The following is a 474,930-nucleotide window of genomic DNA, read 5'->3' on the forward strand; positions in this document are numbered from 1 at the left end:
AAGCAACAAGTTGCCATTGAAAAATAGTCATTGGTCAGCAAAGGATGTCTAGAGGTAGAGCCTTTGGGTACGTTTTTTGTGATAGTCAACCCACCCTAAGCCTTGTACTTAAATGTGAGGTCCCTCGGCTCCGCCCTACCGCCTCGAGTCCCCTTCTATCTTCTGAAAAGGCTTTATGGGGTCAATTCTCCCAGCGTGGAGCCCCTCAGGTTACCCGCTCCGAGCTGATTGTGAGAAGGGCGCCCTGGTGGCGGGGAAGTGGGATCGCAGTTGGCTGAGGACGCCAACGCCACCCAGGCGACCTGTGGGCAGTAGGAAGAGGGAGCGGGGCCCGAACAGCCTCAAGAACCGCCCGGAACGGTGACGTGGGCGGGACGGAGCAAGTCAGAGAGCCCGCCCCTGTCAGCTCTCCTCGGGGCGGGGCCTGCCTCAGTGGCATTGACTCAACAACGCGAGGCTGAGAGTTTTGTCCCTCCCCGGATCCCGTCTGTCAGCCTCTGCATTCCGCCGACATCGACCCCGTTTCCTCTTTCCGGCTCTAGGGGTGCGGAGGGCAGGTCGCGACGCGTAATCCGAGAGCCGGTGTGCAACGCGGCGGTTCGTCTGAGAACCCTGAAAGCTAGTGTTCCCCCGCTGGGCAGCGTGGGCGCCATGAACAACGCGGGTGAGGCTCCGATCTTCCCCGCAGGGGCTTTGCCGGCGCCCTCTATGGGGGCTCAGCTGGGCCCCAGGGGCCGGGCGGCGTGGAAGGGCCGGGACTGGGATCAGAGGGGATGGCGCTTTCTGAGCAGGCTGGAGCGGCAGGGAGGGCGAAAGCATCTTGGGGGAGGACGCCGGAAAAGGGCTTTTCCACTGCAGTGGTCAGCTCAGGATGTTTTTAGGAAGTTACGAGCCAGAGTGTGGGAATGCCGGATCAGTCCTCTTCAGCCTCTTTTTGGTGTTACAATCCCGTTTGGTCTTCCAACAGGACTGAATTCGGAGAAGGTAGCTGCTCTGATTCAGAAACTGAATTCTGACCCTCAGTTCGTACTTGCCCAGAATGTCGGGACCACACATGACCTGCTGGACATCAGTCTGAAGAGGGCCACGGTACAGGCTACTCAGCATGTGTTCCAGCACGTTGTGCCTCTGGAAGGCAAGCCAGTCACCAACCAGAAGAGCTCAGGTGAGGTCTTGAAAGTTTTTGCACACTTTACTTGATCTTCCTGACAATGTCCCATTTTAAGAATCGTCTTAGGGGAGCAGAGGTTTGTATTGAAAGAACTGGTGGTAAATTCCTAGAGAACAGACACAGGTAAAGGCAGGTTCAAGAACATTACTTTGTGACTCGTTTTGGTATATTTGATTTGAGCACTGAAGTGGCAAGTCCATGATCATCTGCTTGAATGTAATTCAGTATATTCTGTGCTGAAGTTACGTGATTGCAGCCCCATGCCTTGGAGATAGTATGTTCCTGCTACAAAACAGACCATGCAAAAATGTTCATGCCCTCAAGGACTCACCCAGATTTCCCCAAAGCCATACACAAATGTATGAAATGGAAAAGACAGTCACATCAACATACCATCAAATGTTATTTTTAATTATGCTTCTTGGTTGCAACTTGAGCAGCTGTGCTAGTGGGCTCAGTTCCCACAGGTCGACCGGTTTGTAATGCAGAAAAATACTCAGTTCTCATGTCATACCAGTCAAGAGCTCTTGTTTTGCTATCTGCTCTCTAGCAACACTGTCAGAAAAACAGCTACAGTGAAAGATTGGGTATCCAGGAATGTAAGTAAAGAGGACATTCTCACAAAGTCTATGCATTTTAAAACTACTCCCATTCTACGTACTTATTTTGACAGAAAGCAAATCAGTGCTTGCTTAGAGCCAGTCAGAATTTAATGTAGATGTATTTTATTGTATGTAAATTATACCTCAGTAAAGTTAATTTTTTAGATTTCAAGGGAAAAAATCATGACCTTAACAATACCGTGTTTCCCTGAAAATAAGACCTAGCTGGACAGTCAACTCTAATGCGTCTTTTAATATAAGCAAAAATTAATATAAAACCTGGTCTTATTTTACTATAATATAAGACCCGGTCTAATATGATTATAATATAACATAATATAATATAATAATACCGGGTCTTATATTAATTTTTGCTCCATATGATGCATTAGAGCTGATTGTCCGGCTAGATCTTGTTTTCGGGGAAACAGAGTCAATAATGTTTTGCCGTAGTAGAAAGTGCTTGGGGTGGTGTGAACTGTCAAGCTACAAATTGTACAATAAGTAATGTCACAGTAGTACTCACATAGTTTAAACTGCAGTAACCTCTTAGGGAAAAGCCTGAAAATGTTCATTTGGAAGAGATTAAGTCTCATATATTCTGTAGTGTCACTTTGGTTTACAAAAGATACAATAGCACATGAGCTCTATGTAATTTATTTTCATGCACTTTTTACATTAACAGTTCGTACAGATTCCCTCTAATGGGAAGTAATACAGTGGATATGAGAGAGGTGGCATACAGGTAAACCCAAGGCAGAGATCAGCTATATTAAGTCATTAGTGATTTTCAAAAGACACTATAGTTATTTATTTTTAATTGTTTTTTCTTGTGATAAAATGACTGTTGTTCAATGAGGAATATTTGCACAATACCAACAAGTACATATTTGTTGTCAGTTCTTTATTCTATGTGGGTGTGTGTGGGTGGGTGTGTATGAAATATGGGTGGATACCTTACATGTTGTTGGGTAACCTACTTAACTTTTTCACTTACCAATATATTGTAAACATATTTTCATGTCAGTAAAAAAGTTATGCCCAAATAAAAGTCAAGTTTTTTCCCCTCTGAATTTTCCTTCAGAAAAGAGAGAGTTATTCTATATTTGAGGCCTTACAGAGACTTTCATAATGACCATTCTCAGTTAATTTATTTTGAAGTAGAGTACATTTTGGCAAAGACATTCCTCTGGAATGACCTCAATCTGTGTTAGTTTGGGATACTTATAGAGAGCAATTGAATGAATCAGTTTTTTGAAAAGGCAAGACATTTGAACACGGTATATTCCTAGGACATGACCTTTCATGGAAGTGTTGGATATCATTATAAATAGGCCGTGTAAAGATCACTTAAGTCAGTATAGGAAATGGTGACAATGTGGAGTTTGTGATTATCCACTTCAAGGACAAACGAATAATGTGATTGTATGGTTGAGGTGTGGCATAAAGTGTTCATGCATGGTTTCAAAACATTGCTGAGACTCAAACATTTTAGATGGAAGAAATGATGTGCTCTGATTGAAAGAGTGGATTAAATCATGGCAAAGACACTGGTGCCAGATGCATGTGAAGAGTATGAATCAGTGTGAAAATGGAAAAAATAATGCTTCTACATCAATTTATTACATTAACACAATTTAAACTGTCTCTGTATTTAAATTACTAAATATTATAGGTAGACAGTTACTATTTCATCTGTACTTTAAATATTTCTATAATCCAGTTAGATAAACAACTTTTAAAAAGCAATTCTGATTGGGAAACGGGGGATTGACTTAGGTTAGGGCCGCCTTATAGTGAAGCATATAATATATTCCAGATTGAAGGGTAAGGACTTTTTAAAGCTTTTGCCGAATTGCCCTCAGATATTTAGTACCTGTTTAGATCCAGAGTGTCTAATAATGGTATTTCCCCATTAAGGTTCTTGACAGTATTGAGCTTTATCAATTAAAAAATGTTTCCCCACTTAACAGGTGAGCTTTAAAAAGTGAGTTTTTTTGGCCATTTTTATCTTTTTCAGCCATTATCTATTCGTGATCTCTGCTCATGGTTTTCTAGCAGTACTTCTAATGTAATTTTCTTCTGTGATTTGTAATGGATTCTTTATGTGATATGTAAAAAGATTTTTTTATATGTTAAGGATAGTAAACCTTTGCGTATATATTGCAGATAGTAATTACTACTTTTCTTATTTTGTTTTGTTATTTTTCATCTTTCTGCTCTTTCTGATTTAGTCTTAAATTGCCCAAGATCTTGTCTTGGGTTCATTGTTGGGAAATACAGTTGGAACAATGTAATCTATGTGAACACTCATCATAATTTCTTGGTTTGCTTTCTTGTTTTAGGGCGATGTTGGATCTTTTCTTGTCTGAACGTTATGAGACTTCCATTCATGAAAAAGTTAAATATTGAAGAATTTGAGTTTAGTCAATCTTACCTCTTTTTCTGGGATAAGGTATGAGACTGACCTTGAAAGATTCTTTTTGTTTTAGTGTCAACCTTGGTGGGGGCTATCTCTTCATTTCTTGCTTTTCCAGTTGTAGTCTGCCTTCCATTATAGATGTGACACCATTTATTCTGGTTTCCAAAGTATCAAAGTTGACTTTTTTCAAAGGCAGAACTGCTTTTGGTTGGTCAGTGGCCACTTTTTGCAATGAAATAAGTCTGCGGACTCACCTTACTGCTTCCTTGTTTCTTTCTTAACTTACTTAAAATTTTTTATTTTGTTTTCAATAATTTCTCCTTCTAGCATCTTTATTTAGGTTATTTGGTCTTTCTAGGACCTAATTCCCCTTCTCTGAGTAGTACTTGTCTGAAAAGTAAATAATTTTATTCAATTTTTTAAATCCTTAAAATGTATATTATATAAATGTCCATTAGATGTTTATTGGTTGAAGTCTCTAAATATCAGATTTTATTTCAAAATAAAGCAATGCCTTGTTTTGGATAAACTATTAGAATGTATACACACAGATATAAGAAGAAACTTCAAATGTTTTTATGAGGCCAGGTACTGATATTTAATTACCAACTCTAGTTTAAAAATACCTGCTGTGTATACCTGAAACTAATACAATGTTATGTGAGTTATACCTCAATAATAAAAGCCAAAAAAACCACCCCACCTGAAACTAATATGTCAATTATACTCAATTTAAAAGGAAAAAACAACGTACTGTGTTGGGGCTACAGTAGTTACAAGACTCCTGCTCTGTTGATAATGCAAATAAAGAAATTATTCTCTTGTCCTTTAATTTTATTTAACTTCTCTTACTCTAGGTTGAGCGCTGTTATTTCTACTTAAATGCTTTTGTGGACACAGCCCAGAAAAAGGAGCCTGAGGATGGTAGGCTGATGCAGTATTTGCTTACGAATCCTGTGAATGATGGTGGACAATGGGATATGCTTGTCAATATTATTGGTAAGAGTCTTTCTTTAAGGGGAATGAAACTCAGCATTATCTAGTAACACTCTTTAGTTAGGCATAGGCCAGTTTTTTGGTAGTTACGTCAGAGTCGAATTGGTCTTGCAGAAAGTTAGCTTTAAGAACATTTAGTTCACACTCTCACCTATAAAGTACCTTTCTTAAATTAGAGGTAAGGAGATAGGACTGCAAAGGGTGAGTTGGAGAAGAAAAGGTTGTATTAACTAGAACTAACTGTCTGTGAAAAAGCTTATCTCGTCCACTGATGTAATCAAGAAACACATTGAAACACATTTGAAAATGTCCTCATTCTTATAAAGGGTTGTCTTTTGGGAAAACCTGATCATGCTGAGCACTTCACAAAGTATGATAAAAAATAAAATTCTAAGAAAGATGGATAAATGTGCAGATTAAATAACCTGTTTAATAATATGAGGCATAAGCTTGTTAAGTTCTCTGAATTAGACCACCAAACTATGGCCTGTGTTTTAAAGCAATAACTATTTTTGCCATGGTTTCTAATGCTGGAGTTTTGGAGTATATATACTTTTACCTTATCAAACACTAAATTTTCTTTTAGAAAAATATGGTGTTATTCCTAAGAAGTGCTTCCCTGAATCTCATACAACAGAAGCATCCAGAAGGATGAATGATATTCTGAATCACAAGGTACAACATATGGAGCAGGGTGGGATTGAAATCAGTATACTTACCTTGAAATTCCTAACTGATTCTCCAAAGGGGATTCCTGGGCATTTCAGTGCACAGTTTATGTACTAGTGTCTCTTGTAGATACGTGCTCAGTGTCTCTCAAAAGCAACGTAGCTGTATATTAACTTTAAAAGTAATTGGGGTTAGGGTGTTTTTTTTCTTTTTAAACATATTCCACTTTTATTTCTATTGATTTTTAATGTTTTCTTATTGGTACTTAGGAAAGAAAGTTCCACGTTCAATTAGTATGGGCCAGAAGCACACTGGGTGCTGTGCCTGTCACTTGGTTCTAGAAGAGAGGGGTTAGGACAGCTTCATGTACTGGTAAAACCAAAAAGAACTATTGATGAGACTTTCTTAAAGAGTATGCTGAGTGCACAGGCTTCCCCAAACCACATCAGGGTAATTTATTCATACATTAAAGATTTGATGTAGTCTCTGAAGTGCTTTTTATTGCTTGATTTATTTTAATAAATCATTCTCTCTTCTCCACATAACCCATTTTCCAAGGAGGATTATAAATCCTACAGGGATACTTCTCTGCCAACCAGACATCTTTTTTGAGAACTGGGAGTTGCCAGAATCTGCTATCCTGATCTATGAGGCTAAAATCGGATTTGTCATCCCTGGGAGAAAAATTACATTTATAAATAAACTGTAGATGTGTTTCCCCAATATTAGAAGTGGGTTATTTTCCACCCAGGAAATGCTGGGGGCTCTTACCTACAGGCCAAAAGATTAATAGTATAGTGCTGGCTTCCATTTCAGATGGGAGCAAGCTCCTCGTTAGCACCACGATTAGATTGCAGACTCGCCTTTATCTTAGGCATCTCTCGGAATTGAAAACAACAAAAGTGAAAACTATATTGGGGGTTGGCATAGCTGTGGTCATGATGATTTGGCAGAGAAGTTGACAACCAGTAAAATTCTAAATAAAACTCTATGAGAGTGACTTAATGGCATAATCATCATAAGTCTGCTTTTTCTAAGGGGCCACAGGCATATGGAATCTGATGCCCCATACCCAGGCATGTAGTGTCACAGAGTGCCATCTGTTACAGAACAGGAGCTGTTCATCTAGTATTCTTTGGGATACTAGTCTGGTTTGGTTTTTTATGGAAAGTATTTTTAGCTATGTGTTTAAGTGGATTGGTTGGGAAAAAACATTTATTTTATGAACTTTGCCCTGGGTCTTAGCTGAATTATACTTCAGAATAGAACTAGCGTTGGTCTGTTAGGCTCATTTACAATTGAATTTGGGTAAATATTGGAGTGCTGAATAACTTTCTGTCATAGATGAGAGAGTTCTGTATACGACTACGGAACCTGGTACACAGTGGAGCAACCAAAGGAGAAATCACAGCTACACAGGATGCCATGATGGAGGAGGTAATACCAATTATTTGCATTTTTTGTGGTCCTTCTAAAGAACTCTCAGAATATTCCCATCTGTTAAACTGATTAGGAAGTTTAATCATTGCAATAATTATTGAATTGAATTGGAAATTACTTATTTTGCAGCTGTAAAAACTGAGATGTAAACTTTGTATTTTAGTATGGGACTTGCATGTACTTCCATCTTCTAATTCCCAGTTTGGTAGTCTATATAATTCATAAATATTGAGTATCCTCTATGGGTTTGGCACTGGGGATACAAAGATGAAAAAGACATAATCTCCACTCTTTAAGTAGCTCAATCTCTTGGGGAAAAGAAACACATGAATAATTAGAGTAAATCCTATGCTAGAGATGTGTTAAAAAGGATTTGGTGGTCACAGAGGGGAGAGTGACTAATTTGGTGAGCTGAAGGTTTCGTGGGGAAGGTATTGGAACCAGCTCTCAAGAGAGCAGTAGGAATTTACCAGATGGCTAATAGGGAAGGCCACTCTAGACAAAAGGAATTAATTACATGAACAAAGGTGGATTCCTCAGAGAATAGTGTAGGTGAAACATAGTTTGTGTGATTGGTAGCAAATTAAGCTAGAAAGGAAGAGTTGTGAAGGGTCTCAGGAGATACCAGGACTTTTCGCTTTATTCTATAGGAATGAAGATGGAAAATTATTGATGGTTATATCAGTTAACATAATGTATGTATAATAATGTATTGATGATTATGTCAGAAAATTTTGGAAAACCTAAAAAGCATTAAACAAATATAAGGTTAAGTAATGTTTACTATCAAGGCAGTTAAGAATACTACTTAATACCATCTATAATCCACATAAATATGCATAAACCCCTGACATTACGTTGAGAAAAGAACAAACATTTCCCTTTTTCGTCTAGTGGACCCATTACTAGGAATCATTAAGAGTTTCCTTTCAAGATTGTTTGTGTAGAATTAAAATGGTCTTATTTTTTCACTGCAACGGGCAACCCTCATGTTTTCCTTTGAATTTTAGAGAAGGGGACTAGACTATCTGAGGGCCTGGTCTCTATAGAGTCAGATGGTCTTCTCATTACTTAACAGCCATGTGACCTGGGACAGTTTCCTTCAACTCTCAAGTCTCAGTTTATTCAAGTGTAACATGTATAGCCCAGTGCTTAACACTCTGGCTGAATGGATAAATGCAGAAGCTTCATTTTTCCAAATGCATTTAAATTAACTCATACTTAACTCTTTTCTATACTTCCTAAATGTTCCTATTTAAGAGAGGTATGAAGGAGCGTAGTGGGGAAAAATAGCCTTTGGAGTTAGACGGACATGGGTTTCGATTCTGGCTCTATCACTTAACAGCTCTGTGATCTTAGGTAAGATACTGAACCTGTCTGAGATTCAGTTTGGGATTTAAAATATATTCATTGGGTTTTTGTGGGACTCAGATAAGGAATTAAAGAATGCAAGGCATTGTGCTGACATATAGCAATTGTTCAGTAAGATGGTGGGCCAGAGTAAGGATGAAGGTTTCTATGTATAAACAGTATGGAGAAGGACCCAGATTATACTTCTTACAGATCGCCAGCATCCTGCTGGCTTTTGATGTTTGCTTTAATGATCTTTTAAAGGCTATATCTAAGATCCACTCCTGACCATAGCATTGGCAGATAAGAATTAGGGCAAATACGTTTCACATATCTTTCCTCCCCCACCCCTACCATGGAAAAATAGTAAAACACCATACCAAGTCCTGAGTATGGATGCTTCATAGGATTATTTACTTAATGATTCTGTCCAAACTGTTGACCGTAGGATTCTATATGGTAGGTTTTTAGATTTTTACAATCCTCCAAATAACTCCTCTTTATTGAACCTGACTCTTTGGTAATGAGGAGTGTAGCTATGGATTTAAAGCCACAGATGAGTACCTGTGATGCGCCTAGCCTTGTAGGCATGTCAGAATGATGACTTAAATCAATAGCCATGACGCTCAGAAAGCTTTGAATGGACAGGGTTTATGCTAATGGCATTCTTTCTGAGAGAAGAGAAGTGCAGTCACTTGTTGAGATGAGGGCAAGGCAGATATGTTTTGGAAACGTGTTATCACCTCCGCTGCAGTTTTTTTTCTCAGTGCATCTACTCTCTTTTTTTAGCCTTTAGATACCTTAGGATTATTCATGTATCCTCTACCAAAACTCTGTCAAACATAAAACAAAGACTAGAACAGTATGTGTCAGTGCCATGAAAAGAGACAGGAAACCTTTATTATTTGCTTAGGAAATTCTATTGCAGTGGCTCTCGGCTCTTAAAAACAGTATATAGTCCTAGGCTTACTCCAGACCTACAAAATTGGTTTCCCTGAGAATGGAGCCTCGTTATGTATATTTTTGGTTTTTTATTTTAAAGACGTCTTTGATTAAAAAAACATTTTTTAACATCAAAATATAGAGGAGTACAGTGAAAAGTCTTTCATCCTGTTCTCCTTCCCCCTAGTTCCTCATATCCCCAAATGAGTTTTATTAGTTTGTTATTAGTATTAGCGGTTAATTATCCTTTCAGAGATCTTTTTTTTAACAATCCAAGTATATATTTCCCCCCTCCTTTGTTTGCACAGATGTTAATATATTATTCATATTCTGTATAATGCTTTTTTTAAACTTCATATGTCTTAGAAATCTTTCCATATTGACACATAAAGAATTTCTGCATTTTAAAAAATATTTGCATAGTGTTCTATTGTCTGGATAAACCATAATTAATTGGTCCCTCTGAATGGACATTCTGGTTATTTTCAAACTTCTATTTTAAAAAACTGCAATAAATAATCTTGTACATATGTCATTTTGCATATGTATGTGTATACCTATAGATTTTATTTCTAGAAGTAGAAGTTTTGAGTCAGAGAGAATATACATTTCTAATTTAGATATATAATGCCAAATTGTCCTCTTTGGGGATTATGTCAATTTACACTCTCATCAGCAATGTCTGACAGAACCTGTTTCCCTTTAGTTTTATCCAGGCAGTGTACTTATCAAACAATTGGATTCTTATCTATCTGATAGGTAAACAATTTGATAGGTAAACTATCTCATTGTGGTTTTAATTGATATTTTTCTTACTTTGAGTGGGGCTGAGCATTGTTTCTGTGAACTGTTTATTCATATAGTTTACTTGTTTTTCTTCCTGAGGCACAGTGATCCTGAAGCTAGAAGTATCACGTGGAAAGTTAGAATTATATATACATGTACATATACACACATATGTATACATATATGTATATATATGGTAAGAGCTTTGAATACTAGGATGAGAGTTTGTCCTAATTCAGCTGAACTTAAAAGGAGATTAATTTAGTTACAGGTGAAACGGGAAGAAGTAGAGGTAGACGGACCCATTGGGAAGAGGTAGCCATCTAGATGGTACTAATTTGGCCTGAATAAGGATAGTGACAATCGAAATGGAAAGTGGGTGGGAGGGGGAACCAGACTTTGAGTGTGGAGATGTTAGGAATAACATCCAAAATTTCCCAATAAAATTGGTTTCTCTCCGGACGATTCTGCCACCACTGGGCGCAGACATGTCTGATGCTGGACACCGATGTTCTAGTCCCTGGAAGCTGATGTATCACAGCTTCTCGTGCTGCCTCTCCCTCCCCAGAATGACTTCTGGGCAGTCCCTGACTCTCGAATCAGTAGCTTCCGAGTCCAAACCCAGTGCGGGTGCATCTACAAGCACAGCCCTGAATGTAGCCTTGCTGCATCCTGACAACAGGAGTGACAGGCACAGGGTTTCCAGTGTCTGTGGGGAGATCGGAGCTGCCTTCCACCCCGACTCCTAAGGTGGCTAATCCACTGAACGCAGTGTATTACACCCAGTTTGCAGTACACCGACGTGCTCGGCACTGCCTGTCCTCCAGATCCTGGCCTTGTGCCTCCCTTTCCTGCCAGAGCAGGTCAACAATGGCTCGCATTTTTCCTGTGAACATAAAGCCAACACTGATGTTGTTACCTGGCCTCCTGCCATCATTGTCTCTGCACATGCCCCCTTCTGAGGTGGGAGCTGAGCTTGGCATTGGCTCAAGAAAACCCAGCAAGGGGGAAGACTCTACAGTCTACTCAGGTTCCACCCTGGCTTTTCCAGGGGCTGCCCAGGGGGACCACACTACACATCCCAGAGGTAAAAGGCAGTTAACATCTCAGGGGAAATGTTTGATCAATAAGCAACAGGAGGTGGGAAGAATGTGGCTGGGATGGACTTCAACTTTTTTGTACCCGGAACCCCTCTTGTTATCTATTGAAAGCTACGGACCGCTCCCAGGGTTGCCAGATTTAGGGGAACAAAATGAGGGACACCCAGTGGAGTTTGAACTTCAGATCAAATGGTTTCTTAGTATAAGACTGTCCCATGCAGTATTTGGGATCTATGTATACAAAAAAATTATTCATTGTTTATCTGAAATCTAAATTTGGCTGAACATCTTGTACTTTATCTGCTGACCCTAACTCCTTCTCAAAATGTGTTTTTAAATGTATAAAATAAAAGTACATAGGATTACAAAGGATTCATCTATATTAAAATGCAGTTATAAAAATATTAAGAGAGGGGCAGCCGGTTAGCTCAGTTGGTTAAAGCGCAGTGCTCTTAACAACAAGGTTGCCGGTTCAATCCCCACATGGGCCACTGTGAGCTGCGCCCTCCACAACTAGATTGAAACAACTACTGGACTTGGAGCTGATGAGTCCTGGAAAAACACACTTAAAATAAATAAATGTTAAAGAAAATATATTAAGAGAGTACAGTATGTGCTTCTTCATTGATTTTAATAATATGTTAAATAACAAGATCTAACAATGGGTCTCGTAGGTATCATGATTTTCAAATAGTAATGAGAATCAAAAATATTTTGAGACATCTGCAACAACTGTAATTGACATAAAACGATCTGAGGCCCACTGGTGGCAAAGGCTGTACTGGTACTACTGCTGTGGCTTTCTGTCTGCCTTCATAATCGAGGGACATGCTACCTAAATTTCAGAGGTTTGTGAAAATAACAGTGGAATTTCTTTTCCCATCCAAGTTCACAGATCCTCCTGATTTTTATTCACTGGTCTCTTGGTGCTCCCTAGCTCCAGGGTTAGAGCCTGTAGGAAGGACTTGGCAGGGAATTCAGTACATGAGTAAAGCGGGCGGGATCAGTCATGGCTGTCGGACCAGAAGAAAGCAGCCCTACTGAGCTCAGCCACTTGTTACCCAGCCCATTGCTGTCAGGGTTTCTTTTCTCAGAAAAATGGGACATCTCCGTTTCAATATGCTCGAAACTAAAAAATTTAACAAGAAAAACACTTTGCAGGCCAAGTTCAACATCTGTGTAGGCTGGATTTGGCCCAGGGGCCAAAAGTTTGCCCCGCCTGTCGAAAGTATTGTAGTATTTTGTTGGATTTTTCTGAACTGCTTTGGATTTCTCCCTCTTTTCTGTTTGTATCTGGCTGTGTGTGTAATGCAGCCGCTTCCAGGAGGCTGTAGCCCCACAGCTAATAGTAGTAAAAATGAAGCATATACCGTGTTTCCCTGAAAATAAGACGTGGACGGACAATCAGCTCTTATTTTACTATAAGACCGGGTATAATGTAATATAAGACCGGGTCTTATATTAATTTTTGCTCCAAAAGACGTATTAGAGCTGATTGTCCGGCTAGGTCTTATTTTCGGGGAAACACAGTATAGCTAGCTCAAAGATTATCATTTTCTATAAGAAAAAAAAATCTTAATACAGGTTCTTTATATTGGAAGAGTCTTTACTCTTCATCATTTTCAGCTATGAAACAGCAAAGAGCCTGAAGTCAGTTGGGGAAAAAAAAACATGTTTTAGCACGGGGTACAGCGATGACCAAGGTAGACATACATGGCCCTTGCTCTCATGGACTTTACATACTAGTGGAGGGAGACAGAATACACAAGTAGATAAACAAGGAACTATCTGATGCGCTATGTGTTCTAAAGAACATAAAATAGGGTGATGGATAGGGTGGTCAAAAAAGGTCTTTCTGAGCTGAGACATGAGTAACAGAAAGAATCCAGCCGTGTAAAGATCTGGACACAGGGCATACCAGGCAGAGGGGACAGTAGGTGCCAAAGCCCTCACTAAGGCGGGAGAAAGTTTGGTATTTTTGAGGAAAGGAAGGCAGTGCGGCTTGAGCTTGGGAAGAGGGCTGGTGGGAGTGGCTGAAACATCCTGTAGAGGAAACAGAACCCGCTTACGTGGGGCCTGGAGGCTGTGGTAAGGAATATGCATGTTTAAGTAGGGTAACCTTCGAGGGTTTAAGCTGAATGACATGGTTTGATTTTTCTTTGAAAAAAATTCCCTCTGGGTGTTCTGAGAACGGCTTGTAAAACAGCGGGAGAGGGAGTCGGGTGACCAGTTAGGTTCTTGTGGTTGTGTGTATGAGATGATCGTGGTTTGGACCAGGTTGGTGAGAGTGAGGATGGAGAGAATGAATACATGTGCGGTGTATTTCAGAAGTGAAGCTGTCAGGACTTGCTGAAGTACAGGACAAGGGAAAGGAAAGAATAGGATGATGTCGTGGTATCTTGAAGTGGAAGGCACGCAGATATGAGAGAAGGCCCTTTGGTGAGGGCAGTGTGAAGGAACCTGTGTGTGGGAAGGGATATACAAATGAGATAATTAAAGGAGCCAGGGTTTTGGAGGAAGGAAAGAATAGATGTGGTCTAACAAACTTGAATGTGCCTACGAATTCCCTGGAGTCTTGTTAAAATGCAGATTCAGTATGTTTGAGGTGGGACTGGAGAGTGCATTTTTAACTATTTCTTTGATTCAAACAGCACTCTAGAAGTAGTCTCAAGATCATCATTTGACTGTCATCCTCTATATGGAGTTCTCTATATGAGCTCATTTCCTTTAACACCATAGAAGGGCACGTACCTTTTAACTGTACCTTCTTATGTGTTTTCCCTGCCTGAAAATATACTTAATGCCTCCAGAAAGTATCTCCCAGCCTGCTTTTGCAGGTATAAGTGGTTTTTTTGTTTCTTGTTTTTTAATAGACCCTTGCCTTTCTTTCATTCCCCACCAGAAAGCAGTAGAGAGCTGTCTTCTCTCTCCTCTCTCTGCATGTCAGTAGTCAGCCAGTTCCCTACTCCTTCCCTCTTGGAACTAGCTCATTTACCATGAGCACTGAACTTTCTTAAAAGTTCAGCTATTTTCTATGACCACATTTGTGTACTTGCAGCCATTTTACTCTGTGATCAATAGGTCATTTTACCTTTGAGCCTAGTTTCTCCATCAATAAAACTAAAAACTTGGGGTAGATGATTTCTTAAGGACACTATAGCTGTGCATTTTTATACTAGAAGTCATTAATATTTCTGCAGTGCTTTAGACTTTATACTCTCAGCAACCCAGTCTTATGTCTGCCTATAGCTGGCTTTAAACTCTCACCCTTTTAAGTATTCATGACTTACTGTCAACTATCACGTCCTGCCTTCCTCCTTTCACTTGATCCGTCTCCCCAGTTAGCTGTGGGCACGGGAACTGACTGAGTCCCATATCATTTGTCTTTAAGGTGGGATCCACACATTCTTTCACCACGTTCCATGTCTCAGGCTTTCTGTGTCCTCCTTTCTCTTCATTCCCTTTCCTGATTCTGTTATTCACCAGGATTTAATTCTGTATAATGAATTGTGTTCCACATCCAGTCTCTTTTTTGTCCTGCGTGCCAGGTGCATCTTGTGAGAAGCAGGTGATGCTCCCTAGTTGCCCACCAGAGAGCAGACTTGGGTATCCAAAGCTCATTGCCAGTTCTGTACCTTTGGGAGCAGGATGTTATTTCAGAACAGCAGAGTCCCTTCTCAAGAAAATACAGTATCAGGGACCCTGGAGATTATACTTGGGAGAACTTTTTTAATTAGGGCTTGTTTAACTATTGTTAGTTGGCTTGGAACCAAATATTTCTTCCACAGACAGTGTTACAAACTGACTTGAATGTGAATGACTTTGGATAATTTATAATCGTGGTAAACAAATGATATAAAAGTTGCATGCTTCCAATTACAGTTTTACTAAAATCGAAGCCTTCCCTTTTGCCTGCTTTTAGGGTACCTTTGGGATGTGGCTCAGGTTATCCTCTGTGCTGTATCATCTTGCCCTGGTTGAGACCAGAGGGATAGGAATAGCCCATAGAATTTGTAGGACATTATTTAAAAGATAAGATAGCTCCACGGCTTCCAAGAATGACTGCAATATGGGTGGGATTGTCCACCCTAATCTTATCCATATTTGGAGCACCTCTTCTTGAAATTTAGAAAGACAAAGTTAGGGGAACACACCATCCCAATACAGAATTTTCCAACGTATAAGATTCTAATCTATGAAATGAGAAAATAGCAATGTATTTTGGGAGGCATTGTTCTTCCCTAACTAGAGAAGAAAGAGGGAAATGTCCTTAGTTATAAATGGAGTTGATAGGTGATGATTTGCTGTAATCAGCTTGTGGCAGGTGTGAATCCGTGGTCTGTCAATCAGACATGGACTAGAGCTGGCAGCATGTTTGACCTAACCACCGAATTCTGGGTGTTAAGTCTAGGGAAACATTGCCCATACATATGCGTAAGACTTTACCATCAGCACGTTTTTAAAGAGAGCAGAAGCCCACTTTGCAGCCCTAAATTCAAATTTCATATCAGTCTTTGGATGAGAACTTTTCATTTAAGGAAACTGTTCTTAATGTGGTTCTTCTAGAGTTCGTTGGGATATGTCTCTGATCTAGTTCCTGTCCCTAGTAGATGGAGTCTAGCTGGGGAGACATTAGAGAAACGTAAATGGCACTGTGGAATCAAATGTTAAATTTTTATGCCAGGAGTATTCAAAGAAAGGAGCAGTTAGTGTGAACTATAATAATTAATTAGTGACAACTTTCTGGAGGAGGGGCACCTTGCGCTGAGCTCAAAAGCATGAGACTAGGATTGGGACGTGAGGAGCAGAGGAGACAGCAAAGGGATGCAAGTGACAGTGAGCTGCGTGCGTTGAGCAGACAGTGAGGAGCGACAGACGGGCCCGACTGCAGTGCAGGGTCCGTGATGGGGAGTGCAGTTGGGCGAGGTTACTGAGGGCCTTTACAATCTGACCAGGCCCATCAGGGAAATGCAGATTCAGACCACACTGGGATACCATTACGTACCCACCAAAAGTAAAATTACAGTGTCAGGTACTGGCAAGAAGGCAGAACAACTGGACCTCTCGCACTTTGCTGGTGAGCATGTAAATGTCTTCAGTCCCCTTGAAAACTGTTGGATAAAAGTGTTAGCAGCTTTATTCATAATAACCCCAAACTGAAAACAATTCACCTGTCCATCAGCAGGAGAGTAGAAAAAATGTAATGTACTTACACGATGGAATAATACACGGAATAAAGAACAAATTACTGCTGTTCACAGCACCGTGAGTGAATCTCACAGCTTTACATCAACAAAGGAAGCCAGATATGAAGAAGTAGGCCGTATGATTCCATTTACATAAAGTTAAAGAACGGGCGGAACTAATCAATGGTTACATAAATCATAACAGTGCTTACCTTAAGGGAGATTTGAGTAACTGACAGCAAAGGGGCCAGGGAACCTCTGGAGCCCTGGGAATGTTCTATATATTGATCTGAATGGCGGTTACCTGGGTGTATATGAATGTAAAAAATTGAATTGAGCTGTATACTTAAGGTTAGTGTACTTTATATATTTACCGAATGGAATACGCCTATGTCAAAGAGAAAGAAAAAGAAATCAGGTCATGGAGTTTAGACCTGTTGTGGGAGGTGACAGGGAAGCATTAGTGACTTCAACAGGAAAGTGACTTGAAGGAAGTGGTTTTTCTAAAATTATTCAGAGAATGAAATAGTGTTGAGATCAGCTATTATATCTAGGTCAGATACAGTGCAACATGCTGTAGGAGACACAAAATATCCATAACCTGGTCCTTCTCCTTAAAAAGTTTATCTTTTGGAGAAACCCAGAAAGTTACAGTGAATGATAAAGGCTTAATTCATGGTGTTATGGAAATGGCACTGAAGTCAGATCTGAATTCAAATCCTAATTCTGCCATTTTTGGCTTTGTGATTTCAGTCAAGCCATTTATTTCTCTGAACCGTGGTTTCCTTCTCTTTAAAGAAAAAGGGGGGGGGGAATAATATCTGTTACTTTTGTTGAGAGGAATAAGAGATACAGTGTTCAAAGATTGTAGTATGGCACAATAAATATTCAGTGAATGTTCCCTTTTTTTAAACCCTTTGCCCATGGAGTAATACTTTTTTTTTTAGACTATATTTGGCCTCAGTTCAGAGTGTGGTTCTGCCACTTACTGGCTATGTGACCTTACGTAGGTTCTTAATTTCTTTGAGTTTTGATCTCTTTTGCAAAAAGAAAACAAGGAAGGGAAATTACATCTTAAGAGAGTGTTTTGAGAATTAAGTGAACCTAGCAGATATGTATTACATAGCCCAAAATAGGCACACTTAATAAATACCAGATTCATCTCTTGAATGCAATGGAATATACAATATGTACTACAAATAATGCAGGTACTAAGCGATGAAATTGGGTCACAGTGGTGACTGGTGTGGGGGGAAAAGAGGAGACCATAGTGTAGAGGAGGAGACCATACATGTTTTTAATGACACAGCAAATTTGATATAGAAGAGGAAGTACTTTCTATACTCTGACCTTATACTGTCTCTGTGTTTCTATTTTTGTCTTTCTATAAAATAAAAATAATATGTTTCATTGGAACTGTAATAATGCTAACTTGAAGGTATTGTGACATCATTAGGAAATATCTCACAACCCCAAAAATGGTACCTTACGACTAAAAGTTACTCTTATTCTAATAATACTTTTAACAGGTACTATTTCCAAGCTCCAGGCTGAAAAGTTAATGACTTTTCTGAGTGGAGACCCCTGTCACAATCAAAGCAAAACCTGAAAGAATAAAGGGAAGGAAATCCATTTGTAAAATGTATGTCATTTTTTGGTCACTTGAAATAGAATCAGCAGAGCAGCAACCCAGATCTTGTGTATCAGTGGTGAGCAGTGTCTTGGCGTAGGAAGTTTTATTTGCAGGGCAAATACTGAGCACTAAATATTAACATTTCAGAATTGTATTGTTCAGAGTGTTTGTTTAAGAATTCAGAAGTTGACTGATACCAAATCTTAGATATCAACCTTCCAAGGTTTGGAACAATAATTGATTTCCTGTGAAGTTCCTGGCTTGAATTTAGTCTCTGATTTCTTGTGTTTCGCAAGCTAGAGGAAAATGAAGAGGACAGTCGTAACCCTTTTCCTGCAGCCATCACTCATCTGTCCTCCCCTTTTCTTCCAGGTATTCCGAGTGGTGTGCATCTGTTTGGGTAACCCACCAGAGACATTCACCTGGGAGTATCGAGACAAAGACAAAAATTATCAGAAGATTGGCCCCATAACACCCGTGGAGTTTTACAGGGAACATGTCAAGCCACTCTTCAATATGGAAAATAAGGTTGGAACCTGGCACTGCCTGTTGACTACAAGGAAGGGTATAAGATTCCTGGGTGAACATGCATGATCATCAAACTAGAAACTAAACCAACTTTACCCCGCTTCCTCTGAGGTGTTTTATGGACCTAAAAAAATTGATCGTATTAGGATCCCCAGTGCATCTCTTCAGAGACTTTTCTAACTATAGACCAGCAGTTTTCAGTTTAATTCCCACATGCCCCCATGGTTTGGGCCAAGAATCACTGTGGTGCAGAAAGAAAAGTGTATTGGGTGTGTCTTACTGTGGTTTCAGAGCACCTCTGTTCTGTGCCCCCATCCTCCACCCCATCCCCCGCCCCGGGGACTCGTGAAAGAACAGTGCTCCGTCCTAGTTTCTCCTGCTCTCTTCAGGTCTTATCCACTGCCTAGCAAGATGACCAGAGCCCCTTCCCTTATTGTCATCTCAACCTTGTCTCTCTCCTAAGCAAGTGGCTTGCTTTAAGGTTGGAATCCCAACTCGGTTGAGGTATGGTCGGCTGTTAACCTGTCTTGTAACTTGAGAGCAGAGATCTTGTAGTAATGAGATCACCACCTTGCAATTCTTTGGAATTAGTTTTGGGGCAATTCTTGCCAGTAGGAAAGATGCAGTTCCCATATGTGTCCCTTGCCCTAGTTAAAATATACAAGGATGCCTGTCACAGACTTTGCCACCTTTTGTTTCTTTATTTAACAATGTGTTTGTAATGCTTATTCTTGTAGGCAGAGGTGCAGACATATGAACTTAAAGGAGAGATGTGTGTCTTCCTGGACATTTCTGCTTTTATATTCTAATCAACATGTCCTTGATCTCATAGATTTGCTTAGTGAATGACCCTCGGCCCCAGCACAAGTATAATAAACTTTACACGGTGGAATACTTAAGCAATATGGTTGGAGGGAGAAAAACTCTGTATAACAACCAGCCCATTGACTTCTTGAAAAAGATGGTTGCTGCGTCCATTAAAGATGGAGAGGTTGGTATTGTTTCTGTGTCTTCTGCATTGGGATTAAAACCTCTTCTTCCACTTCTTTGGTTTAATAGGAAGATGGGATTTATTTTGACTTTCTTCCTCTTTCCCCTATTTCTAGGCTGTGTGGTTTGGCTGTGATGTTGGGAAACACTTCAATAGCAAGCTGGGCCTCAGTGACATGAACGTGTGAGTACAAGAAACTTAAAAGAGGAAGGCATTTGTGGGTTGTTCCTGTTGGAGTGCACTCAGCCGAGGTTCACCCAGAGAGTAAGGCTGGCCTGAGGGTGGGTCTCTTTCTTTCCATCTTACAGAGTTTGAGGACTCTTAGCAGAAACCCCACATACTTATATGCGCTAACCTAGGAAGTCAAGATCATACTTCGTGTCTGAATTGAAATTGTTGGGCGTGTGCTGAAAAAGCCATCCTACATGAGAAAGGCCCTTTGATAAAATAATCGATTACTGTGTAAATCTGCTCAGTGCATTTGGGAATGTACTGTTTGCTATTTGATCCCGCTTAGCTACTTCTCTTACTTTGATGCTTACATATTTTGTCTTTATGACAACTGGAACTAATTTACATACACACTTGAACACATTGCTTATGACAGTGAAGGTTCATTTGTGAATTAAATCATCTAAGATTTCTTGACTTTTAAAAGTATACCACTTTAGGGTTATTTATAAGTAATTGTTATTTGTAGGAAGTTGAGTAAATAACTGCATAGTTATTTACTCAAGACATCTGCTAAAAGAATTAGTGATTTTTTTTAACTTTGAAAATATTCTCCAGTATTTTTGACATTTAAATTTCACAATCAACAGTGGTCTAAAAAAATTCAGAAACTGGGTCATTCTACCAGCTTAAGAGACCATTTTTGAAAGACTTAACTTCAAAAGCTTTTTTAAAAGTTTTCTTGGCAAAATGACAGTGTAAGCCCATCTTGTCAGCTTTTATATATGGGGAATTTATATTTAATCACTCCATATTTTCTTGAGTACTCTTGTGTGTTGAGACTGGAATCCCGTTGAGAGGCTAAATTCTGCATGTACCCAGTTCTCTGAAGAGCTACAGCACATATTTAGTTGGAACTATTGGGCCCCTTAAATTCTATGTTTCTTTTACAACCAGAAGCTAGCTTTCCCCTTTGATTGTACTCTCCTTATTCTGTGCTGTCTTTTTTTTTTTTTTTTACAGCTATGACCATGAGTTAGTATTTGGTGTCTCCTTGAAGAATATGAATAAAGCTGAGAGGCTGACTTTTGGTGAGTCACTTATGACCCACGCCATGACCTTCACGGCTGTCTCCGAGAAGGTATGACCCTCAGCATGCCTACTGCAGTGTTTGCACAGATGGACCCACATTCCCCTGCAGACTGTTTATCCAACAGAGCTCCGTTCATAGTGTATACGATTTCTGTTAAAAGTTAGGTTCCAAGCAAGACAGTATACTCATGTCACTTGGGGTTTGGCTGCATGCTCAGAGGTAATATAAATAGGAACTTTTCATGAGGAGCAGAATTTGGGTCAGCAGGGAGGAAGGAAGGAACTCCTTTTCTGTAACTTTGGGAGTTCTTGGTATGAAGAGAGATCAGCAGGGAGAAATAACTTCTGTTGACTAAGGAATTTAAATGTGAACTCAGAGTGTTCCTAACTTGATGATTTCTGGTCAGACTTTCCTACCTTTCATCTGTCATTCAGATTCTTCTGTAGTAAAATCTCAGTAATAGTAATTTGTGGACTCCATGCCCATTACTGGATTTATATAGAACTTCAGGAAATTAGATGTAAAGTATTTTGAATTTCCAAAGAAATACTCTGAATAGTAATATCACTGTTTCTAGGACATGGTGACATTGTGTGCTAGAAACAACAACTGAATTTATTTATTTATTTATTTTACAACTGAAATTTTACCTTTCACAAATAAACTTTCCTGTTTTTAGGCTATAGAATGGATATTTTACACCTGTGCTCAGAGATCATAAGGAAGAAAATACTTCAAACTACTTCAATTCTTTATCATCTTAAACAAAAATGTTTTTTCCTAACCTAAGTATTAGAAAGAAAGTCACAGAATAACTAACTACCTTGACCTTAGAAGGAACTTTTAATAAAATACGGTAAATAATAAAATACTAAAGTAAGTAAAATACTACTAAAATACTCAGTTGTTCATATTTATATGTTTGGACCTGCTATATTGTAAATTTCAGAGGATTTATAACTAAAGCTCCTTAAGTTAAACTTTTAAATGATTAGGGAACTATTAAGAAACAAACCTAAAAACCTTGTAATTTCTATGAGAGGTTTGGCTTTTATCATTTTCCATCTCTTACAGTTTTCCTATTTTTCAGAAGTAAAATATCATACATACCATGTCATTTTTCTCAAGAACTGTCATTCATTGATTGGCATGGTTTATTAACATGCCATTTCTTCCTTAGAAATGGAACTACCTTACATGCTAAAGTATAAAGCAGAATTTATGTGATCATAACTGGAATTTATGCTAATAGTATAAAGCAGAATTTATATTATCATAACTGGAAAAATCATGAGATTTTTCTCCCTCCAGTTTGAGTCTTTGACCACTAAAACTAGTTTGCACTGCCTTTGAATGGTGATGCAGCGATAAATGCCAGAAGCTGTATTCTGGGATAGTCTTTCTTGTTGCTGATTTCTTAGAATCCCTATGAGGGAGATCCAGGTATCATTCTATATTTATAGATGACACAGGGAACGTCTTGATCTGGGTCACGCAGGAATTCACTAGCAAAGGAAAGAAGAGGAAATATTTTCAGACTTATTGAAATAAATGACTTTAGGTGATAGAGATTCTAGCAGTGGTATTTAAAAGGAAAGGAAAGATGGAGTAGAAAACCAAAATAGACCTTTAGTAGGTTAACCTTAGTATGGAAAGTTTAATGATGTAGTTTTGAAGGTACCTGGTGCTACGATGAAGGCATAGTACAGATAAGGGTGTTTGAAACTTGTGAGTTTGGTTGTTCGCTCTTCCTGAGACTGAAAATTATGGAGATCCAAGAAAACTGCCAAGAGTAGAGTCAAATCCCATGTAGATGAGACGCGTGCAGTTACATACAAGTGGGGGTTGACTGATGAAATCATTAGGAGATAATACAGGAACCAGCTCTCTTCTCATGCTACGAAGATTTAAGTTGTTTTGACATCGGCGAATTCTCCGGGTAAACATAAAAGAGAAAGTCTTTTCCCAAATGGAGCCTTTCTCTCATCCCTCTCTGTGTCACTGTAGTAAAGACTGCAAATGAAGGTTTTCATGGTGCATATCATTGTTCCTTTAAGAAGATGAAAATTGAGCTTATTTTATTAATGAAGATAGAAGAGGGAGAGCAGTAGTACTGCCTGGGTTTTGTTTTATGAAAATAGTCTTTTTACTTCTGCTTTGCCATTCAATCTCTATTGTATTAAATTCAATATTAGTGTAACCGAATCAGTAAAAGAACACATTTGGAGAGTATCATTACTTGGTTCTCCTATGGAGGAAATTAGGCAGCATGATGAAAATGTGTTTGTTTTCTTTTTAAAACTCTGACCAGATCTTAGAATCATTTCTAAAATAAATACAGTGGGATGCTTTTGCAAAGAATGCTGATCAATTAAAAGCAAGAGTCCCTGGCTTTCAGATGGTGTTCACTGCTTTAGTAATTTAATGTTTTGTTTTTCTTAGCCAAGTAGGACTTTAATATGCTTATTTTCTGTACAGAATAGAACGTAAAGGAGAAAATAGTATGTATTACTTTGTTAGGTTCCTTGCATTTTTACCCCAAGAGATTTGAACTCCACTTCTGTTAGAGTATCAGAAGTGAAAATCATGCATAGCCATGTCATTTTCTCAGGAACTTTCATTGATTGGCATGGCTTGTTAAGATTATATTCTACCCCTTAATCTTTAGTTCTAGTAGAAAATATATGGCCCCGATCGTGTATTTCATGGCTATATAGAGAAGGCTGTTTCTTCTGAGTGGCCGAATTAGAGCTAAAACTACCTGACACCTCACCAGGAGGGACCTAGTTTCAGACTACACACTGTTATCCACTCTTTTGCAGGATGATCGGGATAGTGTGTTCCTGAAATGGAGAGTGGAGAATTCATGGGGTGAAGACCACGGCCACAAAGGTGAGCTTCATCTGGTAAAACCAACGCAGGGTGACTGGCGTCGGCTCTCTCTGCTTCCTAAGAGAGAGGGGTGGAACGCTGCCCTGGTGTGCAGCTTTTTTCAGTAATTGGTCCCATTGGATAGACTTCTAGAGAAAAATCTGAGGCTCTGGCTTGTCTCCAGGATCCCTCTGACCATCATGGCGTGCTGAACCCTCCAAGTTGACTCTGAGACCAGTATGTGCTAATATTCGTGCCAAACCATGCTGACCCTACTAAACTTATTTGTACTAGAAAAAGTTGGCAATGAGAAGGTTGAGTGCCCTTTGCCAGGACACTTGCTATTCGAGTCCATATAGCATTTGGTGCATTTTCATCAACTGCACTAGCTCCTTGGAAAGTCAGAGCCTTCTGAGAGGGAGAATGGATGGCAAGAAACTTTAGGCATTTATTGGAGACTCTAGAAGTTGTAAAGTCTAAAAAGGAAAAGAACACTTTGTTTTATTCTGAAAAATCAAAACCCAGGCAGAAGTCATAAGTAAATTATAATAGAGTTTTAAAAACCTACAGGTAACATATGAGTTGTAGAAAAATAAAAAATACAGATAAGCAAAAAAGAAGAAAATGAAAATCTCTAATAATCGTACCACCCAGAGATCACCATTGATTCACAGTTCAGGGTATTTTCTTGCAAATTTTTGAGACCATATTTTTAAAGACTTTTTCATAGTAAATCAAAGCCTTTTAAGGAGCTTTTGTGCTTTAATATTTAGGGTTTCAAACCAAAAGTGGTGACTACTATAGAGTAATAGTGCATGTGTGCATGTATTTGCATGTGTGCTATGTGCTGGTGGCATTTTGTAGCAGCTCTTTTGCAGAGTTCATATCCTTCCTTTTAGCCAGTGGATTCTGGCTAGGAGAAACACATCAACCAAGCTTGCTAGACTGGATAGAAGACAGGGAGGAAGGAAATAGGGAAGCCAGTGAGATACCCAGACACTTGGAATCAAACTTCAGCATACATCTCACCCAAGCAGGAATCAGCCAAGATTTTCTTTAAAAAGAAAGAAAAAGAGAGAGTGAGAGAGAGAAGGGAGAAGAGAAAAAATGGAGATCTCAGCAACTCTTTGCTACTTGCCTCCCTGTATATTTAGAATAGTGATTTTTCCAATTATTCCTCAGAGCCCCAGGATTTCCAAGGGTAAAACATAGAGGAGGAGTGGGGGTGGAGGTTTGGAAGTAAGCAGATGGGGCTTCAGTCGTTTCTATTTGAAAACTTCTGTCGTAGAAGAGCCTATTAATCTGAGTTTTGAACTTGGCCAGGCTTGAGTGGGCTGCATTTGAGCAGCACCGGTGGGTATGTGATGGCCAAAACCTGAAGGCCATTGAATCTGTCCTTCCAAGTCTTGTCATCTCCCTACGAAATGATCTCTGGTGAGTTTTGGCTCAGTAACCCTGGGATCTGCTGCGAAACTCAGCAGCTCAGTGTTTCTATGTAAACAAACAGTGCTGCTAGTGCATTTCTGTTCATCTTAAGGTAGTTGCATGTCCCCCTTCTGGGGTTTCTGTTACAGTTCTGTGATTACATGGTGCTTGTTAAATTACTATTATGAATTAAAAGTGCAACATATTTTTAATTGGTTATTTCTTACAAGTTGAATTTCGTTTTAAGACAAATACACGTTGGGATCAGGTAGAGAGGGGTTATAAACCTTAACAAAACTGGCAGAGAGATTAAAAATAAACAGTTCACAATTATATTTGTAAATTGGTGATTATTAAGAAATGAGTGCAAGGGAATAGCTTTTCTTGAATTGGAAGGAGTTGATCATTTGTAACATTGCTTCAGATGAACCTCTGTAGCTTCTGTTTCATTTTTGGTCTCATTTTCCTCTAGTTGGGTTTGTTATCATAAAAGTTAGTGTCCAGGAAAAGGACTAAAATTATGGTTTGTTTAGATGAGCCTGGATGTGTTGGCTTGCTTCTGTGACTTTTTTTTATCTTTATCAGTCATTGAGTTTATAGATAGTAGTGATACCCATTAAGAGAGGATAAACTCTCGTAAAGTCAGGCAAATGCTCTGTGTTTTGAGTAGTGTGAGTTATTGTCTCTATTACTTTGAGCCTAAATACCTACTCTCAGAGAAGATTCTGGGCCACTTTGCTATTTTTCTGTTTTCATTCAACTGTACCTCTTTACTCCTACTCAGCAAAAGTTTTGGTTTTGCTGACTTACTTGGTTATTGCAGTCTTCCCCTCTGTATCCGCGGGGGATCGCTTCCAGGAGCCCGTGGACACCAGAATCCACAGAGGTGCAAGCCCTTGTATAAAATGGTGTAGTATTTGCACACGACCTGCGCCCACCCTCCTGTAATCACTTCTAGATTACTTATATAACTAACATAATTTAAATGCTTTGTAAATAGTTGTTATACTGTATTGTTTAGGGAATAATGACAAGAAAGATGTCTGTACACGTTCAGTACAGACACACCCATTGTAGGCCTAACTGCATAGTACACATCAGCTACAACATAACTTTTTTTTTCCCAAATATTTTCCCTCTGCGGTTGGTTGAATCCATAGATGTGGAGCCCGCAGATACACGAGATTGACTGAGTGTTGAGAGAGCTGGGGTCTTGATCCCCGTGGTCTGCCTGTAATCCTGCCTCGTGAAATCTACAGCTGTCCAGTTAAGATTAAAGTAACTTTTTTGTTCTTAACAACAGAAATACCTGAGGTTATACAGAGCAAAGCATTTCAGTAGAGAGCCAAAAGATAAGAAATTGAACTGAGTGGGGGTAGGGGAATAGTTCATTCAGAGCCAAAATAAATTATTCTCATGTATTTCTTGGTAATGAAGACTTAACAGGAAGGAAGGAAAGAAAACATGATCTAATTTAATTGGCACACTTGGCCTGACCTTAGGAGACTGTGTAGTATGTTATTATGCTGGTGATGTGTGTTTACCAAGCAGGGCCCTCCTGTCTGTCATCCCGGTGGGTATTGGCTAGCACATCTGAGGCAGAACCTCTGTTTGTGCTCTCACGAGACGGGACCACCTTAAACAGCATTGCTGGGATTTTGTTTCTGTGGATAACGTTGTTAACGGTTTGTTACTATTCTCTTTGGGATTTCTACCTGTTAAGATTGATGGTTTCAGAAAAAGCAGTGTTGGTAGTATAAGAAAGAGAGCAGAGTTACCTGGGCAGGCTGCCCTTGCCCTCTGCCTGTCCTGGCTCTCGTCTTCCCCATTGGTCATGTTCATCACCCTTCCTGTCCAGAGACTACTAAAGAAAATCAAACAACCTGACTGTTTTGCCACATGGACACAGGTTCCCTCTGATCTCAAGAGACATAAAACGAGAAATTAATTCTTGTCTTACTGGGCCTGTTGCATTCCTTCATGTTGGTGAATTCTAGTTTCTTAGTCAGCCGACGGAAAATTGGATGTTATCTAACATGTACAACCAACATGGCTTTCTTTTCTCCGCTGCTTAAAATACTTGACTATGCGTTTTGTACCTTGTTTATGGATCATGTCAGAAACGGATTTCACAATTGGATGAAGGGATAGATTGTCGGATTTGTTACATTGTCTCTCATTTTAAAAAATTGATAGGCTTATTCGAGTAAATAGTTTGTAAAATTTCATCTGAGAAGAGCATAATCTTTAAGCCAAAGTGACCCCAGTCTGACGCTAGAGCCTGTTTTCTTAACCACTAAAATGTGCTTCCTCTCAGCTTCTCTGTTCTAGTAGCATCTAGTCCACTCATGGAAATAAGATACTTCATGATCTTTGGTGACCAGAAACTAGTGGCCGAGAGGACATAAAATAGTAAAGGATCTGAAGACATCATGTAAATGTCTGATGTCAGGAGAAAGGGCTCTTGAAGCACCAATTTGCCTGGGAATATGAGTGAGGATGGGCATCTGGTGAGAGTTTGTGTCAAAAGTTAGCACATTGTAGGGTGGCTCAGGCGGTTGGAGCTCCATGCTGCTAACTCTGAAGGCTGCCGGTTCGATTCCCACATGGGCCAGTGGGCTCTCAACCACAAGGTTGCCGGTTCAACTCCTCGAGTCCCGCAAGGGATGGTGGGCTGTGCCCCCTGCAACTAAGATTGAACACGGCACCTTGAGCTAAGCTGCCTCCAGGATGACTCAGTTGGTTGGAGCGCGGGCTCTCAACCACAAGGTTGCCAGTTCGATTCCTCGAGTCCCACCAGGGATGGTGGGCTGCGCCCCCTGCAACTAGCAACGGCAACTGGACCTGGAGCTGAGCTGCGCCCTCCACAACTAAGGTTGAAAGGACAGCAACTTGACTTGGAAAAAAGGCCTGGAAGTACACACTGTTCTGCAATAAAGTCCTGTTCCCCTTCCCCAATAAAATCTTAAAAAAAAAAAAAAAAAAAGTTAGCACATTGTGAGTTGGGCAACAACTATATGTAATTACCGTGCTTCCCCGAAAAGAAGACCTAGCCAGACAATCAGCTCTAATGCGTCTTTTGGAGCAAAAATTAATTTAATACCCGGTCTTATTTTACTATAATATATGACCAGGTCTCATATAACATAAGACTGGGTCTTATATAATATAATAATAATATAATATAATGTAATACCAGGTTTTATCTTAATTTTTGCTCCAAAAGATGCATTAGATCTGATTGTCCGGCTAGGTCTTATTTTCGGGGAAACAGTACCCCAAATTTCCCAGAATTATTTTGCACATGCTGCTCTATAATATGGTTTTTAATTTTCTTCTTAATTTTTTTATCCTGTACAATTTCAAGCATATGTAAAGTAAACAGAATAGTATTAAGGAACCCCCACCCCCAGCCCTAAAGTCTGGTACAGCAGAGCTCTGAACCTAGAATTATCACTGCATCATTCTTAATGCTTATTTAGTCTAGTTTCTTTGTTTGTTTGTTTTTAACTTTTATTTATTTTAAGTGTGTTTTTCCAGGACCCATCAGCTCCAAGTCAAGTAGTTGTTTCAATCTAGTTGTGGAGGGCGCAGCTCACAGTGGCCCATGTGGGGATCAAACCGGCAACCTTGTTGTTAAGAGCACAGCGCTTTAACCAACTGAGCTAACCGGCCGCCCCTAATCGAGTTTCTTAATATGTTAAATAACAACTTTTAAGTGAGGGTAGGGGGACTGTTATTCCCTAATTCTTCAGTAGTCACTGAAGGAAAAATCTTTTATCTTTTAAAAAATTTTGTTCTGGTTTTCATTTTGAACCAAGATTAGCATTTCATTTTTCAAATTGCTTCTGTGCCTTTCAGATACATGAACATTTGAAGTTGTTTTGAAACCATATTCTTCATCTTTCTTACAAATAAGCCTTTCAGTTCCTGATTTCATTTCAGTAAAATTTCCAGATTTCCTCCTAAAAGGGAGCCTCTTGATCTATTAAAGATACTTTGGCATATTAGAGATTAATCTGGACAGAAACTTACATGGCTGATTCAGATTATATCTGGACTTCTCCTGCTTCCTGAAAACCAGCAGTATGGCCTTTACTTGCCTCACCAGCCAAATTACCCCACGTGATTCTGGAGACAGTATGTCCACAGCTAGGCACGAAACCTGTCATGTCCTTCGTATAAAAATGTTACACTGTGGACCCAGGAGAGACAGTTACTAATTTCTTGATTGTAGATCCTGGACAATAATTTAACTCCTTATGATTTCACATTTTTCCATCAGTAACATGGATAACTACTGTTTCCTTATGAGGTCCTTCAGTATGTCTACATATATCCATCAAATGAAATAATGTATGAAAGCAATTTTCAAATGGTATACTGTTATATAACTAACTCTAAAGAGTTTAATAAATATTCCATATTTCTGTCAGAGGTCCTCAGGACTTCTAGGTCATAGCATCTTGCTTCATAAGAATTCAAAGTTTGCTAATGTATTTGTCTTTATTTTTCCTCATGGCATCAGGATATGAACATGGGTGATTATGCCCAAGTTTATGTAGGGGAAAAACTGAAGCTTATTGAGAGGTTTTGACTTACTCAGTTGCACAGTGTCAAAGGTAGAATTGGGATTCAGATTTCTTAATGTCACACAGGCAGCTTCCTTAAAAACGTATGTCACCTATAAAAGATAACTGATTATTTGCAGATGAGTTTGAGATTCAGTTTTGGATTTTTGGCACAAATAATTTAAATTATAGACAATGTTGAGCTGAACTTGCCAAAACAAGAGAAAATTACATGCGCTAAAAGCAGAGGCTTCTGATTTCCTGGAAAGGGGCAAGATACAAATTTGTTATGTCACCTCAGGGTTTTCCTGTCTGCAGGCTTGGGAAAGTACTGCTACCATAAATGTGGGTATCTGAGCTCTTGCAGAGGGACTTCTCATCCTCCATTTTTATTAACTCAAGAGCATGCATGACCGGGCTAAAAATAGTTCATTTGAGTGGAACAGAGGAAGTATGTGCTCTCAGATTGACCACTGCTTTCTTATCAAAGTGTGTGACTAGGAGAGAGGGCTACCGTTTGCAAGGGGAACAAACTAAGGGACAGAGGCTCCTGCAACCAGGCGTCCGTTTCAGGGAGAAATCCCCTCACATTTAATGTAAATTTATGCGTGTGTATTTGCTTTCTCCTGTTGAGAGGATCTGTTATGTTCACCAGATTGTCTCCAAGGTATGTCTACATTGGTTTGAGAAGGATAGAGGCTAAAGCACAGAAGTTGCCTGTGCCCGCATCCTGGCACCCACCTTCTGCCTGTCTAAGCCTCAGGTTCCTCCACTACAAATGGGGAGAATAATTGTACCTACCTCAGTTGACGTGAGAATTGTGCCAGGCATATAAGAAGCGCTCAAAAATACTATGAATAGCTGTCATTGTGACCGTTGTTAATGTTACCTGTAGATCAGTGAGGGCAGGAAAACGAGCACATGCGGCTCCTTAACCTTTCCCTCCTGGAGGAGGGCTGTCTCTCGTGCCCGTGGTGCTAGCTGCAGGTCTCTACTGCTTCAGGACCCCAGGGCAGCCATTGTGCTACGTCACCCATTTCCTGGCTGGATGACTCACATGGGCTTCGTTTCGGGAGAGAAAGCAGTGGAGGTGAATAAACCAAGTGCTGAGGGGAAACCATTAGCAATCGTGTCACCTCATGTTTATTGATGGGAGGCAGGGAACCGTGCACAGACCATGGTGAAATGACTGTCTCTCACCCTCAGAGGAATTTATACTTACTCACCTGGGACACAGGAAGGGAGCTTGAAGAGGGCTGTGATGTGACAGAGTGACATTCATGGCGTGCTCCTCAGACTGTAAGATATGGGATAAGTAGACTGAGAAAAGCAAGAGAAGAGATGATTTCTCCAAGAAGGCAGGTGACAGACGAAGAACCAGGAAGGGCTCCCTCAGTGGGGCCACAATAGGAAGACATAGAAGCTGGGGTTATTGGAGCGGGTGAGGAATTAGAGAGAAGCTGAGGGGGAGTAGGTTATGTCAGGGAGAACCTGGTGGTCCATGGTACTACAGCAGAGCAGTCCGAAAAATGAGTCAAGGAAAAGGCTTTGGGGTTGGACCTGAAGGCAATTTTTGGAAACTTTACAAGCGGTGAGGGTAGAAGCCCAATCAGTGGTCCTGTTATGCCACATCAACAACATTTTAGTACTTAATTCCTTCAAATTCTAGGTACAGTGTGTGTGTGTGGGGGGTGGGGTGGGTGGTGAAACTGAAGCTGGGATAACTGAGGCTGTAAATCTTGCTCCATAAGGTGTTAGTAATTTGTTATAAGAACAAATAATGTAAAACACAGGAATAGGGACAAAGTAATATAGGAGATAAACTGCAAGGGAGATGGTGAGTGATTGGAAATGTGAAGGCTCCTTAGTGATTCTTCATGGGTGAGTGGAGTTTTAGGAATGATGGCTAAGGTTGTGGGTTGTTTTGGAAAGGATGTGGGAGGCCAGCCAGGGAAACGGTAGCTGAGAAGGGTAGCTCTTAGCACGTGGAGCATTCTTTGGGCGGGCAGGTCTGGGGAGAGAGGCCAAGACGTAATATGGCCTGCCATCCAAGCAGCTTTTGAAGAATGATCGAAAAGCAGACTTTGCCTGAAACAAATAGTAGTGACAGTTTGGGGGTCAGAGAGAAGTCATTGAGTTTCTGCAGGAAAACAGACCTGTGGATGACACCTGAAAATTTGTGTTTTCCTCTCCTATCCTACAGCAAGATCCTGGCAGAATTGTGTGTGCTCTCAGACTTGCCTGGATCGTGCTCACTGGGCCAGGGGAGGGGGGCATCAGGCTGGTGGGTGTGTCGCCTTCACTCCTCAGCTCAGAGGCAAACAGGCTTCTGGACTCTTTTAGCAGAGGGCACTTCCTCATAACTTTGTTGTGGTTTGATGGTTAAAAAAAATACAACCCACAAACCAAAACAACCCCCTTTCCCTACCATACTTTCCACTCGGCTTTTTCCTGGTATATTTACCAGGGAAATCGTATCTTCTTTAGCTTTTGTTTCTGAAAGAGGCCGCAGTTAATATCCAGCTATAAGGGTATCCCTTCTCTTACCAGCAAAAGGTTCAGGGCACAAATGCATCCTCACCACATAGCTGGACTTCTGTGTTTACTCTGGATGAAAAAGAAGCCTCCTCTCAGATGCCTGTCCAAATGTCTGCCTCATAAGTGGTGGTTTTGGTTCCCTTCCTCTGGTTGTGGTTTGTTTTGTTTTGTTTTGTTTTTAACTTCCAGCCAATGCTGTTCTCCATTGTTCTGAATACGTGCACTTAAGAACACATTGCTTTGATTTAAAGATACGAAATACCTCATAAATGGACTCCGCAAAAAACTAGGCATGTGACTGTTGACGTAGGATGTGTGAGCAGATGGAATCGATTCCACTCAGGTGCCTCACTAAGCTAGATTCTATGCTATTATCTGTTGCTGAAGCCGTTAACTACGTGCCACATCTCTTGCTGCTGAGTGTTCTATTGGAGAAAGCTGAGCCCCTAGAAAAGCCTGGATCTGAAGTGAAGAGCTGGGATTGAGTGTAGGCTTTACTTACTGGCCACATGACTTTAGACAACTCGTACCAATCCTGCCTACCTTGTAGTTGTAAGGATTAGAATCAAAAGAAGGATAATGGATGGGAAATTGCATTGTGAAGTGTAAGCTCCCTACAGACTTAAGTGTGTGTGTGTGTGTGTGTGTGTGTGTGTGTGTGTGTGTGTGTGTTTGGTTTTGCTTCTAGAGTGTAATTCATTTAATAAGTAATAAAATTACATTGTTCCAAAATCAAAATACAAAGTACATAAAGAGGAATATGGTTTCCATCTTTGTCACTGTCCATTTGATCCCCCTCTTACCGTTTGTTTGTTTCTCTTATATCTTTCCAGTGTTTTTCAGTGCACCAAAGGCAGCATACCTTATACAATGCTTTGCATCTTGCCTCTCACTTCATTTAACGGCATGACTTGGAGGCATTTCCGTATCAGTACTTTTCCACGGCAGTACAGCTTCATTATCTTCCATTGTCAGGATGGACCATAATTTATTTAACCAGTTCTCTTACTGACAGAATTTGGGTTGTTTCCAGTCTTTTGCTATTATAAATAACATTGCAGTGAATTAATACATGTACAATGCTTAGAATATTGCCTGACACATAGTAAGAAGTAAATATTAGTTATTATTATGCATTGATAAATACAGAATGCTTAATTCATATTGTGTGAATGCAAGTTCTTTGTGTCTGTAGGATAAAGTCCCAGAAATGGCATTGCTTAGTGAAAAGGGTAAATGCATTTGAAATTTTTCTAGATATTGCCAAATTCCATTCTATAAGGATAGTGTCATTTTGCACATTTGCAACATAGTCTATACAAATGTAAGACGTTAGAGCATGCTTTGTACAGTGGGTACCTAACAGAAGTGGTTGACAGACTGTCACTACTTAATTATCCATTAAAATTGTATATGTTCATAATTAGGGACTAGACTGTGTCAAGTCCTTAGTGAGTGATGAGTTTTTCATTGAGACTGTTTCTAATGTTTTCTTAACAACATTACCCTACTTTTTTCTCTTATTTATTTTTTTCATTATAATTGCAGAAAGGTGTTTGTATGCATTTACCAAATTTAGAAGCCATAAAGGAAGAGATTGGTAAATTTGGCTCCCTAAAAATAAAAAATTTTAGTAGAGTAGGAAACATCGTAAATTAGAAGACAAATTACATAATAGGAAAACTGTTTGCAACCATTATTATTATCTTATAGTTCGCTATTTCTGATTACTATGAGAGAAAGCAAAACCACCCGTTGAAAATAAGCAGAGGTCCCAAATGGGCACTTTACAAAAGAAAACTGTAAATAGTAAGCAAACACACACACACAGTTCAAATTGGACCCAAAGAGAAACGTGTAATTATATAGACCAAGTATTGATGAGGATATAAGGAAATGAAATAGATAATTAAGGATGTGACAACGATTTTTGTTACAAAAATGTTTATAGCAGTGTTGTTTCGAAGCACAAAAAATTTAGATTCCACCAACATGGGATACATTTCAGTTTACTCATACAGATACAGCACTTGAAAATTATGATATAGATAGAAGTATTTTTATTTTTTGTTTGGAAAGAGCAATATTGGAACACAGCATGTGTGATACTTTGTAATAAAAGAGCATGTATGATGTCTCATTTTTATTAAATGTGTAGTCTATATGTAGAAGCTATCAAAGGATATATGTAAAATTGGAAGAGGGTTTATCCCTCCTTGTAGGCAGTTTTTAAATTTGTATTTGTCTTCTTCTCACCTACCTCTTTCTCCTTCTCCTCATCTTCCTCCTTTCATGTTTCCAAAATTTTTTATAATGAACATGAATTACTTAGGTAATCTTTAAGGAGTCAAAAAGCAATATAATGCTTCAGAAATTTAGGGGGGAATCACCTACCCTATGATATAAAATTCTCATTTTGTTGTTTTTCTTTTGTTTTCCCCCTTTGTCCCCCCGCTGTGTATCTGGATTTGTAACATAGTTGTAATAATATAGGATATACCATTTTTTAACACTTGCATCACTTTTAAACAGTTTCCCATGTTGCTACATAGTCTTTGCAATTCCATTTTAAATGACTAATATTCTGTGGCATGGTTTCTTAGTACTTACTGGAAGTTTGAAATGTGAGACAAGGGTCAGGGAGGTTTTTGCTTTCCTTTCTGGAAGCCTTTCTTCCAACTAGAGTTATCACCATCAGGTGGAAGATTGGCAGTGACTTAACGAGGCCTCAGTCGTCCGGCTTCCTTAGTCCGTGCTGCCAGACAGATCCCCTCCGAGCAGAACCGTAACTTGATTTTGTCACACCTTTTGTTGTTAAATAGCAAAAATAAAATAACCACAAATAGTTTGTCAGTGAAGTGAAGTGAAATACTTTATAGAACAAAGTCAACAAAAAATATAAACTATGTCTAATTCATAAATGATAATGCATTTGTCACCTTAATTTAGTCTGAGAGGTTTAATTACCTCTTAGATCTCTGGTAAGATTTCAGAAAACTGTTTTCTCAGGTAAAGGTCTTGTTTTCCTTAAATTAACCCTGTTTAAACTATTCTGTCTCTGAGCGAATGAATTTGGTCTAACCGGTCTAGAGGTGTATCCTCAGACAGTTCTTCCCTTTACAGACTGACACTACTCTTTTTTCTCTGAAACACAGAAACATTGCCAGTTTCTCTGAGGGACTGTTTACTTCTTTCTTTTTCATTGCATGTAAACAAGACATTAAAGTTTAAACAAAATTGAATTTCACCTTAGTTCCTACAGCTGACTTTTTTCTTTGTCTGCTTACCTATTTGTTTCCCTAAGTGTAAACCTTGGAATCCCTGCAGCAGATTTTCCTTTTCTTTTCCCTTTTCCTGGGGAAGTGCCTATTTCTAATGGCCAGAGGGCTTAAGGGCTAGAAGCTACGACTTTCCTCATCAAAATGGTCACTTTAAAGCCGCCTGAGTAGGTACTTTGCTCACTTGGGTTTCAGACGGACTGATCCTAATCTCCTCAGCCAAACTCCAAGACACGTAGTGTCAACAGTTACGGCAGCCACAAGTTCATTATCTACGTAGAGTGCAATTACTTGGCAGCCACCTAGACTGTGACGTTTTTGTGGGCCTCCAAAGAACTCATATCCTGAAGAGAGAGACTAATCAAGGCAGGTCCTCTTGGCAGGGACACTGAAAGGGTGGATTGCAGTTGATAGGAGTTTTAATTTGCGAGGGCTTCATCTGACCTGCTTGTGGAACAAGATGTGTAGATGTACTTAGTGTCCATTTTCTCTGTGCGTTCTTTGAAGACTCATCTGATGGTGTGATGATAGGATTGTCATGAGGACCAGAACTTTATTACATGAATCTGCTTCTACCCTTCTTCACCTGCCTCGCTGTCCAGAGCGAATCTTCGGATTTATTCTGCCAGCGTTATGGGTGAGGGGAAGGATGACTAATGTCTCAACTGGTGTAGGGTTTAGTAGTCTGGTCTCCTACCTACTGAAAGTTCCTTTTGGGCAAGGCAGATACTGAGTTTCTCAGAAAGCAATTACTTGGGATGCACCAAGAAATGGTGCTGATTGGCCCTTCAGCTGAGCAAGCTTTGGTTGCTAAACTCAGTGGCAGTAGGGTAGGTAGGTGATGGTGAGTAAGGGCCGGGTCCTGACTGACTGATAAAAAGCCAAGGACTCGGGAGTGTATATACAATCAAGACCAAAACCAGACACAGCGCAGGCTGGAGTATGTCTGTGCTCTCCTTCTCTGTCTCCTGGCGAGGAAAGGAGCACTGGATCAGGAGGCTGGCCAGCATCGGGGAGCAAGGAGGCATTCCCTTACCTGACTTGGTCAGAGCCCGTGAGCATTTTCCCAGAGCATTTTCCTGTGAGAGGAAACGTGCTATGCCACGTCAGGACGAGCTGGCTCTGATTTCTGTCAGAGGTGGAGAGCAGCGTTGGGCATAGATGACCTCACCAAAGCAGCCGTGTCTTCAAGTTAAGTAATGTCCTCTGTCACACCAGTTAGCTCACAGAATTAGACTTACCATCATGTTGCCTTTGAATTATTTAAAACAGTCTTGCTTTTAGAGCAGCAGTTCTCAGAGTATGGTCTGGGGACCCCTGAGGGTCCCTGAGACCCTCTTGGGGGTCTGCAAGGTCTTCTCTTCTCCAGTAGCGTATCTGTGTGAGGTCAGATTTTCTTCATCTACTTAAGCCAGAAAACAGATTGAACACAGAAGGCAGATAGAAGAATTCAGCTGTCTGCTGGGACGCCAGACATTGAATTGTAAAACAGTACCACTTTTCTAACATTTATTTTGTTCTAGAAGATATAATTTTTTTTCCCCAAAGAATCTGTTATTTATATTCATGTTTTTTAAGTCTTATTTTCAAATGAATTAACATTTTTAACTTTCTGTTTTAATTTCTGTTGTGGTAAATACTAGTAGTTATAACTCACATAAACACGTTTTTGGATTCTCGATAATTGTGAGAATGTCCAGTCTTGGTCCTGGGGCCAAGAAGTTTGAGAACTGCTCTACTAGAGGACTATCCTTGAGAAATACCGGCATCTTCCTTTCTCTTGGTACTGCATAGTGAGAAATGATATAGCACAGACCTAGATTTGCACAAACACATTCAGAGAAAATTAGCTCCAGTGTCTGGTGTATAGTAGGTGCCAGATATGGTGAGATGGTGGTGGTGGTGGTGACTGTTAGTTCCCATGAGCCCTCGGGTGTGTGGGTGCATGCAGGACCCCTGTGAGGCACACGTTTTTGTGCTCTCTGCTCACTCCCTGGCCTATTCTTGTTGTAAATTACACACACTTTAGTCTCTTGCTGTAATTTTGCTCTTTATATTAACAATGGCTCAGGTGAAGCATTTCCCCCAGTTAAATTTGTTGGACGTATGTTCCCAAAGAGGAGTTTGTGTTGTCCTAGTGGGACCTGAGACAGGCAGTCTTCTATGATGGATACCTAGTGACATGGCACTTTTTCTCTGAGCTGAGCTCTCAACCTGGGGTGTTCGTACAGCTATGTCTCTCTGCAGCCCTACGCACTGGAGAGATTCATCAACCCTCGGGACTTACTGAGGAAGAGAGGCTGAGCAGCTGCCTCAGTCGTCCAGCTCTGCCTGCTCGTCATCACAGATGTAGGTCCTCCTGGGAAAGCGAGGACTGTGTTATCATTTGACTCACGTAGTGCTATCTGCAAATAAGTGGCTGCCTGGTAATGCCGATGTGGCCCCATCAGGATTCCCCTAGCAGCGTAGCTGATTGTTGTAGGAATTTATGGCGGAGAGGAAGGAAGGAGAACAGCCAGCGATGCTGAGACGGTGGGTAGGGTGAGAATGGACCCGGTATGCTCGCCCTTCTGACCCTCGGGATTCGTCCCCTCGCTGTGACTGGATGAACAAGAAGCATTTGCACCTCCCTTCTAGGGCCACCCATTCCCCTGCAGTGAGGCAGCCTGGACAGTGGCCAGCGCAGGATCCGGGAACAGCCTGAGGCCCACGGCCCCGCTCTGAATCTCAGCTGTGTGACTGGGCACGTCACTGAGTCACTCAGCCCCCGTTTTCTAATTGTTAAAAATACAGCCATGCCTGTCCTGTCTGCTTCACAGAATTGCCAGTAAGACTTAGATGAAGTGAGATTAGAGATGGGAAAGCTGAACCACGTGCAGATACTAGTTTGGTAACAAGCTTCTTTGTAGTGCCCGTGGGGTTTCTGCTGTGTGCCCCTTGCCCTCCGGACTTACGGGCTTCTGTCCTGTCCTCCAGGCTACCTGTGCATGACAGATGAGTGGTTCTCCGAATATGTCTACGAAGTGGTGGTGGACAAGAAGCACGTCCCTGAAGAGGTGCTGGCTGTGTTAGAGCAGGAGCCCATCATCCTGCCAGCCTGGGACCCCATGGGGGCTCTGGCCAAGTGATACCCCTCCCGTTCCTTCTTCCTCCCGTGGAACCTGACGTAGCTGCAAAGGACAGATCCAGGAACTGAAGCCAAAGTGACACAGGGGACTGTGTCTTCCCACAGGACACAGTCAGACCCCTGGATTTCTCCTCCAGGAACCTTTTTGGGGACATGTGCTTTATGTTGAAACAAAATATTCTTAAAGAAAATCAAAGGGAAAGATTGGGTCACACTCTCTTCTCATCTCCAACAGCGCAGGATCTCTTAGCATTTTAGTCTGACATAATTGTTTGTCTTCACTCTGTCATGAAGGTTTGGTTCAGTGTCTTTTCATTAGACAGGGGAGGATGAGCAATTGAGGAGGATGGAGAGACAATGGACCTAATACTCCTGTGTGTAGAGTACGGTTAGGGAAGGGTCACCCTAAGACTTGAGCGCTCAGAACTGCATGCTGCCTCGACAGTATCACTGTCTTTCCTACATGGCAGTCGCTGAATTCGATTTTTCCACGGTTAATTGTCTGTGCCTCTAGTAGCCCAGGAATGGGGGGTTGGTCAAGTCGGGCATGATTCCTTCCAGTTGTCCTGAACTGTAGGGAGCGCAGCTCAACTTGAGTCAGGTTTCAGTAGAGGCTTAGAGAACGTTGGGTGAGAGAACAACCAAAACCTTATCATGGTCTGAATTACAGTTATTAGGTCACGATGTGAATTATAATTATTAGGGGGAGCTCAAGCCAAATGGTTTCCCTTCTGCCTCTGGAATTGGGAGTTGGGTGGGCAGGAAAAAGTGGTTCCCATTCTTTCTGACAACCAGATGGTGCTGAAAAGCTTTTGAATAAAACACTTTGCTAAATGAGAGTAAGTTGGCTTTATTTCATCTAAAAAGTATTCCTTTATTTAGCTACAAAGAAAAGCAACCAGGTGGCTCATGTTCTACAGAGTGAAAAAACAGCAAGATGATTCAGGGCTTTCCTGCTTCAGCTTCTCTCTGGGATGTACACGTATGACCCTTCCCAGCCTGCACTGATCCTCACTGGCTTCTGCAGAGGCTTCCAGGCACCACTGTAACGAGGGGTGGTGCCCCTGCCACTTAGCCGTTCTTTTACCCAGATCCAGGGTCCCTCCCTACAGGGATGGCAGGTGACGCTCCACTGGAGCCAGCCTCGGCATGGGCAGGAGGGTGTGGATGGCTCTGAGACGGGGCCTCCCTTTTGCTGAAAGCAAGTAAGTGTAACACTCTTATAATCAACATTTCCGTCAGTGCCTGGGCCCCCTACCTTTCTGGATCTCCAAGAATCTTCTCAGTCCAAGGCGGGGGATGTTGTCTGTCACAGCACTTTCCAAGATAACATTAGATAAAGGCTCAAGCTTTAATCAAAATGTTGACAATAATCTAATCTTGTTCCAAGCAAGATAAATAAATCCATTTTTAGATACTTCATGGTGGAGCCCTAGAACTGAGCTTAGAGGCACCCAGGGGTAAAAAAAGACAGATTATCTCCAAAAAATAAATAAATAAAAATTAGATTGACAGCTAACTTCTCATTAGCAACTATATAAACTGGAAGACAATGAAAAATATCTTCAAAGTACTCTGAGAAATTAACTGTGAACCTAGAAGTCTATACTCAGTGAAATTATTTCAAGAACCAGGGTGAAATAAAAGACATTTTCATTCAAAAACTGCCCAAACAGAAGGGAAGTGATCCAGTGTGGAAGGTTTGCAACGCAACAAGGAATGTGGATCAAAGAAAGTAATAAATATAAAGTGACTCTAAGAAAGTCTTACAGAGTTCAAAAAAAGATAAAACACGTGAAATGGATAATTAGGGAGGGAGATGATTGGAATAAACATTCTAAAGTCCTTATGTCATTCAGGAAGAAGGTAAATATATTGGTTAACTTCAGACTTTGGTATGCAAATTGTACATGCTAAAAATTTCTAGATTAACTATTAAAAAACAGGATGTAGTTCCCAAGCAAGAATATAATCATCATCAATCCATAAAAAGATAAGGTAGGGGATAGAAAGAAAAATGCAGGACAAATAGCATGTCCAAATAAGATAGCAGAAATAATCTCAATGTGTCAATAATTATAACATAAATGGGTTATATGAAAAAATAGGATCCGAAAAAAGACAAATTGTCAAACTGGATTTTTCAAAGAAATTCAGCCATAAGCTTATTACAAGAGACATTAGCAATGTAGGATAAGAAAGCTGTATCTGACAGAAACTAACCAAACTGAATCTGGTGTAGCTATACTAATATTCAGCAAAACTAGGGCCACTCTGAATAACCAAACAGACTAATTCTAGGGTATGTTATTCACAGGCTCCCTGGAGTTGGCCCTGGAAATAAGACCAACATTACTAGAAATAGAACAAACAAAAAACATTACTAGAGCTAGAATCACTACATAATACACGTTTACTCGATTCTCCAGAAAAATACAGATTCTAAGTTAGCATGTACCTAATAACATTACCTCAAAATATATAAAACAAAAACTGGTAAGTAAGTCAGTATCATAATGGAAAATTTTGACCTGTCAATTATTGATAGTTTGACCAAAAACTCAGGTGAGTATATCAGAGTCAAACACTTAATAATTTCAGTGTAAGGGACATCTGTAGAACACTGCATCTAACAATCTTCCACGTGAGCACATTGTTTCTAAGCATACATGGAACTTTTTCAAAACTTGACCAAATAGGGGCCATCCCGGTGGCTCAAGCGGTTAGAGCTCCATGCTCCTAACTCCGAAGGCTGCCAGTTCGATTCCCACATGGGCCAGTGGGCTCTCAACCACAAGGTTGCCAGTTTAATTCCTCGGCTCCTGCAAGGGATGTTGGGCAGCGCCCTCTGCAACTAAAGATTGAGCAGGCACCTTGAGCTGAGTTGCCACTGAGCTCCCGGATGGCTCAGTTGGTTGGAGCGCATCCTCTCAACCACAAGGTTGCCGGTTGGACTCCTGCAAGGGATGGTGGGCTGCGCCCCCTGCAACTAGCAACTGGCAACTGGACCTGGAGCTGAGCTGCGCCCTCCACAACTAAGACTGAAAAGAACAACTTGAAGCCGAACGGCACCCTCCACAACTAAGATTGAAAAGACAACAACATGACTTGGAAAACAAAGTCCTGGAAGTACATACTGTTCCCCAATAAAGTTCTGTTAAAAAAAAAAAAAAAATTTGACCAAATATGTTAGGCAGTAGAGCGAACCTCAACAAATTTCAAAGGTCTGTTATCTTGCAGTGCAAGCTACAGTGCAATTAAGTTAGAAACCAAAATTAAAAGATAACTAGGAAACCCATATATATTTGGAAATGAACTCATAAGAAGAAATTATAAATTATGAAGGAAATTGAACCTGCACAATAATAAAAATACTATGTATCAAAATGAGAGAGACAATACTTAATTTTATTTCTCACATTTATTAAATGTAGAAAGACTGAAAACTGAGCCAAGCATGTTTCAAGAAATTAGAACAGCAAAATAAACCTAAAGAAAATAGGTAATAAGAATAGGTGCAGAAATTAAACAGATCAACAAAGCCACAAGTTTGTTCTTTTTTAAAAAAAATGAAGCAAATTAACATCTTGGGCAAGACTGATCAAAATAAAAAAACACACAAAAGGATACTATTATAGGTGCAGATATTTGAAAAATAGAAGATACTCTTAACTTTGTCAAAAGTGACAAAGGGATTTGTTTAGAAGACAAATCCACAAGCTTGTCAAGAACACGAGAGGAGAAACAAGCTGGAAAGAAGATAGCGGTGTTAGAAGATTTAGCCGAGCTGAAAAAATTTAAATCCTGAGCCAGTGTTGGGGAGAGCCAGCGATAAGCAAACCAATTTACCTTGCACAATCCCCAAAAAGTTCAGATACAGCCTTACTCCGGGAACTGGGAGTGAAAGGAGGGTTACTGAAGGGTTGGAGGTCAGTTAGATCCCCTCCCTGCTCTAGGCAGAGAGGTGACTGTCCCTGCCCTGCTTAGCTGCCGACTCAACTTATTTTTGAGAGGGCAAAAGTTTACGGTCTGGGGGGGGTCAGAAACAGCTGAAGGTGCAAGTGCCATGTGGGGATCAAGTGACTATTTGCATTCTTAATGTCCTCGGTCACGTTGGATTCCTAAAACTCCAGTGCCCAGAAGATTGGAAGTCTTCTCTGGAAAATCTCGATTAGCGCAAGAGGAAAGATGTGAAGAACTGTTACACTGCATAAAGAATTAGTTTATGAGGCTGGCATAACGCTGACAAGGATAGTAAAAGAAAACAAACAACCAAAAAAACACACGCAAATCTCACCCATAAACGTAATGTGTAAATCCTAAACCAAATATAAACCAAATCCAGCAATAAAGGTAAAAAGGTAAGTTTCATAACCAAATATGTAATAAAAACTATTTCTCAAATAAAATTAGGATCCAGTGGGGAGAAACAAAGAATGGTGGGTAAGTCTTCTCTGCTGAAGATCAAAAGTGGGCCAAAGTTTTAGCCAGAGATCGGAGCTGGAAGAACTTAACTGACATTTGGGTAACTGGTGATCTCAGAAAAGGAAAGATGTGAATGCTCCCCTGTCTCTTTGGAATGATACTGTGACCTCTGGAGAGTCCTCGCCAGACCCCAGACTCCTCTTGAGACGTGTAGTCATGCTGACCCTACATGTCCAGTCCAAGAAGCCAGGAGCTGATAATGGAGCGTGGCTTCAGGATGTGGTTGTGGACCCATCCACGCACTCAGGCTTGTCCTGAGATGTCAGCTTAGTTCTAGTTTGCTGCTGGCAGGGCCCGGGCACTTGCATTTTAGTTCCCGGTTCTCCAGTCCATGTGGCGTGGGTGCCAAGGTCAGTGGTTAAGTTGGATTTTTTTTCGTTTAAGTAACTGCAGATGTGCATTGTCATATTTAGGACAACGTGTTCAGAACCATGAAGCTGAGTCTCCCTGGGGTCTGTGGTACGATTTCATGGAAAACTAGGAATAAACTGGCCAGAGTTTTGTTTCCCTTTTCAAACTCCAAGCCCTTTACACATTCCCACAAAGGGAAAGGGAGAGAAAGAGGGAGGGAGGGCTCAATTCCTACAGGCTGCGGTTCTTTGGGAACAGGGTGGTGTGACCAGGGGAAGCCCATCTGCTTGCCTCTTGCTGGGTACAGTTTGAATATTAATTGTTCTCTCTTGCTTCTCTAGAAAAGCTCCAGTTCAGTAGCTCCCCTTGAAGTGGATGGGGTGGGCTCTGGAACCATCTCTCAGGCTACCGCATGACAGTTTGTGTTTTAAATCAGCTGTGGTACAAAAGGATAGGGTAGCTGAGGCAGGGCGGGTGGGGGTGGAATGCATCAGGGTGTACTTGACTTAATGGTTGTAGCCTCTCTGCATCGCACTTGGCAGGGACCTCACAGGTTACCTCCTCGATACTTGTCCAAAGCAGGTAAGTCCTATAAGTCCTCCTTGGACACAGTGACAGGAGCACACAGCCCCCTCCCTTGTGACCACTGCCCACCTCTGCACACTCAACGTCATTTCCCTTCTTGTTTATCTGCTCCTGCCAACCCACTTTGTCCCTCAAACACACCAAGCTCATCCTGCCTCCTTGCTGTTCCTTCTTCCTGAAGCTCTTCCATCAGGTCTTGGCATGGCTGGCTTCTCATGATTTAGGTCATGGCTGGGATGTCAAGGCCACCTGACCCCCTTGCCCAAGTAGCCAGCTTCCTCCCCACTGCTTCTCTCATGCCCACACCTGTCACTATGCTGGGACTGGGGTCTATTTTCTTCACAGTGCTTATCACTTTCTGAAATTATCTCCTTTGTTTATATGTTTATGTCTGTTTTCCCCACAGTCGATACTCCCTGTCAGCTCCCCACTGGCAGGGGTTTTGTCTTGTTCACCGCTGTATTCACCAGCGAGTGGTAAATGTGGTTGGCTGACTGATTGAAAATGCCCTCTCTTCTGACAGGTATACTCAATTAAAAGTTTATACACAGATCCGAAGTCTGCTTCCCTATAACTTGCTCAACGGGGACGAGCAGGACAAGAGCAAAGCCCCCGTAGCTGCTTGTTTCAAGGCTTCACAGAAAGGTCTAGATTTTGTGAAGGTGACAGGCATCCGGGAGGGGAAACGACAAAGGTTTCTCCCTCCGCTCACTGCTTGCACCTTTCCTGTTTCCAATCTGCCCAGCACAGTGGAAACTCAGGGCGTTGGACTCGGGCCGGCTGTGATGCTTGGAGCCTGTGTCGGCAGAGACAAGTTACTGACACCTCTGAGCTCAGTCTCCATACCACTTTTATAGAACTATTTAAATGTATCAAATATGAAACTCACAGTTTGAAAAAGGAAACCTGTCATGTCTTTTAAATAAGGTTGATAAGCAAAACACAGCCTATTAACCACATGGTAGGAAAAGAACAAAAGAGAATGCAGATAATGGGCCTGATGGATGCTCAGCGAAGTGCAGCTTTTATTAATCACCAGCCCTCTCGGAGCTGCTCCAACGTGCCGAGTATTGTGGCAGGCCCTCTGGGAAGGGGTTAAAATATTCCCTGCTCTCCAGAAGTCTATCATTTAGTTGGGAAAATAAGATGTATGTATGTGAGCCAGTTGAAAACGAAGGTGACTTTTTATATGAGATCTTCTAGGAAGCGCCATAGTAGTTAAGAAAGGGCTTGACATTGGAAAAGGGAGAGAAACACTGACTGGTTTTAAACTAACTTCTAACCCGTGACCTCAGACATCACGGATGGAGGGTGATCAGCCTACCAAGAAGAGACCAAGGGAAAACCTCTCTGTATGCAGAGGCACAAGTTACCTCAGAGTTCCTGGAGGGGAAGAAGAGCCCAAGAGAGGGTGAGTGTTTTGTAGAAAACTGGAAGCGGCGGCGCAGGAGAGAGGAGTGTCTTCAGGGACGAAGCAGAGGACTTGAGTTCCAAAGTTAAGTCTCTCCCTCTTGATCGGAGCCTGAGCAAAACCCTGAACTTCACCTCTTGGCTCACAGCATCCTTGCTAGTAAATAGGAGAAAATATTTGCCTCCTTCCCAAGGGTAAAAGCAGAAAAATGACAGTGGTGCTGAGTAATTTGGCCCCATTTGGGAAACATACACGCATATGCTGCATCCCGTGGAGCTGTGCCCCTGAGAACTCCTTCAGGCTTCTTCCTGCTTTGTGATGAGCTTGGAGCCCCCTAGAATGTCTTCCTGTGTTCTTTGTTCCGCCCCCACCCCTTTTTTTTCACATTTGTTAACTTTTTAAAAAATGTTGCTTTTCTGAAAAAGTTTTATAAAATGGTTACCTACTCATGGCAAATATTGAAGTAGTCTAGAAGGGTAGTGAAAAAGCAGGATTCCCTTCTAATGTCCTTTCCTTCCAAGGCAATCACTATTCGTAGTTTCTTCTATATACTTAGGTTTCGATACACACATCCGCCTGCCTCTCTCTCTCCAAATTGGAGTGACAGCTGCTGTGTGTTTTTCCTTTTTTTCTCAGTTAACAATAAATCTTGTGAACCTCCCCAAATTAACCCAGATAAAACCCCCTCTCTCTTCTTCACAGCTGGGTGGTACTCCGTTGTTGGATGCAGCACGATTTGCTTACCAGTCCCTAGGGCCTTGGTTTTTATGGCAGTAAGTCTGTTAAGAGTAACAGGCGTTTCCCTAGTCATTCACTGCCAGTTCCTATGTGTATGGGGCCGGCTGTGTGCTGACACAGTGGTGGGTCAGACATAGAGAGAGGTGGGTCCCCGTCCCTTAGGAATTCTGAGACTCGTGGGGCCGTGGGGCCAGCATGTAGGAGACATCAAAGGACTATAACAGAATGTGTGTACGTGGGGCGGGGTGAGCCCTTCCGGGGACTCTGTGCTTCTCTTGATTTCAACTTCTCTGCCAAGGCACAAAGTGAAAACAGCTGCCCTCCAGAAGGTGGCCTAGCTTAGAGTGTTCACAATCAGGGAGGAAATCCTGTAGGAAGGAAGCGTAAGTTAAAAACCCTGGCTTCAAAGATTGCAGATACAGCAGAGGGTACTCACCATACCTATAAAATCTAGGGGAAGAACGTTTATCTGGCAAAGGCAGTCGGTTCATAAGGAATTGGAGAGACAAGGCCAGGAAAAGGTGACCAAAGACACAATTCATCTTCTTCCAAATGTTTTCTGTCTTCCCCAGGGCTGAGCCTCACCCAGTCTCCCGTTCCTCTCCACACCTCAGCACCGATGGGCTTCCCCTCCTGCTCCCTTTGCCTTGTGTCATCTGGACCAGAGAGGGCCTGCCCCAGGGGCCTCCTATGTCAGACCTCTCTGGGGACAAGCCTCCAGCAAATCCTGCCCTGGAGGTGCTATATTCGTGCGAGGTTGAACATGAACACAGTCACCCAAACTATTTCACCTCCCAGGAAAAACCTGCGGTGGGAGGAGGGGCGGCGGTGGCTGGAAAGGATGGAGCAGGAAGGCACTCTGAGGGCTGGGAATGCTGAGGAAAAGCCCACAACAAGGGGTGGGCCTCATCTTCCATTATTGTGTAAACAGAGCAGAGGCAGGACAGACAGATGGCACCAAGGCTTCCGGAGGGAGAGGCTCAGACCTCCATGGTTTGTCCTGGCCTGGCTCCTGGGGGAATAGCTGCTGGGCCTTCAGACACCCAGAAAGCTGGAGTTCTTGGTGGTGGTTGTTTGTGTGTGGTGAGGGGCTGCGGGCTGGGGAGGTAAATGTGCTCTTTACCTCTCAAAGCTGGAGACTGTGTTTACTCTGCAGGCTCATAGCAGGCTGAGGCCCGTCTAAATCTGGGCAAGAGCTAGTGGAACAAGCTGAACCGTGATTTCCTGGCACCCAAGTTCACGTCTTCTCTGACAGCTCCATCACCTTCCCCATGCACCAACCCGTCCATGAGCTTCACAGGTTCTCCTTTTGGTTCCTGACGTCCATTTCTTCCCTGTTTGCACTGGCACCACCCTGCCTCACCCCTGCACTCATGTTCTAAGGAATCCATCTGCCTCTAGCCACCCCACGCCCTGCTGTACCTCCAGCCCAAGTGGATCCTTCCCTGAAAACACGTCTTTCCTCATGCCTCTGCCACTCAGGGTGCCCTAGAGCCGGCCCCGTTTGGCACAGTCCCTCTCCCTGACTCCTAAGGGCAAAGGTTGTGTCTTCCTCAGTGCTGGGCATGGAGTAGGAAGCCGGGGCATGAAGGAGCTACAGTGGACAGCTGGGGAGGGCTGCCCTGTTTTGGACAGTAGATGATGACATCTGTCCTCTCACCCTGATTTGGGGATAAAGATGGGCCATCAAGTGGAGCTCTACAGGCAGTGAGACTGTGGTGCAGGACCTGAGGATGTTGGCAAGGGAGGGAGTCAGGGTGCCGAGAATGACAGGGCAGTCGTGGCACTGAGAATGGGAAGCAGGACAGGGAAGGGTTAACTGTAAGGTGATGAGAGGCTGGATTTGCCGAGGTGAAAGTGGGGCAGCTGAAGCTAAGTGGTCTCTGTAGAAAGGCACCCAGAGGGACAAGAGAAAGAGAAAGCATGTGTGTAGAGACAGGATGGACCGTCCGGGACAATTTTATGTGACCTGTGCAAGGGAAGCCATGAGGAATGAGGAAAATGCCTTTTTCTGACAGCGCCCCTCAGTCCACGAGAGGGGATAAGTTGCAGTCTCGCTGGGAGAACAGGGCACTGGAGTTGTTGCACACACGTGTCAGCCCCTTCATTCCCCACAGCCGGGTGGTACCCACCACTATTATGATTCTCGTTTTACTGACGAGGGACCTGAAGGCCATAAAAGCTGAGATGAAGGAATTTTCCTTGTGTGGGAACAAACCCGTAACGACAGTACAGGGTCAGAGCTGGGATTTAATCCAGGTCTGTGGGGCTCCCGCTCTCCAGGCACCTGGACGGAGGGAAGCAGTGCCAAGAGGGGCCCAGGGTGGCTAGGTAGGAATAGGGTCTAGAAAGGCCAGGAGTGGAATGGTGTTAAAAAGCCGCGTTGAGCCAGAGTGGAGAACAGCCTGGGTGGAGACAAGAGCCTTAGCCAAGGACTGAGGTCACCTCACTGCCGTTGGACCCCCTCCCAGTGCCCTTGTCCCTTGGGTCTGCCCTGCCCTCTCCTTGGAACCACACCTTATTTGTATGTAGCCCCTTGTTTAGACAGTGCTTACACATTAGTTTATGAAGGCCAAGGGAACCTGGGATGTAGCAGACACCGTATTCATCCGATTTAGCCAGGAGATGAAATTCTACTTGCCCAGGAATCACCCGCCTAGCTTTGCCTCCCTGAATGCCAGCTAGCTCACCAGAGCAGCTTGAGTGAGCTCTGAAGCGTGCCCCACTCTCCTTGCAATCGCCACCCTGACATCTAGGTGGCACCAAAACCTCACATGTATCCATTCCTCCCAGATCGGGGCACCGCCCACGCCCGGGTACAGACTTGTTCTAACTCAGACCCTCCAGACGCCTGCTCAGCTCAGCTGGGTGCGAGCTCAGCTTTCCGGGTTCCAATGTGCAGTCCAAGGGGGCTGCACACTTGTCATTTCCTTTCTGCTTTGCTAGGTCCCTTGCTCCTCTGGGGACAGGTCAGCCCTGGTCCTCTCTCAGCTTCAGGATATCCCAAAGCAAGTGCGACATCTGTTCTTTTCAAATGTAAAACAAACAATCAAAAACATACTGAAAAAAATGTCATGCCATTAAATTCCTTTTTCGACTTAACTTTTTTCTTTTTTAATTATCAAAGCAATATATGCACATGATTCAAAACAAAAGCCACTGTTGAACCTCTTTGGTTGATTGGGTACTGTAGTAACTCATCCCTTCACCCAACACCACAGGCATATAGTTTTTGCAGATCACCACCCACATATCTGTCCTGTGACTGCCTTTGACTGGGGCTGGTTCACAAAGTGGGAAAGAATTCTTCATTCATTCTTCCTGCAGGTATTTACTGTGAGCCTGTAGGCTGGGCACTGCTGAGCATGTAGGAGGCCCTAAGGATGGGGAGGAATTAGACAAGAGCCCTCTGGCTTAGCTTACACCCCCGCAGGAGAGCCAGGTGCGCTCAAGGAATGCCAGGTGCTGTTAAGTCCTGGAAGAAAAGTAGGGCAGGATTGGGCCCGGGGGCGATGGGCAGGTATCAGTGGTCAAGGCAGATCGCTCAGAGGAAGTGACATGGAGCAAAAACATAACGAAAAATGTGGGAGCAACTGGTAGGGGAGGAACTATACCTGTCCGTCGTGAAGGAGCCCCCCTCCCCCGAAAGGTTAAAAAGCAGGAAATTGGGGGTTCTTGGCTCCGCTCGGCCAGCTGCCAACCTCTCAACGACCCGGGCTCCCTCTCTTTCTAGGGCACTATTCCTCCTACGGATTGAGGGAGGGAGTGAGTGAGTGACCAGGCAGGGGGTGTCCGTCATCTGCCCTGCGCCCGGTCCCCGCCCCTCTTCCCACTTACCGCCCCCTGCAGCCCCCTGCCCCCGCGAGCGCGCCCAGGCGGTCACCACCCAGCCCGGGAGGAACGGCGAGCCGCGGCCCCGGGCAAACGTAAAGTTTGTGCGGCTCAAAGTGACGCAAAAATTCTTAAAGAGCTCTTTGGCGGCGGATATCTAGAGATCAGACCATGTGAGGGGCCGAGAGTACAAATACGGCAGCTCGGGCGCAGCGCCCGCACAGGCAGCGGGAGGTACCCTCCCCGGGTACCTCGAAGGCGCGAGGGTCGCCCCGCCTCGGAGAGCCCCGGACCGGCTTCCCCGCAGACTCCCCGGCAGGTGGGTCCGCTTTCACTCTTGTTTCTAACCCACACTTCTTTCCAGAACTCTGTCCCTCTCTGCCTCCTCGGGCACCGGCGAGGGCGTGTGTGCGTCTGTGCGGTGGGCTCCTGGCCGCTGCTGCAGCCAAGTGGACCGCAGTCGGCCAGGAGGGAAAGGTGACCGTGGAGTGGACCCGCGGGCTCTGTAGGACGCCTTTGTCTGTTGCATGCGCAGGACTTGTTGTGTCCCGAGTACCAGAGGAAGACCCTGTAAAAGATGGTCTTCAGCAAAGTGCTGCCCTGCGCTTTGGGAAAAGTTGCTTTAGTTTTTTTCACCCCGTAGCCTATGTTTGCTCTTGACTGACTGCCATCGCGTGCTGGTGGCTTTATGCAAACGCCTTTCTGCAGGGCGAGTTCTGGTTGACATAAATGCCCAACTACCTAGAGAAATCTCTGAATGACACTTAAGTGGGACGAGTCTCCGTGCGCTCGGGTTCCTCTCACTGGCAGAGCTGCTGCGCGCTCAGACGTCTCGCAGGCCATTCAGAATTTATGTGAAAACCCAAACTCCGGCCAGCTCTCTTACACGGGGGAAGTATGTGACCATCCGTTGCTTGAAAAATGTGCATAAACTTGTTTTTGAAAAAGCTCTCTGGAGCTGAGGTGCGCTAAGGAGCACATTTCCTTTTGCACTTGGTCTTTTCAGTAATGAATTTCTCTTGCAGTTGGGGTTCTACAGGATTCGAGAAGGGTAGAATTTCTGAGTCCGATGTAACAAAGGCTTGTGTGTATTTTTATGATCAATTTTGTCCAGGAGAAAAAAAACCAAAAGACATCAATGGATTATTTATGAGCCTGCTAGCTCTCAGCATAGTAACACGAGATCAAATATTTAATGTGTTTTGCCTTCAGTTACACAGGAAAAACATCTCTAAGAAAGCAACACTAGGATTTTTGTGTTTTATGAAGTCGAGGGGCAGCGTGGGCAGCATTAGCGTTTGGCTTTCTAAGAGTGGAGCGAAAGGCACAGCTTTGACTCTTTGTCCTACTACTTGGCTTTTGTGTGGAGCTGCTGGTGCTCAAAGGTTCAAGTTTTCCTACCACAGACTGCGGTGGGGGTGGCTGCTTCCAGCATGGGTGAGGGGCCGTGTCTCATGGGGCTGCTGCAAACTGAGCAAGCTCTTTGGAGCATGGGTTTCTCTTTTTTTTTTGCACTGAGCCTGAATAACGGCAGATTGAGACTGCTTCCCAATTAATCAAAAATCCTCTCAACGTGCTGATAATCCATCTAGGACATTTCTCAGAGGTAATACCAGCAGAGATATTCAAACCCACTTTTTTCAGTCTTCTTGCTTAAGCAATACATATACTAGGAGTAGGTGGTGGGTTGGGGGTGAGGGTTGAATAACATGGAAATTTTAATGAAATCAGCAAAACCTCAGAAATTCCTCTTTGGGGCATTTTTAGAGTTGCCTGGGCATTTTCCTGAAAGTCAGAGAGGCATATTAAAGAGTTTCACCAATGGGTGAGATGACAGTGGAATGAATGGGGTGCTTGGCTGGACGGGGGTGTCTCATGGAGCAGGCTTGCAAAAACACCATGGATGACACCTCCAAAGAAAAACACAGGTGATTCTAGAAATTAAGCCAGTAAGTGGCAGTTTCTTCTCCTTCGTACGCATCAAGTGGCGTAATCTGAGAGAACCAAAGGCAGGGCTGCCTGAAGAAGTTTAATTTTAATTTGGCTTAATGAATCAACAGGATATGGTCATGACTTGACATTTTTAAGAAAGATGACTGGATGGTCAAAGGGAAAATTATGCAGTCATTTTTCTGTCCGTGTAAGAAAGTACCTTGGACCTTAGTTATTCTGGGTCACAGATCAGCCCCCCTGGGTCTCATGGTCCTTAGCGCTGAGAGGAAAGAAGGCGTCCTGCATAATGTGATGTCCAAGTCCCCTCCGACTCATTCTGTGCTGTGACCCAATCTCTTTGCTTTAAGCAAACACGCATTGAAATGATGGGGCAAAATGCTGTGGGCAGGGACTTTCGACCCAAATGTACCCTCAAATCAGGGTCCCCTGGGGACCTCCTGGGTTTCACTCTAAGGAGGAGGTTTTGCACACTCTGACACATGCAAGTTAAGTCCTGCACCTCAACCACATCCAACCAGTGGACCGAGTTCCCAAATCCCCTTTTTGACATGCCCAGGGTGTGGTGTGGTAGAAATGGCCTCCAGGCAGTACAGATTCGGGCTGTGTGGGTTTTCTGCCCAGTCACTGAGCTCTTGCCAATTGACTGCACTCCCCTGAAGTTTGTGCACAGAACAGGCTGGGGTGTGGAGTCAGACGTCTGATAAAGTGCCCGTTTGTCCACACCTGGGCGAGTGATGCTGACTCCCTCTGCTCCGATGGGTCCAGGCACTGCCACCCCAACCTTGGACTAAGGGTACTTGGCAGTTTCTGGGTTTAACTGGGCAAAACAGCACGTGAAGGAAGAAAAAAACATTCATCCTTCTAGAAGAGACCCAGGTAGAAAACAGATGAACCTATCCTTGAAAAGAAACCTGGCATAAATTATTTTCCCTGGGCAGAGGGGTGAACTGCTTTTTTAGGGTGGCCACAGACCTACCATTGGCGACACAGACCCCTTATTTCCAGGCAGAGCTCATGGTACCAAGTTGGGGCCACATTCAGAAATAGTCTCTGAGTAACATCTCTGTGAAGCGGCATTCCCCTCCAGCCTGACCTTTGCCAGCTCTTGGGGACTGGGAAGGTGAATGCTCATTTGCGGAATGTCAACAACACATTTTTAAACCAAGTGTGTGTTTTCCCAACCCTGTGTCTAATGGGGTGGCAGAACGAGAAGAGATAAGGTGAGTGTGACTGTCTTATTTTCTTCTTTCCTTTGGCTCCCCTGGACTCTGACAGTAGCTCCCTCACTGCCACTCCAACCCTGGACCAAAGCTTTTTAAACCATAGGCTTTTTAAAAGCCAGGACCAAATAACCCTCCATTAACCCAGAAACCCCTGGACTGCAGCATGAGAGATGAACCCCAGTGACATAGAGACATGGAGGTGATGTCCTAGGGCCAGCTCGGTGGCCAGGGTCCCCAGGCACTGACAGATGGCATGGGGCAGGTCTCCTGGGATCCTGAGGTCCAGTTCTTTGTGTCATTATTTGAGGTGAGAATTAGGCCAAGTGGCAGATCTGAGAGCCAGCTGCACTCCGGGAATCAGAGTTGGGGGCTGGGTGGTAGGCTCGGTGGGAGGCAGCAAGTCAGTGGGCCTTCACTTTCTTGTGTTTTTGATGTGGTCTTCCTGGGCATAGTCAAAGAAAAAGAACATTCTCTTTCCCTTGTTACAGAGCTGCTGAATGAAAATAGCACAAACTGAATCTTTTCCTCTAACTAAGGGGCTCCCTAGAATTAGGGAGGGGCAGAGCTGGGAGGGCCTTGGTGGGGAGCTGCTCCAAGTCCTCCCTGGCTTGCTCACGCTCGCCCGCAGCCCTTGAGGATACAGCCAGGCCTGGAACCTGAGTCTCCTGCACTCTGTTCTTTTCTCTCCCCTGGGTGTGTTGTTTTTAAACGCTAATCTAGTTAGCTGGCTCTTTCCCTTGTCTCCGAGGAAAAGAGCTGGGGCAGGGAGGAAAGGGGAGGGAAGGGACTGTGGGGAGAGAGGAGATATGCTATTCTGGGTGCACCACCCGCACCAGCACCACCGGCAGCACAGAGGTTTGACTGACTGGAGCTTTCCCAGCTCCTCTGAGGGCTAGAAGTATTTCCTCCCCCAAACCCCCAATTTTTTATTTTGAAAAATTTCAACTGAAAAGTCGGAGAAATGATCCAACGAACCCTCACCCAGATTCACCAGTTGTGAACATTTTGCCACATTTGTGAATGTACTTTCTCTCTAATTAGACACTAATGTTTATATATGTAACATATACATAACTGGATACATTGTATATAATATATGACATCAATTAATGTCATAATTTTTGTGTTGAAGCTTTGAGAATTGGCAGACATCCAAATAGTTCCTCCTAAATACTTCAGCCTGGGTCTCCTAAGAACAGCGACATTCTCCGACATGACAGAACCCTTGGAAAGGGTTAATCACACTTGGAAAACTTAACATTGATCAAATATTATTAGCGAATATACAGTCCATATTCAAATGTTCCCCACTCTCTCATGATGTCTCTTTCGTTAGCTTCGAGGATGACTTTCTGAGACTGGAAACTCCCAGGGATTGGGACCGATCTCTCGCCCTTATTTCAGTGCATGTGAGAACTAGATCAGCGCTGCGTCATGATGAATTGATTTTTCACGCAGGTCCCCAGACAGCATAGGTGACTCCTTGTGAAGAACCTTTCAGAACTTCTTGACCTTAAGAGTATAGGCATCTTCAATTCAAGCAACACTCAAGTCACAAACATGCTGTGGCTGAAGCATTGGCCGCGCGCGGCCCAATCCCATCACTTCCTCCCACTTGTTCTCCCCCCATTTTGTTCTCTCCCCACCCCAGAGAAATGAGCGCAGTCCTCCCTCTCTTATTTTCACCGCTCACGTTTTATTTAACTCCACCTCAAATGACTGTCTCCTCCTCTTCTCTCCCCCCTGGCTGAGCTGCCACAAGTAACTCCACCCTCATTTCATAACACACTTTCCCTGGGGCTGGTTTTCTTCTCTCTCCTGCCTCCTCTCCCTGTCTCCGCTCCCTTTGTGGGTCTAATCGTGTCTGTTTCACAATAAAGTCATCTTAGTAACGTACCTCGTACTAAGGAAAAGAAAATCTGTGTTCGGAAATGCCCCCACATTTTTTTGTCTCGATTTCTATTTATTGCATAAATTGCCTCATTACAACAATAAAGGAGTGTTTAGAAGGTGTGACGATCCTCATTCTGCTTAATCTCATATATCACCTGTTTGAGTTTCCCAAGTCTCTTTCCTGGCCTTGTCCACGTTGAAACATGACAGCAACTGAGTGAAAGTAGTTTTGTTTTCTGCAGTAAAGCAAGTAGTGACGTGTAATAAGCAATTCGTGTCATCAGTTTCTAAAGCTCTTTAAAGGTGCCTAAAGGACACGTCCATAGAATCTATACAAGCGTCTCACTACTTCCTTGTCCTTCTGTCCTTCAATTTAATTTTCCTCAAGAACCAGAAAGAATGTAAAAGTAAATCAATAACCTCTAATCAGTGTCATTGTCACTCCCACCCCCACCCACTTTTGTAGGGCCTAGCAATGCATTTTACATGTTTTCGTATGTTTATAGTTCAATTAGGATTTTGTAAGCCGGCTTAGGAGGATAACCAGCGTTTACAACATTTATTTCTGTGGGTAGAAAATATATTCCAAGTTCCAAACAAGCGACTCACAAATGAACATTTGGAACACAGAACGTTGATGGGTGTGCCCGCCGGCACTTGTTTCAAAGTCTAAAAAGCACAACTCATGCTTTTCTTTAGTCCAAGACATGTCAGTCTTTCCCAGTCCATAGTCCATTAAAAGTGTTGTTGGTGACAGCCCGCCCTCTGTCCCCAGGATGCACAGCAGATCTTCCCAATGGGTGAGAACGAGAGGGGCAGGGTTCCTGGGAGTGGGACCCTGGGGAAAAGAGGAGTGTTTCACCTGAGTCTCAAGCCTGCCAGCAAGGCCGCTGTGGTTCGCAGGGCTCTGTGCCCAGAAACCTGAAACAGATCCTCCGGGCTGGGCGCTGTGCAGTGATGTACTGAGCACGGAGATGTATAAGACGTGGCTGCTGCTTCCAGGGGAATGCAAAGCCAGTACATGTGAAAAGATAACAAATGATACGTGATAATCAATGAATGATGGAGTCGAGAGAGATCATCGTGGCCACGGGTGGTGAGAGGAAGCTTCCTGGAGAGGGGAGGATAGACACGTAAGCCAGGCCAGGCCTCAGAGGCTGCAGGGTCATTAGAGGGAGCAGAGGTTCAGGGTGGGGAGGCACTGGAGTTCTTTTTAAAATTCAGCACCCACATGGATCTCTTGACTTAGAATCTCTGGGGGAGCAGCCCGGGACTCTGCTGTGTACGAGCTTCCCAGTGATTCCAAGCCACTGATTGAGAGGCGCAAACGCTAACCAGTGAGGGCATGTGGAAGGAGACGGCAGCCTGGGCTCCTGGCTCCAGTTGCCCACTCGTTGTGCACTGGGCTGTGAGTCACTTAGCCCTGCGGGCCTCAGTTTCCCTGACTGGGGTGTGAAGTAAAAGAGCAGAATGGGTGGCATATATGTGGTGGCATAGGGGCCATCAACTCACCGTCATTTACTGATGTTTTCCATGTGCCCGACACTGAGTTACGTATGTGTCGTACTTTTATTTAATCCCTACAACAGCCTATTAGGAAATAGGGAACTTTAATGGTCTATTTTATACATGAGGAAATGAAAGCTCAGAGAGGTTAAGCAACTTGCCCAAAGTCACATAGCCAGGAAATGGTAGACCTGGGATTCCAGTGCAGATCTGTGAGCCAGAAAGCCGTGGGTTGGGGACACGCAGGGACTATTCAGTGACGCCTCAGGAAGGTGGTTAGTCAAGGGCTTGGCTGTTTGTACTCACTAGAGGAGGACTATTCATGTCCATCTAGGCCAAATCCATTTCTTTTTATTAAAGTCAAAATGAATAATCCATTGTACTTTTGGCCAGTTTGGGCAGTGACCTCAACCCCACCCCAAATGGCTAACCCTCTAGATTTTACACTCTGTGTGGAAAGAAGCTGGAGAGAAGCTGGAAGCTACCTTCTCTCAGGCACAGAACGTTCTGGACGGAGAATAGAACGTTCTCCTGGTAACTGGTCCACGTGGCCCTAAAGATTTTAGCCTATTTAATTCCTCTCCAAAAAATTGAACTGACTGTCTTCGTATAAAGAATTCTTTGGATAAGGAGATGGCTGTGAGAGCGGAGTTCACTTCTACCTCTTAAGTCCGAAACACAAGCAGATTTTCTCTACTCTCTCCACTCAGAGCATGACGTCTCTTTATTTTGTCTGAAAGGAGAGGCAAGAGTTCCTGTGGTTTACACTCGCACCTCAGAGAACTCAACAGTCTCTTCAACAGATGCGAATACAAATCTGCTTTTGACACTGTGGAGCTTGTGAGCCAGAATCAACTTAAACCTAGGGCCCTGTGACAGCAGCTGTGCAATAGCAACAAAAGAAAGACTTTTGAAGCCTGAGGGCAATTTGGAGCTAGAAATGTGAGGTATCCCAAGAGCTGGCTCGGTTGCATGGCTCCACCCACGGCACGTCTCTGCTCAGCCTGGGACAACAGCATGCATTCAAGTTGCAAAGGAAGGCTTCCGGGGCTTGTTTTGGACACGGAGAAACTCAGAGCCTGCCTGGAGGTCATGCTGCATCAAATCTGCAGAGACCTCAGCTTACAACAGAGATGCCGCAGAACCAGCCTCTCCTTCCTTAAGCATCTTGTTGTTTTTCCCACCCAGAACGCCATGAAGTCTTGCCTTGTTTCCAAGAATCTAGCACATAGTAGGCATACAGCATTTCACTGCTGAATTAGGCTTGATCCGTGGCAGAGAGACAGGTCTGGTGTTCACCGTGTTAGTTGGAACCAGAGCTCTGTAATTCCTATCATCCTTGGTAGGTGTCTCAGGACATTTAGACTCCCTCTGAATAGAGAACGCAAATTGCCACTTGGCTATATGACCTGTAATTAATCTTACCTCAGTGGTAAACCCATAATTTGTGCTGGGTTTTGTTTTGGTTTGGTTTTGAAATGAAAATTGAGCGTCCTGAGAAATGAACTCACTTTGATGCCCACACGCGAACTCAAAAGTACAACATTTCTCTGTTGTTTCTACTTAGAATTTGTTGTCAAACAGACGCGTAGGATCATGGGCATTTCCAAAGGGCTGGGTGGTTTCATGACTAATCACTGTACCTGTAATGATGTGCTTGTTCAGATATGATTCCCCTGGCTACAGAGACAGGGTTTGTGCAAAGAGGAGTGGAGATGTGATCAGGAAAAGTTTAAATAGAAACAATCTTTTTTACTAAGGGGGAGGTGGGGTGAATGAGTCCACTCCCCAGGCTCAGAGGAAGCAGGAGTGTGAACAGGAAGTGGCCCGTCAGCCTGTCAACTGCACCACTCCACTGCGCTGCCCCTCTTGTATGGCGATGACGTGGGGAATGAATAACAGGTCACACTGTCATCCTACTGAGGAGCTAGCTGGTTACGTGCACCACCCACGGCCTATCCCTGCTCAGCCTGGGATAACGGCACACATTCAAGGTGCAAAGAAAGGCTTTTTCTGGTCCCGGAGATTCTCAGAGCCTACCTGGAGGAGGTCAAAGCTGTAATACTGACCTCATTTGCAATCTCTCGACCCAGCAAAATAAAAATATCTTTTAAAAAAGAAAGCTTTCATGAGAGCATTCTTGGAAACCAATCTTCTTAACAACTCTTACTGCTGTATTCCTGGGCCAGCTTGCTGTCAATCATTGTTATCTGCTGGTCTCAGGAGACAAAGCTGGTCAGTGTTCTGTAGAATCAGGAAAGTGGGAAAGGAGTCAGGATCCTGCAGGCAGCATCCTGCAGGCAGAAAGGGGCCCAGGCCAGGTCCTCTGCTCTTGGCTGACCAGAGTAGTAACTGCGAGGGGTTTTCTTTTTATTGGGAGAGACCGAGGAGTGAGTTGAAGAAAAGGAGATGTGCGTCTCTACCAGTCTGGTGGCTTCAAGTGGCTGTAACTTATTTGTTTGCACACCTATGATCAGGGGTGGGAGCACAGTAGGAGAACCCCAGAAAGCAGAGCTGGATGGAGAGAGACCAACCTCTGGGGAGGGGCCATGAGTTGGCTGAGGGATGCTCTTCCCAAGTTTTCTGATGACTTGGGCCATTTCAGCCTGCTGATAAAAAATTTTTCTTTTTAAAAAAGTGCTGGAGATATTTCAGGAAACAAGACCTTTGTAATGCTCAGAACAAAAGGAGAGGACAGTGTATTATTATTCTAGGAGCTACTCAATGACAGTTGCCAAGAAATCAAGGTCAGATGCCTTGGGGGCTGAGCCCGAGGACCCTGATGAACACACATTGCCTCCCAAAAGTTCACCAACACATTTTCCAACTTGCCTGCAGAGTGCCCTAAGGGAGAAAGTAAGTGAAATTTATAATCACTCAAGTCCGGCTTGAAGGTGACGAGTCACTCATACAGCTAAATGCTTATTCCCCTACTAGTGTATCCTTGGAGATGGATGACGTTTCTCTTCCACAGACCGTAGTAAACATGCCGGAGAAAGGTTGGGCGATGCATTTGTTCTTTGAGCTTTCATTACATTTAAACGAGAGGAAAGTTGCTGTCCTACGGATAGGAAGAATTTCCTTCAGAAAATTTTGGGTGAAATTTTGAAGGCAGAGAAAGGAAGATTATGAGAGTGGAGCCTCACTGGCAGGAAGGCTCTGTCAGTTGGGTGCCATCTGGCTGCACGTAGTAAAGCTCTTTATCTCTGCCATCTGGTCTTCCAGCTCTTCAGTGTTTAATGTGAAAAGCGTGTCATTGCTATAGGCCGGAGGGAAGTGCAGAAGCCTTCTTCAAACAACACAGCCAGAGAGCACCAAGTTCAGGTTTAATTTAGCTGTGTATTTAAATATATTGACATCGTACCTCTAAATAAAAATAAAAAAATTTAAAAAGAACTTAAAAAAAGTTCCTTGGCCTCATAAATGGTTACTTATGGTGGATGAGAGGATGTGTGGTTATTTGAAAAGTTCATCAAGTCCAGTTGAGATCACAGGAAACGGGAAGCAGGGAGAGGCTGGGCAGTGGCTTAAAGATGAGCAGAATGGGGTTTTATCTAGATCAGTCTGTCAGAAATTCGTATTCGTCTATGAGTGGTGTCTGCATCCTTGAGCCCAGGATAGGGTCAGGGGTGGGCACCAAACAGCTAGATAAAGTAGAACCCAGTACACGCCCTACCACACACACACACACACACACACACACACACACACACACACTAGCTCCATAGAGCTGGTTTCGCTCTTGTTGCTGTAATATTTTTGGCAATAGTCGTTCCCTTTAACATTTTTAATTTCTCCTCTACAGAAAAGAAAACCCAACGAACAGAAATCTCCAATTACTTGGGTCCCTTGGTGTTCCTGTGTAATCCTCCCCAATATTTATGTATGTAGTCATTAGTGTGACTCTACTACTTTTCTTTTTTTTTTTAATTTATTGGGGTGACAACTCTACTACTTTGTGTTCTAATTTTTCACTAATTACGTTTTTATCTTCCCGTTTCCCTGTGTGGATAGTTGAATTATAGTCACTGAAAGCCCCAAATACGTAGGACTCATATGCTGCCATTTTTATTCGCTACCAATTCCTAGCTGTCCTCCAACTGTTGGATTGGCAAGGTTAGGATCAGCTCTTTACAGTGGTGGACAGTGGTAGCCGTCATCCTGATGCCTTTTCCTAGAAAGGTATGTGGTCTGAGCTAAGCAGAAACATGGTTTCAACTCCCCGACTATTTCAGGAGTTTGAAACGTTCCGGCCCAGAAAAAATGAAGTGAGCTAAAGGGTTTAGGTCGATTACTACTTTATAACAGGCCATGCATGGGTTGAAAGTCCAAAAGGGCTCGGATTTCTACCCCATGTTTGACATGTCTCAGACCGCAATCCAGAGGAGAGCGAGCTGAGCTGACAGCCTTGCACTCCAGCCCACAGCCTCGATGTGAAGAAGGCTATGCAGCCCTGGGCCAGCTCTCCCCACTGCAGCGCTTGGGGACAGGGACACCAGCCATGCCGGCATCAGTAACTCCTGTGCTCTTCTCCCTGGCTCTTCCGGTGTGGATGAGAGGTGATCCCGCCCACCACTGTAGCAGAATAACAAGTGGATTAGCCACAGGAGTTGCTGTGGAGTGGCAAGCAGAATGAATGGTGAGCAGCAAGCATTGTAAGGCCCAGTCGGAAGTGCAGAGGTGTAATGGGAACACAGAAAGGAGAAGCACAGATGGACTGGACACAGCCAGAAGCAGCTAAAGCTGCCCAAAGGCTTCTAAGAGCTGGGCTACAGGGAGAGTGAAAAGTCCACAGTGAAGGAGCTAAGGGTGCCTCATAAAAGGTGGCCTTCTCACGTCTATCCTCTGCTGTTTCTCTTTTTAAGTCCTGTCTACAGCGTGCAGAAAATATACTGAGTGTTCTGCTTACAAGATGGAGAGTTGTGTCCTTATCTACTTGCAGGCTGAAACTCCCTCTTTATGTGTTATTCTTTTCCCAGCACAGCATCCAGGACAAAGTAAGTGCTCTGAGAAGCTTGGCTGAGGCGAGCCCTCTCCTTCATTCTTCTGAGTCACTGGTAAACTCCAGTGTGATTCTTAAAGAGCCTGTGCCAAAGTTTGGTGACTTGCTGTCTATTTGTTGCTGTTCTTTTGTGTTTTTATTCCTCTTTGAATTACTTGATTGTGGTTTGATACCTTATATAGGTTGAAAAATGTAGTTGATTTTATTGACTCATATGGCAAATAGTGTGTCTCCCATTTAACAGATGCACTTGTAATCAATCCCATTAGCTAGTGTAGTTGAAGAGGTAGGATGAGTTAATACCCAAGACAAGTAAAATGCCTAATTTCCATTCTCATTTCTCTGTGTGCTTCTCCAACAGAGCTCTCAATCCCATTGATATAAAGCTCCGAGGACACCCACAGATCCCGCACTAAGAATTCAGTTCAGGTCTTCGGCAGATGGGCGTCAGTAGCAGCGACTAGCCAGCAAGATGGAGACCACACCTTTAAATTCCCAGAAGGAGCTGTCGGTGTGTAAGGATGGAGAAGATTGTCAGGAAAATGGAATTCTACAGAAGGGTGTCCCCACCCCTGAAAACAAGGTGGAGTCTGGCCAAATCTCCAGTGGGTACTTGGTGGCACCAAGCCCCAGTGCAGGAGATGACACTCAGCGCTCCGTCCCAGCTGCCACTGCGGTCCTAGAGGCTGAGGTTCATGAGGGGGAACGGGAGACCTGGGGCAAGAAGATGGATTTCCTCCTGTCAGTCATTGGCTACGCCGTGGACCTGGGCAACGTCTGGCGCTTTCCCTACATATGTTACCAGAATGGAGGGGGTCAGTATCATGGGCCCAGGGGTGGCCTGTAGAGCCTCTTGGGAGGCCAGAGGATAAATCATATCTTTTCTGCCTTGCTGAACTGATAGGATTCTGGGGACATGATGCTTAGACGTTGAAACTTATCTAAAGTTTCCACCAGGAAGCCACCACTTTTAAGTCAGCATGTCGGAGGCTCCCGGGGTTACGACGTTGGGTGAAATCTCCCAAACTAGACCTTAGCATATTTTCAGCATCATTAGTGGCCCATTTATTGAAGAACCGCCTTCTCATCCCTGCGTTGTCCAAGCTCCACTCTCCAACCAGTGAGGGATAACCAGCAGCGTTGCATTGAGGTCTTCACTCCTGCTGGCAGGTTCTGCTCAGATGAGTCCGGAGAGGGTAGTTCTGTGTGAGGACAAATTGGAAGGTGTCCCCAGGGTCCCAGATCCCCCGGGGCCTTTGGACCTGTGTGAAGTCAGAGAAGGGTGTCAGCTCAGGTCCAGGGACTGAAGGGACAATCTGGGCATGACCCAGAGTGAACCCAGCCCCGGTATGACACTCATGCCAACCCGAAACTCTGAGTGGATGGACCTTATATCTCCTACAAGAATATTCGATTTTTGAGGCCAGAGACTGTTTCTTGTTTCTCTTTCTGCCCCCACCGCCTCCAGGGCAGTTGACTAGTAGATTATGAAAAGTAGTAGCGGACTGTAGGCATGGATATGGGAGCCCCAGAGAGTAGAGTAGGAGAGAAGGGTGCGTAGGGGTGGGGCCTCTGTGCTGACATGGGACTTGCTATCAGAATAGGAAAAGGATGAGAGATGGGAGTCAAATCAGTCGATATTTATTCCGACAGGAGCTCCGGCAACAGATTTGGGAGGGTAGCTAAATGAGGTTTAGGGGATAATTCTTTGGTGTTCCCCCTCATTTCCTCCGTGGCCTGACACAGAGTTACCTGGATTTACTGCTTTTAAGGGCCATGGTCCATGCAGCTGCAAAGGCAGTTTGGTTCTAGGGTGGGGGTGGGGTGCGGGAAGCCCAGCGCTCCCTGCTTGGGAGGAGCGGAGGTTGGAATAGCCTTATCTCCTGCTCAGGAGATCTCACCTTTAGCCTGAGCATTACATAAGGGGCTGGGTCACAGGTGTCATTTCCCCTACACTCATTTCCTACTGTAAAGCCGGGCAAGCAAACCCTTTGGACACATTCCACTGTGAGAACACAACATGGTTCTTATTCTCAATCCAGATTTCCCCCGTGTGATGCTAAGTTAGGCAGGACCTTTCTGAGCTGCACTGACTTCAGGTTTCTAGGTGCAGAGCACTTTGTGGGAGGGAAGATTCTTAGAGAAAATCACAGCTGACCCATCGTTTGCGCTATAACTCAGGCTGCAGGGTAGCAGTCCCCAACTTGTCATTTCCAAATTCTCCCTTAGCCACGAGAACCAGGCGACACCAGCATCGCCAGAGATACAAGAGCTCCACCCTTTCTGTCTGTGACAAACTCCCCTTTTCTGCCACCCCTGCAAAGGTGGCTCAGGAGGGAGCATCCTGGCTCAGTGGAATTACGGAAAGTAGCCAAACATCAATAATCAAGTGTTTGGAGCCAAGGATAATACACATGGACAAAGATACTAATTCAGAGATTCGTAGGTTATTGCAGCTATTGTACAGGTTGTCACAGGAGATCTGTTCCAAGGGTTCCAAATGCTGGTCCATGTACTGGTGTCATTAACGTCACCTGGGAGAGCTTTAAAAATTTCGTGTTCTACCCATTCCTGGAGCTTCTGCTTCAGGAGATCAGAAGCCCAGCAGTGATTATGATGCATGGCTGAGTTTGGGAATCTCAGCTGTCCTCAATCCTGTCATTTTACAGGGGAGGAAATACGCAGAGGGGAGAAGTGGTCCAGGGTCCTCCAGGCACTTAGAAATGCAGTTGGTCCCAGAGCCTGTTCTGTTGACTCCCAAACTCAGCTTTCTTTCCAGGTCCTCTCTGCCTCCTCCAAAACCTCACTTGTGCTGTGGAGGTGTGTCTACGACTGCTTCTGACAAAGTACCAAGTCCAGGGAAAGACAGTGTGAGGTGACTCAGTGCAGGGGAGTTAGTGACACTTGAGCATCCGGTGCTGTGATTCTCGGTGTGATCCCTGGTGTCCAGATCAGTTGCACCACCCTGGGACGGATGTGGGCAGGGAGTGAAATTGTCTTTCATCTGCCTCAGGGGCGTTCCTCCTCCCCTACACCATCATGGCCATCTTTGGGGGGATCCCACTCTTCTACATGGAGCTCGCGCTGGGCCAGTACCACCGAAATGGATGCATTTCAATATGGAGGAAAATCTGCCCGATTTTCAAAGGTAACTGAAAGGCTTGTGTGGGTAGGTAGGTTTTCCACGGAAGTGGTGATTTCCATTGTGGATGGGAGCTGGGGACCTTCTTCTGCAATCAGTTATGCCTTAGGCAATCCTGGGAGATAACTTGAGTACAGTAATTAAGTTTTGGACTGCTCAAGTGGTATGAGATGTTTGAAGGGAAATAATAAATGACAATGAAAAATAAACCAAATAGAAAACCAAATGCATAGCAGCACACACACATATGTTCTGCAACGTGTAACCTTGCAAATACACAGAAGGCGTTTACCACCTTGTCACTTTTCCGCCATCTCCCAGAGTCTTCCGGGAATGAAATGAATGGCAGCCCCCGCGGTTCCCCCTCCCCCGGCTGCACCGGTACCCGGTTCCGTCTTTCACCATCGGCAGCCTTTTCCACCTGGCCTCCCTCCCCCTCTCTCGCAGGGATCGGGTACGCCATCTGCATCATTGCCTTTTATATCGCCTCCTACTACAACACCATCATGGCCTGGGCACTCTACTACCTCATCTCCTCCTTCACGGACCAGCTGCCCTGGACCAGCTGCAAGAACTCCTGGAACACCGGCAACTGCACTAACTACTTGTCTGAGGAAAACATCACCTGGACACCCCACTCCACGTCCCCTGCGGAGGAGTTTTACACGTAAGTGCCTGTAAGTGAGGGGGAGGTCTGTTGGCGGCAGGCAGGCCTGGCGTTTGGCTTCTTACGAGGGAGGTGGGGGCAGGGGCTCTCACCTCTCTCCTGCTGGATTTCTGAGCTGTGAAGCTGTCAGGGGGAGGGGAGTAAGTGGGAGAGAGGGAAAGACAGGGCCAGCCCCAGGCTGGATTGGGAGCTGGAAGACTCCACCTTGAGTGTTCTGTAACCTGGCCCGCTGTGCCATCCCCTGCTTTCTGGTGCCATGCCAGACGGCCCCCACACGTCCAGGCGATCTCTACCTTCACATTCCGCAATGACTCCATGGCTTCAACAGCACCCTTCTGTCTGGGCCCTCCCCTCAGCTTCTCAGTGTCATGGAAGCAAAGCCTCCTACCCGTCAGTAGTTTGAAACTATTCACACAGTTCCTGGTTTCATGTGTTCACTTCATAAGTGGGATCTACCCTCTGGAAGACGATCCCTGGAATCCCTGGAGTACATAGTTCTTTTTTTTTTAATTATTATTATTTTGGGGAGGGAATATTGGGGAACAGTGTGTTTCTCCAGGACCCATCAGCTCCAAGTTAAGTCGTTGTCCTTCAATCTAGTTGTGGAGGGCGCAGCTCAGCTCCAAGTCCAGTTGCCGTTTTCAATCTTAGTTGCAGGGACGCAGCCCACCATCCCATGCGGGAATTGAATTGGGAACCTTGTTGAGAGCTCCCGCTCTCACCAACTGAGCCATCCGGCCGCCCCCGTAGTATTCTTTAATGCTGGAATTTCAGGCAATGGCAGCCCAAAGAGCGAGTTATTTGGGCAGGGGGAAGGGGTCCGCTATGCACACATACAAATCTTCGTGTACCCAAAAGCCAGTCACGTAGGCCATGTTTCCTGGTTGGTGAGGTCCCAGGCAGGCAAGGAGAGAGCTGGAAGTCTGCCGTCGGGCTGAGCGCTCTTCCAGGGTCTGGTGCCTGAATTTGCTGTTCTCTCCTTCAGCATGGGCACAGCCAATCCCAGCTCTCCCAGAAGCGTAGTGACCCCTTGGCCCTCGCAGCACAGCATCCATTTCTTCTCTTGGCACTCTCCTTGAGGCGTCACCGACGCTATGCTCAGGTCACTGTTCAGACCATCTCACGGGCCCTTCTTTCTCTCTGACTCCAGGCGCCACGTCCTACAGATCCATCGGTCAAAGGGACTCCAGGACCTGGGGGGCATCAGCTGGCAGCTTGCCCTCTGCATCATGCTGATCTTCACTGTTATCTACTTTAGCATCTGGAAAGGTGTCAAAACATCTGGCAAGGTGAGGAGGAGGACTCTGGCTGCTGATCCAGGCCTGCCAAGGGGCCCCTTTGAGAACCCTGTAGCCCCAACAGGGGGACATTATTTCTTTCAACACCAAACACATTCCATGGTGCTCAATCTCTCTTTGCCAAATCTGTTAGAAAATTCTAGAAATGGGCCAATTCCAAGAACCATTAAATAATTTTTAAAATTCCTTTAACACACTGGTAGTGTCATAATTAATTTAAAATTCCTTTAACACTCTGGTAGTGTCACAATTAATTTTAAAATTCCTTTAACACACTGGCAGTGTCACAATTAATAATGGTGGCAATAATTTATTGAAAACCCATTGTGGACCATGTTCAGTGCTTTATATCTACTGGCTACTACTTGATTGTCTCCTGCTAGATATTTCCCCCATTTTATAGATGGGGAATGGGTTTAGAGGTAGTTAGTACCAGCCACCAGTGAATCAGAGCCCTGTCTGATTCTAAAGGCTGTGATCTTTCTGCCACATCATTTTGTCTCCTAAAACTACAGGAAAAAAAAAGAGGTAGATCTCCTTTCTTGGAGATTTTCGAGAATAAAAGACACCAACATCCACATGATGATAACTCATGTTTCCTTTCTCATAGGTGGTGTGGGTGACAGCCACCTTTCCTTACATCATCCTTTTGGTCCTGCTGGTGAGGGGGGCCACCCTCCCCGGAGCCTGGAGAGGTGTTCTCTTCTACCTGAAACCCAACTGGCAGAAACTCCTGGAGACAGGGGTAAGACAATGAGGAAAACGGTGTATACCTATCTGTCATTTTACTAACTGAAGCTAGTCCTCCAAATAGGACAGTGAGAACCACGGAAATTTGGGTTCAGTGGCAAGCCTGCAATGATGCTTGAAAGCTAGAAATACAAGCATAAACAGTACAATTGAGGCCGCTGGATTGGTTTATGCCTACGTGATAGGAAGAGAAATCCCATATGTTTGCCTTTGGTATGTGGCCATCCCTGGAATGACCCTGGAGAACTGGTTTTTCATGTCTGCACGTGGCCACATGGAGGCACGAGGGTGCTGGCCCTGCTGGTACCCAGCGTTGGCTCAGGTACCCCTCCGGGCCCCTTTTCTCTGCTGCGTCCTAGGTGTGGGTGGATGCCGCCGCTCAGATCTTCTTCTCTCTTGGTCCTGGCTTTGGGGTCCTCCTGGCTTTTGCTAGCTATAACAAATTCAACAACAACTGTTATCAGTGAGTATCAGGGGCCCCGCAGGCAAAGCTGAAAAGTGGGGGGAGTGTAAGTGAGCTGGTTTGGAGGAAGGGGGGTTCAAACCGATGGCCTCAAACCTGTCCGGGCTCAGGCCATGCTGACACTGACCCTCAGGGATGCCCCAGGTTCCTGACCAATTCACCACAGCTGGAGCATCCAACCAAACTGTAGCCTCACTCGGGTCACTTGGGGGTTGAAAGAAGCCTCAAGCCATTACCGTTTTTTGAGAATCTCTGTATATAAAAAAACTAATTAAGAAATTCGAAAGCAGGTTTATAAAAATTGCAATAGACATTAAAGGTTTAGATTTCACTTACTGTGTTTAACAACAAAAATTATACTGTGGTGATTTTTTTTATGTATATATCCACAGAAAGTATAATGATTGAACTCTTTCGACCAAGACAAAATGCCATGATTTTGTGGTAAAAGTCTCCTTTTACAAATTTGGATGAATCAGAGAGTGCTGCACCAATTATGATTTGAATATCACTCATCTTTAGAGTTAGCTTTGTTTTAATGTTCTGTCACAGATGTTAACGTCCAGCAATCTAATTATGCTATTCATTAGGTAGTTACAGAATTTATTTATTTTTTTTTAAAAAAAGGAATTTGCATACACCCTAAGGCATGTGGCCTTACCTTGGGACACCAGCCGGAAGTGGTATGATGAGGTCTTTTTTTTTTTTTGTAAATGTCAGGGTATCTCTGTGGCAGTTGTAACCTCATTTACACGTAACGTCAAAAGTCTAAGTCTGAGGACTTCGCAAATGTGAGGCCAAGACCTCCTTCTGGCCCCAACGCCAAGCCTTGTGTGAAACCAAGAGGTCTGTGTTGTGCTGATTCGCAGCAGGACTGTCTCTTAAAATAAAACCTCCCTGACTTGCCGCCCTCCCATGCTGTGTGTGGTGGTAATGTGTGTGCGTCAGGGCTGATCCCACCAGTCTAAGAGGCTGAGCACTGGGAGGGGACATCAGGACAGGCCGGAAGCCCCTGGGAGCTGGGCCTGCTCACCCTGGCCGCGGCTGGCTTGGAAATGTCTCAGCCCCTTCGGGTTTTTGCTCCAGAGATGCCCTGGTGACCAGTGTGGTGAACTGCATGACGAGCTTCGTCTCGGGATTTGTCATCTTCACGGTGCTCGGGTATATGGCTGAGATGAGGAACGAAGACGTGTCCGAGGTAGCCAAAGACGCAGGTAGGAGGATCTTGGGCTCTGTTTCGGTCCCTTGCTCCCACTGAATTGCTTTGCTGCTCTGTGGATCTTTTCAATAGTTAACTTTTGAATTATTTCTAAATGGTCCTTTTAAATGTTTCAAAGGTTTTATAGACACTGTCTTGGAGATCTCAACCCTTTCCATGTGTTCAGGCCACGTGGGGATGGGGCAGCTCCCTTGGCACCCAGGACTGGTTCCTTGAATAGACTCTGGGCTCCTCCTCTCTCCCCCTCTGTCTCAGGCCCCAGCCTCCTCTTCATCACGTATGCAGAAGCCATAGCCAACATGCCGGCGTCCACGTTCTTTGCCATCATCTTCTTCTTGATGTTAATCACACTGGGCTTGGATAGCACGGTGAGTGAATGGGAAGTGAAATCGGACTCCAGACATAGGAAGAGGGAGAAGAGGAGAGAAAGAGGGGGGGAGGATGAGGAGAGGAGGGGAGAAGAAGGGGAGGAAGAGGGGAGGAAAAGAAGGAAGCTGTGCCCATTCCTTCCCATCCAGGTCACCCCAGGGGTGTTGGCTGCTCCCTCCTGGTGCCCCCCAGCCTGTCGTCACTCCTTGGGGACTGTGCTTCCCGCCCTCCACTGCACTAGAGTCATTAATGGGATAATGAGGGTAAAGTGCCTAGCACAGGCCAGGGACTCAGACATGTGAACTGTACACTGTCCCTTGACCAGACAGCAGCACCTATGGGCCAGGACAAGGCCACTCTTGCATCTCAGTGCCCTGCCAGCCAGCTCAGCCCAGGGCCTTGCTCTTCGTAGTATGGAGTGTGTCTCAGCTCCGAGGTGGCCTCTGGTGTAATCAAAGTCTCCCCAAGAGACCTCACATAAAAAAGTCATCCATGTTTTCTTTCTTCGATGTCCTTAGGGATGGGTCCTAAATGACAGAGTAAAACAGTGGAAATCGATTTCCAGTGTAAGCTGGTGTGTAGGGGAGGCTGGTCACGATCGCCGTGACTGGTCACTCGGCAGTCTTAACCCCTCTCCTGTTCACTGTCCTAGGAGGTGACAGTTGTCCCAAAGCCTCCCCTCTGACCGTTTGTGTGTCCCTCTCAGTTTGCAGGCTTGGAGGGAGTGATCACGGCTGTGTTGGATGAGTTCCCGCACGTCTGGTCCAAGCGCCGGGAGGGGTTAGTGCTCGGTGTGGTCGTGACCTGCTTCTTTGGGTCCCTGATCACCCTAACTTTTGTGAGTACCACAGCCCTCAGCTTTGGGTCAGCCTCCCCCAGGGCAACAGAATGGTACACAAGCTGTTCCTTTCCTTCCATCCCTCATGGTGCCCTGGCTTTGGGGCCGAAGGGAGAGAGGTTGTCACTGCTTATAAAAAAGTTTGTCATCAAGGATCAGAGAAAAAAAGTTGTTTCTGGTGGCGTCTATTTGTAGAATCTGTGCACGGTATCTGGAGGCTCTTAGCATGTTACGGTAGATCCACGCAGATTGCAGGTGTGGCAGAATATCTGGAGAAAAACTAAGATTGGCTTTTCCAGTTTCTATCTAGTCCTTAGGGCTGCTTTCATGGGAATAAGGACCAGATGTCCTGATACGCAGAGTATCTGGAGGCTGATGGCTCACGTTTATAATGTCACTTTGTCTCTTCTGAGAACTTTCAATGGTAAAGGAGTCTTACTCTCTGTGGTGATTTTTTTTTTCTTTGTAGCTGAAGGAAATATTGTAAAACAGGCATCAGTTAGTACCCACAGGCATCTTAGGCTTGTGTCCTCCTGACTCAATGCAGATTTTGCAGATCTGCTCCGTCAAGCCATGACCCCAATGGCTGTGGAGCCTCAGGAAGGTGGTGGGGCCCTGAGCAGGACCCAAGGGATTTGTGACTTAGGACAGAGGGCCAAACCATGACCAATGCACTCAGTGCATCTGGTATTGTGGACTCTCTCAGATTAAGTCTTTAGGGGCCGGATTCTCCAAGGTGGAAAGCACAGTAGGTATTCAGTACATTGAAGAAAGTTGAAAATCAATCCTTTTGAGTTTGTCTCTTAACACTTAGTGGGGAGAGGAAACATGAAGAGAGTGTTCCATAGGGAAGGAAGAGGCATCTGATGGGGTGAAATCTGGCCCACTCTGACAAGGCCAGTCCAAGAGGCAGGCTCTGGGATACTTATATTAGGTTCAAGGTGGGAATTTTCCAGAATTATCCTAAGTTAAGAAGCTTCTTTTGGGCCCGTTCATAAATAGGAGGCAGTGCCTCACAGCGCCCTTAACGAGGTTCGCGATCTCTTTTCCAGGGAGGGGCCTACGTGGTGAAGCTGCTGGAGGAGTACGCCACGGGGCCCGCAGTGCTCACCGTCGCACTGATAGAAGCAATCGCTGTGTATTGGTTCTATGGTAAGATACCTCCTTCCACCAGCCCGTAGCCACCAGAACAGAGATGGGCTGATTTCATCAAAGGGCAGGGCAGTGTACAAAAGGTCACTTCCTAGTGAGTCTGTGAAGTAAGCTCGGCTGAGTGCGCTCTCCAGAAACAGGTCACCATCTCCTCCACGCTCTCCACAACAGATGACTCGTACCTTTGGGAGGGCATTTTTTTCCCTTCTGAGTTTAAATGCTTACCTGGTGGAGAAAGGCTGACACTTCCCTGCAGCTCATCCACAGTGGATGCGAAAGATCCTGACTGGCTCTAAGCATTGGACAGAACATGAAGAATTAGTGCACAGTGAATGTATTTGCAGAGTGTCCCATATTCTACTGGGACAGTCATTTAAATTTCGCAAGAGCTCCCTCCAGAGCCCTGGGATTATCTTCTCGGTAAGAGGCAAGAAAGTTCCTGTTTGTATTATCTGCCCTGGAGGAACCCCCAGTTCATCCCCTCTGATCCTGGGATGGAATTTGATAAGGGTGAAACCAGCAGGGGGAGCGCAGACAGTGAGCTGACATGGATCCATCGGCAGGGGTCCCGGGAGCCCCTGGGTGGAGATGGGCGCAGGCAGTTGAACTGAAGACAACCGGGTTCAGAGATGCCTCTCTTCATCTGTAAAAATCAAGAAGTGACAATTTCATTCTGAAAATGTATTTATTTTCCTCGTTTCTATGATAATAAAACAGCTTTAGCATGTTTGTCATTACACATAGGATGAAGAAGGGGCTCCATATTTTGAGTTGCGTGGGAGCCCAGTTTTTTAAAAAGAACTCCTCCCCATCTCATCAGCAATTCCGGAGACAGAGTCCAAAGTGTACGAATCACTATAGACCTGCTGGAGAATTGCTGGGCACTCTCAGGGAAGCAAGCGCCCCGTCTCAATTTGTCACCAGTCAGAGTTCTCACTTCTCACTTCCATGCCAGTGACTTTTCAGCGGACTTTTACCTAGCACATGAATGGGCCACACTGTGGTTAAAATTTTCTCTTGCAAGTTTCTAGTATATGGTCAAAGTCAGTCTCTGTTGAGCTGGTCCATCATTAGACAAAATTTAACTTTCTCTTCTACAATAACAATAAAATAAAATATGTGCTGAGATCTTCGGAAGGCAGTGTGGGCAGCTAGAGGGGACTTCGGGTCCCTCCCAAGATGTCCACCTCGCTTCCCACTCTACGTAGAAAGAACATTGTTGCTATCACATACAGTTTGGTGACAGGTCCCCATGTCCCATTTTCAGACCAGATTGGTGCCCCGGGGCCCCTCCTCTGAGAAATTCCAGAGCTGCCTCTCTCTCTGAGAATCGGGATAGGACAATCCATGTCCTCTTGCAGTCAATCAGTATCTTTCTCTTTTGGATGATTTTAGGCATCACTCAGTTCTGCAGTGATGTGAAGGAAATGCTCGGCTTCAGTCCTGGATGGTTTTGGAGGATCTGCTGGGTAGCCATCAGCCCTCTGTTTCTCCTGGTGAGTTGTTTCCCTTCCCCTTCTGACCCTGGAGAAAGATTCACTCAAACACCTATAAAAAATAAATTTTATTGAAGTGTAACATGTAACAGAAAAGGGCGCAAATCATAAGTGTACATCTCAATGAAATTTTATAAATGGAGCACACTTCTGTAACGAAAATCATACCAAGAAACAAAAATATGACCAGCATGTCAGAAGCCCCTCTTGGGTCCCCTCCCAGTCACTGTGTCCCCCAGGGTTATCACTCTTCTAACACTATATAGTCAGTTTATTGCATTACTCCCCTGCTCAGTGATAATGATAACATTTAATGAACATTAAGTGCCAGGCCAGACTTTGTGCAAAGCTTATGCCCATTGCTTTGTTTAATCCTCACAACAATTCTATGAAGTAGTATAGTTCGAATACCTTGCTGTACATTTAAGGAAATTGAGGCTGAGAGACGTTAAATAAGGGGTCCAAGGTCACGTGACAAGATCTGTTCAAGCCCAGAGAAGGATTTACCAGGCTGGTCATGAGCCTGAGGAAAGGGGCTAATCATTTTGAGTTCTCTTAAAGACGCCCCACAAAAGGTCCTCACGCATGACCTGAATCAAAAGTAGAATCCATTTATGGTCAAGGGACCTGGGTGAGAAAGTTCAGTTCCGAGGGTTGCCCATTGGCCAAGATGTGTTCAAGGTTCGCTTCATCCTTGCTGCACATGGCCCTGCCTTTCCTCCTGGTGTCTGTCTGAAGGAGATATTTGTCCCAAGATGGATAAACCACCCTGCTAACATCCCAAGTGCACTCTGGGGTAGCCTGGGGTAAAGTGTCTCTGTGCACATCCGCAAGGACCACTCTCTGTTCATTTATGTGTAACTTTATTCTGGGGGGGGGGGGGGGAGCTTTCTGATCTTTTAGAGCCAGAAAGGGTGTTACACTGTTCCTTCAGTTCAGCTCCAGCTGAATGATGAGGCGTGTCTGGGCCTCCGATTTCGTCTTAGGCCATCTCTGCCTTCGGTAGGGTATGGCTATGCCTTCCCCCTCTTTGAGAACAGCTCCTTTTCATGCTCTGTGTTGACTTTCTCAGGGCAGCCCTTTATTTTTTTTGTACCTTTTTGTACTCACACATTAACCTATAAGATGGACAATGTGCTCATTCTGGCCTTTGCAATGCTGCATGTCTCTCTCTCTACCCCAGAATCCTTCCTTGACTTCCATTCTCCTGGACCCTGAAGGTTTCCAAAACCAAAGTTAACCTTTGTCCTGAGCAGCAGGTATTCTCAGAGCCCAGTGTTTCTGGGCCATGCTTTGTGCTCCAGCGTTCTCCCAGGTCTTAGCCTGGTAGTTCCTCATTACCTTATCAACTCGCTTTTACATAAATTAAAAACATACGTATTTTTAAATCCAGAAATTTTCATTGTTTTCAGTGAGAGTTGGTCTGAATCACATAGACTGCCATTACTAGAAGCAGAAGTCCTGACATAAATGGGTTATTAATTTATATTATGACCCGTGCCTCTCGATAATCTATTTAAATCCTTTCATTTGCTTTTCAAAGGAAGGAGCGAAGCTGGATTATGTCCTTGAGGGGAGAAGTGGTTGTTGCTTGTTTACTTTAGTAGTCACCACACAGGGGGGCAAATGACGCCCAGGGCTGAGGTTTGGGGTGGACACTGAGGCACTTTTTGGGTGTAAAATTTCAGGGGGCACCCAAAATCTCAGTCATTGAGATAAATGCTATTTTAATGCAATATTTTTAAAAATCAATGCAAAAAAAGAATTCCTGATGAACAAAATGTCAACATTTTAAATAAACACAGGCTCCGACCCTACGCTTGGATGACTTACCTCACCCTCATCTGACTCTGTCAGATCCCGTCTTTTCAAAATATTGCACTCAAATCTCATTTATCTTGATGACTAAAATTTTGGCGCCTTTTAAATGTTGTGCCCGAGGTGATTGCCTCATATGTCTCACCCCAGTCCTGGCCCCAGGCTTTTAGTATTTTCGTGTCTGTGAACTTCTGGTTTTCTAGCGGACTGGCTGAATTCCTGGTGGACTGTCAATGAGTTTCAGTGCCCAACAAAAGCCACGTACAGATCTGGGTTTAGGCACATTACTCATAAGTCCTGTGACGTTTGCTGTACTCACGTCCTCTAAAAGCAAGTGTTCCAGGGCACGATGAAGAGGCGGCAAATCTGTCTTCCACTTCTGGGTTTACTTAACAGCTCCCTTGCTCTGGGCTTTTTAAGGCTGCTTTAGGTAAACAATGAGTAGCTTACTAAAAATATTCTTTTTCACTGAAGCCAAGTTATAAAAAAAGAAAATATTGCGTATGAGCAAGGAGAGGCTGGGACATGCCAGGGGGTGTCTGAAGCAGCACTGACTGGCCGCAGCTAGAGCTTGAGACCTTCCTGAGCTATGCTGGGTTTCACACCTGACATCAAGATGAGACGAGTTACAGCAGGGATGGCTCTGGACCAGACCCCCATTCCCTGTTTCAAAACTATCTTCGTTAGTAGCCGGGCCTGGAGGTGAGGAGAGTAAGTCCACAGAAGGGTTTGCGATTGGCCGGGCTCCTGTTTTGAAAGCTTCCTCCTGGACTTAGGATAACACTGTTCAGAAGATGGATGTGTGTTTAACAATTTCCCATTTTATTACCTGCAGACAAAGAAAAAAAGATATAAATAGATGTTTAACCACACAAATAATTTACATTACTGTCTTCTTTATGACTATGAAATAATAAAATTAAATCAAGAGCAATAACGATTTCAGCACAGTGGTTACTAGGCAAAAACTGATATTTACACTCTCTCTGGAAACCAAACTGAAATCAGAGAACTCATAAACTGAGTGTTGGGAGCACACCGTGGAATTTTTCTTGGTCGAAATTTTCACCGAATTTTCAAGTAAAAAGTGTATTAAGTTGCTTTCCCTTCCATTATTCCTTTCATTACAAAGGCCTGTGGCAGGCGGCCATTCATTGTTGAGATGATCGTGGCAGAGCCATCCTTGTTGAAACCTCAGGCTAAGGCACTTAACGTAGAAAGCAGAGAGCTCCAGCAAAGGGGAGAGAAGGAACACGTACCCAGGAACCCGCTTCCTCTCCAGGTCTTGAGAATCTTAATATCCCTCCTGGAGACAGGTACCTTCCATCTGACCAAAACAATCACAGCTGAGAAATGCAGAGGGAAATTAATGCAAAACAGACAGAAATAGGGACTGACAGGGGCCGCGGAGAGGTTACCCAGCATATTTTTCCTTGAGAAGACGGCCCAAAACACTCCTGATCAGTGCCAATCTCTTTCCTTTTGTCATGAAGGGGGTGCTGTAACTCCCTTCAATAACATTCTGAGGCCCTGGCAGCCCCACTGCAGAGGTTGAGGTGGGGAGGTGGGGGTAGGAAGAAAAATCAAGATAAGCACCTGTTTTATTTTTGTAGCTTAGGCACAGAAACTAGTGAATTCTACATGTCAGAGTTCAACCTAAGATATATCATATTTTGGGAATTTCCCGAAAGTCTCTTACTGTTAGCATTTGCTGTTTATGGTATCAGAACTGTCTCTTATCTGCACAGATATTGTTAAGATTTTTCATATTTGTTGGAATTTGTTTTAGTTCATCATTTGCAGTTTTTTGATGAGCCCGCCACAGCTACGACTTTTCCAGTATAGTTATCCTCACTGGAGTATCATCCTGGGTTACTGCATAGGAACCTCATCTTTCATCTGCATCCCCACATATATAATTTACCGGCTGATCATCACTCCAGGGACATTTAAGGAGGTATGTGCTAGTGTGTGTGTGTGTGTGTGTGTGTGTGTGTGTTTTCAGACTAGTAATTGTTTGAGGACGAAAGGGTTCTCTTGTTATGCTCTATCAGAAGGAAATAAGTCCATCACATGAAATTCACCAGGAGGCTCTCAACCTTATATATTTAGATACCTATACCATGTAGATTTCTAATGGCTGCCACTGTCATCTTGAGGCATCTTCCATAAATCTCAAACACAATGGCGAAAGAGTGAGCTGGTGATTTGGGTGCACCACAGCACGTGGCGTGTGGTTGTGTCGTATTCTAAACTCATCAGATAACTACTTTGCCACTTGCTTGCCATTAGGCATGGTGTCTGGGGCGATAACCAAATTTTAATGTGAGTGGAGATTATGGTGGAAAATATCCATGGAAAATATCCAGTTTCCTAACAGCAATGCGACAGGGCTACTTTGAAACTCATCACTAATTAAGGATGTGGCAACAATATCATAGTTTTAGCTCAAGCCATTGGAGTAAAAAAAAAAGTTGCCGTTATAGCAAGACTCATTTCAATACTGAATAATGTGCTGTAAAAATGTTAATAACAGAACCTTACAGTTTGTAACAGATTGTGTATTTTCAAAACACCTCCATGTAGGTGATCTCAAAATACCTTGTGAGGTGGCTGCGCAGCTATTATTAGCAGAAAAAGATCCTGAGGCTGGGAATACTGCTGTTCAAAATTCCCTTTTTTAAGTGACTTTTCCAAGGACACACAGTACAGGGAGGCTCAGAATCCAGGTTCTTCTGATTCCTGGTCCCATGCTCGTTCACTTTTAGATGGAGTTTCTCTTTTGTCTTCAGTTTGCTCTTACTAGTAGTTTGCTAATATAGAAACTGGTGCTAGTGGTTAGTGAGAGATGAGGTACTATTTTTCATCCTGTCTTGTTAGAGTTAGTAGTTCAGGTCACTCACAGGTCTGTGGGTGGTGCTTTTGTAGGGGATAAGCTCAGAGGTGAAGAGTGGTATTTAGGGACAGGTAGAAGGGCCCAGACTCTCTAAGGACCTGAGAACTGAGATGGGCTAGTCTGTGGGCTCTTGGAAGCAAAACTCAAGCATGAGACCATCACACTCATCATCCTAAAACATTTCATGAGAAACATGAAGCAAGAAAATATGAGGCAATTAAACCACAGCTCTTTCTGAGAACCGAGTTCATTTCTTTTTCCAAACAGAAAAACTAAATTCTAAGTGAATAGCACTCTGTGAGGAGTTACTAATTTCCTATACACAAACCAGTCCTATCACAACCTCATTCCTCCCAAAGAGCCTTGGACTCTGGTGTTGCTTGAAATACATGCTCAGAACCAGAGTCATTAAATTTGTCCCTTTAGGTTGTCCTTTGAGGCAGTCGTGATGGTCCGCTGGCTCTATTGATTCAAACCCAGAGGTTAAGGTCAGGAGTGGGAACTCTAGTCAGGTTAATGAATGTCAGTATTCTTTGGTCACAGACTGCACCTCAAATCTTGGTCATCTTTCTTGCAAATTCCCTGTTGGTCACAAGGAAGTACCACTCAAAGATGTATAATTAACAGAGCTCAGATCCATTAGTAATAGAAGTACGGCTGATCGCAGGGGCATATTTTCCATAGGCCATCAGATGGGGGACAGTGTGTTACCAGGAAGCATCATGATACAGCCAGTCAAGGAGGACCAGGAGGGAAAAGACCTAGTTAGCTATGGCAGGTTACCTTCTCTGGGCCTTAGTTTCTTCATCTTTAAAATGTGCTCATTGGACTGGATTAACATTTCCCAACTGTTAATGTATTTTAAGGAGCAGTAGTTCAACGGGATATCAAATAGGTGTTACTGCTGGGGGAAAAGGTTATGTAGTGACATAATTTTGGAGAATGCTGGATTAAGGTAAGTTAAATAGGTTTCTTTACTGTGAGACTTTGCGAAAGCCTTAATATGGCCATGAGCATGCTTAGTATCCGAGAGGGATAAAGCGTGCCATGCTTTTCGCCAAGAACGCAAGGGACTATAATTCTTTGTGACTACTATACTTGATGATCTGTTACATTCTACCTGTGAGGGAGGGAGGCCTCATATGAAATTTTGGTATGGTTAAAAAAAAAAAAAAAGACTAAGAGAAAGGTAAATTTATTAACTCTTTTGGGCCCTAACCATACACAAGGTTGGAGTGTGTGGAGGGAGCCACCACTTGCTCACCTGTAGTTCAATGGATATCACGTGCACCTGCAGCCTGGAAGTCTCAAGGTGGGAGTCATCAACTCGATTAGGCCATTGTCACAGAAGCCCTTAGTAACTGCACAGAGATACCGGGAAGATCGTCCCTAATAAGTAAGCGCTCATGAAGATGTCAACAGTGATCTGTTTTTTAGATTATGACCTTGTTGAAGGCCAGGGCTGGCCAGGTCAGACTACTACTGGAAAATGAAATATGGAAAACAAAGGTAGGCCTGGCATTTTTGGGCCTCAGCATCCAGAAAGGCAGCAGAATGGGTGGGTGGGGGCATAAAAGCCAAATGTTTTACTTTAATGTGGTTCATTGTGGGCCTTGCCTCCCCCATACACCTAAGTGCTCTTTTCTCTCTCTGCACGACACTTAAGACTACTTAGAGTGATCTGTGTCCAGTTCCCAATTAGTGAGATATAATTCTGTGTAATCAGGTTACATATTCACTTGTGGGGAAGGATGGTGTGTGAAATTTTGCTTTCTATGACTTGACGTGTCCACGTAGCTGATGAGCTCTGCAGCAACTCCTTTTTAAAGGTTTCCAGTAGGAGGTTTCAGTATTTGAATATTAAGGTCATTAGGAACACAACATGTACAATTTTGTGAATTTATTAACTATGAGAATGGAACTTTCTGAATTCCATAGGCCCTGCTCCTTAAAGAAGAACAAACTTCCATAACCAGGAAATAAAAAAAGATTGAAGGGGACTACACATTTTTTCAAAACAAAACAAAAAGGACAAGTAGTAGAGCTTCACCTAAAATCAATAAATCAAAAGATGCTTTTAGATACAACTTTGCCTGCTTACCGTATAGACTTTTGCCATCAAAGACTTTACTAAGCACCTTATTTTTCTTTTTAAATATTTTTTAATTTTTCAATTAGTTGACATAAATATTATGGTTTAAGGTGTACAACAACATAGTGATCAGACATTTATATAACTTACGAAGTGATCACCCCGTTAAGTCTAGTACCCATCGTAAAGATTTTTCTAAGCCTCTGTAGTGCTGCTGTTTTTCCTTCTCCACATCCCTGAGCTGCTTCATGTTACCCTGACGCTTTTACAAGACAGGCTGTATATTTCATATATAAGCCCAAGCATATTTCAGATCTGTCTCAAAGCTTCTGTCTACCTCAGCTGTTTCTGAAGTAAAAATTCTCAGCCTTTCCCCTGTGCGCAGGAGATTGCTTTAGGAGTGATGATCTCAATGGTCACATCTTTTTAAATTTAATTACGTGATAATTTGCACCACTGTACGCCTATGACCTAACCAGTACTCCTTTATAGGTGGATTCATTAAACCAGTAACATCCTGGCTGTTAACGTGGCTGATGGCTCTGTGTCATGTGCCTGTGTATGCAGGGCTGAGGGGACAGGTGAGGTGGGGGAGAGGGCCAGAATCCAGGACTCACTCTGTTCTCCTGTGTGGCCACATGAAGCCTCCTCTATCGAGAGAAAAAGATGCCCTTTCCCAGGTCATCAAAGGCATGTTATCAAAGGCCAGCAGAGGTTCTACTGAAGGCTCATCATTTTCTCCCATTAGTGATATAATGACTTTCTTAATTAGTTTACAGATGCTTATAGTTCCTGAATATTCCAGTTTTATCCGTACTTGAGAATAAATAAATTGGAAATTCCTTAAGGAGTCAATGAGACTATTCCAACGTACTATTAAATGCCATTAAAATGCTATTTAAACTTTGTTTTAATATTAATGTTGAAATTTTTTTCAATACTCTTAAATTACAAGAATGCTTATGACATCAAATTTTCTTCCTAACAGCGTATTATTAAAAGTATCACTCCAGAAACACCAACAGAAATTCCCTGTGGGGCTATCCGCTTGAATGCTGTTTAAAGCACTTCAGTGAGAGGAAAATGGCTTCCCAACCTCTTCCTCCAGTTCTGACAAGTCACGCCTGCCTTCTCCCTCTAAGTGAATGAGTTTCCAGCTAAGCCTGACAATGGAAGGGCCTTCTTCATGTATTGGGACATATTCCCAAAAGACTACGGTGCCCAGACTCTTATGGCCTCCAGCCACTTCTTTCTGTGAAATCTCCTGGACATATTACCATGTTAGACTCTGATGCAGCTGAGCTGAACTATTTTGGATGTGTGAGGGTGCATATGGAGGTGATGAGAACCACCATATAACCAGTTAGGATTATGTGTGGAATGAAGTCTGTGGAAGTCTCCTGTATCATTTCTCATTGTGATCACTGGTATATGACATGTGTTTGCTTCTAAAGGTTTCACTGTTTATGAATGCATAAACCATGTGGGAGAAAACAGGGATGCTGTCTTGCTAGCCATATATTTTCTGAGTAGAATAGAATTCTATAGCTGGATCTACTAGAACCCTGTAACCCATGTGCTGCTGTGGAGTCAGGAGAGGAAGATGTAAGAAACTAAACTGAAAAATGTGTACATGTGAACATGTGTGTCTGTGTATCCTGTTGCTTCAGTGTATCCTTTTCTTTATTCCAATACTTTGGGTCCATTACAAACTATATGAATTTCCTCTGATTTTTCTTACATTAACACACAGTCCACCTCCTCAAATGTGTTATTATTTGAAGAGCATAATTACTACAACATGTTCTGCCACCTTCTCCTTTGCTGGTCACACTACCTGAGCTCACGCACCTTCCTTTATGGGCCAGGCTTTAGAATGTAATGCACTTGCCATTTTCCTGTCTCTCTCTCTGCTAAACATTTAGGATAATGTTCCACAGCAAAGCTGGCCTGTTTCATTAGTCACTGTGGCTTGGCCATGAACTACTACTTTGAAGATGGATATTGACAAATTCATCTTCGGTATTCAGTTGGCTATCTGATTTAAGCTCTGTATACTTCATATGACTGAATCTGACTGTTGAGGTTACTTTGCTTTGGAAAGAGAGAATAAATCCAGTTCTCACTTACCAGGTATATAGATTTGGCACCCTGACCTATACCAAGATCTTCCTCAATCTGAAAGTAATTGGAGAGCCTGGGATAGCCTTAAATGGACCCTCCCCACCCACCCCCAACCCCATGACCCTTCTTGGTAGGCTACCAGGATTATGATCCCTCCAGATAATTTTCAAGATTGAGCCTAAGTAAGGCTGATTGGGAAAGGGTCAGTTAAGTGAATAACCTTTCATTCGACATAATACCCTTAATATAGAGCAAGTAAATTTGACCTTCAGTGGCTTGTGACTCTCAGATGTATAGGTAGAGAAGCCAATTTTACATTGTAGTGTGAGATTTCCTTATTGAAATCTTAAAGGGAATAAAACATAGTCAATGATAAAAGGACTCCATCATCTAGCCCCATTTCACTTCAGTCCCCTATATAAATCAAATATAATTCTAACAATTTTATAGAAAGAAGATCCATATAGCAGAGGCCTACTTTTATTCATTTCTAGTTCTTCCTCCCTCAGCTTCCTTTCCCCAACAATCTTCCCTGGCCATCTTCTTGTATGTCCCCCAACATCCTTCTATTTCTGATTCTTTGCTTTTCCCAGCGGGATATTTTCTTTATAGATGATAGCTGCTGAGAAGTTTCCCGAAATAGTACAGAAAAAGAGGAGGGGGATTTAAAAAATTCAGTACTGACCTACCTTCATTATCTTCACTTTTTCATTCCTTCTTCCTATCTTATTTCCATTCTTTTTGCTTTCTAGCATGCTGAAAGTAGACAGGTTATATAAGTGGCAGCATATTTAGTGGTCAATAGCTTAGCAATTTTAAGACTTGCTTTATATTCGGATATGGATTCTCCCCATTCCACACACACTTATGCAGTCTCCAAAGATAATATTTTTTAAAAGCACTTTTTCAAACAGAATTAGAGTTTTGCCAAGATAGGTGTGAAGGGGATTATATAGGCGTTTTGAAAAATTTTCAAACTTCACTAGACTTAAAAAAAATCCCAAACCTCTGTTCTGCCTGGTTTGTATTTTCTTGACCCCTATTTATCACTATTACTATGGATTTTTTTTAAAGGAAGAGTAGGTAGATGGACTTTAAAATAATTTTTAAAAGAACTTTTACATCTAATATAGCATTTGCATAAAAGTAAAAAATAAAAATGGAATTGTGAAGTTATTTAAGTACTGAATTTAATTTTTTTGATATGATTTTATTAGTAAGAAATACCCAAGCAAGACACAAGACAAAGGCATGGAAGTGATTCAATTGATTGAGATTGTTTCTTATATTGATATGTATCGAAGTCCAAAGAATTTGCCTCCCTTCCAAAAAACTTACAACCCATTTAAAATTTATTCCACTTGTTGCATGGAATGCATATTACCTGTAACCTAAATTCATTGCCCTGGCTGCCTCATCTGGAGATGGATGCAAAGACCCCTGACAAATTCAAAATCGATAGAACAGCTCCAAAATCAAGTTAATGAAATCTCAAATTAAGGCAAAAAGTTATTCTGTGAGGCACTCTCTCAGCATTGTCTTTTTACTAAGCTTGTTAATTTGGTGCCACCCATCTCAAAATTTAAGTGCAAGTCTGAATTTCCACTTAACTCACACACAACACCCCCACCCCTTAAAAGGCAGATTATTCTCCTGGAATTAGCATTGTATTCTTTCTGATAAGTAGGAAAGACTGGCCCGAGTTTTCTATCTGTTGTATCATTGATTTGGAGTTCACTGTCAAAGCAAAGCTTAGAACTATGGCATGCAATGGCTTAACTGTGCTGTTCTCACATGTATCTTAGGTAATGCTTAGCTACCCAATGGTACAATACAAGCCTGGTTCCTTTCTCAGCATGACTCTTTACTCATAAATCAACAGCTGGTGCTTAAGATACCATTAAACACAACAGTAATCGGAGGATATTTTTCACCCTCCGCTTTTCTTTTTTTTTTTTTTTTCGGTCGTCAGGGAGGGGTGGGGAAGAAGAGCAGTAAGGTCCTCAGAGAGACTGTGCCACAACCTGTCATCCCCATAAGTAAGGTAATAAAAGCAAAATACGCATACGCTATGTGGGATGTTGTGTATTTTAAAGTCATCAAGGAGTTCACACATTATTTAAAACGCAAGGAGAGTTACACAGAAAGGTCTAAATTTGTAAGGTGAGCTTAGATAATGCATGTTAGAGAATGAAATTTTTAAATCCAAATACGGAAAAGGAAATGTTAAGCAGGAAACATCCCTATACTATACAAAGCTATACTACACATCCCTATATTATACAAAGACTACTTGAAACAGTCTTGAGTTTTTTTTTCTTTAATATCAGAACTAAGTCAATTATTAGTTACTAAAATTTATTGTGTTTAATTCCATGGAAGGACTATTTCAAAGCTCTAAATCTTTATTTTCTGTAATATCACCTTTCCCCCTTCTTGCTTAACTGTCTCTAAATCTCAATGAAAGAACAATATTTTAAGTTCAGATAACTAGAGGCAGAAGCAAACCTGGTAACAAAGCTTATTTCTCTGCTCTTCTTGGAATCTGGAAATTTCTAAAGAAAGGTGAACTTAAGTTTTATTTCCTCAGCTAGAATGAAATAATATCCCTCTCAATTGGTTTAGTAAGCATTTACAATGGAAACAATAAATATTTTAGGATGGGATCTTAAATATACCTGTCCTTTTGTTTCATACAGTATTGGGATCTATTCAGTACTGTTTCTACATTAGGTGTTTCCAAACAACTCACCTTTTCAAGAGAAGTCTTTTTTTGGGCATGACTCACAATTTATTTCAATTAGAATTTTAGATGGTATTTCTCTTACCAACACATCACAAAATCCATGCCAAACTGCTGCTCTACCATCACTACAAGTTTTTATTTGTTTTTTAAGCTATCAAAATAGATTTTCTGCACTGGCCAACTCCAATTTAGAAACAGTGTGCATTGGTGGAGCGCCTCATCAGAAAAATGTTTTAATGTGTGCTAAAGAACAACCTTATCATTTAGGGAAGAGGATAGATACCAGTCCTTCAATTCTATTTAACTAAAGACTCCAAATATAGTAGATAATTTATTTCTAGCAGTTTGTGAACACTGAGAGTCCAAATAACAAATATTTGGGGAGAAATTATCCTACCTTTATGTTAAAATCCCTAAATTTCCATAAACAAATAAGAACATTTGCTAATTAAAAAAAAAAGGTATTTTGAAAGATTATTTGTTTTCAAACTCTAATATTAAAGGTGTACCTTAAGAAAACCTGATATATGAAAAATGCATAGTTTAAAAGATAAAATTAGGGACTTCAAAAAAGAATTTGCAGCTATTTCTCCAATGGCATTTAAAATGATTTAACTTACAATTTTTCAGGATACTTTGTATATTGGACATATCAATAAGGTACTTCAAATTCTAGATTATGATTAATTGAATTATATAAATGGTATTTCTTTTCCCTCATCTTTCCTTTCTCCTTCCACATTACTTACAACTAAGAACAAGAACATTTCTTCCATTATTCACCTCTGTAAAGTGGTAATATAAAATTTACCAATGTTGTATTTTATATGAAACATTTTATTTTTGAACTTTAGTGGCAGAAGCAAACCTAAGTTTTATTTGTATAAAAGCGTCACCTCTTTAAGATACATAGAATGCCCCGTATTCATTTATGCAGCAATTTAGTCATAAATGCTCCAAGTTAGATTGTAACACATCAGTAAGTCTTAGGCTGTGAAGTATTGCTGTGGTAACTCTTAACATGATAGATTTGTTGTTTCAAAAAATTAACCAAAAAAACTTCGAAACTTTTAAGGTTAAAATGAAAATCTGAATTTTAACTATATATTGTCAAAGCATGTACACATTTCCCCAAAATATCACTGCACATCATTTGCAAATATTTAGCATCAAACCTACCTAAAATTAGAAATATTAAATTTTAGTAATGCTACTTGTAATTCCTTGCAATTTGTGCAGCTTTATAACGTGCTTTCACATATATCATCTTACTTGATCATCAGAGCTCTGGGTGACAGATGTTATTTCCCAGATGAGGAGCCTGAGTCTCAGAGAGGTTAACTGATTTGCCCAAATTCACACAGCTGGAAAATTCCAGAACAGGCCTTATGCCTAGGTTTTCTGATTGCTGGCCAAAGGTGACCTGCACGTCTATCTTTCAAGTCGTCATCCATAGAAGCCTAAATACACAGATCCTAAATTCAAAAAAGAAAACCATGAGGGATGTATTCCCAACAAAGACATTCATTCTCCTACAAAACCACAATGCAACCATCAAGATCAGGAAACTAACTTTGATACATTATTGTCATCTAATCTCAGACCCCATTCAATGATGTCCTTTTAGCAAAAGGATCCACTTCAGAATCACACTTTTCATTTACTTTCATGTCTCTTTTGTCTCCTTCAGTCTGAAACAGTTTCCCAGCCTTTCCTTGATTTTCATAACTGGACACTTGAAGATTACAGGCCAGTTATTTTGTTCAATGTACTTCAATTTGATTTGTCTGATAATTGATTACTAATGAATAGTGAATTCAGGCTGTGTATTTTTGGCAGAAATAACGTGATAATGGTATGTTCTCACTGCATCCTATCAGGCAGAACACTGTATGATGAGTCCCTGTACTGGTGATGTTAATAACTTCAATCATTTGACCTAGGTAGTGTCTGTCAGGCTGTCCATTATTTCTTTTTGTAGTTAATTTGTATTTTGTAGGAAGGGATTACTCTGAGACTGCAAATATCCAGTTCCTCATCTAACTTTCAATTCATTCATTTTTTACGAATTATTCAGTGGATTATAATTATTTATTTTCATGCTCAAATTGTCCCATATTTAGTCAGTGAGATCCTTTCAAGCTGGCTTCTGTGTCCTTTTGACATGTCCCCATAATTCTTGCAAAACTTCCTCACCATTTGGATTAAGATATTTCAGTGTCATCTTGTACTTTCTCTGCCACAGCCATTTCTCCAAGAAGCCCCGGTTCCTTTTAGTGAAGAATATATCTAGAAACCAAGATCTAGGTGCTAGATTGTGCTCATTGCTACCACGTGTCCCCAAAAATAAGACCTAGCCGGCAGTGGCCGATGGCTCAGTTGGTTAGAGTGCGAGCTCTGAACAACAGGGTTGCTGGTTCGATTCCCATGTGAGCCAGTGAACTTCGCCCTCTACAACTAGATTGAAGACAACGAGCTGCCGCTGAGCTGCTGGAGGGGCGGCTGGATGGCTCAGTTGGTTAGAGCGCGAGCTCTCAACAAGGTTGCTGTTCAATTCTCGCATGGGATGGTGGGCTGCGCCCCCTGCAACTAAAGATTGAAAATGGCAACTGGACTCGGAACTGAGCTGTGCCCTCCACTAGATTGAAGGACAACGACTTGGAGCTGATGGGGCCCTGGAGAAACACTGTTCCCCAATATTACCCCCCCCGAAAAAATAAATTAAAAAAAAAATACTATGAACTGCCTGCCTATTAAAAAAAAAAAAAAAGACCTAGGCAGACAATCAGCTCTAATGCGTCTTTTGGAGCAAAAATTAATGTAAGTATATTAATACTTATAGTAAAATAAGACCGGGTCTTATATAAGACCGGGTCTTATATTAATTTTTGCTCCAAAAGATGCATTAGAGCTGACTGTCTGGCTAGGTCTTATTTTTGGGGAAACACGGTATCAGGGTGTCACTGATACCAAATCCTCTCGTGGACAGGACTATAGTATGTGTATACGTTGATATATGCTAGCCATCAGGGAACCACAAAATAAAACCATGAGATATCACTCCACCCACTGGAATGGGTAAAATTAAGACAAACAAAAAGACAAAAGATGTTTAAACACCTACAAGTATAAGCAAGAATGTGGAGCAACTAGAACTCTCATACATTGATGGAATATATTTTGGTACTATTTTAGAAAACTAACAATATCTACTAAAGCTGAATGAACATATACATACCCTATGGATCAGCAAATCCATGCCTAGGAATTACCCAATCAAAATACATACATACATACACACAATGTATATATACATATATACATAAAATTTACATACAAGTACAAAAATATTCCTAAAAGCATTATTCATAATAACCACAAATAGGAATCAACTCCATGTCCATCAATGGTAGATGGATAAATACTATTCAATTTAGATAACAAGCAAAATTAATCTATGGTGTTAAAAATCAAGGTGGGGAGTAGGCTGGGAAGGGATTTGAGGGGAGCTTCTGTGGTACACGTAATGTTCTATTTTTGAACTGGTGTGTTCAGTCTGTGTAAATCCATTAAACTATATATTCGGGTACATGTACTTTCTTTATGCATGTTATACAATTTTTAAATTTATTAAGAAGGTTCTGTAACTTGGCATGGATTTATCGTAGGTGGAACCTTGTATCAAATAGAGCTTTTTGGCTATTGTGGCAGAAACCCAATTTAAATTGGTCCAAGAGAAAAAGGAACAGTATTGATTTAAGTACAGTGGTACCTCGGTTTTTAAATGTCTCCATTGACAAACATTTTGGTTTATGAATGCCGTAAACCCGGAAGTAAATGTTTTTGTTTTCGAACATGACTCAGAAGTCAAACATGTCACACAGCTTCCGCTGAGTGCAAGATCCTGAGGCCTAGCTGTCACCTGTTTTCGAATGTTTCAGAACTCCAACGGTCTTCTGGAACGGATTATGTTCGAAAACCAAGGTACCACTGTATCTAAGAAATACATATGCCTCACTAGAGCCAGAGACTCAAAAGCAATCATCAGGTCTGTCTTCCTCTCATTCGTTTTCTTTTGTGTGGGCTTTCTTCTGTCAGGCAGTCAGGTACTCATTGTCCCATGCAACTCTGGACTTACCTCATCGTCACCTTTGCCAATGCTAGTGGAAAACATCTCTTTTAAGTTCTGACAAATCTCTGAATTGGCCTAGCCTGAGTCACATACATTTCCTGGAGCCTATTCGATCCCATTTGAATCACTGAACTGAGTAGTGAAGGGGTACTTCCCAAGGTTAACGCACTGTTTCCAGAAAAACAGTCAAGGCACTGTTTCCAGAAAAACAGTGAATGAATGCCAGAGGCAAAAAAAATCTATCTGGGAAAAGACATAGAAGAAACCTTTAATTTGCAGCTTCTCCTTGAGTTAGGTCAAAGCTAATAATATACAGTTGACTCTTGAACAACACAGGGGTGAGGAGGTTAGGGGCACCAACCTCCCACATAGTCGAAAATCTGTGTATAACTTTTGATCCCCCCAAATTTTACTACTAATAGCCTACTGGTGACCAAATGGAAGCCTTGTCAATAACATAAACAGTCAATCAGCATATTTTGTATGTTGTATGTATTATGTACTATATTCTTACAATAAAGTAAGATAAAGAAAATGTTAAGAAAATCATAAGGAATACATTTACATTATTGAAAAAATTTGCATATAATTAGACTCACACAGTTCAAACTCATGTTGTTCAAGGGTCAACTGCATATAGCTTTTCCTAGCTAAAGCATCCAAGCTACTTTGTGAAAGTCTCTGAACTTCTGGAAGAGGGAAATCAACAGCTTATCAGATCCCTCAGACTCCAGTCTCTCCCTCCTAGACTGTATCTTGCATACTACGGTTAATCTTTTCAATATATGGCTCTACTTATAACCACCCTAACAAAGGAACCAAATTCTCTATCAAAGTTGAAGATTTTTAGCCTGTCATTCATGGTCTTCCATGATCTCACCCTAACTTTTTCAGAGTTACATTACACTGCATTCCTCTGTGCACACTGAGTCAGTGCTTTTTAAGTGTTTGCGTTGATCTATTTTAAAATATTAGGATGTAACTGATATTTAATGTGTCATTAAAGAGATAAGAGCATTAGCTTTCATGTTACTTTTCTGGTTTCAAAAGTATAGTAAAATGATTATGAATGCTTAATTTGATCCTTAATATAATTTTCCAAAAGTCAATATTCTTATTAAACTAAGTTTATCCTAAAAATAAAACGGGGTAACTCTTTATGATAAAGTGTAAGAGATATAAATAGCACTTTCTTAATGGGAAGACCTGTTAGAGAACTATTTTCTCCATACCATTCATCCTTTTCCCATGAATAAATTATTTACAATATTTAATTTCAAGTAATAAGTTTCAAAGACTTAGTACCGAGATTCTAGTGTTTTTTTTTCTGATACATAAATGGAAGCTGTAATAAGCTATATAAAACAAGACATGTTCATAAATAGGCCAGCTGGATCTTTAGCTAATTTCATTTAGGCTAAATGGCTCCATCTTTTCACACTTAGCTAAAACTAATTTATATACATAACCAATTTACTAACTTGCTAGGGTTTCAGAATCAAAGTGATTTTTAATGAAAAAAAGAGAGGAACTGTGGCATAAATGAGTGACTATTTTTAAAATAAAATACAAGCATGAATTAAATGTATAAACATATCACTATTTTTATTTTCAGTTAAGCCAAGTATGCTGTGAGCTAAAGTTATTTAGACAAGATGTATATCCATATTTTACACTTTCAAAACAAGGTATAACAATATTCTCTATTGTTCAAATCCACATAATTTTATCTGAAACATTTATAAAACAAACAGTTCCTGCAACAATACCAACATTAGGAGAGTTGTTTAAATTATTTTTTAATGGTTGTAGTGGAACTAATTTTTCTCATAAAGTTCCTACTGGGACTTAGCACACTCTTTAGGTTGTCTGAATACAACCAAGAATGTGTTGGTTCATAAGTAAATATTATATATCTAATTAAGTATTATATATCAATTCAGTCAAACATTCAAGATAAAAGGACTGACTTTTGACTTAAACCTAAATCAAAAATGAATTTTTAAAATATATATTCAAAATATCCTCCCAACCACTGTTAACATACTTCTTTATGTGTTCACACAGCATCTTGCAGGAATATTCAATCATCTTCTTTCTCAATATATGTCTTTGCGTTACCACGTGCCATTTGCCTGGCCAAGTACCTGTCTCTCGCTGACATTACAGTTTCTTCATTGTTCCGCTTTGCAAACTTGTTCACTGCCTCATCTAGTCTCTCTTGTTCTTTGCCAGTCTCTTGGCATTCCTCTGTGATGCTGTGTTTTGTTCCCAGTGATGTTTCAGAACTAGAGGGTTTCTCTGGGTTTCTTTCTTTGTCCTTTTCCATGTTTCTCATTTTGTGGGATCTTTCCTGGTCAAGAAACCTATCTGTCGCCCTAGAGTTCGGGCTGCTTTCCTTTCTGTCTCGCTTTCTTTCTGAAGACTGACCACTTGTTTCTCGTTTTTCTCTATCTCGGTATTTATCACTGTCTTCATGTCTTTCTTTCCTTGCTTTCATCTGCTCTTCCTTTTCTTTGCTTTTCTCTTCCTTCTCTTCTCCTTTCTCACTGTGTTGGTCATGATCATTTCGTTGTCTCTCTCTTTCTTGTTCTCTTCTGGGATATTTCTCCCTTTTCCATTCTCTGTCATTTCTTTCTCTTTGGTCTCTTGACCTCAGTTTATCTTCTTGTTCATGCCTCTTCCAGTGGGAATCTCTCTGACTGGCCTCTCTGTGCCTGTGGGAATCCTTCTTTTCTTTTCGGTAATCACGGTCAGTATAATAGTTCTGGTCCCTGGATTGTCTCTCTTGATGCTGATCTTCCCTTTTCTCATGTCCTCTTGACTTGGAACTTTTTGTGTGGTGTTTGGTACCATGTTCTCTTTCTTCACTAGATGACCGTGAATGGGTTTGATTCCTGTGAAGCTTGGAGTCATTCATGGAGGTCTCTATGCTCTTTTCCCTTCTGCAATTTCCTCTTTCTTCCATTTTATCATCCTCACTGCTGCTAGCATTCAAGTCACTGTCTGCATCTAGGTTTTCCTCTACTTTCACAACAGTTTGGAGAATGGATTTCTCATGTGTTCTGTTCTCTGAACTTACTTCATCGGAATAACCCCTTGGTTTTTCTTCCTTTATCCCAGACCTTCAAAAAAATAATATAACACTAAATGCCATATTATCAACTGTAGTAAGCAAATGAAGTATTCATATAATTCTACTCAATAATTAAGTCAACACAATAACAAGTATATATACTTTCTGATTATCCAAATGTAAAAAAGGTCTATTTACCTTGCAAACATCTGCAAACTAGCCTTCTCTAACCATTCAGAATATTTTCATTATTGGAAGAAGTGAAAAAGATAGTAAGCCCTTCTGTACTGGACTACTACAACCCTAAGGCAGGGGTCTGTACAAGGTCTTTTTGCTAATAAGCAATAGACAAAGAAAACTTGGGAAAAGTAAGATATATTCTGGACCTTAGTAGTTATTTTTACAACATAAAATTCAAGCTGTGGCTCTTTGTTAGATTTTTTTTTTTCTCCTAAAAAATTTTAAGGAAAGTCCTGGACATAAATGAAATTTTTTCACAGCAAAATGGTGACAAAATCTAACTCTAAATAGCACTAAATAAACACTCTTATGATTAAAAAGGCACCAGCATCCTGATATATCCCCTGGCACTTACCACAACAAAAGGGAAACATGTAAATACATTCACCTATTACAATCAATAACACTATAAATGTTTGTATCATGTACATCTTCCCAGCTGATAAGTGTGGTTAGTTTATTTACATTACTCACACATTCATTCTTACTAATCACACAAACAGCAGTAAGTATGGTTCTCTAGAAATTGCTAGCAGAACTGTCTTGGCTAACGTACTCACTAATAATTAGGAATTCTATCAGACTTTGAGAAGTGCAATATTCAGTGACATTATGAAGTATCATGGCCGGCCTCACAATCATTCCAGATGAAACTCTAATAGAAAACTTATTTTCTATTCAAAAATCTCAACCTTCAAATATACTTAAGAATCATAATTCTCATCAATTTTGTAACCAAAAACTAGCGGATGGGGGTTGGGGTAGAAAGAATAAACCCAATTCCCTCTCTTCATCCTTAATTCCATTCTCCTGCCTCTCCTCTTTCCCGAGCTACACAGAGTCAAATCCTCTTATCTGAATGTTTCTGTTCCCCCAAAAAAGTTTACTTAAATACAAGTTAGAAAACATTCTCCCTTTTACCTTCAGCTATACACTTATGGCATAATCATTTCACCATTCCTGTTTAAAACGTTACAATTTTATCCAAAAATCCTCCAATCCTTCCTTTTCAGGACAGTACTGGTAGAAATGTCTATAGAAACGATCATGTCCATATCTGTGCTGTTTGATAATAAGGTAGCCACTAGCCAAATGTGGCAAGTGAGTACGTAAAATGTGGCCATTGTTACCAAAATTTTATATTTAGTATTAAACAGCCACACATTTCTAGCCCTTGACATGTGCATCTTACTTTTTATGGAGGCTGGGTCCTATTTATGAAAATCACCCATGTCTCTTTTTATATACTACCTGAACATGCATATAGAATTACTGCAGAAGAAAAATTACCTTGAACTAAATCTGTAGGTTTTTAAATTAAGAAACTGTAAATCCTTACTCATTCATTCAATTAGGTCAGGTTTGGCTGACAAAACAACATGCAATCCTCTATCTTTCAGAGGGTTAAAACGATCCCATAACCACAGATCATGAACAGTATCTTTCTTCTAAATGTTCCATATGTCACGTCTCACCTGGCTTCACGAAAGCTGCATGTAGGTACTTCCTCTTCACCAACTGCTTGATTTAATAGGTGTCTATAAAATCCACTGAGATCTTTCTGCTTGGTTACATCCAAACGTGCTAAGAGAGAAAGCAAAAGTGAGAATATATTCAACAAAGCAAAAATGCAGTTCAGTTTTACAGGTAGAGAGTATATAACATACACAGGGTGTAAACTATTCTCTAGATCAGGGTTGGCAAACTAAAGCCTATAGGCCAAATTTGGCCTGCTGCCTATCTTTCTAAATAAACTTCTATTGCAACTTAGCCCTTGTTCATTTGTTTATGTATCGTCTAGGCCTGCTTTTGCGATACAAAGGCAGAGCTGAGTAGTTCCAACAGAGATCATACGGTACACAAAGCTTAAAATGTTTATTATCTGGTCCTTTACAGAAAATTTGTTGACTGGTGCTCTAGATGACACACAGTACATGCTTAGACCAAGTCTTACAGATTTGGTTTTCTTCCTTAAAAGTTGATGAGCACTTGCCAAGTAAGCTATTTATAAGTACATATTTTAGTTAGATCCTGAGAAATGATCATGACTAGAAAGCACTGAAATAAGGCACTATGATATTCTTTGGCCTCTGCACATCTTTGTTCTTTCTTGAATTAATGTTATTGTTTTTCTAAATGCCCAGCTAATGCTCCTTGGGTGGTATTCCTCTAGTTTTCTCATCCCAGAAAATATAACTAGGATTTAAATCTGTTTGTATTGCTTCTGATAAATGTCATGGTATTGTGCCTTATAATCAACGTTTCTACATTTGGAATCATTTTCCAAGGCAACGATTTATGATGACCAGAGGTTTAAGCAACAAAATGAGATGTAAGTGAAAAGTTCAGAAGTTATAGTTACTAAGAGTACAACTGTGTTTTCAGTTAAAATTTCCTGTTTTATAATACTACACAATACCATATTTTGTACATTGAATTCATATACATGAATTATAACCACATGAAGTTTGGGGACGGAGCAAACAGCTAACCAGAGGGCAGAATTCTGCTGCTTGTTTTCTTCTACCCTCTCCCTCTTCCATTTCACCTTCAAGTGCAGCAGCTCTCTTTTCTCTTTCCTCCTCTTCAGCTCTTTCTTGCAGTTTTTTCTTATAAGCAGATGTCACAAATGCTTCTTTATCATCAAATTCTCCCTTTTCCATTTCTCGTTCTCTTTGTATTTTCTTTTCCATTCTTTTTTCTTGTTCCTTTTTCCTGATCTCAACTGCTTTTAGTAAGTTGTGAATATACTTGGGCTAGGTAAAAAAATAAGATTTAGGAAAGAGTCAAAGATAATTGTTAATATTCTATTTTTTATCATGAATTCATTAAGATAGAAACGTCTAGGCCAAACAGGTAGAAATGTCATCTTCTGAAAAGTCAATATAAATTAACCAGCAAGATTAAAACTAAAATTCTCTTCAATAAAAATGTTAAGTGTAAAGACCAAAATTATTCAAAGTGCTATTTTACTTTTTTTTTTTAAATCTTAAAATAAGTAATTTTCCCCTTTTAAATGGTATTGTCTTAATGGTTCTTCAACAGATACGTGAATCAAAAAGATTCCTACTAGTTTTTCACATTAGTTAAAATATGATTATTTAAAATAGTAGATTTAATATAATTTTATACCACCACTTTATTTGTAGATACTGTAAGATGCAAAGATCCTTAAAAATGAGTTTGCACTTGTGAAAAAATAAGTGTGACAGAAAGTCTGAACTTACTTCAATTCTCCTGGCCCTCAAATTTTTTTCAAACTAAAAATCTGATCATGATATGTATAGATGATTCAGTTACTAGGTAGGAAGTAATAAAAAATGATGATGACAAAATACAAATAAAGATGAACAAGAGCAGGACAAAGACTTTCTAAGAAAAATTTTTCAAAAAATTATTTGCAAAGGTTTTAAAGTAAAAAATAAAATTTACAAAACTGTTAAGATAATTCACTTGCTCCTGCTGCAATACTAAATGTATTACTAACTGGAATGTAAATGCAATACTAACTGGAACTAGGAGCTCTTCACACTTCAAACACCTAAAAGCTTTTTTGTAGATCATCTTCATGCTGAAATAAAATTAAGATACAAAATGCAGATCAAGGTCAAAGAAAGTTTGTATTTTCAGCTACAAACCTTTCGGTCCTTTCCCAAAAGTAATTTGGGATTATTTTCTTCCTTTTTTTTCTGCATTTCATCATAAATACTGTCATATTCATATACAGTAGAGTCTTCTGCAAGGGCCTTCTGGATTTCCAATTTGGTCTTAAAAAAAAATTAAACATGTTTCAAAAATATGAGCCAGCTAAAAAATCTAAGTAATTTCTTGAGAAAGGATTAGAAATCAGAAATACATGATAAAATTATATCAATCACATTTTAAGACAAAAAATATAAACATCAATTCTGGAGTCAGGCTACCTGGGTTTGAATCCTGGCTTTACACTTACTAGCTACTTTGGCAAGTTTGTTTAATCTCTTTTTTGTGTTTCAGTTTTCCTCATCTAAAAAATAATGAGGATAATTGTTATCTACCTTCCAAGTTGTTGTGATCATTAAATAACTTAATAAACTTAAAATACTTAGCCTGACAGAAAGTGTTTAATAAACGTTAGCTATTATTATTTATTCATCTGTACATAAATAGAAGTATTCACATCAAAAGGTCAAAAGGTCCAAGGTATGACTTAGAAATATCTAACCTTGGTTTTGAGATGCTTATATTATATTATAATGGATTATATTGTATTATATTATATTATATCATACTATATTATACTTTATCTTTTTTAATTGAGTTACCAAATATAATGTTCAGTTCCCAAATGGTAGGAAATACTTTTTAAAAAGCTCCCAACATAAAAGTGGGGACATTCTGTAATTAACATTTTTTGTAATTTTAATTATATAAAGTCCTCTGCCTTTTTTCATCACGTTCCCTTTGTTTTAAATGTTCTTCCTCCTGCTTTCAGGCCATCAAAATCTTATCTAGCACTTCAGAGCTAAGCTCAAATTCTACCTCTTAAATAAGGCCACCTCTGAGGACTTTTACCTCCAATGATCTCTGTCTGATGGCACATTCTATACTGCAATACTTAGCTCTTAATGATATGCTTGATGTTATTGCTTTCTAGTTGTTTTACAAATCTTAGTCTGTTGCGCTGGCTTGTAAGTTCCTGAGACCACACATTTTTACTTTTTCTTTAATTGTTACATTGCCTATTGCAAGGTGGAACACAAGAGGGATCCTTTTTAAGTGACAGGGTGATACCATAATTATTCAAAGAACCGACCTGATATTCTCAGGTTTTTGCAACAATTAAGACTCTGAAATGAGGTACATGCTATCTTTTTTATGGAATACTGTTTTAAGACATAAAAAATTTTTAAATTTTCTTACTTTTCAACATTTACTTTAACCTTAGAAAAACAATGATTCTCCTGCCTACATGGTGAATTAGCGCTGCTGCTCCCTCCTGAAACCCAACCTGGAGAATCTAAGAAATAATAACCACCATGACAATAAAAAGCAAGGGAAAAGGGACAGTAAGGCTGTTTTAAATAGACAACATGCCTTTGTACTGTTGGGAGAGTGGCAGGAGCACTTTTGTAGAAATGTTATTAACTTCAGTCTCAAAACACATAAAGCAAAAAACTGAACAGAAATCTAAGGAAAAACAGACAAGTCCACACCCATAGTAGGGGATTTTAACATATGTCTCTCAGGAATCAATAGGACAGACAAAAAAATTAGTATGAATATTCATGGATTAACAATTGACCCAATGGAAACATATAGAACATTTTTCAAGCATAGAAGCAATATTTATAAAAACTATTTATTGGACCATAAAGTTAATCTCAACAATTTTAAAGACATGAAACAATACAATGCATGATGTTGGAACACAAAGAAATTATGCTAAAAATCAGTAACAAAAAATCCCTATATGTTTAGAAAAATCAATCATAATGGAAATTAGAAAATATTTTGAACTGAATACCAAAAATGCTACTTACCAAAATTGTGAGATGCAGCGATACCAGTGTTTAGAGGAAAATGTATAGCTTTTAAGTACATAAATTAGAAAAGAAAAAGGGCAAAAAAACAGAGCTAATGCACCCATCTCAAAAACTCAGGAAAATAAAATACACCCAAAGACAGCAGAATGAAGAAAACACTCATTTGTAAGGCAGAAATTAATGAAGTAGAAATAAACTTATAAAACATATTTATCATTAGCTCCTTAAGACCCATCAAACCTTGGAATTGTCAGATGTTTATATTTTTTTTCAATCTGGATAATTACATTGAAGGATAAGAAAAATTACAGGCTAACTTCACTTGTGATGCAAAACTCAACAATTGTACAAAAATCCTTAATCAAATTTTAGTAAACCAAATGCAATGATATATAAAAAGAATACTACGTTATGCCTATGTTGGGTATAACATTTATGTGAAGTTATGATTGATTTTTCTAAAGTTAAATCCATCTTATTTTATTGGTATGAATTCAGCATGGTCATAAAACGTATTATCTTTTCTATATAGTTTACTCGTGATTTAAACAAATAAACAAACAATGAACAAAACCTCAAATCAAGATCAGAAAGAACTTCCTTAACTTGACAACAGATATCTACCGAAGACCCACAGCAAATATTTAATGACATATGAAGTTTATCCAATGAAACAGAGAATAACATGTTGTCATCACTTGAGATTCAGATAAAAGAATGAAAAAAAAGAAAAAAAAAGTGATCTATTAGGTAAAGTATACCATTTCTAAGAGTATTTTCTCTTAGATTTAATAAATGCAATCAAACTAGTATTCTTCATGATAAAAGTTTGGGATAAAAGTAGAAGACAAGAGGTGAAACCTCCACGTGGAAAATAATGTGAAAAGGAGGTGGTACAGATAGGAGATCACAGCAGCAGCAAGCAGGTTAGAGGTACTGAAGAACTGCAGCAGCATTCCCCATTTCCAAGCAAAGTATGAAAAAGTCCTACTAAACAGAAAAAGTGGCTGTGAACAAGTCCGAGTGAAGAATGAAATTAGATTTGGGATTTATGCTTTAAGTTTAAGTGATCATGAAAAGGCAGCACAAAAATGTCAAAAGAACACCAGAAAACAAGACACCTACATGACCTTGGAGAAGTTACCAGACTCTCTGGAACTAATTCTCCCATCTATACAGTAAAAAGTTGAACTCGATGTTCTCTCTAAAAGTCTACTGAACTCTAAAATTTGGATTCAAAGCACTCCAGTATTTATGTCAAAGAAATCACAGTTTAATTTAATGATTTTATGAGTGTATCAAAGCATTGTGAGGCTGCTGAGTTTCACAACACACTCCATTAGGAAACTAAGGTATTATCTTAAAATAACTAAATACATAATTCTGTGCCCAGTCCCCAGGGAGGCAGTAAAACACAGAAGCTAAAATTTCCCTGCCTAGTCTGAACATACCTTATGAAAGTCACGTAAATCCTTTTTACCTTCAATCCTCAATTATAAAATGGGGATTATGAGTATCTATCTCATAGGATTGTGGTAAGAATTAAAATAATTCTTAGGAAGTAGCTGCTATAATGGCTGGCGCATAGAAAGTACCTAACAAATTCATCCTTATGCTGAATTCTAGTTAGCTAAGGGACAAGTGGGTGTCAAAAATTATAGAAAATGTGGAGGGACAAAAAATTAAAACTGAAAAAAGGTACTTTGTTATTGTTTAATTTCATTATGTTCTGCAGCAGCTAAATCTAAGATACATTAGTGTAATAGAAAAATTAGTAAGCCTTCAGGCTTACTTCTGTAATTACCTGTGTGATCATGAGGGGTAATTTATCCTTTTGAAGTTTCAGATTTCTTAATCAGGACCATGAAAAGATTTGTAAGAATTTGTAAAAAGATAATGTATGTATATAAAAACTGCTTGGAAATATACCAAGTACTATATAAAGATAAAGTGCTAGCAAGTCTATTAAAAATTATCTGATATTCCCTTCTTGGTACATGAATTTCAAATAATTATGGAATTGTGAAATCACTCTTATTGTGAAGAATTATTTTAGCAAGTAAGCTCACTAGCAGGAATAAACCATATAATCCACTATCACGACTACTCAGTCATCTAAAAGCAGAAATGGGTTTAATGTACAACAGAGCAAGAAAGAGCTAATTCTGCACTGTTTTTTTTCCTTTAAAACATATACAGGTAACCAGAAATCCATATAAATCAAGAAACATCTTACACATTATCAAAAAACAAGGGTCAAGATAAAATTATTTCTTTACACACACCTATTTTGTTTAGTCTCAGCACCTAGATACCAAAACTAATACTTAAAAATATGAGCTGAAATACTTCACCAAATGCATTTAACTCACTCTTCCACCTTACCTGTTTCATTGCTTGCTTTTTAGCAGCTTCCCTCTGAAGGCTTTCACTCACGGAGGTCTATGACACAGAAAAATGTTGTCATTGTTTAACAGTTCTTTTCCAATATTCTGGTTGGCAACTGGTTCCATACTTACAGTTAAAAATAGAAACATAATATTATAAATTAACATTTTCAAGGTCTTTTCCCTCAATTTTTGGAAACAAATGAATTTTCATTGTAAACCATCAGATAAGGCTGTGAGGTGTAAGAGAAAACAGAATAGTATAGGACTTTTAGTCCCAACTTCACACTAAGCCACCAATCTCTATGGATTTCAATCTGCTTTGTGTGCTCATGTGAATGTGTATGTGTGTGCACGTATTACGTGAGGAAGGACTGGTCCCTTCCAACACTAAAATGGTATGATTCCCAGCAACAAAGGCACAATTATTTTAATATTCAACACTGAATATATCAAGCTCTTAGTATATGCTTAAGGTTTACGGGCAGTAAGAACTGAGGTTATAATCAGTCAATAAATGTGTACTGAAATGCCTACCATATCAAGCATTGTTCTAGCTCCTGAAGATAGCAGAAAAACAAGAAAAGTCTTTGTCCTTGAGAGAGAAACAGTCTGAAAGGGAAGACAAATAACTAAAGAGATAATTGTAATATAAATGTGATAAGCAATATAATAAAGGGATTTTTAAAAAGGGGCTGTGGGAGAACAGAGTAGAAGAAAACTAAATATATGAGGAATCAAGAAAGCCTTCCTAAGAGGCATGGCATTAGACCTGAATCAAAAAGAATTTAAGAGATGGCAAGAAGTATAGGAGGTACCTAGCAACCTAAGAAAAAAATTAGAATACTTAAGTAAAATATTTCCTTAAAAGTATAAGGCTTTGTAAACATACTAACCAACACTAAAACGAACACTTTAAAAAGGTGAATGTTATGGTGTGTGAATTATCTTTAAAAAACAATAAATAAGGCTACTGATAAATTTATTTTTAATTAAAAATATAAGCCTCAGGCCTATGACTATAGTTCTCCAGACTATTGGCATTTGCTGTTTTAGCTGTATAGTATCAACTGGTGCTTCCTTTGTTTTTCATGGCAACAAACAACAAAATAAACAAACCTAATTCTAGTTCCCTATGACCATGGAGACAAAGTTAACACACAAAGGCCATACAAGTAATAGAAAACTTACTTAATAAATTAAAACAAGTGTACAGGCAAAGAACTACGGACATTTTAGATAGTAAATTGACTCCAACTAGAGGAAAAGATGTTGATAACAAAAAATAGTAATAGTAGCTAACATTTATAGAGCCAGGTGCTATGCTAACCTGTCATGTGCTATGACACTTTTTTCACTAATTAGAGTATCAATTTTAAACATTAAAATATTAAATATGTTAATAAGCATCTCATGAAATTCTTCCCAACATATTTTTATGTCTCAGTATAATTCGTGTAAATTTATTTTTCTTCATGACTGAGTTAGTTAGCAATATCCTCAGACTTTTACTTGCTTTTATTATTTTTCCTATCTCTCCTTCAGTCTGTCACAATGTACCTGCTGTCACTTTAAAACTGGTTGCTTCAACTCAAACTACTGAATTTGGAAAAATAAAACACAAGGCTATTACTTTTCGGACTGTAGAATAAACAGACTGGAAAGGGCTTTTCCAATATAAAGTATACATACTTTTGAGACTTCTCAAGAGGCCTTTTCCATGTTTATAGCTGTTTAGAAGGATGAAGTCTGACTTTTGAAAAAAATCGGATGTGATTACTTATAGGATGATAACATCATGGAGGAAGTACAGTAATTTCACACATCCTATTCACAGACTTACAGCTGCGGAATTCCAATGGCATCAGTGGATAAAGAGGTAACTATGAACTAAAGCTGAAAAAGTCAGGGAGAATTACCTCTTTCTGAAGCTCATCTGATTCTCAGTTTTCTACCTAAAGAAACTCTGACAATACTATTAAAGCTGATGACAACTTGTTTAAACACATACAAAAAGTTAAAAATGAAGAGTAGCAGTAAAACTTTTAGTTGTTTCTGTAAGAGTGATCCTGCATTAAAATCAATAAATGTATTAAATATTTTAAAATCTTCCATATAATAAACATAAGAAACTGTAGTCTAGATCCACACTGGAGATAAAAATAACTAGTAAAATTAAAAAAGCAGGATCAATAAGATTTTAAAGATCAAGTCTTTCCAAGTTTTTAGAGTTATCCTTAAGTTAAAATACCAATACAAATTTTAAGACTCAACTTTTAATCTGGTTTCCATAAAGAGGAAGGTTATGTGACAGAAGAAAAAAATGACAAAAGCAGATCCTCCGGCATAAGTCAGGGAAGGTTTCAACTTACTGAACTCGGCAAGAGATGAAACAGATTTCATACATGTGTGTTAGCAATAAAATAAAACAAAAAGTACCAACATATCAGCCTCTAACTTTAGATTGCCTATACAATATGGTACAAGGAGGAAGTACAGAATAATGGTCACAGTGAAGGCTCTGGAATCTGAGTTTCAATCTGTCCCCTCTCTTTTACTAGGTGTGTTATTCCAGGTATGTTACTCACCTATTAATATATAATAGTACCTACCTCATAATCTGAGGATTAAATGAGATAATATATAAAAAATGCTTAGCAAGCATCTGGCTCAAAATGCTCAATTAAGAGTTAGCTATCATTATTACCATTGTTATTACCATGCTCATATTTAAGAATATGGGGCTTGAAGAAATGCTTATATTTAAATAAACTAAAATTAAGTTATGGGAAAAGAGTAACTGTAGGTTTTTCCCCCCTTGGAGTATTATAGTTAAACCAAAGTGTTCACCAGAAAAGTATGTAAACTATGCTCCATTTTATAGTAATATTTATCAGTGTACGTAATAAAATATAAGATTGGCATTTATTTGAAGTTGTATAGTATGACTCAATTTTCATCTATGGAAACAGGAAAATCTATTCTGTTAAATATTTAAAAGGCTGTACATGTCTTCTTTTGTGTTTTAAGATTCCGTAAGGTTTCATATTCACTAAATCAATAAAGAGGAAAATGGAAGATGCATACATCTGAATCCTTCACTAGCTATAGGAGCTATGGCATAGCTAGAAATGGGTTTTCTAGAACCAACAGTGGTTTTACCAGGAACTACTTGTAAAACACAATGTCCCAAAGCATAAGTAAATTAGAGAGAATTCTTCTTTGAGTGAGTCCTCTGCTGTACTGCTATAGTAATAATTGGATGGTGGGCCTTGATAGCCAGGGAAGGTCAACTGAATGGACATCTGCCTTTAATAACTGCCTTGGTTTGGGGTGGGAGTTCTTTTTAAAGATGTATATTTTTTAAACTTTATTTTGAAATAATTATAAATTCACAGGAAGTTGTAAAAAAATGTACAGGAAGTCCTTCACCCAGCCTCCCCCAATGTTAACATCTTGTATAACTGGAGTACAATATCAATACCAGGAACAAGATATTGGTACAAACCACAAAGCTTATTCACATTCACCAGTTATACGTGCACATATCTGCGTATGTATATAGCTCTATGCTATTTTATTACATGTATAGCTTTCTGTAACTACCACCACAATCAAGATACTTAATTGTACCATCACCACAATATTCCTTTGTGCTAATCCTTTGTAACCATACCCACCTCTTCTCTCCTATCCCTAATCTCTGGCAACCACTAATCTGTTCTCTGTCTCTGTAATTATTAGTTACTTCATGAATGTTAAATAAATGGAATCATTTTGAGACTTTTTTCATTAAGCATTATTTTAAATGAATGTATTTTGCTTAGTACTGATATTACAAAACACTTCACTTCTTGCCACAAAATATTCTAGCCTGCAAGTGACCTAAGAAAAAAAAGCTGTTAAAAAGATGATTAAGGGTGAATGTGACCAAACCACACAATACAGTTATTAACAAATTACTTTCAAAATTAGTAGGCAGGCAATTAATTATTCTATTTTATGTCTGAAGACCAGATCACAAGATAACACAAGAAAGTATTCATTAATGATGTCTTCTAATAAAACCATAAATTATCATTAGGTTTAAATTTTGGAAGACAAAAATTACTCCCTGTCAGAGCCTTTATCTTAAAGAAAAAATAACTCAATTTATAAATCAGTTCAAATGCAAACATTCTAACTGTCCTAAAAGTATAAAAACTGCCATATTGATCTTTCAAAATAGGCTTTCTATCAAAAATCTCAAGAAAATACCTTTAAAAGAACGTGTAGTCGTTCCTTACAAATGTTTCAACTTAATTCAATAAACATGTTCTGAGACCCTACTATGTGTTATAGCACTAAGAGTGGGGGAGGAGCCATATTTGGTCAACATCTTAATTTTTTATGTTCTACATAATCTGAGTCGGTAGGTTCCTATTAGATTCAACTGCAAATAAGAAATGGATGTAAAGAAAAAGAATATAAAATGCCCGGTCCATTTTATACGTACTAATAATATATAACCCCCCTCTACATACACACACACAGGATAAAGATGTGGCTATCAAATACAGGCACCACAAATTGCAGATTTAAGAAAAACACTACAACTGAATTTTCTTAATCTATTCTATTACCTCCTTGTTCTGTGTAGATAACAAAAAATTTTTAATCAATCTAATGTCTGTTTCACTGAACTGCAGTCAGACAGAGCTGACTAAATGAGAGACGATTTAAAAAATCTCTGCAGTTAGCTCAGGTTAATAGAGGAGAAAGTACACGATTGTGAACCTTATTACATCACTATGCATGTCTAGATGGGCTGCTTCCTGGATTGTGATAACACCCAAAGAGAAATATCAATAGTTCTGTATGTATTACTGGAACTCCCTCACCAATACACAAAATATAGTCTAGTGGCACTGGAAATACAGATATTGGACCATTATTCATATTATTAAAATACCTTTCTTTAGTCATAACATTTTTTTAATTAAAAATTAAGTTCTGAATGTCTTTTTTTTGCAGAAATTCTGTTATTCCATAACTAATAAATTACAAAGGGAAAAAAAAAATCACATGGGCTTCTTTCTCAAATATGCGATTTAACTATCCACTTATCCAAATTAACTCAGCTTAAGAAAAAACAGTTCAAGAATCAATCCTTCTTCAAATGGCTTATGGGTACAATTTTATGTTGTACTCTAAAAAGTTAGAAATGAAAACTTCCTGTTCTTTTTTTTTTAAACTTAGCAACAGATCATTTATTAAAAAGGTCCTACAACTCAGTAATCTCTATTATGAGTTTTATTTGTCCATATTCACATGACTCTTTTCTAAGTACAAAGCCTGTTTAAGAGTTGTGAAAAATACAGAGACTTTTCTTTATATAGGTTCATATAGGAAAAACAGATATGACTATGCACAAAAAAATTTAGAAAAAAGAAAATATGAATGTCCATTAACTATATGAAAAAATGACCAATCTTACCAGCTAAATAGATGAAAGGTACTATGATATTCACTGCATTACATAGTGGGATATCTATCCACATTAGTGAAAAATTTGAAGCAACCTAACTTTCAACATCAAACAATCCAGAACCAAAAATCTTGAGCAGCTCTGTACAATAGAACTTTCTGAAATAACTAAAATATGTAGTTATATATGGTAGCTATTAGTCACATTTGGCTATTGAGCGTGTGAAATGTGGCTACTGTGACTGAGGAACTAATTTTTAAATTTCATTTTAAGTTTAAAATCAAAAGTCTCTATGACATAGTGGCTACCATATTAGACAGCGCAGACATAGAGCACGAGTCAGCAAACTCTCTTTATGGACCAGATGGTGAATTTCATAATGAGATAGCTATCACTTCACACCTGTTAGAACGGCTATCATTAAAAAGACAAGAAACAAGACAAGCAAGTGTTGGAGATGATGCAGAGAAAAATGAACCCTCATACACTGTTGGTGAATGTAAGTTAGTACAGCCACTACGGAAACAGTATGAAAGAGTCCTCAAAAAATTAAGAAAAGAACTAACATATGATCCAATTATTCCACTTCTGGGTATTTAACCAAAGAATACAAACACAGGTGTGCATATATAGCAAACATCTAATTCGGAAAGATATACGCACACTATGTTCACTGCAGCATTATTTACAATAGCCAAGACATGGAAATAACCTAAATGACCATCGACAGATGAATGGATAAAGCAGATGTGGCACATGCATGCATGAACGCGTGCGCGTGCAAGCACACACACACACCAGAATACTACTCATCCTGCCATGTGCGACAACATGGATGTTGAGGGTATTATGCTAAGTGAACTAAGATGGAAAAAGACAAATATCGTATGCTTTCACTCATGTGTGGAATATAAAACAAAAGAACAATCAACAACAAAAATATATGAACCCATAGGCAGACAACAGATTGGTGGTTACCAGAGGGAAAGGGGAGTGGAGAGAGGGTGAGCCTGATGAAGTCTATATTGATGTCTAATCATAATGTTGCACACCTGAAACTTATACGGTGTTATAAACCAAGGTTATTACCTCAAATAAAAAATACGCTTTTAAGTTATTGAAGTAGAAGTGCACATAATACTTTTGCCCATATTTGATTGGCAAAATTAGTCACATGGCCTCAGTTAGCCAACGATAAAGTAGAAAATGTAATCTAACTGAGAAGCTATGTACCCAGCTTAAACTGTTAGTACAGAATGGAAGAACAGATTTTGCTGACTTATTAACAGTCTTCACCATAGGGATCACAAAAAACAAACAAACAAACAAAAACAGACTAAAGAGATTTTCAGTATCTAAAACCAACAATGAGTTAATATCTAAACCATATACGGGACTCTTATAAATCATAAAAAAGAAAGAAAATATAATAGAAAAGAGGGCAGTGAATATAAATGAGAAATTTATAGTAGAGTAATAAGGAATGCCTAGTAAATACATGAAGAAATACTCAAGTTCATTAATAATCAATGAAATGCAAAGTAAAACAACAAAGAATGGAAAATATTATGAAGTGAATGAAAAATATTATGAAATTCTTATGAAGATAAGAAGATGAAGAAACCGTGACCTCCAAGGGAATATAAATTGGTATAATCATTCCAGAAAGCAATCTGCCAGCACTTAGTGAAATAATGTATCTATATGCTCCCTGACTCAGAAGTCCCATTTTTGGATATATACCCCAAAAGAAACTCTCCGGTTTCTATTGGGACATGTAGGAGAATGTTTTTTACAATGATGTTGTGATAGCAGGGAACTGAAGGTAACTTACATGCTTATCTCTGAGGATATGGGATAAAATACAGTGGACGTATACACTGTAGTCAGAACCAACGAGGTATACACTGTATCATGTAGTATTGAGTGAAAAAAAAGATGGCATCTGTAATTCACTATTTATATATATAACACATACACACTCAAAACAACACAATATAAAAGGATACATGCATATTTAAGCATATATATCAAACACATCAGAGTGTGTTTAAAGGGGAATGGGATAGGAGATCAGGGACGAAGAGGAAAACAAGAACGTGGTGCAGGTTAAGAACATGAGTGTTCAATTAACTCATGAAATGAGAAGTACAATTAACAATTCTCTGTATGCTTCAAAAAACAAGTTTATTGCATTGTCAAAGAGACGTCACAGCTCCAGAAAGAAGACACTGACAGAGGCACACACACAAACATACAGAGACAGATAAGAAATGTCATGAAGGATGCAGTTCTGAAATAACAATCTGTTTCACGTGACGATTTCTCTGTAGCGGAAGATAGCAAAAAGCGGAAGAGGCATAAAAGGAATGCAAAAAGGAGGGTAAATTTGGTCTGCTCATAGGAAAACAGTTCTTGAACACCACATACAGCGTAAGAAGCAGATGAAAGGAAAAAACTCACAGCACGGTTCTCAATACCCTATGTTGCATTAGTCTTTAAAAAAAGCAGTAGAAAAACGTTTTATAATGTCTACTGAAAACGTATTTATTATAATTAATGATACCTCTACCAAACACTGCTAAATTCACCAATAAAACTACATTTTATTCCACTTAGAAACCCAAACTTATTTTCCAAAGGCATATCATTAACTATGCTGGTAATAACTAGTACACATATAATCAACAGTCAAGGTCTTGTAATCTTCCACACACAGGCAAAATTTTAATGAAATACACTTGGAAATGTATTTTTTCAAAAGACAAGCAACAGTTTGGCACCTAATATATAATCACAATGACCAAGTCAGGTGTGCAGCGTCCCCAGTACAGACTTTATTAGAGTTCAGTTATAAATAACACAATCTCTTGACATTGAAGATGTAGTTCTTGCAGATAAAACCCAAAGACAGGAAATGAATCTCCTCCCAAATGCTGCGTCTTATCTTAAAAGTAACCTCAAATTATTACGAAACTAATAAAGTAATTTTGTTTCTGAAAGTGATCTGATCTATTTTATTTTCAGTTTCTGATAAATCCAAGAATGAGATGGGGGATTATTGCTTTTTGTCTGACTATACACACTGAAACACAACATAAAAATAAAGAAAAAACTTTTTTTAAATGATTTTTATGGTAAAGTTAGAATAGGCAGTATCAAAGCCTGTCAGAATATGAGGAAGGTGTATATGGTTTTGTAAAAATAGAAAGCTAATTTTGTTATTTAACAGCAAATTTGGAAGTAAGGCTTTTACTATCTTATCAGAAATTGTCAGTTAAAAATGATGAGTAAACAGGGTGCGATGAGATTGTAAACAAATCAAATAAACAATAATTCAAAACCATAATTATGGTTATTACTACCGTTAGGGAATTTTTCTGATATAATGGTTCTTAGCTAATGGCCACAACCCAAAATGGAGATTAAGATTCTATTAAAAAGTGACAAAAAAGCCAGGCTATCAAATATGACTGTCAAACACAAAGTGGGACGGAGACAGCACAAGAAACTTTCAGATAACTAGTGATTAATGATAACAACTATTGTACACAAGATATTTTTATTGTAGCAATACAGCTACCATTTATCACACTTCTACGCTGTGCCATGTACTGTACTAGGCTATACTATCGCTAATCCTTAAAATAAACTTTTAGTAACTAATGTTATAAAAATAGGTATTTTTTTTTAATGTGGAATTGAAACTGAGACATTAAACAATTTACCCAAGATCTTAAAACTGGGAAAGCAATGCAAAGCTTCTGGTTTAAGCGGCCAAATTAATATACTCGTATGTTGCAATCTCCTCCTCCTCCAAACCCTCAGAATGACAAAAAAGAAATCCCATAATCATGCTAGAAAACAAAAGGGGTACCTTCGATGAACTGGAAATCTGAGGAACATAGGAGGCAAGAAACCACATTACCCACAGAGGTTGAATGCTAAAGACAGGAATGGTTCCCAGGGCACTACGTGTTCTGAGGTAAGGGACACAAAGAGCAGAAGACAGAGAAGATAGAGTAATTCGTTTTTGCATTAGAAGCAGCAAAGCAAGTGGATCCTTACATAGTGCCCTTTTGGGAAAAGGTAAATAATAGATTTCATTTCTGCCCTTAGTTGGGAATGGTGAATACTATTAGGATTAGAAAAATAAATCAATGAACAGCATAAAGAAGTCCAGAGAAACAGACCCACATATTTATGGAACTTTAACATATTTAATATATAATAAGTGAGCCATTATATCAGGGAGGAAGGCACAAAATGGTAGTTCTTCAACCTGTCATATATATTCCTTTTTTATAGTTAGAATAGTGAAATGAAATGCATCCATAATACATGCATACATAATAAAAACTTTCTACACACAATTTTTAAAAATTATATTACTTCTTTCTAACCCAGTTTTGGATACACACATTTATACATCCTTACAGAACTATAAAGAATAAAGGGAAAGTAATTTATAATAGTATACTGTATACTATACATCAATATGAAAGTGCACAAGCATGCCAGAAGACAGTAAGTTGTCCATGGTGACTCTACCGTGCAGAATCACCATAATCACTATTAATGCAAAAACACAAATGCTGACTGAAGAACTGGTGACTCAAATACCACAAGTGACGCTGGTGACAGTGACCTGATTTTCTTAAATGGTGAACTCTTGGTCAAGTTCTAAACAAAATGTGATCTTCCCTCAATCTAGAAGACAATCACATTAGGAAAAAATTTAGCCTGTATTTTGTCAAACAAAAACAATACTTTAAAAAAAGTATTTAAAATTTTATTTTATTTAAAATATTTTAATAAAAATAAAATGTACAAAACATATCTTGAGTTTGTGTGTAATAAAAACTTAGGTCCTAGGCTCCTAAAATTATAAATAGGTTTTATTTATAAACAGGTTGGGAGGGATGTTACCTGTATGGATGGGGGTCATGAGATGCAGAAGAACATCTACCATCCCTGGCCCACATCCAAAATTGGTGTCAATACTCACTCTCAATTACCAGTTTCCCTGAAAATAAGACTGGGTCTTAAACCGTATTTCCCCGAAAATAAGATCGGGTCTTATATGAATTTTTGCTCCAAAAGACGCATTAGGGCATGTTTTCAGGGGATGTCTTATTTTTTCATGTACAACAATCTACATTTATTCAAATACAGTCATGTTACCTTCTTACGAAACATCGTCATAACGTACTAAATGCGTTTGTCGGGCTGACGATCTTAACTGGGGCTTATTTTTGGGGAAACACGGTAACTGTGATCAGCAAAAGCCATTCCACAAATTTCTTAGTACCCCTCAGGAAGTAGTAACACCCCCACTGAAAACCCTTAGGATAAGACTGTTCAAAAAAAAAAAAAATCTCGACAATAGAACATCTATTTTGTTGAAAATCAATAGCCCCATCTCCTCAAAATATTCCTAAGTCACCGGAAGGCAGAATTGTATAATTTCACATGATAAAAACCACATCTCTTTGAAGTTTGTCTGATCTCTGCCAGTCCCAACTAACCCTTTTTCTATTACTTCTTAAATTCTCTCAAAACTTTAAAAACTCCATTATAAACAAATTGCGTCTCAGAGGGACTACATTACAAAGTTTTAAAGCACGGACTCTGGAATCAGGCAGATCTGGGTTCAAATTCTACTTCTATAACCTATGTACTCTGTGTGTGAAATAGGCCAATTTATTTAATTTCCTGGCACTTTAGTTTCCTTAGCTGTAAAATCTCTCCTTTTCTTTAGCTTTTTCTCTTTTAGTTTAAACATGAACAAATTATCTCTATCCTAAGAAAAAGAAAAATTCCACAACTCTAGCATTATTCCTTCAAACTATCATCTCCATCTCCTTCTCTCTCTTCCCTGTCAAACTCTTACAAAATAAGACCATGAATTGAATCACACAAGTTAATGATCACGTAATAGAACAATAAAAGAGAGGGAGACTGCAGAGCTAAGAAAACACTGTGGACTAAAGCACCCTTAGAGCTAATAAATAAATTAGAAATAGCAAGAAACAGAAAAGACAACTGAAATACTGACAAATGATGAGGCAGAAAAAGGGTTAATAAAAGTGAGCCTGAAGAGGGACTGCCCAGGCTTGCACCCCCTCCAGGAACCACCCAGGCTCATGTCCCAGAGATCAATCAAGATGTCCAAATACACTTAAAAAGACGAGCTAAGACCCAACTGGTTTTAGCTGGTTCCTCACACATGTGCAAACTGCTGAAACCTGTCTGTTACTTGAACTCTAGCCTCATTATAATACAATTAAAATAAAATGAATATTAGCCGCCCCCCCCCACCATGGGTTTTTTTGGTATGCATTCTGGGGAAGAGCATGTGCAGAAAGAAATTAGTCATGTAACCAACGTATGTCAATCAAATGATCTCAGTCTATACGTCACATCTCCTGCTGTAAGGAAATTCACCTACGCTTTCCTATATAAGAAAGAGCTAAAATGTTAGGTGCAGTCGTCTATTCTAAGACTCTGCCCTGGCAACCCCCGTGCCGGTGTTTCTCTCCTTACTACCCGGGCAGCCTTCTTCTTTAAACATGGACATTCTCTCTCTGCCCGATCTTCAATAAAACTTGTTCTCTTACTCTTTGAGGTTGTGACTTCGTTTCCCTTTTGTGGAAGACCAGGGGTTAATGCCAATGACACAACAAACTACCATAATCCTGGTGACTGCAGAGAAAAACACAAAGATTGAGTAATTACCCCCCAAATCTGTTTAAGCATCTCATCCCATCCAGCCAGTCCTATTTGTTCTTGATCCTTGTCCTTTCTAAATGAACATGTCATTTACGTATCTGTTAGGCTGTTTATCACCTCTCCTCCTCCCACTAAAATGTAAGTTCCGCAAGGGCAGTAGCCGTGTTTTATTTCACTGGCAGAGCAGGGAATCACTTATTTGGTGAATGAACTAATGAACAAAGGCATGATAATATGGAAGACAAAGATGATCCTCCAAAATGATAATCTAGTAAATGGATCAAAGAAGTATTCTGATACAATGACAAATTTCTATGAAATGAAGGAAAAGTTAAATATTTAGATTAAAAACAGTAACACATGTAACACAAAGGATATAAAGATGAACTTGAAGGATATAAAGAAAATATTCACCAGTTGTCCAAGCTAATTAAGAGTCATCTAGAAGTGGGATTGAAAAAAAAACCAAACTACAGTATTATACTTCCTCCTAAGAATATTCAGTGCCAGGAAAAGTGATTTATATCTACAGGTTTTGAAATAAACTGTTATTCTAGAAATACTACACTCATTCAAGTAGATATTTAAGTGATAAAATTAACAGGCAACCAGTCCTTCACAATCAAGAACTTAGGAAATAAAATAATACTGAATGTTAACTGAAAAAAATACTTAAAAAAAAAAAGAACTTAGGAAATAATGCTCCTATGAGTACATGCTGAAAAACTACTCATCAGTGAAATTAAGCCAAACGCCTCAAAACTGGAAAGCACTGGTAAAAGGCCTAGTAGAGTGCAATGAATCAAATTAAATTAAAAACCAAGTATTACGGGAATGCAAGGATGATTTAACTGCAAAAAAAAATAATGTAAATATACATCAACAGATGCTAAAAACGTTAAAACTTAATATTCACTTATGAGAAAAATTCTTAGTAAACTAGAAACAGCAATAAAACATTACAGCAAACATCACATTTGTGAAACTTTATATAAGCAACTCCTTAAAATCAGCAATGTAACGTTTCTATCATTGCTTCCATTTATATCATAGTTGTCACACAATGCAATTTGACACATATGATACACAGAGAAAAAAATATAAGGTAAAAGAATTAAGAGACAAATTTATACTTATTTGCAGACAATATGCTTGTTTACAAAGGAAATCCAAAAGAATCATCAGCCAAACTACTAAAACTATACGGGTGCCACAATTAAAACAACAAAAAATATCAGAAGCATTCATAAACGAGCAGTAAATTTTAAGATATTCCCTCATACAACAGCAACAAGGACTATAAGGTACCTAGAAATAAATCTAACAAAAGACGTATATGAACTTGACCGAAGAAATTATAAAATTGTAATAAAGGATATATAAAACACTTGAATAAATATGCCATCTTTACAAATGAAGACTGAAATATTAAAATATGACTTCTCTCCTAATTTATAAATTCAATGCAATTTCAATCAAAATCCCTTTAGTTTTATTATGAAAATGAAGGTGACACTAAAATTCACTTAGATGACATGACCCAAAGCAATTTTAAAGAACAAGATAGAGGGGTGAAAGGTGGGAGATGAGGGTAAGGGGGATCAAATATATGGTGATGGAAGGAGAACTGACTCTGGGTGGTGAACACACAATGGGATTTATAGATGATGTAATACAGAATTGTACATCTGAAATCTATGTAATTTTACTAACAATTGTCACCCCAATAAATTAAAAAAAAATGAACAAGATAGGAAACTATAATGGAGAAGAGGCTGAAGAGAATAGTAAGACAATGTATAAGTCAAAAATAAGGATTTTGGCCTTTATCCTAAGAGAAATGGGAAGTCAATAGCGATTTTAAAATCAGTAAGATGACTTTATCTGAAGCGTGCAAAAATGTACTGGAGAGGCTTAAAAGAGCCTGGGAAGTCACTGAAAATGGCAGAGTATGGACCTATAAAAATTCTCTTCTCCGTAAAAGCATGAAAAACTGGCAAAAAATGTCAGAATCAGCTTTTTTACAACTCTGGAAATTAACCAAATGCTTACAGCAATCCAGGGAGCATTTACTCAAGAACAACAGAATCTCAGTAAGAACTTGCAGCATTTTAACTCACCCTATTTCCATCATCCCCTGCCAAGTACCACCATAGCCTAAAAACACCAGCCCACAATCATGGTAGAAACCAGCAGTCTGGCAGCCACTGGAGAGAGAATGGGGTTAGACTTCCTTCAAAACCTCTACCCCAGAGAATTATTATTGGAACTCCCAGGTGGTTCCCTGTAAGACAACACTCAAAAGGTTGTCTTTATTTGACCTGACAGAGCTGCCAAGTAAAATAGCCTTTTCCCTGTGGGCGTCTGTCAGAAACAATCAAAGACAACTGTTGAACATCAGGGCTGCCTAAGGCAGTGGGTAACAGTTGTAACGGCTAGGACAAACAGGCTAACCAAAAGAGCGTTAAAAGCTGAGGAATCGGAAGTCCATAGGGGGTTTTGAAAGCTCCAACATATATTTGGGGATCATGAAGGCCACACACATACAAAGGCCTTTGTGCTTGATCAGAAAAGATCTGACAAGTCCTAAGCTCTCACAACTGACCTTGAGGCTGGGCACCAGCAAGAAGGAAAAGTCAAGGCAAAGTTGTAAAATGCCTGGCTGTGTAGTGAAGGTGTGTCTCAACATGCACACAGAGCCCCTAGAAGTTTGGAGACTTATTAGTGTTTAAGGAAATTTCTGTCGAATCATTTGCTGACCATCAAGCTAATTAAGCAGAGACTTCAGTGGCCACACACATAAATGAATATAAACTTTAAGAATTAGTTCAGAAAAATAACTAACAAAAAGCAAAAACAACAAACCTTGGGGAGAGGGGAAGCTCTGATTTCTAGTTTCTGCATTGTATATATTATTTTAAAGGTTCAGTTTTCAATTGAAAATTATGAGATGTAAAGAAACAAGGGAGGTATGATCCATACACAGAATAAATGTATTCAAAGAACTTAAAAGAAACCATGTATAAAAAACTGAAGTATGAGAACAATGTCTCACCAACCAGAGAATACCAATAGAGACAGAAATTATAAAAACAAACTCTAGAATTGAAAAATTCAACAGTGCTCATGCATTTTATTTCAGACACCGCCTCACCCCACAAAAAAGGATTTTTTAAAAAATAATCTGCCCATGTGCCAACATACCATTTCCCCAAAAATAAGACCTAGCCGGACAATCAACTCTAATGTGTCTTTTGGAGCAAATATTAATATAAGACCCGGTATATTATATTAATTACATAAAAGCATATCATATCATATCATATATATTATACCCAGTCTTATAGCAATATATTTAGTACCTTACAGAAATTCTTTAAAATTCACCATAAACTTTTCCTTGAAAATATTTTTTCGGGGGCGACCAGTTAGCTCAGTTGGTTAGAGTGCGGTGCTCTTCACAATAAGGTTGCCTGTTCAATCCCCACATGGGCCACTGTGAGCTGCGCCCTCCACAACTATATTAAAACAACTACTTGACTTGGAGCTGATGGGTCCTGGAAAAAAACACTTAAATAAATAAAAGTTTAGGGGCGCAGGTTGGCTCAGTTGGTTAGAGCACAGTGCTCATACTAACACCAAGGTCGCCAATTCGATACCCACATAGGCCTGTGAGCTGCACCCTCCACAACTAGATTGAAAACGACAACTTGCCTTGGAGCTGATGGGTCCTGGAAAAACACACTGTTCCCCAATATTCCCCAATAAATATTTTTAAAAAATTTTTTTCAATTATAAACTTATTGTAGAAATTTGGAATACAGAAAAATATAAAAAACAAAACTACCCATAAATCCCACACAAAGACAATTACCATTAATATTCTGAAATGTTTTCTTTACTCTTTTCCCTTTGATTTTTACCCATAACAATTTTGTATATACACTGTAGCACACTTTACTTTGTCATGCTTTCACGGTTGAAAGTTGGATTGGTTCTAAGTTTTTGTTGTAATAAACAACCCTAAAGACTTTTTGAATACCTGTAAGCCTTTAATACAAATTTCTGACAATTGCTTCAAGAAAATTTTTGAAGGGAAAATACTGGCACAGTTTCTGTCTTCTGATTGATACACTGGGTTAAATATACTTAACTTTTAAAGGATTAATACAAATTACAAACCTCTTTCCAAAAAGGGACATCAATTTACACTAACAAAATGTTGCCACAAGTGCCCATTTTATCAAAATTTTGCTATTATTATTTTTTAAAAGTACCAGCTAATATAGCAAAAACTGGCAGCTCACTGTTGTCCTAATTTACATTTCTTAAATACAGTAAGATTAAACATTTTTAAGTTTATTAGATATTTCTATTTCTTCTATATTTGTCTATGAATATGTTTTCCTCACTTTTCTGTTGGGGTTTTAGTGTTTTTCTTAGTTTTTATAAATATGTTTTATATCTTATGAAAACGAATGCGTAACATATAAAACGACTATACCACAGCTTTCTGAGTGACTCAAAGTACAATTACTGCTATCATCCACCATTCATCTGACATCTATTTTAAACTATTAATAGATTTTAGCTGTCTAGTTTAATTTAGTACCCTCTTTTAAAGAGAGTAAGGAGTTTTGTACCTTACCCAAAAGTAACAATTCTCAGGTTGTATGGATCATACCTCTTCATGGAATATGTACTATGTTGCAAAACTGAATCTCACAAGAGTATTACTGTCTAGAAATAAGAATATGAACTGCCAAGATTTAAAGGAAAATTCATTATACTCTGTGAAATGAGCAAGTATTTATTACGGAAAAATATCTCAAAGAAAGTTCCATGTTTGACTTGTCATGCAACGTCTACCTTTTAGTCACTAACCACTTGTAACACTTGTGAAATATTGGGTTTCACAAGTATTTCTGAGAATTGTACAGACCAGGGGTCAGCAAGTTACAGCCAACTCCAGCCACCTCCCTTTTTGTAAATAAAGTTTTATTAGAACACATTAGTCTTTCTCATTCATTTACATATTACCTAATGGCTGTTTTCACACTATGAGAGCAAAGTTGAGTAACTGGCCTGCAAAGCCTAAAATATCTACCTGGCTCTTTACAATATAAACAGCTAAAACATCTGAATAAATAATTTTACTCATTTTGGAAGTCAGCACAGATATCCAGATCCTGACAGATGGAGCTTATACTCTAGTACAGTGACAAGAATTGTATGCAAACAGCTTACAATACAAGGTATAAAAAGCTAAGTGCTCTAAGAAAGGCAGAGTGTCAAAAAAAGGAAGAGATTGTTTCCAGAGGGAAATCTTGAAAGCAGCAGCTTTTTCACTGGGTTTTGAAAGCTGGCTATAATTTTGACAAATAGGATGGGAAGACTTCCACTGTGAAGAAAAGCAGACTTGTGAAAAACTACAAATATAACAGTGTACTTTGCATGGAGGAGGACAGTTAGGAGAAAATGCTAGTAAGCATTTTGAAGCCAAAGAATAGGGAAGGCTTTCAGTATCAGGATTAGCAGTTTAGATTCTAAATACAATTAGGTTCAAGAACAAGAGAATAACAGTGATTCAAACTGACTTTGAGGAGATAAGGAAACTAGTTAAAAAACTAAAATAACCCAAGAGAGAAGTAACGAAGGTGGTTGCAATGGGACTGGAAAAAAAATGGAATAAACACACTGCTATCACAGCAAAACCATTCAAACACTTATGATCAGACAGTAGCATTTGGACATAATATAAACCTCTTACTCATCGAGGGTAAAAACTCTTCATCTCTCCTACCTTTGAAGAAAATGATGATTATTCCTAATTAGTTCTGATAATTTTAAAAAGAGGAACTATTTAAATAATAATTTAAGATGCTAGATTATCACTGTCCCATTTTTAAACTAACTATGGATACAAGCACATATTAAAATAAAATTCATTTGCTAGGGCCCCCTCTGCTGGATCACAGGAAGGAAAGTCTGATCTTAAATTTGGACTCTTGATTGCTTCGCTGAATTGCTGAAAACAATAAATGGATTTGATTCATAGCAGCTCCTCTCCGGTGCATACCAAATGCCCTTCTCAGGAATGGAACCATAAATATAACAATAAATATAAACCAAAATATCTTTCTCTATATTTTTCAAAGCACCAATAATTTTATTGTTGCTTAAATTGCTGATTAATTTTTAAATAAGAGATTTTATAATCAAACCTCACAAATATTTAAACATACTCAACTAAGAAATTCACTTACTAATATGAGACTAAGCTGGAATTCACCAGACTAATTTTCTTAGGTAAGGAAATTATGCTAACGAACAGTTCTATATTCTGTTCATTAAGAACTAAGCTGCGGCTCCCTTGTCAGTAGCTTCTGGCTGGGTTCTACCAAAGGAAGACAAAGATGGTATACTGGAGGGCAGGAGAAAGGGAGAAGACAAGGTATTTCTCCCTGCCTTTCTTTCTACCTAAGACTGAATCTCCCCAGTGGCTTCAACTCCTTCTGGAAAAGACCAGGTAATCAGAGCCCCAGGACCCATCTCCTGTCTGTTGCCCTCCACTTGTCATTACTTCCTTCTTATTACTGCTAATCTCTGCACTGCATCACCATCATCTTTTGGCTTCTCACATCTTCTATCACCTACCATGTAACCAATTCTCTGAATTAAAGTCGCTCTACGTAAAACGAGGAAGGAGGAATAGAGGAAGGGAAGGAAAAAAGAAAGAGCTAAACGGCCTAGACCTATCTTTTCTGACTCTAGTATACCCACTGTCCAGCCAACACCAGCCTCATTTCATAATGGAAAAGAAACAGCAATAACATAAGCAAACTTTCTAGATCATTTGTATTGCTAGTGATTTCTAGATCACATTCTTCTCAAAATGGAGTATATGTTGCTTTGTATTATTACATGTAATGCCACGATGACTTATGTGGAACTACAGGATAAGCACGCTGTATTTTTCTGTTGTGTCCACGGTAAGTAATTTAAAAAATTATTTGTATATTAAAACAAACCACAAGGGTGCTGTCAATTCAATGGGGGAATAGTCTTCAACAAATAGTGTTCGGACAACTGGATATCCACATGCAAATAATCAAGTTGGACCCCTACTTCATACCATATACAAAAAATTAACTCAAAATGGATCATAGACCTAAATGTAAGAGCTAAAACGACAAAATTCTTAGAAGAAAACATAGGCATAAATATTTGTGACACTGGCATAAACAATCGTTTCTTAGGTATGACACCAAAGCAGTTAGCAACCTAAGAAAAAAAATAAAGTGGACTTCCTCAAAACTGAACTTTTGTGCTTCAAAAGACATTATCAAGAAAGTGAAAAGACAACCCACAGAATGGGAGAAAATATTTACAAATTATATCTAATAAGAGAGTTTTATCTAGAATATGTAAAGAAATCTTACAACTCATAACAAAATGACAAATAACCAATTAATAAATAGGCAATGATATGAACAGACATTTCTCCAAAGATGATACATAAATGGCCAACACCACTGGCTATTAAGGAAATGCAAATCAAAACCACAATGAGATAACTGTTGGGGGCAAAATGTAGGTAAGTAGACTGACTGCAGAGGGGCATTAAAGAACTTTCAGGGGAAAAGGGAATGTTCTATGTTGGGGCATATACATTTGTTAGATGTCATCAACCTGTACACTTAAAAATCCACAATTTATATGTAAATTATACCTCCATTTTTAAAAAAGTGAGCCATCTCGAGTCAGTTTCTTTAACAGAAAGCAAGCAAGAAGCAACGTATTAAATATGTTCAATTACCTACCTATACTATTATACAGTTAATAAAAATGGAAAAAGAAGCTATTTTTCTGCCAGAGCAAAGGAAGTACCAGATTGATGCAAACGTCTTTTAGAAACACAGAAAATGACTGAAGTATTAGATAAGCACACATTTGGGGTTGTTTCCTATTGGTATCACAGGAAAACACTTTTGGCTGCTGAAATATAAAATGTTCATATTAGATGTTATTACTGTAGTACTATCTACGGTAACTATACACACTACCGTAATTATGCCAGCAATTACATTTAGCAGACACTGAATAACCACAAAAGTAGTCTCATAAGAAACTACTTGGCTAATAAAAATTTCTAGGAAATTGGTGACATCTTACCAGCTTATTTTCAGGTAACTTTACACCAATTTTGCTACATCAGTATTAGTTGTCTGAAATGACTACTCTGTGTAACTGCTTAAAATAACTGAAGTTAATAGCTTCTGAAAAAAAAATCAGGTTATCCATGCATCACTTATAAAGAAAAAATATCAATGGAGCTTCTTTCTTTAAATATTCCCTTTGATAATTCTGTAAATTATAATATACTCCAGATACATTGTATTGACAAATAACTAAGACAAGCAAAGACATCAACTTTATAAGTTCAATTTTAAAAAATATATGCTTCCAACAATTCGGTAGAAAAACAGGTTCCCTTACCTCATCATCATCATCAGAATCATTCCCAAACACTGATGGTTTTTGCAAAACAGGGAGCAACTGCTGTGCTTTCTTTGGCAAAACAAGCCCATACCTGCATATTTTTTTTGAAATAGAAATTACACCATTATATTTAAATGTTAAAAAAACAATATATCCACTACCTCTTCCAGATGAAGCTACCAAGTCAAAACATGTCATAGCCTATGAACACATAACACTGTTTCTGATTTTCAATCATCTCAAAATTCTAATGTGTTAAGATTTTATTATTATTACTCTAATTATTTGTGGACGCGGGCCAAACTCAAATGCCATTTTAATCAAAGAAGTAACTGACGAGTTCAGAAATGTTTTAGACGGTGAATGATAGAGTAAGGTTTCAAAAAGAACATGTTAGTGGAAAGCTCAGTTCATGTCCACTAAAAATAAAAATATTCTAAATTATCCTGTGGTCTAAAAAGAGTCAAGAAAAAAAAATTTTCCTACTGGGTACTTACACGGGTTTAAAGAAGTTATTGGAGAATGTCACACACAAAAAAATTTTTAAAGATTGAGAAACCAAAGTAGCCAAAGGATAAATTCCCATTACATTTTATTAATATTAAGCTCACTTGCTTTATTTGTAGCATCTGAGAGAACCACTTCATCAGTGCCAACTCATTTAGTTTCTCACAGTTTGGCCTTTAAAATGCAGCAATCACAGGGAGCCACATCAAAAGTAAGGATTATACACCAAAGGTAAAACTCCCAAGAACATACAATATTTGTCTCTTTTGCGGCAACGTAAAACCCAATTCCCTATATGCCTACCCTTTTCTGTGGCTTCTCAGCACAACATTCCTAAAACGAGAAGGGAGGGCGGGAATCGGGACTGGAGCTGCCAAGCAGAACAAGGCCCTCTAAGGAAGCCAGGAACTGTATCTTCTCATTGCCCCTGAAGGCATCCAAACGGGGAGAAACTCAAGCGCGGGGTAGGAAGCAAGACTGAGGGGCCTCAGACCGAGCTTTTGGAAAATAGAAAAGTCTCGCTCTCTGCCCCTCAGCCTAACTTCCTTTATTCCTCACAAGTTTCTCCCTCAAACTTCGGGCTTCCATCCTGGAAATTGTGGGGGGGGAGGGGAGGGGAATATATGTTCCTCAGGATTTCTCGCTTTTCCCCGTCTCTATTCCTGACGATACAGCCCCTTCACTTCCAGCGCACTTTTATTCCTCGGCCAAAGACACAGTCGCGGTAGTTCCTCAATCCCCAGCCTGACCCTAACTCCCGAATCACTCACTGCCTGCCCGGGATCGCCATCTTGCTCGCGTCCGCTGAACGTGGCCGACGCCAGTATGACGCTAACGCAGACGCTGACGCATCACGTAAACTCTCGCGCGGGTTTGGGCGGCCTGGAACCCACCTAGTGGCTGTGTCGCGCTTTTGAGTCGGTTGCCTTCTGTGGGGAACCGAGTCCTTTGGCCTTCGGTGTCATTTGGAAATCAATTGGGTGCCTTGATATCAATGGGAAGAAAGGAATGAAAAAATTCTAGACTAGTGGCTCCCTAGGTATGGTCCCGGGACCAGCAGATAGCATCAGCCGGAATTTGTTAAAAGTGCAGATAGATTCTCGGACTTTTTGCCAGACCTACTGAATCAGGAACTCTAGACGGGGCCCAGCAATCAGTATTTTTAACGAGCCCTCCAGGTAATTCTGATACTCAAGTTTGAAAACCGCTACTCTAGGCTATCGAATTTTTTTCCTGTGAGGTATTCAATGTGAATATACCTGCCTCGGTAATTTGGCAGAAGATGAAAATCTATATGCTAATAGTGTCTCATTATAGGACCAAAATGACTAATAACAATACCGTGGTATCGATTGGGTATAGGAATCAAAATTGTATGCCATGGTCTTAAAAATTCTCGTCACATTCAGTCAGTGCACCTACTCATTCTTGGCCCGTTCCAAACTAGTCTTACACCGTAGCAGCCCACGAAATCTTTCAATGACTGCAGAAGGGTGTTTAAATCTTCAACTATAATTGTGGTTTTGTCTGTTCTTTTAATTCCGTCAGTTTTACTTCATGTATGTTGAAGTTCTGTTACTAGGTATATAAACATGTAGGATTGTTACGTCGTCTTGCATTGACCTCTGTACCATTAAGAGGTGACCCTTTTTTTCTGTGTAAAAATTTCATACTTATTCCATAAAAATGGTACCTCTCTTCTGTCATCGGAAGTTCATTCTCAAGGAAAAACAGGATTGCAATGGCATTACTTTGAGTTCATGAGTTTCTCTCAAATGTGATGAGTAAGAAAAGACAGTGGTACTAATGATTCACCCAGATGCCTAAATAATATCTGAAACATTCTCCACTCTTCTGTAAAAAAAATTATTTCTCTGGAATTGAAGAAATGACCTTTTTTAGTCTTTTATTTCTCTTACCCACTTTGATGAACATAACCAGCTTTGTTAGCATAGTATATCTGTTTCTGTCCTTTTACTTTTAACCTATGTCAGTCTAGTTGTGTCTTTATATTCAAAGTGGATCTCTTGTTGATAGCATACATTTGGGTCTTGCTTTCTTATCCAGTGAGACAATTGCTTCCTTTTAATTTGGGTGTTTAGAACACTTTCATTAAAGTAGTAATTGGTATTGTCCGGGTGAGAAACGTCCAAACTTATAGAGAATTTTTATGAGTTTATTTCCGCCAAAGTGACAACAGTTGCTGGGAAGCAAAATCTTAGCGGATTGAGAAAATGTTCTGGAGAATGGCTATTTTGCAGCTTATTTTATACATTAGAGTAAAAGGAGGAGATGTAAAGAGGATTACATGAAATCCATTTGTGGTAGATAAGGGGGCGGGAGAAAGCAAGATACGGGATAGTTAATAATTAACATTTATAACACATAGAGATGGTATGTGGGAAACAAGATAACGATGAGGGGTTCTGTGGTCTCTGCTCTGGTATAGCCGTTGTGCCCTAAGGGGCTGTCTGGAAAAAAAGATTATTCTGACAGTTCAAAGGTATGTTATTTTAGATTTAAAAAGATAATTGACAGGTTCAGTTAAGGTAAAAATTGACCTTTGTCAAGGAAGCTACAGGCCTCGGACTTGACTACCCTCCATGACTCGCTTTTAGTTGGAATTCTTATGTTCAGACCATCCTATGTGGTTACTTTCTGTCTCTGAGTTTGTAGGGCCCACCACGCAGGCCACCCCCTGAGCTTGTCAGGTTTAGTATGTGGCCCCTTTTTCATCCACAGTATGGTTGCGATTTGTTTTCTACTTTTTCCATCTGTTCTTTGTTCTCCCTCCACCCCCTTTTTTGCACTCTTCTGGATTAATCAGGAACCTTTTATGATTCAGTTTAAGATTTTTTTTTTTAAAGATTTTATTGAGGAAGGGGAACAGTGTGTATTTCCAGGACTTTATTGGGGAACAGTGTGTTTTTCCCAGGACCCATCAGCTCTAAGTCAAGTTGTCCTTCAATCTTAGTTGTGGAGGGCGCAGCTCAGCTGTGAGTCCAGTCTCCACTTGCGGGGGGTGCAGCCCACCATCCCAACTGGCAACCTTGTTGTTAAGAGCCACACGCTCCAACCAACTGACCCATCCTGCCACCCCAGCCAACTTTTTTAAGTTGTTGCTTTACGGATTCCAGTACAATCTTTAACTTATCACAGTCTCCCTTCAAGTAAGAATATACCATTTTATGTATAGTATTAAAAAACTTACAAAAGTAAACAGTACTTCCATTTTCCCTCTCTTAGACTTTGTGCTATTGTTGTCACACATTTTATTTCTACCTATGTTATAAAGGCACAATAAATTATTATTTTTGCTTTAAACAATTATCAAGAATATTTTAAGAAAATATTATGTTTATCCACATATTTACCATTTCCAATATTTCCATATCTTTGTGTAGATCCAGATTTCTATCTAGTATAATCATCTTTTTTTAAACACCCTTATTGAGATATAATTCACATACCATACAACTCATCCATTTAAAGTACACTATTCATGAGTTTTTGGTATATTCAGAAAGTTGTACTACCATTACAAGAATCAATTTTAGAATATTTTAAATATCTCATTAGTCACTCCCACTTTCCCCCAAACCCTCCAACCCTAAGCAACCAGTAATCTACTTCTGTCTCGATGGACTTGGATGTTTATCAGTTTTTGCTCCATGTATTTTGAAACTCTGTTTTAGATGTACAAATATTTAAGATTGTTATGTCTTTTTAATTGATTGACCCCTTTTTTATTATGAAAGAACCTTCTTTATCATGATACTATTCTTTGCTCTGAAATCTACTTTGTGTGATATTATAGTCATTCCAGCTACTCCAAAAGTTTTCTTTTGACATTAACTCCAGGGAGACCAAAAAAAGATGTTTGGAAAAGGAAAATAATTGTAATTTACTACATGGTTAAGCCCTAAATAGCATACATATTCATAATAATGCAAACACTGAATATTTATCTACTCTATATCACAATGTAATTATATTGGGAAGAATGGAAGGATGGAAAATGTGTATGATGTTTGTGTGTGTGGACACACATGCTGAGGAAGGAGCTAAATCTTTGTATTGCATACTGGGAGGTTAACAAATATTGCCTAAATCAGAAAAAAAAGTAGCCACACAGCATATTATGTCACAATCTGGAGGTACCTGTCAAAACTAAGCCAAAATACGGGTTGGCAACCTTTTCTATGCAAAGGATCAGATAGTAAATATTTAGGCTTTGTGGGTCATAGGTCTCTGGCAGCTACTTTACTCTGCACGTGTAGTGTGAAAGTTTCGTAGACAATATGGGCATGGCTTTTCCAATAAAACTTGATCATAACAGGCAACTGGCCAGATTTAGTGGGATGTTGACTAACTCCTGAGCTAAAAGAATTGAAAGTAGTTAACTCCAAAGCAAGGAAAATAGGGGTGAGGTGGGGCTAAGAAATACTCTGGTCTTAACAAACCTTGTACAACAGGATGACTCTTTAAACTATGAGCATGTGTTGTTACTTTGTTTAAAATAAAAAGAATCAAGAAAGGGTAAAGATAAAGCCCTTTTCCAGGCCTATTTGCCTCTTGTTTGAAGAGACTGAATGGGGAATTAATCAACACAAAGTTAAACCTCAATATCCTATATAAATGCGAAGTTTTGAATTGGGGTATTGAATTCTGTATTCTCCCACTGCCTTTGTGAGATTTTCTGAAAGCTAGGACGCTGATTTCTCAGATTCAATGTTGCAGAGAGTTCAAGCTTTTAATCACTTGGCAGGGTTTGCAGCAATGATGGTACCTGCAGTGTGAATCAGAGACACAGAGAAGCCTTCTAACATTGCGAACCCAAGTTTGGGAATTTTAATTGAAGATGCTGGAAGGACAGAAGCAGTAAAAGGTAGGCCATCACTATCATACTCCTGATTGTTATACAACAGAGAATTCCGACTGTTTTAGACTTCCAGAAATAAGACTTCAAGAACAGAACCGTCCCCTGGTATTGGATCCAAGGCAACACTGGGGACCTCAGCACCCAAACTCCTGATCTTCGAATTTTTTGGACAATGTTACTAATGTTACTTCCCTACTCTTTCAGTCTCTGCTTGTCTCTGTGTCCATTCTTTTCCTTAACCAACTACTCTCTGTCTACACCTTTTCTCTATCTACAGCTTCTACTAACTTGTAGCATCTGGGAGGCAGTATGCTTCAATTTGCTTAAGGCCTAATATGACACTTTTGCCCTCTTTAAACACTTAATATCCTTCTAGACTCTGCTCCTATTGTTATTTCCAGTTTGATTTGTCCATGGCTTGGGTATTTTTATATTAGGCCATTTCACAAATTGGTCTCCCTTTGACAAGGGGTCAACCCCAATATACACAGCTGTGGCTGGAGAGTCAGGGTCCCATGGAACAAAATATGGCCACCTAGAGGTGCCTCACCAGTTGCAGGTTGTGGGCAGGATAGTCTAAATTGAAGAGTCAATTGAGGAGAGGTGAAACATGGTAAATGACAAGGCGATGGAACCCCCATCGAGAGTAATTACCATCCCTAAGGACAAAGAAATAGGCAATGTTTAATTAGTTGATCTTGTCTGTTAGAGAGGTCTTTATAAGATCACATAGGGGAGAACACAGAGTTGATGATGTGGGATGAGGTTAGATAGGAGTGGCATTGCGTGAAACCTTACGTGAGAGGAACGAAATTCCCTAAGTTACCTGCAAAAGGGTCTTCTGAGTCAGTGGATTGGGAAAGTCTGTGGAAGTTAAGGGCAGCTGGTTGTTTGATCATATTTAGATTAAGAAGGAATTGGAAGTCAGTCACAAGAGATCACATATTGTATGAACCCATTTATATAAAATATCCAGAATAAGTAAATGCGTAGAGAAAGCACGATTAGTAGTTGCCTAGGGCTGGGGTGGGAGAAAACGGGGAGTGACTGCTAATGGGGGTGGGGTTTCCTATGGGGGTGATACAAATGTTCTAAAATGGATTGTAATGGTTGCACAATTCTGTGAATATTCTAAAAACCACTGAATTGTACATGTTAAGTGGGTGAATTGTATAGTAGGTGAGTTATATTTCATTCAAGCTGTTAAAGGAGCCAATAGGAGCTTTTCTGAGATTCCAATTATCATTGTCTTGAAACGGTATGTTGTTCCTGGACCATGAAAAGCCATAATTATAAAGGAAAGTAGTCTGAATGGCCTACACCATCGTTACCTGTAAACTGTAGAAAGTCAAAAAACTCAACTAATCGAGCCTAAGCTTCTGAAGTATAACTAAACCAATAAATCTATTTATTGATTTAATAGATTTAAACATAAATCTATGTCTCAATTTTTGTGAACTACCAGTAACATCTTCACTAAAAAAGTAAGCTCCTTGTATTAAGGGATAGTGTTTTACTTGAATGATGGTTAAATACATTCAATCAATCTGTGTTGTTTGTTTAATTTTAAAGTAGTTTCCAAAAGACTGGTAACATGGTCGTTAGCCTCGTAAAGGTTGGAAAGCATTCATGAGATGACTAGGGTGCTGGCAAGGGCAGTAAACCAGAAATTAGGACACGGGTGCTAGGTCCACCCTGCCTTTTACTAGCTATTGAGATCTAGGTAACTCTTTGAGACTGTTTCCTCATTTATAAAATGGGGATGATAATATCGATACTGCCACCTTACAGGTTATTGGGAGCGTCAAATGAGGTAGCATGTGAAAATACTTCAGACTACATAAAGCACCATGCAAATGTGCGATATTTATTATCACTAAGCTAAAGGCTGTTTCGTTAATTATCATGAATGACAGTGGTTAAAAAGGTAGCATTTTGCAAAACTGTCCCTTTCTTGCTGCCTAAAATGCCATTTGTATTCAGAGTGAACTCTTTAGAAGCTTGTTCTGAAGCCATGAGGATGTGTGGCTATCAGTTTAATATCTTCAAGAACATCGTTCCTAGAAAATGTTGCTGTAAATGCCCTGAAAAGCCCTCTTCCAAATATGAAACAGGCTTATAGGTTGAAACTGGGCACGCGATCATCCAAGAGATGAGGACTGGTAATAACACTGCCATCTTATCAGAAAAGGTTAAAAAGGGACCTCCAATCTCAAATTATAAGATGTTTGGAACACATCACATTTTGTCAACCAAATAAAGAAAATGAAGTTTAATTTCCCAAAATTTTATTAAAAATGGATACTGTCATCAGATATTTTATTGCAAAGATGAAATCTCACAACAGAGCAGTAAAGTTTGCTGTAATAACAAGCTTTAAATAAATATAAATTCTTTTTCCAGTTCTTGAACTTGAGAGGTTTTTGTTATAAAAACAGGTGTTTTCTTTTTTCCATGAGTCATGGACAAACATTTTCCCACAAGAATTTCTTCTCATTGAAATAACTTTTAAGTTGTTAAGGTAAATGGGTGGGGAGGGAGATGAGGAGAGCAGAGAAGTGGTGCTCATATAAGTCTTTGAAAAATTAGAAAAACAATTCCCAGTCCATTTCTTAAATTCTTTATTATTTGGTGCTCTTTTGATGTAAAAACTTCCATTTTTAAAATAAATCTTCAGTCTTTGTACCTTAAAAGAGTTAAAATAACTCTACCCATTCAACCATAATAATCCCATGGCAGATGTAAAGCTAAAACTAAAAGGAAATTTCTAAATATATTCTATAACATACATCTGATTATGGATACCTTAACTGGGTATTTTTTTAGATCAAATTTCTCCTTAGGTAGCACTTTTGGTTTTAGAAAGTGCTGAGATAAGTGTCTTAGGAACAGAATATGTCTATATGTCACTCCCTTCCAATTGAAAATATTTTATATTTAACAAAACTGAACACAACAAAAGTATTCTAAATGCAGCACCAATTCCATTAGCATTTACCTAGCAGCTCCACCTGGCATTTTTGCATACACACAGGAGTCAGTCTTGGAAGGCAATGGGGGTGTAATAGCACTATTTTGTTTTTTGTTTAGCTCCATGAGAGCTAAACAGATGCGTAACCAGTGGTATAGGTACTCGATAACAGTATTACCAAATTTCCATACTTCGATTCGAGAATGATCTGCACAAGAAAAAAAAGTTAGTGTGGATAGTATTATCAAAATATAAATTCTAGTATTATGATTAAAATTCATTAGATATGTTTTGAATTAAAACCATAGCAGAATATTGTTTAAAAATGTAATTACAGGAAAATGGACAGATAAATTTTGGTATATTCATCTAATGGAATACTACACAGCATTTAACAATTAAAGAACTAGAGCTACATATGTCATGTGGCTAAATCTCAAAAACATTATTGAACAGAAAATGTTCTTTGGATACAATTAAAAAACAGCTTAAAACTTGCAAAATAATATATTACTTATGGGCTCAAGCATGTATGAAAGTAAGAAATAATGCGTAAAACTGATAAACACCAAATTCATAATAGTATTATCTCTAGGGAGGAAGAAAAGAGAATAAGATCAGGGAGGGGTAGAAAGTCTCAACTATTCTATAATGTTTTATTTCTTTAAAAAAGTCCGACTCAAACATGCATAATGTTAAGGTTAAGGATATAGAATGTGGCTCCATGATCACTACACAGGGGTTAGTCTCTAACTTCTATGTTTATAATATTTCCTAATTTAAAATTATTTTTAAATATATAATCACTGCACACCATTATATTTCATTTGTTAAAATGCAAACTATTAAACTGCCATTTATGAAAGTTACTTTTTCCCAGTAGTCAATAACTAGTATTCAGATAGAATGGTCCAATGGAAAGAGAATATACTTTAGAGTTGAACAGATATGGGTTCCAATCTTGACTCTACCCCAATTAGTCTTGTGGCCTTGAGCAGGTTACTTAATTGCTCTGAGCCTGTGTATCTTCTTCCATAAAACAGAGATAATACTTCAGGATTGTTATGAGAATTAATGAGAAAAGATATGCAAAAATCTGTCACAGAGCAGTTGCTCAAAAAATGTTGATTACATCCCTTCTTTCAGGTGCTTCCCAGGCTCAGGTCTATGTTTTATTCATTTTTGTTACTTCTAGGATCTAATGCAGTGCCTAACCTAATAAATGTTTACTGATTTGAGTTGGACAAACCATAAATGATACTTATAATTGAATAAGAGGTTTTAAATATCATCTTCTAGCTATAGCTCATTAACACCAATGACAATTATGTCACTTATGGATAGCTGTTAGCATGACAAAATGGAACATATTTTATTTCCCTATCATCTATCAACATGAAGGAACAAGGTTCCCTGAATTAGATTTAGCCTCTCTATGGTTTTGAGGGTATTACTACGACAATACAATATGGGATAGGAAAAGCACATAAAATGTGGAAAACATTCACAAGTTTCAATTTTCATTTGAGGCTGACTTTAAAACATATGGGCACAATGTTCTAAAATTACTTTTTAACACACACGCACACAGAGGCACTATCTTTTCTTCCAATTGTAAGTGTTCAATAAATGTTGAATTAAGACAACATTAAATAATGGAATAATTAACTTAGGTTAATTATTAATACTAGAAGTCGTTTCAGATTATAGCTCAGCAACATTAGTGACAATTATGAATAAAAACAAAAACAAATGCTGGTCATGAGAGCATATTAAAAGTACCTGATTCATGTCATGTTATGTTACGGCTAATACTGGAACAATCAACATACATACTTAAAATGTTGAGGTGCATTTGTATAATTGATCCCTTTTTGTATTTATTAGCTTCCTGGAACCTCTACAAGGTAATGCCATAGGCTGCAAAGTTTACTCTGATTATCTTAATATTCCAATGTTATGCATCTAAATTAAAGTGCACTCTAGAACACTCCTAAAACTAGTCCTAACTGGTTTTCTGAGATATAACGGCTCTGCTGCTCCCTGCAGCTTTTATTCTGTCCTTCCTAAATCCCCATTAAGAGCTCTGCTCTATTGACGCCTGCCACAGTGTTCTTATCTGACATCCAAATGAACAGACCCCTATCTGCAACCATTAATAAGCTAGTCAGCCATCTCCATGGTGATTCAAGGACATGAGGATGGGGAGCGAGGTCGCTCCCTTTCACGAGCCCCTGTTGCTTATTTCCTGTCTTATTGTTACCGGGGACAGAGGCTCCAAGCCTGTCTGGGCCGTAGTTCCTGTTTCCCTGCCCTTTCCAATGAGAGATTGATGCGTTAACTACTGGCTCTAATGATTCCTCTAATGAAGCCTCCATCGCTCTGTTGGGATGCCATCAACAGCGGTTGAGCACTACTGCCCTCTTGTGGTGGATAGATGCCAGCTCTTTGCAGCTTAGCGGACGACAGAGCCAGTTTGCAGATTCGTAATTCTTTCAAACAGATATACTACATTAAAAAATTTTTTTCTAACCATGAGAAATTATGCGTTTTTGTTTTGCCTTGGTAAGGGTTATAGTAAATTTTTGAATACATCTGACCTAAAATAATTGCTGAGTAAACTTTGGGATTTGTTTATAAACCTATTTAAAAACATTTTATAGTATTTTTGTAGGTTCCCGTTTAATCAGACTTTTAATTACATAGGGAATTCATTTTGCTGAAAACTTTGGGATACTATGGGATATTTCTAATTAAAATTCCATTTATGGACTATACTGCTTTACACTGGGTTAAGTTAAATCCTTTAGGAATTATAGACAATTAGAAAGATGGGCAAAGCAAAAAAGAATGAAGTGCTTAAGCTTTAAGTCCAAAAGTTAAAGTGTACCTAACTGCCTCTTTCAACTAACAACTAGCCCAAGATCAGCAATATTTCCTGAATGCTCCTCTTCTTATCATTAGTTCTCTTAGTTTTAGTTCTTTTATTTCTATTGTTTCACATGCCCTATGTCATCCTTTAACATTACTGCCACATGCAGTGAGCTGAAGGTCCATGCAATGTTATATACTTAAACAGCTATATGTGTGCAAATTTCATGCAGTTTTTATGTAGGCAGGAGAACTCATATTTGCCACAGCAGTCGGGCATTTAATATGTCATTGTTAATTTAATGTGGTCCCAGAGGTACTGGCGAATGCGGCTTCCAGCTTATCAGGAAAGAATCAGCTTTAAATGAGGAGGAAAAACACATTTTTTCTTGAGTTATCAAAGCTTGGGGGGAAGTTTATTCCAGGCCGAACATTAAGTTCTTGCAAGTATATTAGTTCCATTCCTGTTGTAAGCATAATATCTGTACAATATCACATTGTATTGGCTTTTTAAAATTATGTAGCTATAAATCAAATTATGAAGGAAGTGAAATCAATGCAATTCATCTTTACAAAAATTCATATTTTAATGCAGTGGCCTCCAAATTCTTTGATCATATACCTCTATCAGTAACAAATGTTGAGCATGATCCCAATTTATGTATATTTATATATAAATTATTTGTTTAAAATCATTTTAAAAAAATAGAAATTAGACATTAGTGGGATTTAATCATTATAAATAAAAGTCATCAAATAAAAGTTATCAAGAAGTACAAAGAAAGCTAAGCAAATTTTAAACTTAACGGCAATTATTTACTTCATGAAAAACTAAAAGTGAAAAAAGGAGCTGTATGCTATATAAAATATGTTATAATGCTCAGCTGTGGGTAATATTTGCATAGGCCAAATCATGCAAAAACCGCATTTTGATTTAACCCTCAATTGTAATATAACTACATTGGGAGGATAAGGTAAGATGATGGTGATGTAACAGAACTAAACTTCCATCTATAATGAGGAAATCAATTGACAAGGTTTAAAATTGATGAATCAAAAGATAGCAATATTGCATAATATTAGAAATAAAGAAATGTGCAAATGCCAGATAAAACAGTTAAGATAGTCTAAAAGAATTGCCTCTAGTGAGGGGATCTAGGAGACCAAGAGAGAAGGGGGATAAGCCAGTGACTTTTCTTGTTAGAAGGCTTTTAGTAGATCTTTCAAAGTACTTTAATAAAAATATAAATTTTATAATCATTTTGGGATAAAAAATTGTTTTATCATCACTAAAATGAAAAAAATATATGAGTGTCAAGGGAACTTGAAAAATATGCTTGCCTTACATAGAAAAATGTTCTCATTAAATTGATTTTAACTGCCTTTAGGAGATATGAAAGCAGCAGTGATGTTAACTAGACAAAAAAACCATTTTTAGTTATTTATCTTAATAGATACTGTTGGAAAACTTTAAAATTTAAAATCAAAAGGTGTGATAAGGAACAGAAAGAGAATTGCTGTTTGTTTGTTTTTCTTCCCCCCTGCCCCCCATGACTTAGACTGAAAATGGAAGAGGTCTGCTTGCATGGGAAATGAGTCAAGCATCCTGGCCCCAGGTCTTTACCTGGCCCCAGGTCTTTACCAACCCCCCAAATAGTCTCTTGAACAGTGTGTGACTGAATACTTGTATAATTTATCTTAACTAAAATGGCCCTTTAAGAGATTCTTGCCAGGAAAAAGGGAATCTATTCTAAAATTGAACGGATGTTTCCTTCTCTAGAGCCTGAAATCTATGAGCAATTCATACACGGCACTCTCTAGGCTCCCTGTTAAACCCAGGTCTAACTGTGATAGCAGCTCTTTGACTCCAAGTAGGAGCCAACGAGTCCTGAAAGGGATCACCACCCAAGAATACTAGGTACAAAAAGGTGGTAGAGAACTGTTACCAAGTCCAAGCCGATGGCCGCATACAGAAGGTCCACATGAATAGGACAAAACAATGTTCTTGGTGTCCTGTTGTCCATTCGTTCTGACTCCTTGGAAAGAACCAAGTACATCCTCACAGTTGCAGACTCAGCCTGTGCTGTATATGTATTTGTTATTTCTGGATGGTTGGTAGAATCTTGTGAAAGGTTCCTGTCTGATTTTCAGCTATGCAGTGGGAAGTGAAGGAAAGAATCTTGTTCCACTTATGGAACGTGGAGGGGTGGAGAACTGCCCTCGCTAGAACCTTCCACCATAGTGGAAGTAGCAGTTAAGAAAAGATCTCCTGAGGAAGGTGAATCTTGCGGACAAGCGTTAATCACAACTGTGAGTCCAGCAGTCCTTTCCCCGGATGGCAGGGCATCTCCTTCCATCGTCATCTTTATAGATAATACGTAGCACTGAGGCTCTGTCTGCTTTGGCAGAGGGGGAGTCCTGGGACTCTTGCAGGAAAAGTAGGGGGGCTTAGGGAACTCTTGCTGAAACCAGTGTCTTGGATGTATAGACCCTTGGATTTAGGTGTAGGAAGGAAGTATAGCCATTTGGCAGGAATACAGGTTCTAGACAGCAAAGTGATTCTGGTCACACTTTAATGGAAGACAGCTCTTCTTGCCTCTAGGTCTGAGAACATTTCCGGGTATAACATCTGTCCAAACCTCTTGGGAGAGGGATGTGGGACAGACAGGTATGGGGCGCCCTACAAAAAGATCAGGCGAGGCTGGCAGCAGAGGTCCAAAGTGGAGTGGGGAGAACAGATCCTTGAGAAGGTGGTCAGGTCATGGGTTCTTCAGGTAGAAGAGGCCAACTACTGGGAGTACTTTAGGCAGAGAGTAGCAGGCTACTGATGTGCGACTGCTCGTACAGCTGTCTGGGCGTGATCACGTGTCACCGGGTCCCCTCGGAAGTATCTCAGCCACAGGCAATTCACATGCAATGGCCTAGCCTTGGTAAGCCAAGCCTGCTGAACAAAGCGGCTCCATCACCAGTTACTGCCTCCATCTAAAGGTGACACAGCTGCCTGGAATGAACCAGAATATAAAATACCTCTTTCTAGAAATGCAAATCAAAACCACAATGAGATATCACATCACACCCGTTAGAACGGCTATGATCAAAAAGACAAGCAATAACAAGTGTTGGTGAAGATGTGAAGAAAGGAGAAGAGTTGTGCACTGTCAGTGGGAATGTAAATTGATATAGCCGCGATGGAAAACAATATGGAGTTTTCTCAAAACATCAGAAATAGAACCAACACATGATCCAGCAGTTCTACTTTTGGGTAGATACCCAAAGGAAATGAAATCACTGTCTTGAAGAGATATCTTCACCCCCTTGTTCATTACAACATTACAACAGCTAAGACATGGAAACAACCTAACTGTCCACTGACAGATGAATGGATAAAGAAAATAAATGTGGTACATATGTATAATGGAATATTATTCAGCCAGAACAAAGAAGGAAATCCTGCCATCTGCAACAACATGGATGGAACTTGAGGGCACTATGCTAAGTGAAATAAGTCAGACAGAGAAAGACAAATACTGTATGATCTCACTTATATGTGGAATGTAAATAAAACAGATTGGTAGTTGCCAAAGGCGGGGGACAGGGAAAATGGGTGAAGTTGGAAGTTGGAGGGAATGGGTGAAGGTGGTCAAAAGGTACAAACTTCTAGTCATAAATAAATTCTGGGAGGTGTAATGTACAGCCTTGTGACTATAGTTAACAATACTGTATTGTATGCTTGAAAGTTGCTAAAATAGTAGATCTTAATAGTTCTCATCATAAGTAAAAATTGTAACTATGTATGGTGATGGATGTCAACTAAATGTATCATGGTGATTATTTTACAATATATACATATATCAAATCATTATGCTGTACACCTTAAACTAATACAATGTTATATGTCATTATTTCAACAAAACTGGGAACAATAAAGTGTACCTGTCCTGAACATTAAAAAAGGACTCCTTTCTAGAACTAGGATAAAGTCCGGTAGGAGTTGGCATTAGAAGGCCTAAGAAAGTGTGGACACATCATCAGCCCTAATTCTATCTTCTTGGCAAAATCATTAGTTTGGAAGGCCTGGTAGGTTAGGAACTATGATAAGCATCCCTCTCCATCCTGGGCAGGGACTACAGATATCGTTAGTAGCATTTCCTGCTGGGTGGGGTCATTGAGTAGGGGCCTTACTTAATGCTACCAGAAGGCTCAGATAAACTTTGACAGACAGTTTGCGATGCCAGAAGACTCCTCTCTTTCTGGCACATAGAGAAAGGTGCCTCAAAGAGTCCCCTTTCCTTTCCCCAAACAGGGAGCTTAGAATTTCCGGACACAAGTGCATCTGAAAGAGAGAGGGCTGGTATCTGGGTGGCTGAGGAACTGTCTCGGTGGCTGCAGAGATGTGACAATGCTAAGGCGGGAGGATGGTGCTTGGGGAGCCCAGGGGATGTGGTTTCTGGCTGAATCTAGCTCTGTTAACTGCAGTTGGTCTTCTTGCCACCTGAGGACACTGTTGGAAAAGAGAACGTGGTGGGGAGCACTGGAAGTCAAGGGTGCTCCGGAATCAGCTGGCAGAGGTCAAAGTGGAGGCAAGCAGAGGAAGCACATTTGTATGTTTTCTGTCTCTGACAACAAGAGGTAATTCTGATAAGCAAATTGAAGGTGGAGCCTGAAAAGATTCCCTTGAAGCGTTGGTACAAAGCCACAGAAGATGCCTTTGTCTGGGGATGGGCTTATTACGGCCTGAGAGCCAATTCCTGATACACCTGCAAGGCAGAGAGTGGAGGGGCCAGCTCCTCATCCCCAGATCCCATCTGACAGAGGGACGGGATTGGACACTGGTGGGTGCCTGGGTCCTCACCCAAGAAGGGGAGCGTCAGTCTGAGAGGACACAAGCGACCCTGGCAGCAGGGTCTGGCTCTAGGCCAAGAGGCTGGCAGGTTGGGCGGGGACCAAAGTGGATAGGAACTCAGGGAGAATGTCAATTCGACAAACTGGTCACACATGGAGGGTGGGGGTTACCGGGGCTCAAGGTGGGGACTAAATCTGCTCCAAAGGGAAGAGCAGCAATGAGGCACTGACATAGAAAACATTTCTTCAGGATTTTTAAGTCCTCAGTGAACAGGCAACAAGTATACCCTGAGTATATGAAAGTATACCATAAACAAGTATTTGTTTTCGTTGTTGCTGTTGTTACCGTTTCCCTTGAATCACTTCCTTAGAAGATGTGATACCTGTAACACCTATGAATCCAGAGGCTCCTATGAATCAGCCCAGAGCCATGAGGCTACAACAGACGCCATTCCAAGAATGCTAATCTTTACGCACATCACTCATAATCCATATTAATTCATGTTAACTTTTATTTGACTCTTGTGTTCTCTCTTATTCTCTAGCACTCCCAAACTTGTGGGAGTATCTCGCCTTCCTAAGCCAGAAAAATCTCTCTGTCACCCATGTATCCTGGCTCACTGCTATGTGCTTCCCTGTACTACATGTGTCCACTGCCACAGACACCCTGACAAGTGGGGCTGTCTTCCTCTGGGTGCCTTTTCCTTCCTCTTGTCTGAGGAGTCTCTCTGATTCTGAGCCTCTCAGCCTAATATATATATAATATCACAGAAGTCCAGAAACCCTTTTGACTTGGTCCAGTCTCCACAGAGAGTAGGAGACGGGGAGAGGGAGGAGAGGGACACTTTTAGAGTGCAATTTCTGTAGAGCCATTTTCCCAATTAATGATTAGTTTTTCATGAGTAACAAAAAAGAAACAAACTTTAAATGTATTCCTTACTGTTCCATTCACATAAACGACCTGCGGTCTCTGATGGGGTAATATACACCCATGGAGGAATGAGTGCTTCTATATATATATTTACTCTCATATGTGGCCAATTCTATGTTACCAAAGAGCTTATCACCTTCTCCAACCTGGGAGCCTTACTGCTTTCAATTCCTGCTGACTCTCCTCCTTCAAAAAGTCTATAATACTAGTCATAAAGACTCGTAATCTGTTATTTTCTTTGGCTCTTCATTGAAACTAAAGATAATAACAGCCTTTTTTGCTTAATGTACTTGTTTCCTCTCCTCAATGCAGCCCCTATTCACTTTCGATTTTTACTGAATACTGCACATGTAATCAATAAGTGGGAGATAGATGTGCTTTTGAATTCTCACATGTGCAGCACAGGCAGTCACTTTGGAGAATGCAGTAAATTATAGACAGTGTCCCTCCATTTAGAAGACTATAATCAGAACTCTTTTTTTCTTAAAAATTGAATTTATGAGCCACTTGCTTTATTCAAATATCCCTGAATTGCAACTGTGTTTTATTGCTGTTAGTATAGATTTAGACCATAATTAAGTGGAAATTTACCTCTGATATATTCACCAATGAGCTTTACGTTAACTTGCACATGCTTAGCAGTTGGATCAAAGGAACAAATATTCTCGACTAAGTATCTGTTAACGTACTGTGAACAAAAAAAAATTATGGATTCAGCAGCAAGTGGAACTAGAGTACCCAATTCACCAGTTTACATAATTTCATGTATATAAATTTGAAAATAGGCAAAACCAATCTATGATGTTAGAAGTCAGGATTCTGGTCACCTTTGGGGTGTGTGTGTGTGTGTGTGTGTGTGTGTGTGTGTTGGGGGTGATAGAAGAGGGTACAAAAGAGGGCTTTTGGGATGCCACTAATGATCTGTTTCTTGATCTAGGTGCTGGTTTAAAATGTTCATTGTGTAAAACTTCTTGCATTTGAACACTTGGATACTTATGATTTGTGCAATCATGATTTGTATACTTGTGTGGGTTCATTTTCAATAAAAAAGAGTACTTTACAAAAAAATACAAAAAACAAAACAAAACCAAACTTACCACTGCTTCTAGTCAAGATGGCAGAATAGGTAAACACTGTGCTTGCCTCCTCCCACAACCACATCAAAATTACAACTACACTACAGAACAACCATCATTGAGAATCACCTCAACTCTAACTAAACAGAAGTCCTATAACTAAGGATATACAGAAGAAGCCATATCAAGACTGGTAGGAGGGGCAAAGACATATAGGTTAGTCCCACACCCACGTGTGGAGGTTAAAAATCAGGAGGTAAAAATCAGCTGTGGAGGACCCCGGAGGAGTGAGGACTCCCAGCTCCACACCAGGCTCCCCAGCCCAGTGTTTCAGAGCCAGGAAGAGAAGTCCCTATAACTTCTGGCTGTGAAAACCAGCAGAGATCATGGCTGAGTGAGGTGAAGGGCTGCTGGTGTCCCAAGTGTTCCTCTTAAAGGGCCCGTGTACTGACTCGCTGACAAACACACTCGCTCTGAGCTTCAGTGTTGGGACAGGAGCTTGAAAGACACCAAGGACATACAGGGAGGAACTGGATTCAGGGTGAGGGCTGGAGGGGCAGCTTTCTCTTAGACAAAAGTGCTGGCAGAAGCCATGGTTCCTTTGTTGAGCTCTTCTCTCTATCCAGCCTGCACGCACAGGTGAGTGCTATATTTGAGTCTCCATAAGCCTAGCTAACTCCATTCGCCCCACCCTGGTGATTCCTTGAGACTCCGCCCCACCCACCTTGCAGGACCCCCACCCCCAAGCCACTTCCAGCAGCTTTTCCATACAAACAGTCTGTCTTGGCTCATGCTGCAGACTTTCCTGAAATCTCTCAAGGGTTCACAAACCCCACACAGCAGCATCTGGACTCAACATGCCCTGTACCTCTTGCTACACAGCCCCAAGCCCAACATTTGCAACAGCCCACCTCAGTTGGCAGCTTAGCCTCTCCCAGACACCTCCAAGCCCAGCACAAGTGGCAACCACCTGCATATCTTTTTGTATCTCATACCAAGTTGCCCCAGGCAGGGCACAGGCAGTGGCTGACCTTGGCCTGCACCAGAGCCCTTCCCAAAAAGCCCCAGAACCAACATGCCTGGTGGCCAGCTTTAGACCACATCAGAATACCACCCAACCACCTCCACATATGACACCAGAGCCCTGCTAAAGCAAATCCTGCTTCATAGGGTCAGCATCTGCATCACAGCTCCCACTCTAGTCACAGCCAATCCTCACAACCAATCAACCAATCAACCTGAGGGACAATTCCTCCCGTTGACATACCAACGGCATCAAGGTTGGACTACAATAGGAGGGCATACACAACCCACACAAGGCACATACCTGGAACACCTGGCTTAAGTGACCAAGGACACTGTGCCACTGGGCCCCACAGGACACTTACTATATAAAGCCACTCTGCTAAGACCAGAAACGTAACAGCTCTACATAAAAACAAACACAGGGCAGGCAGCCAAACTGAGGAGAAAATGAAACATGTCCCAAATGAAAGAACAGAACAAAACTCCAGAAAAAGAACTAAACAAAATGGAGACAAGCAATTTACCAAATGCAGAGTTCAAAACACTGGTTATAGGATGTCCAATGATCTCAGTAAGAACTTCAACAAAGAGATAGGAAATATGAAAATGGAGATAGAAAACATAAAAAAGAACCAGTCAGAAATGAAGACTACAATAACTGCAATGCAGAATACATTAGAGGGAATCAACAGATTAGATGAAGCAGAGAACTGAATCAGTGATTTGGAAGATAAAGTAGCAGGAAACACCTAATTAGAACAGCAAAAAGAAAAAAGAACCCAAGCAAGTAAGTGTTGCCACACAGCAGCCTACCTGTCTGTCCCCTCGTACCTGCCCCTAAAGAAAGGAGAGTCTGTAAGATGGATGCTTTCATGGACTTTGCTTCACCTTTATGCTTACACCTTACGTCTCCCTGTTTGGCCCCAAAGAATGGCTGGTTAGTCAATGACGGGTAAGATTCCTCAAGGAAGGAACAACTTAAGCCAGGCACAGTCACATAGGGGCCATCTGGAGAACTCACGGGGTTGATAGAGGTGGGCACAGACCCCCATCTTCCCCTGGCTAAGGAGAGCTTCTGCCTCCGTGGGCTACATTCCTTCCCACATCTTGCTTGGGAAGAGATTCAATGGTGTGATAACATCAGCTCTCCGTCTATTCATATGTATAAAGTTTTTGTCCCTTGGGGAGGTACATACATCCTGAGACTTACGGTTCTGGCTGTCTGCAGGCAAGGGTGATTGGTTTGAATCAGTTCCCTAGTATAATGTGTGAGATTCACAGCTCTTGAGATTAACAAACTTTACTTCCTCATTTGTTAATCAATAAAAGCTATGCGTTGGCCCGATTCGGGCCTCAGTCCTTTGAGGCTCGAGTCCCTTGGCCCCGCTTGTACTCTATTCTTGGCTACTGAATTTCTTAATCCTGCACCGCCCTCCTTGCTGTGCTTCCCACAACTTTTGTCATGCTGGACGCAACAAATGAGGATAGTTTAAGGGACTCTAGGACAACATTAAGCATGCCAACATTCACATGATGGGGTACAAGGAGAAGAGAGAAGGCAAGGAATTGAAAACCTATTTGAGGAAATAATGATGGAAAACTTTTCTAACTTGATAAAGGAAATAGATAGATATACAAGCCCAGGAAGTGCCGAGAGTCCCAAACAAGATGAACCCAAAGAGGCCCACACCAAGACACATCATAATTAAAATGCCAAAGGTTTAAGACAAAGAGAGAATCTTAAAAGCAGCAAGAGAAAAGCAGTTAGTTACCTACAAGGGAGCTCCCATAAGACTATCAGCTGATTTCTCAACAGAAGCTTTGCAGGCCAGAAGGGATTGGCAAAAAATAGTCAAAATAATGAAAAGCAAGGACTTACAACCAAGATTACCCAGCAAAGCTATCATTTAGAATCAAAGGACATATAAAGAGCTAAAGAAAGGAAAAAGCTAAAGCAGTTCATCACCACCAAACTAGTATTACAAGAAATGTTAAAGGGAATTCTTCAAGAAGAAAAAGATTAAAAATATGAATAATAAAATGGCAATAACTACGTATCCCTCAACAATTACTTTAAATGTAAATGGATTAAATGTTCCAATCAAAAGACAGAGTGTGGCTGAATAGATAAGAAAACAAGACCCATACATATGCTGTCTATAGGAGATTCATTTCAAATCGAAAGACACACACAGAGACTGAAAGTAAAGGGATGGAAAAAGATATTTCATGTAATATCTTTTCATGTAAATGGAAACAAACAAACACAAAGTTGGGGTAGCAATACTTACAACAAACAAAATAGACTTTAAAACAAAGGCTATAACAATAGACAAAGAAGGACTCAGTAATTCCACTTCTGGGTGTTTATCTAAAAAAACCCAAAACACTAATTTGAAAACACATATGCATCCATATATTCATTACAGCATTATTTACAATAGCCAAGATATGGAAGCAACCAACCTAAGTGTCCATCAATAGATGAATGGATAAAGAATTGGTACATATTTACAATGGACTATTACTCAACCATAAAAATAATGAAATCTTGCCATCTGCAACAACATGAATGGACCTAGAGGGTATTATGCTAAATGGAATAAGTCAGACAGAGAAAGACAAATACCATATGATTTCACTTACATGTGGAATCTAAAAAACAAAATAAACAAACAAAATAGAAACAAACTCAGATACAGAGAACATTTTGATGGTTGCCATATGGGAGTGGTGTTGGAGGGTGGGTGGAAAAAGGGGAAGGGATTAAGAAGTACAAATTGGTAGTTACAAAATAGTCATGGGGATGTAAAGTATAGCATAGGAAATATAGTCAATAATATTGCAATAACTATGTATGGGGTCAGATGGGTACTAGATTTATCAGGGTGATCACTTGGTAAGTTACATAAATGTCTAATCACTCTGTTATACACCTGAAACTAATATATGTCAACTGTAATTGAAAATAAAAAATTATTTTTAAAAAACTCACCACTTTACACTTATCCCAATTTCCCAAGTCGCTTGATAATTCCAACTCTGGATGAAAGAACAAGATAACTGCTGTCAGGATGTCACGTATGAGTTTTACATTAGCTTCCAACTCCTGGGACTGGCTGTCTGGTGGAGATTTTGGCTCTGCTAAAGGATCATAATCATAGAGCAACAGTGATACAAAGTTCATGGAGGTCAGCAGTCGGATGCTCTCCTGCAGCTCTTGCAGCATGATTCGGAAGAAGAGAACGCCTGCCCGCTGGACTTCTCCTCCATATTCAATCTCTGGGATAACAGAATGACATCCCACGTGGTTGGTCAGCACAGACATTACTTTTTCATAGGATTCTGAGCATAATATAGTAATCTTTTTTATTTTTCAGGAAAAAGAAGACCATATCCTATAGTTCTAAACAATCTTAGTTTCTCTAGTCATGAAATCAAAAGGCTGAAATGAAATTACACCCGGTGAAGCTCACAGTGGGAGGCTTTGAGAAAAGGTGAAAACTCGTGTTTTGGACTTAGACCTTAGTCTGAATATCTACTCTCCTCCTCGTTAGTTCTGTTGTCTCTCTAAACCTCCTTTTCCTTTTCTGTGAGAATGAGGCTGATCCCTACGTGCCTGGTGAGCTGTGTGAATTAAATGAGATGATATGAGTATACATAAACGTGCTTAATCTCAGGCCATACACGTAGTGGACACTCAAAAGACATGAATTTTCTTCTTATCCCACCCTACATAATGGCTAGAAAACTTTCAGCTTAATCACACATGTGTTAATTCTTCTAATTCTAGTCACTTCCTTCTAGGTAGCCAAAGGTTTCCATGCTTTCTTCCCTCCCTTCTGCCCAAATTGGTTTTGCGCTAAGAGTAGCGTAGTGAGTGTGGCATCACAAGGACGAAGGTCTGGTTTTGGTTCTGCCCCCAGTTTTGCTATTGGACCTTTATGTTCATGGACTTTAGCTTCTTTATCTGTAAAATGAGCTGTTCGATGAGTTGATGCTAGAGGAATTACTATGTGGTTTTCTCCACAGACAGAGGCCAAAACAACTTCTGAAATCTCTGTACACTTAAATATAGTGGAAAGACCACCCAAACTGCAGTGCAAATCCAGCCTTCACCACTTGTTAACTGTGTGATTTGGTGCAAGCTGTTTTGTTTCTCAGAACTTTACTTTCCTCACCTAGAATATGAGGCCTCATCATTAACCTCATAGAGTTATGGTAAAGACTAACTGAAATAACATATTTAATGGGCTTGATACATATGGGGCATTTAATAAATGAAAGTTCTGTATTGCCTTTAGGAGTCTTTCCAGTTTTAAAACCATATGATTCTAGACACACACACACACACACACACACACACACACACACACACACACACAAAATGTGATTCCTTACCCTTTACTCTGTTATAGGCCATACTCATCAGCCCAAGATTGCATGAGGGAATACCTTTCATGTGGGAAATCTGTATTTTGCAACAACTCATTTTAGAAAATGCATCCTTCATTGCATTGTCTGTGATTTCCCCCCAAACTTATTAAATCCATAACTGCAGACTGTCACCATATTCACAATACCTAAGACACGGGTTTTCTTGATTTCTTCAGATAATTCGCCCAGTATTTCATAGCAGGCAGCTTGGATCACCTTCATCATTTTCTGTAGATCTTTAAATTCTCCATACAACAACATCCTACTCCTGCCAATGTTGAAATCGAGAGCTCCCAAAGCCTCTCCTGTTCTCTCACGAAGTGGAATTACCATGTGTTTTTCTCCACGGACAGAGGCCAAAACAACTTCGGAACTGTCCGTACACTTAAAGAGGAAATCTCTGGAACCAAAATCAAATAAGCATAAGGATATAAAACATCAGCCTGTTTATACCCAAACATATTGAATCACTCTTCTTTGTGCCTGCAGCACTCCACCCCACGAGCTCTTGTAGCTGTTTTGTCTGCCTGGGTCACTCCACCCCCTGATTTCACAGAGCTCCTCCCTCAGCTCACTCACTCAGCTCCTCATAGAGAAGCCTTCCCTGACCATGCAATCTAAAGTAGCAGCAACCCAAGTCATGTTCCATCACGCTATTGTGCTTTATTGTCTTTACTATCCTTATACTTATCTAAAGGAATTCGTTTTGTTTGTTTACATGTTGTCCGGTAAGTACTGGTTGAATGCCTGAAGGAAGCATGAGTTTGTTAGGTTCTCTAGAAGTAGCACCTGAGACAGGGATGCTTACGCAATGATTTATTGAGGGAATGCTCTCAGGAGAAACCTGGAAGGGACTGAGACAAACAGGATAGGGAAGAGGGAAAAGCTTCGTTCACATGTCATTTCAGGTGAAGTCTCTCTCAGCCTGATCCCAAGGGGAGCTCTAGACGGCAGACTGTACCAAAATCTGCTCTACCTTGAGGCAAGGAAGAGGTCTTTTGTCAGTCATTGCTCTAAGTTGCTCTGGGTGTGCGTGGTGAGGTTGTTTACTTAACTCAGGCACCTCATGGTGAGGGGTTCCCGTCTCTCAAGGGCACTCCTCCAGGGAAAGCAAAGTGTGAGTAATGATGCATCATGATAAATTTTCCAGGCATAATGATAAAGCTCATTGGTCAACGGGGTTCCTCAAAATGCACCCGCTCTAAGTTACACACAGAAATCCAAGGTTATGAGTCTGAGTGTTACAAGGACTCCCGTAAAACTCTTGACCAGCACAGGAATAACTATGTGGAAAAAAACTTAAAACTGAATGAACATTCCAGTATGAGGCCAAACTAAAATTTAATTAACATAGGTACTTAAATATCAAATTAGCCTACAGTCTAAGATAGGTTATTGCCTACTCAACTACACTGCCCCACCCCCCAAGAAGCAGTCGCTCCTTTTGCAACAGGCGTGCTCTCTGTTAAGATCTGTTTTGCATCTGTCCACAGTTTAAGTGTTCCTTGCATTCCACAAGTGAGAGGCATTCAAAGTAACCTAGAACTGGGGACTCTAAATTAAAGGCAACATTCTCTGACTCCTCCCTATTTTATCCAGTCTGGCCTCTTTGCATAAAATATACTTGTCCACAAGCTAGCTAACCTTAAGGTGTGGCGCTCTGATAAGGGATGTGGATGTATTTGTCATAATCGTGGTGCGGTTTTGTTGAATTCCATGTTTACAAGAAAACTCATAGATAATAAAACACTTGAAAATATACATTTTTAATATAACATACCAAAGAAATATGTTTTTAAAAGGTCTTGAGGGGAAAAGGAGTTTATATGACCCATGCAGACAGGAATTTTCTCTAAAACCCAGTGAGAATGAGAGTGAGCGCATACTAATAAGAGGTGAAAGTTGTGTCTTCAGATCTATCACACAAGGAGGGGGTGTCTTTTGGCAGTAAAACAAAACAGACATGAAGATGCATCTCCCTTCAATAGATGATTAGATAAAGAAGATGTGGTATATATACACAATGGAATACTACTCTGCCATAAGAAAAGATGAAACACTGCCATTTGTGACAACATGGATGGATCTTGAGATTATTATGCTAAGCCAAATAGTCCGACAGAAAAGGTCGAGAACCATATGACTTCACGTATATGTGGCATATAAAACTGAAAGTGATAAAGGAATAAGACAAAGAAACAAAAACTCATAGACACAGACAATAGTTTAGTGCTTACCAGAGGGTAAGAGGGAAGGGGGAAAGGTAGAAGAGGGTACAAGGGGTCAAATATGTGGTGATGGAAGGAGAACTGACTCTGGGTGGTGAACACACAATGTGATATACAGAACACACAATGTGATATTCATAGGTTGTACACTTGAAACCTATGTAATTTTACTAACCATTGTCACTCCAATAAATTTAATTGAAAAAAAAAGATGCATCTCATACCTGAAGATGCATGTCTTCCTGAAGATGGTAGGGGGATTTTTGTGGATTTCTGTTAGACCCTGGGGCCCTGTAACCATCATATTGCGTAATACATAGTCTGAACCCTTGAAAAGAGGAAGAGATTTCATTACAGAGAATAATTAGATGTCATATTCTCATTAAAGCTTTTGGGAACAGATATATAGGAAAAATATTAGAAAAGTTTAGATGACCTGTAGCTTTCAGTATAGTGACATTTTACTTGTTCAGTACTATCAAATTGTAGAAGGAATGAGGTGTTCCACAAGAGAAAAATTTCAAAACACAAGATTCTTTTAAATGCACAAATATTTTTTTATAATTGTGATAAAATAGAGTGTTTATATTATTTTTCTGATATTAAAAGTGCATTGTAGGACACTTGGAAAATATAGAAACGTTCCCCCCCCGCCCCGAATAAGGACAATAAAAAATATTCTTCAGTGAGGTCTTTGTGTTCATTACTTCACCAAAATTGTTCTTGTCAAGGATAGTAGTGACTCTCATTGTCAGATCCCTAACCCTCATCTTCCTCTACCTCTCAGCAGCGTTTCCTTCACTTGGTTTATGGGACACCATTCTCTCCTGGTTCTCTCATTCTCCTTGCTTCTTCTTTGTCTCCCTTACCTCTAAGAGGTTTTCAAACTGTAGGTCATAACTGACATATGGATTATAAAAATATTTTAATGTCTTTTTAAACAGCTTTATTGAGGTATAACTGATATACAAATATGCACATACCTAATGTCTACAATTTGATAAGTTAGGATTAATGAGTCTTGGTCAACAATTTTTTTTTTTGGTCGAGACTAGTTTGTTTATAAGAAAGTAATATTAGCATATTCTGTAAAATACACAAAACTGTAGGAAAGACAAATTCACTGGGGAGAAGCAAAAAGGCTTTTTTATGTTCTCTTTAAAAGAATTCTTTCATGAAAAGGGAAACCATGATAATAGGATCCACAGGGCTACATGATGAATGGTGCTTGGAAGAACAACTGCTTTGTAATGTGAAACTTTCTCTTGCCTCTCTACACTCCATGACCTCAAGTGTTCTACCAAACTCCTTAGATGAAATGTTTTTACCAGCATACTTAGCAAACTGTAAAGATTATCCCACATTGGCAGTTGGGCTTCTAGTTTTTTTCCTAACTTATTTCTTCCATAGTTTGTTGTTTGGTGTTACACCTAGTACCAGACTGATACGCTTTTTTAGAATCTCAGCGTGACTGTGTTTCTAGGTTTAAATCTTTAGCTAAAACCAAATAGTTTCTCTCCTGTTTTCCCCACAAAATTATGTAAATTGATAAATTCTGCTGCTAGACCAGAAGCATAATATAAAAAATAAAGAACTTACAATAATATAACTGAAAATAAGTTTCTCATTTACTTTTACTTGGACTAAGAAACTATAAATTCAGCAAGTACCTCGGCAATTATTCAGTAGTGAGATAACAACTCCTAGTTAAAATTTCCTGGGATCCATTTAGAGAGAGAGCAGCCATTATTTTTCCCTCCATTTTTTTTCTGCTACTGGCTAATTATTTTTTCCCCTTTACCTTTCCAATATCTATTCATTCTCACCTTTCTCATTACACATTATTTATCTTATGTATTTATCCTATTCTGCTTTTTTCTCTTTTGACAAACTTTTTTTTTTTTTTTTTTTTTTTTTAAGAATGAAATAGGATAGAAAATATCATGTGTAGTAAAAGTAGGCATTATTTTGTTTTGGGAAACTTCCAGTGTATGTGTGTGTGTGTGTGTGTTTGTAAGAGGTCAGGATATAAAATGTTTTTCATACTATAAGTCGAGGTCAATAGAATTTTGAGCCATGGTGATTCCAAACACTTGAAATGTCTCTGGGCTCAGACCTCGGTTTTTTCTTTCTATCCTCATGCATTTCCTTGGTCATCCCACCCAGTCTCATGGTTTTTGTTTTGTTTTTGGTTATTTTGAAAAAATATACCTTCATAATATTATCATTTTAACCATTCATAAGTGTATGATTCATAAAGTATATGAATGCATTAAATACATTCACAATATTGTATAACCCAATCTCATGGTTTTAAATACCACTAATTCACTAGCCTCGATTTCTCCCCAGACACTAAGTTCATATATCCAACTGCCTCTGTAGTAATCTTCACTTAGATATATAACAAACATTTCAAATTACAGTTAAAATAATTTTATTTAGGGCGGCCGGATGGCTCAGTTTGTTCGAGCGTGGGCTCTTAACAATCAAGTTGCCCGTTTGATCCCCACATGGGCCAGTGAACTGCTCTGTGCCTTCCACAACTAGATTGAAGACAATGGCTTGAGCTTGGAGCTGAGCCCCCGGTGGGCGACCGGTTTGCTCAGTGGTTAGAGCGCAGTGCTCATAACACCAAGGTCACCTGTTCGAGTCCCACTTGGGCCAGTGAGCTGCACCCTCCACAATTAGATTGAAAACAAGGACTTGACTTGGAACTGAGCTGTGCCCCCCACACCTAGATTGAAAAAAACAATGACTTGACATCCTGGAAAAACACACTGTTCCCCAATATTCCCCAATAATAATAAAAAAAACTTTTTCAATTTAGTAGGTAAAAGTTATCTTTTATTTAACTTTGTATTTATTTCATTATGAGAACAATTGAACTTTTTTTTCATATTTATTAACCATGTGCATGAGATTCTTTGTTTGTTTTTGTTTTTAGTAGTGGTCTTGTCCTTTGCTTATTTTTCTTTTGGATTTTAAAAAATCTCACTGATTTGTGTACAACAGTGTTAACCCTTTGTCAGATATGTGGTAATTCCCTCCCAGTTTGTCAAAAGAAATTTATGTCTTCTTTAACTTTGGTGCAAGAAAGTTTTACTTTTTTATCTAGTCAATGTATCAACCTTGCCTTAAGTGTTTCAGCTTTCATGTAGGTTTAGCCATCCTTGCCCAGAGCACGATTGTAAATTCCCTGTCATCCTTGCCAGTTACTGTAAACTCCACATCCTGGCCAAGAGGGCATAGCTCAGGGTAGATCAAAAAGGGTTTTCTTTCTTGGGTTTTCCAAATTGGAACAAGAAGAAAAGATTCTTTTCTAGTTACTAAGCATCTGGCTTGCCTTGTGGGGAAAGCCCTTTAGCCAGAAGGACAAAGCCAAAGTGCAGAGGGAAGCAAACATGAGAACTAGGTGGGGAGAGAAAGAACATGAGAGAGCCCTGATGATATCAAATCCCTGAATCCAGTCATCCTAGAAGCCAGCTTCACTCCTGCCTTTTCTTCATTTTGGTCACATGAGCCAATCAGTTTCCCCTTTGGACTGAGGCCATTTGAGATGGAATTCTGCCACTCACAACCGAGGATCTTGAGTTGGGGTCATGGGAAATATGTCCGTAGTTAGCCTAATAGCTAACTAAACATGGTTTTAAAATATCAGCGAGACAATAACATTTAGGAACTCTGTTACCCTGGGAAAGTCTAACACTGCCCAGCCTCGCCTACCTTCTCTGGACTAGGCTCAATGAAGGATGTAGTAATGGTGGTAATGCCCGGAGCGACGTCATAGAGCCAGCTGATGCCAGTGATCACGACATGCAGGATGTGCTCCCTGCTGTGAACATAGTGATAGGCGGTGCTAAAGGCATTGGCAACACCCTGTAGAGACGGAAAATTTTAATTGCCTTTTCTTTTTAAAAAGAGCAAAATAATTAGCAGTGCGTCCGTCAGTTGGGTTATCTTTTTCGTTAATGATAATCTGCTTCCTACAAATGATTCATCAGTTCTCAAAAGGCAGTGTTCCAGCTTCTACTATGGACAAAGGGGCCATCAAGAACTCAAAGGTATATGGAGAGATCTACCATAAGATCCCCAAAAGTTATGTTTCCTGATAATCATCTGGTAAAATTTATGATATGTACAACTATCGAATCATGTCAGCAGAACAAGATAAACTTTGAAATGAGAAAATATGCTTCGAAGCCAAGAACTAAGGCCAGCGTTGGGCAGATGAGTAGGAGCTGCCCTGATCTGATGCAATATTAATGTCTACATCTTTACATGGCTACTGTCATCAGATCAGTACAGAATGCATTGGATTCCGAAACCTGCAACACGCTAGATTACACAGTCTTCTTAGAGGCATAAAGAAAACCTGTGCCATAGAGAAGGAATGGGAAGTCCTTCGAACTCATCTTGTTTGTCTTGTCAAAAAACTCTAGGAACCACAAATTCTTCAAAAATATATACATTTTATATTAGGACCCAAGGCATCTAAGGGTAACACAGGAGCCTTTACCTCCAAGGGCTAGGGAATAAACTTATAATTCATTTTTGACATGTTTTCTAACAAGGCTATATATAGTTCACCTACTGATAACTCCATACTCCTCCGTTTTGCTTCTTAATATCTTCACATCATTCTTATTGTAGATGAGAATGAAACTTATTATTAAAAGATGTCCCCAGAAAAAGATTCTTTTTCCCCAGAAAAAAACACTTTCCACAGTTATACATCCAGTAAGTGAGAAGAGAGATTTTAAAATAATGGTAAATAAACATCAAGAGCCAGGGGCTTACAGGGGAACAACTGATAAAAGCATAGCAAGTTCCTCATTGCTGCTACATCCCAGGCCTTTGCCTCCGTAGGGGCTTTCAATCTTCCTTCACTGCAATTTCTATTCACAAAATTAAATTTAAATGTTTATAGCAATGATCCAGTTATTTTATAGCCTTAAAAGCGCCTATCCTTTTTGTGATCTAATTTGAAAACATGAATACTCAAGAAACATTTAAGCTTTTTCCTTCATTCTTCATCCTCAAAAGTTGTAACACTGATATCAAGAGTTATGGGAATGCATATCATATTTGGCACTATTTGTGGAAAGAGCAAAGGATTTCTAGGTACGACTTCAATAAAACATAAATATGTCCTTTCTAAAAGTTCATTCTATGTGTATGTGGTTCTTAATGGTCTAATAGTTAGATTTCAGTTCTACAGCATACAAATTATGTTTCTATGATTAATGCAATGGGACACTTATTAACAATCTTCCCCAAGATTTTGAGGCATAATATGCAACTGAGGCTGAGAGTTCTTCCATGTGTAATGGGGAAACCTCTCCAATGACTGACATGTACACACAGGGAACTGGAATCAGTATGATGACACTATCTACATACATAGCTCTACCTTCATCTGGTTTCAGGTTTTGCTTTTTAAAAAAATATAGGAGAGGCCATCCTACCATTGCTATTGAAGAATTCTTCTATGATTTACCTGATAGAATCTGATCTCATGAGGTAAGAAGATGTTTATTTTATGGGGATCTCTTAGTGTGTCAACAGCCATGACCCCAAAGATCCTCATATGTGCATCCTGAAGAGGCAGAGCCAGGAATGATCCATTTTGATCAGTCTTCTGGTGGGAATTGTTCCAGAAGAAAATGTTCCCATGATGTTGAACTTGGGGGACGTGTATTGGCGTCCCTTCATCCACCACTGTAAAACTGAGGAATAGGAATATGGAGATGGGAGAAAGGCACAGGAGTGGCTTTAGATTAAACCATGCAGGAAACAAAATCAATTCTCCATTCATAATCATTGGCATTATATGTCAGAGACGTGGACCCAAAAAATTACCAGTTTGACTTGAGAAAAAGATTTAGAAAACAAGCTTAGGCCATAACTGAGAAAACGGGATGCAGGAGACATAACTTATAGAGCAGGCTACAATAATTGAGCTGGTCTTGTGAAGCGGAGTTCTTGCATGGCAAATCAATGCCCAAGGTGAGCTCTAGAAATGATCAGGTGAAATCATCTAAGACTGGAAACCCATCACCTCCCACTGTAGAGGCATTAGTGGCCTGAGGCAATTTCTCGCGTGGGCAGCTAACTAGGAGTTCAATGCTAGCTTACTTCAGAAAGGGAATTATTATTTTTAGAAGGGTGAAACCAGTTCTACAGCATACAAATTATGTTTCTATGATTAATGCAATGGGACATTTATTAACAATCTTCCCCAAGATTTTGAGGCATAATGTGCAACTGAGGCTGAGAGAAATTCTTACCTTTTCAAGAAATTCTTACCTGATTCCCTTCATGTCCCTGTAGAGCACTTTGTTCAGTACAAATGGAGCATCCTCTAAAGTACAAGCTACGTTCCTCAATAGAACACTCCCTCTATGAGGCAGTAGTAGATTTTCTTCTAAGAGGGAAATGTGAGCACTGATCTTCTTATGTCCATGGGCTTGAGCGTCCTATGACAAAATGTTTCTCACCACGTATTTGCCAATAGCTATTCTCTTAATCACGTCTCCCTTGATTAGCCAGTTTGTGCATCTCACCCCAATAATTTCATTTTCATGGATAAATGATGCAGACATTACCGTTCATGGGCAGTGAGGAAAAGGCGGACACCACAGCTGTTCCCCAAACCTGAGTTATAGTGAGTGGAATGGATTTACTTTATACCAACTAGACTGGTTTACTAAAAAATAAAAATAAATAAAAATCTCTCAAAATCTACCCAATTTAGAGGTTTAAAACATGGATCCCTTTTTAACTGTAATCATATTATCTGAGCTTCAGTTAAAAGTTTTTTTGAGAGGTGGAACAAGAAACTGGCTTTATTTCACTCATATTTCTTAACCACTTACTATGATATGAATGCGGGAAAAAATGCTCTCGAGGGTATTCTTAACATACCTTAACATAGCTTAACATAGTTTAGCTATGACTTTTGATTTATGTCATTTTAGGAAAGGATTTCTTGGGGCCCCAGATTGCAGACTTGCTATTTCTAATTGAAATAACTGAAAATTCCCTGTACCTAAAATATTATGTTATTAAGAATATTATGTGTTTACACATATATTGAACATGCCCATAAACTGGGGAACATGAAAGAGACTTTCCTTGATATTTGTCTCCTCTTTTTATATATTTGGGTTTGCTTTTCATGCCTTTTTTTCTTCTGCCTTTATTCTTTTTTTTTTTACTCTAAAAGATCTACAGAGAAACTAAGAAAAATGTGGTGAGATTTCTCTTAAGGTACTGCAGATCTCTGAAGCAAGTTGAAGTAATAACTTCTTTTTCTTGATCGGTCTCCAGTTCCTTATCATATTATTTCAAACTACATTGGAAACTTCAGCCATTCAGATGATTGCAATAACCAAGTGTCGTTACTTAGCTGAGCTGAATGACACAATTTCCCTGGGTCAGTGGAATCTGTGGTATATGAGGTATGATTGAAAAATACATTGAATGTTTAAATTTAAAAAACATGTATTACAGTAAAAGACACATTGCCATTAATCTCCCTCATAATACCCCCCCTCCTCACTTTGAATACACTTATCCCATCATTCTTGCCACTTTCTGGAGCAGTTCTGGAAGTCCTCTTTCTTGAGCGTCTTTACTTCATCCTCCATCATGACAACGCTCCGTGTCACACGTCGCTTCTGGTGTACAGCAATTTCTGTCAGATAAAACTTTACGGTGTGTCCTCATCCACATTATTCACTGGATCTGGCACCGTGCGACTTCTGGCTCTTCCCCAAAGCCAAAATGACGATGAAAGTTCAACATTTTGAATCAGTTCAGGGCATTGAGGCAGCCACGAAAGCGCAACTAAAGACATTCACGAAAGAGGACTTCCAGAACTGCTTCAGAAAGTGGCAAGAAGATGGGATAAGTGCGTTCGAAGGGAGGGAGAGTATTTTGAGGGGTGTTAATGGCAATGTGTCTTTCACTGTAATACATTTTTTTAAATTTAAACATTCACCATATGTTTTGATCACACCTCGTGTATGGAAACTCGCCATGCTGTTTCTGTCTGGGAGCAGCAGCAAGCTGGGAGTCTCTGAGGGGCTGCCAAAGCTGTGGGCAGTGGCCCATCGCCGTCATGTGTTTTAAGTGTTAGGATTCTATAATAGTCTCAGTTTGTCTCTAGGCAGTGCTAGGAAATATCGTGTGATGTTGAATTCTACTTTATAACGACTTTATAATTTACATACTTTCTTTTTAAACTGATTCCCAAAACCGCATGCATGGGAAATGGAGCATGAACTGCTTGCACATCTCCCCACTGGTCTTTTTCAATATCAGTCTATTGTCTGTTCTAGGCTTATGTGACCCTCAGGACAAATGAAATGAGAAATCCCAAGACATAATTCTGTCTTTTATATCTTTCCTCTCTGCTTCTACCTTGCCAACCTGCAATCACTCTAGTTGCTTCTCTCCTAGGCTTTGGGTCATTGTAATGTAGGGGAATGAATAAATCATCCACAGCAGTACCCAGCGAATTTTAAGAGAATTTAGTGTGCTCCTCTCGCTTGCAACCATTGAATATCACCTACCATGAGGACACTTTTCCTTTTTAGATATCATTTTAGAAAATGTACCTGTGTGAGGGCCTTAAAGGTCTCAGTGTACACTGGCTCCAGGGACACCCCACTTGTCTCCGCAGCCCATTGAATTTGGTGCAGCCACTTCCGTCTGACACGATTCCTCAGATCCTCTATATGGCTCTTTTCCAAAGCCTTCGTCAGAAACTCCACAACACTTTCTAGAACATGATCTTCATTGCCCCTGAGTTCAGATACGACCAATTCCATATATTTCTGAAATTGTTTGGAAGACAACCTCACTTCATGACCAGGGTGTGGCTTTGGCAACTGGATGTGCAGTTTAGCTAAAAGACATAAACACAAAACCAAGAACTAACCAAAGGCTCATTTGTCTGCAGGGGAAAATTTTCATTCTCCTTTTACAGCAAACTGAAGCCCCTGACAACTGCTCCCCATGGAAACCAGGTATCAAAGCCATCTCTAAGCCCAAAGGAACATTTTACAGTGACTTCTTATGCTAGACTCCTATGTCATCTTCTGTGTTTTTGTTTTGTTTTGTTTTTTAATTCTACCACTTTGGTGAGAACACAAGGGTCAACTTTGATCCCTCCCTACTTTTTACCTTCCATATCCAAGTCACTTAATTCTATCCTGTTATTCTTTGACAAGGTATCTCGTGGCCATTCCTCTCCATTCCTACATCCATAATCGCAAACTAGTATTAATCACTTTAGAATTGAATTACCAATAGTAAGGCTCAATACGTATAAATTTATTAAATTAAATTAAACCACAATTTGTGTTATGCAATTCCTTTGTTCAAAGTATATTTGGATCCAATCAATTTTCCAATAATATTTGCCCATAATACCATGTAGGAATGATTTGCTTCAACATGCCCATCTACTCATGGTCTTTGACCATGCCTTGCATATTTCTGCATCCACATCTTTCTTTTATGTTTTTACAATACAATCATGAATCTACTACCAGACCGGACAATGACCAATAACTTACATCTTCCTCTATGTCCCTGCTGTTGTTAAACCCCCTGCACCCCTTCCCAATATCCTGAAATTTTGCTTTTGCTTTATTTTTCCTTTCCTTCACTTTCTTAATCGTGTTATTGTGTGTGTGTGTGCTTCTAAACCAATATGTGGTTTACTTTTATGTGTTTTTAGGCTTTAGAAGAAGGACATCATACTATATGTAGTTTTCTTGGACTTGCTTTTTTATTCAACACTATGCTACCATATCCATCCATGTTGTCCCAGTGGCTGTGACTTACTCATTTTCACTACAATGTATCATTCTGTAAGTACCCCACCACTGATTTATTTCTCCTCCTGTCAGGGGGAATGTAGGCTGTCGCCAGTAGTTTGCTCTTGTGAACAGTGCTATGAGCATTTTTGTACATGTCTCCTGGTGCACATGTGTCAGTTTCTCTGACATTTATTATAAATTAATAAGTCATAGAATATGTGCCTTTCCCCTTCAAAGTTCAAAATCTCTCCTTCCTCAAGAAGGCTTCCACGGTGATTTCTCCTTCCCCTTAAAGACAATAGCATCCATTCTATGCCATTTCTTTGACAATTAACAAGTACGGCCTGGTACTTTTAGTCGTCTTGTATGAAAGCATCTCATTTCTGAAGACAGACTTTTGTTGATTTTTGCTCTTTAGTATCCACTTATCTTTCTTCTGGTACTTGAATCCCAAATTTTGCTTTGGGGAAATTCCCACCTCAGTTCACCTGTTTGAGAGGGGTTCCACTTGTTCTAGAAATGAAGCATGCATCTCAGGCCTACACCCGTCAGAACATTCTATTCCCCTAGTCAGAGTGGTTGGTTTAGTCCAGACTAATGGCAGACTCTTTGGCTGAACGATTAGGAAAAGGACATTTTCCTTCTCATTCTCACTGGACTTGAGTAAACCTGTGAGTATGTGAGACTGGACCTGGTCACAACGAGAAATGCTGTATGAAAATGGAGTCAACACACAGAAGACAGCAGGGCCAGACACCTATTCTAATGTCAATATTTGAACCCCCAAATCTATTTTTTATACACAGAAAAAGTACACTAAATTAACAATAAGGTTAAAATAACAATAAAGAGTATAGTATAGTAAATACATAAACCAGTAATAGAGCCACTTATTATCATTATCACATATTATGTATTGCACATAATTGCAAGTGTTATAATTTTATCCAACTGGTAGCGCAGTAGGTTTGTTTACACCAGCATCACCACACACACGTGAGTAATGCATTGTGCTACAGTGTTGCCATGGCTATGACATCGCTAGGAGAGAGTAATTTTTCAGCTCCATTATAATCTTATGGGAACCTCGTCGTATATGCAGTTTGTCATTGACTCAAATGTCACCATGAGGTGCATGACTGTAAATACATTTAGGATAATATAAGCAAGACATATGGGAGCTACAAAAAAGGGAGAAAACTAGAGTGAACCCTGTGCTATTGGATTGGACTTGGAGGTAGGGGTGTGAACTTATGGTTTCTAATTTGAATAGATATTTACATGAATATGTACAGAGGTAAATGTTTGTATACAAACACACATATTCCTTATGAGAAACGGGATCAGAGACCTAAGAGCGCTGAGTATGTGTAGAACCCAGACCTTGGCTTCTAAATACCATGTTCCACTAAAAGAAACCAGGGTTCCTTGGAGACATGAGTGACTCCAGGGTGGGAACAGGTCCCATGTTCTACAGCTTTTTATATGTGCTATTTCTGCTCAAAAGATTAGGCTGTATTAGACAGGAATAAAAAGGGAAAATTACAAGTTAGAAGCTTCAAGTTTCCCCTTCCATATAGACAACTTCCATTTTGAAGACACTAGCAGAAACATCTCTAGAAATTTCTAATTCTGTGACTTTATCCTATTTAAATCCAGATTTTTAACCTTAGATGCAGAGATGGATATGAAGGCTAGAGCAAAACAAAAAACAAACGAGTTTTTTGAAGATTTGCCAATCTATCATTTGCTAATGTTTGAATTTAAATTTGTCTTCCTTTTTAAGAAACTAAATCTGCCTTTCTTCTTCCATGTGGCCATTAGTTCAGCAATCACCTTCTTAGTCCAGGTGGCTCCCAATATGTGTTCAGAGAGAGAGGCATTTTGTATAAGCCTACCCTTGGAGAGAATAATTTGTTCTACCTGCTTGCAGACATTTTCTTCTGGCAGCAGATTCTGCCTCCTCATTACTTTTCTCATTCTTCTGTGCTGGGCTGAACTCATTACATTTTATGCTTTCTACCTATCCCTACTGCTGTACTTTCATCATATATGTTGGAACATCTTTATAATAGCATGCTCAGGTTCCTTATATTCTAGAATTCATCATGTCTAACTCCTTCATTTTACAAATGAAGACACCTGTATCTATGGAGGTTCAGTAACTGGCCCTTGGTCATGTGACCATTTAGTGAAAGATCCAGTATTGGAACCCAGCTCTCCTGACCATTGTGTAGTGTTCTTTCCTCTGTAGAACATAGTTCTGTGTTATGAAATTTGCCCGTGTTATAAGTGGAAACCACCTCATTATGCCTTTTGAAACTTCATTAAGTAAACTCTTTTTGGATATAATCTAAGAAAGCTGTGTAGTGTAACACAAAGTTTGCAAAAGATATAGTTAATAAAAAACACATGGCAATTGATAAACATAGGTACATTTGAAGATCAACCAATACAATGATTTTTGAAAGGGCTGAAGAACTTAACTAACCCGGATAATTCTTCCCCTTGTGTACTATATGCTTGAGGAATTGGAAATCTTGTATGCCAAAGTCCTAACCAGATAAATCCTTAAACCCAGTGCAGAGAAAAATCATTTATACGGGGATCTAATCCAATGAAGGAGGGAATTTATTATACTGGAATAAGAATTTTAGTAGCTTTGGATTGAGAAGTATTGATCAGAAGAGAAAAATATTATATAGGAGAAGAAAAAGTCATTAAGGAGAATGAGTAAAGTTAGTAAATTCAGAAAGAACTTGCAAGCCAGCCAGACTTGAGAAGTGAATGAGAACTTGTAGAGGCAGAGAGATAAAACAAAAAAAGAAAATAGGCAGAACTGTGGAATGGTTTGGATAATTAACCCCAAGATTGAGGGTAGCCAGGTACATAGAAGGAAACTACGTAGAGTTAAGATCTTGGACAAAGCGCTCTACAACATATTCCACTCCTGATTGCTCTGACATTTTCTACATTCCCACCAGCAATGCACAAGGGTTCCAATTTTTCCACATCCTTGCTAACACCTGTTATTTTCTAGTTTAAAAAAAAATTCCACTTATTTTAAATTAAATTATTTGCATTTTTAAATGCTATGCTACATAAGCAACAAAAGCAAAAATAAATAAGTGGGGTAACATCAAACTAAAAAGCATCTGCACAACAAAAGAAACAATCAACAAAATGAAAAGGCAACCTACAGAATGGGAGAAAATATTTGCAAGTCATATATCTGATAATGGGTTAACAACCAAAATATATAAGGAACACATACAGCTCAATAGCAAAAAAATAATAATGATTTGATTAAAAATTGGGCAGAGGAACCGAACAGACATTTTTCCAAAGAAGACATTCAAATGACCAAAAAGTGCATGAAAAGATGCTTAACATCACTAATCATGAGGAAAATGCAAATCAAAACCATAATGAAATATCACCACACACCTGTTAGAATGGCAATCATCAAAAGACAAGAGATAACAAGTGTTGGTGAGGATGTTGAGAAAAGGGAACCCTTGTGCACTGTGGACGGAAATGTAAATTGGTGTAGTCACTATGGAAAACAGTATGGAGGTTCCTCAAAAAATTAAAAATAGAACTGTCACATGATTCAGCAATTCGACTTCCAGGTATATATCCAAAGGAAATGAAATCATTATCTCGAAGAGATATCTGCACCCCTATGTTCACTGCAGAATTATTCACAATACCCAAAATATGGAAACAACCTATGTGTCATCAACAGATGAATAAAGAAAATGTGGTATTATGCAAGTATATATGAGCAAACAATTTTCAATAAAGGAGCCAAAAACTTAAAATGGAGAAAAGAAAGCCTCTTCAATGGTACTGCGAAAATTGGAAAGCCATATGCAAAAGAATGAAACTAGACTGCTATTTGTCACCATACATAAAAATTAACCCCAAATGGATAAAAGACCTAAATATAAAACCTGAAACAATAACATACATAGAAGAAAACATAGGTACTAAATTCATGGACCTTGTTCTTAGTGAGGATTTTATGAATTTTACCTCAAAGGCAAGGAAAGTAAAAGCAAAAATAAATGAATGGGACTATATCAAATTAGAAAGCTTCTTCACACCAAACAAACAAACAAACAAGCCATCAACAAAAAAAGAGGCAACCAACTGAATGGGAAAAGATACTTGAAACAACACCTCCAGTAAGGGGCTAATATCCAAAATATATAAAAAACTCATACAACTCAACAACAAAAACGAAGAAAACAGACACTTTCTCCAAGAAGACATACAAACAGCCAACAGATCTATGAAAAGATGCTCAACTTCACTAGCTATTAGGGAAATGAAAATCAAAACCACAATGAAATACTACCTCACACCTGTTAGAATGGCTATGATCAACAAGACAAGTAATAGCAAGTGTGGGAGAGGTTGTGGAGAACAATGAACTCTCAAACACTGCTGGTGGGAATGTAAACTGGTACAGCCACTATGGAAAACAATATGGAGGTTCCTCAAAAAATTAAGAATGGAATTACCATATTATATAATCCTGCAATTCCTCTTCTGGGTATCTACCCCAAAAGTTTGAAAACATTTATTTGTAAATATATATGTACTCTTATATTCATTGCAGGATTATTCACAGTGGCCAAGATATGGAAACAACCGAAGTGTCCTTCGATAGATGATTGGATAAAGAAGATATGGTACATATATACAATGAAATACTACTCAGCCATAAGAAAAGATGAAATACTGCATTAGTGACAACATGGATGGATCTAAAGAATAACATGCTAAGCAAAATAAATCAGATGGAAAAAGTCAAGAATCGTATGATTTCATCCATATATGGGATATAAAACTGAAAGCAAAAAATGAACAAGACAAACAAACAGACAAAAACTCATAGACAACAGTATAGTGGTTACTAGAGGGAAAGGAGCGTGGGGGGTGGTAGAAAAGGGTAAAGGTGGTCAAAAATACAGTGATGAGAAGAGATGAGACTTTGGGTGGTGAACATGCAATGGAATACAGATAATGTATTATAGAATTGTACACTTGAAACCTATAGAATTTTATTAACCAATGTCACCCTAATAAATTTAATAAAAAAAAATGGTAATTATGTGAGATGATGGAAATATTAATTAACACTACTGTGGGAATAATTTCACAATATATAAGTGTGTGTGTGTGTGTGTACATGTTGTACACCTTAAACTTATAAAATGTTATATGTCAATTGTATCTCAATAAAGCCAAAAAATGTATAACCATACGAGTAGGCATGAAGGTGGTATTTCATGGTTTTAGAATAATCACTGTTTAACTGTATATACGCCATAGTACTGGGAAAGTTGAAGTTAAGATGTTACCACAACTTACATAAGAAAATTCTTATATTTTTACCTTTCTTCATAGAGTCTTTTTCCATTCCTTCCTTGTATGTGTACAAGAGTTCATCAACTTCCTTCAGATCCAGGAAGCCTGAGCCATCACTGTCCCACTTCTGAAAAAGGGCTTCTAGGAGAAGTCCCCGTCGGATTCGGGAAGCATTTTGCCTAACCTAGGATGAAAATAGGATATTAAAGCAAAGAAGACAATCTGCTCATTGTACTAGCAGGCAGCCTTCTATGTTCATTTCCCAGAAAGTACAGTACTTAAAAAAAAAAAAAAAAGCTTTATTTTCAGACTAAGCATGATATTAATGGGAAAATGAAGCACTTAATTTTAATCTTCTAAATACCATTCTCTGTTTTACCTCTAGATTAAAAAAACAGGCATTCTCTGCATTGGATTAAAATACATTAATTTAGGAAGAGGACTACACTCCTTAAGAATCTTTAATTCATTCCTTTCCGCTGGTTGTTCAGGAATGTGACAAACACATGGGGTGCTCTGCCTGGCTTTTTGGTGGGATGTGTTTTGTAGTGAAGGGGCAGGAATGGCAGTGTTCAAACAATGAAAGACTGTTCAAAAATTCTTCTTTTTCTTTTTTTTATGATTTATCAGTTTACATTTATTAGGATTACTGATACATTCCCATTTCTACCTTCCTACATTTATTTCTACATTTCAAAAATTCTTTTATATTTAACATTGTCTTGACATTAATTACTTTTTAGATTTTGTTCTAGATTAATTATATCAATTAGATAGTAATTTAATATCTAGATAGTTTTAATTGCTAAATGACAGTGAACTATACCATTTGGTTAATTGCAGGGAGAAGCAATTGAGGAGGCAAAGGGGATATCAACTCTAGAATTCGGTTGAGAAGACTCATAACGCTGATGAAATTACTGAATATGCCTGGTGAATCTAATTTACATATTTCATACAAGAGCACATAAATTGTTTATAATTTACAATTAATTATAATGTAAGCGAACGTGTGTGCATTTATCTATCACCTAAGTAAGTTTTTAGGAAATATGTACTGCCTGGATGCAGCGCACCTGAATAAAAATATATATTCAAGCCATAATGATAACCCTAGGTATGTGCATTTGTAAATGCACTCACACAGCAGACAGATAGTACACACACACACACACACACACACACACACACACACACACAATCTTTGTTTATACACATATCTGCTCCTCAAAAATCTCTTCAAACTTCAGAGGAGGAAAAACAAAGCTATACAATAAACCACCTCCGACCATCAGTGATCATGATATTATTAGGGGAATGAGTGCTCTGGAGTGTGATCTTAGAATATTTGACAATAAAATAAAATATTTAATGGCCATGCTCATTGAAATACAGTGATAAGTTTGGTGGCAAATTTTTAAAGAAGAACCACACAAGGAACAACTGAGGTTGAGAGATTTACTTAGAATAGTGACCTCACTTGTTTCACTGATACACAATATCACTCACCTCTTCTAAGCCACTTATTTTCTCTTCTTCTGTTTCAGCATAGCCCCTCTTAAAAAAGGAGGTGAGGGTCTCACTGACACTCAAGGGGGTATCTTCACCCACAAATGTCTCCAGGAGTTGTACAAACTGGAGCAGATTCAAGGAAACTCCGTTGAAGGCACTCAGACCTTTTACTTCCTTGTAAGACTGGATATTTCTGATAATTGAATGTAGGTCTATCGAGCAGGAAACACATACCAAACAGTAAACGGAAGAATTTTCTCAAAAATTAAGGAAAATCTATGCGTACTTATTGTAACGGATATCTACTACTTTTTTCCCTGTCAGGAGTCTGTGCTCCCTTCATGAGGACAGCACCCTTCTTATTTGACAAAAACATCTCTCTCCCTCATTGTCAGTTTATATACATCACATGGTACTGAGCCTCCCCCACCCTCAAGGATGGCCATGTGATATAGGATGCATATACGACAGCAAGATAATCCACTGCAGGCCAATGAGAATTAGACCCAGAACTTTTTGGGAAACTATTAGGCAAGAACCACTCTTTTTGTCCTTTAGTTCCTGAACTTGCAAGATGTAGGCGCAGAGACACTCTCGTGGCTATCTTTGTCACAGTATGGAAAAAACAACCTAAAACTGGAAGTGACACAGAGAAGAGCAGGGCTGAAAGGCAGAGTGACGGTGTCCTGCTGCTATTGTTGAGCCCTTGGTATCACTGTGCCTAAAGCCCCCTGCAATCTCTACTGGCCAGTTAAATATATCTGTAAATACCAGACTACCACCTCTCCCCCAAAGAGCCTTGAATATATTTATCTTGAAGCTCAATGTTATAACATGAAGCATACTTCATAAAATTTCAATCCAGTGACTTGTGTTTGATTTATTCATTCATTTACTCATTCATGCCTTTAATATGAGATTTGATGGAACTTAAAAATGATCACCCATGCAGTTTTTTTCAAATAATAAAGCAAAATTGAAATGAAGAAGTCAGACCAAGAGAAGAACATGAACTAGCAGGCCACAAGAGCTTAACCAATGCCATGCATTTTCACTAAAATATTTTGAGGATGGAAAGTTTGTTTTTTGACCCAGAGAAAAAAATTGCAGATAGGAAGAGAATAAAATGGATCTAATTAGTTCTACGACTTGCCGATGAAAAGTAAAATGATAAAATTGCATTGTAGTAAAATATGAATACTTGTTGGAACAATCACTGTTAAATACATGGTTTACCTCAGATCAAAAAGCTACTCTTTGCTCTCTGTGGAGTAGATCTTCCTTTATAAGTCTTCAAAAACAAGCTAGATTCTCACCAGTCTCACATGTTTGGATGTGGAACTACCAGGTAGAGGAATAGCTGGAATGATTTTTGTTGAGTTTTAATGTCTAATATTTTATTCCCTTTGTATACCTGGATCATAGCTTCAAAGCAGTTGTAGGGCCATATAATGGCAAAAAACAAAACCCAACTGAATACTAATGAATATATTTTAAAACAGAACATTCATCAATAGCTCATGCCTGCCACCACCAAAAACATTCATTTTGTATGTATTTGAATCCATCAGCTGAAGGACAAAATAATGCAAGGATCACCCTGCTGTTGTGTCTTGGCTAAGTCCAGTTTTTATCATGGGGTAAATTAAATACATCAACTGAACTTCCATCTATCCCTCCTACTTTTGTTGTTAACATGTACCTGTGAATCTGGAGTTACCATAGATTAAGTTTGCCTGTTTTTCATCTTCATATTTGGCATACTTCATCTTCCAGTTACAAGTCAAAAGTTCACCTATAAAATACAGATTCCACAACATAGCCAATTTAACTTAACTTTCACAGTGTTTTTGTTCCAGAGTATTAATGAAAGGACGATTAAATGAGTCACCTGACCATGACTTTCCTTCTATTTCTGGGGACTTGGGTTCACAGAACTTGTCTTTCTGAACTTCCTTTTTTGCAGGTTCTAAAAGGTACAAAAGAAAATGCCTATGAGTTGGGCATTATATATTCTATTATATATTCTTAAGTTAATGAATGAGAGAAATGCCTTGCATATGTAATACCAAAAACTTTCTTTCAGGTACTTTCCCATAGATGTTGTGTTATAATCACAATGATATCATTTAATAACTCCTAGTTGTTGAGAGTGGCTCTGTGACAAAAGCAATTTGTTGTACCCTAATCTGGCCGTTCAAAAGGAGGGCTACATTTCCTAGCCTCCCTCACGACTAGGTGTCACTCTGTGCCTAAATACTGACCAATGATATGTGAAGGGGAGTGATGTGATGTTTATCCCTTCTCCTTTCTCCTTCTCTGTTGATCAGAATGTGGACATGTTATGAGCCATCTTAAATCATGTGGTTGGAGGAGACACAAGATAGAAGGAGCTTGAGCCACTGCTGATTTCATGGGCCTGAGCTGTCATGTACCTTGACTTTTATATGACAAAGAAACTCCTATCTTGTATAGACATTATTGTTTTATTTTGTTTTCCTGAGGTTTTTCTTAGACACTGTCATGTTGGATCACTGTTACACAGAATCAAAATTAAGTCCTCACTAACATAACACCGGATTGAATAGTAACTTCACTAATTTGTTTTAAAGCTGCATTCCTACTATGTAAGGAGAGCCAGACATTAGTAGTTGTTTTGTGGAGAAATAAACATAATGCTAAAAAAAAAAAAAGAAAGAAATCAAATTAATTGATGATCATGTAGAATCTAGAACACAGGTTACTCATCTCTTAGGAGTTTTAAATAAGAATTTCCTTCGGGACTGTAGACTTTAGAATTAAAGGGCAGAACTTAAAAAAAAAAGTTATGCCTAACTGAAGTCTTAAGTGATATTGAAATTGGCTCTCTAAAAGGTTAGAATTTTTCAAAAAAGGTCACAAATTGGCATAAGCAATTCAGAGGAAAAGTCTTCTGCAGAATAAATATTTGAAATGCTTTGTGCTGCTTTAAATATGACTTTCAGAAACTCTTCTAGAACATATATCTTATATGTAACTGAAAAAGCAAGTTCCACTTTATAGTTGAAATAAAAGTAATTTTAAAAAGTGGTTTCTAATACCAGACACCACACTTAAAACAAAATGGCTTCTACTGCTTTTTCAGAGGTCCAGTGTAAATTTCTGTATGTAACGTTACCAGGTTTCTTCCTTACAAATGGGCTTCTAATGCAAAAGGAATTCTAGGTAAATTTACAATAGAGACTTTCTGGTTTGCATTTAATTGATAGTTCAAGGTCTAGACTCATACTGAGTAGCAAAATATGTCTGACGTTTGCATGACCTGATATGCCAGAAAAGATCCTAATTGAAATGAGTATTTTCTGAAGACTTTAAAAACCTCTCCACAAAACAGAGAGCTAATGTTGTGGGAGAACTGCATTGTTACCTGAAAGGTGATCTTTTGTTCTTGATACTGGATCTTCCTCTTGCACTTCAGAAATCGTGACTAGTGCCTCTTCATATGCTTGCTCCTGAGTCTGCTCTTTCTGTGGAGGGATTTCAATGTGTTCCTTAGATGTTTCACTTTCTCTTAAGATATTACCTTCCCTTGATTGGGAAGCTGAGTCTACATCCTGTTCTGGAGTTCTCTCTCTGGATGGTTCTTGTTCTTCAGTTGATCCTTTGAGTGGTTCTTCTGTTATTGTCCCAAGGTCAAAGTCTTCATATATATGTTTCTGATCATCCATATCTCCCCAGAACTCAGGCAAGTCTATCTCTTCAAACTCAATGAAGGGCCCTAATGCAGAAAACAAAACATTTACCTAAATAATTGATCCTAAAATGCAGAATCAGAGCTAGTAAGTTAATGCAAAAAAGCATTGAGCACAGTGATTATAAAATAGGTCTACTGCTTTAAATAAATATCAGTAACCTTTCCCTGCAACACAATAAAAAATGAAAAGGTATCCAAAGGAACATAAAAGATGCTCACTACTGTAAATTAGAAATTATCTCTTTCCTAAAAGGTGTGGTTTTGAAGATAAACAGGATTCTTCTTTTGGTAGTTGGAGAGTTGTGTAAATTGCCAAGGCAAATAGAATTTCTTTTTTACTTTGGTCTTTTTTACTTTTGGATGAGGAAGGGGACACACATCTTCCACCTCAAATACCTTTTCCATATCTACAATTTCAAAATAAAAGTAAGTCTCAATCCACAACTATCTTTCACTGGGCTATTTTTCCCCCCAATATTCATTTTCTCTCCCTTCCTTCTTCTCTACCTTCCTTTCTTCTTCATTCCTTAATTCTTTTCCTCCACACCTTATGTGGACACCTGGTTCAGAATTCTAGGGAAAGACTGGGTACCATGCACCAGAACCCCACAGTTAAAAAAACAACAACAAAACAATCCTAGTGTTCAGGACTACCAAGAGTGGGACCATGCCATAAGACTGTATCTCCCCTCTCTGCTAAAACAGTATTTAAGCTATAAATTATAATTCCCACAGTTTTGGGGAATACTCTACATACATCACTCACAGATTTTTAAGTATCCAAGTAATACATTTTCAAACAGAAATAAAATCCTGACATTCTTTGGAAAACCCATCCATTCAATGACTGTCTCTTAAAAAAATAAAAATAAAGTCCATATTCTTATTTGTTTGGGTAGTAAAATAAAAAAAGATATCCCACTGTATAAGTACAGTAAAAATGTACAAGTAAAAATGCTTGTGAGAAGAAAACATTCTTCTTAGAAATCTTAGAATTCTAAGTTGGACATTAAAATTGTAGTTACCGTTACCAACTTAATTTCTAAAACATTCAGATTGTTACTAACACACCTCTTCATTTGAATGAATTGAAAATTGAGTTCTAGCTGAGTTCTAGCTTGACAACTTTTAATATTGCCCTGTAGGGAAAAATTCATCTAGTTGTGATAAAGAATGAATTTTGTGGGGAATGAACAATCAGATACAGCTATCAGGATCTCAGGGAGATGTATGTGAAGAAAGTCCACAGGGATAAAATGACCTTGTATTCTCATGTTAGTGCACTGCCTCATTCCAACTTGAGCATTCTCCCTCCGAGTGGCACTTACATTGTCTTGGGTTACAGAGTAAACGTCTAAGCATTTTTGAACTTTGGTCATAGAAGGTTTCCAGCAAGGCCAATGTCCTCTGCCGATCCAAAAACCCTACCTAAGCAGAAAGTTTGCAATTAGTTTTTATAGGAGATTTGAGATTTTTATGTAGATGGACTATGGCTTACTAAAGCATTTATCACCACCACCACCACCATATGAATAAAAGCTGCAGAGTCAAAATTAAGAAAGCTATCTATATCTTGCTTCTAGGCTTATGCTCTACTTCCCCATTCTGTGACATGTCAAAATGCCTTGCACTTAATCAAATAGATGCTTAACAAATATTTGTTGTTGCTGACTTAATTGCTAAATCCAATGTACAAAGTTCAGTTCTTAGCTAATCTGACCTGAGTATGACACTTGGAATAATTCACTGCTTCCTACTTGTTCTTTTTTTGCATTGTTTTTATTTTGAGAAAACTTTTAATTATAGAAAAATAAGAAAATGATAAAACTAACACTTGTGTTCCCAACACCCAGAAATGATGATTGTTAACATTTTGTATATTTACTTTAAAAATATATAACTGATATCATAGTACATGTGTCCTTTAAATTGCTTTTATTTACTCAACATTGAGATCCGATACATGTATGTAAAGAAATAGACTTTATTCCTTTTAACCGCTGTAGGGTATTCTATAATATGAAAACATAATTTTTTTAAAAAATCTCTCTTTTGATGATTTCCAATATTTCTCATTTAGATTTCCAATATTTTGATACCAAAACAATAATGCAATGGACATCCTTACACATATGACCTGTGCACATGTGTAAACATTTCTCTAGGATAAATAACTAGACGGGTAATTAATGGATTGTATACTACGTGTATTTTCAACTTTAGTACTTCTTGCCAAACTGCTCCACAATACACCGATGCCAATTTACATACTTACCATTACTGAATGAGGATATCATTTTTTCATATTCACCCAATATTTGATATCGTTAGAATTTATAATTTTTTCCCAATCTGATGGATAAAGTATGTCATCTAATCATTTTAATTTGCAATTCCCTGATTACTAGTGATATTAAATATATTTTGATGTTAATTATGTATTTGAGTTCCCTCATCTATGAATGGCTTTTACCTTTTTCAGTTGGGAAGAGTTGTCTATTTCTTATTAATTTGTAAATTTTTGATGATGATCGTCCTGTTATTTATATAGCAAATATCCTTTCCCAGTTTTTTATTTTTTAATTTAAATTTTGGTGAGTTTAGCCATATCAATTTTTTTTAATTTTGGGGTAGTCAAATGTGTCAGTCACATCCTCTATGGTTTGTGCTTATTAGGAGTACTTTTCAGGAAATATTACCCATATTATCAAAGTTATGATCTGTATTTGATTCTAAAACTTTTTAAATTTTGTTTTCTACATCTAGGTCTCTGATCATATGAGACTTATTTTTCCTCATAAATGAGGTTGAAATCTAATTTTGTATTTTTCCTACTATGGAAAGCCAATTGTCCCAATAGCATTGTCCTTCCCACTGATTTATATTGCTACCCACGTCATACACTAAATTCCCACATTCTCATGGGTCTGATGCCAGGTTCAGTAGTCTGTTAGTATAAGTCTGTTCTTAAAAATAGGGAAATTCTTCCCAACTTGTTCTTCTTTTTGTTATTATTTTTGCTATATTTAAACCTTTCTTTTTCCATATAATTTTTAAAAGCTAAACCCTTTTTTAAAAAAAATGCAACATACATATAGAAAAGTACACAAATAATAAGGGTATGATTTCATGAGCTTTCCATAGTATAAACACACTCAGGACTTGTTTCTCTAAGGAAAATGGTAACTTTAGTAGGGGGCATGATTTTGCTCCACAACTTGATGGATCTACACTGTGGTTCTACTATTGCCATAGCATTCCAATTCCTCTTGTACACTTCAAATACCGTAGGACCTTCTAGGGGAGAAGGCAAGAGGAAAAGAAGAGTTTTTGTACTACAGCCTACAAAGTCTACAAAGCATTTTCTTGCTCTGGAACCCACTCTGGCTGCTGATGGCTCAGTTCATACATAAAAGCTGCATGTGAGAGTAAACGTTGTTCCTAAAATGTAAAAAGATCCAATAAGCATTGTGCCTCTTTCTTAATGGTAGGTGGCGCAAGGTACAGCAATTTGCCTTGTACTTGAGATATCCTGTCATGCTTCAGACTACTTAACTGTTAAAAATTTACCAATGTAGTAAACTTTGAATTTTTATGGTTTTTATTGTCCACCTTCAGACACACAAGACACCTCTCTCTTTCTCTCTCTCTCTCTCTCTCTCTCTCTAATAAACAATGCCACATAAATCATTCTTATACATGTATTTTCTATTTACTAAGGCTTTTATTTCTTTGGGATAAAAATTACAGGAATGGGATCACTTGGTTGAAGGATGTAAGTAATTTTTATTTAAATAGATATATCTAGATTACTTTAAAAAGATACTATACTAAATTTTCACCAGGAATGTCTCAGAAAATACTATTCCTCTATCCCTACCAGCAATAGGTATTATTTATTTAAAATATTTTTACTCATCTGTTGAGTATATAATGATTCCATAAATTGTGTGTTCATATTTTTTGACCATTTTTCTTTGGGAGCTTATATAGTGTCCTACCATCAGAGAAAGTGGCATTTAGTTCAGTGACAGCCATAGTACTTGTTGATTCTAACCGTATGGAGTTCATCCCACTAAGTCATTTGGAAGTTTTGTTTTGTATTGCTTTTGCCCATGGCTCTTCTTGTCCAAACTCCAGGTATCTTCCTGGGGGTACTCCCAGAACTTTTTACTGCCGTCTTCTCAGCACATCCACTCCCCTTCACACACAGGTATTTGGGAACACTCATCCCCTTTCCTCTAGCCACAGGAGTGGGACTAAACTCAAGATCACCCACCTAGACTCCTCTTTCTATAGTGGTTACCCTCCCTCTTTAGTGTCATGTTGGGTTCAGGACTTCTCTACGAAGATTGCAGTCTCTAAGCTACACCCAGGAAATGAAGCATAAGCCCTGCTCTTAAATTTCTTTTCAACCTACTTGGAATTTCCAAGAGTGTCTATAATATTGCCTTCAACCTCCAACCCTGATTGGGGCTCAGGGGTGGGGAATCAGAAACTAACTCTGACTTAGGAACCCAGACAATCTCTAACCCCTAGTCACAACCCTTCCAACCTACTTCTTCCATCAGCTGGTCATAATCTCCCAGTGATAGAAAAAGTGCTTTGATGTCCTATTCTGCATTCGTCTTTATTCTATGGTCCTTCATTTTTTCCTCAAGGGCTCAGCATTCTTAAGTGAAAGTACAGGCTTTTGAACTCTTGTGTTAGCCACTGGTTAAAAATATTCAGACACAATTAACTTCTTTATTCTAGACTGCGTCTACCTTCCCTACAAGATCAGCACACAACTACTATTTGAATGCTGGGAAAGAAAGCAAAAGGCACAAGCAAACCTCAGTTAATTCCTCTAAATATTATCCCATGGTATTTGTTATGGCACATAAATTGGTATTAAATTGGCCAACAGAGTAAAGTTGATCGCCAGGCATTTACCAGGAAGTAAAATCTTGACCTGCATGTCATCTAACATTGTTAAAGGAAGCAATTTTCAAGGAGGATTGCCTGAAAGACACATAGACATTTCAGGTTTTATAAAATACATACCTGACTTAAGCCAAATTATCAGGGATTTGAGAACCTAGACCACAATACATTGGCTCCTTTAAGAATTGCTTTTCCTGAATTGCAGTCGGGTTTGGTATCATTTGCCTACACTTAAGGTGATTATAAAAAACTGCCCTAAGAAAGTCATTGTTTGATTTATTATAAGTCCATCATAAAGGATGTTCACTTTAACATATAGGGCCCCTTTAATGAGTACTTGTGGGATAAACTCCCGACTTTGAACCCCAAGTTTCCATACTTCTTCTTGGCACCAGTTTGTATTTATCTTATAAACATTGTTGATAGAGTGTTTGGTCATGTTTCCCTTTTCACATTCACTGCTAGGAAGCTTAGATTCAAACTTGTAGACACATATTTAGGTCATTATGGTACGCATTTGGGGCTTTGTTCCCGGTTTCATTTAGTACCCTCTCTTGTACTTTTTACTTTTTCATCCTACTTTTAACTTATGTTCCTTTGTTGCATTTTATCTATTCTGGTAAGCTTCCTTAAATCTTTTCTGGAACAGAAAAGATATTTGTTGGTGATACAAACAAAGTTCATAAACAAATTTGTATCAGTATTTTGCAATCCATTTGGTATCCTGGCATCCCAGAATCCTCCCAAATACCATTTTTAGAAATCCTTTTTGATATAAACTTTTCTTGTTTTTAAGAAATAGCACATTAAAATGTGGTAGGCTTTCTATTCCCAGCAGCTCTTTTCTATAGGAAGCCACAAGGAAAGAGAGCAAACAAAAACAATCTTAAGCAACCCATTCTTAAGCATAGGAAAGAGATTTAGAGACAAGTTATACATTGGGAAATGTCGTGCCATGCAAGGTGTGGTCTGTAAGCTGGTACAAGTCTATGATGAGAAAGGTACAGAAATTGAGAATAGCATCTAGAAAATTTTATAGCAATTTGAGGAAGGAACAGAATAAATCAGATTTGAATCTGATAAAAAAATAACGTGGGTTGTGTTTTGTATGTCCTTATTCCCCTCTACTAATCCATTTTCATTGAGTATCAGTCCACAACAGATTGGAAATTAAAAACATCATCAGGGCAGCCAGATGGCTCAGTTGGTTAGAGTGCAAGCTCTGAACAACAGGTTTGCCAGTTGGATTCCCACATGGGTCAGTGAGCTGCGCCCTCCACAACTAGATTGAAGAGGAGCTGCCACTGAGCTTCCAGAGAGGCGGCTGGATGGCTCAGTTGGTTAGAGCGTGAGCTCTCAAAAACAAGGTTGCGAGTTCAATTCCTGTATGGGATGGCGGACTGCGCCCGCTGCAACTAAAAAATTGAAAACAGCAAAGCTGGAGCTGAGTTGCGCCCTCCACAACTAGATTGAAGGACAACGACTTGGAGCTGATGGGCCCTGGAGAAACACATTGTTCCCCAATATTCCCCAATAAAGTTTAAAAACAAAAACAAACAAAAAAATCAACAACAACCACCTAAAAATTGGTCCTTCACAACCAATAGTTTGAGAAGCATGGCTTTAAGGGTCTTACCCTACCTTCCCACAGTCACAATGCAGGAAGAGTTCAGCAAACATCCGCCTCTGCATATCAGCTTTGATGACCTCCCGGAATTCATCTGCATAGTGGCAAAGGTGCTTAAGGAGTTCCTCAAACATTTCACTTTTAAAGTCTGCAATCTGTGAAAAGATATACTGCAGAGAAAAAGAAGATAAATGATTAAAAGCCATGCTCTTTATTTGGATTTTCCTAAGGATACAGTTGACGTATGTGAAATTATTGGCTGCAATTTTTCCCCCCATATCATTTGCTTGTCACTTAGATAAAGCATTTTCATGTTCGTGCTATTCTACAGGCTGTGCCGCAAGAAAGAGGTGATTACTACAGTCTCCAACACCACACACCAGTGGGACTAGATATTTTTGGAGCAGTTTCCTTCTAGATCACATCAGCATTGTATAGGGCAGACTTTTTACCTCACACTATAATATCTCATGATAGAGAGAAATAGATCAAGCATTGGAAGAGTTTCTGAGTGGACTCCTCTTGAAATTGTAGCCCAATTCACAGTCAATGATTTCCTCCTCTGCCCCAAGCACAGCAGTTAGCCAAATATGTACTGGTAGCCAAATTTGTCTTCAATGATCCTACTTCCGTAGCCATAAATGATTGGACCAGGGGAGGATACTTCACCTAAACAACGCCATTCAGATTCTCTCCACTGGGAATGGGGAATTAGGATGAGGGAATGGCCACTCGGTATCTGAGAGGCTGGACTTGCAAATGTGAACTTAAGAATTGTTGGGTGGCCAGATTTCTCCATGTGTGAACTGAGGATGCATGAAAGCCTATATATAGACAGATGAATCAGAAAGCAGAGAGGAAAGAGTCGTGATGTTTTCCAAGTCCCTGTTGTAGTCTCTTCCTGTAGTCAGGTCATATTTCTGCCCTTGGATTCTGCACATTTCATTTTCAGCTATGTTACCTCCGGCTGGTTTCTGTTTCATGCAATTAAAGTATAGTAACTAATGCAGTTTTTAAAAGGGAACATGTTGTTGGTATATTTCATTGACACATAATTTTTGAAATGAAGGATAGTCGATATTTCACTTCCTCATTAATATCATCCAGGCAAATTTAGAATGTATTATGTAAGAGAAGCATTAGGTTTGAATCCATGCTAATAAATCATAAACCATTATTAACTGGCTTAGAGATCAAAAGAGGAAAATTTAAAGCAGAGCAAGAGACCTTTTTTTAATTTTTAAAAATTTATTTTTCAATTACTGTTGATATACAAGTTTTATTAGTTTCAGGAGTACAAAACAACATAGTGATTAGACATTTATATACCTCACAAAGTGATAACCCAAATAAGTCTTACCCATCTGACACAGTACATAGCTATTATAATATTATTGACTATATTCCCTATGCTGTACTTTACATCCCCCGACTATTTTTTTCAATTACAGTTGCCATTCAGTAACATTTTATATTAGTTTCAGATGTATAGTGTAATGGATAGACATGTATATAATTATACATAGTTTTTACAATGTTATTGACTATATTCCCCATACTGTACTTTATATCCTTGTGCCATTTTGTAACTACCAATTTGTTCTTCTTAATCCTTTCACCTTTCTCTTACCCAGTCCCCCCACTGCCCTTCCAACTAATAACCATCAGTTTGCTCTCTGTATCTATGAATCTGTTTCTGTTTTGTTTACTTTGTTCTTTATATTCCACATATAAATGAGATCATATGGTATTTGTCTTTCTCAGTATGACTTATTTCACTTAGCATAATACCCTGTGGGTCTATCCATTTGTCACAAATGGTAATATTTCATTCATTTTTATGGCCTAGTAATATTCCATTGTACGTATGTACCACAATTTCTTTATCCCATCACCTATTGAGGCTACTTCGGTTGCTTCTATATCTTGACTATTGTAAATAGCCAAGTGAACATATGGGTGCATATGTCTTTTATCTTTTCAAATTAATGTTTTGGATTTCTTCGGATAAATACCCAGAAGTGGAATTGCTGGGTCAAAAGATAGTTCTATTTTTAATTTTTTGAGGAAACTCGATACTGTTTTTCACAGTGGCAGCACCGATTTGCAATCCCACTAATGGTGCACAAGTGTTCCCTTTTCTCCACATCCTCGCCAACACTTGTTTATTTATTGATGATACCAACATTGACAGGTATGAGCTGATATCTCATTGTGGTTTTTATTTGTATTTCTCTGATGATTAGTGACATTGAGCATCTTTTCATGTGCATGTTGTCCATCTGTATGTACTCATTGGAGAAACGTCTATTTAAGTCCTCTGCCCAATTGTTAATGGGACTGCTTTTTTGGTGTTGAGTTGTATGAGTTCTTTACAAATTTGGGATATTAAACCCTAATCAGATGTATGAGTACCATTGGCGAGTATCTTCTTTCATTGAGTAGAATGTCTTTTTGTTTTGACGGTTTCCTTTGCTGTGCAGAAACTTTAGTTTGATGTAGTCCCATTTGTTTGTTTTTTCTTTTTTTTCCCTTGCCTGAGGAGCATTGTCAGTAAAAATATTACTAAGGGTAATGTATGAGAGTTGACTTTCTCTGTTTTCTTCTGGGAATTTTATGGTTTCGGGTCTTACATCTAAGTCTTTAATCCATTTTGAGTTTATTCCTGTATATGGAGTGAGAAGGTGTCCTTGTTTCATTGTTTTTTGTTTGTTTGTTTGCATATATCTGTCCAGTTTTCCCAGCACCATTTATTGAATAGACTATCTTTGCCTGAATGTATATTCTTGCTTCCTTTGTCATAAATCAAATGACCATATAGGCATGGGTTACTGAATAGTTGACATTTTCTGGAAATACTGTGGCACAATGCTCTAATGCTGAAAAAAAAGGACTGATTTATTAAAAGAATCATCCTGTTTTATATTAAGCTTTTTGGAATTGACTTCAAAGCTGTACGAGTTTTCTGGCTGTGGGAATGCTATTAAATCAAGAATTAGTTTAACTATTTCTCCAACGGACACTTTAACATTCCGGATTTATAACCTATGGGCTTTCTGAACGAGCATTTTCTGTAAGTGTTAGGTATATGCTATAAAGACTACCAGTTGCCAACTCAACTACAAATCAAATTCCAAATAGAACAATTACAGCAGTTTGTCAGTGTCTCTTGTAAAATCAGAAAAAGTGAAAATACATGGTAGCCTTTGGATTTTCATATCCTCCCAAGGAATAAATCAATCAACAATTAATAAATCCTGAAGTGAGTGTTTAAATTAATTTAACAACATATTTAACTACTGATATCCTTCAGTTTAATAGCTCTGTGAGCTGTTAAACATTTGAACTGTACTTAATCAAGTTGTCTCTACATGCTAGGTTCCAGTGTAATGAATTTGGGGCTTTTCCTTTCTGACTTGAAAACCAAAATATTGAGAATATGATAAATGTCACACTTAATAGGTTGGTAGCTACTGTTAGATTCTACAGTTCTGGGCCATTGGGATTCACACTTAATTTAACTGCAGATAAACTGGGGAGTTGATGAAGTGGTCGATGTAAGAACAATAGAAAGAAAACTATGTTTGGAAACTATCTTAGGTATGAACTTCCAAACTGTATTTGTAAGCCCTGGTAGTAAATAACATTTTCAGGAATGTCTGCAAACAAGGACTTTAATATTGAAATACGCAGATTATATTTGCTATCTATCATTGATGAGGTGGTGTGTTCATATGGCATTTAGACAGAAAATTAGCTTTCTTGTCTCAGAGAGAAAAATTTTAAAAACAATTAATGCTAATTATATACTCAACAAAGCAGAAGTATACTTTAACCCCTCTGATTTTAAAAAATTTGCTTAACAAATGAATTGAACAAAGGCCCCATTTAATATCTAATAATAATAATCAGACTGAAATACACAATTTTACCCCTACTGGTGAAAGGTAGCTTAGGCAATGTGCTGGGCTGAGTTGAGTTCCCCCAAATTCATATGTTGAAGACCTAACCCCCAGTTCCTCAGAATATGACTGTATTTTGAGACAGGGTCTTTAAAGAGGTAATTAAATAAAAATCAACTCATTAGGGTGAGCCCTAGGGGGGGGCCCAGTGTTGTCATAAGCTAATATGACTTGTGTCCTTATAAGAGGAGGAAATGTGGACACAAACACGTACAGAAAGAAGACTACGTGAAGACATAGAGAGAAGACGGCCATCTACAAGCCAAGGAGAGAAGCCCTCAGAAGAAACCAACCCTGCCAATACCTTGTCTTGGCCCTCTGGCCTCCAGAACTGTGAGGAATTACATTTTTGATGTTTAAGTCACCCAGTCTATGGTACTTTGTTATGGCAGGCCTAGGAAAATAAGGAGGCACTCATGACACAGTTCATGGATTTATGTATTCCTTGCAGTTGAAGACCACCGAGGAAGACACACACCAACTTAGAGGATAGTTTGCCACAGTCCCCCCCATTTCCCTGGCCTAAAATGCCCTCTTCCCCCGCAAGGTTTCTTCATGTAGTTTCACTGCTTTGAGATGGTCACTGCCTTATGCAGGGTTGTTATCAATTGCATAGTCCGAGGCCTTCGGACTGACATGGTTCAAAGTTTAAAATTTAAACAGAGAGGCTTCATCAACTGTACTCAAAGATTGGCTTTCCTTTAACATATTCTACTAAATCCAGGCTTTGTATTTTCCCTGAAATAGTATCATTGAAAATAATCTATCAATATTCCCGCCTGTACCTCTCCCAAAGCGATCATTCTGTCCTCCCCTGCCACAGCTCAAAGCACATGAAAAATAAAATGAGCCAAATAAAAATTACAAAATACAAAATTACAAATGATAGAATAGAAAGCCACTCAGACACATACTATTTCAGGCAAACCAGGATGCTTTGAAACCCCATACCTTGATCCGTGCCAATGGTCTAACTCCTGTGAGGGACTTTGGGGAACCTCTGTTTGGAAGCTTGCTGTGTTGCATCTTGCTTTATATAACAAACTACCTCTGTAAGTATCCTTTGCCATAAAAGAAACGTTACAGCCTTTAACTGTGTCTGCGGCATCTTCCCATCACCATGCCATTGAGACAACTAGACATCAAGCAAACTAGATAGAGTTTTATTCTATGGTGTGCATTCACCCATTCTCAACCCATTTTTGTATTTATGTAATCATAAGACAAAAAAATCTAAATGTTTGTTATGGATAACTGGGGATGGTAAACACAAATGACAATCTGAGTCATTATTCTGGTGCCTAGAGTGAGCAGAACAGATAAGCAGGCCACACTCCCCCAGAGAATAGTCCTTTAAGAGGATTCACTCTTGTCTGAGAAAGCTCTACTTCGGAGGCAAGAGTTTAGGGAACTAACTATGAGATGAATAAATCAGGAAAGAATATAACCCAGGCCAGAGCCAACTCATAATATCAGTGGAAATAAAAGTGTGTCAATCTCTGGAGCCCACAGAGATGGGGAAAGAGGATCTGTATTGATAAGAGGTCACTTCCCCCAGCTCCTTACTCTGGAGTCTTTGGAGGCTATCCTCTACCTGAGGCCATCCTTACCCCTCACTCAATGCTCTCTTGTCATACTGAAGGTCTTGTATGTAGTCATCACCATGGTTAGAGAAAAGAAAGTTCCTTCCCCTGGTAGTGCATCGTGATGACGCCCTCTTCTTCAGAGAGCATTTTCCCCACAGAAATAGTCACTCTTACTAAGAACTCCACTTCAGGCACAATGAAACCAAAGACCCCTGCCACTATATAAAATACTGCTTCTATTTGGAAAATGGATCCAAGTTCTAAACCATCAATCAACTTACAGAAACTTTTTTTGGGGAGAGGGACATACAGCCATTTGTGGAACCATCATTTAAAAAGTTATGGGCACTTTAACAACTCAAGGTAACCTTTGCCTTAAGACATATCCATGCTTATCTCTCAGACTTCTCCTGATGCAGATTATTAGGAAAGTCTTAATCAAAACAAAGGGAATTTATAGAGCTCAAAAGTCCAGGAAATTCAATAAGAATCCTCCTACCTAAGTTAACTACATTTTCTATAACCATGTTAATGATGTTTAGATGAAACAAATATACTTGCAATGGTCTTCTGTTGATAAACAAATTAACCAATCAGATAGTGAAATGAAAGGGTACATCTTCTATAAGATTGAAATCTGGGAATTCCAGGACTGACCCGTTTATCAGCACCTACCTACTCCTGGCCTGGAGACAATACAGTTAATTTTGCTAATGGGAGCCCACTGAAATCTAAAGGTTAAGATTTCTGTTCCTTTTCAAATTTGTATAGGGAACACAATACCTATTTGAACAACTCAATACCAGTGTTAAAATTATACAAATAGTAAATTTTGTCTCCTAGAGTGAGCTTTCTTGGGAACCAGAGCATTCTGAGAATTTAAAACAAGCCTAAGTAACACTCTCCCAAAACATGTTTCTTATGTGCCTAAATATTCAACTTATAAAATGAAACAAATCTCAAAGAAATCAATACATGAGATATTTTAAATTATTTCTGTCAATATATAAATGTTTAAAGCATTGTTCTTAAAGTTCCTTTCAAAGTAAGGAGATACGATTTATGGCAGGTGGAAGAAATTCAAAACTCACGACCACCAGAGGAACTTCCCACATGAAACCTGCCCCACTGAAGTCTCATTTTTCTTTTACTCTGTGTCCCTTGGCAGCGATGAATATAATAATTCATAATGTTTTGCACCTGTTCACTGCTTTATAATTGTCTTTTTGTGGTGTGTGTCCTTAATTTGCCTATATTTTGATCCTTCCAATCCCTGGATCCTACTTTGGTTCCATCCAGTGTGTGTATGTATGCATGCATGTACACACACGTGCACGCGTGTGCTCACACACGCTCACACACACACACACACACACACACACAAATGCCTTCACATACCCACAGACACAGTCCCATAACAATGCATCCTTAAGGATAAGAAATACAACTTCTTATTGTGACATTCTCCTAGCACACAGAGTAAACATTCAGTATATACTTAACAACCAAAAAACTAGGAATAAATATTCTAAAATACTTACTTTGGGTCTGCATTTACCAGAATAAAACAGACAAACAGTGAAAGAAGTTATAATAAACAAAAACATCATCACCTGTTCGTTTATCCACCAGAAAACAGACGCGCTAGAAAAGTGATATGCATATCCAGATATCTGTGACCGTTCTTTCCATTTGTCTTTTTCTCTACATTAACTATTACTCACTGACTCCGTTTCCTCCAAATATGCTCCTTCCTAAGTGCTAATCACACTGCTCACTCATTGCAATCAGCGGGGCAATCGCAAGGCATCATTTCTCCACTGGATGGCACCTGTGTATAATATGTTTGCCTTTTAGCCTGACATTTATTTTCTTCCAGTTTCATTAAACAGTTCTGACAAAATAGCCTTAGAACAAATCTCTTTTAAAGCAAGTGTTCCAAACACTATTTCTATGTCAGATAAGATGGCTCAACGATTTATTGATCAGATAATTAAATTTTTTCAATAAATATTTCTGTACAAGAAATACTTTCTTTGTTTCTAATTGATGCAACAGCACTTCTCTATAATGATAGTACCTGAATATGTGCTCTTTGCATTTCAGGAAGAGAAGTTGGAAAACTAATATTAATAACCCAAACCATCCATTAAAACGAAATTAGGTGGATAGATACCCACAAAGGTATTATGTAGAATGCTAATGAGTTTGTATCAAGTATTACTAGGTATACATCACCTTTACCCATTTTCTTCTTAAATTGATGGATATACATACATACATACACATACACATACAACAAGGTGTGATAAAAAATACGGTGAATGTTTAAATTTTAAAAAATTATTACAGTAAAAGACCCATTGCCATTAATCCCTCTCAAAATACTCCCCCTCGCTTCAAACACACTCATCCCATCATTCTTGCCACTTTCTGAAGCAGTTCTGGAAGTCCTTTTGTGAGTGTCTCACTGCACTATCATGGCTGCCTCGATGTCTTGAATCGATTCAAAACGTTTACCTTTTCATGGTCACTTTGACTTTGAGGAAGAGCCAGAAATCACACAGTGCCAGATGTAGGGAATAAGGTGGATGAGGGCACACTGTAATGTTTTTATTTGACAGAAATTGCCATTTCAGAAGTAATGTGTGACATGGAGCCTTTCGTACATACAAGGTCTGACAATTAAGTTCGCAAAGTTGTTGCAACGATGTTGCTAATCTTTTTTGATATCAGAGGGATTATTACGAATTTGTACCAACTGGACAAACAGTTAACCAAGTTTACTATTTGGAAGTGCTGAAAGGCTGCGTGAAAAAGGTAGACGACCTGAACTTTTCACCAGCAATTCATGGCTCTTGCATCACGATAATGCACCAGCTCACACGGCACTGTCTGTGAGGGAGTTTTTAGCCAGTAAACAAATAACTATATCGGAACACCCTCCCTACTCACCTGATCTGGCCCCCAGTGATTTCTTTCTTTACCCAAAGATAAAGGAAACATTGAAAGGAAGACATTTGGATGACATTCAGGACATCAACAGTAATATGATGACAGCTCTGATGGCCATTCCAGAAAGAGTTCCAGAATTGCTTTGAAGGGTGGACTAGGTGCTGGCATCGGTGTGTAGTTTTCCAAGGGGAGTACTTCGAAGGTGACCGTAGTGATATTCAGCAATGACATAGGTAGCACTTTTTCTTGGATGAGTTCGTGAACTTAATCATCAGACCTCGTTACTCATATATGATATGTACCCTGTTTCCCCGAAAATAAGACCTAGCCAGACAATCAACTCTGATGCATCTTTTGGAGCAAAAATTAATATAAGACCCGATATTATATTATAGTATAGTATATACCCAGACTTATTTTACTATAAGTAAAGTAAAATAACTTATTTTACTTATTTTACTTTACTTATAAAAACTTAAAATAACTTATTTTACTTTACTTATGGTAAAATAAGACCGGGTCTATGATATAACATACTTAGAGTAAAATAAGACTGGTCTTATATTAATTTTTGCTCCAAAAGACAATTAGAGCTGATTGTCTGGCTAGGTCTTATTTTCGGGGAAACACAGTGTATGTACAAATGTATATGTATATATTTGTTGAATTAATTAAAACAAATGAAAGAGAAAAAAAGTAAAACTGACATCATTCTTCACACATTCAATACCAGAAAACAAACAATGTCTATATCGTTTTGAGGTAAAAAGAAAATGTGACTCAATCACCGTATACCTATCCAAGGTTAATTTTAGAGGAAATATACATTTTCAACATAAAAGAACTCAGAAAATATAGCATCCATGTGATCTTCCTGATAAAACGACTTTACAATAAATTCAGCCAATTAAGAGATGAATCAAAATAAATAATCTCGGAATAGCAAAGCCATTGTAAAAAGGACAGGAGGTAAACCTCAAATCCATTTAAATATTAGACTAAAATTAATCAACTATGGGATTTGTAATTACAGAAAAGAAAGTGAATGGTGTACATCTGGATAAAATAAAAATTCTAAAATAACTAAAATTGGGAAATACAAAGAAAAAAGATAGGAAAACATGAGGAAATACCTTCATCTTTTATAATAAGATGTCAACTGTTATTTCTATAATTGAACTATGTGATTTAAAAAAATAATGACTGCAACCTTTCCTGATCTGCATCATATGGTCTTGTGTTGGAATGATTTTAGAATAACTTTCGTGAAGATATGTTTAATTTCAACAATTTCCTTATTTTTACTTCAGTTTCTCTTTTTTCTATTAGAATCAAGTACAATTAAATGTTTTTTTATTTTAAGTAATTAAAACCTCATAACAGAATTTATGATCGTCTACATCTTTATACTCTATCTATTGAGACAAAGTATATAAAGCTGTTTGAAATAATGTTTATTTAAGGGTGACAATGGTTATTTCTGCATAACAAATTTATGGTGATTTTAAAATCCCCACCTTCATACTTTTATGTGTTATTTAAATTCATTTTTTGGTCACGATAATTTCTTTTAATTGAATAATTTTTTTCTTAGAAAATGTGCCAAGGTGTTAACAAGAATTAATTCTATGCTATGGGAATATATGTGTGTGTGTGTGTGTATTTATATATATTTACTCTATTTTTAAATATGCCTGTATTTTTAAAATTCCTCATCCCACCTCATTTTTAAAAGTTTTAAGACTACAATTTCTCATTTGAGTAAACATTTAATAGCATTCCATAAAATCAGATGTAAGACTTTGACCCAAGAATTATTAAAGAGATTAATTTTTAAATTTCTAAATGGTTGGGCTTAATAATTTTAAAATTTATTTATTATTTTCCAGTTTTGTTACATAATAAGAGAATCTAACATGTCAAATTTCTAGTTTTTAGACTTATAAGGTTTTCTTAGTGGCCTGTTTATAATAAGTTTTGACAATATTCTAAGAAAACTGGACCGGGGTCACTGGAGGGATTGAAGTTCGATACATACTTTTATAATAAGTCTTATTGATAATGTAACAGTTTCTTTATATCCTTATTTATTTTTTACCTCTTTGACTTATCAAATACTTTTTTAAAAATGTTTTATCACTTCACATCATACACAAAAATAAACTCAAAATGCATCAAAGACTTAAATAGACTTAAATATAAGAGTTGAAACTATAAAACTTAAACGTCTACCTTTATGACCTTGATATTAGGCAATGATTTCTTAGATATGACAACAAAGTAAAAGCAACAATAACAACAAAATTAGATAAATTGGACTTCATTAAATTTTAAAACTTTTGTGCTTCTAAGGACACCATCAACAAAATGAAGATAACCCACAAAATAGGAGAAAATATTTGCAAATTATATATTTGACAATGGATTGTATCTAGAATATAAAAGAACTCACATAAAAGACAAACCAATTTAAAAATGGTCAGAGGATCTAAGTAGACATTTCTCCAAGGAAAATATACAAATGGCCAATAAATACATGTAAAAATGTTCAATTTCATTTTAGCCATCAGGGAAATGCATTTCAAAACCACAATGAGCTACCACTTCATACCCACAGGAATGGCTATAATTAAAAAATAAAACAAACAAACAAAAACAACAGAGAATAACAAGGGTTGTTAAAGATGTGGAGCAATAGGAACCCTCGTTCATTGTTTGTAGGAATGTAAAATGGTGCAGCCATTTTTTGTGTGGAAAAGAGTCTGGCAGTTCCTCAAAAGAATCAACATAGAGTTATATGAGCCAGCAATTCCACTCCTATGTATATACCCAAGAGAATTGAAAACATGTTCACCGTATATGCAAATGTTCATATTCACAATAGTCAAAAAGGAAAAACAACCCATATGTCCATCAACTTATAAATGGATAAATAAAATATGAAATGTCCACAAATAGGAATATTATTCAGCAATAAAAATGAAGTGTTGATACATGCTGTAACATGTATGCTAAGTGAAAGAAGCCAATAACAAAAGGCCGTAGATTGTATGGTTTCATTTATATGAAATTTCCAGAATAGCAAAAGCTATAAGAGACAGAAAGTAGATTGGTGGTGTCCTGGCCTGCAGGTTAGGAGGGAAATGGGCAATGACTGCTGATAGGTATGGGGTTTCTTTTGGGGGTGATAAAAATGTTCTAAAATCAATTGTTTTAATGGTTATACAGTTACATAAATACACTCCAAACCAATGAATTGTACACTAAATGGGTGAATTGTAAGAACGTAGGAGGTTGAATAATACCCCTCAGAGATATCAGGTCCAAATCTCTGGAACCTGTCAATATTACCTTATAGAGGAAAAGAGTCTTCGCAGCTGTGATTTAGTTAAGGTATTTGAGATGAGGAAATTATCCTGGATTATTTAGGTGGGCTCTACATGCAATCATATGTGCTCTTATTAGAGGGAGATTTCTCAGACAGAAGAGGACGTAATGTGACCATAGAAGTAAAGACTGGTGATGTAGCCACAAGTCGAGGGATACAAGCAGCCACCAGAAGGTGGAAAAGGCAAGTCTCCACTATACCCTCCAGAATGAGTGCAGCTCTGCTGACACCTTGATTTTGGCCCAGTAATAATGATTTTGGGCTTGTGGTCCCCAGAACTGTGAGAGAATAAATTTCTGTTTTTTTAAGGCACCAAATTCATGACAATTTGTTACAGCAGCCATAGAAAATAAACACAGCTCTATCTCAATAGAGCTGTTAACCAAAAAAAAAAAAAAGTTTTAATATTGCCACAATTACTGTAGATTTTTGTTCATTTACTTTATATTTCTCATGTATTTTTACATATTCCATTGAAATGTTCTATAAGCTCATGAAGCTTATCATCTTTATTAATTTTAAATTTTATAAATATACAACTTTAACATTTACAAATATAGAAAATGGTTGTGGTTCCATTAAATTATTTTTAATCTCGAAATCTGCTCAGTTTTGTTTGTTTGATTGCTTGTTTTCATTATCAGATATTCCTTCAATTCTCTTAATTTCATCCTTTTTGTCGTTTTATATTAGGTGCTTTGCTCATAAAGAGCAAATAGCCTTTTTTTCCAATTATCAAAATATCACCAACCATAAGATAGACAACTGATTTAAACACAGATTTTGGGGGTTGGAGGAGAGAGGAAAATACTATTTCATTAAATGTATCCATTGATTGTAAGGTGCATCTTTTTAAAAAAAAAAAAACACTTTATTGAGGTATAATTGACATGTAAAAAGCTGTACATATTTAATATATACAAATTAATGAGTTTTGGGATAAGTATACACCGATAAAATCATCATCACCAAGACCATATAGACACCTCCATCACTTGTAAGATGCATTTTGATATCAGAAGTGCAAAAGGAAAACTGTTCACCTTAGAAACAATGAAATGTGAAATATGAAGAGGTCTCCAATCACATGGAAGAATGGGAGAAGTTACATTTTTAACTTGACATTGCTAGAGAAGACCTCTCTCTTTGCAAATTGGGAAGACCCGGGAGTTCATTTTTACAACATTACCCTAATAATAGTTCTCTTAATTTTAAAAAATGCACTCAAATGATGTTATTTTGGCAATTTACAGGTAAAATAGGAGCTTTGGAATAAATTTAGTTTCAACTGAACCAGGGTAAGAAGTCACACCATGATTATTAATGTTTTCATTTCAGTCTGGCAAATTAAATTGCCTTTCCCAAGAAATATGAAAAGACAATGAAAGGGTGACAGTTTTGTCAGAAGCGCGTAAGGTAACAAGAGACCAGATGGAACTAAGATTTTTCTCATCACTTCTAATTTATCTGGGAAAGATTGAAAAGATTTTTACTGAAAATTGTGATGTGCTATTTGCAGCTGAGTTTTTTAAAGTAAAAGAAAAGCCTCTTTTTCTATCCTTCTAAGTTTGAGTTATCTGACACTAACAGAATAATACATGCATTAAAATATACACATTCTTGGGGAAATTCGTATCCTAGAGAATACTCTGATTTCTGACAAAACTGATTTTACATGGGCATTAAAAATTCCAGTCATTCAAATTTTGTAAAATATTCTACTTGTATTTTCCATTGGAAAAAAGAAAAGAATGATGTAGAAGAAATTTCATTTGGAAAATTAGCTCCTTGTAAAAGAAAGGTTTATTCAATAAATAGAGTGGTATATTTAGCTAGTCATGGTAGGGGAAAAAAATGAAGTTGGATTCTCACTTCATTATTTATCAAAATAATTTTCAAATTAATTTAAAAATAGAAAGAGCTAGGAAAAAAATGGATGGATACAGCTGAGCTTAGGAAGGAAACTTCTAAGCATAGAAGCAATGGGGAAAAAACCTCTAAAAAATTAATAAATTTCATTACATAAAAATTTCGGTGAGTTAGAAAACAGCTTTAAAATTTTTTAAACAATTGAGAAACCTTGAAAAAGATTGGCTTGGTGAGTTCGATTTAGATACAGAGGTGGTTCAGAATATGGGCTATGGATTGCAGGGGAGATATATGCGTCTAAAACAATTTCGGCCATTAGTTTGGCCGTGTGACTCGTGGATACCGAATAGACAAATACGGAGACTAAGAAAACACAGAACATAGCTAAGGTAGGATTACCAAATTCTTATCTGTATGGTAATCACTTCAAGAAAGATTTCAGAAATCCTTCATAAGAACCTTGAATTTGTATATAGTGCATAGTCATCACCTTCAATGGGGCAAGGAGCGCGGAAGGAAAAAGTTACCTCGATTCTGAGACTCAGAGAAAAACAATGGGAATTAGAAGAAAGACATGAAAAATATAAAAGCAGGCTACAGAAAACTTAGAATGCTCGTACCATTATATTGCTTGTTTTGCTTATTCCACTGCAATAGAATCATCCTTTCTCAGATGCAATAGTATGTAGACTTTGAAATCAAACTGCCTGGATACAAATTTCCCCAGCTCCACTAACTGTGAGACCTCGTGCAAGTTACTTAACCTTTCTGCACCTCAGTGTGTTCATCTATAAAAGTAGGAATAAGGGTTACGAGAGTTTTTACATGAGCTAACATATGGATAGCTTAGAATAGTGCCTGGCCCATAGCTAAGTGTTAGATCTCATTATTATTTGTATAAGCAGATTTCTCTGAATACAAAAAGCTGGTTTTTCTTCATCTTACCTGAAGGTGTCAGTGGAAGTTTTTTTACACTTTCACATCAAGAGTACCACTGATTGAAAGAACTTATAAGATGCCTTTGATTATAAAATGTAACCTAATTTCAGAGTTGTTAAAATATTTTAAAGTGTGCATCTTAGAATCGATAAAATAAGTTACTATGCTTTCATTTAACTTAATTCTAAGTTAATGTATACGTGACATCCACCAAAGACAATTGAAACTGGCAAAATAATTTGATTCAAATAATGAACAAAATAATGTCTTACTTCTGTAAATTCCATTTTATTCAATCTTGGTTCCATTGAGTCAGCAATATTCAATTGTTTGCAACATGCTTCTAATTATGGAATAAAGGTTATTTGCTAGTTAGTGTGGTTATAATACATTCATATTTTATAATCATTTAAAAGAACATAAAAGTATTTCTTAATATCCATCAATATTATAATAAAGTAAATGGTATATAGTTGGGTAACATTTCAATTACTATAAAATTAGTATTTTTCCTGGCTTTTATTTGACCAAGCAACCCAAATACTGAAAAGAATGTGCCTACCTTTTTAATGACCAGGTTGAGAAAAAGCAGAAACAAATATGCACATCAATAGTATAAAAGACCACTAAAAACTCTGTGTTAGTTTATGCTAGCATTTATATTAACACATCCTAAAACAAACACTTCTACAGACTTTATTTTAAATGTTTTATTTTGTCTTTAATGTTTCTTAAGTTAAATAAATAAAATATGAATATATTCTTTTAGTAAAAGATTCAAATAATACAAAAATTAAGTAGCAAACTATGAAAGTCTACTTTTCCCCTACCCTCCACTAGTACTTTCACAAATACAAAGAAATGGTCGATCGGATGTAATTTTACTTTTCTTATATCTAAACATGCATTATAAGTAAATACAGATTTCTGACTACCCCGTTCTGTCTTATAGTGAAGTTGTAACCAAACATTCATATATTGAAATTTAGTACATATAATTTTCTTACGTCTCTCCTCATATTTCTCCTTCATATCACAAAGATATGTGACATTATATCTTTCTTTTAAAATGTGTGCAAATAATATTTTCTAGGAATTTGATAGGATAATAAAGGGTATTAAAGAATATTTGTAATAAAATGGGCCACTAGACTAAAAGGATTGAAAATTACTAGTTGCTTCTCTACATTCTCCATCTGGAAAGAGCCAAAGAGCTTACGTATATCTGTATAACATCTATCTCAATATTGACTCTTCATCTTAACTCAGCACCCCCTCCCTTTCCCAAAAAAAGAGAGAAAAACCTAAATGCTATAGTAATAGGCATGCTTACCAAGCTGGAAATCTGAATTTTGAAAAAATTCATGAAGAACATTCTGAATCTGCCAATCAAAGATATCATATATTACTTCTCAATTACCGTATATTTAGTGTTTTAGACTAAAAGCCGGATTTAGTCTTTCAATTTAGGTCCTGGGTAATCCTTTTAACCCAGGGACAAAAATAGTAATAATTAACATTTAGTTTATAGAATATTTCAAGGTATATAAAATGCTTTCACATATATGAGTATGGCCTCAATGGTTCCCAACCTCTTTGTGTAAAAGCTAGGATGCTGAGAGGGAGCCTGGTTTGCCTCCTCCAGGGACATCTCTGTCGTGATGGAGCTAAGGCACCTTTGGCAACCAACTCGGCAATCCAAAGAATCCTCTATAATTCCTCATTCTTCAATTACAAAAAACTGAAATTTCAGAGTTCTTCTTGGTCCATTTTTAAAAAAATAGATTTTATTTTTTAGAGCAGTTTTAGTTTCACAACAAAATTGAGCAGAAAGTACAGTGAGGCCCTATATACTTCTTGCCCCTACTACTGCCCCTACCCACACAGCTTCCCCCGTTCTTAACAACCACCCCACAACACACACAGTGGTACATTCATTACAATCAATGAACCTTCATGGAAACATCAGAACCCAAGGTTTTGATGTTTACACTAGGAATCTGATATACATTAGATGTTGTACATTCTATGGGTTTTGACAAGGGTATGATGACATGTATCCATCATTATGGTATCATCCAGAACTGTTTTACCACCCTAAAAATCCTCTGTGCTCTGTCTATTCACCCTTCCTTTCCCTCTCACTCCTGGAAACCACTGATCTTTTTACTGCCTCCACAGTTTTACCTTTTCCAGACTCTAATAGAGTTGGAATCATACAGTATGTAGCCTTTGCAGATTGCCTCTTTTGAGTTAGTCATATGGATTTAAGGTTCCTTCACGTCTTTTCATGGTTTGATAGCTCATTTCTTTTTAGTGCTGAATAATATTCCATTGTTTGGATGGATCACAGTTGATCTATCCATTCACCTACTGAAGGATTTCTTGGTTGCTTCTACACTTTGGCAATTATAAATAAAGCTGCTATAAACATCTATGTACATGTTTTTACAAGGACATAGTTTTCAACTCCTTTGGGTAAATACCAAGAAACGTGATGGCTGGATTCTATGGTAAAAGTATGTTTAATTTTATAAGAAACTGCCAAACTGTCTTCCAAAGTGGCTGTACCATTTTGCATTCCCACCAACAATGAATAAGAGTTTCTGTTGCTGCACGTCTTTGCCAGCATTCGGTGTTGTCAGTATTCTAGATTTTGGCCACTCTGGTAGGTGAGTAATGGTATCTCATGTGTTTTTTCTGTTTTTGCCCATTTTTTAATCTGTTGTTCATTTTCTTATTGTTGAGTTTTAAGAGTCCTTTGCATATTTTGGATAATAGTCCTTTATCAGATATGTCTTTTGCAAATATTTTCTCCCAGTCTGTGGCTTGTCTTCCTTGGTCTATTTTTAATAAATCACTTTGAATCAAAAATATGCTTGTCATTTTTATCTAACTAGTAAGTATTCTCACATCTATATACCACTAAGAGAAAATATTTAACTCTTACAAATATTTTCTGGAGCTGAGAGACACGGTCTCTTAGCCCACAGAAGTAATTAGTCACATGCATATAAAGTACAAACAAAAAAACAAACAAGTGAAATCTATATCTGTCTGTAATGAAGAGTTTGGGAACTTCAGTCAGAGTCAATATTTTAGAACTCTAGCTGTGGTTTTTTTAAAAAAAATACTAAAGAAAAAATTGAAAATAATCTACTCTCATGGACTAGACGTGTCAAGAATTGACTTACCTCAGCAGGAGTGAAAATTTAGATGGAGGCTTTTAGCACTCCACTCAGTATTCAACCATCACCCTCTTATTGTCCATCCCACCTGCCCTTCACAGCGTCCCCCTTTCTTACCACTAGCATAGGGATCATTCCTTGGGGGTCTAGAATCCATTCATTGAACTGTTCCTGTAGAGCCTGTCTCTGTGTGTTGGCCACCTTGACTTTGACTTTACTTATGCATTCTCTTTGTTCTTGTTGCTGTTTAACCTTCTCCTTCATCTTAGAGACTCTGAAAGACGTAGAAATAGAATATGTGAGTATGTTAAGACCACCGGATTTAACTTAGATTGTTCAAATGGTAGAATACAAGAGTGTAGAACCTCATCTAAACTTTGTACTGGTCTTTTCTCCATGCAATTGTCCTTGATTCAACCCGGCAGCCCATTAATCATACGCTACCTTCTACTATGACTTGCCTTTTTATAGAAGTAGGCCTTATTTTACCCAACTAAATACTATGTTTAGGAAATGCTAAGATATCCCTAGAAGTTGGCACATATACACTAAAAGCAAGGTTGAATGCACAGGCCTTAAGTCGGTGAGCTTCTGTCTTCTCTGGACACAGAAACAATATGGAAGGACTCTGATTCATAGTCTAGGGCGGGGGCTTGAAAGCTGCATGTATAACAAGCATCTGAGGTAATTCTGATGCCTTGGACCAAACTTCTGATTTCTGTCTAGGAATATATATTGCCAATTTCCTTATTTTAGCCAGCGTCAAGTACTTTGACAGCCCCTGAGCATAACAGTTACCCTTGTACTCAGACAGAGCTGTATCATCCAAGTGGAAAATTAGGGAAGATTTGTGATTTCAGTTGTTCCTATGTTCATTGTCCTTACTAGGACTTCAAAACCTCCAAACTGGCTTTGATTGAAAGACCAAAATGACTCAGAACAGTAAAAATAGCTGCTGGTTTCAAATGTAATTTTCCAATAATGTTTGAGGCAGGTCTTCATCTTTCAAAGAAGAAAAACTAAGGCAATCTGATGTTAAAATGCAAAAGAATTTTCAGTAAGAACTGGTAAATTGGATACCTTTAATAATCCAAAAGAAACAACTAAAATCTAAGTCATTACTTTATGCCCATATGAACCTTCAAAATTATCCAGGAAAATAAGACTTCAAAAATAAACTTTAAAGTTTGAAGACCAAAGGAGGCACGTGGTTTAATAGTGTAGAAGGGCCTGTTTCTAAACCACTAGAAGGTTAGTATTTTAAAGGAAGTGCTAAGTTCCTCTGGTACAACTGCTAAGCTGACAAATTTCCATCACTTATCTCAGAGCCTCCAGTCCCTTTCTTTGCTGGCTCTCCTTCTGCTTTTCCCCTACTCTTTCTCCCTCTGCTGCTTTATCTATCTCCCTCTCTCTCTCCTCTCCCTTTTCCCTTCTCCCTCTCTCTGCGTGACTGTCTATTCTGTGTCTGTCTTTCTTCTAGCTTTGTCTCATTATTCATTCATTCATTCACTCACTTACTAAGTCAGTCATTTATTCACTCATTACACAACCATTTATTGGGCACCTACTATGGATTCTGCCATTAAAAAAGCTTAGGGTCCAATGCAGAACAGTTCAACAATATTGTGTAATAAGTACTGAACACAAAAATGGATTAATAAAATTGGGTTTCTGTCACGAAACCTATCTGTCATAGAAACCTATCTGCCTGAAATACTTTTCTCTCTCTCTCTCTTTGCTTGATTAGATCTTGTACATCTTTCAGGTCCCAGCTCAGACATCATGTCCTCCCACTTATTAATGCCGACATTAATTTAATGTCCACTGTACATGAGACTCTAGATATAATCTAAAAGGATTTCAAATTGATTAAGTAATAACTCATTCAAGGAATGAACAAAATTTCTCTTCTGTGGTCTGTATTATCTTATGAGGATATCCACATCCATCAACAGAATTCCAGAGCATCCAAAACTCTTAATTTGGTCAGTGTAGAGTAGGGATAACCTGTTAACAGAATAAATATAAGTATACATCCATATTTAAGGAGACTGGAAAGGAGGAAAAACTAGTGGGGTAAAATGCAAAATGGTCACAAATTCTTCCCATTTCTTTATGAATGACTGTTTGTATGCAGTGTAACTTTGCACCTCCTCCCATCAAGAGGTTGGAGTCTATTTCTGTACCCTTGTGTCTGGTGTGGCCATGTGACTTGCTTTGGCCAATGGACCATTAGCAAACATGATGCAAAATCAAGTTGAAAAGTGCTATTAATTATACCACAATGAAACTGGGAAGAAAACAGAAAAGAAAGTGCTTGAACATGGATGGGGGCTTGCCTCTTTTATTGAACTTAGGAGCTCTACCACCACCATCTTAGAAATGAGCTTGGTAGCCTTCTGGATGATGATCCACTTACTTCCATTGCTTTTGCAAACAAGTGATTAATAGACAAATGACTAAGGCTATCAATTGTCACCTTATTACAATGCATGAGTAAGTGCAACTGGTACCATGGGGAGCAGAGATGAGCCATGAACCCAGCCCAAGGTTACCAACCCACAAAATCATGAGCAAATATTATAAATTATTATTGCTTTAAGCCACTAAGTTTTGAGGTATTTTGTTATGCAGCAAAAGCTAACTAATAAAAGTTCCGCCTCTTAACAAGTATTTTGATATCTTTTAAAGAAAAGCACAGTATAAATCTAACTGATCATTGTGACAGCTCTAGTTGTGACAATCCAAATTCCATCCATCCATTCAAATGGTACAAGGAAAACCTTCCACTTAGAGCAGCATTTGCCTAAATTATATCAAAACTGAATGTTGTATTTCATCAAAACTGGTTCTAACCAGCTTAAGTGGGTACTGACCATGAATTTTGAGTGACTCCAGTATACCAGACCATTACTGGACCTAAATGAAGACTCTTGACTGTTAAACAATGGGGCTTGTTTTAATCAATCATGTACAAACCTATGGACTTACTCTGTCCTCTACAGTGATAGTTATCAATTATTACCTGTATAACCAGTATGAAGCTCCCTTCCTAATACTTAAAAACCCCTGAATTTTCCTCTTCTGCAAACTATTCAGTGAAGTTTTCACTGGTGTTTATTTCTTTGTCTGGCAAGTTAATATGCTCGGTGTTTGTTTGTTTGTTTGTTTTTAAGCTCTAGTGGTTTTAGTTTCACAAAGCTAAGCTGGATCTCTTGCTATTCCTGGAGCATAGCCATATTATTCCTGCGATGAGTATTCCTATAAAAACCATATATGATGTATCCACTTAATTATTATACTAATTCTTAGTTTCTTTTTGTTTATTCAACATGTATCTTATTTATGAAATGAGATTCCTAACATAAGTGTAATGACTTACGAAAAATCTAAGTTACTGGTTAATCAATGATATTGGAACAGAGAAATAATTAGGCTTATTTGGAATTTTATAAAATGATGAAGAACATTTATCATAGCCTCTCCATTAAATATTGATGATTAATTCCAGAGATTTCAACATTAAATACTTGATTACCCCCAAATTAAGATGTATCTCATAATAATCTTATGTATCTAAAAACAAAAAAGCAAAAAAAAAAAAAAACCCACACCAAAAAAACTTTCATCATGAGGGCAAAAGTGAGATTAGATTAGTTAATTCACAATAATGTACTATTTCAAGTGAACTCTAGAGGATTGGTAGGATAAGGTAAAGAGGAAGAAGAGTGATACAGGCCAAGGGAATGGTATATGTAAACACCCTGAGTGAGAAAGAAGCGCAGTATGTTTGAAGAACTGAAAGAAATCCTATGTTTTTGGAGTAGAGAGTGTGAGAAGGAACGAGGCAGGAGGCAGGGCTAGAAAGAAAGTCAGGGACTTAAGCAGGTCATACAAGGAAGGTCTTACAGCCCAGTTAAGGATTTAGGACTTTATTCTAAGAGTAAAGGGATACCACTGAAAGCTTTTACATTGAAGAAAAACATGATAAGGTTAACCTTTAAAAAACAAATCACTTCAGATACAGGTAAAGAACAGACTGGAAGAAGGCAAGAGTGGATGTAAACATACCAATTAGGAGACTGTTGCAATAGTGCAAGTTAGAGATGATGGTAGCTTCGACTAGGGTTGTTGCAATGGGAGAGGTCAGAAATGAATTGATTGGAGAGAAGGAGGTAAAATCAATAGGACTTAATGATTTACTGGAAGTGAGCAGTAAGGAAGCAAGTGTCAAGGTTGGTTGATCCCTCCGCTTTTGGATTGAGACTCTGGATGGTTAGCCAAATAAGACAGTTGAACCTGACGTGCTTGTGAAACACCCAAGTGCAGATATTGAATAGAAACTGCATACACTGTTTGGAGCTCAGAATAGGTATTTGGGCTACAGATATAAAATTAAGAGGTATGAATGTATAAATGGTAACTGATGTCATGTGTTGGAATGGCAGCACTCAGGGATGGATTATGGCATCATCGGAGAACAAGGCTTAGTACCAGGCCTTGAGGAACCTTAGTCTTTGAACATCAGGTAGCGGAGAATAATCCAGCAAAGGACATGGAGAAGAACTATAGAGGGAGAGAAGGAAAACTAGTAAAGAATCATATCATAAAAGGGAAGGGAAAAACTATTTCAAGGGGGAAATTGTCAACATCGTTGAATACTGCTAAGAGGTCACGTAAGATGAGGATGGCAAACTTTCCACTGGGCCTATAAATCAACAGAACTGTTAGCAAATAGTAGGAATGGAGAATATTGTGATCTTGGTAAGGGCCATTTATTGAAGAGAGCTTGGAACAAAGTCCAGATAGAACAGGTTGAGAAACATAGGAAGTAGGTAAAATGTGTATGGACAACTGCTTTGCTAAATTTAGCTATGTTTTAGTTATATTTCATCAACTACACTGCGTAAGTTCCTCCTGACAAGAACCAAATTTTGTAATTTTTCCCTGTTAGGTACGGCTCAACATTGAGCACTCAGTAGTTATGCAATAAATACTAATTGAGTAAAGATGCCTTAATAAATTCAAGTTATTAATTCATTTATCTAACAAACACTATTAAGCCCCAACTCATACCAAGCACTGTACTTAGTATTGGAAATACAAGTGTGATAGAAAATAATCCTTGTCTTCAAAGAGATTATGAGGAGGTATCTCAACAATTACATTACAGTGTGCTGAGGGTTGACATGAGCCTATAGATGCTTCACGAATATATAGAAAAAGTACCGAATCCAGGCCAGATGTGGCAGAAGGTATCCCAGAAGAAGTGATACTTAGTGTGGCTTAGAGACGGATATGAAACTAGTCAATATATATGCATTATTATTATGCTTTAGGTTGAACGAAAGTAGGACCTGTTTGGACAAAGTCCTATGACATATATTTGGGTATAATACATAGTCATTCAAATACTATTAAAAACACATTTTCCTTATCTATCCACTCCCTTTTGGCATAATCTGTTTTACTGAACTGATGAAATATGATATTCAATACAGATTCACAAGATGATGAATATTGATAATGTCACCTGGGGAGAAGCACCTGTGGGGTTTCCTAACGTCATGTAAGCACAAGGGTTGGGCTTAGTAAAGAGGTGGCAGCTATCTACCTGAGCAGACATCTGTCTAGGAAGTCACTGTCTCCTGGCAACTGAGAAACACCCATATCAAGGATGAAACATTCCCTCGGTCTTGCCAAGTCCTAGTGCCGGCATCTTGTAAGGAAGAGTTAGACATTTTGAGGTTTTTTGTTTGTTTGTTTGTTTTTAATACAAAAAGTAAATACTTTGAAGTAAAGCCTCAAACCCTTTGCAGATACCCCATTCCAATAGAAACATACACAACAGATTTGTGACATAGTCTGCATAAGTTCCTTGAACACTGTATATGAGTTCATTAGCAGGGAATTATTATAACTAACATAAAGGCATGCATCTCTTTCCCTTTTAGTGTTTACTTGGTTTGTGTTTCCTTAATGCTTGAGCATTGATCCTGACTTATTTTTCTTCTTTATGTAGCTGTGGCTGAAAAAGTATTTCTCTGAAATATTTCTTTGTGATGCTTTCTTTTCATGGACTAAATATTACATGATTAGCCCATAAGGCTAATAAAAAGGAGTCATAGGAAAAATGCCCAAAAGATATCTCAAGGTGTATCACAGACGCACAGTGATAATAAATAAGCAACAGATACAGGGATCAGAGATCATTACCAAGCCAGAATTGGTTATGTATTGCTACAACTGCCATACAGGAAAAGGTTCAAGCTTTTGCCGTGGGTCTCTAAAATATACTTCCTGGTTCATTTGAACTCTCATTCTAGGATTAGGACTGTGTATCAGGACTGGGGAGGAAAAGAGAGGAAATTTATACTATAATAGGCCCGTCTTCTCTGGAATAGTGTAAAATTCTAACATTAATTGTCTTCTGCAAACCTTTTTTTACTGTTTAAATGTTTTCATTTTTGAAAATATCATATGGTGAAATTGACCTTTTTGGTGCACAGTTGTACAAATTTCAACATGTGTACATATGTGTTTAACCATCACCATCATCAGGCTATTGAAAGTTTGCAACCCTAATTTAAGAGCAAATTTTTTTCATTATCAATTCACAAGGCAGTAGTGACTTACAGAATATGTGTTCTCATGCACTGGAGGAATCAAAAGTGAGAGGGAAAAGATACTGAAAGAAAGATGCTAAAAGAAAAGGAAATATGAAGAAAAGCAAAATGACACAAACAGAACTCCTTATTGGTTTTGCAAAATTACATGTAAGGATTAAAGTCCATTTCAGTTCTATACCTATCGTCCAGGAATTCTGATGAAATGCAATAAAAATATATTGCATGTGTACAACTTACAAACAACAGTAATATTTTATTTTTCAGATAAGTGGCTACCACTATGAAAATTGTTCCAGATTAGGAAGGAGTGTCTTCTGTATCTGTTGTCCTTAGACACCAAACAGAAATGAATCCCTTTTTGTGCTGGGAAGCAGGAAGAAGAAAACTTCAGATCAGGTTTAGGCAGATAAACATTTTAACATTATCATCAGAAGACAAAGTCTTGACAAACCAAATAAACATTTTATTTGTCTTTTTCTTGAAAATAAATAAGAAAAACTCTCATTCCCAAAACGAATGGACTTCTCCAAAGCTCTCCAATGAATTGAGAACAACACAAACAATGATATAGTTCAGGGAATTTAAAAGCAGGACTCTTTTCGCTAGGATGCTGGGTATCCAAGCTTTAAGCCAATAGACGTTGTGCTGTTGTAAAGCATCCCTAGGATTTCTGAATATTCTACAAAAACCTGACACTGTCCCAGGTTGACGTATGTGTATAGATCTTGGATTTTAAGCATCTCTGATTATTTTAACTCTTTCATGAAATTCCTACATCAGTATCACTCCAACAGAAACTAGAGCTCTTAAGAAACCTCAAATGACTCTAAATATTCAAATTCCCAGTTCAAGAAGCATCAATGAAACAAACTAATCCTTGTCATATTATTAGTTGGCAATAGAACCTAGACCAGGGTTCTAGTCTGCCCATTACTGTTCTTACTATAGTTATTGATAAACACCTAGGTTTATGCACTGATTGAGATTTACATATCCCTAACAGGAGAAAGGATTTGTCAATATATTGATTTACAGCCTTGACACAGTTTCCAATTTTAAGTTTTTTTATGGAACTAGATCTAAATACAAATCTAATTTATTTCTCTGCAAGAACAGATGGTGAAGAGAAATGTTCTTTAAGCTATTTATTACATTTAATGACACTGCTCCCTGCAGCTATTGGAACTTTTCACTAGTATTAAAACTCCCTTAATTTGGTTTTGCTAAATGATTGGTCTTGAAACTTTATTGTGCATAATAACCTCCTGTGGAACTTGTTTTAAATGCATTCCTTGAGGTTCTGATGCAGAAGATCTGAGGAAGAAGCTAGGAATCTGCACTTTTAACCAAGCACCCAGGTAATTCTGATGTTATTGGTAAGTGACCACACTCTGAGAAAGACTGTTTGAACTGAAAATAAAAATTCCATGTCCACACATAAAATAAAACAAAAGAAGAGTTAATATACATGTCTCTTACTTTATTCTAGAGGAACATATGTACCTAATTCCAAAAGAATGATCATTTAAGCTTCTAATTAGTTGCTTACACTACAGGAAGTACACTAACACAAGTCACACAGAATTAAAATATGAAGATTCAGGAAGGGAATCAGACACAAAGTGTCTTATTTGTTGTTTTAGGTCTGGAAGAGACCAAACAGGGGTCAGATAATAGCAAACTACATCCTCGGGGCCAAATCTGGCTTGCTGCCTGGTTTTGTAAAACTTGAAAGCTAAGATTTGTTGTTAAATTATAAGGTAGTTTTTAAAAATAAAAATAATAATATTTTGTAGCATGTAGAAATTCAAATTAGTATTCATAAATAGTTTTATTAGAACACAGCCATGCTTATTCATTTACATATTGTCTATAGCTACTTTCATATAACAGCAGCAGAATTGAGTAGTTGCAACTCAATTTACCAGGCAAAAAGGTCTTAATTTTTATGTAATCAAATTTATCAATATTTTCATGACTTTGAGTCACGGTTCAAAAGGCTTTTCACTGGTTATAAAGAAATGTAACCCCTGGTTTCTTCTACTTTTTGAATGATTTCATTTTTTACACACACACATACTTAGTAGGGTATATTATTATATGGACAAAAAAGCTGCAAATAAATCTAAAACTTCATTTAGTCATTCCATTATTAGTAGGCTTGTTGGTATTATTATTTTGAAGCTATTTTATGTAAATTAATTATAGGATGAAGCAAATAAGTAGTTCTGTCAATCTTGTTAGAAACCAAGATTTTCAGTGTAAGAAAAAAAAGATATAAATATAAAATAAAGGAATCAGATAAAAACCCTGAAACATTGTATTTGATATGAAATTATTAATACAAGCTCATTATTTAAAAAAAATTATGTGTTAGTTGTGAGAGAGCCTAGAAGTGACAACAATTCAATATTTATGAGCATTCCTCGTGCCTACATGACTGATCCCATTAAAAGGAGCTAAGAATCCTTAAAAAAAAAAATGCATGAAGCTTTAAAGATTAAAGAAGAAATGTCAGAAGAACACAAGAATCAAAGCTGGGTCGAGGTGAGCACTGAAAAGAAAAAATGACTACAATTGATTAAAATGCATTGAATAAATACTAGAATCCATGTGGCCGTAATGATACTCAAAAAAGAACCCTTCCCCAAAAGGGGAAAAATCTTTCATTTGCTGACACTAGAGGTGATTATTGAGAGAGAGAGAGAGAGAGAGAGAGAGAGAGAGAGAGAATTCTGAAAATCTAGAATTAAAGGGAAAGAATGAAACATTTATTCTGTCTTACTAATAGAAAGCATATTTCAAAGTAACCAAATATATAGCAACCAAGTTGGATTTATTTCAGGAATTACAAGATAGCTCAAAATGAGGAAATCTATTAATAAAATTCATTATTAATGAACCTAGGGTAAAGATCAAATGATCATCTTCATAGATGGTGAAAAAGCATTTGAAAAAATCAACATTCTTGATTTTATAAAAATCACTCTATGAGATAGAAATTAGGTGCATTTTCCTTATGTGATAAAATATATCTTTTCAGATCAAATGGAGTAGAATTATGGTATATATATATATATACCATATATATATTTAATTTATTTAAATTGTTCATGGTAAAGCAATAATAGAAGAATCATTTCTACTTAAAGCCATAAACAAGACAAGAATGCCTGTATCACCACTATCATTTGATTTGGAGGTAATAGCCAATGTAATCAGGTAAGAAAAAGATGTTGGAAGTATAAAAATTGAAAAGATAGAAAACTCCTATTACTTGCAGACAATATGGTAGCATCGTTAGAAAAAAACTAAGAAATCAACTACAAATTTACTATAAACAATAAAATAACTCAGTAAGGGAGCAGAATACAAAAATATACAGAAATTAATAGCTTTTGTATTCAAAGTACATCTAGACAGAAAATGGAAGAAGAAAGTCCCACTTACCTTGGCAACAAAAAATGATAAAATAACTAGCAATAAATCTAACAAGAGATGCAAACCTATATGAAAAAACTTTAAGACAACACTGATGGATACAAAATGAGCAAATGGAAAAACACTTGTTCTCAGGTAGACACACATTTTTTTTACATTTTTTTTAAAATTAAAATTTATTGGGATGCCAATGGTTAGTAAAATTACATAGGTTTCAAGTGCACAATTCTGTAATACATCATCAATATATCACATTGGAAACACATTAAAGTTATCGATTTTCTCTAAGTTAATGAATAAATTTAATCAGATGTCAATAAGAATTCCTATAAGATTTTTTTGGGTGTTCTCTACCCCTCCTTTTTAAAGTAGATGAATCAATCCTACAGTTCACATTAAAAAAGTACACACAAGAATAGGCAGGGGTGATCAGAAAAAAACATCAGAAAAATCCAAAAATACACTCCAAAATATATAGGAATTTAGTAATAAATGTTCATCTCAAAACAGTGGGGCAAAGATAGACTATTCAACAATTGTTACTGGGATCACTATGTAGCCATTTGGAAAATGATAAAGTTGGATCTATATCTTACATCTTACCTAGGATGGTAATTCCAAATGGATCAATATTTTAAATAAAAATTAAAATATAATTTTAGAAGAAACTATGGGAGAATTCTTTTAATATTTTGAAATGTAACAATCACTCAAAATCCAGAAGCCAAAAAATAAAAGTAAATAAATTCAACCCTAAAGAAATAAAAAATCTTCTGCATGACAAAAGATAAATGGCAGGTGAAAAACACAGGAAAATATTTATAACTCATCCACATTCTTTTATACAAAAGGAAGAAAATTAAGTATCCATATTTGTATTTGCTTATGTATGCATAAAGAAACTCTGGGAGGATTGGAAACTAAGAACATTAGTTATTTATGGCAGAGGTAGAGTACTGGCTAGACAGAGGATAGGGATAGGAAACGTTTCACTGTATAACTCTGTATGTTTTGGCTTTTGAACCAGGTGAATATGTTGCCTATCTGAAAAGTTAAATTTTGAAAAAGTCCCAACTCTCATATAGCTTATTCTCCAGTGAAGGGAGATAGATTATAAATAAGCATACACTTGGGATCCTAGTGAGATAAGTAAATCCATGAATATAAGGAACTTATTTAATATACTTCATTACTGCCTTATAGTGAAGCACTTAATAGTAGCTCAACAAATACTTTTTGAATAACTATAAAATTACTTATTTTAAATCCTCTTAAGTTTGTATGATTATGTTATTGTTTTACATGCTTTTCAATTTAAAGAATATCATCAACTGAAAATATAACAAGTTGGGACAGATCCAAGATGGCAAAATAGATAAACACACTGTGTGCTTCCTTCCATGAACACATTAAAACTACAACTAAATTATGAAACAATCAACCTGGAAAACCATCTAAAGTCTGCCTGAACAGAAGTTTTATAACTAAGGATATAATTAAGGAGCCACATTGAGACTAGTAGGAGTGGTGGAGACATGAAATGGGGTAACCCCAAACCTCTGTGTGGCGGTTGAGAATCGGGAGGGACATCTCAGCCTTGGAAGTTCCCCACAAAGGAGCAAGCCCCACACTGACCTCCCCAGCCCAGAGTACTGGTGCCAGGAAAAAGAACCCCCAAACTTGGCTGTGAAAAACAGTGGGGATTCCAACCATCTGAGTGGGACAGAAGGCAGCAGGAAACCCAGATGTCCTCTTAAACAGCCTGCACACAGACTTGCTCGCAATCACTCACTCTGGGCTCCCATGGAGGGATGGTGACTCAGTGGGTGTCAGAGGTATACAGGGGGGCAGACTGAGGTATGTGGCTTTAAGACGAGGGCTGGAGAACAGTTGCCATTTTCCCTGTGAGGGGGCCTGCTCCTGTGCAGCTAACAGGCGGGTGCCATCATTCCCGTGTTGAGCCCTCCCCCACAGGGTAAATCTGAATCTGATTGGCCTGGTGAGCTCCAGTGCTCCACCCTGATGAGATTTGCTGGGAACCCGCCCCACCCAACACCCCCAAGCTACCTCCATCAGAAGTACTTTCTTGACAGCAGCCAGTCCCACCAACATTACACTCTTCCTTGGAAAACTATCTGAGTCCATGGACCCCAGGTGGGCAGCAACTAGCCTGGGTGTGCTGAGATTTTTGCTGAGTAGCTAGCTCCAGGCTCAGCACTGGAACCAAACCAGAGTCTACATTAACCTGGTCACCACGACTCTTCCCACTCTAGTGACTCCTCCCTGAGGCCCCGCCGCACCCAAATCACCTACCGCAAAAGGCTTTATCAATGGCTGAACCTTAAGGGAGCCAGCAGGTGGCAGCAGACCTTGGGGTGTCCTGGCTTTTTGTGGAGTTACTCCAGAATGCTCAAGGAACTTAGTGAGAACTTCAGCAAAGAGATAGTAAGCATTAAATAGGACACAGAAACCATAAAAAAGAACCAGTCAGAAGTGAAGAGTACAATATCTGAAATGAAAAATGCACTAGAAGGAAACCCCAGCAGACTAGATGAACAGAGGATCAAATCAGCAATTTGGAAGACAAGGTAGCAGAAAACATCCAATTGGAATAGCAAAAAGAAAAAAGAATACAAAAAAATGAAGCTCGTTTAAGAGACCTCTGGAACAACATCAAGTGTAATAACATTAGCATCATAGGGGTACCAGAAGGAGAAGAGGGAAAGCAAGAGATTGAGAACCTAATTGAAGAAATAATGACTGAAAATGTTCCTAACCTGGCAAAGGAAATAGAGATACAAGTCCAGGAAGTGCAGGAAGTCCCAAACAAGATGTACCCAAACAGGCCCACACTGAGACACATTATAATTAAAATGACAAAGGTTAAAGACAAAGAAAAAAAAATTTAAAGCAGCAAGAGAAGGCAGCTAGTAACTTATAAGGGAGCCCCCATTAGATTGTCAGCTGATCTACCAACAGAAACTTGGCAGGCCAGAAGGGATTGCCACAAAATATTCAATGTGATGAAAAGCAAGGACCTACAACCAAGACTACTCTACCCAGCAAGACTATCATTTAAAATCAAAGGACAGATCAAGAGCTAAGAAAAACCTAAGGTTCATCACCACCAGCAGTATTATAAAGAATGTTAGAGGGACTTCTTTAAGATGGAAAAAAAAAGATCAAAATTATGAATAGTAAAATGGCAATAGCTACATATCTATCAACAATTACTTTCAGTGTAAATGGATTGAATGTTTCAATCAAAAGATATAGGAGAGCTGAATGGATAAGAAAAAAAAAAAAACCCTTACATATGCTGCCTACAAGAGACTCACCTCAGGTCAAAAGACACACACAGACGGAAAGTAAAAGGACAGAAAAAGTTATATCATGAAAATGGAAATGAAAAAAAATTTTTTAAAGCTGGGGTAGCAATACTTATACCAGACAAAACAGACTTTGAAACAAAGGCAATAACAAGAGACAAAGAAGGACCCAGTAATCCCACTTCTGGGTATTTATCTGAAGAAATCCTAAATGCTACTTTGAGGGGACGTGTGCATCCATATGTTCATTGCAGCATTGTTTACAACAGCCAAGATGTGGAGGCAGCCTGGAGTTGATGAAAGAATGGATAAAGAGAAGGTGGTACATATATACAGTGGAATATTGCTTGGCCGTGGAAGGGAATGGGTTCTTGCCATCTGCGGCAGCATGGATGGACCTGGAGGATACTGTGCTGAGTGGAGTGTCAGACAGAGAAAGACAGATGCAATGTGATTTCCCTTATATGTGGAATCTAAAGAACAAAATAAACAAACAAAAAAATGGAAACAAACTCATAAATACAGAAAACATTTTGATAGCTGCCAGATGGAAGAGGGGTGAAAAAAGGGGCAGGGATTAAGTACAAATTGGTTGTTAACAAAGTAGTTATTGGGATGTAGAGTATAGCATAAGGAATATAGTCAATAATATTGTAATAACTATGTATGGTGCCAGGTGGGTATTAGATTTATCAGGATAATAGATGGGAAGGCGTTGGGGACAGGGTGATAAAGGTGAAGAGATTAAGAAGTACAAATTGGTGGTTATAAAATAGTCATGGGGATGTAAAGCGAAGCATAGGGAATATAGTCAATGATATGTTAAGAACTATACATAGTGCCAGGTGGGTACTAGACTAGTCAGGGGGATCACTTCTTAAATTATATAAATGTCTAACCATTATCCTGTACACCAGAAATTATATAAAATAATATTGAATTTCAATTATAATTGAAAAATTTAAAAATGGGGGGAAAAGTGAAGGGAAATAAGAGGTCCAAATCTCCAGGTATAAAACAAACAAGTTATGGGGATGTAATATACAGCATGGGGAATATAGTCAATAATATTGTGATAACATTGTACAATGTCAGATGGTTGCTGGGCTTATATCACGGTGGTTACTTCTTTAAGTATATAAATGTTGAATAATTATTGCGAACCTCTGAAACTAATATAATATTGTATGTTAGCTATATTTTTAATAAAAATATTTTTTTAAAAAGAAAATACAACAAATTGTACCTGTTGCAGATAGAGCTGGGAACATGTATCTTCAGATCTTCTGTGACATCTCTCATCACATTTTGATAACCAGACATTCCTGCGTGTTTGATATAATAAGGATTGTTTCTCATTAAGAATTCCCCCAAATGATTAATCGGATCAAACTTGGTTGTAATATCAACTTCTGCCAAAAGCTTTTCTTTTTCCACTTGCATTAACATTTTTTCCACGCCAGGAACTAAGGTGGGTAGAAGTTTGTCAAGCAAATATACACGAGTGTTCAATGTCATGTTTTCAGTATTGAGCCACTCTTTGGGCAAATAATCCTTAGGGAGCTTTTTCTCAGCCTTTTTTTCTAGTTCCTTCTTCAGATGATCCTTAGCTATTATTTTCTGCTGCATTGCTTGAGCTCTTGCCTCCACTCTTTCAAAAAGATGTTTTTTCCATGGTTGTTCTAGCTTTGAATCCATTACAGTTGGATCTAAATCAAAAACCACTTTCGCAGGTTTTCTAACCACAATATTCTTTGAGACTTCAATGCCAGAGTCCTGTTTTGAACCAGTTGAGATTTCTGGCTGCCCCTCCAAGTTTAATTCTAAGGGTGGGGGGGGAGTAAAATGTAAGAAATATTAGAAGTAGATTTTAATCTATGTTGCTTTTAATATTATTAGAAAAAAGTTATTTTATATCCCTTTATACGGTGTATTCAAACACAGCTGAAAGTAACAGAAAATCAGACAATAGTGACTTTAACCGTAGGACATCTATTGTTGACTTAATCAGAAGCCATTCAGCAGCTCAGTGTTTTTCATTAAGTACCTAGCCTGTTTCATTATTCTTTATTCCTTTCTTGTGCTTGTACCTCAGGATCACAAGATGGCTATTGCAGTTCCAGGTATCACTTGTGTGTAGGAAAAACGGACTGGGAGCAAAGGGGATTTCTCCTCTTGGGGTTCTGTTTTATTATTCCAGAAGAGAAGATTCCAGACTCCCTGCTCCAAGACTTTCCTTTACAGTTCATTGAACCCTAATTAGGTTACACGTCCACCCCCTAGCTGGTAAAGGGAAAAGGGATTACTACGAATAGTTTTGACCATTCATAGTTTGTTCCTTCATGTCAGCGTTTAGATCAAGTTCTCCGATATCAAGGGATTTTCATTTTCTATAAAAGTGAAGTTCAGTTGTCAGGCAGAAAGGTAGCTAAATGTGTGCTGAGTGGGCAGTGCATGTTTAAATATATTTTTTCCCATGCTCATATTTCCAGGCTCTTTCATGTGTTCATTTTTAAAATGTACTTTGAAGCTATCAGACAAAAGGAGCGGACTGAGAACAGGCACCTATATCCCCTCCCTACCATAATCTCCAGAAATGACAGAAAAGGCTGTGTGTATTTTCGTGTAAACATGAGAATGCTGACGATCATGAAGGGGGCCTTCAGGAGCCAGAAATTTTGAGTCTCTGAAAAATGTAAGGTAGGTGGGATTAGGTTAATTGATGAAAATATGGGACTAAAAATGTGCAGGAAAAAAAAATAGACACTGTGAAATTTGGGAGCAACTTTGAGGCGCCCCAAGTTCAAAGGATGTAGATATGGGTAACAGGAATGAATGACTTTTTGTGTATCTTTACCCTCTTTTGAGCTCCTCACCAGGCACCAAAGGCATTCACCCCTGCACTGGGGCAAAGGGGCTTGAGATAGAGAGACTGGATAAGGCCGCTACACCCAGAGAAAGGGACTCGCTCACACACTTCACTGTCCGCACATCTCACCCCTCATTTACAATCATTGGCAGCAGGCTACAGAAAACAGAAATTTCATCCACAAAAAAAGCAAACGGGGTTTCCTGAACGCAAATCTTAACACACACATAAGATTCACTAAATATTTCAAGAAAACTATCTCTGTGACTAAATTCAACAAATGCAATAATTAATACCACCCAAGGAAATACCATTAATAGAATAAATGTAAGGAGTCTCTAAAAGAATGTTATAAAAAAGGAGAGAGAGAGAGAGAGAGCTTGGACACCTAGTGTTCAGATCTTGGTTGCTAATATCATTCTCCAATTAAAAACAAAATCAGGACTCATTGGAGAAATGGCTGACTTAAGTATATATTCATATATATATATATATATATATATATATATATATATATATATATATATATATATCTTCCTCCCCCAAGCCCATAACCCCAGTCTAATCATGATTAAAAACAAACAAACAAAAAACCTTCAGGCAAAGTCCCAGCTAGGGAAATTCTACAAAAATACCTGATAGTACTCCTTCACACAATTTTTATTTCTCTAGCGCATGGGATACTGGTGACCACGCCCTCTCTAATGATATGTTCTTTTCATGGTCTGTCTATCTCTTTGCCCAAATCTCTTCCAGGAGCCACCCTTCTCTTATTCTTAATCCATTTGGTTTAGATGAGGCTGACCTCACCCATTTAGTTCCAGGGATGGGTGGTGATCCAAATCTGACCACTGTCAAGGTCATTAAAAATAAGGAAATCTGAGAAACTGTTTGAACAAAGAAAAGTCTAATTAAGTAGTCTATAAAGAAACCCTTGAAAAGCCAACATTTAATCTAAAGAATGTCCTAAATCCAATAGTAGATAGTATTTATGAACCTCCCTCCTAAGTTTTTATTTCCTCCTTGGCTAGTTCTCTTATTCCAGTGTGGGGAAGTTGGGGAGGGTAGTATACTGCTCTCCTTAACCACTATTTTTGTGTGTTGTGGGGTGTTTCTGTTCTGTTTTGTCACCCTGCTCATTAATATACATTGTTTTTATTTTTATTTTAAATAAATGTGAAAGAGAGCAATTCTTTAAGTCTGCAGGTTCTAATGTACTCTCTTTGCTTCTAACCTTTCCAGCATAACCCAAGGCAGATATTCCTCCTACTACTTTAAGAGTATGCTACGGATGTCTAGCAAATTAATATCTACCCACCTGCCATGGCTCATTAGTAAACTCGCACACCAATTAGGGCATTTTCTATCTTTGTTGCAGCCTGTTAGTGCTCCTCTCGTGTGCTTGGCTATTCCAGGTTGCTAAGCAGTAATCCTAGTACTTACACTGCCCCACTAATATGCGGAATGGAAGTAGTTGTGTGTTTGGTTACAACTTTGTTCAAACACTTCTCTCTTAGGGCCATAAAATGAAGAAAAGAAAAGGAGGCACAGCAATTGCAGGGTTAATAAATCAGGATTTATTGAACAAGCCTATCTGCAGCTGTCTTGAGAGTGACCTCTGAATTCAAGGGTCAGAAATGACAGCACTGCCTCAAGGGCAAATTAATTCAGACATCCAATGGAATATAGTTTCAAACAGGTACTGGGGTTTTCAGTAGGCCAGTGTTTGGATTTGGACCTTCCTAGACCTTTTACAGGTAGATTGATTCATTTATACGTGCACTCAATAAATAGTTAGCAATGTCTCACTTCGTGCCCAGCACTATGCTAAACACTGAAATTCTTTTTCAGGATTATCTTCCTAAACTCTTTATAAAATTAAAAGCATTTCAAATTGTCCCCCCACATACACACCTTCACTCCTGTATTAATCCTCCTTCTAACATACAAAGACCTATTCAGGCATTCGGGGCATAAATGCTTTCAACTAAACAAGTAGGAACACAAAAGAATTCCTTATTCATTTTTTGAAAAGTTCAGCCTCGTAAGTGACTTTTATCATTTTCTGCATTTAGTGCCTGGCTGGCTGCTGGGCATGGCCTCAGCACAACCCTACTTAAGGAAATAAATGAGAATGAATTACAAGCCCCATTATAATTTGCCTTAGTAGATTCTTTCTTCACAAGGAGGCATGTAACATGGGTGGGACTGGCTCCTGATTCAAGTGGTGAAAATTGACCCAACAAGGTTATTTAACTAGATGTGTGAAGTTCTCTTTAAACACAGGCCCTGTCTGAAACTCAGCTGGCTTGGTCTTATCAGAATGTCTTAACACTTCTACATACTGTGGAATGACTATTGGGAAAGCAGAGGAAAAGCAGCACTATGAAACACTGTAGAATGAAAATTCAATAGCTATAGGAAAAAGCATTTTCCTACAAAACTTTGTTAATCTTAGGGCTGTGTAATGCAACAGAACTGAGCAAACTGATAGTAAAAAAAGAAAAAAAATTTCTCAAAATACAAGTTAAGCTCATAGCCTGAAAAGTAAAATAATTAGGGTAAAGAAATAAGGAATTCACAGGGTACGTTTAACCACAGTATTTTCTATGTAAAAATATGTGTTTGAGTGCATTCTGGGAGCTGCCTGGCAAGATAACATCATTTTGACATGTATATAACAAGGATAAAAACACTTCATTTGACATGTTGAAGTTGCAGTAACAATTTCTTTTTCTACTTCTCACACACACGCGCGCACACACACACGCTCACAAAGGAGATTCAGAATATTAGGTTGAATTGTCCCAGATCACCAAATAAATAAGTACATTGCATTGCATTTAATATCACAACAAGCAACTTCAATGTTTTCAGTATATACATATTCTGGGATGAATAGACTTACACAAATAAAACATACTTCTTTCTATCATACATGGAAAGGCAATAACAGAAATTTAAAATACAAGAACAAGAAAGACCAAAAACATTTGATTGATGTTTTCTAGAGAGGCAATAAATTACATGAGTGAATACATGTGTGAAGTTTTGCAGATGCAAATTTGGCCATAACTGATTACATAAATACCTAATTAGATTTATAACATATTGCCTAGATCACAATTCTGTTTATCATGAGTAAAATGAAAGAGTTCATTTATAAACCAGACCCAAGTGATTAAGGTAACGGCAAAGTATATTGTCATGCAGGGACTCTGGTCCCACTCCCTGCACCAGAACACAGGATATGGTGAGGCCAAAAAAGAACACCCACGGAGCCATGGATAGGGGGTTCATACCACTGTATTCTCCCTGGCGGCTAGGTTGGAGACACAGGAAGCAGGATCCACACGATGTGTGATCTGCTGCCTGCTTCTCTGCCAACCAACTAACCCCTTGCTAGCTGCAATCCGTGCTTGCTAGCTCAGCTATGGCAGTTATATCAGTGGCCAATGGCTAACTGGTTACAGCTGACGGCCATCTACTACTCGAGCCAGCACCTTTCCACATGAGGCTGAGAGCCTGGAAACTAGTCTCTGGGACTCTTTCTCCACATATATGTATGGGGTAGTGGTGGTACAGGGTGGGAGTGAGGAAGGAAGTACATAAGATCAAGACACTATGTCGGGGGTGAGACAGGTGGAGAGGGACTTGGCAAGCAACTTTTTAAAAGTTAGTGAAGCTGTGTGAAAATCGTACTAAATTTACAATAAAGACAGAATAAGTGTTGGAAAGCTTGGTTCTTAATGTGTATGTATTAAAATATGTATTAATAAGAAGAAATAGGAAAATCACTGCTTTGCATTGGTTTATAAGAAAAATAACAATAAAAATAACCACTGGAGAAAAGCAAGCACCTAAAATTTATTTTAGCATCTATATATAACAGCAATTTATAGTGTTGAAGATGCTTTAATAATTATTATTGTAATCAGCCTAGCACAGCCCATCACACACTAAACATTCATACTTGTAAATGAAATTGAAGGGAATTTTAATTAATTGAAATACAAATTAAAATTGTTAAATTTTAAATACTGTAAAGAATTTCTGTCATATAGGATTTCATTAAGTATCTGAAGTTAGAAGAACTAGTGAAAGGGATGAATGTCTTGCCCACTTATTTGTTGCCTTCTTGACCCTATAAATTTTCATTTTTTTCAGCTTTTTTAAAAAAATTAAAGTTTATTGGGGTGACAAGTGTTAGTAAAGTTACATAGGTTTCAGGTGTACCCTATAAATTTTCGATCGGCCTAATTATGTGGGATTTCATTTAAGGATGGGACTAGAAGTCAAACAGAACAAATGTGTGGTCAAGAACAGGAATAAAAAAAAACAAGCAGGTTCAATCACCAGGGCTCCTCATTTTGTTTGTATTAATAGGTTTTCAGGTGTGTATCAGTCAGCAACCTTAGCTAATTTTCTGTTTAAGTACAAGATGAATAGACCTAAAGTTGCCTCAAAAGTATTAGTAGAAGGTGAAGGAAATACATTTTAAACTATTTCCCAAGCTGCATTTAAAATACCCCTAGCATTATGTTTTTAAAGGGCAAAATCATGAAGAATGTATCCCTAATGAAAACTTAATAGTTTTCAATTCTATTGTATAAAGGAAAAGCTGGTTCTCTACCTGGGGGTTTGATTTCATTTGTTGCTTCTTTTGCTACATGGTTGCTGGTGTCTAATGCAGAACTGTCTGGTGGATTCTGTGAACTCTGAAAGGAAAAAAGAAACATGAGTTGCTTTTCCTCAAAATTGCATAACAATTCCCAATTAAAGAATGCAGATAAATGCCTTGTAGGAGTTACCAAACATTCCTACTTAATTTTGCTAGGATTTAATGCTGTATATTAGAAGCAAAGCAGTAATCACAGTCTATTTACTGCATTCACAAGATAAAATACATTGGCTCAACATGTTAGTGCATCTTCCTATTGCTAACAAAGCAATATGCTAAGAATATTATCCTAGATGTGCACTATTCCTTGAATTATACAATACTTTCTAGAAACATAACTTGAGACCACAGAATAGTGAAATCAGACATTTGAACATGCTATTCTCTTTTACTGTTAGAATCATCTTCCATATTTGTGGTGGAAAGAAAAACATTTACATCTTAATTGAGGAAATTAAAGGTTAATCTTATCAATAAATAGTGGCAAATAGCTTTTGTATTCATGCTTATGTACTTTTAAAAGCATAAGAATATTTTTAAGACTCACATTAGTCAAGTTAATGGTGAACCAATATAACTATTTTCAATTGTCTCCCCTTTTCTATAAAATGCTTTCTCATATGTCCTGTATTAATAAACACAAAATTACTTAAATGATTAACGTAGAAGTTAAGTTTTCAGAATGATAGTGAAGTTACCCTAAAAACTGATGGTTATTGTACTTAGGGTAATAGTTCTGATTTTAGAAAGCAACCTTTATTTATCTATAATCATAGTAACTCTTAACAAATTATCTATGGAAGATTCTTGCAATATGTTTAAGTGAGTCAGCTTGATCAACATGAGTTTGGCCTTTTCCATTTGACACTTTGTTTATCTGTTTGAATACCCACAACTTTTCTTTTTCTTCTTTCATACGAAAATTAATTTTGTGTCCAGTTTACTCTCCCGCATTAACATCTGATTATTCATGAATACTCTACCTCAATGGGCTCTTTCACTTCGGTTGCTTCCTGTTTATTATCTTTGTGTTCATTTCCATTTTCCTAGGCGGAAAATGGCAGTGTTAGTAAGTGGTATCCAAAAGGAACTGGAGATAAAACTAACATCTTATACTCTAGTGTAGCAAGCTTTTTATGTAAAAAAATTTTCACATAATGAGCAAACATCACACCAAATAAAATCACACCAAGAAGCTGTATTAACAAATTCAAACAGTAACAGGCGTGTTAAATATAAGGAATGCCAACCAATTAGAACCAAGTAGAAGCAGGACACTGCTTCTTAGGTGACCCCCCTTTTTCAGCATTTTTGTCAAAATGCTGATGCAGAATACTTCAACTAAAAAGAGAAATAATTAAGTGATAGAATATGATATTGCCTCTCAATTTTCCTAAGAATGTTGATTCTCAAATCCTCTCAGGGTCAAATGGTTAGGAACCTATTTAGGCCACATACCTGAGCAGGTTTGGGTTCCTCTTCAGATGCTGACTCACTCATCTGGACCACTCAAAGATATCACCAAATGACAGGGTAAAGGATTATCAGACCATTATTTAATAACAAAAAGAGAAAAAGTAACAACAAAAAGTACTCTGAAAGATCAAAATCTCCCCCACCCCCACCACATCCCACCATTCTATTGAAAGGCAATAAGTTCTCAACTGCTAAATGTTTCAAACTGTACTACTGTTATTACTGTTATTACTGACCAAAGCTAGATTAATGCTAGGCTAGTGCTCAGGGAGGCAGAAAAAGGGAGAAAAGAACTATAAAATAGCCAGAAAACAATAAGATGACATTAGTAGTAAGCCCTTACCTATTAATAATTACTCTAAATGTAAATGGATTAAATTCTCCATCAAAATGCATACAATGGTTGGATAGATTAAAACAAAACAGGACCCAACTATATGCTGCCTACAAGAGACATTAGCTTTAAGGGCACATAAAGGCTCAAAGTGAAATGATGGAAAAAAATATCCTGTGCAAATGGAAACCAAAGACAGCAAAGGTAGCTATACCTGTATCAGACAAAATAGACTATGCCAAAAACTGTAACAAGAGATAAAGTCATTATATAATGATAAATGGGTCAATTCATCAAGAATTATGGGTTACAGAATTACAATATTAATTGAATTAACAGTCCAGCTATGTGAAAATTGGGGCACTGATTGGGAAGAAGGGGTACTCTGAAATTTGGAACAGGGACATTTAGTTGGACTAGGAAACTGATAACTTCAAACTCCTGAGTCACCCTGAGCCTCTTTTGCCAATGGAAACAGTTTGTCCTCCTGTATTTATGGAGATTAGCCTTCTCTTAATTGCAAATCTTGTGATAATCCTATCTGGGGCAATTGCCTTGCAAGGGGATGCCCATTTTCCTCAAGACTCATCAATACCACTTCTTACTTCTAGTAGAATCATAATTAAAATCAGACCTTAAAATGCTCCAGCAGGGAAAGTACAAAGTCTGACCAGGGAGGTAATAGCTTTCACAGCAACAGATTTTCACTATTTGCTTATATAGTGGCAGAAACCCAGGGAATATGTGATCATTTGTTATAATACCCAGCAGAGTATATTATAAGGAAGTTAAAACAAGGAGCATGGAATATAGTACGGGGTTTTTTAGAATTTCTTTATATGGCTACTCTTCTCAGAAATTGATGTGTTAATGTGTTAGCATCTCCAGCTAGAAGTGACACTAACCATTTACTTGGTAAGTTTACTGAAACTTAGACTCCACAGTGGCCTATGTTTAACTGAGATACCAGAACTTCCCTGGCATAATATAAGAAGAAACCCAAAGGCTTAGGAAGACAGGAATGTTGGAGTAGATTTATCACCTATGACCTGCAGTTCCACTCCCCCCAAGTACATCCTCCTAGGGGACTCTGGGGACATTCCTTTACTAAGGCATAAAAAACCACATTAGAGAATATATACTTACATCCTTGAAAAGCTCTATGGTGGCTTTCTTCTGTAGGCTAGGCATGCTGTGATGACCCATTTCAAAGTAGCAGAGGCCAAATGTCAGTGGTGGGTACATTTACCATAAAGAGAAGTAGAGACATAGTGGTAATCAGATGCTTTGACCCTTAGTGATCTTTGTGGTTAAATAATTATGGTGGCCCAAGGAATAAAATAGATGGCCAGCCTACTAAAATGTTGATGATCTACACATAATATTAAAAATCCATATATGGTGGCCAAAAATATAACTTTAGTCACCACAATGGAGAGTTCTGATTTCTCACTGAGTTTCCAGATCTAAGCCCCTTTATTAAAAGGAAGGCTAGAGTCCCTAAAGGGAGGATTCTGCTGCATTGCCATTAGTATATACTGAAAATCTTCCTCTTAGTCTTCTCCACAGGGACCTGTGGCCATTTCCTAACGTGACTGTGTGCTAAGGAAAAAGAAATATCCAAGTTATTCAGGGATTTCTAAACATTGGCACTAAATTGATGTTAACTCCTGGGGACCCAAAATGCAACTGCTGTCTACCAGTCTAAGTGGGGCTTAGGTGAACAGGTGAGAGATGCAGTCTTAAGTTTAAATCACAGTGAGCTGAGTAGGTCCATAGAACGACTCCCTGGTAATTTCATCAGTTCCTGGGTGTATAATTAGAATACATACCTAGTAACTAACAGAACTTCCATATTGCTCCCCCTATCCTGGAATAAGCACCATTATAGTATGAAGGGACAAGTTCAAGCCCTTAGGAATCCCCTCCCCCCCCCACACACACATACCAGGAGACTAAACAAAAATTATTGCTTTCTTCGGATGGCAGAATGGGGAATTACAGACATTAGTGACACCAACACAGATCTGAAAGAAGCAGGGGTGATGAAACCTATTTCATGCCAATTTAACTTGTCTGTTTGGACCTGTGAAGAAGGTGAACAGATCTTAGAGAATGACTGTGGAGTATTACAAATTTCATCAGGTGATGCCTCCAATTACAACTGCTCTTCCATATGTAGTATCTTTACTGGAGCAAATCAACACAGCCCCTGCCACCTAGTATGCAACTATATTTCCATACAACTAGGCAAGGAACACCAGAAGCAATTTGCCTTTACTTGGCAGGGCCAACAATATAACTTCACAGTCTTGCCCCAGGGCTACATCAGTTCTCCTGCTCTCTGCCGTAATACAGACCACAGAGGTATTGAGCATCCTGACCTTCCAATCAGCATTGAGTTGGTCCAGTACATTGATGACACTACGCTGATTGGATCTGGGAAGCAGGAAGTAGCAAGTGGGAGAAAGGTAAGAATCAAATATGATTTATACTTGTAAATTTTGAATTGTGAAATTGTTTTAAATTTATCACCTAATTGTATAAAATAAGCTATCAATAATGACTACCAAATGATAATTGTTCAACTGTCTTGTTCAGGAATTATATAGTCATTTCAATCATAAAACCCCACATAACAATAAAAAGTTATGTTTATAAGAAGGAATCTCAGGTTTTGCATCAATTTTGAGAATTTGGAGGCTTACATAGAAAATTCAACACTTATCATCCTTAATACATTTACTTTATTTTCTCATTATAATTATATTATAGAAACAAAACAATTTCTTTTGTTCACCAAGTCCCATGTAGTTGCCTCCAAATCCCCTTTATCCCAGTGTGCTGCACAAATATCATCATTTCTATGGATGTCATGATATGAAAAAAAGTTGAGAAGCACTGCTTTAAACTTTAGATCAGATTGTTAGCCCTGGATGGATTTCAGTGTGTGTGTGTGTGTGTGTGTGTGTGTGTGTACCCGTGATGCAGGAACTCTGCTCCGCTCCCCGCCTAAGAACACAGGATATGGTGAGGCCAAAAAGGAACACCCACGGAGCCATAGATAGGGGTCATTCCACTATATTCTCGCTGGTGGCTGGGTTGGAGACACAGAAAGCAGGAGCCCCACGATCCTTAACCTGCGGCCTGCTTCTCTGCCAACCAACTGACCCCGCATCGTAGCCGCGGCGGTTGTATCAGTGGCTAATGGCTAACTGGTTATAGCTGATGTCCAACTAGTCACAGCTGATGGCCATCTACTACCCGAGCCAGCACCTTTCCACGTGAGGCCAAGAGCCTGGAAACTGCTCTCTGGGACTCTGTCCCCACAGTGTGTGTGTGTGAAATATACAAATGTATCTTTCTGGAGAGATGGTTAATAATTTTCATCAGATTCTCAAGGCTTAAGAACCAGGTGATCTCAGGAATGTCAAAAGTTCCCCTATAATTTCACCCCCAAAGAAGTGATGATACAAGTTAAGTGTTAAATGAACTCCGAGGGCACAAATAGGCTTCCATTTTCACAGGTGGGAAGAAGAAAGGTGCTATAAGTGAAAGTAGGAGGACTTTTATCTCTTTGGCTCACTCTTTTGGGAAGGCTGCTCTTGGCCTCTATCTCTTCAAATTCAACTAGCACAGTAAGGAGATTATAGGATTTTCTCTCTATTTGAAGTAGATACCTCCTTCCTTAAGTCACCAGAAAACCAAGCAGGAACCAGGGTGGAGTAGGTATAAATGGGGCGGACAGCATGGATTTCAAATGCTCACATGTGATCTAGCTCAGTTCACAGAGTAGCTATATTGGGATCTGCAGTCAAAGCCTGAAAGCCAGTATCATAAAGAGTACATTTCCAAGACCTTTGCCTCTGTGTTTCTGAAACACTTTGTACATATCTAGACTTCTATATATGTATCTCCCTTGGAGGCTAACAGAGGTGGCTGAAGCCATAGTACCACTAAATCTTACTGTAATAATTTGATGTAGTTTTCCCTGCTAACCAGCTGTAAGCCCTAAGGGGTAGACTCTTACTTTGTTTTTAAAACAGTGTCTAGTATAAAATACACACTCAGTATTTCCTCAATGGTGAATAAATTAATGAACATGCACCAGTCATTTCTAAACCTTAGTTTCCTTAAAAGGTTGTGTACCAGGAAATTTCCCCTGTAAATGAATAAATTAACTTCCTGATACAAACTTAATGTGAATTTGGGTACCTTATGATCCCAGTTTTGACCAGGATTTTATCACCTCAGATGCGCTAAATAAAGGTGTTCTGTACTTACCTACACAGGAGACATGTCTTGACCACTAATCTATTTCTACGATGAAGAAAAGGCATGAATCATGTCTTTTTCATTCTTTTTATTCCCTTTTGCTTGGTGCTATTTTCTACACATAGGGTACACTAAGCAAAAACTGACTGAACTTGGGACAAACTTTGGAGAATAATAATTTTAATTACATACAAGGCTTTTCATTTTATACTGCACTTTACCATATAGTATTATCTCATACGATCACAAGTATCCTGTGAGGTAGAGCTCCATTGTAGAAATGAAGAAACTAAAGTTCAAACAGTTTAAGCCATTTGCTTAAGGTTTTACAGAACTGGAACTAGAAGCCAGGTCTTCTGACTCCGATAGTAGTTCTCTTTCCCACTGTAAGATTAATGGAATTGTCTCTCATCTTCCAAAAGAATTTAAGATTATATTGCTACACAAAAGTAGATAATCAGTGTTGCTGTCCCTAGGGAGTAAGAAAATCAACATATAAATACATTGCTAAGACCTATTGTATTGATTTGAATAATACTTTTTCTAGAATGGTACTTTGGTTTATAAATCCCGTTTCATTTATTTGAGTTCATTCAGCTTTCAGCTATGTATATTTCTTGGCTATACATGTAGCTTCCTGTTTGGTCTCCCAAGCATTGGTTCAAAGTTCTTCTGAACTTTGTCTTCTCTTTTCCTGTTTAAGACTTTGGCTCTGGGAAAAACAGTCAAGATTGTTTAATCCGTGAACCATTCATCTTTAATTTTGTCTCGCAGGCACTCTTGACCACCACCAGGGGGCAAAAGCCTACCAGCTGGCTTCTCCGTAACACGTTTCTACACGAGACTACTGTACAGGGACCCTCAGTGTCTGATTCTTGATGGAACCTCCCTGCTAATTATTTCAACCAGAGGGCCCCAGGGAGAGAACAAAGGCTCAGCACAGAGGGCTCTAGTGGCACTTAACCATACAGAAGCCAGAAAGAGCTCATGACAACCCTGTCAGTTTAAAAGAAGCAATGAGATCCAAGAGAGTTTGAGCGACAAACAGGAGGAGGTGGGCTTTAATAACTGCAAACTCCTGAATGTGTGTTTTCTACAGCTTTGACAGGTAGTGATATTTACCAGCGCTTCCTCTCAAACTGAGAAATAGCTTTGTCAGTTCTCTTTCGCTGTGTAAATAATCAATGGTATTTGCACAGGGCGATCTTTCCCCCTTTTTAATTTTGATTTTTCATTGCCTTCTTGGCTTATGCTCTGCGGACGGTTTCTTCTTAAAACGTATTCCTTTAAAATATTTAATCCGCATTTCACGTATGTCTTTGAAATAATGAAAGCTAGAGACAGAGAGAAGAAACCTCAAGAAGCAAATCCCGTTTAAAAGAATCTCTTCTCAGCAGGAAGCAAGTGGGAGGTAAATAGCAGGTTGGACCCTTACGGCTCCGCGAGCCCAGCTTTGTTGGCCTCCCAGGCTCCCTCGGCCTCAGGACTAATGAACGAGTCCTTCGCCAGGGGCCAGGGTAACAGGGGAAGCATGAGGCTACCGTGAAGCTTCCCAAGGTATAAAATTAAAAATCTTTCTCTCCAAAAGTCTCATCCTAAAACATGGACTCTGAGACGGAAGGGCGGGGACAGCTCAGGAAAAGCCCCCGGGAGCCGGGTCAAAACGGGTCGCGCCAGGAGGGGTTTCTAGCCCAGTTAAGTTCGACCCACGCCCGGAGAGAAAGCGTTTGAACCCCCACGGAGCCCGTTCCCACCAGAAAACGTCTCTGAGTCAGGTTTTCACTCAGTTTCTTGTCACTAAGGTGGCTTAAGCTGTGCGCCCCATCTCAAAAGACGGTTGTCTCCGAGGAGCGGGGACGCCAGCGGCCCCAGCCCCGGGGCCCCCTCGCCACACCCCACCCCCCAGCCCGCGGCCGGCCGACCGCGCGATGCCGGCGCCAGGGAGGAAACCCGGGAGGGGGCGGCGGCCAGAGGCGCACACTCCCCGCCGGCTTCCGGCAACTCAAGGGTTACGGCGAGGCGGCGGCGCGCGCCGAGGGGAGAGGCGGTTGCTGACAGGTGGCGCCTGCGCACTGGGAGCGCTCATTGTGCCCCGCAGCTGCCGAACCGCCCGCCAGCCACCCGTTCCGCGCGTCAGTCTGCGAGAGTCCGGTGGTGGGTGCGGAGCCTGCGGCCGTCCCCGCGGCCTCCTCCTCCTCCCGGTTCCCCTCACCCCTACCCGACACTCCTTTCCCCATTCCGGCTCCGTCACCCGCCCGTCCCCTACACTCAGGACGAGAATGCCCTGCCCGGAACAACCCAGCAGCGCCTAGATGGCTTTGGTCACGGTCCAGCGGTCGCCTACCCCCAGCACCACCTCCAGCCCCTGTGCCTCGGTGAGTCCCTCCCAGCGGCCGCTCCGCTCGCTTCTGTCACTGCGGCTCCGCTTTGCCTCAGCGGGTCCCGCCGAATGCCACTGCGCACGCGCCGCGCCGCTTCCCAGGCCTTGGCACTCGGCTGCCGCGCACCCCCCACTCCCCCCATCTTAAAGACGAGCTGCAGAAACTGCAGGACGTTGATTTTTGCCCCCATCCCTCTGGGCACCCAGCTCACAGTCCTCGCCCGCACCCCCGTGTGGCATGCCTTCCTATGGCTTGAGCACTTCCTTTTGGGAATGAGTCATTCTGGCTTTTCACCCTCCCCCTTCCTTTACCCTCAGTTGCTCTGCTGCAGGGAGAGGACCATGGGACTCCTGCGTTGCCCCTTCCTCCCACCCACGTCCCCTTCCCCACACCCATTTCAGGGACCGGTTCGGTATGCGCACCCTGCACGCCCTCCTCCGGGCTCTGAGCCCCGGGTGTGCGCCGTAGTCACTCGCTGTCTTTCTTGTGCTCGGTGCTGTGCGGGCTTCATTGGACTGGCGAACGGTAGTTACTCCTTGGTTTCTTCCCTCCTCCCCTCCCCCAAAGGGTGGCTGTGCTCTCTGCTTCTTGGACCTCTGATTACCTTTCCTCTACGAGATCCCGAAGCATCTGGCGCTGCTTGATGACCGGTGCCAAGTCATTTACATCTGACGGACATTTATGCCTTACATTCATTGATCATGACCGTTCTCGTTCCTGGGTCGTGTTCTTACGGCTCTTTAGTTCAGATGCCTATGCCAGTGAAGCCCGCTTCCAGCGGGAAAATACCCAGTAACCAGTCTTTTCCTGCAGGGCCCTTCTTTGCCTTCGCTCCTCGCCCCACCCCCACGCCTTTGCACGCTATTCTTTTAGGCTTTAATTTTGAAAATATTTATTTTTCGAAATAAAATCTTGCACCAACGGGGTGAAATGGGATCTTTAAAAAAATCTAGATGTTTTAGAGAGAAATAAACCGAATGAAAATATGAGCAATTGGGAAAACCATCTTCAACTTCCTACAGAACTGTAATTTTGAAAACTGTGTTTGGTGGATTTCTTAGTTTCAAGTTGCCAAAAGGTATTCAATAAACACTGTACCGTCTTCCACTGTAAAAAAAATCGTGTTACTTTTAATATTTATGTAAACTGAGGTGTGAGCTTTGATATCTTGAAAATATGCTTGAGTATAATTTCAACAGTTTCCTGAAGTTAAAAAAATTTTGTTGTGTATAGTGGTGTGTTTTTGTTTTTCTGAGCGTTCTTTTGCATTGTGTGTGACCAAAATGACAAATATATCCTAATTCAAGAAGTGGTAGTGTTTCAGATGTTAACTTACCTTGTGTTGTTCCAGATAGCAGGACTAGGGTCCTTGTGTAGAAAGAAATTCAGGGAGGCAGATTTCCAGTGATTGTAAGGAAGAATTTTGTAACAGTGGAGTGGACTGCTTTGCAAAATAGTACCCATTGCTGAAAGTATTCCATCCAAGGCTGGAGGACCTTTTACCTGGGAGATGATAGAAAGTATACCTGCAATGGGGGAACTTCTAAGTCTCTTTCCAACTCTTAAGATTCTGTGATTTGAGAATAATTGCACTTCAAAGCTGGGAAACATTTTAAGGTCCTCTGAAGACCAGTATCATAGGGATAGAAATTTAATATACAGAACTTTATTCTTATGTGTGGTACTTTATGCTAGTTTTTGGGAAGTCATTAACATACTATCAGACCATCTTAATTCATTCCATTAGTAAACTCTTTGAGGATAGTGGTTACCAGGCCTGATTTTGGCTGAGAAAGCAACTGAATGAAGGTTAGTTGAGTCATGCAAATAAACTAGAAACCAGTATTATAGTGACATAATTTTGCCTGGGCATTGTTGAAAACAGTTTATACTATAATAGTAATATATGTACATCAGTTGTACTAAATTTCTTGAGGTGAATGATTAGTATACAGTAAGACTATATCTACTTGATATGATTTAATTAGCCAAACTTGGTTATTTTAGAATCTTGAGATATGGTAAGTCATTTTTGACATAAGTAATTAAATTAGTCATGTGGTAAGCTCAGTCGCTGAGTAAATGACTAGTATTTCTACATCTACTTGTTATACTAGCCTGAATATTTCAGTTGTTTATATGTGGTCCAGGATGCAAAGGAATCCTGGGACTGGGCTGTGTGTTTGTGTGTGTGTGTGTGTGGGTGTGGGTGTGTGTGTGAGACAGTCAACACTGTTAACATGCCTGATGATGCAGGTACCTTTCCTTTTAAATTGTCTTCCTATTTCACTTCATCCAGAGCTGTGTTCAGCTGAGTTGACTCCGGGTCCATGTGTTCAGTATTTGGCTGCTGTAGGACTTGTATATATTTGCTATTATTGCGTCTTTTGCTGCATGAATAGGTTGAGTTGTTTGTTTATAAGAAAGAGTAACAAGAGTCTAGAGAGCCATGAAAGGAGAGATTTAATTTTGCGAGGCTGGAAATTTAGATTTTTAAATTAATCATTGTAAGCATTTTATTATGCTTTTTCACTATAGGGAATAGAACATTGTAATACTGTCAGTTCTTCAGTATTTCATTAGGGATTAAGCAAATCCATTGATCATCTACTGGGTGGGAATGACCATTATAGATACTAAGACGCATAAGAGATAGTCTGTCAGGAGCATGTAATCTTGGGAATGAGGACAAAGGGATGGGAGGAAGAACAAACATGAGGGAAGAGGGTAGGAAAAGAGAGTGAGGGGAATGATACTATATGTACGTGAATAGCCAGTTTGTAATGGCCATAAGTATTGTCTGAATTCAGATTAAGATAAATTCATTAATGGCAAAAGTAGTAAAAAAAAAAAAATCTCTAAATCTCGTGCATCTTCCTCTATGCCAGGCATCATGCTAAGTACTTTCCATGATTAACTCATTTACTCCTCACAATATGTGCAAGGAAAGTTGCTATTATTCCCATCTTGCAGATGAAGAAACTAAGGCAGAGCGATGATGGAATGTGCCCAGTGACACTTAGCTGTTGAAGCTGTAATTCAAACCCAGATGCGCCTGACTTTAGAATCTGCCATCTTTTTCCTTTGTGGTAATCAAAGAGAAGGAGACATAGTGGGTGGCTCTTGAACTAGGCCGTGAAGGATGAGTTGAATTTCTATAGGTGAAGTAGAAGTAGAGAAGTGAAGCTGGGAAGTAGAGAGTATCCAGGTGGAAAGAAGCTGTTTACACCAAGACTTAGAGGCAGAAAACTACAAGACGTACCTGATGAAGGATTTGTTTGGAAAGAGTAGTAGGAGATAAAAGAGGAGGCAGCTACATGGGATGCACAAGAACTCCTGAGCTTAGGAGTTTGAACTTGATAGAGAAGGTAATGGAAAGTCCTCAGAGATTTTTGAGCAGATATGATCACAGTGGTGTTTTAAGAAAACTGATCTAGGAACTGTGGGCCAGAGGGATTTGAGAGAGGGAAAGGCCATGAGTAGAGCCTGTTAGAGGCTGTTACCGTAGCCCAGATATGAGATAATAAAGATCTGACCTGGGAATGTGAAGTGGTAACGAAAAGAAAGGGACCGATGTGAGGGATTGTGGAGAAAACACAACGTAACAGGACTGATTAGGTTAGGGGAGGAGGAGTCAGAGAGGCCAACTCCTAGGACATATTGTTCTTCCTAGATGAGAGATGTTTCCTAATTAGTTGGGGGCAATTTAAGAATGATCTCTTTCCCTGTGTTCTTTCTGGTATGAATTTTCTGAATGGATACCTATATTGATCTAGGGTCATAGAGACACAGTGAGCTACCACAAAAATCTTTTCCTTTTGCATAGTTCTTTATATTTTTCATAGTGTTTTTGTGATCCCGACCTAGAGTATTCTAGAGCAGCCTTGTAAGTTATGCAAGACAGGTACCAAGGTTAAAAGAATTGCTGAAGGTTACAAAACAGGTTGGTGTAAGAACCTGAACTAGAACTAAGTTTCTTGGCTACTGGTCCACATCTCTTTCCATGGTGTGATAAGAGAAACAACAAATGAGTTTCTGATCCTGAGAACTTGACTGCCAGTATAGCAAAGGAACCATGATGGGAGATACAATCAAGAACTCACACTCTCTTTGGATTCATTTATATTGTAACCTTGACCACCCAGAACAGAATCATCCAAGTTTGTGCAAAATCATTTTTAAGTGATACCCTATTTGAAGCCTATTATCTCTTAGTTTACACAGAATTCTTATAAACTTGGATATTTAGTTTCCTTACTCTTAGAAGATTATTACCAAAAGCAAAATAGGAATGGAAAGTAGCAGGTGCTGCTAAGGCAGGCTTCTTATAGTTCTGGGAAATGATAGCTGATGGTTTTACAGCAAGGGAGGGGAAAGAAAACCTATAAATAGCTGGCCTAAGAAAAAATTTAGCAGTTATAGACTACTTAATGTAAGAACAGATACCCACCTGAGATTCAGTATTCCTTTAGAGCTATTATTATATGGTCATAATGATGACCCTGAATCATCATAAGAAATGCTAATGTTGTTTTGTCTTGATTTCGGCAGTCAGGATTGAGTGAAGTATATTTTTAGATAGATGTTCATCCAAGTTTCACCAAAGTTTTGATGTTTAAGATGCACATTTTAATTAATTGGGAAATTCATTTACATATATATCTTATTTTCTGATGATGCTGGATAAATATTCCTGAATTATATATATTCAAATATGACCACACCTCTCCCTAGGCCGAGAAAATAAAATCATAGCAAATATGAAATTGATTTGTATGTTCTTAAAAGTGATGCTTTTTAATTTTTTGAAGACAGCTGTAGAAACTTTCTTAAACTGTAGAAATAATACTTAGCCATTGTAGGAAATTTAGGGAAAAATACAGAAAAGCACAGAAAAGAGAATAAGAGATATGTGCCATATAGCTGTATAGGTATTTTATACAGTTGAAATGCTGATGTATATATAATATTGTATTTTTTAAGTGTGATATACATTATAGATATATTGCCGTATCACTTAAACAGCTGCATTGTGTAGTTATAACTCACTGTAACCATTCCATTATTAGTGAACGTCTAGGTGTTTTCCAACTTTTTTTTTTCTATTGTAAATTACATTGCAGTGAACATATTCAGCTGCATTTTGGAACATTAAGGTTTCAAGAAATAAAATTACTGGGTCACAGAGTATAAACAATTTTAAGACTTCTGTTACATATTTATACTTTCTAGAAAGGCAGTTCCAATTAACATTTATTCCAATCAGCATAGTGTAAGAATGCTTGTTTCTCCTAGCTTTATAAACACTGGATATTCTCATTTCATTTTGAATCATTAGTCATTTTTGAGGATAAAGATAGTTGGTTTAATATGTATTTTATTATTAGGTCAAATATTTTTCAGATGTTTATTAGGCATTTCTATTAACTTTTTAAAAAAAGCCTTAATGAGGTATAGTCCTACCACCCCTAAAATAAAACTGTTTTGATAAGTGTACAATTCAGTGATTTTTAGTAAACTAAAGTTGTGCAACCTTCACTACACTCCCGTATTTCCATTTTATGAGCTTTTTGTACATTCTTTTCAATCTGTGTACTCTCTTGATATGCTATCAATATTAACCCTTTATTATTTATTAAAACTATTTGGTTTTTCATTGTTTGTCTCGCCCTTAGAATAAAGTCTACCATCCAGAGTTTTGCTAGCAAGATTTTTAATGAGCCAACCTCGCTTCTCTCTTTAGCCTGTTCTCTTCCCGAGTCCTGCCGTGCACATGCTCCGTGAAGCTGACATGTCATGCTCCCTGTTATCTCTAGACTTTGCGCATGCTGTTTCCTTTCCCTGGAACACTTTTCCTTCATCTCTTTACCTGACTAATTCCTACTCATCCTTCAGGTCCCAGCTTAAATGTCACTTCTTCTGGGAAGCTTCCCTGACTGCACTCCCAGACTATGGTAGGTGCCCCTTCTATGCGCACCGCAGCACCCTTTCTCACCCGTCGGGGCTCTTACCTCTTTATTGTACTCGATTGTTTGACTGCTACCCACTCCTTAAGCCAGGGACTGGGTCTATTCGTGCATATCTTTGTAACACCAGGGTCAACAATATGGACCAATGGATGGATTGATATCGTCACATTAGCAATCTTTTCCATTTTGAGTTCTTCCATTGCTTTTAGGCAGCATTCTGTTTCCAGAAGCCCGGAGAATATGACCACCTTTAAGACTTTTGAGACCTATTGCGAAATTGTCCTCCAGAAAGGTTAAATCAGTCTCTTTGTTGACAAGCTGTGTATAAAATGACCGCTTCACTGTATCCTCAGCAGCCCTGAGTATCGTCGTCATCGTCCGTTTTCTTTATAACAAGAGCTATTGTTTGTGGAACACGGGGTACCAGACCCTGGGCTGAGGACCTTACCTGCATGATGCTATTTAATTTTCACATCACCCCTGTGGTGTAGGTATGATTATTATTATTATCTCTATTTTACAAAGAAAATTGAGGCTCAGAGAAGTCAACTGAATTGCCCAAGATTATAGGTCTGGTATCTGACCCCAGAACCCTTCCTCTTAACACTAGTATTTTATTGCTATTTTAATTTACAAGTTTTAAATCTGAGGTTAAACATTTTTTTCAAATATGTACTATTCTATGTTTTACATTCCCTGTTTTGGAAGTCGTCGATAGGATTAGCCCAGCTTCCTCCACAGATAGTTGTCTTTGCCATATTGATTTGTAAATATTCTTTATATACTATTAGCTGTTTTCTGTTCTGTTGCACATTTTGCCTCGGTTTTCACCCCGCGTTTTGTTTTGCTTTATTCATTTTGATGTACAGACATTTAAAAAGTTTTAATGCCATCATTCCAAAGTCTGTGTGTGTGTGTGTGTTTTTCCATTATTTTTCTACTTGGTTCAATTTTCCATCAATAAGGAAGAGAAATATTCATCTATATTTCCTTAATGTGTTTTATAGTTTATTTTATGTTTAATCTTCTGAAATTAATTTTACTACATGCTGTGAAGTAAATATTAAAGTAATTTTGTTCCAAGCAGTGAACGTGTCCCAGTTCATTTTATGAAATAGTCACTCCTTTTGAAGTTCCATTGCTAGTCCCCAGTTTAGTTAGTTTAGCACGTATTACTTAGCATTCATTGCATTGCATGGACAGAAAATGAATTTAAACTAGTTTAGATTTTAAAATTTGACTCAAGTGCCTGGGGAGGCTGGAGGTAGAGCAGACCTTTGGTCCACAAAAGATGTCTTCAGGTCTCTCTCCTCCTTCCATCTGGCTGTAGGTGAGAAGGAGCACATTCTCTGTAGATTATGTCCAGTCTGAAAAAGGCGCTTTGCAGATCCTTTGCTGCCTTCCTGTGCAGCGCCATTCAATATTATTCCTGGTTCCAGCCGCTTTAGTGCTTCACTGTTTTTCCATTCAGTGCCTGCTGTCATGGTAGCTACACAGTGCTCGGCCCATTGCGGGCATTCACAAGTCGGCGGTTTTCATTTATGTGTTCATTCACTCAAAAAACAGAGCTGTAGTAGGGAAACTATTTCCAATGGAAAAAAAAAAGTAATTATTGGTAAAACCCTTGACCTAATCTGAAATATGCCAGAAGCAGGTGTATATGGGAGAGACCTAAGAAATCTTGTTAATCAGCAAATATGAGCACTGTTTCGTACAGGTAATCTCATGCATTTTCTTCCTCTGGTTCTCAGCACTGAGTCCTTTTCAGATCCTTTTACAAACTGTGCTGCATGTTGTTGCCCAGCTGAGCAGCACAGCTGCTGTGCACAGTGCCCCTCGTTTTCCTGTTTGTCAGGAGAAAGTCTGGTGAGGTGATGATCTTGGCTCCGAGATGTAGCGAAAGGTCCCAGGTTTCCCTCGATTTCCTGACAGACGGGAAATATTTCACTTACTGAGTGGGAGAGGATATGCTTAGCAATAAATGAGAAGTAGTGTAGTGGGTTCCAGCCTAGGTTTTATGGGACTGTGTGATTCAGTTTAAAAAGAAGGGAATTTATGACCATTTTGTATCCTGTGCTATACTGGATTCTGAAGATATCGACTTATTTACTCATTCATGCCAGGACTGGGGATCCAGCAGCCAGATAGCCCCTGGCCTCGAGCAGCTTAGAATAGAAGTGGGAAGGTTGGTATAAAATAATTATTAGAATACATTGTAGTAATCACAAATTATATAAGTCTTTAGGAAGAGAAAGAAGGCTAGCAAAGACTTCTGAGTGGAGCCTTAAAGAGCGGGAGTTGGTCAGCAGAGGGCTAGGGGTGCGTAGCAGGAGGGAGGAAAGCATGCTCAAACGTGAATTTAAGGGACAGGACTAGAGTGACGTGTGCCCGGAACCACAAAGAGCGCAGTGCTGATGCTGTGTGAAGTGCAGAAGCGGGGGCTGGGGAAGTAAAGATAATTACTTCTGAATTGGAACATCTATGCCCTTACCTTTTTCAACCTGTAATACTGTAGTATATGTGTTTTCTTGGCTTTCCTTTAAAGTGAATTTGTTAAACTTTGTGATTATGGGCAAGAAACTTTAAAATATCACTGTCCTAAGAGCTACCGTGTTGCAAGTGTTTGTTGTGCTGTAGACACTGGGTTCAGCACCCAGTAAGCATCGTACCAACCATTTGAAGGAGTACGGTTATTGTTCCCATTTTACAGAAGAAGAAACTGATTTTCAGAGAGGTGTCTAGATTTCCCCAGCTAGGATTGGGAGAGCTGGGTTTTAAACTTTGGTTGTCACACTCAGAGACCAAATTACCTTCTGGAAGAGTTAGTTTCTATGTCTGGGTGCTGTTTGATTTCTTCTTCTCCTTTTCCTTCTTCTCTTCCTCCTCCTCCTCCTCCTCCTCCTCTTCCCTCTCCCTCTCCCCTCCTCCACTTTCCCACCCCTTCCCCCTCCCCTTCCCTGTCCCTCTCCTTTTCCCCCTCCCTCTCCCTGATGTAGTTTGAAATCACTGCATTTTGAGTCATTTTGTTGCTTATGCCTTGGTATTTGACAAACGCAGTTCAACAGAAGTTTGTTGAGAGCCTTCTCAAGCACTGTAGGATTATGTAAGGCATTATCCTTGCCTTAGAATTTACAGGTCTAGCAGGGGAAGGTAGCCATAAACTAAGCATGTATAATCAGAAAAACCTAGTTTTCTGAGTGCAGTAGGAGAGGCACAAACCAAGTGCATATACGGGAAGAAGATATCATTTCTGAAGGGGATAACCCATAGGGAAAGAGGACGAGACTTATTTGGAAAGCTGGAGGAGCAAAAGATCTTAACAGCTAAAAAATTGAAAGATGTGTTACTTCTAAATATTGATCCCTTTCATTTACAATTAGAAGCCAGTTTTATCTACAGCATGATTATTGTAAGATATTGTTGTCTAAGGTATGGTAGCCAGATAACGAAGCTTCTATCTTTGGAAAGTGTGTTTGGAGATAATACCTTACCCTACACCTGTTCTTCCTCTCCCACCTGCATACATTTCCCCTTAAACTAAAAAGCAAAATAAACAAACGAAAAACCCAACAACCTCTTTTTCACTGATTCAGACAGATAGGGGAATGTACGAAATTAATGTTTATTGAAGTTTAAGGGAAGACATCTCTACAATTTGCTCACGGGAGCAATGATTCTCTACTTGTTACTTCGGACACTTTTAGAGAAATAGGAACAATCTGGGAGAGCCGTTTCTTCACAATTAAAATATTTAGCATGCCTCGGACAAGAATTAAAATAAATCACACGTCAGCATCTCGTTCGTTAACGTATTATGTTAATCTTTAAGGAAGCTCGTGGATTCTTTGGGGTTTGAGAAAGCAATTGTGGTTTAGAATAAAAATAGTACTTGCCAGTGATTCACCCAGAGGTGGGGGAAGCCCTAAAAGTATTTCATTTCTTTCTTCTTACGTCTTCAAAAATACCCATAGCAACGTGAAGCAGTCCAGCATAGTGGTTAAGAGCGGAGGGTCTGGAAATTGTCTGCCTAAATCTGAATCCTGGCTTTACAGTTTACTAGACACAGACAAGTCACTTAACCGCTCCATGCTTCGGTTTGCTCATCTGTAAAATAGAGGTCATAAATAGTACTTCTTTCACAGAAGTAAACATTAAATGAGAGAATGCCTTAGCACCGTGCCTGGCACCAACTAAGCATGCACTCACGAAGTATTAGTCATTTTTATAATGATGGTGATTTAGGGTTGCCATTTGTTTATTAAGCAATGTTTCATTATAATACAAATTTGATGGGGAAGATACTTGCTTTATGACAATGTACTTCAAATGTATAGCTATTTCTCTTTTATCTTTACTCTTTTTTTGAAAAATTCCTTTACTCAATAATAGCTTCATTTTTAAAAATTAGAGAATCTCTTTTTTCATTGCTTATCTCCACGGCAGAGTATGTTGTGTATGATTTTGTAATGCTCCTGTAGCACCATACAGAATGACTAATGCAACTGTAATCTTTAAAAATCTCCCTCCCTTGAGAGCTTATCAATTACTAGGCCACGCTTAGCAGCATATTAATCTATTGGATGTTTTGTTATATGGTAGGACAGATCATTGCAAGTGGTTTGTGTAGTCAAATCAGACTGAATGTGTTGGTGTTTGTAATGATCAAGGCTATAAATCATGTGGCAAAATAGAATAGAAATTGACAGATATTTTTTTAAATATAGAGAATCCGAGCACACTGAATGTATTCATGGGTTTAAATGTATCTCTGTACAAGGAAACAATAGGTGAGAAGAATGATTTGTCTAATCCAGCTATACCAAGCAGTTGGCAGTTGAAATTGAATGCAGCTTTTAGAAGATGAATTTCCAAAGCAACTGAATTAGCGCTCATATAACAAGAGGTCTTTGGTTCAGACTTTGGTTGCATTTTGATTACAGTTTTTACTATTGAACGTTGTCAGAAAATAAAGACAACATTTCTTCCTAGAGAGAGTACTGAAAAGAATTACACTAAGCTTTCTATGAGCACAGTATTTTGATGTATCTTCTTAATCTATTTTATACAAGCTACAACTTTCTCAACTCTGAGAATTTTTATGTTGATTCTGTGGTTTTCAATTAAACTTCAAAGGAAACTGCACTGACTATAAAGGAAGTCTGGTTAGGCAAGGTATGGCTGAAAAATCAGGAATTCCTCCACTTGCCTACAAAATATTCTTGCAGAATATGGAATCTTGAACATTAAATATAGGGCTTCTAGTAGAAAGAAAATATTCTTAGGAAATTTCCTTTTAAGTATCATTTTGTATGGTTTTAATCTATAAGATTAAAAAAAATTAAGAGATTTTTTATTAAACAAACCCATGATGAAAAGCCTTCTTACGAGAATGTTCTTGAAATTGTCTTCTAGCAGACTGTAGCTGTGGTATAAAATGAAAAACTTGACAGGCACAAGGGTGATTTGATTTGGACCTCTGTGTTGCATGAGCTTGCTCAGAATGCCAGTCTGCCGAAAGTTAGAAATAGAGCTGGTGCTCACCAGATTCGTCTTTGGTTTGTTTCCAACTGTCCTTTCAAGTGATTTAAGGCGCTTAGAGGAAGATTGTGTTTTAACAGGTCCCAAGCTTATACTTTCTTTTTTCCCCCCACTTTATTGGATTGCATTCATTTACAAACATTTATTAAGTCCTTATTGTGAATAAAACTCTGTATCATTTAAACTGCCAGTACAATCTAATTGTTTTAAAACAAGTTACCTTATCTTGAACATGTGATTTAGAAAATAGGATGATTGAGGTTCTGTGTTTTATTCTTTCTCCATTCTGCTGATATACTGAAATCTCCCATTTGATTTGGTATTTTTTTATTCTGCATTATATTTATGGCTCACATTTCTGAAATGACCATAATAGTGATTCTCTAATTAGAAATAACTTTTCTGTAATAGTTGTGTGGACTCCACAGTGAAACCTTATAGGGTGGAATTAGATCATATATGGTCCTGAATCCAAAGACGAAGGGAAAAAAATCATTGAAATGACATTTGCCTTTGAAAAAAATGTCATTTGAATATACAAAAACGTTATTTGAAAATGTATGGGTCAATAGTTGAGAAAATGCCGTATAAGATAGTTATTTCCTAACACCTTCCTAAAATTAGAAAGTTCTCTTTTCTCATTTTGCTTTTTGCCTACTTCACTTGATTTATTACGTACTGACTTTCCAAAATACTATTTTGGAAGTTAAGAGCAGAATTTCTTCAATATCTGTAGGCAATGTGACAGTGATACTGAAATAATGAATTTTTTAAAAAATGCTGCTAACCCTTTCTTAATTATATTCTTCTGGAAAAAAGTATTTTCTACACTGGCCCTCGGTATACTTTCCTTCCCTGCTGAATCCAGACCCAAAAGGATAGTTTCCTTTCTCTGGCTAATTTAATAATGATTTTCATATAGTAAATGCTTGTTTTCAAGGAAGCAAGCTGTAACATAGCATAGTGATTAAATTGGCTTTAGGTTCTGGATCCAGATTCTGGAGTTAAAATCCCAGCTCTCCCACTTACTAGGTGTAGATGTTGGACAAATCGCCTTTCTAAGCTCCAGTTTCCTTGTCTTACAGGATTATTGTTGCCTTCCATGAACTATCTAATGGAATGCAGAGTGCTCACACAGCCCGTATCCCTACCGTGTAGTGAGTGTTCAGTAACTGCCGGTTATTACTAATGTTAAGCAGATTTAATTACTTGCTTCTTGCACAGTATTACATACAGTACTTAGTTTTAAAAGATTATGATAGCGTGGCTTCCAAAGCCTATTTATTATAGGTGATATATTTGAGCCTTTAGTGAATTGTGCCAAATATGAATTACTTTCAGATGCATTATCCTATGAGAAGTTGTACACCCTGAATTGAATTTGGCACAACTGTCTTTGAATGGTAATGAAGCAATGTGTAATGAAGTGCATTTGAAGATGGTGAAAACGATAGTCTGTGGTTATCTACAGCTACCATTAAAGCTGTTAAAATTCTTTTCAGATAAAGATGCAGTGAAATTTTGCACTGAACATACAAGTCCAGATTTAATGCTCCGTGGGCACAAATAAGTGATATTTAAGATAATTCAGTCCTTCATTTTTATTATTTGTCCAAAGAACTGACAAGAAATAATCTTTTGGCAGGTGAGATGTGTGTCATTTCTTGAAACTGCTTCTACTGAAAGTCTACATTATTTAGCTATCCTAAGTGACAACCTTCTTGAAATGTCGCACCGCATTATCCCTTACCTGTGACATCTGAAGCTTTGTGAAATTCTGGCTTAATAGCTTTGGATAGCTGAGCTCTGAACCTTTACCAGTAACATGCAGTGTTCGTGCAAGCTTACCTTGCTGCTAAGAATACCGAATCACACCCCCAATTTCTTATTTGGGGGATTGTAGATACAGTGATCTTTATATTTCCTTGCTACTTCTCAGTAAGAAATCCAGGAGGTTTCTTAGACCTTTAATTATTATTGAAGTCTTGGGGTTTGTTCATAAATATTGCTTCCTAGGTTCTCATAGAATTTCAGATCTTGGAAGTTGTTCTAACTCCTCGTTTTACTTAAAAAGTTTCCAGAGTTTGGCTCCAGAGATAAAGGTCGGGATACCTCATCTCTTGGGCACTTTCAGGAGAGTTTTTGCTGTAGTAAAAACCCCGCACTACATGGAATTGATTGGAAGTTTTCTAGGATGTTAGGGATTCATGTGAACCCTTGGGTTCTAGGTTAGACATACACTGAGGTATAACATAGAAGGTCACACGTTTCAGTGTGGCCATGGGATCAGGCAGACGAAGCTGGCCAAGTGGGACCCGTGGTAAGTTGGAGACTATGAACTCTGTCATCCGGGGCTGCCAATTGTGACCAAGGGAGAGTGTAGACCCAGTGTTGCCAGAAAAGTCTTCTATTTCAAGAAACACTAGTGATGCAGATTGTTATGTGAAATCTACTCATTTTTAAATGCTGGCAACATAATGAGCTGGGAATGATTTTTGGCTACAAGGAACAAAAGACCAAATTTAAGCCATAAGAATATTTTTGCTTTATCTAGCAGGAAATCTAAAGATATACATACAGCCCAGAACTAACTCAGCTGCTTATCAATGCCATAAGGATCTGGGTTCTTTATCTGTTCTGCTGGATTCCCGTTTTTCTGCTTGTCTCCACATAAAAGATACCTGTTGTAGTTAGTGCATCCATGCTTGATGCAAGAAGGGGTAAAAGGGGCGGTGCCAGCAGCCAGCTGTGCCTTTAATTAGGAAAGCAAAAGTTTTTCTGGAAACCAACCCCCTATTCCTAGCTGACTTCTCTAAGTCTCTGGCCAGAACTAGGTTACATAGTTACAGCTCTTAAGAGAGCCTGGGAAAGCAAGTATATGATTTTTCATCTTAATCACTGAGTGGCAATAAGGGAAAAGGATGTTTGGAATGGCTGTTGTCAAACGTTGTGTATCATAACAACTAATGATTTAAAGAAATGTATCTTGAGGGCTGAACAGAATATATCGTGGCCCAGATTTATCTTGTGGGCCACTAGTTTGTGAGCACTTTATATCAGTAATTTCCCCCCCCACCCCATTTTAGTACTCTATTAGTCATTCCTGACTTCTATCAGTTAGTTATTTTATTAGGTTTCCAGGGTAACCTAGTAGAAAAAAGACATCTTTGTATAATGTAGAAAGAGTGTTGAATTGGAAACGAGAAATCCTGGTATAAAGACTTGCTAGCAGTGTAATATTGGACAAGTTTGCTTAATCTTTCTGAGCCTCTCATTCTTCATCTAGAAAATGGGTGTATAATATTGCAATACAGCATGGTAGTTAAGTGCAGAGGCTTTGGAGTCAGAGAGACCTAAGTTGGAATCCTATTTCTGCCAAGCTAGTTGCATAATCTCTATGCATGTTAATTCTCCTGTAAAATGGGGTTAATAGTTTCACCTACCACAGAGTCTTGATGAGAACCAAATGAGATCTGGTGATGTCTCACCTTAGCAGGGTTCTAAAGTTAGTGTAGAAGACAAAAATCAAATTAGAGGCAAAATTATCCTTAAAAAAAAAAAATCTCTTAAATCACCCCTAAAGAACAATATACATTAATTTTGGGTATACAACTCTGTAACTGAGGCTGTCCGAGGAAACATGTTTTCTCCCATCTCATGTTCACTTCGTTATATGCACTTATTGCATGTAGTGGTAGGTAAAATCATGTGCGCTATCATATGTTTTCATATTTATTGTCTTCTGAGCACATGTAATCAAATTAGCACACATTAAATGCACTTTAGATGCAACTCCAGAGTTTTTATTTGTGAGATGCTTAAGCATAGAAGCTGGCTGGCCTTCAAACACAGTAGCTGTTGTTACTGTAGGTACAGCACATGATGTTTGAGGATGAAGAAATTGAGATTGTCCCGGGCTCGGCTTGGCTCCCAATGTACAACACAGACCGATGATGATTTTTTTTTTTCTGCCACACCCGTCACAGATGAGTGTGGCCAAGGGAATGTCACTATTTTAGGAATTAGGGTGAGATTTTTCCATTGTGTTTCAAGGGAAAAACCAACATAACTGCCTAAAATGTAGAGACCAAAGTGAGTATGATCCCCTTAAATAATACACTAATTTTCATTTTTTATTGTTTAAATTGTGAAGTATATCATTTACACAGAAGAATATTGTGATTTCTTAATGCAAAAAAAAAAACAAAAAACAAAAAACATTTGCTTCCTTTCAAATTTATGTTGTCAAGGTTTTCAAAGTTGACAAAGTGATAGCAAGTGGAAGGCAAGATGTCAGGAAGCCCTAAGGATAAAATTCACCTGGGAGTCATTCATCAAGGATGTTAACCATTTTCAACTGAAGCTACACTGAGCCATAAATAGTTACAGGTGATCTGTTGTAGTGTTGACACATGTATCTAACAAGATCTTACACCACTGACAAAAAGTACTTATGACAAATACAATAATATGGTAATCTTTGTACATTTCCTCTATGAATAACAGGCATTTGTAGCTTAAAGGACTTTGGGACTTAAGTTGCTTGGGTCAGATTGTGATGCTCAAATATAATGAATCATGTAGAAAGCATAAATATAGCTTGAGAAATTGCCATATACGAAGACAAATAGCTCCCCCCTTTTCTTCAAGGAAGTATTTATTTTTCAGATTACAATGAACAGGGGTGCAACCTCTGAACATTTCCTTGAAGATCCAACATTTGAAAGTAAAAATTAAACAGCGATAGACGGTAAAACTCTAAAGAGCGATATTATGCTTTTGTTCAAGTGCTATCACGTGTTTTCTACTGAAAGTAAAGTTGTCTAAACTTGTACCTTATCACTTGTTGCTTAGTATAGGATCGTCTTGTTTTTAAATAAGGAGGAAAATCTTGTTTTAAGGTGACTCATAGTGACGTAGTATGTTAGAAACGGGGTGGTGTTTCTTTGCTCAGTCTGAGCACTGGTAATAACAGATACTGGTAATTTCCCCATAGAATTTAACTCATCTTGGGAATTCTTAGGAATCTGTGTTTACAGGTAACCTGGTTCCAGGAAGTCTTAAGAGTAAGAGTTGTTAAAATACCACTGCCATGTGACCATGGGAATTTAAGGTGTGGTGTTTATAATGTATGAGTTATAATTAGCTTATGTTTTTAAGACTTTTAAGTATCTAGCAGTCTCTCTTATCTGTGATTATTTTTCTCCTACTGTCCTTTGAGACCTATTCATCTATGATTGGATGATTTATCCATTTAAAGTTAATTAAATTCAGCTACTGAATCCTACTTTATGTTTTTTTAATCCTGCTGTAGTTATGGAACTAGGTCTAATGCTAACTTGATTTTGGTATTTTAGCTGTATAGCAATCACCATGATAACTGGAAATACTGTTTGCTAGTAAATGGAGGACAGGCATGGATAACTGGAAGGATAGACATTTATTCTCTAGTTATAGAGATTTAGAGATTTTTATAATTTTTTTCTAAGAAAAGTTGTATCAAAACTTCAATTCAAGCCATTTTTACAGTAAGAAAGAGTAGTTTTTAATAATAAATCTAAAGCTAAGAGAGATTTGGAGAAACTCTTGATGAAAAACTTAGGGAAAGGGTTAAAACGTGAGTAAGGTTTTGGCAGGGTTGGTACATTTTGGGTTGATATATTTTGACTCTGATTTATTGGCAGTCATCTTGGAGAGAATTAGAGAGTTTTTTAAAAGAAAACATTTAAGGCCAGATGTTGATGAAGAGTAGCCTATTTGGATTTGGACCTTAGGTTTTTCTTTATTTATTTGGAAGATTTCAGTTAGTTAATGAGTTCCAGGATATAGAGTAATAAGACTAGTGCTTTTAACAAACACAACAGAGCTTATATATTCAAAAGACTGTTGGCTGGTTCCTAAGGAAAGTAGACAATGTACTTGTGCAAATGATGCAACATTAGCTTAGTATCTTTGGAGCTCCTTTTTGGCATTGCCTTCTGTTCTTTTAAATACCTCCAAGGGTAGCAAATCTTCCTTTGAAGGTGAATTTGATTTTTGGAAATAGCCAAGAATAATTTGTATCCATATCTAATGAATATTAATTAAATAATCCAGAACATCTTAAGTGTTCTTTCTATTTCAGGCCCTAGGGGTAAAAGAATGTTTCATCAGTCTCTCCCCTCAAAGCTATAGGACATGGTTGGTGCATAACCCTAGGGCAGATGGCACATCGAAACACTGTCGTAGGGATTTGGCAGGAAGCTACAGAACAGGGAAGGGGGCTCTAAGCCACGGAGCCATATTCACAAAATTAATAATTTTAGTAAAGGAAAAAAAGAAAAGGAAACTAGGCTGGTCTATAAATTAGATATATTTTGTGGATCACAAAATATTCAAACAGATATTCCCAAAATGTTTCCAGTAGTGGGATATTATAGAACTTCTCAAGATAACTACTTGAAGAGAACGTTGATTTAAAAATGCACATTCTGTTGTGTTGGCTAAAAAAGAAACTGTTGTTAGTTTATTATTTTATACACTTAAATTGAATTCTTTATTTTTACCTTGAGAGATATTCTCAAAAAGTATTCACCATGTAAATTTAACATAGATTTTGTCCAGTGTTGCCTACCTCCCCTAGATACCTCTACCACTTATTATTTTTTTAATTTCTTGGGTAAAGAAGACAGTGTCCTTTTCCAGCAAATATGAAGGAGAGAGGGAGAAAGAGGTAGTAAAACTGAAGAGTATTTTGAGCTGATCCATCTCAGAGGCAGAGTATCAAAATTAGATGCTTTTTCCTTTAAAAATGTTAAATAATAGAAACAACCTTCAGAACGAGTAGAACAAATTATTGAGATTGTTTTTAGGGGAACAGGAACTAGATGATAGATAAGGTGACCTTATAATTTATTATCAAAACCAGGATAATGATGAGAATGAAAGGGGGTGCTGGTAATCACTTTACTTGAAACAGGTGTTTACTAGGATGTACAAATGGGGACATGTTTCTACCCTAGCGATAGAACTGGAATTTATCTTGGTATTTATTGCGTGAGTTTTCACTGAGGGGGGAAATATTTTATTTGGAATTGGTTCCCATTATATTCTTTGTTCTATGAAACCACTTTTCATAGGTTGGTTATTTCTTCTTTTGTTTTCTCTTAGAAATTTTATACATTTTATATGCATATCTTTATAACATTATAGTGGGGTTATTTGTTTAAGTATCAGAGTCCCCCATTAGACTGAGGTCAGGAACTTTTCTTGTTCAGTATTGTAACTCTCTTAATGTCTGGAATATAAGTATGTAATAAATATGTGTCAGTGAAAGAATGCTAATCTCATTTAATTATAGACTTCTGCATGACTAAAATAAGACAATTCTGGGGCTGATAATTTTACCTAAACATATTGGGTGAATTGCTTGTATTTTATAGTATTAAATAGGTATTGAATATAGTATTGAATATTTAAATGTATAGACTGTGTTTTACACTTGTTACAGAGACAATTTAAAGGATAGGAATAAAATAACATATAATCAAACTCATAAAAAAAGACCATTTGGAATTAACTAGAAATAAAGTGGAGTGGACAGAAGGATAGAATATACAAAGAAATGACAGTATGACCATTTGTAGAAATACACGTGGTTTGATTTGACTGGCGTGAAGAGTGTATGTCAGGATGGGCCATGGAGGGCCTTATATGATACATTAGGAGGTTGAATTTTATCCTGAAAGCCATGAAGAAATATTGAAGAATTTTAAGCAGGGGAGTGATGCCATCCGATTTTGCACTTTAGAAAGATAGCCATCTGAAAATGTTTTGGAGGGAAGCCAGATGTACTTAGATACTAAACTGGTGAGCAGAGGGAAGGATAGTAATTGAAAAAGGAAGAGTCTAGAGTATGGCTTCTGTGTTTCAGGTTTGGGCATCTGGGTGAAGGGTACTGCTATGCACCGAGCTAGAGGGCACAGTTTCCATGGTGGGTGGCAGGTGAGCTTCCTGAGTTTCAGGTGTACGTGCAACAGCCAAGGGAGAGAGCCCCGTTGGACAGATACAGCTGCTGCTCAGCAAGGAGATTGAGGCTGTGGTAAATACTTTTATGTACGTCATGTCCTTTAGTCCTCTTGAATGAGTTATCACTGTTTCCATGTTATAAATTAGGAAACCAGGATCCGAGGTTACACAGTAAGTGGCAGAAGCACTTGTTGACTATAGCGTGGGGTGGAAACCATGAGGGTGTGAATGAGATCACATACGGTGAATGTAAAGGGGAAAACAAGGGGAGGGCTAGGGGTTCGGACTAAGGCCTGAGACGAGTGAAGCACTAAAAGTGGAGTTTTGGGGAACTTGGACATTTGAGAGGCTAGAGGAGAAAGAAGACTCTGCAGATAAGACTGAAAAAGAACATCAAGAGTGTTGTTACCCAAAATATGTCCCTTAATTCATTTGTCATAGAAGATTTAAAAGGGAAGGAAAGGTCCTAGAGTCAAGTAAGTTTGGGAAACACTGCAGAACCCCATTTTGCAGAGGCACAATGCGCATCAGTATTGATGTGAGAAATCCAAGAAATCATATAGTAAAGACACCTGTTTAACTTTAGTACTACATTTCCCAAACCTATTTGATCACGAACCCTCCTCCCCTTTTTTTGCATACATTCCATTGACCTCCCAGGACTGAAGAATCCAAGTGAGTGTGGGGCATCACAGACCCTAAGCAAAGAGAGAGTTACAAGAAGGAAGTGGTCACTGTTGGAGCAGATGTCTTGGAGAGGTCAACCGAGGTAAGAGTAGAAAGTCAGTGGTAACTCTGAGGGCACGAGTGACCGAGGTGGAGAGCAGCTGCGGTGGAGTGGGTGGTCAGGAGACCAGCTACTGCTTAGAAGAGAAATGAGTGGTGAGGAAGGGGAGCTAGAAAGTAGACGCTGTCCTTTCCAAAACCCATCGCTGAAGAAAAGGAGAAGAAAGTATCTAGAGGAGAGCGACGGGGGTGAAAAAAGGACTCCTTTGTGTTATTTGGAAGAGACTTAAGAATATTTTTCTGCTGAGAGGGAAGGAGTCCTTAAGCAAGAAAAGGGTCAAGATACAGTAGGGAAGAGACAGTGATTCGTGGAGCAAGCTTGTGAGGAAATGGGAGGAGAGATGTTACAGAGGACAGTTGGAGAGATTAGATTTGGGGCTGGGGGCGGCCAAGTAAGAAGTATTACACTGAGTTCTAATACAGTGATGCCCTTAGGAGCTTCTTTTCCAAGTAGGATTGTGCTTTTGGTGTTTGTGTTTGGGTCTACTTTTTATAGTAGCTTATGTACTGAATCTTCCCCCTTATTGTCACTTCCTACTGTCATTGTGTCTTCCTCTAGTAGCTCTTTGATTTGCTGCTTCATATCAGGAAACCAGGAAACCAAGCTTTTCAGAATTGAATAGAAAGTAAGAGTAAACCTGAAGGTTTAAAAAGCATGCCACCCCTTGCCCGCAGGGGATGGAGTTAATTAGCTTTCTGACATGTCTTTCCTGTACTTAGAATCCCTTTTTTTTTTAGCTGAGGTGGTAGGAGGGAATTGCTTTGGCAATTCTACATTTTCCAGATAGATAGAACTATCACGTAAGGAATGTCTAGAAGGTTTTTATTTATGTATATTTACTATTGAAAATGTCTACTGTTATTTTATTTCTCTACTTTTTAAAATTCTAAACGCCATTTTTCTCATTTAAAAATGCTGCTTGGTGCTAGGTGTCTGCAAGCTATATACTGTTTGTACAAAGTCTCTTGAGTTTAAGGATGGTTTTTAACTAGAATCTAGAAAAGTAATGGGATGGACAGGATGTAAGGTTCTGAATTGTAACCATTAAAATGCACAAGAGTAAGTATTCTTCTGTTAGTAGTACCAGGTATTTGTGGTGTGTTCTACAGTGAGGGCTTTTGATTTAAGTGAGTTGCTATAAAATGAATCAGTCCTGCTCGTGCTTTTATGGCTATTTATGGCTCTTTTGTCTAGATAGCCCTTTCTTCAAATGAGAAGACTGAAAATTCTGCAGTTACCTTTGGACTGCTTTTCACAAGTCTTAAGTTTAGAGGCTATTTTTTTCTTTTTCTGTAACTAGGGTATGTGTTCAGCATTTTAGAATTTATTTAGAAATGCAGTTGGACTCTGGTGGATTTCATCCAGATAGGACAATGCATGAAAGTGTGTTGAATGTGGTCACTATCCATCTGCGCTGGACGAATGTGGGAACCGAGCAAAGCAGATTTGTGGGCCTCATCTCTGTCCCACCAAGTCTCTCTTCATGAGGTCTGAGCCTGTGGGTTGTTAAAGGCTCTTGGGTGTTTCTGGTGGGCACTGATGTATGGAAACTGGCACAGGGGATCCAGCCTGTCATTAAGTCTGACCCAGCCTGGGTCTTCCATTGAATGTAGCAAAAGCATTCATGGTTAGAACAACATTAGACGAGTACAGGTCCGGGTTCTTTTCATAGATTGATCTTTTAAAAATTTTTTCAGACTTATTATTTTCTAACAGCTTTGTTTAAACATAATTCATATTATGCAGTTAACACATGTAAAGTGTTCAGTGGTTGTAGTATGTTCACAAATGGGAGCACCCATCACCACAGTCAATTTTTGAACATTTTTGTCAACTCAGAGAGAAACCTCTTACCGTTTGGTTATCACGTTATCCCCTCAGCCCTAAGCAACCGCTAATCTATTTTTTATCTCTGTAGATTTTCCTATTCTAGACTTTCATATGTACAGAATCATATGGTATGTTGTCTTTTGTGACTGGCTTTTTTCACTTAGCATATTTTCAAGGTTCATCTATATTTAGTATGTATCAGTACTTCATTCCTTTTTATAGAATAATATCCCATTGTATGGATATACCACATTTTGTTATCCTTTTATTTACTGATAGACATTTAGGTTATAGTTATCTTTTGGCTGTTATGGATAATGCTGCTATAAACATTCGTATGCAAGTTTCTATGTGAACATATATTTTCATTTCATTACCTAAAGAGTGTAATTACTCGGTAACTTTTTTTAGTCATTTGAGGAACTGCCAGACAGTTTTCTAAAGCAGCTGCACCATTTTATATTTCTTATAAAGGAACTTAAGTGTATGAGAGTTCCGATTACCTCACATGCACATTAGAACTTGTTACCTGGTTTTTATTCTAACTATCTTTATAGTGTGAAGTGTTATCTCATTATGGCTTTGATTTGCGTTTCCCTGATGTCTAATGATGTTGAACATCCCTTGTTGCCCATTTGAATATCTTCCTTGGAGAAATTTCTATTCAGATACTTTGCCCATTTTTAAATTGGGTTATTTGTCTTTTTATTATTGAGTTGTAAGAGTTCTTTACATATTCTAGATTCAAGTCTCCTGTCAGATATATGATTTGCAATTATTTTCTCCCACTTTGTGGATTGTCTTTTCACTTTCTTTAGGGTGTCCTTTAAAGCACAAAAGGTTTTCATTTTGATGATTCCTATTTATGTATTTTTCCTTTTGTTGCTCGTGGTGCTTTTAGAGTTATATCTAAGAATCCTTTGCGAAACCCTAGGACATGAAGATTTACCTCTATGTTTTCTTCTAAGAGTTTTAGGGTTTTTTTTTTTTTAGCTCTTTTATCTATTTTGAATTAACATGCTGTGAAGTAAGAGTCCAATTTCATTTGTCTGCATAAGGCTATTCAGTTGTTCCCGCACCATTTGTTCTTTCTAAAGAAACTAGACAACTTATATATAAAATGCCTTTCATTATTTTAAGTTAGAAGGCTGGTAAGTTACCTATGAAAGAATATGTATGTTATTTCAATTTTATTTCTTGACTTTTTCTACTGTTTCTGTGATTAAGATTGCTGTTAAGACTATAGAAATATAAACCATCAAAATATTTGGTTTGTAAAAATTACTATGTTTTTACTTTGCGTTCCTATGAGTCCCACCCCAGAGAGTTGCCCAATTCCCAAATTGTCTTCGCTATGAAATTAAGTCTCGTGTATAAAACTCCAGCTGTTTTCTTGGAATTTGGTGGGAAAAGGATACATGTCTGATTCTCTCCAAAGTCCTTTCCAACCATTCCCTGGGACCTTGAAGATTCCCCAGTATTGAGCTTCATGGATTTAAGCTTTTTCTTTCTGGTATCTGTAATTTTCTTTGATGGGGGTTAAGTGCAATCTCTGTCTAAGAACAGTTTCTTTCATTGTCTTCACATTTACTAGCCTGTAAAAACAATTCTACATTTTGTAAGATCATCCTCATTTCTATAAAAGAAAGGGAAGGAAATGTTTTCTTCATATGAAATTACAAAGCTGAAAGTACTTCTTTCTTTCCTAAAATTAATATTTAGTAATAGCATCCCCTAACTTCCAAAGCAGAAGATCGTTTAAAAATTGGTCTGTTCCCTGTGCTATGATGACCAGAAAGTTTCTTCTCTCCAAAATGAAAGAAACAAGAATAACCAATATTTACTGAGCACTTAACTCTGTCAGGTACTGTTCTGAGCTCTAAGTACTATGCTGATTTAGTCCTCACACCAACTTTCTGAGGATAGGTACTATTATCACCCCCATTTTGCAGATGAGGAAATTGAGGCTAAGATAAGGGGCAGGACAGGATTAGAATCCAGGCAGTCTGACTTCAGAGCCCATTGTTTTAATAGTACATGCCAAAGATTGGCCTGCCTTATCCATCTTGCTTAAACTCCAATCTTGAATTCCATATCATTTTTGGTGGGTCTAAGAAAGAAGATCTAGGATATATACCTGAAGTACTCTGGGTTTTGTTGTTGTTGCTTTCTAACAAAGCTCAAGCTTATCCTTCATTAATCCTCATTAAACAATTCCATAATGATATCCAAATTCCTGCTCCAAGACTTTTAAAAATGTTATTAAATATAGTCTGTGGTAATAGCTTGTTTTTATAACAATTAATTACTGATCCTAAGTATTATATTAAGTTGTTACCAAAATATCATAATAGGGATATTATCAAGTAAAACAGGTAGCCCCAAAGAAACACAACCTGCGTGCTGTGGAAGAAACTACACTGGCCCGATAGGAGAGCCGTTCATGTGGTTTTGCTGTCGTTCAACTCTGTGGTCCTGGCCTGTCTCTTTGTCTGTCTGGCCATAGTTTTCTCATCAGAGAAATGAGTCGAATCTCTAAGGTTTTGTTCAGTTTTAGCCTTCAAAGATACTGTATACTCTTGGTAAAACGTCTTCAGAACCATGGAATGGTAGTTGAACGAATACTGTAATTGGGTTTTGTTCCTTGAATTTTATGGTAATTATTGGCAGACATGCAGAACAGACGGAGAGATAATTCTGTTAACTGATCTCTGGGTCCGTGTCCCTGCACAGGAAGTGTGATGTACAATGCTATGTCTTAGAAATGTATTTTTAGATGCTCTTAGTATTTTATTAAGGATCTGCCCAGAGATTGTTCAACAGAGAACAGAGACTGTTCAAGGCTTAAATGTATTCACTAATGAGTTAACACATTACTACCTAAAATTGGATTTTTAAAAACTTGGTTTTAAAATAATTCTTAAAAATGGACAGTAGCAATAGGAAGGGAGATAGGGATTGAAGGATCCAGATTTAGTTTTGGCCTGGGAAACTGACAGTGGTTTCTAGAATAAGCTTCCTTGTTTGTTTTTCAGTATAGTGTAACCATTGAACCCTAAATTAATAACAGTAGCTACTGTTTACAGAGTGCCTACTCTGCCTGGCAACACTGTGACAAATAATCTGTAAGACCTATATGAAACGTACTGAAGGATATAAAAGAAAACCTGAGCAAATAGAGATCTATGCATGTTCCTTAAAGAGAAGACTTAATATTGCAAAGATGCCATTTGTAACCCAAATTAATTTATACCTTCAGTGCATTCCCAATGAGAATCCCAATAGGCTTTCTCTTGGAACTTGATAAACTGATTCTAAAATTCATGTGGAGGAGAAAATGCTCAAGAATAGCAAGATGTTTTTAAACAAGAGAGAGAGATGTGCCATAGCAGATACCAAAATGTTACAAACCATCACTAAAGCAGTAAGATTAATGGTATAGATACATTTCTCCCTCTCTCTCTCTCTCTCTCTCTCTCTCTTTCTCTCTCTGTCTGTGTGTATTTACTACATGATAGAAATGTTTCAAATCAGTGGGGATAGCAAGAACTACAACTGGAGTTGGTAGCTTTCCATATGGAAAAAAGTAAAGTTAGACCCCACATTACACCAATTTCAAAAATAAATCCCAGATGGATTATAGGCCCAAACATTGTTTAAATATATAGTTATTAGAAAAAAGTATGTTTATGACCCTGAGAAAGGAAAGATCTTCTTAAATAAGTCACAAAACACAAAAGCCCTAAAAGAAATTTTACTATATCAAAATTTAAAATTTAATATAATAAAAGACAATAATTACATTAGAAGACAAGCAATAATTGAGAAATATTTACAATGTATATAGCAAATGTTTTGTATTCATGATATAGCCAGAGCTCCTACAAATAATAAAAAATATACCTAATAGGAAAAATAAACTTATAGAAGAGGTAATAGAAATAATCTATATGAAAATATGTTTGATGTCATTAGTAATTAGAGAATTTTAAAAATAAGATAAAATTGTTACCAGTGGGGTTAGGAAAAATATTTAATGTGATAAAGTCTGGTGTGAGGGGATAGGGAAAGAAATATTATTATAAACTGTTTGTGGACATATAAATTAGTATAGCCATTTTTGGAGGGCCATTTGGCAGAATCTGTTAAAATTTAAAATACCTGTAGCTTATGACTCAGTAGTTCCCTTTCTTGGTATCTACCCTAGAAAAACATTCTTACATGTAGACAAGTGTGTGCTGCAAGAATGATCATTGTAGGAGCACTCGGATGGCTCAGTTGGTTAGAGTGCGAGCTCTCAACAACAAGGTTGCTGGTTCAATTCCCCCATGGGATGGTGGGCGGCGCCCCTTGCAACTAAAGATTGAGAATGGTGACTGGACTTGGAGCTGAGCTGCGCCCTCCACAACTAGATTGAAGAACAACGATTTGGAGCTGATGGGCCCTGGAGAAACACACTGTCCCCCAATATTTCCCAATAAAATTTATTTTAAAAAAAGGAATGATCATTGTAACATTGTTTGTAATAGCAAAACAAGACAAAACAAAACCAAAAAAAACCCTAAATATCCATTAGTAGGGGAATGTTTAAATAAACTCTGGAACACGATGCAATGCTTACGAAGAATGGGATAAACCTATGTGTACTAACAGGAAAAGATCTTTCAAATAGCATATTGAGTAAAGAAAGCAAATTACAGAACAATGAATACAATATAATGCTATGTATGTAAAATAAAACATTATTTCTGGAGTTGTATAAGCATACACATATCTAAAAATCTGGCTGATAGTTGCACTTACCACTAAGGAGGCTGAGCCTGGGGTTTCTAAAGGGAACTTTAGGTTTATTAGTGTAGGTGGAATTTTTTTTGTATCATTTGTTAAATTTAAAATAAACTAAATTTAAAAAATATATGGTGATGGTACATTTTGATTAAAAAAAGCATACACGTATTTTAAAACACTTTGAACAGTGTGAACTCATTTTTACTTAATATTCATTTTTATATATGTATATCTAGACGATAATACATGAAACAGTGAATCTCCGGAATGGTAGAATTATGGATAGTTTTTAATATTTGACATATTCTCTATGCTTTTGTATTTTTAATGTTACTCTTTAACAGTGAGCATATTTGTGTAACAGAGGTAGTTTTTAAAGAGAAGACAAAGAGGCCCTCTGATAAATGTTGAAATTCGCTATAAAAAAATTCACTTGGATCATGATGTTTGTGTTTCCTTGAAAATGTCTCTTAATCAAGCCTAATATTTACTGCTATAAGCTTGGAGGGTGGTGGTAACCCATATATGGACGTGGGCTTTCTCCTTTGGGAAGCTGTAGATTTAGAACTTAGTCTATTTTAATACTTTGAAAACCAATGTTACATTTCCTCTTAATGAATTTCAGTTTCCTGTCAGCAATTCTAATTGATCAAATGGGCTACTTTATGGATTGTTTTTGAAAATGTTGTCAGTGGAAATTCCCAGAGTCTTCCTTCATTATTTATAGTTATATGGTTAGAGGGTGTGATGCCTTTGATTTTTGCAGTAGATTCTTAAAGATAGAGAATAATAATAATTTCACTTATTTTCTGAATCATAAGCTTCACCCCCTTCAGAGAATGCACATGTTTCTAACGGCAAGCCAGAGGTGTTTCTTCCTCCTGACACCCACTCTCTGACTCTCTAAGAAGCAGCTCCGTGTGCCCAGTTCTGACACTGCCCTGCGCTAGTGCCAGACTCCACAGTTAAGGGCTCAGTGCCACAGGGCTGCCCTCACTTCAGACACCCGTCTCAAGTATTGGGTCCCCAGGTTTCCCACACTCTGTCCAACTTGGCTGCCAAGTCAGGGGTTCCCATAATCCCCCTCCTCAGGTTCAAACGATAAAGGATACAACTCAGGAACAGCCAAAGGGAAGAGATACGTAGGGCAGCGTATGGAGGGAGGGGCACATAGCTTCCATGTCCTCTCCAGGTTTGTCACCGCCCCCCCCGCACCTTGATGTGTTCACCAATCTGGAATCTCTCTGAACCCGACTATTCCGGGATTTTAATGGAGGTTTTATTACCTAGGCAGGGTTGGTTCAATCCTTGGCTATTGGTGATTAACTCAATCTCTATCTAGCCCTTCTCTTCCTGGAGGTGGGAGGGTAGGGCTGAAATTTCCAAGATGCTAATCAAGGTTTGATCTTTCTGGTCACTAGTGCCCATTCTGAAGTTATGTAGGGGACTGTCAAGAGTCACCTCATGAGAACAAAAGATGCTCCTATTACCCTTATCACTCAGGAAATTCCAAGGGTTTTAGGAGCTTTGAGCCGAAAAACAGGGACAAAGACCAAGTATCTTTCTGTGATACCATGGCAGGAAAGCCCAGTTTTTGGTTAATAGGAGTTGGGAGCTAAGTGCCTGCTTGATTGAATAAAAGCAATTTAGTGGGGGACCTTCTTTCATAATCCCCTAAAGGTTGAATCCGATTTGATGAAGTAAAGAAAGGGGAAGAACAGCAAAGGTATGGAAGCTAACGACACTGGAATAAGTGCAGAAAAAGTCAATATTCTAGATAATAAAGCATTTGATGGGAGAGAGATGGAGATGCTAGACTAGAGAGCTAATTCAGGGATTTTGATGGAGGTTTTAAAACCTCCGTAGACCTGGAGAGCCTTGCGTGCATTGGTAAGAAATTTAGACTTAAACTTTAGCCTGTACTTCTCAAGCTTTAAGTTGTATCACAGTCACTTGGAAGTATGTGGAAATGCAGATTGGCCCAGGAATATGCATTTTTTTATGAGCATGCTTTGGTAACTCTAACACAGGTAACACTGTTTTTGGCAATGAAGAACATAAAGGGCTTTATTCTCAGAGGTAAGGTCAGAGCTGTGATTTAGAGTATATCATTGCAGTAGCCAAGTCAGTCCCAGGACAACCAAAGGCCCAAACTAAGGCAATGTGGTTGGGGTAGAAAGGATGAGATAGATTAGAGAAAAATATAAAAAGTAAAATGGTAGAGGCTTGATGATGGACCGTGAGAGGTGAGGCAGAGGGAGAAGCCTAAATTGACTCTTGCAGATTTTGACGTTGGTTGGGCTGAGTAGATAGATGGTGGATGCCATTAAGAAGGAGACGAGAAGTAAAGCTTCATGGGAAGAAGATGAGTTCAGTTGTGGACACATTAAGTATGTAATCCTGTGGAACATCTAAGTAAATAAATATGTTCCCATTGCGCAGTAGAATATCCACGGGGACTGAGGATGAAAATTTAGAAGTGATTAGTTTACAGGCTCTTGTTGAAACTCTGAGATGAGATGAGATCACTGGAAGAATATCCATGGAGATATTGTATTTCCCCAAAAATAAGACCTAGCCGGACCATCAGCTCTAATGAGTCTTTTGGAACAAAAATTAATATAAGGGGCCAGCCCGGTGGCTCAGGCAGTTAGAGCTCCATGCTCCTAACTCTGAAGGCTGCCGGTTCGATTCCCACATGGGCCAGTGGGCTGGCAACCACAAGGTTGCCGGTTCAACTCCTCGAGTCCCGCAAGGGATGGTGGGCTCCGCCCCCTGCAACTAAGATTGAACACGGCACCTTGAGCTGAGCTGCCGCTGAGCTCCCGGGTGGCTCAGTTGGTTGGAGCGTGTCCTCTCAACCACAAGCTTGCCGGTTCGACTCCCGCAAGGGATGGTGGGCTGTGCCCCCTGCAACTAGAAAACGGCAACTGAACCTGGAGCTGAGCTGCGCCCTCCACAACTAAGACTGAAAGGACAACAACTTGACTTGGGAAAAAAAAAAAAGGCCTGGAAGTACACACTGTCCCCCAATAAAGTCCTGTTCCCCTTCCCCAATAAAATCTTTAAAAAAAAAATTAATATAAGACCGGGACCCGGTGCTTATATTAAAATAAGACCCGGTCTTATATTATATTAATATCAATATAAGACCCGGTCTTATATTATTTAATATAAGACCGGGTCTTATATTCATTTTTGCTCCAAGACCGGGTATAATATATTATAATATAATTTAATATAATATAATATAATATGACATAACATAATACCCAGTCTTATTTTAGTGTAATATAACACCGGGTCTTATATTAATTTTGCTCCAAAAGGCACATTAGGGCTGATGGTTCGGCTAGCTCTTATTTTCGGGGAAACACGGTAGATACCAAGGACAGAACCCAGAGAGCCCCCATGTTTGAGGGGTAAAAGTGGAAAAGGAATGCCTGGCAGAGACTGAGACGGAATAACCAGCAAGCAGTTTGTGGAAGACCTGTAGAGAATTTAGGAAGAGTAGAGTTTTAGGAAGGAGTGAATGGTCCGATTCTGCCAAATGCATCTGAGAAATCTAATACGACAAAGAAAAGTGTTCCGAAATGGTAATAGGGAAGCCCCCAGTGACTTTGGTTAGAGTAGTTTCAGTGCAGAGGTAGGACAGAGGAACCTGACTGCAGTAGGTTGAAGAGGAAATTGAACAAATGGAAAGAGTGAATGTAAATGATTCCTTTTCCGGAGGAAAGGAATCCTGTGAATGGAAGGAGAAAAAGAGGATTGCATGTAGGATCAAATGAAGATTGTCTTGTTTTTGTTTTCAAAGTATGAGATAGATTGAAAATGTTTATATACTGATGGAAATGAGCTGAAGGGATGGGGGTGAGGGAAGAGATAGAAGATAAAAGTAGACAGGGGATAATTGATGGTTCCCAAGTCCCAGGGGAGGGTGTCTAGCACACTGAATAAGGAGTTTAGAATAAGAAAAGAGCTAACTCATCATCTTTGATTTAAATATCTGTTTCCTGTTATACTTACTATACAGGATGAAATTCTCATTCTTTATTCCCTATAGAAATTAAAATATATCCAATGTGTAATGTAGTTTTATCAATCTGTATATAGACAAAAATTCCCATGATAACTACTACCATGTTTTCCCCGAAAATAAGACCTAACCAAAAATAAGCCCAACATGATTTTCAGGATGACATCCCCTGAACATAAGCCCTAATGCATCTTTTGGGACAAAAATTAACATAAGACCCGGTCTTATTTTGAGGAAACATGGTATTTAGAAAACATAGTTATGTCATGTGCTATTAGGTTGATAGTTATCTATTGCTTTGACTTCTGTACAGATTAGCAAAACCTTTCTGAACATGGTAAGACCTAGCCGGTCTTCCGTTTCTTTTATATTCTTCTTTTCTTCTGTTTCTTTTTATATTCTTCCATTTCTTTTTATATTCTTCTTTCTTCTTTTTTACAGTCATTCAGCACATAGTGGACAGCCAGTTAAATGGCAACTCACATAGATTGGGAAATATTTGAATTACCAAGATATAGCCTAAAATATAAAGGTACTCATCATTCAGGTTTGCAGTTCTTGAGCTTATTAACTCTACAAATTAACAACAATCTCAGCTTTTAATACGTGCTTTTTGTTATATAGAATTCATCTTGTCACTAGGCATAATGTAATTTGGCCATTAAGAAAAAAATTGTCTATAATGATGCTTGGTGGACTTCCAGCATGGAACATGTTTATTAAAAGTCATGTATTGTAAAGTTCTGTGGGAGAATAGAATGCTACGCTGAGCATATAATGAGGGGGAAAAAAAAGTCCCGGCTTGTTCAGTCCTCTAGCATCTTAAGGCCAGTTATAAATCCTTGATGATTTCAAATTTGTTGTATTCGATAATGATGATAGCAAGAGAAAGAAATACGGCATATCAAAATGGATTTTCTAGGAAAAAAGGCAGTGAACTTTTAAAAGGATTTGGTAAGTGTGCCAAATTGCTTTCCAGAAAAAGTTGTATCAGTTTACACTTCTACCAGTAGTGGAAGTGAGTATACCCCAAATATCAGTTTCCAAAAATTTAAATTATATTCCCATTTCAGGAAGAGTTAAGAAATTGGCATTGTATAGCTGTTCAGGTGACAGTCTAAATTAATAGCTATGTACCATGCTGCGTGTGTCCCGGAAGCATCCAGCCATTGAGTTCTGTAACTAGACTACTTCCGGTACAATCTTGAGAAGCCAATTATACAGTCTGGTTTTCAATGCGGATGGTGTAACGTATTTTCTTTTTGAAGAAAGTTGAGTTGCTTTTACAGTTTAGGGCATTTTCAAGTTCTAATTTCATCTTCCACGTGTAATTGTCAGAATTATTTTGTTATTATGGGAAAAGAGGGACTACAGATGGTTTGCAATTCCCTAATTCCATTTAATGTAAGGATTGTATTTCTCTCTTCATTTTAAAACCATGCTACTGTTCGTCGGTGGCCAATTGATAATAAACTTATTTTATAGCTACTATAACTAAGGTTTGGAAATCATCTGTACTTCAAATATGTATTGACTCGGCAGTGTATTATTAATTTCTAGTTTCTAGTTTTTAATTCTTTAAAAACATCTGCAGCCATTGAACCCTGTTCACCAACATTCCATTGGGGTAATTGGTTATACATTGTATATATACATTATATGTATTTGAAGACATAATCACAACTTGGACTGTAGAATGGGCACATAGATACTACCCCTGTATCTTTTAGACTCCATATATCTAGTGAAGTATATTATTCAGAGTGCAATCTGTTCACTTTTAGTTTGATATAAATATTTGCTGAAAAGAAGGATTTGAGCTGTTCATGAATTGTGGGATATGCTGTTTGGACCCGTGGGTTCAGCTTCATAAAACGACCCCTGAACTAAGCAGGAATCCTGGGTCTAGCTCTAGCTTTGTCACTAATTAGCTTTGTAACCTTGAGTATATGTCACTTATTTCTGTGTTTTTATAAAAGTCCTACACAAAAAATATAATTTATATGAAAATATTACTGAAATATGAGGTAATATTAGGCAGAAGAAAAAATCTTGACATCTGAAATTTGTGATGGTAGGGAAATAACTTCCTTGATTAAATTCCTCATGTGCCAAACAAGGCAGCACTGTGTGAAGTAGGGTCAGAACTCATTCTACCAGAGCTGGCAGGGAACATGAATATGTGATTGGGACTATCTGTACAATACTTAGGGAAAGGTCTGTGACAAATCAGTCTGTGTGTATTTCTTGCTATAGAAATTCAGATTAATAATAACAATAAAATACTGTGAGGGCTATACCAAACAGTTCTGCAGGCAAGATTCATCCTGTGAGCCCCTGGTTTTCAACCTCTGGTCTAAAGGAAATAGGACTGTTCCAGAAGTGGAAGTCCTGGCTCTGCCATTAACTAGCTGGGCAGTCTTGGCAGGTCATTAGATTTCTCTCAGCCTCAGTTCCCTCATCTGTGTACACTGAACGAAATCCATCTGTAATGACCCCTCGAGTTCCTGAGAATTACAAACTTTCTTTTATGTTAAGAAGCTTATGTTCTGGTAGCAGCAACCTAATTCACCTGAGTGTGTTTTCTGTGTCCTCTGTTTCGCCTCCTCGGCAGTTGCTGTGTCTCACCTCTGTTGGTCGCTCAGGAAAGGTTAGGACACGGAGCCCAGGAGGCCAGACTTCTGTGATACCAGATCATCTTAGTTTGATTCATTCATTGGCTAGAGAAAGTAATTATGGCTCATGCAAGACTTATTAAGGAAACACTAGGAGAGAAAATGTAATGTGTGAAATTATTTTCTACCTTTTAAAATTCAGGAAAAGAACTTCCCTCTGAGAATATTACTCCTTTGTAAGTATTAATTACTCCTCCACAAAATCCCAGTCGAGGAGGAGGGTAATATTAGCTCCATTTTACAGTTTAGAAGTGGGAAGTATCTCAACATTTATGAGTTAAGTGGGCTGAATTAATAGCAGAAATCAGGGACGCCAAGACAAAGCCTAGATTTCATTTAGCCTCTTTACAGTATTCTCACTGCTACCCTCCCCTCAGACAGAATACAGAAGTGCACTCTCCTCCCGTTCCTGTATGTCCACATCTCTGCATGTCAAGGCTCAGTTTAAACACCTCTCCTCCACAAAACCCTCCCTAATCTGGAACAGAAAGGAACCTCTACTTTCTACCTTGCAATTCTTTTTTTTCCCTTCTAGTACTAAATTGAAAGCTACTTAATTGAGTCTGGAATTCACATTTGGTTCACTCTGATATACTGTTCATCAGAGTTTCCTGTGTAGCAGGCGTCAGTGAGTTTGATGGCAAGCCAGTCAGAAGGATGATGGATGGATGGATGGATGGACGGATGGACGGACGAATGAACAAATGACTAGAAGCCTTTTATTATAGCAGCATGTGCACAAGTATATTAAGTGTGGCTTTGCACTTTGTTTGCGTTTTATTTTTTTATTTGACTCTCAAATTATTTTGTAACATTGTTTTTGAAAACATCATCTTTCTAACATTTGATTTTGTTACATGTTTAGGTGTCAAAATTTAGAATATCCAACATCATATTTATGGCATTGCTTTTACTAGCTTAATTTTCATGAGTCTTGGCTGGGACTTGGAAACAATGCATCTTATTTTGATGACTTTCTCATGGGCCAGAGGCCTCGAATGGACGTCACATGCTATTTGAGCAGATCTAACAAAGAGGAAAACAAACAGTTGATCCTCTTTGTTTCACGTAGTTTGTGTCTGTCTGTCTCTGTCTCTCTGTCTCTCTGTCTCTCTCTCGGTTTAGCTTGATTCTGGAAGTATTTATGAACTTTAAGGCCAAGTTAAAATTCCCTTTCTAATATCCATTTAATCATAATAACACCTAATAGATACTCAATTAATATTGGAATGAATGAATAAACGAAGAGTAGAAAGCATTGCAGCCAAGTGGAAACAGCATGAGCTTAGTTTGAATACTGATTCTACCTCTTATACTTATCTTGGATAAATTATTTGACTGAGTTCCTGTACCCTCGTCTGTATTATGGATATAATAATTATGAATTTCTCAGTACTCTTTGTTTTAAATATTTGTCAACATATATTTTGATTTTGTTGTTTGGAAAATATAGTCATCATATTTTAGTTCTTAGACTTTTCACTATGGAATTTTAAAACTATACTTCTGGGCATATTTTTTAAAATGAAATGTACAGACATGAGATTTAGGGGAAATTCATGTAATTTAGCCACCAATTTGTACAATTGCTTTAATTATGAAAAATAAGAACACTAAATGCTGTATTTAAGATTTCCTGTGATTGACGTTAAAAAAATCAGCCAGTTCTGAACCAGACTTTTTCAGTTGTTCACTTGCTGCTTTGAGCTTATTTTTTCTGCCTATTCATGATTTATGTAGTTCAGATAATTTTGAGATCACGAGTATCATATTGCACTATTAATTTAAGTTTACTAGTTAGAATCATAGCGTAATATATATAGTAGGATACAGCTGGATTTTATCTCATATTCTTTTGCATATGCCTTCACTGATACTTATGACTAACTCATTATTTAATGTGGAATACTATAGTAGAAATCGGGAAGAAATTTGAATGTTGAGTAAAGTAGTATGGTAGTTTTTGCAGCCCAGATTTTCTTGATCTTCTGTTGTTTCCATGTATTACTCCAATTGCTTTTTTAAAATCTTCATTCATTGATTTTTTAATTTTAAAACTATTGAGTGTCTACTATGTGTCACATACTGTGCTACACAATAAGTATGCACTGATGAATAACGCAGACGTAGTTCCTTCTCTTGCGAAGATTACTCTATATAGTAGTGAAGATAGAATTAAGCATCTATGCAAATTTGTAATTACAAACTGCAATAACTCTATGACTGAAACAAATAGGGAGTAGTGCTTAGATGGGAAGTTAGGAAAGGCCTCTGAACAAATCGTACTTAGTAAGGTTTGAAGAATGAGTAGTGGCCAGCCATAGGAAAACAAGGAAAAGAGAAGTTGAAGCAAAGAGGATAGCATGTGCAAAGGCCCTGAGGTGGAGAGAGTTTGGTACGTCTGAGAATCTGGAGGAAGGCCAGTGTGGCTGGGTCAACATGCAATGGGGCAGAATGAGGAAACTAGAGAAACAGGCAAGGGCTAGGTCATGCAAGCTTTTATAGACCATGATAAGAGGTTTGGATTTGTTTTTCTAAGAGGTATGGGGAAACCATTGAAAGGAAACCATGTTTCTGTTTTCAAAAGATGGCTTTGGTGTTCTGTGGAGAACAGATTGTAGGAGGTAAGGGTGGAAGCAGGTAGGCCAGTAGAAAGGCTATTTCAGTAGAGACAAGAACTGGATGGATTTGAGGTAGAACCTACGGGGCTTACTGATAAGTTGGAGAGGAGGGTGAGGCAAAGGAAGAAGTCAAAGATGACTCCAGCTTTCTGATTAGAGCAGCTGAGGTGTATGTTTGCACCATTTTCTGAAATAAGGAATACTAGAACAGGGCAGATTTGGGGGAGGAGTGAGAGTTGGAATGGACAGTTTACAGAAGACGGTGAAACGCCCAGTGGAGATGACAAACAGTTGAATATATGTAGAGAAGAGGTCTTGGGCTAGGGATATACATTTGGGAATCATCAATGAATACTTGATATTTAAGTTTCTGTGACTAATGAGATCACTTCAGGAGGGAGAGTTATAGAGAGAGGAAAGAGGGCTCAAGACCAAGTCCTTTATCTTTTGAGATTCTGCAACATTCGAATTAACTTAATTTTCTGACCCGGTTAGATGTTATCTCGCAGTCCCAGAGAAGTCTTCTGCATCTCCATGGTTTCCGTTCCACCCCCAGAAAGGCAGTAAATAAAACAAAACCAGCTGTGATTTTTTTTTAAGTGTTAATCTGAAAAGCCTTTTAATTAAATGTATTTCTTTAGTATATTCATAAACTTTCCTGGAATCAGCTGTTATTTTGAATACTCTCAGGGAGTACTGATGTAGAAAGTGGAAGAAACTGGGCCAAATATCAAATCTCTGATGAACTTTTCCTAGAAGCTTGTTTATAAATTAGTCTGTCAATTTGTGTTCTTGTGAAAAACCTCTCTAAAAACTGAATGTAAAGGGTGGGGTTGGGGAAAGAGCCTTCCCTTGGATTGGAGTTTCCAATTATTTTAAATTTGCTCTATTCAGGTCACACATCCTGTAGTAATAGTAGAAGTTGATTGATGTTTGCCTTGGGAGGTAAAAATGATAAAGTTTAACTTTTTTCTGGACATGTGGCCTTTGATTTTGGTTTTGTTTTTATATTTCCTGTCTTCATGTGTTTGTTCCACATGTTTCTTTAGAGGTTTTTGAGCCAGTTGTACTTATTTTTTTAATTAAAATTTATTGGGGTGACAGTTGTTAGTAAAGTTACATAGGTTTCAGCTGTATAACTCTGCAATACATCATCTATATATCACATTGTGTGTTTACCACCCAGTCAGTTCTCCTTTCATCACCATATATTTGATCCCTTTTACCCTCATCTACCACCCCCTCCCCTTTTAGCCAGTTGTACATTTTATTTTAAAGCCTCTATTTAAAAAATTATATTAAAAGCCATCTTACCCAATTCCACTTCTCTTGTCTTTTTTTTTTAAGTAGCCCATTAGTAAGTATGGATATTTTGTTTTGCTTGCATTTTGCCTTGCTTGCTTATTTTGTTAACCCTGTAGCTCTAAAACTCATTATTATTTAAATTCTTCTTTCAAACATGAAGCATTTCAGCATCTTATTACTTGCACCTTTACTGTGCCAACAAATATCTTTCAGGCTACCTGTTCTGTGCTCGTTAGGAGAGCACTGGCCCCTCTCCCTGCTTCAGTTATTCTTGTACCCACCTAAACTTCTGTAAATATCGTTTAACTTTTTTTTGGTGTGTGGGGAATTTGTCTTTTTTTTTTTTTTAACGTAGGCTCTAGGGATAGGAATACACACTAATTTTTATTGTTGCTATTGTATTGTTTCTTGGAGGGGAGCCAAGACTTCATGCTAATGTTGTCCTGTGCAGTTATGTCCAGTGGGTGCTAACAGTCACTAATTCCTATTGTGAGATGCTAAAACCAACTTAAACCTGTAAACCCTCAGTTTTCAAGAATCAGAGCTGAAATTAGTCTAAAACCAACATGTACATAATTGAAAATAAATTATTTTACCCTTCCATAACTTTGAAAACCAAAAGGCAAGCATGTTTAACACTGCTTTCCATCACGGTTTTTCTGTTTGTTTGTTTTTTTTAAAAAAATGAATCAGGATTATTAAAGGATTTGGCTAAAATAAGAGTTTTCCTATATTTTACTAAGATATTCATTTCAGTGTAGTATAATTTAACTATTTACCTATTGTTGGACATTTGAGTTGCAATATATATATAAAATTCTGTAGGGAATATTTTGTACATAATTCTTTTTACATCTCTGATTATTTCTTTAAAATAAATTTTAGAATTTACTGAGTCCAAGATACAAACATTTTCAAGATTTTTGATAACAATGTTATATTACTTTTCGGGAAAGTTTTATGATTTTACACTCCCAGCCATTGTTGTGTGAGGGTTCGTCTTTCTCTTTTCCTTAGTAGCTTCGGAAACATTTACAGTCTCTTATCTTTGTCGTTCTGAAGGATGAAAATTGTATCTTGTTTTATTTTGCATCTTTTATTAACCTACAAAGTAGGACATATTTATTTTCTGATTTCTTTAAAACAAATCAAATGAATCAGAAAGCACTAATGTGGATAGAATAATATATCTTTATTCTTCACTGCCATGGAAAGGATTTGCATACAAATGGCTGCAAGAGAGTATATTTTCCAGTGTTGTTGCTGGACAGACTAGATGTAAACTTTCAATTCTGCTAGGAATATCTGAAGCTTTAACAAGTGCTCAGTAGGATGTTAACATTCTGAATCCAGTGTTCCAGAACAGAAATTTGCCAGTTCTCTGAAAACACTGGAACACAAATGGAAAATTCAACAGCCCTACTTCAGTGACTTGCTTATGATCCACCAAAGGGCAAAAGGCAGGCAAGACTGCCAGCTGTCCTGCATCTGCAAGCATTTGTGCAGAACTAATTTTAATAGCAGATGTTGGAAATATAAAAACAAATGCAGCCTCCCCTCTGAGAAAGTCAGACCTATCCCGTGACTTTCAGATGCCCCATAACCCTGGTAGCCGGAGTTTCATTCCTAAAATTCCATATTTTGCTTCCCTTCCTGCTCATGTGAGAATTTTCAGAAATGCTTAAGGGAATCTCCCCACTTCAGAAAGTCTTGATACTGCTTGAGTGGGCCCCCTATGCTGTTGTCGTATTTAGAGTTCACCCATGATAGAGTCTGTTTTGACCTTTGGTGATGCTCAGACTTCATTTGCATTACATCCATCCTAAGAAAACCTATTTCGTGATTTTGTATTGAGGTAAAATTTACAGGGAATAAACAGAAACTTGAAGAGAAAACTATTCTTTTTGTGTATCGAGTGGACGATGAAGGCATGGTAATTCCCACGGGAAGTTGCTGAATCTGGCTGAATGATGCCACATACAGATTTGGGGGTCATGGCAGCAGTACTTGAGGTGTCCGAAGGAGCTCACACAGGGCCAGGTAGGTGCCTGTGTGACATTTGGCAGTATAATCGAATCTGTTGTTTTTATTTTCTGGGGCTTGCTTACTGCTAAAAGGCTAAGTACATTCCTTCATTGTTATTATTTGATTTTTAAGTTTATTTTTTATTTAACTTTTAAAACTAGATACGCATTCATAAGATTCAAAAAGTTATAAAAGGGTATACATGTAGTGAAAAGTCTTCCTACTTCTGTACCCTGGCCATCCACATCTCCTTTTCACATACAACTAATGTTAGAGTTTTCTGTGTGTTTTCCTAGAAGTACTCTATGCATAGACAAGCAAGTGTGTGTGTGTGTGTGTGTGTGTGTGTGCGCGTGCGTACACCTTTTCCCTCTTTTACACTAATGGTACCCCACTATACACAATTTTCTGTACTTTGCTTTTTTTTCACTTAGTCTAATTTAGAAATATTCCATACAGGACATTAAAAAGGTCCCTGTTTTTATTATTCCTTGATTGGATTCCATTGCATAGATATACTATAATTAATTAACCAATCTCCAGACTTTTGTTATTATAATAAATGCTACAATGAATAACATTAGAAAAATGTCATTTTACAAAGTTACAGTTCATTTCTAGAAATAGAGTTGCTGGACCAAAGGAAAGTTTTATTTTTAATAGACATAAAGCTAAGATATGATCCAAGGGTTCAACCTTAAAAACTAAACCTGAAAAGAAATAGAGGCCGTAATTAGCTGATCAGAGATTCTAATCTGTGTTGCTCAATGAGATGACTGAGATATTTTTCTTCATGTAAGTAAAAATGGCAATGAAAATGCTAAACGATTGTTTTCAGGAATGATTTCTTTTTGGTGATAGCTAATAAATCTTATTTAGCAATTTAAATTATATTTTATTGCCATAAATAGTTCAAGGCAATTACATAATTCTAAGGAAGTTCATTTAATCAACTTGCTACCATCCTAAATACGGCTCTGCAGTTATAAAAAAAATTAATTAAATAACATCGTGACTTTAAAGTCATTCACAATGCACTAAGTTTCAACATTTATTAGGTTCCTATTCCATGAAGACATTGTCCTTGCCCTCAAGGAGTTCACTATATTAGTAGTTTACAGTCTGGGCAAAAATTCAGAAAGGATTCTTTTCATCCTTTAATGTTATATCATGATCTGTACTTTATCTGTTTCTTTATAAATGGTAACCAATGGTAACCCTCACCAATAAATGGTAACTAGGTAGTGTCTTTTCATGTGCTTATTTGTTGTGTCTTTTCTTGGTAAAGGATATGTTCAAATCTTTTCCCTATTTTTTATTAAGATACTTGTCTTCTTATTTAGTTGAAAGAATTCTTTATATATTTTGTATACAAGTATTTTGTCAGATATATTTCGCAAATATTTCTCCTAGTCGGCATCTTACTTTTTTGTTTTCTTAAGTGTGTCTTTCAAAGAGTGAAAGGTTTTAATTTTGTTAAAATCCATTTCATAAATTTTTTCTTTTATGATTCATGGTTTTTGTGACATTAAGAAATCTTTGCCTAACCCAATGCCACAAATATTTTCTCCTATACTTTCTTCTAAAAGTTACACCTATTTTTTGGTTTGGTAACCATTTATATGGTTGTCACAACTGGCCTTCCCAATTGAAGAAATAGGCTCAGATAGGTTAAAACAATTTGCCATAATCGTTTAGCCATTAGCTGTCACTCTGTCTCCTGATTCTAAATTCTGTGCTTTCCCCACTGTACAAGCCTGTGCATATTATGTCGGGATATGTACATAGTAAGGTCATAGGCCTGTGTTGGTCTAATGTATCCTGGAGGCAATCAGTTTGTCAGCTCCCAAGGCCTTGCCTCCTGTTGTTTCCTGCTGGACTCTACCATTTGTTTAGCACATCAATCAGAGGGTAAGCAAGGGAGGAACTGTGAAACTTACTCATCAAATGTTATTTTTTAATACCCTCACAAAAGGTGTTTTGTAATTACTTGGATTCAATCCAAATTTTGATTTATGGACCACAGTATTAATAATAGAAGAATGCATGTTGAATAGTCAGCTCACAAATATTTATTGAGTGCCTATTATAAATGCCAGGCACTGTGTTTAGTTGCTAGATGTACACTAATCAGTGAATTCAGTCACTTGCTCTTTTTCTACAATGAAACTTGTAGTCTAGAGGAGTAGCTTTCAAATTCTTGTAACTGAGATCCACAGGAAGAAATACATTTTACTTTATGACATGGTATGCTTATGAAGGTACTCATGCACACATATATATACCAAAAACAGAAGTTTCCTGAAACAGTTCTTCCTCTTCCTTCATGCAGTGTACTCTGATCTAGTCAGTCAAAAAAGGAAAGAAGAAAAACAGCTATGTTGCTGTGCACCAAATTGGTTTCACAAGCCATTCATGGGTCTCAGCCTGAAGCTTGAAAAAAATGGGTAGAAGCTGGTTAATTACTGAATTTTGGGGGGGACTTTCAAAGACTGGTTTGCTGCCAAGGGGATTGCTGGGAGAACACAAATACGCTGTCTGCTTCTTGAGATGCCCGTCTGCCAATTGGTCAAGTCAGACAGAGTATAACCACACGTCCCCCCCAAACACGCCAAAACTTTCAAAATTTCAAAGGAAGTGCTAACTTCCTTTGTAAAACTCTATAGTGCTGGAAATGACAATGCTTCTTTAGTTCTCAAAGTTACCAGGCTCATTATAGCTTTAGGAATCAAGTGGGAAATAAACTAGCTAAGGAAGTTTGTCACTCAAACCCTAATGTTAAAACATACACAGAAACTTGAAAAATTGTTTCAGTAAGAAGATTAAAAAGTATCTTCATTTGATTGTTTGAAATGGAGGAAACGGGGTGTACGGAGTGGTATTATTTGGCTAGATGTGAATTATGGACAGTCCTTAGAGAAGGGACTTTTATGAGCCCTAACCACAAGTGACCTTTGACCTTCTTGTCAAAATACAAAACTATTTCCTATCCTTTAAGCAGACAACTGGGAGCTTCAAAACACAAGAGGAATCTATTAAGCTCAGTTTGCAGTTATTTGAGGATTAGAGAAGAAAGGGCATTGCTTCGGAAATTTGAAATTAGAAACTTTTAATCCAAGAAAGTTTTATTCTATGACACTGTGTAGTTTGATTTCTACTCAAATTGGACCTAAAAAAATGGGTTTGAGGTAGTGAAGATTTTTGGTTTTTAACTCCAATGGGTGTGTAACTACTATAGTCGGGCGATTTTTATTTTGAGTCTTTCTAATCATCTTCCTTTGACAAATCCAGGTGAGCTAATAACATTGAGCTGAGGACTTAGAGAAAATACGGTCCAGATTTAAAGCTTCTGGAAGGTGTAGTGTTGCATTGCATTTCTTGGATGGGCTGGTCCCTTTTTTAATGGAATTATTTTGTTGTGGCAAAGGGATGATTGTAAATGATCATATTTTAAACAATAATTTTCTAAGATTCACGTGGTTTAGTTACCAACCAAGAATACCAATATTGTTCTCATACCAGTATTTGTTCTCCATCTAGACAGTGGGAAGAGTGAGAATAACAAAATGGGCTTAGGATAACTCCTACGTCGAAGGCTTCTCGGGTTTTTGTTGTTGGTGTTTCCCCAGTTAGAAGAAACTAATATATTGGGAAAGAATTTCCTTGGTTATGAGAAACAGAGACCATTCTCTTCAAGGGATATGTTAACGTGAGAACTAAGATTTTTCTGTAGGGGGAATGAACATTTTCTTTCAGAGTAATTATCCTCCTAAGAGGGCATTTTCTGCTGGAAGGTCCTGGTTTCTGAGAATCCTGACAAGGCTCAGACATTTCTGGCTCTCAGAACCTGACTGATGTCTGCAGGACATGGCCTTGTTACTTTGCTTTGCTCCGGGGCTCTGCCTGGGCCTGGAATTTTCCTTGTGCTGACGAATGTCCAATGCATAAGCTCCAGGTTTTTCCCTAGAATCAAGACAATGGCTGTCATAAACTTTTAGGCTTTAGTATTAATCCCTGCTGCTCACGAAAAGAGCTCTGGTTTCCCTGGGCCCGGGCTCTGTGCAGAGGCTGGTGTGGACTTTGATTTTTGCAGGGGACCTTCCCACACTTTGTCCCAGTTCGTGAGAAAAAGCCACTGTCAAAAGCCACTCATCCTTTTCTGTGAGCAACTCCTTTCCGTGGCAGTGATCAGAGGGTCTTGTTCACAAGGGTCTCTGCCAACCCTCTGACCCGAGCAGGGCGACTCTTCCCTTGACGTCCCCGATTCTGCCTCCCTCCTTGATGCTCTCCCCTTTTGGATCTCTAGTATCTTCGCTCTTGTCTGGTGGGGCTATACCCTTGTCTTGGCTCTTTCCTTTGGCCTGAAGCTTAGGGACCGAAGGTGTTTCCTTTTGGTCTCCATGACACACAGCACCTGGAAAGCTGCCATGGCTCTAGTGGAAACACTCTGGAGATGGGACTCTGAGACTTTAGAAGTCAACTTGAGTCATGGAGCGTTGCAAGGGAACAGCCTTGTTTCTGGCCCGGGAACCCTTCCTCAAATTTGATTCACCAGCAAACTCTTCTTCTAAGGCATGGTTGGTGTGGATTTGGGGCAACCAACATTCTTGGTTGTAAAAGACATTGCTTTGTCACTGGAACTCCTAGACTACATTAGCTTTTGGGAATTTCTTACCGTAATGGCTTTTGTGATGTTTTCCAATAGTGGTTTAAGTGACACTGACCATCTCCTTGGAATTTCTGTCCCTTGAGGCAATTTCTGAATTAATCTCCAAAATCCTTTTCAGAAAATGAATACCAAACTGAGAGAAATACCCCCTTTTGTTTGATGGTTTCTTCTCTCTAGACTCTCTTGCTCCTCTGTTCTCTTGCTCTGGGGCATTGCTCTTTTATGTCTGAAATCTCTTGAGACACCACTTGTACTCTCATCCCTTTGCTCATTTCCTGACATTGCTCAACTTATAGTCAGCTCTGGGCTGCTGTGCACCCTTTCTAAAGCCCCACTTTTCCAGGTTGTTTTCCATGATGCTGGATGAGAGGGGCTGAAACGTCTGTCTGTCTCCCATTGAAGGCAGTGGGGAGGACTCCACAGGCCCATGACTAATATTTGATGGAGACGTTTCTCAGAATTCTCTGGTGCAAACTGAATTTGATGTGATAACCTTGTCTCCTACCTGCATGAGAGTTTAGCCCGAGGAGCTTGGCAATCCCACTGTGGTGTCGGTCCCTGAAATGTGGGTGACTGGGGAGAAAAAGGCAGAGGAAGGCAAATTCTGTCATTGGGCTTTTCTCACCTTCAAACAGTTTTATGAATTCCAAGACCTTGAGGGGTAGACCCTACCTCTTTACCCAAAACTGAAGGTGATTTTTTTAGCACATGTTGAGAGTTTGGATCAGGAAGAGAGAGCTCTGGAGAGGTAGTCAGATATTATTCCACTCAGATAGTTTTAACGGTTAATGTTAACTATTTCTCCAGAGAAAAGGACATGAATTTCTTTAAAAGATGATACCTGAGGTTTACAATCTATAAGCCCCTTCTAGGCAGCTTCTCTCATCATAGACCAGTTAATCAATTAGAAAGCAAAAATGACCCTTCTGCAGTGTGAGGAGATCCATGTGGTCATAATGCCGTATAGGAAATTAATTACAAATACAAAGTCATCGCTCACTTTACTCTCAGTTCATCCTGTTAGTCTTTAATTTTAGGTATCTCTAGCGTTTCTTGTTGATTAACCTAGATTCCTCCTGCCTCCAGTACTAGAGGTAAATCTTTCAGTTCCTGTATTTATTGAAGAAGGAATCGAGCTCTTTACTTGCTGGAAAATAGGCCTAATCCTTGGTTCTAAATAAAAACTGTTCTTTTCACAATCATCTGAAACCTGACTTGGTAATGTCTCAGGATTCTATCTCAGTAACAGCAATCTTTCTGCACTTGTCTTTCTTTCCTGGCACACATCCCCAGACAGTTGTCCAAGAGAGGTTTTTCTCTTACTCAGTGTCTTCTTGTCTTCAAATTTCTCTTGTTTTCTGAATTCCCCTAGTTTCTCTAAAATAGCCTTCTCTTTGCTCTTCAAACCTGCATTCCCCAAAGGAATAACAGAGCTTCACACACTCTTCAGAAGCATACAGTGGTCATATTACATGGTATACACAAAACATCTCTAAAACCCGATTCACCGTCATAGCCCAAGTTCCAAATAAAGTTGCACAGAAAGCTTTTGAAGATGTTTGTATGGCAGGAGTTGGGGGCAATTGATGGTTGTGTTTAAGGCATAAATAGCTCTTATACACTGGTCTGAGGGGGGAAATAAAAAATTAGAACTCTAAGATTTTAAAGACCATAAAGATAATATGTAGAATGACTTACCAAATAAATGGGAATCAACAAAAATTGTATGCTTTCAGCACACATGGAGTTAAACTTTCTGTATCTACTTGTTTGGCTAGCCTGCTGTCAGCTCATGAAGTTAACAGAACTGATTTTTTTTTTTTAAACTCCTACATGAAACAGGAAAGAAGTAAGCAGCTAATTTGTTAATAGCAGAAGCCTAACAAACAAACAAACAAAAACAACGGAAAATAATAGAGTACTTAGTTTGCCTGAATTGAGACAAACCAGTTTCTCTATGGATTTGATATCAGCTTTGAGCCACTTAATTAGCAACTAGAGATATAAATCCAAAGTTTTCTTTTGTGTCCTGAGATTATAGATTTGGAAGTTCTAAGTTGCTGCTCTTTTATTCTTTCTTTTTGTGGGCTTTCAGTGAGGGTTGAGCATCCACCACGGGCTTTGATGCCTTTCCCTGTGTTTATGAACTTGTTTATACCTATTTATCACTTTGTTCTTTCTTCTGTGAAGATGCTTTTCAGAATCCACCATGGTACCTACCTTAGTTAACTTACTGGGCATTCGTTAAATATGTAAATACCCCTTTATGTAAATTGAATAACCTGTGCATATGAATGACCACTTTCTTTTTGTTGTTTTTGCTATCAGAGCTAGTTTTGGAGTGATATGATTTCACCATTTCGGTTCTAAAGCAGTAATTTAAGTGCTATCTACAGATGCAAATACTTGAGACTAGTAGCTCTCAACTTTTAATGTATATTAGAATCACCTGGAGGACTGGTTAAAAACATTCACTTCTAGGCCTTATCCCTAGATTTTCTGATTTGGGAGATCGAGGGTGGAGCCTAAGAATTTGCATTTCTAACAAGTTTCAGGTAATGCTGCTGCTGGTTTGTGAGGACTACCTTTGAGAATCACTGATTAGGGATTTTTCTCCTATTTCAGAAATATCCCCTCGTAGGACATTTGTGTAACTATTTCTGACGGTTATATCAGAAAAAGATAAGAAGAAAAAAACACAAAAACTTCAAGGAGATGACAGGGTTTAGTGGACTTTAAAAAAACCCATATTCAAGTTATCTCTGTGTGAGGGTGTGAATTTGCCATTACAAGTAATGTGGCATTTGTAGAGGGTCTAAGATACTATCATAAGTGAACATTCAAAGAATCAAAAGCCAAACCTCTAACTCTGCAAAATATTCCTATATTAAATCATCATACCTTAAACGAATACAATGTTATATGTCAATTATACCTCAATAAAACGGGGCGGGGGCAACCCTCTAAATCTTCTCACTTTTAATTTCAATTAAAGACTTAGAAGAGAAGGGGGCAGCGATAGTGGAAGGGTATAAATGTTGGTAGAAGAGACCTGAGTTAAAATCCTTGCTCTGCCACTTACCTTTAATGAATGATTTTGGAGTGTGTGCAACTTCACTGGGTGGTTTTAGTATTAAATGAGGTAACAAATGTGAAATGCTCTAATTATGGTAACTTTCCATCAGTTATTTTCATAGACAGTGGCCTCCTCAGTTGCTTTTGTACACTCAGGAATTTTTTCAAGCTCAATGGGTAATATGTTTTATCCAATCATTATGCAGAAAATAATTAGATCCCAACATTTGCAGCCCTGTGGATGCTGTAGAAATGCAGATAGAGGAGATGTGGGGCCCTGTTTTCCATGTACATAAAATCTGCTTAGAGAGTTAGAATTCTTTCCACTCAAAGTACCAAAATACCATATTAAAAGTAAGGTAAACGATGACATTTTGTAGTATACGAAGCCCAGAGGCAAGGCAGTGGCTCAATGCAGTTACCAAGGTGCTGATTCTTTCATCTGTTCTGCTTTACCAGCCTTAGCATCTCACGTCCTTGGGCCTCTCCTTTCAAAGTCACAAAATGGCTGTCACAGCTGTAGACCTCATATCTTTGCACCACTGCATCCAAAGACAGAGAAAGGGCAGTTTCTTTCCTCAGTTCTCCTTTTCAAGGTGGAAAACCTTTCCCACAAGCCCATGGCAGACCTGCCCTCAGGTCTCGTCGACCAGGATTAGGATATAACTGTTTGTGGGCCTCCGAGGAGGCTGACAACACGGCTATGTGACATTTTCAGCTTCTTTGGTAGGACTGGTAGGTGAGAACGGTGAGAAATGACTGTTGGTAGAGATCGTAGAGGATCTACCACAGGGAGATAGAATGGTCTATACAAAGATTAGAGAGAGTTCTAGTCGATTTATCAGTAGGCCGAATTGTGTGAGCTCTCCAGGCCAGGGGTCAGCAAACCTTTTCTGTTAACAGCCTGATAGTAAATATTTTAGGCTTTGATGGCCACAAATGGTCTTTGCCTTTTCTTTTCTTTTTTTTACACAATCCTTTAAAAATGTGCAAGCACATTCTTAGCTTGCTCGCCATACAAAAACAGGCTGGAATTTGCCAACCACGCCATGAAGGCTCAGGAGAGGGAGTGCAGTGAGACTGCAGTCGTCAATTTGGCAGCTTCCTGAAAGTCTGGGATTTGAGTGGTGTCTTGAAGGGTGGATTAGATTTAGATGGAGAAGGACACTGAGGTTGTTTCCCTGTCTTGGCTGTTGTGAATAATGCTGCAGTAAACATAGGGGTATATATATCTTTGTGAATAAGAGTTTTCACATTTTTTGAGTAGATACCCAGAAAAGAGATTACTAGGTCATAGGTTAGGTCTATTACTGATTTTCTGAGGACCCTCCATGCTGTTCTCCATAGAGGCTGCACCAACTTATATTCCCACCAGCAGTGTACAAGGATTCCCTTTTCACCACATTCTTTCCAACACTTGTTATTTCTTCTTTCATTGGCAGTAGCCATACAATTGAATACTACTCCACCATAAAAAAAAAGATGAAATATTGCCATTTGTGACAACATGGATGGATCTTGAGAGTACCGTATCATCCTAAGTGAAATATTTCAGATGAAAAAGGACAAGAACCACATGATTTCACTCATGTGGCATATAAAACACAAAGCAACGAACAAACAAACTCATAGACACAGAGAACAGTATGTTGGTATCAGAGGGGAAGGGGAGGGGGGAGGATGAAGAGGGTAAAGGGGGTCGAAGGGAACTGGACTGGATGGTGAGCATGCAGTGCAATATACAGATGACGTATTATAGAATTGTACACCTGAATCTTCTATGTTAATTAACCCACGCTATCCCAATATTGAATTTTTTAAAAAAGATTTGCATTGAGAGATCACGTTTTATTCTGAAGAAACTAGTGGGTGGCGAAACAAGCCTGTGATACCATGAAACAGCTGTGTGTTACGTGAAAAGGGTAGAGAGCAGAAATACTTTTGCAGATGAAATGGGCAAATTGCAAGCCAGAGTTAGGGAGTGGTGTGGCACGAATCCCTGGACTGCCTCAGCCACTGGCAAGCCAAGCTGCTAAGTAAGTCTGAGAAATGAAGATGCTCTTTTGGCTTAAAGCCTCCATGTTGACTTGGAGCCCAAGAGAGGCAGTGTCTCATGTAACAATTGGCTCTTTAGTAGGAGCTGTTGCTACCATGACTAATTAAAGGACAAACATCATGTGTTTAGGATAATAAGACTGTTGGTCTCTTAATCATACCTCTACACAAAGATGGTAACTCATCTTCCAATTGTGTTATTGATATTGGCAACAAGGAAGAAGTGCAACAACTAATGCTACGTCACTTATTCATTGTACATTTGTTGAATGCTTTCTGTGTGCCAGGCCCCAGAGATATAAATAGAGTAGCTCACAGTCTAGAGGGAGAGAAACGATATATATATAGACATAATTACAATAGCGTGAGATAAGGGTTAGATAATATATGTGCAAGGAATTGTGGATGCCTAGAAAAAGGAACCACCAATTGGTCTCGATTTAAACTTTCAAGTTGACTTGGTCTAATCATGGCTGTCCTTCAGGGGCCATAGATCATGTCCTTAATGCTCGCCAGTTATCTTGCAGGTCTTTATCACTGATTACAAAGAGGCCTGTGCAAAATACCGGGGTTGGATCAAATCCAATTCATCAGATCTCCGGAAAAAGCAATTGCAAACATTCTGCTGTTGCTGCTACTAAGTTTTTAGGATCCTCTTTATGTGCAAAGTATAGAGCTATAGTGTTTCTTGGTCACTTAATTTTGTGCTTCCCACTATACTGATAGGACTGTTGGGTTCCAAAAAATAATAGGTTTCACAGTAAAGCTTGCAGAAGATTCTGTGGTAGGAAGAACAATGGACCCCCAAAAGAGTCCTCATCTTAGCCCGCTATGAGCCTGTAAATACGAGGCCGGACAATTAAGTTTGCGAACTCATCCTAGAAAAAATACTACATATGTCATTGCTGAATATCACTATGGTCACCTTCGAAGTACTCCCCTTGGGAAGCTATGCACCGACGCCAGCGCCCAGTCCACCCTTCAAAGCAATTTTGGAACTCTTTTTCTGGAATGGCCATCAGAGCTGTCACCATATTACCCTTGATGTCCTGAATGTCATCAAACTTCCTTATTTCCCTTATCTTCTAGTAAAGAAAGACGTCAGTGGGGGCCAGATCAGGTGAGTAGGGAGGGTGTTCCAATACAGTTATTTGTTTACTGGCTAAAAACTCCCTCACAGACAGAGCCCTGTGAGCTGGTGCATTGTCGTGACGCAAGAGCTATGAATTGATGGTGAAAAGTTCAGGTTGTCTAACATTTTCACGCAGCCTTTCAGCCATTCCAAATAGTAACCTTGGTTAACTGCTTGTCCAGTTGGTATAAATTCATAATGAATAATTCCTCTGATATAAAAAAAATGTTATCAACATCGTTGCCACAAGTTCTCAAACTTAATTGTCAGATGTGTAAACAAATTTACTTTATCACAGGTCTGGAGGCTAGGAGTCAAAGGTCAGAGTGTTTGCAGGGTTGATTTTTTTTTTCCCCCTGAGGCATCACTCCTTGGCTTGTAGATGTTCTGTCTTCTCCCTCTGTCTTTACGTTGTCTTTCCTCTACATATGTCAGTGTTCTGATCGTCTCTTATAAGGACACCAGTCACGTGGGATTCGGACCCACCCTAATAACCTTATTTTAACTTAATTACTTCTTTAAAGACCATATCTCCAGATAGAGGCACATTATGAGGTTTCTAGGAATTAGGACTTCAACATATAAATGGGGGTGGCACAATTTAGCCCATAATACTCTCCCAGACTTTCCATAAGGAACATGAGTCTACCACCACTTTGATTTTCGGACCCCTGGCCTCTAGAACTGTAAGGTAATACTTTGTGTTGTACAAGCCATTGAGTTTGTGGTTATTTGTCACAGCAAATTCGAAAATGAATACAATTGCAAGTAACCTGAATCTATTAATAGGAGACTGAGTAACTGAATTGTGGAACATCTGTACAAATGGAATATTATTCAGCACTCAAAAACAGCGAAATAAAAAATAGTGAAATAAGTGTCCATTGACAAGTAAGTGGATGAACAAAATATAGTATATACATACAACAGAATGTTATTAACCTTAAAATGGAAGGGAATTCTGACACATGCTACAACATGGATGAATCTTGAGGACATTATGCTAAGTGAAATAAGCCAGTCACAAAAGGACAGATACTATATGATTCCATTTATATGAGGTATCTAGAGTAATCAAACTCATAGAAACAGAAAGTAGAATAGTTTCTTCCAGAGGCTGTGGGAGGGGGAAATTAGTTTTTTAATAGGTATAGAGTTTTAATTTTACAAAATGAGAAAGTTATGGAGATTGGGTGAACAACAGTGTGAATATACTCGACACTAATGAACTCTACACTTGAAAATGATTAAGATGGTAAATTTTATGTTATGTCATTTTACCACGATTAAAAATTTTTTAAATTTTAAAAACAGTACAAATTTTGAAACAAAAATATTAAGTTAAAAAGATTGTAACAGAAAAATAGGTGTAGTGTGCTTCCATTGTATATTTTAGAGAAAGGATATGTACACATGTAATGCTTACATGTACACAGAATATCTCTGAAAAGATATTCAAGAAACTGGCACAGTGATTACTGCTGGGAATGGGATTGTAGAGAACCAGGAGTTAGGGAATAGGGGTGGGAGGAAAAGTTAAATATGCTTTGATACCTTCTGAATCTTGTTTACCATATGAATATATTACCATTTGAATATATTATTATATTGAAAGAATGGTTTTTACCAAACTCGTAGAAACAGAGACAGATTTATAGTTGCCACGGGTCAGGGGTGGGCAAAATGGGTGAAGGGAGTCAAAAAGTACAAACTTCCAGTTGTAAAATAAATAAGTCAAAGGGACATAATAATAATTTTAAGAAGAAATAATGGTTTTTAAATATGTAACTTGGGGTTAGGAACTGCAGAGAGAGTTTTCTCAGTTAGGTCATCCTTAGGCTATGAAATCTCTTTGTCAGTGCAGTTACACCTAAGTGTCAGGATAAATAAGACCTACTTCTTGTCTCGGTTTTTAAAAGGTTAAAAACTCTTAGTCCCAAAGTCGTCATCAGGGTTTAGGCTACACATATTTTATTGTTTGAACCTAAAAAAGTAGTTGAAGGGAGAAAAGATGGAGGAAAAAAGGAAAGACAAAAGAAATGTAATAGTGTTTTCTGTTTCTTAAAATCACATAACCTATGCATATAACAAGAATAGAAGAAAAGATATTTAACAGTAACAATAGGTTTTGACTCTTGTGAGATTATTTCTTAAGACTTCTGCTTGCAAATTGTTAGGTAACTGCACAAGTTACATTTTAACACTCTTCAAAACATCCTTCTTAGCACAGGAGTCCTTGCACCATACATTCCCTATAAAGATTGCAACATTTTATTACTATAATTGCTGCTTAGAAACTGTTCTTGAAACTTCTTGTTATATATGGATATGTTTTCCTAACCAACAACCTTAGCCCCTGTTTTTCTCCAAAGGGGCATATTTCCACAGAGCCAAAGCCTTATATTTGTGGGGTTTGCATATCCATTAAACAAAAACAAAAACAAAACACTATTTTTAGAACCTGTTCAGTTTTCTTTCCCTTTGGTTTAGAGTTTTACTGTAGCTAATTCAGCATCCAAAAAAGTGCTTCATACGTCGTAGGGGTACAATAAATGATAATGAATGGATCATTGTGAGCTCAGTACTGCCAGGGTTCTATAGGGAATACAAATTTGTCTCTATTTAGAAGTGAAACACTCATAGTTTTGCAGAAGCAAAATTTCCCTATATTGGCAAGTTTCTTTGAAAGAGAATTGAACCCAATTGTGTAAACCTTTTACATGTGGGAAGGAGCATGTATTGCTGTAGGAATATTTATTGTTATTGTTTCGTTGTTCTTAGAAGCAGCAGCAGGAGTAGCAACATCCGTAGCAGTCACGTGAAATGCTTTTCTGATATTCCCTCTCATACAGTCTTCCCAACCGCCCTGTTAGATAGATGCTATTGTTGTGCCCATTTTTATGGACGAGGAAATTGAGCTTGGAGAGATTAGGTAATGTGTTCAACATCACAGAACCAGGATATGCACTCAATTTAGTTAAAATTTGGGCTTGGTACTTCCAATGCAAGCATATAAGTTTGACTTTATTCTCTTCAAAGTTCCTACTGAAATAGCCAAAAGGACATTAAAAATGAAGGAAGGGAAGGAAGGAGGGTAGGACAGAAGGGAAAGAAGGAAGAAAAAGAGAAGAAAATTGATACCTGCACTACAAATGGGACGATCCCTATCCTCATACTAGAAGAAACATTGGAGAACTTCCCACAATATGAAATTCAAACACCAGGTTGAGATAGGGCCTACCAACCTGAGAAGTACTACCGTGTTTCCCCGAAAATAAGACGTAGCTGGACCATCAGCTCTAATGTGTCTTTTGGAGCAAAAATTAATATAAGACCCGGTCTGATATTATACATTATGTTATATAAGACCCGGTCTTATCTTAATACAAGACCGGGTCTTATATTAATTTTTGCTCCAAAAGACGCATTAGAGCTGATGGCCCAGCTATGTCTTATTTTCGGGGAAACACGGTAGATATAAAAACCCACCTAGAAAATGAGTTAAGGAAGCATCTTTTATTCCTTGCTTACTAATAATGTTTGAAACCAAAAATGACTAATTTTATCTGTCGACCGTAAAACAAAAGTTGACTAGGTATTCCTACAGCAAAAAGGATATATTCAGGAAAAAGAAAAGATTGCAATCCCTTTTGTGCAGACGTGGTGAGGCATGTGCATGGACTCTGCAAGTAGAAGCAGAAAAACCCCTTTTACAGAGGGGAAAAGGAAGTGAAGGGGAAGAGCTGTTTCAACCATAGACTGTTATAGAAACACAGTTATTCCTGTAGGGCTTTTGGGAGGACACAGGGTACAGAGCTCCTCCCAGAGCGTCTCCTGATTCCTGCCTAGGTGATAAAGTTGATCATTTTTGACATATCAAATACCTTTTAGCACCTATTTAGATAATCTTGTAGTTTTTCTCATTTGACAATAATATGCTAAATTACATTATTAACAATAGAGTTCCTAAATATTTATTCATTCTTGGAATAAGTCCTTTATAGTCAAACGCGAGACAGTTCACAGTGCAGAACAACCAGGACAACTAGGAATTGGAATGACCAAGTACCTCAGAAGGCAGAGGAATGAACTTGAAATGTCTTTTGTCATCCATTAGGATTCCTAGAATTTAATTTAGAACTAAGTATGTTAGTTGAAAGTAAATACTTGTTCCATGAACCAATTATTTTTAATGCTACCAGCACCCTTAAGTTGATACGTTGTGTATTAATGAATTGAATTTCAATTCATACGCAGTAAAGCCTTAAAATAACTGTGAGGCTGCAGTGTCATTACAGGACCTCCTTCTTGAAAGATCATTTTAAACAGCTAGTGTAAACATGCTGAAGTATGTATAAGAATGAAAACTTTAAAATCTTAATTAATGTAATTTGGAGTAATTATTTTGTACTTTTCGGTCTTTTCAGTTTGTATACACTGTCAGTGACATATCACTTTTGATATGCTTAATATTATCTATGTTATCATCTTTTGTGATATGAGGAATTGAAAGCAGCTTTGATTTCTACCTTATTAATTCCTTCAAATATTTTGTTATTGATTAAGCTTTTAGCTTTTCCAATATGACTTTTAGAAGTCTTCAAGTATTTTGTAGACCGATTTAAAAAAAAGACCAATGGAGAGTAAATGTTCTCATTTTTACCCCCTCCAAAATGCAAGGGAGTAAGGAATAGACGTTGCATTTGCAGGATTTAAAAAGTGATTTTAAATACTTGGTTGTTTTTGTTTATTTTTCTAAAAGAAGAAGAGGGAGGAATAATGGAAGATGAGACTTGGTTTTAAGAAGGAAAACCAAAAGCAGGGGGAAAAGTAAGAAGGAAATAAACCAGTAGAAGGCCATTACCAGAAACAGCAACTATGAGCTTTACTTTCTTTCATTTACTTGTATTCAAACTCTTAACTTCTACAGGTATTCTGCAGGTTGTAACACGGCCTCAGCTTTGAAAAATCAAACTAGGAGTCAACTAGGATAGCCACAGAGTAGTTATACATGATTACGTTTCAGCCATTGGTAGTGAGAAGTTTTTGTTTTTTAACAACTTTATTGAGATATAATTGACATACAAAAAAGCTGCACGTAGTTAAAGCATACAGTTTGATGAATTTGGACATATGTATACACCTGTGAAACCATCACTAATGAAAGTAATAAACATATCTATCACCTCCAAAAGTTTCCTTGTGTCCCTTTGGGGGTTTTTGTTGTTGTTGTTCGTTTTGTTGTAAGAACATTTCACATGAGATCTACCCTCTTAAAAATTTTAAATGCACAACAGAGTATTGTCAACATTAGATCCTATGTTGTACAGCAGATTTCTGAAACTTCATATCCATTAAACAACTTCCCATTTCCTCCTTCCTCCAAGCCCCCATTCTACTCTCTGCTGCTGAGTTGGATTACTTTGGTTACCTCAAATAAATGGAATCATGCAGTATTTGTCCTTCTGTGACTGGCTTATTTCACTTAGCATAATGTCCTCCAGGCTCATCCATGTTCTCACGTATGACAGGATTTCGTTGTGTTTTAAAGCCAAATAATATTCCATTGTGTGCATATACCCCATTTTCATTATCTATTTGTCTGTCAGTGGGCATTTAGGTTGTTTCCATATCTTGGCTCTTCTGAAAAACGCTGCAATGAATGTGGGAGTGCAGATATTTCTTGGAGGTCCTGATTTCAATTTTTTTGGATTTATACCCAGAAGTGGGATTGCTGGATCACATGGTAGTAAGAAATTTTGATGGTATAAGCATATACAGCTCTACATAGGGATAGCTCAGTTTCTAGCATCTGTTACCTGAACAACAAACATTTGAATGGAACTTAATGGGTCAGAGTTGGAGTTTTTTTCTCTTCTCTTTTTTGTCATAAGGGAAAAATACTCTTGTGTTACCAGCTAATTGTTTCACTCCTTTGTCTCATTTTCCTTATCAGTCTTCTAGACAGATTTTGAAAAAGAGATTGGAGAATGGAAGAAAGGTTTTAAATTGTTTTCTGGAATCTGTCAGGGGGACTTGGGTTGGGCATGTCTTTTGGCTCTTCTTATAAACACTTGTTAGCAGAAGGCTAATGAGTCCAGGCTAGTGGTTAGATCCCCAAGTCACGTCCTATGTTCTATTCTAAAGCCTGTCTCTAAACAGTCAGATCAGTTATATACCTTTGATTATGAGGATAAATGAACACAATCCTACCCATTCTGGGAAGAGTCCAGAGTACATACTATAAAGGGTAAGTAGCACTGTCTTTACAGAAAAAGGACATCCCATTGCCCAAATTGGAAACCACAGAAACGCTTCAGCTAATTAAACATAATCAACTTTCCAATCACCTAATCAATCACCTGTTGGCTTTATTTCTCCAAAACAGCCATTGCTAATCAGAATTGCAGCTTCTCAATCAGCTAACACTGATTCCATGATTTCTGCGGGCTTTTCCCTCGTGCTTGTGGCCCCCATTCGTCTGGATCCCTGAAATGATCTTGTTTGTATTACAGAGCTCTCACGTGGAAGACAGTGAATCAGCAGCGTTACTTGGCTGTGAGTGTGAAGAATCAGAAATCTTTAGTGATTCCAATGTACGTAGGTATATGACTTTATACAGCCTTTGGTGATTCAAGTGAAAGCTTCTTGGGTAAATTTGGCTCTTAAATGCAACTGGGCTAGTGCCTGTTATTTCATCTATTTGGCCTCCGTCAAATAGTTTGGGAAGGCAAGTAAGTGACTTAGGCTGGATATATGTATAAATAGGATGGTATATTTGTATGAATAGTAATCTCCCCTCAAAGCATATCTATCAAAGTAGAAAAATGAGTAAGTCTCCTTCACTAGGGAATATGATTGTTTTTGTGAGTTCCCCCCCTTTTTTTCCACGGTCAATAGTATCTGTTCCCTGTGACAACTGCTTGGTGTTGATGCTGCCGCTGGACCTTTTTTCCCCACGTACATAGACCTTACACATTCTAGCTGTTGATAATGTAAAGCCAAATAGTGTTATAATTACTGGACTGGAGAGTCAGCTAGATTATCTCAAATGTAGAACTAACTACATGAGATGTTATAAATTTTATTTGTCTCACCTGACTTCCAGCAAGGTTGCTTTAATTGCCGGTTACCTATAGAATCAGGCTAAAGTTGGAGAGTGACTTAAATTGACTTTTTAAAAAGTGAAATCTCTCTTGCATAAGGATTACTGCCTTTGCTAGCCGTAGCTAAAACTAGGTTCTACAAACCTTGGTGATAAAAATCTAGGTTGTCAATTTCAGAATGTTTCTTGTGCATAGAAGCGCTCCATAAATATCGTTGCAGTTTCACCAACGGAAGCTGTCTCCCTCTCTCAAAGTAAGCCATGCTTCTCAGGTGTATCACCATAGGACTGCCTCCTAGTAAACTGCCTTTTTACACATGGCACAGTGAAGGTGATCACAGTTGTAAGACCTCATGCAACTATTATATTGATTACCTGGCTGCACTTCATTCAGCATTGATGAAGAGTCTGGAATGGCAGGAAGTCAGTTATTGTGACTCACTGATAGCTGGAGTGGTGCTCATTTCCCTTGTGCTTGAAAACATTAACTGATGAACTCATATGAACACTCATTTATTATCAACCCTTATTTGCAGATGACAGGCTCAGGGTGGAAAGGTTATATTCTTTGCCCAGTGTTGTGTGGTAAGCCGGGACGGCTCTGACATCAGATCCCGGCTGACAACCATCAGTGAGCTCATTGTCAGTAGGCAGCGGCAGCATTGGTGGAATGCTACCAGTCTCCTTATGTAGTACCCTGCAAGATTTATTCTGTTCAGTCTGCAGTGGAGTCCTCTGGGCTTCGACTGGCTTATTGTTTTGGCTGATTTTGTCTTAAAGAGACCAGTGAATGACAAGCCACATGAAGAACATTTTTATGAAGTCGGACACGTGGTAAAAAAAAAAGAAAATGATTGTAATTTTAATGGTTTTTCTCCCTTAGAAACAAATAGTTGGGTATATGTATTTGCAGATTACTCTGGATTGCTTTATTTTATTGCCAGAGCTTTCATTCATTTAAGTCAGATTTGTTGTCTTATTTTCCTCTTCAAGAGGCAAAAGTGGTTATGTGTACTTGGCTGGGTTTTTAAAGGTATTGGATTCTCCTATTTTGTGTGCTCAGGGAGTATTTCCCACACTTTTTTCTCTTTTCTCAGTTCCCCGGTCTCACCCTCACATCAAAGGAGATTGAAGAGCTCCTTCCCAATTTGAAGGCTTAAACTTGAAAACAAAATTATTTGTAGAGCAAACAGATTGAAATCCCCACTTTGAATTTTCTTCAAAGTAAGTGGCATGGGATCTTGATAACTATTTGAAGTAGAACTTAACTGATGTAAAGAAGACTAGACGATAAAGTCAATCACTGAAGAACGTTCTCTTCAGGCATGGGGTAACAGAAATATGAACTATGGTTAGCTATAGTCATTCCCTTACGCATGCATTCATTCATTCACTAATCGTGTACAAATCATTGCGCTTGGAGCTGTGGAGGTTAGAGATAAAATATTGAATCCACCCTAAGAACAAACTTTCAGCAGTAAGAAGAATAAAGTCTGAGACTCCAATGTAAAGCATGGTGACTATAGTTGATAACACTGTATTATATAATTGCTAAAAGAGCAATGTTCTCACCAGAAAAACCAAAAAAGTATGTGAGGCAATGGATATGTTAATAAACCAGACTGGGGGAATCTTTTCACAATGTACATGCATAAGAACTCACCACAATGTTCACTTTGAATGTCTTACACTGTTATTTGTCAATCAGACCTCAAAGCTGAAATTTAAAGAAAAAAAAAAGAATTACCCAGGGAGAATGTATACTCTATGCTTCAACAAATTAGTTTTCTAGATATTCATGGAAAGCCATGAAATGGAGAGGAGAAAATCATTCGTGGGCAGCACAAGGGGTGAAGAGAAGAAATATGAGTTTGAGTGGAAGGCGGTATGGCTGGAGGCAAAGAAGGGCTGGCCCTCTGCAGGAGGACTGGTGCCTTCGATTTCTTGGGGCTTTCCCGGAAGAGAGGGGAGGCGTGTAGTGCGGTCTCTGCTCCTTCTTTGGTCGTACTCAGCCTCTAGGGAGCCAGATAAAGGGTAGAGCAGCTACTTGTGGCTTCTGCTGTACACAGCGTGCTGGAGGCCTCCCTAATGGGTAGGGGGACTGCCTGCCCCGGAGCAGGATGACGTGGCTGAAGAGGTTCACAGAAAAGAAGATACTGGCCGTCGCTGCAGGAATTTCGCTGGCTCTACATAAGAACGATGTAGGTAGTGACTAGAGCGGGTTGGGTACTAGTCGCTGCAGCAGCCACTGAGACTCCTGAGTGTCCTCTCCATTCCCCACCCCTGCTGCTGTCCTGCCTTAGAGGAGAAAAAGCTGAGATTCCAGTTACTGTGTGTGTGAGAGTTCAGCTTGAAACAACGGGATTCATTGCCTTCGTAGGGTGATTTCTTCCCCAGCCTGGCGGTCAGGAAAACTCTTGCTATAGTAGTTTATTTCCTAAGAATATAACTAATTTCTTTGTCCCTTTTTCTTGCTCTTCTGACCCCACTCCCATCCTATCAAACAAGAAGAGGGACACATATGGGTGGTTATACTTTTCTTATGGTCTACTCATTCCTTTGCTTGGATATTATATCCTTGTAGGGAATCCATTTTCCCTTTGTGCAGTCAAAACAGCTTTTATGTTTCAGTAGCCCAGTGAAAGGAAGAGGTGTTCACCTTTTGTTATTAAAGATGGAAAAAAAGCCACCCATCTAGAATCAAATGTGTAGAAAGCAAACAAAAACAAAATCTGACATGTAAAAATTATTTGGTTTAGAATCCTTTATATTTTGAATCTGTAGATTTGCATTCTCTAGAGCAGGACAAGTATCTCAGAATACAACAGTATCCTTCTAGATAGCAGTTTCTATGGAGGATTTCACAGGTACTCATTTTGTGGGGTGGGAGAATGGCTTTGGAGAGAGAGAATATTTAACCTAATACTAAGTTCAAGATGAAGGATTTAAGAATTTTAAAAAGTTATTAGTATTAAGATAAACTCTAAGTCAAGGCCTACTGTTGAGCCTACCTGTGGATTGAAGATAGAAGGGACTAGAATCTTCTGGAGTTTTCTGAAGCATCCTGTTTTTCTTGGTATGTTTTAAGTCTTAGAATATGGTGTATGGGAGGATACAAACAATAAATGACTTATTAGCTCAGAAAGTAAAACTTAGGAAGGGAAAACTGCTATCATCATCAAATCTACTTTTGTAAGTCTCTAGAGATTATGAGCACAAACAAGACGCTTGTGGGTAAACCTACAGACGCGGTGATAACAAACTGGTTGGCTGGAAGGTGGTAATGGTGTGTATGCTAACAGCATGTACATAGGTCATTTCTGAGGATTTGTGTTTACCTTCTTCCTTTCAGGTCTCTGTTCTGTGTGTAGTTTTATTTCTTTTTTTGACTCACTTGCAGAGACACCATTTCACTGGCCAACACATAAATATAAAAAGAAGAAAAAGGAAAATTTGTTGCTAAGGAGATGTGGGTTCTATTATGAGTTTCAAACGGCCATTTAGCCAACAGCAAACAGCTGTGCCACCAGAGTTCAGGATTATTTGAATTGTTTCTGCCTCGCCTCTGCTGGTTATGGCACCTGGTCAGAAAAGGGGATGAAAGTGTTGCTAGTGGCAAAATCATAGCTTCACCATGAACAATATCCCCCTACCCCTTTGGAAGGGGGTCTGATGCAAATTATTACACTAGTAGAAATGACCTATGATGTTAAACTCATTTTTCTTTGTTCAAGAATAGAATATAAGAAAGAATAGCTCGACTATTTTATCCTAGAATAACAAATGAAGAATAATTTTCAGCTTTTCTTTTTAAAAATCGTACCCTCTTGAGTGACTTATTGAAGGAAAAATGAGATTTATAGTAATTTGGGGTGTAAAAGCTAGTTTTAAAATTAGCTTCATCCTTTACTAAGCGGTGCTCATGATGGCTGCGCCTTAGAATCACCTGGTGACCTCTGAAAATAATTTAATAACAGGGTCTTACCTCCGTCCAGTGAAATCAGGATCTATGTGTGTGGGACCCAGGTAGGGAGATTTTTTAAATGCTCCCAGGATTCTTCTAAGATGAATCAAGGGTTGAGAACCCCTGTTTTAACTCTAGCTGTGCTAATTTTTGTACCTCCCAATCAGGGCTTCAATCTCCAATATTTGTAACATCTCTTTCCTTGAAGAGCTGATAAAATGTGTAAGAGTTGACTGTATGCATTTGACAGCACAATTAACTTCTGTTCCTTGGCTAGGCTTTTGTTAAGAGAGGAGAAGGATACTGAAATTACGTGATCCAAATTTTCAGTAATCCCGTGACAATGAAGGGTTTTCTGTGAGGTTATTGCTCTTCCCGTGTTAACACTGCTGGGAGCTCGCATAAAGATGAAGAGTTAGTTAACTTTTATACTTTGTATATAAAACTCTTACTGGAATGAAATATACGCACAGAAAAACGGACTTATTTTATACTTATATGTATACCTTGATGAATTTTCACAAACCCACATCAAGAAATTGTGTAACCTTTACCTAGATCAAGAAATGGAGTATTAGCATTCCCTTCCTCCTGCCCCTGCCAGTCGCTGTCACGCTGCCAGTCATCACCCCCAGAGCTAACCACTAATCCTGTTTTCTTGACCATAGCATTTTGATGTGGGTGTTAGGCTATGCGCTTTAGAGGATCCTCTCTTACCTCCAGAATCAGGGCTCAGCATCATGTGCAAAACAGTTAAAGAGCTCAGGCTGAAGACCCAAACAGCCTGGGCCAGAGTCCCACTACATACTGGCTTTGTGACTCCACTTCTCTAAGCCTCACTTCCCCCATCTGTAAAATGGGGATAATAATAGTACTTGCCCACAGAGTCGTGACAATTAAATGAGATAATTTATGTAAAATATTTAGAGGGCCTGGCACATTATCTGTGCAGAGAGCAGGGGCAGACATAGGATTCTCTGGTGTCACCATCTCTTCAGCAGAGTCAGAACAATGCCACTGTTGTCTGTGGACACAAGTAAGTTCACAGTCCTGCTCTGGAGAGAAGGAGGGGGACAGTGGGCATCCTGACCAGCTCTCCTTTTCTTCCCCATCCTTGATTTGGCTTGTGGCGTGATTAACTTGTGGCAACTTCTAAAATACATTATTTAAATTCATAAAATGACTATTGAAAGGCCAGAAACTTTCTCTTCTGCATCTTTATATTTGCCACAGTGCCTACCTAGCACAGTAATTTGCAAATTGCACATAGTTAATGCCTTGGCTAAAGGAATCTAAAAATAATGCTTCAGGCACACCATGCTTTTCTGTGCTGGATTTGTATCGGTCTGAATTCTGGTCCTTTTCACCAGAGACACATTTTTGAGACATCTGGCATAAGAGGATACGGAATACAGCAGTGAAATAACTGCAAGCAGAAACCGGGAGCTTGGCCTAATTTACAAAATCAACCAAATAAAAGCTCCAACTAGCTGAGTTATCTTGCTTCCATAACCTGAGGCAGGGCCTCCTCAGATGTACTTGCCCCTTATTTTATTCTAAGAGAGCAAGGGAAACGAGATGGCAGGGCTCATCAGTGTTTCGCTAATAAATTGTACAAAGGTTTTTTGGTTTTTTTAGATTGCAGCTTAGAAATAATTTACCCAATGGAAGGTAATAAGCAAAACAATTTATTGAGCACTTACTATTTTCCAGACATGCTAAGTGATTTTTATACAAGTTAGTTAGTGTTGAATCCAAGTCTTTGAAGTTAAGTACTTTTAGTGTTTCTTGTTTGAAACTGAGGAAGCAGAGGCTTGCCTGGTAGTGACGGCCAAGTCTGCCTGACACTTCCTGCCTGAGCTCTTAACCTTATGCTGGATTGCCTTTGCCCTTGAATGGTGTTGGCACACTGGTGCCAGGAGGTCAGGGCACATGGGATAGTGGTTCTCAGCCCTGGCTTTGCACCAGAATAATCTCTGGAGCCTTCCAAAAACATAGACACTCAAATCGTACTTTTGGACGTTTCTCATTCAGTGGGTCTTGGATGAGGCTCAACATCTTTATCCTTTACAAAGGTCCACAGGTGCTTCTTCGTTTAGCCAGAGTTGAAAATCGTGGTTCTTAGAAATTCCCTAGGGTGGAATTGTAAGATTACAGATGTGGGGGCATCTGAAGACTAAATTTGGAATATTGTGAAAACACATTGTCATTTGAAGTGTAGGGAAGGAGGAAGTGGCTTAATAACAACCGGGTTTCATGTTTCAGGAGGTGAGTAAGATAGTATTTATCGCTGGAAATTGGATACATCACTGGGGTATTTTATAGCCCGATTAATTCTCCATTCTTTCTATGAATTTCTCGAGTGCTGCCACTGTTGTATTCAAGCACAGTCTTTCTCAACCCTTATGTGCTCTTCTAGATATCTGTTTTCTCAGTGTGTGGGGTGAAGTCCTGGTGAAACTGTGATTTCGGAACTGTTAGATGAGAACTGCTAACCCTACAGAAGGCAACAGATGGCCCTGATCAGGACAAATGCCATGGGAGAGTTGTAAACTTAACAAATTCTTCAACTCAGTGGATACTGTCTTCTGAGTCCCTTTTAATACCTTTATTTATTTATTTTTTGTTTGTTTTCGTAATCTCACAGTGTGCTTGGGCAGTAGGGGAGGGGTTGTAAATCTTCCTTTCCCTTTACAATTGGGAAAGTTGAGTTACAAAGGGCACGACTTCCTCAGAATTATAACTGAAATAATGTCTGACACTTGTTGAGCACTCACCATGTGCCTGGCTCTTTCCTAAATGTTTTTACATGTACTATCCCATGTTACATCTCCAATATAAGTAGTGTTATTTATACCTGTTTTGAAGAAAACTGAGCTCACTTAACGCTACAGTTATTTGAGTTTACTCTGTGGCAGGAACCCTGCTAGGCAATGAGTATCCAGTGATAAACACATCAAATGCTGCCCTTATGAGATTTGCAGTCCATTGGGAAAGACATATAATAAAAAACAAATAAGCATTCAATTACAAAACGTAATAGTGCTATGGAAAATACAAATGGGGAAATAATAATAAAGAATAACAAGTCAGAGTAGCCATTTAGATAAAGGATGGTCAAGAAGTGCCTCTCTAAGATGGTGATATTTTAATTGAGAATAGTTAAAGGATTTGCTTAGTGTCACATAATTTAGTAAGGGATGAAGTTCAAGTCTAAGTCCCAAGAGTATGCCCCATGTATACTGCCCGTCACGTGTATGCCTGGAATCTACCCAGGCTTGTGACTTTTCTCTCTGATATGACCAGATTCATACCATGACACTGTACCAAATTTCCAGAAGAGGCATCATAGAATTTATAATAATAAGATAATTATTTCAAAAGAAAGATGCCTCTTGAAATGCTTCTCTAAAGAGAGCCCTACGAGGCAGCAAGAAGAAGGGGAAGCAAAAGGGTTGCAAGTAGTATGTGATTAAGCAAATGGTAGGGCGACACAGCTCCAAAGAAGCTGAAAATCTCCGCTGTAACCACACTAGGCTGGGGGTGGATGTTTGATGTTCCACTTTGGATCAACATCTTATTTCCTGGCCTTACTTAAAGAACTTGAAGGGCCTGATCCAGGAGCCAAAAGAAAGACTGCTCATGGGAAAAGCTGACGAAGAGGTACGAAATGGTGGCTAGAACTTCAAGGTGCTTGGAAAGAATGTGGGAGGAAGGGAAACTCTGCCCTTGGGAAGGGAAAGCAGAGAAGTGAACAGTGAAATACAGCCTGGGTTTAAATGCTGCAGTCTTCTTCTGACTCTACTGCAGTGCTTGGTTTGCCAAGTTACTCTCTTAGGATTTTCCAACAGTCCTCTGAATTGCCCTTTGCTCCAGAAGAATTTGTCCACTTACTCTTTTTCCTCCCAGGAAATAACAGTAATTCCTAGGGTGATCAGATTCTGTAGAAGTGTGAAGCAAGTTTTTTGACTGTGGATCAACTGGTTAGATTTGAATAGAGACTAGTGTAAATTTTTTTTTTGGAAAAGATTCATCCATATTTATATATACACGTCACTTGATAATTGTATTATGAAGATTATAAATTGGTTAGATCCTGGCAATCTGACAGTTCAGTTAAAAGTTATAATAATGTTCAAACTCTTTGACCCAGAAATTTAATTCTTGATAATTTCCTCTGAAGAAATTGTTTAAAATGAAGAATATCTGTAAGTAAAAATTTAATGAATGTTTAGTAATAGGAGATAATGAATGGTTAAGTAAACTATGGTAATGTTAACTCAATTAAGCCATTAAAATAAAAAACATGAAAACTGTATAATTCTATGAGAAATTTTATATGAAATGTTAAATGAAAAAGGTAAATAATGGAAAAATAAAGTTGTATTTCTACCTCATTCTTATGACAAAAAAATTACAGCTACATCAGAGAATTAAATGTAGAAGAAATTGACATTACAAGGAAGGACATATAGGAGAAACTTTTTTAATAACCTTGGGGTAGGGAAGACTTTTTAAAAAGATGACACAAAATCCAGAAACCATAAAAGAAAAAAAATATTGATAAATTCGAATACATAAAGCCCCAAATTTTATATTAAAAGATCCTGTAAACAAAGGCAAAAGACTTTGGGAGAAAGATTTTTAACACATGACAAAGAGCTAATTTCTACAATACGGAATGTGTTCTACACTTTTTTTTAAAAGATCAGACACATAATAGAACAATGTGCAAAAGAACTAACAGATTTTCACAGAAAAAGACACCAATAGCTCTTCAACATATGAAAAGATATTCAATAGTTCCCCTAGCCAATGCCTGTCTTACCTCTCAGATTGGCAAAGATCAAAAAAGTTTGCTACTGCCTTGTGTTGGCAGGGGTGTAGAGGAAGCAGCTTTGCTGTGTGTATGTTGATGGTATGGTCTCAATTAAAATAACCTCCATGGAGGACAATTTGTAAATACCCGTCAAAATTATGGATGCCCATAGCATTAGCTCCAGAAATTTCATTAGTAGAAATTTATCCTCCAGAAATATTTCTGTATTTGTGACGTTACATATACTCAAGTATAGTCATTGTGACATTGTTTGTAATAGCAAAAAATTAGAAGTGTCCTAGAGGTCCATCACGGTGTTTCCATATTAACCCGTATGGAATTATCTCCTGTTGCTAAAAGAAAACATCAGCATGCAAAGCAGTGTGCGTATCGTTTGTGTAAAACAAAATCAGAAACAAAAACAAAAAACAACTTTTAAATCAAGACAGAAAAAAAAGAATTTATTTAGATTCTGAGATATACCTGGATGGTATCTGGTAATATACATGTAAATTAAAAACGGCGGTTGACTTTAGGGAGAAGACCTTGTGTTGGCTGGGGGAGCAGATGCGAGATGGAGACTTACTATGTAATGTGTATCATATTGTCCCTTTTGAATTTTGTACTATGTGCATGTGTTCCCTACTTTTTAAAAATACTGAAACAGTTTAAAAGAGGGTGTGGAACAAAATTTCCTAGCCATTGTTCATTCCTTCCACAAATATTATTTTAAAAGAAAGAAGAAAAAGAGCTCTTTTCCTTAAATACCCACAGCCTAGAGAGACAGATATATAAATAAGATTATTGAAATATAGTCTGGCAAGTGCAGTAATGGAGTAGATATGTATACTAAGTACAATTGTGGCACAAGAAGAGAGTAATTCATTCCTTGCTTGATACGTCAAGTTTAAAAATGAACAAAATTGGCATATATACTTAGGTTACAACTACACCAAATCTATATATAAATAGATAAATCACAAGAAGGAGAATTGAAACTCACAGGCAAGGCCTTAAATATGAGTTTCATTCAGAGGGTGAGGACGTGAAGCTTTGGGAGTGTCCCAGGTGTCTCGTTCATGTTTCAGAATCAAGGTTTTTGATTTTTTTAAATATACTTTAGATTTCCAAAAACAAAGCAATCCAGGATTCCGCAGGATCTTAGCCCTAGGTTAGCATCTCAAGCTTGTACTCTTGAAGATGGGAGGATAGGAATTACTGTATTTGCCGGAAGTTAGTACAAGGGATACAAGACACTGTCACACACACCTCTCAGCACTTCTCCATTTGAGCCTGACTGCAGGCTGCTATGAAAAGCCTTGGAACTAACTGATTGGCGTGCGGGTTCTATCTGTAGAAGTGTTCCGCGATCTTCGGAGGGGGTTTCTTGGTAAATGTTTTGGTGTATAACTGCTTTATTCTTTCCCAAGGAGCTTCTTTAGCACTAACGGACCCTCCCCAGGGCGACTTTTAGATGGCTTTGAGGGGAGCTGCAGAGCAGCCAGGACTAGATTAAGCAATGCTGGCACTCAGAATTTATGGCCCTTCTTGTTCTGAGCTACATATAACAAGTAAATATCAATTAAAATCCGCTGGAACATTAATCAAATGGGGTGTTGCTGTGTCACAATACTTTAAATTCTACCCTGTGAAGTCAGGTCCAGGTCTTACGAGTATGATCAGCTCCATCTCTCCTGAGGTCATTCTTTAAAGCACCACTATTTTGTTTCCTCCTCCATTCGCGGATCCCACTGGTCTGGTTCTATGCCTCTATCCCGAACTGTTCAAACACTGGCTTAGTCTGGAGCAGCAGCACCAGGTGCAGTACCAAACGTGGGGCAGAACTGGGTGTGGGGCTTCCTTCACTGGCTGTGGTCACTCTTCCTTGCCTGACCCCTGTGCCTGCAGGGCATGACCTTAGTTTCCATTTCTTATGTATATGGTTACCTTTCACTCAATGATTCTTTCAACAAATACGTACAGAGTACCTCCTATGTGCTAGCCACTGCTGATTGCTGGGGGTATGGTGTGGTACATATGACAGACGTGGTTCCTCCCTTTCAGACTTACGTTCTAGTAAGGAAAGGTGGCATTAAACATCTAATTATGTGGTGAATTTTAAAATTATGATTCTGAAAAGAGGAAAATACACCATACTATGAGACTATAGCAAGCCGGGACCTGATATGCTCAAGGGTTAGTGAGCAAGGGAGGGCTTCCTTGGAGAACTGGTATTTTGAGTTGTGCTCTGAAAGGTGAGTCAAAGTCAACCAGAGAAAAGGTGAGTGAAGAGAGAGGGAACAGAAATACTCACAGGTCAGGAAACTGATGGACAAAGCTTCAGGTTATTCAAGGAACCAAAAGAATGCCACTGAGGTTGGAACATAGAAAATGAGGTAGGAGTAATGCAAGACGACGCTGACATGGATGGTGCAGAGTCTTGTAAACTGAGTTAAGGCTCTCGGACGTTATTGCTCAGGCAATACACCACTGCAGAGTGTTCAGTGGGGAGTGAACAGCTTAACAGTTAAAATGTCTACCTGGCTTTACAATGGAGAATGGACTTCTGATTGACTGATTTTAGCCATATACAGTTGGGACTTCGTTTTTCTGTGATTTGATTTCGTTAACTCATTTGTTGGAGGATGGAACTCTTAATAAGAGGGAGGTTGATGGAAAAGTAATATATGGTAGTATGGTCGTGAAGAGTGTTTGACCCCGGATAAGTTATTAATACTTTCCTTCTCTAAGTCTCAATTTCCTTATCTAAAGAGTGGATATAATAAATAGTATTCCTGCTTCGTGGGGTGATTGTGAAGATTAAATGAGCTAATGTCTGCAAAATATTTAGATTAAGGCCTGCATACTGAAATGTTAGGCACTGTTACAATCTACCAACCACACGAAGGTTTTATTGTTCCTCTGAGGACTACCCATCATCCTTGGTGGCCCATGGAGTAGTTTTCTATCCTTAGATCACATGTGGACTTGTGTAGCCACCACCACTGGACTGTAAGAATCTAGCCTAGTCAACTGGTAGAGAAGCATCATGAATAAGGTTTAATTTTACCAGTGTCACTTGGGGATGGAAATGGAAGCTGAGGAATGGTTGCCTTTTTTAACACTAGCTACGCTTTTGCTTTGAAGCTGGCTTTTCACAAATACCAATGAGAGGGTTCTGAGGCTTGCAGGAAACTCAACAGGATGTAGTTAGTTGCTTAGAAACATCTGTATCTCTTTGTTTCCCACATACTAAGTAACCAATTTGTATAATTATACTGAAAAGCAAAGCTTCAGGTTGATCAAGGTTAATTATTGCCAGTATTTGCAATATTATTAATGTCTCCCCATAAACTGCTTTCCCAAAATAGATTGTTCCAGCTTTGCAAAAGATTTAAATGCCATTGATTTCTTCAGTGAGATATAAGTCTAGGTCTGAAAACTGGAATCTTCCAATTTAATATTTTCTAAGAAATTAGTACAGAGAAAATGTGTTTTCTCTTCGGCTTTAAAATTTGCCGCATTACATGCTTACAGAAATTCTCACTGCCTGACTTTTGTTATCTTTAGTCCGTTCTCTAAAATTGTATGTTTCTGCCTTCGATCCATATTTTGGAACTAAGGAGAGGGGCTAAAGCACGCCATCTTTATATAAGAGTCCGGGAGAATTTGGGGTAGGTGGGAATCTACTCTAAAAGTTTGCAGTGGATTCAGACCCTGCCCACAAAGTCTTTGTTTTGTGTTTAAATTTGTCTTCTTGAGAACATAAGAAGGCAGGATTTTCAAAGGAGTTTTACAGCCAAGTGCTACAAAAGGAAAAATTAGAATTTCTTATACAGTCAAAGAGAGTTCACTGCAATCAAGTTTACTTACTGAGTTTGTCAGAGACATCCTGTGGTGAGATGGTGAATAATTCCATTTCTGAAATAAAAGTGAGCTTTGTGTGTTGTTTTTCTCTTGTCCAACACGATGACAGCTCCATCTATCTGCCTTTTCTCTCACTCAGTGCTCTAAGGGAAGACCCCAAAACATCGGCAAATTGTTCTGGTGGTGGAGAGGGTGTTGGGTGAGAAAGGAATTGGCCAAAAATAGGGCTTTACCCAGCTGTTGCAGGAAGATAAACAGAGGTTCTACTACACGTAACTTCCTTCTTTAAAATGACTATGTGTTACATAGCATTACTACTAAAACTGAAGTGGTGTGGTTTCATGTTGATCTAGAAAAATGCTCATTTACAGATGCTGTAGCTATGTTGGTTTTTTAATGTACTTCTTCATTCCGTTTTTGTTTTTCCTTCATTGTTCTGTGTTTGCCCTGCCCAGCTTCAAGAAGCTACTATACTGAGGAGTGTACCATGTCACAATGTGTGTTACCTGGAACTTCCTAGGATTGAGTATTTTATTCCTGTAGAAATTTACCCAAATTTTAGAAGAATGACAACATGGGAAACCAAATTTATTTTATTGCCATTGATTGTTACTTACAATAGGAAAAGGAACTCAATCCTTTCACCTCTTCATCAACCATTTAGTATGTGCCACAGTTCTAGTCGCTTGAGATACATTTGTGAACAAAACCAAAAAGCTTACAGTCTGATGCTTGTTACTATTTCACCTTCTGCCTCTGCCTAGGGAAGTGCTGGGTTCAAAGTCCAGCACCACTATGTGCTGTCTGTGACCTTGGGAAGTCATTTCTCCCTCTTTAACCCTCATACTCGTCCGCCTAGTAATCATGTTGTCATGTCATCATTCTTTGGGGTCTCTCAAAAATCATCCATTGCATTGGTTCTGTAAGAGGAAATTTGCTTGTTAATTGCTTGGATTTGTACTCAGAGGAGCCTTATGCAAAATAACTTAAAGAAATTTTGTCCCAGGATTTACCTGTGTTATGTTCTCTGGTGTGTTTTTACAACTGATCTGGATTAACATCAGCAACACTTTATAGTATGAAAGCCAAGAGCACGTGAGTTTATGTTTCTAGAATTTAATCTCACATGTGTCATCAAAGGGAATGATGGAGGAAATGAAATAACAGATTTCTCCGGGTAGATAGCTGCTACTTTTCTGGTGTGGTCAGCTTTGCTGGTGGGAGCTTATCTGCTCTACTCCATGTCATTCTGGTGGGGCTGACGATCACTCGGCCCCGCTGTCCAATCACTGGGGTGGTGATATGTCTACAGACCCTGTCAGGCTGCTCAAAGCACCCTTTTGCCTGGATACCCTGGTTCATCCCGGGTAGCACTTGACCAGGCGGGGCCAATCAGAGTCCTGTTGAGAGAGAGATACGGATGCTGAGGGTAAAAAGGATGAAGTTCTTTTTTCTGGACTCCCTGATATGTGCTTAGTGTGATGGGTGGTGATCTTACCATCACCTGGAGACAGTCTGCCTAAGAGTAAGAAGAGAGCAGAGTCCAGAGAGAGAGGGGAAAATAGAGACCTAATAACATCATCGCATTTCTGTCCCCCTTGGATTTACCAGTTATGTGAGCCTCGACCTGACCACTACCTTTTTTGTTTTCCTTACGTCAGATTGCTTGTAACTGAAAGTATCTTGTATAATACAGTAGCCTTACCTATTACTGTGGTAGTCATTTGTGTCTGCCAGTGTTTCCGGTTCTCCTTATAGCAGATACTGGTAGGATTATACTTCCTGGGGAGTTGGGCATGGCCATGTAATTGCTTTGGCAAATGAAATATGTGACTTTTGTGGCTTCTAGGCGGAAGCCTAAAAGTCTTAGCTGACATACGTATGATTCATTATATTTCAGTTTCCCTGCCGTAATGATTAGTCATGTCCTGGAGGAGAAAGGGTAATGTGGAGTAGAATTGCCACCAACCTAAAATGGACATGTATAGCATAAACGAGAAGCTGCTATTATTTTAAGCCACTAAGATTTTTTAAATTTATTTTTTAATTATAGTTGACATATAGTATTATATTAGTTTCAGGCATACAACATAGTGATTAGACAATTACATACCTTACAAAGTGATTACCAAAATAAGTCCAGGACCCATCTGACCTCATACATAGTTATTATAATATTATTGACTGTATTCCACATACTTTATGTCCCTGTTATTAATTTTATAACTAGCAGCTTGTACTTTGTACTTCTTAATCCCCGTCACCTTTTTTGCCCATTCTTCCCCATCTGGCAGCCATCAGTTTGTTCTCTGTGTCTGTGAGTTTGTTTCTGTTTTATTTATTTTGTTTTTCAGATTCCACATATAAGTGAAATCATACAGTATTTGTCTTTCTCTGTCTGACTGATTTCACTTAACATCATACCCTCTAGGTCCAACCATGTTGTCTCAAATGGCAAGATTTCATTCTTTTTTTATGGTTGAGTAACATTCCATTGTATAATATATATGTAGGCCAGAGTGGGGTGTATGTTATTAGCCAGGGTAATCGAGAGCGACAGATTTTGTGCCCACTTGTGCTGGGCCAGCTAGGTGGGAGAAGAGCTCAACAAAGGAACAGTGGGGCCCACCAGTGCTTCCATCGCCTGAGAGAGTGCCCACCAGTCTCTACCCTTCCAGCCCTCACCCTAAAATTAGTCCATTTAATTCCTCTCCATTTAACCCAGGCACTTCTCCAACTGCTGCCCCTGTACTGGAGCGTGGAGTGAGTTTGTTCGGGAACCTCTTAAATAGAGACTCTCGGTCTCCCACAACCCTTCATCAATCTCAGATATAATCCCTGCTGGTGTTCACAGCCAGATGTTAGGGGGCCTCCTCTTCCTCGCACAGGTGCCTGGGGCTGGGGAGCTGAGTGTGGGGCTCAGATCCCTCACTCCTGGAGAGGGGGACCTCCACAGTCAAGATACACCTCCTGTTTATTAATCGCCACACCATGGGTGTGGGACCTGCCCGGTCCATGTCTCTGCCCCTCCTACCCATTTCCATGTGGCTTCTTTATATCCTTATTTATAGGAGGTCCATTCAGCTAGTCTTTAGGTGGTTCTCAGTGATGGTCCTTCTATACTTTAGTTGTAATTTTGATGTGATCATGTGAGGAAGTGAGTTTAAGGTTTATCAACTCTACTATCTTGACTCCGCCCCTAAGCTGAAGATTTTGATCTATATGTTTATTGCAACTGACAGGTACTTGTGTGAAATACATTTTTCTATATTAAAATATTCTAAATATTTCAGGTGAAAAATATTTTAGTGTAACATCTAAAAACACTGATGTCCACAGAATGAGACTATTAAAATATTTAGTATATGTAGTTATTCTAGTTCAGTATTAAATGATCGCTGAAGTCAACAGCAGTAGTTCCTGGTTTACCATCCAGGAACGAAACCTGCTTTTAGGGTTGTAATCTCTGACCAAATTATAGTTGCCTTGATTCATATTATGTGGCAGGACAAAGTCTATAATGACGAGTATTTATAATTCAGACACTATGTAAGCAGTCTAGCCTTGTCCATGACAATTTCTCTTCTATGGCCTGGGACAGTGATGGCAGCTCCTTAATCAGGCCTTGCTTATCTGAAAATAGAGAAACCACACAGGTAGGAGGAAATGGTTCAGGGACAGGTTGAACAAAAGCCTGATTTGCAGCCATGTAGTATCAGTATGGAAGCCTTGAAATTAACAGAGCCTTTGGGAGATAACCGTCAGGGGCGGAGCCTGGTGGCTGCAAAGTGAGTGTTTAATATAGGCAGCGCCGAGCTCTGTGGACGCGAGCAGCCTCTTTGAGACAATGCTGTTTGTTCATGCCACAGAAAACATCCTCCCTCTCCTCCTCTCAACCCCCACTGCTGGGCTTCAAAGGCAAATGTATAAAAATTTTTGCCTGAAATTTTAGGATACATTTTGCTTAAAAATATATACATACGTGTACACACACAAACACACACACACAGATATCTGTGTGGGACTCTCCAGCTTGTGTGAGGTGCAACATAGTCTCAAGGACATTACATTTGGATACTTTAATTTTTCCACCTGTAAAATGGAAATAAAAATATTTTCCCTCTCTTACCTCTCTTTGTGCACATGGGAAAATGTGGTGCATAATGCATTTGTCAGGACTGTTAGTTAAGAGTAAATAGAAACTGGCTTACGTAGGAAAATAAAAGTTATTTGTTGTTGAAAACAAAGGTTATTTGTTGTTTCTTATAACAGCCAATCAGGGGATGCCATCCCCTGGCCAGCAGTTGGCTTAACCATGAGCATGTGATCCAGTTCAAAACAGTGAGATGAGAGGGAAGCTGGGAGAAGGGGGTGCAGGAGGCTTCTGGGACAATTTTCCTTGTACTTAAGAGACACAGGGGAAGAGCTGTTTTCTTCAGCTGACCGTTGTTGGATATGTACATATTTTATGGACCTTAAAGGTGGCAGCCATCTTGGGACTATATTAGCCTGTGAGCAATGCTGACACAATTAGGATGGCAGAACAAAAAGATGGGGACAACTGCATTCTCGATCAACTTCCGCTACTAAATTAATCAAGATGATACTTTTTCTTATTGTTAAACCATTTTTTGGTGGATTTTTTCCTCTCTTTTTTTTGTTATTACTTGATACTGGAAAACATCCTGAGTAATGCATAGAGATATTTTGGGTTCCTCAGACCGAGAAGAAGCTCTTGGAGGACTGCACAGTTCCATTGGACCTTGTACGTAGTTGAAGCTTCGTAAATATTTGTTAGAAAATTGTGGTTGCTTTTATTTGTATTTATAATGGAAGCACTAAAAAATAAAACACCTTCCTCTTCACTAACAATTCAATGCAAAAGTCATTAGATGGGACCAAGCATGACAGGTGGTGTTGAGTGGGCACCAGGGCCCAATGTGGTTGGGACACTGGAGCCCAAGCAGGGTGCGGAGGTTATCTGTGTTGGGGGGGGGGGGGGGCCTGAAGCAATTGTTGGAGCCCGAGTAGGGTGAGAAGAGGGTCTCTGTGGGAAACAAGGTTGAGGGGCGGCCTAGTAGGGAGTGTTAGAACCTGAGGAACGTAACAAAGACCCACAGAGAGAGACATTGAACCAATGGAAGGTGTCAGATCCTGAGTGGGGTGAGAAGATATCTGCTTATACTAAAAACTTACACTGCTTATTCTGGAAACTTTATAATCGTATGTGCCCCCAAGTGCACCTTTATTCCATTTATTGGTGAAAATTTAACAAAATTAACATTCCAAATATGCCTTTTAAAAATATGAAATTATTGTTTAATATATTACATGAAATTCCTCAAAGACATGCCTGTTTGATGAAGGCAACTTCACCTTCCTTGCAAGCCAGCTTATTTTCTATAATGCATAAAATTTTGTTAACTATAATTTGCAATTTATCTGTATAGAAAATATTTTTCATTTCAAGTTTTCAGTGGAGTAGATAGAACTAAAGTATTTACTTTGTTCACAATTGTACTTTGGCACTTTTAACAATTTTCAAAGGAAACCTGAGAGAAATTACCTTTTGAGGAAAAAAGATCAGGCTCACTGATATCCCAAACTCTTTGATTTTTGTAAGCAAAAATTTAATCTCACCATTAATACCAACACAACAGCACAATATGCTTGCAGTCACTTTGCAACCGTGATTAGGTAGTCAAGATTAGCCCCATTTTATCAGTGATAAATATGGCCAGCGTAGGTCCTACTGTGATCTACAGGCAAAACTAGAGCCAGGTTGATTTCCCCAAAGCCAAGAGCTATATATATTGTCCATTAAATATGCTTTTATGGAAATGAGGATTGGAGAGAACTAGGACCAGAAGAAAGGAAAGTAAAAGAGTACCTTTGCTCACATGAAGTTTTTCTTCAGTGATTATATGATATCATTTTAACAAAAGCTTTCCATAATTAGAAATATATACCACTTAAAATTTGCTAACGCAACACTTGTTAACCAACTGCCAGCCTCAGGTGACCGGGCTGGGGGGGTACATACCATACCATATTTCCCCAAAAATAAATATTAATTTTTACTCCAAAAGATGCATTAGGGCTTATTTTCAGGGGATGTCTTATTTTTTTTATGTACAACAATCTACATTTATTCATGTACAATAACCTACATTTATTCATTTATTCATGTACAAAAATCTACATTTATTCAAATACAGTCATGTCATCTTCTGGAACACCGTCATAACTCTCAATTGCAGCTTGAATTTCTTGCGACTCCATTTCCTGTACAACCATTGGCCCCAATCTCTTGTGTCCAGCAAATGAGCTCTCCTTCAATGAGCACTTCTTGTCCATGTAGCCTGCTCGTAGTGCATTGGCAACACAGCTGTCAGTGATTTTATCCATGAATTCTTCACCCAAGTCACAACGTCTTGCAGGCGAGGCTTCACAAAGTTTCACACTGATTTCTCTCCACTCTATTTTCAGTGCAGTAGCACTGGAGATGCTGAAGGAGTAGGCTAGTGTGCAAGGACTTGGCAGTATCTTTGAATGTAGAGGACAAAATGCATTGAATGAGAGGGCACTGGTAATTCTGGTTCTATCTGTGGTCATATTAAGTGGGGCCTTTGCCCCCACGTAGCTACACATTTGACCCAGATTATTATTTAGCTCTTGTTTCTAATTTCTTATCACTATGAATTCCAAGGTTTATTAGGTATAACACATTTAGATAGTCTTTTGGTTATTATTGCCTTGGTTGGCTTGTTAGTTGCTTTATTTTTAAGTCCTTGTTACTATACAGTGGACCAGAATTTTTCCCCCACTATGACTTTTTATTATTTGGAAGTTCAGCTTACTCATTTTTCCTTTCCTAACCTAGAAATGTTCTTTCCTTTTCTTTCTCTCTCTCTCTCTCTCTCTCTCTCTCTCTCTCTCTCTCTCTCTCTCTCTCTCCTTCCTTTCTTCCTTCCTTCCTTCCTTCCTTTCTTCCTTCTTTCCTCCCTCTTTCCCTCCCTCACTCCCTCCCTCTCTTCCTTCCTTCCTTCCTTCCTTCCTTCCTTCCTTCCTTCCTTCTTTTCTTTCTTGAATAAAGCAAAAATAATTTGCTCCAATGACTGACTGATTCAATATTTATAGACTACCTATTAGGTGCTTTATTCTTAATAAATCAGAGTAAAGATATGAATATATGTAATTATAGTTCACCCTTGAACAACACGGGGGGTGCTGACTCCCCCATGCAATCAAAACTCCAGGTATAGGGCCGGCCCGGTGGCTCAGGTGGTTGGAGCTCCATGCTCCTAACTCCGAAGGCTGCTGGTTCGATTCCCACATGGGCCAGTGGGCTCTCAACCACAAGGTTGTCAGGTTCGATTTCCCACAAGGGATGGTGGGCAGCGCCCCCTGCAACTAATGATTGAACACGGCACCTTGAGCTGAGCTGCTGCTGAGCTCCCGCATGGCTCAGTTGGTTGGAGCGCATCCTCTCAACCACAAGGTTGCTGGTTCAACTCCCGCAAGGTATGGTGGGCTGCGCCCCCTACAACTGGCAATGGCAACTGGACCTGGTGCTGAGCTGCGCCCTCCACAATTAAGACTGAAAGGACAACAACTTGAAGCTGAACGGCACCCTCCACAACTAAGATTGAAAGGACAACAACTTGGAAAAAATCCTGGAAAAATACACACCGTTCCCCAATAAAGTCCTGTTCCCCTACCCCAATAAAATCTTTAAAAAAAAACAAAAAAAAACTCCAGGTATAACTTGTGAGTCCCTCAAAACTTAACTACTACTAGCCTGCTATTGCGTGGAAGACTTACTGATAACATACAGTCAATTAACATTTTATATGTTATATGTATCATATACAAATACATTTGTGTGTAATGCATTTGTATATAATATTGTATTATTACAATAAAATAAGATACAGAAAAGAAAATGTTAAGAAAATCATAAGGAATAGAGAGTGCATTTACAGTATTTATTGAAAAAGATCCACGTATAAGTGGAACCTGCATAGTTTAAACCTGGGTCGTTCAATAGTCAACTGTATAATTCAGGGAAGAAGATAAATTTGAGAAGAAAAGGACTTTACAAAAGGAGAGCTCATATCCAACTGAGGGATGTCAGAGACTTTAGGATTTTGCTTGATTTTTCTTCCTAAAAAGCGGGAACCAAGTTCTTGATGAAAGAGGGTCGGTCAAAGCAAAATTGACTGAGGCATCTCCCTGGGACGTGATGCTAAGAGTAACTTGAAATGGTTTGGAATTCTGCATGGACTCTTTCAGATACTTGTAGATGGGACAGCAGAAGAGAAAAATGGAAGTGTCTGGAGTTCTCATGGTTGATGGTTCTCCCAGGTAGCAGAGTTTGCAGAAATTGCTGCACAGTCCAAGACCCCTGGGAAGAAAAAGGTGGCAAGAGGCTGAGTTCCATCTAATCTGAATCTCATATATATTGAAATCTTTTTTTATTTTTCTCGCTAGTTTTCCAATAGGCTTTTTTATCATTTAAAATCCAAAGTCTATATTACTGGCTTCTGGTTGAGCTAGTCTCCTCAACTAGAGGCCAGCACTCATATCAGAAATTCAATAGAAATGTCTTAAAATTTGTTTTATTCGGTAAACCACTATAAGGAATGAAAGGAAGGCTTGAGGAATACCTTCTAGAAAACAGTTGGGGTATTTACTACATACAACATAATAGCCGGGGTCTGGGGTATGCTGTCAGTGTATACGCATAAGAAACGCCAGTAGTACTATTTTATTTCCCAACTATTTGTAGTTGCAGTTTTACTTTTGCTTACGTGATTATTTGTTTTCTTCCCTTATCAGACTGAAGCAGGGAGTGGATCTGTTTTATTCCCTACACCTTGCTCAGTGCTTGGAGTCTGGAGTGACGAGATATTTTTCGAATAAATGGGCGTATAGGTCTGAAGGATCATGTCCCATCTTTCTGGGGTAGATTCATTTTGAAGAATCGAAGAGTGTTGAGTAGTAGAGAAACAGATTTAGCTTTGCTTATATGGGCTTTTTGAAGTGAAGTGTGGAACAAAAGTTGAATTGTTCCATACAAGCTGTGTTATACCCTTTAGTTTACATTTGTTTAGCCTCACGTTATTCACGTCACTGTCGTCGGTCTTTATTTTAATCAATATGATGGCAAGGACCATATCTTTTGAATGAGTTTGCCCAAATTCCCTGGTGTGAAAATGTCATGGGACTAGTTTCTGTAGAGTGGCTTAAAAGTAGATTTGTTTTACTTCACTAGAAAGATATTTTTACTATTTCTTATATTTTACTTATGTGAAACTGTTTTAAACTCTTCACTTATATAGGCCAAGGAAAAGTATTTATGATCCCACCATTGATTACTAAATTATCTGTGCAATGCAGTTGCTCTAAAGGCTAAGGATCAGATCTGAATATATTACACAGCTTTCATAATTGTCCCAGGTAACTGTCTATGACTGATTGCTTTTTCCACCTGGATTGCGTATACCGAGTATTCAGTTCTGTGACTCCTCAAAGATATGGAAATTGGAAATGATCGCTTTGTCAAAATTCAGTTCCGTGATGGAAGCACTTACTTGAGACTGATGGTAACCGTACACATGTGTTCACATCATAAACATAGATACAACTGTACGCGTAAGCCACTATTCATTTTCTTCAAAGCCTGGGTTTTTAAATTGTTGGTCTCTTAGATCTTGTAGAAAATAGAGCATAAAAGCATTTTGTGTCTCATCTCAATTCACTTTGATAGTTTGAGAGTGCTTTTTTAATCGACAGCATACTTTATAGCTATTATTTTTTTCTATAGTTTCCGTTGACTCTGTGTAAATGATATGAAATAGTAGTGTGTAATGTTTCATTTTACCAACACTGGGTAGTCTTGGTCATTCTTTTCGTGGGATATTAAAGGCATTGTTTATCAAGAAAGTTATGGTTTTTAGGAAATTGGGCAAGTAATGACTATTTCCTCATAGTTGCTCAAAGGTGTTTACTGACCAGGGCATTGCCTGGGGAATGCCTTTTTATAACTACCTTTGCTTCCAGGAATTGTACTTTTATGGAATTAATGATGCCTTTTATTAGTTCTTTGAATTTATGCTTACAGCTAACTCCCTATTAGGATTGTACTAGTTTCTCAAGAAGAAATATTTAACTGATGATAATGAGGATAGATGTTTTCAAAGTTAAGCTTATTTATATTAGAATCTGTAAATAGGGGAGAGGGCTTCCTTTTAAATATACCCATCTTGCCTTTTATTGTTTACCTTTTTTCCTCCCTTTTCCTTCCCAGTTCTATTCAGTTGTGGGGGGAAAACATCGAGATCAAAGAATATATTACTAATAGATAATGTAGGATAATTAGCAAAATAATCTGACTATATCATCATAGGCTTTCTGTAGTTATTTGTCTTGATTGTCAGGATTCTAATGACCTTAAGCAGCGTTGGTGAGGTATATTCTGAACTCCCTGAGGATAGCAGCAGTAAAGGATAGCATTGCAAAGTTGGTTGTAACAGTTTCTTGTGTCCTAGACTGTTAATTGGTGAGGGGGTGGCAGGGAGAGATGCATCAATGATAATTTTTCAGAGTTTAGAGCATACATATTTTCTAAAGTTATCTCAAGATATAAAATTCAAAGAAGACCAAGGGGAGTACTTAAGGTTTGTGCAGAATGGAAGGCAAAGGTAAATAGGAGCCTTAGGGAAGTAAAAGTGAGGCTGGAGGAAAAAATGGGGAGACATTGTGGAAGTAGTTAATGAAAAACAGTAGATATTTTCAAAAGTAGCTGAGAAGCTTCTGAAGTGGAACTTCTTAAGTGGGTTTACATAATCTATAAATTTACAACAGTTAATGCTGACTTTTCAACAAATTGGAGGGGAAATTCAGATGACTGAGTGCTTCTCTCTCATTTTACCTTTTTCTTAAACAGTGTTTGGTATTCAGGCAGTTCTAGTTAGACTTATATTAGAGGGGGAGGTGTTGTCTTGTTGTATTAGAGTTGATGAGTTGTCAAAGTTAACAGGAACTGTGAGTGTAATTAAAATTTTCCTGCATTAAGTTGCAATTAATTTTTTCCTCCCTGTCATTTATTTCCATTAATAAAATAAAGTGAGTCATTTTTTAAATTTATTTTTTTTATTTATAGTTGGTGTACAATCTTGGTTATATTAGTTTCAGTTGTACAATATAGTGATTCGACATTTTTATACCTTACAGTGTGATCACCCCACTAATTCTAGGAATCATCTGTCACTGTGTAAACTTATCAGAATATTATTGACTGTTTTCCCTTTTCCTTTTCACCCACCCCCACCCGCTGCCTTCTGGTAACCATCCCTTTGGTCTCTGTTTCTATGAGTGTTTTTGTTTTGTTTCGAATCTACATATAAGTGAAACCATATGATATTTGTCTTTCTGCCTGACTTATTTCACTTAGCATAATACCCTCTAGATCTATCCATGTTGTTGCAAATGGCAAGTTTTCATTCTTTTTTATGGCTGGGTCATATTCCTGTGTGTGTGTGTGTGTGTGTGTGTGTGTGTGTGTGTGTGTGTGTGTGTACACCACATTTTCTTTATCCATTCATCTGTCGATGGACACCTAGGGTGCTTTTGCATTTTGGCCATTGTGAATAATGCTGCAATGCACATAGGGGTGCGTATATCTTTTCAAATTAGTGTTTTCCTTTTTTTTGGATAAATACCCAGAAGTAGAATTGCTGAGTCACATGGCAGATCTATTTTTACTTTTCTGAGGAATCTCCATACTGTTTTCCATAGGGGATGCCCCAATTTGCAGTCCCACCAACAATGCCTAAGTGTTCCCTTTTCTCCACATCCACTCCAACACATCATTTATTGACTTTTTTTCATAATAGCATTCCAGCTGGTGCGAGGTTTTAATTTGCGGTTTTGATTTGCATTTCCCTGATGATTAGTGATGTTGAGCATCTTTTCATATGTCTCTTGGCCATCGGTGTATCTTCTTTGAGAAAATGTCTTTTTGATGTTCTCTGCCCATTTTTCATTCAGATTGTTTATTTTTTTTGTTGAGTTATATGAGTTTCTTTTATAGTTTGGGTATGAACCCCTCATCCGATATATCATTTGTGAATATATTCTCCCATGCAGTAGGTTGTCTTTCTGTTTTGTTGATGGTTTCCTTCACTGTGCAGAAAAAGCGAGGAGTGTTTCAACTGTGGAAGGCTAGTAATAATTGGTCTCCTTATGACGTTCAGTATATTAGCAAGGATCACTAGCCAGGCCTAACTTACATTAGGAATTAGATCACGTTCTGATTTATAACTTCATTTTTTCACCCTTCATTTCAGTATCTATGTTTCACTTCAAGTAAGCTTGGAGGCTGTGGGTGTGTTTAAGTACTAAAGCAACTTTTTCGGCACTTCTGTTTTTCAGTCTTTTGTTTACGGAATCCACATAAAGTTAAGTACGTGCCTATAGTCTTAGAGGTAGATCAAGGAATTGGACAAGGAGTCATGAGCATATGGTCTTCTCTTCAGAAACAGTAGAGGAGAGTGGATAGTCTGAGTATGTAGAATTTAAAGGAGCCTATTACAAGGCTGAAATTTATTCGAATTTTTATGCTTTACATTTCATGCAGATGTTTGTATATCTGTATCCCTGATACTGTAAAGTATTACTTCCTATCAAGTAAAATTGATACTCGGGGAATATGCTGTGTATTCATCCTTTGGTTTCAGTCCTTTCTACCACACTGCGCTATGCTCCTCGGTACTTGTATCCCAATTTAAAAAGCATGGCTCTAGAGAAAACGGACGTTGAATAGGATAGGAAGAGTTGTGAACTTGAGCTGAGTTCACATGGCTATAGGCTCTCGCAGGAGTTTAGGAGCTGCTGTTGAGGGAGGGAGGAGGAAAGGGAATGTGTCACTTATTCAGGTAACCACCTGCCCGCAGGGGCTTTTACTTGTCAATGATCTTCCAGCTTATTAATTATGTCTCTTTTAAAACACTGGTTCGGTGAGATGTGTAATCTCCTACCTAATATCCCAGAAGACATCTAATTAAGAAAAGAAAAAGAATAGGAATCTGTGTATTTCTCCCATGTCCCGACTCCACATTTTAAAAGTTTTTCTCTGATAATACCTCTGATCGTTGTAGAAAGTTTAGAAAATATAGATGATCATAAAGAAAAAAAGTAATCACTTATAATCCACATCCCGTGAGAAAACTGCTTTTTTCCCAATAATCATTATATTCTGATCATGTTCTCGTTTTAAATAGACAGTAGAAACTAATGGCTTAATAAAATTTTCTTATGTAGCAGTTTCTTCATTTACTCAACTTTTCCTGTCTTTGGACATCAAGGTGGCTTACAACTTATTTGCTGTGATGAATGCTCTGCAATTGATATCTTTGTACATAAATCTTTCGGGGATAGCTCTGATCTTTTTGTAGTAGAATACATTTCTAGACATGAAATTATAAGGTAAAAAATATGACCCAATTCTAAAGCTCTTGATACAGATTGCCAAAAAGATTGCCCGTTTTCCTGATCCCTTGACAATATTGCACGTTATTGTTTTGTCTTAAATAATTTAATAGGAAATATATGGTACAACATCTTTATTTGAATTTTGTTTTTGTAATTTCAAGCTAACCATATTTTTACGTCCTTTTCAGACCGTTTCTACTTCTTTTGTGAATTCTCTGCTCTTAGCCTTTGCCCATTTTTCTGTTGGGGGTGTTTGCCTTTTTCTTACTGATTCGTTAGAATTCTTTGTTTATTGAGACTAGTATTCCATTGTTTTATATATGATAAAAATATTTTTCTCGATTTATCATTGGACTTTAAATTGTTTTAACATTTCCCTCCCTCTCTGCATGTTGTCATTTTCCAAGGAGAAATTAAATGCCTGTGATACTAGCATTGGTCACTTCTAGCTAAATGACAGAAAGTCATTCTCCTAAGTAGGATTGCCCTTGCACCTTTCATGACAGACATTTTGCAAGAGATTAAAACAGAAAAAGTATTTATGGTACTTTGCAAAATCTAGCCTTGGTGTCTAAAAGGTTGGATGGAATTCTCCACCCCTTTGTTTAGATGTTAATATTCATGCTATGTGAGACTCCAGGACTCCCACCAACACTCCCAGATGACAGCTCCTCAGCCTGCTGAGGCAATTGCACATGTAAGAACCTCTGCTCGGTGGCCTCACCTCTCTCCGACTTTACAGGGATATGAGTCCTTAAGACGAAGCACTTCCCCTCCTCACCCCAGTTGACCAAAAGGAGAACCTAGATTGAAATCTTGGTCCAGATAATATACACAATGTTTAGGCGTTGGCTTGAGTGGCGGTTAGGCTGTGCCTGAGATGGGTGGGGAAGATTGAGGTCCACAGCCAGTGATGAGCGCAGCTGTTGGCATTCCAGGTATGCTCACAGTGTAGAAGCACTGTGCCTGTCAGCTAAGCCAGGTTCCCAAAGTCTGACCTGTTAACTGGTCCATTTTGCAATTAAGAAGCAGTTTATACCACAGAAAACTATTCTGTGGAAGAATTCATCTGCTAGCTTAAGGCCCTGTCCAAGGCTGAGGCACTGAAAATGGTCTTTAAACAACAAGCAATGTTTTTCCTCTTAGGATCTTCTGTTTGTTCAGGTTCTCCAGTTTAAGAACCGTGTAAGCTTTGACTTGTCTGCCCTCTAGTGGCTCTCTGTGATTAAGCAGTGTCTTCCAGCTTTAGGAAAATGCTGATGGACGTATACCTTCCCTGGTATCCTCATAGGATCAGGTCTAGACACCTGCCCTCTGCAACTCACCTTTGCAGCTCACCATTATTCCCGTGTATCAAACATATTCCTGCTGTTCTTTCCTTTTACTTATGTCACAAATGTCCTGTCAGTCTCTGTGCCTCTTCAGGTCTTTCTCTTTTTTCAAGATTAGACTCAAAGCTCATTTGTTCCTGTGAACACTACCTGCAGTGGTAGCTGTCTTCTGAACTCCTGTGAAATGTATTTCCTGTGCCATACGTTTACACCGTGCTTGTTGGATCAGCTTTTTCAACAGAACAGCCTTACCTCTTCAGGGAAATAAACCGTCAGTAGGGTACTGTCTCACTTCTCTGTGTCCCCACTGGACTCCAGCAGCTCTCATTGCCGGTAATGTGGTGATTATTTATTTGCCATTCCAAGACACCCAGGATCCTGACTCTATTTTTTACCCTGTTGATGGCTGAAAAGCTGATTGTCTAGATTTATATATGAATATTAGCAAAATAGCAATGTAAGTGTATTTTCCTCTAATTAAACCTGCCTTAGCCATATATTTGTGTCCTAAATATTCTAATTTCTTTTGGTCAGAGCCATTAACTATCTTTATTAACTTCGTAGTTTGAAAATGACTTTGGAAATTTTGAAAAATTCATGCTCTTAGTTTAGTAATATTTGGTTAAGTAATCAGTGTCGCTTCATTACCCGTCTGCATGTGTTCGTTGTTCTTATTTCTGAATAATGTTTCAAGGTATAACGTTGGTTGGTCATAATCTAATTCTTTGTATCCATAAACAATTCAAATTTGTAACATTAAGAGACATTTAATGAGGGGATTTTACTTAGCCTCCCCAGATGTTATCAGCGCCTTTTATAGTTTCAATTTCCCTGTGGAAGCATGGTAATCGTGTAGAGCAGAGGACTGGTGCTACAACTGGAAGCCAGGCTAAGCGTCTGGGTTATCGTTGGGGGGACACGCAAAGAAGAGAACAGATGATACAGGCAAGAAGGACATATAGACGCTATCTCCAGGGTGAAGCTAAGATCAGAGTCCAGGGTTTTAAACCGAAGTTTAGAGAACAGAAAAGATGTTGCTGTCAGGTGATATTCCAGATACATCGCAGCGAGTACAGCAGCTGTCGTCAACCAATGAGAATAGGCAGGAGCGAGACCTGGAAGTCCTCCGCTGTGCCAGGCCTTCACCCATTTGTCACTGGATCATGAAACATTCAGAGGGACTCTGGACCACCACTATTTACCATCGGGTATAGAAGTATCTCAATTTAAAAATTAGTGAAGTTGCGCCACTATGTCCTGGCTGAACATAAGACCCTACGTCCATATTGAGGGCTCAGGCTGTAATGAAGGAAATGGACCAAGTGTGGGGTCTTCAGATAGTGAGATGTGGAATTTCACTTAAGTAGAAGGAAACAGAATCTGGACAGGGAAAGACGATGTCTTAGGATCAGGCCCCTGTAGGGCACCTGGAGAATTCCTTTAACGCTAGAGGAGCAGCTTATTCTGGCAGAAAGTATATTCTACTTCTGCAGAATCCTGACTCTGTTGCTTACACTTAGGTTACTTTGAGCAAATTATCTCACTTCCATAAGGCAGTTTCTTTAGCTAAAAAATAAATCTCTAATCATACCTGTATGGCATCATCAGGGTGGTTCACATGAGATAATAGTCACGAAAAGACTTTAAATTCTGGAGAACCAGAGAGTGGCACAGAGGCAGTCTTCTTATTATCTTGTGGTGGATGCTGCTTGCTCTCTCCCCCGTATTTAAGCACTCATCTTAGATCGACAGACCAAGAATATGACCAACTTCATGGAGATGAGGCACATGATTTATTGAAATTAGCCTAAGATTTATTCCTTTTTGCCACTTACTGGTTATGATATCGTGGACAATATTTATTCATCTCATATCTACCGAGTATCTTCTGCATGACTGCCGCTATACACAGTCTTGCCCTTACAGAGCTTACGGTCTAGGAAGGGAGACAATAGACCTTGGAGAGCTGAGTTTCCATCATCACTGATCTCCCTGGAACCTAGTTTAGTTACACTCAGCGAGTAGTATCTATGTGTATCTTGGGCTTTTTGTTGTTTTTCCAAACCATCAACACAAAGGTTTTCAATCTTAACTGCTTCTCAGTTATTTATGGAGCTTTTTAAATGTACGGATTCTTGGGCTCTACATGTCATGGTGTGCTGGTAAATGTTTAAAAACCTGTTTTCTGGGTGGGAGCTGATTTTGTAGCATTGGCTGATTTCCCTGCTAAATACTCCCACCATGACCAATTTCAGGCTACCAACATTTTTGACTCTCACAAGATTCGTAAAAATCTAACAATTCGCTCTCATGAGCCTGTACGAACCAACTCCAGCACACCATTGCCCCACCTCAGGACTAAGGAATAAAAATCTGTAGGAATGAGACCTTGAGACTTTTGTTATTAAAAAAGTTCTGAAGGGAGCCAGAATTAAGAACCAGTGACTCGTGAAGATTTCCTATTGCATGCTTGTCAGATGTGACAGGTTCAGCACACAGTAAGACTTGTTTGCTTTTTAAAACCAAGTAGCCTCAAGAAGTTGCATCTCTGGTGATAGAAAAGACAACATAGCAACTCTGAAATTATTGCAAGTGGGTGAGTTAAATTGCACATACTACCTAAGGTTTTAAGGTAGAATAAGGATTATAGACAAAAGACATCCAGTGACAGCTCTCGATTGTAACCGAGAAACAAAATTAGGTAGTGCCACAAGAAAGATACACAGTAACTTGTCAGGTTTGGAGAGAAATAGAATATCAGTCAAGTGATAAAAGAAATGTCATCAACTGCTGGCTTTGGAACCAGCTTTGAAAGCTGGGGAAGGATATAGGAGAGAGGTGAGAGGTTGATGAAACAGTGTGGACAAAGGAAGTTAATAACTACTTTGAAGAATGATGAATGAGTCCACTTGGTTTGGAGCATATGAAAAGTGTAAACAATTTTGAACAACAAGTTTTGGGAAAGTATTGCTTAACACCTGTCTAACCTACTGTTTTTCAAGGCTGGCAACATTTCCCTCCCCTCCAGCTTACTCCTCAGCAGATATGACTTGGATGCTTACATTTTTCCAAACATCTTTTAGCAACTTACTTTTATGCTTAGGTATTAAGTTAGATTAGTAAGAATGCATTAATCTTTCAATGCATTTAATGGTTCCTGAATACCCTAACACTAAATGCACACTTAGAATGCACATCTCATACTATATTGCTTATAGGTCAAATTTTTCTTAAGAACATCAAGAAATTATACTCTTTAAATAAAAATTGTCTGACAATGGGACTCTGGGATATTTTTTTAAAAGCCAACAAACATGTATTTAGTCATTTAATTAATTAGTTCTCCTCCTTACCCATCAGAAATTATTCTGTTCACTAAGAAGAAACTGAAAACTATCTCTTCACTTTCTCCTGATCATTTCTAGTGTTCTGAGCAGGACAACTATTTGGCATTTTTTACTAACACTGTGTGACATTACTTGACAAGGTAGATGGTTATAGCTGGCATGTGGTACACTTGTTAGAATAGAATGGTAAACATTCTATGTTTAGCTACCATTTGTTTAAATGCACTATTCAAAATAATTATTACCTATAAGCACTCTTATTGAATAAGGAATGTTGTATCTTTGTATTTTTGGCAGTGAGTTCTTTTGAAATAAACATTTTGTTCAGTCCTTTTAATCCATTTTACCATAAGGCCTACAATGCCTTAATATACTGAGGTTTGGGGGTTTTTTAAGTTTTTTTTTCCAAGTAAGATGAAGGGGAAGCAAATCATTCACTGGCCTATTATAATATTAAATCTGAGAAAGAAAGAAAAAAGCTATTTGGAGATCCGATGTTAGAAACACTTCTCTGATTTGCTTCCCCTTCCCCTTTGGTGGCAAAGGAATTTTCCACTCTTTTGACACTGTTTGAAGTGTAGACATCATAGAAGAAAGGTGAAAAAGCATATTGTTTTATAATAAGCCATGAAAAGAGATGTGCTTTCTTCTGTAGCTCCTTCCCTACCTTTCCCTTGGGATATAAATATCAAAGTCAGATTCTTAGTTTAGAGGCAGCTGGTTATAGCAGAAAGATAGACCTGAGTTCAAATCCTGACTACAACCAAAAATTGGCTTTGTGACCTTGAGCAAGTCCTATAGGGTAGTGGTACACATTAAATAAAGTAACATAAAGTTATTTGGCCCATAGTGATGCTCAGTAAATGTTAATTCACCTTTGTAGATGTAACTGGTTTTGGCTGTTTGTGCCCCCTAAGAAAGTATCAGGGGTGTTTTTGCTTTTTACTGTTCTGCATACTCTCATCACAATTCTTATTGGTAGAAAAATCCACCAAAGAGCCGAAAATAATTTGAATTATCCCTCTTTTGGTCTGCTTACTTAGATATGAGGGGAAGGGCATGAAGCTAGTAATGACCCATAACCATAAAAGGGTGCTCAACCTTATTAATAATCAAGGCAAAGCAAATTAAGATGGTAATGAGATTAAACACTAGAGTGGAAAAAATGGAAACATCTGATGATTCCAAGTGTTGGCTAGGATTTAGATCAATTAAACTCTCACTCCTTCCTAGTGGGAGTATAAATTGGCACAACCACTTTGGAACATAATTTGGCACTAACTTGTAAACTTGAACCTGTATTTATGACTCTGTAATTCCTCTCCTAGGTACATATCCTGTAGACCGAAAAACATGTACAGGAATGTTTGGTTGATGTCTGAAAAATTGGAAATAATTCTGTCTAAGTAGAATATATAAACTTTGATATAGTCATATAATGCAATCTTTTACACCAGTAAAAATGAATGAACCATAGCTATGTGTAATAAGTGATGAATCTTGTTAGTATAATATTTAGTTTTAAAACAGCATATTGGGAAGACTACATGCAGTATAATATAATTTTTAAAGCCCCCAAACAATCAAAACTAAATAATATATTGTTTAAGAATATAGGCATATAATTTTTTAAATGGAATAAAAAATAATGCAAAGAGGTAGAACCAATACATAAATTAAAGTGAAATTCTAAAAAACATTCAAATAATACAAAAGAAGGCAGAAAGGGAGAAATAGAGGAATAAAAATGTGGGGACAGAACGAAAATAAATAGTAACATGGTAGATGCAAATCGAACTATATCAGTAATTACATTAAATGTTAGTGGACTAACGGCAAAGAATGTCAATAGATAAAATAAAGCATGATCCAACTATATTCTTTCTATAAGAGACGTTCTTTAAAATATAAAGAGATTGTGCTCGCGTCGGCAGCACATATACTAAAATTGGAATGATATAGAGAAGATTAGCATGGCCCCTGCGCAAGGATGACACGCAAATTCGTGAAGTGTTCCATATTTTTTTTAAATAAAAAAATAAAAATAAAAAAAATATATAAAATATAAAGAGATTGAAAAATACACCTTGCAAACAGTGAGTATAAGTCTGGAGTGGCTATATTAATATCAGATAAAGTAGATTTCAAGGCAAATAGTCTTACCATAGGATAAAGCAATCTTGAAAAAGAAGAATCAAGTTAAAGGATTTATACTTCCTTCAAAACTTACTATAAACTACAATAATCAAGATGGTGTGGTAGTTACATAAAGGTTGACAAATAGATGAAAGGGAACAATAATGAACCTGGAAGTAAACCTCACTTATACTGTCACATGACAAAGGAGCCAAGTAATCCAGTGAGGAAAGGAAAGCCTTTTCAACAAATGGTGCTTGAAAACTGGATATCCATATGGAAAAAAAAAAAATGAACCTTCATTCCTACCTCATACCATGTACAAATTGGGCAACAGTGATGAGAGAACAAATATAAAATGGCAGGGAGCAAATCTGAAGAAAAAGTTAATACTTTAAGGATCATTAATTCTCTCAACTTTTCTGACTTTTCCTTCATGTTAATATTCTTGTCTCCATGAAGAGCTGTGTAATATCTTGTTTCTCATTTGTTTGTCTTGTTCTTTTGTTGTTTTTGATTTATATACCACATATTAGTGAAATCATATGGTTCTCTGCTTTTTCTGTCTGACTTATTTCGCTTAGCATTATACTCTCAAGATCCATCCATGTTGTCACAAATGTTCCTATATCATCTTTTCTTACCGCCGAATAATATTCCATTGTGTATATATACCACAACTTCTTTATCCATTCATCTATCGAAGGACATTTTGGTTGTTTCCATGTCTTGGCCACTGTAAATAAAGCTGCAATGAACATTGGAGCACACTTGTTTTTATGTATAAATGTTTTCAGATTTTTTGGGTAAATACCCAGGAGAGGGATTGCTGGGTCATATGGTAATTCTATTCATAATTTTTTGAGGAACCTCCACACTGCCTTCCATAGCGGCTGCACCAGTCTGCATTCCCACCAACAGTGTATGAGGGTTCCTTTTTCTCCACAGCCTCTCCAACACTTGTTACTATTTGTCTTGTTGATGATAGCTATTCTGACTGGGGTGAGGTGATATCTCATTGTGGTTTTTATTTGCATTTCCCTGATGATTAGTGATGTTGAGTATTTTTTCATATGTCTATTTGCCATTTGTATGTCCTCTTTGGAGAAATGTCTCTTCAGGTCCTCTGCCCATTTTTCAATTGGGTTGTTTGTTTTTTTCTTGTTGAGTTGCATGAGTTCCTTGTATATTTTGGATATTAGCCCCTTATCGGAGGCACTGTTTGCAAAAATCTTCTCCCATTCAGTTGGTTGCCTCTTTATTTTGTCGATGGTTTCTTTTGCTATGCAGAAGCTTTTAAGTTTCATATAGTCCCATTCGTTTATTTTAGCTTTTACTTCCCTTGCCTTTGGAGTCAAATTCATAAAATGCTCTTTGAACCCAAGGTCCATAAGTTTAGTACCTATGTTTTCTTCCATGCAGTTTATTGTGTCAGGTCTTATGCTTAAGTCTTTGATCCATTTTGAATTAATTTTGGTACATGGTGACAGATAACAGTCCAGTTTCATTCTTTTGCACGTGGCTATCCAATTCTCCCAGCACCATTTATTGAAGAGACTGTCTTTTCTCCATTGTGTTTTTTGCTTCTTTGTCAAAAATTATCTGTCCATATTTATGTGGTTTTATTTCTGGGTTCTCAATTCTATTCCATTGGTCTATGTGTCTGTTTTTCTGCCAATACCATGCTGTTTTGATTATTGTAGCCCTGTAGTACAAGCTAAAGTCAAGGAGTGTGATACCTCCAGTATTGTTCTTTTTTCTTAAGATTGCTTTGGCTATTCGGGGTCTTTTGTGGTTCCAAACAAATCTGATGATTTTTTGTAAGAGCTGTGTAATATCTTAACATATAATAATTCTTAGCCTGGGCCAGGGAGTAAATGATATGCTTTTTCAGTGTTTTGGGAGGCAGTAGTTTGTTTTAATTCTAGCTTCACCATATGAGATTCCTTGGGCAACTTATTTGCTCTTTGTGAATTTCAGTTTCTTCATCTATAAAATATTTGTATTTCATTGGGTCTAAATTGCCATGAGTTATAGCATGCTCAGTTATGTTATATGCCACTAAGAAAAACTGAATATTGCAATTAAATTATGATTCAGTGATTTATCACATTGACTTATCCTAAGTTCTGTGTGTATGTTAGAATCAGTGGAAAATATGGTACCCTCAACCTTCTATGTTTATAAGGAATAAGTAGCACAATGTGCTTAAATGCTGAGCACGGCAGCTGACACGTTATAAATACTCAGTAAGTAGAAGCCGTTATGTGGATGGTGATGGGGTTGGTGATTTGAGCATGAGCATTCTGTGAAGTCGTGCTCATTGTTTAGATTGTTCTTTGGGGATCAGAATCACGAATAGGTCATTTTGATGAGATTTGGTGGTGGGGGTCAGAATGCCCACTCATTTTGAATTTGAAGTCGCATACCGATCATATAACAATATATGTAACAATAATATAGCATCTTCAGTTTGTTTTTAGAGGTAATTCTTTTAATTATTGGCCTTTTGTTATCAATGAAATTTGCTTGTAGACTATTGTTGAAGTTTCCTCCAGGAATAAATTTTTTTGATACATGTCAACCTCCTGGGTTGGTTGAAGTCACTTTTTATGGTCTGAATTTAGTTCACATGCACAGCATGAATGAGATATTCCTACATGTAAAGCTTAGTAAAATTGCCTTGTTGATATTATGATATGAGACCTCAGGTTGTAACTTATTCTCATTTTCTTGTCTATACAGGAGGCAGACAGTGGTGAGGAGGAATGCCGGTCACAGCCCAGGAGGTATGTTTGTTCATTATATCCTATTGCATTTCTGCAGTTAATGTTTTTTCTCTAATTTTGTCTCAGTCTTTTCATATTAGCTTATCTCTGTTTTTCTAAACTGCTTAATTGGTCTCTCAAAATGGGATTGCTTTACGAATCCAGTTACTGACTCAGAAAGATTTTAAATGGTAGATTGCATTATGTTGTATACCTGAAACTAATACAATTTTGTATGTCAGTTATACCTCAATAACTAAATAAATGCATTAAGTAAAATACGTAAAATGGTAGGTTACCTTTTTAAAAATGCAGAAAGGCCAGTATTGGCCCAGTTTTGACCCAAGTCTCCAGAACTACTTGGAAAATAAAAAGGCAAATTTTTCTTACCTTTTGGGAAAATATCAATTGAAGAACATTTCAGCCTTCAGTTTTGTACTTATGTTTGTCATTCATTTTGATAGATTTTGCAATTCTTTCAGATTAGTTAATATTTCACTTCCTAAATACAAGGATATAGTGAGTAACTTACCCAGTCCTTTGAAATACAATGAAACTTTTTTTCTCCCTCTCATGGAATAGCGGGCATGTTGTTATCAGGGTACCAATACCTGCTGCCATTAAATGAAAGAGAGACATCTAGGAAGTGTATAACATTTCTGTAATCTCTTTTAAGTGGTTTTTAAATCAACTCCCTCCCACAAGATACAGTTCTGTTAAATTCTAGATGGTCACTTAAATGTTGCCGTGCTTGTATCCTCTGAACTCAATCACATGAGCCAGTCTGGATGAAAGAGACTGGCTCTACACAGAAAAGATATAATAAGCATGCTTCTTGTGGAGAAGCTGGCTAAAGGAAATGCTTCCTTAATGATGAATTATCAGGTGTTTGTTGATATATACCTCACTCTTGTAAACTACAACTTAATATAAAAATAGTTCCTTTTCATCAGTAACTAAGGTTATTGGCAATATTTTTCCTGTCTTGGTTATCACAAACATTTTGGCTTACAGCTTAATTTTTCACTGTCTCTTAGGGAAGATCTGACAGTGAAGTGTCATTCTTGTGCATAGAGCTAAGAGAGAGAAACCAGAAGAAATTTTAGTTGCGTGCTTACCAGACGCATCACAACCTTATTGCCATTAGAATGAAAAAGGATTCCAAAGGATTCTTAAAATTTCTAGTAGATCAAATTTAAAGATCTCTGGGTTAATTTGAAGCTTTACATATTGAAGGTGGGGCCCCACAATAGGTCAGCGGCCGTAAAATCCCATTGGCATCTACTGGGATAATTGTTCCAAAAAATTACATAATGATGAGGCCAATGAAGTTATTCTCTTATTCATAGCACTCAATTGTCAAGCCATTTAGAACCATAATGACCCCTGTTTTTAAAGTTGTTGGCAATAAATCATTAATATGAGTAGCAGAGGGTTTTCGTAGGCTTCTTCTAGTCACAAGAAAAAGATCATTTATAGAAATAAGAAATGAAGAAAGACCTAGTAGCACCCATTGTAAAAAATCAGAATTTGGGGTGGCCTGTTAGCTCAGTTGCTTAAAGCGTGTGGTGCTAATAACACCAAGGTTGCCGGCCCTGCATGGGCCACTGTGAGTTGCACCCTCCTTAAAAAAAAAAAAGAAAGAAAGAAAGAAATCAAAATTTACTTGCCTGTTGTAATTTCTTATATTGTGTGTTTCCCAGGTTATTTCTAAATGTAATTGCTTTAGTCCGACTCAAAGCAAAGAAACTTTGAAGTGCCAGATGAATGCCCCGTGGTGTGTAAGAGGTTGATTTTTGTGTGCTTGGCTGCTACAGATTGTTCTGGCATTCTCCATCACTTAGCACAGAATAAACCAGCATTGAGTTAGCGTCTTTTTGAGCAAGCCTAAACTCATCTTGTCAATTTGTGGGTTCAGTTGTGGTTTGTAGCAGGGACTTGAATAGTAAACAGTGTATCATTAAAACCTAATGCCAGTTCCAGGTAATGAAAAAGATGTTGCATTAATGATCTCTTCGTTTAACCAAATGCTATTTATTGGGAAAGTCGTAAGTTAAAAGTAATCTTTCAATATAATTAACCCAAACTATGATGTCTTTAAAAACGAATGTTCACAGGCAATAACAAAAAACAAGATAAATTAGACTAACTACATCAAGATGTAAAACTTCTGTGCATTAAAGGATACAGTCAACATAGTGGAAAGGCAACCCACAGAATAGGAGAAAATATTTGAAAATCATATAAGGGGTTAATGTCCAGAATGCATAAAGAACTCTGACAACTCAACAACAAAAGACATAAGCAAGCTGTCTTAGTCAGCTCGGGCTCTTATAACAAAATACTGCAGACTGAGTGACTTCAGCAGACATTTATTTCTCACAGTTCTTGAGGCTGGGAAGTCCGAGATCAAGGGGCTGGCAGGTTCGGTTCCTGGTGAGAGCCCTCTTCTTGGCAGCTGCCTGCTTGCTGTGTCCTCACATGGTTGTCAGTGACAGGATGCTCTGGTCTCTTCCTCTTTTTATACGGCCGCTGACCTATTGTGGGGCCCCACCTTCATGACATCACCTAACCTCAATTATCTGCCAAAGGCCCCATCTCCAAATGCCATCACATTGGAGGTTAGGGCTTCAACATATGGAATTGGGGGTGGAACACAAACATTCAGACTATAACTCGCCACCCCCGCCCTTCATTCCATCTCAGCAGCCCCCAGAGTGTTAAATCATTCTAGCATCAATTCTAAAGTCCAAAGTCTCTTCTAACTATCATCTAAATCAGATATGGGTGAGACTCGGGGCAACATTCTTCTCCACCTATGAACCTGTGAAACCAGTTAAATTACGCACTTCAAAATACAATGGTAGGATAGGCACAGAATAGTCATTCCCATTCCAAAAGGGAGAAACAGGAAAGAAAGAAGAGGCTACAGGACCCAAGTAAGTCCAAAATTTAGCGAGGCAAACTCCATTAACTCTTAAGACTCAAGAATAATTCTCTTTGGTTTGGTACTTTGCCTTCTGGACTCACTGGGGCCGTAATCCTTTTTTCAGGACCCACCGGAGTTGTGGTGTCATCCCCGAGGGGCAGCCCTGGAGCTCTACCCATGCTGTGTTCTGCAAGGGCTGACCCACATGGCACTCTGCCCGGCAATGGTCCTGCCCTTTGAAACCGACGTGGAGGCAGCCTGGTCCCTTGACCCTTGCACTCTAGGCTGTAGTGGCAGCAGTAGCCCTAAGGGTAGCAGGACCTCCTTTGGACCCCTTTGGGGTCCTTCTTCCTTTTACTTGAAGGGTAATGCATGTTCACACGTCCTTCATTTCGAATCATTCTCTGCTTGCTTTAGTCTCAGCTGGCAGTTTTTCTGCTGGTAAAATCCCATCTCTATTTCTGGCTTCTATAGAGATGGCCAATTCGTTCTGTGGTTCACACCCACATTCATCTCCTCACCAAGTGGTCGCTCTTTTGAACACACTCTCATTTTTTGCGATATGGACAGGCTGAGAATTTGCCAAGTTTTTAAGTTCTTTTTTCCTTTTTGTTTCACAACTCCTTCTTCAATTCATTTCTCTCTTCTCCTATTTTACTATAAGCAGTCAGGAGGAACTGGGCTACTGCTTCAACACTTTGCTTAGAAATTTCCAGAACTAAATATCCAGTTTCATTGCTCACAAATTCTACTTTCCACAAGATTAGAACAGGAACACAATTCAGCCAAGTCCTTTGCTACTTTATAACAGGATTGCCTTTGCTCTAATGTTTAGTAACGTGTCTGTCTGAGACCTCATCAGAATGACCTTTACCACCCACATTTCTACCAACATACTACTCATGATTATTATGCATTCTCTAAGAAGATGGAGGGCTTTTTCTCTAGTTCTCCTGTTTTCTTTCTGAGCTCTCACAAGAATTGCCTTTTAACATTCCTTTCATGGCAATCTCAGCTTTTTCTAGCACGCACCTCAAAACTCTTCCATTCTCTTCTCCATTACCTAGTTCTAAAGTTGCTTTTACATTTTTAGGTATATGTTATAGTAGCACCCTACTTCTCAATACCAAAACCTGTATTAGTCAGGGTTTTCCGGAGAACCAGGATTAATGGGAAATATATAGATAGGTAGATTTATTATAAGGAATTGGTTTATACAATTATGCAAGGTTAGAAGGACCAAGATCTGTAAGTTGGAGACCCAGGAGAGCTGATGGCATAACTTCCAGTCTGAGTCTCAATCTGAAGTCAGGAAAAGACCAATGTCTTAGCTCAAAGACAGGCAGAGAGCGCGAATTCTTCCTTTCTCAGTCTTTTGTTCTATTCAGGCCTGCAATGTGGAATAGTGAAGCCTACCCACATTGGAGAGGGCAATCTGCTTTACTCAGGCTACTGATTCAAATGGTAATCTCATGCAGAAACCCCCTCAGAGACATAATGTTTAATCAAATATCTGGGCACCCTGTGGCCCAGTCAGGTTGACACATAAAATTATCCATTACACAACCTCAATGAAAATGGGCAATGAACTTGAATAGACATTTCTCCAAAGAAGACAAACAAATGGCCAATAAGCACATGAAGAGATGCTCAACATCACTAATCATTAGGGAAATGCACATCAAAATGATGAAATACCACCTCACACTCATTAGAATGTCCACTATCAAAACAAACCAAAAAAACACAAGTGTTGGTGAGGATATAGAGAACTTGAAATCCTTGTGCACTCTTGGTAGAAATGCAAAAGTGTACAGTATGGCAGGTCCTCAAAAAATTAAAAATAGAATTACGATATGCAGCAATTCCACTTCTGGGTATACACCCGAAAGAATTAAAAGTGGGGTCTCAAGAAATTTGTACAGTCATGTTCACTGCAGCACTATTCACAATAGCCAAGTGTCCATTAATAGATGAATGGATAAACAAAACGTGACATACGCTTACAATAGAATATTATTCAGCCTTAAGAAGGAAGGAAATTCTGACACATGCTACAACATGGGTAAATCTTGAGGGCACTATGCTAAGTGAAATAAGCCAGTCACAAACGGACACATATTTTATGATTTCCCTTATATGAGGTACCTATATAGTAGTGAAATTCTCAGAGATGGAAAGTGGAATGTTGGTTGCCAGGGGTTGGGGGAAGGGGAGGATGAGGAGTTATTGTTTAATGGGTACAGAGTTTCAGGTTTGGAAGAGAATAAAGTTCTAGATCTGGATGGCCGTGATAGGTACACAACAGTATGAATGTATTTAAAGCCACTGTACACTTAAAAATGGTTAAGATGGCAAATTCTATGTTATGTGTATTTTACTACAGTTAAAAAATAAGCCCCTTTTATGTCATTTAAATTCTGGCAATACTTTGTCTTTCTAAGAAGAAGAGGCCTAAAAAGATAACATGATTACAGAACTAAAAATCAAGTTGTGTATTATTACTTTTTTGGTGAAAAAATAAATGGATGAAATTCAATGCTAATCTTCCCTTTGCATATTTATGAACTCAGAGCTTTTCTTCTTCTTGTGTGATGTCCCACTGTGCTGACGGGGGAACAGCCAAAGAGGGAACTATAAAACTGAACCATAAAACACTCCAACATTAAATCATTTCGACTTATAAACAGCTATCTTACGGCATATGAGTCATCTTATAAAATTGTAAGATAATAAATAATAAATAAACAAAAGAAATATGCCAGTAAAATAAAATTTTGAAATTCTAAGACATCTTTTTTAAGATGAATAGTTGTGGTAGGAAACAAAGTACTTTAGATCTAAATTTAGAAATTAAATATTTTAATTACAGTAGAAGTCTTTCATTCCTGTGTATACCAACTCTAACCTAAGAATTGTATAAAGAGAAAAGGAATGACTTTTAGGAAATTGGCTTTGGGGTCAGCAAATCCAATACTGACCCCAGTTGGCTTTGGGATCAGTATTGTAAAATAACGTAGTTTCAAAGATCTGGGAGAAATTTGTTTGTTTGTTTGTTTTTTAAGACAAAGGAATGCCTAAGCCTTTCGGGACAATTTTTATGTTTTCACCCTTCAACTCAAGCAATACATATATTTGTTGCCAGTTTTTATTTTTTTAGTGACAAGCAATACATATAATATTTGTTGCCAGTTTTTATTTTTTTAGTGAGTCAATGTGAATGTTTTTCATGTTCACCCCAAAATCTCTCTTGTTTTTAAGCCTAGTTTCTTCCTCTTTAGTCTTTCACAGACATAAAGAATTACTCATCATTTACTGAAAAAGTTCTTCACCCTTGAAAACATATTTATTTTCCCCGAGGTACTTCCAAACTAGCAATGAAAACAAAGTTTTCAGCAGATGGGGAAGAGAGACGGCAATGTGGACCAGTGGAGTCTCAGAAAATCTCTTGGAAGAGCCAGGTCTTGAATGAGTGGGATTTACATAGGAGAACAGAAGAAGAGCATTCCAAATATAGAAGGATGGGGAGAGGGGAAGGAAATCCTCAGAAGTCTAGAAGTAGGCGCTGATGTGTTTCGGGGACAATAAGAAGATAATTGTCTGTATCTTAAAAGCAGAGGAGTTTTGATTTGCTAGATCTTTGTCTAGAAGAATGATATGACAGCCAGAAAAGAGTATGAGAAGAGGCGGACAACTTTCCAGGAAGCTGTTGTGGGCAAATGGCTAGAGGTAGGCGATCACCTTCCCGGGATCCGACAGCAGCGATAAAAGACATGGACTGTCTTTTATCTCAGTACCCACAGCAGTCACATGTAGTTGGTACTTAGTGCTTGTAGAATGAATACGTGAAAAGGGAAGACTATGGGTGTCTTTACTATAAGTGAATCGGGGCATGTCTTGGTGTAAGATACAGTTTCACAATAGCACTGTGTTACTAATTCATTCAATTTGTGGAAATTTCCCTAGATCTCTGTCTCCAGTACCTCATCAAGTTTTCTGTGTCTTGTATTTGCTCTGCTTATTTTTTACTTTTGAGATGGGATTTTATTTAACTCCAGCCTATTTGGTGAAATAATTTTTGTATGGATTTAACTATCATCATGACAATAAATATACTATATTGCCCATATTTTTGGCTGTGAAAAGAGGACTGATATACTTCTACATCAGTATACAAGTATGTTCTAGTTAAAGAATGTGTTAACCTAGAGAATACTTTACTGTCAAAACTGAAACTCTGTACTCATTAATAATAATTCTCCACCCTCCCCTTTCCCCAGCCCCTGGCAACCAACATTCCACTTTCCATCTCTGAGAATTTGACTACTATAGGTACTTCATATAAGGGAATGATAAAATATATGTCCTTTTGTGACTGGCTTATTTCACTTAGCGTAGTGTCCTCAAGGTTCATCCATGATGTAGCATGTATCAGAATTTCCTCCCTTTTAAAGTGGAATAATATTCCATTGTATGTATATGCCACATTTTGTTTATCCATTCATCTAGTAATGGACATTTGGGTTGCTTCCTATTGTGAATAGTGTTGCTATGAACATGGGTGTACACATTTCTCGAGACCCTGCTTTTAATTGGATGCATACCTAGAAGTGGATTATATGGTAATTCTATTTTTAATGTTTTGAGGATCTGTCATACTGTACCCTTTTACATTCCCACCAACAGTGCACCAAGGTTTAAAGTTGTTCACATCCTCACCAACATATTTTCTGTTTTTGGCTAATGGACATCCAAATGATTGTGAGGTGGTATCTCATTAATAAAAAAATAGGAAATGGAAAAGAAGAAAAGTCTGTTGTAAATATGAGCTGATAATGTAATCCATATATATATATATATATATATATATAAAATATATATAAATATTAGTTTCAGGTGTACAAAGCAATATAAGTAGGCATTTACACCCCTCACAAAGTGATAACCCCCCAATCTACTACCCCTCTGACATATACGAGCTGTTACAATACCATTGACTATATTCCCTATGCTGTACTTTACATCCCGTAAATTATGCACATACATAATTAACATTCAATATTATTCTATTAATACTTCAGCTTCAGGTGTGTAGCACAGTGGTCAGGCATCTACACAGTCTATGAAGTGATCCCTTAATATATTTTATCTTTTTATTTTTTAATTTTCAAAAATCTCATACAGAAACTAGCTTCAAATGCAGCACAAATAACTTTTTTTTCTTGAGACATTCGATAAGATGTTCTATCAGCTTGCCTTTCTGTTTTAAGAAATAGAATGATGAAATCAACATTTCATGGAGAAGCCAAATATTTATTTCGGTTATAACAATATATGTGTGTGTGTGATTGATTTACAAAAGATATTTCCATGTATTAAAAACTGGTTCTAACTGATTACACCGAAACTGTATATCTTTTGCTGTTGGGGCCCTTCTGAAGTTTAAATCTCCACCTCCCATCCTGTGGATTACTCTTCTATCTGCAAAGAACTATGAGCTGTTTATAAACATTTGGGTGTGGCCACAAGGGGGTGGAAGTGAGCTGTCCTCTTATTCTCATGTTCTGCCATTATATGAAGTAGCTCCTTTAAATTGGTAAGTGTACACTTTTAAAGGCTCTTTTCCTAGCCACTTGACAGGAATATTTTTCATTTCACTGAAGTACTCTTTATTTCTGAAGAATGTATTCACAGACTGTCTTTTATATTTACCTGGCATTTTCTGCTTCTGGTAGCTACAAAAAGCATTCTTAAATTTGATTGGAAAAGGAAATCTAATTATTGCAGCCATAATGAAACTAGGTATATATTTTAATGCCAGGTAAATAATCTTACTTTCCCCCCAGATGTTATTCTTCATGTGTAAACAAACAAACAAACAAAAAGTAAAGTAAATTTTCCTTCAATTCTTGACCTTGCCAAACTAAGTTTTGGACAGGTTGTTGTCTTGTATTATAAAAACCCAAAGACAGTGGGTGGCCAGATGGCTCAGTTGATTAAAGCACGAGCTCTGAACAACAGGGTTGCTGGTTCGATTCCCACATGGGCCAGTGAGCTGCACCCTCCACAAGTAGATTGAAGACAACATGCTGCAGCTGAGCCTCCGGAGGGGCAGCCGGATGGCTCAGTTGGTTAGAGCGCAAGCTCTCAAAAACAAGGTTGCCAGTTCAATTCCTTCATGGAATGGTGGGCTGCGCCCCCTGCAACTAAAGATTGAAAACAGCAACTGGACTTGGAGCTGAACTGCACCCTCCACAACTAGATTGAAGGACAACAACTTGGAGCTGATGGGCCCTGGAGAAACACACTGTTCCCCAATAAAATTGAAAAAAAAAAAAAACCCAAAGACTAATAAAGTATCAAATACCTATCACTGCTGGCAGAGGATTCTGAGAAGATGATGGAGTAGGAAGCACCAGGAATCTGTCTTCCTACCTAGACAGCAATTGCACTGGCAGAATCTGTCTGATGTAACTATTTTGGTACTCTGGAGTCTATTGAAGGCTTGCAACTTCCAGGGGAAGACTTAGAAGGTAAACTGTAGTCCATTTCAGCCCTTAGCTCTTTGCAGATATGCATCTTCCCATTTTCAGCCCATGGCAGGCAGTTGTGCATGTGTTCCTGGAGCAGCTTGCACATAGCTTCTGGAAGACATGAAGAGCAAAAAGGACCTATCTTCCATATATCAAGGATCTGTGCTCTGATGGTTGATTGCTGCTTCTGATCACAGAGGTGCCAATAAAAAGGGAGGCAGCCATTGTTGAACCTCCTCCCATTGTTGCAAGACCCTCTCCTTCTAATTTAAGTGACTTCCAGACATTTAAAGGGCTGACACCCTTTTTTCCTCCCTTTCATTTTTGCTTTTCCCCCTTTTGGGAGCCAGATATTAAAGACTGTGACATTTAAAAATGATTGCATATGAGGGGATAATTAGAAAGTGACCATGCATACCTAGGGATAGGCTCAGAAACAACCTTAAGTTTACACCTCAGTCTGATCTGTGGCACCTACAGATACCTACAACAATTTAAAAAACAAACACAAAGGAAAGACAATAACAAAAAATAACAAATCCTGGGGAAGATGGAGAGTCTGATTTCCAAAGTTACCACATTATTAGATTCAATGTCCAATGTTCAACAGAAAGTCACAAGGCATATAAAGAAGCAGGAAAGTATGACTCATTCAAAGGGAAGAAATAAATCAACAGAAACTGTCTTTGAACTTTTCCTAATGACATATATACTATATAAAGATTTTAAAACTACTGTCTTAAAGATGTTAAAAGAACTAAAGGAAGATATAAAGAAAGTCAAGAAAACGATGTGAACAAAATGAAAATATTACTGAAGAGAAAACTTAAAAAGAAACCAAAAAGAACTTCTGGAGCTGAAAAGTATAATAATTGAAATGAAAAATTCCCTAGATGGATTCAAAGGCAGATTTGAGCAGACAGAAGAAAGGATCATCAAACTTGCAGACAGTACAATGGAAATTATCAAGTCTGAGGAACAGAAAGAAAAAAAGACTGAAGGAAAGCAAACAGAGCCTAAAGGATCTATGGGATACCATTAAGAGGACCAACATACACATTATGGAAGTCCCAGAATGAGGAGAGAAAGAGGCAGAGAGAATATTTGAAGAATTAATGGCTAAAAACTTCTCAAATTTGATGAAAGACGTAAATATAAATGTCCAAGAAGCTCAATAAACTCCAAGTAAGATGAACTAAAGGAGACCCACACTGAGACACATTATATTCAAACTTTCAAAAGACAAAGAAAGAATCTTGAAAACAGCAAGATAGAAGTGAATTGTCACATAGAAGGGATCCTCAATGAAACTATGAGCAGATTTCTCATCAGAAACTGGCGATCAGGAGACAGTGGGTCAGTATATTCACAAGGAAAAAAAAAACTGTCAACCAAGAATTCTATACCGAGCAAAACTGCCCTTTAAAATTGAGAGAGAAATTAAGAGATTATAGATAAACATAAGCTGAAAGACTTGGTGACTACTAGACCTGCCCTGCAAGAAATACTTAAGGGCTTCTTGCAAGGTGAAATGAAAGGACACCAGACAGTAACTGGAAGCCATGTGGAGAAACAAAGATCTCAATAAAGGTTAAGTACATGGACAATTATAAAAACTAGTATTACTGTAACAATGGTTTGTAACTGTACTTTTTTTCTATGTGATTTAAGAAACAAATACATTTTTAAAAAAAGTTATTAATGTAAAAGCTAATGTTACTGTAACTTTGGTTTCTAACTCCAGATCTTGATTTCTATGTAATTTAAGAGACTAGTGTATTTAAAAGAATTATTAGTTTATGTTTTGGGACACATAGTGTATAAAGATGGAATGTTGTGGAGAAGGAGCTGTAAAGGAGCAGAGCTTTTGTATGTTATTGAAGCTAAGCTAGTATAAATTGAAATTAGTGTGTTATAACTTTAGGTTGTTAAATGTAACCGCCATTGGAATCACAAACACATTAGCTACAGAAAAGGAAATGAGAAATGAATTTAAACATTTCACTACAAAAAACAAAAACGAAAAAAAACAAACAACTAAACACAAAAGAAGACAGTAGTACAAGAATTGAGGGACAAAAAAAAAATCTATAAGGCCTATATAAAACAAATAGCACAATGATAGAAGTGAGTCCCTCCTTATCAGTAATTACTTTAAATGTGAATGGATTAAACTCTCCAGTCAAAAGATAGAGATTGGCATAAGGGATAAAAACATGTGACCCAACTACAAGAGACTCATTTGAGATCCAAAGATACAAACAGGTTGAAAGGGGAAGGATGGAAAAATATTTCCATGCCAATAGTAACCAAAAGAGAGCAGGGTGAGTATACTAATACCAGTTAAAATAGACTTCAAATTAAAAAAAAAAAAGTTTACCAGAGACAAAGGACATTACATGTTAACAAAAGATTCATTACAGCAACAAGATATAACAATTATAAACATTTGTACATCTAATGACAGACCATCAAAATGTATGAAGCAAATACTGACAGAATTGAAAGGAGAAATAGACTAAAACCAAGAGCACATCTCCCTTAAAAACTAGATACATTCTGTATGTTATAAGATCTAATGATTAAATAGCTGATAATAGCAATGAATTTTTAATTTTAGCCACAATCCAATATGAGGTTTCTGTACTTTTTTGAATTAAAAAAAATCTAATTTCAGTAATTACAAAGTGCGATACAAATATTCTTTTTAGAGTTAATCCTTTTAAAAAGGCATTATCAGGGAGCTGCAAGAGAGAGCTGAAGCCACAGCCACTACCATCATCTGCAGTGCTCTACATGTGGATGCAGTACCTCCATGGCAACCACATAACACTCCAGGTGTACTTCTTCAGCTATGTGAGCTGCAACTTCTTGCATCCCTGTCTTTCCATCCCATCAAGATCCAAAAGATTCATGCCAAAGACCACAACCCAAGCCTCAGAGATTTTGTAGCCAGTGTCATAAGACTGGTAGACACTACAATTATTGGTTCTCGAATAGAAATAAATCAAATTAGAGTGACCTTTTATTACCAATTAGGCCTTTGTATGGTGGGTCTGTAGAGCACAACTAGAGTGTCCATCACAGTAGGGGCTCTTACTTGGAAAGCCTTCTTCACCTGGCTCTTAGTGATCGTATCTCTCTATTGAAACAGTTTGAGATTGATGGTGAATCCTCTGAACTAAAGACTGCAATGGGGCTTGCCTCCTAGAAGTGGCAAAGTATTCTTCTCATGTTTTGTAAGGAAGGTATTAAGACCTATTCAGCTCACAGATCCTAGATAACGTCAAAAGTATTAGAGGAATCGTGTACCCCATAGGCCTGTCATCACCTTAGATGACTGACCAAATCATGACACGCTCAAGGAGCACCTTTAACAATTTCACACTTTATTTACGCAGACCACACAAAAGGGTCCAACTCTGGGAAGTCTCTGGCTTCGGGCTCTCATTTTTTGCTAAGACCACCAGTAGAATCTTCCTCAGGGCTGAACTAGACTTCAGCCCTCAGGGCCAGGGCACAGCAGTGCTCCAAGTGATCTCAGCAGAAACTGCCAAGCTGCTGCTGGAAGAGAATCCGTAGAGGCAGATGTGTGGATTTTTTTTTTTCTTGCCTTAGGTCATATAGCTACTCAGGGTTGGATCAGAATTGGAACTACTCATACTACTGCAGAACTTCTACTCTTTTTTACCTTTTCTTTTTTTCAATGACAGTTGACAGTCAATGTTATATTAGTTTCAGGTGTACAGCATAGTGGTTAGACATTGATATAACTTATGAAGTGATCCTCCTATAAGTCTAGTACCCACCTGGCACCATACATAGTCATCACAATATTAGACTCTATTCCCTATGCTGTACTTTACATCTCTGGGACTATTTTGTAACTGTCAATTGTACTTCTTACTCCCTTCGCCTTTTCCACCCAGCCTCCCACATCTCCTCTTATCTGGCAACCATCAGTTTGTTCTCTGTATTTATGTGTCTGTTTTCTGTTTTGTTTGTTCATTTATATTGTTCTTTAGATTCCACATATAAGTGAGATCATATGGTATTTGTCTTTCTCTGTCTGACTTATTTTGGCAGATGTGTAGATTCTAACCAGAGCCTGATCCTAGAAGCTGCCAGCAATCCAAAGTCTTCCCCTTACCATAGAGTTTTTGAGGCATTTGAAGAGCTTTTTCCAGATTGTTTAAAATTAAAACCAAAGGCTCATTGTGAAGCACTCAAGGGTAGAGATAGAGTACTGATGGCATGTGTTGGTATTACCTTACCAAACTTAGCAAATCATCAGGGGGTATTGTCTCAGCATAAGGCCCTACCCTACAGACAAACCAATGCAGCCAAAGAAACCCAGGTAATGATTCTGAAGGCATACATCCAGGACAGGAGAGCCACTACATTAAAGACTCTTTTCTTTCCATCAACAACAAAAAACTCATATTAATTAAAGACAACTACATATCCAAAAAAAGACATACTCACAGGATAGTTTCACACACTCATGAAAGAGTTTTAATGGATGTGCTGTTAATCCTGCTCTAAAACTATGTTGAATTTTATAGATCTGTTCTATATTAATTCGGTGAATAAAATTAACAATGAAAGTTCCTAATAATTCACAAATCTCTCTCTAAGGAAGGACTTCATTTTTTCACACTCTTGCTCGTCTCCACTCTAGGCTGTTAGCTCCCATGCATTCCTCATTTTTGCATTCCCAAGACCCAGGCCAAGTCCTGGCAACTAATAGGTATGCATTACCTAATTGTGAAATTACTGTGCAAATAAATGATAAATGGATGAATTGAAACTAGGGAAGCTTGTGTAGCAACAGGCATCTTGTAGCTTTAAAACTAATTCATGACCGATGATTAACTTTTTATAGTGTTGTTATTTTCTCCCAAAATTATTTTCCCAATTAAATAAAATGTGTAATTAACTTCATTTTTTAAAAAGAAATTGCCCACAAATAAGAACCAAAGATTTGCCCATCCTTCTCCACTTCTCTACCCTCCCACTCCACCCCCCCAAATTATAATCTCACCTTCCTCCAAGAAATATTCAGGGAACTTTAAAAAATTAATAAAGTTAATGTACTTTCCTTTTTGTTCACTACAAGTTATTTGTTTTGGATGAAAGGGTAAGAGGCTACTAGAACAAGTTTATTCTGAACACTGAATTCAGGACTGCTGAGTTCAGTATAAGATCAAGTTTTTCTTCCCCTTTCTCTTATATTCTTATGCTTGTGGGTTTAAACAGCCTAAACTATAGGAACTCCTGATACACATGACTTTTCTTACCCTGAAACACATACACATATATATACAGAGATGCCCCAATGTACAATGTATGTACATTTTAAGAAAGGAAAACTATTAAAATTGTAATAATATATACTGATAACAAAAGATGAATACAAGTCATGTTTGACTTCTGCAATTACAAGAAGTGCTCAAAGTGGTTACCATCAGCGTCCAGACACTTCTGATTATGGCGAACTACTGCTTGAGCAATGTTGACCAAAGTGTCCACTTGTACAAATTTTTTTGGCACCCCCAGTATGTGTGTGTTTGTACACTGGGTATACACAAGTATATATTTCAGGGTAAGAAAAATTACATATATATCGTATATATATTATACATATACATATATTATATATATAATTATATATACAATATGTAATTATATTTATACATAATATATTATATACATTAATATATCAAATTGTATATTAAAATATATAATTTAATTAAATATTTATATGTATAAATATATATTAATATATAACTACACATTAATATATATTTATAGATTTATATATATAATACACGTATTCTATATGTGTATATATATGTGTGTATGTATGCATCACCTGTGTGTGTGTGTTTTAAATATATTTTAAAGAAAATGTATACTACAGAAAGATTTCCTATTATAACCCAAGTGAACTCTCAGTTGTCACCATCAACTGCCATATCACTTCAACATTCATAATTAATTATCTCAAAAGAGAAATAAACCATCTAATGGAGAATTTTTGCTAAGTGAAATTAAAGAGCATTTGCTAGAACTAACATGTTGAGTGTTAGTATTATCTATGGAATGTTAGTCTTCAGAAAAGATAGTTCAAAATGTTTGCCATATTTTCATCAGTTGCTTAGAAAGCAAGATTTCTGAAAAACAAAAGATTTCCCAGGTAAAAGTGAAAATTTATCCCAGAGCAGCATCTGTTCTGTAAATTATGGTTAAACCGGAAATGTATAGTATATAAATGTGTATAAATTATAGGCTTACAAATATTTTCTGTCATACCTGTGTAATGGCAGGAAATTGGACAATATTATTGTTCTTTCTACCTTTATTGTAATATTCTATGGATAAAAATTCAGTTCTGTTTTAGCCGTCCTGTCTAGTCAGATGAGACTCCAACGCTACAGTGTTGATTTTCTTTTTATATATACAAAAGGGACATCCAGCAGAGTAATACAGGGAAAAAGCAATGAACTAAGAGCAAGAAGACCTGATGTTAGTTTTGTCTCACCTTACAATGCCTCAATTTCCTCATCTGTAAAATGAGGGTGACATCTGCCCATCTATCCTATAGGATTGTTGAAAAAGCAAATAACATAGTTTATAGGAAAGTTTTAACAAACATTAAGCACCAAATATTATAGCAAGATGTAAAGTGGTAGTACTTTCACTAGTATTTATCTAAATTCTTTTCCATTTCATTTTACAAACTCACAGCCTAATTTCTCTAATTCTGTGTTATGACTGACACCCTTTACATCATATAGTATTAAGATCATTTACCGAGGAAAAACAAGAACAGAAGTCGACATACTTTAGATAGCAATCAAGTTCTTATTTAGTACAAATGTAGTATTGAATTAGAGCTTCCCATCTCTGGGTCAGTAGGTCAAAGCTGATTCAACCTGGAATGATTACCTAAAGTCATGGGATGCCATTTGGAAAACCCTTTTTAAAGGTAATGATTATCTTGTCATCCATTCAGTGAATTTCTATTAAGGAAAGACCCATGGACTCGTTTCTCTGACTTGCTACTATTCTACCATACTGAGGCAGAAAGAATGTATTAGTGAACACAACTGGCAGACTATTCTGTGTTAATTATTCACTGGGAATTTCCCCAAGCTAAGCAGCCATTTGGAAAGAGAAGAAAGGACACGTTATCAGTGACCTAACCCAGCCCTAAAACAGCTGTTCTGCTGAAACACCAAACAAAAGATCAGGAAATTTAGAAATTGTTCAAAACACATAATTGGTTATGAGCCACCTTTGCTTACAACAATCTTTACTCTTCAATGGAAAAATTCTCACTCATGTTCTAACAGAACTCTCTGCTTCCCTTTCAGCACTTCTAACACTATTGTTATACCTTATTGTCTGTTCTTGCCACTTAAACTGAGTGAGGGCATGGACAATCTCTATCTCGTTCATGATTGTATCCTTGAATTCTGGCACATAGAAGGTACTCACTAACTTTCTGTAGTAGGAATGAATAAAGAGCCATACTTTTCATCCGTTCTCAGGCTTCGGGAAAAGATATTTAGCTTCTTTGAGCCCGTTCCCTCGACTCTGTAATAGAAACAAAAATATTTTACAGTTTTTCCGTAAGGATTTGAGATATAAATGTTAACTGCCCATTAAAGTAATAGGCACTCAACAAATAGTAATTATTATTCATTTTGCTTTTATTCCTTTTTATCATTTTAAACTGAGTTCTTCTAAAACTAGGATCATAATTTTATGTCTCTAATAAACAAATAAATCTTGACAGTACATATTTCAGAAACTTTCAGAATCACCACAGCCTAGTTCTTCACTCCAAAGAAAACCAGTTAATATTAAGATTAAAGCCCTTTTCTAAGAAGTTAAAATATACCTGGCCGGCCAGTTAGTTTTATTTTGTTTTGCTTAATTATCCCTCTTAAGAACTGGAAAATGTAATCAATGAAATCACTTTTAATATGCAATTGAGTTAAATGGTGATTGTCTTAGGTAGGTTGGTATGTGAATTGTACAGAATAGCAAAAGACTCTTAAATTTTAAGAAGACCAAACTTAGTTAGGGCTTTCTAGTAAAAGGATGATCTATAACGTGTATACGTCACACACACACTCTCTCTTACAAATACATTGCTGCTGCATCTTTAGCCACATAAAATATTTATAATTGATAGCCTCTGGAACATGAAAATACAGGCCTTGTAGAGGATAAGAAAGGCATATTTGGGAAGATTGCAAATAATTACATGTAAAAATATTATGCCAATAGGAAGTTCATGTATGTTACTATTTTTAAGTTGGAGGTTTTATCTGGGGTTGAAAAGAAAAAATGGTTGTTTTTAAAAATAACCTGTAAGCTTGAAGTTACATATGAAATTTCAAGTTCTTTAACTGTGATAAAGCAACCATGCAAGAGCTCAATTTTTCAGAGTACCAAATTCCACCACGTAAAGCTCATTAACTGGATTCTTTCCCCACTTTCCCCCATCCCCCCCACCTACCCCCATTTTGTTTGTTTTTTACATACTGTAGTTTATTTGGGGGTGTTTTGAAATCTAAATGCCTGGCAGCATGCAGGTAGTGATGTCCAGTGGGAGTAAGAACTCGCCTGGAATTGAGAAGGTGAGGATTGTTTAGCAGCATGGCAATCATAATATAAGCTAAGAGATTGGTTGAGATTGCCTAGGGAGAGGCTTAGCCATTATTTTAACACACTTATTTCTGATTTTGCATCTCCTCTTAGGCCAAAAGAAGGCAGAAAATGAGCCCATATACCGTGTTTCCCTGAAAATAAGACCTACCCAGACAATCAGCTCTAATGCGTCTTTTGGAGCGAAAATTCATATAAAACCCGGTCCTATTTAACTGTAACATAATGTAATGTAGTGTAATGTAATATAATATTATGTAATACTGGGTCTTATATTAATTTTTGCTCCAAAAGGTGCGTTAGAGCTGATTGTCTGGCTAGGTCTTATTTTCAGGGAAACACGGTAGATCTCTTCATATGTCAAGCACATGTTAAGAATGAGAAATTAAATTATCCTTAAAACGCACACATACACACTATTACATTTCTCTGTCACTCTAGAAACTTTTGGAAAATGACTGACGAGCCAATTTGATATGGATCTTTTAGGTTCTAGTGTGTGAACACATTTCAGAAGGTTTTGAATCTGCAAAACAATCTAATGGTTTTATTGACATCTATACCTTTGGTGAAAATATCCCTGTTTCTTGGAGTTTAGACTCTTTAAATATTGTATCTTTTAAGTTAAAAATGCAGATGAAGGTCAGTTATTGTGACAATGTCCTCCTTTGTCATTGGGTTAAATATCTTTTACCTCTCTATACTGACTTGTTTCCCTCGTCTTAAAAATGTGATAAGGTATTCATCAGACTAAAAGAAATTAAAATATAACTTAAAAATACCATTCCATAACCTTGCTTTCACCTCAAACTATAATTTTATTTTGATTTCTTGAAAGAACAGTGTGTTTACTGCCTTCTTTGTCAACTCCCATTCACTCCTCAGCCCATGAAATCTGACTTTTGCTCCCTCCACCAAACTGCTGCTTTTGTTGACATTGCCAGTAAGTATACAACCTAACAAGTGAATGAGCGTACCAGAGAGGAATAACCTTTAGGAAGGAGTGTCTCTGCTACTATGACCAGTAGGCTTTACAGAGAATGGAGCCTGTCAGTTAATCCAGCAAGTCCTTTAAAAATGGAAGCTGGATAGCAATTCTCATAGATTGCTGTGATGGTGAAATTATATAGAATTCAGTCACATAGTTTGGCACAATGCTTAGCACATAGTAAAGGTTCAACAAATGTGATTTACTATTATTAAGAACCATTATAACTTTTATAAGAGGGTGAATAAAGCATTAACTAGACAGATCTCAGCGATGATGAGAATAGGCTATGCAAGTCGAGTGAACATCTGCAAATGCAGACCTGTCAAGAACACACCATTCACGGAGAACATTGGGTAGTTTGGTGGGCTGAGGGCCAGTTTTTCATCTCTCTCATCTGTTTCCCCTGCTTTACTGTGAACCGTTTAGTTTGTAATTATATAGTCTCATTACCTAGCATACACACAGTGCCTGGCAGTGTTGGCATTCACAGTTTTGGTATGCCTCTGTTTACCCATCTGTAAAATATGAACAAGAAGTATAGCTCATGTACAAACATGAATTAATATTTGGAAGGGACTTTGAAAGCCCTGTGTTGAAGGTTCAGTATAGGAAATTCAATATTCTGTTTCCTGTGTTCCTTTTTTTATTATTATAGTGTTTTTCTCTAAATTCTTAGTACTAATCAGTATGCCCATGTAAAAATGTAAGCAGCAATTCTTTTGTAGTTAATGCTTTAGTTTGACTGACTAAAGCTCTTTCCTCTGAGATTTTAAGAGCAAGGGTCCTTGGGGAAAAACACGGCTACCCCTTATGATTTTGGATGCCGAGCAAAATTCAAACTCCTTCCGAGATGTGAACTTAATGATTAATTGAGAATTGAGTTTTAAATGTGTATTTAGGTCCCACTTTGGATTACATTCAACTTTAAAGAATTTCAGAATGGAGGGTGAGGGAGCTATTGTTTTTGTTACAATTTCATTGACTGTTTAATCATCCACCTCTGTTCTAGTAATATCTAGAATAAATTACTCCTGGTAATATAAGAAGAAAAGAATTTTCTTTAATTGCAATTCATTCAGTGTCAGCCAAATCTGTCACTAGGCTCCCACTCAAAGCCCAGAATTTTCTGTGACATGAAAAGAAGCACCATAATTATAAGTGATTTTCAGCAATCAATAAATGTCACTAAGAACTTTATTTTTAACAGTCACTTATTATTTCTTCCTATTTGCTCAGTTTTTAAAAATCAACTTGGACATATTTTTATCTAAATGATTAATTTAATCTAATTTTAATACGTATTTTTTTCTTTAGAAATTTTTGTGAGGAATTGTGTTGAGGCAGTAATATTTCACATTTCCCAAAATGGAATTGCTATTTTTAACTCAACACAGTCCTTTTCCTCGAAGACTTTCCTTTTGAAAGATAATATGCTGTCATTGAAACTGTCTCCATTCAAGCTTAGTTTTCTCTGAATCTGTTACTTTACCTATAAAATTATGAAAACATCAGCCAAAAGGAGTAATTACCATTAAATTAGACCACTTTAGGTGAAGTACTTTACAAACAAATCATAAATAATGCAATTTCTGGTGATATAGTCATTGTAAAATGTCTATAAAACAAAAAGATTTATAGTCCATTCTAAGTTATGTGGAAAGAGCACTGGTATTGGCGTTACAGACCTGTGTTTGTATTGAATGCATGACCTTAAAAATTGCATTCATTCTTTGAGACTCCCTTCCCTCTTCCTTAAAAAAAAAAAAAAAAATAGCATGCTTATTGTGAGGCATAAATAATACATATATCTGAAAATACCTCAAATCGTAGGCAAAGTACTATTGCATAAATATTATATCACAGTAGTATTTTATTAACAGTGAATGTCTTTTGTTTTAGTTTTTATGGTCAGCTTTAGCAGAGCATTTTCCTAAGATAAGAGAATGTAGATTTGTGAGGGGGACTATAAAAATCTTTTAAAACTTTTAAAAGTATTTCTCTTCTAATTATTTAATACACTCATTTTATTAGGGATGCTTGTCAACTGTAAATAGTTTTTTAGCTTTGGGCTTAAATCATGGTGAGAAGGGAATTATAAACAAAGCATTTTTATGAACTCTCCACAAAAGGATGGAAAAGTCAAAGCTGATATAGCTGCTTTACAACAAGTGACTACGTGAAGATAAATTTTAGAGGAACTGGTCTTTTCTTTTTTTATTTGTTAGATACCTTACAGCAAGAGCTTAAACAGTAATTAGGCTATCAAACCTAATTGTTTTCTGTAAATATACTATGGAGGTTCTTAAGTATCTAAAACCAGTTGATATCCTTCCTCATTGAGATTTTTAAACAAAATATGAACTAGAGATTTTTTTCCAACATTTTATAAAAGAAGTAAATGTGCAGATTAAGTTGTACAGTAAACACCCAAATCCCTCCTGGATTCACAATTAACATTTCGCTATACCGTATTGGCTTTGTCAGATACCTACTTATTTATCCATCCCTGGGCTAGAAGTTTGTAAGAGGAAAAATCTTTTAATTACTTTTTTATATGTGTTTCATATAGCAACCTTAAGAAATAAAAAAAAAAAGTTAAATGCTTTATAAGCGGTAATTTTCTGAATTTTAAAGAAAAATATACCATATGCATAACATAAAAACATGAATGGAAAGGTGAACACCACATTCAGGAGAGAAGTTTTATGTACAGAGAAGGGAAGGGCTCGTCAGAGAAGTTCACAGCAAAGTTCACAACTGTAATGTTTTATTTCTTAAAATCTGAAGGGTAAAGTGTTACAACATGTTAATGCTGTTTACTCAGTATCTGGCTGTTCCTTACCCTCTCTGTTCTTTGCTGTATGTTTGAAATATTTCACAATTAAAAATTAAAAGAAAGATTTGCTACTTCGTTTTCTTTTCCCCTGGCAAAGTGTTTTTCACTTCACTTAAGATCCTTTGTCCAGTTGGCCTTCCAGCTGAGGTGGATTGAATAGAATCTGACAACACCAGTATCTTTTCTCAGTTAGTTGATGTATTAGCTAAAGAATGATAACAAAATGCCCCCTTTCTACTAAGGAGTGAGGAGTCTAACTTCTGCATACTTCTTGGTTTTGCCTAACCCAGAGAGAAAAAAAACTTCCCGTATTGTACTTAAATTCCTGGAAGCTATTTGACATGGTTGTTGATAAGTATATAATTGTATAAAGTATGTAATTTTGCATGTTCACCTGATGTTAGAGAAGAAAGACATGGAAAGTGAAATATGGCCAGGGAAGCTGATACGTGAAAACTTGGAGAGATAATATGCTGCGGAGCCAAGGGCCTGGAAACTTGACCAGTCTAAACAAACTGCATAGTACCAAACTGCTTGTGAAAGGGCTGAATCAATCCTGCTGCGATTTGAACTTTTGGCTCCTGAAAGTCTAGAGCAAGCTTGAAAATAAAAATAAAGCCCTTGCCTACTGGGTTGTGTTCCAGACCCTCTACTGGATTATCTGTAGGAAGGAGGCATCTATCTAAAAAGCAAGAGGTAGCAGGAGAAAGATGAGGCAGTGAAAACGGAGGCTTAGGGGCTTCTCCCTATATCAGGTGTGAGAGAGTGAGCTGCCAAGGAGAGAGAACCTCCATCATTAATGTATTGATTCCTTCAGGAAATATTGATCGAGAGCCCTCAGAAAAATACAGTGAAGTGTGGTGTAAAGGTCTGCCAACCACCAGAATATATTTAGTGCTCAGGACTTGCCTAGCACTGCGCTAGGCTCTATGATGTCCACAAAAGGGAGTTACCGTGTCTGATCTGCTCCAGCAGAAAGAGAAGTTATGTGTCATAAAACAGAGCTTAAGACTTTGCATAATAATATAGATTATAAATTCTAAAGGAGTTAGAAAAGTTTTTTAGTATACTATAAACCTGGAATTGATCACTGGACTTCATCAGAAGACCTAAGTTCAAATCCTAGTTCCGACACTTACTATGTGTAAACTTGGGCAGGTCCCTTAATTTCTGAGCCTCAGTTTCCTCATCTGTAAAATGAAGCCCATCTAGCTCTGCTTACCTATACACAACGATTGTACTGAGAACCAAGTGAGGATGGATGTGAAAACACTGTAGAGTTTCTAATTATTGAAAGAGTTTGAAATGAACTAGGCCTTGAAAAATATGTTTTACATGGATAATCTTAAAGGCTGGATAAAAGTGGTCTCAGAGAGGAAGCAACTTGGACAGAGAGAAGAATGAGACTTGGATATGAGAGGACAGGATAAAAACCACCTAATTATAGCAAAGATTTGTTTGGGGAGAATGGATGAAAAATAGTTACTTGTGCCATCACGACTGGATTATGGTAGGATTTAAATTGTGAAGGATATGAAGACTAGAAGGAAGTGTTGGGACTTGATCTTAAAGGGAATTAGAAACTATTTGGGAGTTTTGAGTAGGTAGTTATTATAAAGGTAGGTAACTCGCATTCATTTTGATAATTAGTATCTAACAAAGTGCCTGGCATACAGGTATTCAAGATGAGTCCAACTGAATTCAGTTAATCTGTCAACAATATGTAGGATGAACTGGACACAGCTGAGCCTGGAGTCTAGACTTCTTACCACCTAGATATTAGTCTGGTTTATCTTTTTCTTTAACTGTAACAAGGAATGATAATACCTATCCAGCTAATATGTTGATTTCAAAATAAAATAAGATGATTATGCCATCATTATCCACAAATACATTAAATGCTTCCTTCATGTAGGATGTTACGTAAAAAAAAAAAAAAAAAAAAAAAAACCTAGGGAAACAAAAAAATCTATAGCTATAAGTGCTTTGAAAAATGTCTTGTGAGGCATATTAGTTTGAAATACAAAGTTCTAAGGGATCTTGTAGTAAGAGTGTGGTACACAACAGCCAAAAGATAATCTTACTGCTATATTTAGTACTGGCTTAGGTCCCTATTATTGTCAGGACCTGCTAGGCATAGCTAAGATCAAGTAGAGGAGAAACCGCCAGGCGCAGTAAGGTAGGGATTTGAGGCCTTCAGATGTTCTTCCTATTGGCAATAGACCTTTTCAGACTTAACCTGTTCTGTAGTGAACCTCCGTCATTATGGAGACAGGGTAGAATACTGGTTAAGAAAACAGGTTCTGGAGCCAGAATAACTGGCTGCGTTTGAAATACTGCTGTGTAACCTTAGTCAAATTATTTAACCTCTCTGAGCCTCATAAAGATAATGATGGGATCATGTGGTTGTTTGTGAGAAGTAAATGAGATATAAACGCTTAATGGAAGATCTGGTACACAGTTAATGTCAGCTCAACAAATGTCAGTTACTGTTTTTATTTTCAAGAACCCAGCTCCTGTAGCCTCCATTTTTTGTTACTCCCAAATTCACTTCCCATTTTTATACCTCTGTTTCACCCCATTCCAGGGTGAATATGCTCTACAGTATTAGCATCAAACAAGATCTTAAAAATATATTATGAATTTTAAAAATTACATAATCTTCAAAGTAGTTTAAGTTTTACATACATTTAGTTGTAGTTCTAAGTAATTCTTGGAAATCAATAATCCATAATACAGTTCTTCATAATATTATTCTTTATAATTCAGTGTATTTTTCTAGTTTCTCTCTGTAAACATGTTTTACTTTTCTAACATCTGTATACATATATGTATATATGTATATATTTAGTTTTGAATGCAGTATGTAAAAGATGGGGTGCAGAAGAGGATCTTGGGCCCTGAGATAATTTAATAGGTCACAGGGTGGGAGGAGACCCTAAGATTCCATGGGAAAATTAAAAACTAAACCTTTTAGGAGGGCAATTTTATAATATCTACCAATTCCTAAGATGTTTAAAATATTTTAACTAACAGCCAGTTACACCTCTAGGTATCCATCCAACAAATGTATTCACATGTATGCACAAAGATTGTATGAAAGCATTCATAGTGATGTTGTATATAATCGTAAAGACTGAAAACTTAAACGTCCATCAATAGAAGGCTGTTTAAATAAATTGTATGTAATTGTAAAATAGAATACTATGCACTCCTTTAAAAGAATGAGGTAAACTATATAAACATGCACATGTCCAAGATAAAGTGATAAATGAGGGGAAAAGCAAACAGCAAGATAACATGTGTATATAGTTCTATGCATGTGTATATGTGTTTCTTAAAGGGCAGCTACAATATATTAATGTTTGCATATACAAGGAAAATTTCTGGAAATATTAGCAGTCATCCCTGTGAATAGGATGATGGGGATGAGAAGAGTGACGTTTATTTTACCTCTGAATACTGAAAAAAAAGTTTTACTAATTCAGTATGTGTTACTTTTCTTATTATTTCTTTAAAAATAAAATGTTTAAAGAGATAGAGTGGGAATTAAATGGTTAAATGTTTTGTACGGTGTGTTGGATGTGAAAAGTGATCTATAAATGCCTATTATTTTTACTAAACAATAGAGTGCGGGGCTTTTGTAACCTGAAGAAAGCAGCATTTCAGCATCTCTTCCTACTGGAGCATATGGTGGTTAAGACCACGGAGGATGAATGCCTTAGAGATTGCCTCTCCTGGAGTTGATATGCAGATCTTTTTAGTATTCCCCATTGCTCTTATGGTGGAAAGTTCCATGGAAAGAAGTGGAAGGGCTCAGTGATATTGTTCCATCCAGTGTTTAAAACTATTGTCAGATATTCTTTTAAATAAAACTATTAGCCACATGGTGATTGCAAAACATGATTGCTTTTAAGAGCCTTTGTTTACATACAGTGTTTGGTTTATTCTATTGTGTGAAGAGTGCCTTTGACTAAGTGTAGTGAGATACCTCTTGGACAAGTTTGAAAATTAGGGGTATTATCTTGAGAGTTTTATCCTAGCGTTTTACAGATTAACAGGAGACAGAATGTTTTGCTACTCCAGGTAACAGGCTTTTTGTTTTGTAACTCTTTAAAGTGTTGGTTTTCTCCCTTTTGACACTCAGGGGATTAATTTACTATTGATTTCCCTAGATCATATACCCTTAGAGAAAACATAAAAATACAAATAGATCTTCTGACCGGTGTAACAATTTTTTCTTATAACTAAGTATTTTTTTAAATAAAGTCATATAAGTCAATGCTATTATTTCAAAGCTTAAAAATAACAAAAATCCAGTGAACATGGCACATCTCACATTATAGGTTGCAATATTGAGTTAATACAATTAACTACCTGGCAAACAATAAAGACTCGCTGGATGAAATGGTGGTATGCAGGGGAAGTTTGTATGCATTTTAATTTTCATTCATTTATCAACTTCTCAAACCCCAAGTACAAATACAACCAGCTTTCTGTTATTGGAAAGCTGATTGACCAATTTATGGATGATAATAATGAAAATTTAGTGCTATCTTTTTCACATAGCACTTTTGTCTATGTATCTTAATAAAACTGAGGTAAACATTACCATCCCCACTTTAAGATGAAAGAAACTAGCACTGGGACAGATGAAGTTTTGTTCATGGACAAAGTAACTAGAATCTAGGGCTTCTGATATTAGACTCATTGCTATTTTAGTATTGCCCATGTTAGCTATTTTTCAGATTGATGGAAAATAGCACACAGGATTATTTCTAGTCAACATCTTCACTTTCTCAGTGAATAAACTAAAATGCACAGTGGACTTTACCTTAAAGTTACCAGACAGATTTCTTCAGAGTCCCTCTGTCCCCCCAACTCACTTTCCCCCCACCTAACCTCCCCTCTCTCTCAGCTCTCTTAAATGGCCTGAAGAAAAGCACTTGCGTCTTTTCTCTGTTACCGTGTTTCCCCAAAAATAAGACCTAACCAGAAAATAAGCGCTAGCATGATTTTTCAGGATGACATTCCCTGAACATAAGCCCTAATGCGTCTTTTGGAGCAAAACTTAATATAAGACCCGGTCTTACTTTCAGGTAAACACGATAGGAGTTTTTACCTCAGAGAAATAGTCAAAAGATAAGATACATGGAGGAGTTAGAAAAGCAAAAAAAAAATTAAAAACAAAATTTATTACAGTCATGCACTCTTATGTAAGATTCTTCACCAGAGACTCCAACTCTCTGATTTTATTCCTGAAGGGGCAATCCTGACCTTTCTCTTAACTTTCTTAAGCTTACAGAGTCATTAAGTCCAAAGAGTAGATTTTTGTGCCAGGCATTCGTTTAAGTACTTTACATGTATTAATTTAATTTATGTTTACAATAACTTCATATATTAGGTACTAATACTGAGCCACAGATTAACTAACCAAGTTCACAGCTCATGGTGGCACTAAGATTCAAACTCAGCCTACTAATTTCAAGACTAGGACTTTTAACTGCTCAGCTCTACTGTTTTGAACTAGATGACTGTTTATCTTAAGTGGATAAATGCATTTTTCAGGTTGTCCAGATTAGATGAAATTCTTATCCTAAGGTTCCCAACTGTCATAAAAAAACAGATTTGGGGACATTGCCTTTGGGTTTTATTATCCCATTTTAGAGATGAAGTTAAGTGACTTGGCCAAAATCTTAGTTTATTAAGTGGCCATGTTAGAACTAGAACTTGGTTTCCTCTGGTTTCTAGCACACTGTTTTTGGCACTATAAACTAACAGTCACTTTTCAGCTCATTAGCTACCATCAGTTCAAGGGATCCACCCATGTTGAAATTTTGTTATAGCAGCAAAAGCATGTCCACATCCTTCACTCACATTTCAGTGTACCTTTGTGTCTTTCCTGGAATACATTTAGGTCAGCACATAAGTCTCTGGTTTTACATGGTTTTACAGTGTTTATACCTCATGGAGGACATGTGAAGAAATAGTAATGGAACTCCCTTATGGATGTAAGGGACATCTATTACTTTAAAATTTTTTTAATGCTTTAACATATAATTCCATAAAAATTTAATTTGGTTATAACTAATACTGTCAAGAGCCAAATTAACATTTTAGGATATTCATATTTCTGAGCCTTGAAATAGTAAGCAAATAACATGACAAAATCCATTTCAAATCTAACTCAAGCAAGACTGTAAGGAAATGCAGCAATTTTTCTTCAGGGACTTTTGAGCAGGTTTTTTGTTTTTGTTTTTGTTTTTTTAGAGAAAGCCCCTTCTGACTTCATGTGGAGTAGAAAACTAGCTTAGTTTATTTCATGCTGCTCAATCTAATTTGGAATCATTTTTGAAGTCTTAGATGCTTGGGTACTGAGAGCTTGCTCCCTAGAGCCTTGTTTCCTGACAGTGGAGGGTAAAGGATTAAATTGAGCTGAAACTAAATTGATTGACGTTTTGACACTGCAGATTGTGAAAAGAAAGGGAATTTGTTCAACTTTTTAAAGCAGTAGCAGAAAGAACTATTTCCTTAAAGGTACCCCAGTTTGCAAAGATGATTTAATTTTTTTCTTAAAAAACCAAGAGGCATGTTCTAGCACTTTTCCATATTACAGCTCAAAGTGAGAATTTAACTTTGAAAAGCTTTTGAAAAGGCCTGGATGGGGTGTTAAAATAGTCTCTCTCCTTCAATGAACAGGCACTGACAGAGGTCTTTTGAGGGGAAACAAAGGACTATGCACTTCTGGGGTGTCACTATAGGAACCTGTTTATAAAAGACAAGTATACATATTTATGAAATCTTTATCTCTAGCATTTTTAAGTGGAAGAGAGATTAAGTGTGAATTGAGTAAGATACATTTCCTGCTGACTTCTTTTTCAGTCAGATACAGATGATTACCATGCCATCATCTTTTCTAAAGGGCATCATTTGGTGTTGACTTCAATAAAATCCCATCTCTGCTGTGTCATGAAAGGAACTGGACTCACCTTAAGAGTGCTGTTCTAAACGGCCTGCTCCCTTTTTTGATCACTGCAGGAGGTTGTAATAAATTACAGCCTGGAAGAAGTTTCAAACTGGCAAGTTTTCCAGATATTTAAAGCAATTTATTTTGGGGTGTATCAGCAGATTTTTTCTCACACTGCCATTTGGGTGCCTGCTGACACAGCCTGAACAAATCTTTCAAACATTTTCCCTCCTAGGGATGGATGAAGATGATGATGCATTGACTCCAAGATCCAGACGTTTCATTAACTCTTCACTTGCCGATTGGTCCCTTCCTATTAATAGATCCGTAGGAAACTTAGATATCTGTTTCCAGTGTGAGTTTGCAATATTTCAAGGCTCTCAGTGCCTTGGCAACAACTCTTAAGTTTTATGGAAGAATCAGCTCACAAAAGAGTGAGTCTGGTTTTAGGCACAGAATTTATAGTTTAGATTATTTAATAACTAGTATTTTGAGACTTGCCAAACTTCCCCATAAGAAAAGAGATCTGCAAATGTATATGAAACAAAGACTTATAGCACATGTTGAATCTTACAGTGACTTCTTTCTAATTTTAGTTTCTCTTCTAATTGGATAGTGAAATCATTTTTTTTAATTATTAATTTTCAGCTGTGGAATTCCTAAGGCAGCTTTATTGATGTATATTTCAGTCAGGTATGCAGAAAAGCTGAAAATACTGGTGCCTAAAAATGTTTGTTCTGACAAGATTGGAAGGACTAGAGATAAGGGAGCTAACTTTTATTGAGTGCCCTCAAGGGGTCAGCCCCTTTTGTAAGCCACTACATAGTGGGTGGTGGAGAGGAGTTTCTCATTTTACAAAGAGCTGGTTTCTGGTTAGGTGGAAGGCACTGCTCAGTGAGTTGTTAGCAACACGAAAAAGGCTTAAACTCATGAAGGCATCAGGGAGTAGGGTTTGGTGGGAAAGGCCCTAGATCAGGAATCATAAAACTGGAGTTCCTATCGAAGTGACATCAAACGACGTCATCTGGCTAAACCCTGGATGTTTATACATCTGTAAAGTGACGATATCATCTCTCTCGTCTTCCTCTCTACATCACTTGGCACCATGTAGTTCTCAAGCACAGCTGCACAGGGGACTCGCCTGGGGAGTTTTGAAAACTACTGAGCTCTAGATCCCAACCTCAAGAGATTGAGATTGATTGGTCTGGGGTGTAGCTGGACCATTGTGGTTTTTTTTTTTACTCTCCACAGGTGATTCATGTGCGCAGCTAAAGCTGTGAATCCTTGGTTTGGACGATGGTTAGGAAAGCCTTTCGTAAATTTATTCACAAGGGTTAGCAGATATTTTCGACCTTGTAGTTTTATGTGTTTTTTTTCCCATCATAACTTCAAATGTTTTGCTTTGAAAAAATCCAGCGAATCTCTGAATTTCCCGTCTTTACTACGTAGGAAGCCGCTGATGAATATTTGCTGCATTTTTTAATGTACACCCTTTAAAAATTTTAAGATGATTTGAAAAATGGAGTTTGTTTTAAGGTTCAATGTATAGAGCTAGTTAAGAGGCAGGACCTTTCTGCTGAAACATTCCCAAGAAATGCTAGCCTTTCTTGCTCACCCAGCTCTCCTCTTTAGCCCAAACCACGGAGTCTGGGGGCCCATTCTTGCCCCCGGGTCCGGACGCGCGCAGCGGGATCCGGTGGGTGCCACGAACCCCGGGGCGGGGCGGCGGCAGGGCCGACCCACGGCGCCCGCCCGGCCCACCCCGTAGCGGAGCCCCGCCCCGGACGCGGCTTGGGGCGGGCTGCTGGCGGCGCCCGCCTGCCGGGACTGCACAGCCGAGCCCCAGGGCTGCGGCGGCTGCCTTCGCGCGACCCGGCGGGCCCAGCTCGGCCGCCGGGAGCCCGCGCTGCCCGCGCCTCCTGCCTGGCGGAGCCCAACGCGAGCGCCTCGTACCCGAGCCGGGCCGGGGGCAGGATGCGGACCTGTGCGCCCTGAGCCGGCCCCATGACCCTGAGCACGTTGACCCGCGAAAGGAAGGCGCCTCCCGCCTGCACCTGCAGCCTCAGTGGCCCCGACATGATCCCCTACTTCTCCGCCAACGCGGTCATCTCGCAGAACGCCATCAACCAGCTGTGAGTGCACCGTGCGCCCTCCTACCCTCCGCGAACCCTCGGAAAGTTTGCTTTACAGCAGTCGCGTTCCCCAGCATCCTGGCAAGCAAGCGAGGGCGAAAATGCACCCTGCGTGCTTGGAGGTCTCGGGGCGCCCGGGGGCGGTCGTGGGGTGGAGGTGTGGGGTAGTTATTGGAGGCAGAAAGTGTCCCCAAGGGGTGAGCGGACAGAAGAATCCTTGGCGAGAATTTTGGTAAACTTTGAGGGAATCTGAAAGTAGGCTCGTCCCAGGGAAGTTGTCTGTGGTGACCGAGTGACAGCCGAGCTGTGTGGCACTCGGGAGACTCGGGGTGAAGGGCCATCTGTAGATTCTGAACCGCCAGCCGGAAACGCTAGCACTCCCTTGAGGGTCCTGGATCAAGCCCGCCTGTTCTGTTTTCTAGTTTCAAATAAGTTTGTATGTGACCATAGGTTTCTGGTGTAAGCCGTTCACACAAAGGCAGTCAGTTCATTCTTTGCTCCCGCTGGTTGTAGTCTGGAGTTATTTCAGAAAACTGTATTTCGGTAGTTTGGCTGTTGTTTTTTTGGGGTTTTTTTGTTTGTTTGTTTGTTTCTTTTTGTCTCCCCGTTGATAATACGTGCTCACAACCCAAGCCTGCATGTATGTACACCTTCATACACTGAAGTGCAAGATTCAGGCACATCTTTAAATCATTTTTAAAGTCCCTATGTCGAGTTGTTGTCCTTCCTTTTTACATTTGTGGTTTAGCCATTTCTGAGAACTCTGCAGAAGCTTGTGGTTAATCTCACCTCCTAGTTATAAAGTGCAAAACGGAGGGACTCCTGTCTATTCAAGTTGCATTCTTAGACCCGTGGAGTGGTTTAGGGTTACTTTAGATAGCAGCAGTTTGGTCTTCAGAGTGGCTTCTGGAGAGTCACCTACTGAGGTTTTTCCAGACTCCTAGCATTTCAGCAATCCTTCTGTCTTCCTCCCAGGTCAGCACTGAAGAACTTTTTAATTTAATGTCCAACAACAGAAACTTTCTATTATCTCTTATTAAAGGTCCCAACAGTAGCATGTAAAATGATTTTGTAGCTAATCATACATCTACTTTATCATTTTAATTAATGGTTTGCACGCTTACCAAACCAAATTAAACTCATTTGAGTTTCAGCTTTTTCCTTTTGTATAGATTCATGGTGGAGCTCCTAAAAAAATAGCGCCCCCCTCCCAAAAAAAATGGTTTTTACTCCTCGGTACTGTAAACTACCGAATTAAATCAACTGCTTGTTTGTATTTTCTCGTAAAGAAAAAGGACAAATGGAGTGAAAGAGGAGAAAAAGAGTGAACAATCCGAAACTGGATAACCAATGTCAAAATAATAGTATTAACAATACTTTAAAAAGAAAAAGGGCAGTGGGAGCAACCCACATGTCCATCAGTGGATGAATGGATAAACAAAATGTGGCATATAATACAGCTGACTATAATTCAACCTTAAAAAGGAAGGAAATTCTGACATATGCTATAACATGGATAAACTTGGATGGATTCTATTCTAAGCGAAATAAGCTAGTGACAAAGAATAAATACTGTATGATTCCACATATCTGAGGTACCTAGAGTAGTCCAGTTGCCAGGGGTTGGAGGAGAACAGGAAGTTTGTGTTAAATTGGTACAAAGTTTCATTTGAGGAAGAAGAAAAAGTTCTGGGAATAAATGGTGGTGATGGTTGCACAACAATGGATATATTTAATGCCACTGAACCGTACGTACAATTAAAAATGGTTAACATTGGCAAATTTTATGTATGTTTACAATTTTTAAAATGATTAAACAGAATTTAAAAGGCAGAGCTTCTAAGCTTTGTGTGTGTGTGTGTTTTGGTTTTTTTTTTTTTTGGAGGGAGAATGAGTTTTGAATCTTGCTTCCTAGTGTAATCAAATAAGTGCAGATTTCTTTTCCTACTAATTAGTGTCTTTGGGTAAGTCATTTGACTTTTGTTATTTCCACTGCAAAAAGTGGTTTTGTTATTTCCACTGCAAAAAAAACAGTGGTTGCTACCCTAGAGGATCATAAGAGATCATATGTACAATAATATTTTGCAAACTATAAATGCCTGCACAAAAAATGAGTTAACTGAAATTAAACAATAACTAATAGCTGCCATGTACTGACCACTTATCACTGTGCAAAGATTTAATGTATATCATCTCATTTAATCATCACAGCAACGCTATGAACTTATTTGTTCTCTTTACAGATAATGAAGCTGAGGCTTAGAGAAGTTAAGTAATTGCTCAAGCCCATATAGCGTGTAAATGACAAAACTGTCCTTAGAATCCAGATCTGTTTCCTGGGCAAGTGCTGTTAACCACTATAAAAAGGATATTCTGTCTTAGTAGTTTCAAGGTCATTTTTGAAACTTACACTCTTAGGAATTATCTTTAACTGCTGACATCTTCAACTTAGTAGCAGAAAACATATTTGCTATACTAAGAATTTTGCTTCTAAGGTAGAGACAGTGTTTTAAAGGTTTGCAGAATATTTCATTTTTGTTTCTCTTTTACCACATTTTTTTCTTAAGAGACTTGCTAGTGTCCTAATATTCTCTTATTCTAAAGTGTATTTATTAGTATTGCTTTGGCCATCATTTTAATTTAGCATTTGTAGTCTTGCCCAGTTAGTTCATCATCATTTAAACATCTTTTGGGATCATTCTGAATAAAACCCTAAATTTTGTTAACTTAAACATACGCATTTTTGGCACCTAATGCAGTTCTTAATTTGGAGTTCATGGTCACCAAGAGTTCTATGGATTGGCTCAGAAGGTCAATGAACTCCTTACGGTTATGTGAAAATGTTGGGTGGATAAATACATTTTTAAAGCAGATTCCCAAGTCATGGGATCTCATCATGGAAGGTTAAGAATCTCTTTCCTAAAGGGAAGTATTGTTTCTAAGGCCTGATACTGTAAAACTCAACTGGTGTGAACATTTCCCTGTGGTGCCAGATACGTAAATAGCAATGACTGGTGTGAGCAACTGAAAGATTAAGACTTACCGTCCCAAGTGAAGACAGACTCAGAACATTGTAAACGTATGTTTGACACATAAGTACTCTTAGCCCAGTGGTTCTCTTGTCCCTGCTGAGGACCCACTCAGAAGAGCTGTTTTTCCTTTTCTCCTTTGCTGCCTCAGATTTGCTGTGGGTTTAGAAACCAAATCCTGTGAGAACTGTGTCAGTGAAAAGGCCAGATGAGATCCTAGGTGCTCTCCTATAGGGAAAGTTCATGACCTTTAGAATATGGCCTTGGGAAACCTATTTTGGTGACTTCCCAGGCTCGCGGTAATTTCTTGGCTTTTAACTGTTATGTACTATACAGTTGAAATTAGAGAAAAGCTGGGGTATTACTGTATTTTATTGGGAATTATATTGCCAGTTTTAGATTAAGTTCTCACTCTGCCAAGTGTGGTGGTGGTTTTGACATATCAGTGAAGAACATTAAGTGGTTGAATTCACTCCAGAAACAAAGAATGGGTACTGTCATAAAGGTGTTAACCCTATGAGAAAAAAATATGTGAGTAACCCAGAGCACCATCTAATCAAACTTCAGGAGTCTTGGATCAGACTGTTCAAATGATCGTGAAAAGTTCCATTCCCTTTAAGAGTCTATACATACTTTGTAATAAAACAGAATTCTGAATTTCTGAAAAATAAGGGAGCCTGTGTCATTTTTAGAGTGCCAACATTCAATCCCTGAGAAGTGGTCGCTCAGCAAGGGGGCAAGGCTTGTCTACTGTTACTGTTACATGCGAAACAAATAGCTTATCAAAAAATAGGTTGGAAGAGCATTTGAGATCTTGCTCCCCTGCATATGTCATCAGTTTGGCTCAAATAAACTTATAAAGTTTCAAAAAAAAAGAAAAAAATGGGTGGCTATTTTGATGTCCTAAAAAGTTCAGTGAAGGATCAAGAATTATTAGATAAAATGCAGGCAAAAGCTACCATTAAAACAATGTTCCCATTATGAAAACCTCTGATCAAAAATCTTGAAACTTAGGTACTTGAGAGATTGCTTGATTTGTTAATGAGGTTACCTTGAGCTTTTATCCTTGACCTCAAATACTTGTATTTATTTACTTGGTTTCATATGTGAGTTTGATTTCCTAGCTGCATATCAATGCTTTCTAAAGCTTAAAGCTCAGCAACAAAGGAGCATATTGAGATGGTTATCCAAAATGTACCTTTTCATGAAATTGAAAAGTGGAAACAGTTTTATTTTTGTGTTAAGTAATAATATTACTCCTGTTCTTTCAATTTTGCTCTATAGTTATCCAAGTGATTTCACATGTGCTCATCTCTGAACTTAAGCTTGCATCAGAATCACCTAGACAGCTTATTAAATTTAAAACACCAATTGCTGCTCACACCTCCAGAGTTTCTGATTTTGTAGGTCGGGGGTGGGCCTGAGAATTTACATTTCTAACAAGTTCCTAGATGACGCTGATGCTGCTGGTCCAGCGACCATACTTTGGGGACCATGCCCTTAAAGTATTTCTCTGAGGCATATTGGGCAAATTGTCATCCACATTTTGCAGAGTAATAAACCAAAAAATCAAAATCGTGAAGCGTTTTTTTTTCTTTTTTGCACAGGGATTACATGATTTGTTATTGGTAGAACTAAACTAGAACCAGCATTTCCTATCTTCTAATGCAGAGTTCTTAAGATCTGCACTGGAAGTCCTGAGATGTGTGTGTGTGTCTGTCTTTCTTTGTATACATAAGAACATTTCTTTAGATAAATTTCTAGCAGTGGAATTTCTGAGTCGCACAGTATGTATATGTTAAAAATTTGATACATCCTGCCAGATTGTTTTTTAAAAAGGCTTTGCCATTTTGTTCTTAACGAGCTGTAAGAATATATACATATCTTTCCCTGTACCTTCACCAACCCTGGTAATATTAATAATGATATTAAGTAGCAGTTAATATCTTACAGTGTGCCAGGTATTGTTTTGAGCCCTGTGCATATTACCTCATTCTCTCAACAGCCTTATGGTTAGATATTACCCTCAAGTACAGATAAGAGGCACAGAGATGTTGAGTAACTTGTCTAAAATTACACAGCCGGGATACGCACGCAGGCAGTCTCACTCAGGGCCCCTGCTCTTAAATACTGCTCTATTTGCAATTCCCTTATTATGATAGAAGTTTAGCATTCTTTTATATTTTCATTGGTCTTTTTTATTCTTCTTCTGTGATTTGCATGCTTGTACTTATGACCATTTTTCTTTTTGATGTACTTCGTATATTCTGAATATGTGAAAAAAATACTTTCTACCACTTTATTGCATGTCTTTAATTTTGCATCTTGTTATAAAAGTTTTTCATTTTTATGTAGTAAACTCTTAACATTTTCTCTCATGATTTCAGAATTTTGTCTCTTGCTTTAAAAAACCCTTCCCACCCACTCCCAAGATTATAAAAGTATTCTTTTATATTTTTTCTAATATGTCTATACTTTGAAAATACTTCACTCTTTGAAACATCTGGAATTTATCTTTATTTATAGTGTGAAACAGGAATCTAACTTTACCTTTTTCCAAATGGATAATCAGTTATTCAAATATCATTTAGTCTATTCCCACCTCACTGATTTGAAACGCTACACATATTATATATTAAATTCTAATAGATACTTGGGCTCTGCTTCTATGCCGTAAGTTCTGTTAATATGTTTTTCTGTTCATACACTAATACCATACTATTTTACTTAGTACAGATTTAGTGTTTGATACCTTGTATAGCAAGGCCTGCTACCTCATTATTATACTTTTGTAATGTGTTAGTTATTGCTTAGTATATTTTCCAAGGAAGTCTTAGAAACAGCTTATCAATTTTCACTTTTAAAAATCCTGTTGGGATTTTGATTGAAATTGTAATGAATTAGTTTTGGAGAGAATTAACAGCTTTACAAAATCAACCTTCCCACTAAGGAATGTGATATGTGTGTCTATTGATTCACTGTGTTTAAAATGTCCTTCATTTAAATGTTACACTTTTCCTCATATAGTAATTAGCACTTTTCTTCTCATTCATGAGTGTTTCCTCAAGTTTTTATTGCTCTTGTAAATGAGTTCTTCTTTCCCATGACATTTTCTGGTTAGTCGGTCACTGCAGGTGTTAAATAAAACGGAAACTATTGCGCCTTTTTTTTTTTTTTTTTTTTTTTTTTTTTTTTAATGAGACCACCTTGCTGAACTCTTACTTGGTCCTAATATCTAATAGATTTTTTTAGTTGATTTTCTTGACTTTTCTATGTGGATAATAGTATCATTTGTAAATGAGTTTTGCCTCCTGGTTATAACTCATTGCTTTGGCTAAGGCACTAGTGTAATATTAAATAGTAGCAATGCTGATAGTCTTATCTTGTTTTCCATTGTGAAAGGAATGTTTTCTATGTTTTGTAAATAGGCATATTGTGTGCTATAGGTTCTGGCATAGACCATTTATCAAGTTAAGGGCATTTCCTATTCCTAATTTAAAAAGATTTTTACATTACATATAGTTATTGAATTCCATTGAATGCTTTTTGGACGTCTACTGGAATGTATTTTTTTCCCTCCCATTACTGGTAATGCAGTGACTTATATTGAGTTGCTAAAGTTGAATCATGCTTACACACTGTTTGCATTATTTAACACATCGTTGAATTTGGTTTACTGTTATTTAAGGTTTTTGCACTCAAGTATTGTTGAATCTTTGGTGCTATCTTTGTCCAGCTTATATCTGGTTTGTGGAATGATTTAGGTGTAGCTTTCCATCTTTTTCTAGCTCTGAGACAGTTGCTTAGCAGAAATTATCTGTATTTTAAAAACCTAGAACCAAGGGATCATACTCCAAGTGTTATAATTTTATGATGATGATGATTATTTTTTGCCTTTCCAGTTTCTTTATTTCCTTGTTCTCATTGAACAAGCGTAATTGTCCATGGTACTTTTAAAATCTGCATCTTGTCCTCTGCAAAAATAGGCAAATATAATTAGAATAGTTGATAATTCAGTGATTAAACCAGGCATTTATTTATGATTTAAAGGCTTTTTTTCTCTGGTTGGTAAAGAGACTAATATTAGTATTTAAAAGAGACATGAGATGTCTCTCTGATTTTAAATTAATACCAACGGTTTTTGTGGTTATTTTTGATGCTTGAATAGAGAATGCAGCCTTAAAATGTGGAACGTTTTTTAAAGGGTGATCAAATAAGTTTTACATCTGGTGCATCTTCTAGGCGTTATGGCCTTCAAATATGAAGAAAAAGTTAATGATCCACTGTCAGCATATAAAGGTGCATTTGTGTTTTCATAAGCAGTGATCACCTTGTATGGCTTCATCCCCACTTGTGCTTGTTTGAAGTGAGTAGAGCAGTGATTGGCTTGGAACCCAAAGGGGAGGGGTGAGAAGAGAGCTCTCAGCTTTGGCCTCATCGGAGCCATGCTTTTAAGAGTAAATCTGCACAATGCAGGGGAACAAGAACAATCAGGTTGTGATGTGCTCAAGTCAGAACTTCTTTTTGATCAAACTAGAGTGGATGTTTTTTCTAAATGACTGCTCTCTGGCTTGTGTAGTCACTCCTGAAATTAGGCAGCCTCTTTAGACTACGCTGAGAAACCACTGCTCTAAGCCAAATAACTAAGGATGTTGTCATTCTGTTTCTAAGAGCTGTAGACCTTGGAGTAATAGAGAGCCTTCTACAGATTATGTTGCTCACATTTCTTCTTGGGTCTCTCCAGTAAAGTGAGTCCTCTTAATTACTATACGTTAAACTACCTTGGGCCTAAAGAACAGTGGTGTAGATGCAATCACATGATGTTTCTTAATTCGTAAGGTGAAAGCAAAAAAAAAAAAAAAAATTAAAAAATTAAAAATGTTAGTATGCTCACTACTTGAAGATAGGGTTAGTTAGCTCTGTGTGTTGAATGAGGCAGGACGTTGCTGCCACTAACATCATTAGGTTTAACTTGAAGACATGTGCTAAGGACATCATGGCCTTTTTCTGTGTTCCTGTGACTTGGAAAGAATGTAGCAAATGATTTATAAATAGATTGCTAGTGTTGTACACCACGGGCAAATTTGGGCTCACTTCCTTTGTTGCAGGTTGTGTGAATTGAGCAACGCTTGTTTTCTGCATTAATCTGTTTTTAGAGGGGTGTGACCCTTCTTTTAGTAACCTAAGGGATTTGGCATTAGTTATGTCTATTAAAGCAACGGAATCCAGAGGCTTGAATTTACTCTCAGATAAAGAAAAAAAACCTCAGTATAAGCCTATTCTAGAGTAGTTTTTTAAAAAGTTGCAATAGTTTGGTTTTCCAGATATAGAAGACATAGAATAATTTGATTTTTTTGGGTGATGAGCTAGATGGTTCAAACTGTTGCTTATGTTTGTTTGGCGATAATATCTGCCTCATTTCAGAGAACTGTGGAGATCAAATGAGATAATAAGAAAACAAAAATTTCAGATGTCGTTGTTACTTTTACCATTTGTACTTAAATTAACACTTATTGATAAAAAGTCATATGGACCTGCAGGATCCATAACAGGAGATTTCAAACCCTGAGAATTTTAATTATGGCTTTTATATTGCTTATCTTCTGTAGTGTCTATATTCTTAAAAGTCTATGCCACATATTCTTCTATTTGCAACCCAAGAAACATTTTCAGCAACCTTCAGCACCTCACCGAAAGGCCGATTGGGTTTATGAGCTCAGCATTTTGCCCATGTGTCTCCTCTCTGCTGTCCTCTGAATTTTGTGTAATAAAAGCCAGTTGAGCACCAGGCGGGATTAATTGAATAAGAATGTTTCTGCTCTTTCTTCACTGATTTGAAATAAGTATCAATATAACAGAGTTTTCAAGAGAGATGCCATTTATTTGGGACTCACCTCTGTCCCAGGTATCTTTAAATTCTCCTGTTTCCCCTAAAATTAATATACCCAGTTTTCATAAACACCAAAAAATGTTTTCTTATTATTGTATCATCTTTATTTTTGTGGGGAGCTTTTAGTTTGAGAAGTTGGGGCATCTGTGGGAGATTTGAATTCTCAATGTAAATACTTCTTTGATGTCCCTTTGGCCAAGTTTGGTATAGATCATCCTGTCAGTTCCACCTCTGTGGTGCTCATCCCTCCCCCATAAAATCTCACACCCAATTCTTAGTATCAAATTTCTTAAATATTCTCTTTAAAAATTCTTAAAAGGTGTCTTGAGTCACGTATTCAGTATCTTCCTTGTCATTTGTTCCTGTGGCTAACAGTCATAGTCTGGTGTTTAGGTTGAAACAGACCGGAGTTCCAATCAGTTTCACCTCCTACAAACTGTGCAACCTTAAGCGTATTATACAGAACCACCATAAGCCTTAGTTTTCTCATCAATAAGATGGAGCTCATAATACCTATAAGGATTAAATGTAATATTTGTGAAGTACTGTTAATAGTAAACACTCAGTAATGGGTAGCTAATATTTTTGCTCTTTTGACATGAACCAAAGTATAGGTGAAAGAATTGGATTCCGGAGTGGTATGCCAGTCTGATGGCAAAAATTCTATTATTTGCATCATTGTCATAATTGCATCTATTCTGGGCAAAGGGTAGGAGATAGAAAAAATGCAAGATGGGTTCTGCAGTCAGGATGCTCGGTCTGTTTAGGATAAAGAAAGGTCAATAAAAGGATAAAGAAACACAATTTAGCACATGCCAAGTGCCAGATGAATGGTGCAATTGGTACTTCAAATATTCAGAGGACAGAAAGGTATTGTAAATGATCCAATTAAATTAGTATAGGCTTTATAGGAGTATGAATTGAGCTGGGACTCTGACCTTTATTTCTGACCCCCTTAAATGTCTTGATGTGTGTGAACAAAGGTAAAGGTATTTAAGTGGTGAGAGAAAAAGAAGGATCAATGTGGCAGATGTTGTGGCCATATTACAAATAGTTTTCAGTGAATGACTGCTACTAATCATTTGTGCTAAGAAGGGAATCTAGAAAAGCTTTTGTATATACCAGTGATGTTCTTTAGGAAACTGCTATGAGTATATTTTGGATATATCGTATGTGCAGAATTTTTATCAAGTTTTTTATCGAGTACCCTCTAAGTACACAGCACAGTAACCAGCATTTGCAGACTTTACGTAGCTTACTTAGGAAGGCTGCCAATTTTACAAGGCTGTTACTGATTCAGTACCAGTGGCTGGAAGCATAATGTGAAATCACCACAGGCAGTGTAACAGAAATCATTCAACTATCTGCTAGTGGCTTTATGGGTAAAAAAAAAGACAGAAAGCACATTCGAGTAATCCAAAGCAAAACCTTTCTCTGCTTCCTCCAGGTGCTTAGCTACTAGATATGGTTACATCAGCATCATGTGGTCGCAAGGTGGTTCCCATGGCTCAGAGGGCTTGTCGTATTTACTGTGGAGTGAGCTGTACGGGGAGGGGTGTGCTGGTTGCTGTTTTTCTTTGTTCTTACTGGCTTGGCTACCAGTTTAATGGCCTGGTTGCCAATTAATGGCTCAGCTTATTTAGTGTTCTCTAAGCGATTTCCAGCTCCTTATGTCTCAGTCAAATACATATGGAAACCATCCTGGTGGACGTAGGGGTCTTTTACGCAGATAGTAAGCCTACAGTTATACATCAATTAATAAAAATCAAGAACTCTATAAATGCCACGTTATATGAAACCCAAATCATAGTTTAATGATATTGATTCAAAGAAGAGTTGCTGCACCTACTAAAAACTTAACTGATAGTGCTTTATTCTGCTCTCCTGCACTGAGAGAAATGGCAAACTGAGACTACATAAGAGAAACTACATACGTATTTTCACTTAGTGATTCTAACTAAATGCATATAAACCCAGTGTAAATTTTTTTCAAAATTAAAGAATAACTGAAGATTATAGACTGGTAGCTCTCTCTGTAATTTAAAAGATTAAAAGCCTTTGTTGTTTTAATCATACATTTTTATTATCTCTTTGGGAGTACTTGAGTATATCTGCTGAGAACCCACTTTAGTCCTGGCTGTTACTAAATTGGGGGTGCTCTTCTTTGGTCGGTCTCAGTTATCATGGTAGTTCACTATGCCCACGTTACTGGAATTCTTGTTGTTTTGTTGCCATTTTAGATGCTTGGAGAAATTCTGAGCGAGGCTGTATGCCCTATTTGTCAGAAAATTCGAATATTTATTATGTTTTAAAAAAATAACCTCTAGTCTCCTCCTCAATTAAAATCAACTAATAAATACTGAATACCAGTATTCTTCTTTATGGCAATTTTACAAATCAGCTTGGGGGAAATTTCCAAATGGAGAATCCCTTTCACTTTAAAAACTTAAAAACATAAGGCAGAAACAAAACTGCCTTATGTACAGTATAGTTGATAATATCTCATTCTTTACTACCCACTCAGCTTAAAAGTGAACTTGTCCTGGGTGATTTGTTTTTTCATGGAACTGGTCTTACTGGTAATTAAAAGTCAACAAAGCAAAAAGTATTGATTGTTTTTAATATTTGTAGGTAATGCATGTTTATTATTTAAAAAACAAACAAAATATTGAGGCATTCCTCCACTCCACAAAAAGCATTACTCTTATTTTTATCTCCCAAAGATATTTACTGTTAACACCATCCAGACTTTTTCTATGTACATATATACCTTTAAAAATGAGATTGTCCTCTATCTACTGCTTTGTAATACGACTTTTTTCACTTAGCGTATTGGGAACATCCTGCCATTGTCGTGAAATGCATTTGTTTCATATTCTTTTCAAGAGTTAGTTTGTTTTCCCCAGAACTGATTCAAATTCTGCCCTATTGTTGCACATTTTAATTGTGTCCAGTTTTCTGCAGTTTGTTATAAACAAAGCCTCACTGAATGAATATCCTTGTGCACATGTCCCTAATGGAAATATCCTAAAGCTCACTTCTGGGATTGCTAGACCAAAGGGTATACGTACTTCTAGGTCTTTTGATACAGATTGCTAGTTTGCTCACCAGAAATGTTGTACCAATCTGCATTCCTGCCAGCAATTTCAGTAATTCATTTTCACAGTGCTCCTGAAATGATAAAAAGTAAAATCAAGGTAAACATGATTTTGTCCTTCAATTCATCAGCACTACTTGGAGACCCAGAAAAGTTGATCCTCGTTTGTCTTTCCTATGAGGAACCTGTTTCATACCTAAGCACTGATGGAAAACGCTTTAATATGTACGCTATTTGAATACAACTAATAGAAAGATGAAATCATAGTACAGTGATAAGATGAAGAAACTAATTATCCTGCTTATGAATTTACCTTCCCACGTTTTTATCTTAATCCAAAAACCCAGCCATTTTTGACTTAGAGAATTTTAGACCCAAATGATAAACAGACTCACCTAGGGTCCTGCAGCAAATTAATGCAGACCTTGAACAACATTTCATTGTTTTCTGCTTTGGAAGTGCTAAGCATCATTTCGATTTCCCATAGTGCCATCTTACTAGGGATACTGAAACTTAAAAAGATGGTCAGATCCATTACTTTGTTAATGCTTGTGACTATACTTACGAGATTAGAATTTCCTGATCCTGTTTATAGAAGGCAATGGGTTTATTTCTCAAAGTTGAGATTTACTTGTTAGGGAACAGGCTGCTTCAACATTCGAAACAAAACTTTTCATCTTTGAGGCTTTTCATGTTTGAGGCTATTAGAGGAGAAAGGAGAAAGAAGAGTGTGTATACTTATTAAAGCTATTAAAGAATCTTATTTCGAATGTCACTGACAGATCTAAACAGTATCCCGAGAGGCTTCTAAAAGAAAAAGGAAAAGATGGGAAAGAGAAAGGAGAGTTACAGTGCAGGCCACAGTGACATGCTGGCTGCACTAGTAATGCTTGCCTACCTCTATCTGAAACTGAGCTGCTTTCTTAATGAAGCTATGTGTTTAAATCAGGGGCAGAGAAAGTGTTTTCGGGTGAAGTTTCACTTTTTGTAGTGGCAGCAGTCCTGGACGCACTGCTGGAACAGAGAGGATGAGTTCAGCACCTTCTCTTCAGATCCTATCTCTACCCGCGGCTCCTCTCTTTTACATAGCAAGCCTTTGTTCGCTGGAGAGTGGACCTCTGTGGGTTGGCCGTCCAACTGCTGACAGAGACCAAAGGTGACTGATAAGGAGTCCAGAGGTCAGAATGGACTAGTGTGGGGTCATTCTGGCTTTAGGGAGAGAAAGCATCTTTTTGGCCTGCAGACATCAAAAACTGCATTGCTGCTTCAATTCATCAGCTTCAGCCTTTGAACTCCAGTCAACGAAAAAGCACCAGCTGTTTCTGCAGTCAGCAGGAGCAGGAAAGAAACAAAACGTTACTTAAAGGTTGTGATGTAACTGAGTGGGATTGTGTTAAGGACGCCAGTCCAGAGAGGGTTTCTGTGGCGATGTCACTATGCTTGATGTAAGATAGTAGATGTCAAATCAAAACCCAAAGATAACCCACAGTTTTGAGGGTCTTTGGTTGGGTTTCAGAATGGAAAGTCAGTTAGATTTGATTTAGGTATTTCACTGGCTAACTTCAGCTTTCTGGCCTGTTATTAGGATGTGATGAGGCACAGAGGAGGGAAGACAAACAACATTTGCGTTTCGAATTTGGGCTACTGCTTTTTAACTAAATTGATTTTTCCTAAGTATTCTTAAGAATTCCAGTACCACAGATATATCATCACCAACCTGATTCAAAGTCTCCTTTTTACTCGCTGTCCTTTAAGTGAGGGGGGTCCTTGTAGGCAGTTATTGAGACTATAAGCTATTGTCCTCGTCCTCTCATCTAGTGGGAAGATTGTGGACAGGACCGGCGACATAATTTTCAGGGCCCAGTGCAAAATGAAAATGTGGGGCCCCTAGTTAAAAAAGAATAAAATTTCAAAACAGCCACAGAAGAGCCTTAAACCAAGTGTGTGGCCCTTTCATCTGCTGACCCTGTGCCGCTGTACAGATCACGCACCCAGGAAGCTGGTCCTGGCTGTGTGATGGGAAATCAAATAGACCTGAAGCCATCCGAGCTTTACTGTTTATTCAATGTCTCTTTCTGAACCTGTTTTCTTTTCATTCTGTATCTTCCTATTCTGTCTTTTCCTGTTCTGTCCTACCTTTTCCTCAAAGGGGGAGAAGCTACAGCAAGAATTGGGAGTCTGTATACTTCTGCCCATAGCCCAGGTGAGCATATTTTGGAATAATATTTCCTTCCATTGGGCTGGTGGAACAGATGAGATTAGGATTCTCTTTTAGGAAAGGTAATTAATTGCTTTGGCTAAAAATGCAAACTCTGTGTCATAGTTTAAAAAATGCTTTCACAATTAACATGACATTTGATTCAAACAATTATACTTTTGAGGCCATATTTTACCCCTCGTTTTATAGATAAGAAAATTAAGCAGTTAAGAGGTTTTCTTAAGGTCAGCCAGCTGGTAAGTGAAGTTCAAGCCTATCGCTTCTAATGCTGTGCTGTCTGACTCCTTCATTCTGCCTCTATAGTTCTGCAAGACCAATGATAAGGTGATAGAATAACTTGCTTTCTCAAGATTGATCTGTCTTGCAGAATTTTCTGCCAATTTTCCAAGACTAACTGCTGGGATATAATCAATATTTGCAACAAGTTTTCACTTATTTCCTATAATCCTTGCAATAACCCTGTGTAGTAATACTTAGCTTCATTTTAAAGGAAAGAGATTGAGGTTCAGAGATTACATGACTTGCTTAAGCTTATGTAGTAAGTGCAAGAGCAGTGACTGAAATCCAAGTCCTCTTACTTTATATCCCATGCTTTTGCTGTATGCTGTGTTTGCTTCTAACTTCATATCTCTGCTTAGTAAATATCTATCCATTCATTTATTGATCACCTACAATGTTCTAGGCACTGGGAATGCTTCGGTGACCCAACAAGACTCAGCTCTTAGAACTTACACTCCAGAATGTAAAGAAGCAATTATAATTAGCATCTGATGATATGACTTATACAGAAAAAATATACAGATTTATACAGAAAAAATAAATGAGGACAAAAAGATGGAAAGTAAGCTGGGAGTAGAGGGTACCATTTTAAAGAAAATGATCAGGAAACTAATAAATTGTTGTTTGAACCTCAAACTGAAGTGTAGACATTTGGTGTAAATGTGTAAATCAATTTTTAAGTATAATAAATAATCTAAAAAATAATGAGGCCACTGCATTTATGGACATAATGGCAATAGATGAGGATTGTTAACTGATGTAAACATTAACCTTTACCTTTATAATAAGTTACACCTTGCATTTAACCTCTTTCCCAGGTAGTGTGGATTATAAAATCATAAGATTAATAAAGCTCTAAATCTAGTCACTTCATGTTGAATCACTTACCACATAAAGCAGTGTTTAATGTATTGGTGATCTTAGATTTCTCACACACTTAGAAAACAAGTACTGTAATAGCATAGTAAGTGAAATGGCATGCTCTGGGTAGTTGTTAAATTTTCTAGACGCTCCAACAGGATTATGACATGTAAAATCTCATTTGCTGGTCAGATTTAATTTTAATGACTTGCAAAATCTTGTTCAAAAATCCACGACTGTACTGAAATTCTGTTATATTTAGTATTGTAGAGCTTCAGTAAGTGAACTTTCACCTAATGCTTGGGAATCTTTATAATATAAACACGTTTCTTATAGAGGGATTTTTCAGAAGCAGGGAGAGAAGCAGGCAGTGATGGAGCAGGTAGAGGATCTTTTCATGGGAATGTGCCTGTTGGGAGCTTTAGAATGGCAGAGGCCGAAGTGTTAGTAGAAGATCCTTAGAACAGTCCTAACCCTTATCTAATGCATATGTGTTTCCTCTGGTTTCAAAGTTAAATCCAAGCATCAATCATTCAGTGTTGTTTACCTCTTGTTAAAGCGGCATTGTTATCTGCTAAACGATGAAGGGGGGAGTTGTGGGGAGGCTGTCCATTCCCAGCGGCCAGAGTTTCTTTAGGGCAGTTACCAGGTTCCTTTAATCCAGAGTTTTAGATTAAAGTTTGAGAATTTAATGACCTCATAAAAAAAGTGGGTATATTTATGATTAGTACTTCTTATTTTTTTTCCTAGGGGAAAAAACCCATAGCTTCCATCAAATTCTCAAAGGAATCTAATGACCTCCCCCCACCCCCAAATTAAGAACCATTTGCAACAACATGGATGGATTTTGAGATTATTATGCTAAGCCGGGGTGTCCAAACCTTTTTCAATGTTTTTCACCAAGGGCCATATGTGGTAAAATACACAAAACAGCCGGGCCACTCACTCGAGGTGAAGTACGTTTTGCCTCACCTGGTTTATTTAAGTAAACTAAATATATTTTTGGAATTTGCTGCGGGCCAATTAACAAAGGATTGCGAGCCACAGTTGGCCCGTGGGCTGCAGTTTGGACACCCCTGAGCTAAGCGAAATAAATCAGACAGAAGAATTCAAGAACCATGTGGTTTCACTGATATGTGGTGTATAAAACTGAAAACAACGAAAGAACAAGACAAATGAAGAAACAAAAACTCATAGACACAGACAATAGTTTAGTGGTTACCAGAGAGGAAAGAGGGAAGGGGGTGGTAGACGAGGATAAAAGGGATCAAGTATATGGTGATGGAAAAAGAACTGACTCTGGGTGGTGAAAACACAATGTGATACACAGATGATGTATTACAGAATTGTACACCTGAAACCTATGTAACTTCACTAACAGTTGTCACCCCAATAAACTTTATATTTAAAAAAACAAACAAACCTGGAATAGATTGTTTTAGGCATTTGACTTAGAAATTAAGTAAACTCTTTTTAAGCTTTTTGAGATTGATTTATCTATTTTCACTCATCATTTCCCTATTCTGAAAGATGTTGAGGTAACATTTTTGTCTTTATTGAGAAGGATCATGCAGCCTTTTGAATTGTCTCTCCCGTAATAATCTTGGAATAGATATTCCAAGAATGGTATTTGCTTAAGGAAAACTTGGAATGTTACAGTAAAGCCTGGATATTTGTGTCTTCATCAAATAGTCAGTACCTATGTGGTGACTGTAAAAAGAAGCAATATTGGGTAATGTATATCTGGTGATTTAAACCAGGAAGACAAAATGACTTAAAGTTGTTACTGTATTGAAGAAAAAGTTGAGAGGAATTAAGAGAATGTCTAATTGTTTTTCATCCAGATACTTATTAAATTAATGAGAAAGAGCTTGTTGGGAGGCCAGAGCCACTGCCATGGCTTACCCATTTCGTGTATTGAATGTGCGGTGTAATTCAGTTGTGCACCGAGAATCAAGAATTCTCCAATCAGGGCCAGCCCAGTGGCTCCGGCGGTTAGATCTCCATGCTCCTAACTCCAAAGGCTGCCGGTTCGATTCCCACATGGGCCAGTGGGCTCTCAACCACAAGGTTGTCGGTTCAGTTCCTCGAGTCCCTCAAGGGATGGTGGGCAGCGCCCCCTGCAACTAAGATTGAACACGGTACCTTGAGCTGAGCTGCTGCTGAGCTCCCGGATGGCTCAGTTGGTTGGAGCGTGTCCTCTCAACCACAGGTTGCCGGTTCGACTCCTGCAAGGGATGGTGGGCTGCGCCCCCTGCAACTAGTAACAGCAACTGGACCTGGAGCTGAGCTGCGCCCTCCACAACTAAGACTGAAAGGATAACAACTTGATTTGGAAAAAAGTCCTGGAACTACACACTGTTCCCCAATAAAGTCCTGTTCCCCTTCCCCAATTAAAAAAAAAAAAAGAATTCTCCAATCATTAAACCTCCTTTTAAGCTAAATTTCTGCAGCCTACCATGTGTAGTTATGAATTTTCAGAAGTGTGAGCCATCAAGTTTCATGTGCCACTTTCACTTTCTTGCCATCTCACATTATTTTCTTTAGGCCTTAATCCAGTGCCTGTTTGCTTTGGCCAAAAAAATTCTGGGTTTTACATATAAAGCCTTGAGAAAACTCAGACCAGTTTATCACTCTTAGAAATTAAATACCTTATTTAAAAAAAAGGGCTGGCCCAGTGGCTCAGGCAGTTGGAGCTCCGCGCTCCTAACTCCTAAGGCTGCAGGTTCGTGCTCCTAACTCCTAAGGCTGCAGGTTCGATTCCCACATGGGCCAGTGGGCTCTCAACCACAGGTTGCCGGTTCAAAGTCCCGCAAGGGATGGTGGGCTCCACCCCCTGCAACTAAGATTGAACAGGGCACCTTGAGCTGAGCTGACTCCCGGATGGCTCAGTTGATTGGAGCGCGTCCTCTCAACTACAAGGTTGCCAGTTCGATTCCTTGAGTCCTGCAAGGGATGGTGGGCTGTGGCCCCTGCAACCAGCAATGGCAACTGGACCTGGAGCTGAGCTGCACCCTCCACAACTAAGGCTGAAAGGACAACAACTTTAAGCTGAATGGCACCCTCCACAACTAAGATTGAAAGGACAACAACTTGACTTGGGAAAAAGTCCTGGAAGTACACACTGTTCCCCTTCCCCAATAAAATCTTTAAAAAAAAAAAAAAAAAAAAAAACAAACCTTATTTATCTTAGAATTTTTTCCCCAAGAATTTCTTCAGTTTTTCAGTTAATTGAGAATATTTATAGATATTTTTCATTAATTCGGGTTTTAATGCAGAGGAAACAGAAAATGGGGCTTTTCAAAAGTCACTCTTAAAAATAATTGAACTGTTTAGAAGTAAATATTGTTTAAATATGTTACTGTAGAAATGTTAAAATACATTATGAAGAGAAAAAAACAACATTCAAAATATTGCCTTTTTAGCATTAACTGTTAATCTGAAAAAAATGTAAAGCAGATTCCATAAGCCTCTTCAGTGACACTAGAAAAGCTTTGGGAAAACATCCAGCATCTGCTTATCTTTCCTGCAGTGGAAATGTTCCTAGTGGCAACGTGCAGTTTCCTTTGAATGAAGATAAACAGATTTCTATTTGTTATACTTCAGTTTCAAAAGTATGTTTACCACATTCTTTAAATTATTTAATTTTTTCTCCTGACAGTTGGGGAGGTACCAGAAACATCTGATTATTATTAGGGTTTTTTTAGCTCTTTCTGGAGGGCAACTATATTTTTCTTTAATCTGTTTTCCCCAGGCTCTTTCCTTTGATTCCAGATTTAAGGGCCACTTAGGAAATAGGTCCCCCCAAGCCGGTTCCCCCATTATATGTACTACCACATCCCTGACTCAGTTCAACACAGTCTTTATCATAAAATCCATTTTCCATAAGCCTTTTTTTTTTGGGAGGGGGTAGAATGCATAAGTCTGCTGTGTCTCCATTTGGTTCTTCCTTTGCTGCATGTGGGGTCCTGGAGGCTGTTAGCTGGGCAATGCTGGAGGACTCGACCCAGGCAGACCCTAATGTTTTTGATGCTGTGGTGATTCCTGGGTTGGAAACCTGTTTGTTCCAGTTCCCGGGAGACCAAACTGCTGTACGTTTTACCCTGTGGACCTGGGCAGCTCTGTGTGTCTGGCTAAAGCGTGGCAGGCAGTCCTGGCAAGTGAGTTACTTTAAAGATACTCACTGCTTTGCTTTAGTCATGACTGTGCCCAACTTTTGTGTGGTGGATATTGCTCTGTGCATGCTAGTGATTATACATCTATTCAGAATGAAATAAAATAAAGCACTGATTGTTCTTTTGGTTGCCAAGGAATGCATCAATACACCTATTTTGGTTAGTGTCTTTCCCCCTCAGCTGAGGTAAGAACCCCACTGCTGAGATCCTAAGCCTAGGACTGAGTCTCCTCTCTTTAATGGGGTATGCATACCTCGTCTAAATATAGCGAGGTGTGGAGTTGGTGACTACAGGGAGAGACAGTAGAATGACCTTAGCTAGTCCTCATTACTAGTGTTACACTTTTACTTAAATAGCGACGCTGTTCTAGTTCCGCTTATAGGCTGAGATGCTCTTTCCAACCACTTAGCTTCTCTAGGTAAAAAGTTTTCTGCACTAAACCAAAAAATTGTTTTAAAAGCTAATGCAGATCACCTCAGAAAGAAGTCATGAGTTCATTCCATATGAACATACACCTAGACAGTGATTTCTTTTTCTGTTTCATTGAGCAAAGTTAACATTTAGTCAGAATATAAAAAGGTAAAGCCTAAGCCTCGTGGACTTGAGGATAATAACTTGCGTTTGTATAATCTTGATACTTGCTACTTTCTAGAAAGTTTCCACAAACTTTGTCTACTAAGAAGAGAGGATATTTTATTCCTAGCAAGTGAGACAGGGTACATATTGTTGGTGGAATTGTCAGATAAAGAAAGGTAAAACTAAATGAATCAGTAAGATAGCCCATGCAGGTGACTCTGGTACACACCCTTTAGCTCGAGCAGCCGTCTATGGGTGTAAAACGACCCAAGCAGCTTTCCCATCCCTTTCTTTTTCAATACTGGGGTGGAGGAGAGACAAGAATTTTTTTTTCCCCCAGAAAAAAAATTTTGCAGTGGAAGGAAGCAGGAATCCTGTGAACAAATCAACCATTTGGTTTCTGAACATAAACCTATAGGGTTTAGCAGTCACATTTGCAGAGTAGTTCAGCCCATTGTTCATCACCTTTAGAAGCCTTCTTTGACAGTTACCTCTTCTGCTATGAAAAACATAATTGGTATTTTTGATTAATAGTGTAGAAATGTTTTGATCTTATCTTGAACTAATGGAGTGCTTTTAAGGTTCCTGATGAAAGTCTCCTTTATAAAGTTTAAGAGTTTATGTTATATAAGGAAATTGAGATCCAGTTCATTCGTGACAGAGCAAAAACTCCAGGTCATCTGTCAGTTCCATGCTTTTCTCTCTCTGCTTTCACGTGTTTCCCTGCAGCAGGTAAGATACTAACCTTCTCTTTTATAGATAGAGAATCTGTCTGAAGTGCTAAATCTGGCTCAAAGGCACCCAGCCGTAGGCAAGGGGGCATTAGAAAACCCTGGTCAGTTGAGCCCTGGCCAAGTATGCACCTACTATTTACTGCCTTCCCCGAGTCAATGGAAACTGTGATCTGAGAACTAGAAGTCTATTTGTGGAAAGGTTTGGTACAGCTACCTTATCATATTTTTCATCATATTTTACTCTAACATCTTGTTCAGTATTGTGATCCCATTTGTACAAGAGAAGAAGCAAAGTTAGTTCCCTATTATGACATGGCAACTTTACCGTGATTTAGATGTAAAATTCATTGTAATAATATTGAATCAAATGTTATTCCCCAGACTTACTCCAGTCCTCTCCTGGATAGCCTATGGTTCATCTTTAAATTCTTTTTAAATTCTCCAGCAGCTGTTTTATACATCTCCTGACTTTTTTAGAGATGAGCAAATTATCTATGAATCCAAACTTATCTGTGAGTCTTCTTTAACTAGTCTTTAATAATGGGTCACTTAATTTAACTGAACGCCAGAAAGATTTAGCATTACCTGTTTAACAATTCTTCACTAATTTCCTATTCTAATGTGATACAGATGAATTTGTGAAATTCACTTGCCTTCTTTTGACTGAAGTTAGGTCTCAGGTTTTTGATTCATCTTTTGCTACTTACTATGTCCAGACAGCTAAGCTTGCTTTCTTTATGACTGGTTTAAAATGGTGGTTTCAAAACTTAGTTGCATTATCTTGTGTTTCACTTGAGCCCTGACTATCATCAGTATATTGTCATATCCGTTGAACAGGGGATAAGGAAGGGGGAGGTCTTTTGTGTAAAAGCATTCTCCACAGCTGTTCTTCCTTGATGCTGGAAGTTTGGTGCCTGACAGGAAATGATACAGAGGTGTGTAGATAACAAAGTGACATGAGGAAGAATTGCCTGTATGGTTGCCTGGCTTGTCCGGAATGACTGGCTGTTAGCTGGCAGGTAGGTAAAGGCACATTTGAGCTCCAAATCTGAGGATGGGCAAAGTGTAACTTAAGAAAAAGTTGAGATGGTGGGGGAAAGAATCCCTGTTTTTGAGAAAATTTGGACAAAAGTCGGTAGTTTGAAAGTTAATAGCCATGTAAATAGACTTTTTTTTTACCCTGTTTTTTTACCCTGTTGCATGAGATCTTAAAACATTGGACTTGGTTAAAGGGAAGGGTCTGTCTGAAGCCGGGAAGGAGGTGCAAAGAAAAAGACATTGTTTGAGCGCAAGGAATTTGCACATATCAAGGCTTTTCTCTCTCAGGTTTTTCTTACAGTTTAAATTTCTTTATGGATAATTTTCCATCTCTACAAGAAAGTAAACTAGACAAATATCCTCCAAATATCCATCTTTTCTGTTTTCCCCTTAGCTCAGATCAGACCACCCTTCTCTCTTGCCTGGATTACTGACTAAAGGAACGTCTATCTGTTTCTAAGTCTCAGCCTCTTCCAGTCCATTCTCTGGGACTGCAAGCTTTGGGTCTGTGTTGTCCTCATGGTAAAGTCCAAACTTTGGCAAATCATGTACGACCCTCAGATCTACCTGCTTACTTCTCCCGTCTTTGCGGCCCTCCCTCCACTCTTTCACTCTACAGTGAGATAACATGAGCAGTTTGGGTGGCTTTATCCTAACAGATTTATATAAACCGATAGCTTATCAGCTCTCCTGTCACATTAGCAGTAAGGGGAGCTTATATAGGACCTAGAACAGACTACCATGCCTGAGCAAGAGGTTTCTAAAATTTTTTATAGTCGACTCACCCAGAAGGCAGATGTAGGACAGTAACCCCATACAAGGCATTCAACTTCTCAGAAAAAGGAAGTTCAAGACAGAACACCAACTAGACCTTTGGGAGAACTCTGCAAGCAAGTTCAAAGTTCCTGTGCAAGTGCGAGTTTCCCACTGGTATAAGGCGTGATTGAAGGCTGCAAACAAGAACAAGCAAGGTAGCCTCTCCCTGGGGTTTGTGTCGCAGATACATAGGCTTACACACCTGCCTCCTGAACACCAGAGAAGGGGTTGGACGGTGACTTTCATCGTTTATTATCCTCTGAAGTGTGCTTGGGTCTTCAGCATCATCCCTGTTAATTTTCAGCTCACATTTATTCAATACTGTACATGGCGTTAGGCTGGGTACTAGTAAAGCAAGTGTGAACGTGCTCTCCCTTCATTGCCTTACACGAAAAAGCATACAGTATAAACCCAGGAGTATTCAGCTCACTAAACAGAAATAAAGTTGAACATACACCAAAGCAACCAAAGCAAGACGGTTGAACAGATGAACAGATGTGTATTATCTTTGCTTTTACATGAATTTTCCTGAGTGTGATAAGCATTTTTATGTAGAATTGGAATAAGATGGGAGGAGTAGCTCAACTTGCTCCCCACTCAGGTTTTTATACAGTAGGTTGTGTTCTGTCTCATCTGCCACAGAGATGGCGATCTCTGCAAAGAGCTGAGTGGCTCTGCTAAGAGAACTTCAGTGACTCGAGGGGAGACTTACAGGCAACTTGATCTTCCTTGTTTTGAGTTGTAGACTTTGCTGATGGCAAAGCATTTTGGGCAGAGGTGGCTCATAAATGAGGAACTTAATCTAAGAAACTGTTTCTCAGCCCTAAGGGTTCTAATTGTTGGTTTCTTCACAGCTCACTTTCTCTCAGGCCCCACCCCTTACTTTGGAGAACTTGTTGACGACAGCTTTACTTTTTCAAGTCTTGCACAAAGGCAGATGTTTCTGAAAATGCAGCTTACGCAAAACATCTGTGTGCTTGACACTGTTCCCACGGTATGTTTTCCTGTGCTGCCCTTTTTTTGTTTGGTCCTTTTTAAAAATTGAAAATACAGTATAACAACATCATGGAAAAGAAATTTGCAAAGAGTGGGGAAAAAATAACCCACAGTGCCACCTTCCTTACTAATATAGCCATTTCCACTCCTGCCATATTACTTTCCAGTTCTTTACGTGCATAGCCTTTTGCCTGGTTACATCCTTTTTCTTAAGCAGAAGTTCAGATATAATACTTTGCTGCTTTCCTGTTTTTTTCCTGATTCTGGCATCATCTTGGTTTTGGGTCTTGAGTTACTGAAAGGGCATTGCCGCTTATCAGCATTTTGTGATTGAGTCCTTGTTTTCATTTTCCTTTCCTAGATTCAAGTATTCTTGTTTTTAGGGTATGGCTGAGATGCAACCTTTATTTTTAAGGTATAACATATATGTGTGGGATTTTTAATTGCCTTAACACTTAAAAAAACTGGTGCTGTGAATTGCGTTGATTTTTCAAAGCACATTACTGGGCCCCCGCCAAGACAGCCTCGTTTGGAAAAAACATGACTACAAAGTAGAAATAGTGATTGGTTCCATTAAATATACTTATTAAAATGTAAGGCAAGCATGTAAAAATAGAAATGGAATAGATATTCTTTAATAGATGAAGAGAGGAAATATACAAGGAAAATAAAAGCAAGGTAAATAGAAAACAAATTAGTCCATATATCAGTATTATGTCATAGTAAATATAAATAAACTTATCAATTCATACAGCCAAAAAGAAAAAGGAAAAAAAAAAACATGTCTACACTCTTTTGCCCTTTGTGTATCACAAGCCTCGATTCTCCCAATACCTGACTAATCTTGTCAGTAGCAGTGAATGTCTGCGTATCAGAGCTGTCTATATCCTGGTTCTAATGGTGAAGAAGCCTACATCGCTGCCTCTCCTTATTTTTCCTTTCTTGTTTGCCAAAAAAAAAAAAAAAATGAAATGGACCACGTCTTCTTGTTTTGGTAGAATGGTTAGATGTTGAATATCTTCAGCCACCTTCCTTTTAGAAACCATGATCTCCTGTGGTTAGACATTTAAAGGGTGGACCTCTGTGGTATGTAGGGTTCCCTGGCAACTCAGGAAGTCTGTAAGACTTAATGTATAGCCTCACTAGCTGTCTATTGCCATGTGAGAAAATGACAGACCCTCTTTAGGGTTGCAGCTTTCCTTCTAATTATTGTACAAAAATTTTCCCTTTGGCAGTTAAAATCATTCTCTTTTGTTCCTTATGGTTTCTTGTGCCCTGGGTTGCCTTTTGGACTAGTTTATAGGACCTGGTTCAACCAGTACCTAAAAACAATGTAGGCAGCAGGTGTGGGATTGTACTCTACTGCGTGTTCCTACCCTGGAGCAAATATATTATGATTTAACTTTTTTACCTCCAGCAAATTTAAAACACATATGAGATTTAAATTTACTCTTGGATCATTTTGGTTTGAATATTTTCCTCTTTTTTCCAAATCCTAACTAAAATATTTGGAATTCTCATTGCTTCACATTGTACTCTAGAGTATTGCAAAATACTATGTGTGATCTGTTTGTTCCTAGCTGTCTGATTTCTTATGAATACTATCTGGAAAATAGGTGGAAAAGTGCTGTGGGTCGTTGCTTCATCATAAATTTATCTTAAAATGTAGATTTAATGAATTTGAAAAATAACATAACTATTAAACATGAGATCCAGCATCAAGAAAGCTCAACAAATTAAATTTGCAGTGAGCCAGTGGAGTCAGTTTTTCATCTGTATTAGTGGTGCAATACTGAAATGATTGTGTAAGGGGCAAGAGAGTAGGAAGCAAGGAACATTGGGTTGGTTAAGAAACATGAGCTAATTAAGGCCTGCAACTGCCACTGGCTTTCTCTTTTCCCTGTCTTTTGAACTTTGCCTTTTGCTACTTGTTTTTCTCTTCTCATCCTCTTCCTCTTCCTCCTCCTGCTCCTTCATCAGCAACAGCAGCATTATTATTAGGATTTTACAGAAGTTAACTGGACCATGTAAGTGTCAGACCCTAAGCACCAGCAGCAGTGCTCTCCTGGACTTCATTATATGTTAGTGCAGAGCCAAGAGGATCTGCAATATGCATGAAAGCAGTTAGGAAAAGAAGGATTTGCCCAAGGACTTTCCAAGTCAAACAGTGCATGTGATAGTAAAGAAAACCAGGCAGTTGATTTAAGAGATTCAGCGTACTTTGCCATGCCTTTCTCTTTTCCCCTTGGTTTGATATTTGAGAATTAGTATCTTTGTGGGACTTTTAAGAGTGCCTGTTGGCAAATTAGTTCATTTTCTTAGCCTAGCCACATAGAGAACAACTAAAAAGAAATAGTTGGATAAGGAAAATTGATAGACTAGTGTTTTACAGACTGGATTAAATTTTGTGGCCAGTAAATTTTGAGAATTGCTTGTAAGGCTGCAGTAAAGTAGCATGACCTGATTCAATTTTAAAAAACAAACAAACAAAAAACTTGGTTTTCTGATATTTGAGAATTCACTTAGAACCTTACTGGTACCGTGGTGGGTAGACAACGGACCTGCATTGTGCAGAACAGGCAAAGAACGCAGACTGCTAAAGAAGCCATGGAGTAGAGGTTTGTGTTGGTTTGTTTTTTAAAAAAAAAGCACTTGAAAATAGGCCCAAAATTTGATCCCTGTTCTTTCATACTGATTGTGTAATTGGTATAAGCTTAGACAAGTTACTCTCAGAAACTTTGTTCCCTCATCTATGAAATAGAAAGAGTGACTTTTGTTCACGGAGTTGTGCGATGGTGATTGTAAAGCGGCAGGCATCCTGCCTGGGTATTCAGCAAATGATAATTACAATGTCTCCTTTAAGTTGACTTCCTAGTGCTCAGAGCCAGCACCTAACCATTTCCGCCACCATCACACAACTCCCGTCTTGATGGACATACCATTGTGCCAGACTCCAAGTTTTCCCCAGTAAAAGTCTGAAATGGCGGTAAAGTATTGCCGTTACCAGCAACAACACAGCTGCTGCACACAGCTGATTGTGCAGGTCTGGTGCTCTGATGATAGATCTGCGCTGGAGAGCCAGTGTGGGAGCGGTGGCCGCCAGCCTCCAGGATGGTACCCAGTGATTCTCGCCTGCCAGTATTTTACATCCCTGCGTCGTCCCCTCCCACACGAAGTAGGGCCGACTTATCCAAGTAACGGTGCTGCAGAAAGTGTGGTGTGTGACTTCCAAAGTTAAGTCATAAAACATTGCACTTCTGCCTTGTTCTCTCTGGCGTCGCTTACTCTGGGGAAAGACAGCTGCCTGTCAGACGGATACTCACGTAGACCAGTGGAGAAGCTTACATGGCAGAGAACTGGGGCCCCCTAACAGTAGCCATGAGGGAGCCATCTTGGAAACACCTGCCAGCCCTGGTCAAGTCTTCCGATGACTGTGTCCTCGTCGTAAGAGACCATGAGCCAGAACCGCCCAGCTAAGCTGCTCCTGAATTCCTAACCCACAGAAGCCGTGGGAGATAATGTTTTCTGTTGTTTCAGGCTTCTGAGTTGTAGGGTCATTTGTTATGCCCTCTTGATAACTAATCAGGAGTCATCCATATGGGGGGTAAGGTGGTCATGAGTACGAATGAACATTTCCAGAAGAGTATACAGCGAGCAAGAGGAGGCATGAGGAGAAATCAGAGAAGACGACATATTTAAAAAGTTGACCAAAAAGCAGGAGCCCACAAATGAGGGTGTGAAGGAATAGTCAGAAATATAAAAGAAATGCTAAGAAAGTGAGAATGCTGAAAGGGTAGAAGGTTGTCAGCAATATCAGGTGGTCAACAAAGATTACGATTAAGAAATGTCCGTTGGATTTGACAAACAGAAGAAAATCTCAGTTGCCGTGCATTGGAAGGCGAATTACAGATCAGGAAGTGAAGACACTGAGACCTGTGCCACTTCCCCCCCTGCCTCTTTGACCTCATCTTCTGCCGCACGTTGCTGGCTGACTGTACTCAGTGCTGTTGACCTTGCTGTTTCTCACACCGGCCGAGCACATTTCTGTCTCGGAGCCTTTGCCTTTGCTGCTCCCTGTGTCTTTAATGTTCTTTTCCCAAACAGCCACGTGGCTCCCTGCCTTATTTCCTGCAGGTCTCTGCTCACAGGCCACCTTAATCCGAGACACTTCTCCTGACCATAGCATGTGACACACACAAATACACACAGCAGCACTCGGTTACTGTACTGTTTTTCGCCATAGCACTTACCACCCTGGGATATCTCCGAGGACGTCCACTGCTCAACTCTGGCCTGGTGTTGCTAGGTGTGAATGTGGACCTGTGGGTTCAGATTTTTCATCTCTCAAGAGGAGCTGAAAATTCTGATTTTTAAGTACAGTTAGTTGTACCTGAGTTTCAAATTACTGTGAAGGTCAGATAATCCGTCTGGTTGAAGAGCAGCAAGTAGGGTAGGGTAAGATAAGGTACAGTATCTCGCAAAGGATATCAAACTGGGGTGTTTAGAGAGGTCTCAAGTGGACCCAATGTCCTAGAAGCTAAAGAAAGAGAACTTAGAAAGGAACATAGGATCCGGTAAGGGTTTTGTTTTAAGGATGTGGGAGAACAGACTAGAGCACGTTTCCAGGCTGAGGTAGAAGCAGTCGCTGCAGAGAGGGAGACTGACTGAGAAAACTAGGAGACATGGAAGCGGGGTCAGGGACACGAGTGAAAGGGTTGACTTTTGACAGCTGGATGCTTCGTTCTCTCAGATGAGAGAAGGAAGGTAAGCTTGCAGGTGAGAGAACGTCCTTGGGAGAAACCATACCAGCTAGCCTCTACTCCTCGATGTGGTAGAAGAGCCGGTTCGCTGTGGGGAGTTGAAGGAAGCAGGAGTTGGTCATGGGGCTTGAGAGGAGCGAGAGTTTGGAAGAGCGGGGGGGGGCGGGGGGCACTCTCTGGAAGCGTTAAGTGCCCCGCCGAGCCAGCTCAGTGTTGTTGCTGTCACCTCGGACATCTTTGGCACTGTGACCATGAGTGTGCTGTGGCATCCAGAGGCGTGGGCTTATCATCTTCTTCCGTGGGTCCTGCCTTTCTTTCATTTATTCCATGTGTATTTGCTGACTGTCCACTTAGTGTCTGTCAGGCCCTGTGCCGGACAAGAGAGAGATGACATTAGACAAGGCACTGAGCTCACTGCTCACACAAATACTAATCACTCATCAAGGAATCCTATCATTTTAAGCTGCCGTGAGTACTCTGAAGGGAATTCAGTCACAGAACAGATTATAGGGAAACCAGTTAGGAAACAGAACATGGCACTCGGGTGGTTAAAGATGGAAGAAAAACCAAAACGAGGTTGACGGCTTGGAAAAAACTTGAGGAATCAGGAACTCGGAGTCTCCCTCAGGTTGAAGAGAGTGAACACAAGCAAGTCACAAGCGAGGGAGGGGTTGTGGTCAGCAAGTGGGAGTTCGGTATCTGAAATCAAGGGCATGAAGATCTGACGCCTGCCTTCCACAGCGACTCTGGGAATTACAAGTCTAGATGGAGTCCAGGTGAAGGTTTTTGAAGATCAGGAGAAGGAGAAATTTTGGGGCAAAGCTGTTGGATTTTCATCTGTATAAACAATGGAATCTCTTAAGATTGTAGTTGGAATCAGAGTGAAAGGAAGGAAGATCGAGCAAGATAAGGGATGTCAGAAGATGACAGCAACAAAGAATGGAAGATAGCCTGAGCCTCACAAGAGGTTTTCGCTTGTGGGTGAAAGAGAAACGGTGTAAAAGCAGGGTTTGACATTCTGGCCAAGTGCTTGAAAGCCCAACTTGCATTCCTTCTGCAGGTGTGTTTTAAATACCTGGAAAGGCGGTTGTTGAATCATGCAAATGAAATGATTTTTCACATGCTCAACAGTTTTTCTGAGTTAATCTCCTCTTTTGTTTTGCTTATCCCCACCAACTATTTTAAATTTGGTGCCAGGTAATGTTGGTTATGTCTCTTGGTAACCAGTACATCCAGCATTTTAAAATCGTGAGAAAGAACTGTTGGGGTTATTTATTTTTCGGTCCAGACAGCTTTTTAAGTTTTATCTTTTTGAAAGAAAACTATTTAAGTCTAGAGTTTAGGGACACAGGACTGAGAGAAGCTTTGTTGATTCAGTCTATAGAGGAAATAGGCTCCTTTGAGCTGAGGCAGTTTCTCCTCTCCTTGGAGTTGGACCTTCTTGAAAACAAGACTCCCCACTGTCAATCAGTCACCAGGAGGCTGAGGATCAGTTATGCTGAGAAGTTGCCTAAGGACCAAGTCTGCTCATGAGCACCCAGTTCTTTGGGAGGTTTTGTTTGTTTTTGTCCTTTTGAGGGGAGGTATTTTGAGATGGCTGCTGGAGACTGAGGCTTGCTAGGGCGGCTGCAAAGAGAGACCAGAAGGCAGCAGTGCTGTAAGGAGACGTCTGGTCTCTGAGTCCCAGCTCACATTCCACGTTTTGGGGCCAGGCTGCTCAGTGTACGTCCAGGAATGGTGGCTGCCTGGAGGCTCAGGAAAGTGTGAGTGCTCTTCTCAAACTCAGAACTTAAATGCTCAGAACTTAAAATGATTTTACATTGTGCTGTTCTCACAAAACGTGCTGAAGTAGGTCCACCTGTGGCCCTGGTGGAGCCCTGGCCTACAGCGTCTCTGAGGGCCAGGTCTGACCTCTTATTATTTGGTAGTACTTTTAAAACCCAAACCAAAAGCTAAACACTTTAAATCCCTGAAAGGAGGTCACGTGGATGTGTGACCAGACAGCATGGAGAAAGGAAGACTGTTGCTCTCAGAGAAGACTGAAGGGGGACCAAGGATGGGGCATACACCCACTTCTTTCTTGCCCTTGTGGGCTTTCTTGCCCTCCTGCCTAAGTCCGTGTCCTTCCTAACTTTTTGTTTTCGGCATCCAGTTTTTGATATTTTTTAAAAAGCAATGTTTAATATTCAACAAACTTATTAAAGGAATAATGATAAAAGAAGCGACTTTAGGAAATAGCAAAGGAGGATTTGCCTCATGGGAATATGTCTGAATCTTTCCCCACTCAGACCTGAACTTTGTCTTCAGGATGCCGTGAAAAATAGAACATACCACACCAGGCTTTGCAGTGAAATCCTGCCTTTGTTCTCTTGAGATCAACTGACCAGATGTGTTTTTAACTGTTGGTTGCTTCCAATTATTAGGTTAGCAATGTCCTGTAATAGTAACACCTAACTCAGAATGAAGGGTTCAAGTGCCTCCCTGGGTGTCAGATGACATGGGGCGGAGCCTGGGCTCCACTACAAGCTGTGTGACTTGAGGAAAGGAATTAAATTCTCTGAACTTCAGTTGATGTATCAGATTCTCTGTTGCAAGCTCAGAAATGAATTTTAACTAGCTTTCAGCAAAATACGCGTTCGAAGGAAGTCAGAGCTCACCTAATGGATGGGAGGCCGAAAGACCAAGCTTAGAGAACAAGCAGGGGCCACAAGTGTTCAAAGAAGGCCAAGGATCAGGGGCAGACTGGTTTATACCTTGCCACTGTCCCCCACTGTCCCTGTTCCCTTGGGTCACTTGCCTAAGATTCAGAGGAGAGTTTCCAACTGGCCAGGCCTAAGCCACATGCCAGCTTCCTGCAAGGTCCCTTGCAGTTCCAGAGTTGGAGGCCACCAAAACCATGGACATTGGGGAAGGTTCCCCAAACGGAGACCAGGAAGGAGCGATCTATTGCTGGACAGCCAAAAACAGCAAATGTCAACTCAGATGTGTCCCAGTCTGTAGAAATTGGCAAGTTGAATTTATATGGCCAGTGATAAAATGATTGATCCTAGATTATGTTTCTGTCTGAACATTTCTAAAATGCACGTTTGAGGCAAAAAATGCAATACATAGTTATAAGAGCTTATCAGTAAATGACCATTCAAAATGAACAAAACAAAATTTCTGGAGTTTTTTTCACCTCCCATTTATGGTCTATAGGGAAAAGACCAGGGAGATTGGTCCGAACAGAATTTGTCCCTCAGCCTTGAACAAACAGACCCTTTTTTTCCCCTTTTTAGATTGTAGAAAAGTAGGAACGGGGACAAACAAATAGTTGTGTCTGAGGGTAGTTGCGCTGGGAATTGTGCAACAGTGCAGTGGAGGATTAGCTGGAACTAAAATGATTTGATGGTTATAGGTGATGAGTGAGAACTGGAGCCCTGAGGTCTTCTCTGCTTTGCCGGTCATTGGTCCACTAGATCACCCAGCCTCTGCTTGTCTGCTTAAGGGGACAAATAATTCTGCCAGGCTCATAGGCATATGCCTGGGAGTTTATCCCCCAGGGCAGAGGGCTCCAGGTATTGGTTGCCATTCTAATATTAGCACTTGACCATGTGGCCATGTATAGTGGAGGTGGGGGTGGGGTGGGGATTGTTTGTTACAGATAACAATACCTGCAACATTTGGGTTTGAATTTTCTCCCGTTTTAATCTAAGTTTCTTTAGGATTACAGAATCAAACTTTTCTCACTGTCTGGTAGGTGCTTCTGACTTTTGCAGCCATGTTTCATACATCATGGCACGGTGACTTTTTCCTTCCTGTTTTTGGGGGTTTAGCCAGACTTTTTCAGTAGGCACTGGTATTGATAGCTCTGTAGTCCTTTGGCCTCTGGTCTGATAATTGAAGCTTTTTGTTGTGAAATTCCCTTTATACATGTTACAGTAACACTAAGTGGGGACATGAACTCCTTTCCTCTTAATGGGATTACCGGAAGATGCCCTAGCGCCTTTAATCTGAAAATTAAACAACTAAATAAGCAGAGAAACCTTATCAAGAAGGGGAGAACGTTAGGAGGATGGAATGTATTTGAAAGTTTCCCCTAGATGAATATTCTTTAAGACAAAAATATAATAGTTTAGATGTTGTGTATTTGAATTTTGTATAAATGCCAACCAACTCACCTTGTGCAATTATATTGTGTGCAGTCAGTATTACACAATTTACCTATAAATTTTGGCTTCAGGCAGAAATACCAAACAAACTCAAGAGTTTGGCATTACAAACATTATAAACATAAAATCTACTTCCTTCATGTTAATGTTGAAATAAAAGTATCACACCCACTTGCTGAGACTTGATTTCCCATAGTACAGAATCCATTTCTTCTTGTGTGTTGCATATAAAACAGAAGAATGTCTATCCAGCTGACATTCAGCAGTTTGGCCAGGTGTGTTGTTGCTTTGTTTTGCTTCCTTGGCCTGCCTGTTGGTCACGGATGATCACCCTCGCCACATTCCTCAAAGATTATTCCAACCTCAGAAGAGTTAAGTATTTTCTTCCCTTAATTGACCTTTTCTTCTACGCTTTGCCTGAGAAGAAGAAACTACCAGTTAACAAATTTCATGCTTTAGGAAGTGAATTTGATTGAGAGGGATTGGCACAGAGTGCTTCCTCAAATTTATTTAAAGCAGAGATTACTCGTTCCTCCATTTTTGGGACTAAAACACTATCATTCCGAACAGAAGTTACAGTTCTTTATTGTCCAGCCCATCTGGATTCATATCTCAGCCAGATGTTCTTCATTCCCCTCAGTACAGTCTTTCTGTTCGTGGCCTTGATAGAGGGAACAAAAAAGGAATCAGAAGAGTGGAGATCTGGATGCATTTCAGTCCTTTCCTCTCGCTCCTGTACTCTACTTTTAAATTCTATTCTGTTGAAAAGGTCTGTGCAGAGACATTATACTTCATTTTCCATAAACTATGTCATGAAACTAGAACAGCACTGTAGAAAGTGATTCAAAGCATGAATTTTCAAGCCAGACCTTGATTTGAATCCTTGCTCTAAGGATTACTAGCTGTATGACGTGCAAATAACATGATCTCTGAGCCCCTCTGTCTCTTACATGTTCGTTGGGGGTAAAAAATAGTACCTGCTTCGCAGGATTGTTGTGAAGATTAGATGAAGTAATGTAAAGTGCTCAATTAGCTCAGTGCCTCAAATACAGTAGCCATCTAGTCAAGTTAGCTATTACTAGCTCATCTCATATATCTAACTAAGGATGAGTTTCTCTTTGTTGAGCAAGTGATCTTTCCACAAGAGGTAAATAGATGTTCAATTGTATTCTGATGAAGATGAGAACTTTACTATCACTCTATTAGAAAGACAATCCTATGTCATTTTCTTATCAAGCAGCTAATTACTCTCCATCTTTAGATCAAGAGAGAGTGGTATTCTCTTTTATCTTGTGTTTTCCTTAATATGGGGGTTTTTAAGTCCTTTTGGGTTTAACACAAACCCAAAAGGATTTAAGACAGTTGTGATCACACATGGATGGCTCCATAGAATTTACTGGAAAAGTCCTATTTCTGGGCCAGACTCTAGAGAACTGGTTAATTAAGAAAATGTGTAAAAGGGCCGGCCCCGGTGGCTCAGGTGCTTGGGGCACCTTGCTCCTAACGCTGAGGTCGCCGGTTCGATTCCCACAGTTCAATTCCCACATGGGCCAGTGAGCTGCACCCTCTACAGCTAAGATTGTGAACAACAGCTCTCGCTGGAGCTGGGCTGCCGTGAGCAGCCCGAGATTGGCATGAGCTGCTGTGGGCTGCAGAGTGCCGCCATGGGCTACCGTGTGCTGCCATGAGTGGCCAGTAGCCAGCGTGAGTGGCCAGCAGCCGGCGAGAGCTGCTGTGAGCGGCCGACTGACGACACTGCCTCAGCCGGGGAAGCGCAAGGCTCATAACACCAGCCTGGGCCTGGGAGCTGTGTCCTACACAACTAGACTGAGAAAAACGGCTTGAACCGGAGGTGGGGGAGGTGGAAGAAGAGGGGGCACTTCTTCACCTGACTTTCTAAATTTTTAATTAGAGACCAACTCTATGTCAATCGAATCTTCAGGCAGCTGTTTCAGAAAGACTTAATATTTATATAAATTAATCTTTTGCTGTTCTAGCAAGATATACGAAGCTTTTCCCTTACACTGAAGTACATGTGATTAAATTTGCATATAATTTTTCATATGCCAATAAAGCATTTAATTTTCAAGTTGAACTTGATCCACTTAAACTCTAGTGGTTGTGAATTTTATTTTTTCATTTCCATGCCACTATAGTGCTATTGCATCTTTGATAGCATTTATAGAGTTTTGACTTTCTCTCAGTGATGATAAGGGATTTTTGTAATCAGCCATACTTTCGTTCCTTGTGACCAACAGCATATAAGTATGCCACTTTTGTGATAACTAGGGTGTCAGAATCTGGGGCCACAAAATAAAGAGGATTGTCCCATCTAGGGTGTGTCTGCCATGACTCTCGGGGACCCTACACTGCCCCTATACTGGGCAGTCTTCTGGCCCAGCTAGATCTGCTGTTCATTTTGTTCTATTAGAAAAGTTTATTGAGATTTGTGTAAATGACTCAAATAGAAAGACAGCTTTTCCCTTGTACCGTTCATTGAGTTTGACTTCTGGTCTTTCTTTTATAATCAGGAATTTTCCATGTAGCTTTGAGTTAACCAAGGGCCCTCATCCACCCATCTAACCCTCCCCTTGTGAAAGTACTACATACATTTTAAAGAATACATTTCGATTTGCTTTAAAGCAGAAGCAACAAATGTATATAAGAACAATATTACAGAATTCCAAAAACCAGGAAGTTAATTCTTAAACTAGTGTTCGTCAAAGACAAACTACCTCTCTCACAAAAGTAATGACTGAAGGATGCCTGGCTGTTTTAAGCTCTCAATAAATATGCTTCTTTTGTAGAAGTAGAGGCTGCTTTGTTTACAGGAAACCAAAGCATACCCACAGCTCTAACTGCCTGGTGATAGGTAGACTATTTAGCCTTTATTTTTAAAATATTTTCATGTACTAAAGCAGACAGTTGCTGTGTTGGCAGAAGTGTGAATTTCATTTCCTGTCTGTGGTGTACCCCACTCATCCTGTCACTCAGACATTTTGTTTTAGGTTGTTCCCGTAAAGTGAGTGCAACAGAGTGACCTACAGCAGGGAGACATGTGCACACCATGAATGTAACAAGAGACAAGACTTGTGCAACAGACCACAAAGGCGCAATGCTTTATTTAAAGATGAAAACAAAACAAAATAAAGGCATCCCCTCCCAGCCAGCATGCAAATTTTAAAGTGGTGTCTGTGGATTGTTGTGTTTGTTTGTAGAAGACAAGTTCCAATCTATTTGGCAAGTTACCTCAAAGGTTTATCAGCTTCGTGTCACTTGATTAAAAGATAACATTGAGTCAGGGACTGACAGCATTATAGAGGTGATTTAGTTTTATTAGCCAATTAATTTATCATCAAACATTTATATTTTATAGTCCATGAATCTGCCACATATATTGAGTTCTGTAACAGTTTTTTTTTTCTTGTCCTAAATTACAATTCCACTGCAGTGATGGGACAGATACAACTGTGGAAATAAACGTGCATCGAATAAATTCAAACATCAAATATCTATTAAGCACCTAATATGGGCTTGGCACTGTTTCCAATGTTGAGGATACAGTGCTGACCGAAATAAAATCTGTGCTCTTCATGAAACTTATATTCTATCATAGGGAGATAACTGCAATTAAGTATACAAGTGAATATAATTTTAAGAGTACAATAAATATCCTGAAGGAAAAAACCCAACAAAGATAGAGTATGACTGGGATGGGGGGTAGGGGAAGGTGATGATATTGGAGCCGGGACTTAAATAGTGACAGGCCAGGAGAAACGGGTCCCAAGTAGAAAACAAAAAGCACAAAGGCCCTGAGAAGGGGCCTGAAATATAGAAGAAACAGGAAGAAGGCAGTGCAACTAGATCATAGTAAACAAAACGGGAGATGGAACAAGATCAGAGAAGTAATTTACCAGATGTTACAGGGCCCTGAAGTCCAAGCAAAAGACTTCAGCTTTTATTTGTAAGTACAAAAGCAAGCCATTGAAGGTTTTAAGCAGTGAAGTGACACTGTGTGTGTGTTTGTGTGTCTGTGTGTTATTTATAGATATTGATATATAGATGTATCTATCAGGCGTGCCAAAAAAATGTGTACAAGTGGACACTTTGATCAATGTTGCTCAAGTAGAAATTCGCGGTGATCAGAAATGTCTGGATTCTGATGGTAACCACTTTGAGCACCTCTTGTAATTGCAGAAATCAAATGGGACTTGTATTCATCTTTTGTTATTGGTATATATTGATAACAGATCTGCTATCTCTACAATTAATAACAGTTTTCCTTTCTTAAAATGTGTATACATTTTTGTTACCCTCTATGTGTGTATGTATATGTGTATTTAAAATATATACATCTATAAACAGATCTATGTATTTTAAATCACTCTGGTTGCCGATTGGTAAGGGGATTGTGTGTATGTGTGTGTGTGTGTGTGTGTGTGTGTGTGTGTGTAGTGACATTATATGCAGAGGGTGCCAAAAAATATATGCACATTTTAAGAAAGGAAAAAACTGTATTAAAATTGTAATACTCAATATATGTTGATAACAAAAGGTGAATGCAAGTCATGTGTATACATTTTTTTGGCACCTGTTTGGTAAGTGGATATAGTAGCAGTGTAGAAGTGTTTGTAGACAGACCAGTGAAGAGGCTTTTTGATGATATAATGTCTGGGATTAGTTTCACTTCAGGGACAAGGCAAAAAGAAACAAGGGTGGCCATGAGTTAAAGCAGAAATATATGAGGACCTGGGAGTTCATTATATTATTCTGTCTACTTTTGTATTTGTTTTAACGTTTTCTGTAATAAAAAGCTTTAAAAAATAAACTTTTTTACAGGGGTCTAGGTGAAAAGTGAGGGTGCCGTGGACCATTGTTAGAGTGGTAATGGAGATAGGTGGGCACATTCAAGAATTATTTGGGGGGCGGCCAGATGGCCCAGTTGGTTAGAGTGCGAGCTCTTACCAACAGGGTTGCTGGTTCGATTCCCACATGGGCCATTAAGCTGCGCCCTTCACAACTAGATTGAAGACAGCGAGCTGCCACTGAGCTTCCAGAGGGGCGGCCGGATGGCTAAGTTGGTAAAAGTGCAAGCTCTCAACAACAAGGTTGCCGGTTCAATTCCCACATGGGATAGTGGGCTGTGCCCCCTGCAACTAAAGATTGAAAATGGTGACTGGACTTGGAGCTGAGCTGCGCCCTCCACAACTAGATTGAAGGACAACGACTTGGAGCTGATGGGCCCTGGAGAAACACACTGTTCCCCAATATTCCCCAATAAAAACTTTAAAAAAATTATTTGGAGTAAAGCTCATAGGTTTTTCTGATGGAAACATACATATTGTTGCAGGGAAAAAGAGAAACCAACGATGATTATTATGTATTTGGCCCAAACAACTTGGGTGGATCAGGTTTGCAGGGGACTCAACAGATTAGCTTTGGCATGTAAATTTGAGATGCCAATTAGTTTTCCAAGTGGAAATGTTTAGTAGGCAGTATGATTTACAATACATTAGCTAACCCTGAATGGCATACACACAAACATGCCAACTTGGAACCCTGCATTATGTGTTTCTAAACTTTGCCGTTAGTGATTTAAAAGTTCAGATTGTGTGTGTAACATCAAAAGACTTAGTATGATGATATGAAATAATTGAGATACATTTTCTGTTTCCTGTGGATATCCACTAGTGATTGCATTTTGAATAGCCTCTATCCTGAGGGGTAGTTCTCCGCTTGCGTTGAGGTATCAGTCACATGACAGACAATTGAACATGGAGAGCAAACTACATGGGTTAAACACACTTCCTGTGTACTACTCCTTTTCAGTGCATGTGGGAACACAAGTTGGTGAAAGTGAAATTTTGAGTAACACTTTAGTGTGGTGTGTATTTTAAACATCAGTTGTGTTTGCAAACTTTGGATCTATTGTTAGTAACTAAGTATTGCAACATAGTCCATCTGATTAGAACACTATTATAATACCAGTATTGGTTGCCATAGATCTAATAATGGTAACTAATATTTACTAAAGAAACCACTCTGAGAAGCTATATTCTTACTGACTGCTAACAAGCAACCTTAGTTTATTTTATTATCCCTGTTTTACAGACAAGGTAATCTAGGCCCCCAAAATTCATTCAGGCAAATAATAGTCCAGGGATTCTGGTTCTAACCCAGGCATTCTTCCAGACCCTTTACCCTTTTTGTGTGTGCTTCCAGAGTCTTTACCCTTAACTGCTACTATGTAATGGATATAGAATATTTTAAGTTTTGTTCTAGAAAAATTGTTTTGAGTAAACAGGACTGTGGGTAAACAGGACTAGTCTCTCGATTTTATTTTTACTTCATCCCATGAAGTTGGGACTTTGGAAGAGGGAAGAGAGAAAATGCCAAAGTGGATCTCCATCTTATTCTTTGATTTCCTTCTTTAAGTAATTCATTTTCTTTTGACTTTTTTCTTGTAGCATCAGTGAAAGCTTTCTAACTGTCAAAGGTGCTGCCCTTTTTCTACCACGGGGAAATGGCTCATCCACACCAAGAATCAGCCACAGACGCAACAAGCATGCAGGTAAAGCTCGACATAACCTATTCCTTTCTTGGTTTCTTTGATTTTTGTTCTAAAAGCCTAGCTACCTCATCCCTATTTCTCCAGCAGTTCTGTAATAATAAAAGAAAGCATTGTAATGTGCTATAATCACTTTTCTTTTCACTATCATTGACTGTTTTTCTGGCACATAGAAGAATGCTTTATATATTTAGTAGATAGTCAATAAATTTTTATTGGAAAAATAATAAGGGACAAAAATAATGAAGTCATATGTGACTTCTCAATTAAGGTTTTGATAGCTAAAAGATGTTCAGATGTTCCCTCAGATCCTATGCAAAATTTTTTCAACTAACCAAAGATTACAGTTCTTTTTCCTGTCTGCTCTCTAGTGATATTATGAGGAAACAATGATATGATATGATATGATATGATATGATATGATATGATATGATATGATATATGATATGATAGTGAATATATATACTAAGATAAAGTAAATTCAGTGTCACTGTTGTGATAACAAGAGTTATTATCACATATCGAAATACTAGTTCTTAAATGCTAGTGTTTTTAATTGTTTTTACACTAAAAAAACTGGAAATTTAATTCAGAGGACTTTTATAGAAATAAGGCGTCATCCAATAAATGTTCACCAGAAATGAGTGTACGACTTGGATTTTGAAATTGCTAGTATTCTGCATCCAGTTTGAATATGAGTGCAATTCTCGGACACCAGCTTGGTGTCCCACAATTCAACTCAATTCTGACACTATCTACCTAGAGATAGTGTCAGATCCCAGAAGTTAAAGGCTCACTTGTACAAGACTGACCCCTCCTGTCCCACCCCCCACTTCAAATGCCAGTCACAAATCCAGGTTGTCTGTGGATTGGGTTTCCCATGACCTCTTCCTTGGATTCCACTAATTTGCTAACGTGGCTCAGAGAAACTGAGACTCAGAGAACACAGAACTCAGAGAAACTTATGATAACTTATTATAAAAGGATGTAACTCAGGAACAGCCAGTTGGAAGGGTGCATAGCGCAAGGTGTTGGGAAGGGGCACAGTGCTTCTGTGCCCTCTCCAAGTGTGCCGCTCTCCCCATATTTCCATGTGTTCACCAACCTGGAAGTTTTTTGAACCCAGTCCTTTCAGGTTGTTATGGAGGCTTCATTTCATAGTCATGACTGATTAAATTATTGGTCACTGCCCATCGAGTCAACCTCCAGCCCCTCCACCCTCCACCCCCGCCCCTCCTGCCCTGTTCCCTGCAACCAGCATCCATACTTAGATGCTTTCCGAAAGTAATATCATTAACAGAACAAAAGACACCATTATTGCTCTTACCACTTAAGAAATTCCAAGGGTTTTAGGAGCTCTGTACCAGGAACAGAATGAAGACCAAATATATATTTCTTATTATAATATCACAATATCTTACTAATAGTAGATTCCATATGTTGAATTTCTCTAAAGTCAGATGCACTTGTGCTGACGAGCTTAAGAAAGAATCAGAGAAAGTATGTCTAGGGAAAGTGGTCTCTAGTAATAGGAAATGTACCGTTTAGGAAGATAAGTAGTTTTATGCCTGTCTTCTAACAGCAAGCTTGTTATTTGTGTCATTTTTGGGGGGAAAAATAAAAGCCAACCTGAGGTCAGTAATTGGAGAAATCCTGATCAATGCTATACAAAGAGTGGTTGCTTATTCTCATAAATGGGCTACTTTGATGATGTGTTATCTTCACGAGGGGAATAAATTAGGGTTACTAGGAAGAGAACAAAGCAGACTGCAGACCACGAGGGCCTAAGTCAGAGGTGAAAGCCAGAAGTACTGGATCCCATTGAAGCAGTCGTTGAGTTGAGCTACAGTCTAGATAATCTCAGCTATTTTAGTGTTTGTCCTACTTATTTGGACCTTCATCTCGTTGCAGATGTAGCAGCTCAGAATTATAATCCATCTCATTGGACAGTATTATGTTCCTACCAAAATTCTCCAGCGTGGAAAATTTTTAAAAGAGTAAGGGAAAAACACTCCTTTGAAAATTAGCTTTGGATTGCACTTTCTAAAACCTTCCTCTTCAATGCCTACCACCAGAAGGGAGGGACACTTCCCCCCAAAACTTGAATGCACAGAGGAAGTAGACCCAGCTAAGCTTTGTATTTCTGTTTGGTGTGGATATTTATCACTTGCAGTAAAAAGAAGACAAATGATTGGTTTCAATCCAGCTTGTCTGACTCAAATGTTAGGCAGATTGCTCTGTGGCATGTAAAAGTAAGTGGGGTCAGTGGCTTTTAAAGCTCCTGGCCCTGGTTGGCCTTTTTCTTTGGTCAAACTTCCATACTCAACTGCCACCCAGGTTTCTACTTGACCTTGTTCACTTTGCTTTCCCCATACTAAAAAGAAAAGCAAATGTAACACAAACGGAATGGGCTTGATTTGTGAACCAGACCAGAACAGATGAGGCAGTGTGAATATAAACGCAGCTCAGAAAGCCAGACCTTCGCATAAGCTGGAGCTGCCTTGGCTGAGCTCACAGTATTGGAAAGACCGTGGCAGCACTGAAAGCAGACGGCGGGCTCACTCTGTGTAATTGTAGTTTCTTAATGCATATGTCTTGAGCTCTTTAGAATTTTTTATCTGGGCTTTATTTACAATATCCAAACACTGTTTTATAATCACAAAGTGATATTGAGCAACTATCTGCTAATGTTTTAAAGGGAAATAGCAAGTCTTTATGAAGTCCAGCTGCAATCTGAAACTTAGCTACTGTCAGTGAACTATATGGAAAAATCTAAGGGAGGGATCTTAATGGTATCAGTGTATTGCCTCTGTTAGTCTCTCTGAAGGACAGTTTCCTAGCAGAAAATCCCCAGCTTGCTCATGGACTAACAGACAGACCTGAGCTTCCACATAGCAGCTCTCAGGAGAGGCCTCGCTGTACGGAAGGGCTCCCTGATTCTCATCTGACCTTCCCACAAGGCAGCTGGATCTCTGGGCCAGTGGCGCTTGGAGTAGGGACTTAGGGCTACTCCTTGCCCAGAATGTTCTCCTCTACAGATTCTCCACGGTAAAAATCCTTTCCTCAGATTATTTGTCCTGATACAACAGTAGGAAACTTAATTTTTAAAAAGCTTCAGCTGCTTAACTCAGTTGTAACTTGTAACTTTAGACACTCTTTATTGTTTATACCTAGTACTTTGTCTCCCCACACCGGTGTTTTTTTTTAACAGCTTTATTAAGATATAATTCACATACTATATAATTCACCCAGTTTACCCATTTAAAGTATACATTCAGTGATTTATTTAGTATAGTCACAGAATTTAGTATAGTCTCAGAAAGGTGTGCAACCATCACCACAATCTAATTTTAGAATATTTTCATCCCCCCAAAAGAAACCCAGTACCCATTATCAGTCACTCCCTATATCCCCCACCCCTCCTTCCAGCCCTAAACAACCACTAATCTACTTTCTGTCTCTATAGATTTGCCTGTACTGGGTGTTACATATAAATGGAACCATATAAACATTCTGTTGAGACATTCACGTAGCACGTTTTCAAGGGTCATCCATGTTTATAGAATGTATCAGTACGTCATTCCTTTTTGTGACCAAATAATATTCCAGTACATGGATATACATACCACATTTTATTTATTCATCAATTGATAGACATTTGCATTGTTTCCATTTTGGGGCTAGTATAAATAACGCTACTGTGAACATTTGTGTACAAGTTCTAGTGTTAGACTCTGTTTTCATTTCTCTTGGGTTTATAGCTATGAGCCCATACTGGTTCTTGCACATGAGACTTAGAGTGGGTCTCTGGGTTTGAAATGTAGAATGGCTAAACATAATGACTCTCCTTTTTAATTTGAAATTTGAAAGATTCTGCAGTAATGGAATTGGTGAGAGCCAGAAGTGAAATGCGAGGCGGGGGGGAAGGCAAACAACAACAACAAAAACTATCCGTTAGGAGAAGGAAAGGGAGGAAAACATAGGAAAGGCTTTTAGACTGAGTGGCCTTTTAGACAGATACCTGTTTGCCAACCTGGATGCACAGAAATGAAGGTTCTTGTTCTCTGACGGTCATCCTTCATGACAGCACATTATCTAATTACCTTTACTAGCCAAAGCCTCAGATTTCCTAGTACAGAATAGGAAATCTATAACAGTTAAATACAAAGAAATTTCACTTAGTTTTCAACACGTGTGGATTCAAATGATGGTTGGCCATTTTAAAGCACCTAATTATATGTTCACTAGACTATATATCCCTTGCGATTTGGTATGTTTGATAAATACTTTTCATTTTAATATCAGCCACTAATGTGGAAATAATTTTAATGTTGAAATTTTTCTAGGGGGACTCTAGAAATCTTCTTAGGTTAAGTGCAGCTGTCGATTACAGTTACAGACGTGGCAATGGCAGGATTCCTTGACTGTTACCTTCGGTTGGCCTGAGAGCACAGCCAGTACTGCCTCTGCCCAGCGGATCTCACCACCACTTTTACCAAAACTGAAATAGTTTCAAGTGTACCTTCCATGGGATAAACACAAAGCAAGTTTTCACGTAGCATAGACTAATAAACGAATGTATTGAGATGCAGTCTACCATTCTTTCCCTTTAAAAAGAAGTCAATAATCATATTAAGACACTCCATTTCGGTGTCTAAGTAGAGTCCTTCAGGGAACCAGAGCTTTCTTTTCTATAAGTCCTTAGAGTAGAAGGACCCCTCTCTGTTGACATTACAGTGGGGGATAATTACCCTTTGTTTTGTACATTTCCCCAGGCGATCTCCAGCAGCACCTCCAAGCAATGTTCATATTACTCCGACCGGAGGACAACATCAGGCTGGTAAGTTGGTGGTATCCTTATTACTCTCTTCCTCTAAAGACTGTCTTAAGAGAACAAACAGTAAGCAGTCATTTTTAGGTCCTAACACAGTGCTGGGAACTCTGTGGAATAGAAAAGAAGAATGACGTGTCCTGATCATCATTGAGCTTAGAATGTAATTGAGGCTATGAGCTAATGTGAAGTGATGTGAAGTAATTTGATGGTTCAAGGTTGTTGATGAGAGCCAGCTTGTAAATTACTGACCGTAAGAGCAATGGAAGTTCAGAAAAGGGAGAAAATTTGGGGACTTGACCTTTTTGAGGAAGGTTTTATGTAGGCAGTAGAGTTTGAGCCCCGTCTTAAAGGATGAGGAGATTTAGATTGGCAGGGAGAAAGGAGATGGTCATTCCAGATGAGGACATGACTGAAGCAAAAACACACATAGAAAGGGACAAGGAGAGAGTGAAATGGCCAAGGCTTTGTGCTGATCTCAGAGTTGGGTGACCTGGACTTGAGTTTTTACTACTCCTCTGACGTTGGACAAGTTATGTAGCCTGTCTGTGTCCGCTTTCTTGTCTCCTTTCTACCTCTCACAATGTGGGGAATCCAATGGACATGAAAGCATATTGAAGAGTATAAATGCTGCCTAAATATGGGAATGATTGTTACTATAGGGAAGATAAGGTACCAGAAAACAAGGCAGGCAAATAGGGACTTAATGCTCCGGACTAGAGGTCTCAGACTGGCAGTCAATAGGCCAGAGATATGTTTTGTTTGGACCACACAGTGTTCTCTTTTTTTTTTTTTTAAATCCCAGCCAGATTTTTAAAGTTGGGTGATTTCACATAAAAATCCAGACTTGGGGCTTTTCTTCAAAAATCAAAAGTTCTGGCAACACTGGGTTCTTATTCTCACATGCCAGACTTTGCTCGACTTGGTGGAAGGTTAATTAATTTTGGTTGTTAATTTACCAAAATCCCCACATACCCTATTGTCTCTTGGCCACTAAAGCCAAATACCATCATTTGTCCTCATTTCTTCACTGTTAGCTTTCTTATAGCAGAACGTCTAATTTTTCTTACAAAAATGGGATGAGTATGTTTCTTTGTGGAAAGTGAAAAGTATTTCTACCCATTTAGTATGCATGTGGCCTGCTTCACTCATTTATGTTCCTTATCTGACCCTCAAGATGAGTAGCTAGAGATGGTACCTCTACCTCTTCAGTAAGCAGTAGTGAAGCACTACAGGTTTCTGAGCCAAGGAATTATCCAAGACAGCTACGGTGTTCAAGAAAGATCCCTTAGAAGCTAAGCCAGAGTACAGGGGATGAGGTGGCCATCTTAAATCAGGGAGGCCCGCTGGGTGGTTATTGTAATAATCCGGGTGTGTAGTGATGAGCCCTTCTAGATTCGGGAGGCAACTTGGAAATTGGGTTTCCACAGACACATTAAGTTCAAATAGTGGATTCTGCTTTCTATCTGGGAAGAGAAACAATGAGTAGAACACAAGAATGACTGGAAAGTTGATGGTCAGACTTGTGAACTCTATGGTAATAATCACTGATTCTTCACTTCATTACTGTGTTTAAATTGTCACTTTTTTTCTCTCAAATGCTGCTCGATCGCCTTCTTGATATGGCCACTAATTTTTGTTGAGCAACTTCCTTTGAAATTTTAAGGAATTGAAATAAATCCTTCCATAATTATTTTCTATCCTAATCCCAAAATAACATACCCATGTCAATCTTGTCTATATTTCTTGATATACTTCTATCTTAAACACATCTTTATAAGTGAACACAGTGGGGTGTGGTTCTTAACAGCATTAATATTCCAAAATAGGGATACTCGAACTTCCAAGTACCCGAGACTCCCCGGCAGAGCTGTGTGAACCTGCCACTTGCTGGGCTCCACCTGAAGAGTTTGCTGAGGGTAGGGGGAGGCAGGGATCATTTGCATTTTTAACAGGTTTCTGAGTGATGCTGATGCTGCTGGTCCAGGAGTCCCACTTGGAGACCAACTCCTCTAAAATCCATAGCAACAGTTACTGGCGCGTACTAGATGTCCAAGAGATACTTGCTGATAGTTTCCAAAATGAGTGTGGTTTGGTAGAGCTAACGTTGATGTCTGTTGCTCACTCACTTTATCTTTTTCCTATTGATAACCTCTGGAGTTTTGGTTGCACCTCTCAATGTGAAAATGCTTTTAACCACAAGAAACATAGGAGAGCATTAAGGGAGCAGTTAGGAAGGCAGAATTGGCGATTACGTTTTTTTCTTTCCCTGCTAAAATATGCAGCTTCAGCTGCTTCACATTTATAAAATATAAATTCAGAAAATGTAACTGACGCCTCTGAATTAATTCAGAGTTCAAATGACAAACCATTTCACAGTTGTTTTGAATTGTTACAAACACATAGTCATTATGTTTCAGATTATTGAGTGAGTCATCTTCAAGAAAATAAGTGAATACATTGTGTGCTTTGGATAAATTAGCACTTTTCTAACTGAAAGGAGCATTTGTAGACTCAAAGCAAAGCCTTTTGTTTTGAGTTAAATTTGGAATGCTAAAACTCTCATTCTGGGGCTTGTGCATAAGGTTAAAAGTTTGATCGTCAACTGAAAGTCCTGCCTTTAATTTTTTTAATAACCCAACAACAAATAGAGTCACCAAATTCCACATTTTGCTTTAGCATTGAAAATAGGACTAAATCAATTTTTCCTCCAGGGAACCCTGCGTTCAGAATACAGTCTCAATCACTTCTCAGCCTTTTAGCTAAGACCAAGTGTACAATAGTCTCGAGCGTTAACTTTATTTAGGACTTAGGAAACTTAGCTGGTACAATGAAGACTGGTTTTGTAGTAGCTTGCACATTATCCCAGACCCATTTAATAAAAAATAGACTGTGAAAGTAAGGACTTTGCTGCCATTTGAAGTAACATCAACTAATGTTTTTAAATAGAGCTGAAGTGCTACTGCTACTTATTTTCCCCGAAAAAAAGACTGGGTCTTATATTAAGTTTTGCTCCAAAAGATGCATTGGGGCTTATTTTCAGGGGATGTCTTTAAAAATAATGCTAGGGCTTGTTTTCCGGGTAGGTCTTATTTTCGGGGAAACACGGTAATAAGATACAAGGAGGTGTTTTTGAGTACTTTGCAGGCAAGTTTAAGGAAATGAGTTTTTTTGTTTTTTTATAGTACATTGACTTGTTTCCCAAAAAGGAGATGGATTTATTTTTTCTAAATATAAATGTATTGTTTTTCTTAAAATCAGACAATTCAGAAAGGCGTAAAGAACAAAGTAAAAATCATTTTGTATCCTACACTCTGAGAAAACCATTCTTAGCCATTTGGATATATATCCTTCTAGTCTTTTGTGTGTATGTATAAGCATTTATGTCAGATTCTCTGAGTTCTGCTCTGTACACTGAAGTGGACAGTGACGAAAACAGCCAGATCTGAAAATCAGAAGATCTTGTAGTCGACCTAATATGTGCATGATCTCTCTAGTTCTGAGAAGCACAAGTATAAAGTAATTTAAAATAATAAGGTCATGTGTGTGTTTATAAAAGTGACAATGGATAGCTGAGGACTTGGCAATGGGTGAATGGGGTTGAGGAGACATATGTGTATAAACGGCTAAGCAGTTCTGAGCAAGATGAAAATGTTTTATTACTGACCTTTATAACTATGAAGGTTTCTACATTTGATCTGAACTCAGAATTGAAAGAAGGAAAAAAAAAAAAAACTGTGTCAGAGAATGCCTTTTTTTTTTTTTTTTGAAACGGTGCTGTTTATAACCTGCTTTCTTCACACTTTATCATGGATATTTTTCCATGTCAGGAAATAAATCTGTTTTTAATGGCTCCATAGAAAAATATGTCAGATTTTTTTAATTTAAGAATTTCATAATGACAGATTTAAAAAAATAAAATGCAGTGACTCCCTCAAGCTCCGTTTCTTTTGATGACAATGTCCTTTAGTTTATTAGTATCACATCTGAAGTCTCTTTTAATTTTAAATATTGACTTTGCTTTGTTCTTTTGGCTGGAATTTAATATTTACATACTTTTGAAACCTTTCTCCATGCTGGATTGGGTGAGCCGCCTGTCTAGACTTTGGGACTTTATAATGTGGCTTCTCTACGGATAAACATCACATGCAGGGACACGATGCTAGACTCTCGGTGGAAAAAATAAATAAATAAAGGCAAAGGTGCAGTGTAAGTTTAGGGAGTAGTGTTTCCGGATGTTAGATGATGCTGAGAAGTTATTGTATCAGATGGTGTTTGTGAACTGCTTGTAATCAGATTAAGCATTGAAATTAGTTACTGAGGGAAGTTTTAACATCACTCTTTGGTAGGTGAACTTTGAAAGAAGTTTAGAAATAAAGCAAAGGCAGGAGATAACTTTTCAGACCTACCTCAGTCCTACGATTGCTGGGTCCAGTTCCCCTGAAACATGTAATAGAGTTCCACATTTAGGTAGTAGTAGTAAACGGGCTTTCTTGGAATAATTTTCTCAGTCGCTATTACTGCCAAGTTTTAAAATCCAGAATATTGTTTTGTTTGGACGATTAGAATGAACTGACCTAGTATCCTTTCCAATGAGAACTTTAGCTAAGCAAATGCCTCTTACCCCACTCATCTATTCCATGTAAGTTCTGGAGACTACAGAAACATTGGAATTGCTGCCAATTCTAATATTAGGGTATTTTGTACAAACTACCACTTTAGATTACACATGTCTGATTGGCTTGATGAACTAAATTAGATTATTGGATTTTGTTAATCGTCTCTCCAACAGAGGAATATGAAATGAACCTCAAACCAGGGTGGGTATTAGTTTTTTCCTTTATGCTGTGGCTCTTTAAATTCTGTTTAGTTCCTTAACCTAGAATCTTGAAGCTTAAAAAGGAATTTTGAAGCTTCGGGTTCATCCCCTGATGCTGCACAATTTTTCTATAGAAAATTTCATCTCGTTCTTCTAGTTAGGAGGTAGGAGTTAAATTAATGGTATGGCTTCTAATCCCCTGATTAAATAAAGCTCCACTTTCCTTTAGTGAGAATTGAGTAATTACTATAGATACTATCTGGAGGCCCGTGATCAAATCCCAAGTGCTATTCTTCTATCTAAGAAGCTTTAAAATCAGTGAATCTGAGATGTGCCAGTTACTCAAGCGTAAGTCGGTACGAGTTGACTGGGACTTTTCCTTTTCGGTTTGGGATCTTCTGTTGTGGTTAGATTAAGCAAGGGAGGGCCAAACATTTGAAATGCTCTTAATATGATGGCTGGATGGATGGATGGATGGATGGAGGGAATAAATGCACCCCACTTTTTTTAAAAAGACAACTAGTGTTTACTCTGAATATCTCAAAGAAACTCTTGCTGCCCACCTGCTAACTTGGCCTGATAACTTGCATGATAGTTAATACTTACGGAGGCTCTTTTCTTTCCTTTCCAGCTTCAACTTAGCCAGTCAGTTGCCACTACCGTGTTTCCCCAAAAATAAGACCTAGCCGGACCATCAGCTCTAATGCATCTTTTGGAGCAAAAATTAATATAAAGCCCAGTCTTATTTTAATATAATATAAGACCAGGTCTATATAATATAATATAATATAATATAATATAATATAATATAATATAATATAATATAATATAATAATATACCAGGTCTGATATAAGACCAGGTATAATATAATATAATACAGTGCCGGGTATAATATATAATATAATACCAAATCTTATATTGATTTTTGCTCCAAAAGATGCATGAGAGCTGATGGTCTGGCTAGGTCTTATTTTCGGGGAAACACGGTAGTTGGTGTAGAAGCTGTGGATAAATTATCAGAAGCATAGTTCAGTTGTTCCCATGCCATTTGTATTTGAGCTTTGCCAGAAATTCTCAGAGCCCTGACAGAGGGTAAAAGAGGCTCTAACATATTCGGGAAACTGAACAGTTAGCTCAAAGCTCACTGAGGTAGTAAGCCCATGTTTAGATGTATAATATCTGAGATCTTGTTTATAAGAAACTCTTCGTTTACCTGCACTGGGTTTCTGGTCAGTTTAATGTTTTGTGGAGCAGTTCTGGAATGAGAGAGTCAGTGCTGACTCCCGATCCTCCTGTCCATCGCTCTCTGTGTATAATACTCGCTTCCCAGCTCACTAGGACTAGACCTTCATCAACTTACAGGTTAGTTTCTCTTAGCTGCTCACCAGTGAATTTGGGGTACAATGCTCTATTATTTCATGGAACATCAAGCCCGCAGTGCAGCTCTCTCCCTTGTGTACTTGGGATCAGAATGGTGGAACTTACTTTCTTCTCATATCAGCTCTTATTAGAAATAAGCTTTGATGTAGCCACTTCTGCTGTTGGTGCTTCCATGGCTTTTCCTAGGAGTATCAGTATAGAGACAAAAAGATAGCCATGGGAGTCTCACCTCTGCCTTGCTAAATGGGTCATTTGAGCTGTGTGACTGTGTCTCTTTCTGTTTGCCTGGCTACTTTTGGAATAGTGACGGAATTAAGGGGAAGGAGGCTCCAAGAAGAGCAGCACGGAAAGAATTCCAAATAGGAATTTCTGCCAAATTTCTGACAAATGTCTTGAACCGTTGACGTGTTTTCTCTCCTGAGATAAAGAATAGCGGGAGTGGGGAGGAGTTTTACGGAGGAAATTGCCTCTGGTGTACATTTTCCTGGCTTTTTATTAATAGATAAGAACAAGAGTGGACTAGACAGTCCATTCCGTGAGGACAGGAACCATATATATTACTCTTCCCCCCCTTGAATCCTCAGCACTTGTGCTCCAGTTGTATACACAGTAGATGTATAGTAAATATTTGAGAGTGCTGACGAAGCCATTTTACCTTATTTTTAAGGTTGATAAAGTATCCTTTTGAGCTTCTTATTAAGAAAAGTCCCAAACACAGAAAGTAGAAAATATGCCCATTACCCAGCTTTTAATAACTGTCAACATTTTGCCAGATTCTTTCCTCTATCCCCTCCTTTTTTTCTTTGTTGGAACATTTTTAACCACTTTATTGAGGTATAATTGACGTACAAAAAGTTATACATATTTAATATATACAACTTGATGAGTTTGGAGATAAGTATACACCCATGAAACCATTACCGAAATCTATGCCATAAACATTCGTCACCTCCAGAAGTTTCCTCCAAACCTCTCTATTAATGATGGTTATGATGACGATGAGGATAAGAGCTACCCTCGAAGCACATTTTTTCAGACTATTGTTTAGAGCAGTTTTAGGTTCATAGAATAACTGAGTATAGCCGGTCCTCGAATAACGTCATTTCATTCAATGTTTCATTGTAGCATTCATGAAATGCCGTAGTAATGCAACTCTTTTTATATCAATTAGCCTATGGTAAAATTGGTTTTGTTCTTTGTCATTTTGCTTAAAGTCACAGAACCTATGACCATGTAAGTGAGAACTTACTGTACAGAGATTTCCCATATATCCTCTGTCCCCACTCAGACCTAGCTTCCCCCACCCTTCCCCCCCACACACTCCATCCCCTAACAGAGTTGGCCATTTGTTACAATTGATAAAACCTACATTAACACATCATTATTAACTTAAAGACCATAGTTTACATTAGGGTTCACTCTTGGTGTTCTTTATTCTATGGGTTTTAAATAATGACATGTATCCACCACTTTAGTATTATACAGAGTAGTTTCACTGCCCTAAAAATCCTTTGTGCTTCCCTAACCCCTGGCAACTAATGATCATTTTACTGACTCTATAGTTTTGCCTTTTCCAGAATGTCGTATAGTTGGAATCATACAGTATCTAGCCTTTTCCGATTGGCTTCTTTCACTTACTAACAGGCATGTCAAGTTCCTCCATGTCTTTTCATGACTTGATAGTTCATTTCTTTTTAGCGCTGAGTAACATTCCGTTGTCTGGATGGACCACAGTTTATCCATTCAGCTACTGAAGGACCTCTTGGTGGCTTTCCATTGCTGGAATATTTGAAAGTAAAACTTGGACACTATAGCATTTCACTCCAGATACTTAAGTAAAAGGCATAACCACAATGCCATTATCACATTAACAGTAAATTCTTAATATCATCTAAGACCCTGTCCATATTCAAATTTTCTGAAGCTCCTTTTAGAATATCATAAATTAACAATAAATAAAAACTTTTTAACAAAAGTAATACAAGCTTCTAAAAAAGTAATTTCTTTAATTGCTCTTGAAACTAAAGAAGATAATTTTGTAGTGTATAATCTGTACGAATTCAATAGAGCAACTCCTTAGATACTCATAGTTTGCTTCATATTATAATTGCTTATGGAACTTAGATCTGCGAATCCAATGCTCACAGTCATGTAACCGCACAGTCCCGTCTTCGATCTCAGAACATGCCCTGGTAATTGTTATTATTATAAATTGTGCTTATCGCAAACATTTATTGAGCGCTTACTGTATGCCAAGCACTGTACTTTACATGCATTGTTTCATATGATCCTTACAACCTAATGACGTAGGTATTATTAGATCTCCCTTCAATTAATTTAGTTGCTTATTGAAAATTTTATAGTTAACTCATGGCTGGGATTTGAATTTAGGTCTCCTCTAACTACTGAGTATGTTTTAAGATGCTGATGAATAAAAGGTGGAATGATCTAAAATTGATCTTCTAAGTTTCTTAATTGATCTCTTGTCTGTTAACCTCCAGGCTGTAAGACTAGAAAGTACTTACCAGAATCGAACACGCTATATGGTAGTGGTTTCAACTAATGGTAGACAAGACACAGAAGAAAGCATCGTTCTAGGAATGGATTTCTCCTCTAATGACAGGTACGGTACCACAAAAGGGAGGATGAGAAGACTCCTTTTTAAATAACCTTTTCCAGGTATCACAAAAACATCTTACGCAGTTCTGCTCTTAAAGTTCAATGCCTAAAACTAGAGAACACAAAAATATCTTAGCCACACAATCTTGAGAGACAAAAATGTTTAATGAATGTCTTTGGTAGTGTGTTTCCAATTTACACTATGCCTTACCGTCCTCTCATCTTTAGGTAGTAATGAAGTAAAGCAAATGATTTAAACTTATATCTTAGCGGCGGGGGGTAGGGGGTGGTTAGAGAGGAAAGCCGCCTTTTCTTTGCGGTTGAGTTTATTCTAAGCAGTAATGATTCACTTTGGGGATTCTAGGGTATCACACGCTTCATGATAATGTTCCAATGGGTCTTGGGTTCAAAGAGAGCCCACTTTAACCCCTATCTCTTGTATTTATCCATGGCCTTACACCTTGCTTTACCAAATGTTTTACTTCCTTTTTCCTTCTGAAGTAAAAGGGGAGGAAGGGGATGACTCTTTAAACTCAAAACAACCCCTTATAATCACGCCCCTTTGCCTTTAGTGACATGTTATTACATCCTATGATTAAAGATACCAGACATCACACAGAACCTGGCTTTATTGTGTCCCTAAAGTTTATTGCTTTCCTTTTTTTTTAATTTCTTTTATTGTAGAGCTTTATGTTTTAAAGATTTTAATTAAAATATTGCTAACGTACAGTATTATATTAGTTTCAGGTGTACACCGTAGTTATTCAGCATGTATATACCAGTTGCTTTCCTTTTTTATTTTCCCACTTTTTCTGGAGAAACCTTGGGAAGACTGTGGAATGTGGCTGCTAAGCAGATCTTTGCACTCTAGATAATAAGCCTCAGGAAATCCTGCCAGATGTCTCAAAGCATTGACTTCCTGGCTGAGGGCTAGAGTAGCTCAGAGTGTGACCCAGGCCTGGGAGTGTGTAGCCACAAAGAGGAGACTGGGAGTGATTCTAATTGTCCTGCTCTGTGTTTGGGGGGTGGGGGTGGGGGGTGGGAGATGGGGGGGGTGGGGATCACGTTGTCACTAGAAAGTTTCCCAAACTAGTGTTTACCTGTGCTTGTACATAGCAGTCGACCTGAAAATGATTTGTGGGTTCACAAAGATCACAAAGCCAGAGTTGTTACCTTGTATACCACTTACAGCCTTTAATTGCATGCTCTGAAATTACACAGGTTTGTGAGCCACATTTAGGAAGCTTTTCCTCCTACATGGTTTTAACCTCTGGTGTTAGCTAAGCAACGGACCCTTCAGTAAACATTTATCCTGTTAGAGCACCTTCCTTGCCTGTATTCATTAGTATTTTAAGACCTATGATTTGGGTTTTTATCTCTCTAGAGCCATATTATTCAATATGATAGTTACGAACCACATGTGACTGCTTAAATAAATTAAAATTAAAATTAACATTTCAGTTCCTCAGTCACAACTAGCCATATTTCAAGTACTCTAGCTATCTGGCTCCCGTATTGGGCAGTACACGTATAGAACGTTTCCCCCATTGCAGACACTTCAGTTGGACAGCGCTGCTCTAGCCCTTCTTTTCTTTGTTTCATTCATCTTCCCCTGGAACCCTCAGAAAACAGGAATTATAGCTGCTTGGAAACTTCAATTGAGTCTTTCCCTAGAGAAAGAAGGCAACAACTTCAGATTCTCCTGACCCAGAGTGTGAAATCAGATGTCTAATCTTACCTCTCTAACTTTGTCCCAAACATTCCCAGAAATCATAAATACTGCTTATTACCATGGGTGCCCAGTAATTGATCCTCAGGGAACTGCATCTGTCTTCAGTAGTAGTCCTGCCTGAATCACATCTAACAAAAGAAAATTTTAGCCTAGGGAAGACAATGTGGTATGAAAAGCTATAGAAACTAGTTTTCATTCTGTTTGGTAAACTTGATATTACGAATTTGAATGAGCTCTTTGGACAATCAGAAATTCTGCCTACTTCAGAATAATGGTGCTCAGGTAATCTAGTGTCATTTTTATCTCAATTGCTGTTGAAGGAATTTGTATCATTTTGTATCTGAGAATACAAAGAGTTGATGTTTGAAAATAGTATTAAACCAAAGTAGAATCCACATTGTTTATGACATACTTTTCCCAAGTAGTTTTCAAGATATGTTACAGCAATTCATTTAGTCTATTTACAAGTTCTTTGAGTATTGTGTCATATTTTAAGTAATAAAATTTTTAATATACACCATAACCTCGATTTCTAAATTGCATTGGATATATTTCATGTTATAAAATAATAGAACTTTATGGTGTTGTTTTATAATTTTTCTTTGTACCCCCCAGCACCTTGCTATGTTTGGTACATGAAGGCACTCAATAAATATTTGTTGAATGAGTATCTATTACAATAAGTTACTATATTTTAATGGAGAAAAATCTCATGAGATTCAAGGTAAATTGGATAAAAATACTAGGTGTGCTTAATTCAGGCCTCTCTTCTCTGTTGTGTGAAAAGGCTACATCTTACTGTAAAAAAATGCATCTGACTTGAATACAAGCTGAAAATGTGATGTTTGGTTCCTACATATCATTGTCACCTGTCTAAAATTTAACTGGTGTCTGGTCATAAACTCATGACTTTCTGTATCTTCTTCTATAGTTTCTTAATTTCCAGATTAGTCACTAGGTTATCAATCCTTCATATTTATACCCAAATTATAGTTGTTCTAGGAACCTGGCTAAGCACTTACCCGCCATCCCCCATCCCCCAAAAAAACACTAAAAATAACTGCACTCCACTTTGGGAAGCCATTTTTGAAAGAGGTTTTCCTTGCACTCACCTCATCTACTCAACAAAAATAGTGGTGGAGCTGTCTTCCTCCCTCCTAGACTCTGGCATGATAACTGTGCGTCTAGAGTTCAGGCCCAGGATTCCAATGTGGATAAACTGTTCCAATCTTGATTTGAATCTCCTGAACTCTGGAATCATTCGTGGTGTTGAGTAACAGGCCAGCAAGTGCAGTGGAAATCATTAGACACAGCCCGGCCTTCGTTAGCCCTGCAGTGACTCCAACAGTTAAAGCTTGGTATTCCTTGTGTTGTTTTTAAAACATTTTCATAATGTTCCCCTCCCCCAAGATCACTTTCAGTTGTAGTAGAGCACCCACTGCAGATTCATAGTCAACATTTGTTTTACATATCAGTACATTAATATATACTGTTCCACTTTAAATATTTTGTGACCTGCATTTTAAGATGAAGAAGTTAAGGCTGAAGGCTGAGAGAGGTTAAGTTAAATAAGTTGTCAAAAGGAATTGAAATACCGAAGGACATCAAATCTAGATCTTTTGACATAGTGTAACTGCTCAATAAGTGGTAGTTATATTACACATTTTTTGTTGTGTTATCTAATTTAATCTTCAAAACAACCCAATGAAGAAGGCGTTTCTATTCCAGTTTTACAGATGAGGAAACTGGAGCACAACACATTTAAATAATTTGCCTAAGATTATCCAGTTAGTTCCAGAACCCAGGTTCCAGAGCCCTTCTGAATCCAGAGCCTGTGCTGTTAACCATAATTTGCTGTTGCACCTCCCACATCCAGGGTTCTTTCTACTATGCCATTGCTACTTTTCTACATACATTGACAGGGAAAGGGTGTAAGAGCCTTTGGGAGAAACCTGCCAATCACAGGTCAGCAACAGTCACTTGGATGTTTTAGACAGTGGCCATTCGCAAGACAGCAATGAAGGATGCTTAATGTTTACTTTGCTAACTATTTGAGGACTTAACTAACCACCTGTTTTAAACAGCTCCTGAGCATATACATTGGATCAATAGTAATATAGAAATTTTTCCACTCTTAACACTTACACTAGAGTTTAGAGCTTAGGGCTTATCCTTTGTGTTGAAAGCGTTAATAAAGAACTGCTGCCTACAATCACAGGAAGTAACTTATGGACTGTTTCTTGTCTTGCAGTAGCACTTGTACCATGGGCTTAGTCCTGCCTCTCTGGAGTGACACCCTGATTCATTTGGATGGTGATGGGTAAGAGCTTTCCTTTTTTCTTCTCCTACAGAAAGCCAAGGGGTGGGTGGGGTTCCCTCTTAGTGCCCATTCATTCAGCTGAACGGGAGGCCCAGTGTGCCCAACTGAAGTGTCATGTCAGCAGCTCAATGAGTCCTTTTAAACTTCTGTTTTGTAAAGTGGAGTGAAAATGCAACTTGCCAGGGCCTCTCACTTCTGTTCTTCTAGGCTGACTATGGTGAGAATCCAAACAAAGAGAAACTAGTTTGTTGGCTCACTCTTTAATCTGAGCTGTGGGACTGTTGCAATGCTCTCCCGGAGGATGATATGTTCTATTTCAAATAACCTCTTGCTGCCTCTGCCAGCTGTCAGCCTACAGTATAAGCCCTTTTCTGTGCCAGTTCCTTCCAATGACCCTCCACCCCCACCTCCTCGTGTTTTTAGAATGTGTCCCCAAGAGACCAAGATGTTTGCTCCAGTTTATAAAACCAGAGTCAGGTTTGCTAAGAACCCACAAGACTTCCAAATAGAAACAATACAGCAGAACAGTCTGTCTGTAGCTACAGCTGGGAAACTGGATGTAATTCCCTAACTCCAATGGGGGAGTTCATTCATTCTGCTGAGTAGATAAAATCTACTATAGACAATTGGTTGAAGCTTTTCAGTCACATCCTATACTCCAGTTAACTTCTTCGTGAAGTGCCTGATGATTCCTTCTGCTGAGCCAGCAGTTGCTAGCCTGGGAAACAACCTTGAAAACTCACAACTGAAATAACCCTCTCTCATTTGTGGATTTTTGTCTCATTCTCTTTTTTTTCCTTAGTGGGTTCAGCGTATCAACAGATAACAGAGTCCATATATTCAAACCTGTGTCTGTGCAGGCAATGTGGTAAGAGGACTTTTAATATCTCTATGAAAGTTTTTAATGCTGTTGGAACAATATTTTGTGAGAAGCCATGTTTGAAATAGTACAATTCTCTGTGAAAATGCTGATCTGTTTGTGTGTCTAGAATCTTGTGTGATCTGTTCGTGTGGCCATCATAGCTAAAGATGACTGAGAAGTTCAGTTTTCATACTATCACAATTGAAGGCCTCGAGCAGTGGTGAACAAATGAAACTCAGAGGTGTTCTTAGATTCTGGAAGATACTTAATGGGTCAGAAAGCCAGTTGGAACAGAGTTTTATAGGGACACGTTGACTGAGTTAGCGGTCTAGAGCCAAGTCTAAAACATCACACTGCTACTATGCATTAGCTTTCGGTTTCTTAGGGTAATCGGGGATAGCGTTGATGGAGTTATGTGTAGATAGATGAGTTTCCATTTAAATTGCTGGTGGCTCTTCGCCAGACGGTTTGCAGAATAAATAAAGCTTAGGAAAAACACTGCAGTTGTTAGTAACCATCAGCTGGTGTACTAACACTTCGGGGCGACTTACTATATATGTCAGGCGCTGTGCCTAGTGTTTTCCATGGATTACGCCTAATCATTACATCAGCTCCCCAAAATAGTATTATTAGTTGCTTATGATGAGAAAACTGAAGTTTTAGAGAGGTTACGTAGCTGGTCTTAGAGTATCTCTTATATGTAAACAGAGCAGACCCTTATTCTCCTGTGCTACATTATCTGGGAAAATGATCGAATGTGACCAGGGATGATGTGACTGTACGATTCACCGTCTGTCCCCCAGTCAGGGATTTGAATTTTGGTTCCTCCTTCAGTTGCCTGTTCTCTAGTGGAAGTCCCCGTGAGGAACAGAACGGACAGAACGCAAGCCAAATAAGAAATAAAGGAGCCTGAAAAAGACTCCAGGGAGATCAGTTACCCCTGAATAACAGGACTGATAGGCCTGAGGTGGGTGGGGTCCTAAAATAGAGTCAGCTGAACAATTAACAGTCTGATCGTTTCATGCAGTAATTGAGGTAGGACAGAGTTTCGGGTCATGTGTTTAGGCCAGATTTTTAGATTTAGGGCATATTTCACAGATAAATTTCTCGTGGAAAACTTATGACCGCCTTTGACTAAGGCTCGGTTAAAGGTAACTGACCTGTCTGTTCCCAGGTACCAAGTAAAACCAAACAGTGTAAGTCCCGTAATTGGCAGTGTTTTCAGTTGTTTTGGGGAGGAGTACAAAGCAGTCGTAATTCTTAAGACAGTGAAAATTCAATAATAACCTTAGTTCAAGTTTTGATGTTGTAAAGTAGACAGACTAGTCCTAGCTCTGTTCGCTTATTGCAGAGTAAACTGCTTGTGGTATATACTGCATGGGGAGTAGTGAACTGAAAGTCAGCAAAAAAAAAATAAAAATAAATAGGTGATGTATAGATCAAAGCAGCATTCAGAACAGGTGTTTCCTTCACAGGAAGGTGCAGCTTCCCACTACTGTATGAAGCTGAAGCGTCTGAGGTGGCTAAGCCTTGAGTGTATTTTAGGGCGCTTGTGGCATATGCTTTTGAAGCATGTGTTTCCCAGATGAAGTAAACATGCATTGAATATCCTCTACCGTGAATATCCTAAGCTGGCCGTTACCTTCTAAACTGTATAAGGAAGCCGAGAATTCTCTGAGAATTTGACTTAATTCTCTGAGAATCTGGTTTACTTTGAGTAATTTAGAAAGCATTTTAAAAGATTCTGCAACTTTATTTTTAAGGAAAAGCCTATTTCCCTGATAAAAATGGACTGGCACGTTTATCCCTTATGGAATTGGTCATGGTATTATTTTTTTACATTATACGTCATTGACAAGGACCCATGGAACAGACATTATAAACTATTGGTGGGAGAATAAACTGGAACAACCTTTCTGGAGAATGATTTGCCAATCAATATAACTTATCATTTTGCATGCCCTTTGACCTAGTAATTCTATTTCTCAGAATTTATCCCAAGGTAATAATTATGGGTGTGTGCAGAAATTTTAATTATGAGAATATTTGTCAATGTTTTAATAGCAAAAAATAGAAAACAATTTATCTGAAAAATAGGAATCAGTCAAATTATGATATATTCATGTTACTAAATATGCAGCCATTAAAAATTACCTAGTTGAAGAATGACAAGGCATTTATTGACATGGAAAGATGTTGACAAAGTGTAAAGTAAAAGGACAAGTTAACATGGTATGCAGAATATGGTCATAGCTTTATTATAGACCTATCCATAGACAAAAAGACTGAAAAAAATCTGTGCTCAAACCTTAACAGTGGTTATTTCTGGGTGGTTGGATTACAGTATTATTTCTGCCTTTTACAGGCTATTTCTGCCTTTGACCTGAGGTCCCTAAATTTTTCTAAAGTGAGTGTGGATCACTTTTGTTATAGGAGAAAAAATAAATAAAAAGGCATTTTTTTAGAAAAATATGTAAATGGATTGGCCACAAAATTCTCGCATACTGTTCTTTTCCCGTAAGAGAGACATTAGTTTATAGCTAATAAGACATTTCATTCAACAAATACTAAGTGCTCCAGCTATGAATGAGGCATTCTGTTAGGCTCTTGAGGTACATCAGTAAACAAAACCAAGAAAGATCCCTGCTCTTTGTGTAACTAACTTGCTAACATTTCTGGCTTTAGCTTTTCCCAAGTATATAACCAAAAAGGTAGTAGTTTTCAGTTTTGTGTACTCTTGGGTTCTTGAGTTCAGAGTCAGAGATTTAATTAGCCTCAGTATAACCAGAGCTGTTCTTAGAAAGTAACTCAAGTGTATGAATAAATGGTTTAAAGAAACTGGGAGACTAAGGCAGCAAGAATGATAAGTGACATTAAATCAGTATTTCTTGGACATTAAAGGACCTGTCCTCAGGTCTTGGGGACATCTATCTATGTGATCTTTGTGGAGGCTCTAAGAATCGTAGGGAATGTACGCTGTAACATGATTCTGTGCCAAGGGAAACATCTTTATATATAGTAAATGGTTGAGATCTTTTGTTCTCTAGTGATACACCATAGTCAGACCATGGTTGCAACTCTAGAGTCATGGTTCTGTAGGTACCCCAACCTTTTTTCCACTGGTGAGTTCCCCTGCTCCCCTCAACCCCCACCTTAGTAATGCGTCATACCTTTCAGCAAGGAATGTCTAGTCGATTGCTTTGAATAGATAATACAGTATAATCAGAATCAGAGAATCTTGAATTCCAGGGGTTAGGCTCTCCAGAGGCCAAATTCTACACGATTTTTTTTAAACCTTTTTTTTATTAGTTTTGGGTGTATAAAGCAATGTAATAGACATTTACACGCCTCACAATGATAACCACCCCCCAATAATCTACTACCCCTCTAACATCGTATATAGTTGTTACAATTCCATTGACTCTATTCCTATGCTGTACTCCACATCCTGTGAATGTGTGTGTGTGTGTGTGTGTGTGTATTATATATATATATATATATATATATATATATATATATATATATTTAATATATATTAAATTAGAGTTGACATTCGATACTATTCTACTTCAGCTTCAGGCGTATAGCGCAGTGGTCAGGCATCTACACAGTCTGTGAAGGGATCCCCCTGATCAAATTCTACAGGATGTAAAAATTGGAAGAGTTTGGGGTATACATGGATTATTGGCCTTTTGGTACCCCCTCATAGTTCTGCAGTGCTCATTTCCCAGCATATCTTTCAGGTCTGCACTACAGAGTTTACACAAGGCTTGTGAAGTGGCCAGAATGCATAACTACTACCCAGGCAGCCTGTTTCTCACCTGGGTGAGTTACTACGAGAGCCACATCAACTCAGATCAGTCGTCGGTCAACGAATGGAACGCTATGCAGGATGTGCAGTCCCACCGGCCCGACTCGCCAGCTCTCTTCACCGACATGTAAGTCTGTTTGCCGAGGATCATGGCAGGCTTCTCTATTGTGTCTTAGAATGTCGTAAGCCACAGGTTCCTCCCTAATCTCTCCTTTTGGGGAATTCATCTTACCCAGCAATATTAGTCATTGTCTACACTGCACAACAACCACACAAAGAACCCTATTCTTTCTGTTATCTGCAAAAGCCTCAGGAGTTTCACTCCTGGGCACAATGGCGTCTCCAGAGTTAAGAACTGCAATACCGTAAAATCTCACTGATTCAGATTCCACTAATTTGAAATTTGAGTTTAAAGGAGTTGGGCTGAAGTCATCCTTTGCATTATCTGTGAAAAAAACATTTGGTGAGCAAGTTAATGACAAATTGAAGCTTTTAGAGGAATGTTTCCAATACTTAAGAAAAGAAGATGTTTCCTGTCAACTTATAAGAATGCCTAGGTTGTCACACTAATTCTAAACTGATTTCTGTTAAGATGTGTTTAAAAGCCTTTTATAATTTGCATGTCTTGCTCAGACCCCCTTTGCTTTGTTAAGTCTTTCTCAGTAAGATTTTATTCAAGTCCCCTGGTGTACTGTTGAGTTGGATAAGGCCTACGGTGGAGCTGATGTTTGTTTCCTTTTTAGGGCTATGTGTTGAAACTTAAGTGACTATTTTAGAAATTTTTTCACACTTAGTTTCTGCTTTGGAAATTAAAATTGGGATGTTTGTTTTGCTCTGAATTCATCTTTCTACACTTCCGAGGTATTCTACAGCTGGGAAAGAAGAGTAGCTCCTTACTGTCTGTACAGACCTTCACCTGCAAATTCCTGAAGTGATACCAAAACAGTTCATGATTTTTTTTGTGAAGTCTTAAGTTAGATAATATTGTAATAAATGATTTTTACTAGAAAAGGTGAAATTTCCAAGAATTGTGTGAACAGAACAGCCAGAAAAGTAGTGGAAGCTGTTTCGCGTAGGGTATTATTGGTACTAGGACCTCATTTTCAATAGTAGCCCTAGTCCTTTCAAGACCCCACAGTAACAAAAAAGATAAAGATAAATTTGGCTTTCAGAATCTTGGGAAATGTTACTATTTTCCTGCTTTACAGCTGGTTGTTGGGTATCAAAAATGGACATTCTGAACTAGGCTTATGTGACAGAGTGAAAACCCGTCTTATTTTTCATGGGAAAAATGGGAAATTACAGTGCACACCAAAAAAAAAAAGGAAATGAAATTGCCCATAATTTCTCTATACCCCTAAGCAAAAGAAATAATGTAAAATGCAGTCCCTGGCACATGGTAGAGGCTCATTAAATGTTAGTCCTTAGTATGTACAATATAAGCCTAATTTTAAGATAATTTAATAAACAAATGTTTATCTTTTCATAGGAAAAAACAAAGCTGTCAATCAGAGTATTAATGATTGTCTCTGATAGAGGGATTTTCAGCGATTTTTATTTTCCTATGTTTTTATGTATTTTCCAAATTTTGCGCCAGTGAAATCGAGGGAGAAAATGTATTTGTATTGTAATGCTTTTTCCATTCCCTCCTCTGCCCTAAGTTGACGAGAAAAGCCTGAAAAAATATGCTGAGAGCACAGAGAGAATGTGTGCCAAAATGGACTTAAGTTCTCTACTGTGAAAAAAGTTTTATGTTTTAAAATCCAAGGAAGGTGAAGAAGGAAACATATGTGAATGGTGCCTCCCAGTTTATGTCAAATGCTATGCCAGGCACTTCATACAGGGTATCTCATTTAATCCTCATAAGAACCTCATGAGGCAGATACGTATTTTATATAAAATGAGGTTGGGGTCCTCATTTTATATAAAAAGAAAGAGGCTCAGAGAAGGGAAGGAATTTGTTCAGGGTCACACCACTCGTAAGTAGCAGGGCTGGGATTAAACCCCAGGTGTATCTGCTCTCTAACCACTCTCCTCAAACAAGTGTGAAGGATTGGGATAAAAATTGCTAAACTAGAGAATCAAAACCATGCACACAGCTGCTAAAATTTATTTTTACCAGTATTTTTTTTTTAAGTTTCAGGTGTACAGAACAATGTAATAGTTAGACACTTATCATCCAGTATTTCTTTTGAATAGAAGACTGAAGTGCATAACTTTCTCCCATTAGCTATGTCTAGGAGAAATGGTGGGGAGCATGATTAAAAATTTTAATCCTAGTCAAAACAGGGATTGGCTGATTAACAGGGAAATGGCACCGATATTAGCTTGTCTTCTGCAGGGTTCGTGAGAAACTTAAGAACCCAAGTGGTAGGGAGCCCCAAGGTTGTGGGGTCAGAGCATCCATCTTTGGAGATTACCAAAGCTATTTTTGCAGCCAGTGATAAGGCTGTAAGCAGCAAGGGCAGGCAGGATGCCTGAAGGCTTAGTCCATTTCCATCTCCAAATAAGGAGGTACAGAGCAGATACCTTTCTTGAGTAGGTAGCAGGGAAAGATGAGACCGAAAGTGCTCTCTGTCAGCCTCACTCAAATTCTGCATAATATGAAATAATGCTTTTAGAGAGAAGCATCCAGTTACATTGAACCAATACCTGTAGAGTAATTGGAGAATCAGCTTCCTAGTTTGATTTCATATTAAAGTTCCAAGGGTAATTTTATTTTTAAAAGAGTCAGAAGACTAAGAGGAGCAACATAATCCTGCAGGTAGAGTGTTAGGCTGGGCTGAGAGTTCTGGTTCTCCTGCCAGTTATGTGATCGTTGGCATGTCGTTTAACCTTTCAGCTATTTATTTCCTTTATCTGTAAAATGAGGGTAACAATTTCACAGAGATATTGTGAGCGCTTTTATGACAAGGAAAGCATTTTGGATGGAAGTACTCCAGGTAGTTAATCCTTGAACCCCATTTTGGAAGAGAATTTGCCTTATTGAAGAAGGCAGAAATCACTCTTCCCTCTTTCCCATTTTGTAGAACCATAGCAATGAATGATGACATTAGGTGGCGTTTTAAGGTACAGAAGACCCAGTTCCATAGTGGGTCACACAGTTCAGCAAGTGGTACTTGGGTAAATATGGGAAAATATGGATTGTGGTCCTCCGTTAAAGTATTACACTCAGTATAGCCTATTTGTCTTTACTCCTTCATGGATCTATGTATGTGAATATATTTAAGGCCTTTTAGACATGTACAACCTCTCGAGTAATAATTTCTACATGTTTACACTCCGAAAAGAAACTTTTTAAAATATCATTCCTTTTTGACCATAGCTCCAGAATATAAATTTGAGGTAATAGAGGCAAGACCTGCCAATTTGGAAACATAATTAAATGGTATATTCATTAACTTAGTCAAATTCCTGCCTAAGAAAAATCACTGTTTCTCTCTTCTCAGACCAACTGAACGTGAGCGAACAGAAAGACTAATTAAAACCAAATTAAGGGAGATTATGATGCAGAAGGATTTGGAGAATATCACGTCAAAAGAGGTAAGAGACTGCAAGTCCTCATTGTTCCAAGGCTCGGAGTGGGCTAGGTGTGGGGCTAAAAATTGTGAGTGATTGAAAGTACAGAGGGACTTTACAGAGATTAGTGTAATACGTCATCTTTGTTTCAGATACGAACTGAGTTGGAAATGCAAATGGTATGCAACTTGCGAGAATTCAAGGAATTTATAGATAATGAAATGATAGTGATCCTTGGTCAGATGGATAGCCCTACGCAGATATTTGAGCACGTGTTCTTGGTAAGTTTGGGGGCTGCTTTAAGTGGTGTGCCAAAGCTAGTCCATACCAACTCATGGCGGGGGCGGAACAACTGCTGAATTTTATTATATTTAAGTAAAATGCAGCTTACATTAAAAACAAAGCTAATAAATAAACCTCATCACTTTCTAATTATTTTGCTATTATCTGTGCTTTTAAGGTTATTTATATCTGTTGTATGGTGGAAATGTTACATGTAAGGGTGTGCTTCTCATCTCTTCCCACTTCCTCATTCAGTGACACCAAGCTGGTGGATTAAAATTAATTATGGTGGGAAAATTTACTCCAAGGAAATTGGCAAATGCTACAAATCAGGCCTTTTTCCCCCATGGTTTATTAACTATCTCATCTGTTCTCCATAATAGTCAAAGTCAAAAACACCAGTCCGCAATAGTTTTCTACAGTGTGTCAAAGCAGGATGATCCTTTACGGTCACGCTTTCAATCTGCCAAGTGTGTCTAAGGTCTGAAAGATCTGAGCAGAGCAAGTGGGAACTACTTACAACTGAGAGGCTATTGAACTTGTAAGCATTTGGAACCTTGCAGCTACCTTTTTAGTCCCCTGAATACTTTGGTGATTACCAAAAATTCAGTGACTTAAAATTGTTCTTTATGGTTCCTGAACATTCAGTGACCTGCAGTTAGCCCAAGGAGACCTCTCTGACAGATGAATTAGGAAAGTTTCTAAAATCCTAAGATACGTTTTCCTCCCAAATGTTAAAGAGTTCTAGTTTTCATCTGTACACAGTAGTGGGAACAAGGTTAGCAAGGATAATTAAACTTGGGGGGGGGGGTGTCAAAACCTTGTTTTTGTTCCCATTTCCCACACACTTTGACCAAAACTGCTAGCAGGGAACTAAATTCAATTGGTTTGAATTTCACTTCCTTTCTCTGGTGAGTACGTTTGTGAACCGTGAAATGATTAGAAGCTGGGAAACAGGAGAGAAAAGGAATAAATGCACAGGAACTGACAAAACTGGATCATCTCACCCTGAATATTCAAGAGTTTATTTCACCAAGCAGTCAGACTTTGTGCCATTGAAGGCTTGTGCCCTGAATTAATTTGTTAGCTCTATGTGTGCTTCTGGAGTGATTCATAGTGGTATATAGCTATGAAATTACTCATAAAAAACTGAGCTGGGACGGGAATTTCTTTTCCATTACTTTAACTTGACTAATGTGTGTTGCCATTTCTGGGTGTAAATCATACTACGAAGCTGTCATTGACCTTTCCATTTGTAAAACACCTGGCTTTGATGTCTTTCGTGTATACTTCCATGAGGATTCAAGTATTCCCCACTCTTGTATTGTTGGGAAGAATTTTTGTGTTATTTATAGACAACTTATGAGTCACTCATTCAGATGAGCCCTGTCCCAAACTGTCTCCATGTATCACGACATTTTTATGAAGGGCCTGTAGCCACGAATAGCTCATGTTAGAACATGACCAAAGCCATAAACTTGGAAGTCACTTTTCCATTCAGCTTGGATTTTAATACCGAAAAGGATGTAGACATAATGAATATCAAATACAGTCAATATCTGACTGGTCAACCTTTTTTTTGTTGTTTTAAGGAGGGCTCATGTCACAGTGGCCCATTTGGGGATTGAACCGGCAACCTTGGTGTTAATTATTAATTAGCACCACGCTCTAACCAACTGACCTAACCGGCCACCAACCTTTTTCATTTCAGTCATACTTCCCTATATCTCCAGTGCCACCCCCTCAAGAACTACCTTCTACTTACCCGCTCCTCAAGTGGTATATTTTAGGGCATATAAACACTTGTTAGTATTACTCTGAGCAGAAAGAAGAAGCCAGTTCTCCCCAAATTGCAGTCCCTAACCAACTACAAATGTATTTGAGTATTTGTACCAATAAATTTATCCTATTATTTCATGATTATTGACATATCCTTATGTCTTCGGGTCTTTTTCTTGTTACAAAAATAATTCATGTTCATTGTAGAAAACTTAGAAATTTTTAGAAGGCAGTAAATAACATTTAATCGCCACCAACAGAAGTAAGCACTGTTATCTTTCATTATCTAATACTGGCTTCCCGTCTTTAATTTTTTAATATGTATCTATGTACATATTTTTGAAAAAAGAAAAATGTATTCCCCTTCAGATATAATTCTGTTTGCAAGAGAATGGACATGTTCTTCCCACTGTGAATATTTTTCTTATTTGGGAAAAAAACTTTCAAACTGGAGAATATTGAAATTTAAGTCTTAATCCAACAAAATAAGTGCATGAGCAGGTTGTCTAAACTTCTTATTGTACTTCTTCCTTGATGGCTTCCTCCCTTTGTTTGCACCACCATATCCTGTGTCCAAACCCGCTATCTCTTCTCCAGTGAGTCTGTGCTCTGCGGGCTTTCCCAGCAATTGACACGGAAAAAGAGGTCTTATCCAAGCTGCGAATGGTGGTGTTAATTTTCTGCAAAGTCATCTCATCTTGTGCATTGCTGCCATGCCTGGAGCACAAGTAGATTGTGTGAAGGGAGGCAGCAGGATTTCTCCCCTCCCTTTGGAAGAATGCTCAGCTCTGCAGTGTGCTGCACAGAGATGTTTATTTGGAAAGGTGTCCAGCTGGTACGGAGAAGAAAAGTGTAGAGCATAGTTTAGAGAAAATCTGCAGCAAGAAGAGAGGATTCATTGGTTGGAAGCCAGGGTATTTCCAGAAAAAGAAGTTCCCCCACACCCCTAAGAGTGTACTGTTTCTCTGGGCTGGACGCCTCTGCCCAACCGAATCTCTGTATCAACAGCTCTCCTGGAGGCTGTCCGATTTGGCTGAGAAAAAGCTAGATGTGAACAGAGACCCTTTGCACACAGGCAGGCTGCTTTCTTAAACAAGGGAAGCACAGGAGTATTAGACACACAACCAACCAATGTGTTCATGGAAAAAACCTAGTCCAAATTTTTACTGCCGATCGTTATCTCTCTCAAGATTTGACGTTACAAATCCTTTTAGAATAGTGCCTATTTTTTCAAAGAAAAATTAAGCCTCAGGTTGGTAGTTATTTGTACAGTAGGGACAGAGGAATGGAGGATCTGTGAATAGATGAGACAGTAATCAAGTGGGCTATTTTCATCATCGTCATGATTGTTGTGCCTCTGCTGGAGAGGTGTAGCATAAAGTTAATAGAGAGCTTGTGCCTTGTTGTCATGGTGATGTGACTCAGTGCGTGGAGGCCGTAGGTGTGGTGTGACGAGGACGACATGGGCAGGCACACCAGTCCTCAGAGATTATGTCAAGTTGTATTGATCTTAGCAGAACCCTTAGGACACTCCTCCTCATTTGCCATAAATGTGTTCTCCTATTTTGCTTGGAACCTTTGAAAAGAAATCAGTCACTTGGGTCTTTGGGCCAGGGTGCAGTATGGTGAAACCACAGTGAAAGGTGTAAATAAACTTAACTTAAAAATATATTATGGTCCCAAGATCTCATTTCACATTTCAGGAAAATTAGAAATGCTTTGCATAATGACATAGGACATAGTAAAAACCTCAATGAAATTGTGTCATTGTCAGCCTAAGAAGCATGGAGGGGGAAAAATACATATATACATATTGAGTCTGTGAAAGACCCCCGGGACTAATATGAATGGCATGTGTGTTGAGGGCAGAAAAGTAATTACACCACTTGGACTCCAGTTCTTTCTTTCTGGTTGAAGTGGAAGCAGCCCCAACCACAACCCAACTCACTATTGGGCTTCCCTGAGTCAGTGGCCAGGGCTTGTAATTTATTTTGTTTCTCGCTGTGTATCATTTCAGACTGTCAGTTTGAATCTTCTGTGGACAGGCAGATGAAAGCCATGGGCTTTTCCCCACACATCAGGGTTCTTTCCATGCATCTGGACAGTTCCTCAGAGGAGTTAGATTTCTAAAATTAAGAAGTTAGGTGGTCCCATGTCCCTGACTCCAGGTTAGCTACTCAACCCTTTGTTGCTCGGCTTCTGTCTCCTTGAACTCCTTTGTAGTTCTTGTCTCTTCCTTTGGTGTGGGAGCTAGTTTTCTAAGGTTGAGCACAGAGCCGTCAGAACCTTCCATATTTTCTTGAAAGTAAGTCAGCTGAGAAAAGATGAGTTGTCCATCACTTACTGGAATTTCAGCACAGTTGCAATCTCCCAGTTCGCTGACCAAATTACAGATCACTTGTAATATGGTGACAGTGCCAACAATTTTTAAAGTGCTTTATTATCTCATTCGATCATTCATTCATTCAACAAACATTTGTTGATCCTCTTTATTTTGCCAGGCATGAAGCTAGGTATTTGTGGCATGTAATGTAATTCCATAAGGAGGGAGTGATGAACCATATCAGATGGATACTCATGAAAGGCCAATGGATTAGACAATTAGACAAGGGGACCCGTGGATTAGACAATTAGAAGAGGTCATTAGTAACCCTAGCAAGAGTGGTGAGGGCAGAAGCCCCAGTGCTGTGGGCTGAGACACATGGGAAGTGAGGAACCCGAGAAAGTGAATATTAGGTTACATTCCTGTGGATCTTGGCTCTGAAGGGGAGGGTTAAAGGACAGTGTCTGGAAGAGGATTCAGAACGAAGAGAGGGTTTTTACATACGGGTTTTTGTCCCTTTACTAGGGATGTGTAGCATCAAGTTAATAGAGCTCTTGTTACAGAGAGGGTTGTATATGGGAGAAACGGGGAGTTGGTTTGTTGGCTTATAAACAGCAGAAATTTATTTCTCACAGTTCTGGAGGCTGAAAGTCTGAGATCAGGGTACCTGCATGGTCGAGTGAGGGCCCTCTTCCGGGTTGTAGGCTTCTCTTTGTATTCTCACATGGCAAAAGGAATTGGGAGAAACTTTATATCTGTAATTTGAGGGGGAGGTACCCAGTAGATATATAGGACTGAGATGGAAGGAGTGTTCCATTTTATAGATAAGGAAAGTGAAGACAGTGAAGCAGTTTGCCCAGTGCCTCACCGTGGGAAGTTGGGGTTTGAACCTGAGTCTGCTAATGCTAAATTCCATTTAACGTATAATTCTGAAATAGGTAAAAATCTTATGTTTAAATGTTTGCCTTGTCAAACAGGTAGCTCAAAGATAGAGAGTGGACCTGAAACATTGAAAAATTGCTCACTTTTAAGTGAAAATGCAAATTGAAATTACACTAAGATAACATTTCACACCTATCAGATTGGCAAGATTTCAAAAGCTTAAACACACATTTTGTTGGCAAGGCTGTGGGGGGAAATGGCAATCTCATACATGGCCAGTGAGAATGCAGAATTGTTTCAAACTCTGTGGAGGGGGATTTAGCAATGTCTAATAAAACTAAGCATTTGTCCTCGACCCAGAAATCTTGCTTCAACAAATATGAAACATCATTCATTGGAGACTTGTTGAATAAACTATTGTCACTACGCAATGAAGTACTATGCAAATGTAAGAAAGAATAAGGAAGATCTCTCTGAACTGTAATATAGAGTGGCTTACATATTTTAAAGTGAAGATTAAAAAAAAAAGTATATGTGGTATACTATTTTTGTATAAGTTAAGACGTGGTAATGAGTATATATATTTGCTTATATTTTTTTCAAAATAGAACATAGGTAGAATAAGCCAGAAACTAATAAACATGGTAACCCATGGGGATTGAAGAAATAGGGGTGGGAGTAAGACTTCAAGTTTACTTTTAAATAAACTTGATTTTCAGCTATGTAAAAGTTTAGCATATTCAAAAACTCAAAAAGAAAGGGGAAAGCACACCCTAAAATTGAGTACAAACAGGATCAGTGAACCCAAATGTATATGAAATGGATAACCTCACAGAAATTAATTCTAATAACTTTTATGCATAATTCTCTGTACCCCCTTAGTGGGGTACAATAAGGATAAAAAGGAACTGCAAAGAAAATTTGAACTTAACAGGTTTGTTACTGGTTGTGGTATTGGTGTAATACTGTTGAAAGTATTTTGTAAATAGAGCAAATGAGTTGTTGGGAACCAAGGTTCTCACTGTGAAATAGGGAGATATATGTGATGGGGGAGCGGCAAGAAAGAGAGGAAGACCTTGCAATGTTGAATTTGAATAGGAGGTACCAGTATAAACTCAATATTTTTTGGAGCTATTTCCTAGATCTGTCCCCTGAAAAGTTTTAGAAGCAGTGACACCCAGTAGTTACGAGCATACCTAGTGCCCAGATCGTGATTAGAAAATACCATTCTTCACCAAAAGAGGCCAGGACCCCTTGGGGAAATTGTGGGGATTTCACTCACAAAGTGAATCGGGAATGATTTTTTTGTACCAGAAAGTAAGGAATTATTAAAGACTAATGGGGTCATATCGAAAGACTCCTGCTTGAAGAGATTCCCACAGGCCAAATTCAGGACAATTTGAGTGTCCAAAAAATATACATAGATGATGGTAATGGATTGCAATATACTAAATACAAAAGGAAGTCCATAGTGACACTGAAAGGTTGGAAAGATGGATTAGATGAAGCTGTTTTACAGAAAAAGACCAGCTAACATGCAGAAGGAATGATAGAATTAGAAAATCATTTTGTAAACTCCCGTAAAATAATTGATTTGGGCAAGATCAGCAATTAATCTTGAAGCCATAGGGTAAGAGATTATTGTGAAACAGGGTGTTCATATGGCTTCAAAGATTACTAATGCCTAAAAATTACTAGTTATTTGTAAAGGAACCTTTACGACAGAAGGATATGGCAGATACAACGGTACCTACCAAGAATTCAAAGTCAGCGTGACCAATTATAGGACTAACTGACGTTGTGTACCTCGTGATTTGATGCAGTAGGAAGTACACATCACCCTTGTAATATTCTTGCCAAGAATGTTGGAACTGAATCTAGTCATCAGAAAGCACTCAGACAAATTCAGATTGTGGGGAGTTCTAAGATTACAGACCTGTAGTCTATAAAATGTCAATATCATGAAAGACAAAAATGAAGGCAAGGATAGACCATTCTAGATTAAAAGAGGTAGAGACATAGCAACTACATGCAAAGTATGATCCTTGAGTGAGTGCGTATGAAGTACATTTGGAGAACAATTTTTGAAAATCCTATGTGGATGATGTATTAGATTGTTATTTTATTGATGTTATCTTTCTTGGTTGTAAAAATGGAATTATGTAGGAGAATTTTTTGTTCTTAAACGATACATGATCAAAGTGTCATGATTCTCAAATTGCTTTCAAATGGGTCAGGGAATAAAGTGGATATATATTGAAAGAAAGGGAAGAGGAGAGAGAAAGTAAATGTGTCGAAGTATTAAAAACTGATGTATCTTCCTGATAATCTATAGAACCTCCTTTTAAATTTTGCATATCATGTTCCCCTCATTAGTTTGACAGAAGCTGCTATTTCACTCTCTCACCCTCCACACGCATGTGCAGTCACGCACACGCACACTACTCCTGCCCCCAACTCCTTACATGCAGCATAATGCACTACAAAGAATGTGGACTTTAGAATGAAATCTAGGTTTAATTCATTATAGTTCCACTTTGCTCATTCAACAAATGTTTATTGAATACCTGCCAGGTGCCAGGCAGTATACAGGGGTTTTCCTAGGGAACAAAAGAAGCTTAAATTATAGTGGAGGAGAGAGTTAGTAAATAAACATATAAAAAATATACCAGTAAAAATTGTGATGTATGCTATTGAAAAAAATCAGAGTACTATAAAGAATAATAGACGATGTTTAACTTAGATTGGAGAATGGTCAGAAACAACCTTTCCAGCAATGTGATCTTGAGCAAAAATTATTTGAATTCTTTAAGGATTGGTTTTCTTATCTGTAAAAATGAAGATAACTTTATCATTTGTGAAAACTAAGTGTGATAATATAGAAAGTACCTGGCACATAGAGAGGAAAGGAAACTCAGTAGATAATATTGGCCTTCTTTTTAGAAACGTGCTTCTTCTCTCACAGGATTCCTGTTCAACTATTTTATTGGGTTCATTTGCTGATACTGCATAACCTTGTCTTTTTGGTTCCACAGGGCTCAGAATGGAATGCCTCGAACTTAGAGGATTTACAGAACCGAGGGTAAGTAAGCATCACTGCTTTATCTTTACCCTTTTCAGTCAAAGAGATGTTAAGAGTAACTTTAAGCTTAAGAGTTACTTCCTGTTGATTCTAATGAGGTATAATCTCATAAAAACTAAAACCGCTATTCTGCCACTGTTTCATCCTCCCCAGCAAGAACAACTATTTCAGTGGAAAGGCTTTCAAAATCAAATATGCAAGCCTTTCCTGCCATTTAAGAAACAAATGCGGTTATTGGTTCCTTTTTTTTTTTTTTAATGAGCAATTTAAGGATTCATGGCACAATTGAGGGGAAGGCACAGAGATCTGCCAAACCCCACCCCACAAATAGCCTCCCCCATTATCAACATCCGCCCACATCGTAATCACCCAAAGTTCATAACTCATGGTTCACTCTTGGTGTGTACATTCCATGGCTTTGCACAAATGTATAATGTATCCATCGTTATGGTATCACAGAGTATTTTCACTGCCCTGAAAGTCCTCTAGACTCCACCCATTTGTCCTTCCACCCCCAACCACGGCACCCACTGATCTTTTTACTGTTTCCAGAATTTTGCCTTTGGTTCCTATTTTTATGTAAGCGTACACAGTTCTGCGTATGTTGGGTTCATAGCTGTTCACCATTGATTGAGCATCTTCTGTGGGCCAAGCACAGTGCTAGGTGCTAGGGATCCAAAGACAAATGAGACTCAGTCCCTGTCCTTTTATAGTAAAGTTCTTAAAGACTAAGTAGGTTATAAACATAAAATGAACAAGCTTCTGAATTGAACAAGACCTACCTTGTATTAAGAAATGTGCTTCTGAGCAGCATGGTTATTTTTATTGTAGCCATTGAGACCATACTGAACATTCAGCAAGCAGAAAGCTGCCATTCTTCCCTTTCTACTTCTTAGCTATTGCCTGAATTTTTCATTGAATTTGGCCTTAGGAGGTCAGACCATTCCAAAAAGAGAAGAGAAAGTCATGTGTGGAAATTGGCCGTGCTAACTCTCCATTGTGGATAGAGATCAGACCTACTAAGCCTCAGAGATAATGATGGCTGCCTGGCTGGTTTGCTGGCTGCCTGTTTCTCAGCTGCAAGTCAGCCTTCTGGCTATCTTGAACATGATTAGACACATACTCCCAACTTTTCTCCCAGAAGAAAGGTATCTCATAATTGCTAAAATCAACTTGGGAGCAGGATTTGAGCCAAGTGATTATTTAAAAGTGTTCCAAGAGGGAAATCTGGCTACTTAATTTAAGATACGAAAATAAATAGAATTTGGAAAGTTTAACTTGATATGGATTAAGTCTAGAGTTCTTGAAAGCAGAGACTATATCTTAGTTTTGTGTAAAACACACGTCTACCTAGCTCAGAACTTTATACCAAGAGGGTGCTCAGTAAAGCTGAAGGAATGATAGAAAAATCGACATCCTGACTTGCGGAAAACTGCCACCTAACCTAGATACCGTGTTTTATATGAAATCTGAGATTTGCTATAGCAGTGTGTGCCAGATGCATTGGTATCACATCACTCATACACACTCTTTGACTTTAGAATATGCGCTGATGTTTGACTTACAACTCCAGCTGGAGATGAGAACTGTTCGTCTCATTTCCATTTATAAGGCTAAATTATAAAACACAGATACGTAAGACAGTATGGTTGGATAGTCAGATATCTCCTTGTTTCTTAAATTTACTGGTTCTTAACCTCGCGTGGGTGAAGAATTACAGTTCAGAGATCTATACACAAAAACATGAATACTGACCCCTGTGGGTGATTTAAGGGATTTTCTAATGTGATTTTGACATTAAGGCCATTTTCAGCCAGTCTACTGACTTTAGACCCCAAGTGAAGTGCTGCTCCATGTAGAGATGGCCAAGAAGTGTGAAGGAGGCCAATTCCATTTGGTAGTGGCTGCCTAGGGAAGTGTGCTTGCCTTTTTTTCCTTGATAGTTTTATTGAGATATAATTCACATACTATACAATTTACCCGTTTAAAATGTACACTTCAGTGGTGTTTAATGTATTCACAGTTGTGCAACAAGCAATTTGAAACATTTTCAGCCCATAAAAAGAAGGTCTGTACCCTTTAGCAGTCACCCCCATTTCACTTCTTCCCTGTACGCCCTAGAAACTAACACACTTTTTGTCTCTATAGATTTGCCTCTTCTGGAAATTTCATTTAAATGGAATCATACAATAAGTGCTTTTTTAAGAATGCTTTTTTTTTTATTTAACATTATGTTTTCCAGGTTTATTAATGTAGATGTACTAATAGCACTTTGTTCCTTTTTTATTGCCAAATAATATTCCATAATACACCGCATTTTGTTTATCCATTCATCTGTTGATGGAAATTTAGGTGTTTCCGGCTTTTATTAATACTTTTCGGCTATTATTAATACTACTATGTACATGTACAAGTTTTTAGGTAGACTTATATTTTCCTTTGTCTTGGGTTTCTACCTAGGAGAGAAATTGCTGGGTCATATGGTAACTCTATGTTTAACGTTTTGGGGAACTGCTAAACTGTTTCCCACAGTTGCATGTGCTTATTTTTTAAATCAAAAAGAAAAAAATCCATTGTAGTAATGGACTTTAATGCTAAGTTGAAACAGATTCAAATCATGTCCCAGAAAAATTTTAGTCTCTTAACCTTAACCAGAGAATTGGTTAGCAGTGGCGCTCCCTTTCTGTAGTTATTTCTCTGACTTCAGAGATTGGGTTTGTAGAACCCGACGTGTGGTTCTGAGAAGGAAGCAGCTTCTGCAGAGAGAAATGAGTGAGTCTGTGTTGGGTTGTTGGAATAAACTCCAGTGATGTATAAGTCCGCAGTATTGAGAAAAGATAATCCATTTGGCAAATTAAACCCAAGCACTTACTGAGATTGCACAGTGAGAGAGAGAGAGAGCAGAAGATACTGAAACCCTTTTCTACAGGCCCCTACGTATGGGAGAACTCTCAGACACATTTGCTGCCATAGCAGCCAGGAATGCAGCCTAGAGAATTAAGAGTTTTAAATCCAACTTTCTTCTGACCCTCCCAGTCCTGGCCTCATTTACATTTCATGTGGTTTAGAGAGAGTAATAGACCAAATCTGATAATCCAGCATTTAGGAAGAGAGCAGGAAAATATTTCTTTTCTGGTTTGTCTTTTTTTTTCTTGAGGTACATGGTTTAATACAAACGATTTCTAAGAAATAAGTTATGTTGTCAGTAATTTTAGTTGTGGGAAGAGGAATTTTCAGATCATGGGCCTCAAGTTGATTCTTTGGATTAAAATACGAGACCTGTTTTCAAAAGACTATCAAAAATGAGATTGTGTAACTAACTATACATAAACTAAAAATGGCATTTAGATGTTGAACTTGGTAGACAACTTTTCTGCTCATATCTCCCTGGTGTCCAGGTATGCTCAGGATCCTGTTATACAGTTTCTGTACTAAGTAAGTACAGCCTCTTAGTTGTTTAGCTTTCTTCAGTCTATTTAATTTCAGCCTAGGGAGTGAACAAGTTTTAAATAAGAAAACGGTGCTAGAAATTGAATTTAGCCTTAATAGAGCCCATATTCTCCCTTGGTTTCCTCACAGGGTGCGGTATATCTTGAATGTCACTCGAGAGATAGATAACTTCTTTCCAGGACTCTTTGAGTACCATAACATTCGGGTGTATGATGAAGAAGCAACGGATCTCCTGGCTTACTGGAATGACACGTACAAATTCATCTCTAAAGCAAAGTGAGTAACGGGTCCCGAACCCGTATTCTTACCCCTATTGCAGCCCACACATGGCTGGGGCCTAAAGGCTGTAGATAACTTACTGATGGTACTCGAGGAAAAAGGAAATAAAGAACAAGAGAATCCTGAGATTTCTTTCTTTGTTTTTTTCCTTAGGGGAGCAAAGATTTTTATTAAAACGAAAGTACAGCTCTCTTACAAGAGGGGGTACCCGAAACTGTGAAGAATTAAGAGATTTCTTAATCCTAGGGAAAAGATGACTAGCGACTTAATACTTTTCTTTTAAGTAGGTGAAACCCCTGGAAGAAAATGACCTCATGTTGACTATTTCCACTGAGCGAAAAAGTTAAAGTAAATTAACTTAAGTGGCAGCAAAAGAAATAGAAATGAGAAAAGAAATTCTGAATGAAATGCTTAATTTGCCAGTGGGTACGTTTGGAAGTTATATAACAGAAATTATTATTCCAGTTAGATGGAATACTGGGTCCTCCTCTCTGAAGACAAGAGATAAACGTAGCCGAGCTTTGGAAATCTTTTCTTTTCTTTTCTTTTCTTTTTAACTTTATTTTTATGATACTCTAAATAGTGGAATTTTTCTCTGACCTTTCTATTCGTGTCTTCCTTAAATTAATTGGTCTCTTTTAAAAAATTTAATTGGTCCTTTTAGTGAAGCTCTTTAATGGTATTATTTTAGTGTTGAGTGTAAATTAGTATTACTGTATCAGCACTGACTTTTTTCTTTTTAAGTCCCTGGGGATCACTTTGCCAGTCCTCTCTGCCCTCAATAGAAGGAACCATAAATGAGCATGTTGGCCACGCTCCCCCTTCTGATGGGACCACATTCAAATCATCCCTAGCAGATGAGAAACACTTCTGTTTTTAAAGTCCTCCTTCAAGAATGATCCCATACTTCTCTTAAGGACCGTCATGATCAGGCAGTTCTTCCTTTAGTTACCCTGAATTCCCATACTCTAGCTTTGGTCTCATTCTCTCAGAAACAGCATTTCGTATTCTTGAAGCCTTTTATTAAATTATTCCCGATAATAAATACCACTCACGGAATGCTGACTATGTGCCAGGTACTTTACATGTATTCTCTCATGTAATATTTTCCAAAACCCGGAGAGGCGTATGTTGTCATCCTTCGATGTGGACAAACTGTAGAGATGAGGTTCCGAGAGGTTAAGTAATAAGTGCTGAAGAACCACGATCACATCCCATTTCAGAGTCCATCACGGATATAGGACTAGTCTTAAGGAAAGAGGACTGGAAAAGACTAGGCAAGTTGTCAGAGACACAGCTAAAGAGACGAGAGTCCAAGGTGACGCCCCCAGGCCCAATGAACAGTAAGGCTGATTTCAGCAGGGCTGGGATTAGCGGGAGGTACATGAGGCGCCCAGGTTACATGTAAGCAGATACGCACTCACGCTCAGGTCAGCACGTGAGAGTGAGTGCCTCCTTAAATGGCACCCTGGGTAGCTCATGTGTTTCACTCTAAATCAGGGCCCAGAATTCCAGATTCTATATACAAATGGGTGGGTTTAGGATTCCTAGGGTGATGCCAGGCTTAATCTGGACAATCTAGCGTGGAGGGCGGGGGGATGCTGCAGGGTGGGTGTTAAACCTGAAAGGTACTCGTAAAATTGGGTTAGGTGAGAACTGACTTCAGATCCTTCATTATGTGAGTTAGAAGCCATCCACTGAAAAAGCCCAATTCAAAATGATGGAATGTTTTCATGGGAGTGGATTTCATAATTGTATTTTCTTAGGATTGTCCAAGATTGAGCACTTTCCATGCCTGCAGGCATAGACCTGAAATGCATTAATGTTGTCAGAGCTTGATAGGGGCATATAGAGCCCGTGTCTGAACTCCACCTGGGTCACTGTGCATATCCTTCCCAGCTGTAGGATAAATGAAAACCCTGTGGTGCCATAAACAAAACAAGTGTTTCCTAGTCATTTGGGATAATCTACGCACACAGAGACACACAAAACACCAACTTTAGAACACCAAAGTGTTGCATCTAATTGACAGATTGGAGGTTAATCTTACCTTCCTTTGAGACTGTTTCACTTGTTCCAGACCATTCTCTGCATTCCTGTAGCTTATCTGGCTCACTCATTTTGGCACTTAAACTCATGCCTCCTTGCACTGGTACTTAACTCTTTCATGTGCTTCTGTCTTCGGCAAAAGGATAATAAGCTTTCGGAAGGAAGCTTGTCTATGGTAATACAGTAAGTGAGTGAATGAATAGATTTCCCCTGTTGGGCTGACATGTGGATTTTTTTTTAACTTATTGGAATAGCCACGTGGGAAGAATTCCAGCCTATGTACACTACTGATACGAGTAACCATTTTTTGGTCCAGATTTTAAAATGTTCCTATTTACAGCTGACAGACCTAATTATCAGGTCCAGAAGTCTGTTCATACATTTATTAGAAGGCTCATATTTGGAGGCTTATTCTGTGCCAGATTCTGTGTTATTAGCCAATTAGCACAGCTGAGTGATGTTCACATCCAAGGTAGTATCCGCTGGCATGTTAAGATCGAGGCATTTTGTTTTGTTTTTTAGTATCACTTTGTGGTAACCTTGTTTTCTTGTTCTTCCACCCCATTAAAAAAAAATCGTTGCTCATTCCACCCTCCTCGCTGAGGAAGCCACATGGTGCGTCACCTGGTCCCATCCAGCCCTACAGCCTGTCCCTAGACACAGCACGGGTGGTGGTGTTGTGAAAAGTAATATCCAGAGCTACATCTGAGGAAAGAGGAGGGTTGGTTTCATCTGGTGTGTGCTTTCCTCCAGGGACAGAACCCTTACTGGAACTTGAACTGGAATCAATTCAGAACATTTGGATAAATTAGATGAATCACTGCCACACCTGTAACTCAAGAGCGTGCCAGCCATGAATCGCGCCCTTGGGGCTATGAAAGGCCTGGCTCTAACCACACACAAAATGGGGTCCAGTCTCAAAAATGAAAATTCTCTCCTGACAGTCTGTGACCAGCTGGATTGCATTTACCATTTTGTTGTTTAATTGTCTGCTTCTCCCACTGAGTCCTGCTCTCTAGGGCAAACTGTTACTTACTTATCTGTGTCTTGCAGTACCTTGCACATTGTTTTACACATGGTAAATTGCCTGGTGAGCGTTTGCTGAATGAATTAAAGAGGCTTAATGTGAACATTGAATATTGTCTGAATTCCCTGCCCTCCCCGCACATTCAATTCTAGATGGATACAAGTGCAGGAAGGTGGGCTGGATTGCATAGCAAAACAATGGAAGGGCAGGACAGGAGACCTGGAAACATTTAGAACCCAGTTTTTAAAGTCTACCCACTGTTGTGTTGTGCTCCTTACCTCCAACTCCCAAACCAGGAAACACGGATCTAAGTGCCTTGTGCACTGCAAAATGGGGGTGAGTCGCTCGGCCTCTACTGTGATTGCCTACGCAATGAAGGAATATGGCTGGAATCTGGACCGAGCCTATGACTACGTGAAGGAAAGACGAACTGTGACCAAGCCCAACCCCAGCTTCATGAGACAACTGGAAGAGTACCAGGGGATCTTGCTGGCAAGGTGAGTCTTTAAGTGACTTTCTCAGCTGTTCCCTCGGGCAAGGTGAAATGTCCTTCTCTGCTGTTAGTTCTCAGCTTAACTTGGATGTGTCAGACATTTTGCAAATTGAAATCTATCCAGTTTTTTAAAAATTAAGTACAGCATTTAAAATTAGCATAGAAGATTAGGATTTAATCAAAACTAAAGACATTTAAACTAAAGGGTGGAAAATATTATTCCCTTATTTGGGTTCTCAACTAGATACAGATTTTAATAAACTCTTCTCAACATCTGCTAATGCCAGATGCAGCTGCCTTGTCAAAATGGATACTGATTACTCCCAAGGTAATTGTAGGCGTAGCTGAAATTCTTAGAAATTTTTTGGCCCATTTGTTTAAAAAAAAAAAAGAAAAGTACCTGCTGCTACTTTGAACATTTTTTTTTCAGTGCTTGGTTTCACTGAGCCCTCTCCAGTAATTTTAGTCATGTAACAAAATCAGCAGAAGTGGATACATATAACTCATTTGAGGTGTGAAATAGCTCTCATTTTCTTTTAAATCTTTTAATACAATTTTATACATATGCTTTGTAAAAATGCAAAAAATTACAAAGGGAAAAAAATCCTTTATAAACTCAATACCCACAGAGAATAGTGGACGTTATCTTACCTATTTCTCGAGGTCTTACTCTTATCACATATATTGATGGCTATTTTTTCATAAAAACTGTCCTTCAGCCTACCTCTTCACCCAGTATTAGGTCTTTTTTTTGTTTTTACTGTAGCAGTGTTTATTGGGCACTTACACTGCACTTAACCATCACTGTTCCTTTTCCCCCCGACTTCATTGAGCTACAGTTGACATACAGCATTGCGTAAGTTTAAGGTGTGCAGTGTGTTGATTTGATTTTTATATTACAAACTGATTGCCATCATCGCATTAGGTAACATCTTCATCCCTGCACACATTTTTTGTGGTGAGAATATTTACATCTACTCTTGTAGCAATATTCAAGTATATAATTCAGTATTATTAGCTGTAATTACCATGCTGTACATTAGATCCCCAGAACTTGTTAATCTTACAACTGGAAGTTTGTACCCTGTGGCCAGTACCTCCCCATTTTACCCAACCCCCGCCTGGTACCCAGCGCTCTCTCTGTTTCTGTGAATTCAGCTTTTTTAGAGTTCACATATAAGTGACACCATGCAGTGTTTGTCTGTCTCTGTCTGCCCACGCCTAGGTCTTGAACATCTTCCTGTATCAATAAGAACTAGCTGTTTCAACAATAGTTTGGTCATGGGTTATAAAATTATTAACGGCACCATTTATTAGCCTTTTGGTGATAAAAGCCACCTTCAGCTGCTCTCAGGAAACAGATTCAGGATTGAAGGATCAGTTTCCTTAGAGGCCACATCGTGGAGTTCTGTAGAGTGCTACGGTAGGTGTTGCTGTGTTTTTCTTGTAGGCAGGTTCTGGGTGGTTTTGTTAGGGTGAAGGCACAGCTGCCTAGAAGCGGTGGGGCTGGTGCCAGAGTTTGACTCCAGTGAGTCTCATGACTTGGTCTTGACTCTTGAATCTGGACTGTGTTTGCCCTGAACAAAATGTTACATAGCCTTCCAGCCTCTCCAGGCGGAGGGACCACCCTCTCACCCTGAAGTATTGTGAAAATGTGGCCACAGCATAGCATTATGGTTTCCACTAAGAAAACCCCTCCCGTTTACTCAGTACTTGGCATAATTTCATCCGAGCCGTTCTCTTAAGAGGCTGGGAGGATACGCAAGTCTCCTTCACTTACGAAGAATTTATAGGTCTTTGGGGCCAAATTTTGATGACATTTTTAGATTAGATCAGAAGGTAGGACACAGCAGTCATTTTTGGCACAAGAAAGAAGCATGTGAGCGTTGGATGAGACATAAATATTGTATATTCCCAGACACGCACAACGGATGTTAGGCAGTGTCCTCACGTGACCCACTGAGAGGAAGGATACGATGTGTCCTGCCAATTTCAGTATTTATTCTGGAATCCCAGGCTACTGCAAGCTGTTGGGTTGGGTTTTTTAGCATATGTGGTTTTTCTTAGATGTTAAAGGAATTTCAGAAAAATCTTAGAGGAGAATAAGAAGAGCAGCATAAACCCACAGATCACCCTGCCTCTTTCCTTTCAGTTTCATCCTGCCTTACTGGGCTTGATTCATGGAGGGAGGGGCTCGCCCTGGGGAATGAGAAAACCACAGAATTTGAGTCCGTAGGTCTGGTTTCCGTTCCTGGTTCACCCCCCACCTCTGAGAAGTTACTACACAGTTCTGATCCTCGCCTGACCCCATTTATAAAATGAAAATCAAGAGGCCTACCTCACAGAGTTATAATAATTACAAATGTGTACAAATGTACATTACGTACTGTTAAGGGTCGTGCAAACGTAATGCTCATCTCCCTCCTCCAGGAAACATATACGCATGTGCCATTTCTTTCTTTCTGCTTGATACATGTTATTGCCACTTATGTCCCCCTCCTTTCTCCAACCACTGCCTCCCGCCACCCACAGACACACCAACTCCATTAGAAACTGGACTAGGAAGTGGTCCTGGAATGTCCTGTATTGTGATGTCTCCTAGATTTGAAGAACTGGAATCCGGTGCTGGGGGTATCACTCAGGCTGCTTTCAGCCGCAAGTAATAGAATACCTCTGTCATTGGGATCTCAGCAGTAAACTGCATCCTCAGATTGGGATTATTCGAGGATGGCTTTATAAAGGGACTATTTACAAAGGTGTGGAATGGAAGGAGAATCAAGGGACTTGTATCAGCAGAGCTGTTTGTTAATAGCTCCTAGGCCCACCAAGGGAGGGAGCAGTTACAAGAACCTAGAAGGAGATTTCTGCAGAGAAAGGCACCTTCAGAGAGGAGCAGTAACCGTCAGTTAGGACAGAGCCTGCCTGAAATGACCATGCAAGGAGGAAGCTAGGAGAGTAAATGGTCTATCTTCACTGTCCTGCCTCCAGTCGCCTTCTGGGGTGTCCCATTAGCCGAACCCCGCAGAAAACAGAAGACAAGGGGGTCCATGGATGTGGTCCATAGATTAGCCTCGAGAGCAGAGAACAGGGTGAAAAAGCTGAAGAGTGGATCTGCAGGGGCAAACAGAAGATATCTGGCCTAACACCCAGCTAGATGTAGTTTCAAAAGATGGACCATTGAACATCACTTGTAACCAGAAGCACAGAAGCAGACTCCCTCATGGCTCGATGCTGTAATCAGGGACTTTGATACTCTCCATCTTTCTGCTCTACCTTCCTTGGTTAATAATGGCTTGTTCCTTGAACTTGTTTCTTCATGATTGCCAGATGTCTGCACATTGCCAGTCGTCTACATGTAAATTCCACAGCTTCTGGCCGAAGGAAGGGGCATTTCCATTACAAGGGGGAGACTTTTCCCTGAAGCTCCCCAGTAGACTTCCCCCACAAGGCTCATTAGCTAGGACTGGGTCATATGCCTAAAACTAATCACTGGCTAGGAAAATAGAATTTCCTGAACTGGCTAAAACAAATTCACATTTACCCCCTGGTGCTAGGGCACTGCCACATTCCCTGAACCCATGGGACGGTGAACACCCCAACCAAACCAGGCCTCTGCCGGTGAGGAAAAAGAGAGGGAGTGCCTGCTGGGTATGCAGCCATTGGGGTCTGCAGTCTATGGTGTGTTGTCAAGAAACAGCACTTGCAAGCTAACCAGCCAACCACCTACAAGTGCGTGGGGCCCAGCAGACTCTTGAGTGCTGCTAGAGTGCTGCTCCAGGGTCTGCAGCTTAGAAGAGCAGAGAAGCCCCAGACTCCTGTGACTGTTGGAAGCTCTGTCGAGCTTTGCAGCTTAGGTAACCAAGAGCGGAAAGTCCTTAGAAAAATCCCACTCCTTCTGTTTGCAAAGCGATTCCATTTCCTGTCCCGGTGCTTAGCTCTTGTGTTTCATATCTTCTCCCAGGAAGTATGTAGTCTTCCCAAAGAGATAGAGCCCCGATCCTTGCATTCTCTAGCCCATGGTTGTCCAGGTTGCCACTGGATGCTTACCCGTAGGTGGCAACACTCTGTTTGACGCTGTAAGCTTGGTACGTTGACCTCTTGGTAGAAGAGAAGTTTAGCAAAGTGGTACCACGTCCCTGTAGTGATTTATGAATTGCTTACAGTCCCTTAATCAGAATGAGTGGTGTGGGCCAAGTAGTGACAGCCCCTCTAGGGACTATTTGCATCTTTCAGTATGTCTTTAAGAGCCTGGGGACGGCTAATGTTTAATAGTCTCCCTTAGACCTTAAAGGGAGGGTATCATAAAGCCACTGATATTGTTCATATCTAATTTTATTTTTTCTGTTTTTATAGCTGGGGGAGGGGAGTGAGGCAGGAGGGTGTATGTGTGTGCGCGCACGCGCATGTGTGTGTTTTGAAACCCTCCACTACACTGCCAGCGGCCCTGTCTGTTATTCTGCACTGTGATCCGGCAGGTACCTGGCAGATTTATGTTCCATTAGACAAGTTCAGATTTCAGGCTTTTGCAAGCTGACCATGTGTCTGTGATATTAGGTTCCAGTGTATAAAACAAGTAAGAAAAACTCTGTGGTGGCCAGGGAGAGTTTGTGCCACATGTCCTCATAGATGTCAGCTTTGATTCTCTGAACACCCCTGTCCCCAGGGCCAGAGGAGGCAGAGTGGTCTTACCCGGCTTTGCTGGTGGAGACCTCACTGAAGTCTAGTTAGCTGGTGCACAGAAGTCAGCCAGCAGGAGAAGGCATAGATTCCTGGGCAGGTGACAGCCAATCACAATCAGAGTTTAAAGGATTTCTTAATAGCTTTTCAGAGAAATAATCTGAAAGCACAGCACAGAGAAAATGCTCTACTGAAGCTTTTTCTCTCCCGCCTTCTCCTTTCTACAGGCTGCCTCATGCCCTAAGAAGTAACCATAATGCCCTAAGAAGCCTGATTTTACTGTAACAGACACTGTATTTTTAGCAGTCTTTCTCAGTATAACTTTTTCAAACACATAACAGAAGCTCAAGCAAGTGGAGGCAAGAGAATGGGATATCATGTGTATCCTGTCATTTAGATTTCCTTCTTGTTCATTTACTAAGTAAAAGGCCAAAGTCTTAACTCAGAATGACCCAATCAGCTCATGTGTGTCAGTGTGTTTATGTGAATCCAAATTCAGGTCAGAGCCTCCTCAAGGGGGAAAGAACCTGAGACTTGGTTGCATCATTTGGGCCACAAACCAACTCTGAAGTTCTCTTTGGCAACTTGTTTCCTTGCTGCCTACCTGGAATAGGTTGGGGAGGGGGAGTCAGCTGAGTTTAAAATAATAAATATAATCTAATGTCTTCCATCTATCCCTACCAGTAATGGAGCATTAGAACAAACTGGCTTGGGAAGAAGCTTCCCTGAAAAAGAGTTTGGTGTTACTGATGATTCATACATGTCCTATGACCCACCTTGTAGAATATATACACGGTATGATTTCATTTATGTAAAGTTCAAAACATGCAAAACTGAGCAGTATCTTGTTAAGAGCAAAACAATGTGATGACTCTATAAAGAAAAGAAAGAGAATGAGTGATCAGCGCAAAATTCAGGACAGAGGTTAATAACCCCTGAGGGGGGAAGAAGAGGAGGGGTCAGGAAGGGCCCTGTGGAGTAGCCCCTTGGAAACCATGGTAACGAATATCTTGACTGTAGCGGAGAGCTGCCTACCACGTTCCCTGCAGGTCCTATTGCAAAAATGAGAAAGGAGGCAGAGTCGCACCTCTCTTCAGATTGGGATATTTCTTTCTCCTTTATAAGTAGGTGTCAGTTTAATTCCAGAGCCCTGACCCAATATTTTCTGATGATTATCTCCTCCAGGAAGAGACGGAAATCCCTGCTGGGCAAAGCAGCTATGATGTCAGCCACTTCCTCTGAAACATGTACTGTTTGTGTCTATTAGCATAACTTCCGTTTCTCATTCCCCACTGACGGGTTAGTGATTTACAGGCAGTTTTAAAAATCATACTTCAGAGTGTTCTTAGAATCATGGAAACATCCCATTTGCCTGTTGACTGATTTTATATTATTAGAAGGACGAGAACAGCTGCTCCCCGAGGTGTCTTCCCAGCCATTTGCATGAGAGGCATTGTCCTGCCCTGGTGGCTGAGAGGACTTGGTATAGGTTTGAACGTCTTCGTGATGGCCGAGGGATAGAAATTGGAGAACACAGTCATATTTAGGTCAAGAAACAAGGGTGTCTGGATATAAAAGAAGAAACTTTCAAGGGAAGCACATGGGCACTGTTTGGTCACCGTGTACAGTTTAGGCCTCCCCTGTGCAACCAGTCAGCTTGCCCCTCACACTCTCACTCGTTGGGGATGTGCGGTATGTTGTCTCCTCCTAGGGGTGGCTGGCGTTCTTGCAGCTTGGAAAGAGTGAAAACCCTACCTTACACCCAACGGATTGATTTTAGCGCGTCTTCATAAACAGATCGAGCGGCTCCCTACCCAGAAAAGCATCCTTTTGCTGTGCAGGTCTGAGTCAGAGAGAGCCCCACCCCAGCAGCAGACAGGCAGGGGGAGCTGAGAGCAGGTGCAGAGCTGAGAACAAACGGGTTCACATTAGTGCAGGCGCGTGACTCAGCAGATTTACAGGCCTCTGAGGCAGGCGTGGCCCTGCGCCCGGGGTAAGTTGTTTTGGGCTGTTTCCCATTCTGCCCTGCAGTTAGGTCACTCTTCATCAGCTTGTAAGTCATGGAAACCATACCCCATAAACCATGTAGTGACCTATTCCCTGGGCAGGTGATCGTGACCACCCACAGAGCCACCTTTCTCATTTTGGCTGGGGCTTTGGGAACTGTGCTTCCTTGTTCGAGAGTGTGGTTTGAAATGAAACCTCATCCTCACATCAGACCTTCCTTCCCTCCATAAAATAAACCAAAGGGCGGATGGGGGTGGGGGCTGGGTGTGTGTGTGGTCTTCCTTTGGCCTACCTGCTTTTCCAGGTGTCACCTTAGCTTAATGGTTTTTATCCAGAGATCCTTCTGAAAGGGACCTATACTTCATGCTCATCTTCTTATGTTCCGTTACCAACCTTTTTCTGCATGTTTACTAGTCTCACTTTTGCTTTCTAATTCAAGAAAAATTACCACCCTCGACACACTTCCACGTCAGTGATTAATCCTATATCAGCTTTCATCCCAATTACGAGGATTTGTAATGGGCTCCAATAGACTGTATCTCTTTGTATTACTTGAATGCTGTTTCGTTGTAGTTTTTTTCTGGTTATTGTTAACCATTTTCATTATTTTAAAAATTCAAAAGTTATAGAAATACAGAGTATTGAAGTAAAGCCCTCCCTGAAAGTACTTTTGCCTTCCTTGAAAGAACCAGTTGGAGGTGATACTCCTCCAGCTTTTTTCCTATACTTGTTCTAACATGGGAACTGACCATTCCAAATGTGTTTCCCATGCTTTTTCACTTAATAGTGTGCCTTGGACATCACTCCACTATACCTGACTGTTTTTGCCAGCTTCCTAGCGTAGAGGTAAATGAACTGTAATTGAAATAAATCCTCTCGGGGGGTTGGGGGGTCTCATATTTTTAGGAGCACAGTGTTAGAGTGAACACCCCTCTGTGTATATCTTTGTGCATTTATAGTATATTTCTCCACGACAGATTCTTAAAGAATTGTTGGTTAAAGGCGTTGTTGCCAGGGTGCCAGGGTTTTCACTCTTTAAATGCTACAGTGCACATTTCTACCAGCTGTAAATGAGAGGGCTTGTTGGGCCCTACCATCATCAACGCCTGTTAACAACCATTTGAGTTCTTGTCGGTCTGATAGGTAAAACGTCAGATCTCATCTATTTGTTTTTGTTGTTTTGTTTTTGTTTTTTTGCTGTTAGTTAAATTGAACATCTTCAATTGGTTATTGCCTGCTTCCATTGGGCAGTAACAAAGCATCTTGCAGGTTAAGATTTAAGTCTACCTGGGAGTGGTCTCCTGAGAGCGTGTTGATTGTTGTCATAAACCAGAGTAAGGCATGTCTTATGTATGTCCTCCACAGCAAACAGCGGCATAACAAGCTCTGGAGATCTCATTCAGATAGCGACCTCTCAGACCACCATGAACCCATCTGCAAACCAGGGCTAGAACTCAACAAGAAGGAGATCACCACCTCAGCAGACCAGATCGCCGAGGTGAAGACCATGGAGAGTCACCCACCCATACCTCCCGTCTTCGTGGAACATGTTGTCCCACAAGATGAAAATCAGAAAGGCCTATGTACCAAAGAAAGAGTGATCTGCTTGGAGTTTACTTCCAGGGAATTTCATGCTGGACAGATTGAAGATGAATTAAACCTAAATGACATCAATGGATGCACGTCAGGGTGTTGTCTCAGTGAATCAAAATTCCCTCTTGACAACTGCCACGCATCCAAAGCCTTAATCCAGCCCGGACAGGCCCCAGAAATGGCCAACAAGTTTCCAGACTTAACAGTGGAAGATTTGGAGACAGACGCACTGAAAGCAGACATGACCGTCCACTTACTGCCTATGGAAGAGTTGACATCTCGCCTGAAAGACGTCCCCATGTCCCCTGATCCTGAGTCACCGAGCCCCCAGCCCAGTTGCCAGGCTGGCGTCTCAGATTTCAGTACAGACCGCATTGATTTTTTTAGTGCCCTGGAGAAGTTTGTGGAGCTTTCTCAAGAAACCCGGTCACGATCTTTTTCCCATTCAAGGATGGAGGAACTGGGTGGAGGAAGGAGTGAGAGCTGTCGCATGTCAGTGACAGAAGTAGCCCCTTCCGAAGTGACAGCTGACGATCAGAGAAGCAGCTCTTTAAGTAACACTCCGCATGCATCTGAAGAATCTTCAATAGATGAGGAACAGTCAAAGGTAAAAACTATCTTTATAGTTCTCCACCTAATGAAGTGCTCTTCAAAGACAAAATATTTGGGATTCAGCTGTGTCCACTTCATTTTTGATGTTGCTGAAGATTTAGGAAAGCAGCATGGGAGAGAGACTTTCCTTGAAAACGTATAGAGTTTAAGTATTTTTTTAAATCAGTTGCCTTTTGAGGAATTGATCTTTCCAGGTTTTGGGTGTCATTGTTCTGAGAAGGGATGAGGGAAGAAGGGATTAGCCAAAACAAATGTCCTGGCTGAATAAGGAGAGGTCCCCTCCCTGGACCTCTGCAGTTCAGATCAAATCTCACCAGCAGTGAAAGGCCAGGGACTCATACGCTGCCTGAGTGAGGCTTGTGTCTCTCTGAGAAGATAGATCTGTTTGGAAATTTCTTTCTGTCTCAGAAAATTCAGATACTAGACATGTGTAAACAGGTGTTGGGGTAGCACCTGATTCCCATGCTGAGTTCTTGCTATTAATAATGTTTCTGAGTTGTTCCTCATCTCAAACCCTGTGGTATTCAAGGATTGAGGGATGGTTTGGGGAAGTGATTGGAGAGCAGACAGAATCCGAAGATTCTTCTCAGAGATAGATGAGCTCTAACGAGCCATCTCAGATCAGGGAAAGGATTACTGTGTATCATCATTTCTAAGACTCCCACTTATTCTCATTTTGACACTTCTGAAATTAGGATGCATTTTAATCAATAAAATGTGTCAATAGAATACAGTAGTTGGGAAGTAAATGATGACAGATTTACTCTAACATACCAAACCTCACTCACTGAATTCAGTGGAGCTGAGTAGATTCTTAACATCTCCTGATGTCTTATCTGCTTATATTCACCACCTTGTCCATTACTCATCTGTTCTCTCTCCTTAACTGTACCCCAGGGCAGTCATCGTCTTCTTCTCTTCCCAAAGCCTATGCCTCTGTGTTTCGTTTCTGCCGGGGAACCTGAACGCTTGAGCTCTCCTTTGGACCAGTCGGAGGAGCAGCTCTGACAGAAATAGCTCTTTTGCAAGTCCCTGGTCATATGAGCACTCCCACCACAGCCCGTACACACACCAGGCCCGCTGTGGCTTCTCTCCCAGTCTTGGCAAGTTTACTTCTGCCTCATGTCCTGGCAGATTTCTCCCAAAGGCAGAACTGACCTTGTTAGTTTGTACTAGCTCAGAGTCACTTTTGAAGGGGAAAGACCAGAACAGTGCCTAGGGAAATATTGTACTTTGAAGGCTTACAAAAATGTTAACAAAGTACATTGATGGTCATAACGATGTCACTTTAAGAAGTGTCCAAGGGCCGTGTCCAGATTTTGAAATTCTTATTTCTTTACTATAGGACTTGTTTTCGCATTGGCCAATTTTCTCTGACCTTGTTCTGAATCCATCTGGGAATTCGTAACTGGTAGAAGAGTAACATGGCAGAGTCATAGTTTCTTAGTTCACTCAGGCACATGGCAGTCTTTCCCGGCGGGAGCCATGTGAAACTTGGAAATTGTGTGATCAGACGCAGAGTGCCCTCATGTGCTGGGATGCTGCTCCTAGGAGAAGTGGGAGGACGTGGGTGCACGCTGGCAGGGGAGAGAAGAGAGCAGTGTCTCCAAATCAGCCATCAGATGATAGCCTCGTCCATCTTGCCCTAACACTGGGCATATCTAAGGTGGCCACAGAGCCCTTCATGCAACTCTCCCTTTCAAACTAGGTTAGACTGACTGGAAGTTGATAGGCCAGAGAGGAAAGGTTTCATTTATCCCATTATGGCCTCAATTCTGAAGGCTCCTGGTGTTAGGAAAATTAGGGGCCTCCAAGGCTAATTGCTGTTCATTTTTGGAGCAAGGTATTAGATTGGAATCCTATTTGAGTAAACAGAACAGAAAGTTCAGTAGACAGTGGTACAGCCTGTAACTAATTTTGTATCTCTGCCTTTGATGAATGTTTTTTTCTTGTATGACAAAACAGAGTACAGTCCTGGGCAGAAGACGGTCCCAGGCACTCCATGACTCGTTTCCTCCTAGCCAGAAGGTTCTCCTGGATAGAGGATTAATAAGCAAAAAAAAATAGTAGTAAACAAAGAAAAGGCATTTTCAATTAGACTATGATTCACCATAACCATGTCACTATTTTCTCTTCTCAGGCAATCTCAGAACTGGTCAGCCCAGACATCTTCATACAATCTCACTCAGAAAATGCAATTTCAGTCAAAGAAATCATCACTGAGATTGAATCCATCAGTCAAGGAGTTGGACAGATTCAATTGAAAGGAGACATTCTGTCTAACCCATGCCATACACCAAAGAAGAACAGCGCCCAGGAAATGCCCCTTGAGGGGTCCCAGGCCCTGGAGCACAGACCTGGAAATGAGCAGAATGAGGGTTCCTGCACAGCCCAGCCTGAACTCGCCAAAGACTCAGGGAAGTGGGACCCAGAAGGCTGCCTGACCGCACACACATCCACCACAGACTTGGAAGAAGAGGAAGCAGCTGAGGGGGAACAAGAGCTCTGGGGCCCAGGGGTGCACCCAGGTGCCAAGTGGTGCCCTGGGTCCGTGAGGCGGGCCACCTTGGAGTTGGAGGAGCGCTTGCGGGAGCACCATGGTGCTGCCCCTACTGGTACCTCATTGTCCACTCGCAAGAATTCCAAGAAGGATTCCTCTGTGGCAGACCTAGCACCAAAAGGGAAGAGTGATGGAGCCACCCTAGAATATGCATTTGTGCCCAAGGAAGCAGAGATGAACAAGGGCAAAGGGAAAAGCGGTGGGTCTGAGGCTGGCTCACTGCCCCACTGTGAGCAAGACACCGTCATCCCAGCATCTGCTCTGCTGGAGTTTCAGCCCTTGGCAGCTCCCCCGGGGTGCCCAGGGCCAGACACTAGGACAGAGCAGGAAGGAGTCCTGAAGGTGCCCAGGACAGGGGTTTCATGCCAGGGATCTGAAACGCAGGCATTTCCTCTTCCCCTTCCCAAGAAGATAGAAATCATTGAGTATACCCCTACGGTTACGTCACCTGATCACACGGGGCCAGAGGATGAAACAGGCAGCAGTGAAAAGAGTAGGGAGCAAGGACTAAGGAAAGTGAAAGTGGAGAAGTCCATCACTGTCCTCTGCGCACTGGATGAAAATCTGAACAGAACGCTGAGCCCCGACCACGTTTCTCTGCACCCCAAAGTGCTACCTCTGCCTCACTCTTCATCTCCTGAGCACAACAGGCCCGCTCACCTGACCTCTACCGCGAGCAGCCCTGGAGACAGCGATAGCGGCCCCTCCGCAGCCCTGGACGCAGGAGCGCCTTTTGTCAGTCACACAACTCACATACCGTCTGCCAACTTGGATTTCCTGCATCCTCAGACTGTGGTCCACCTGGAAGGCGTCACAGAGCAAAGCAGCACCACAGACAGCGAGCCCTCTGCGGAGCAGTGTGGCCGGAAAGAAAATCAGGAGGGTCCCCTCTCCAGTGGCCGTGAAGTGCCATATGAGGGCTCCCAGATAAGTAGTGAAGACCTAAGTTTAACTAGCAAACTTGGTGACAACATTGGGAAGTTACAAGAAAAACTAGACCCATCACCGGCAGCCTGTAGCCTCCCACATAGCTGTAGTGGTGACAGTAGAAAGGGCCTCAGCCACAGCCCCCGGGTGGTGAGAGAGTGCGCTCAAGAAATCGAGTCCCGAGCCACGTGCCAGGGAGGGCTCCCCAAACCGTTCCACATGCAGCGTTCAGCCTCCCTCGCCAAGTTGGGTTACTTGGACCTCTGTAAAGACTGTTTACTGGAGAGGGAGCCCATCGCCTCCGAGTCCCCTCATCTCAAACTGCTTCAGCCCTTCATCAGAACGGACTCCGGCATGCATGCCATGGAGGCCCACGAGCCCCCAGAAAACCCAGACGCCCCCCAGAGCCCAGAGCCCACCAAGTATTTTATAGAGCAACTTAAAACAACAGAGTGTATTGCGCAGAGCAAGCCCGTGGAGAGGCCCCTCGTACAGTACGCCAAAGAGTTTGGTTACAGTCAGCAGTGTTTGCTCTCCAAGGCAGCACCTGCATTGACTAGTTCGGAAGGAGGCCAGCCTCTGCTACAGACCCAGGGGCCGCAGTGGGCAGGCGCAGCTCCGGCGCTGGCTTGGGCTTCCCGCCGTCAGCAGCACAGCAGAACTCACCCCCTTAGGAGGCTGAAAAAAGCAAATGACAAAAAACGGACAACCAACCCCTTCTATAATACCATGTGATTCTGAGCCTACACATGTGACTTTCTAAAAGAAATGTTTGTAAAAGGGGCAGGTGTAATATGTAAGGAACATGCACTTTATTGGTTAATTTTATAATTTTTTGGTCATTTTACTGTTCCTGGCGCATGCAGGGTTTGGGTTTTTTTTTTTCTCTGTGTGTGTGAAAGAGAGATTGATTTGGACGGCAAGACCATTTTATCATTTTTTTATTTTTAGAAAATTCAAACCTCAGAAAATACTCATTTTCATAGAACACCTTTATCAAAGGCAAATTGCTGTTTTTCAGTCAACTGCCACCTGCTTCTCTCATTTTGCCCTCTGAGAGAAAAGGTGTGCTTGCTTGCTTAAGACAGGAAAGCAGACGGGCACAGTGGGGAATGAAGCCGGAAGTTGGAAATGCTCCCCTGGGCCTGTGTGTGGATGGTTTGCTCTCCAGACCTGATGCATTAGATGGGCTGAAGGGCAGCAGGACTGGACGGCAGCGTGCTGTCGGCCTTGGTCCCCAACCCCGGCCCGCTGGAATTCCTGAAGTGGACGAGTTCTGCTTTGCTTTGGGGGGAGGGGGGTACGGGTCTCCCGGAATCCATTTCTTGTACTCCAGAGTGGATCATTACAGAAAGGCCTGATATGATAATGGCCGGCGGTGTAAACTTACCAAGCAAATAGGTTTTACCCCAAGCAAATAATTTTTTTTAATTAAATTAAAAGCAAACCCCAAACAGAATCCGAGAGGTCCTCTGTAGAGGAAAGCGTTAAGGAGGAAGAGGTGAAGTCGGGGGTGGAGAGGCTGCCGCCCCCTGTCTTAGGGTCCTTGGGCTGCACACAGGCGGTGGTCCTGGCCCTCCCCGCCGGAACGTCCTCCCAGCTCAGATCCAATAGCGACAAGTTTGAAAAACAGCAATTGAAAGTCAGTGTGTTCTTGTAAAATGAATACATAGGTAGGGTTTTAACCCTTTCATTACTTGAATAATTCTGTGGGTCTTTTGAGTTTAATGGCCATATTTTTTTCAATTTATTTTCCTCCCTCATGCTGTTTCTCCCAGTGCTGCCTGTTTTTTTTTAAATTTCATAGATGATATTTGAATTGTTACATATGTATAACCTCCATTGAATGCAAAGTTTTCTTTTTGATACTATCACTGTTAACACTTGACATAAGTTTTTTTTCCCCTTTTCCTGGAAGATTTGTCATTGCTCTAGTTTATACACAGTATTTATGTACATAATGTCACTTTCTTACAGTGTTTTGTTGTTGATGTCATAGGGTCTTTTTGATTTATTCTTTTTAAGGAGTAAAGCTGCAACTGGAAAACACAGACACCACAGAAATAAAACTGATGGGTGTGGGTAGAAATCTGCAGAGTATATTGACAGTGGTTGTAATCGTTTCAATGGAGACTTCTAATTGCCAGCTCCTGCCAAATTATCCGTTGTTAGTTACTTCCTCCTCAGAAACCCCTACAGGTTCCCGTTAGATCACAGTTTGACTGAAGGCTGATTCCTCTCTCAGGCTGAAATCTCTGAACGTGGTTTGCAGGGAGCTGGACCACAGCCAGGGCGTGTGTGTGAGTGAGTGCTCCTGCTGCCCAGGGTGGAAGCTCCTAAGGGATTAGGTTTGGGAAGCCGCATCCCAGGGCAGGCGCCTCTCATGACTCGGGTTAGGATGCTGTCGCTTTGCTGCTGTTGTGGAGATCCTTACATAGGAGCACCTGCCGTAAACAAGCCTCTTTCCGCTTCTTACCGAAAACAGATTTCGCCTAGAATGAGACCCCCTCTGCAGCTCATCAGAACTGGAGAGGTTTGCAGACTTGCTTCCCGTTTGCTTTGGTTGACGTCCCCGTTGCTAAGAGATTGACCGAGTACAGACTTGAGATTTAGGTTTTTGGTTCATCACAGCCCTGAAAGGAAGAGAGAGGTTCACAGACTGTCAAGGTGATGTCAGAGGCCAGTGTTTGGTGGGGGCAGGTAGTAGCAGGGTGACCCAAAGGGGAGAGAGAAGGGGGCTGAGGCCACTCAGAGCTGCTCGGGGAGCTGTGAATCTAGTCGCCGTGTGGAAGCCATGGTTGGGTCTGATGTCACTGTCAGAAGGCAGATTGGACAGAAACCTCCAGCTCTAAGTGTCTTTTTGGTGTAGTGATTCTATGTACCTGTGCTGTCCCTAAATAGTTTCCTTAAATGTTCAAATGTATCGTCCACACAGCTTTGTGATTCCAGGACGTTTAATGTGTTCTAAAGTGTTTTGTTAGGTGGCATGTCCCAGTGTGAGGAGGCTTGCAAGACAGGGCTATGACTCTCCAGGGTTCATCCACCGAAACTGGCCTATCTTGTGGAGGCAATTGCACCACCATTATGCGAGGGAAAGGACAGGGAATTGTGGCACGGGTGGGGACAGGAGGATTTGCATGGAGGTTAAGAGAGTGGTGTCCCTTGAGACGGTGACATCCCTCACAGTGAGAAGTACAAGCAGGATAGTCAAGACTGTACTGTTCTCTCTTCTCCCCTGCTGCTTCGTCCAGTGCTCAGTGCGTTAAATAACAAAGGTGGGTTGGAAACCTGCTAATGCTGTGAAAAACAAAAACTTTGTAAAAAATAGAGGAAATGTTCTTGCTCTGCCTTTTTTTCTAATTTATTTTTTTAAATTTGTTTTTTTAACATTTAATTTACCCGCCTAAATAAACAGCCTCTACCAGGTCTGTAATTCAGTCTTGCCATGGGGTTTTGCCAGCTCTCTCAAACTCCCACAACTGGGTGTTCTTGTGTTCATTTACGTAGCTGAGCGATGTCCAGGGGAAGAATATGATGAGTTGTCAAGGACTTTTCCGACTTCTCTTCAAACTTTTTTATAATCTCGGGTGGCCCATTTCCCTTTTCTAGTCATGGACAACCCAGCCCTGGAACAGCAGTTCTGGTAGATTGAGAGATGAGTAGGAAAAGTCTTGACATCTTGCTCAGTGCCTCTCTTTATCTTTATTTTGAAAACCACCGTAGTCTTGACTCTCACTTTCTCTGAGGGGCGGGGAGAGAGAGAGAGACCATTTTGGTGCAGGGGGTAAAAGCCCCAGGAGCACAGGTTTTGAGCTGCAGTCTGGGTGGTTACCTGGTCAGTAGGAAGGAGAGAAAGCCCAACCCTTTCGTGACTTTAGAAACACTTAGGAGTAGTGTATAGTATACGTAGTGGACGTATAGTACTGTAGTATAGTAATATCTCTCCTCGTTTTGGTTGCCTTTCAGATTCTGAATGTGTGGGATCATTGCTAGCATCTCAGCCTCTTCCGGCTCTTTTATCTCGCATTATCCTGGTTCCTTACCTTTATCCCAACTCTATTTCCTCTTTCTCCTTTGGGAATTACCAAGAGCTCCAAAGACAGCCTGAGGATGACAACCCAGGCTCTGAGGGCCCCTCCTGCTAAAGGGCCCCAGACAGATGCTGTTGGATACACCTGACGCTTCTAAGCCGTGGCAGCTCACAGAAATCACCCGTTCCATCTGAGGGTTTTAGTTCTGAAGTGATCTAGGCATGTTTGGTAAAGATGTTTTTGTGGGAGTTGTTTTCTTTAAGAAGCATTATGCAAAAAGGGTCACTTTTAAGGGCATTTTAAAATTTTTAAACAAAGCCAATCTTTGGCTTTTTTGAACAACTATTTGTGGATACTTTGTTTACATTGTGTATTAAAACATGCATCGTCTTGATGGCAGCTCAGTCTCCTCCTTCAGGCACCCAGACCTGACTGTCCTGGGGGTCCTCCCACAGCGAGGCTGTGGCGTCAGCTCTCCTGAGTAGGCGGGGAAAGCCTGGAGCTGACTTCCATCCGTGTCCTGCACTCCCATCCGACACTCTGTGGAAATAGTTGTCATTTCTTCAGTGATTGTGTGTCTTACAGTGATGGTTGTAATGGTGAATGGCTAGTGTCGTTGCTTTGCTTTTTGATGGTCGATGAGGTGACATGTTAGCTCTTTCAGCACCAATCCAACTTAACAGGATCTTGGACTTCGTTTTCCCTTGCAAACTAAAAGAACAAGGCATGTATTAGGCATAAATGTATGTGCTTCCCGACCCCCGTAGTAGGGGAAAGCCTGCCACCAAAGCAGGAAGCCGCACACTCGTAACCCTCCTCCCAGGGCTTGAGGTTCCTGATGCCACAGAGAGTTACTGCGAGGTGCTTTTGTATTTTTCCAGCCTGGAAGTGGAGGGTGACGAGGCCTGGCTCCTGCTATGAAAAGAGAACCAGCCTCGTTTTCTCGGTGCCCCAGAGATCTAGGACAGGATTTCTAAACTGGAATTATCCCTCGTGGGCTGGAAGATGCCCCAAGGGGTGTATGACTCGTGCTGCCATCTGTGTCCTCATCTCGACCCTGGTGGCGGCGTCCTGTATGCACATGCAGAGCTCAGGCCCAGGGCTTAACTCAAGCTGATGACCCAGTCTGAAAATTGGGTAACTGGCCCTGAAAGGTTTCCTAATTGATCAGCCCACAAAGAATGGTTTGGTCTTTGTGTTTCATTGGATTTTGGTTTGCTCGGTATAGCTTAAGGTGCCTTTTTATTTTTTCTTTCTACATTATTTTGTAGGACTTGTTCTAAATGTGGAAAACAAGTCCAAAAGACTCTCCCATTGACTGTTACCTTTACCCCAGGCCACCCCAAACTTTTATTCTCACATTTTATTAAAGCAGGTGCTCCCTGGAATCTCTGGGACCTTTTTGAGGCATTTGAAGCAGAATATAAAGAGTGGTCTCATCCCCTTCCTTAATCTTCCTGGTGGTTGGGATGTTCCACTTGTATCATAGATTTTTTTTATTACTGATGTGCTCCGCTGTTTTTAATGTGAACTTGTGCGCAAACGTGCAGATTCAATGTTCTTGTTACAGACTGAATAAATTTTTATTTTGAAGATGAAACACGTGTGCTTGATCAAGTGCCACAAAGAGGGTGGATGCTGGAGAAGGTGGAGGAATTGGAAGAGAACACATGGTAAACATGAAGCAATTAGTGGTTGTCTCCATCAAGCACACCCTTCAGAGATAGCTGAGCTCTAGAAAAAAACGTAACTTTCTGCCTCCCACAAAATTAAGACTGGGTGGGAAATAGGATCACTAAAGTTTATTTCAGACATTGTGGTTCCAATCAAGTGACCAAGCTGGGAACTTGCCTAGTCAAAGAGGTCCTTGCCAAAGCCACCACCTGAATGGTAGAATGAATAAGCAAGGGGACCGAAATTCCTCTGCCATCTGTGGTGCAGAATGACTGCTCTGGGACAGCTGCTGTGACCTGCCCCAGAAGGGACTGGATTTCTTGGGTGGGTGACCTCTCTGGACATTGGTGAGAGCTCACAAGCTTTCAGCACAAGACACCTCAGATCACTCTAGAAATGGGGAGTGACTTTTCAAAGAAGTAAAAGTTTGAACGTTTCCCCATCATTAGAACTTGATGTCAATGGTGGAGGAGGGAGAGAGAGCCAAAGGGTAGTTCTCTAAAACAGGCTAGGGGTGGAAGCAGAGGTTCCCCACTTCTCCCACCCCTCCACAGACCCATCACGAGAGATTTTAGTGGTGCCATTCATCACATACAAGGCAGCACTGCTGTGTTGGGAAGGCTCAGTTTCGTTTCCAAATTTCTAGCAAAAAAACCAGTTTGCTGGTTTCCAGAGAAAATACTGCCTTGAACTAAAAATTGTTAGCATGCTTCATTCAGAATCGTCCGTATCAAGTGCGAGGGGCAAACCACTGGTCTCTGGCTGCATGGTGGTCTCCGAGTGCATAAAGGTAAAGGCAAGATCATTTCACAAAACATGCTAGGGGTGCCCCGAGTCCCTAACCAATCTAGATAGGTAGGTTTAGTCTTGGCTTTCTAGCCAAAGAAAATGGACCAAATCATATCTAAGTTGCCAGGCCACCTCTTCCAGAAAATGGCTTTATGAAAGATGAAAGTCATGCCCTTCTACTTACTGCAGTTCAGAGTGCAGCTAACAGTTCAAATGGGTAACAAGAAAACAAGCCCAAGTGGCTTCTTCCTCTGATTGGTTGGTTGTGCTTTGGCTCCACCCACTCACCGCTCTGCCAGACCTTGGCCGTCAGAAGGCTAGAGGGCAGGGCTGAGCCATGCCAGGCCCAAGCAATGCCTATGAATCCTGGCTCCTGTACCTGGAGAGCAACTCTTTTTCCCAGATGATGGAACTGAGGGCAGGATGGATTGAAAGGTTCTTGCTTCCAGTCCCAGACCCTACCTTTAGAATGGAGTGCCTAGCTCTCTTTAAAAAGGAGGAAGGAGAGCGGAAAGAAAAGATGCCGTTTCAGTGTAGAAGGCAGAATGTCAGATTCCTTTTCTACCTAAAAATGGTGCAGGGTTGGATAGAACCTGACCCAGCGTTCTTCTTACAGCCCAGAGAGTTGCAAAAACAGGGTGACTGAATCAGGACTGGAACTCCGGTTTTCTAAGTCCAGGCATTCTTTCCTATGTGCCACAAAGCATAACTCTCAGTATCAGCACTTGTGAGATAAAGGGGCACTGTCCTTCAAAGAGGCAGAAATGCATGGAGCTGAAAAACATGGACCTGGACATCAGACCACTTGAGTAAGAATCTCAGTTGTACCAACTACCAGTTGATTGATGGGTAAACTGCTCAACCTCTTTGTGCCTCAGTTGCTTCATCTGTAAAATAGGGATATTAATAATACCCATCTCAGAAGACTGTTACCTGAATAGAATTAATATGTATTAAGCCCTTAAAACAGTGTCTGGCACATACGAGGTCAGACAATTAAGTTCACAAACTCATCCTAGAAAAAGTGCTACATACCTCATTGCTGAATATCACTATGGTCACCTTTGAAGTACTCCCCTTGGGAAGCTATGCACCAATGCCAGCGCCTAGTCCACACTTCAAAGCAATTTTGGAACTCTTTCTGGAATGGCCATCAGAGCTGTTGTTGTATTACCCTTGATGTCCTGAATGTCATCAAAATGTCTTCCTTTCAATATTTCCTTTATCTTGGGGTAAAGAAAGAAGTCAACGGGGGCAGATCAGGTGAGTGTTCCAATAGTTATTTGTTTACTGGCTAAAAACTCCCTCACAAACAGTGCCGTGTGAGCTGGTGCATTGTCGTGATGCAAGAGCCATGAACTGTTGGCGAAAAGTTCAGGTTGTTTTCAATTTTTTCATGCAGCCTTTTCAGCACTTTCAAATAGTAAACTCAGTTAACTGTCCAGTTGGTACAAATTCATAATGAATAATCCCTCTGATAGCAAAAAAAGGTTAGCAACATCGGTGCAACAAGTTCACGAACTTAATTGTCACACGTCGTAAGTGTGAGCTGTTGTTAGTAAGGCGCAGCTTGGTCACTCAGGTCTTTTCCTCCTAATCACGAGCCTGGAATCTTTAGATAGATCTACCCTTATGGCCCCACATACCATGAATTAGTTCTTGAGTACCTGTAACAGTTTCTGATTCTGTTCCCCTGCAAGCCACTGAATACTTAGAAACAAAGGAGTCTTGTGGGTGCCTTCAAGGTTCCCACCATCTTCCTTCCCCTTTCCCCCAGGGCTGATTTCTGCCCTGGGAAGCCTGTATTCCATTGATTCCCAGGTGTGCCCTGGAGAGTGGGAGGTAATAACTGGCCCAATGCTGCCCTCCCGGGCCTTCTGTTCCAAAGAAAGAGAGGTCCAGGCACGGGGTGGGTGCTGGGTAGGCTGCAGCTACAGGGACCAGTTGTTCTTCATTGGCTGTATTTTGATCAGGTGTCTTTTTAGCTCCTCCTTAACCTTGGTCAATACTCAGATCCGTGGGTCCTGAGGGGAGTTGAAGTAGGCGGGGTCTTCCCTGGAACAGAGTCGGACACCTATTCAAACAAGGCCCAGAAGACTTTAGGGGTCAGGCTAGGCCTCTAAAATTTGATTGGGCAAATAACCAACGCCAGCAGCTTCCCTTCGAACAAGGGGGTCGAGGTGGGTTCACTTTTCTCCCCCAGCGCACCTCCTGCACCTCTCCCGAGGGAGTCTGGACTTGCAGTCTCGGAGCTCCCCCCACTTCCCCCCCACCCGCCTGGCTAAATTGGGAGTGCGATTGCCTCCGGAATGCGGCGCGAAGGCACCTGATCTCGCGCTGCAGCCGGATCTAAGAGGAGCACGCCCCCTCGGCCGCTCCCTCTCCTACTGCCCGGCTGTGGGTCTGAGAACCTGGACCTCCCCAGCCCACCCGCGAGGCGTCGAGGGCAGGGAAGGGGCGCGCACAGCCCTCGCGCACGCACAATTACTTTTGACGCTTTTCCGACCGCCTGGCCTCTCGGAGCTCGCCGCGCTCGACTTTCCCGCCGCTGGAGGGAGCGGGGCAGCTCTGGCTCCGCCCCCTGCCTGGGCCCCGCCTCCGCAGGTTGATGGCAGCGGCAGCTGGGACTGCAGCGGCGCCTGGCCCCGGAGAGCCGCAAGCAGCGGCCGGAGCGCGCGGCCGAACACCCGGGCTTCAGACGCCGCGGACGCCCACAGAGACAGTTCCAGCGCCCTTACTCCTCTCGGCCCCAGCGCGCCCGCAGCCCCCTCCGCAGAGGAGTCCCAGCGTGAGCGCCCCTCGGCCCGCTCAGGACCAGGTACCCACCCACCCACCCCGCCACCGTAAAAAGCGGAGCGGGCGGGGTCTCTGGAGGGGCCACAGGTCTGCGCCCCCTCCCCCCGGCCGCCAAATTCGGTCCCGGGCGGGGCAGACTTGGTGCCTATATTTGGACGGAGAGCGGCCGGCGCGCCCGCAGGGTGCAGACACGATGTCTCAGAAGAACGCAGTGCCGGGGCAGGAGGCTGAAGGAGGGTGCGGGGAGGCCGGGCCTCAGGCCTGGGGCTGCAGAAGCGTCGTGAAGGGCACAGAGATGCCCGGGACTGGGGAGGGGCAGGCGTCAGTGGCTGAGGCTTTGGAAGAGCTCCGTGTGCCCCTGGTGAAGAGCATAGTGCAGGCCCTGGCCAGAGAAAAGGCACCTCGCCCTCCCCACTCCCGCAAATCTGGCCCTGGCCCCGGGGCTGGAGGGCCCCACCCCCAGGAGAGTTAGGAGGAGACAGATCCCAGAGGAGAAGCGGGCCCGAAGTATGGTAGGCAAAAGCCAGAATACCTGATTAGGGCCTTTTGGCAAAGCCTGTGCAGAGAGGAGTGGAAGGAGGAGAGATCCACCTTACACTGTGTCCCCCCAGCATCATGGGAGAAAATTGATGAAAACAGCAGGAAGGACTCAGGTTAGCTGACAGGAGGAACTTCTCCTTGACAAATTTTTTGAAAAAGGCAAAACCCCATCTACCTGAACTATGCCAGATGCAGAGTTGAAGGATCTTTGGGGGCTGCAGCACTAGCCCCATAGCTGGCCTGGAGCCAAGATCTGAGGGCCAAAGCCTCTGATTCTGGCCAAGGTGCCTCTGGGAGATAAACCACTTCTGTGAAAAGATGCTCATTTAAGGCAGGCAGCGGGAGGGCAGCCTGGCATTAAGGCTCTTCCCCAAACCACTTCAGCTTCCAGGAAGCTTTGGGGCCTAGTCAGTCTCCACTGCCCCCCACCCCAGTCCAGAGCTCTAAGAAGTCAGGCCCCAAATCCTAGCCCCTTGCATTAAGCAGCACTTTATGGGTGGCAAAGAACTTCCCCACACTTGAATCACCTTGAAGAAAGCTCCTCGCTTCTAGGACTAGACTCTATATTAACTTTTACCCAACTCCTGGCCAGATATCCCTTCTCACTTGCCACCCCCAAACACTCTTCCTCCCTCCCACAGCTCACAGGACTAAGGACCAAAGGCATTTCTGGGCACTGAGACCCTCCATCTCTGCCCCCAGCCATGAGCCGGCGCGTGGTTCGGCAGAGCAAGTTCCGCCATGTGTTTGGACAGGCAGCAAAGGCTGACCAGGCCTACGAGGACATCCGTGTGTCCAAGGTCACGTGGGACAGCTCCTTCTGTGCCGTCAACCCCAAATTCCTCGCCATTATTGTGGAGGCTGGAGGTGGAGGTGCTTTCATCGTCCTGCCTCTGGCCAAGGTGAGGGATGAGGGGAAGGAAGCTGGGGACTTCTTACAGCAGCCTCTTTTCACCTAGTTCCCTTCCTCTGTCAGGAGGGTTGACTGTTCTCTGTTCCGCAAACCCTCAGGGGCCCATTGGGAGGCTCTTTCACCCCTCCCAGAGCAGCAGCATCATACTGGCCTGCACCCACTCACAGCCCAGCACCCTGTTCCCTGGAGCAGGTGGTGGAGGTAGTTGGGAAGCAGTGGAGCCACGGCCTGGCCAGACTCTCTTCCTGCCTCTCGTAATGCCACACCCCCTCATGTTTTGGGTGTGGGGTCTCCCAGCCCTGGGTGACCATCTGATTAAATCGTACCCCAGAGCAGCACACTGGGGACAGGATCAGGCTCTACCCAGAGTCCCTGGCCACCTCCTTCCTCCGAAGCTTGCATGAGGTAGAATGACAGCAAAGGTCAGGGGGGCATGACACATAAGGCCAGAGCCCTCCCTACCCCAAGGACGGGGGCCAGGCAATGACCACCACCTTTGCTGAGTAGCCTCCAAGCCCCTAAGCCATCTCCACCCCCAGGATGGCCACCCCAAGGCGTGACCTTGACCAAGATTCTGCCCCTTACACCTTGTTAGGCGAGGCCCCACAGGTGGCAGGGTCAGAAAAAGGCCTGACAATAGCCAGTGACTCACTCCGTGACAATGCAGACACCATCCAAGGACACCATCCCCAGGGCTCAAATTTCAACTGGAGCCGCCTCCTCCCCCAGTACAACTGCCATTCCAATGCCACACAGCCACCCCTGTCCCCTACTGGGTTGAGCTAATGCCAGCCCCTGCAAAGGCCTCAGAGCCCCCACAAACAGTCCATAAGGAGCAAAAATAGATGGGCCCCAGCTCAGGTTAGAGGAGTGCCTGCTGCTTGTGGTTCCAAGGTAAAGCAAGTGACAAGGTGGCGATCTGCCCAGGGCGGCTAGGAAAGGGCTCTTGGGCACTGCAATGGGTATTGTCTCACCTTGACCTCTTCCTCCAGGGGCTTCCCACAAAACACAAGTAGGTGTTTTGGAAGAGCACTGGGCTGAGTTCAAGTCTTGACTCTACCAGTATCTTGCTGTGTGTCTTGGTGTCTGATTCCCTCATATTAAATGACTTCAACTGTCTGCTTTCAATGAAGTACAGCAAGTAGGCTGCATGGGTTGGACGTGCAGAGAGGGATTTGCAAAGAGAAAATAGATGATAGAGAACTGAGATGTAAACAGGTCCACTGCCCACCCCACCTTCCCCCGCAAAACCACCACAGGAGCGTGGCCCCACCTCTCCCTCTCTGACTCCGCCAGACAGGGCGCGTGGATAAGAACTACCCACTGGTCACTGGGCACACGGCCCCTGTGCTGGACATTGACTGGTGCCCACACAATGACAACGTCATCGCCAGTGCCTCAGATGACACCACCATCATGGTAGGAGCCAGTGGGACGCTGCTGGGCAGTGGGCAGGGGAAGCAGGGAGGGTTGCCTCACCTGTGCTGGGGAGGGTGGTAAGGGAGGTGCTGGGTCCCAGGACCCTGCCCTGCCCAGCTCCCAGGCTATTTTTAGCTACATGCCCACCCCCTCCCAGGATGCACTGCTTAGGACTAATTATAGCCATGGCCAACTTGGGGCCTGAAGAGCAGTGGGGCAGTGCTCCGAAGTCTCCCTGATGGCGTGACTAGGGAGGTCTCTGGAGACCTGGCAGTGCCCCCTCCTGGCTCCTAGCTGCTTCTGCCCCAGGCAGGTACCACCACATCTTGCCCTGCATTTGACACCACTCAAGAAAGCCAGTAGGGTTGGAGGGTTGGGGAGGGGAAGTCAGGGAGGAGCGGAGGAACAAAGTGGCTCCTCCATCCCACCTACCCTCGGCCTTTTCCTCCTACGCAGGTGTGGCAGATTCCAGACTATACGCCTATGCGCAACATCACAGAACCCATCATCACGCTCGAAGGCCACTCCAAGCGCGTGGGCATCCTCTCCTGGCACCCCACTGCCCGGAATGTCCTGCTCAGTGCAGGTCTGGGGGCCTACGGGGGCCCCTACTCTAGATCTGAGGGGGTTGGGGTGACAAAGGCAAGGCCCAGCTGACAGTGCCTGGCCACTCTGGGCAGGTGGTGACAATGTGATCATCATCTGGAACGTGGGCACTGGAGAGGTGCTCCTGAGTCTGGACGACATGCACCCGGATGTCATCCACAGCGTGTGCTGGAACAACAATGGCAGCCTGCTAGCCACCACCTGCAAGGACAAGACCCTGCGCGTTGTCGACCCCCGCAAGGGCCAGGTGGTGGCGGTGAGTGCCTGGCCTGGTCACTCCCCAGCCCCTACCCCAGAGACCAGCGGTCAGGCCCCTGTACCCGCAATCCTCTGAGCCCCTGGTCCCAGCGCTCACCTCCCCCATCACAGCCCCAGATACCAGTGCTCCCGCTCCCACATCTCCCCCCAGCTCCCTCCATGTCTGCAAACACAGCTCCCTGCCCTACGCCCCCAGCCTGCGATTCTCTGCGCCACTCCTCTTCCTCTCCATCTCAGGAGTTCAGAGAGGGCTCCCTGATTTGTGATTGAGAGGGGGAGAAGCTGCAAACTGTCCTCCCACCAGAACCTGCATGAAACCTGAGCTCCGGGACCCCTCTCCTCAGCCGGCACCCAGCGCCATCTTTCAGGGTCTGGGGCCTGACACTGGCTCTCCGGTGGGCCCCTTCCCACCCTAGTTGACCTGCTGGGAGGGGGAGAGGAGGCAACCCTTGCTGGTCCCAGCTGGGTGCCCTGGGGGGTCGGTTGCACCTGCCTCACCAGCCTAAGCCCAACGCGGGATGCGGGGGCACATGCATGTCTGCGCCGTGTGTGTGCTGGGGCGGGGGCGGGCTGGCGGGAGCTCTAACCCACTAACCCCGCGATCAGGAGCGAGCCCGGCCTCACGAGGGCGCCCGCCCGCTGCGGGCCGTCTTCACCGCAGACGGGAAGCTACTCAGCACCGGCTTCAGCAGGATGAGTGAGCGGCAACTCGCGCTCTGGGACCCGGTAGGCCAGGCCGCGCTGGGCTCGCGCGCTCGCTCCTTCGTTGGGTCAGCCTGGAGCGCCCTCCCAGGCTGTGGCCCGTGCCCAAGACGGCTGAAGTGGAGCGGTGAGCTCCCTCCTGGGAACAGCCTCGCTGCGTGCCCTGGGAGCCGGCAACATCCCCTGCTCCAGGGATCAGTCTCTGAAGGCGCTTAAATGCTCGGCATCTGCTGAGAGATGAGCGCCTCCTGCTCTCTCCGGGCCCAGACGCTCCCCAGGCCTGGGACCAGCCAGGGCCCCCAGGAAACTGAGTACTTAGGCTCCCTTTTATCTCCGCTGTCGCCCCCAAATCTGCAAACTGGTTGCCGGGCCCTCCAGGCTCCCCAGGGCAGGCAGCTGGGTGACGCCTCTCCCTGTCTCCCCCTACCTGCCCCCAGGAGAGGTTTGCGGCCCACGAGGGGATGAGGCCCATGCGGGCCGTCTTCACACGCCAGGGTCATATCTTCACCACGGGCTTCACCCGCATGAGCCAGCGAGAGCTGGGCCTGTGGGACCCGGTAACGCAGCCGGAAGCTTGGGGTGTGTGCCCCGGGGACTGGCATCACCGGAGAGGGGCCAGGCGCCCCCCATCCGCAGGGCATGCCCTCCTGGACAGGGCCGGGAGCTGCTGCCCTGTTTGCAGCACCTATTATCCCCACACCAATCCCTCTGCCCAGTTTTGCTGCGTCGCCTGAAGGAGCCCACGCTGGCACCTCCATCTGGTGATGCCGAGTCCCTGGGGGTGGTTTGCGGTGACTGCATGCAGCGGCGCAGGGGGCATAGGAGCGGGAGACTGGGAGTGATGTGTCCGGGGGCGGGGCCTGCCGCGCGGTTCCATAGAGCTGCAGTGGGAACGCATGGGGATTTAGGGCGGGCTGGAAGCCTGAAGGGGCTTCAGGGGATCCAGAAGCGGCATGGAAGGCAGGACAGGTCTGGTCACGCCTCCTGTGCTCGGGCAGAACAACTTTGAGGAGCCAGTGGCACTGCAGGAGATGGACACAAGCAACGGGGTCCTACTGCCCTTCTACGATCCGGACTCCAGCATCATCTACCTGTGCGGCAAGGTGCTCGTGGCCTGGCGGGGAGAACAGGAGGCGGGATGGAGATGTGCAGGGCCCCTCTGGGTGGCCCCTGAACCAGCTGGTTTTGCAGGGCGACAGCAGCATTCGGTACTTTGAGATTACTGACGAAGCACCTTTTGTGCACTACCTGAACACGTTCAGCAGCAAGGAGCCGCAGAGGGGCATGGGTTTCATGCCCAAGAGGGGGCTGGATGTCAGCAAATGCGAGATCGCCCGGTCAGCAGCCTTCACCTTCCCGCTTGCCTGCTTCTGTCCCCATTTTCCATGAGGGAAGATGTGGTGCTTTCCCAATGGTGTAATCTTTAGAAAAGAGTGGGGGGCCAGGGGAAAGGGTCAAACAGGCTTGTTTCCAGGGCCAGCCCCAGCACTAACTAGCTTGACATTCTCTGAACTTCAGTTTCCTCATCTGTAAAATGATAAACACCCCATCAGAGGTGTTTTACCAGCCAGACAACAATGTGTTTAAAAGTGCAATGCATGGGAGGCCTTCAGCAAGTGTTGGCCTCTTACCCCTTGGTCCCAGGCGGAAGTTAAGGGGGTAGGAGACTGGCGGGGGGCGAGGGAGGGGAATGCTGAACCTCACTCCCTTATAGGTTATACAAGTTGCACGAAAGAAAGTGTGAACCCATCATTATGACTGTACCACGCAAGGTGAGGAGCCAGGAGAGGGGTTGGAGAGGGCCCGGAGCGGAGCAGGCCCGGCACCCTAACAATTGTCCTCCTGTCCCCTCAACCCCCACAGTCAGACTTGTTCCAGGATGACCTATACCCAGACACACCCGGCCCGGAGCCAGCCCTAGAGGCAGACGAATGGCTGTCAGGTCAGGACGCGGAACCCGTGCTCATTTCACTGAGGGATGGTTACGTACCCCCCAAGCATCGCGAGCTCCGGGTCACCAAACGCAACATCCTGGACGCGCGACCGCCCTCCGGCACCCGCCGCAGCCAGTCGGCCAGTGACGCCCCCTTGTCGGTAAGATCAGCCCCACTCCACCCAGGCCCACTCTACAAGTCCCTCTACCGCCCCCTGCCCGACACCGCCTCTTCTGTCCTCCGCGCTCCAGCAGCAGCACACCCTGGAGGCGCTGCTGGGGGAGATCAAGGCCCTTCGGGAGCAGGTGCAGGCCCAGGAGCAACGCATCACGGCCCTGGAGAACATGCTGTGCGAGCTGGTGGACGGCACGGACTAGCGCGGCGCGCTGGGGACCGTTCCGAGTCTGGAAGGCAAGGCTAGCCGGTCGTACGGACTCGGCCCGTCCCGGGTTTTGGTCGGGAACTCCTGACCCTACCTCTCCAGGCTGGAGCCGGGGATAGGACTGGGAAGGGAACTCGGCCGGCCCCTCATGAGAGGCCTGGACAAACGCAGCGTCGCAGAGACGCACGTCTGTCTGGCGCCCACCCGACAGCGTTCCTCGTCCAGGACTCAGCAGGAGCTGGCCTTGGGAGGCCCGAGGTGACGGGCCTCTGCAATGGTGCTGCTTGGCGAGGCGATGTCCCCGCTGTCTCCCACCCAGGGCAGGGAAAGTGCTTAGTATTAGCTCGATGCTTGGGGATATGCGGGAGCTTGGGCTTGACCTCAAACAGGTGGCAATTTGACTGATGTCCCCAGACTGGCTGGGGAAAATTACAAGGCTTCTCCCTGTAATCAGCTCGTTTGATTCCACCACCCTGAGTGGTAAACTGGATGGGCGTCACCCTAATTCTACAGACATACACAACCCGTTGGCTGTAGAGTCGGACTTACTGGCTATGCCCAGCAGGGGGCTCTCTTCCTTCTTCCCATCCGCAGAGGAGAGGGTGGCTTCCTGCGGCACCCACTACCGGAGAACTAACAGAACTGGCCTGAGGAAGCAGGTACACACGTACACAGACACAGACACACACACACACACACACACACACACACACACACAGCCCCCCCGCCCCCCTTCCCTCTGCTGTGGCCTTGATTCTAGGAGAACAAGACATACTGAATGAAATCTTTTACTAAGTGCTCAGTCTGTGCCTCCTGTATGGGTGCGGATGAGGGAGGATGAGAACCCCAGCCGCTGCAAACGCTACTCCCAAGCTCCCATGAACCCTGATAAATACAGCCGTGGCTGGGCTCAGGCCCCACCAGCCATCCTCTTACCTCATAGCCCTCCCTGCACTGAGGTTCAGAAGGAACCCCCAGACTTCAGGTGGGTGCCCTCCCCCAGTAAACGCAGGTAGGAAAAACCCCAGGTTTGAAGCCTCTTTTATTTGTGCCTCAGAATCAGTCTGGTGCCCCTGGCATCAGGGAAGGGGGTGAGAGGAACAGTTTCTCTTTGTTCTTTTCTTCCATCCCTTTTGTGTCCCTTCTGAACCTCACTGGCTGAGCCAAGAAGGCCCGTCTGAGGGAACCCAGACAAGGGAGTGTGTTGGGACCCTGCCCCTGGAGGGGTCTGTGCTTCTCTGGGTAGGTGGGGTGGGGCAGGGGAGAGCCGGGGGTTAGCACCATTGGATGAAAGGTTTTAGAGTCAGCCCCTGGGTGGGGGCAAGTGGGATGCACAACCACAGAGGGCTAGCAGCAGCTGGTGGGAAGGGGTGGGTGGTGGTGCCAGGGCCCTGGGCGACACCTCTGTGTCCAGTCTAGTACAGGGTCTAGTGCTTGTCCCCAGCCCAATATGCTCCCCCACACACCATTTGCCAAGAGAGCATGAGGGAGCCAGGCCTTGCAGAGGTGTGTGTGTGGGGGGGTACCTTGGGCACCCTCCGTGATCACAAAAATGTCTTGAGGAAGGGGACTCCAACCTTTGGCCACCAAAATTGAAGCTAGAACCACCCTGAGACCCGACCCGGGAGAGGTATGGGGGCTGGGGGAGCCGGGCACCCCGCTAAGTGCACTTGACGCTAAAATGCCGGGGTGGGGGAGGCGCTGGGCCCTTGACCTGCTGATTTGTGTCTGGAACACAGCAGCAACACAGCACGAGGGGAGCTCAGTTGCGCCCCGGGGGTGAAGAGCGGAGATGCAAAGGCTTCACGGGCAGTGTCCTGAAGAGGGGACAGTGAGCAGAAAGTAGGGCTGGCCAAAAGGAGCAAGGATGGGGACAGCGCTCCTCTAAGGACCCGTCTCCCGCTCAGAATCGCCTGGCTCTGCCCTTGGACCGGCCTGAGCCCAGGGCAAAGGGTGGGGGTCAGGATACAGCAAAGCAGGAGGACCGGGCCATGCCAGCTGCCTCCAGGGCCCTGGCCCAGAAAAGTACCCCGTGGCCATGCCGAACCCCTCCCGGTCCGGTGCCTGGTGCGCCACTACGCCCCTGAGGCGGCGGCTCGGGTCTGCAGCCGGCTCGGGTCTGCAGCCGCCGCGGGACAGGCATGCGGGCCCTGCATGTCACACTCCGGGGCGGGGCATGCGTGGCGTGGCTGAGGGTCCCGGCTGGGGCGCTACTGCTCAGTCAGTGAGAGCCGCAGGATGCGCTCCAGTTCCTCCTCCTCCTGGAGCGCGCGTCGCCGCCGCTCCTCCTGCTCCTGCGCTGACAGCTCCATGGCCAGCCGCAGCTGCTCCTCGTAGCTCCGGAACACGTGGCCGCCGGGGCCCCGGCTTGGGCTGGGCCGAGGACTGGGAACCGCCGTGGGGGGCACAGGCTGGTGCTGGGGCGTGGGTGGGGTGCTCCTGGGGGCGGGGAAGACACGTCCAGGGCTCCCAGCGCACCTGCCATTGACCGCAGCCAGGAGCCAGCGTGGAGGCCCCACAAGTGCAGGCCTGCCACCCGCCAGTGGAGGTGAGGAGTCCCCCGTCACCATCCTGGCTCCCACCCAGTTGTGGCAGATCCCCCCACCTTCTCAGTGGACGGTGACCCAGAGCATGTGGGCATCTTCTAGAAGCCCAGCCCTACATCCTGACTGGTGAGGCCCTGGAGGCCAGGAGGCCTGGCCCTTTCTCCCAGACCCCTTTTGGAGTACTGTTCATCCATCCAGGAAGAAAGGGTGGTGGGAAAAGCCATCTTGATACCGGTAGGGTCCCTGGTGAGGGTACCACAGTTTCTCTGGGCCAAGAGGAGCTGCTTAGCCGGAAGTGTTCTCACCACAGGGACAGGGTACTGGGGTACCGTGTGCATGTCGGATGGGTAGGGATAGGCTTCTCCAAATCCTGGTGGGCACTGACCTGTCCTGTTGGTGACCCTCGTAGGACATGGGGTGAGTGCCCGGCTTGCTGTTGGTTAATGCCTCCCAGATGGTGACCTGTTGGGAGGAGGCGTGGGCCAGTTGGCTACGGCGGTGCCCAGTCTGGTGGCCAGGCGCGGCTCGGGGACGCACCTGGTCATACTCACTGCCCGCCTCAAGCAGGCTCTGCTGGATGGCGAACTGCAGCAGGTCGTCTTCGTCGTCACGGGTGGCTGCCTCCCGCTGGCCGCCCAGCACGCTGTAGCCCCGCGGGGCCTCGAACAAGGCGGGGGAGATCTCACAGCTGCGGCATGAGGCTGAGGGCAGGCTGGGGTCAGAGTGGCTCCCCAGGAAGGGACAGACAGCACGCCGGCATGGGGGTGAGGGAAGGGTGGGCTCGGAGGAGGACGGGCTCACTTGTGGAACTGGAGCTGCTGACACTGGAAGAGTCGCTGCCTGGGGACGGGGTCTCGCTGCTGGGGCTGCCTCGCACTAACGGCACCGGCTCGTCGCAGCCATTGAGGTTCCCAAAGGTGATGCGGGCATTGAGGACGTGGAAGATCGGGATTTCTGACCGTGAGGAAACCATCAGGCACCACCAACCGCCCCCTCACACTTTAGCTCCCCACACACACTTTACCTCACCTAAGCCCCACACCCCCAACAGCCACTGAGGGGACATGGGGTGAGGTCTCACCAATCTTGACAGGGAAGCCAGGAGGCAGGCGTAGGGTAATGAAATCCCGGAGCTTGGCAAAAAGTGCATTGCTGACAGCCATGAGATCAATGATGGGGGCCACCTGCTCACACAGGGACAGGGGGTGCTCCTCACACAGCCACAGCTTGGCCTTGAACCTGCCCCCCACAGATCCCAAGGGATGAGGGACATTGTAGAAGCCATGGCCTCCCAGAACCTTCTGGAGCCCCGCTGGCTCTGCCCTGCCCACCCCTCTCCATCACCAGCAAGGGGCCTCACTTCTGGGTCTTGGTGGTCAGTTCCATGGGGCGGCCCATATCACGGTTGCCAAGCTCAAAGCTGGGATTGAAGTACTCTTCTGCGGTGATGGCAGTGGGGTTGGCTGGGCTCAGAGTCTGAGTGATCAGGGTCTGTACCACATGGGGAGGGGCCCATGAGCCCTTCTCTCCCTGGTACCAGGCCAGCCTCACGGGCCCTGGAGCTGCCCCCCTCCCGCCCCCCACCACTGTGGAGCTGAAATGGCCTTGGGCATCGTGGAAAAGATGTCCACATGCTAAGCAGGACAACATGTGTGTCCCCAGGCCTCCTCCTGAGCCACATTCACACCCTTCCACCAAGGGGCACCCATGGCACACACTCACCCCATTTTGAGGGCCCCCATGCTGCTCAGCAATTCCCAGGAAGGACTGCAGAGGTGTCTTACAGCCTACAACAAATGAGGCGTCTCAGAGGACACTGCAGCCCTCAGAAGTGACAGCACCCAAGACCTAGGGAGGAGGCTGCTTCCTGGGGGGAAGAGGGAACGGTTTATCCACACCACACGTCCAGGCACCTTCATCTGAAAGTGACGGAGAGCTCAAAAGGACAAGGCCAGAACCACTGTAAGCATAGCTGGAATAAAAGTAGGCCTGGGGCTCAGGAGAAACTTCTAAAAGAATCACTCTTCAGGTCGGGGACACTGAACAAAAAATACCTGCCTTTGGTGAGCAGTTTGGGGGTATGCACATGTATGTGTGTGTTTTGCTTCAGGCACTTTCATATCAATGACTTCATTTGTTCCTCTGTGAGGTAGGAATTATGTCTCTCCACTTTAGACAGTCTAACTGGTGCCCAGAGAGTCAGGTGTGGTATCAACGGGTACAGAGAATCAGTGGCAGGCCGCTCTGACTTTCTTTGCCTAGGTATGTCTCACTAGACTAGGATGCCCAGTAAATAGGATACATGACATTTCCCTCCCTTCCTAAATCCAGTGCAGACATTAGTAATCAATCCCTACCCATTCAGCCTGAATGTTGCCTTAGAATCATCTTAGCACTCTAGGCAGCCACTACCAATCCTTATGACTTAGCACTTGAACTGAAAGCTATTTGCCTGAATAAACTAGCCTGACTTTTGCAAGGATGTTACAGGGAATACTGATACAGGCGCTCAAGTGGAAGCTGGTTCCTCACACGTTCCGCCATGTGCCTCTGCCTCATTACCTTTGACCTTGCCCTTGTGCTGTTCTGAAAGATGCTCTGTCCGTGTCCGGGTGATGAGTTCCACGTTGGATGCTCCATATACCTGGGGATAGATGAGAAAAGGGCTCAAAGACAGCTCTGGTACCACTACCCACTGCCCCCAAAGGCATTCTGAACACTTCCTGCAACTTAGGGTCTGGGGCAGGGGAGGGGGAGCTGTTTGCTCCAATCTCCAGGCCTTCAGGAAAGTAAATTTATGAAGATATTCATTCATGCTCTTATTCATTCGACAAACACTTTGTGAGGAGCCTCTATCTACCAGGCACTGAGGCAGGCATGAGGGATACAGTGCTGAACCACCACAGCCAGATACCGTCCCTGCCTTCTTGAGGCTCACAATCTAGTTGAAGACACAGAAAATGGACAGTTACAACATAGTGTGTGATATATGCTCTGGTGTGGGGAGCACAGGGCTGTGGGAACAAAATGCAGAGGCTTCGACCCTGTCTGCAGAACCAGGGAAGCCTTCAAGGAAGAAACAGTGCAGAAACCTTCAGCATCTGTTAGTTCCTTTATTCAGTGGCGGCACCCTGTGGTCCCACGGGAGTGATGTGGGAGTCCCAGAGTGACGTATACACTCTTCTCAGGGGGATAGGCCTGGCTTTAGAGTCAAACAGCCAGGGTCTGGACCTCGGCTGGCACTTACGGTTGTGTGACCTTGTACAGGTCAAGTAACCACCCCAAGCCTCCATTTCCTCATCATAAAATGGACCGATACCCTAATTCATAGAGTTATTATAAAGATTAAATGGACTACCATGGAAAGGACTCAATAAACATCTGTAAAATGGGAATAATAGTAGCACCTACCCAAAAGGGTTGTCGTGAGGATTAAATGAGCACGTGTATGTGTGTGTGATATATATACATGCATACATATAAAATGTCAGAACAGTGCCTTGAACACGAATATAATAAGTGCTCAATAAATTCTGGCCATCCTCCTCAGCTGCCTCTTGGTCTAGTGCTGCTCCCTCATGCTGCATGGCTTCTGTGCCTCCAAGGCTGAGAGAGGGTGGTTAGGAAACCCCTGGCCCGCTCGCTATAGGCAAGAGTGCGGTGGGTGCTGGCACCCAGGAGCTGTGGCCTCACCTTGGCTTCATACCCATTCACCATCTCAGTCTTCTCACTGCGCCAGCCCAGGATGCCAGTCTTGTTCCTGGAGAAGCAGGGTGGTCCAGGTAAGAGGGCACCTCACCAGGTTGGCTCCAGGGTCTCGAGGCCACGCCCACTCACCTCTCAAAGGAGATGTTCTTGGTATCGAGCTGTGTGGTGACAACGGGCGCAGCAAGCCGGCTCAGCACCTGCTCCTCGGTGGGCTGGGCAGCAGCCAGGAGCAGCTCGCGGTCCTGCCCGGCCAATGCCAGAGTCTCAGTGTACACCACCCGGCGGTCATGGTCGATCTCCATGACCACAGCGCCTGTATCTGCCAGACACGGAACAGCATAGGTGGTCAGGGGTGCCGTGGAGCTGTCTCCAGCCTCCCCACCCTGCCCCACTTCCTGCCTGCCCGACCTTGGCCTCTGAAGACGAAACTGCGGTTGCCTCGTTGCCATGTCATATGGTCAAAGCCTAGGAGCGTGGTGTCTACCCGCAGATTCTGCCCACTCTTCCACACTTTGTAGGTGTCGCTAGGGCAGATCTTGGACACCAGGGGCACTAGATGGAAGGAAAGGTCGGAGGTAGCTTCGATTTCCCTGGCCTGCCCAACCTGGGCCACCTCTGGCCGGGGGTCAGGGTTTGGCTGGGAAAAGGCAGGAACTGGTAGGAGAGAAGCCCCTCCCCCAACAACCCCCACACAAACACAGGCCACAGTCACTCAGATATGTGCAATCTGAGGTCAGGGACAGGCGTGTGGCAGCCACCTCCAAGTTCCCATTATCTACCATTAATTCATTCAATCTTTTATCCGACCTTCCAACAAATGCTTATTAAACACCTACTGTGTGCCAGGCACTATTCCAGTCACTGGGGATACAACATTAAACAAGACAGGGAGAATGACTTCTTGGAGCTTACCTTCTAGCAGGGAGTGACAAATAACACACAAATGAGCAAATCATTACAAAGTGAAAGAGATAGTAATAACAGACTCAGGACAGTGTGAGAAGGCCTGGCTGAGGCGGGAGCATTGAGCTGAAAACTGAAAGATGAGGAGTCACAGAAGGAGCTACGGGAAGAGTGTTCCAGGCAGGGGAGCAGCAAGTGCAAAAGCACTGGGGTGGGAGCGTGCCCAGAGAGGCCCCCACTAGCCCCTCTTACCCCAGCTAGTGAATTCCCATTTCATCTCCACGTAGAAGTCCTGCGCCTGGAGAATGACAGGAAGAGTGGCTAAGTCTGCGCTTCTGACAGGGTTCAAGGGCTCCAGTGGGGAGACTGAGAGGCTGGCCCTCACCTTGCGCAGCTTCTCCAGGAGCACTGGGATGCCCGCCAGTCGCTTCACCACCCGCTGGTAGTCCCGGTACCGTAGCACCAGCTGCACCAGCTGCAGGTCCCGGGTACTCACAGCCTCCTGAAGCACTGGGGGAGGGGAGACAATGTCACAGGGCAAGGAAGGATATGCTGCTGGAGAGGTGGGGCCGGGGTGAGCAGTGGTGCCCACCTGTCCAGCCGCTGCGATTCTCCCTGCCCACGTCTGCACCGTGTGCCAGGAGCACACGGGCACACTCGAGGTGCCCCAGTGTGGTGGCCAGGTGTAGGGGAGTCCTCCCACGGGGATCCAGCTGCTCGATGTCCACCTGGAGAAGGAAGTGAAGACATAGCCCTGGTCACTTCGGAGGCCCAACAGCCTCTAAGCAGGCAGCAATCACCTGGCCACCTCACAAAGAAATAGAAAAAAACAGACACACTGAGCTGGGGTCAGGTGAGTGGGAAGCACTTGCAGGACAAGGCAGGAAGTGACTGAGAAAGGGAGGGCCTTCCTCCTTTCCTGTCCTCCTAGGTCCCCTCCAAGGCCCAGTGGGCTGCCTGCGAAGAGTAAGCTTGGGGCTGAAGGGCAATCTAAAGAGGCTGCTGGCAAAGGAGGCCACATGAGACAGGACCCATCCTAGGGGTCCAAGACCACAGCTTCAGTAAGGGCCAGTAATTTAGATCACTGACATTACCACTGAGTGAGGTTTAGTGAAGAGTTGCAGAAATCCTTCGATAGGAATGAAGGAATATGTTCATGATATAACTTCAGACTCATGTCCTGTGCCTGTGGGACACTATGTATTAAAATTTTAATAAATTCTATGATGGTTTTGTGAATAGCATGATTATATTACGTGAGGTTTTTGTTGGGTGATAAAAGCATATGTCTGTTAAACATAAACGTTTAAATAGATTTGGGGAGTCTAGGACCTCTAGTTAAATACAACCCCATACATGTAACTCTTTTCTTCCCAAAACTTGATTAAACAACCCCATACATGTAACTCTTCCTTTCCTTCCCAAAACTTGATTAAAATGCCAGTATAAGGCTTCTACTCCAACCATGATAACTAAAATTACCCTCCTATTATAAACAGAAAACTATTGCTTCAAGATATATGAAATAACTGTTTGGAGACATTAGACAGCAAGTAGTCCTAGGATCCCTGAAGGAAGAGAAAGAATGTGGGCTCTAAGATTGCCTGGATTTCTACCTGGAGGAATATTTGAGATTGCAGTTCAGGGAGGGGAATCCCTAGCAGAGCACAGTAGTAATCTCACTCAGGAGCTGAGAAGACAGACAGGAGTTCAGGGAAGCTGATGTAGCTAGAAGTTGCAGGGCAGAGTCTCAGGAAGGGATGAGCTATGCAACCAAAGAGCTCCAGAAATTCACCTGGGGTCGCTTTGAGTCTTTGGTAAATACTAAACTTCATATGTGTAGAGTGAAACTCAACCAGGCAGAAAAGGAACAATAGGTTGATAAATTCTCAGAGCTCACCCAGGCCAGGGAGACATTCAAACTCCAACCTGCTAGAGTGGAGAATCCTTGTTGTTTACCCGGGAAGGGTATTGAATAGAGACTTGAAAAGGGTTATGCCTTAGTAGTAGGGCTAACCTATCCCGAGAGAAAAGGCTCACCTAGACCCAATATAATAAAGATTAAAAATAAGCTCAAAAGACTCAAACTGATTTGCAAGTAACTTAACTTAGTCTGTCAGAACAAAGCCTAATACTCTTTAAAGGAAGACAATAAAATCCAAGTGCTTAACATCACAACATTTACAATGTGCAACATCCAATTAAAAATTACTAGACATGCAGGGAAGTAGGAAAATATGACGCATAATTAGGAGAAAAGTCGTTTCACAATAAAGATGACGAATGGTTCAATATGCTCAAGAGTTCAAAGAAAAACATGAAAACAGAGTCCATGGGGAAAGAAATAGGGGATACCAAGTGCCGTATCTGAAGTGAAAAAAATCCACTGAGTGAAATTAACAATCAATTAGACACTACAAAAAAAAAAAATCCATGAACTTGAGGACATAGCAATAGAACTACACAGACTGAAGCACAGAGGGGGAAAAAAAGTACCGAAAAACATTCAAAGAGCTTCAGCAATCTGAGACACTCTAAGGCATTCTAACTTAAGTGTAATTGGAATTCCAGAGGATAGGATAAGTAAATGGGGGTAAATAAGACAAATTAAAAGAAATAACAACCAAAACTTTTCAAAATTTTATTTATTTATTTATTTATTGAAATTCTTTTTTATTCGTTTCAGGCGTGCAAAACAATAGACATTTATACCCCTCACAAAATGATAACCCCACCACCACCAAATTTGATTTTTAAAAAACCTATTGTAGTTGGTTGAATGGTGGTACCCCTCAAAAATATACATCTACATCCTAACATCCAGAACCTGTGAATGTAACCTTATCCAGAAAAAGGGTTTTTGGAGATATAATTAAGAATCTCAAGATCAAATCAGCCTGGATTATCCAGGTGGGCTCTAAATCCAATAATGTGTCTTTGTCAATAAGACATACAAAGGCAAGATACACAGAGAGGAGTAGTTCCATGAAGATAGAGGCAGAGACTGGAGTTAGGCAGCCCCAAACCAACCAATGCTTGGAGCCACCAGAAGCTGGAAGAGGTAAAGAAGGATTCTCCCCTAGAGCCTTTGAAGGGAGTGGAGCCTTGCTGACACCTTGAGTTTGGACTTCCAACCTCCAAAATGATGAGAGAGAAAAAAAATGTTTTTGTTTTAACCCACCCAGTCTGTGCTAATTCGTTGTGGAAACTCATACAAAAATAAACCCATAGAACTAAGAAACTCAATGAATCACAAGCAAGACAAATATCAAGAAAACTACACCAAGGCCCATCAAAATCAGATGCTAAAAACTAGTGATAAAAAGAAAACCTTAAAAGCATTTTGAGAAATCAGACAAATTATATATGGAAGAACAAATGTAGGAAATATTACATACTTCTCATCAGAAACCATGTGAGCTAGAAGGCAATAGAATGAAATCTTTAAAGTGCTGGGGGAAAAAACTGTTAAACTAGAATTCTACATCCTGTGAAAAATATCCTTCAAAAACAAAGGGGAGAGGGGCGGCCGGATGGCTCAGTTGGTTAGAGTGCGAGCTCTGAAGAACAGGGCTGCCAGTTCGATTCCCATGTGGGCCAGTGAGTTGCGCCCTCCACAACTAGATTGAAGACAACAAGCTGCCGCTGAGCTTCCAGAGAGGCGGCTGGATGGCTCAGTTGGTTAGAGTGCGAGCTCTCAACAACAAGGTTGCTGGTTCAATTCCCCAGTGGGATGGTGGGCTGTGCCCCCTGCAACTAAAGATTGAAAATGGTAACTGGACTTGGAGCTGAGCTGCACCCTCCACAACTTGATTGAAGGACATTGGAGCTGATGGGTCCTGGAGAAACACACTGTCCCCCAATATCCCCCAATAAAATAAAATAAAGGGGAGATCTGCCATAAGTGTGATGATTGGGTGTTCACGCTCTTATGTGAGATGTGCCTCCCTCAAATCTTGTTAAAATCTTGTTACATCTGCATATTACCTGTCTGATGTGAAAAGATAAGATAAATAGATAAATAGGGAAATGAAGAGTTTTGTGGACAAAAGAAAACTAAGAGAATTTACCACTAGAAGATGTTCAAGAAATGCTAAAGTTATTCAGGTATAAGGGAAATGATACCAGATGGAAACTTAGATTCTATACAAAGGAATGAAGAGTGCCCCAAATGGTAAACATGTGAGTATAAGAATGTCAATAAAATATTTAAAACCCACAAGAATAAAGAGATATCAGCAGATGAGAAATTTTACATGTTTAGAACATGGAAAGTGGCTGGGGCATCATTGACTTAGGGTAAGAGAGGGTACCAGAACCTAAGCACCCACAGAGGGGAACCCTAGTGGGTAGGAAGCCAAATCACCCCCTAGCACCTTCGAAAGGTACAGAACCTGCAGGCAATTGGGAACAGCAGAGGTGGGAGTGAGACTCAGAGCTGAACACAGGGGGGCTGTTGGCCCCCTACCCAATCTTGTAAAGATGGGAGATGCCCCCTTCCCCTCCACAGGACGCCAGGGGCTTATTCTCTGCAGAAATTGAGCCTGAGATGCATTGGACTCATGGACACTGACCTGAAGATGAGGTGATGGGGCTGAAAACTGGTGAACAGTGAAAGCCCAGTCCCTCCCCTGCCTCAGATCCCGGCGCACTGGCAGCCAGACTGCCCCATCCTACCCCGAGCAGGAGACTGGGGAATTCTTCCTTGGAGAAACTAGAGGCACTACAGACCTCTCCATACAGACGTTTGGGGATCCCGCAGTAAGTGGCCAGCTGGCCACCCAATCATCTGACAGCAGCACCCGAACATCAGTGAGCTCCACAGCCCCATTCTTAAATATGTCCCAACAACCAGGGGTGACTGGACATTTGAGGAAAGCCACCAACATGAAACACCAAAACATGGGACATGGATGCTGAAAACCCAGAGGAAACACTGTCAATGCAGGAAACAGAAGAAAACTTTTTTGGAGGAAAACAGTCATTTACGTTCTCAGAAAAATATGAAAAGATAATTGTATTTATGAAACAGAGTGGGACATCCTGACCTCCCATAAGTTCTCTGTTTTTCCTCACTTTCTTCACTCCAGCCATTCCTGGACAGCTTGCACCTGCCCCAGTTCTCCCACTCCAGGAAACAGTACCTCAGTTCAGTCCCTTTTTCAGGTAGAAAAAAACAACAACGTTGGAACTGTTTTTCTCTCTTCCTTTCCTCTTGCCTTCCATATCTAATCCATCAACAAAACCTGACCTTAGAGGCTCTACCTTCCAAACAGATCCAGAGTCTTCTTATTTTCATCACCTCAATCTTCCATCGTGTTGTAGGCACCCCATCTCTCTCCTGGTGGCCTTGTCGCCTCATTACTGGTCTCTTCACTCCTCTCCTGGCACCTCAGGTCTATTCTCCACATGGCCCATCACAGCTCCTGCCATCCTGTGAAATGCTCTTCAGGTTCTGATACTCTTTAGCTCAAAACCTTCCCACCGCTCAGCCCTGGACGACTCCTTACACTCATGCACTCTCCCACCTCTCCTCCAGATTCCACTCCCACACACCGGCCTTCCCTGGATCCCCTGCAGAGCCACAAAGCTTTCTCCCCCACTTCACTCAGGTCACTGCTCAAAGGCCACCTCCTTAGAAAGGCCTGCTCGGACCACCCATCTTAAATGACAGGTGCCATTTCTCTAGAGATTGTCCCTTCCCCTGCTTTAATTCTCTTCCAACATGAAATTGCTTGTTTTTTCATCGTTTCCCTCACCTAGACGGTAAGCCCCACACGGGAGGGCCCTTCTCTGTTTTGTTCAACGCTATATGCCCAGTCCCTAGACAGCACCTGGCACATAACTGGTGATTAATAAATATTTGTTAAACGAATGCAGAGCTGACTATATTTAAGGGACACGCGGAGGCAATCAAGTGTAAAATTGATAAGCCGAGAACTAGGTGTAGAAGTATATTGTTTATAATTATGGAGGTAAATAACAGACAGCCTGGAGTTCAAAGCGACTGCCTCTGAGGAATGAGACGGAGAGGTGGGGAGAGGTGAGGTGAGGATGCCTGCTTTTTATTACAAGCCTTCTAGCACCAGTTAAATATTTTAAAACATGAGTATGAATTCCTTGATCAAAAAGAAAGCATTTTAAATAATTTAAATAATTTATATAAGTTTTATAACCCTGTGTTCGCATTTCTTCGTTTTTAAATACACCGGAAGCCTCAAAAAAAAAAGTGTGCCCGGCCCTGTGGCCCCCCGGCTGCCCCTCACCATCAGCTCCCCACACAGGAGGGGGCCCTAGTTCCTCTTTGCCCACTATGGGTTGGGCTGGGCCCCTCCTCCAGACCTGGGTGCGGCCTGAGCCCTGGGGTGGGAGTGGTGAAGGGCCTACAGGCCCCGAGCTGGCTGGGGCAGTCGGGAGGAGACCTTCCCAGGGGCTGCAGCGGAGTCATCTGTGCCTCCCAGATGCTGCTGCTGAGACCCCAGGGAGCTGGCAGGGCACCCCGCCTGGCCCCAGGGTTCCAAATGGTGCCTGCCACCCGCCCCCTCAGATGCCTCAGCTCCAGGTGAGAGAGAGAGAGAGGCAGACAGACAGACAGACAGACAGAAAGAGGCTGGCACTGCCTGCCAGGCAGGAGTGCCCCTCCCCACCCCCACTCCTCAGGAGCTCTCCCAGGGTCCTCAGGGTCCCCAAGGCACCACTGTTTTCCAGGGCCAACATGGGCCCTGTGTACCCCAGCCAGGCCCCAAAGAAGCTCCCCACACCTGCCCAAATCAGGGCCTGCAGTGGAAGTGGCACCTTGCCCTGGGCCCAGGTGGAAGAATTTATTAATTTCCTCGGCAAAGGCCTGCAGCTATTTAATTGCTGGAATGAAAAGGTTTCCCATGAAACCCAATACCCAGCCCTCCCAACCAAGAGAATGGAAACTCCATGCCAGCAGGCCTCAGCTAGAGTCAAAAGCAGGGGTCTCGCTAGCTTAGGAGCCAGAGCTCCCTGAGCAGAGAGCCACCATGTTTTCACTCAAACACACACTTGCACATGCACACACACACGCACACACACACGTGCACGCACACTAGTACTGTAACGATACACACTCCTACTCCTGCCTCCACACTCACAGTACATGTGCACCAGAAGTGTGCAAGCACAGGCGTGCCCAGCTGCTCTCTGACTCGGCAGGCATCTACTCACATGTAACACACGTATTTGTTGCCAGCATATTTGCACATGCACACCCCTTGCACCCACATGCACTAGCAGGGTATTTTTCAAACTTGTTTCGCATTAGCAGAATCCTTTGGTTAGGTGAAATCCTACAAGGACACACCAAATGTACAGACTAAAAACGGGTGCTGGAGAAGAAGTGTGGGGCCTTGCCTTCTTAGCCTTTGTCTCCTTTCCCTGTTCCCCGCCCTCCTCCAGCCCCAGGCAGGACAGCCCGAGTCTGGTGTGATCACTGCTTCTCAGCTCTCCCACCGCCCATGAGGGGTGGGAACAGGTATGCCCTGAGTCACTCAGGAGGCAGGGAGGCAGGATGCTTCCTTACACTGGGTTGAGCATGTGGGGCCAACCCTCCCTCCGCGCTGCCCCCTCTGTCCTGTCCCACGCAGCCCATCCCCTCATCCCAGAAACATTGATTTTTGGTTTCTGGGGTTTGTGGCTCCCTCCTCTGAGCTTCCCAATTCACCAGCGGTGGTGATGGCCCACAGCCGGAACTGCCCACTTTAAGGGGTGGGGGTGGGGGAGCACAGGTGCTCTGGGTCACACAGGTACCTTGGGTGGAGCAGCGTCTGACTGAGCATCCAGGGGCCTGAGAAGCCATTTCACCTGCCTCTAGGTCAGAAGGATGAACTGAGGAAAGCAGGAAGGAAGACCATGGTGGATGCAGCCCCAGGAAGAAAGAAAATGTTTCCCAGGAACCATAGTTTGGCCCTCTCCAGAGTGCCAGTTGCCAGGGGAAGAATCCTGCTCTCTTTGGCCCTCCCACAGGGAGCTATACAATCTAACCATGACCTCCCATCCCGAGGGAACACCAGGGACTCGTGACTTCAGAACCACGGCTGTGGCCAACTGGCTGTGCCAACCTCAGGGCCTGGCCAGCCAAGAAAGAACTGGCACATCCACTGGCTTACAATCCTAGCCCCTTCCCAACCTGGCAGGACATGTGCATGCCAGGAAGCAGGGCACCCAGCAATCATTGTACTACTGGGTGCCAGCTAGGGGTGGTCATGGACCCTTCCCTTCACCCAAAAAACACCCACTGAGCACTCCCTGCTTCCAGCACCCAAAAGAGCTGGGGGGGAGGGCAGGGAGCGGCTGCCGAGCAAAGCTCATGACCCTGCCACACCATGCCCCTCCTTTGGAAGCCAGCATTGCCAAGCCTGCCCACAGGAGGGCTTTCTTGGAGTGAAAAAGAGGCAGCAATGCCAAGTGAAGCCCAGGGAAACCCAGCTGCTGTGTGTTAGAGGAAAGCCTGGCTGTTCTCTGCGACAGTTAGTGCCAGGAAAACCAGAGGTCAGGGACCTCCAGCTGGGATGCCTGGGAGTGGGGGGGAAGGGCATACGGGGTGTGGGGTGTGGGGGGGTTCATTACGATGTTAAGTGGCTGCTCCCAGGCCCATCCCCTACAGGAAATGGCTGGGTTGGGCGCTCAGCTCTGCCCGGGAGCCTGATGTCTTGGGGACCGAGCAGTGTACATTTGGATATAAGTGTCATTTTGGGTCAGTCCTGGAGTTAAGATACAGTCAGGGGCCTCTCCCATCCAGACTGATTGGCACTTCCCTTCTTGGCACCCCCAGAGCAAGGAGGACTGATCTGATTCCTCTGTGGCTGAACAAGGGTTAACCTCAACCAGTGCCCTATATTCCCTCTGGCCTGGATCAGGGCAGGAGATGTCCATTTCCAGGAGACACTAATTCACCAGGGTGGCTCAGGGGCCACACTCAGCAGCCCCAAACCACCCCTGCCTTCAGTGGGTTCCAGTCTCTCCACCCCAAGATGGCTGCTGATCTGAGGACTATCATTCAGAGAGTCCCGGGTGAAAGAGCCTTTGCTTCTAGGGTATTTTGCCTCTCTCCAATCTCTGCAAGAAAAAAACTACCCACTCCTCCAGCAAAGGAGTGCCACTGAGGCATTCTGGAGATTCATCCACTAGCTCGCTGCCTAATAATCCTTCAACCCACCTGCCCTCCTCAACCATCCCATCAGGAAGTTCCTCTTGTGTCAGACTTAAATCCCTCCAGCTGTAACCTCTGTCAGAGACTTGTCTTCTTTTGCCCTCAGGGGAGGAAAGCAAAGAAGAGCCAAAAGAGATGACGGTCTGTTTCAGCACCCTGCACATCACACTGTGCTTTCCTGTTTACACTTGCATCGCCAGAACAGGGTCTCCTTGAGGGCAGGGGCTGTTCGTCTTTGTTCCCCAGGATTTGTTACTCTGAATTCGCTTCCTTTACCTTCAGCCTCTATAGCTGAAAACCACTTCCTTGATGATGGACAAACAGAGGCATGGTCTGAGGAGTTACCTGGAGTGTCCTTCTGTAAGCAGAGGTGTAGCAGAGGTTTGGAGGCTCAGGTCACCCCAAAATGTTGAGACTACTATGCAGAGCTGGATGCTATGCTGGCCTTGGGGTGCAGTGGTGGATTTCAGAGATACACTCTGATCCTCACCTCACTTGCTGTCTGGTGATAACCTGCTCTCTGCCTCATTCTTCCCTTTGGGAAGCAGACGGCTGCTCAGACTGAACTTCCTGTGACTCAGGAAGTGGCCATCAAAAGGCATATTCCCAAAGGGGACAATCCCTGAGAAAACCACACCCAGCCTATGGCCCTAGAGTCTCAGACCCAGGACAAGTCTGCAGGCCTCAACCTGAGGCAACCCAGGGCAGGCTGGGCCCATCTCTGGCTCCTGCCTCTGCACCCTAGAGGGCGAGTTGTCCATGCCACGAATGCCTACCTGTGGCCTGGGGGCCAAGGGCAGAGTTGGGAACTACCTGTGGACCTGTGCTTGCCTTGGTCCTGAAGAATGGCCAGGAGACCCCACCTTACCCCATCTTCTTGGAGGCCACCGTCCAGCCAAAGCTGGCTGACCCAACCATTCTCACTGACTAGCAGGAACCACGGAGCCCGCTGTGTGTGCAGAACCTCAAATGTTTCCTGTGACTAGCGGCCCCTAGCTTCCTTAGAGCCTAGAAGCCAGGCCCCAGCACCAGAGGGCAGGAGAGCGCCTTTCAGCACCTGGACAAGGCTCTGGGGCTTCCCCAAGAGGGTCTCTCTTTGTCCACTCCCCAGTCCTGAGCCGGCTCTGGGGTCTGAGGGATCCAGGGGCTCTGCCCAGTCTAAGCAAACAGATTAAGCACTCGCCTTGAGGGTTGAGGGCAATGGGTGGGGCTGAGATGCCTGGGGGTGTCACACAGCCTATTCTCTGATCCTGGACTTGTGACCCCCCCCACGCAGGCTTTGCCTACCTCCGCACACTCACGCGGGAGGTGTCGCTGCTCCAGAGTGGGGCGGACTCTCCCACCACATGGAACACAGACCTAGCCGGCAGTCCCTCCCCCGCAGCCCTCACGACCCGGCGGGGAAGGGGCACAGGATCCCCTACTCCAATCTGAGAGGATCCGGGACACGTGTGGGCCGCCGGTCCCCGCTGGAGAGGAGCCCGGCGAGGGCCGCTCCCATCACCCTCTCCCGGTCCACAAGCACAAAAGCCGCGGTTCGAACAAAGAAGCGCTGCAAACTCGCCGGGGAGGCGGGACAGCCCGCGCCGCGCCCTCTCCCCACGCTGGGCGGGCGTGCCCGGCCGTGGGGTCCCCGCGGCGCCGGACGGCGCTCTTACCTGGCCGGCGCGGACCTCTTTCTCCAGCTCGCGGTGGCGGTTGTGCCACACGAGGTAGTGCAGCGGGTACTTGCCCTCGGGCCCCTTCTTGACGGAGGCGTTAGCGGGTATCATCGCCCGCTCCTCATGCCGGGGCCACGGCGCCCGGCCCGGGAGGAGGCAAGGCGCCGAAGACGGGGCCCGGGGCCGCGGGGTGGGGGGCCGGCGCTGCCTGCTCGCAGGGTTGCGGCTCAGGCATGTGCGAGCGGCGCCGGCGGGCGGGGGCGGCGTGCCCGGCGCGGTGCGGGTGGCCGGCGTCCTCGCGAGGCGGCGGCGGCGACGGCGGGCGGCGTGGAGAGGCCCCCACCCGCCCCGGGAGGGAGCGGGCACTCGGCGACGCGGCTCCTACTCGCTCCTCGCCTCTCACACCCCCGCACACAAAGACGCGGCTCCACAGAGGGAGCAGGCTCCCGCAGCGGGCGCGGGGGCGCACGGGGTGCGGGCCCCGGGGACGCGGCCGCCGCCGCAGGGACGCGCGCCCGCAGCCCCCGGCTCCTCGCAGCCGCATAGCCCGGCCCTCAGCCCGAGCGGCCGGCCAGGGATGCGGGGGTGCAGGGGAGAGAGGAAGGGGACCCGGGTGCCCCGGGCAGAGCTTGTTATAGCTCGGCCCCGCGGCATCATGGGGCTTGTAGTCCACCTCGTAGAACTGGGGGTGGCGAGTGGCCGGAAAGGGTCCCGCACTGTCCCCCTCATCCCATGAAAGCGTGGGGAGGGAATCAGGCATGGCCGAAACGGAGGCAGCGTCCTAATGCCAGGTGGGCTGGGGCGCAACCCCACCGCTGGCATTTTGCCTTTTGCCTGTTCATGGAGTGGGAGGGGACTACAGGCCTCGCCTCAGCATTGGGGGGCGCGGAAAGGTGTGGCCTTCGAGATCGAGTTTGGGTCCCAGTGGATCGTGAGGGATCTAGATTCCCCCCAAAAAAGAGAATTATGTGGGACTCCTGAGAAAGGTGAGGGAGATTAGTACCAGGGGTTATTGGAGCAATCAGGGGTCTGGCACCTGAATAATTATATAGGAGTCTTCCGTGCCCTCTTATAAAATTAAACTCCATTTCCCACACTTGACATTGGAAAGAGAATGTCCACTAAGTCTGGGAGGACAGTGCCCCTGCTCCATACACTGTCCTCTGCATGGACCAGAGTGGGGTTGGGCAGAGAAAGCAGCAGGTGGCAGCTCCCCATCTCCACCTTGTGTGATCCCCTCAAGAGAGGAAGTGACTGATTCCAGAGACCGACTGCTTCCTGGATAACCCCAGGGTAGAGAGGTCCTTCCAGAAGGGTCCCTGAAGACTCTCTGGTAAAAGTGGATGTTATCTCTGCGGACGCCTATTGCAAGGGCCGCCCTATTGCGAGGGTGGGAAGGACCTAGAGGCTTGGCCCAATCCCTGGAGGGAGGAGGGGCTGAGATGTTAGAGAGACCTGCGTTCGAATTCTTTCTTACTAATTGCCTGACCTTAAGCAAACTGCTTCTATTTTCTGGTTTCTCAGACCACTCACCTCTAAAATGAGACTTCCTCCTGGGGTGAGTTAAGGATAGTAACTGCCCTGGAAACTGCGCATCCCTCCCCTAACCAGGCGGACTGACAGGTGTTGGGGACCAGGCATACAAACGTAGTGCCTTCTCGAGCCCATCTTAGAACAAGACAGGAATAAGGAATTCCACACCAGCCCTACTTAGAACAATCTAAGAAGTGTTTGTGTGGGAGGTGCTAGCAAAAGCTTGCAAACTCTCCGCGCCTTTCTCAGGTTCCTTTGTGTGGTCTTCTCTCCTTCCTCCTCCACACCCTGCAGTGCCAGGCCGGGGCGGGGAAGGATGAGGAAGGAGTGGACTGCCTCGCCCCTTTCCCCAGCCTGGGAGGAGCCAGCCGGCGTCTCTGGCAGCCGGGGACCGCTGCCCACCTCGACCACGAGGGGTCAGCAAAGTGTCGTGGCTGAAGCTGGAATTGGGGAGGGGGCTGGAGCTGGGGAGGGACGGCTAGGAGTGGCCGGTGGAATGCCTGTACATTTCCTTATTAAATTGTTTTTAGAACGTTGTGTGTGATTTCTCTTTAACTGTCCTGCTTCCTGAGGTGACGACATCTCCAAAGGGAAATCCTGAAACCCTTTTATCCCTAGCCCCAGGCCCAGAAGTTCGGCTGTGGCGGGGCGGGGGGTTTCCGGAACAAAGTTTGGAGAGTGGATCTGTGCCTGGGCCACTCCCAGGTAGTCCTGGGCCAACCAGATGGGTCCGGGACTATGTGGGACAGGGTGAATCA

The 474,930-nt window shown here is 40.0% G+C and overlaps 7 protein-coding genes, 4 non-coding genes and 1 pseudogene across 26 annotated transcripts; 9 read left to right on the top strand and 3 right to left on the bottom strand.

The window, feature by feature from the left end:
• Positions 1-481: 481 nt before the first annotated feature.
• Positions 482-39,729, top strand: BLMH (bleomycin hydrolase). Its single transcript, XM_033090915.1, has 12 exons — positions 482-664; positions 968-1,165; positions 4,119-4,228; positions 5,053-5,194; positions 5,778-5,866; positions 7,205-7,297; positions 18,670-18,825; positions 19,658-19,816; positions 19,932-19,999; positions 21,011-21,128; positions 23,903-23,972; positions 38,740-39,729. Exons 1-12 carry the CDS (start codon positions 652-654, stop codon positions 38,889-38,891), a joined length of 1,368 nt encoding a protein of 455 aa, XP_032946806.1. The 5' UTR covers positions 482-651; the 3' UTR covers positions 38,892-39,729.
• Positions 39,730-61,224: 21,495 nt separating this feature from the next.
• SLC6A4 (solute carrier family 6 member 4) lies at positions 61,225-84,363 on the top strand. The gene is made up of 14 exons (XM_033091424.1): positions 61,225-61,505; positions 62,230-62,683; positions 64,882-65,016; positions 65,458-65,677; positions 66,828-66,966; positions 67,586-67,720; positions 68,085-68,188; positions 69,275-69,402; positions 69,663-69,775; positions 70,483-70,614; positions 71,667-71,766; positions 73,162-73,262; positions 76,870-77,037; positions 81,057-84,363. Exons 2-14 carry the CDS (start codon positions 62,341-62,343, stop codon positions 81,129-81,131), a joined length of 1,893 nt encoding a protein of 630 aa, XP_032947315.1. The 5' UTR covers positions 61,225-61,505; positions 62,230-62,340; the 3' UTR covers positions 81,132-84,363.
• A 6,289-nt stretch (positions 84,364-90,652) lies between these two features.
• NSRP1 (nuclear speckle splicing regulatory protein 1) lies at positions 90,653-122,319 on the bottom strand. 2 transcript variants are annotated; one of them, XM_033090981.1, is made up of 7 exons: positions 122,277-122,319; positions 120,997-121,090; positions 100,297-100,353; positions 96,025-96,153; positions 94,935-95,142; positions 93,862-93,970; positions 90,653-92,195 (listed from the first exon to the last, which is right to left on the bottom strand). In XM_033090981.1, the coding sequence occupies exons 1-7, from the start codon at positions 122,294-122,296 to the stop codon at positions 91,154-91,156; spliced, it is 1,659 nt and encodes a 552-aa protein (XP_032946872.1). In that variant the 5' UTR covers positions 122,297-122,319; the 3' UTR covers positions 90,653-91,153. The 2 variants fall into 2 exon arrangements, with proteins under 2 accessions (XP_032946872.1, XP_032946873.1); XM_033090982.1 differs by lacking the exon at positions 122,277-122,319 and adding an exon at positions 121,810-121,964 and having other exon boundaries at positions 90,654-92,195.
• A 3,428-nt stretch (positions 122,320-125,747) lies between these two features.
• Positions 125,748-218,955, bottom strand: EFCAB5 (EF-hand calcium binding domain 5). Its single transcript, XM_033089418.1, has 27 exons — positions 218,923-218,955; positions 216,811-216,865; positions 215,573-215,618; positions 214,075-214,116; positions 213,600-213,662; positions 212,569-212,653; positions 206,313-206,889; positions 191,785-191,941; positions 189,813-189,861; positions 188,752-188,822; positions 173,795-173,950; positions 168,556-168,655; positions 166,901-167,251; positions 165,386-165,463; positions 165,197-165,289; positions 163,492-163,706; positions 162,010-162,166; positions 155,395-155,684; positions 153,080-153,249; positions 152,271-152,499; positions 150,497-150,649; positions 146,995-147,098; positions 144,689-144,942; positions 143,101-143,387; positions 138,595-138,691; positions 129,387-129,567; positions 125,748-125,886 (listed from the first exon to the last, which is right to left on the bottom strand). Exons 2-27 carry the CDS (start codon positions 216,840-216,842, stop codon positions 125,748-125,750), a joined length of 4,176 nt encoding a protein of 1,391 aa, XP_032945309.1. The 5' UTR covers positions 216,843-216,865; positions 218,923-218,955.
• A 1,847-nt stretch (positions 218,956-220,802) lies between these two features.
• Positions 220,803-444,233, top strand: SSH2 (slingshot protein phosphatase 2). Of its 4 annotated transcripts, none has more exons than XM_033089164.1 (16): positions 220,803-221,076; positions 278,110-278,190; positions 314,406-314,449; positions 384,586-384,689; positions 389,462-389,526; positions 398,219-398,340; positions 402,323-402,388; positions 403,191-403,256; positions 406,994-407,188; positions 410,511-410,604; positions 410,733-410,861; positions 418,882-418,928; positions 422,508-422,654; positions 426,030-426,230; positions 434,276-435,110; positions 437,256-444,233. In XM_033089164.1, the coding sequence occupies exons 1-16, from the start codon at positions 221,014-221,016 to the stop codon at positions 439,335-439,337; spliced, it is 4,341 nt and encodes a 1,446-aa protein (XP_032945055.1). In that variant the 5' UTR covers positions 220,803-221,013; the 3' UTR covers positions 439,338-444,233. The 4 variants fall into 4 exon arrangements, with proteins under 4 accessions (XP_032945055.1, XP_032945057.1, XP_032945054.1 ...); XM_033089163.1 differs by having other exon boundaries at positions 220,924-221,076; positions 402,320-402,388; XM_033089166.1 differs by lacking the exon at positions 278,110-278,190 and having other exon boundaries at positions 402,320-402,388; positions 437,256-439,337.
• Positions 311,443-311,549, top strand: LOC117014163 (U6 spliceosomal RNA). Its single transcript, XR_004421460.1, has one exon. It is a non-coding gene; the product is annotated as a U6 spliceosomal RNA (small nuclear RNA).
• LOC117012778 (RNA 3'-terminal phosphate cyclase-like protein) lies at positions 317,581-345,361 on the top strand (annotated as a pseudogene).
• LOC117014131 (small nucleolar RNA U2-19) lies at positions 392,939-393,022 on the top strand. The gene has a single exon (XR_004421435.1). It is a non-coding gene; the product is annotated as a small nucleolar RNA U2-19 (small nucleolar RNA).
• LOC117014129 (small nucleolar RNA U2-30) lies at positions 393,156-393,224 on the top strand. Its single transcript, XR_004421434.1, has one exon. It is a non-coding gene; the product is annotated as a small nucleolar RNA U2-30 (small nucleolar RNA).
• A 3,437-nt stretch (positions 444,234-447,670) lies between the features above and the next one.
• On the top strand, positions 447,671-455,349 carry CORO6 (coronin 6). 8 transcript variants are annotated; one of them, XM_033090764.1, is made up of 12 exons: positions 447,671-447,914; positions 449,135-449,334; positions 450,642-450,764; positions 451,221-451,350; positions 451,445-451,626; positions 452,235-452,354; positions 452,768-452,887; positions 453,329-453,433; positions 453,522-453,667; positions 454,045-454,102; positions 454,194-454,424; positions 454,516-455,349. In XM_033090764.1, the coding sequence occupies exons 2-12, from the start codon at positions 449,137-449,139 to the stop codon at positions 454,639-454,641; spliced, it is 1,539 nt and encodes a 512-aa protein (XP_032946655.1). In that variant the 5' UTR covers positions 447,671-447,914; positions 449,135-449,136; the 3' UTR covers positions 454,642-455,349. The 8 variants fall into 8 exon arrangements, with proteins under 8 accessions (XP_032946655.1, XP_032946656.1, XP_032946654.1 ...); XM_033090765.1 differs by having other exon boundaries at positions 447,672-447,914; positions 449,074-449,334; positions 454,519-455,349; XM_033090763.1 differs by having other exon boundaries at positions 447,672-447,914; positions 449,074-449,334; positions 454,516-455,348.
• A 329-nt stretch (positions 455,350-455,678) lies between these two features.
• Positions 455,679-473,239, bottom strand: ANKRD13B (ankyrin repeat domain 13B). Of its 5 annotated transcripts, none has more exons than XM_033090761.1 (15): positions 472,637-473,239; positions 462,396-462,531; positions 462,189-462,313; positions 462,056-462,101; positions 461,309-461,452; positions 461,030-461,219; positions 460,886-460,952; positions 459,755-459,836; positions 458,915-458,979; positions 458,553-458,683; positions 458,274-458,431; positions 457,994-458,146; positions 457,730-457,893; positions 457,578-457,654; positions 455,679-457,085 (listed from the first exon to the last, which is right to left on the bottom strand). In XM_033090761.1, the coding sequence occupies exons 1-15, from the start codon at positions 472,748-472,750 to the stop codon at positions 456,857-456,859; spliced, it is 1,881 nt and encodes a 626-aa protein (XP_032946652.1). In that variant the 5' UTR covers positions 472,751-473,239; the 3' UTR covers positions 455,679-456,856. The 5 variants fall into 5 exon arrangements, with proteins under 5 accessions (XP_032946652.1, XP_032946650.1, XP_032946651.1 ...); XM_033090759.1 differs by having other exon boundaries at positions 456,757-457,124; positions 461,030-461,213; positions 472,637-472,876; XM_033090760.1 differs by having other exon boundaries at positions 456,757-457,124; positions 457,744-457,893; positions 472,637-472,876.
• On the top strand, positions 465,697-465,800 carry LOC117014143 (small nucleolar RNA U13). Its single transcript, XR_004421447.1, has one exon. It is a non-coding gene; the product is annotated as a small nucleolar RNA U13 (small nucleolar RNA).
• Positions 473,240-474,930: the final 1,691 nt, after the last annotated feature.

The sequence above is a fragment of the Rhinolophus ferrumequinum genome, chromosome 21 (assembly GCF_004115265.2).
Source record: "Rhinolophus ferrumequinum isolate MPI-CBG mRhiFer1 chromosome 21, mRhiFer1_v1.p, whole genome shotgun sequence".
Lineage (NCBI taxonomy): Eukaryota > Metazoa > Chordata > Mammalia > Chiroptera > Rhinolophidae > Rhinolophus > Rhinolophus ferrumequinum.

Excerpts from the sequence above, each read along its gene's own strand:
- ANKRD13B (XM_033090758.1), bottom strand. The coding sequence starts at position 472,750 with ATGATACCCGCTAACGCCTCCGTCAAGAAGGGGCCCGAGGGCAAGTAC. Across the intron at positions 462,532-472,636 it reads AAGAGGTCCGCGCCGGCCAG|GTGGACATCGAGCAGCTGGA; the intron begins GTAAGAGCGCCG and ends TTCCTTCTCCAG. Across the intron at positions 458,432-458,552 it reads CTGACCACCAAGACCCAGAA|GTTCAAGGCCAAGCTGTGGC; the intron begins GTGAGGCCCCTT and ends TGTGGGGGGCAG.
- EFCAB5 (XM_033089418.1), bottom strand. The coding sequence starts at position 216,842 with ATGTACTGGACCAACTCAATGCTGATTGGAAG. Across the intron at positions 212,654-213,599 it reads AAGTGAAAGAGCCCATTGAG|AGTTCACAGAATCCACCAGA; the intron begins GTAGAGTATTCA and ends TTTTCCTTTCAG. Across the intron at positions 165,290-165,385 it reads AGAAGGAAAGTCATGGTCAG|GTGAACTTTTGACTTGTAAC; the intron begins GTGACTCATTTA and ends TGTATTTTATAG.
- SSH2 (XM_033089163.1), top strand. The coding sequence starts at position 221,014 with ATGGCTTTGGTCACGGTCCAGCGGTCGCCTACCCCCAGCACCACCTCC. Across the intron at positions 384,690-389,461 it reads CAGACGCAACAAGCATGCAG|GCGATCTCCAGCAGCACCTC; the intron begins GTAAAGCTCGAC and ends ACATTTCCCCAG. Across the intron at positions 403,257-406,993 it reads GTGTCTGTGCAGGCAATGTG|GTCTGCACTACAGAGTTTAC; the intron begins GTAAGAGGACTT and ends CATATCTTTCAG.
- BLMH (XM_033090915.1), top strand. Across the intron at positions 4,229-5,052 it reads ACCTCTTTTTCTGGGATAAG|GTTGAGCGCTGTTATTTCTA; the intron begins GTATGAGACTGA and ends CTCTTACTCTAG. Across the intron at positions 5,195-5,777 it reads TATGCTTGTCAATATTATTG|AAAAATATGGTGTTATTCCT; the intron begins GTAAGAGTCTTT and ends ATTTTCTTTTAG.
- CORO6 (XM_033090764.1), top strand. The coding sequence starts at position 449,137 with ATGAGCCGGCGCGTGGTTCGGCAGAGCAAGTTCCGCCATGTGTTTGGA. Across the intron at positions 453,434-453,521 it reads TCATCTACCTGTGCGGCAAG|GGCGACAGCAGCATTCGGTA; the intron begins GTGCTCGTGGCC and ends CTGGTTTTGCAG. Across the intron at positions 454,103-454,193 it reads TTATGACTGTACCACGCAAG|TCAGACTTGTTCCAGGATGA; the intron begins GTGAGGAGCCAG and ends CAACCCCCACAG.
- NSRP1 (XM_033090981.1), bottom strand. The coding sequence starts at position 122,296 with ATGGCGATCCCGGGCAGGCA. Across the intron at positions 100,354-120,996 it reads ATTCTGATGATGATGATGAG|ACCTCCGTGAGTGAAAGCCT; the intron begins GTAAGGGAACCT and ends TCTGTGTCATAG. Across the intron at positions 96,154-100,296 it reads AAAAGCAAGCAATGAAACAG|ACCAAATTGGAAATCCAGAA; the intron begins GTAAGGTGGAAG and ends TTTTTTTTTAAG.
- SLC6A4 (XM_033091424.1), top strand. The coding sequence starts at position 62,341 with ATGGAGACCACACCTTTAAATTCCCAGAAGGAGCTGTCGGTGTGTAAG. Across the intron at positions 67,721-68,084 it reads AGAAACTCCTGGAGACAGGG|GTGTGGGTGGATGCCGCCGC; the intron begins GTAAGACAATGA and ends GCTGCGTCCTAG. Across the intron at positions 70,615-71,666 it reads CCCTGATCACCCTAACTTTT|GGAGGGGCCTACGTGGTGAA; the intron begins GTGAGTACCACA and ends TCTCTTTTCCAG.